This window comes from Osmia lignaria, chromosome 3 (genome assembly GCF_051020975.1).
Source record: "Osmia lignaria lignaria isolate PbOS001 chromosome 3, iyOsmLign1, whole genome shotgun sequence".
NCBI lineage: Eukaryota > Metazoa > Arthropoda > Insecta > Hymenoptera > Megachilidae > Osmia > Osmia lignaria.
The window spans coordinates 3452311-3911607 of NC_135034.1; the positions used below are offsets into that span (position 1 = coordinate 3452311).

Consider the following 459297-nt stretch of genomic DNA (forward strand, 5'->3'; position numbering starts at 1 on the left):
CCTCACCCAGCTCCGAGTGTTTTCATATAAGGACAAATAACCGATTCCCGTAAACCCATTAATAGGCCCATATTTGCCGGTAATGTCACATCGCTGCATTACCTGTGTCTACCCCCTTAAGGCGATGCGAGCGTCGAGGCCGAACACCGAATTCCGCGTTGGTAAAACAGTCAACGTTTCATCGAAAATTAGGCCGAACAGAAACTGATTTCAGCGCCACCTCAGTTATCGCATCCAACTAACGGCATGCTATGCTACGTCACTTTTCGCATACACCTAAATGACGCGGATGCTACGATAACTATATTACAGTAAAACCTGGATAAATTCAACGAAGGAATGCTTGGATAAATGAAACATCGCTATCCCCTCCACTTGGGGGGATCCCCCTAGGCGAACCGAGCCGCTCGAGGAGGAAACCGTGTAATATGATCCGACCGTAATATCCATGTGACTAATACTAATTCAACGATAAAGCTTTTTTATTTTTAACTTTTTCTCAATGAAACTGTTACTAATGCATTTGTGAGATTTTTCTGATTAAAATGATACCGAACTCGATATAGGTTGAATTATATTTATAAACAATAGTAATAGAATAAACAACATAGAATTGAGACCACGACTGAATATAAATGATGTCGGCTGAATACAAAAGATGTGTACGGACACAGAATCGGCATGTCGGCTGCAAAGAAAACATGTGTACGGTCTCAGAATCGACACCTCGCTTGGATAAATGAAACATTAAATGCCCAGAATCGACTCCTTGCTTGTATAAATGAAACATTAAATGCCCGGAATCGACTCCTCGCTTGAATAAATGAAACATTAAATGCCCAGAATCGACTCCTCGCTAGGATAAATGAAACCTTTGAAACCAAAGCCGACACCGCGACTGGTTTTGATTTCGATCTCTCTTGCTTTTCGCCAACTTATAACATCAATTTTAGCAAGTAATTATAATTGAAACTATATCGTGTTTGGTACCACTTTACTCACAAAAATCTCACCAATGCGCTAGTAAAAGTTTCACTCAAAAAAAGGCGAAAATAAAAAAGTTTTTTGATTCAATTAGTGTTAGTCACACCGATACGTTTCGGCTCTTTCCTTTGATTTCGGACCTCTCTCTTTCCACCACTGTCTGTCCCTTTCTACGTTCACGCTTGGCTGGTCGTCGCGTGTCATCCGAGCTTCGATACCGTGCTTAGGTAAACGCAACCACTGGGTCCCAATCTTGGTTGAATTTATCCAGGTTTTACTGTATGTACGTAACAGATAAAATATAAAATACGATACTGTACACATGACCTATGAAATACTCCTTCAGGCAAATGTTATATATACATTTCTTGTAATATAACATAACCAAGGGAAGAATATTCCTACAAATCGAATATCTAAAGTTATTTTTTTTATATGTCCCGATATTGTACCCCGAATTCCTACAAAATAATATGTCCCGAGAAAGATTGCGAGAGGAGAGTGATTGATGTGAGATAATCAGAGGTAGAACGAGAACTAGAGCGATTGCGGGTAGACGTGAAAAGGCGAATAATAAAGATTATAGTATTTTGGGCACAAATCCCGTTTATTTCCTACAGGAAAAGGAATATGGGAATAAATGATAATAACGTAATTTGTGATATTATATATTTTTATGTATAAATATAAGAAAATGAATAGGGGGGTCACGTGACGCTAGCTATAGAGGCAGTACGTGTCAGAGAGAAGTGAAACAAAATCAATCAATTCCGAAGGAAAATTTGAACGGATAGAGGTGCAATAAATACCGCTGGAAAGAGGAAAAACCAAAGAACTCAGGTGAATAAAGGCATCAAAAAGGTACACAGAAACAAGTTGCTTAAAAGAAATGAAACTGGCGAAAGAGGTAAGAAGCTAGATTGACTAATGAGCTAATAAATAAAGAAATAAGAGAACTAAAAGAAGAATGGAAAAGAAAGCCAGAAGCGTGGGAGCGAGAAAAAGAAGAAATACAGAATAGAATTAAAAATCTGGAAATTAAAAGAGATAAGGCGGACGAATTAATTGAAAGAATAAACCGTATAGAACGAAAAGAGGAGGCAAGAGAAAAAAGGGAGAAACGAAACAATATCACACTGAAAGGAGAAGAACTACCAAGAGGCGAAACACCGAAAGATACAGCAGAAAAGGTAATATCAGAAAATTTGCAGGTGAAGGTGGAAATAGAGGATGCTTTCTGGACGAGAAAGGGACAGAGAGGGAGTATTTTGATAGCAAAGTTAAGAAACTGGCAACAGAAAAAAGAGATAATGATGAAGAAGGGCAAACTGAAAGGTAAGAAAATATACATTGATAATGATTTAACAAAAAACGAAAGAGATACCCAGAAGGCAATCTTAGGTATTGCGAAAGCGGAGAGAGAGCAGGGAGCACACGTGAAAATAGGATACAGAAAGGTAAGGATAAACGACAGGATTTTCAAATGGAAAGAGGGAGTAGGACTCGAAGAGGCAAAATTTTGTAGCCGACAAAGTTCGGTGCCTCTCTAATTTCAGAGAGAGACACCGAGCGAAAAGGGACCGCGACAGAAGATAAGGTTCTAAGTACCACTCCTCCCGCGTCTGAAAAGACGAACAGGGGAGGAGAGGGAAATAACAACAATGAAAAGAACGAGAAAAGAAAAGAGAAGGTACATGCCAAGCAGCAGGTAAAGAATAAGACATTAGCGATAGGTTTCTGGAACGTCGCAGGTCTGTACAATAAAGATAAGCAGTTTTGGGAATACGTGGAGACATATGATTTCGTAGGACTAACTGAAACTTGGGTAGACGAGAAACAATGGAATGGGTTACAGAACAGGTTACCGAACAGTTTCAACTGGAAATGTCAACTGGCCAAAAAAGAGAAGAACAAAGGTAGAGCGAGAGGAGGCATCATAACGGGAGTGAAGAAAAGGATAACAGAAAGAGATACACAGGAGGAAAATGCGGACATACAAGAAAGGAAGATGGAGATACAAGGTAACATATGGAGAATAATCACGGTATACAGCAGAGAAATGAAAAAGACGAGAGAGAATATAGAAGAGGCAATCGGAGGTATGAAAGAAGAAAAACTTATAATCGGTGGGGATTTCAATGCAAGAATAGGTTTGGAAGGATCATTTAGCAAGGAGGATAGGAAGGACAAAGAAACGAGAAAATCGAGAGACAAAATAAAAAACATAGAAGGAAACAGGCTAATAGAAATGGTAGAAGACAACGGATGGGAGATCATGAACGGTAATTTTGAAGGAGACGAAGAAGGTGAATATACTTTCATTGGGGGCAAAGGAAACACAGTAATCGATTATGTATTAATAGACCCAGCAATTAAAGATGATATCAGAAGTTTTAGGATAGAAGAGAGGATAGAGTCAGATCATTTACCACTGAAATTAGAAATTTATGGAGAAACCAGCGTAGAGAAGCAAGAAGAAGAGATATGGAAGGAAAGACGGCTTTGGACGGAGGAAGGAAAGAGACACTACCAGGAGGAAGTGGAACAAATTGAATTCGAGAAGGAGGATGCAAACGAAATGATGGAAGAAATGGTACATAAGATCAACGGGACGGTACTCAAGAAAGCGGTAAAGGTAATGAAATCGAAACCAGGGTACAAGAAATGGTGGGATAAAGAATGCACAGAGAGAAAAAGAGAAACGAGAAAAGAGCTGAGAAAATGGAGAGAAGAGGGAAAGGGGAAAAGGTGACATACATTCAGAAAAGGAGAGAATTCAAGAAACTCTGCGAGAAGAAGAAGGACCAACAACAGAAGAAAGAAGAAGAAGAAATAGAACAAATTAAAAACACAAATGAAATATGGAAATATATAAGTCGGGAAAGGAAAAAAAGAATAGGAACAACAAACAAAGTAAGCATACAGGGCTGAAGAAGATATTTCATGGAATTATTAGAAGGAAAAGAACAAAAGGAAAAAGAAGAAGAAACGAGCTTAGAGCATACAGAGGAACAACAGGCAACAATTGAAATTATAACGGAGCAAGAAGTGATGAGGCAAATTAAGAAATTGAAAAAAAGGAAAGCAGCAGGGGAAGACGGCCTAGAAAACGAGGTCTGGATACATGGAGGAAAAAAGGTACTCACTAGAATCACAACACTGATAAACAAAGTATGGAAGGGAGAAGGAATGCCAAGGAGATGGAAAGTCGGTATAATTAGCCCTATATTTAAGAAGGGAGATAGGGATGATGTAAAGAATTATAGAGGGATAACGCTACTAAATACGGCATACAAGATATACGCGATGGTTCTAGAGAACAGATTAAGTGCAGAGCTAGAGGAAAAGAAAATCATACCAGAGACGCAAGCAGGCTTCAGAAAAGGAAGAAGCACGATGGACAACATTTTTATTCTAAACTACGTGGTAAACAGAGAAATCAAAGAAAAAGGAGGAAAGCTATATGCTTTCTTCGCAGATCTAACAGCGGCTTTCGATAAAGTAAACAGAGAAAAACTGAGCAAGGTTATGGAGGAAAAAGGAATAAGTAACATTCTAAGAACGAGAATCAACGAAATTTACAAAGAAACAGAGAATAGGGTAAGAGTTAATGGGGAAGTATCTGAAAAGTTTTGGACAACGAAAGGATTAAGGCAAGGATGTCCACTAAACCCTACCTTATTCTCGTTATACACGGCGGACCTTGAAGAGAAACTGAGAGAAGGACAAGCAGGAGGAATGGTGATAGGAAAAGAGAAGTTTTGGTCACTGTCGTACGCAGATGACATCGTACTATTAGCAACACATCCGCAGGACTTAAAGGAAATGATAAACAGAATGAAAAGATACTTTGAAAGAAGAGAGTTAATGCTAAACGCTGGAAAGTCGAAGATAATAATTTTCAAGAAAGGAAGAAGTCAGAAGAAAAAGGAGATCTGGAAATGGGGAGAAGAAGAATTAGAAGAAGTAAAAGACTTCAAATACGTAGGGTATCACTTCCAGAAAAATGGAGGAACGGAGATGCACTGGAGAGAAACAGCGAAAAAGGCGATGATAGTGATGAAGCAAACATGGGGAATTCAAAAACAAGGGAAAAGAGATTCAAAAACAACTTTGAAAGAAGGATGAAGATCTACAGAAGTCTGGTGAAAAGCGTTATGATGTATGCAGCAGAGATATGAGGATGGAGCGAATCGGAGAGACTTGAGAAACTGCATACAAAGTACATAAAATGGGTCTTAGGATTGGACTTCAATACACCAACATATATAGTAATGGATGAAACAAAGGAGGACAAAATAAGAATAGAAGCAGGCAGAAGAGCGGTGAGATACGAAGAAAAAACAAGGACGAAAGGAATTAACAAAATAGTACTAGAATGCTGGAAAGAGGTAGATACAAACTGCGAGAGGAAAAGATCGAAATGGGAAGAACAGAGAAGACAATACTACGAAGAGAAAGGGACAGAAATAAAGGATGTCAAAGCTAAATGCACGGGAGACCTGACGCTAGCAGAAAATCTATCACAATTAGACAGAGCAGACCAGTGCCAAACATTTTATGACAGAATAGTAATAGGAAGGTACAACGGAAAATACAGAGGGATAAGGGAGGAAAATCGAGCTTACTATCTGAAAGAAGAATACAAGGGAAGGGACCAATCAATGATTGCAAGGTTCAGATGTGGGAATGAAGAAAGAGGCAACAGATACTGGAAAAAGAAAGAGGATAACGTCTGTAGAATGTGTGGACTAGGAGAGGAGACAATAGAACACTTGTTAAAAGAATGTAGGGAAGTAGAATGGGATAATGATCTAACAAGGCGGAATATTTTGCAGGGTCAAGTGAAGGGGAGAAAATGGATGAGGGAAATAATTCAAAGAAGGGAGGAGATAGGCCAGGGACGGAAGACCTAAAGATCACGGGCGTTATTGTATTAAACTTAATGTACATATCTTATAAAATATTGTAGGCGCACTCACGTGCCAAACCCCCTTTCAAAGCCGAAAGGCAAGAAATAAAGCTATCTATCTATAAGAAAATGAATAAATACAATAAAACAAATATATATATAATAAAATTTAATAGAATAAAATAAAGAAATATAATAAAATGAAATGGTAGGAAGGAGAAATAAAAAAGAGGACTGAAGAGAGAAAAAGCCAGGCAAGGACGGAAAGGAAGGCCCTAACAGAGAAAAGAAAAGGCTAGGGAAAAAGGAGAAGAAAAAAGAACGCAACAGGATGTGGCGATGCAAGAGACGAAATTATTTAGGTTGGTACCACTGCCAAAACACATGGTGAATGAATTGCAGGAAAGGGCCCTAGAAAGGGAAGAACAAGGATAGAAGGATAGATGACGCAATAGTAGGGGAGCAACGTACGTGATAATATAAGCAGGAGACAGGTTAAGAGAGCACGTGCACAGACAGGAAAGGAAAGATAGTAAAGAAGTGAATAAATAAAGTAAAGAAATGGACAACATAAGAGAGTTGGGGGAGGAAATAAAAGAGTTGAGAAAAGAGATAGTAAAACTGAGAGAGAAGCTGAGAGGATGGAGGATAGGGTTGGGGGAAAAAAGAATAAGTGAAGAGGAAAGGACAAGCAGAAAGAAGGAAGAGGACAACGGAAAAGGCGTAGAGGCGAAAAAGAAGGAGAAGAGTAGGGAAAAGGACGAAGAAGGAAGTCTGGACAACAGAAACAATGAAGAAACAAAGGGAGGATACAGAAAGGAAGAAAATCAAGATGAGGAAGAGAGAAAGAGAGAGGGAAACTGGGAGAGCAGGGAGGGCTCAAAGGGAGGAAATGAGACCATAAAAGAGACAGCAGGAAAAAAGGAAGCAGACAAGAGGGTGAGAGAAGAAGAGGAAAGAAGAAAGCGATGGTTGGCAGAAGACGAAAAAAGGAGAAGTATAAGATGGAAGAAAAGCTTCGTCTGGAAAGGGGTGGAAGGAGAAAACCTAGAGGAAAAATTAAGGCATATAACAACAATCCTAGAGAAAGAGCTAGGAGTGAAAGTAATAATAAAGGGAGCAACGGAAAGGGAAGGAGAGGGGGGAAGGGTGATGGTGATAACAGAATTGGAGGAGGAAGATAACAAAAAGGAAATGGTGTGGATCAGGAACGGGATCTGGGACAGGTGGAGGGTGGAAGTGGATGAGGATTTAAACAAGGAGGAAAGAAGACTAAAATGGATGATCAAGGAGAAGGCGAGAAAGGAAAAAGAAGAAGGAAGAAGTGTATTATTCAACTGCAGAAGGATCTGGGTGGACGGAAAAGAAATGAAGTGGTGCGAGGAGAAGAAGAGGTGGGAAAGAATGATACTAAAGGAAAGGTTAGAAAGGGTTGCAACCTAGAGAAGAACAGAGAGATAGGAAGAGCGTGCGAGTGCATCCAGGGACAATATACGTATTAAGTTTATTTAGTTTTTATTTTACTTATTTGGAGAATAATTATTTTTTTTTTCTTTTGTCGTATGGCAGCATTTAGATTTGTTTATTTTAATATGTTTTGTTTATTTTGAGTATACAGTATATTATGTTATGTTTTACGATTAATTACAGTCTACGAATAGAGGTTTATTTATTGTTTATTGATACAAAGAGTAGGTTCTGTTTTTAGTTACAATTCTTAGATTAGCGCAAGGCTACAATACCAGAGGCTCTAGTTTTAGTTTTTAGTTTTAAGGTTAGAAGAGGTAGCTAGCGGAAAAGGCAGAGGCTTAGTAGTACAGGGATAGTAATAGGTATATGGGTGTAAACATAGGAAAGACAAGGAAGGCAAAAAACGAAGATTTTATACTTTATATTATATATTTTTATACATTTCTTTTTTCGGTTTATATGTATATTTTAAGTAAAAAGAGGCTGTAAGAAAGATTGTAGAGAGAAGGGGTGAAAAGTGTAACAGGTTCGGGTATGCTCCTGAGAAAAGCGCCACATAATCCCGCAAGGGAAATGGTTAAATAAATACATACATACATAATAAAATGAAATAAATATAACAAAATGAACGAAATATAATAAAATCAAAGAAATATTTAATAATAATTTAAAAAAGAAATACAATAAAAGAAATACATATTAGAATAAAATAAAGAAATATAATAAAATTAAATAAATATAACAAAATGAACGAAATATAATAAAATGAAAGTTAATAATAATTATTAATTATTGTTCCTCCTCTTCTTCCACCGCGACCGCGACTGCGTGATGGCATTGTCTGTCGCCGCAGCCGGTTGAATTTTCTGCGTAATTGTCGAAAGCGCAGCCGCTCAATGGAACTGATTGACTGGAAAAATAAATATTACGTTATTATTTATAAATAATGAGTAGCAGAAATAATGTACGAACAGAAAAGTAAAAACACGACTTACGGTATGCTGCGGCTGTGGCTGCGGCTGTGGCTGCGGCTGGTAGGGCTGGAAAAATAAATATTATATTATGATATGTATATACACATATATTGGTCGCTCGCCATGTTGCTGCCTGCTAAAACAGTAGAAAAACAGCGATCGCACACTAACGCGTAAGATGTAACAGGGACGCACACGAACAGGCATTGTAAATTTAGACATTTTTTCGAAAATATCTGTAAAACTTAGGTCACGCGGCGGTTATATGTACAGGAAAAACAGGAAAGTAAAAAAATGACTTACGGTATGCTGCAGCTGTTTCCCGTATTGCATTTCTAAATCTTTAATTCTTTGTTGCAGCTGCAACAACAATGGTTGTTGTTGCAACTGCAACTGCTGCAATTGGTGTGTTGCTTCTTCCACCTTGTTTTGCTGCTTCTCCGGGTGCATCGGCTTCTCTTTATTTCCTTTCTCTATTTTAACTTTAAAAAAAAAATTTTAAACATGAATAATACTGCTCACGGAATGTAATTGTCAATGATAATCAGGAGGTAAATATGAGAAGAAACACTTACTTTGCTTTCCGAAATCCATTGTTAAAAAAGAGACGTGACATGTTGTCCGTTTAAATGCACTCAGTGAACTATCCCTGGAAGTGAAATTGGAAAACGCCACAGCGTTGGCGTTTCGTTTTTGTTTCATACGTACGTAGCTTGTTGCCATGGCCCGCGGTGTCAATGACACCGTGTCATCTAGTTCTTTGAAACTAGACGTCTCCGCGGTAACGTAGAAGACAAATCATTCAGAACATTTACAACCATTTGTGAAAAAAATAAACACAAATGGGAAATAAAAAAGGTAGCAGTCGTCACGGATTGCTGTTAAGGAGAAGACTCTCCCTCAAAAAAGCTTATAGAAAACTGTAAGTACTAACAATTTATTGTACATTTCAGTAACTTCTGTGAATTGTCCTACATTTGTTTTTCTTTGCAGGCGACGGAAAGAATTGGAATCGTCGACAACGACGATTCTAGCTGCTGCAGTTTTGGAAGATGAATATTTCGAAAATAAAGATGCGGGGCGCATCCCACAATCGAAAAACGTCCTTTTCGCAAATAAAGATGTACAGGTACAAAACGTCCTGGACGATAGCGACGACAATCTCATCGTAGACGTCGGACACGAAGATATGGGACGTATTTCGGAAAATGTGCCAGATGGCCGCCGCATTGTTGACGTTCAGTTATTTTGGAATGAAATACATAGAACGTTCGACAATCATGCGCGAGGTATTGAATGTCATTTTCGCGATTGGAAAATGATCGGTAGTCGCCAGCATGGTTGCCTCACACAGTTTTTCTTCCAGTGCCAAATGTGCAATTACGAAGATACTGTTTGGTCTGAACCAATGAATTCAGATATAATGAATGTAAATGAGGCCATGACAACCGCGACTGTTACAGTTGGAATCGGCTATGCACAATTAGAAGAAGTATACGCCGCCCTGAACATGCCCTGCATGGCTTTAACTACGTACCGGAGGTACCGTGAAAAACTTGTAGATCAGTTTATGAAAAGCGCAATGCATACCATGCAGGCAGCAGGTGAAGAAGAAAGACGATTAGCTTTTGAAAACAATGAAGTCGTCGAAGGTATTCCATACATAACTGTCATAGCAGATGGTAGCTGGATGAAAAGATCGTATGGAACGAATTATAATTCACTTTCCGGTGTCGGTGCCGTTGTAGGTTTCCGCACAGGAAAAGTTCTGTTTATCGGCATACGCAATAAATACTGCACAATATGTGATATAGCGGAACGACAAGCTACATCCCCAAAACATCATAAATGTTATAAAAACTATGATCGTTATGCCAGTTCTAGTAGCATGGAAAGTGATGCTATCGCTGAAGGTTTCAAATGCAGCATTGAAATGCATGGCTTGATATATAGAACGGTTGTTGCCGACGGTGATAGTAACGTATATCATACTATTGTAAATAACAAACCTTACCGAGAGCAAAAAGTAACCGTTAAAGAAATTGAGTGTACCAATCACTTACTTCGTAATTTATGTAAAAAGTTGAGACACGTTGCTGAAAAAACGCAAACGAAGGGTCACAGAGATCGTGGCTTTGTTGCGTACCGAAATATAATTAAAAACAATATTTTAAACATTCGTAGAGCTGTCGTTTTAGCAGTCGATGCGCGAAAATAAGAAACAGGGCCTCAGCACATCAAAACTACAGAACTTCAGAAGGACATTTTAAGAATTCCTAGCCATATATTTGGTGAGCACAAGGAGTGCAATAGCCGCAGCCATAAGTGTATGCGTGACGAAAACAGAGCTGAGAAAAATTACGTTCCATCTTTGAAATTATACGGTCTGTATACCGAAGTCGAGAAAGCCATACGATTCCTCAGCTGCTATTCGGATAGTTTGTTAATGAATGTGACAAACAATCCCGCAGCAACATTTAATTAAATTATCTGCAAACAGATTGGTGGAAAACGTATTAATTTTGGTGCAAGAGGTTCCTACAATGCTAGAGTTGCAGGAGCTGTTACGTAATACAATACGCAACAGGTACTTACAGAAATGCATAAGAACATGTGTAAAACCGTTCCACCACTAGTAAAGAGATTGGAGGAACGGCGGCAGAGAAAAGTTGCGAAAACGAAAGAATTGCGAATGACCCATGGCAAGAGAAGGAAATTTAAGCCGGTGCAAGGAACGGATAAATATTATGGTCCAAACTCGCAAAGACCAGATCTCTCGAGTGATATGCTGCTTCAACTTCGCAAGGAACATTTTGAAAAGCTTGCTGACAATGCAAAAAATCGTACAATAATAGAAACGAACACAAGAGAGCAAAATGATTCAGATTTATGGAGAGCTTTAAAAGAGGAAATGCTAACTGCTTCGAATTTTGGAGCAGTATGTCGCATGAGACAAACAACGTCCTGCGCAGCAATGGTGAAAAACATTTTATATCCTCCACCTGTCGATACCGCTGCTATGAAATACGGCCGCGATAAAAAACACATTGCAAGAAAAGACGTAGCGAACGCAATGAAAATAAGAATTCGAACTTGTGGATTGTTCATTGATCGCGACATTCCATACTTGGGTGCCCCTCCTGATGGACTTATCGACGATGACGGTTTACTGGAACTGAAATGCCCACAATCTGCTGAGAATTTGACAGCGATAGACGCAATAGAAACAATACGTCACTTACGAAACATCTTCGATAAGAGAGATATACAAGAAATGAATAGGAAGCACCAGTATTTCTACCAAGTACAAGGTCAGTTGCATATAACGCAGCGGAAGTACTGTATTTTCGCTATCTGGACACCTAAAAGCATACATATGATCCACGTAAATAGAGACGACGCGTTTTGGACAAATCATATGGAACCTTTCCCAACGCGTTTCTACGAAGAATGCATGCTTCCGGAAATATTGGACAGCCGCCACAATAGACACATGCCTATTAGAAATCCAGAATACATACTACGGGCAAAAGAAGACGCATCAATTCAAAAATCTAGTAGAAAAATCGCAAAAAAGCGTACATATGAAAACATGATACAGAACAGTGTTGAAGCATCAAATATGACCGTTGAAGCAGTAACTAGCGAGTGTATCATTGTCAGGCATTCAGACCAAGAAGAAAACTTCATAGATGATGATGTAGGATACTATATATTGGAGACTGCTGTTTCTTCCGTAACTGACGTACAGAAAAATGTACTACCTGTGCAAAGCAATTTTTGCGTGTCGTCAGAGAAAGTACTCCTTTTGAAACGCAAAGTGTCCTATACTTACAGTTTACAATATTTATCAAGCCCTGCTGAAGTGACAAAAGCGTGCAAATAATTGGAGGCAACTGTTCTGATCACTGGCGAAGTATCTATTTCGACGGCCGCAAATTCCATGTATACGACAGTTTACCTGGCAGTGCATACAAGCTCGTAGAGGAAGAAAAAAATATATTGCATTACGATTTCCTCATATTCGCAAAAAGGATATACTTTTTGAAAGAGTTCAGGCGCAACCAGATTGTTACAGTTGTAGTGTATACGCGGCGGCATACATCACTACCATAGTTTTGGGTGGAAACCCTTGCTCAGAAAACTATTCCCATGACGTACAGCGCCTGAGACGTCACTTTGTGAATATTATTGAAAATAATATACCCTTGCCCTTCCCGACAAAATAAGAGAATAGTAATATATGCACTGTTGGAGCATAGACATACGTACACTAAAATCTCGGTTAGTGCATTCGGAACTGAATGCGAACTCGAACCGTGTACATACAGAACACGTTTCGTGAATGAAGAGTACCGGAAAAAAAGCAAGTTTTACCCGTATACGTGTGAGACAATACTAACGCAATCAAAATAAAACCTTTTTATTTTTGAATTTTTTTTAATGAAAATGTTACTAACGTATTTGTGAGATCTTTCACATTAGAAAAAGATCAAACATGACATAATTTGAATTATAATTATTTATTTACTTATTTATGTCTAAATAAGTAAAAATAATGCAAATTATATGGTGTTTGGTCTTATTTTAATCAGTAGAACATTGCAATTACATTGCTGAAAGTTTCATTTAGGAAAAATGAAAAATAAAAAAATTATTGTTGAATTAATATTTTCTCGCTCAAATGTTTTATCTCGGGACCTTGAATTCTCGGACCTCTTTCTCTTTCGCTATTTGTCCGTGTCGTTCTTCCAGCGTCACATTTTCGTTACCTATTCATCGAATATTTTGGCGTAACGCAAAATCAGGGGAGTCCAGCATAATATCACATTCTATGCTGAAAAAATATATTAACTTATCTGTCTAAAAGAATTTTAATAACTCTGGCAACAGATTTATTTTCGGGATGCTTTTTGTAATCAGTATTTCACCATTCTCCTGTACAGATCGTGTGTAGCAGTAGTGACTGAAAATTAAATCCCGGATATTTTGTGCCGCTGAAATGAAACAATGAAGAGTACATATAATAAAGGTGATCGCTGTATGTATTTCCTTTCTACGATGTACATATAGTAATATTCAGTATGCGAGTGAGGGAGAGAGAGAGGATGTCTGCGAGAGAGAGGAATAACGAAGTGTGAATGTCGGTGACGAGCGGGTCAAAGCAATATTTCAAAACCATCGAAAACTATCGATATAACACATTGAATTCTGCCTATAGATGTGCATCTGCGACAACACATCCATAAGTGTTGGTTGCCATTTGGCTTCTGTTTAGAAAGAAGGTCGGAGACTGTAAAGTCTACGTTCATAACTGCATATACGAGACTTCAAGAAATGTGTATGTACTGAAATTCAATTAGAAGTGAATATTATTGATGTGATGGGTTAGAATTCGACTGCCGTAAAGCGGCCGGCAACGTTTTTCTAAAATAATAATAAAGAAGTATAAAAAGAAGTTGTAAGAAATGAACAAAAGCCAAATAAGTATTATATATCTTATTTATTATTGCGGCGGCCGGATTACATATATACCCTAACCATTCACTTGTAATTGAGTTTGAATAGACATTTCTTGGAGTCTGGTATATGCAGTTGTGAACGAAACCTTTACTCTCGCTCGACCCAAGTTTATAAACAGAAAAAAATGACAAACAATCTGACGCATATGTAGGTATGCTGTCACAGATCAACAACTATAAGCAGAATTCAATGCATCTATATCGGCAGCTTTTTGCGAATATCCCTGAAACTAAGCGAGAACGCTCCTTATATGTATAATAATTTTTATAACATATCCAAAAATCATAGAAATCGGGAAGGACGTATTTGTTCTGTAGTTTCACCAAAAAAAAGAATAATAATAGCAACAAAAAATAATGATAGTACATCTCTTCCAGGCTCGAAATTCCCATTCTCCACGATACATTGTATCGTCGTCGACGGTTCGGTCGACGCACACATATTCACATATACGAGATCCGAATAAGCGCGCGCGGTCGAACAAAGAAAACGAACGAACTGCGCCCTACAGAAAAAACGAGGAACTAAATTTGTGGTCAGTTTTACCTTTTTGACGTCGTAGAACACAAATTTCGTCTACCTCGAGGCTTGTACATCATCCCTTGGGTGCTCGTTTTGTTCTATCCGCCCCAAAGAATGGCGCTCTGGTCTCTATTTGGTCATACGATTCGCAAAAATGTTTATATTACGAATAAATTGATGCAGGTGAGTTCGATCCGCCATTTTCTTCACCGTTGACAGACATAAATTTCAATATTTTATAACTTTTTGACGATTTGGATAATATAAGGACCAGCGCGCCATTCTTTAGGGCCTCCTAAACACGTCCCTCAAATTTTGTTGCATTCTGTTCAGTAATGACGACGTCATTTGTGTTCTACGTTCTAGGGATTTTTCTAGGGACTGTCGGTAAAGTTTTCGACGCTCGCATCACCATTTCCAGATATATCTTGTAAGAAAGTAACTGCATTCAATTTCCACATATTTTTCAATATAACCTATACCTGTCAAACGTTACACATAACTATTTGACCTTAGTTATTTTATGAAACAAGCGTAATGTTCTTCGGTTTCCTTCAATTAAGATGATGAGAGCCGCTCAAATCAATTATAGGCTGTGGAAATGGTAGATGTGAATAGAATTCACAGTGATAGTACTATACCTCTAATGCACTAAACTACTCACCAAATAATGTTAAGTATATCCAACTTTTGATTTTGGTTGCAACTTAATTATTTATTGATAAAACTCTATTATATGCTCTTCTTACTGCGGTAAATAGATAGATATTACTTTGCAATGAGAATGCTACGCACCATGCCATGCCGCATTGTCAAACACTTATGCACTACTAATGAAACAAAACAAAATAGTACATTTGCATAATTAGGCAATATTATTGTATCTTTTGTCGTATTACATGCAATACGTGGATGAATAATCCTCTGGTATCTTAATAACCACCTTGTAAATATTCCTCTACTCTAACCTATACCTGTCAAACGATATACATAATTTACTAATCTTAGTTGATTTTTGAAACAAGCTTTGCTACACACCGTGCTAAGTCGGATTGTCAAAAACTGGATATCTCGTTTCTTACAATATTTTGTTAAAGAATATAAGAATCTTGCGCACAAAACTCAATAAAAACTCCACATATACATTAAATTCACTTCCAATTTAATATCTTTGATCATGTATGTAATCACATACTTCAGCATGCATACGCATTGAAATAGCATAGGAATTTGAATCGACGAACCATAGCACCATCTGCCGACTCTTAAAAGCAACGATTTTAAAACATACGGCGTCCAAATGGCACGAATCCAAATGGCACGACGTTCAAACGGCACCGCGTCCAAACGGCACGGCGACCAAAAGTAACGCGTACAATCGGCACGGCGTCCAAAAGACATACGTCCAATCGGGACCGTCCAATCGGGACGCGTCCAATCGAACGACGTCCAAGTGGGACACCCCGGACCTGCACGATTTTGGGCTGTTTCGCGCTATTCCGAGCTAGAAATGCAGTTTTCATTTCAGTTCTGCATGATTCTGGGCTGCCAACTGACCCGGCACTCGTGGCAACAATCGTGGAGCATCTGTTCCTTCAACAACCTGAGCTTGATTACCACGTCGACCAGGGGGAAAAGGAAGAGATACCACCTATCACAACAGACGAGTTACTTGAAGCATGTGCTAGAGTAGGTAACACTAAGGCCCCAGGGCTGGACGGTGTTCCCAATCTAGCACCCAAGACGGCCATCGCAGCAGCTCCGGAGATGTTCCTGGACGTGTGCAATACATGTCTAAAGGAGGGCATCTTTCCGGAGAAATGGAAGTGGCAGAGACTCGTTCTCCTCCCGAAAGGGAAGAAACCACCGGACAAACCATCACCCCATCATCCCCTCTGCATGCTGGACACCGCAGAAAAAATCCTCGAGCGTATCATTCACAACAGGATCGAAGAAGCCGTGGAGGAGTCTCTTGCAGACTACCAATACGACTTCAGGAAAGGACGATCAACCCTCGATGCGATCAACTTGGTGGTGGATACCGCCAAACAGGCAATCGCCGGGAAAAGATACGATCGGGGATCCAAAGTATATTGCCTGATAGTCACTCTTGACGTAAAAAATGCCTTCAATTCCGTGAGATAGGATCGCATCATGGAGGCAATGGTCGAGATGAAAGTGCCGCGGTACCTTCGGAGGATAGTCGCAAGCTATTTCAATGAACGGTATCTCATGTACGACACAGAAGATGGACCGCGCAAGTGACCGGTGGAGTTCCCCAGGGCTCAGTTCTCGGGCCCCTCCTCTGGATCAGTTTGTACGATTCATTGTTGAAGCTCAAGCTGCCAAAGAAGTGAAACTCGTTGGTTTTGCAGGCGACATAGCACTGGTGATCACTGGTAAAGTACTGGAGGTCATCAGAATGCTATTTGAGCAAGCATTCACGACGATCCAGGAATGGCTTCGGTCAATCGGCCTCCAGCTCGCTGAGTACAAAACGGAGGCGGTACTCGTGACAAGCCGGAAAGTGATGGAGACCATCACCATGTCAGTAGGCGACTGTGATATCACATCGCAGCCGCATTTGCGATACTTGGGAGTCATCATTGATGCGAGGCTCAGTTTCAAAGAGCAAGTCTGTCAAAGGAGCAGCAAAACTTCTGGAGTGGTGACAGTACTGGCAAGGCTCATGCCTAACGTCGGGGGTCCTAGACAGAAGAGGAGACTGCTGCTTTCATCTGTCGTAACTTCAGTGCTCACCTATGGCATTGCCATATGGGCTGATGTGCTGAAGATTCAGGAGTATAGGAGGAAAGCTGCTGCAGTATGCCGTGTCAGCGCTTTGAGGGTGGCATATGCTTTCCGTACAGTGTCCGAGGACGCAATCAACATCATCGCGGGAATGCTGCCCATCGAGGTGCTTGCTGAAGAACGGAGGATCCTCTACCAACAAAGAGGATCAGCAGCCTACAACCTCGACCCGGAGGAAGCGAAGCAGACGGCGAGGAGGGAGAGTCTGCAGAAGTGGCAGAGCGCCTGGGATGTCCCCCCCAAAGGACGATGGACTCACCGGCTAATACCTCGAGTAGAAACTTGGGTGTACCGCCCACACGGGGAACTCAACTACTACCTCACACAGGTGTTGTCGGGTCACGGGTGCTTTCGGGAGTATCTTTATAAGTTCAATTATGAGGAATCACCGGAGTGCCCGGTCTGCGAAGAAGAAAACGAGAACCCCGAGCTTGCGTTTTTCCACTGCCAACGATTTATCGTGGCAAGGAGCGAGCTAGAAGAGGTGTTAGACAAACGCATCACTCCGAGAAACCTGGTAGAGCTCATGATTTCGTCGACATCAGCCTGAGACGCCATTAGCGGCTACGCAGTCAAAGTTATGAAGGAGCTGCGCCTTGCAGAGCGCGCCAGGAAGAAGATTCAAAATTCTTGAAGTAATCGGAGGAAGAGCTGCGGCTAGGACCTCTCCGGCGAAGTAGTACCTAACGGTGATCCCGCCGGAGAAAACAAAAGGCCGAAGATGGAGGTGGGGTTTGTTAGTGAGTAGACCCAATTTTAAGGGGAGTCTCACACTGTCACCAAAGTCACCGTCGTCGTGCATAAAGCATTTTCCCTCCCTCAACGAGGAAAAAAAACACACATACATACATAATAGTTGTGGAGCATTGACATAAATGAAATAGAAATGATTTTATACTCTTTAGCGCATTTTGTTAATGCAGCAAGTTTTATTAATAATTGTTACGTAGTTGTATAAACGAAATATAAATTATTTTACACTCTTTAGCGCATTTTGAAGTCGGTTTTATTTTTTGTTAAAAATTATTTTATTTCACACTTTAGTAGAATAAGCACTATTTGTAGGATATCGTAAAATGGTTATTCCGTTCTTATTAGTTAGGTAATAACCATGAACAAAAAACAAAAAAAATATACTAATTGAATTTAGTCGGTTAAATAAAAGAGAACAATCTGAATATAATTTTTGTAATTATTTTTATTTCTTCTGTTATTTGAAATTAACTTGGAAACTCATGTGGCGGCCGCCCCTACCGCCTCGCTCTCCGCCTTGCCGCCATCTCCCGCGATAGGGGCGCCGCCGTGTCCCAGCAGCTATTTCTCTTGCTGTAATGTAAAATTTAATTATATGTTTAATTATATGTTAATTATATGTTTGATAGAATCTATGATATTAACCGCGCTGCAACTTCATATCGGTCACAGCAACCTCCTCCTGTTGCTATTGTTTCTGTTGTTGCTGTAGCTGCTGCTGCTGCTGTCATTGCAGCAGCATGTTCATAATTGTGTGTTCTGAAAGAAAAAAGAGAAATATACATATACTAGCTGCGTTACCCGGGAATTGTATTATTTTCTATATAACATAAAAATGTGATATTATATGTTAATACTTGTACACTGAGTTGCATTGAACTTGTCGCAGTGAAGTTGGCTACAAATTCACTAACATATTCACGCTGCGTCGGTGAGACAATGGGCGAGATCGACTTACCGACGCGGCATGAATGTGTTAGTGAATTTGTAGCCAACTTCACTGCGACAAGTTCAATGCAACTCAGGGTACATATACTGGAGATGTTAGCGAGAACATTAAGCTACCTTATATTTTAGTTTTTGGATGCTTGGAATTTAGATATCCATAATAGAATTTGATTATAGAAGGGGAGAGGGTCATATTTCGGTAGGCTAACAGCAGCGACATTTGGAGAGTGTTCGACGGCGTTTTTGTAACGTCGTCAACAATTAAACAGCGTTCGTGTAAATTCGCCAACCAACGCTTCGAGAATATTCGACAGCGTTCTCGTAAATTCGCCAGCAGTTCATTTTAAATTGAGTGTTAAAAATGACAAAAAATCAGCTAAAACACACTTTAATACAAACAGAAATACTATTAAATGCAAGGCGCATTTTTTTTAAAATGACAAATGTGTCTTTGTCATCTAATACGACACGAATAAGAAAACGAATGTCAAAAAAAAAAAAAAAACAACTGATAAATGTATATTATGAGTGTAGTATACTGATGGGGTTTAGGTTGCAATGTCGAGTATTATCAAACCAATTCTTTAATGCTTCTTTGTTAGTCAAAAACATAACGAATCGCAGTATGACCTAGCTTATGTCCATCTTGAAAGAATAAGGTGTCCAATAGTGCAAATTTCATTAAAATCCGTTTAGCCGTTTAAACGTGAAAGAGGAACAAACAATCAGACATTTTCACTTTTATACATTTTTAAAAAAATTTTTTTTTTGGAAAACAAAAGGTAGCTTATGTCCTTCCTAAGGATGCAATCTATCTCCTTGCCAAGTTTTATCGAAATCTGTTCAGCGGTTTAGGCGTGAAAAGTAAACGAACAGACAGTAAGAGACAGACAGAGTTACTTTCGCATTTATAATATTAGTATGAATTAGTAAGGATGTTACATGTATGTTTTTGAATCATGCAGTATATTTTTTCATTGAAGTTGGAATTATACTTACGATCGTTTCTTGAATTCTCCATCTATCTGTAGAAAAACAAAGTTTCATTAATTAAAAAAAATAATCCGTTCGCATTTGTGGATAAAGTTCCGAAAAGCATTTACCCCCAATTTTTTTGAAACTCAGTATTCTTATGTTTTTTATACGCTGATTACGAATATTGTCATTATGTTTCGTCTCGGACTAAATTTGTCGAACCGATCCGATTGAGAAGAAGGATGAACTGGCCCACGGGACTGGGAATAGTTCGGGAAAAGATTTTTTTCAACAATGAATGTTTCGTCGACGACCGACTCTCACACTCGTCGCGTGATTGCGAAGTGAGCGTATGAATTTGTCATTTCTTAGGTCGAAGTATGAAAAACAGTCCTGCAGGACGCGCTGCTAACGATTACATCGAAGCTTTGAATATAGTGGGTCACAAAATTATTCACTCACCGTTTAACACAGAATACCTCATTTAAAATTGGATCAAATGACTTGAGGTTTCTCGAGAAGCTATACAAATTAATTTACTGAGATATGTGCTTTTATCCTTTTAATAAAATAATTCTTAACAAAAAACAAATCCGACTTCGAAATGCACCAAAAAGTATAAAATAATTCCTATTTCATTTATACCAATATTCCATAGCTATTAATAATTTCTACTTAATCGTTAAATAGGATACCAAATACATTTCAAAGTTTTCGGAGGCGGCGCAAAATTAAAAACTTTTCTTCTACTAGGGAGATCCTAACTCGGGGGTCGGCAACCTATGATAAATGACCCATTTGATAATTTCAAGTAAACAATATTCAACGGGAATCAACATACCTATTGCGAATTAACTATACTGCAGTTCACGAGTGACCGCACTTAACTCACGCAGCTCACTAGATCTAGGGAGATTTTTAATAGCGTGTGTGATTCTCCTTTACAGCTTGTTTCTTTGCGTTCACATTATTTTTTTTTCGAAAAATAATAGGAATTTCATTGTATCGTGAAACTTTACAATATCATCATCGGTTATCAGTTATAGTACGTCATATATTTCTGCCTACCATTTATATGATCGCAAAGTATAATAAGAAGCAAGCTGTAGAGGGGAATAACACACGTTATTAAAAATCTCTCTAGACTTAGTGAGCTGCGCGAGTTAAGTATGGTCTCTCGTGAATTGCAGTATACATGTACATCGAAGGTGCTATCATCTTCTGATACAATCGTTACAATTACAAATGTTTTCAGCCGGACCTATAACGTTCAGCTTTTTCTCTTACGACTCATTCATTACTAAGTTTGCCATACCGCAATCAAATCGTTACTGGCAGCATCGTTTGTTCGGGTATTTTTAATTTTGCGCCGCCCCCGAAAACCTTGAAATGTATTTGCTATCCTATTTAACGATTAAGTAGATATTATTAATAGCTATGGAATATTGGTATAAATGAAATAGAAATTATTTGACACTTTTTAGTGCATTTCGAAGTCGGATTTGTTTTTTGTTAAAAATTATTTTATTTCACACTTTTTAGTGGAACCTGTAGTATTTTTAGGATAGTGTAAGGTGATTTTGGGTTTCTGTTACTTAGCTAATAACCATAAACCTAAAAAATATTGATCAAATTTAAATGGTTAATAAACAACAAATTTCATAAATTTTTGCAAGTGGGGTCATCGCGGATATACAGAGTGTCACGCGACTACCTCTACAGCCGAAGAGGGATGATTGCTAAGGTGATTCTAAACAACCTTTTCCTTTACCAAAATGTTGGTTCGATTTCGAGTTATTAACAAAAAACACAGACCAATCCGAGCGCATATAGCGCGCGGGCTCAGGGACGGCAGCGTCGGCCACGAAAGCGGGGCTTGACGTAGGTCGCGAACGAACGGCTCGGCGCCCCATTGGCATAGCACAATAAAAAAATTGAACTGTTTGAACATTTTTAGTTGTTTAAAATAAATACTGAATCTAATCTCTTGTCGCCTGTCATTATGTAAAAAAGGAAATTCTAAACATTCTAAACAACAAATAAAAATGTTTGAAATGGAATAATTAATAAAAATTTTAAAATAATTTAATTGAAACTTACAGGTGCAAAGAGGTGCTCCGCCCATAATGGTTAAACTACTTGGCGTTACCTTTTCTGTACATGTAATGTACTTTTTGTGGGTTAATATTTATTTTTTAAATTACTTTATATGTGTGGAATGTAGTTAGAATTAATCTCTGGAGCATTGAGTGTCATGTATTTTTGTAGCCATGGGATGGTTTTCTACATTACTTCTTTCAAAGAACATCATGTATACAGCTTTTGCACCTCTTGGCCAGTGTTTCTTATATTGAATTGTGTCATCATCAATGTATACGAACGTCTGTTTTGAATGCTTTATATAGCATGTGTAATGTTTCTTGTCTTTACTATTACTATCAATATATAATACAGCGCTTGTTGCCCTATATGTATGCTTTCTGTATGCGCGGCTACGATGTTAGGTCTTTTAATGTCCACAATTTTACCTGTTTTATTGTGAAATAGCGGTAATTGTATTATGAAAACATTTTGAGCTGTCGTAATATCACTTTTTGAAAGTATACCCTTCTGTCCACAATGAGTACATACAGCATCATCCACTGTGTTCCATTCCGAATAGGCGTTAATGATATCCTGGAATGTTATTCTTTTTCCTTCCACCTGAGATAAGGGTAGTGTTAAAATTATATTGTCCTCTGTGTTAACAGACGTTTGATGACAACATTTACAACGTATTGTGTGAGTTAATTCATGTTTCACAATCGCTCGGATATCAGTATAACTATTTATAATATGCAAGAAAAATTCAGATGCGTCCTGTGGAATTTCTTGTACGAAAATACCACCCGCATGTTGTCTAACAGCAAAAGAGTTAAGTATCTGTACATCAGTGCCTACGTAAGCTTGGGCTACAGCTCTCATAGCATCTGTACTTTTACGTGTCAATAACTTTCGGCGCATACTATCACACCAAACTATACATTGCAATATAACATTAGCATATCCAGAGACATGGTCAGCATTAATGAATCCTTTAACCGAGTCAACTGCATGGATTATTGTCGCATTATCTATATCCACTGGTACAAAGAACGGACGAATTTTGGAAATTGGAGTCCATTGTACATCATGAATTTTCTGTCTCCGTACCGGCTTACATTTCAGTGCAGCTAAATCTGGCCTATAAATACTTCTCAATCTGTTATATTCTTGTATAACCAATGTATTTGCCTTCACCATACACGGATCGAAATTAATTATATGCAAGCCGTTTAAAGTCGTTGCTCGAGATAAAGCCACGTAAGCCTGACCGCAACTGAAAATACTATTACCTATATCGACTACAGCTGTCTTTACGCTTAATCCTTGGCATTTGTGAATGGTGATTCCATAACTGAGAGATATTGGAAATTGATATCGAAGGCTTTATCCATTATTTCAAACTTGGAAATAATTCTTTGTAACGAATGCACAGTACCCGTTAATAATCGAAACTGTACTGTGTTGATGTCTTCGCTATCCGGCGCTCGTAAGAATCCAACAATTTCTCCAATAGTACCGTTTACGGGGTCCAATGTAACATCTATATTACGCCTTAACATCACCTTGGTACCAAGTTTGACAGTGATAATTCTATGTAAACCAGCTGTTTGCGTATTATCCTCCTCGTATTTATCTAAGAGTTTGTGCACACGTTTCTTTAAATATTCAACACAGTCAAGAGTGTCGCGTGATACTAGTTTCACTTCTTCACTGTTAATTGTTGTAAGCATGGCTGTATTAAATACATCACACATGTAACGCGTAGGAAATATACAAATTGCGTCAAACGGCAAATTTTGGACATAATTGCATAATTCATTTATTCTGTCCTCACTACGTTCAGAGTGAAAAGGAATTGTCCTCGATTGTAGTGTGGCAATATCTTGTTCCGTAAAAACACCAAAACGAACTCTCGATAGAAGCTCGCGGTAAACATTGTCTTCTCTTTGCCGCATATTTATGCATAGTTTGTCATAGTGAAATAAATCTACCCACAAATTCGATACTGCCAATGATCTCAAGTATTTCTCATTTTTAACACTTGTAATCTTAACAAACGCTGGTTCTTCGCGAACTGGTGGCAGCTGTAACAAATCGCCAAATAATAGAATATGTTTACCACCAAACCATCCGTCCTTGTCTTCCAAGGTATAAATACCTCCATGAGTCTCATATTTATATACATTAATGTGATGTTGGAAATCATGGACACTTCGTCTATTATAAATAGCACAGTATTTTTCAACTCATCCCGTAATGTTTTCAGAGCCATGTCAGACAAAGGTCTGTATGGTACTGTATGACCATGTTCCACAGGAAGCTGAAATAATCTATGCACCGTTAAACCGTCGATATTAAACGCTGCTATTCCAATAGGGGCTATTCCTGCTGTATCTTTCTGTAACCGTACCTTTGTCCAACAACGAATTGTCTTAATCAAAAAGCTTTTTCCAGTTCCTCCTTCTCCACTGACATAAAAACGCAGTACTTGTTGACTCGAACCATCCGACTTGTTAATAATCATTTTTGTTACGTTATCAAAAATTCTTTTTTGGTCTATATTCAATTCCTATATGTACTGCGTAAGATAACAATCGGTAACTTTATTGCCTACCTCTCGGAAATCTTGCATCGCTCCTTCGGCCTCAAGCGGTTCATACTGTATACGATGATCCATCTGATTAGAAGAAATGGAATCTTTAATCTCATTATCCTGTTGTTCCTTAATATATTTACTAATTAATTCTGTGGTATGATTGAAAGCTTCTTAAAGTTCTACCAAACGTTCATGATATTGTACACCATTAATAATATCTGTCTTACTTGATGCAAATGCTTCTGCATAAGTATCGTAACGCCCTTTCAACTCCTCCAACTGTCTCCACGGCTTAAATAGTAATATCAGGGAATAATAATACTTTTCTGGATTAATACTTCTTTTGTACGTATAATGATTAATTAAATAAGGACGTTCACGTTTCTTTAAATACAAACAGGTATTTGAATCATAAAATTGAAGCGTATATTGAGTCGTTTTAACTTTGGAAACATCATACCACCTAACAAAATCATACAAATTCCACGTTTCTAACTCTGTAGGCCTATTAGGGTAAGAATTGTCAATTATTGAAGGGCAAAAAATATCTGTAGAATCAGAATCGAGTCGTTCAATTTCTCTTTGAGTTTTTATTAGTTTTCAATTTCTTATTTGGTTTACATCTAACCATCGAAATGTCGTGTGAGGATCAGTAATGTGCAATGGAATTCCTGAAAGAACATATGCGGCTTCGATGGCGCCGCATTCTCTATTGTTCAAAATACGTAACGCGATATTCCATAAACAAGCACGAATTGATTTCGTACTATTAATTACATCAAAAGTATTAACACCATCACTGCATTCAGTTTTGGTAGTGTACTTTGTGCAATACCAATTTAACAGAGTAGATTTTTCACCGATAAACTGAATATCCATATTTCCTTCCCACGCTGCGCTGTTAGGATAACCGAATTATAATCATTGATACTTCGTTCGCGATCATTACGTGGGAGATCGTATAATCGAATTTTGCTTCTCAGTTGCTTCCTATTTGCTATACTAACAATAATATCTCTTAATACTATTGTCTTTGTAACAGTACGTGGAAAACCAAATCTGCATCGCGAAATGCATACCCTTTTTATGCGCTTTTTTCGTAGACAGTACGAATTGTGATAATGCCGTTGATGCCTATTGACTCGTCGATGTAATTGAGGTGATACTTCTTTGTCGGGTATCTCACAAGTCACGTATTTCAAAGTAAATTTAATTACATCCTCATTCGGAGATTGTCCCAATATTGGTGCACCTTCTACCCTCAACAGTATGTGCCAATGCGGTTTTCCTCTATTTTAATATTCACGCCTTACGAAGTAATGTTTTATCTTACCGATTGGATTATCGCCAGACCAAATAAACTGTAATATTGCCTGGAACTTGTTTTCCATACATCTCGCTGCCGAAATGGGATCTAATGCGATTAATTCACTTGTCGATTTTATTGAACGAAGAGTAGGACTAACTTCTCTAATGTAATCAACTAAATCGGACCATAGCCATTCAGCCGGACTTAGTGTTGCAAACCATGTTGCTGGTCCATATTCACGAGTCATAACATTAACATCGTTCCGTACTTTTTGCCAATACTGTCTGATGTTTGGCAATTTTCCGAAAATTGTGTCTAGATTTCCTTCTAATTTATTAGCAGACAATAATTGTAAAAATTCGGAAGCAGTATATCTTATCTTCGGATTGACAGTGTTCAGCTTATGATAAATACCACTCTGAATGCAGCGCATATTCTTATCGTTTAATAAAAAGAACACATATTGAATGTTCAATCTAAACTGCGAATGTTTCGACATTAATCTGGATTTAACGAAATCAAAGTTCCGTATAGGAATTAATCTATTCTGATTTACTCCATTTCTTCCATAAAGATGTAAACCCGGGAAGCACAAAACATCCAAGTTCTTGAAACGATTATCAAGACCATGAGTTTTGACTTTCAGCATCTGATACAAATCAGTAGACGTACTGTTTACTCTTTTCCCATACATAAGGTATACAGTATAATATTCGTAATATGAGTCTGAATCAGTAATCTGCGTTAGCATAGCGTTATGCTTACCTGTTTCATCATTCTCTGTATCAATATTATTTACAGTAAATTCTGTTTGTTTTAATTCATCGGAAACTAATTTATCTGGAAAATGTGGCAAAATAATTTTGAAGTAAAGAGGATTGTTATTTTTCATCCATGTTAAAATGCGTAGAAGTTTTCTAACATCTACAAAATTCTCTCACACAATTTTCGATTTGGTTGGAATGCCACGAATTGGAATATACATCTCGTGATCCCAGTTTATTGCTGCAGTTGGTAAATATACTTTTTTGACAGTTTATTGCTGCAGTTGGTAAATATACTTTTTTGACAGTTTCTTCCAATGGTAAAGGCAAATGAAATACTGTTCTCTTTATTTTCTGAACCATTTGCTGTTGAGGTACCTTTTTATTTGCTATCGTACCCATTCGTTGAACACATTGAAATGCTTTAGCTCGCTGAATTTTTTCGTAACTGTTTAATGTCGTTAGCATATCAGGTACTTCATCAACGTAAAGATTATTCAATACACATATCGGAGGCATAGCATCTGTACGAAAATATCGTACACAATAAGAACACACGTAGTCTACTGCAATTGCGCGTGTTTTTAAATACTTGAGTAACTGCTCCCAATATTTTCCACACAAAGGTTTTTTCATCTTACCAACATCAACGACATCCTTTCGACAATGCAGCTTCTCACAAGATATACAGACAATCCGAGGAGTATCTATTGATCTTTTCGTTAATAGATGAAATGCTTTGGCGGACTGAGACATTTTATCTTCATTTAAATCTATTTGTGTACTGTTTAACATGTGACATTCACTTGCTTTTGCTTCGGCAGTTTCAGTGATTTCTTGAAGTAGTGGCACATTTCCTGTTTCGAGAGCTCTATCTAACTTTCTTAGTTTTTTATAACTGTGACATAAGGCATTAATCAACCTCTTGACACTTCGAACTTTAGGAAAGTGCGGAAACAAAATATTAACCGCCAGCAATAAAGATCCATATGTTTTAGGATTCAAGTAACAAGTATGCGAATGTCCACCTTGAATATTTGCGTAATACTTTGTTCTGCATGATCCAAACTGTTCAATTAAGTGTAGTATAGTTTTACAATATGACTTGCAGCAATTGCTGATACCGATCGAGTATCGCATAGTCGTTGATTTTGCAGAATTCTGCACATTCCCAACATATTTTACGCTTCTTTTTGAATGTAGACTTAGTTAACGATAAAACGTTAGTAACTTGTCCATATTCGTTAATTACTAAACTTGTCTGTTTTAAAATGTTAAACAGAACATGGAAATCATATGCTGTGTCAACAAATATGCTTCCGTTGTAGAAGTATGTCTAGAAGCGCCACATAACACGCTTCGTTTATCATATATACTCTCACAAGGCAGTGTAGATAACTGTGACAAATGCAATTCTGCCTTTTTTCGTACAGAATTCAAAACTGTACGCGTGTGACTTATATAATTCTGTCTAATGGCCAAACACCATTTAAATATGCGTTCAGCTGTTATCCTTGCAGTTACAGGTGTTGCACTTACAAAATGCTTGCTTATATTAAGGGGGTAGACACGGGGTAATGCAACGAGGTGACATTATCGGCAAAAATGGGCCTAAAAAGGGGTTTACGGGAATACACTTTTCGTCCTTATATGAGAAGATTTGGGGCTGGGTGAGGGCTCATTCGAAAGAGGAAGGTCCAATGCAGGGCGATCTGGTCATGGTTTAACGAGATTGTGTCGATATTTAATAATATGAGTGTCCAAAGTAGAGGAAGAATCGGCAAAATACATCCGCAGATTCCAAGTATTTTTTAGGTCACTAAAACAGTTCTGTGACTCAAACGGTGACCAGACCGCCCTGCATTGAACCTTCCTCTTTCGAATGAACCCCTATTTAGATCAAAATCTTCTCATATAAGGACGAAAAATGTATTCCCGTAAAAGCATTCCCACAGACGAGTTCCGCCATTATCTGGATAATACAGAGCGAGTCACGTCACAAACTTAGTTCAGCTAGTAGTTATAAGGTGGCGACAAACTAAAAAGACTGCCGATCTGGAATCGTAGCCAGAATGAAGCGTCAGCTTGATTATGTTACTCGAACTGTGCTGCGGAGGCAAGCGAAAAAGGCAACAACGCCCGAACGCTGAGTGAGACGCACTACAGTCATGCTGTCCTTCTCTCATTCTGAATGTTGAGATTGTCCCTTTTCGCTAAGTTTTGACTACGGCCCGCCTGGATTTTTCAAAGCGCCCCATAACCTCGCCCCATTCAAACTATATCGTGTGTGGTATCATTTAAATCAAAAAAATTTCACCAATACGTTAATAAAAGTTTCAGTAAAAAAAAGTAAAAAAAAAAGTTTTATAATTGAATTAGTATTAGTCACACCGATACGTTTCGGCTCTTTCCGTTGATCATTGGACCTCTCTCTCTCCTCCACTGTCTGTCCCTTTCTACGTTCACGCGTGGCTGGTCGTCGCATCCAATTCGAGATTCGACACCTCGGCTGAATATATGCAACGTCTGGTTCCCAAGCTCTGTTGCATATATTCAGCTTTTACTGTATAGAGGCGAGGTCCCTCCATTCATTAGTTCTTTTTTTTTTCTAATTAAGCATTTGAAACCTCATACGAGGTTTAGTTCTGCTGTACATAATTTTACATTTGCAAACCAAATTTTACATTTTGCGATAACTAATTTTAACTCGTTGAAGTTGGAGGAAACGTGGAGATTTACAAATGCAGATTAACTTAAATCGAATGAGAAAACAATTGAACCATAGGATCGAAACTTAAGTAACTAAATGTACAGGTTACAATTTTTAAAAAACGAGAAGATGCAGAGGCAGGCTCTAATATCCGGCTTCGCAATAAGCATTTCTATGCTAAGTGGTAGACTTTAGGAGAGTTGTTTCAAAGATACAATTAATTTATTCCTTTGAGGATCATATAGCTGGCACTGCCATTTGCATGTGAGATCGTTTATGAAATTGATACGAGCTAGAGACTCGGCCAGATTGTAATGATTTGACCTACATCTATTAATGGTAACAATAAACTCTCGAGACAGACATTTTCCTGAGTACCAAGGTATCTTTTTTTCAGAGTGATAGAGCTGGAAGTAGGTCTTGCCCTTGAAGAGGCCCTGCTCACGAAGAGAGTTAACAGTTAGAGCAAAGGCTTTGGAATTAAACATTTCAGATAAGTCTGTGAAGGGAACTGAATGAACGTCAAGGGTAGCGGAAGAAGTCATAGATTTTGCAAGCTCGTCAACAAACTCATTTCCTCGAACTCCCATGTGCGATGGAATCCAATATAGCTCGATAGAAGTATTATAAGGATTTTCACTTATAAAGTCGTTATATTTTCTTTTGATTTCAAAGATATAGGGGCTGGTTTTAATATTGCATTTGGTAGACTGTAGAGACTGAAGGGCGCTAAGAGAATCGCAAAAAATATGCAAGTTTCTATTTCGATTTTGCAGGGCGAAATCGAAAGCATCATTCAGCGCAATGCACTCGACAGTGAACACAGAAGCGAAATTGTTAATGGCTTTTTTGGAATATAAGTTTAGTTTAGGGCAAGACCAAGCAGCCCCGACGGCAATAGAACCTGCAATTTTACTGCCATCCATGTAGAGATCGAGAGCCTCGCCGCTCCCTACCAGCTCGCTCAGCATCTGATTTACATCTCCGACATCTCTTACAGTTTGACCAAATGAGGTATTGATAGGAATTGAGGTAGTTAGGACATTATAATGGAAGCAGTATAGGCTGTGATTAATACGAGTATCTATTATTGGACTGATGCCTGTGTCCATTATTTCAAAGATACATTGGTGAAGAATTCTTTTCTTGTTTGATGAATATTTTTTGGCAATATTGAAAAAGCTTTTTATCGTTTTGCAAGTGAGAGTTTTTAATGGATAGGGTCTTTGCTATGAAACAATTACATAAATATTTGGCGCGGTCGCTCAGAAAAATTAATTTTGATTCAGCCAGCAAAATGTTAGTGGGAGTGCTTTTTCGGAGGCCCAGAGCTGCCCTAATTGCCGAAAATTGGATCCTTTCAAGTTTTCCAACCAAACTTTTGCGTGAGGGAAAATATATGTAGCAACCATAATCAATGATGGATCGAACTAAGCTCTTGTAAAGAGTTAATAAAGTATCAGGGTGAGAACCCCACCAGGTATCGCAAAGGAATTTAATTATATTAAGAGCTTTGTAGCATCTCTTCTGTACAAGGCTAGTGTGATTCGAGAACGACAAGTTATAGTTGAATACAATTGCCAAAAAAGGAACAGAGGCACTGGATTTTATTTTGAAATCATCCAATTTTATTTCAGTGCAGCCTGGCAATATTTTTTTATTATTAAAATTAATAAATGTAGTCTTACTTGGTGTGAGTTCTAAACCTAGTGCCAAGAGGTTCTTTTTTATTTTCAGTATAGCGTTTTCTAGCATTCTTATACCCCTTTTAGTTGTTGCGCATTTCACAAAGACCGCAATGTCATCCGCGAACTGAGAAATAAAGACGGTCTTGGAAACATCGTCAGTTATGTTTGCTACATACAATAAATAAAGAAGAGGACTTAATACGCCTCCTTGAGGGATCCCCTTGTGAACTAGTCTTGGAGTGTTTTCCATGGAATCAGTGAAAATCATCCTTTCATGTGTAAGAAACTTAATAAACTGGATCAAAGCTTTGGAGCACCCAAGCGAGGCTAATTTAGAAAGCAAGATGTCAATATTAACATTGTTAAAAGCTCCCTGAACGTCCAGAAAAGCGGCTAATACATTCTTTTTTTCTGAGAAGGCTTCGTCAACTTTTAAGGTGAGGTTGATCAGGTTATCGGCGCACGATTTGCCTTTCCTGAATCCGTTTTGACTTATAGGGATGAAATTGTTATATTCGGCCCACCATTGCAGCCTACTTTTAAGCATGGTTTCAAATAATTTGCATAGGCAGGATGTTAATGAAATAGGGCGGAGGCTTTTACCATCAGCTTTGTTTATAAAATGGACAAACGAGTGCTTCCAATTCTCTGGATAGTTGTTCCTTAGGTACATTTCATTAAAAATATCAACTAAGAGCAGTTTATACTTAATCGGAAAATTTTGAATGATTTCAAAATCGATACCATCCGTACCCGGGGATGATTTTACATTTTTGGAATTTAGGGCTACGTTGAATTCCAAGAAGTCAAAAGGAGTATCGAAAAAAGAGTTGTGGTGGGTGGCAGGCAGTCAATCATGATCTATTTGTACCCAGGGCGGGCTTATTTTATTGAGCGCGGTTTCAACTTTGTGGTGAAGTTGTAAATTTTCGGCCGAGTGTTGAGGAGACGTATTTACCCAACTGTTTTTAAAAATTTTGCACTTGCTCCAAACGTATTTCGCGTCAGTATGAAAATTTATGTTTTCGGCAAATTTTTTGAAACACTCCTTTTTTTTAAGTTTGAAGGTACGTTTAGCTAACGCAAAATATTTCTTATAATTTATTAGGTCAGTTGAGTTTTTAGTAAATTTCCATTTTTTGTAAGAGGCTCTGCGCAGCCTTTTGATTTTGTAGCATTCGACGTCCCACCACGGGACAGGATTTTTGATTTTGCCGTTTGGTATGACATTCTTTTTAGGAGAGCTAAATTTGACAGCAGAGGAAATAATTTCAACTAAAGTATTGTATTTATCAGAGGGAAGTGATTGATCAAATTCCGCTGTTAATAATTTTGGGAAATTATCCTCGAGAAAGCCGCTAAACCTGATCCAGTCAGTTCGTACGGATTTTATTTTAAACGTTTTTTTAGAATAAGGGTGTTTACCGGCATTAACGCATATAAAGATAGGAAAATGGTCAGAACCCCAAGTTTCATCTTCAACTACGACGCTAATTTTATCCGACAGACTAATGGAAGAAAGAACTAAGTCGATATTAGAGCTAAGATTACGATGAACGTCTGTGTAGGTAGTAGAGCTATCATTTTGTAAGAATAAATCGAGCAAGTCAATCGCGTTTTCAAACCTTTCACCGTTTTTGTCAGTGTAACGACAATTCCAATACGTATGATGCGCGTTGAAATCACCAACAAGGATACAGTTCTTTTTGTTCTTGACATTTTCTGCTAAAGTGTTCCATTGTTCCTGGGAAAGAGTAAGACCTGGGGCTCTGTGACAAACTAATAAGTCGATACACGGATTTATGTTATTGATGCGGATACCGCATAATTCAACAGACTCGTCTGGATTCACGATGTCACTTATTTCTAAAAAAGCTAGGTTTTTGTGAATTAGCAATAGAATGCCTCCACCTCTCGAGTGGACTCTGTCCTTTCTAAAAGTCAGGAAGCCTGGATAGCGGATAGTGTTGTTCGGTACAAGCCACGATTCTACGCAGATGAAAATATCAATCTCCTTTAAGACACTTTCAACTTCGAGTCTTCGTTGCATAAAACTTCTTGCGTTCCAGAAAACAATCCTTAAGCAGGAAGGATTAGATTTTGCGTTGATATCCATAGTTGGAAGTGAGTACTCGGTTTTAGAGCTAGGCTGCGGTATCATCTGTAGAGCTAGTGTCGTCACTTAAACTAAAGTTCGGACTAGTATTGTTGAGACGTTTTATTATTCTGTTGATGCGGCTTTTAAAATTACGATCAGTGGTAAAGTCATGAACATCTGAGAGCATAGATATCAGCGTTGGGATATCATCGGTGAAAATCAGAGCAGTTTTCAAGATATTGGCGTTCCCGTAGGACGCGAACAGAAATTCCGTGATCATTTCAATGGACAAAGGATATTTATGTGCGTCAGCTGTAATGAGATCAGTGATCGGTTGTAATTAAGCTGCTACATCACTTATGGAGATTTCTCTGTTCATAAATTTCTTGATTTTTTTTGGAGCTTTTCTTTGTTTTTTGTGATGGAAGACGGTAATTGCTCACTGGGCGTGTTGGTAAGACTGCTTGATGACAAGGAGCTGGATAGAGGCCTTTTCGTTCCTGAGAGAGGAAGCTTAAAGAGTAGAGAGTTGGAAGTGCGGGGAGAAATTTCCAGTTGAGACGGCTGTGACGAGAGAGCAACAACGGTGTTTATTCCAGTAGTATGATATTCCCGTAAGTCATTTAAAGAGACGGGAGCGTTTACCGAATGAGTCGTGTTGTCAAGTCTCTCGTATATTGCTTGTCGCTTGTTGGTGGGCCGGAATTTTCCAAGGTGCCGGATTCTGAGGGAACAACAGTGGTTGCCTTTACATTTGAATCCATATAACTGGGGCAATGCTTTGCAATATGGCCTTCTATTTTACATAGAAAGCATTTCAACACGCGGGACTAGGATAAACATAGTACGTAGTCTCATCAAAGACAATTTTGATAAACTTAGGTAATTTTTGGACATCACTAGGGTTAATGTAGGTTTGCCTTCTCGAACTAAGAACATGTTTGTTCGAAAATGCATTAATTTTAACCGTCGCCACGTGGACCGCGGCAGCACTCTGCAGCGCGACGGGCAGCCACCTTGGATGCCGGTCAAACCGACCAATCAACGAGCTCTACGTCACCGAGAAGACGCCAATGGCTCTCGCTACGACGAAGCAGGTTGATCGGCCATTACCGTTCTGGTTCACACAGCGTACACACGTGTAATCGCAGTTTCGGATAATACTCTCTAATTCTGTTCAATATCGCTAAAAACTCTTTCGCAACGCGTGCATAAGTGCCAACGGCCTACGCGAATGTGTGAGCTCGTTAGCTCGCATTAAAACCACGTGATTAATAAAATCACGCGGTGCTACGTGTTGAGCCAACACGTGGTTCACACACAGCTCGATCTCGACATTCATCGCGACGCGATTGAATTGATTAATACGATCAACGATCAGTGCAAGTTCTGTACATACTGTAAATATTGTATATATTTGGTTGTAAATACACTGTGTTTGTTCAATCTCAAGAGTGCAATTTTCTAACCGTCTCACTGCCAATTCCGTTAACCGAACCGGTCGTCTCGAGTAAAATCGTGGACAGTTTTCGATCTCGATTTCGAACAATGTTCGTAGCCGTCTTTAGCTATAGTAGCTTTCAAAGTTGTGATAGGAGCACTACGTTTGATATTGAGACTGTCAATTTTGTCTTCAATGATGTGATGAGGAATTGGAGGGGCCATGTTGGAGATAATGACTCTCTGCTGTTTCGAAATTAGAGGTCTAATGGCGACCTTTTCTTTTCCTATTTTAAGGAATTCGTGTTTGTCAGTAATATCATTTACCAAGTCCTTACTGGACAAGTACAAACAAACTCGGTTGTGGGAGATTCTGGATGAGTACAGAATGTTTTTGGGATGAACAATGTCGCCTACTGCTACGGTGTAATCCGTTAGATTTAAGCCTTCGACACAATCCAATATCAGCCCTTGGTCTCTTTTCGGGAAGTGGTTCTTCTGAGCAACTGCGGCATAACTCATACTATTAGCACTTTTAACAACGGGGTTGGGAACTTCACTTAAGGTTGAACTGAAACTAGAACTATTAAGCTGATGGCTTTTTGCTAAAAAAATCACTCATGTGATTTTCCACTCGCGTTTAGGCGGTGTTTATAAGGGCAAGAGCCCCGCGCAAGGTAACACGCGGTGTGCGAGCAATCAGAATATATCGGAGAGCTAGTAAACACGTCTACTCTCGATGAAGGTTTAGGGCGAACTCCATTCATTAGTTCTAATAGTACCATAGTACTTTTTTATGCAGAATGTTTCAAGGAGTTGACACAAGTAAAAAAAAAAAAAAATGCAATTCCATTTAAATAAAAAGCGAATTTGCATTTTTTGAGTGCATCGTTGCATTCACGAAGAAGATGAATTCACTGAAAAATAGGCATTATCATATCATTGAACTTTTACATAAACAGCTTTTTCCTATCTCTTACCAAATTCAAGATATAACCCGTCCCAATTGCATGACGTATCCTGTATACTTTTATTAATTAAAAAACATTTTTTTAAAGAAGTTAATAACTTTTTCTAAAAATAATTCTCAGATTGCGCGTTCCTTCGGTTCTTCAGAATAGGCATATATTTTTCAGTAGCGAGGCGTGCTACGGCGCGCTATATAAAATCCACGCGTTCAGTCAGTCAGAATTTACCGGAGCGGGACAATTTTATCATTTAGGTTCAAAGAAGGATAGCATGATCACCATACATTTCACTCTAACCACGCGCCAATGTTTCGCTTCCGTTCTTTAGGCGGACCGTCGCGATGCCTCTGGCGAGATGAGCGTTTGAATGTGTTTGTAAAAATACTTGAGGCACTGTTGCCTTCCTAGATCGTGTTGCTCGCACAATAGCTGAGAAGTCATTTTCAGAAAACTATCTCTAAAGTCAAAAAGTACTATGAAAATAGTTAATTGAATATTTGGCCCACGATGTAGTATACTCATTAAAAAATAGAAAGTGTAAGCTTTAAAATGGTATTTGTTTCATCAAATTTGGATAAAATTTAGCAAAGTTATGACAGTTTGAAGATTGAGCACATTTTAAAGTAGTTTTTACCGCGGTTGAGAGGCAAATACCCCACTGAGAGGTCACGGAGAGGTCACGTGCCGTGTCTGCCCCTTAAGAATATAACCTTCTGCTATTTTTAACTGATTTCGAAAAGGAGGAGGTTGCTTAATTCGATCAGTATATATATATATATACATTTTTCTTTTTCACCGATTACTCCGAGATGGATGGACCAATCGGAACGAAACCTTTTGCATCTTGTAGGACGTCTTCCGGTTGGTCCCATTAAAAATAAAATTTTCATTTTCTCATTGATATTGCAAAATACAAGAAGTTTTTAATCTCAACATAGAACGATTTCAATGACCCTTTAATATGTTGTTCTGATCAACTTTTTCATTATGCATAATTAACGAAAAGCTTTAGTTTCCGAGATATTCGTGAAAAACTATTGTTACTACTACATTCAATTGTACGTATGCCTACGTGTCTCTACCGGTGTATGAGTTAGCATGCAGTCGCCGATTCTCTACTGTTTCTATACACATATCGCGTCGACCGAAATTCAGTATGCATATACGTATAATAATGACTATTGTTATTGCAAAATCCGATTCTATACTGCTACTCTATAAGGAATACACCGATCGCGATGAAACTTTTCACATCTCGCACATCTTTCCACCATGATCCCTTTTGCAAAAATGTATGTAACTTCTTATTGTTAATAACTATCGCTATTGCAAGAAAACCTATTCTTTAGGGTTATTCTCCAAGGAATGTAGCGAGCGCGATTTTTCAAACTTGTCCCTGCAAATAAATTTCGTCAGTTTCTTTACTGACGGTCGCTAATAATAAAACAAATAAAAAAAGGCTTGGCTTGCTTCTTCACATATCACGCGCTGGGAGCTGATTTGGACTATTTCTTTGCAAAAGCAACTGTCGCAATCTTTGCATTTCTGCAAGTGCTCTCTCGTCATGAGGTTTAACGAGGACTTTGTTTGGTGCTAAATCAGATAAAACTAGACCATCTAAACTTTTCACACGACTAAGTGCAACGTAAATTTGGCCTTTTGCAAAATTCTTTTTGCCAAGATCAATTACAGCTTTGTTCAATGTAGTCCCTTGTAATTTGTGCACCGTTACTGCCCAACTTAGAATAAGTGGTAACATTCTGCGCTCGACGTCTCCAAATCCTTTTGTCGCTTGAAACGTTGTTGAAACTGGAGATATTGGAATGTTACCATCAATATCTTTGAATCTATTTCCAATGGATTCGTCGTCAAATTTTATAAGTTGTAACGTGGTGACACCCGTGCCCCCCCGTTACAATCGCTGCGCTTTCCCCCACGTTACACTTCCACCCCGAAACCACCCGTAACCCTTCCCTCACCTAACCCTTTCCCCCTGTTCACCGGTGTCGGGCCGATGGAGGCGACAGAAGACCGGAAAGGAACACCCGCAGAAGGAGCTACGAGGCCGGCGACAGACCCCTAAACCGTCCTCTATGGAAACGGAGCAACGTGGGACTCCGAAGCAATAGACGAAGCTGCCCAGATCATGCGAAACGTCCACCCGGAGCCATCTGTCGCCGAGCCCGAAGACCTCAACCCACCCGTCATCGCGGGATATCCGCCAGCCCCATCGACCCCGAGCACCGGTGTATCGAAGATCGATAATCGATCTAGCCCGTTGCCGGAAGAGGCCCCCTTCCTAGTCCCATCCCCTCCCCAAACCATCCCGCGACGGTTTCGTCGTCGCAGCAGCGACGGCGAACCGTTATTGAGCCCGAGGCTAGGCGAGAGGAGAGATAGAGTGAAAAGCGATTTTGAAAAGCGATACAAAGCGATAGGGAGTGTAGAGAGAGAGTGCGAGGAAATTTGGGTGAGTCCCTTAACGTATTACGATTGTATTGCGAGTTTGGCAACGGCTATCTTCTCCGCCCGCGCATTGTTCGAAATTAGGGCGAATCCCCCCTTTTCCGCTCGTCCCCCCCTTTGATTTTCCGACCACGGTTATTTCCTCATTCGCGTAACGTAGGCGAACTTTCCTGCGATCCCCTTTTCCGATCCTAGAGACTTCCCTTCCCACGATAATCCTCCTTGCGTACTCCCCTGCGAAGTATTGTACGGACCTAAGTGCCCCGAGACCCATCCCCTGTAAAACACCCACAATCACCCCCCTTTCCCTTTTGATTTTGATCGCCACGAGACGTGGCTGGCGCCCAACGGTGATAAACGATTAGAGCGAGTAAGAGCTGGAATTGTATAGAGTGAACCCCCGAAAAGGGTCACAAAGTACTGAATCCGGCAATTCTCCCTGTTCTAGTTGATCTCTTCGATGTGCCGGCCATGAAAATTTCTTTACTATTCCCATTGCGCCGTTTATCAAACCATCAGAAATTGATAGGTTTCGTCGCAGCATAATTCGCGATCCCTCAGTTAATGTTATTGTATGTGTAACATACAATGTGATACATACAATGTCCCGGAATTATTATCGCGAGCACGCTACTGCATCTACGCGTAGGTAGAGCCGTTCCCTTGCAAGAAGGCGACTCGTATATTTATATAATGAAGGGATCATAGGTTCGGGTGGTGCGCGGTAAAGGAGTGAAATCCAACGTTAATTCCTTTCTCAAAAATATGTAGTGAGTATGTTTATTCAAAAAAAATCTGTTGTGTTTGTTTATAATATATATAAAAAAAAGGTAAGTAATTATTTAAATTATATAAAATGTAAGTAATATAAAATGTAATGAAAATAATATAAAGAATTATCGTAATGGATGTATGTACAAATGTTGCGCCCTGTTCTTGAAATACAAAAAGAAAATAATTATATTAATTAAGTGAGTACGCCCTGGATTAAAAAATACAAAGAAAAAATAACAATCGCGTTTGTGCTAAAATAAAATACAATAAAAGAAAATTCAGATTATTAATTACTGTTCGAAAATGCATTAATGTAACCCGTCGCCACGCGGACCGCGGCAGCACTCTGCAGCGCGACCGGCAGCCACCTTGGATGCCGGTCAGGCCGTCCAATCACCGAGCTTGACGTCACCGGGAAGAAGTCAACGGCTCTTGCAACGACGAAGCCGGTGGTTCGGCCATTACGGTTTTGTATCGCGACGATCAAGGACGTGCTTTACAGAAGTAAAATTTCCAACGCAATTACAGACTCTCGAATAAAAAAAAAAACTCATTCTCCCAACGCGGATCTCGTGCCGACGGCCAACACGAACTCGTGAGGTTCGGTAAGCTCAGAAATCCTCGTGATTAATATAATTACGTGGTGCCACGCGTTAATCTAACACGTAGCTTCAACCATCTCGAGCTCAATCTCAAATTTCGCCGCGACGCGGGTGAAATTGTGCAACGCACTAACATTTGCATTCTTTGCATTGTTCAACGAACAACAATTGTACATAGTGTATATATTGTGTAAATACATTGTGCTTGTTAACAACAAACTGTGCAAATCGTTACTTCCCGTCTCACCGCCATTCCTACAACCGAACCGGTAACTCGAACCTTGAACGAGGACATTTTCAAACTCAATTTTAAACAATTACAAAATAGTTTGACCTAAAATAAAATACAAAGGAAAATAAATTAATTAGTGAACGCGACTCTAGATACGATTATCAAAACTATAAATCTATAATTTGAATTTTGTAAAATAATATTATTTAAATAAATTGTTCGATTGTCGAGGAGTTGGCGTGGATCCGTTCCGATACTGTAGGAGCTAACCCGTTCGGCCGCAGTACGATTTCTGGGCAACTTAGCCGTCACTGATAGGCCGCATCCAAGGAGCTTCTGCTTTCGCTCGCTCGTTAAGCTTGGTTGCGAACACTGCAGGATGGTATCGTCGCTCTAGAGCCAGTGTACTAATAGGCCGCATCCAAGGAGCTTCGGCTTTCGCTCGCTCGTTAAGCTTGGTAGCGAACCTGACACATATGAGAACCGCCGCGAACCGGTGGTAGGGCGCTCCGGGTCTGACACAGAACCTTTGCCGCCTTGCCGACAAAAGAATCTAAGCTACTGGAAACCTGTGTAGTAATCGTATCATAGATCCGTGTCAGACTACGATCAGAATCGAAGTGAAAATGCTCCTCGCGGCACGCTCGTATTTATACCCGAGATTTGCTTACGTAGCAGTTTTTTCTATACGCGTTTTCGATACCGGAAGTGTTTGGACTTTGACCGGAGTGTACGTGACTCCGCGCGTATCGCTGTCTCTGTCTATGCGTAGTGCTATCTTTCTTTATTCTGCGCTCTATTCCTATCTCTTTCTACGCGTTACTCCTATCTCTATCTATATATCCTGCGTCGATCTTTTATCGACGCGGTAGAATTATCGACGCGGTAATTATCGATGTATATTTTTGAGTATAAATTTTGTTAAGTATAAATATAATTAAATACAACATTCTTTTCCTATTTGTTAAATATGAATATAATTGTCGATCTGAATCGTGTTAATACAATAATAATAAAAAAACGAAGTGTTATAACTTTGATTGTATAAAAACTAAAAAAAAAATAAATATATATTTTAATAATTAATAATGGTGGTTTTTTTTATTTATTCTTCTTCCTGCGGGATGTTACACAAGCAACAACATCATCGCCTCGTCTCTGTCTACCGAACATCGAGCTTCGTTCCGCTACAGTCTAAGCGCCGAACCGACGCTTCGGCACAGACTCTTAATCCTATTTGTTAATCGGATTTGTAATCAAGACGAGTACAATATACATTGTGCGATTCGCTAAATTCTACTTTTTTCTCACTCACGCCCTACCCGATCCGGCATTCGCTTGTCTTATCACGGCGTACGTCAAGTTGGCGGAGACCGCTCAACCAAATTGCGTGAACAGCACGTTTTATGCATGGATTTGTTAATTCTGTGGACAGCGAAGGTGAGTGTCGGGCACAGATTCGGAGATCGGAAATTTCTATAGAATGATCTATGTCTCGATCGCTGATTCTAGAGTAGCTGCGAGAATCTCTTTCAACTAAAATATATTGTTCTTGGGTGTGTAGTAGATAAATGTAATCTTCAGTTATATGTAGGAGTGGCATCGTGGAGTACAAGGCGTAAATGTCTTCTTCTACGATGGGGATTTTTAACTCAAAGCAGAGCTTGTATGAATTTAACACAAAAACGTTAACTTTAGTGATTCGTAAAAATTTATAAGCAAATTCATTTGTGTTCGAAAATATCATACGGCTAGAGCCATATTTTTGTTTGATGGTTCGTAAAATTTCGCTTAGTTGATCAGGTTCTACTAACAAAGGGTCTATTTTTCCTAGTTCTCAATTAACTACAATTGATCGCAGGTTTTCAATTACAGTATTGCTTCGAAATAAGCAAGTGGTCTCTGCTTCGAAATAAGCAACTCGTTATCCTCTCTTCTTTGTTTGAAGTCGTCCACAAAGTGAGAGGTACGAGAAATGAGTGAGAGGTCCATGAAAGCGCGAAGCCGATGTTTAGGGTAATAAATTTCACGCTCGACTGAGCAGTGACATCGGTTAGTAGAAGAAGGATGAAATATATATAATGCTTTCTCAGTCTAGTATATTTTCTTCGAAATAAAACATAGTACGAGAATGAGAGGGCATGCTATATTCTATCCTTGTTCAAAAAATAACATCGCTGCTCGGCCGATCACTTTATGATTTGCCGCTACCTTGGATCTCTCACACGTTTCTCGCGTTCTCTATCGTCCCGTTTCGAGAACAAAGTCAAGCCGAATAGCATACCTGCTTCGAAATAAGCAACTGTTCGGTCCCGAGCCACTTGCTTATTTCGAAGCAATACTGTAATTCGTTATGTTCGGTGATTATCTCGTTTAATTCTAGTAATAGTTCGAGTGTATTCGTGCGTTCATATATTCGCTCTATGTTCGCGTTGGTATAATTGTTGATTTTGTTCACGTATGTTGTAATTTTGTCTTCAAATATATCGTTGTTTTTCAGAATACTTCGAACAATTGTGGTTTCGTTTTGAATAAGAACGCTCAAACGCTTATTGCCTGTGTACAGCTTATCTATCTCGGAGTTATAATACTGGGCGTCCTTTTGGCTAATGGTGCCGAATAAAATATTAGCTAGGCCGCCGATTGGGTTTAACCAACCGCGTTTCACGCGCTTACGTTCTACCTTTTTATATCCTAGACTGGTTAGTAAAGTGTTTTTATGATTAAAACTACGTTGAAAGCGATTCGACATGTGTCCGTAGAGTGATGGCGAGAATCCATTACCTTCTGTGTGGATTGGGTGATTCAATGGTTCACGGATTGTCGTTTCGACCGCTTTGATGTCTCGGAAATCCACGAAGACCAGTGTTTTCCATTCGTGGTGGTAGAGTCTCGTGGTTCCCATCGGATCGAAGTAGATGTTTGGAAGGTTCGTGAGCTTCTCGATCTCGGCCATCCCTTCGGCGAACGCTCCTTTCTATAGGAGAAAACTTAATCTAAAATAGATGAAAGATTAGCATATTTAAGTCTGTTGAGGTGGACTAATGTATCTTTGTCATTTATATTAAGTGAAGCGTTCAAGTCTCCATGGAGTTGTTTGACTTGATATGGCCCAAGATAAAGTTTCGTTAGTGCCGCAAGGCGGTTTCTGTTTTGGTTCTTTACCCATACCCAGTCTCCTGGTTCAAGTAATAACGGTTTAATCGTTTTGTCAAACCGTTTCTTGGTTCGTTCCTTGCTTGCAATAATTGCTTCAGCAGCTTGCTTATGCATTCGTTGTAGTTGTACTCGCATTTGTTCTACCAAATCCAAGTAGGTGGCTTCCGGTTCTTCTTCCAATTGATTCATGAGGGGTGGGTCTTTGCCAAACGCAAGTGAGTAAGGTGTAACTCCCGTTGATAAATGGGTAGTTGAATTATATGTGAATACAGCTCCTTGCAGGTACCTGCTCCAATGTTCGTTGCAGCGTTCTTCTCGAGAGAGTTGGGTCTTCAAGAAGTCTTTAATAACTGCGTGAGCGCGTTCAAGCGAGCAATTAGACTCTGGTCTAAAAGCTGTAGTGTGTTGGAGGTCGAATCCAAGCATGTCGGCTAGATTTTCCATGAGATTACTGGTAAAATTGGTTCCTAGATCCGTCAGTACTGCTTTAAGAGTGCCATAGCGTAGAATCCAAGTATTCAGTAAAGCTTCCGCTACCGTTTCGGTTTTCTGGTCCGCTAAGGGCTTGGCTTCGAGGTATTTTGCTAACTGGTCTTGCATGGTTAATATGTATTTCATACCTCTGGAGTCCGGTTCCAACGGTCCAACGATGTCAATCGCGATCTTATCGTTGAAGGCCATTGGCGTATCAGTGGTTCGTAAAGGTATCTTGGTTGGGTTTCGAACGATTTTGTTCTCCTGGCAGATTAAGCATTCAGATATGTACTTACTTACATCTCGGTGTAAGCCTATCCATGTGTAACTTCTCTGTATAGCTATGGTTTTACGGATGCCAGCGTGTCCTCCAAGCATAATGTCGTGCGCTTGTCTGATTATTTCAAGCTTTTCCGCTTCCGTCTCCGGCGTCCTCAGATCCTTCGTTAGCAAAGTCACGCGGAGTGACGGATCTTGAAAAAAATTAATAATTAGATCTTGTATTTGTCTTGCCTTACCTGGCAACAGGCACAACAGTCCGGCGTAATCGACAGTGATGCGTTCTATTTCCTGTGGAATTATCGTGTCTCTAATTGCCTCGAAACTAGCTTGTAGGTTTTCCATAGTAAACTCTGGCCAAGTTACTACGAAGGAATGTTGTTCGTTAAACTGCACGTTTGGTTGACCCAGGTAAAATTCGACCATTACGCTGTCGTCATCCACTTCTTCTGAGAATACAATGTTTTCGGAGTGGTCTTCTCGCAGACTTTACTGCGAGGACGACTTCGTTGTGATGATCTATGGGGTTCGTATTCAGACACCCTTTCTTGTATTTAATTTCATAATCATACTCCATCAGAAATACCCGCCAGCGTTCTTGCATAGCCCCTGGCTGTTTGCTTTTGTCCATGTAGGGAATTGGCTGGTGGTCTGTCAAAATAGTAAACTTCCTCCCATAAAGATAGGGTCTAAAGTGTCTCACACTCCAGACTATGGCTAACGTTTCCTTATCTTTGGTGGAGTATTTTACTTCGGCTTTATTGAAGGTGCGACTGGCAAAACTTACTGGTCTTTCTTTCCCGTTTTCATCCTGTTGCGCCAGTACAGCTCCAATACCGTCTCCAGATGCATCGACTACTAGAATAAATTCCTTTTTAAAGTCTGGGTACATTAGCACCTTATCACTCACCAACAACGCCTTTAATTTCTCGTATGCCTTTTGATGGACCTCGGTCCACTCAAATTTCGCATCTTTTTTCAGCAGTGAATTCAGCGGTTTCGCAATTTGAGAGAACCTGTCGATAAAGCGTTTATAATAATTAGCTAAACCGAGGAACTCTCTTACCTTTTTAGTCAAATTTGGCACTGAGAATTCTTCGACAGATTTCAGAGTTTCTGGATTGGGTTTCACCCCGTCTGGGGTGATCATATGCCCCAAGAATTTTAGCCTCTCACTGAGGAACTCGCATTTGTCCGGTTGCAATTTCAAACCAACTTCGCAAAGTCGATTTAGTAAGCTTTTCAGTCGTTCTCGATGTTCTTCAGCACTTTTTCCCCAAATCACTATATCATCCACAAAGACCAGGCAAATCTTGCCTTTCAGACCTCGCAAGGCCTGGTTCATCATCCTTTGGAATGTGGCCGGGGCATTCTTCAAGCCGAAGGGCATCCGATTGAACTCGTAATGTCCATCATATGTTGAGAACGCTGTTTTCGGTCGATCCTTGGTCTTCATCGCGATCTGGTGAAATCCAGAGGCCAGATCGAAGGACGAAAAGTATTTTGCGTTCCCCAGCTGGTCGTGTATCTCTACAATGTTTGGCATCGAGTAAGCGTCTTGAACTGTCTTTGCGTTTAAGCCTCGGAAGTCTATTAGTATCCTCCACTTCTTCTTGCCACTGGCATCGGCCCTTTTTGGGACTACGCAGATCGGCGAGTTGTACGGAGATGTGGATTCTCGCAAGATCCCTTTCTCCTTCATGTCTGCGACTTACTGGTCAATTTCGTCTTGGTGGTGAGGTGGGTACCTGTACTGTTTAGAATTGATCGGAACTTCATCTAATGTAGGTATCGAATGCTCAGCAAGTTTCGTTACCGACAGTGAGTCCCCTGGGAGTGAGAACATATCCTCGAATTGCCTCAAAATCTTTCAGATCTCTTCTCGTTCTGTATTATCTATTATATGATCTAAACGGACGTTTTCTTTCAATTTGGTTAATCGCTCGTAATTGGTCTTCCGTCTGCGTCGGTTCTGACTCGGATGTTGACTCGCAGCTAACTTCGTGTTGGTCCGATTCTATATATTTGATGTCTGGGGGTTTTTGATCGCGGTCCCTTTGAAAATTTCTACAATTACTTGAGTAGTGACCCTGCTTGTTGCACTTGAAGCAGGTAGGGACAGCTGTCCCGGAGGATTTCTTATCGCTCTTTCCTTGACCGTCGTATCTAGGTTGCGGTGCGTCACCGTTACGTTTCTCTATACCGTGAGGTCGACTCTTATCTCCCAGATGCACATACCTGGACAACTCCTGACACAGTTCTTCTTCTCTCTCTTCCTCGTAGGCTATGCTTTGTGCGAGCTTTAACGTCCCTGGCCTGGCTTGGCGGACCGATGTTCTCCATGATTGTGACAAATTGCGTATAAAAATAGCCAGTCCGGCCTCTTCTTCTGCTCTGACTAATATTCTTTTCTCTTCTGGCGTGAATTCCCTGTTGTTATTGATGACCCTGGTAATATCTTGATGGATTTTATTAAAATGTTTGACGTAGTCTTTCACCTTCCTGTTACCTTGCCGCAAGTGGTTCCGTTCATTTATAAGCAGTTCCTTTGAACGTCTTTCACCGAATTCTTCCATAACTGCGTCGCACAGTTCGTCTACATCTCTAAACTCGCGATTTCCTAAGAACTTTTCAGCGTCTCCCTTCATTTTGTGAATAATGAGGTGGTGGAGAAACATTTCCTCATTCCTTGCGACGCTCAACCCTGCTTTTATACCCTGAATCCATCTTCCTACGGTTATATTTGTCCACTAAACTCGCTAACGTGTCGTAGAGCCCTATCGGTGTTTCGCTCGTCCCTTTCGGCGCTTCTCCTTCCTACCGAACTATCCGTGACGCTATTGTCGCTCTCAACCTCAGTGAATGCGATGTCTTCGTCGCGAAGTTCGGGTTCGGCACGAGGGCCTGACTGAATGCGTAGATTTTATATAGCGCACCATAGCACGCCTCGCTACTGAAAAATATATGCCTACTCTGAAGAACCGAAGAAACGTGCAATCTGAGAATTTTTTTAGAAAAAGTTATTGGTTTCTTTAAATAAATATACTTTTTAATTCATGAAAGCATACAGGGTGCGTCACGCAATTGGGACGGGTTATATCTTGAATTTGGTAAGAGATAGGAAAAAGCTGTTCATGTAAAAGTTCAATGGTATGATAATGTTTATTTTTCTATGACTTCATTTTCTTGGTAAATGCAACGATGCACTAAAAAAATGCAGATACACTTTTTATTTTTAAATAGAATTGCATTTTTTTCTTTACTCGTATCAACTCCTTGGAACATTCTGCATAAAAAAGTACTACGGTACTATTAGAACTAATAAATGGAGGGGTCTCGACTCCCGAGATCAGAATTCAACTCTTATTTCTTCCAAAAAACATAAAAATATAGAATCGTAACTCGCTCGCGATCATAACATAATTGATATAACTAAAATCGCTTCGTTCCGCCATGCTCGCGTGTATATTTCCTTCTCTCCCCTCTCTACTATTCCCTCTTTTCTATTTCGCTAACGCGCCTATGTCTAACAGTACAATGTTTAAAATACTAATATTTTGTGAGATATCTCATATTTTTCATAAGTCATGCCATTCAACTTTTACATCAATAGCTTTTTCCTAACTCTTACCAAATTTAAGATATAACTCGTTCCAATTGCGTGACGCTTGTATTTCCAGAAACCTATAGTAAATTTGTTTTTCGAAACTAATAAAAAATACAAATGAGTGTTAATCAATATTCTGAGTGAATGCAAATAATTTAAATAAATAAATATCTCACGTACAACTTATGTAAACATTTACAGAATTATTGCAAAGAGGAGGTATATTCTTCTCTTGTTATACCTTCTCTTTGAGCGAGGTTTGTTATGGAGCGCTGTGAAAAATCCGGGCGGGCATCAATCAGTCAAAACTTAGCGAAAAGGGACAATCTCAACATTCAGAATGAGAGAAGGACAGCACGACTATAATTCGTCTCACTCAACGTTTGAGCGCTGTTGCCTTATTCACTTGTTCTCGCAGAGACAGTTCGAGTGACGTAACCAAGCTAACGCGTGACTGTGGCTACGATTCCAAATCGGTAGCCTTTCTACTTAGACGCCACCTTATAACTACTAGCTGAACTAAATTTGTCACGTGACTTGCTCTGTATTATTCAGATAGTCGCGGAACTCGTTTGTGGGAATGCAATCACGGGAATCAATTATTCGTCCTTATATGAGAAGATTGTGAGCTGAATAAGGGCTCATTCGAAAGAGGAAAGTTCAAAAAGTCACAAAACTCCTTTAGTGACCTAAAAATACTTGGATTCTGCGGGTGTATTTTCTCGACTTTTCCTCTACTTTGGACACTCATATTATTAGATATCGACACAATCTCGTTGAACATTGACAAGACTGCCCTGCATTGAACCGTTCTCTTTCGAATGAGCCCCCACCCAGCCCCAAATCCTCTCATATAAGGTCAAATAACCGATTCCTGTGATCTCCTTAATAGGCCTATTTTTGCAGGTAATGTCACCTCGCTACATTACTCGTGTCTACCCCCTTAAGTGTATGCGAAAAGTGACGTAACCATTGACGAGAGACTGTTAAAGACTGCCAATCCCTGTGTTAAAGAGCGGCACGCCAAGTGGGTCCAGTGGGCCTGGGGTACGATCGGTAAATAGGTATGATGGATAATGTAGAATAGTGATATTACCCATCGCACCGCCGATAAGATAATTTAAAAACTGTTGTACCACTAACGAGATGATTTTGTCACAGTACAATAATTATCTCGTCGCACAGTGGTCCCGTTTGAATATTTTAGTGACAAATGCATATAACTTTTGAACCGTAAAAGATATTGGCATGAAACTTGAACTGGATAATATATGTCGAGTTACAGATAGGATAAAGAAAGGATTATATCAATATTATTATTATTGTTGTTGTTGTTGTTGTTGTTACAATAATAATTATTATTATTTCATATTATATAATGATTATTTCTGCGGCTTCTATATCTAATTCTTTAATTTTTTTGGTGTACGATTTTATTCTAATGGTAGATATACATGGGTCTGATGTTATGAGGAGACGATATAACATGTCTCTGTTTATTTCTATCCTGTAGTATTTTTTGCTATTTCGAATTCTAATGTTTTTAAAATCTTTGTGTCGTGTTATCGTGCTTTTTGCGATTAGCTTATAGCCATAGTTTGATTAAATATGCTGCAAGTAAACAAATTTTGTTGAAATGCAAAAATAGCTCAAACGTAACAAATATACAAGCGTCTTTTTACTTATCAGGTATAAGTAAAATAAAATGTAGAATAAATGTAAAAGAAATATAATCACAACAATTGTTTAATAATACTTCACTACACACACAAAATATATACTAATAATACTAGTGAAACTTAACACTAAACGCATGAAATATATACTATTAATACTAGTAAAATATAGCACTACACACACATACTGTAATATAGCACACACATACTAGTAAAATATAGCACTACAAATATAAATATACTAATGAAATACAAAGTATTAAAAATAAGATGTACGTAACTGAAACACTAAAATACAATATTTTAATGTATCAAAATGTTCAAAAATTTTAACTGTTCGCTCTGCTGTGGTTCTGTACTAACTGAATGCAGTCTAACAGAGGAAAACTCTTTCAATTCTTATCTGCAATATAGCGTAAACATTTCAAGTGTTTAAAATCTCAATATCCTCTGAGAAGAGATTCCTAGAACGTCACGCAATCCTAACGCGAACGTACAAATATACCGTAACACCGTGAGTTTTAACAGTGATAATTTGTAAAGTAGGATGAAGTAGGAACTAATTTTTGCACCATTACAAAGCGGAAGGCATACAGAAAGCATTCTGCTTTGTAAAAACTCGGGACTCTTTGGGACTAAAAAGATTCGTGCTGTCAAACGTTTAAAATTTGACAATTTTTTTTGTTTCATTAGATATGATATTTTTAGTACACTATGAATACCAATTTTTGATTAATTGACATAATCTGTAATATAAGACAGTACTTTCCACCTCCAAAAAACAGTGGAAGGAAATATTGTATACAATCGCCAATACATCTCGTAGAAGTAGGGCAATTTTTTCGTGAAAAACGCTGCATTTAAAACAGTATTTATTTCGGCTACGACTTTTGTTAAATCTTATTAACTCTAACATATTTGAAGTCGACGGACAAAAAACAGTATACATAGAATAGATATTGATATAAGAAACTTCATTTTTTGCTTAAATGTCACTAAAATTTTCAAACGGGACCACGGTGCTTCGGTGCTGCCTGGAAAACAATTATATTTTATTTTATAATTGTATTACATCCTTATTGTAATATAATAATACAATTATTGTAATAATCGATGCTGTAGGAATGTTCAGAGGGAAAATGATACGCTCTAAGTTCGTTAACAGTCAAAAAGATATTTATTTTGACTTCGCGTATTTCTTCGGCACTCAGGCTTAGACAATTCTGGCTCACTGCTCCTGATTTGGATATACAGAGGGTGTTCCAGAACTCGCGTTGGTCCCGTGAAGGGGTGGTAGCTGGGGTGATTCTGAACAATATTTTCTTTTGCAAAAAAATTATTTGAAGCTTCGTTTTTGAATTATTAAGGAAAAACACTTACCAATCCGAGCGCATATAGCGCGCAGGCTCAGGGACGGCAACGTCGGCTACAAAAGCGGGGCTTGACGTAGATCGCGAACGAACGGCTCGGCACCCCGTTGGCATAGCACAATAAAAGAACTGAACTGATAAAACATTTTTAGTCGTTGTTTAGAATGAATACGGAACCTAATCTCTTGTCACCTGTCATGATGTAAAAAAGGAAATTCTGAGGATTCTAAGTAACAAATAAAAACGTTTGAATTGAAATAATTAATAAACGTTTGAATTGGAGGCTACGTTGATGATGAGAACTTTGAAAACAATTTAAATGAAACTTACCCATTCGTTTCTAAATTAACCTGCTACGCTGAAAGCAGATAATTTTCACCCGGTCACTGTGTCGATTCTGAACATTCAACAAGGAAATACCTCGCCTATTATTCATACCTAAGTGCAATAAATGAGGGGAGTTCACTGGCCCGACCATGAAAACAGCTGTTCTACCGAACGTGTTCCCTCGTCGAATGATTGGGACCGACACACTGACCCAGTGACAATTATGTGCTTTCAGCGTAGCAGGTTAATTTAGAAACGAATGGGTAAGTTTCATTTAAATTGTTTTCAAATTTTTCATCATTAACGTAACCTCCATTTCAATCATTTTTATTTGTTTCTTAGAATGCATAGAATTTCTTATTTTACATTATGACAGTCGACAAGAGATTAAGTTCCGTATTCATTTTAAACAACGACTAAAAATGTTCTACCAACTCAGTCTTTTTATTGTGCTATATCAACGAGATGCCGAGCCGTTCGTTCGCGGCCTACGTTAGGCCCGGTTTTCGTAGCCGACACTGCCGTCCTTGAACCCGCGCACTGTACGCGCTCGGATTGGTCGATGTTTTTTATTAATAACACGAAAACGAACTAACATTTTGGCGAAGGAAAAAGTTGTTTAGAATCACCTTACCAATCATCCCTCTTCCCGTGTCGAGGTAGTCGCGTGACTCCCTGTATATCCGCGATGATCCCACTTGCAAAAATTTATGGAATTTGTTGTTTATTAACCATTTAAATTCGGTCAATTTTTTTCAGTTTATGGTTATTAGCTAAGCAACAAAAACGCAAAATCACCTTACACTATCCTACAAATACTATAGGTTCCACTAAAAAGTGTGAAATGAAATAATTTTTAACAAAAAAGAAATCCGACTTCGAAATGCACTAAAAAGTGTAAAATAATTTCTATTTCATTTATACCAATATTCCATAGCTATTAATAATATCTACTTAATCGTTAAATAGGATACCAAATACATTTCAAAGTTTTCGGAGGCGGCGCAAAATTAAAAACTTTTCTTCTACTAGGAAGATCCTAGTTTAGGCGTCTGGCGACAAATGATCCATTTGATAATTTCAAGTAAACAATATTCAAGGGAAATCAACATACCTGTTACGTTGCGCGTGCGACGGCACACCGTAAAAAGGAAAGAAGAGATATAGTGGTTAATGGAATGAATTTCAGTTAGTTAGTTGGAATTCAATCCCCTATTCTTTCTTCCCTATTCTGGCGCGATGGTTGGTATTCGCTGCCACCAGTCTTGAGCGGGTTAGCGCTCTCGACAATTAAAAGACGAAAGACAAAAATATTTTTCAACAAAAAAAACCGACTTCGAAATGCACTAAAAAGTGTGAAATAATTTCTATATCATTTATACCAGTATTCCACAGCTATTCATAAATTCTACTTCATCTTTAAATAGGATACTAAATACATTTCAACCTTTTCGGAGGTGGCGCAAAATGCAAAACTTTTCCTCTACTAGGAAGATCCTAGTTCAGGCGACGGTAACCTGTAACAAATGACCCATTTCATAATTTAAAGTAAACAATATTGAACGGGAATCAACATACCCATTGCGGATTAACTATACTGCAGTTCACGAGAAACCATACTTAACTCACGCCACAGCCGACTCTAGTACTAGCCGTGCTGAAGTAAAAATGGCAACACCGCGGGAGTCTGGTCTGAATATATCAACACCTAGCCTACTCTATCTGCCTCCCGGACTCCCGGACTCTCAGCCAATCAACGTCGTCAGACTCCCGACTACTCTCTGGACTTCACATAACCTCTTTGGTTTCGTTCCAATAATTTCGCTTGTTTCAAGGTTTTTATTAACTTATATACACGTTCATCAATTCTTAAATGTTTCAATTTGACCCAAAGATGGTTTCATTTTGCTTCATACCTAAATTTTCTTGAAACCACTGTAAATATTTCAAATATCATGCTTCACAACACCAAACTACTTTGAGAGTATACAAAATATATATCACATTTATAACAATTTTATACTACCACATCACTTCTATTTGCCATAGTTGCAACGTTTATGTATTGTTTATACATAATTAACACCAAATAGTGTATATTACTACAGCTTTTAATTAAAAAAGACGTTAATTACAATTCCGAGCACAGGACTCTGTTTTTGAAAATAGGACTCCCGATTGTCACGTGAGCGGTGTTGCCACGTTGTTCAGCATGGCTAGTACTAGAGTCGGCTGTGCTCACGCAGGTTACTAGGTCTAGGGATATTTTTAATAACTCGTGTGATTCCCCTGTACAGCTTGCTTTTTACTGTACGATGATATAATTGTTTCTTTGAAAAAATAATAGGAATTTCATTGTATCGTGTATCTGTACCATATCATCATCGGTTATCAGTTATCGTACGTCATATATTTCTGTCCACTATTTATTTGATTGGAAAGTAAGAAGCAAGGTGTAGAAGGTAATCACACACGTTATTAAAATACTCCCTAGACCTATTGAGCGAGTGAAGTGTGGTCTGTCGTGAATAGCAGTACATACATCAGAAGTGGTACCAACTTCTGATACAATCGTTGTAATTACAAATGTTTTGTGCCGTGTCTATAACGTTTGGAATTGTATTTCTTACGACTGATGAATTACCAACTTTGCCATACCGCAATGGAATCGTTATTAGCAGGATCGTATATTCTGGTATTTATAATTTTGCGCCGCCTCCGAAAAGGTTGAAATGTATTTAGTATCCTATTTAATGATGAAGTAGAATTTATGAATAGCTGTGGAATACTGGTATAAATGATATAGAAATTATTTTACACTTTTTAGTGCAATTCGAAGTCGGTTTTTTTTTTGTTGAAAAATATTTTATTTCACTGTTTTTAGTGGTACGTTTAGTATTTGTAGGATGTCGTAAGGAAATAAAAGAAAACAATCTAAAATATATGTTTATTTGTTTTTATTTGTTTTGTGCAATATTTGATAAAAAGATAAGTAAAAAAAAAAATTAGAATATAAAATGCAGATGAGAATGATGATAAAAAAAATTGAAATGGTGATAAAATAAAATTAAAAAATTAAAAAGAATGAGAAATAAGAAATGAAATAAAAATAAAAAAAGAAAGTATAATAAATAACGAATGAAATGTGAAATAAACTATACAGAGTGAAATTTAAAATAAACTAAAATAATATTTGTTAACGGCGCCGCCCCTTCCGCCACCCATTCCGGCACCCCTGCCGCCGCCCCTCCCTCCCCGCGGCCATCTCCCGCGATTTTGGCGGCGCCTAACGCCAGCAGCCGTTCCTCTCTCTGTAACGTAAAATTGTACATGTTAATATAGCTCACCCATTTTAGAATAATTTTTTATATTACTTGAGACGGAAATGTGTTAATAATTTTTTCGCTTATATCTGCGAAACTCACTTCGCCGCGGCTTCACATCCGCCTCAGTTTCTTCCAGGTGCTGCGGCGGTTGTTGGTGCTGCGGCGGTTGCTGGTGCTGCGGCGGTGGTTGTTGTTGCGGCGGTTGTTGCTGCTGCGGTGGTGGTTGGTGCTGCAGCATTTGCTGTTGCTGCAGCTGTTGCTGTAGCAACGTAACCTCCCTGTCTCTCTCCTGCTGCCGCGTCCGCATGTGCTGCAGCTGTTGCTGCAGCTGCAGCAATGCGTTCATAATTTCGTTTTCTGAAAGAAAAAGGAGGTATGTAACATGCATGTTTTTGAATCATGCAGTATATTACTTTTTTACTGAAGTTGGAATTATACTTACGTTCATTTGTTTCAACGTTCATGTCTTTCATATTTCTGTGAGAGAAAAAGAATTTTTTTTTGAATAAAAAGAAAATAATCCGTTGGCATTTGTGGATGAAGTTCGTAAAAGTAATCACCCCCTATTTCTTTAAAATTCAGTAATCTTACGTCTTTTATACGCTGATTACGAATATCGTAGACAATGCTATCGAACTGTGTTTACGAGCTGTGAACGGTTACATGTAATTTTTGAATATATGATATTGAATGAATATGATAGTGAAATTTGGCGACAACTTGATTTTCATTGTAAATAAAAAAAAATTAAATTTGTTTACGTTAATCTCACTGAATACAACTGCTTCTCAGAAACGGAAGCAGTACTGCCGCAAAACAGCAAATCCTATCCTGAAGTAATTGACTAAACGGATGTACGTTTATCTTGTCGCGTCGCCGCCACAATAATTTGTAACTAATAATGTTGTTGAAAGAATTTCTTATTTTTCGCGTAAGCGGTGCCGGCCGCGTTACGATGGCCCAATAGTCGCCAATTTTTCTCTATGATATTCGTAATCAATGTATCAACGAACGTAAGAATCTTTTTATTGTTTAAATCCAAAAAATGGGGGCTGAGTGGTTTTCCGAACTACACCCAACCAAACCACGAACCATTAACGATGAAATTAATATATGTTATATGTATAATATATATTATATAAAGAAATGAAATATTGCTTGTTATTTAGTACTTACGTCTGAACAGCAGCTCGTTCGGATTGAAAATGAACAAAATCTGTGTCTTCTAAAGGAAGACAGTTGATGGGGCACATTCCATGATCGCATACACAAACAATTTTCGCTGTTGCGTCGTATAGATGCACAAATATCATCTAGTTCCTACATTATTAGAAGTTTGCCGACTGCTTCGAACGTAAAAAAGGACAGCCATTGAATCAGAGGACGGAGCGAAAACAATCGACTGTATGTCTGTAGAACAATACTAATGCAACGATGCAAGTTTTTTATTTATAATTTTTTGGGTTTAAAAGTGTTATGAACAGCTTTGTGATAATTTTCTGATGAAAATAAGACCAAACTGGAAGTAAATCGGACTAGTTTTTGTATTAATCAGTTTCAATTGATGAGATGAATCATTACTAGCCAATGAAAGTAAAATTAAACCGATTTATGTCGTGTTGGTACTCATTTTAATCGGAATAACCTAAAGAATTCATTGATACTATTTTTTGGAAGATAAGACAAAAATTATTGTAAATGTAATGTTCTTTACTGGTTGGTGATTTGTTTTACTCGCGGTATCCCTTTGGAATGCATCTATCTCGTTTACTCGCGTAATACGTATTCTCTTTCCTTTTTTATGACGGATCCGAAGCTCTGCTGGGTTCCAGGAAATTGGCAGTAGGGCAATGTCACGCAATTTTATCGGCCAGCGTAGGGGAAATGAGGGATCCGTTGTACACACCGCCGCTTTCTTAATTTTTTACACGAGCCAAGTCAGTACATGTAGGTGTTTCGACCAATAATATATTACGGCTGCAAGTCGTGTGAGCAAAGACGGGGCACGACCAATCCTACCCAAATTTTTTGCGACGGCCAAGTTACGAACGGCGAACAGCAGTCAGTTTCAATTAATACCTTGCAACGGTGCTTTGCATTGAATTTTTTTTCAATATATTCTGTTGTAAGGTAAATTGTAACAACTATTTTTTTTTTTTGTTTTTTTTTTACATTTATTTTGTAATAATTTATAAATAAAGAAGAGGGTCCAATTTTACTTTCAGTAAGTAATTGTATTTGAAAACAAACGGACCAAGTCTGCTTGAAGCGACTTATTTATATAAAAGAAGTGTGCTTGAAGCGACTAATTGTTAAAAGAAGTCTGCTATAAGCGAGCATAAAAGAAGTCTGCTTTAAGCGACTAATTGTTAAAACAAGTCTGCTAGAAGCGACTGATTGATAAAAGAAGTCAGCTTGAAGCAACTTATTTATAAAAGAAGTCTGCTGTAAGCGACTGATTGTTAAAACAAGTCTGCTTTAAGCGACTGATTGATAAAACAAGTCTGCTTTAAGCGATTGATCGATAAAACAAGTCCGATGTACGCGACTGATTGATAAAACAGGTCTGCTTTAAGCGACTGATCGATAAAACAAGTCCGCTGTACGCGTCTGATTGATAAAACAGGTCTGCTTTAAGCGAGTAATTGTGAAAATAAAAAAAGCGCGGCAAATCCTTTCTTTCAATCCTTCATCTTCACTGAAACCAGGTAGGTGTGCTATATGAAAGTATGGGTAGACGTACAAAAAGTGCATCCCGTATGAGACAGAGTCGTGCTAATGAATCAGATGATGCTAAACAATTACGTCTTTCAAAAAAACGTCAAAGAACCGCAGAGGCACGGCGTCAAGAAAGTATTGATGAACGCCGTGCGAGATTGTCTGCACAGCGGAAATATGCTGTTTCGAAATTATCGCGCGAAACGGTCGATGAAAAACAACGTCGGCTAAGCATAATTTCTCATCGTTTAAAGAACGAATCTGCCGAGCGACGGTCATGTCGGATCGAATTAATCCGCAGGCGTTTAGCGGACGAATCTGCCGAGGCACAATCACGCCGATTCCGATTAATCCGCAGACGTTTAGCGAACGAATCTGCGGAGGAACGATCTCGCCGTTTCCGATTAATCCGCAGACGTTTAGCGAACGAATCTGCCGAGGCACGATCACGCCGATTCCGATTAATCCGCAGACGTTCAGCGAACGAATCTGCGGAGGAACGATCACGGCGTTTCCGATTAATCCGCAGCCGTTTAGCGAACGAATCTGCCGAGGCACGATCACGCCGATTCCGATTAATCCGTAGGCGTTTAGCTAACGAATCTACCGAGGAACGATCACGCCGTTTCCGATTAATCCGCAGACGTTTAGCGAACGAAGCAATCTACTGAGGAACGTTCGCAACGTCTAATGGTTATGAGAAATCGTACGCGAGAAGTACTACTAAGTGAACGTACCGAATCACGAAATATGCGTTTAAGGAATATGCGTGAACTAGCGAAAAATCGAAGAAAAGAACTTCTCCTTCAGGTAGACAACTTTAAATCGACTATTAATATTTTTGCTGATGTACCATGTGCAGTGTGTTACAAGACTTTATATCCGCAGCAACGTTACGCTTTGCACACGCAGCCTTTGTCTGGTCTAATTCCTGAAAATTTAATACAATCGGAGAAGATAACAACATGTTCTCGTTGCCTACATCATCTTAAAAAATACAAAGTTCCATCTCAGGCATTCTGGAATAAAATGGAACTAATGTCTGTACCTCAGAAGATAGCAGATTTATCGGAAATCGAGAAACAAATGTTGTGCCGAATAGTACCGTTTCTTAAAATCATGAAAATTCAAAATCGATTCAGTCAGGATTGGTGCAAAGGTCAGGTAGTCCTATTTGCCCGCGATGTGTTCGAAGTAGCCGAGCAACTTCCACTTATTGTTAGATTAAACGAAACCGGTATAATGATTGTAGTGAAAAGCCTCGAAAATTTTGAGCGACAAAGACAATTTGAAATAGACGTTGGCAAACTTCGAGTAGCTTTACTATGGCTATTACAAAATAATGCTTTGTACAAAGATGTGCGACCATGTTTTTCTAATATTAGCAATAACATTTTGGAAATAGCTGATGTCGTTGAAGAGCCTTGTATTGTAAGAAACGAAACGGAAGTTGCAGAAAGAAATTCTGAATCAAACAGTAGATTTGTGAATGTTGGACAGAATGTAGGTATTTTACGAGGCTCGTGCCATCAAGCTAGCGATCGCTTCAGTATTGAATCTCACGGTAAGCAATGTACTGGCATAGCTGCAGTTGCTTGTGTTGCATTTCATTTGCTTGACCCTAGTACGTGGTGTACTAGTGATGTCGATTATGTAGTTTTAGTTGGAGATAAATATTACCGTGATTGCATTGAAGCGCGAAGTAATCCTGACCCCAGAGAAGTCAATGTAGACTATTTAGCTGTTACCGAATTATTGCCACACATATCATTTAATAACAACAGAGTCAATATTAACATTGGCTATGAAATGGCTGTAAATGGTCATATTGATATTGATAACGGCGATGAAGGATTTCCAAATTTAAAGAATGCTTTGATTACATTTTTCCAACAGTATACTGTTACGTCGCAACTCAGGAAGGCAATTAAAACTACACGGTATCACTTCCACACACGTTAGGTTTATTGAATTAATAACTGAGTTTCGGATAATGGTTCGAATCTCGCACGAGAACTAACTACTAAGCGATCGTGACCCTTGCTATGAAGTCGCCTGGCGCAGAATGCCCGCCCGGGTGTGGTTTTTTATTATATGTATGAATATGTTGCGCAGTTTCGTTCGCGAAGAAGCAGCCCAGTCGTCGGATTCTTATGTTTCTATGTGTCATCAGTTTCTGGGCTGCCGTACCGTGGGAATAGGGAATGCAGGGTGTTATCTCTGCTAGTCAAGCTAACAGAGGTTCTCGCCTAACACCCCCTTCCTTATTTTTGATTTTACTTGTGAAATCAAATAGGAGGCACGGTGAAGGAAACGCGATGTTTCTTTCGCCGCGAAGGTTGTGATAATTTATTTTCTTCAGGTGGTAGAGGAGTGGGTTGGAGGTTGCAAGTTTCTGGTGCGTTCGCTGTGTATACTACAGATTGGGGCGCTGACCCGTAGTGGTTGGTCCCGTTTGAATTGGTATTAAGACAGTTATTGCGTGTACAGGGTTTAAATAGACAAAATATTAAACGCCATAATTTAAATTTTGAAAATATGTACAATCCTATCATTATGCCTAAGGCTGCTATTAGTGTTTGTAAGATCATCCAGGTGCTTTCGTTTCTGGAGATGCTACGTGTGTGTGTGGAAATCGAATGTGCCTCAGAGATGATTTGGTCGAGTGATTTAGATGCCAATTTCAAGTCGTTGTTAGTTATTAATTCTTTTCGCAGTTCTGGTACGCGTGCATAAGCTTTAACGGTGTCGTCTAATTTCGGTATTGTAATATTGGCGAGGCCTAATTGTAATTGCAATTCGTTGTGATTATTTATAGTTTCGCTAGAGTATAACGTTACGGATGCAGTATGTCCGATACAACCTGCTTTGATTTTAATTTTGTTTACTCCGTTAAGATGGTGTGAGATGACGCGGTTAGAATCCTTGCATGAAACGTGGAAAGAAATTAGATAGTAAGATGCGGAGATCCATTCTTGATTCGAGTATAGTTGTATCCAAATAGGGTTTGTATGTGTAATCATTTTGGCTGGACAATCTTTATGGTCTGCTGGTAAGTTATGTAAGGCACGTTTTATGCATGGATTTGTTAATTCTGTGGAGAGCGAAGGTGAGTGTCGGGCACAGATTCGGAGGTCGGAAATTTCTATGCAATGATCTATGTCTCGATCGCTGATTATAGAGTAGCTACGAGAATCTCTTTCGACTAAAATATATTGTTCTTGGGTGTGTAGTAGATAAATGTAATCTTCAGTTATATGTGGGAGTGGTATCATGGAGTACAAGGCGTAAATTTCTTCTTCTACGATGGGGATTTTTAACTCAAAGCAGAGCTTGTATGAGTTTAATACAAAAACGTTAACTTTAGCGATTCGTAAAAATTTATAAGCAAATTCATTTGTGTTAGAAAATATCATACGGCTAGAGCCATATTTTTGCTCGATGGTTCGTAAAATTTCGCTTAGTTGATCAGGTTCTAGTAACAAAGGGTCTATTTTTCCTTGTTCTCCATTAACTACAATTGATCGCAGGTTTGCAATTAATTCGTTATGTTCGGTGATTATTTCGCTTAATTCTAGTAATAGTTCGAGTGTATTCGTGCGTTCATATATTCGCTCTATGTTCGCGTTGGTATAATTGTTGATTTTGTTCACGTATGTTGTAATTTTATCTTCAAATATATCTTTGTTTTTCAAAATACTTCGAACAATTGTGGTTTCGTTTTGAATAAGGACGCTCAAACGCTTATTGTCTGTGTACAGCTTATCTATCTCGGAGTTATAATACTGGGCGTCCTTTTGACTAAGGGTGCCGAATAAAATATTAGCTAGGTCGCCGATTGGATTTAACCAACCGCGTTTCACGCGCTTACGTTCTACCTTTTTATATCCTAGACTAGTTAGTAAAATATTTTTATGATTAAAACTACGTTGGAAGCGATTCGACATGTGTCCGTAGAGTGATGGCGAGAATCCATTACCTTCTGTGTGGATTGGGTGATTCAATGCTTCACGGATTATCGTTTCGACCGCTTTGATGTCTCGGAGATCCATGAAGACTAGTGTTTTCCATTCGTGATGGTAGAGTCTCGTGGTTCCCATCGGGTCGAAGTAGATGTTTGGAAGGTTCGTGAGTTTCTCGATCTCGGCCATCCCTTCGGCGAACCCTCCTTTCCATAGGAGAAAACTTAATCTAAAATAGACGAAAGATTAGCATATTTAAGTCTGTTAAGATGGACTAATGTATCTTTGCCATTTATATTAAGTAAAGCGTTCAAGTCTCCATGGAGTTGTTTGACCTGATATGGCCCAAGATAAGGTTTCGTTAGTGCGGCAAGGCGGTTTCTGTTTTGGTTCTTTAACCATACCCAGTCTCCTGGTTCAAGTGATAACGGTTTAATCGTTTTGTCAAACCGTTTCTTGGTTCGTTCCTTGCTTGCAATAATTGCTTCGGCAGCTTGCTTATGCATTCGTCGTAGTTGTACTCGCATTTGTTCTACCAAATCCAAATAGGTGGCTTCCGGTTCTTCTTCCAATTGATTCATGAGGGGTGGGTCTTTGCCAAACGCAAGTGAGTAAGGTGTAACTCCCGTTGATGAATGGGTAGTTGAATTGTATGTGAATACGGCTCCTTGCAGGTACCTGCTCCAATGTTCGTTGCAGCGTTCTTCTCGAGAGAGTTGGGTCTTCAAGAAGTCTTTAATAACTGCGTGAGCGCGTTCAAGCGAGCCATTAGACTCTGGTCTAAAAGCTGTAGTGTGTTGGAGGTCGAATCCAAGCATATCGGCTAGATTTTCCATGAGATTACTGGTAAAATTGGTTCCTAGATCCGTCAGTACTGCTTTAGGAGTGCCATAGCGTAGAATCCAAGTGTTCAGTAAAGCTTCCGCTACCGTTTCGGTTTTCTGGTCCGCTAAGGGCTTGGCTTCGAGGTATTTTGCTAACTGGTCTTGCATGGTTAATATGTATTTCATACCTTTGGAGTCCGGCTCCAACGGTCCAACGATGTCAATCGCGATCTTATCGTTGAAGGCCATTGGCGTATCAGTGATTCGTAAAGGCATCTTGGTTGGGTTTCGAACGATTTTGTTCTCCTGGCAGATTAAGCATTCAGATATGTACTTACTTACATCTCGGTGTAAGCCTATCCATGTGTAACTTCTCTGTATAGCCGCTATGGTTTTACGGATACCAGCGTGTCCTCCAAGCATAGTGTCGTGCGCTTGTCTGATTATTTCAAGCTTTTCCGCTTCCGTCTCCGGCGTCCTCAGATCCTTCGTTAGCAAAGTCACGTGGAGTGACGGGTCTTGAAAAAAATTAATAATTAGATCTTGTATTTGTCTTGCCTTACCTGGTAACAGGCACAACAGTCCGGCATAATCGACAGTGATGCGTTCTATTTCCTGTGCAATTATCGTGTCTCTAATTGCCTCGAAACTAGCTTGTAGGTTTTCCATAGTAAACTCTGGCCAAGTTACTACGAAGGAATGTTGTTCGTTAAACTGCACGTTTGGTTGACCCAGGTAGAATTCGACCATTACGCTGTCGTCGTCTACTTCTTCTGAGAACACAATGTGTTTTCGGAGTGGTCTTCTCGCAGACTTTACTACGAGGACGACGTCGTTGTGATGATCTATGGGGTTACGGCTGAGCGCGTCAGCATTCGTATTCAGACACCCTTTCTTGTATTTAATTTCATAATCATACTCCATCAGAAATACCCGCCAGCGTTCTTGCATAGCCCCTGGCTGTTTGCTTTTGTCCATGTAGGGAATTGGCTGGTGGTCTGTCAAAATAGTAAACTTCCTTCCATAAAGATAGGGTCTAAAGTGTCTCACACTCCAGACTATGGCTAACGTTTCCTTATCTTTGGTGGAGTATTTTACTTCGGCTTTATTGAAGGTGCGACTGGCAAAACTTACTGGTCTTTCTTTCCCGTTTTCATCCTTTTGCGCCAGTACAGCTCCAATACCGTCTCCGGATGCATCGACTGCTAGAATAAATTCCTTTTTAAAGTCTGGGTACATTAGCACCTTATCACTCACCAACAACCCCTTTAATTTCTCGTATGTCTTTTGATGGACCTCGGTCCACTCAAATTTCGCATCTTTTTTCAGCAGTGAATTCAGCGGTTTCGCAATCTGAGAGAACCTGTCGATAAAGCGTTTATAATAATTAGCTAAACCGAGGAACTCTCTTACCTTTTTAGTCGAATTTGGCACTGGGAATTCTTCGACAGATTTCAGAGTTTCTGGATTGGGTTTCACCCCGTCTGGGGTGATTATATGCCCCAAGAATTTTAGCCTCTCACTGAGGAACTCGCATTTGTCCGGCTGCAATTTCAAACCAACTTCGCGAAGTCGATTTAATAAGGTTTTCAGTCGTTCTCGATGTTCTTCGGCACTTTTTCCCCAAATCACTATATCATCCACAAAGACCAGGCAAATCTTGCCTTTCAGACCTCGCAAAGCCTGGTTCATCATCCTTTGGAATGTGGCCGGGGCATTCTTCAAGCCGAAGGGCATCCGATTGAACTCGTAATGCCCATCATATGTTGAGAATGCTGTTTTCGGTCGATCCTCGGTCTTCATCGCGATCTGGTGAAATCCAGAGGCCAGATCGAAGGACGAAAAGTATTTTGCGTTCCCCAACTGGTCGAGTATCTCGACAATGTTTGGCATCGGGTAAGCGTCTTGAACTGTCTTTGCGTTTAAGCCTCGGAAGTCTATTACTATCCTCCACTTCTTCTTGCCACTGGCGTCGGCCCTTTTTGGAACTACCCAGATCGGCGAGTTGTACGGAGATGTGGATTCTCGCAAGATCCCTTTCTCCTTCATGTCTGCGACTTGTCGGTCAATTTCGTTTTGGTGGTGAGGTGGGTACCTGTACTGTTTAGAATTGATCGGAACTTCGTCTAATGTAGGTATCGAATGCTCAACAAGTTTCGTTACCGGCAGTGAGTCCCCTGGGAGTGAGAACACATCCTCGAATTGCCTCAAAATCTCCCAGATCTCTTCTCGTTCTGTGTTATCTATTATATGATCTAAACGGACGTTTTCTTTCAATTTGGTTAATCGCTCTTGACTTACCGTTAGGTTGAATACGCGGTGAATGGTGTGAGTTAGTTCAATAGTTTTACGTTTGACGTTGATCTTTGCCTCCTCCTTTTCAAGGAACGGCATACCTAGCAGTCCGTCAACTTCCAGCGGGAATTCGTTCTTGACGATTGCCAGTTCGTGTTGCTTTCCTCCTAATTCCAAGAGAGCTGCGTATTTTGTGTTCACTTTACCATCGGTTACTCCCGCAAACTCGTTAGGTTTCACTTTCCATGGCATATGAGCGCGTTGAACTAAACCACCTTTAATCAAATTGAGCGATGCACCGGTGTCGATTAGAAATCGTCCGGTAATTGGTCTTCCGTCTGCGTCGGTTCCGACTCGGATGTTGACTCGCAGCTGACTTCGTGTTGGTCCGATTCTATATATTTGATGTCTGGGGGTTTTTGATCGCGGTCCCTTTGAAAATTTCTACAATTACTTGAGTAGTGACCCTGCTTGTTGCACTTGAAGCAGGTAGGGACAGCTGTCCCGGAGGATTTCTTATCGCTCTGTCGTTGACCGTCGTATCTAGGTCGCGATGCGTCACCGCTACGTTTCTCTATACCGCGAGGTCGACTCTTATCTCCCAGATGCACATACCTGGACAACTCCTGACACAGTTCTTCCTCTCTCTCTTCCTCGTAGGCTATGCTTTGTGCGAGCTTTAACGTCCCCGGCCTGGCTTGGCGGACCGATGTTCTCCATGGTTGTGACAAATTGCGTATAAAAATAGCTAGTCCAGCCTCTTCTTCTGCTCTGACTAATGTTCTTTTCTCTTCTGGCGTGAACTCCTTGTTGTTATTGATGACCCTGGTAATATCTTGATGGATTTTATTAAAATGTTTGACGTAGTCTTTCACCTTCCGGTTACCTTGCCGCAAGTGGTTCCGTTCATTTATAAGCAGTTCCTTTGAACGTCTTTCACCGAATTCTTCCATAACTGCGTCGCACAGTTCGTCTACATCTCTGAACTCGCGATTTCCTAAGAACTTTTCAGCGTCTCCCTTCATTTTGTGAATAATGAGGTGGTGGAGGAACATTTCCTTATTCCTTGCGACGCTCAACCCTGCTTTTATACCCTGAATCCATCTTTCTACAGTTATATTGTGTCCATTAAACTCGCTAACGTGTCGCAGGGCCCTATCGGTGTTCCGCTCGTCCTTTTCGGCGCTTCTCCTTCCTATCGAACTATCTGTGACGCTATTATCGCTCTCATCCTCGGTGAGTGCGATGTCTTCGTCGTGAAGATCGGGTTTGGCACGAGGGCGTAACGCGCGAATTTCTTCCTTGATTTTACGCTGCTCCGCTATGAGTTCTTTTTGTTTTTGTATAAGGGATTCGAGTTTCCCTAACTCAATTGAGTTTTGATCGGCACTACCGCCAGGCTCGTCGGTGATGTCGTTAAGCTTGACAAACTTCTTCATGTTGATTTACAAAGACGTACTTACATGCAATACTCCAGCATTGGTGGTTTCCTTTTCTGTTGTTGGGTCTCGTCGCGGTGAGGTGCCTCAGCGCTTCCTCTTATCGAGTTAGGATGTGGAGATCCTGGCAGGATCGCCAATAAATTGTTCCTGTTACGTCGCAACTCAGGAAGGCAATTAAAACTACACGGTATCACTTCCACACACGTTAGGTTTATTGAATTAATAACTGAGTTTCGGATAATGGTTCGAATCTCGCACGAGAACTAACTACTAAGCGATCGTGACCCTTGCTATGAAGTCGCCTGGCGCAGAATGCCCGCCCGGGTGTGGTTTTTTATTATATGTATGAATATGTTGCGCAGTTTCGTTCGCGAAGAAGCAGCCCAGTCGTCGGATTCTTATGTTTCTATGTGTCATCAGTTTCTGGGCTGCCGTACCGTGGGAATAGGGAATGCAGGGTGTTATCTCTGCTAGTCAAGCTAGCAGAGGTTCTCGCCTAACAATACGTACGGAATTCTTACTGCCAATTTTACATCAGTAGCTGTATCTTGCGGTAACCAGTCGGAGAGTACCTACTATTAGTTGTTTGATTCCCATGCAAGAGGTCCAAAAGGATATAAAGCATCGTCACGGGGCGTCTCATGCTGTATGAAATGTACCAATATTGATGATTTACACATCATCTTGCGTCGTAATTTATATGCTAAAGGAGGCAATAGCAATGTGGTAAATATCTATTCACTAACACCTCTAACAATAGCACCCGAAAGGAATAGATCTGCTGAAATAGAAAGGATACAACAACCATCTGTTGCGACCGCTCGTAGAGAATCCGGCGCAACAGAAATTATTTTCGCCACAAGCATGTTACGTTCGACTGACGAAGATGTTCCCAACATCGACAGTATCGTCTCTGTCAGTAATAATAATAATAACGCAGAAAATGACCCGATAAACCTTGCGAATATACATAGAAAAACAGTGCCTCCTTTGAACCTAGAAAGGGAGAAAAGGATGGAGGAACTGTGTTGGTTCTTCCTGTTTCCGGATGGTAAAAATGGATTCGGAGAGTATCGAGACATCTCAATTACACCACTGGATTACTTCCAAGCGCGTATTCTGAGCAATGACAAACGATTCCAACGAACAGATTATTTGTTCTTCGCATTATCTGTTGTTGAATACTACCGCGCAAAAGCTAGCGTTTCAGTATAATGTAGAATGCGCCAAGGGGAACATACTCCACAGGGATTAGTAGATAATATGCACCTCACGATGAGAAACATAAGAGGATCGGCATCATACTGGAAACGGTGCTGTTCTGAATTAATCGCCATGGTCCGAAGTCTTGGACCGCCCACATGGTTTGCTACGTTCTCTTGCAATGATCTGAACTGGCCAGATATGTTGAAAGCATTACTACTATCTGATGGTCGCCCCATTACCGAATTTGAAAACCTAACTTTTGCAGATCGACTAAAGTTGGTTCAGAGATATCCTGTAGTTATTGCAAGACAATTTACGTTACGTGTAAACGCGTTAATGCAGTATTTAAGAAACTCCGATTGCTTAGGTGGCGTTGTTATCGATTTTTGGCATAGAATAGAATTTCAGAACAGGGGAAGTCCACATTTGCACATGCTTCTTTGGTGTGCAAACGTACCTGATTTCCTTACCAACGAAGGCCGCAACGTTATTGAGAAAGTTGTATCTTGTTCATTGGAAGCAGAAAATCAAGATATGAGGGACATAGTTCAAAAAGTCCAAATTCATAAACATTTTGCTACATGTTACAAAGATCGTAATAATCGTTGTTGTCGTTTTGGATTCCCCAGACCGATAAGTGAAAGAACGATGTGCTTAGGTCCAGATGACACACTTGCGAATAATGGACGTTTCTGCGTACTGAAGAGAAGAGAAAATGAAATTATGGTGAATAATCACAACCCAACTCTTTTAAAGCTTTGGGAAGCAAACATGGATATTCAACCATGCGGAAATGTTACAGCTGTCGCATATTATATTGCTGAATACGCAAGTAAATGCGAGCCGCAGGACACAGGAAATACTATTAAAGAAGCCATTTTACGAGCGAAACGCCGGAGCGGAACCGTCCGGGATCAACTATTTTCGGTATCTATGGCAATTCTGTCTCAACGTGTGGTTAGTGCTCCAGAATGTGCTTATCGGTTATGTCATTTGCCTCTGAAAATGAGCTCGCGAAAAGCTGTATTTATAAATAGCTGTCGGCCTGAGCAGAGATATAGAATTTTGCGATTCGAAGAATATGAAACATCATTTTTCAATAACATATTCGATCGTTACGTAAAGAGACCAGACAATCTAGAGGATTTGAGCTTAGCTGAATTTGCTGCCCGATATGAAACAGTTTCCAGTGGTATGTGGACAGAAGAGGATGGAGACGCAGAACTTAGAAATGACGATGCAGAAATATCAAGGTCGAAATTTATAAAATTAAAGGACAATACCCGAATGCGAATAAGAAATAAACCAGCTGTACTTCGCCACCGATATTATACCCTGAACAGTGACAGAGAAGGATATTTCTATAACTTAATAGTCTGTCACATTCCATTTCGTGATGAAAGTACACTTATGTCCGAAAACGAATCTTCGGAACAATGTTTTCTTCGACGGCAACACGAGTTGAAACCTATGATGCGTAACGCAACCGTCGAACAATTTACTCACGCAGAGCAAATTATTGAAGCGGCGCTCGCCCAGGCTGCTGCTTTAAATGTTATACACGAAGAAGAAACCAATGAACATTTAAGAGATCCAGTCAGAATTCATGCTGACGAAACAATACATTACGATCAAGTTGATTTATATGAAGATCAACAGCAAGAAAGAATTGCAATGCCAGAAGACGTGTTCCTTAATAGTATTCGATGTCTTAACATTCAACAGAAAGACTTATTGAAATCAGTTTCCGCTGTAATTGAGAAAGATATTAAAGAAAATGATGATGAAAATAGGAAACAAATGTTGCTTTTTATTACCGGAGGAGCTGGTAGCGGTAAGTCGTTTATTTTAAAATTACTTGTTGAACATGTTAAACGGTGCTATAATCCTACAGTTGATACGATGATAAAACCATCTTTCATTGAAGTAGCTTCTTTGACTGGCGTCGCCGCCCGTCAAATATTCGGGAAAACTCTGCATTCCATGTTCTGCTTGCCTATTGAAAAAGGTACTGCAATGACGTATCGGCGACTGACAGGACAAAGACTCGAACAGGAGAGACGAAAGTGGCGTCATACAAGGTGGTTGATTATTGACGAGATATCAATGGTATCTTATGAGAATTTGCGAATAATTCATTTAAGATTGCAAGAATTCAAAAGCAATGATGAACTATTTGGCGGCGTAGATGTACTTCTATTCGGCGATATCATGCAGTTGCCCCCAGTAAAAGGACACTGGTGTTTTGAACAGCCACATTGGTGTACTGCAGAAATTAATTTATGGCACCAATTTTCATTCTGCGAACTCACCATTAATATGCGACAAAGAGATGACGTTGAGTTTATCGACTTACTGAATAACCTTCGGTTTGGAGAAGTGACAACTTCTCAACTACAAATACTATGCGAACGAAGAAGAGTTCCCCTAACCGGAGAGTTCGAGGATGGTGCAGCAGTAAGAATATTCCCAACGATAAAATTAGTGGATGAATATAACACAAAAATGACAGATGAATTAGCAAAATCACGTCGAATGTACGTCATTGATTCAATAGACGAGTCCCGTGAGGCAGCTACATATGGAAAAAGGCCACCAGAAAATGTCATACCTGTAAATGTAAATAATTGTGGCGGACTATTACATACAATAACATTAACTGAGGGATCGCGAATTATGCTGCGACGAAACCTATCAATTTCTGATGGTTTGATAAACGGCGCAATGGGAATAGTAAAGAAATTTACATGGCCGGCACTTCGAAGAGATCAACTAGAACAGGGAGAATTGCCGGATTCAGTACTTATAAAATTTGACGACGAATCCATTGGAAATAGATTCAAAGATATTGGTGGTAACATTCCAATATCTCCAGTTTCAACAACGTTTCAAGCGACAAAAGGATTTGGAGACGTCGAGCGTAGAATGTTACCACTTATTCTAAGTTGGGCAGTAACGGTGCACAAATTACAAGGGACTACATTGAACAAAGCTGTAATTGATCTTGGCAAAAAGAATTTTGCAAAAGGCCAAATTTACGTTGCACTTAGTCGTGTGAAAAGTTTAGATGGTCTAGTTTTATCTGATTTAGCACCAAACAAAGTCCTCGTTAAACCTCATGACGAGAGAGCACTTGCAGAAATGCAAAGATTGCGACAGTTGCTTTTGCAAAGAAATAGTCCAAATCAGCTCCCAGCGCGTGATATGTGAAGAAGCAAGCCAAGCCTTTTGTTATTTGTTTTATTATTAGCGACCGTCAGTAAAGAAACTGACGAAATTTATTTGCAGGGACAAGTTTGAAAAATCGCGCTCGCTACATTCCTTGGAGAATAACCCTAAAGAATAGGTTTTCTTGCAATAGCGATAGTTATTAACAATAAGAAGTTACATACATTTTTGCAAAAGGGATCATGGTGGAAAGATGTGCGAGATGTGAACAGTTTCATCGCGATCGGTGTATTCCTTATAGAGTAGCAGTATAGAATCGGATTTTGCAATAACAATAGTCATTATTATACGTATATGCATACTGGATTTCGGTCGACGCGATATGTGTATAGAAACAGTAGAGAATCGGCGACTGCATGTTAACTCATACACCGGTAGAGAAACGTAGGCATACGTACAATTCAATGTAGTAGTAACAATAGTTTTGCACCAATATCTCGTAAACTAAAGCTTTTCGATAATTATGCATAATGAGAAAGTTGTTCAGAATCATGCCCCCGACAACGTATTAAAGGGTCATTGAAATCGTACTATGTTGAGATTAAAAACTTCTCGTATTTTGCAATAGCAATGAAAAAATGAAAAATTTTTTTTTAATGGGACCAACCGGAAGACATACCCTACAAGATGTAAAAGGTTTCGTTCCGATTGGTACATCCATCTCGGAGTAATCGGTGAACACACACAAAAAAAAACAAAAAAAAGAAACATACTGATCGAATTGAGTAACCTCCTCCTTTTCGATGTCGGTTAAAAATTAATAAGATGTTAGATTAGAAGTTTGAACTTATTAGCCTTTCGTTGGGTTCGTTCAACGCTTAGGTCCCGTACGGGTCCCTCCTTGAATCTGTATGTGATGGTAGGCGTGTTTTAACTGAAAGATGTGAGGTGTGTTTGAAATTTTTGAAACTGTTTAAGTAAATGAAACTGGTTTAATTTTGAATGAAAATTCAAGTAAATGATAACAAAGAAATGCCAAAATTGAGATTTGAATAAATTTGGAAAATTCGTTAATATTGAAAATACCAGTTCACGCAAAATAATAACAAGGGTAAAGATGCTTAGAATTAATTAACAAAAATATAATAATATGAAAACGCGCTGATATCACAGTTGAAACTATTGAGTAATATACCGGTCGCGTGAGATGATTATCACTATTTCGCTTTCCTTCAAATTTGATTAGACGTGAAATCGGCGGTTTTCGCCCGTGAGGGTACACCCCAGCCTGAGGTACTCTCGTAACCCTCGAAAGGACTGGACTAAGGTGCCCCTTTGATAACAGGAAATTGGAATGGCGAAATTGTAATAATCGAAAAATTATAGAATCCGTCGATACCTTGTGTGATGGAACGATCTGACCTGAGATACTCTCGTAACCCTGAAGGGCTGGACCAGATCGCCCGTTTTGCCAGTTGGAATAAACGTCGTATTTGAAAAATGGTAATAAGATCGACTTACCGTTACGCTGTATAATAAAATACAAGATTTCTAAAGTCGCTTGTAAATCGCTCTGTATTCGCTTGATGATCTGGAACACCAAAGAACGATAAGATTTTCGATCACTGCACTTGTCGTGGCGGAAAACGAATTATTCGGACGAGTACGTCGACGAGAGACAAACACTAAAGAATTACGAGAACGAATTAATATATATAATTACGCGAATTGAAGTTAATACGGAAAAATACGCGAGCAAACGATTTAAAAACAGAAAGAAAAGATAGAAATTTAGGGAGAAGGAAGGTCTTACGTGCGCGTCTGTGAGTCCTTGTTAAGAATCGGATGTTTCATCTACCACGGCACTCTGCCTCGCTACGCGGAGGTCTTTACCGCAGAGGAAAACTATCGCGAAATTCCGAACAACTGTCTCTCGGACACACGGGCTCCCGATCCCGTACTTACGATTGATCGATCAAGAGTGAGGAATTTTGCGCGCGATCGATGGTCGAAGGGCCCGTCGCGCGAACATTGTCCTTGGAGGGGACGGTTTGACGAATCGTAGTTCGTTTTCGGTAGTGTCGCGTGCCCGGTGATTGGTTAAGACGCGCGAGCTAGACGAAGATCTTTCATCCCCTTTCTTTGGTGTTCCTTTTCTTTTCTACTTCGTCGCCATGATAGTTTCAACGGTTTTCAGAAACTACGCAGTATTTCTCTTTATATGTATAATTATTAAATGCATTGATTTGGCTGAAATGCAACTATTGATTTGATTGAAATGTAAAATGAGATTTGAGATTAAAATGTACAGGTTTTGATAGATGAAGCCGTCATCCGTATATTCTCCCTTAACAGGATCAAAATTATTCGCTTTCCTGATTTGCAATAAAGATAGTCAAATTTAATAGTTTTAAAAGCGGACGATGGTTGTAATGCCGTGGCGAATTATGGATTTATCAAACAATCTATCGCATATTAGTTTCGATGAATTCGACATTTCGCTTTCTATGAATTTAAACAATTTCAATCTGGCGAACATTCCTTCGAGAACGTTCCTTTGTTCAAAATTTGCCGTTATCGCTAGGCAGTTCTTAGAATTTCCGATACAATAGTGTTTATTGCTTCGAACGACCCTTGATTTTCGAACGGCGGTCGAACGTTCGCGACGTTCGCTTTTATAAGGGTTCTCAGTTCTTACTTTCATCGTTTAAATTCATATTCATCCATCCACTCTTTCACACTATCGTTCCGATCAGGTAATAATGATCCTTGTTGGACCGGCTGACGCTTTGTGTAATAGAGAGAGAAAGAGTTTTCTAACAAAGGAATTATTACGATTTTCCCGTTTCTACGCAGTTAGCAAGGGAATTGCCGGAATGCGAAGCACTGGCTAACTGCGTAGCGCTGATGTTGTGCTACGGCTCTCTCTCTCTCTCGAGCTAACCCGAGTTTTTGTGCGTTATATTACTGTATTATATTACTATAGCTGGCGACGATAGTTTCAAGGAGGGTCACGTAAACTATTGAAAATAGAGACGACCTTTCCTCGTGTACCTCGCATGAGAAATTCTCGTAACCCCGAGGGGCTTGACAAGATACACGATTCCAGGGTAGAGCAGGTAAAGAAGAGAAAGCGATAGAAGAAGTCAAAAATAGAAAAGAATTAAACTCAAACTCTTCCTCGTACACCCCTGCATGAGGAATCCTCGTAACCTCGAAAGGCTTGACAAGAATGTACAAGGTTGAGGAGGAATGGAAAGATTGGCGGAAAACCGAAACACCCGCCTGTACGCCCCGTACATGAGATACTCTCGTAACCCAAAAGGGCTTGATAAGGGACGCCAGGTGGATAAGTTTCAAATTTTCCGCCGGGGCGTAACATACCCATTGCGGATTAACTATACTGCAGTTCACGAGAGACCATACTTAACTCGCACAGCTCAGTAGGTCTAGGGACATTTTTAATAACGTCCGTGATTCCCCTCTACAGCTTGCTTCTTTCTTTGCGATCATATAATTGTTTCTTTGAAAAATAATAGGAATTTCATTGTATCGTGTATCCTTACCATATCATCATCGCTTATCAGTTATCGTACGTCATATATTTCTGTCCACCATTTATATGATCGCAAAGTAAGAAGCAAGCTGTAGAGGGGAATCACACACGTTATTAAAGATGTCCCTAGACCTAGTGAGCTGCGCGAGTTAAGTACTGTCTCTCGTGAATTGGAGTATACATGTGTAACATGAAACGTTATCACGTGAATATGTCTAGAGTGGTATGGCGACATTGACATGGGAATATTTATCAATGGTCTATTGTATCGATATGTCTGGAATGTTCGTCGAGGACGTTTTGTGTCGATGGTTATAAATCAAGAGCGGAGAGTAAACCATCTGCGTGTACACTCATATATAAAATAGACAAAGCTTAAATTGTAAACCCCTTGACGTGGGTGATCGAGCTGAGAGAAGGCCGGAAATCCAGAGAATGGAATAGTTTCACTTAGAAGATTCCTAAAAGACTAATTTATGATAGACCATAGCCAATTCGTTGTTTTCGACCAAGTCACGAACGGTCCTTAAAAGCTACGAAGTCTTTCTCGATATCCTGTCTTTTCATGCACTCTAAGAGGGTCGTTAATTTCCTCAAGAGTTGCCTTTTGGCAAGTACAAGGTCTTGTCGTTTCCTATTTTCTCCAGGTCCCACGCTTTCTCGTAGCACATGTGCGCTGCAACGTTCTACCGTCTTGGCGGAGCGCCTCCACTTCCACGCGCCTGAGGGTGGACCACGGGCAGGAGAAGGGGCCCACGCAAGACGCGGTGGACTCCTCCACCATTGGACGAGGGATGATCCTGAGGAAGGATCCAGGATCCACGAAGAAAGGGGCATCGACCGACAACGCGCGAAGATCTCCTCCGCCAAGCGCAGAACCTTCAGAACGATTTTGTCAACCAAAATAGACGGATCTTTCTCACTCTGCAATCTAAGCGCATTTGATAAATTCAAAGTTTTGCTCAAATATTGAAGAATAAATCACAAAGTTAAAACAGTGAATTAACAGTTGGTTTTAATTCATTTTCTGCGCCTTCCAATCCCGAAAGTCCGTATTTTCCGCGAACGGACACGCAACACATGTACATCAGAACTGCTACCAACTTCCGATACAATCGTTACAATTACAAATGTTTTCTGGAGAGTTCCACGGCGGCAACCGTAGAAATCAGACGTGTTAAGAGAGCTGGTGGATTTAAGTAAAATAAGGAGTAGAATCGGGTGGGATAATAGAAATAATAGTTGGGTAGGGTTGTTGAGTAGAAGTAAATGTGAAGGGGGGTTTGGGAGTCCCACGGTGGCAACCATAGGAACCAGACATGTGTGGTACAGCTGGAGATATTAAGGAGTGTTTTTGGTTGAGACTGAATTTTAGAGTACTTGGACGGGATTCGAGAAGGTGGAAAAGTGAAGGGGGGTTTGTTGTTTTAATAAGGGGTATTTTTGAAATAAAATTTTAGTGGAAAAGTAAAAGAATTGAAAATCCGGAGGGCGGTGATCGCCCTAGCGGCGTTTCCCTGCCGCTGGGCGGAGGTGTAAAGAAAAAGCTCAAGAAAAAGAGCAGGAATGTAAAGAACAAAAGTAAAAGTGAAAGTGAGGCACAATGGAAAACAAAAGGAAAAGGTTTGGAAAGTGCTGGAAGCGAGGGTGAATTTGAAACGGAGTTTCTAGAAGAAGACGTTGAAGCTAGGAAGTTTTTCGAAAAAATACGTAGTAACAGAAGAGACCTACAGGTGGCTAATAGAGGACTAGAGGATTTAGTGGCCCCGGAGACGGAAGAAATTATAAACCCAATGTATGATCGAAACCGTTCAACCGAAGCGTTTTCGTATGTTAGATACAAGATGGCTGGAACGAGAATGCCTGTCCTCTCGATCTCAGCTCTCCTCGAATTCGTTCCCCCTTTAGTTTCGGCTCTCGAGTTTTCTAAACATTCGAGAGCGATAAGACCGGATGGAAATTCGGGGAACTGTCGTAATTATTTTACGTTTTGGTAGGATGTTCAGGATGAATCGAAGCTGGTTTATTAAATTACGAGTCAAGATTGATCCGGTATAAAAAGTGATAATTTATTTTCGTATTAAACAAGGGAAAAAGCCCGAAGGCATAAAAAACCCTTGATATTGTTATTTGAAAAAGGGAAAAAGCCCGAAGGCGTAAAAAACCCTTGAATTTGAAGTGTGAGTTTTGTGTGTGAGTGTGTCGCGCGTGTTTTGAATGATTTCGTGTACACGAGGTCGGGCGCCCATCAGCGATTGACTAATCGCGTGATAACAGATTTTTCGGGAAACAGTTCCCGTTGGAGTCTCTCGTGCGAAAGGACGTCCAATTATGATGGTACGGAAACCAGGTTCCGTTGGAGTCTCTTGCGCAGAGAGACGTCCAGCCGTCGTGAAAGACGTTAAATAATGTTTTATCGTCGTGAGAGATGTTAATTGATATTTGGTGGTTGACGACGTGATTTTAGATGATCAGATATTGTATTATTAAGAATTTACGTAATTACAATGAAAGAAAATTGTTTAGCCCCGAATACGCGATATGAAAGTATAACTGTTTTGACCGGTCGCGCCCGAGATCTGATGACGACTAACTTTCCTTTTGAACGCGATACATTTTCGGCTCCTCACACTTCTCGACGTTATCTTATTCTCCGAAGAGAACACCTCGGTGGTCCCTATCGGGCACGTTTTATAAATTGTTAAATTTTTTAACGAACGCTCGAACACCCAACATCAATGGAGTCCCTAGATTTCCCTAGAGAAAGTCCTTTGTTACCGGAAGAGATTAATAATACTGAATTAGAGGAAGTAGACATGTTGGAAAGCAGCTCGGCATCACACTTGGATGGGAAGGAAGTAGAGATAAGGTCGCATGTGGAAGTAAGTAAAAGAATAAAGAAAAGAACTGCTGAGGAAGTAGCAGACAAAACAAAAGAAGGTAAAAGACGAGATAATAAGGAAAATGGAGCTATTTTGGACAATAATAATGAAAATACAGATTTATTGCATAATGGGATTGAGGAACAAACCCCGGGAGACAAAGGAGTAGATAAAAACTTGGAAGAAAATATTAGAATAATAAACGAAAAGGACAGTAAGGAAGAAACAGAAGGAGCTAACAAGGCATATAGAGGGAAATCTAGAGGTGAACGGAAAAATTATTATTCGGAAGAGTTGAGAAGCAGAGAGTATACGTGTGCGTGTCTTAGCCTGGCCCATCTAGCTCCGACCAATCAGACCCAATTCCTTAGGAGTCTCAACTTAGTAGATGCGTACAGTAGTTACTGTGGCATTAAAGAAAGAAGCTACAAGCAAAACGAAACGCAATAACGCCGTAAAAATATATAAATTAATAAAAATGAAGGGTCGGTATCTAAAGGATTTAAAGATGGTAGGTTTTAACAAAGCTGAACTTACTTTCAGCGAAATGGCGGCGGCAAACGCAATTCTAAAGATGGCGGAGGAGGACGAGGCAAGTTTTGAGGCGTACCCTGCCGAAAAGAAAAAGAACAAGAAAGGGAATGATTACAGAATGGCAGGACTCTATAGAAGAATTAAAAGAAAATATTATCCCTGACCAAGGGGAAGTATCATTCGAACGAATGAAGAAGAAAATAGTGAAGGACGGGAAGAGTGAGTGGGTCAATGGTGTGGCAATTTTGGCCACATTTAAGGGGGATCGCCTCCCCACTGAATTGCTAATAGGTTACGGACATGTTGGACTGAGAATATACCCATATATAGAATCTGTTAAACAATGCTACAGATGTTTCGCTTATGGGTACGTGAAAATGCAATGCAGAAGCACTACTAGGAAGTGCTTGGTCTGCCTGGACAGAGAACATGGAAGATGCGAAAAAGCCCCAATTTGCATGAATTGAGGGGGAGAACATACGAATTTGTCAAAACAATGCTGGATGTATCAAAGGGAACGGGCAGTCAAATACTTTATATAAAAGTGTGGCTTATGCTACGGCGAAGGAGATAGTGGCAAGCCAACTAGGAGAGGATTGGAGTGAGGAAGCAGTGGGAAGAAGCAGGGGAAGTAGGGACTTCCCTGATTTGCCAACGAAACGCGTAGATTTCTGGGAAAGGAGAGAAGTTCCATTGGATATGGAATTGGAAGGGATTAGGGGAGCAAAAAAAACGATGGAACCCGAAAAAACAGAAGATAGGAGATGGGAGAAGGTGATCAATATCATACGGAGGAACAACACACAAATCGGTGGGAAAGAAAGAGGTAGACTGGGGGAGAAAGAAAGAGAGGAAAACAGAACTCTGAGCCTCAGAAGCCAGCTAGCCAAAGACCTGGAAACTCAATCGAACCAATTCGAGGTATTGCAGGAAGAAGAAATCGATGAACAACAGGAAGAAGGGGAATGCAGTTTTGGTAATGGGTTACCCGTGGAAAAGGCGATCAAAAAGATCAGCGCGGTAGAGCAGAGAACCAACAGGGCTCTAATAGAGAAACTCAAGAAAAAAAGAGAGGAGGAATTCCTATCAAACTTATTAAATCTGATTGTAGATAAAGGATATGAACAAGAGATAGAGAATATGTTAGCCAATAATAAAAAAAATGATCAATCAGAGGAAGAGGAGTTCATGGACTGGAACATAACCAGACACAACCCGGACTGGAACAGTCCCGGAAAAGATAAGAAATAAATTAAGAAGGAAAAAAGAACTGGCTGATAACAGAAAAACTGCACGCGAAACGCAAAGACGCAAAAGAAGCAATCGCAGTAAGAGCGCAACAGGAATACGGAAGAACGACAGGAGGAAGAATACAGGAGAAACCGCTTGGAAGAACTCATGAGAAGAATAGAAGACAGATTACGTATTAATAGGAATAATGGAAACGAAAATTAATGTATGGGACAATAAGGTGTGGTTTATGTGGAAGAATAACTGTAAGGCTTGTAATAATTTCAATTTAACACTTTACCGACTGGCAGTCGATTAATCGACTTTTTGTTCCCAGCGGTTACCGACCGGTAGGCGATTAATCGACTTTTATTCCACAGAGCTTACCGACCGGTAGCCGATTAATCGACTTTTTTATTTTCCGTTAGATTCGATTAGGTTAGACTGGCAAGTAGCAAGCAGCAAGCATTTCTTATTTTGTATTCTGATACTCGTTGCTTTGCTCTGGAAGCATCCATATTTTTATACAGTTTTTAAAAATTTAGCCTTCACGATGAATGAAAAGGATAGTGTTGGTGAGTTTTATCTCGATGATCTGTCAGATTGTCTTCACTGCTCTTCAGCAAGTGGTACTGATGACGAAAGTGATAGCAGTAATGTAATGATTCGAAAGCGACGTTCTGTATTACCACTAATATACAGTGATTCAGAAGACGATGATATAAATAATAACGTTGAAGACAGCAGTGGTACATGGTCCACGAACGACAAGACTATAATTTTGGAACCTTTCGAAGGCAGCCCCGGCGTAAAAATTATGCCAAGTTCCCCTAAAAGTGTAATGGATATTGTAAATTTATTCATTGGAAATGACCTGATTGAGCACTTGGTAAGGAAATCTAATAGATATCATTATCAAGTCATAGAAAAATATAGAATTATATCAAAAACGAAAAAATGGACAGACATCACAGTATCTGAAATGAAGAAATTTTTGGGTCTAATAGTTCTAATGGGACAAGTAAAGAAGGACGTTCTCTACGACTATTGGTCCACGGATCCAACTATAGAAACGCCATTCTTCTCGAAAGTAATGAGCAGAAACAGATTTTTACAAATAATGCAAAGCTGGCATTTTTGTAACAATGACAACATTTCTCCCAATTCGCATAGGCTTGCGAAAGTCCAGCCTGTCGTCGATTATTTAAAGCAAAAATTTAACGATGTATATAAACCAGATCAACAATTGTCTCTGGATGAATGTATAATTCCGTGGAGAGGTAGACTTTCAATCAAGACATATAATCCCACAAAAATCATAAAATACGGAATACTGGTCAGAGTACTGTCTGAAGCTCGTACATGATACGTATCTAACTTTTGTGTGTATGCTGCTGATGGAAAAAAATTAGAAGAGACTGTGTTATCGGTCATTGAACCGTATAAGAACATGTAGCACCATATATATGAAGACAATTATTACAATAGTGTCAACATGGCTAAAATTCTTTTAAAAAATAATGTGCGAGTGTGCGGAACAATTCGAAGGAACAGAGGTCTTCCTCAACCACTTCAAACGGCCAAACTTTCAAGAGACCAGCATGAATTTCGTAGAGATAACCATATTCTATTATAAGTATGGAATAATGGCAAAAGGAACGTAAATATGATCTCGACAATACATTCTGCACAAATAGCAGAATCTGGAAGCAGAAGTAGGACATCAGATTGCCCCATACAGAAGCCTATTTCAATAATAGATTACAATAAATATATGAAGGGCATAGATCGCGCAGATCAATATCTGTCCTATTACTCCATTTTTAGGAAGACAAAAAAATGGACGAAACGTGTCGTAATGTTCTTTATCAACTGTGCACTTTTTAATTCCTTTAAAGTATATACAGCTCTAAACGGAAAGAAGATTACATATAAAAATTTTTTGCACAAAGCGGCACTTTCATGGATAAAAGATTGCGAAGCTAAAGAACAAGATAAAGATCTACCTAATTCCGAATCCACAAGAATCACATCTCGATTTGATCATCCCGGAAGACTGGCAAATTTCGGAAAACATAAACTGGTAAATATAGTGACCAGCGGTCGATGTGAAAAACCCCTAAGACAATGCAGAGTTTGTTCAATTAAAAAAAAAAGAAGCAGAACAGGTTTCATCCGTAAATTTTGCAACGTTCCACTACACAAAGGTGACTGTTTAGAGCGGTATCATACTTTAAAAAAATATTAAACAACTTCTTTTTCGAAAAATATTGTTATATGGATTATGGTATATTTTATGTAAATATTAAACTGAAAACGATTGTAATAGATAAAATAAATATTGTTTAGCACTAATATCATTAAAATAAAAGATTTTATTAAATTTGGTTATCCTATAATAACACAAAGCGTACAATTTTACCAGAGCATAAGAAAAGCGCATATATTCCCGCGCGACAGTCTAAGCCGAAACCGAACCGGTGTCTCGGACGATATGCGGCTGAATGGCCGGTGAGAAGGGCATAGGATTCTCGAACCGCTACCGGTCGGTAAAGTGTTAAGGTTAGGATATGGAAGGATGGGAATGTGGAAATACTCTTCAGTAACACAATTGGATTACCCCTGCAAGAACAATTTTAATTTTTTGATATGTAAAAAAAGAATAGAATTACGTATATATTAGCATCAGCACGCATGCAAGGGTCGACACGTGGCAGAGTCAATGCATTTGAGGCTTTGACCTGCTTTTCAAGGACTCTAACCGACTTCTCAAGGTTCTTTGTAATGTCGATACCCCGAGCCATATGTCTGTCATCGGACTTGGGCCGGCGGTAGTTGATACTTGGGGTGCGACGAATTCTAAGAGTCGCGGATGTTTTGTATATGGAACGGCGATAGAGAGTTCGATCGCCGAGCTTCAAAGAAACGCGGATGTGGCCGATGACCCAAAGTCATGGTGCTGCGTGGCGCGTGCAGAAAGATAAGAATTCGAAATAAAGGATCTCGCCACGGAGTGGGAAGGGTCCGGGGACCCTCTGGCAAGAGGACTGTGTCAAAAGACACGGCACTTACCCGAGAACCTCTGATCGATCGTGATCTCTGACATATAGGAGGAAAGAAGTTTAGAATATGGTTAATGGCTAGAGCGAAAGTTAAAAAATCTTTCTTTTGGTTTCTCTCCTTTTTAGGGGAATTACCTTTTGCGCTATTTCTTCGTTGTGATTATTATTTTTTGTTAGGATACGATATTTGTATGGTATTTTGGTTTATAAGGAAGGACGTGTATGAAGAGAATATGTTGATAAAGAACAGGATGGACAAAGTATTAATTGGATATAGAATAGACCATTACTCAAGTGAAGTTAAGTATAAGTATTTTTGTATTTGGAAATTAAAGCTAGAGGTTGTTACGTTGCGCGTGCGGCGGCGCAACGTGAAAAGGAAAAAATAGAATAGTAGAGTAATAAGAGGAATGAATTACAATTAGATCGTTGCAGAGCAACCTCCTATTCCTTTCTTCCCCAATTCTGGCGCGATGGTTGGTATTCGCTGCCACCAGTCTCGAGCGCGTTAACGCTCTCGACAATTAAAAGACGAAAGACAAGATATAATTAACGAGATGTTAGATTGGAAAGTTTAGATTATTAGCCTTTTGTTGGGTTCGTCAGCGCTCTGGGTCCCATACGGATCCCTGCCTGAATCTGTATACGTTGGTAAGCGTGGTTTTAAAGTGAAAGTGTAGGGTGTGTTTGAAATGAATTTAAAACTGTTTTGGAAAATGAAACTGGTTTAATTTTGAAAAAGAAATGAATAACAAAATACATAAAATAATTTTGAAAAAGAAATGAATAACAAAATACATAAAATAATTTTTAACAAAAAACATATCCGACTTCGAAATGCACTAAAAAGTGTCAAATAATTTCTATTTCATTTATACCAATACTCCATAGCTATTAATAATATCTACTTAATCGTTAAATAGGATACCAAATACATTTCAAAGATTTCGGAGGCGGCGCAAAATTAAAAATACCCGAATATACGATGCTGCCAATAACGATTTGACTGCGGTATGGCAAACCTGGTAATTAATAAGTCGTAAAAAAAAATTCGAATCGTTATAAATACGTCAGAAAACATTCGTATTTTTAACGATTGTATCAGAAGTTGGTAGCACTTCTGATGTACATATATACTGCAATTCACGAGAGACCACACTTAACTCGCGCAGCTCACTAGGTCTGGGAACATTTTTAATAACGCGTGTCATTCCTCTCTTCAGCTTGCTTTTTACTTTGCGATCATTTAAATGGTGGACAGAAATATATGACGTACGATAACTGATAACCGATGATGATATGGTAAAGATACACGATACAATGAAATTCCTATTATTTTACAAAGAAAAAATTAAATCACACAGGTTATTAAAAATGTCCCCAGACCTACTGAGCTGCGCGAGTTAAGTATGGTCTCTCGTGAACTGCAGTATAGTTAATCCGCAATGGGTATGCTGATTCCCGTTGAATGTTGTTTACTTGAAATTATCAAATGGGTCATTTGTCATATGTTGCCGACGCCTGAACTAGGATCTTCCTAGTAGAAGAAAAGTTTATAATTTTGCGCCGCCTCCGAAAACTTTGAAATGTATTTGGTATCCTATTTAACGATTAAGTAGATATTATTAATAGCTATGGAATATTGGTATAAATGAAATAGAAATTATTTGACACTTTTTAGTGCATTTCGAAGTCGGATTTGTTTTTTGTTAAAAATTATTTTATTTCACACTTTTTAGTGGAACCTGTAGTATTCGTAGGATAGTGTAAGGTGATTTTGGATTTCTGTTGCTTAGCTAATAACCATAAACTGAAAAAATATTGACCAAAAAATGGGTAATAAACAACAAACTTCATAAATTTTTGCAAGTGGGATCATCGCGGATATACAGAGTGTCACGCGACTACCTCTACAGCCGAAGAGGGATAATTGCTAAGGTGATTCTAAACAACTTTTCCTTTTCCACAATGTTGGTTAAGGCTTGGTTTTCTAGTTGTTAACAAAAAACACCAAGCGGCTCAGGGACTGCAATGTCGGCTATGAAAACCGGGCCTGACGTAGGTCGCGAACGAACGGCTCGGCACCCCGTTGGCATAGCACAATAAAAAAACAGAACTGGTAGAACACTTTTAGTCGTTGTTTAAAATGAATACGGAACCTAATCTCTTGTCGCCTATCATAATGTTTTTGCTTTCAGCGTAGCAAGTTAATTTAGAAACGAATGGATAAGCCTCATTTAAATTGTTTTCAAATTTTGCATCATTAGTGTAGCCTCCAATTCAAAAGTTTATTAATTATTCCACTTCAAACATTTTTATTTGTTGTTTAGAATCCTTAGAATTTCCACTTTTACATTATGACAGGCGACAAGAGATTAGGTTCCGTATTCATTTTAAACGACTAAAGGTGTTCTACCAGTTAAGTTTTTTTATTATGCTATATCAACGGGGTGCCAAGCCGTTGGTTCACGACCCATGTCAGGTCCGGTTTTCGTACCAGTCAATGCAGTCCCTGGGACTGCGCGCTATACGCGCTCGGATTGGTCGGTGTTTTTTGTTATTAACTCGAAAACCAAGCCTTAACCAACATTTTGGCAAAGGAAAAAGTTGTTTAGAATCACCTTAGCAATCATCTCTCTTCGGGTGTCGAGGTAGTCGCGTGTCACCCTGTATATCCTACTAAATATGAACGATACATTCATATTTTACACGATACATTCCTTGCAGAGTAACATCAAGGAATACATTTTTCGCTATGACAGTAGTTATTAACAAATTCCATAAATTTTTGCAAGTGGAATCATCGCGGATATACCTCCTGCTAAATGTAAAATGTTTCATCGCAATCGGTACATTTCCCGCACCATAAACGCCGGAAGATATAAATGAAGTATTACGTTTCTTGCGATAAAAGTCGTTACGAATGAAAATACACAAAAATTGTATTGCGGGATCAATCGGGAGATATACTCTACAAGATACAAAATTTTCAATCCGATTGGTCCATCCGTCTCGCGATAATCGATGAAAAATGTAAATCAAGCATTACGTTCTTTGTAAAAACATCATTAGCAATGAAAAAATGCAAAATACCTTTCTGTCGGGACCAAGTGGGAGAGATACTCTACAAGATGCAAAAAGTTTCGTTCCGATTGGTCCATCCATCTCGGGGAAATCGGCGAACATACATTGAGAAAAGAAAGTTGTTAGGAATGAAAAAATGCAAAATATTTTTTTAACGGGACCAATCGGGAAACATACTCTACCAGATTCAAAAGGTTTCGTTCCGATTGGTCCATCCGTCTCGGCGTAATCGGTGAACATACATAAAAATAAAAAAAAAAATAAAAAAAAAACATACATACACATCGAATTGAGTATCCTCCTCCTTTCCGAAGTCGGATAAAAATACCAAAATTTGAGTTTAGATCTGAACTAATTTAGAAAATTCGGTAATGTAAAAAAAAACCAGTTCATGCAAAAATCGTAACAAGGGTAAAGATGCTTAGTATTAGTTAACAATATATAATCATTTCGGAACACTTTGAGATCACAATTGAAACGAGTACGAGTAATTTACCGGTCGCGTGAACGTGATTACTATTTCGCTTTTTCCTTTTAATTCAAAATTGCATTTAACGAGAAATTGGCGGTTTTTAGCCGCGAGGGTACACCCCAGCCTGAGGTACTCTCGTAACCCCCGGAAGGGCTGGACTAAGGTGCCCCCTTTTTGAAACAAGACAAAATAATGATGAACGAAATAGTACCACCAAGATTATGATAGTCAGTTGATACCTCGTTTGATGGAACGATCTGACCTCAGATACTCTCGTAACCCCCGGAAGGGCTGAACCAGATCGCCCGTTTTGCCAGTTGAAAATCGTCGTGTTCGAAAATGTAATAGGATCGACTTACCGATTCGCTGTTTTATTGTACAATACAAGAAATAATATTTTTCGCTTGCTAATACGCTGTTTGTTCGCTTGTTGATCTGGAACACCAAAGAACGGTAAGATTCTGAACACGCACTTGTCGCGGCGAACGAATTACAGGAATCAAATAATTAATTATTACGCGAAATGAATTTAACACGGAAATTACGATTTAAAACGGAAAGAAAAGATAGAATTTTAGGTAGGAGGAAAATTTAACGTCCGCGTCTATGAGTCCTTATTCAGAATCGGATTATTTCAACTCGCACGGCACTCTGCCTCGCTACGCGGAGGACTTTACCGCAAAGGAAAACTATCGCGAACTTCCGAACAACTCGGACACACGGGCTGCCGATCACGTACTTACGATTGTTCGATCAAGAGTGAAGAATTTTGCGTGAGATCGACGGTCGAAGGGCCCGTCGCGCGATCATCGTCCTTGGAGGGGACGGTTTGACGAATCGTAATACGTTTTCGGCAGCGTCGCGTGCCTGGTGATTGGCTAACAAGGAAATATCGGGGACTGATACACTCCGATTTTGATGAAACTTTGCATAAATATTTATTAGACCTGTTTATGAAAATAACTGTAATTCGTTGGTGCCCGTTTTTCACTTTGAGGGAGATATCAACCCTTTTATCCGAACCGCCGTTTCTGTTTATAAATCATAAACAGCAAAAGACATAAAAAAATTGTTGAAATAAAAGTTATACCGTTTCTTGAGGTCTATAAAGCTGCGTGTACGTTTTTTTTTTAAATCATCCTGTTTGCAAATTTGATTTCCCCTCCCCCTCCGTTTTGAAAAACCTTACTTTTTTTTCAATCAATAAAAGCGCCTATTTATTATGAATTCAACGATGTATTATAGTGTATAGTTGATTTAATTATTCCGATGGAATTTTTGATTTAATTGATAACTCAACTTATACTTGCAACGTTGATAAGATCTTTGATAAGAACCATTTTACCATCCGCTTTACATGTCATTTTCATAATTGCAAGATTAATTTCATCATCATATGATGAAGTACATTTATTTTGTAGACTTTCTACAATATATGTACAGAATACTTCCGATGTAGTAGTACAATTGAAAAGACGATTAATCTACATATAAAAATAAGCTGAAAATGTAGAATAAGAGTTTTTGATACAGTAACACTCTCATTCATCCATACTGTGTTCGTTAAATTCTATACATATTTCGCTTATTCTGACTTTAATTTTTATTATAATACATAAAATATTATTGTACATGTATATAACAACCAATATTATTCGACATAGCTTTTACAGTAATGAAATTCTTCAAAAAAGTGTTTGAAACATAAATATTTTTTACACCAAGCACAACGAAGTATAGCTAATTCTCCGCGTATATCGCACTGATGAATTTTGTCAACCTGTTTTGAAAACAATAATCGACTGGATTTTCATAGCGTGCCGAACGTTCTTCTATATATCCACTTTTGTACCACGAATGCTTAAACAAATTTTGGAATCTAGGTGAAGACAACTGATTATGTATGATATTATATGTATGATATTAGGAGTTTTATGATATTATTTTGTTGATGTAAAATCACGTCATCATTCAATAAAATGACCTGATCGGAAAAAGTTTTTATGAAATTTTTCCATATTCGAAAACCAAGAACATCAAGATGCTATAGTCTTCCTGTCGTCTTTTTCCGTATCGTCAGGAAAAGTACTTTTTTTCCTTCAGGAACAAGGTCTTGCAAAACATTTGGACGGTGTCCACTCCATGAATCTAGTAGGAGAACGCTTCGGGATCCCACGTTTGTTAAAAATATTTCAGTAAACCAAGTTTTAAAGTGTTCTGAAGTTAATTTGCCAGATTTTGAAGCAGAAACATGAACATTTGGAGCATTGAATAAACTTTCTTTTACTCTTGGTCCGAACTGTCCGCTTGATTCCTTTAAAATTATATAAAGCTGTGAAAGCAATTTTCCATTTGCAGATACAGTAGGTTGTATGGTATAACTATTAGTGGTTGATGATATGGACTGTACGACAGCTTCAATGGTTTTTGATCCCTTTGCAGCTAGCGTTCGACCAGAATGAAGTTCTAATTAAAACTACTTTCGTCCGAACTAAATACATTTTCTACACTATAACTATTAATATTCGGTTTCACAACTTGAATAAAATTATCGATAACTGTATCTATTTCTTGAGAATTTTCACATTTCCAGTAAGTTACAAATTTTGTTATTTTACGCGAAACTATTCGAAGCAGTTTTCTAAAGGGTATAGCAGGATAAGATGGTCAAAAGTGCCCTTGAGCTGAATTTGCTTTGCAATGCACCATTCAATAGCATATCCCAAAAAACCATGGTACACCAAGTTTCAACCCTGTACCTCAACCGGGAGGGTAGTTACAGGGTAAGAAAGAAAAAGTAGTTTTTGCCATATTTTCCCTATTTAATGGCATTCAAAAAATCTGAAAAAATTCTAGAATATTCTAGCCATGTTTCTTTATGATTGTGAATTTTCTCAGTTTTTTCGGTTGCAAATCCTAGGCGTCAAAAATCAAAAACGCAAAAAAAAGTCGAAAAATAGAGATTTCGGGTAGAAGCTTTCGAGACACTAGATTTTTACTTTTACAGTAGTTAGATATTAGCATGACTGGTGTCCTCAATTTTTTTCAGATTTTTCATTCTGGTGCGTCAAACCGAAAAAAATCAAAAACCGATATTTTCAACATATTTCGTGCGATAACATGAGAAATACTTTCAATTTCTACATTTCCTTTACACACTTAGTGCATTATGTGATTTCGAACATTTTTGCACTGGATGCAGTAAAATCTGAATGGAGAGAGTGAAGTTATTATAAATAATTGAAAATTACGCACCTTATCCTCTAAAATATTAGAAAGTTTTTTAACGTTGACGATGGATAAGTCGGTAAGGTGTCCGACTATGGAACCGGTGGAAACTTTTTTGTCACGAGTTCGCGCCCCATGAATGTACAATTCTATTTTTTGTCATAAAACAATTTTTTTTTAAATTATTAATCACATACGAATACACAATAATCATTTAATAACGTATGAAAATAATTTTGAAATATTTTATTATTAAGTATACATAAAAATAAGCGTATTCCTGACCGTTTTTCTTGAAGGGTCAGGAGGCGAAGCGGGTACGGTGACACTGCCCGAAAGGGATGTGTGGATGATTTGCGCAGCGCGCGTCTCCTGGTGGCTCCCGGCGTCAACGCGCCGCTCCCAAGGGGATACCAGGGTGCCGATGAAGGGTGATGGTGCACGGTAGAGGGCGGATGTGACATTCCCGTCTCTATGCCACAAGCGGTCGCAGTCATGGGGGTAGCTGCGGTCGTGATCACCCCCCCACACCCAGAGGCAACCGCGTTCGGAGACGGCCTGGTATTCTGGAGTATCAACGACGACTTAATGGAGAATACAAACAACACAACCCGTGTAGAAGGGAGACAATTACGTTCTCGACCAAAGAAAGATCTCGATGAGATCTTGACCGTTGAGGAGCAAGCGAGGGTTTTCGACGGCGAGACCCTTGCCACCGAGGCGTCTGCATTCACGCCACGTCGGAGCCTAGCGCGGAGTCCTCTGCGAACCGACAGCAGATCCTCGCCGGTTGCCGCTGAGAGCACTCCTGTTCAGATACAGGAGAGGGCGACGGACATGGTGCAGGCCCAACAGCCTGCTCCGAAGCCTACTTCCCTTTCGGCAGAGGCACAGCCACTAGGGGCACTGCTGCAACAACTCCGCAGCCTAGTCGCGGAGATGACCGCAGCCACAGCCAAGCATCGCAACATTGCTGTGGCGATCAAAAACGGTCTACCGCGGCTAGTGGAGATTGTGGACGCCATCGAAGCGGCCCAGTCCGCACAGGCGACCCTGGAAGCGGGCGGCCGTAAACGGGCGCGGGAGGAGGCGACTAGCCCCGCGTCCCAGCCATCCCCAGCCGAAAAGAGGGTGAAGGATGGCGCGGAGGGGTGGAACGTCGTGGCTCGGAGGAAGCCGATGGCGCCGAAACCCGCCGCTCTTCCAACGACGGCCGCCTCAGCCGCGGCAAAACAGCCGCCTTCTGCCTCCTCTGAGGCAGGAAAACGGAAGAAGAAGAGGAGGCCGAGGCGGCGTCGGCGCGCAGCTGCACTGGCGGTAAAGCCGGCCGAGGGCACCAGCTACGCCGATGTAGTGGCGAAGTTGCGCGCCACGGTAAAACCGGAGGCAGCCGGGGTGGAAATTAAGGCCATCCGGCAGACTAGGAGCGGCGAAGTACTCCTCGAGCTCGCAGGCGCGGCAAACCCCGAGCAGAAGGCCTCGTTTAGCGAGGCCTTGAAGGATGCCCTGGGCAAGGCGGGATCCGTCCGACGGATGGAGCCCAAAGAGACAATCGAGCTGAGGGACCTCGACTGCCTCACCACAGCTGGTGAGGTGGAAGAGGCCCTCAGGGCAGAATTGGGCGACTCCGCCGAAGTCATTCGGGTCCATGTAACAAAGGAGAACGCCCGGGGCCAAAAGCTCGCGGTAGTCGAGCTCGAGGAGCGGGCGGCGGCCAGACTCCTGGACTGCGGTCGACTAAGAGTCGGGATGGTTATATCCCGACTCTTAGTCGACCGCAGTCCTGAGGTGCTTCAGGTGCCTGGGCTACGGGCACCTGGCACGTGGCTGTAGAGGCCCCGATCGGCAGAATAATTGCTACCGATGCGGGGACAAGGGGCATGCGGCCAATGGCTGTCAGAAGACCCCGTGGTGTGCTGTCTGCGCCGACCACGGTCTCAAACGCGCAGACCTGCAGCACGTTTTAGGGTCCGGCGCCTGCAAGACGTACCGCGACGCCTTAGCCGAAGCCAGGAAGCGTAATGGCTAAGGTGCTCCAGGGCAACCTTAACCGGAGCCGAGTCGCGGACGCCCTTCTCGAGCAGCTGCGGCGAGAGCAGCAGATCGATATTCTCCTGCTCAGTGAACCGTACCGTGCTCGAGAAGGAACAATGTGGTTCGCCGACACGTTGGGAACCGCTGCGATCTGGATCCCGGATCCCTCCAAATTCCGGGTACAGACGCACGGGGCAGGCGCCGGATTTGTCTGGTTAAGGGGAGAGGGGGTGACGCTGGTAGGCGTGTACCTCTCCCCTAACGACCGCATCGCGGATTTCCGCGAGAAGATTGAAGCCCTAGAAGACACCATCCTGGAAATGGAGGGCGGATGTGTTGTCGGGGGGGACTTCAACGCGAAAGCGGTCGAGTGGGGAATGCCCAGACCGGACACCAGGGGAAGGCTGGTCGTCGAACTGGCGGCCCGCCGGAATCTGGAGATCCTCAACCGAGGGTCGTCCACGACCTTCCGGAGGTTTGGTTATCAGGAGACCATCATCGACATCACGATGGCTTCTGAGGATGTCGCCCCCCGTGTCGATGACTGGAGAGTCATTGAGGACTACACGGGGAGTGACCACCAGTATGTGGTTTTCCGGATAGCCGGGAAAAGAAGTCGGAGCAAGGTTCCATCCCCTGTTCGAGGGTGGAACCTCCAAACGCTCCAGAAGGAGGTCTTCGAAGAGGCCCTCCAAGTCGGGATGCAGAACATTTTGCAGCCCGACGGAGGGCCGTGGACCCGGCTATCGCTGGAGCGGTTCGTCGACGCAAACATGGACGCCATCCATAAAGCATGCGACGCGTCGATGAGCCGCGGAAAGCCACGCAGTGCCAGACGGCCTGCCTACTGGTGGTCGAGCGATATCGCCGACCTCCGGAGGGACTGCCATCGTCTGCGGAGAGCAGCCCAGCGTGCGAGGCGCACCACCGACGGAGAGGCCCTGTGGGAATCCTACAGGGCCAAGCGCCGCGAGTTCCGCCACGCTATTCGTGTGAACCAGCGGCGCTGCTGGGAGGACCTTCGAGAGGAGGTCAACCGAGATCCGTGGGGTCTAGGGTACCGTATTGTGCGTCGCAAGATCGGTGCCCAAAACGGTCCCGCGGTGTTACCCGCAGACGAGGCATCGGCGATCGTGGACGCCCTCTTTCCGGACCACCCGCCAAGAGTGCGACAGCCAACTGGGCTGCAGGTGGAGGAGTTCCCCCCCTTCACCATGCAGGAGATGCAAGATGCAGCTCGGACCTTCCGCAACAGGAAAGCCCCGGGCCCAGACGGCATCCCGGCAGAGGTCGTGAAGCTGGCAGTTCAGCTTCAACCACGACCGATGCTGGAAATGCTAAACGCATGTCTGGGGTCCGGCATTTGGCCGACCCGATGGAAAGTGCAGCGCCTTGCGCTAATCAACAAGGGGAAGGGGCAGCTAACCGGTCCGTCCGCATACCGCCCTATATGTATGCTGGACACGGCCGGTAAGCTGCTGGAAAAAATGATCAGGCCCCGCCTCCTAGAAGCTTTCCGGGAAGCGGGCGATCTATCGGATCGGCAATACGGCTTTAGACGCGGAAGGTCCACAGTTGACGCCGTACGGGTGGTCCTGGATGCCGCCGATAAGGCGGAGTCCGGCAACCGGCACAGCTGGCATGTCGTCCTCGTAGCCACGCTCGACGTCAAGAACGCCTTCAACTCGGCGAGTTGGGCGGGGATACTCGCGGCCCTGAAGAACAGCTTCCAGGTGCCGGAATATCTCCTCCGTATGATAGAGAATTACTTCTCCGACCGTGTCTTGGTCTACGACACGGTCGAGGGGAGACGGAGGAGAAAAGTCTCTGCAGGAGTGGCCCAGGGGTCCATCTTAGGACCGGACTTCTGGAACGCGTTCTACGACGCCATCCTGCGGATCGAGTTTCCCAGTGAGGCGTTCCTGGTGGGCTACGCGGACGACATAGCGGTAGTTATTGTCGCCCGCGACACGGAGTGCGCACAGTTCGGCCTTAATCAGGTCATGAGGCGGATCGAGAGGTGGATGAATGACGCGGGTCTTCGGTTAGCTACGGAGAAGACCGAGCTGGTCGTCCTGTCAAGGCGAAGGATCCCCACAGAGATACCTTTCAAGGTGGGGACCCACACCATCATCGCCAAGGCCGCCGTTAGGTACCTGGGGGTCCTGCTTGACAGCAAGCGGACCTTCTGGGCACAGATACGGCAGGCGGCCGACAGGGCGGCAGCAACCGCGTCGTCCCTCGCCCGCCTCATGGCGAACATCGGAGGCCCAAGGCCGGCGAAGCGGAGGCTGCTCATGACCTCCGTAGAGTCCGTCCTGCTGTACGGCGCGGAGATCTGGGCTGGAGCCCTCCGCTTCGAAAAGTACCGTCGGAGATTAACGGCGGTTCAAAGGAGGTGCGCGCTTCGGGTAGCCTGTTCCTACAGAACTGTCGCGGAGCCAGCTGTGTTGGTGATAGCTGGAATGTTGTCCATAGACCTGCTCGCCCACGAGCGCAAGCAGGTTTATGAGGCGAAGAGGAGCGGCCAGGACACGGCCGACGCGAAGAGGGTGGCTCGAGAAGCCACCCTGCATCGCTGGCAGCAGCGTTGGACTGAAGAGGCACGGGGGCGCTGGACGGCTAGGCTAATTCCAAGCATCGCCCCCTGGTTGAATAGGACGCACGGCGAGGTGGACTACTACCTTACCCAATTCCTGAGCGGGCACGGATATTTCCGTGCATATCTGTTTAGGATGGGTAAGGCCACCTCGCCAGTGTGCGGTTATGGCTGCCAGGATGCAGGGGATAGTGCCCAGCACACCCTCTTCCAATGCGGACGCTGGGCGGCCGAGAGGAATGCCCTCCAACAGGAGGTTGGCCCCGTCACCCCCGACAACATCGTGGGGGTGATGCTGCAGACATTGCAGACCTGGAGCGCCGTTGCCAATTATGTGCGACGGTTGCTCCAGCAGAAGAAGCAGGAGGAGAGTCGGTGGAATCCCCTAAACCCAGTGTAGGCGATGCCACCGACAAGTTGAAGTAGCTCCTCACGGGCCACCTTCTGTTGTGAGGACATTCGAAGAGCAGCGGGTGTGAACACGCGCAGCAGGCGACTCCCCCCCGAAGTAATGTGATGAACAGTTCCGGGGGGGACTAAAGTCGCATAAAGGGTTTGCGGTTTTTTAGTGGGTAGGAATCCCACATACCCCGGGGCACGTGGTCCGCACCGGGGATCTTGAAGACCGGAAGATTTTTCCGCAGTTTTCCTTCACCAAAACAAAAAAAAAAAAAAAAACTAAATGTAAAAGGTTTCATCGCAATCGGTACATTCCCTGCAGCATAAACGCCAGAAGACGTAAATGAAGTATTACGTTTTTTGCGATATAAGTCGTTAGGAATGAAAAAATACAAACATTTTTTTGCGAGATCAATCGGGAAATATACTCTACAAGATACAAAATTTTTGATACGATTGGTCCATCCGTCTCGCGGTAATCGGTGAAAAATATAAGTCAAGCATTACGTTTTTTCCAAAAAAATCGTTAACAATGAAAAAATGCAAAATGTTTTTTTAACGGGACCAATCGGGCGACATACTCTACCAGATGCAAAAGGTTTCGTTCCGATTGGTCCATCCGTCTCGGCGTAATCGGTAAACATATATAGAAAAAAAAAAAAAAAAATACATACACATCGAATTAAGTATCCTCCTCCTTTTCGAAGTCGGATAAAAAATTCGAGACCAACGCAAAGCAAGGGCGCAGTCCTACGGGTCACGTAGAGTCAGTCCCCACCACTCTTTTACTCTAATTTTTGAGTATAAAAAGGGTGGCGATAAGGGCACCTCGGGTCTAGTTGAAGTCTAGAATCAGTTCGTTACACGTCAGTACGTTCTTTTACGGATAATCTCTGCAACGAAGAAACTCTGCGAGATCGGGTATTCAAGTCCCTTTCAAACACTCACAGTAACTATACAGTACGTTTTCTGTTGTTAAGCATTATTTTAATCGTTGTAGTCCGCCCCCGTTTGCTCGCGTTCGTGAAAACCGAGAAGGATTAGATTCTTGCTTCGCGGAATCGAAACTAATTTGTATTTATTCAAATCATTTAAAACTTGTAACCTAGAGTTTAATTCATTGAACACTGCGACAATTACACACAACAATTGTAAGGTCCCGGAATAGAGAATAAACTCATATTATTTTAACTTACATACTGTTGTTCAATTATATTTACTATCCAGAAATCCACTAAGGTGTACCTTTACCGCTCGAGGTACATCAATCAAGTTACGAGACCTAATACTAACGTTTCCTGCGGCTCCCTACGTTAGCCATACATAGGTTCATCCGCATATCACACTCCTGAGGCTCCCTACGTTAGCCATACATAGGTTCATCCGCATATCACACTCCTAAGGCTCCCTACGTTAGCCATACGTAGGTTCGTCCACTATAGCTAACCTCCTTGAGCTCCCTACGTTAGCCATACGTAGGTTCGTCTCCACGTCTACTTCCTTAGGCTCCCAGTGTTAATAACAACACTGGTCAAGCCATTAACAAATACCATATACCGAAATTAAGCCCCAGCTACGCAGCCGCCCCCTCCGGCTCGTAACAATAGAAAGGGCGTTTCGGATAAAAGGGTTGATATCTCCCTCAAAATGAAAAACGGGCACCAACGAATTACAGTTATCTTCATAAACAGGTCTAATAAATATTTATGCAAAGTTTCATCAAAATCGGAGTGTATCAGTCCCCGATGTTCCCTTGTGAGAAAACATTATTACTAAAATTAATTCTGATCGAAAAAATTACGGAAAATGCAAAAAGAAGTATTCGATACACGTCAATTGAAACGTATGAAGAACTTTACGAAGTACTCCGTCAAAACGTTTCAATACCTAATACTGTTAGTAGTTGCCGTAATAAGTTACAGCAAATACGGCAAGGAGCAACGGAAACAGTACAGTCTTATAACCTACGATTTAGACAACAACTCAACGAATTAATCTACGCCGTTCAAATTAAACACCAAAATCCAATTTCAAGAAGAATAGCTATAGAAGAAGAAGAAACAGAAGCTACTCGAACATATGTGCTCAATTTCCGCAGGGACATAGGCATGCTCGTAATACCAAGTAAACCGAAATTATTAATAGAGGCACAAACAATGACAGCCGACATGGAACTGTGCCATGGAGCGTCGACAAGTACCATCCAGAATTCCTCCACCTAAACAACAGGGACAACGCCCAAATACGCCAGGTGACCGACCAAACCACTCGATACCTTTGAAATGTACAAAGCGCGGAAGATTAGGACACACCAGTGACAAGTGCTACGCTCGAAATTTTCAAGTGGCCAACCAGGGAAAAATTCCACCACCAAGAGTGAACAACTTCAATTCTCAAGAGAACAAAGTGATAGAAACAACATCCGAATCAACTGCACCACCGGAAAAGTACTACTTTGCTGCAGAGTTCCAGGAATGTCGAGAATCGGAAGACTACTCGTGGACACAGGAGCAGAAATCAACATCCTCAAGCGATCAGTAGCCGAAAGAATAGAGCCGACAGAAATCCAAACATTCTTTATGGGTAACGACAAACATACTACTCACGAGACGACTATAGTTCAGATGCAACAAATACCTCATACCTTTCACATCGTCCCTGATTCATTTCCTTTAATAGAAGACGGCATAATGGGCCTACCATTCCTAGAGAAATATAAATACGAAATCAATAACGAATCATTAAAAATTAACGACAAAATTATACCATTTCAGAAAACTACTCCTCACACACTGTCTCCGGGAAAAACAACAAAACGAACACAATATCTAGACGGAAAACCTGTTCAAATATGCTACATCAACACTGGTAAGCAAGACCATCAGATTACAAACGAAATAGAACCAGATGATAAAATCGATCAAATTAACAAATTTGCAAAAATTATTAGAACTAAACATATTGATCCACGTTTACGAGACCCTTTAAAGAAAATCCTTATCAACTATCTTGACGTTTTTAATTTAGAAACTGACTTACTTCCTTGTACATCCCTTACGGAACACATTATTACGTTAAAATCTAAAAAACCTATTAATATTAGAAGTTATAGACCACCTGAATGCCATAAGCAAGAAATCGAACGACAAATTAATGACATGCTAGTTAAAATAATCATTGAATCATCAGACTCTCCCTATAACGCGCCAGTTTGGGTAGTTCCGAAGAAATTAGATGCTTCAGGTAAACGTAAATGGAGAATAGTAATCGACTTCCGTAAACTCAATGAATTGACAGACCAAGACGCGTACCCATTACCTAATATAGATGAAATTCTAGACCACCTAGGCAAAGCGAAATTTTTTAGCGCGTTAGATCTTTCTTCAGGATTCCATCAGATCCCTATGAACAACAACTCTAAAAAGTATACAGCCTTTTCTACACCACAAGGACATTTCCATTACAATAGAATGCCATTCGGTCTCAAAAATGCTCCAGCAACGTTCCAGAGAATGATGGACATGGTGCTTCGCGGTTTAATAGGAAAACATTGTTTTGTTTATTTAGACGATATTATCATCTTCAGGTCGACGATATAAGAACATAATCAAAATTTAGCAATCGTATTCCAAAGGCTTAGAGATCTTAAACTTAAAATTCAACCCGACAAATGTGAATTCCTCAAACCTGAACTAGAATATTTAGGTCATGTAGTAACTGCAGAAGGAGTTAAACCAAATCCAAAAAAACTAGAAGCAATAAAAGACTCCAAACAACCTAGAGATTCTACAAATATAAAATCTTTTCTTGGACTAGCCGGATACTATAGAAAATTTATCCGTAACTTTTCAAAAATTGCAAAACCACTAACAGACTTAGTAAAAAAGGATGTCCCATTCCATTGGACAGACAAACAGCAACTCGCTTTTGACACACTAAAACAAAAACTTTGCGAAGCCCCAATACTACAATACCCCGATTTTAATAAAACATTCACCCTAACGACAGACGCGTCAAATAAAGGATTAGGAGCAATTCTCTCCCAAAATGGTCATCCTTGTTGTTACATCTCCAGAACACTAAATTCTCCTGAAAAGAATTACAGTACAAGCGAGAAAGAGCTACTTGCAATAGTTTGGGCCACCAAAAGACTTAGACAATACCTATTAGGAAGAAAATTCATAATTCAGACTGATCACCAAGCGCTAAAATGGTTAAAGGATGTAAAAGATCCCTCTTCTAGACTCATGAGATGGCGATTGAGACTCGAAGAGTATGATTATGACATAGAGTACAAAAAAGGTAAAGAAAATACCGCCGCAGACGCTCTTTCGCGGCTGTGCCCTATCACGTCACAAGAATTCAACCTTCCTATATCATCTCCAGAAGAAACGGAAGAAGTCCCAACTGAATTTTTCCCAAATCCTGACTATTTTAACGAATATGAAAATTGGGAAATAGACATAACACCTGCACCACTAACACAAAAAATTAATCGATCACACTTCTACCAACTAACAAATTGTAACATCCCGCAAGAAGAAGAGTAAATAAAAAAGAACTTCATCATTAATATTTGTCAAAGTGTTTATTTAATTTTTTCATTTTTTTTTTGTATATAATCAAATATTGTAACATTTAGTTTATTTATTTTTGTATCTCTCTCTTATAATTACATTTATATCTAACAACTAAAAAAGAATCTGGTATTTATTAATATTTATATTTTATATTTTAACAAAATTCATACTCCAAAAATGTACATCGATAAATTGTCGCGTCGATAATTGATCGACACAGAACACATAGATAGAGGTAGGAATAACGCATAGAAAGAGATAGTAATAGAGCGCAGAATAAAGAGAGATAGCACTAAGCATAGACAGAGATAGCGATACGCGCGGAGTCACGTACACTCCGGTCAAAGTCCAAACACTTCCGGTACCGAAAGTACGTGTAGAAAAAAACTGCTACGTCAGCAGATCTCGGGTATAAATACGAGCGTGCCGCGCGGAGCTGTTTCACTTCGATTCTGGTCGTAGTCTGACACGGGTCTATGATACGATTATTACTTAGATTATCAGTAGCATAGATTCTTTTGTCGGCAAGGCGGCAAAGATTCCGCGTCGGACCCGGAGCGCTCGACCACCGGTTCGCAGCGGTTCTCATACGTGTCAGGTTCGCTACCAAGCTTAACGAGCGAGCGAAAGCAGAAGCTCCTTGGATGCGGCCTATCAGTGACGGCTAAGTTGCCCAGAAATCGTACTGCGGCCGAACGGGTTAGCTACTACAGTGTCGGAACGGATCCACGCCAATTTTCCGACAATCGATCCATTTATTTAAATAATATTATTTTATAAATTCAAGTGATAAATTTAAAGTTTTGATAATCGTATCTAGAGTGGCGTCACTAATTAATTTATTTTCCTTTGTATTTTATTTTAGGACGAATTATTTTGTAACTAATAATCTGAATTTTCTTTTATTGTATTTTATTTTAGCACAAACGCGATTGTTATTTTTCTTTGTATTTTTTTTATACAGGGCGCACTCACTGTACTTAATTAATATAATTATTTTCTTTTGTATTTCAAGAGCAGGGCGCAACATTTGTACATTGATTACATTAATTCTTTATATTATTTTCATTACATTTTATATTACTTACCTTTTTATATAACTCAAATAATTACTTACCTTTTCTTTATATACATATATTATATACAAACACATTTTTCTTGAATAAACACATTATTATTTTTTAAGAAAGGAATTAACGTTGGATTTTACTCCTTTACCGCGTGCCACCCGAACCTTTGATCCCTTCATTATATAAATACGAGTCGCCTTCTCATAGGGAACCGCTCTCCCTACGCGTCGGTGCAGTAGCGTACTCGCGATAATAATTCCGGGACGTTACAAAAGGAATTACTAGGTGACTACGATGAACAAACATGGATATATAAATTAGCTGAACTAATTAACGACAATAGACATAAAACTACTTTCCCAATAGGAATAGGAGACGAGGAAATAACACCACTAGAAAATGTTTACATTCAAATGATGATACGATTTCTTAGTACAAAATTTAGAAACGTAAAAATTATATTCGGTTCAGAACTTCCGTGGGATTACACCGTGGAAGAAAAAGAAACAATCCTGAAGGAAAATCACAATGAAATAGTAGGACACTTAGGTATTAATCGTACTATAAAACGAATTCAAGAACAATTTCACTGGCCCAACTTAGAAGCAGACGTTACAGAATTTATAAAAAATTACGAAACCTGTCAACATGAAAAACTAGTTACAATTAGGCAAAAGGAAGAAGCTATCATAACCGATACACCTATAAAACCTAATACTAAAATCGCCATGGATATTTTCGGCCCATTAACAAAAACAAAAAGAGGAAATCAATTTATCCTATCAATCCAAGATCAATTAACAAAATACCTTGTCCTCGTTCCCCTCAAAAATCAGCAAGCCACTACAATTATCCCAGAGTTATTGGATCATTATGTATACATATTTTCTGCAACTACACAAATTTTAACTGATCAAGGAACGAATTTTGTTTGTAAGCTTATGGAAACGTTTGAACAGGCATTTAAAATCCAACATGTTAAAACGACATCCTTCCATCCACAATCTAACGGTTCCCTTGAAAGAACACATGCAACGATAAAAGGCTTAATTCGTACGTGTACAGCAGAAAGACAAAACGATTGGGACGAAAATCTTAAACTTATTTGTATGGGTTATAATACCTCAGTTCACGAATCGACAGGTTATACACTCTTTGAACTAACATTCGGACACAAAGCTAATCTACCCTCAACAATTTCCGCAATTCCTTCGATGACAAAAGAACAGTTATTTAAACTTTGGAAGAGACGACACGACACGTACATTTCTGAGGCAATAAAAACACTCAACAGAAACAAAGCTCGCTATAAACGAGATCAAGACAGAAAAATTATAAAATTACAGACTATATTCAAAATAGGTGATCGAGTTCTTCTACATAACGATCATAAACGAAATAAACTCGATCATGAATGGTTAGGACCTGCAGAAATAATACAGGCCTCTCCACCAACGTATACTATTCATTTTCCATCGGAGAATCGACAATTAAAGGTACATGGTAATCGATTAAAACTTTTTATTTCAGGCCGACGACCCTTACCCTCTTGTTCTACTTCATTGGAACAATCTACAGTAAATTACATGCCGAACCTTTAAATAATTCGACAGTATTTTCAGAACACATCGACAATTGTTACTTATATACTAATCAAGTATCTATATCTATTATTATCAATCCACACTACCTACTAAAACAACCCGAAGTTATTGCAGAATCATTAAAAGGTCTATCGAAACATTGTAATAAATGCGCGTACAAAACAGAAATTCAAAATTTAGTAAACGACCTCGTAACAATACAAAAAAATGATTGCTCAATTGAAATTAATGTTAAGAATTATTCATAGACGTGGTTTATTAAATATAGTTGGTTCAGTATCCAAATCTTTTTTGGGTACTCTAGATGAAAACGATTTAACGATAATTAACGAAAACATGGACAAACTATTTGACTCGAATAACAAATTAAAAATCATCGTCTCTAATCAATCAGCCCTTATTAAACAAGTATTAGACGATTCTAATGTTCAATCTATCTATCAAATTCAAACAAAACTTGACGAACTCCAAGACATGTACAAAACGAAGAAATAATCAGCTCTTTAATTATACACACAGAATTTGTCCTTTCCGAACTACATGTAAATCTCGATGAACTAATCAACACGATTATACTAGGTAAACAAGGAATAATCAATCTACAGGTTGTAGATTGCCACAACAATTTTTGGAAACATTTGATAAAATCATTAAAACCCACTTTCTTTATAATCATATTCAACCAACTCTCGAAAATTTTCAAACCCTACTTGATATTAGTAATTTAAAACTTTGAATCAACAATGGAAAAATTGTATATACAATAATAACTCCTATTTTGGATGATACAGAGTGGAAAGTCACTAAAATTTATCCAATTCCCTCAAAGAGAGACAAAATTTTTGTGGCTCCAGTAATCAAACATGAAATTATATTTACTACGCAAGAGCAATATATTCCTACTGACTATGGATATATTCAAAAATTTGTAAACTTAATCAACTCACGCATAGTAAATTAGGAACACAAGATTGTCAAATTGAGCTAGTTAACAACAAAAACAAAATTAACACATGCCCATTCTCCGTATTCAAAATTATAGACGCTACATTTATACCTCTTGAACAACCAAATGTTTGTATATTAATACCAGATAAACCATTAACACTAGACATTCTCTGTGATAGACATGAAACACGAACTATACAAACCCCTAGTTTAATTAAAAGCGATGAACCTCGTATAATAACCTATGATAAGAATGTAATGAAAATTGGAGGCACCACCCAAGAAGTCCCCTTCCAACGCTGCTCCTTCAAGTAAGATGGGACGGTTCCGACTACCATCACTCCGAGGAGACAATACCGCCGCTAGGAAAGACGGAGAGATGGTAGTCGGAATGGTCCCATCTTACTTGAAGGAGCAGCGTTGGAAGGGGACCCAAAACATATGTTCCAGGAGTGGATTCCCCTACTTGGACGGGACGGCGCACAGTGGGACAAAACGGCTTTCGGCGATCAAAATTCTGTAACTTCGGTTCTATTGGAAATATTTTAATGAAATTTTGGGAAGTTTTTTCCTATATTATGGTACTTAAGTTGTACCAATATAAATCATATTGAACTACAGGGTGTCAAAATTTTCACGTATAAAGTATAACGCGTTCAATATCCTTCACTTGTAAGACATGTTTTATGTCATTTAACAAAAATTTGACTCAAAACTGTTAATAACTATAATAGGAACGGATTTAATAATTAAAAAATGACAAGACATGCGTTATTATAATATATTTATTTATATTTATTATGATCTATACCAAATCATTCGTGAAAATAGTTTCGACAATTATAAAAATTTATTATGGCATATTGCAAGGCCGAAATAAAGTTTTGGGTGACGAATATACACGTCCAATGCAGTTAACTAGTTAATAATCGTATCTGGTACTGCTTTTCCATCATCGTGCGCAGCGGCCAAGATGGATGTAATTTCATTCAATCGCCATTGTTTTGAACAGGGGCAAGTTGGGGCGACCAATTTTTTCTGATTCTGATAGAGGAAGGTTTACTCTTTCCTGCAGTAATAATTAAACATGTGGCAAGTTGTGGCATTCTTTTAAAATCAAACGCAAAGTTGAGATTTTAGTTAAATGTACTTCGTTTCAATCAGATCCTATTATTTAAAAAGTTTGTTCCGAATATCAGATTTCAATATTAAGGGAAGAGGAAACAAGGTATGATCGTGGTCACCGAGGATAAATGAAACACCAGCAATATTAGATTTTAACGAATAAGAAAGAAAAACAAATGATTTTATTATATAGAAAAAATGACTTTAAAGGATACCGGCTGTAAAAAACCCCAGACTCAAGTGGGGAAAAAGCCTGGTTCTATAAGCAAAATAAACTACAACAAATAAAAGAATAATACAATAACAAAACGATAATATATATATAAGAAAGTAAAACTATAACCTAGAGATTAAAATACTATTTGAATGATCATTCAAGCTTATGACTATCGCACGCAAGAGCTCTTTACCATCCGTACTCCTAGGGCACCTCGCCGACGTCGCAGCCAATCGTCGCGGTCCTCGCACAAATAAATCCTGATCACAGGAGGCGTTCCCCAATTGAGAACAAAACAGTCGTGATCACACGAGCTTAAAATTGCACCCAGTGCATTTCCTGGTCACAGGAAGCGTCCCGCCAAGTGGGGACAAAAAATGACCGTGATCACACGGCCCCAAATGCACTCAGTGCTTCACACGCAGAGGACGCACGCCCGATTAAACTCGCGCACGTCAGCCGATCGCCCCCAATACAAAAGAAAACACAAAAAAGAACACGAAAGTATCTCAAACGCACAAAGACCAAAAATACGAGTGCACAGGTCACCGATTCTCGTCCGAATGTCGGGCCCAGTCCCGAACGGTCCTTTCCACCCCCACACTGCTCGCGCCTGCGTATTGCAGCGTGGCGCTGACACTCATGCCCCCCTTCTCGTGGCGTCAAATTTGAATCCTACAGCTCGGACCAATTATAGAAAAGAAATGCGAAACCCGAACATTCCGCCCGCCTTCGTCCACTGGACGAACCTCTGATTTAAGCCTAGACAGTCGTACCATCCGCGCCAGGATTAGGTGGATTCTGCTCTAACAGTAGCGTACATAAACGGGCAACATGCCGTCTTAACGTAGACGTGGCCGTTCGCACGGTGACCACTCTTACTAATCCATCCGGACCGACATGGACTTCAGTTACGCGTCCAAGAGGCCATTTCGAAGGCGGATAGCGATCATCACGCACAAGTACTAACTGACCGACCGCAAAATTCTCAGCTGGCCCTCGCCATTTCGCACGCTCCTGCAAATGTTGGAGGTATTCCTGGGACCATCGCTTCCAAAAGTTATTCCTAATCAATTGAAGTATCTGAAACCGTTCCAAACGATTCTCACACACATCCGGGGGAGCGTCCTCTGGGATTAACCCAGTGGCAACGCCGAGAAAATGTGCAGGCGTTAAAACTCGCAAATCCTCCACATCATTACTTAGCGGACAAAGCGGTCGCGAGTTTAGACACGCTTCAATTTCTACCAAAACGGTCGCAAACTCCTCGAAGGTCAGAGGACGATTACCGATCACTCGCTTTAAATGATGCTTTACCGACTTGACCCCCGCTTCCCATAAACCGCCATAGTGGGGTGAATTCGGAGGAATAAATTTCCATGAAGTTCCATCATTGGCAAGAGTGGCTGCAGCACACTTATAAAACGTAGAAGCAGCTGAAAACATAGCGCGCAACTCCTTATCCGCGGCCTGAAACGTGGTAGCGTTATCACTAAAAAGGTTTTGACAAACACCACGACGCCCTACAAAACGCCGATACGCGGCAAGGAATATCCGCGTCGTGAGATCGCTTACGACCTCAAGATGGATCGCCCGAGTTGTAAAACAAACAGAGAGCGCAATATACCCTTTATAACACTTATACCCACGACCTTTCGCCGTACGAACCTGGAACGGACCGGCGTAATCTAACCCTGCAGATAAAAACGGCCGAGCCGGAGTTACCCGCGTGGCCGGAAGACTACCCATCATTTGCCATGCAAATCGGGGTTTCACCTGCTGACAGACAACGCAATAACGAATTTCAGTTTTCACTAGTCTATTCCTGCCTAGAATCCACGCATGCTGCATCAACGTACTCAAAGTGAGCGTAGGTCCACCGTGAAGACAAGCACGATGTGCATATCGCACAAATAACCGGCTAAGTGGTGAATGACGTGGCAAGATAGGCGGATGCTTACGATCATGTGACAGCACCGAATTCACCAGACGACCCCCTACACGCAAAACACCATCCGTCTTGTCCAAAAACGGATCCAAACTAAGCAGTGGGTTACGCTTTGGCAAACTCTTTCCCATCTGAGCTAATTTAACCAAAGAAATCCGAGCGCCAGACAACTCTGACGCAGTCAAAAATTCCGGCAAAACAGGAAGGTTGCTCTTGCGCCTTCGCAACCCAACTAATGGGCGCAAACAATAAGCCACCACACGAATTAGCCGAGTCAACGAGGAAAATTTAGCCAAAATCTCCGGATCACTCGGAGTCGCCTTCACAAGCAAGACGTGCGGAGCCAATGCCGCCTTGGGCCAATGCTCCTCGTGCATCGCAAGCCAATCAGGCCCATGCCACCACAAGCGTGCCTCAATCAAATCTGCAGGCCTACATCCACGCGTAGCCAAATCCGCAGGATTCTCTCCAGTAGGCACATGTGCCCATTTAGCACTCGGCATCTCCGTCTGGATAAAAGACACCCGGTTCGCCACGAAAGTTTTCCAGTGGCATGGGTGTTTCCGAAGCCACGTCAGAACAATCTGACTATCTGACCATGTAAACACTGGTAAATTCTGCAAAAAATCAAGCTTCCGAACGTGACGAAGAAGCTTGACAAGTAACACCGCTCCACATAATTCAAGATTAGGAATGCTCACGGTCTTTACCGGAGCAACCTTACTTTTGGCAGATAAAAGTACAACACGGAAACGATCATCTGCTTCGTTAATTCTAATATAAACCGCCGCCGCATAAGCACGGGATGAAGCGTCGGAGAACCCGTGAATTTGCGAACCCGAATCGCATGAGGCTCCTAACCATCGACTAATCGACAATGCAGGCAAAGCCGAAAGTGAATTACAATATTCACGCCACCTATCTTGCACTTCCACCGGTAAAACGGAGTCCCAGCCGACCTTCAGAATCCAAAGATCCTGCATCAAAATTTTAGCACCTATCGTGATCGGAGCCAACCACCCCAGCGGATCAAACAAGCGCGCAATATTTGATAGAACGGCCCGCTTGGTCACCTCTCTGGACAAACCTTCAAAATCCGACGTGGTGAAGCGAAACTCATCTTGATGTGGATTCCACTGAACCCCCAAAGTTTTAACCGACTCATCAAGATTTATCGATTTTGATTCCCCCGCCCAGGATCGCTGCGCGTCAGAAGGCAACAAATCAGAATGATTTGCAGCCCACTTATCGAGCTCGACGCCCGCCGACTTCAGAAGTTCAATGAGCTCCTGTCTAGTACGCAACGCGATTGAAAGTTCGTCCGCGCCCGCGAACGTGTCGTCCACGTACGTATTGAATTCCAAACACTGAGCTCCGAGAGGAAAACGCGATCTCTCATCCTTTGCTAACTGCAGGAGCGTACGTATCGCGAGATAGGGAGCACACGCCGTCCCATACGTGACAGTGGTCAAGCGATATTCCACTGGCATCTCCGAAGAGCTAGGAGCCCATACTATTCGCTGCAAATCCTGATCATCACGCGCAACGCAAATTTGCCTGAACATTTTGACCACGTCCGCGGTAAACACAAACCGATATCGGCGCCAGTTTAGTAAAATCAACGAAAGATCGCGCTGAAGAGCAGGTCCTGCCAAGAGGAAGTCGTTCAAACACTGCCCGTCGCGGGTCTTTCGCGACGCATCGAAAACCACTCGAATTTTCCATTTCAACGGTGTCGATTGCACAACCGCGTGATGAGGTAAATACCATGCACGCGGATTGTCACGTTCCGACACGGGAACTCGCTCCATGTGTCCCAAATTTTCGTAGACCGTCATAAACTCGCGATAGGCCACAGCTAGTTTCGGATCGCGAGCAAACCGACGATACATATGAGCAAGTGAGCCCATGGCCATACGTTTTGTTTCCGGACCGGCAGCAGGTGGCTCAGACTTTAAAGGAAGATGCACAACGAATCGACCGTCAGAATTGCGAACATGCGATTCTCTAAATAGGTTTTCACATGCCTCATCTAATGGCTTTAACGCCGAAGTGACCGTGGGTAACTCCTCCAAGGCCCAAAACCGTTGTAACGATTGGTCTAAGTCCTGCTCTGCAGTACTGTGTAGTATTTGCCGCGGCATTGATTTATGACCGACCGCCCGCCGTGAACCGTCCGAATGCACAGGGCCGGAGACAATCCAGCCAAGGACTGTCTTTTGTGCAACTAGAGACGAAGAAGGAAAATTTCGCAACCCCGATCGCAACAGCTGCCCGTAAATGTCCGCGCCAAAAATAATATCGACCGACCCCGGCACATAAAATTGCGGATCGGCCAATGATAACCCCGCGAACATTCCGATATTCAAAGCCATAGTGCGTCTAGCAGGAAGCTGCGACGTGAGCTTCGAAAGAATTAGAGCTTCCGCTTCAATTTGAAACGACGGGTCAACCAAAGAACGCACTTCGAAATTCGTAATCATACGAGCAGTGCCTGCAGACCTCGCACCGAGACCCATTAATAGAACGTCAATACGGCGCTTCTCTAAACCTACCAGGTTAGCGACCGCCTCAGACACAAAAGAGCTCTGGGCTCCTTGATCTAACAAGGCCCGCACACGAGTCCGCGCCCCGTGTGGTCCCACCAACGTTAATTGTGCCGTTGCTAGCAATACCGTACATTTACGCGAAAGAATGCGAGCAGTGTGCACATTAACCCCCGAAGATGTTGAGGGCTTCTCTTCACATGCGTTACGTGGCGCAACCGAACCTTTCTCCTTCGAATGCGAACCACTGGCCTGAACGAAATGAATCATGGAGTGATGTTTTTCCTTGCACTGCGTGCAACGAAACGGCGAAGCGCAATCAGATACCCTATGCCGACCGAAACAGTTAAAGCAAAGTTGTAACCGACGTACCTCTCTTCGGCGTTCAAAGGGGTTCTTGGCCTGAAATTTATAACACTTGGGCAATAAATGCGCACCGGAGCATATGGGACATTTCGGTCTCCCATCACCAGAATGTTGGGAAAAACCAGCGTGAAACACCCTTCGCGAACCCGGTACTGGTCTAGGTAGAACAGAAGGCTTCTTCTCTGTTTTAGGAGCATTTGAAGCAATCATGCTGAGCGCCTGAACGCGCTTTTCCAAAAATTCGGAGAGGTCCATGAATTTCGGAAATCTTTCAAGAGGATTTAAATTTTCCAATTCCGCGACGTTGTCTAGTACTATGCGCCGATCCCTCTGACTCAATTCCGTTTCCCACGCCTTTTGTGATTCGGGGTCCAAACGAGCCGCCAATAAATACACGAACCATACATCCCAATGAATTACTGGCATTTGTAAATTCGTTAATGCCCGAACTATGCGCTGAGCTTCGTCAGCAAACGAACGTAACTCTATCGCGGACTCCTTCTTTAAATATGGCATATCCATAAGTCTCTTTAAATGGCTATTCACAACCAGACGCGGATTATGAAAACGCGCCTTCAAGGCCTGCCACGTCGCCGAATAATTCGCATTCGTAGTCGTGACATCCTTAACTAACTCCGCCGCAGCACCCTTTAAACAATTTTTCAAATACTGCAGCTTAGACGCGTCAGCGAGACCGGATGCATCGTGAACTAGCGTGGTAAATAAGTCGCAAAAGTTTTCCCAATCTTCGTATTCACCGGAAAACGTAGGTAACTCTCACTTCGGAAGCTTAGCTGTACGAGGCTCGGGTGTTATTGAAGAACTGGCGATCGGTAGCCCCGTCGGTAAAGTAGGCTGCTCCGCAGCCTGTAGTTCCGCTTGTATTGTTAAGAGAAAATCAAGCGTATCCTCGTACGCCGTTTGTAACCGCTCGATCACATTATCCGTCATATATGCGTCAACCCCAGCATCGTCACGAATTGAAATTTCGGCATGCGCAGAGCGCACATCCCTCCAGGTTTCTTGGAGAGACTCAATCCGCGAAGCTATAATATTCCGATTAAACGAGCTGCGCTCCTTCTCTCTTAATCGAGTACCCGTCAATTCGATTTCCGCCAATCGCGAGTATTGCACAACAGTGAGTTTCCTCAACATCGGAGGAGCCATGTTAGCTTAAGCCAATAAAATCAAACCCTCAAAGAAAAATACTTAATTACTATAACCCAAACACGTAAAGTTATAACTAGTAAAAACAAACTTATGTAAAGGTAAATTCTATGAACAAACTATAAATTGAAAAGAAGTAAAGAATTATTGTATGATAGTCCTGAGACTGCTAGCTTAGGTTCAAATGAAACAATAAAACTGTGTAACCTTATAACTAAAATCCAAATAAAATAACCCGCGTTTATACGCCTGAAATTGAGGACTTCAACGTTCAAGATAACTCGGCACCATTAGCCCACTCGAGAGCGTGGCGACACAACCAGAGTCTGTGTTTATGTTACAACTCTTACCCCTCTAAACGAAAACGCTCGGGCAAAGAATTCTCATGCAACGTTTCACGATCGACTCTGAACGCTTAGCCTAAAAATCTATCTCCAGTTTTACTTTCTATAATGGAATCAAAAAAATTGACAATTCAAATAACCTCGGTTCCACCCAATCACCCCTTCCTCACCCGGAGCAGAACCCAACGAAAGGCTAATAATTATAATCTTTTAATATCTTATCAATTTTGTCTTTCGTCTTTTAATTTGTCGAGAGCGTTAATACGCTCGAGACTGGTGGCAGCGATACCAACCATCGCGCTAAAATAGGGAAGCAGGAATTAGGGGTTGAATTCCAACCAATTAATTGAAATTTAACTACCTAAAAATCCACTCATTAATTATTCTTTCCTTTTTACGTTGCGCGCCGTTGCTCGCGCGCAACGTAACAGGGGACATCATTTGGCAAATCGGGGTACGTGACGGAGGGGAAATTCCGCGCGTATTGGGCTAGTTGGCCGCTCTTCCTAGTTCTCTCATCCCTTCTTGGCTTTTCCTTCTACCTTCGTCTAAGGTTGTCCAGTTCTTTCTACCCCTCTAATGCTATGACGGATTTCATGCGTCGCAATTCTAAAGTTCTGGAATATTCGAAATCTATTACGACTTAATTCATTCGAGTTTGCTTAATCAAACAGGCTTTTACAATTATATTCCGGTATCGAAAGAGGTCTTCGTTTTATTAGAAATATTTGGTTTACTGGTTTGAATAACCATTAGTTAAATAACGTTAATTATTATTCCTACGTTAATTACTCTGTTAATCTCGTTGTTTAGCGGTTTACGCGTGATGCAACCGGTGTTTTACAATCGTCGACAAATTGCGGATACATGCGTATCGCATTTAGTTAACACTCATTTCGCTCTTATTAGTTATTAACATTCCCATTCGTATCTCGACGATTTACGTATATTCGAACGTTCTACGTTTAACGTTTAACGACGATGTTTATAGACTCGGTCGACCTTTGTCTCGAACATTCGTGAACGATTTCGAACTACAGTGGTTGTCACGCAAACCCTCGCATTCTAATATCATTCAAACAATTTCATTCCGTTAAATTCCAATCGCTCTGTTATAAATCACATGCACTCCTCCTGGAAGGGTAGGCTGACGCATGCTTTGCAGGTATGAGAGGTACCTCGCTAATAAAATAGAAGAAAATTCTTCTTTATGTTGCACGGTTAAGTTGGGAAATTTCCAAGTGCGTCGCACTGCTTAACCGCGCGGCGAAGGATGTTTATGGTACCTCTCCCTAAACGGTTTCGACTTTCGAAGTTTTTGTCGCTGCGTAGTTTCGACAAGGCAATCATCCCAAGGAAAGGTTGACTTGTATTATTTGAAAGAACTAAATATAGCCTCCTTTGTGTGCCTCGCCTGGGATTATCTCCAAGTGCTTCGCACTGGCGAGGTGCACAAACTTGGTATATTAACGGTTAAACTATTGAAACTAACAAGAGGAAAGAAAAAGGAGAATTATAATTTTAATCTCAAACTCCTTTCTTGTGTTCTCCGTGAGGAATCACTTCCAAGTGCTCACGCACCCGACGGTAGAGCACAAGATCGGAGGAGCGCGGACAGGTAACGAGGAGAAGAAATAGATTAGCAAGGCCCTTCCTTGCGCCCCTCACGTGGAAAAGTTTCCAAGTGTAGCGCACGCGATGAGGAACGCAAGGTCGGGTTTATGGAAATGAGCCCGGACGTAACAGTATCAACTGTTAAGCTTGTTAAAAACTTATCTTATTTTGCGTAATTATTCTGTATTTTCGCTTCCTTGCTTTGAAATGACGAATAACTAATTTTTTTTTTCAATGAAACTTTTACTAGTGTATTTGTGAGATTTTTCGATTAAAACAAGATCAAACATGGCATAATTTGAATTATAATTTTTATTTACTTATTTATATCTAAATAAGTAAAAATAATGCAAATTATATGGTGTTTGGTCTTATTTTAGTCAGAAGAACCTTACAATTACATTGGTAAAAGTGTCATTTAGCAAAAATGAAAAACAAAAAAGTTATTGTTGAATTAATATTGTCTCACTCAAATGTTTTTGCTCGGGCCCTTTAATTCTTGGACCTCTTTCTCTTTCGTTATTTGTCATTTTCTACGTTCGCCAGCATTCAAGAACTCGCTCGAGTTGTATCGTTCTGCCAGCGTCATACACTTTTAGGAGAATCGGGAAAATCCAGCAACATAACACATTCTATGCTGAAAGAATATACTAACTTATCTGTCTAAAAAAATTTTAATAAATCTGGCAACAGATTTATTTTCTGACTGCTTTTCTTAAGTAATCAGAATTTCATCATTCTCCTGTACAGATCGTGTGTAGCAGTTTGTAGCAAACTCAACATATTTTCGATATTATGTAGAATACACAACCGAACGAAAAATATTAAAAATCCAGGATATTTTGTGCCGCTTTTTATATGCTAAAGGCGATTGAAATGAAATAAATGACCAACGATGAATAGTATAATATAGGTGATCGCTGTTCATCTATTTCCTTTCTACGATGTATTTCTTCCATAAGAGGCGGTTTCTTAACAATTTATAGTACAGTAAAACATGGATATATGCAAGACGTCCGGTCAAACTTCGACACCTCGCTTGGATATATATATGCAATGTTTTGATTCGATCTCTCTGGCATTTCGTCTACATTTAACATCAATTTTAGCAAGTAATTACAATTCAAACTATATCGTGTTTAGTATCATTTTAATCAGAAAAATCTGGCTAATGCGCTAGTAAAAATTACATTTTACAAAAGTCAAAAATAAAAATGTTTTATAACTGAATTAGTATTAGTCACACCGATATGTTTCGGCTCTTTCCTTTGATCATTGAACCACTCTCTCTCCTCCACTGCCTGTCCCCTTCTACGTTCACGCTTGGCTGGCGTCGCGTGTAATCCGAGATTCGACACTTCGGCTGGATATATGCAACGTCTGGGTCCCAATGTTTGTTGCATATATCCAGCTTTTACTGTAGTTATAACGAATAAAAAATAAAACTAACAAACCGTAAAAGATTGAAATTTCTTTATATCCATATATTTTATCCTAACCAATTTTCCTCGTATGTCTTCGCATTTACGTATTGTAATAGTTAGAATAACGGTAATATCTAATTGTAGAAATAACTTCGGTAATTATTGAGATTAGGTTACACCTCACCGATTTTGATGAAATTTAAATATATTGTAAAACTCAACATTTTTAACAACTTTTTCCTATACATATAACCGCCGCTTGGCCTTAGTTTTCGAAATATTTTCGAAAAACTGTCGAAACTAACACATTGAATTCTGGCCATCCGTGTGCGTCCGTGACAACGTACGCATTAGTATGGGATCGCCGCTTTTCTACTATTTCTGCAGGCAACAGCACGGCGACCGATGACCAATATATACCTTGCGTACTTCTGCATTCATGATTTCAATGTATCGTAGCTACATTGAACCTAACCTAATGTACTCTACCTAATCAGTGAATTAAGTTAGGTTAGGTTAGGTTAGGGTAAAGTGATCGCCTGACGGCGACCAGACGCACATACTGAGATTCAATATTGGAATATGGGGTAAATGATTATAGTCTGTTTGCTAATACTTTAGATTTATTTTAAACTGGCTTAGAAAAATGTTCGCTCTGTGAAATTCAAACTGGAAGTGAAGCAACGCACAGACCCCCGAAAGGAAATCTGCCGTCCACTTGAAGAAAGAAACTTCGTCTATACCGTGTTTATTACCCTGGCCTCTAACAGTAAACAGTCTCAGGCCCTTAGACCTGATGGTGCCAGTCAGGCTATCGTAGCTACACAAAAGACAGTGCTTCTCAACGATTTATTTCTGCATAAGGATTATTGTTGAATAATCCAATATTCAAAATCATGAAAATTAGTTAAATTTAATTTTTAAGCCCACCTGTAATATATGTGTGTATATATTGATGTCGGTCTCCGCGCTGCTGCCTGCAAAAACAGTAGAAAAGCGGCGATGCCATACTAATGCGTACGTTGTCACGAACACACACGGATGGCCAGAATTCAATGTGTTAGTTTCAACAGTTTTTCGAAAATATCTCGAAAACTAAGGCCGAGCGGCGGTCATATGTATAAGAAAAAGGGGTAAACTTTACCTCAGGGGTCCAAAAATTATGGCCTTTTTTTCTATCTTCTTGAAGTATTTAACGAGTAGAATCTAAAAATCCTAGTTTTAAGGCGCGGAATCCATTGGTTCAGAAGTTATACGTGTGTAAAGGTGAGCGTTTTTAGCGTATTTGACAGGTTATTCTCCGCATCCAATCCTTTGCCGACCACCAGTTGGACTTTATTCGTTGGGTGTGAGTACCATCAGTTCCTATCAAATCCGAGGGGATATTGTTTATAAAAAAAAAAGTAACCTTAGGTATACCGGGTTTAGGCCGCCACTTAAGTACATAATTCTGTTTTACCGACAGCGACTCCACTCATTGGACGACACCAGGTTACAAGTCAATATGGCGTCGAAGTAACATGTAAAATATGCTAAAAATGTTCAGTTTTACACACGTATAACTTCTGAACCGATGGATTCCGCGCCATAAAACTAGGATTTTTAGATTCTACTCGTTAAATACTTCAAGAAGATAGAAAAAAATGGCCATAATTTTTGGGCCCCTGAGTTAAAGTTCAGCCAGAAAAAGTTGTTCAAAATGTCTACTTTTACAGCACATTTAAATTTTATCAAAATCGGTGAGGTGTAACCTAATCTCAATAATTACCATAACTTCTATATCACGTACTTTTATCATATGTACGTACATACATATGTATACAAAACTTAAATATTAAAAAAAATATCAATAAAGGAAGTAGTTCAACTCCTTTTTTTAACTGCTTCCCAAGTTAATGTATTTCATAGTATTAATGTATTAAAAATGTATTTTTATGTATTAAAAAAATGATAATGCATTAAGAATCAGACCTGAAACCGTAGAATCGGGATTCGAACTGAATCTCCTGGTTACTCACTTCTACCGTAGTGCCATGGACGAAATTATATTATTTTATCGATTCGTCGATACTGCTGCCACGTGCTTAAGCGGCTTGGGCATCGAGCCGATAACGTAGAAATGACGCGAGCAGCCGAACGGAGAGCTCACACGGACACGTGGGACAACACGCTTGAGTTAGATCACCGACGAGATACTGTTAAAGACTGCCAACCCCTGTGTTAAAGTGCGGCACGCCAAGTGGGCCCAGTGGGCCTGGGGTACGATCGGTAAATAGGAATGATGGATAATGTAGAATAGTGATATTACCCATTGTACCGCCGAAAAAAACTGTTATACCACCAACGAGATGATTTAGCTTTGTCACAGTACAATAATTATCTCGTCGGTGCTGCTTGGAAAACAATTATATTTTACCTTATAATTGGATTACATTCTTATTATAATACAATAATACAATTATTGTAATAATCGATACTACATAAATATATCAAGAATAAGAATATTTGATATGTAACGTTCTGAAAAAATACAAGGATTAAATAAAAAATAATTCGAAAATTACTGTTATATTTATAAAATAATGATTCTTAAACCAAAAATATTATTTAACTGTTAACAGGTGGGCATTTTTACTTTTTGCACAGGTAGCGGAAGTAAGCATTTTTAACAGAGAATGACATACTAAGCGCTTAGTGTATTCCCTTATTCTGCCATGTGGTGAACAGAGTCGAACGTCCCAAACGTTTGAAAGCTCGTGTCCTTGCATACCCCGCGCTGACGCTGGCGCACTCAAGGGGGGGGGGGGGGCAAGGGGCTCTAGCATCCCCCAAAGAAAAAGGAAAGAAAACAGTAGAAATATTTTCTAAAATCTATTCCTAATTAAATTAGTGTTACTGTTTATGTAACATGTTAATAACACTGTTTTTTGTATTAAAAATATTTTTAGTCGTTCAACTTAGCTCCCTCCAAGAATAAATTCTGAGTGCGTCACTGCCCGCGCATACCCCATTATGACCCCATCAATGACTGTCCTTTCTTTTTCAAGGTTTTGTGGCAAGACTTTATAACAGAAAACAGACCCCGAGTATTCCGAAGGGTCGCAGACTGCGTCCAGCAGTGGACTTTATTGTGGTAATTTTAGAAATTCATTTTTTAGTAGAATAAAAATCTAACATTGAAAATACCGCGACTTAGCTTTTTTTACAATTTTTACTATCAATCGCACCGTGTGTTGGTCGACTCGCAATCAAACATGGAATAATGGCTCTCGCCAGTGATGCCACAACCGTGGGACGTGGGACAAATTTTTACCCTCTCCACGACGTCCCACGACGTCCCAGTGACTCTACCCTACCGCAGTTGTTTCATCTAACACAATCGCGTTATCCCACGTGTCCGTGTGAGCTCTGCGGGTTTGGCAGAGTTCGACTGCTCTCGTCATTTCTACGTTATCGGCTTGATGCTCAAGCCGCTGAAGCACGTGGCAGCAGCATCGACGAATCGATAAAATAATATAATTTCGTCCATGGCACTATGGTAGAAGTGAGAAACCAGGAGATTCAGTTCGAATCCCGATTCTACGGTTTCAGTTCTGATTCTTAATGCATTAACGTTTTTTTAATACATAAAAATAAATTTTTAATACATTAATACTATGAAATACATTAACTTCGGAAGCAGTTAAAAAAAGGAGTTGAACTGCTTCCTTTATTGATATTTTTTTTAATATTTAAGTTTTATATATATACATATGTATGTACGTGATATAAAAGTGATTTCTTCAATTAGATATTACTGTTATTCTATTTATTAGAATACGTAAATGCGAACGAAGGAAAGTTGGATAGGATAGAATGTAAGGATATAAAGAAATTTCAATGTTTTACGGTTCGTTAGTTTTATTTTTTATTCGTTACAACTATTGTCATTTTATTCTGTGAATAGTCATTAAAATGAAAGACAGAAAAGTACGGTTTGATTTTTTAGTTAATTTGTACTACATATTTCATCAGGTTTCCGGCAACTGTTGCAGCTGGTCCACGCTTATACGATGCTGAATATTTTATCTTTCTATAACATATGTAGGAAACAAATAAAAATATAGTTTGGTACAGTAAAACCTGCATAAATTCAACCAAGATTGGGACCCAGTGGTTGCATTTATCTAAGCATTCTTTCGTTGCATTTATCCAGGTTTTACTGTAATTGTTATAATACAGAATCAATTGTTAAACTTATTAAAAACTTATCTTATTTTGCATAATTATTCTGCATTTTCGCTTCCTTGCTTTGTAATGATGAATGACTGATTTTTTTTTCAATGAAACTCTTACTAGTGTATTTGTGAGATTTTTCGATTAAAACAAGATCGGACATGGTATAATTTGAATTATAATTTTAAATAAGTATAAATAATGCAAATTATATGGTGTTTGGTCTTATTTTAATCAGAAGAACCTTACAATTACATTGGTAAAAGTTTCATTTAGCAAAAATGAAAAATAAAAAGGTTATGGTTAAATTAATATTGTCTCACTCAAATGTTTTTTTTCGGGCCCTTTAATTCTCGGACCTCTTTCTCTTTTGCTATTTGTCTTTTTCTACGTTCGCCAGCATTCAAGAACTCGCTTGAGCTGTGTCTTTCTGCCAGCGTCGCACACTTTCAAGAGAATCGGGAAAATCCAGCATAATAACACATTCTATGCTGAAAGAATATACTAACTTATCTGTCTAAAAAAATTTTAATAAATCTGACAGATTTATTTTCGGGCTGCTTTTCTTAAGTAATCAGCATTTTACCAGTCTCCTGTACGGATCGGGTGTAGCAGTTTGTAGCAAACTCAACATGTTTTCGATATTATGTCTAATATACAACCGATCGAAAAATATTAAAAATCCAGGATATTTTGTGCCGTTTTTTATATGTCAAGGGCCATCGAATTGAAATAAATGACCAACAATGAATATTATAATAAAGGTGATCGCTGTTCATCTATTTCCTTTCTACGATGTATTTCTTCCACAAGAGACGGTTTCCTAACAATTTACAGTACAGTAAAATCTGGGTACATATAATGCAAGACGTCCGATCAAACTTCGACACCTCGCTCGGATATGCATATGCAATGTTTTGATTCGATCTCTCTGACTTTTCGTCCACTTTTAACATCAATTTTAGCAAGTAATTACAATTCAAACTATATCGTGTTTGGTATCATCTTAATCAGCAAAATCTGGCCAATACGCCAGTAAAAATTTCATTTAAAAAAAGTCAAAAATAAAAATGTTTTATAACTGAATTAGTATTAGTCACACCGATATGTTTCGGCTCTTTCGTTTGATCATTTGACCTCTCTCTCTCCTCCACTGCCTGTCGCTTTCTACGTTCACGCTTGGCTGGCGTCGCGCGTAACCCGAGATTCGACACCTCGCTTGGATCCCATCTCTCTTGCATATGTATATCCAGATTTTACTGTACTGTAAATTGTTAGGAAACCGTCTCTTGCGGAAGAAATACAGGATTGCCTCGAAATAAGCAAGTGGTCTCTGCTTCGAAATAAGCAACTGTTAGGTCTCGAGCCACTTGCTTATTTCGAGGCAATCCTGTACATCGTAGAAAGGAAATAGATGAACAGCGATCACCTTTATTATACTATTCATTGTTGGTCATTTATTTCATTTCGATGGCCCTTGACATATAAAAAGCGGCACAAAATATCCTGGATTTTTAATATTTGTCGATCGGTTGTGTATTCTACATAATATCGAAAATATGTTGAGTTTGCTACAAACTGCTACACACGATCTGTACAGGAGAATGGTGAAATTCTGATTACTTAAGAAAAGCAGTCAGAAAATAAATCTATTGCCAGATTTATTAAAATTTTATTAAACAGATAAGTTAGTATATTCTTTCAGCATAGAACGTGTTATTATGCTGGATTTTCCCGATTCTCCTAAAAGTGTGTAAGGCTGGCAGAACGACACAGCTCGAGCGAGTTCTTGAATGCTGGCGAACGTAGAAAAAGACAAATAGCGAAAGAGAAGGAGGTCCGAGAATTAAAGGGCCCGAGAAAAAACATTTGAGTGAGACAATATTAATTTAACCATAACTTTTTTATTTTTCATTTTTGCTAAATGAAACTTTTACCAATGTAATTGGAAGGATCTTCTGATCAAAATAAGACCAAACACGACATAATTTGCATTATATTTACTTATTTATTTAAATCCTAATGCAAATATATAAAGTAACTATAATTCAAATTACGTCGTGTTTGATCTTGTTTTAATCGAAAAATTTCATCAATACGCTAGTGGAAGTTTCATTCAAAAGAAAAATCAGTCATTATAAAGCAACGAAGCGTAACTGCAGATTAAGTACACAAAAAAAAGAAGGTTTATACCAAGCTTAACATTTTCTATTGTATTATGGTAATCACTATATTATAATTTTGTTTCCTTGTTGTATTATTGGAAAGTAAAATATGCAATATCGTGTAAGCGTGGACCAGGTGCAACAGTTGCAAGAAACCTGATATGTATATAACAAATTAAATGAGGAATCAAATTGTATCTAATCCATCTTTCATTGTAATGACCATTCAGAGAATAAAATTATAATAGTTGTAAGGAATAAGAAATAAAACTGACAAACCGTTAAAGATTGAAATTTCCTTATATCCTTACAATTTAACCTAACCAATTTTCCTCGTATATCTTCGAATTTACGTATTGTAATAGTTAGAATAACAGTAATATCTAATTGAAGAAATTACTTCTGTATCACGTACTTTTATCATATGTACGTACATACATATGTATATATATAAAACTTAAATATAAAAAAAAATATCAAAGAAAGATGCAGTTCAACTCCTTTTTTTAACTGCTTTCCAAGTTAATGTATTTCATAGTATTAATGTATCAAAAATGTATTTTTATGTATTAGAAAAACGTTAATGTATTAAGAATCAGAACTGAAACCGTAAAATCGGGATTCGAACTGATTCTCCTGGTTTCTTAATTCAGCCATATTGCCATGCACGAAATTATATTATTTTGTCGATTCGTCGATGCTGCTGCCTCGTGCTTTAGCGGCTTGAGCATCGAGCCGATAACGTAGAAATGACGAGAGCAGCCGAACTCTGCCAAACCCGCAGAGAGCTCACACGGACACGTGGGACAACGCGCTTGTGTTAGACGAAACAACTGCGGTAGGGGAGTCACTGGGACGTCGTGGGACGTCGTGGAGAGGGTAAAGATTTGTCCCACGTCCCACGGTTCTGGCATCACTGCCTTGAATGCTTCGTACGCTGCGCGCTGAACGTCGCGGCAAGGAGAATAGCGGTTGGCGGAGCAAGCCCGAAATAGGCTGAAAAGTGGAAATCTTGCACAGCTCTGATTTATAACAATCTGAGTTTGTAAGAAACGATAATTGATAACAGACATTGTAACCGTAACAAAGATAAAAAAAACGCCGGCATCGCGGGACGGCCGATAAGAGCGAAGTTCAAGTCATAATGCGTAAATTTACAGTTTAGAATTGATTTAATAATTTCATGGTATAATATTGAAAATGAAAATAAAATGGTCAATATTAGAGAAATGATATTTATTACTATAAATAAATACGGCGAGATCGTCTTTTGTTGCGAGCGTTCTTGTACACACGATCGACGCGAAATTTCGCTGGATATCCGCTTTCAAAACATGTGAATGGGAGACAAATAGCGGAGAGGGGCCCAAGAATTGGAGTCGATGGTACGCGCAATCATGGTAGGCGCCGAACGCGCAAAGGAGAGCTCCAATATAAAAAATGAAAGAAGGGAGAGAATGAGAGAAGGGAATATGTAATATTGTATTACAGATTATAAAATACCATGATATTACTGCATCGAAAACTAATGACTTCATGCAAATCTATAATATAAAACATAACTTACCTTTCTTGCCGTTTTTTATTTTTAGATATACGCTTTGCAAATATGGTATAACTCCGATTTTTCTTATTCCCTTTCAAATGCATTCTGCTTCTTGCATTTTCACTTTCTTCTTTTCGTTCCATATTCACACAATTAGCACAATAATATATAAAAATGAAATAGTTCAAAAGTTATAAATTATACACAACAAATGAAAACTGTATTGAAAACTGTATTGCTTTCTTGCGCGTATTCACCGTTGTGCGGAAAAAAAAAGAAAATCGGGGAGAGCATCAGAAATCCAAGATGGTAAGTACCTTCCAGACGCACATATATTCGTGTCTTCCTTATTTTATGAAATAAGAAGTTTTTATTATTTACTGTGCATATTTTTAGGAAAAAATGGATTGTACCATGGCGGAGAGCCAAGGAAATGGTGAATTGGCAAAAAATACAGAGCAGAATCACGTAAGTACCTTTATGCTCACTATCTCTATCACTTTTATTCTTCTATGTGTTGTGTGAACTGTTCTTAGATGAAAAGTCGAGATTTTCGGAAATTTTAATTCTTTATAACTTTTAAATGCGTTCACCGATATACATGAAATTTTTAGCATACACACAACTTATCTGAATCTACGAAAGTCATTTCAGTTGAAAAATTACCATTCTCTATTTTTTTTAATGATTTCAACAAATTGTAATTTTTTAAAACGATAAAAATAGTTCTGTTTAGGAACAGATAAATCAGGGGAGGAAAGAAAGTAGCGAGAAACCTAATGAGGAAATGAACAAGGACTTGAACAAGGAATTAATTCAATTACTCGCAATATATAAGAAACAAGTAAGTGTATATATATAATTGCGATTTCTCAGCGTGGAATCAACATCCATATGATTATACTACAATAATTATGTTTATGTTCTATCTTACAGAATGCAGAGCTCAAAAAGGAACTGAAGCGACTGAAATATAGTCGAGGAGCAAGAGGAGGAGGTAGAGGAAGAGGCGGAGGAGAGGGTAGACGAAGAGGAGGCAGAGGAAGAGGAGGTAGAGGAAGAGGCGGAGGAAAATGGGGCACTTATAGCAAAAATAATCCGACTATCATTTTTCAATAAATAAAAAAAAACAAAAATACTATGCTTTCTTTGTTGTATATTCTATCCATACCCTAATTATAATATAAGTAAATATAATATTATTAGTACATAATTTTTTAATATATAGGTGTATTTAATAAAAAACATAAAGTAAAATATGTAAAATAAATACATATTCAAATTTTTTTTTTCAATTGGCAAGAAGTATTATGTCGCGTTTTTATATTTAATTATATTTAAGAACAATATTTATATTCAATTATATTTGTGCATATTAACTAAGTTTGTTCATCTATTTGCTATTGACTTTTTACTGTAAAGATATTGTTTTTTGCCATGATTACACGTTAGCAGACGTTCTCCTTATACGCCACCTTCTAACCACTAGCTGAACTGAATTTGTTACATGACTTGATCTGTATTATCCACAAAATGGCGGAACTGGTCTGCGAGAATGCTTTTACGGCCATCCGTTATTCACTGAACCTTCCTCTTTCGAATAAGCCTTCACCCAGCCCTAAATGTTGCCATACAAGGACGAATAACGGAAGCGCGTAAACCCATGTTTATGCCCATTTTTGCCGGTAATGCCAACGCGCTACTATTACCCGTGTCTACCCCCTTAAGGGGGTAGACACGGGTAATGCAGCGAGGTGACATTACCGGCAAAAACGGGCCTATTAATGGGTTTACGGGAATCGGTTATTTGTCCTTATATGAGAACACATAGGGCTGGGTAAGGGCTCATTCGAAAGAGGAAGGTCCAATGCAGGGCGGTCAACTCATGGTTTAACGAGATTATGTGTATATTTAATAATATCAGTGTCGAAAGTAGAAGAAAAAATCGACAAAATGCAGTTGCAAATTGGAAGCATTTTTAGGCCACTAAAAGAGTTTTGTGACTCAAACGGTGAGTTGACCGCCCTGCATTGAACCTTCCTCTTTCGAATGAGCCCTTATTCAGTTCAAGATCTTCTCGTATAAGGACGAATAACCGATTCCCGTAAAAGCATTCCCAAAGACGAGTTCCGCCATTATCTGGATACTACAGAGCAAGTCACGTGACAAATTTAGTTCAGCTAGTAGTTATAAGGTGGCGTCTAAGTAGAAAGGCTGCCGATTTGGAATCGTAGTCAGAATCAAGCGTTAGCTTGATTACGTCACTCGAACTGTGCTACGAAGGCAAGCGAAAAAGGCAACATCGCCCGAACGCTGAGTGAGACGCACTACAGTCATGCTGTCCTTCTCTCATTCTGAATGTTGAGATTGTCCCCTTTCGCTAAGATTTGACTGCCGCCCGCCTGGATTTTCCACAGCGCCCCATAACAAACCTCACCCCATTCAAACTATATCGTGTTTGGTATCATTTTAATCAGAAAAATTTCACCAATGCGCTAGTAAAAGTTTCAGTAAAAAAAAGTCAAAAATAAAAAAGTTTTATAATTGAATTAGTATTAGTTACACCGATACGTTTCGGCTCTTTCCTTTGATCATTAGACCGCTCTCTCTCTCCTCCACTGTCTGTCCCTTTCTACGTTCACGCTTGGCTGGTCGTCGCATCTAATTCGAGATTTGACATCTCGGCTGAATATATGCGAGGTCCCTCCATTTATTAGTTCTAATAGTACCATACTTAGTACTTTTTTATGCAGAATGTTTCAAGGAGTTGACACAAGTAAAAATTGATGCAATTCCATTTAAATAAAAAGTGGATTTGCATTTTTGAGTGCATCGTTGCATTCACGGAGAAGATGAAATCACAGAAAAATAGACATTATCATACCATTGAACTTTTACATAAACAGCTTTTTCCTATCTCTTATCAAATTCAAGATATAACCCGTCAGAAATTGCATGACGTATCCTGTATATTTTTATTAATTAAGAAACATTTATTTAAAGAAGTTAATAACTTTTTCTAAAAAGTTTCTCAGATTGCACGTTCCTTCGGTTCTTCAGAGTAGGCATATATTTTTCAGCAGCGAGGGGTGCTACGGTGCGCTATATAAAATCCACGCGTTCAGTCAGTCAGAATTTATCGGAGCGGGACAATTCTATCATTTAGGTTGAAAGAAGGATAGCATGATCACCCTACATCTCACTCTAACCACGCGCCAATGTTTCGCTTTCGTTCTTCAGGCGGATCGTCGCGATGCCTCTGGCGAGATGAGCGTTTGAATGTGTTTGTAAAAATGCTTGAGGCGCTGTTGCCTTCCTAGATCGTGTTGCGCGCACGCTAGCTGAGAATTAAACCTTTCAAGTTCGTACCAGACCACGCAAGTGGCTCCACTAGGCCCAACGAAAAAACTGCTGTAATACCGACGTCCCGAATCGGAGAGGTCACGTGCCGTGTCTACCCCCTTAAGGGCACATATTCCTTCGAGGCCTCCTCCGAATCGATGTAAGCGCCATTGGAAAGAATCGGGCAATCGTGAAAACACATAATTGAGAAATTCGACATTTGATGGTGTGACATCTAACGTCATTATGCAGAATAAGAAACGAAAGTGAGGTGGCATAGTTGCCAAATCACATCATTTGAGAGTTCTATCGCGGTGTTGCCGCATCTGCGACCATCTAGCAAAATAAAGGGTATAGCAGGATAAGATGGTCAAAAGTGCCCTCGAGCCGAATTTGCTTCGCAATGCACCATTCGATAGCATGTCCCAAAAAACCATGGTACACAAAGTTTCAACCCTGTACCTCACCCGGGAGGGTAGTTACAGGGTAAGAAAGAAAAAGTAGTTTTTGCCATATTTTCCGTATTTAATGGCATTCAAAAAATCTAAGAAAATTCTAGAATATTCTAGCCATGTTTCTTTATGATTGTGAATTTTTTCAGATTTTTAGGTTGCAAATCCTAGGCGTGAAAAATCAAAAACGCAAAAAAAAGACGAAAAATTGAGATTTCGGGTAGAAGCTTTCGAGACACTAGATTTTTACTTTTACAGTAGTTAGATATTAGCATGACTGGTGTACCCAATTTTTTTCAGATTTTTCATTCTGGTGCGTCAAACCGAAAAAAATCAAAAACCGATATTTTCGACATATTTCGTGCGATAACATGAGAAATACTTTCAATCTTTACATTTCCTTTACACACTTAGTGCATTATGTGTTTTCTAACATTTTTGCACTGGATGCAGTAAAATCTGAATGGAGAGAGTGAAGTTATTGTAAATAATTGAAAATTACGCACCGTATCCTCTAAAATATTAGAAGGTTTTTCAATGTCGCTGATGGGTAAGTCGGTATGGTGTCCGACTGTGGAACCGCTGGAAACTTTTTTGTGTCGAGTTCGCGCCCCATGAATGATCAGTTTTATTTTTTTTCATAAAACAATTTTTTTTTTAAATTATTAATTGCATTACAATACACAATAATCATTTAATAACGTATGAAAATAATTTTGAAATATTTTATTATTAAGTATACATAAAAATAAGTGGTGCACTACCGATTTTCTGATTACTTATTGTTCTAATTACGGATAGCTCCCAATATTTTGTTAATTGAAAAACCGCGTGGTTGTTGGTTTATGATGGATATTGAACCACTTATTTTTATGCATACTTAATAATAAAATATTTCAAAATTATTTTCATACATTATTAAATGATTATTGTGTATTGTAATGCAATTAATAATTTTAAAAAAAATTGTTTTATGAAAAAAAATAAAACTGATCGTTCATGGGGCGCGAACTCGAGACAAAAAAGTTTCCAGCGGTTCCATAGTCGGACACCATACCGACTTACCCATCAGCGACGTTGAAAAACCTTCTAATATTTTAGAGGATACGGTGCGTAATTTTCAATTATTTACAATAACTTCACTCTCTCCATTCAGATTTTACTGCATCCAGTGCAAAAATGTTAGAAAACACATAATGCACTAAGTGTGTAAAGGAAATGTAAAGATTGAAAGTATTTCTCATGTTATCGCACGAAATATGTCGAAAATATCGGTTTTTGATTTTTTTCGGTTTGACGCACCAGAATGAAAAATCTGAAAAAAATTGGGTACACCAGTCATGCTAATATCTAACTACTGTAAAAGTAAAAATCTAGTGTCTCGAAAGCTTCTACCCGAAATCTCAATTTTTCGTCTTTTTTTTGCGTTTTTGATTTTTCACGCCTAGGATTTGCAACCTAAAAATCTGAAAAAATTCACAATCATAAAGAAACATGGCTAGAATATTCTAGAATTTTCTTAGATTTTTTGAATGCCATTAAATACGGAAAATATGGCAAAAACTACTTTTTCTTTCTTACCCTGTAACTACCCTCCCGGTTGAGGTACAGGGTTGAAACTTTGTGTACCATGGTTTTTTGGGACATGCTATCGAATGGTGCATTGCGAAGCAAATTCGGCTCGAGGGCACTTTTGACCATCTTATCCTGCTATACCCTTTGCTCGAGCCGAGCGAGATTTTGATTCCTGGCGGACATAGAAAAGGACAGCGCGAGAGAGAGAAGGAGTATTATGAATGTAACAACGCCGATCGGCGTAAATATAGCCGCACGCTACGACAGATTCGATGAGACTCTGTAATACACATAAGGTACGCGACTATAAGACTTATAGGAATAAAAACTATATGGCATTAATAATTTCAGGAAAGGAATGAAAAATAAAGACATGTAAATTGATCTATAATATACAATATTTATCTATTGAAATATAATCAATAAATATAAAAAATGCCTCTTCTTTCTCCGCGCCATCTACATCGTCGATTCCCATGATAGCCACTCCAGCCACGTGTTATTGAAATCTTTTTCATTTGAAATATAATAATGAATTTTAATATAATTGTACCTGCATATACAGGGTGTCCCAGTCCAAGTGTGACAGAATTATATTAAAATTCATTATTCATTTCTTTATTTCTTATTCTCTTCTTGAAATTATTATGTCAGGTAGTTTTCATTCCTATAAGTCTTATGGTCGCGTACTTACGTTATGTGTATTATTTCATTCATTCTACCCCTACTAGCACCACGAATCCGTCGTTCTTTGATGTTTCCGAACATAGAAAAGGATAGCACAAGAAGGATAAACAAAGAGAGAAAGACTCACAAGCACAACATTTAACCCAATATTATGCTATTAAATGTTGACCGATTTATATTGTGTTTAGCTTCATTTTAATCAGAAAAATCTTTTCCACATGATAGCGAAATTTTTATTAACAAAAAGTACAAAATAAAAAACTTTATTCTATGCATTAGTATGGTCACATTGACACGGGACATTTAAATGAAGGCAATAAATCCCGGTTTCAGTCCCTCTTTCGTCTTTAGCTACTGACTCTTTCTAATCAGTGTTTACTGACTAGGCAATCAAATTTGAAAAATGATTCTCCTATTCCATAACAGTTGCGGAGTGGACCGGCAATAGTTATGTACATTTATCGAGTTTTCACTGTATATGGTGCAAGTTTTATAATTCATTTTTCTGGCATACCATTTCAAGTATTCTATCTGTAATTTAATTGATGAAAAAAACATGATTATAAATATGAATAAAAAGTTTGATGGTTGCACACATTAGTACATGTATTGTTTCATTCTCGAACCTCTTTCTCTCTTGAGCGCCCTATTCTTTTCTATGTCTGGCAGGAATCAAAATCGGCTCGAGCCTGTTGCAATTGTAACAGATGTGGCAACAGCGTGACAGAAGTCTTAATACGTTACGGCAACTATGCCATACTTCTGACTATATTCGCATAGCTGTTTGTGGTGTCAAATTAGAATTTACATTTATCGACTGATTTCTGTTTTTATCGACCCCGATGATAACGTGGTCAAATATACCATCAATGCCTCTGACGGAAAATCAATGAACTATTCTTCCGTCTATTTGACGTCTGATGCGTGCAAATCGTAAATTTCGTTTTACATCTTCCAGAAGTGATAAATTGTGAAAAATCGAATTTCAGTGACATTGTGCTAGTTCAAGGAAGGGTGGTCTGGTGTGCTATGGGTGAAAAAACCATTAAATCGTCCAATATTTGCTAAAATGCAGCCGAACGCAGCATTCGGCAGCCATGTTGTTTGCTTACAACAGCGTCTGTCTCAATCTTACAGTGTCGAAAATATCATTTTTCTCAACGTATGGTGTTTATTAGCGTTCAAACGGACCAGACCACCCTGTGCTGAAGTCTACCCGTGAGTGCTGTACCCGCGAAAATTTCATTTGTGCAATTATCGAGACGAAAAACGAAATCTACGAAATCGAGTGTCTCTCTCACGCATGGCGTATACGTGCATGCTTTCCGTTGATTGTGTGAGTGCACGCATACAGGTCATGGCACAAGGAGTCTGTGCCCTTAAACCTATTTCTTGAATGCACTTTTCGTGCTTTGTCATCAACAGTCCTTTGGTTAAGACGTCAGCGGGCATCTTTTCAGTCAGAAGATACCCGATTCGAATTTCACCTCTCTCAACCGACTCACGCACAAAATGATGTCTAATGTCGATGTGCTTTGTACGCTCATGATAAACTGGATTTTTCGCCATTAACCCAGCACTTTGATTGTCACACAAAATCAGTGTTGTTTTCAGTTTTCCAACGACTTCAGTCAAAAATCTTTGCAGGTAGATGCTCTCTTTTGCCGCTTCCGATAGCGCCATATATTCCGCTTCAGCACTTGACATGGCGACCGTCCTCTGCTTTCTTGATGACCAACTGATTGCACCGCCGAAAAGTCGAAAGACGTAGCCGGTGTATGACCTTCTGTCGTCAATGCTTGCTAGATTTCCTTCATTGATTTACAGAAGTAACTTTCAACTGATCGTTATCCTCTTCTTCCGTGTCGATCGAAATTGGATCTCTCTTCCAATGCTGTGAGATTTCTTCATTCATGAAGTCCTTAAACTCCTGTTGCCCTTCAAAAGTTTTGACGAACCTGACGTCACGACTTCGACAAATTTTTCTTGATTCCGTATCCCACAACCTATAAGCCTTGGAATTTGTTGAATACCCAACAAAAATACATTTGGTTGCTCGTTCACCAAATTTTCCTTTAGCTATTTTTCTTTCGGGTGGCTTATTCAACATATAGGCTCTGGTTCCAAAAGATTGCAGTTGGTATTTTACCCGTCCAGACTTCAGGAGGTGTTTTGCCATCCAGACTTCTTGTTGGACATCTGTTACGAATATAAGCCGCAGTCAAAATGGCCTCTGCCCAAAAGCTTGGAGGGAGGCCGGACTGAAGCAACATGCATCTCGCCATTTCCACGAGTGTCCTATTTTTACGCTCTGCAATGCCGTTTTGTTGGGAAGTATATTCCGTAGTGAGTTGATGACATATTCCCTCCTTCTTCAGGTAATTCTGCAGCTCGTTGCTCCGATATTCTCCCCCGTTATCTGATCTCAAAGTCTTAATATTCTTCCCAGTTTGTTTTTCAACCTTGGTTTTGAATTCAAAAAATTTTGCAAAGAGTTCACTTTTCTTTTTCAGAAAATAAATTTCACACCATCTCGACTTATCGTCAATAAAGGTTGCGAAATATTTTGACCCTGCAAGAGATTCAACTTTCATGGAACCACAAACATCCGTGTGGACCAATTTCAAAAGCTCTGTGGATCGCGAAAGCGATTTTGGGAAAGAAATTCGCGTCTGTTTTCCTTTTATACAGATTTCGCAAATTTGTAATTTTTCATTACCGTTTATCGTAACTCCGTTTACCTTACCGCTGTGGATCAGACTCTTCAAATCTTTCTCGTTGAGATAGCCGAATTTTGCATGCCATATTTGGAGATTCGATGTGTTCGCTTGTGAGATGTTGGCCTTTTCGGCTTTTTCTTTCACGAAGTATAAATCTTCTTCTCGTTTGGCTGTGAAAATTTCTTGCCCAATCTTCCGATTGATGACCACGGTACCCTCTTTCCGAAATAATACATCAAATACGTTATCAGTGATTTTGGCTACTGACAACAAATTAGAACGAAGGTCTGGGACGAACAACATTTTTTACAGAGTCGCCGAAAAATGTTTGCCTATCTTCATTTGCACTGGTCCGATTCCTTCTATCGAAGTTGATTCTGAACTTGCCAAATTTAATGTATGTATATTTGCCTTCCCAATACCTTCAAATTTTTCTTCATGGGAACACATGTGTGACAATGCACCAGAATCCAAGCACCATTTGTTTTCCAAATCAGACTTTGTACCTATTTCAATTTTCATAGCTACTTCGGCTACTTTCGACATTTCCTTTCCGTCAGGCTTTTTATTACTTTCAGGTCGTAGCGAACTACAGTCCTTTGACATGTGTCCGACTTTGTTACATTTATGGCATTTAAATTTAAATCGTTGTTCACTCCCTTTTCCAGAAGATCTGTTATCGTAGTTTTTATTCCCGAAATTTCGCGATGATTTCGCTGCTAACATGGCTTCGGATTTTTCATGCTTGTTTCGTCTTCTAACCTGATATTCGTCAAGTAATTTTACCTTTAATTCTTCGGGAGTAGGTAATTCCCCAGATAGCACAGAAACATCGTTAAAATATCTTAAAGATATCTGTTCCAGATATTGAGGATATCTTACGAATATCTGAAGTCCTGCGAATACCTGAAATACGTCCTGTTAACATCCTATGTTAGAAAACGGGATGTCTTAAAGATGTCGTACCGATATCCGACAGATGCTTTACAGACGTTTTAAAGATGTCTTATGAATGCCCTAAAGATATCTTACAAACGCCCTAAAGATATCTTACGTATTTACAGACTTGGAGGACCTTTCCTTAAGAAGGGGAAACGTGCTGACAGAACGCATATGACCTGCCTCAAAACATTGTCCAAAAGGGTCTAGCCAGATAAGCATAGCGAATCCTGCTTTTCTCTATCTTAAGAAGTCAAGGCAATTGGTTAAATATTGTATATTTCTTCAGCTACACTTCCAAATGATTGAAAATTGTATTAGGAATCGTAATGGTACTAAGAAAAAAACGCGTTTACACATTTCAATATTACCCTTCTTATGAAACTATGTTACATTCATATAAAAATTCTTCAGGGCTACCTAAACAACACGTATTGACCAGTCACACTTATAAATACATTTAGCATTCGTTCCATTTAACAATGCGTTCAAATAATTAATACGAATAGTTCGAATAGTTTGTTTCGTACGTTATAAAGATGCCTTAAAGACATGAATTTCAGATGTCTTTACAACGTTCGTTTCGTACCCTGTAAAGATGCCTTAAAGACATGAATTTCAGATGTCTTTACAACGTTCGTTTCGTACCCTGTAAAGATGCCTTAAGGTGATGCGAGCGTCGAGGCCGAACTTCGAATTCCGCGTCGGTAAAACAGCCAACGTTTCATCGAAAATTAGGCCGAACAGAAACTGATTTAAGCGCCACCTCAGTTATTGCATCCAACTAACGGCATGCTATTCTACATCACTTTTCGCATACATCTAACAATGACACACGGATGCTACGATAGCTATATTATGTATGCTACCGCCAAAGTATAAAATACGATACTGCATACATGACCTAGGAAATGTATGCTCCTTCACCCAAATATTATATATACATTTCTTGTAATATAATATAACCAAGGGAAGAATATTCCTACAATTCGAATGCCTAAGGTTAGTTTTTTTTTTTAAATAATATGTCCCGATATGGTACTCCGATATATGTATATAAGTGGTATCAAATGTTTTTCCGAAGTACGAATGTGTAGGAATAAGAACTATATAAATGTGATAGGAACGTACTATATTTGTTTTTGAATAACATGAATTGTAATACTATGAACGAAATAAAAAGAAAATGATAAATTATAAAATAAAATTCTTGATAATTACTAAATTGCAAAATTGATAATGCATTTACTTTATTCAATAAAAAAAATAAAAGATACCATAAACATTTGTCATGTATACAGTATATGTACATTTATATACAATCTTCGTCATGATCTGATTGTAAAAAATGAATGTATATATAAATAATTCACACTTTTCCTTTTTGGGGGGATATAGGAAAGGGACGGGTACTAAAATAACTGTAAACAAGATATATATTAAAAAATAAAATATTTTATTTGACTGACGGCAATACACAGGATAAGGAATAGGGGAATAAATTACTACAACATAAGTAGCGGAAAATATTATATAATGGGAAAAAATATGTTGAAAAAAATATAATTAAAAAATATCAAATAAACTAATAATAATAATAATAATAATAACGTACGAGGTTTTTCCGGTTCCGGGCGAGAAAGTAAATAGAAGCAAAGAAAGCGTAGTGAAAGTTTTTGAGAGTGAAAAAGGGTGTGTGAAAGGAAAAGAGCGATAGAGAGCGAGTGAGAGGTGAGGGAGAGGGTTAGGAAAATTCGGGGTAGAGTCAAGGAGAGAGAAGAGAATAGGTAGACGAGAATAAAAAAGGGAGAAAAAGAAAAAGTAAATTTAGAGGTTAGGACAAGGCACGGGTAACGGGAGGAATTGTTGGGGTGAGAGTGGCGACACTGGTAGTGAGGGGAAAAAGGCAGAATTTCTAGCAAGGTGGATATCCCACGTCGGTAAGGAAGAAGAAGTGAATAGGATAGGAGAGAAAAAGGACCCAGTAAGAGAGAGATGGAAGAAAAGGAGATAGGAAAGAGGGGAAGACCCACGCTGGCGGAAAGTTTCAAAAGGCAGGGGAGGGAGAGAACTGCAAGCATGGGGAGTGTAGAGGAATTGTGGAAAAGAAAGAGGGAGAGTATAGGTGGTGAGGGTGAAGGGGGGAAGGAGGAGGAGGGATTGATATTTAGGAAAAGCCAAAAAACAGAAAGATCTCCGAAGGAGCAGGAGCAGGGAAGCAGGGTAGAGCTTCGGGGCCTGCTGACGGAGATAAAGGATGAAATGAGAAAAGGACTAAAACAGGTAGGGAAGGAGATACGGGAGAAGATGGAAAAAGGGAGGAACAATGGAAGGAAGAGAGGAAAGGGATGTGGGAAAAAATGGAGGATTTAAGTAAGGGACTGGAAGAAGTAGAAGGAAAGGGAAAAGAGATTAAGGAACTAGAAGTGAGGGTAACGCAGATAGAGATGGGGGAGAACCGTGGAGAGGGGCAGAGGGGAGAAGAGAAGGAGATAAGGGATAGGGTGAGAGGGATAGAGAAAAAATTGGAGGCAAAAGAAAGAGAGGAAAGAAAGAGAAATCTGGTAATAAAAGGAGTAAAGGTAGGAAAAGAGGGAATCAGGAAGGAAGCCGAAAGAATATTAAGAGACATAGGAGCGGAGAGAGAAATAGAGGGGGTAAGAAAGATAGGGGCGTAGGGAAAAGAGGGGGAGGTGAAAATGATATGGGTAAAAATGAAAACAACAGAGCAAAAATGGGAGGTGATGGATAAGAAAAAGAAGCTAAGGGACAGGGAGGTGAGGATAGAAGAGGATTTAACTTGGGATGAAAGGAGGACGCAATAGAAATTAAGGAGAATAGCAGGAGAAAAAAGCAGTAAGGGGAAGAACGTATGGGTAGGCAGAGGAAGGATAAGAATAGAAGGGAAGTGGTGGAGCTCGGATGATGAGAAAGAAAGATTAATAGGCGAGGGGAGGGAGGGGAAAGAGAAAGACAGAAGGAAAGAGGGGCAGAGGGAGAAAAAAGGGGAGGGTGATGGAAAAGGAGCAGAAAGAGAGAGTAGGTGGGAAGAGGGAGGGGATGGGCGAGGGAGAGGGGAAGAGGAGGGGAGGCAGAGAGAAAAGAGACGAGAGAAAATGGGACATGACCAGGAGGGAAGAGGGGGGAGGAATATGGAAGATAGCCTTCTGGAATGTAGCGGGTCTGAAGAACAAGGACAGAGACTTTTGGCAGAGAGTAAGGGAATGGGATATAATGATATTGATGGAGACGTTGTTGGATGAAAAAGGGTGGAAAAACATGAAGGGAAAGATGCCGAGGGGATACAAATGGAGGGCGCAGGTAGCGAGTAAGAAAAACAAGAAGGGGAGGGCGAAGGGGGCGATGGTGCTAGGGATAAGAGAGGGACTAGAATTGGAGTCAGGAGGAGAGATAGAAGAAAAGGGACAGGGAATAATGAAAGGCGAAGGGAAAATAGGGGGGGAGAGGTGGGAAATAATGGAAGTGTATGTAAAAGGGGACATAGAAGATAAGATGGGGAAGCTGAGGGGGTGGATGGAGGAAAGGAGGGAGGGCGTAGTGAAGTTAGTTGGAGGGGACTTCAACGCAAGAACGGGGAAGGAGGGCGGGAGAATATGGGGGGTAGGGGAAGAGGAGGGAGGAAGAAAGTCGAAAGACAAAAAAGTGAATGCAGAAGGAAGGAAATTATTGGAAAGGATAAATGGGACAGGATGGGATAAATTGGGAACGGGGGGATAAGGGGTGATGAGGATGGTGAATTTACTTACACAGGAGGGAGGGGGGACACTATAATCGATTACGTGATAGGAGAGGAGGAAGCGTGGGAAAGGGTAGAAAAACTAGTAGTAGGAGAGGCGGTGACGTCAGACCACCACCCGCTAATAGTGGAAATCCGAGGCAGAAGGGAGGGAGGAAGAATAATAGGGGGAAAAAGAAAATGGAGTGGACGGAGGAAGCAAAGGAGAGATTTAAGAAACGACAAAGAAAATCGGGAGGGCAATAGAAAAAGGGATGGAAGGGGAAGAAGAAGAGGGTGGAAAGGAAAGAGAGGGTGGTGGGACGAAGACTGCAAGGAAAGAAAAGAAGAGGTTAGGAAGGCCCTGAGGAAGTGGAGAAAAGGTGAAAAGGATAGGATGGACTACAGAAGAAAGAGAAGAGAGTATAGGCAGCTGTGTGATGAAAAAAAGAAAGAGGAGACGAGAAGACTAGAGAAAGAGGTAGAGGAGGCAAGGACGGAGGGGGAAGTATGGAAAATTATAAAGTCAGAGAGAAGGAAGAGAACAGGAGTAAATGAAGGAATCGGACAAGATGAATGGAGGGAACACTTTATGGGTATGCTAGGAGGGGTGGATAGTAAAGTAGTGAGAGGAGGAAAAAGAAGAGGGGAAGAGGATGGGGAAGAGGGGATAACGAAAGAGGAGTTTGACAGGGTGATACGAAAGTTGAAGAGAAACAAGGCAGCAGGGGAGGATGGAGTCCCAAACGAAATCTGGATGTTAGGTGGGGAGGAAGCAAGAGACTGGGCATGGAAAATATGCAATAGAGTATGGAGAGGAGAAGGCTGGCCAGAAAAATGGAAAGGGGGGATTATAGATCCGATAAAAAAGAAGGGGTCGGGAGAAAAAGCGGAGGACTACAGAGGAGTAACGCTAATGCCGACTTTGTACAAAATTTACGCATCGGTGTTAGCAGAAAGATTGAAGGAGGATACGGAAGAGAAAGAGGTGCTACCACAATGTCAGACAGGATTCAGGAAGGGAATGGGAACAACGGAAAATATTTACGTGCTCAACTACCTAATAATAAATAGGCAGATAGGGAAGAAAGGAGGAGGGATGGTGGCGACGTTTGTAGACCTAAAGGCTGCATTTGACTTGATAGATAGGGAAACTCTGTTTAGGGCGATGAGGGAGAGGGGGATAAGAGAGGGAATAAGAAGAAGCGTGGAAGAAATTTATAGGGAGACATGGAGTAAGGTTAGGATAGGAGAAGATACAGGAGGAGCTTTTCGGACGGCAAAAGAGGTGAGGCAGGGGTGCCCGCTAAGTCCGTACCTATTCAATGTGCTGTTGGCGGACATAGAGGACAGATTTAAAGAGGAAGGGTGGGGAGGAATAAGAGTGGGAGGACAGAAAGTGTTCGTCCTAACATACGCAGATGATATGGTAATTCTGGCAGAAGAGGAAATAGGAATGGGTATGATGCTGAAAACGCTGGAAAAGTACCTAGAAGAGAAGAGATTGGTTTTGAACACCGGAAAAACAAAGATGATGAGGTTTAAAAAAGGAGGTGGCAGGAAAAAAGAATGGAGATGGATATGGAGTGGACAGCCAATAGAGGAGGTGAAGGAGTACAAGTACCTGGGATATGTAGTGGGGAGGAACGGGACACAAGGAAAACAAATAAGAGACAGAATTAAAAGGACAGCAGCAGTGATGAGACAGGTCTGGGGGATAGGGAAGAGGAGATTTAAAGCGGACTGGGAAAGGAAGATGTGGCTGTATGATAGGTTGGTCTGGGCGGTGATGAGCTATAGGGCGGAGGTATGGGGTTGGAGGGAGAGAGAAGAGATTGAGGCTGTACAAGATAGGTACCTGAGGTGGACGCTGGGGGTGGATTGGAGGACACCGGGTTACCTAGTTCGGGTAGCGACGGGGAGAGGAAAGATGAGGAGCTGGGCAGGAAAAAGAGCATGGCACTTTGAAAGAAAAATAGAGGAGGGGGGTGGTAATGGGTGGGCAAGGAAGTGTCTGCAGGAAATAAGGGAGAGGGCGAAAAGACGAGAGAGACTGTCAACTTGGGAGGAGGAGAGGATAGATTTTTTAAGAAAAAGAGGGGTGGAAGCAGAAGAAATGGAAAGGAGGGGAGGTTTAGGAGGTTGGGAATGGGAAGAGATAGAAAGAAGAGATAGGGAGGAACAGGAGAAGGAAAATAGTGAGAGATTAATAAACTCGAACTATAATAAGTGGTATAAGCAGGTAAAAAGCAGGGGTACGGCGGAGTACCTGAGGAAAGGATGGGGGAGACCAGGTGGCAGAGGATGGCAAGGTACAGGCTAGGAAACGAGGTGAGAGAAGGGAGATACTGGGAACCGGAGGAGAAGAGAAGATGTAGGTTATGCGAAGGGGAGGAGGAGACATGGGAGCATGTATGGGAAAGATGTGGAAGCGGAGGAGGGGGGGCGGGTAGTTGGCAAGAAAGAGTGAAGCAATTGCTGGGAGAGGAGGGGGAAGGAGAAGGATGGATGAGGGAGCTGGAGAAGGCAAGGGAAACAGGGAAAGAAAAAACAGCATAGGGAGGCGATAGGAGAGAAAGAGAAAATAAAGGAGCGAAAAAAGGGCGAATGAATGAAGGGAAGGTGTGCGAGAAGAGTGAATGGGAGGAACTGGAAACCTAGGGAGGAGATCAGGGGGTGAAATTACTACCGGTATGCTAAACCGCGGTTAGATATAAGGATAGAAATAAGGATAGGTGTAAGGATAAAACTAAGAATAGAAATAAGGTAGTATTAAGATAGAATTAAGATAGAATTAAGTTATAGTTAGAAAAGCGGAGAGAGAGAGGTCGAGCAGAGAAGCGAGCGATGGCGGCGAATAAGATTTTTAGCATATAAGTAGTAATACGTAAGAATAAGTTTGTGAAAATAAGTGTGAAGGAATGGTAACCCCAAGGGGAATCCAATAAAACCATACATACATACATAATAACGTACGAATAGGAAAGTAAAAACACGACTTACAGTATATCCAGCTTGATGCTGGTCCAGGTGGTACGGCTGTGGCTGCGACTGCGGCTGGTAAGGCTGGAAAAATAAATATTATATTATTATGTATAACAGAAATGAATAGCAGAAATAACGTACGAATAGGAAAGTAAAAATACGACTTACAGTATATCCAGCTTGATGCTGGTCCGGCTGCGGCTGGTAAGGCTGGAAAAATAAATATTATATTATTTATTTTAACAAAAATGAATAGCACAAATAATGTACGAACAGAAAAGTAAAAATACGACTTACAGTATATCCAGCTTGACGCTGGTCCGGCTGCGGCTGGTAAGGTTGCGGCTGGTGAGGTTGCGGCTGGTGAGGTTACGGCTGCGGCTGGAAAAATAAATATTATATTATTATGTATAACAAAAGTGAATAGCACAAATAATGTACGAACAGGAAAGTAAAAAAACGACTTACGATATACTGTGGCTGGTGCGGCTGCCGTCGCAGCGGCCGGTGCGGCTGCGATCGTTGCGGCTGAAAAAATAAATATTATGTTATTATGTATAAAAATAATGAATAGCACAAATCACATACGAACAGGGAAGTAAAAATACGACTTACGATATAGTGCACTTGATGCCCCCGCGTTTGCTGCAGCTCCAGTTGCACTACACGCTGCTGCAGTTGCAACAGCAGCGGATTCTCCTGCTGCAAATGGAGCTGCTGCAGTTGTTGTTGCAATTGCAACACCTGCGGTTCTGCCCGTTGTGGCTCCAGCCGCTGAGGCTCCGGCCGTCGGGGCTCCGGCCGTTGAGGCTCCAACCGCTGGGGTTCCGGTTGTTGCGGATCCTCCGGTTCTTTCGGAGTCTCCGGTTCTTTCGGACCTCTTTTGACCTCTAAAAAAAGATTGTAAAACATAAATAATACTGCAGAGAAATTTCAAATGTATTACAAATTATGAATGTTTATTGACAATTACATGTATTGAACTGAGTTGAATTACAAAATACGAATAAATTAGTTGACAGAAAAGTGGACCGTGTCAATGTATCATGAAAAAATAATCCGGAAGACAAAAATTTTCTCTGCACAAGTTATCGCACGAATATATACAGTTATCCAAACTATGACATTATCAAAGACAATATTATAATGTCTTCCTCGGCTTTGGTCACGAGCCGGATGCGTTTCACTCAATTTTTCATTATATTTTCACACAAGTGGATTTCAATTTCATCAATAGCTACTGATGAAGAAGGACCGTTCAATGATATTGTCTTTCATAATTTGTCATAAAATAGACTTTGTATTAAAATGAAGTAACCACACAAAAATCAAATACTTTGCGTTTTATTTCAATTTGAAGATGTGACAATTTCGATGACCCGATATATGAAACAAAGCAAATGTCGAAAAAAATATTTTTGTTACAAATGCTCACAGAATGTAGTTGTCAATGACAATCACGAAGTAAAGACGAAAAGAAAACACTTACTGGGAATTCGGTACTCCATTGGAATTTTTTTCATCTTCACTAGTTCGATGCACTCAGTGAACTGTCGCTGCCAGTGAAATTGGAAAACGCCACAGCGTTGGCGTTTCATTTTTGTTTCGTGCGCAGCGTGCTGGGGGAATGGCCCATGGTCCCAGTGCATGACCCGCGTTGCCATCCACTTCTTTCTAATACGTTTTCGCGATATTGGCGAAGACACATCGAAAGCATACTCATAAACCTAAATTTATATAAATATTTCTAACCATTTGTGCAAAAAATAAGCACAAATGGGAAATAAAAATGGTACAAATAAGAGGTTTCCGGGTGCGAGAAAGTTCTCCCTCAAAAAAGTTTATAGAAAACTGTAAGTGCTTACAATTTATACATTTCAGTAATTTGTGTGAATTGTCCTACAGATGTTTATAATCTTATTCATTGTACTTTGCAGGCGACAGGAACAATGGCAATCGTCGACATCGACGATTTCACCAACTGCAGTTTTCAAAGAGAAATTCTCTCTCGGAAGACTTATAAACAACGTAAAGGAGGTCGGTCAGACATATATGTCTGGCCACCAACTAATTTGTAAATTTAATAATAAAAACGTCCTTACCGAAAATAAAGATGCGGGGCCCATCTCACAATCAAAAAAGGTCCTTACCGAAAATGAAGATGCGGGACCCATCTCACAATCAAAAAACGTCCTTCGCGAAAACGACGAAACTGTCGTTGTACAATGCGATTTCACAAGTGTGAAACCCACTGTACAAAACGTCCTGAACGATCGACGACAATCTTGTCGTAGAGGCCGGACACGTAGATATGGGACGTATTTCGGAAAATGTGCCAGAAGGCCGCCGCATTGTTGACGTTCAGTTCTTTTCGAATGAAATACATAGAACGTTCGACAACCATGCGCGAGGTATTGAATGTCATTTTCGCGATTGAAAAATGATCGGTAGTCGCCAGTATGGGTGTCTGACACAGTTTTTCTTCAAGAACACATTGCAAGAAAAGACGTAGCGAACGCAATGAAAACAAGAATTCGAACTTGTGGACTTATCGAAGATGACGGTTTACTGGAACTGAAATGCCCACAATCTGCTGAGAATTTGACAGCGATAGACGCAATAGAAACAATACGTCACTCACGAAACATCTTCGATAAGAGAGATATACAAGAAATGAATAGCAAGCACCAGTATTTCTACCAAGGACAAGGTCAGTTGCATGTAACGCAACGGAAGTACTGCATTTTCGCTATTTGGACACCGAAAAGCACACATATGATCCGCGTAAATAGGGACGACGCGTTTTGGACAAATCATATGGAACCTTTCCTAACGCGTTTCTACGAAGAATGGATGCTTCCGGAAATACTGGACAGCCGCCACAATAGACACATGCCTATTAGAAATCCAGAATACATCCTACGGGCAAAAGAAGACGCATCTATTCAAAAATCTAACAGAAAAATCGCAAAAAAGCATAAATATGAAAACATGACACAGAACAGTGTTGAAGCATCAAATATGACCGTTGAAGCAGTAAATAGCGACTGTGTTATTGTCAGTCATTCAGTACAGGAAGAAAACTGCACAGATGATGCTGTACGATACTATATATTAGATACTGCTGTTTGTTCCGTAACTGATGTAAAGAAAAATGTAGTACCTGTGCAAAGTAAATTAAACGATGAATTGTTAGATCGATTTTAACGTGTGGTCAGAGAAACTACTCCTTTTGAAACGCAAAGTGTCCTATACTTACAGTTTACAAAATGTATCAATCCCTGCCGCAGTGACAAACGCGTACAAATAATTGGAGGTAACTGTTCTGATCACTGGCGAAGTATCTATTTCAACGGCCGCAAACTCCATGTATACGATAGTTTACCTGGCAGTGCATATGAGAAGCTCGTAGAGGAAGAAAAAAAATATATTGCGTTACGATTTCCTCATATTCGCAAAAAGGATATACTTTATGAAAGAGTTCAGGCGCAACCGGATTGTTACAGTTGTGGTGTATACGCGGCGGCATACATCACTACTATAGTTTTGGGTGGAAACCCTTGCTTAGAAAACTATTCCCATGACATACAGCGGCTGAGATGTCACTTCGTGAATATTATTGAAAATAATAGACTGTTGCCCTTCCCGATAGAATAAGGTAGTAATAAGATAGTGCAGGGGAAGAGGTTTTAGTGGGTAGTATATCACCCCTTCTGGGTGGTATGAGTCCCAAACTGCCCGAGCTTTCCCTTAGCCGAGTGCGAAAGGGAATGTCTTGGGCGTACGTAAACGTATTTCCTCTTCCATAAAAAAAAAAAAAAAAAAAAAAAAAAAAAATCAGGCTTATTAGCGAGGTCGTCAAGTCAATGTGAATTATTTGAATGTACGAAAGACATATTTTAAATTTTCATTATAGACTCACATAAAAAAGTTGGAAAATTACCCTTCGTTATTTTTTCCCACGATTTCGACAAACTATAATTTTTTAAAACAGCACAAGTACATATCTTAGTAAATTAATTTTTATAGCTTTTCAAAAAGCCTCAAGTCATTTGATCCAATGAGGTACAGTAAAAGCTGGATATATGCAACAGAAGTTTGGCTGGATATATGCAACATCGCTGTCCCTTCCACTTGGGGGGAACCCCCTAAGCCGAACCGAGCCGCTCGGCGCGGAAACCGTGTAATATGATCCGACCGTAATATCGGTATAACTAATACTAATTGAACGATAAAACTTTTTTATTTTTAACTTTTTCTTAATGAAACTTTTACTAACGCATTTGTGAGATTTTTCTGATTAAAATGGTACCAAACACGATATGATTTGAATTATATTTATTTATTAAAATAATAATAAAACTGTAATAATAGCAAAGTACTAAACTGGTCGATGGCTTCATAAACTTATTGTTGCCACGGTTCAGTTCAGAATATTTCTAAGTAGCGGAACTATTGACTGCAAATTAGGTGCTTTATGACGTTAGGAACAGCCCGTGATTTCCATGAAACCGGACAGTTTCTTCCTATTGAAAATTAAAGTAATTTACAAGCTAACAGTAATAACAGAATGATAATAGAATAAATAAACAATAATAATAAAATAAACAATATAGAATTGACATCTCGGCTACATATGTATAAGGCAGGCCGTACACCAAAGATACATCAAACACGCATGTTGTGTACGAACGTAGAATAGGTAACGCGGCACGGTACAAACGATTTGTACGGACACAGAATCGATACCAAGACTGGATATATGCCACGTTTAAATGCCCAGAATCGACACCTCGGCTGGATATATGCAACGTTTGAAACCCGAGCCGACACCGCAACCGGTTTTCATTTCCAATCGTCCTTTGCTTTTCGTCAACTTTTAACATCAATTTTAGCAAGTAATTATAATTCAAACTATATCGTGTTTGGTACCACTTTAATCACAAAAATCTCACCAATGCGCTAGTACAAGTTTCATTAAAAAAAAGTCAAAAATAAAAAAGTTTTTTGATTCAATTAGGATTAGTCACACCGATACGTTTCGGCTCTTTCCTTTGATCATCGGACCTCTCTCTTTCCTCCACTGTCTGTCCTTTTCTACGTTCACGCTTGGCTGTTCGTCCCGTGTAACCCGAGATTCGACACCTCGACTGGATATATGCAACGTCTGGGTCCCAATGTTTGTTGCATATATCCAGCTTTTACTGTATTCGGTTGGTGAGCGAATAATTTTGTGACCCACTGTATTTCCCTCAGGCCTTGACTTTTCCCAACATTTGGCAGCGATTAGCCCTGACGTCGTAATCCTCTTGACCGTCTAGCAAACGGTCGATGTTTCGCCTACGTTTTTAAAAGTTGACTGCAATAAAAGCATTGTACACATTGCAGGCATTTCTTCCGTTGGCGCTCACCGATCGGGTGATCACAGTTCCTACCTTGTTAGAAGTTTGCTGACAGTTTCAAACGTAGAAAGGGACAACAAGTGAAAGGGGGACTGCCGATTATCACGATCGTAGCTACTGCCTTTTTCATTCGTTACCCTTCTCTTAGTTCGAAACTTTTTATCGTCAATTTAACAAGTAAATACAGTCCAACTTGTATCATGTTTGGTATCATTTTAATTAGAAAAATCTCTCCAATGCGCTAGTAAAAGTTTCAATGAGAAAAAGTGAAAAATAAAAAAGTTTTATAATTGAATTCGTATTAGTAACACTGATACGTTTCGGCTCCTTGCTTTGAATCCTTGGACCTCTCTCTCCTTCACTATCTGTCCCTTTCTACGTTCACGCTTGGCTCGCTCCGCATGTAAACACAGAATCGATACCTCGGCTGAATAAATGCAACCGAGATTGGGACACAGTGGTTGCATTCCAGCCTAGGTGTCGATTCTGTGTTTACATGCGGCGCAAGCCAAGCGTGAACGTAGAAAGAGACAGATAGTGGAGGAGCGAGAGGTCCAAAGATTCAAAGCGAGGAGCGGAAACGTATCGGTGTTACTAATACGAATTCAATTATAAAACTTTTTTATTTTTGACTTTTTGTCATTGAAACTTTTACTAGCGCATTAGAGAGATTTTTCTGATTAAAATTATAGCAAACACGATATAGTTTGAATTGTAATTACTTGCTAAAATTGATGTTACAAGTTGGCGAAAAGCCAGAGAGATCGAAATCAAAACCAGCCGAGGTGTCGGCTCTGTGTTTTCAAAGGTTACATTTATCGAGCCGAGGTGTCGATTCTGCGTCCGTACACACCATTTACATGCAGCCGAGGAGTCGATTCTATGTTATTTATTCTATTATTATTGTTAGTTTGTAAATTACTTTAATTTTCAATAGGAAGAAACTGTCCGGTTTCATGTAAATCACGGGCTTTTCCTAACATCATAAAGCACCTAATTTCCAGTCAATAGTTTCGCAGCATATTCTGAATAAATAAATAAATAAATATAATTCAAACTATATGAAGTACATTATTGTACTTTACAAACAATAATAAAGTACATTATTGTAAGACTAACCGAGCGGGTGACTAAATAATAGTGGGCGTATAAAATGTTCAACTTTTATTCGCACAATCGTACACGACGACCGTACACAATGATATCCTGCTGTCCCAAAAATCCTCGGTCGTGAGGACGTCTTCGACAGTATGTATACTTTTTTGTTTACGACACTCCGCTCGATTGGGTACTTTCCCTTGAAGGGGAAACGCGCTGACAAAATACATATGGCCTCCCACAACCGTTTGCCTACTTCAATTTTTCTAACTCCGAAAGCACAGCGCCCAGACCTATCGTAATTTCACCCTGCGGCCTTGAGCAGTTTTTGCAGGCGATTCTGAAAGAACTTTCCTGCGGGCCGCTTGCCTGTTGTAAACAGTTTCCATTCAAACAAGCAATCCTTCGATTCCTAATAGCTGAGAGACCCAACGTGGTCATCAGCCATCCTCGATTACCAGGCCTGTTTAGTCTCACTCACCCTCTTTCAAGACCTCACGCAGTCCAAGTCTCCATCATAAAGCGTACGAAAACAAACTAGAGTCGGGTTAATTGCCCTCGACGACCCTTAAAAATAAGCCGTCGCTAACACATTGGTAAAAGTACAACAGTTTTATTGTTGCATTGGCCTCGAAAAGCTGGTCAAAAATATTTTAGCATTATTTTAAAATGTAAAGCCATAGTGTAATAGGTTGTTGGAACGTCAATTACAACAGAACTGAACATATTCAATTAGTTATAGCTCAAAAAATACCAGAGATATAAAAGTGTACTTTGCTGTAATTATGCATATGAGGTAAATTTAATTCTATCACTTATCATTGAAGAACCAAAGCAATATTTGGAAACCATGTATTTCGAAGATACAATCCCTCTTGCATATACCACCTTTTACTGTATATGAAATACATGCTTTCAGATAAAAAATTATATAACGGTTTGAATGCAAAATATTTTTAGATAAATTTTATAGCAACCAATATTTTGAACCATTTTTTCCGGAACATATAAGCGACGGTCTCGCTTACTTTCCGAGATATTTACGAAAAACTTTCGATATAACATATTGAATTCTGCCTATAGATGTGGGCCTACGACAGCACATGCATAAGTGTTGGTTGTCATCCGCTGGCCATTTGTTTTCTGTTTAGAAACGAGGGTCGGCGAACGTAAAGGCTCCGTTCACAACTGCATATACCAGACTTCAAGAAATGTGTATTCCAATTTAATTAGAAATGAATATCATTGATGTGATGGGTTAGGAAAGGCTATATATTTAAATTCTGAAATAATAATAAATTAATTAGCAAAAGAAGTATAAAAAGAAATTCTAAGAAATGAACAAAAGGTATTAAAAATGCGTATTATATATTATTTAAATAAAAGCGTTGCCGACCGCCTTACGGCGGCCGGATATGGATATATGCCCTAACCTAACTTATTACATCAATAACATTCACTTGTAATTGAATTTAAATAGACATTTCTTGGAGTCTGGTATATGTAGTTGTGAACGGAACCTTTACTCCTGCTCGACCCTCGTTTCTAAAGGGAAGGTAAGTGGCAACCAATCTGACGCGTATGTATGCTGTCTCAAATGAACAACTATAGGTAGAATTCAATGCATCTGTATCGGCAGTTTTCTACGAATATCTCGGAAAATAAATGAGACCGCTCTTTATATGTATACGAAAAAGTTGTTGAAAACATCGATTTTCAGTCATTACATGCTAAATCGATCACTTTTTGACGTCACCATCAGTGACGAGAAATGAAAATTGGCGTCACAATGAGCTGGAAAAGGACGCGGTATACCCCTGTTTCAGGTAGGCGAGTCGTCCGCTAATATGGCCGCTTATCTATCCCGCTGGTCTCAAAGCAATACCAGCAGACCTCGTAATGACCCCATTTATACCTGGAGAACTACATTAGTAACCACTTGTAACGTTTATTTCTTTTGCTACTTTTTACGAAGGAGAATGAACGCGAGTAGTACGAGCGTACGATTTCCCCTACAATTCTCAAGGCGTGGTTCGCGTTCGCTGCGCATTCGCGAAGGCAGAAGGAACGGTGAAGTCAGTAATGAGACGTAATTTTGCGGTGTAACAAAATACTGATTTATTAAAAAAAAAATAGTGACTGGAGTATGGCAAAAGAGCCTATCACAGAATGGTGGAAGCACCGCAAGTATTATGGCAGTTTACGCGTTTAACAATCAACGGAACGCAATTCTCATCTACTAGATGTTCAATAGACGCGCTTGTTATAAAATATACTATACCACGGACCTGACTAGATTGATCGTCAATAATTCGTGCCAGGCACGCAGATCGGATTTACACGCGAATCGGAACTGTATTACAAAATAATAACGCAAAAGAAAATATTTCAACCAGTCTAGCGACTTTGACGCGACTCAAAAAACTAAGTCTTCTTAATACGGAAAAATGACTGGTTGAATAACGCACTTTAATCTCGCGGAATGATTATTATTGAATATAATGTGATATAAGAAAATGTAAGGAAATGTAACAAAAAGAATAACGAAAAATATCAGAACGCAAAATCGTGACTCTACTCGGAATGCGAAAAGTAACATATACACGACGGTTACAGAATTTCGTCGGTCGTCTACGATTTAAACGTCTTTCGCCAAGGACGAGTTATTATAAAACATACACTGAAATCACGACGCACGACGGTCGCGTGAACGTGGAGCGCGTAGGCAAAAAAGGAACGTTTGAATTTGTTAACCGTGCTGCAAAATATTAACTTTACGCGCCTCTTAAATCGCAGAGTGGCGAGCCAGTGGAATCCGGGGATACTTCCGGTCCAGCAAGGTTTTTACCTGCGAACCTCAGATCGACAGGGGCACTGACTTCACGATTTCACTCACAATCAAAGGATGAGAAAGTCGCGCACTAAGTCCCGACCCTCGACTCCTTTGCAGATTGAAATACATGAATTTAAGAGTATCCGATAACCGTGGATTTGCCGGAATCCGTCAACGTTCTTCCTGTCGTACGAGGCGTACTCAAGGAAGAAATTAAGACTGCCAAGAGCGAGATCACGGCCCTCCAAATTGCAATGTAAAATTGCCAGAGCACAAGCAAAACGATGATGACTCGACTAGGTTTCCCTAGGAATCAACGACGTCTCGGATATGCCTGTGTAGAGCGATCTTTCGAGGGTGCTGAGTCCCAAGATAGAAGGCCACTACTAAATGAAAGGGAGATGTCCAAGCTCGGGCTCTAGTCACGACTTGCTGGATCGTAATCTGAAGACGGTTGTCTCTAGGAAGAGAGCCGTAGGCGAAAACGTCCGTTCTGCTTGTCGTTTGGGACCAGAGTGTCAATCGATGGATCGACACTGAGCTCCTTCGATCCGGCGTTCGAAAGAGGGGATTCGCGCACGCGCTCCACTATGACGAATAAGTAGGGATAGCACGTACCATCGCTATAGTTCCGATCTCCCAAGAAAAATCTATACTACTTTGTACTATACTATGTAACTGTACGAATGTACGGTTACACACTCTTGGCCGTTCATATTTTTCAAAAAAAGAATAGAATATCATATCCGGAAATTGGGAAGGACGTATTTATTCTGCAGTTTTACCAAAACAAAAAAATAATAGCAACAAAAAATAATGATAGAAATAATGATCTCATGACATATGGGTTGAAAATCGCTATCGTAGTCGATAGAACGACGCGTGAAAAAGAAATTCACGCGTCAAAGTCTATCGCCTCTTCCAGGCTCGAACGTCCCATTCTCCATGATACATTATATCGTCGTCGACGGTTCGGTCGACGCACACAGCTTCAGATATACGAGCTGCGAATGAGCGCGCGGTCGAGCGTAGAAAACGAACGAACTGCGCGGGGGATCCGGGGTGGAGAAATGGAGGTGAAAGGACAACGAGGATACCGAGAGAATTGTATATCTAAATAAATAGTAATAATTGAAGTGTATAATCTTTATTTCAGTACAAAGTAGACGAGAAATAGACTAAGTGGTCAATCAAATCAAGAAATATAGAAAAACATCAAGTGTAAGAAAGAGTGGAGGAAGATAGGAAGGGAGATAGAGGTTATGCGGAGGCGCCGCCCCCGCTAACCCGATATGATGAAGAGGATGACAAAATGAGCAATGGAAATGAAAGAAAAAGGAAATTCAGAGAAGACTCTTCAGAGGAAGAAGCGGGAAACCAGAGAGAAACGGAACAGACGGGCATGATGGCCAGCCCAATGAGAAAAGAGGAGCTAGGTAAGGCAGACCAATGTGAGGGCAGCACAGGGAACAGGGAGGTAAGTAGACCTAGGATTGGTAATGGTGTGACTAGCGGAAGGGATTCAATGGAAAGGAACAGGTGGCTGTCGAGAATAGGGGAAGGGAAGGTATAGTAGCGAACAAGGCTAAAGTCATTGTTCGGACGCGGTTGAGAACCTTTGTCGATCGAGGGAGGTTTATGATCTTAAGAGGCCCAGCGCGTTCGTCGCCGGGAATAGCCCTTTGATTCGAAGGACGAGTCAAGGCAGGGCCTTTGTCTATCGGTTTTCGCTCGGTTCGGTCCCACGTGCAAGTAATAAACGACCTAACGGTTTCGCTGTCCCTCGTGCGTCATCGATAGAAGGTAGAAAGAAAGGACATTTTCAAATGCCACCCCTCTTATGCTAGAATTTTCAGGCGATTTCCGGGTATTTTTTGCTTGCCTTTTTTAGTCAGCTTGAAGACTTCGGGCAGTTCGGATCGCGGTCGTAACATGGTTAGTTCGCGAGTGCAAGAGCCGAATCTCTTTCGATCAATCGGATGTCGTTCGGATGTGACTATTGCAGTCACACCGACGACTCGTAGGGTTGGTTACATCACGTAACCACCCTGGTTACTCGGATGTCGTTCGGATGTGACTATTGCAGTCACACCGACGACCCGTAGGGTTGGTTACATCACGTAACCACCCTGAATACACATATTACAATTACATACAAGACATCCGTGGTCGTAACGACGACCCGGTAGAGTGGTTACTTCCTGTAATCACTCTGATTCGATATTATTGTTCAATACAAAACGACACGATAGGGTTGGTTTTTCCACGTAACCACCCTCATTACACAGTACAAAATACACGCAATCGCACTTATGAGCCGGAGAGCAACGGCTTCATATGTGATTATTTTAATTTAAATACAATATAAGATAATATTACATGCGATCGCTCGCACCTCGCTTCAATTCGTTTTTTCTCTTTAATATATTTTAAGAATCAGGGGTTTTTATGCCGTATGGCTTTTCCCCTTCATTTTTTGAGAGCCAATAAAATCAAACGTTTTGGCTCAATTATTATTAAATTTATTTATGAACCTACCTCACTCCTTAACATAATCTGAAATACGGGACTTCTCCATGTTGGAGAGGTTTCGACGCTACAGTCATTTCAAACGTGGGAATTAAAAAAAAATACAAGATTATAGACGACGAGGAAACGAACATAGGACTAAAGACTAAGGATAACGATAGGTCAAAGGTAAGAGAACATGATTATAACAAAGAACAGGACGCGAGAGAAACTACGTACGTGAAAGAACTCGAGAGCGGAGAATACACTATATGTATTAAGTTAAAAAAAGAAAAACTATCTAATAAGAGGAAATATAACCTTGTTAAGATCTATAATGCAATTAACAATTTAGGGATAAAGATCAAAGAAATCAGAATGGTGGCCTTTTCGAAGGCCGAAATAACGATGGGCACGAGGAAAGAGGCAAATAGAGTTATCGAGTATGGCAGAAAGAGGGAAGCGGGATACGAGGCATATGTGCCCAAAAGGAAGAGATCGAGACGCGGGGTTACAAAAGACTGGAAGGGATCGATTGAAGAACTAAAGGACTGTCTTATGGCAGGCCAAGGAGAATACGAGATACAAAGATTGAAGAGGAGACGGCTAAAAGATGAGAGGGCTATATGGGAAGAAAGCGATGCCATTTTGTTTATATTCAAGGGAGACTCCTTACCGACCAAAATGTACATCGGCCAGGGGCACGTGTGGCTTAAAATGGAGCCCTTTATAGAAAGCGTGAAGCAGTGCTTCCGCTGCCTCAGATTTGGGCATTTGCAGGCGGTCTGCAGATCGAAAAGTAAAAAATGCATGATTTGCGGGGATGAATTTCACGGCGAATGCAGGAGAGAACCCGTGTGTATAAATTGTGGGGAAAGTTACCGATCAAATGCGAGAGAGTGCGAAGCTTTCCAGCAGGAAAGCGAACTCAGAAAAGTTATGGCATATAAAAACGTGTCGTACTCGCAAGCAAAGGACATGCTCAGGGATAAATATGCAGGCAGGAGGTTCGACCTGAACCTCGAAAACGAGAAAGACTTCCCCAAGCTAAGGGGACCGCGCAACAACAACAGAGGGGAAAAATGGGAAAGGTTGGAAATACCCGAGAGAAGAGAAACGATAAATGAATGGAAACAAAGAAGCGGTAACCATCATGGCAGGGAAAAAGGGATAAGCGATGACAGCGATAACGACTATAGAAACCGAAATATTCAGATACCGGGATATCAGAGAAGAAAGAGAAATGAGGACGGCCCGAATGGAAGGAAGAATTAAAACCCTACACAAAATTCCAATGGCACGGGGCAGGCCCAAAGTGAAAAATGCCCCCAATATTGACGTGTACGAAGGGAACAATTATGAACAGGATGAGAGGAGGAGGAGAATGACTGGCAAAATCAAAGGAGAGAACTACAAGCTCCTGGAGGACATTAAGAACAAGACCTATGATGAGATATTAGATCAGATAATCATGCTGATAACGGAAAGAAACTTGCTGAATAGTTTCGAACAGAAGTTAAGAAAGGAGAGGAAATGGAGAGAAAACACTCAAGCAGCGGACACGAATGAAGATTGGTGGGGTAACGGGCCCCACCTCGAACTAGTGATCCCCGAGAAACAGGCAAAAATATTCGCGAAACAAAAAGAAAGAAGGGAAGAGATAAAACGATTAAAAGAAAGCACAGCATCAGATACCCAGATAACACAGGTAGAATACGATGAAGAAAGGGATGAAGAGGGAAAAAGAACTGCTACCCCTTCTCCGGTACCCGAAAGAGCACTGTCACCCATAGAAATAGAAATAGAGACCACTTCGATGGAAATTAGCAGAAGGGAGGAAGACGAAACTAGCAAAGAAGCGCACAATTAAAACATTGAACGTCAAACAAAAACTGATAAACAACAATATCTGTACAGGTAGTGATAAGAGACCTAGTAAGTAAATTAATATATATAGTCATATTTTAGACAACTAAGAGTTTAAAAAAAAAAAAAAAAACCTTAAAAAAGAAAAACCAAAAAGAAAATTACGTTATATACTCAAGTATAGTAGCTGTAAATATACATACTAACTCTAGATTAAGGACAAACAGTAGTCTAACACAATATTATCACCCAATACCCTAAACGGACTCTGTAAGATGAAAATAGGTTTGTGGAATGCAAGAAGTATCAGAGGAAAAATGGCGGAGATTGGAGCAATAATCGATGAGTATGACATACTGGCGGTCATGGAGACGTGGCTGTATCCGGAGTTTGCACTCTCATTCAAGGGATATAAGATAGTAAAACGAGATGCGCTCGACAGCACGAATAGAGGAACTAGAAGAGGTACAGCCGAGGGAGGCCTGTGCCTCATAATAAAGGAGCAAATAAAATTCCAGGAAAAAACGATAAACGATGATACGAATATGGAAACGTTGGCGGTATCCATTGAGTCAGAGGAGGGTAACACCGACCTGATCTTGATATATAGAAGCCCATCCAAAAACACCACACAAACGCAGTGGAACAATCTTCTTGATAACCTAGAAAAAAATGAGAGAATGATCATAATGGGAGATATGAACGCCAAGAATATGATGTGGAACTGCGCAGAAGACGACACGCAGGGATTAAGATTGGCAAACATCCTGGAGGAAAGGGACCTGTTCGTGGTAAACGGGCACACCCTGTCTCGCCCGGCCTCGGGCTCGTACAGGGCGTCCAATATAGACTTGCTTATAACGAAATTTGAAATGTTGCAGAGGATAGACGCCAGTAACTCGGGACTCACGCTGGGGTCGGATCACCAAATAATTGATATACAGACGGATATGACAGTGCCTCCGGGCGGCATGAGTAAACGCTTCTCGACAAGAAAGTACGGATACAAAAAAATCAACTGGAACATGTACAAAATGAGAATGGACGTGGCGAGTGGGAACCTTGCGAGGAGCGGGCCCGAGGTGATGAGCGAGACGGAGGAGGAAGCGGAAATAAGAAAGGCAATATATAAGGGATTGAAGGAGGCAGGAGCCACCAAACCCAAGCAGATTCGAAACAATCACGGGAGACCCAAGGAGAATGGGAAAAGAAAGAACAAAAGAAGATGGTGGGATGAGGACTGTGATAGGGTAAGAGAGGAGAAGAAGAGAGCCCTAAACACGTTCAATAGAAGACGAAACGAAGAAACCTGAAAAGAATACAAGGTCTGCGATAAGAAAATGAAGGCCATGATAAAGAAGAAGAAAAGAGAGGCGTGGGAGAAATTCGCGGACAGCGTGAACCATAGTGCTGACTGCAGAACTCTGTGGGAAAAAATTAAAGGACTACAAAAAGGCGCTAACCCTTCCCAGAGCATTATGACACCGGATGAAAGAAGCGAGCTGGAACAATCCGAGATAAATAAGATCTTTGATAACGATACTCTACCGGTCGAGACGACGAACGGTGTCGCGACGGATGAACAGAGACAAATATATGCTGATCAAACAACAAATCAACAGGAGAACCCGTTGAATATGAGGGAAATGATATCGGCCATCGACAAAATTAATAAAAAGTCCGCACCAGGAGCAGACGGAATAGATAATAAAACGATAAGTATGCTACCTATTTCCTTCTTAAATGTAATGGTAAAGTTGTTCAGTAGGGTGTGGGACTCCGGCAAAATGCCACCAAGCTGGAAAACGGCAGTTGTCATACTATTAGAAAAACCGGGGAAGAAAACGCTTAGACCGATCGCTCTGACCAACTGCATTGGAAAACTAATGGAAAGAATCGTGAATACTAGATTGGTAAGATGGGCCGAGGAAAACAACGTGATACACGAGTGGCAGAATGGATTTAGAAGAGGAAGATCGACGATCAATAATCTGGTGAGGCTTAGAACAGATGTACAAAATGGTTACAACAGCGGCAGAGCCACACTAGCCGCGTACCTGGATGTAAAATCGGCCTACGACAGGGTTGACCATGGAATGTTGCTAGCCATTTTGAGGAAGAAAAGATGTCCGATCAAAATATTTAACTACATTAAAGACTGGCTCAAAGGAAGGACGGCAACGGTCGTGAGAAGATTTGAAGATGACGAAGAGGGTAGGGTTGTAAGAGGGCTGCCACAGGTGTCAGTACTGAGCCCAATCCCGTACAACATATATACGAGCGAAATAATGGAAGGCCTCGACGATGAAGAACTGGTAAAATTACAATTTGCAGATGACATCGGTATATACGTGTCCACTATTTATCACAACATTGGCAATGTCAGAAAGTTGGAAACGGCACTAGACAGAATAATAGTGAACCTGGAAAAAATAGGCTTAAAATTATCAGTGGAAAAAACGGTTATCGTCAATTTCAACAGATGGAGAGGGACGAGAAGCTCGGATAGTAGAGCGGGTGGGGCGGTCACGGTGAGGGTAGGATACGCGCGAATAGTTGAGGCAAACGAGGCAAAATTCTTGGGGATAATTTACGATAAAAAGTGCTATTTTCGCGAACATACGAAATACGTGGAAAGGATAGCGAGAGACAGGCTTAACATGCTAAGATACATCGCACATATTTCTAAAGGTGTGGATCAAAATATAATGCTAATACTATACAAAGTGTTGGTCAGATCGGTGTTAGAGTACGGGGCGATGATCTATATAGATGGGAGCGTGAACAACATAGAAAGAGTAAACAGAATCCAGAATGCTGGGATTAGGATAGCAATAGGATATAGAATAACGACACCCACAAACGTGATGCATGTCGAAGCGGGAATTATGAGTCTAGAGACAAGAATAGGTTTATTGACAGGAAAATACCTCCTCAAAAAGATAGGAAATAGGAATGGGACATTTTTGGACTGGTTTTATAGAGCATGGGAAAGTGTTAGAGATAGACCAGTGAAAAACTTAACTTACGTAATGAAAACTTTTAGGAAACACGAGGAATTGATGACGCTTGCGAGACGGAATGCAGAACGCCCGAGCACTGAGTTGCTGGAATGCCCTGAGCCCCGGACAGAGTGGCGTGCCGGGGAAATGATGGTACTGCCGAACGCGATCCTGGCGAGCATCCCAGCGGAAACGAGGTAACACTATGGCTCAATCAACGAGAGCTTCGTCGAGATGTACACCGATGGGTCCAAGAGGCAGGGGGCCCAGTCGGTTGGAGCGGCTGTCGTCACCAAAAACCACGACAACTGGAACGAGAGGGTCGTTAGCGTGAACCCGAGGGCCACCATCTTCACTGCAGAAGCAATCGCGATGGTGGAAGCGTTAAAGACTTACAAAGAATCGGAGGACGATAGAAGACTGTTGCTGTACAGTGACTCGGCGAGTGTTCTCAAAGTTCTAGACGGCATAAAAAGTAAAAGTATGAGTGACATACCGAATGGTAAAAGAAACGAAATAATTGCTAAAATACTAAAGGAACTGCATGAAATCTGTGTGCGTAAAAACTTACCGTGCGAGGTGGCAGCGGACCGTAAAAAAGCGCCGGTCGTATTCGTGTGGGTGCCAGCGCACAAAGGCATCGTAGGAAACGAAAAAGCGGACGAGGCGGCGAAGAGGGCCACGGATCGCCCACCGGACTCGGACTATGTAATACCGTATGAGGATATTTTAGTGACCTTGGTGGAAAGTGCGTGGAAGGACTTCTCGACATATATGAGAAGAGAGGCAACCTATAAGGGCGCGCGTTACTTTAATGAAATAGACACGAACGAGGGCTGTAAAAAACCGTGGTTTAAAAAATTTGCGATACAAACCAAAAGGACGATCTCGGTTCTGAGTAAGGTTCGATCCAATCATTATAACCTGGGAGAATTACTCGCGAGAAAATACCTCGTGGAGGACCCGGGGTGCGACTGCGGACAGGCGGTCGAAGACTTGTGTCACGTGATGTGGGAATGCGAAAAATACGATCATATTCGAGGAAAATTTATAGACAAACTACGCGAGAGGGAGCTACGGGGTAGACCCCAATACCAAGACTTGATTAAAAGGGACAAACCGGCGGTATGCGTCGCGTTGGCGAGGTTCTTAATAGAAACGAGCAAAATAATTTAGAGCGCGGGCGCGGAAAACGGGGACGCTCTGGGAGGCGAAACCGGTCCTGAATGTAGAGGACGGAAGGCATGTGTGAGTGAGAGAAGAGGAGTGACGGAAATGAGTGGTGTGAGGGGAAGAATGGATAGGGAGGAATAGCCGGCCTGGGGTGCCCGGGGTGCGGGATGCGAGGGAAAAGTCGATAGGCAACTGTTGGACGATATTTAAAAATCAAAAATAACATTTATTGGACTCGATACAAAACAATAAATTACAAAAGAAAACGCGCCTCCCGACTCCGCACTCCTGTGCGCGGGGTCTCCGGGACCGATGCTCCGGCCCTGGTATGCGGAGTGACCTGAAAAGAAAGAAAATAATGAGTGTACAATTAGTCAGAATCGCTACCGAGTATGTAAACGGAACCACCTCTTCGAGAGGAAGGAAACAGAGAGTAAGTATGGGAATAAGTGGGAATTGGACCCAATGAAAAGAAAATAAAGTCGAGAAAACCCTCGAGGGATGGTTTCCGGAGGCTTGGAAAAAGCGAATAAAGTGCACGAACGAGAGAGAGTGAGAGACAGTGAATGGTGGTATGACAGAAATGAGTTTGGGAGAATGAGAATGGGAATGAGAGATATAAAATTAGAATAAGGCTTGTACAGAAAATCATTATATAACGTATATATTATCATAATTGAGTGGGGTAGCATGGGAAAAGTAGTGAGAGGTGCGTTCGAGCGGAGTGCCGGGACCTGTGACAGAAGTGTCAAACTAAGAGAAATAGCAGTACTGCGAGAACTTAGAGGAAATAATGAGTACGCTAAGCAATAAAACCAATAAAAGTATGGAAAGAAACAAAGACATAAAGGTATGGAAGAACTGGCAAGCGTAAAAGTATGGTAAAACGTAGAAAAGGAAAAAGAAATGTACACAAATGTAAGAAAGAGGAGAATCAAAATGTGCGGGGTTTGTGTTGGCAGCGCAGCCAACCCATCCCCTAGGCGCGTGGCCGAAAGTTTTCATTCGGCAACATAGGGACAGATAAGTCCCTAGAAAGACCGGCCCGTACGATAGTGGGGGGCTGAAGCACCCTCCTATCGGAAAACAGGGTAAAATTAATGGAATGGAATGGAATGGAACGAACTGCGCCCTACAGAATAAACGAGGAACTAAATTTCTGGTTTGTTTTACCTTGTTGACGTCTTTCGCGAATGAACAGTCAACGAAATCGTAGTTTTCAAATTACTTCTTCCTGGAGACTTGTACATCATCCCTTGGGTGCTCGTTTTGTTCTATCCGACCCAAAGAATGGTAGTCTGGTACCCATTTGGAGAAACTATTGGCAGAAATGTTTATATTACGAATAAACTGATGCAGGTGAGTCTGATCCGCCATTTTCTTGACGGTTGACATACATAAATTTCAATATTTTATAATTTTTTGACCATTTGGATAATATAAGGACCAGACTATTAGGGCCTCCTGGACCCATTCTTTAGGGCCTCCTGGACATGTCCCTCAAATTTTTTTACATTCTGTTTAGAAATGAGGACGTAATTTGAAAACTCGCGTCTAGGGATTTTTCTAGGGTCTGTCGGTTGTTGCGAACCTCGCCTATATGTATGTGTGCAATATCGAGTGAATTTAGCTGCAAGCTTGTAATCACAAGCATTGAAAGAAATGTAATATGGCGACGATGCCATAAGAGTATGGTTGCAGCATGTCTGCATTATGTTATATCAATGCTCATAAATTAGGAGCCAAAATTCAAAGGAATAAACAAATAAAAGATAGGACACTATCGCACTATCTCGACATAAGCGAAACGACAAGGATGGCATTCGACGAGCCTGGAGTCGGAGTGAAATGGGGCTAAACAAGGACAGAAGTTACAGTGCGAGAGAGAGGCTCTTATGCAGCTTCCGGTTCGGTATGGAATCACGGTGTGCTTTCGCAGTTTCGTGCCCCATCCTATAGGGCGGAGGGAGCCACCTTCGCCGTCCGATGCTCGACGCAATTAATTATTTCGACAAGCGAGTTTTTAATTGTGCTGGTTATATATTTTACTCGTTGAGGAATGAACCGCCTCACTTCTTCGATTAAGCATTTATTTGAAAAAATTTCTTTTCTCCTAAAATACAAAGGTATTTCTCATGCGAACGAGGCATAATGGCTGCGCGCTGGCGCGTGACCCGGTGGTAAGGGCACCTTCCCCTTTAGTGCTTTTTCACTAGACGAAAGGACACTATGATTGATATTGTACACACATACATATGTTGTGTGTCCGTCGCGGAAAATAGGGATATTTGGGGATTTTATGTGCAGGTGTGACACTCCGTGGAGCGCGGAAACGCTTCACTCTCAAGGCGCGGATATGCAAAATAATAAACTATTATTATTGTTTTGAGTACTTTAATATTTTGAATTCAATTTAAAACAGAACTTTGACTTTGTGTTAACAAGGCTTAGAACTTTCTGTGCGAAAACGACTTGTCCGTAACGAGTGACAAAATCATTCTAACGATTCTGCGCTTGGCGGAGGAGATCTTCGCGCGTTGTCGGTCGATGCCCCTTCCTTGGTGGATCCTGGATCCTCCCTCAGGATCATCCCTCGTCCAATGGTGGAGGGGTCCACCCCGTCTCGTGTGGGCCCCTTCTCCTGGCTGTGGTCCACCCTCAGGCGCGTGGAAGTGGAGGCGCTCCGCCAAGACGCTAGAATGTTGCGGCGCACATGTGCTACGAGAAAGCGTGGGACCTAGAGAAATTAGGAAACGACAAGACCTTGTACTTGCCAAAGCAACTCTCGAGGAAATTTACGATCCTCTCAGAGTGCATGAATAGACAGGATATCGGAAAAGACTTCGTAGCTTTTAAGGACCGTTCGTGACTTGGTCAAAAACAACGAATTGGCTATGGTCTATCATAAATTAGTCTTTTAAGAACTTTCGAAGTGAAACTATTCCATTCTCTGGATTTCCGGCCTTCTCTCAGCTCGATCACCCACGTCGAGGGGTTTACAATTTACTCTTTGTCTATTTATATAAACGTACGCACAGACTATGTTCGAATTTCGCTCTTAATTTATGACCATCGATACAAAGGTCCTCGAAGAACATTCAAGACATATCGATACAATAGACTATCGATAAATATTCCCATGGCAGTGTCGCCACACCACTCTAAACATATTCACGTGATAACATTTCACGTTACACAGTATATATGTACATCAGAAGTGCTACCAACTTCTGATACAATCGTTAAAAATACGAATGTTATCTGACGTATCTATAACGATTCGAATTTTTTATTTACGTGTTACGTCGCGAGCGAGAGATACGGCGCGCGACGTACAAAATTAAAAAACCTGATTTTAATTATTATGTTGGCTGATACGCGGTTGAGAACGGTATTAGCGCTACCACCAGTCCTAATCGCTCGAGACGATGTTAGATCCTTCGCGATTAGAACAATAAAAGAGTTGTTAGATTAATTAATAGTTAATCAAGATGTTAATCGGGTTCGTCAATGCTCTAGTCCCATACGGGCCCCTCGTGTGAATTTGTACGAAGATGGTAGGCGTGAAAATAAGGAAGAAGGAAGTATTTGAAAAGTAAATGAATTAAACTAATTAGGTGTAACAGAAATATAATCTCAAAAAGTAAGTGTAACAATAAAAATGGTTGGTTAACAGAAAATGCGAGCTGTTTGAAATATAACAGAAAATAAATGCATTATTAAGAAAAGTTTAGATTTTATGAAGAACGAAACTATTGATTATAGAATAGTTAGAGGTTGATTAAATGGTTCGATGATTCGAGCGACGATGTCGTACAAAGAATTAAACGCGAACAAAAGGAAGAACGGTCCCAGAGGGTAAACTACCAGAGCCTCGGTTTCGTGGGGCCGCCTTCTTTTGTGTGAAATCGGAATTTTCCAAATATTTTAAATATTCGATACCTTATGTCTCTATTGTAAACGGAACGATCTAGAGGGAAACTTTCCAGAATACGCGGTTTCGTAGATCGCCCGTTTTGCCTCGCCACGTCCAGATTCGTCGCATTAGATAAAATGAAATGGACAACTTACCAGGAATCAAGGTGAAATAATAATATCTGATAATAGATAGTTAGTAGCTTTTCTCTGGTGTCGTTGGAAAATCTGGAAATCAAAGAAGAGATGAGGAAACTGCCACTGCACTACGCGTTCGCGATCGGCCTTTATTACGGTATTACGGAACGATTAATTACGAAACGAGCACAAAAGTATTGTAAAGACGACGCGACGCGAAAGAAAAAAAAAAACCAAAAAGAAAAGTAATTAATTCAGCGGACGGTTTAAAACGAAAGAGAAAAGGATAGTGATTGAAAAGTGTGAAATTTAACGTATTCGCAAGAGTCTTTAACGCGGAAAACGCGAACCGCAATCTCCCGGCACTCTGCCTTTTTCAAGGACTTTACCGGTCAGCTAATTTCTACGATTTTCACACGAAACTATTGCTCGACGCGAACACGGGCTCCCCGCCACGTACCTCACGATTTTTCGACGAAGAGTCATTTGCCTCAGTCAAGCGACTCAAGTGTCTCAGGGTTCGACCCGCGATCAAGGGCCCAAAGTGGGGACATCATTTGGCAAATCGGGGTACGTGACGGAGGGGAAATCCCGCGCGTATTGGGCTAGTTGGCCGCTCTTCCTAGTTCCCTCATCCCTTCTTGACTTCTACCTCTACCTTCGTCTAAGGTTGTCCATTTCTTTCTACCCCTCTAACGCTTCGGTTGATTTCATGCGTCGCAATTCTAAAGTTCTGGAATATTCGAAATCTGTTACGACTTAATTTATTTGAATTTGCTAATTAAAGAGGCCTTTATCATGATATTTCCGGCATCGAAAGAGGTCTTCGTTTTATTAGAAATATTTGGTTTACTAGTTTGGATGACCATTAGTTGAATATCGTTAATTATTATTCATACGTTAATTGTTCTGTTAATCTCGTTGTTTAGCGGTTTGCGCGAGATGCAGCCGGTGTTTTATAATCGTCGACAAATTGCGGATACATGCGTGTCGCATTTAATTAATATTCATTCCGCGCTTATAAGTTATTAACATTCTTATTCGTATCTCGACGATTTACGTATATTCGAACGTTCTACGTTTAACGTTTAACGGCGATGTTTATAGACTCGATCGACCTTTGTCTCGAACATTCGTGAACGATTTCGAACTACAGTGGTTGTCACGCAAACCCTCGCATTCCAATATCATTCAAACAGTTTCATTCCATTAAGTTCCAATCGCTTTGTTCTTAATCACACGCACTCCTCGTGGAAGGGTCGGCTGACGCATGCTTTGCAAGTATGAGAGGTACCTCGCTAATAAAATAGAAGAAAATTCTTTTTATGTTGCACGGTTAAGTTGGGAAATTTCCAAGTGCGTCGCACTGCTTAACCGCGCGGCGAAGGATGTTTATGGTACCTCTCCCTAAACGGTTTCGACTTTCGAAGTTTTTGTCGCTGCGTAGTTTCGACAAGGCAATCATCCCAAGGAAAGGTTGTCTTGTATTATTTGAAAGAACTAAATATTGTAAGCGCCAGATCGAAACCCCCATCTAACGCCAATCTAGCGAAATTCCGCGGCCAGAGATCGCGAAATAGTGGCGAAGGGAGGGGAAGGACATTCGACAAAAGGACCGTCGAGCGATGTACGTGCGAGCGAACAGATTACTAAGTGCGAACGAAGGACCGCTTCGCCTAGCCAAGATAAAATTTTGTACAAGGAAAATCGCATTTGTATAAAAGGGAACTTATACAAAAATAAAGGTGTTATTCCGTTACATCCCCTTTTGTTATACAAGAGAATAAACACTTGTCGAAGGAACGTACAAGGAGTGAAGGTTAATTACGCTGATTGCCTACCACGTGCTGGCCGAAATCCTTACAGAGTTAAATTTCAGAAGTGGGATTGGCCTGCCTCTCAATTGCAAATTGGTGTGGACTATTTGATTTTGGTGAGTTTATAAGACAATTTAAACTATTAGTGACCGAAAAGGAACTCGGTAGTGTCTGATAAATCGCGAAGGTAACTGACTGTTCGGGAACATTCCGCGAAAAAGGGAAGCCATATTGGAAGACGGTTACAGTCCTTTGTTCGTAGAGATTGTTCTAGAAAAGGGAAGCCATTTTAAATCACGGGCACGTGTTTAACGAACTATTGCGCATTTACAATTTGAGTGTGTGTTCAACTTGAGAAAAGTAACGGTGCAAGATGCGTCGCGAGGACTTAGAGAAACTCAGTATAAACGATTTACGGGGATTAGCGACTTCTTTGCAATTAGTTGCAAAAGGGTCTCGATCGAGTGTGTTAGACCGAGTGATAAACCATTACGAACGAACCGGTGAATTAATAGACATGGCGACTGATGGTGCAGTTGGTGGTGTTGTCGGCGATGCTGAAGCCGAGACACGACCAGTTTCAAATGTGACCTTGGACAATAGCGCTGGAACGTCATTTCAACCTCGTTGCGGCGCAAATGAGCTGGATAATACCACGTTGCTGTGCGACTACAATATCAACGAAATCGTACGTTCTGTAGTCCAGGTACTGAGTGAGAAGCGGCTTTCGACGCCGCCTGAACCTGCCATTGTCAACCCACCTCTGAACCCGACGCAGGTGAGGGAGACGGAACGGAACCCGTCCAACACTTGGCATCTGGTAAAATGCGCGGGAAAACTGATTCCCTCCTTTGGAGGTAAGGAGGAAGAATGTATTATTAGATGGCTTGAAAGAACCGCTTGTGTTGCGCGCATGTACGGTTTTAATGATAACACAATCTTATTGGCAGCAATTAGTCAATTACAGGGTCGGGCTTTAGATTGGTATAATCGCCAACCCTTGGAATCAGTTACAACTTGGGAGGAATTTAAATTCCAAATTAGACGTTATTTTGAGCGCAAAGAGACTTATACTGCTACAATGGCGCGAATAAACACGCGTATTTGGAAGTCTCACACGGAAAAGTTCGTGGAATATGCGGAGGCCAAGTTGAATTTAATGCAGTCACTTACGTTAAACGAGAAAGAGAAAATAGAACTTTTGGCGGATGGGGCAAAGGATTTCGCCATCCGGAGATTGGTACTAAACACGTGGATTACTAATGTTCCAGATTTTATAGAACACGTAAGGAAAGTTACCGAGGATAGTGTGTCTATGCGAAGAGTGGAACCGACAAGCAAATATCCAGTGCGGAAAATCCCGGTGCCGGTACGTAAACCAAACGGCCCAGAGGAAAAGGTCTGTTTCACGTGCAAAAGACCAGGACATCTGGCGCAGAACTGTGCCGTCGCCAGACCAACCTGCTTTAAATGTGGCCAGGCTGGCCACCTAAGTACAACCTGCCCGAGGAGAGAGATCAACCGTGGATCGTCCCTCCACTACATGGGAACTCAGCACGAAGAAGAGGATGATGCAGTAGACTCGACACCGGAAGAAGACGCTTCACAAATTGGGCAAATACAGGCGGAAAACGGGGTAAAGCCCTACGTGCATATACAACGACTGAACAGTGGGGCAAAAATATTGGCCTTAGTGGATACAGGTAGCCCGATAAGCTTAGTTAAGAAATCGGTATATGAGAACTATTTTAAAAATCTAGAATTACTTAGAGTTAAGAAAGGCACTTGTTACAAAGGTATAAATGGATCGCCGGTAGTAGTGTACGGTAAAATCTACGACCAAATAGTTTTGGATAAGATACAAGATACGTGGTTTGATATTATTTTGCTCGTGGTAGATGACAAAACTATGCAATACGACGCCATAATAGGCCGTGATTTTCTGAACAGTTCTAACCTTAAACTTACATTCTACAACAATCAATGCGTTTTTGAATGGGTGGAGGAACAGGAGAAGTCGGGGCGGGACATTCTTACTATTAATGCGATAGAGAGTAGGGAAAGGTACGATGTTGTGATGGAAAATCTAGACAAAGACCTTAGCATTCAAGACCGTCACACGTTATTAGGTATCCTTAAAGAAACGGATGAAATGCAAACTCAACCAATTGACGATAATTATTTTGTATCTGTTTACTTAAAGGACCAGTCACTTTTCAGGTATGCGCCTAGACGAATGTCAATCAAAGAAAAAGAAGAGTTGCAAGAAATTATAGATGACTTGCTAAAAAGAGGCATTATTAAAACGAGTATCTCACCGTACTGCTCTAGAGTAATACTTGTGTCCAAAAGGAATGGAAAGAAGAGGCTTTGTGTTGATTTGAGACCTCTGAACCAAAGAATATACCCGCAAAAATTTCCGTTTCCGATTATAGAACACCAACTGGATAAACTATCGGGTAAGAGAGTTTTTACTAAGCTTGACCTTAAAGACAGTTTCCATCAAATATCTATCAATCCTGATCACACTAAATACTTTTCGTTTGCCACACCTTCCGGGCAGTATGAATTTGTGAAAATGCCTTTCGGGTACTCAGAAGCGCCTGCGGAATTTCAAAAAAGGGTATTACAAGTCTTAGACTCATTTATTAGAGCCGGTAAAGTTTTGATTTACATAGACGACATTTTAATACCTACGATTACAATTACAGAGAATTTAACTATCTTAAAAGAGGTACTGGTATGTTTAAGGAAACACAATTTGGAATTGAATTTAGCAAAATGTACATTTTTGAGCAAACAAATTGAATATTTGGGATACCTGATCACGAGTGAGGGCATTACTATGTGTACACGTCACGTTCAAGCAATATTAGAGTATCCTCAACCAAAAGATATTAAAGAATTAAGAAGTTTTTTAGGTTTAGCGAATTATTTTCGAAGGTTCATCAAGGACTATTCTATCAAAACACAACCGTTGTAAGCACTTATGAAAAAAGATGTGGAATTTAGGTTTAATGAGGAATGCGAAGAAGCGTTTAAGAAAATAAAGAAGGAATTAACGACTCCGCCAGTCTTATGTATATATAACCCAGGAGCGGAAACCGAACTTCATACAGATGCGTATACCAAATTTACATGGTTGTTTCCTGTAAAATCCACTACCGCTGAGAAACTCATACAAACTCTAAGTCTTCTTTTTAATTTGTTTGGATTTCCAGTACGTATCATTAGCGACCGCGGATCCGCTTTCACTTCAAAAGATTTTGAAACTTTCCTAAGCGGCAAAAATATAAAACACGTTTTAACGGCAGTGGCATCACCGTGGGCCAATGGTCAGATCGAGCGAGTGCACCGATTCCTAAAGTCTACGCTAGCGAAAGCAACCCAAGAGCCGTCCAAATGGAAAGAGCAATTAGGAAAAACACAATATGTAATCAACAACACTTTACATAAAGCGATAAATTGTACACCTAGTAAAATGCTGTTAGGATATGACCAGCGACAAAATGACGATAGGGATTTGCAAACTCTAATTACACAACTAACTCAAATTGACATTAATATTGATCAAGAGCGCAAACGTTTACGTGATGCAGCACAAGTTGCAAACCGAGCCTTGCAAGAGTACAACAAAACACAATATGATAAAAGACACAAAAAGCCGACTCTATATCAAAAAGGGGACCTAATCCTAATAAAAATCTTGCAACCGCAACCGGGCAAAAATCAAAAGCTGCTCCCCAAATACAGAGGCCCTTACCAGATTAAGGAGGTATTAAAGAAAAATCGATTCGTTGTCACCGATGTACCGGGTTTTAACGTAACACAGAAACCGCTGAATACGATTTTATCCTCCGACAAAATCAAACCGTGGATAAAAATAGGCGATAAATAAGGCTACCAGAGTGAAGAAAAACCCTTTTGTTATTTCGTTATTCATATATATATTTATCATTTAATTTTCGCTATTTAGTAATATTCAACTATTTGTAAGTATCCTAGTTTTAAGTGTCAAACCAAGACTGAGTTTTTTTGTTTGTCTCATGTTACCGCGAATATTTGTATTTTAAGTTACCAAATCAATTTCCGTCGTTCAAGGACGAACGTACTGCCAGGATGGCCGAACTGTAAGCGCCAGATCGAAACCCCCATCTAACGCCAATCTAGCGAAATTCCGCGGCCAGAGATCGCGAAATAGTGGTGAAGGGAGGGGAAGGACATTCGACAAAAGGACCGTCGAGCGGTGTACGTGCGAGCGAACAGATTACTAAGTGCGAACGAAGGACCGCTTCGCCTAGCCAAGATAAAATTTTGTACAAGGAAAATCGCATTTGTATAAAAGGGAACTTATACAAAAAAAAAGGTGTTATTCCGTTACATCCCCTTTTGTTATACAAGAGAATAAACACTTGTCGAAGGAACGTACAAGGAGTGAAGGTTAATTACGCTGATTGCCTACCACGTGCTGGCCGAAATCTTTACAATATAGCCTCCTTTGTGTGCCTCGCCTGGGATTATCTCCAAGTGCTTCGCACTGGCGAGGTGCACAAGCTCGGTATATTGACGGTTAAACTATTGAAACTAACAAGAGAAAAGAAAAAGGAGAATTATAATTTTAATCTCAAACTCCTTTCTTGTGTTCTCCGTGAGGAATCACTTCCAAGTGCTCACGCACCCGACGGTAGAGCACAAGATCGGAGGACCGCGGACAGGTAACGAGGAAAAGAAATAAATTAGCAAGGCCCTTCCTTGCGCCCCTCACGTGGAAAGTTCCAGATGCAGCGCACCCGATGAGGAACGCAAGGTCGGGTTTATTGAAAATGTACCCGGACGTAACATACGACTTATTAATTACCAGGTTTGCCATACCGCAGTCAAATCGTTATTGGCAGTATATTCGGGTATTTTTAATTTTGCGCCGCCTCCGAAAACTTTAAAATGTATTTGGTATCCTATTTAACGATTAAGTAGATATTATTAATAGCTATGGAATATTGGTATAAATGAAATGGAAATTATTTGACACTTTTTAGTGCATTTCGAAGTCGGATTTGTTTTTTGTTTGTAACGTGATACGTTATCACGTGAATATGTTTAGAGTGCTATGGCGACACTGCCATGGGAATATTTATCGATAGTCTGTAGTATCGATATATCTCGAATATCAGTCGAGGACCTTTTGTATCGACGGTCATAAATTAAGAGCGAAATTCAAACATCATCTCTGCGTACACTTATATAAATAGACAAAGATTACATTGTAAACCCTCGACGTGGGTGATCGAGCTGAGAGAAGGCCGGAAATCCAGAGAATGGAATAGTTTCACTTCGAAAGTTCTTAAAAGACTAATTTATGATAGACCATAGCCAATTCGTTGTTTTCGACCAAGTCACGAACGGTCCTTAAAAGCTACGAAGTCTTTTCCGATATCCTGTCTATTCATGCACTCTGAGAGGGTCGTAAATTTTCTCGAGAGTTGCTTTGGCAAGTACAAGGTCTTGTCGTTTCCTAATTTCTCTGGGTCCCACGCTTTCTCGTAGCACATGTGCGCCGCAACATTCTAGCGTCTTGGCGGAGCGCCTCCACTTCCACCCGCCTGAGGGTGGACCACAGCCAGGAGAAGGGGCCCACACGAGACGGGGTGGACCCCTCCACCATTGGACGAGGGATGATCCTGAGGGAGGATCCAGGATCCACCAAGGAAGGGGCATCGACCGACAACGCGCGAAGATCTCCTCCGCCAAGCGTAGAACGTTCAGAATGATTTTGTCAGTCAATATAGACAAATCCTTCTCACGCGCTAAATTTAAAGCATTATAAACACAAAGTTAAAAGTCAGCCTAAATAGAACTTTAAAATATTAAAGTACAGTAAGCAATAATAAAAGTTTATTATTTTCACATCCGCGCCTTGCGAGCGGAGCGCCTCCGCGCTCCACGGATTGTCACGCCTGCGCCTTAATTCCCCAAATATCCCTATTTTCGCGAACGGACACGAAACATTGTTAAAAATTATTTTATTCTTTATAATTTTTTAATGAAACATTTAAGAGCCTATATTTATACGACATTTTTGTCTTATTTTTGCTTGTAGAATATGTTGGTAAAGTTTGGCCGGAAGAAAACTAGGACACCCTGTATTTATAATGTATACCGTTAGATGAATCAGAAATAGTCGTTCTATTGTGGAACAACACGTCACCAGCAGTCACCAGTAGGTGATATATTTAAAACGATAACGCAGATATAAGTGATTGATAAACTGAGAAAAATGAATTTACCAAATTATTATATCATTATGGAGGCCTATAATATTTATCGTTTTGTATAAATATTGGAATTGTTCTAACCTATTTTAATAAAAGCTTTTAATAAATATTACGTATGTATAATATTGTATGTACGTCTGACATTATTTTATGTTGTAATAGTAAAGTAACTCGGTGTTTATCTTCTAAAACTATTAAACAGTACTTTGTACTTTTATAAATGATATAAAAATGAAAATTCATAGAAGAAGGTGTTTCATATACCTACCAGTTTGTTATTTATAATTTGCATATCTCTAAATAGACAATTATTGTACAAAATATTGTATTTACACAAAAGAGGATATGGAGTCAAATGAAAGGAACCAGTTTTCAAATGGGAATGCTGGAAGCAATAGAGATATAGATTGGTCTAGATATGGTTTACATAATAATGTAGATATTCACAGGAATAATGAAAGGCAAAGAAATAATAGAGAGTATGAAGAACTCGCACCTGAGATGTATCAAACTGGAGCAAATGAATTGTTTGCTCAGGAATATGTAAGTAATTGAAATAATAATGTTGATGATTTTTTATTTCATGAAATTTATACTTTTCAGAGTGCTGATCCATGGTGGAAATCAAATTTCTTTATTTCTCAACCTGTATTGTTTGGAACATGGGATGGAGTTTTTACGTCTTGTCTTATTAATATTTTTGGAGTTATTGTGTTCTTACGATCAGGATGGATAGTAGGTCAAGCTGGTGTTCTTAATGCAATACTAATAATTTTTTGTACAGGTAAAACTGATTGTACTCTGTTGATAATAAGTTTGAGAACTTGGCAAATTGTAACATTTACAATTGTTTTAGTGTGCATCGCGTTAGTGACTGTATTATCTGCTGTCGGAATATGTGAACGATGTAGAGTAGAAAGTGGAGGAGTTTATTTTTTACTATCACATGTATTAGGATCAAGATTCGGAGGTTCTATTGGATTACTGTATTGTTTTGGACAGGTAGAAAAACTTCTGTAATAGCAATATCTGCAGTATTACCTTAAAATTATTTTTAGGCGGTGGGCTGTGCTCTAAATGTTCTAGGTTTTGGAGAATCTATGGCTGGTCTTGTGGGTTTAGAATCTGCATGGGCAGAACGTGGTTTCGCTTGTGCTGCCGTTATCTTGTTATCTATCATAAATGTTGCTGGTGTCAAATGGGTTATAAAGCTACAATTCATTCTTTTGCTAATTTTATTATTAGCTGGTGTGGACTTCATGGTTGGAAGTTTTATTCATGTGGATGTTGGTAAGCTGACTAATTTGTAGCTTCTAATTTAGTTATTAATAATAAGGGAAATAAATAATTATGTGTATATTTTTAGAGGCTGGCTTTGAGGGATGGCTGTCGGGAAATTTAAGAAACAATACTTTCCCTGCATATCAGGATGGATATAGCTGGTTTACAGTGTTTGGTGTATTCTTTCCAACGGTAACTGGTGTTTTAGCAGGTATTAATATGAGTGGAGACTTAAGACATCCATCCACAGATATTCCTAATGGTACATTGGCAGCAGTAGGGACAGGGTAAAAATGATAATATAAACATTCTTATAATTCATGTATTACATATCAAGAAGTAAAAGCTTAACTTCTTAATTTAATTTCAGAACTTTGTTGTATCTATGTTTTTTGCTATTTCTCGCAGCAACATGTACTCGAAATGCGCTTCTCACGAATTTTATGATAGCATCTACTGTATCAGCGATTTCAGTACTATTGTTAGCAGGTCTTTATGTATCATCATTTAGTAGCTGTTTGGGCGCGATGTATGGTACTCCCCGAGTTCTTCAATCTATTGCTAGCCAAAACGTTATTCCGGGAATGAGCTGCTTACAAAGAGGGGTATTTAGTAATTTAATAACTAAATTTTTCAACTGTTTAGTACGTTAATAAGAACATGAAATATATTTTTCAGAAAGGACCAAACAAAGTTCCAATATATGCTATGTTAGTTGTTGCTGTCGTTACATTGACTTTTATCATTACTGGTCAAATTAATACACTTGCGCCAATTGTTACAATGCCTTTTCTTTTAACATATGCATGCTTGGATTATGCATATTTTGCTCTTGCGCAAACATTTGACATACAATTGAATCGAGAACAACGATTTCGCACGCAATCCCCAACGTTTGATCGCAATTATAGTTCTGCAAGTAGGAATAATTCGATAACAGACACAGATAATGATTTGGACAATTTATTTCCTGAAAGAATAAGACACAAAAATCTGGTTGTAAGTATACATGAATATCCGATTGATTATTGTATTAGGATAAAAGTTAAAAGTAATGGTTTCCATTGTTTGCAGAGAAATCCCAGTCTTTCTGAAAACAATGTCTATATCGATTCTTCTCCAAGTATCGATGAAAATGGCAGTAATGTGGAAAATTCGGAACGAAAGATTCATATTCATAATAAACTAGGCAATTGGTACAGTCCTTTATGTAACAGATGGCTCTCCTTATTAGGTGTAGGTATCATGATACACTCGTGAAATCAGTTATAAAAATGTGATACTGATATCAATCTAATTTCCAGTGTCTTCTAAAATTGCTTATTATGTTTCTTGTCCATTGGGGTTACGCTATTGCCAATATCGTAGTCGTTTTTCTGGTTTGGAGTTACGTAGGTCATGCTAACCCTGCTGTAAAACCAGGAGTTTCGTCAGACTTTAAATTCTTCAAATGGTTAAGAATATCATTATTAAGGCTTATGGGGTAATTGCTAATATTCTTCTAACGATAAGAACTATTTTTTCTTTTAAATATGTGACAAAATTATTATATTTTGTTTTTTAACTATAGGAGAAAAATGTACGATTACGAACAAATTATTGTTACACCTGTACATCCAGGCGTTGAAACTTCTCCAACTCAGTTAAACGAAGAAAATGAAGATTTCGCCGGTAGACGAAGATACCATCAAACGGCTACAGTCACAGGGCAATACGTCAATGTTGATTAAATGCAGGATGCTGTAGAATAATTAGAATATTGAATGGAACAGAGTAACAGAATATTTTATCAAACAAATTGTCTGAAAATAAAATAAGAAGAAAGCGTTTTACTTTGTAACGCTAATGTCCGCACAAAACTAGTCTAATCAAAAATACTTCATATTTCAAGCACAAGAAATTCTTTTTATAAAACGAAACCCGGTAGCTTTAAGAAGGTAGAAAATAAACGATGCTATGCATATAAATTATAGAGAATAGTTTTATCACAACTTTTTGTAATAATTTACTCGACATGCATTGAATGCTGTAGAAATAATATACTGCCAAAAGCATTTCTAAAATCGAGGGTCCATATATAATCAATGAATTATTTTAACTACCGTGTCTTGTAATATAAGATTATTTATTCTTTATAATCTCCGTAATTTATATTAGGATTAAATCGTGATTGTAAGTATGGAGGTATTGAAAACGAATGCAGGATGTCATGTTAATTACGATATCATATCGATTATAGCAAATACTCTGTAAATTCGTAGTGATACTATATTTATGTTATTTAACATTTTTGTAAATCTCACTGCAGAGACAAGTATGTTATTAATAAAATATACATATAGATTAATAAATAACATTTGTGTGTCAATTTTATTTTAATATTATCTAATTAAATCAAAAATAAATGAAGAAATCAAGGTAAGTTTATAATTACATATTTGAAATTATTTAAAACTACGGCTACGATCAACTGAATGTCAAGATACTTGCTGATAATAATTATGGAGTATAATACATATTTATTAATTTTTTAATATTAAATAACCATATATAAATTATTATTAATATTTTTAATTATTAAATTATTCAAGCAAAGTAAAATTGATTTTGAAACAAAACTCTTAATTTCAAATTTATAAAATAGCGCGCCAAATTTTAACTATGGTTGATTTCCGGCATGATCGTCGACGCATGTAGTAGGTACGCCGCGACAGTTCTATTCGAAAAATTCGAACGGAGTGTACGTGTAGGAAGTCGTATTGAAAATATAAATATCGCAAGGCCATTTACTTCTTACGAAGGTAAAATTTATTAATTAACGAAAGGAAATTATTATGTAAGCTTCGAAATGAATGTTATTTCTTATCAATTTCGTTTTCCTACAGTCTCAGAATTTTCGCTTGGTTGAGCACATCGAAACTTTGCAAAATGGCTAACTGTTTATTTTTCAAACATTATTAAGAACAGCATCGGTTTTATTATAAAATAACGTGCTCTACTTTGAATATTTTCAAGAGTGAATAAATCGCAACTAAGATCTCCTCTATTGTCTTGGGGGGCTTCGCCCTCCACCCCCCCCGCCCCCAAACCCCTTTGGGACGGACTTTTTTAAGTACTTCGAAAACACATGTGGGAAATAATGAATGGATAGTATATGTAGATATAAGCTTAATACAGTCAAATGCTAAATGGAGCACATATTAGTCATTTATTCATTTAGACTTTCATTCAAGGGATACATAATTGCCATTATTTTGAAAAACGCATCTAATCTTTCAGAAAAATCTGCACTACCGATTTTCTGATTATGTATTATTCTAATTACGGATAGGTCCCAATATTTTGTTAATTGAACAGTCACGTGGTTATTGGTTTATGATGGATATTGAAAGCAATATATATTTTACCTTAATTGTACATATAGCCAGAGAGCCGGTAGTACACCACTTATTTTTATGTATACTTCATGATAATATATTTTAAAAATATTTTAAATATTAAATGATTAGTGTGTATTCTTGTGTAATTAATAATTAAAAAAAAAAAATGATTTTATGAAAAAAAAAATTGGACATTCATGGGGCGCGAATCTGCGACATAAAAATTTCCAGCGGTTCCGCGGTCGGACACCTTAACCAATCAGCCACCGACAATGTTGAAAAATTGTCGAATATTTTAGGAAACACGGTGCGTAATTTTCAATTATTTACAATAATTTCACTCTCTCCATTCAGATCTTGCTCCGTCCAGTGCAGAAATGTTAGAAATCACATAATGCACTAAGTGTGTAAAGGAAATGTAAAAATTGAAAGTATTTCTCATATTATCGCACGAAATATGTCGAAAATATCGGTTTTTGATTTTTTTAAACACGGCGCACCCGACTGAAAAATCTGAAAAAAATTGAGGACAGCAGTCATGCTAATATCTAACTACTGTGAAAGTAAAAATCTAGTGTCTCGAAAGTTTCTACGCTAAATCTCAATGTTTCAACTTTTTTTCGCGTTTTTGATTTTTCACGTCTAGGATTTGCAACCGAAAAATCTGAAAAAATTCCCAATCATAAAGAAACATAGCTAGAATATTCTAAAATTTTTTCAGATTTTTTGAATGCCATTATACAGAGAAAATATGACAAAAACCACTTTTTCTTTCTCACCCTGTAACTATCCTCCCGGTTGAGATACAGGGTTGAAACTTGGTGTACAATGGCTTTTTATTATAAGCTATAAAATGGTGCATTGCTGAATAAAATCGGCTCAAGGGCACTTTTGACCATCTTATCCTGCTATACCCTTTGTAAAGTCGTTGTTGCTTCAACTTAATATTTATTGTAAAATTTTGCTAAACGTTTTATATCAATTTTACATTGTTATGAAGTATATCAACATATTACAAATTTCTAAATAAACTCCACTATTTATTTTACTTTACTAATATAAAATTATACAGAGTGTTCCAGGTCGAGTAGTACAACTGGACAGGAGGTGACTCTAAAAGCAAACATACGTAAGGTGAAAAAAATTACGTGTTTTTCGTTTGAGCTTTCGTTTTCCAGAAAATTGAGTTTGAAAATTCGTCGAGTACATGTACAATATACATTCATAAGAAAAGTACCTCATTGATGTACCTCACTGATTTTCTTCATTTTGTGATATGTTGCAGTACGTAAAAAAATGTTAGACTTGTATTTTTTATACGTACTAATGTGTTCAATTAAGGGCTGAAAACCACTATCAAGGGTTATCACAAAGAACTGCTTTTTCTACATATCTCGAAAAAGAATTGGAATTGTTTGATAAAGTTAACGGCAAATTATTATTTATCATAAAAGGGCGATATTACGGATATTATTTTTATCCTAAAGGGTTGCACCCCCCCCCCCCCCCCCCCCAAACTTATATAAAGAAAAATAACATTTTCCTAACCCTTTTTTCAAAAACGGAAGCTTAAATAGAAAAAAATGTCTTCTTTTTTTCCGGCTTATTTCTGCTTATAGAACCATCCTCTGCCCGGTTGTATTATCCGACCTGAGACATCTTGTATATTGTATGTGATCTGTTACTCTTATATTTATATAAAATTAAGTAATTTAGTAATTTACACACCATAACTGCTACGGTGAGGATATGTTATATAATTGATACATAGATGAAGAGGTATTTTAACCTACATTGTACCAGTTACGGTTTAAGTAATACCGAGTAGTCGATCTTATATGTAGGTACGTTTCACGATACCTTAAACAAATCTGATGTATAGCTCGATTATGTTTCGTCTGCGTACTTGCATACCAGCTATTAATTGCTCTAGATTCAGTGAGTATAGTACGAGGTTAAACCCTGAGAGCTTCGGAAGCCTGGAGGTTCGCGGCGATCTCGTGGTTGGCCACGATGTTTAACCCTCCCTCGTGCACTAGCCTCTTACGCGGTTGCGTTAAAATCCTCGATGGCGTTAGAATGCTAGATAATTAGATATGGTGTATTAACACCTATTTCTGATAATTCAGACTAGATTATATTCTTTTCGTTATAAACTTACCACAGAGTGTAGTAGTTGCATTTCTTTGAACATCGGATTAAACATTAAGCTACTTCTTAAATTTAACTCTTTGCGGTCAAGGACTTTTTCAAGCGTAGTTGAATATATTTTTTCGTATAAAGCAATATCATGTACTGAAGCGTGGAATCTTATTTTTCCTTATTTTGCGACATATTCATTCCTTAAATATTTCCTTCGCCATAAATCGTTAACTATTAAGAATATCAAAAAATGGTTCGAGTAAATGTTATCCAGTTTGATAAAAGCTATTTAAATGAAAAGAAATTAGTATAGCATCCCATTTAAGAAAGGTGACGTCAATTTAGTCTGATCTCATCGTAGTCATTCTAGAAAAATTTTGTATACACCACACGATCAGGCATTTCGTATCATTAAATTAAAAAAAGAAAGTTAGGTCGATAATTGCTTCAGTTTTTGAGATAATAGTTTGTAACACTTTATCTGACTTACTCTGTATTGAAGAAAAAATTTTTTAACCAGTTTTTCTTAGTTCCTGTAAAATTAGTAAAAGTTGAGCTGCCTGGTTTATTATAAAGTAATGACCAACTTACTGTATTAATTAATTTATTAGATAAAATTAAAAAAATTCTTAGGAATATTCCTGCAGGGATATTAATAACTGATACCTTATTTTGGAATTGAATTAAAGGATAATATTGTACAAATTTCGCCTTCGGCAACTGTTTGCTCATCCTTTTTACATCTTGTTCGATTGTTAAAGATTGCACGTGACCTGATCGAACGAAAAATCCCTATATTGGATTGGGATAAGTAGAGGATCGATGTAATCGAATAAAAACACGATATAACTTACATAATGGTATGGAAGTTTCGGTAGGGTGAGTTTTCGTCTTAGGACGAAGGTAATTCTTATGAACCCTGTGCGATCATTCCGAGCTAAATTCATTCGAACAACATTTATAAAATAATTTAACAACCCTCGAACAAATGGTCACGAGACTGTAGCGAACGATCGGCCAGCATTCTCCCTTCGTTTCTCCTCGAGATGAGAAGACGCTACTTCATCCTGTCCCGCTGGCTCTCCCTAGTAGGTGGCTAGGTGTCAGGTTGAAAGAGGAAGGGTGTAGGCAGAGCGAAGTGCACGTTGGGTGACGTTGGGTGACGGTTCCGAGTGGCGACCAGGCGGGAGGGTTAAAAAGGGGGGTTGTTCCTCGCTGTTGGGCAGTAATGGCGGCTGGTGGGGCGGGAGGTGAAGGTAGGGGGGTCGCGTTCATCGGTGTGGGATCCTAGTTGGATGCCGGATCCACGGTGGAAACTTCAGTACGCGATCAACCACCGACGCGTGTTTACGGTCGGAGCTCCAGCGGAAGCTGCGAGGCTTGGCTGCTGCGGGGGTGAGATTCTTTTTATCAACAGTTTTATTTGAAATTGTTCGTTATCATCGCGATGGTTCGTCACCACCACGATGGACATTCCTGGTGAATTCTCCTTTGGATTTGATCGAAAATCGAAGGAGGTTTGACTCATCTTTAAATCGTTCGACGAAACCACCACCATCGTTTTTCGTGAATTTTCGTTTGGATTTCATGGACAATTGTCGGAGGATTGTATGAGTGTATGGTGAAGGGGAAAGAGAGGGAATTGCTGGTGGAACGCGGAGGATCGCCACGTGTTCAGGAGACCGGCTCGCGTAGCACAAGTATCTGAGTTTCATGTTAAAATTTGAAAATTTTTTTGATAAGATGTTGATATGGTGTCATGGGTTAGGTTTGTGAACTGAATGCAGAGTGAGCTAGATTTTGTTGAGATTTAGTGAAATAAGTATTTAAAATCTATTAACTTGATTTGTTTTTGGCAAATTGTTAAATTCATTTTTGAGTTTATATTCGGAGATTTTAAGGTACAAAAATATTGCATGTTCAATGTTAGGACTTAAAAGAACTCATGAGACAAGGAAATGTCTTGATTTCTTATCAATCTTTGATTTAGCTTTTAATACCTTAAAAACCATTCAATTTTTGTTGAAAAATATTTCGTCTATTTCCAGTAGTTACCGAGTTAGCTTTTAGGGGGTCGAATTTTTTACAGTGATTTCACCCTTTAAATCTGAATTACTGCAGTTAAAAAAAATATGTATATATTATTTTTTACTGTTCTTGAAATTTGTAAAGTTTCATAAAAATTGGAGCCGGGCGTTTGAAATTTTGTCTTGTGAGTGACGCTTGAATATTATAAGAGATTCTTTACTTATTTAATTAGAAGCAGTCGCATTAATTATCTAAAGTGTTGATAGTACCAAAAACTTTAACAACGATTTTGCTCTCTATTAAAATCCTTTCAAACCTCATCCTGCACTTGATCTACATTTATCTTTTTCAAGATACTAAACAATCTTCTTATTGCGTTTAACCCTTGAATAGCAGAGTTTGGGTCAATCGTGATCCAAATTCACAAAACATTCAACTAAAATTAAATATATAATTTTTAAACGAAAGAGTTTTATACATTAGAGGAATCAATTTTAAAGGAACAGTGTAAAATAATATGAAATACAAAATTAAATTAAAATTGGTCTCTACCCCATGGTCCGCCGTCCAAAAGTTAAACATATTCCGGTATGTTTTTAGCGTCGCGAGGAAGCTTGAGAAAGTTGTCAGGAGTTATGAAGTTTAGTGCCTCCTCAGGGTCAAGGATTCGATATCCTAAATCTTTGATGTTCCTAGAGCATCGCGTTAACTATGAAAAATGTGAAATATGTTCAATGTGAAATTTTCGTAAAGGTTTTCTCAAAAGTTTCAATATTAGTATAATGCAATCTAGAAGACTTGTGAATTTCTAATTTATTGAAAGATACTAAATCGTCCACTGCATATTTATTAGCTTTAATTATTATTATTAATTTTAACTAATTGTTAGTTCTCGATATTTAATCACACCTCAAACAGAAGAAAATAAGAAAAATAAAATCAATAGAGTCTTTGAGACTCCGCCTTGTCATTAGTGGGTCAAATAAATAATATTTCATAAAAACGTACGTTTACATAGACACTCGCAGTTTAACTATTATATCACATTTAGTAAACTGTGTTTTTGAACGTTGAATCGAATTGATTGGGGGGGAGGAGATCCTCAAACGTACCGCAGCATCAATCTTCATCCGGTAACGTCAGCGAGGAGTATTTTCGTCGAGAATATCCCTTGGAAAGGTTTGATTCCAATCTGTCATTCGGAACGAAGGAAATAGGTCAACTGAACTGTTTTCAAGGGGCTGTCTCTCGCGTAAAAATTCGCAGTACGTGGTAATCGTTCGAAGCTGTCGTTAAAAAAGGGTAGTCGAGAGAAAGGGAGAGAGAAAGAGAGAAAAAAAAATGAAATCACACCCTATTCGAGGATCAGCTTCTTTTCAATTCGAGCTCCCTTTCAATTCGTCCGACCGATTCTTCTCGAGAGGATATTTAACACACCGCCGCGCCGCGAGGATTGTCGCGCGACACGTGACGAAAGAACTTTACAATAATTCCTAACACGAATTACAAATATGGGTCGTCGTTCGATGACTATTTCATTGATTTAACTTGCATTCTCGTGAATTGTTGAAAGTTTTCTTTTTGTTATTGAAATTAACCTTCAAAAAATGGACATTCGGTCATTTTTATCTTTAATTATGACCCTACTTTATGCGAATTTGAATTATGTGGCAGAATTATGTGGAAAATTTTAAGTACATATGTGAATATTATATTTTTTGCATAAATTGACAAATAAAATTTCTATATTTTGCAAAATTTATTTTTGTACTCGAATCAAAGTGACCTTATAATTTATTACAATAGTTTCAGAAAAATAACATTAATATAAAGGAATGTAAGAATAATCAGATGTCAGCATAAATTTCTTTCAGAGTTTAAATAGCTTTTTAATCAGAGACTTGTAACGACCCTTTGCCAATTAAAAATGAAAAGTCGAACGCGTTTCCTTATAACAGAACATTTGATTGGATCACTTTCGATGGATACGAGGGATCAATAATCCCGGAGATATTCGAGTTCATGGGGAAGAATGGTTTTTGGAATTCCTCGTAAAAAAACACATATACATAGGGGCTGTTTTTATTTCGAGTCGTAAGAACTTTATTCGTGGCGTAGCATCTATAAAATGATCGTAAACCGTCACGTGCGCGCGTAAAAGGTATTTCGAATTTTTCCCCGTCTTCAGGATATCGTACACGACTGATTGCAACGTTTAATGTTCACGGTTTTGTCCTTAGAAAAATTTTTTTCCTTAATGTTGCAAGCAAACGCTGAAATTACATCGATGTGATATTTTTTTTTCATAGCGTTTCGAAGTTTGTTACAGTCCCCATTATCGTGAAACTATCTTCCATGTCGTAAAATCGAATTTTTATGCGAGGAGTTAAAAGGAGTAAACTGCTTTTTGGTCACTACATTTGGAAATACCAGTTCAATGTTTTTAAACTTTCTAGAATAGAATGTCTGAAAAGGTATATAAATTTTATTTTCTAAGTGCTTGATATATAGTTTATTTTTATTTATTAGATCTACAAATTTTAGCATTACGTTTTTTTAATTACTATTTTGAATTTGAATATTTTCCCGCGCTTCTGTGGTTTTGAAAAGTGAAGCGAGAATATGATAATTATATAATGTGATATGATAATGATAACTCTTTAATTAAAATAAAGAAAAAGCATCTAATTATATGTATATTAATTTCAATTTGAAACTTGGTAATTTTGTATTGTACACCCGCGATAAAATCAGGCTTCCCTAGAGAAAATAGTGATATAGGACAAGTAGGAGTTCTCAAAATACGATATTAATATTAAAATAATATTGTATAATTTTTAATTGTTTTATATTATAAAATTTAGTATACATATACCTGAAAAGTACGGATAATGAATAAATTTAAATTCAAACTTTCCCGCGTAAACGTTTACACTTTTACATCCACATGATAGGGCCAGGCTCCTTTATACATATACATGGGTTTCTTTCGTTCCATCGTCATTCTTCCTGGAAAAGCCTACAGAGAAGGGTAAGAACCAGGGATATTACCGTTTTCCCCAAGAGAGCCTAATTTAATCGCGAATGTACATTACAAAAAGCTTTCAAACGTAATCCTCTCACTAATGTATACTTTTTTAATATAAACAGAAATCCAAAATTACAATATCCGTGGGTTCCATAAAATATGCCACTACCAAAGTGTTACAAATAAAAGAATCGATAGAATCTAAAATAATTAAAATCATCCCTTATCTGACAATTAATCTCTTCGAACATCTGATTTGTCAGCAGCTAGTTTCAGTGTCAAGGTAGTCAATGAACACACATCGTAAGGGGGTTGTGGGGTCTGGGTCCGCAACAGGAGTATTCGAAACTTCTTCGGTAAGAACGCAAGGAACGTGGTATTAGGAGGGGTGCAGTATCATGGTGGTTGGTGGTGGTGGTTTGCGGTGAAACACACACCGGTACGCCCTCTCTCGTGCTGTTGGAGTGGCGTAAAAGTGGTAGTGACATAGCCGTATCATAGTGGTAGGTGTAGTAGTAATAGTAGTACGATAGTACAACTCTATGTCTGGCGAGTCCATGAATGAACGAGCACTTCGCTTTCGCGCGAACGCTAATGGGCATCCTTTCTCGTGCAACGAACCGCCCCTAGTATTTTTGTTACATCGCCGTTTCCCGGCATCTGTTAGCACCCTCGCAAACTATCCCTCTCTATTGCCTACCGATGACCATCGATGACTACGTGGTCACTTTTATCCGGTCCGATGATTATGATTATGATGATTATGATTCGTTGTTTTATAATACTTTTAATTCTTTGAGCGGCGAATCTAAAAACATTAGCGGTGAATTTTTATAGGGGTGAGAATTGGGCGTGATAATCTGTATGAACCGTTCACTCGTTCTTTCTTTTTTTTTAGGTCTCAGTATTTATATAGAATTTGTAAAATTTTATGTAGTTTAAATATTTAAATTATTAGAGGAAAAGAAGGCATTATGGGGGTGTGGGTATAGGAAGCTTAGGAGAACATCATGAAATCAAATTCAGTTAAATTTTTTTTTTATTTTCACCTTTAATCACCTATTCAGATTTTAGAAAGGAATATAAAACTGGAGAGTCATATTATCACCCTTTCCCTTAAGTATTATAATCCAGTTAATGATTACACAATTAGGTGTTCACATCCTTGGCACTTCATATTGCAGTATGTCTGACCAAGCACGATCTTTACTACTGCGCCAGTCAACGCGCTACTCACTCAATATTATGTACTGAGGACAATCATTTTACTGTCATAAAGGATCTTTTTCTTTTCTATTAAGATCATGAATAATGTTATAATTTATAATAGAACTATCAAGCATCTTACAAAGAATTTTAAGTAAATATTTTAATCATTTGCTTTTACCATTTAATATGCCAAAACTATAAAAAATCGAAATAGCATTGCAAACATTTTCAAAGATTTCAGTTAATTAAAAATATCACTTTGCTACTACCTACCCTTTGAATTTTTCATTGATTCAAAGTATTCTTAATATTTCTACAATATTTAAATTTATGAAGTATTCTTAATATTTCTACGGTTTTTTAATTTTTCAAGTATTTTTAACATTTTTACAATTTTCAAATTTTCTAAAATGTGAACTTCATTTATCCTGAAATACTTTACTACTTTTATCGTCTAACAGGTCTAACTGCACCATGTCTTCATTACCCATTAATTTCACTTTGCAAGTGCAAACAAAGCATCGATTATAACCAGCTCTTTTTTCAATTTGTTTCTTATACACGTATTCCACATTTTTTTCATCGACCCGCAGTCCTGTTGGTTCGGCGATTGATCTCGTTTTATCTCGATAATGAGAAATCAACCCATTTATCCGGCTATTTACGCGTTTCGTGTAAACATTGTCTTATTTTTGTATAATTACCGGTGAATAATGAAACGCGAAGCTGGATGATTATATTCGCTTCTGAAAACGCGTCGGGTCGTAGGAGACTTTTTTTTCTATAAAAAACCGGTGATGGGATTTTGTATGCGATTTTGATTAGGTGTAGATCGAGCTCGTAAAATTGCCCGATTTTCGATTCGTTCGACATTTAGTATTGTTCTGATTTTTCATTCGATCGCTTCTTTATGGCATACTTTATGCCTCGCACTTTTACGACGCGTTTCGTTCAATTTCTCCGTACGATTAAACTTGAAATCTGTTTTTGAAACTATGCAAAATATTGTTGAAGCTATACAGAGATTGGTACAGCTTAAAATAACTTAAAAATTATTTGGAGTTAAAGAAAAAAATATTATGAAATATTACAAAACCATGAATTTCTTAAACTAAATGTTATATTTTTTATGGAAACAAAAGATTGTAACATTTCAAATCTTTTCCATATTTTGCTTCATTATTATCAGTTTACGTTTATACCAATAGACAGGACCGAAACAAGGGTATTTCACGCCCCTAGGTAAACAAAATTTCAGTGCCCTACTCTATATATAATATTAGTATAATTTTCTCAAACCAAAGAAAATACTTTCTCTATTAAAATATTTTATTTAAAAAAAAAAAAATTTCAAGTAGTTTAAGTAATTTTAAAATAATTATTCCGTTTTAAAGGATACCTAAATATTTTTGAGATTAACTATAAGTATTGCATTGATTATAAAACACCCTCGAATTTAAATTGCATCTACCTCATTTTTCATAATACTATTTCAGAAAAAATAATAACTATATACTATTAGCCAACCCGTATCTAACGTAAGATTGAAAATCTTGAGAAGGGGCTATAGCATTTAGACATCCTGTCACTTTTGTACAGGCCAAATGGTAAGAGTTATCGAAAAAATTCTTGCGTCATTGTGTTTAGTGAGTCAAAATCTCAACGAATGGCCGACACTTTTTTATCTTGCCATTTTCAGTCTCACCGGAAAAAGGGTTGGCTCTAGAACGAATCTCGCTCTAGTTCACTTTAGCTTGTTTAAGACACACTTTATTTACTTTACTTTTTACATTGTCACTCATTATTATTGTTAAGGATAAAAACATTAATGAAAATCAGTTTCTCATAAATTTGAAACGTAAGGCATGAAACAACGAGTATCGATTCACTTATTACTGATTAGTTTCTTGGTTTTTCGAAGAAAGCTGAAGTGGAAAAGCAAAGATGACTCACAAGGGGACCGCCAAGGTGAGGAAATCGCTTTTGGATCGGCAGTAGGTACAAGTTGTAGTATACATACAGTGTTATAAAACCCTCATTGGTTTTGACAGAATGGGCCTTTGTTTTCGAGATATTGCAGTTTAAACAGTTCTGTGCATGGGATATTCCAGTTGTGAGAAAAGGCTTATAACAGTGACGCCGTAGGTAAGTGAGTAAGTTAACGGATTGGAAGCCTGGACGTTGTTGCACGTTCGAAACTTCTTTTTGCAGGTTGAAATTTTTGTTTTCTTTAAAAAAGATTTTTTCCATGCAATTTGTTTTTAATTTTATTCCATATTAATTTTATACAAAGAACTATTGGTAAAAATATTAGTGTATTAAAAAATATAATATGTATATGTACATATGTATATAACGGAAAAATGTTTTTCTGTTCGGAATTGTTATACCGAAGGTATCGTCGCCTGGAATTGTGCACAATGTTGAGGGTGATACACATAAAAACAATCGGTACGTACTGACCGTGATAGACAAAAATCGCCTAGAAAATTTTCTCACTCCCAACGAGCAGGTATTTGACCAGGTAAAAGACCATCGTTACCGTTAGGCATTACCGTTACTCTAATTACTCTCTGAAATCTGTTCGATAATTCCAGGCGTCGATACCTTCGGTATAACAATTCCTAACAGAAAAACATTTCTCCGGTATATATATATATGCAAAGTTACTTCTAGACGCGAGCAATACACTGTACCAAAAATTCAATATTTTTTAATTTTACCAATATTTTTTTTAATTTTTACCAATATTTCTTTATTTTAAAATTAATATGGAATAAAATTAAAAACAAATTGCATGGAAAAAGTCTTTTTAAAGAAAACAAAAATTTCAACTTGCAAAAAGAGATTTTAAACGTACAACCTCCAGACTTCCAGTCCGTTACCTTAATCACTCACCTACGGTCACACTGTTATAAGCCATCTCTCACAACTGAAATACCACACGCACAGAACTGTTTAAACTGCAATATCTCGAAAACAAAGGCCCATTCTATCAAAACTAATGAGGGTTTTATAACACTGTATGTATACTACAGGGTGATTCTCTCGCAGCGCAACACAATAGCCGTGCCACACAATGGAACCCCTGCTGTTCCGTTTCTTGTCTTCGTCTCAGCCAAAAACACACACAGAGCAGTCTTGGGTCCGGCGATATGGCCCCTGGGTCTCTTTACCCGCAAAAACAGCAGGGTTCCATTGTGCTGGACGACTACTGTGTTGCGCTGCGAGAGAATCACCCCGTTCAACTTGTACCTACTCCCGATCCAAAATCGATTTCCTCACCTTGACGGTCCCCTTGTCAGATATTGATTTCCCCAAGGTCAAAATGACTTTTTTCTCTAAAGCCTCGTACTGACCTATGCATTAGTGCGCCGAAAACGTTCTTTCGGGCAAAAATGCTGAAGTGAGTACGGCCCGTTAATGTGTTCGCGAAGGCCCAGAGCACGAAGGAATGCTTTTTGACCGCTGTAGCCTCGTACTCACTAGAGCATTCGTGCGCCGAAAACGACCCGTTATGAGTTCGCAAAGGCCCTGGGCACGAACGAACGCTTTCCGACGGCTGTCGGTCCATCAAAGGATATTCGTGCGACCAATTTTACTATGCCGGTTACAAATTTCCAAGTACCTTTAGTCGACCGCTGTCGAATTTACCCTTCGGAAAAACTCAGTTTATGATATGGCCTGATGAACCGTCATAAACTGATTTTCGAAATCCCGAACAATTTTTGATATTAATTGTTTGGATACTTTAAACAGATACTGAAGGCTCGTATATGAATCTCCCGTTGCTAAAAAACGTAGCGTTATAGCTAAGCGTTCTTTCACCGTCATTTCAGCTTTTCTGAATCTGGTGTCGTTTTTTTGAATTTTGGGACCGATAGCGTTTATTAAAAATTCAAAATCTTCCGATGACATCCGCACAAAATTTTTGAAATGTCCACTAGCTTCTATCTGTAAATCTCTAACTAGTTTTTCACCACTAGAGGTTGCTCTATTTTTATACATCTGACTAATTCACCATCGTTTATCTTGATTTTTTTCTTCTTTTTCTTTTAATTATTGTGTTCATAATAATATACGCTGCACTGGCGATTGTGACATCTGTTCCTGTCGACATTCTGACTTCGACTGGTTTACGGTAGAAAGAACCTTTCTACATAGAACCCAGATACAAAGGTTTACGGTACCCCAGGTAGAAAGATTTGCGCGAACAGCCGAAGAAATTTCACGTTCGTTTGCCGAGAGCATTCGTTTGGGCAAAATGCCCAAGTCGGTACGAGGCTTTAAACAAAATAGTAAAAAAGCGATGTCTTATTTTTTAAATGATGGTGTTAAGATTGGTACTCCCCATATATTAGCGCCCCTACATAATGCGCATACAAGTACTATCTATATTTTGGCGTCCCCCATATACTTTCGTAGCGGCTTTCATATACTATCCCCCTAAGTTACTTGCCTAGGTTCCCTTTATGGTAAAAACAGCCCTGTTGTTAGATAAAAATCAAAGAGTGATAACATAATTGTTTTCCTATTATTGATTAGAACAAAGCTACAATGAATAATGAAAACAACTAAAATGTGCAAAAATTTTACTTACTCACGTTGTAATTACATATACGAGGGCGTTTACCACGAAAATTGCGCATTCTTATTAATCACTGGGAATTATCGATTCAACGGAACAGTGTCGATGTCTATTGCTTCGGATAAGCAAAATTATGGACTGCAAATATTTGTTCAGGTGATTTTCAATGCGTATAATAACGATTCGAATTAATTTGGTCCAATTAATAGCTGCCTTGTTATTATTATTATTAAAGTTGTTACGCATCTGTAGCATTGTATCGATTCGCGTCACGATATTGCAATTTCAATTGAATTGCAATTATACCGCAGCAAGGTTTTCCGGAAATGTTCTGTAAATTACCTTTTCGTTCGATCCAGTTGTAGGAAACTCAATTTTCTTTCGTTTCGAACGTGGCTTAAAGTTCTTTTCAACTCGATCATCCTCAATGAATTGAAATTTTTTAAAATCAAATTCTTCTTTCAAATAGATGTTGATTTAACAAATATGGAACTTTTTTGTTGATAATTTTTCATTTAAAAAAGTCAAATAAAACTTTTTCAACATCATAGCTTTTTCCACCTTTAGTTCTAAAAAGACCAAGGCTCATACATAACAATTTATTTCCAACGCTTTCTTTTTTAATAATATCTTTGCTAAACCAAAATACCTTCTGCAGGATTGAACTTGAAGACATAAGCAGAGCTGAGTCAAGGGAGGCTAAGGGGGTCTATACTAACAATAAGTCCTCCACTTTGTCAAAAAATGCCAAACTCTGGAATCCACTATAATTTTGCTAATTTTAATTTACACAATTAAATCTTTTGAATCATAAAATTATTAAAATATGTGCCTTTTTGATATTTGTCCTTTAGTATTATTTATTTGTAGATAATTACTTTTCTTTACAATTAAATGTTATTTAGGTAATTCTATTTAGAATAAATTTTGGTTTTAGAAACAAGTGTGCCCTGGAAGGTTTGATAATCCCGGGCTCCAGAAGTCTTAATTCGATCCTGGGGATAAGTGAAAATAAATAATGTTTTATACATTTGTTACATTAGAAAAATTAATATTTTCAATATTTTTTAATTAATGGGCTCAATGAGCCTCTTTCTTGGTGCTTTTAGGGTTAATAGGAATAGTAGTAATGTTGCAATTTTGAAAACAGAGGCAACAGTGTCTCCACGTTTGCATAATGATTTTCAGAGGACCAGAGCAGGTCGCATCGGTCAATATTCAGCTCGGTTTTCGCGCAAAATGAAATTTATCGCACAGCATGTAGTATTATCGGTTATTACGTCACGAAAGGCACATCCGGCGGGAACGTACACGCTTGAAAGTTGCATCAATGCGTACGTTAAACCGAGTCGATATATTAAATACGATACCGAACCAAATGCAAATAATAGTATCATTTTCGTAGAAGGGTAATATATAATTATATTTTTGTCGAATAAAATACAAGGTTCAGCATTTTTCTTTTTGTAATTTGCGATTAAATTTCAAATAGATAAATTATTATCGTTCACGATTCCAACTTATTTATACATAAAGAGTAAGAAGCTGTTTATTTAAGAAAATAGAATTTTTATTTTGTATCTTGTCACAGGACATCGTGTTAATGTATCCACTTTTATAAATAAATAATATGGTACTTTTTTTTCATTTCTATGTTAGGTGCAGGACCGGTTCTGAAACTTTTGCTGCCCTGTACATTATTTTGTCGCCTTACCCCGAAAAGAATACTCTTACAATGACATCAAACAAATGTTCACAAGGTGATGAGAAATAATCATAAGCTACATATTTTGCAGAAAAAGAGAAAGAAACAGTCGAAAGACAGAAAGAAAGAATCAAGATTGTGATTCTGATGAAGAATATTTTAAAAAACATACTGATATTTATGGTATTATTAGCAGAAATAATTTATTCAAGAAACACACCTCATTTAGATTTATTTTACTCCTTGTTTTTACAATTACTACATTTGAATTTCGTATACAGTTTAGATCAATTTTATCGCTCCTATAAAACTTGTCGCACCATGCAAAAGGAACGTGTTGCACCAACAGTTGGACCGGCCTTGATTAGGAGTTGCTACTCCAAATTAAAATTAGGGTCCGTCATATTACTAACCTCTCGTTAAAAATTTAAGTATCTCTTCGCCCCTGAGAGCCACCCTAATAAAGGGTCATCCCTGCTCCCCCACACTATATCCTATGTTATATCACAATGTAACAAACATATAACGAATGATGCGTGTCGCACGCGAGGCTATTCGAAAACCCGAATCCTAGTTAATAACGCGACGAGAAGAGTATTATGGTAATAAAGACGAATGGGTCAATTAACCCCGTGGAGCCGGTTAATCCTCTCGACATTTTATCGTGTCCCGTCGTTCTTCGCTTTTAACGATCGCGTAACGTTAATGCATCGATGAGCCATGTCGCCAAGGAGACGACACAATTTCGCTGGACATTTATAACTTGGCCGGAATAATTAATTCGTCGGTCTGGCGATGAATTAAACGCGACGGCACTCTGTTATAAATCACCGCGCCGATAGGGGGTGGGGAGTTGGAACGGGCTAACTAACTAACAAGGGAACATCGGAGACTGATACACTCCGATTTTGATGAAACTTTGCATAAATATTTATTAGACCTGTTTATGAAGATAACTGTAATTCGTTGGTGCCCGTTTTTCACTTTGTGGGAGATATCAACCCTTTTATCCGAACCGCCCTTTCTATATACGTGCTTATCAATCGTAAACAACAAAAGATATAAAAAAATAGTTGAAATAAAAGTTATACCGTTTCTTGAGGTCTATAAAGCTGCGTAAAGTTAAAACTTACACGCAGCTTTATAGACCTCAAGAAACGGTATAACTTTTATTTCAACTATTTTTTTATATCTTTTGTTGTTTACGATTTATAAGCACGTATATAGAAAGGGCGGTTCGGATAAAAGGGTTGATATCTCCCACAAAGTGAAAAACGGGCACCAACGAATTACAGTTATCTTCATAAACAGGTCTAATAAATATTTATGCAAAGTTTCATCAAAATCGGAGTGTATCAGTCTCCGATGTTCCCTTGTAAGACCTGGACGCGTTAATCGGTAATTCATACTTTCGTATTAATTCAATTGCTACGCTACTGTGATCGGAATATAATTTTCAGATTTATGTATTTAACCGACGAAATTCGTGCAGCGAATATCAGTATCTATCTAGACAGTCGCCTCTTTGTTCCGTTGTTTTTTTAGATAAAAGAGTAATTCATTTGTGCAATGAATAGTATTTGAAATTCAATTGAATTCATTTACAGCAATTTTTGTATACGATAGTGCAAGAGAAAATTGTTTTGTGGATAGGTTCTCTATAAAGTTTGTAATATCGTACTTACATTGATCAAAAGATTTTTGCTGACAGTCAACAATGTTGATAACTTTAATGATACGAAGCTTTTATGAAATCCTTCTTTGGAAACACAATATTAGAGTCAGCACTTTGAAAATAAGATTAAAGGGTTTCGTTATTGCGATCGGAAATGTTGCATCTCTTAGATTATACGATGATCATGTGTTTTTTAGGTCGTTACATATGCTATAAAATAAGACCTAAATTTTATACGATCGCATCTTTTTCAAAGCATCGAAGATGCAATATCCTGTTTATTCTGTGTGTTTTTATTATTGCACTTTTCCTGGCGGGAAACGCATATTTATATTTGAGAGTTGAAAGTTCACTAATTAAACTTCCAGAGTATTAATTTTCAGCTATAAATTGCATTTCTATTTAGAAATTCCGATCGAAACGACCATCCAAATTATGAATATTCACTGAAAGCCTTCCGACATACTCGAGGAATTTATCGTTTTAATCGGTTCACTGAGATTTCTTTGAAGCACACCCCTCTTGCTTTATCGGAAACCCGCGTATACAATAATTTCTGTTAATTAACAGATTTCTCGGCTGGAAATTCTCCTTTCGTGTTAAATAACCACTTAAGATTGAAATGATTAAACTGAGTCATTGAGCACGATTAGAAACCCTCGTTCTTAGTATTTATTACTTAAAAACCAATTTTTTCTGTTTACAATAATTTTAGACTTATGGGTGTTATAAATGTAGAACAACAGTGTTAACTTAAACGGTGTGGACAAGGACTGGAAATTTACGGATCCTCTAATCAAAGCGATTCAGGTTTCACCAAACGTTCACGCGAAATCATAAAAAGGCCCATATCATTTGTGTCAGGGGATAAAAGTCGAAGATTAAAAGTTGATTTGAAAGAAATCCTGGTGTCAGTAGTTTGGACCACCCGCCAGGGAACTTTTATTAGCGTTGAAACGAGCCAGAGATTAATAAGAATCACAATCACCGTCCGATTGTTCTTTACACGTGGGGGAGGTAGAGGAGGAACGGATGTCGATTGACACTGCTCGAACCAGGATACCGACGACAGAAGGAGACAGAACAAAAGTTTTTCATGCTTTCGTCGAGACAAAAGCCTCCCACTTGCCTTTTCGAATATACTTTCAGCCATTCACCGTCCCCCTACCACTGTCGCTAGCTCCACGTCTTCTTTTCATTCGGAGTATCCCGGCAAGGGAAAGTAGAAATTCTCGGAAGTCCCTCCTTCTTTCTTACCCCTCGATCTCTTTCTCTTCTACCATCTTCCCCAAAGGGGAATTCAACTCTCCCAGTGGAATGTACCTTGAGTGGCACTCGTCCGACTGGCAGGACGAGATTGATACGAAAGATCGCGATGATATCGATGACGAATACAACGATAGAAACGGGAAGATCGATGCCGGAAGTGTCTTTATACAGCGGGAACGGTTTTATCGAGAGCATTGAATCGTTCCCGTGATGAAATGTTCGATGGGGTTGGCGGGTTTGCAAATTTACGACCGGAATCAAGATACCACCGTCTGCGCGTGGGATTTCGAAACGATTATTGTCTTTCATTTGCAATTGAAGACCTAAAGGGGTGCAACTCCGTTTTACTAAAATTCTAAGATACTGAAAAATAGTTCTGATAAAGTTATATTTTCAATTTTGTAAAAATTTTCAAATTTAGAGTTGTCTCCTTCAGAAATCAGACTGCATCCTTATTGCTACAAAGTCTTCAATTAATGAATTTTGGAAGTGGGCACTCCTAAGAAACGGTAAATTATTTATCTGGCGTCCATTTATCGAAAGTATATGTATTTATTGGCTAACTAGACGTGTGTGAGCATCGGGTGTTCCAAACGGAAAATTATCGAGCGCCTACTAATCGAACAATATTATATGGATTATGCAAAACAGATAGGGTGAAAAATAGATCTTGTTCCTCAAGGGTTCTTCCGATAGAACAGTCTAATAGTGGCGAAGACCATTAAACGCTATTAAATTTAGCATAAAACTAATGGGCGAGGAATTAAACGCGGTCCCCGTGTAAACGGGAACGAAAAATAATGATCTTTCCGCGTGCTGAGCCGAGCGGATTCTATAGTCGGCTCATTCTCTCGCGAGCTTATTAGAATTTTTCGTTTGAGATATCCACTTAATTGACTCCACGTGAACGAATGAGAAAAGGGGAACGGAAGGATGAGAATGGTAACAGTGAGTGTGGGAGTGTGAGATAGAGGGGATTGTGGTAAAGGGGTATAAGAGTAAGCGGAAAAGAGGTTGGTTGGGGATCTCCATTATCGTAATTAATACCATTACAATTAACGTGACAGAGATGTCGGTACGTTGGTCGTCAGATAGCTTGGATTCCTTTTACTGCACTTTTATCGCGACCAAAGCTTTTCCGGCTACGTAACGAGCGGAAATTTTACCTTGAGAATATTCTTGGATTTCCATGCACACGTCTTTCCGCTGTCCTCTCTCGATATTTCGTTCTTCCATGCATCGGTACGAAAATATAGTGACATAATTGAAGACCTTGGTATAAAAACCGGACAAGTCCACCTTTTAGTAAGATATTATTTGTTGAAGTTTTATGTACTTTTATATATTACCAATTCATTAGTACAGGAATTAGACAAGTTCAGTACATTTATAATAACTTTTGGAATTACTCAATTCGGTAGAAAATATCAGTAAAGATATGGAGATCTATTCTTGAGTTAATTTCGTTTAGTATGTACATACCTGTTGGTGGATTAGTCGTACACTCGCTATCAAATCAGGCCTTCCCAGGAAAGGTGTTGTTTCTTATTTCATAATATATGTATATATTTATATATAATTTTAAAGAATATACATATTAATAGTTGTTGCTTGAAAGCGCGAACATTACATAAAGAAACAATAACGGTTTTAATATTAATACGGACTAACGATTGGGCCACAGTCTATAGTAGGGGTGGACACCTGGCGTGTACGCAACGTACTACTCGACAAGGCGCATTTGCATCGCCAACAAAAGACGTTCTTGCCTTTCCGCAGTTCTCGTATTTCCTAGCGATGGTACTGTCTCCTCGGAGAAACGGTAGTCGGAATCTTACTTGAAGGAGCAGCGTTGAAAGGGGAATCGGAACATGTGTTCCAGGAGTGGATTTCCCCTACATGGACAGGCCTGCCACAGGGGAATGATCGGGACCTCCTCCTTTTTCGAAGTCGGTTAGAAATCCCAAAATTCCAAAATTCCACTATTCTAGATCTAAAAAATTGCAAAATTTAAGAATTCTAAAATTTCAAAATATTAACATTTCAGAGTTCTACAATAGTAAAATTTCATTTTTTCAAAATTTCAAAATTCCAAAATTGTGACACTAAAATTTGAAAATTGTAAAATCGCAAAAGTCTAAAATTCCAGACTTCCAAAATTCTAATATTTGAAAATTTCTAAAGGTCCTGACCCACCCCAGAAAAAGGTCTAAATTACTGTAATGTCTATGTTATTAAGAATTCTCTACTTACTTAAGTGGATATAGGTACATCTATTTAATATTTGTAACTTTAGAAAGAAGAAATAATGAAATATAATGACAAAAACAATATATAAAATCTTTTTAAAAGTATAAGTATTCCCTCATAAAATTTTCAACAACTTCAGTATGCCAATAAACATGATAACAGTATTTCGATCGCTTTTAACCCAAAAAAGTGGTTAATCGTCTAGTGAAAGTACAGTTGCTAGTTTCCAGGGTGTTTCCATTACCGTAATCAAAATAGTCGTAGCGTGTAGCGGGGTAGCCTGAATTCAATTGAAGACGTGTTTATCATTCGAAACGGGTTTGCTCGGACGCGTGAAACCCTCGTTTCGAAGTGTCTTGGAAGCTTGTTTGAATACGCGTGTTTCATTCCATCTCGTTTTTCGCCAGTCATCCTTCCGTTTTTATCGCCAAGGTATACACTGTTGTTCCCTGTACACGGGCATCTCTTTCTCGCGTGTTTTACAACGATTAACACCATTCACTTTGCTTGTAAACTCGACACGTAACTCACGTTCATTAATTCGTTTGATAAATTAATGCTCGTAGCTGCGACGTTTGATTAATCGTTTGTTAAGTTTCGGATCGAAATAGTGGATCGTGGTCGATGCGTGGCTGTCATCGTTGTTCATCGTTAGAGAAATGGATCCTCTTCACGGTCTATGTTTCGCGATAATCCACTTTCACGTTGAAGGATAAATTAACGGAGATTCCCGTGAATCTCCATTTGGAAGATTTGCGAAGCCGGTTCTAACGTTTCCTCTTAATTTGTCATTCTATTTGAGCACGGTACCAGTGCTCGGCACACGATTATATCAGTTTGTCCTAGCGGGAATTTGACGTTATACTAAATTCCTCCCTCTTAAACCGCACCGAAAAGCTGCATCTTCATTTATCACAGATTATACCGAGGGAAAACGTTGACCCGCTTTTCAGTTATAATCCGGTAATTTTGATCTGGCACATCAATGACGCTCGTATATCGCGTTACAGTAAACTCGTCAGCTCGTTTACGATCGAACCAAGTCGTGTAAAGCGGTTTAATAGCGGTGGTTTGACGCGGAAACGTGCAGACGACGTGTGATTTCTATTCCATATCGTTCAATGCGTATCGAACATACAGTAATATTTTGCGATTAAACTCGAAAAGGACATTTAACCTCTGGATAGCGGACCAATGTTAGAGAGCCGCCACAATTTTAATTTCATTTTGTATTTCATATCATTTTCATTTTCTAAATTTTGCACTGTTGATTTTAATAATTATTCTTCCAATACATAAAACTCTTTCGTTTGAATATTGAATTATACATTTAACTTTAAGTTAATATTCTTGTACTTACATGTTTTGTAAGTTTAAGCCTGTATTGACCCATATCCCGCTGTTCAAGGGTTAATAGTCATTTGTCCTAGGTAGAGTTCTACTTTAAGGCACATAAAATTATTGACTTTTTTATGTATTCTGATAGTATTCGTAGTTAATTCATATTTAATGTACTTTAGAGATTGGTTTCACACTATTTATAATTGACTTCTATTTATAATCTGGTTGGTCCACAGAGACGAGCATCAAAATGGCGTTAAAAAACTAACCTGATCTAATCTACCTCGCTCATTGGATTAATTATGGGTAGAAACCAATATGGCGTTAAACTAACCTCAAAAATACGTTAAAAACACTCTATTTTAAATACACATAACTGTTGAACGGATAGATTTTTAAAGTGGAAACTCTTATTTTTGAATTTTTCTCGTCAATGATGAGAATATATTACAAAAAGGCAATAACTTTGTGTACTTTCAAGTGAAGATCTGAGTTACCGTAATTAATTTAAATTTGTAAGTTAATTGAATGTTTTTACACTGGAAACATTTGTTTTCGCTCCATAAAGACATCATTTAGAACGAGATCATCTCAATTGATGGTTGTTTTCGCATTCGCCATGTATGTATAATCGTTAAACCGTGTCGAGTAAAATAAATTTAAGTCCCAGGCATCGTGGGCGTTTTTCGTTTATATTCGTTTCACGTTATTATCCGGTCCAGCTGGTAGAACGTTTTTCCGGTTTCGCTGACAAAGCTTTTACGCTCTATGCTGCTGAGTTTCTGTTATTGTTCTTCCGTAAAAATTTTGATTTATTTGTCGAGCTAGCTATTTTTAATAGTTTCAACCCCTCACGGTTTTTGATGCGTTGCGTCGCTGATACAGTTAATTTCTCGACCGATTTCACACGTTATTTACCAGTTTTTTTTTTTCCAGCGCCGCGCCGGTTTGCTAGACGAATCGGATGAAAAGTACATCATTTTACCTACGTTATAAATAAACATAGCGGGTAAGCTCGTTGGTTATAATTGATTCGCTGATTGAATTCGTGAAATCGGTCGACACCCTTTTGTCCTGATTCTCAGAGGGATTTAAATTTTTTATTTTTTTCATTCTCTTTTCTCACTTTGTTTTTTTCTCCACACGTTGATTGTTTTCAATGGAACGAGTATCCGGTTCTGGAATCAATTTAAATATTAGTATCATCCAGTAACTCGGTATTGAGGCGAATATTAAAAATTCATGACGATCGTAAAGGCACATTTATTTCATAGAATATTTGCAAGAACATTTTTTTTTCCACTCCCGATCGTGCAGCCGCACGGAAATACCAAAAAATCGCCTGCACCTGCGAGTTTATTACGAATTTTTCTCGTAAATTTGCAACGTCGATTTAACGGAATTGGTGCCAGGGAACGAAACCGATTTGCAACATTTTTTACTTCCCGAAAATCTTAGACTTTTCCCTAAAACGTTTCACCCACTTTGTATTATTGCACGTCCCTCATGTTTCCTTTTTTAAAATTTACCACTTTTAAGATGACCTTTAATTAAAATTATAAGAATATGTATTTATAAAGATTTTTCTCTGTTACAAGCATGCTTTAAATTAATTTTATTAATTTGGGGGTCTGTTGCACCCTTCATATTAACTTATTAATGCTGAGTTTTTTTATAAAATAATTTATGCTACTATTTTTTTTTTTTTTTTTTTTTTTTTTTTTTTTTTTTTATTATTGGAAACGATGTTTGACTAGATATATCAAGGGAAACAAAGATTGTCTTGGGTAGTTTTATTTTCCAAATTCCAAGATTGAAACCGACTCTGTAGAGATGGAAAGGTTATTTAACGTGAATACAGTTCCATCGAGTTTAGAAGCTTGAAAACGATCCGTTTCGACTCTGCATATTTCTCCAAGAATGCACTCATTTGAATTAACAATTCAACAGCTTGCAGAAAGGATAGACATTTGAAGCTCTTCAGAATTCTAATACGAGTAGTTTCTCGTGAGCAAACGGTCACTGCTTTTCTCTTTCCAAGCTTTTTCACTTAAAATATTGATTGAGGGTAGGTTTATACCTACCCTCATGAATTTTTTCATCTCCATATCGTTTACGAATGCTAATTGGTCATTTATTCCCACTAACTTAATATCCTTTTATTACTCACTAATTTAATATATTAATAACTTAATACAATAGCAATTCTGAACCTACTACTAAAAGCAAAATTCAAGAATTATCAATACCATCAAGGAAAGTATGTCCTGTACATAAGAATTTAAGAAAGTATATATTCTTTTCTTGTTTCTAATAGAATAATTATACCAAAAAAGTAAATTAATATGTACAGTATCGAGCAATGTAGGTTTCTCTAGGAAAAATTGCGATATAGGAAAAGCAAGAATTCTCAAAACATTTACGATAGTAATTTTGAAAGTATTAATATTAAAAGTAATTTAGAAACAAAGTAATATTATAGAATTTGTAATTATTATATATTATATTATAAAATATAATATATAACTAAAAGAAAAGTTAACAAAGTAGATATGGATTCAAATACGGGGCCTTCCTCACTACAGCGTCAGTCTTCTTGGGACCAGCGACGGGGACGGATGGGAGCCCGGAAGAAGGGGACCCTACGATAAGGGCCAGGAACTTCGGAACTTGAGAACCTGGCGAACCCTGCAGGTAGGGGGGTAGTGGCACCGTCATTTTCCCATGAGAAACTTATCATGCTCGATACTATACGAATATTAAACAATATTAAAATTGTTATATATATATTGCACAAATTATCCGGGTACAAATAGTGTATGTTCGTTTATATAAAGTTAAAAGAGAGGAAGTGACTCGTTAGTAGAGGAAGATTCGAACGTATTTCTTGAAATTTTCGTCCTTTGCCAAAAATAGCAATAACGATGCATCGATACCGTAGTCTCTCGTAGTTGGATTATTATTTCGTTCTCTTTGATCTTTCGAGCAGGGAGGAATGATTTCTGTACCGAGCAATAATCCATGTGTATTTCGATGGAAAGAGATATTGCCTGCTTCAAAGATTTGGAAAAAGAAGAGAGGAATAGTAGAGGTGGTTGAGGATGAAGTGAGCGGATATCGTCTGGAAAAGTCGGTCCCATTTCTTAGCCGAAGAATTTAAGTCTTGTCATCCATTTCCCACTTCATTCTCGAATCTCTACGCGAATACGACGACCGTTGACAGTGTGCAAATATTTCAGCTGGAAATTTATTTTACGGACACGAGGCGGCTTGAATATACCAGCGATTCGATTAATACGTCGCTTCTCTGTTTGAGACTCTACTCTGTCTTTTCTATTTTTTATTTCGATTAGCACTGTCAGTTCCCTGGGAAAATAAGGAAAAAAATTGTAACTTTTTTCATAACGCGTTGTTATTTCAATTTATTCCAGATCGTTGATGTTAAAATAAACAAGTACATTTAAAAGATTATATTTACGTATGTATGTTAGTATTTCGTAACGCCGCTTTTGCTGCAATTACTGCATCAATTCTTTTCAGCATACTTTCGATGCATTATAAGCAATTCATTTTGATTGCCTTATTTCTGACCCATACTTCTATCAAACGTTCAACCAATTTACATTTATTACTAATAATAAATGTTCCCACAAATTTTCGATGGGGTTGAAGTCCGGAGAATTTCCAGGTCAGTCAAGAACTTTCACTTTTTTCAACTGTGTATCATAATTTTACTAGCATCAATATATCGTAAAAAAGTAACAAAAACTCTGTTTAACTTGGTTTTCATTTAAGAATTAATCATTTTTATGTAAAATCATCAATTTATTCAAGTGGCTCTAATAATTTGATCACCCACTGTAGTAACTTTGTTTCATATTTTTGATGATTTCAAAAGCTTTACTTTCTGGAAAATTTCCTCATGCATAACAATTCATTTCTAACATTTCCTTTTTTTAATAATATCTTTATTAAAACAAAATCATTTCTTCAGTATCAATCTTGAAGGCATAAGTGAAAATAAACTTTTTAGATGAATAAGTATATTACCAATATTTTTTAATTGGTGGACTCGAAGGGCCCCTTTGGTCTTTCTAGCAAGGGAGCCTTAAGATTTCTGGAGCCCAAGGCTATGAAACTTTTGAAGGCCCCTTTAGTTGATAAACTTGGTTCAAAAATTGAAATTTATAAGAAAAATAATGATCTATAAATAAATAATATTGAAGGAGAAATACCGAAAACAAACATATTTTAATAATTAAAAAAATTTAAAAGAAGAGGATTTATTTTTGCAATAGCAGATAGATAAAAAATTTACATAATTATAGTGAATTCCAGTGTTTGGATATAGTAAATTTTTTGATATAGTAAATTGACAGCTCAGAACAGAGCTCGCTGTACAGTGAGACACAGGGCTGTAGCCCCCCTTAAATCCCCCTTGATCCAGTATTGTTATGAACGGTAAAAAACGATTGCTATGAAAGTTTCACAATCTTCAGGAAGAATCAGGATTACGGTACACCAATAATCCACTTGGTAGTAGCTACAGTCGACTTAAAATACTTCCAAGCCATTTAACCGCGTAATCGTCGATACGTCTTTCGAGGATGGTTCAATAGATTCGCACAAAGGTCGTCTGGGATCTTTAAATTATCTCTGAAATTCACCTCATCAACGTTAAATTTAATTTCACGGATTCACATACCAAACGCAACACGAATATCCAATTTCTTTTTGTTCCAACTTCGAATTATTCATAGAATAGAAATAGTAGGATACAAGTTAATATTTTGAGGAAAAGAAAGGCGAAGATTATAGTACTTTTTCTCGTGAAACTTTTCCGCGATATGTTATGATCGATGCGCTTATGCTAATTCGTGGAACGTTGTTCATATTTAAATTTTGCCCTTTTTGACTCTCTATAAGAAGATATTCTTACTTGGCAGCACGATGTGCCTTTCGAGCTCTTGAAAAAGTTACCTTCTCGGGAAGGAAAATGTAAAATTGTTCCTGAAGGTCCTTTGAAATGAAAGTTTCTTCGACTGATTATAATAAGTTGAAATTGTCGCTATGATATTTCTTCATTTAGAGAGTGAAAGGTTGAGGTATCAGATCAAGTTAGGACTTTTAACTTTTAACCCTTAGTCAGCGAAGTCTGGGTTAATCGAGATCCAAACTTATTAATTATATACAAGTATATTAACGTAAGGTTAAATGCATAAATTTTGAACGAAAGAATTTCATATGTTGAAAGTATAATTTTTAGAGGAACAGTAAGATTAAATTAAAATTGGGTTTCTCTCCATGATCCGCCATTCGAGGGTTGAAGACTATCATAAGTGAAATTTCAACCTAAGCTAATCTCATTACAACGTATTTAAAAACTTAATAGTACCGAAACTAATTATTTAGACATTTATCCAAATTGTCAAAAACAAGATTTGCCATCAGAAATTCGGGAAAATTCTCGTTGGGCTGGTAGAACTCTCTTGATAATTCTCATGAATTTTTACCATGAGATTAGCGACATGACGAGTCCTTTTGTAGGACACAGATTCTAATTTTAATTAATTAAGTCTTAAGAGTTAATTAAATCTTATATAAGTCTTAAGTCATAAGACTTAATTAATTAAAATTAGAATCTGTGTTCTACGAAAGGTCTCGTCATGTCGCTAATCTAGTGGTAAAAATTCAAGACATAATTAATTAAAATTAGAATCTGTTTGTTCTACTAAAGGTCTCGTCATGTCGCTAATCTCGTGGTACAAATTCAAGAAAGTTATCACAATACTGATAATTCTCCTATGTACTTCACATACATGCAACAATTATATTTGTCTAGGGGTTATAATTGATAATAACCTTTAAGAGTTAATATAATATAATATTATGATATATAACTTTTACATCACTATCTTAGTCCATACAGATTATGTATTCTCTGCAAACGGATTTTCGTTACTGTTGTCGTTATTCGAGAGGATTTTAATTTTTCAAAAGAGGCCATCTTGTTTGGCCACGCGTATTAAAACGTGTTTTGGCGGCACTCGTGATCCGCGACAACGTTGAACCGTTCATTTCGCAGGTATATACGTCATGAAAATGTCATTTGCAGGATTCGTGTATGTATGTACATGTCAGTGGCGGGTGTATTATGTAATTCACTGTTCGCAACCGGGTCACATGAGTTACAGTTCCATGAGTATCTGGTCGGTGTGGCCAAACAGGCCGCGCTAATTACAACGCAAACCGACGCATAACCAAACAGCCAACGTGAACGTCGACTGACTGGTCTACGTATTAATAAACACTTAAGATCGCTTCCGGTTGTAATGAGACTGGCCATACGGGTCATCCGTTCGTTTCCGGAATCGGTCTCCCTCCAACCTTCTTATAATCTTGAATCTCAACTGTGTTTCATTAATGTTATGGGATTTATACGGGATTAATTTAGGTGTACATAGCGTTGGCGTAACTATGATTTTTTCGGGGGTGAGTTAGGATAGATTTTTTAAAAATGTAGAAATTTTGAAATTCTGGCCTTCTGAAAATTTGAAATTCTGAAGTTTTAGAATAGTGAGGGGATGAGTCCACATATCTGAGGGGCAGGGTGAGCTTGGGGAGTTCTAGAAATCTGAAATTTTGAAACTTTAGAGTCTTAGGATATATGGGGAGTAGTCCATGTTTGGGAGGAAAGAGGCACCTTAGTCTACTCTACTTCACCCTAACACATCCTGACTATCCCAGAAATGTGGCCTAACTTCTCTCTTCCCAAATGGACTGATCTCTTCAATATTTTAAAACTTCAGAATTTCAAAATTTCAGGGGCCCCAAAATTCCTCGAGCTCACCCTGTCCTCCGTAAAAAATGTGAACTGTCCCCTAACTAGTTACGCTAATAGTATACAAAAGTTTCAACGCTAATTCAATGTAATAAAATCTTTAAATTTTTTTAATTAAGCTTGATGAGGACTCTTATTAATTTTCCCAGACTGAAGAGTGAGAGTTAGAAATAGACAACTTGAATCTGTTAAGTGTATGTAGGGGTTGAAAACCTAAAAATTATAAATTTTATGGCTTATGAAAAGCCGTAAGATCAGACGTATAAATTTAAGAGACCTCTTGAATAAATATGATCATTTCAGAAGGAATGAGTTCCCAGGTGGATTTTCTTAATTACTTCAACTCATTCCCTAGAAACTATTTTCATTTAATATACTCAGCAGTTCTACAGTATTAAAAAAAATATAAGAGATTGCAAACGATAAGGAATAGAATCAATTAAAATTTCTATGTTCTTTTTTGCAATCTTTTACTTGGGGATAAGCGTGATACATTTTTTAAGAGAACAGATTTAAGAAAGTTTAACCGCGGCTCTAAACTCGCTGCGTTAAAATAGGATGTAGATCGGTGAAAAAGAGATCAGTTTACGAGGAAAGTTATCGTGTTCTTTTCCTCGCGAGGGAGCTGCGGGTTTTATGATCATCCGAGTACGTATTAATTAAACGATAATCGAGTTATTAAGCGGTAGAGAAAACGATCCTCCATGGGAATACGCGTACACAGTTCGCGATAAAAGTAACGAAGGTACACAATTTCGTATTGAAATAAAAATTTCAAACTAATAAAAAGAAAAATAGAAACAATCATTCTATAAGAAAACAAGGGAAAATTGTCAATCAATTAAAATATCCAATTTATCTTTAAAGTAATAATTTTTACACTGGTTTCAAATACAAATTGACTATCCAGACACATTTAGTAAAAATAAATAATTTTTTGTTTAATTAATGGGTTTCGTGTGTCTCCTGTTTTAGCTATTTATAAATTAAAAACCGTGCTGGATTAGTTCATTGAAATTCGCTTGGTGATGGTATAGTGTCAGTGTCCACCATTGAATGGTCGGTTGGCATGAATGCAAATCCATGGAGTGATGCGACAGGTATCGAAGTAGTAAACGTCACGCACTCTTCGGACCTTAGTGAAACACGCAGGATTTTAATCAGCCGTGCTGCGTGTAATGAGAACACTACGCTCAGTGGATACGGACGATTTTGATCAGACTCGTTCTAATGAACGAATGTCCTGATCAGACTAATTGGAAAGCTTGATTCTTCGTGCGATTACATCGGGATAATTAGCAATTGCATGGATGTAAAAATATTGTACAGTAATAGATAGACAGGAAAATAAAAAGGAAATTTACACCCTTATGTTTGAAATCACTTTTGGTAGACTGAAATTCTAAGAAAAATTTTCGGTTTTTTCTTTCGCTTTCAGAGAAAGAGAGAGAGAGAGATATATTCGAAACGATACTTGCAAAATCCTTCGTCCTTAAGTAGTTTCCATCATCGAATTTGCGGCACGAGCGTTTCTCAGACATTCCACATGGTTTTTTCTTCTTTCTGAAAGCGTACATCTAAATAAATGGGAATTCGCTGAATCTGATTGTTCGTTTACTTCAAGATACACTGATCAAAAAGAAATAGCTCAATTCAAAAATTTATCGAAATATTGGATCAATGAGCTGAAAAGCAATTTTTCAAATCTACAATACTGCATCAATAATTTCTTCGACTTCAAGAATTTCACTACCAGGGGTAGACTGAGACTTAAATTATTATTGGGAGACTAGTGATATGACGGGCTCTCTTGCAGAATGGGGGTCCCCTGGTGAAATAGAAACCTTCTGGCAAAATAAGAGCACCTTGGTAAAATAGGGGCTCTCTGGTAAAATACAGGGCTCTCGAGTAAAACAGGGGCCGTATTTTAATTAATTAGACCTCAAATCTCAACACCCCCCCCCCCCCCCCCCCTTCCGCCGGAAATTTTCTCGAACTCCCCATAATCAATCCGCCCTTGCCACCTATCTGTTCATTCTGTCTAAGTTCTATTAAAATTTTAATTAAGAAATCTACAAAATTCCTTACATTTTTTTCAACTTTAATAACTCCACCCCTTCAATCAACCCTTCATTACCCACAACTAGAATTAACAATCACCAGTACAATTTCTGGGGAAACAGGAGCACCCTTGGTTCACCAGCGCGTCATCCTCATCCCTGAAGGCTATTTCTCGTTCACCCCAGTTACCACGAGAGGGTGAGTAGGAAAACGCAGAGGAAGACGAACGAGCAAAGATCGCGGTACGATTAGCCGGAAGGAATAAAGGTGGTCAGAGCGGGCAATTGATCCCCGTTGGTTGGAAAGAAGAAACGAGCGGACCGTTCTGAGCCTCTACCATGGATCTCCGTAACGTATCGTGGCGGCATCGAGCGATTTAAAGAGAGAAACGAGCGTACCGGTTAAAAATGTTTCCACGGTGGAGCAGTTCGTTTCCGGGGCTCGTTTCACGTCCCGTACGAGCGTGTACTTCGTTCCAAGCGACAGCACAGCACACCCTCGAATCCTTCGAAATTTTTACGGTCATACTGAGATCCTTCGACGTTGCTTTATTCCATTTCCGTTCGAATAATTGTTTCAGACGTTCGTGTATCTTACGAGGGTTTTTTAGAAGAATAGGAACGTTGTTGTAGAAAAATAATTAGGGGTTGGTTCTTTTAATCTTCTGGTGTAGAGCAGCGTAACGGGGTTGAAAGAAAGACTGTTTTCAACAACGAACTGTTACATCGGTGTAATAATTTAGTAATAGAGATTTTATCTTGAAAGAAGATAATTAGGGGGTGCTATTAAAAAATTGAATGTGGGGGAAGGTGGAAAAAGATGTGTTGCTTTGTAGGATGTTTTCATAGGAACATGTGAAATGAATTGTTACAGTAGTAAAGCAAGATTTGAGTAATGAAAATTTTATTTTATATAGACATGTAACTAGGGAATGTTTTTTTGATCTTTTGGAAAATGAAATGGGGGTGGAAAAAGATAAGTTGTTTTGAAGGATGGTTAGTGCAGGAACATTTTATCTTATATAGAAAATTAATTAAGGAATGGTTTTTTGATAATTTGGAGAAATGAAATGAAGGATGAAAGAAAGATGAGTCATTTAATTATAGTATTTTTAATTAAGTAATGCATTAGTAGAGCAACTAGATAATGAATATTCTTTCTTAAAGACAAATAATTAAGGAAGTGTAAAAAAGTTTAGAATCATTACAAAATACAAAATGCTTCATTTTCTTGTGTTCCAGGACTTGCACTTTTTTAAATATTGCTATTATTATTATTTTCGAAGAATTTGTATTAATTGCCTATGACCACGTAAAGAATATTCTTCGTCAGAATAAATTCGACATCAAATCATATTATAGAAAAAAAAGGAAATTTTTCCTAAATAATTACTGTTTATGAAGCAAATTGTTCTTCAAAATCAATTTGACACCCGAAATTGGATAACTTAAAAGAATCGACAGGGTATCTCGTAACTCCTGCAATTCCCAGAAATGGGAGGTTGCTGGGGTGATTCTGAACAATCATTCGTTTCCTTTACCAAAATGTTGTTTGAAACTTCGTTTTTGAGTTATTAACGAAAAACACTGGCCAATCAGAGCGCGCGTAGGAGCGTTGGCTTTCAGCCGCGCTCGGTCGTGGTCGTGAACAAACGCACTGGCGCAGTGTGGGTATCAAGGGAAGCGTGTGATAAATGTTACATCGTCTTAAATTAAGAACAATGCGGAATGATTGGTTACTCATGAACAATGAATAAAATAACGAATCGTTCATATAGAATGAATAAATCGAATTTATCTAACACTTTTATTCAATGTTCGACATGGATAAAAAAAAAATACAATTAGTAGTCACTTTTGAAAAAAATGAGAAAAACGAATACACGTTTTGGAAATAAAAATAAATTTGCAAATAATAAAAAAAAGGATTGAATGTAACTGAAACTTAGCTATTCGTAAATGACCATGTCTGTAAATGATCAAGCTGCAATGAAAATGGTTTGCAGTTACTGGGTCATTGTGTCGATCCTGAACATTCGAAGAGGGAACACATTACGAAGAACAGCTGATCTCCAGACGAGATCATTGAACTTACTCAACCACACGGTCACTATCACCTTCCAGGGAATTTCACAACGTGGTCCGAAAGGGTTCGATTCTTTCAAGTAAATAAACATTTTTATTCATTGTCACGTTGCTATTGCACTGGACACAAATGAAAAACATGTAATATTCCACACTACACTTCGTAACGTTTTCACGACGTTATTGGTCTTCCTTTCCAACTTCAAATGGAACTTGTACTAGCTTGAGCGTCTGCGAGATATGTTTCGCTTTTTGTCTTTTTCTACGTTCGGCAATATTCAAAGGGTCGACACGAGTCTCTCTCGGTTATTCTTGGTTACCGAGAATAACAGATTTATGACCACGAACCATGACCTATTTCTGAATGTAGAAAAAGACAAAAAGCGAAACAGTTTTCGAAGACGCTCAAGCTACATAGCAGTTCCATTTGAAGTTAGAAAGGAAGACCAATAACGTCGTGAAAACGTTACGAAGTAGTGCGGAATATTACATGTTTTTCATTTGTGTCCAGTGCAACAGCCACGTGACAGTGAATAAAAATGTTTATTTACGTGAAAAAATCGAACCCTTTCGAATCGAACCACGTTGAAAAATTCTGTAAAGGGTGATAGTGACCATGTGGTTGAGTGAATTCAATGATCTGGTCTGGAGATCAGCTGTTCTTGATAATGTGTTCCCTCCTCGAATGTTCAGGATCGATACAATGACCCGATGACTGCAAATTATTTTCATTGCAGCTTGGTCATTTACAGACGAATGGGTAAGTTTCATTTACCTTCAATTCTTTTTTTTTATTTACAAACTTATTTTGATTTCCAAAACGTGTATTCGTTTTTCTCATTTTTTCAAAAGTTACTACATAGTATTTTTTTTATCTGTGTCGAACATCGAATAAAAGTGTTGGATCAATTCGATTTATTCATTCTACATGAACGATTCATTATTTTATTCGTTGTTCATGAGTAACCAATAATTCCACATTGTTCTTAATTTAAGAACATTTATGATGTAACATTTATCGCACGCTTCCCTTGATACCCACACTGTGCCAATGCGTTTGTTCACGACCACGACCGAGCGCTACTGAAAGCCAACACTCCCGTGGTTCAGCGCGCGCTCTACACGCCCTTTGATTGGCCAGTGTTTTTCGTTAATAACTCAAAAACGAAGTTCCAAACGACATTTTGGTAAAGGAAAATGTTATTTGGAATCACCGCAGCAACCCCCCATGTCCGGGAGTTACAGGAGTTACGGGACACCCTGTATATCTTACTGATATTTCTTAGTTTATATTAAATTTTATAATATACAATAACTAAAAATTATATTATTTTTTTCTAAATTTCTTTTAATAGTAATATCGTATTTTAAGATTTCCTCCTTTCCCTATGAAAGCCTGATTTGCTCGCCAGTGTACCGTCAATCGCACGACACCCAGTATACACAACTGCAGAGGGATTTGGCGTGTCTATTCGAAGCGTAAAATCGTCCAACGATGCATTTTTACTCCGCCCCTGTTATTTCTCGTCTTTCTAGCAACACTTTCTTTCCACTTTCTTATTGTTGGACCCTTCACAGCGATGTTTCGCTAACGTTGCCTCGATTTACCGGCAACCCTCGTTCAGTTCGTTGCTTTATGATATGCATAAAACGTTTCCGAGTTAAAAGAGGTACCGATTTTGTGCGGTATTATTCGTACCTTTCTTAATCTTATGCAACAAATCCAATTTCAATTTTCTGTTTTAATAAAAAATAGCAAGGGATGCACTCAGCCGTTAAATTTTAAAATGTATCGTAACTTGTCGAAGTACATTTCATTTTTAATTTTATTTTTAATTTTTTTTTTTTACAAAAATGTGCACTACTCACTGTTTAAGAAATAAAAAAATAGGAAGGTGCGGATGAATTTTACATATTTTTCATCATCTTCGCGAAAGGTTCTGTCGATTTTCCTTGGAACGCAGTAACTTCCGCAACTTTTCGCTCAGCTGGTTTTTCTCGTGCCAGAACCTCTTCCCCTTCGAAATTCAAGCGTAAAATACGTCTAAGAGGTCAGCCCTTAGGACAGTCGGTGACACAATTTACCCTACGACCATTAAAAAATGATTTTTATGTCGTCGTGTTTTCATAAAGCTGTCGTTGAGATACAGAAAATAATACATGAGATAACTACATATATATACAAGATACTTGCGCAGTGTATTAATTGAACGAAACGTTAGCATCCTTACCGTTGTGTACAGAGAAGATATTCAGTCCCGTCTACCGTGAAGACCCTTGTATCATGTTTGCACGTAATTATACGTTGTAAAGCGTGTTACGATCATTGCTCGTCGTCGCTCGTTAATTCGTTATGTCGTTATCGTAAAACTCGCTATAATTAATAAGCCATTTATACGACCCTTAAGGCGAGCGTGGTGAACGCGTGTCTCGCTGAAACAGCGACGAGTAAGAGAACATTACGTATTCCTTATTAAACGATCAAGAACGATGGAACGTTTCGTCTAGACGGAGTTGTAATAGCCTGAGTGTCCTCGGGATGATGGAAGATGGATGAGATACAGATTTGCTTACACGTTTGTCATGAATTATTCACGTCCAATAACAGTTTCGTTCCTTTCCTTGACTTTCATGGAACTTATTGCGTAGTCAGTTCAAAGAACTTAGTTTATTTTTGCCGAGTAAATCCAGGATTTTATCTGAGCAAATCAAATAATCTAACTTAATTTTTTTTTTATTATGATAGAGAAAGTGCAAGCCTATCTTAACCTAACCCAATGGTCTATATTTTATAATATAATCGTAAATATAATATGTAAAATTGCTCCCTTTTACCTTTTACCTTTTTTCAAACTTTACTAGGATTTAACTTTAACACTAGTAATATTAATTCTCGAACGGCGGACCATAGAGAAAGCCCCAATTTTAATTTAATTTTGCATTTCATGTTATTTACATTTTCTAAATGATACACTTAACTTTAGATTAATATCCTTGTATACGTTTTATAAGTTTGGGTCACAATTGACCCATGCTTCGCTGTTCATAGGTTTATATGCTTCGTACTAAGATCAGCACCGACATTTTAATCGCTCAAACACATTTTCAACCCCATTTGAAAAATTTTCCCGATCGAACGGAGCAGTGTGTAGTATTTCCCATTATCTCGATCTATTTTTGTTCGATCGGCGGCGACGTTTTCGTTTCACCGTGTAATTTCTGTCGCGAACGACGCGACGCGACGCGACGCGACGCGACGGTGCCATGTTCGTTCGCGATCTCTCGCGTCCCGGTGACGGGGTAAGAATTACTCAAGAGGAAAAGAGAGTGGGAAAGGAGGAAGATAGAGGTACGGCAGCACTCTTTCGACGCGCGGAATTTCGCGCAATTCGAAAATGAATGACACTTCAATCCTCGGCCAGGACGAAGGGTCGGAGAGGGTAGAATCCATGCCGAGTTCCATTGTAGAACGATACAAAGAAGAAGGACAATGGGAAAGAACGAAACACAGAGCGAAGTTGGAAATATGCTGTGTATGTGTGTGTTACGAAAAAGAAAGGTGGAAAATGAAGATAGAAAGAGAAAGCAAACACGAGTGTCGCGTGTCTGTTCAAACACGTCAGTCTCTCTTTTTCTTCTCTCTATTTTTCCTTCTATCCTTTGGCCTGTCTTTTCGATCTGTTCGCGTGGCGTGCACGCGCGAGCACGAGAGCTACGAGTCGAGGAGCACTCCAGCTTCATTGCATAATACATACACGGGATTCCAAGTTACCGGGAACGTATGCGACCCGTGTACGTTTTCCTCGCTTTGATACGTCTCGAGAAGGGTCGTAGTGTCGTTTTGGAACGAGTCGACCTCCTACCTTGATGTTTGGCAGCGACAAACTCGACCCGACCGACTGATCACTAGCTCAGAAATTTAACCGCCTCGCGGTGAACTCCTTCTGTAATTTTCACTGTAAAATTGAAGTATTTCATGGGATGTGAAACTGGAAATTATGGCGATAAATAGGCTTGAATATTTCAATTGAAGATCCTATGACAATTTGAACCCAATTTAGGTTGTCCGGAATGTTCGTACCGATTTTCGGTAGGTAACTTTGAACGTATTGGCCATGGGTAAAACATTGTCACAGTGCATTCGCTTGGGGCTCAGCCGAATCGGCAAATTCTCTGCTTTAAAATGAACTTAAGACCATGATACTACGACTATCCTTTGCCGAGATACAGCGAGTTGAAGATAAAATGGAAATTGTGCGGTTTTGAAGTATGTCGCTAAAAAGACCTGGTACATCAAAATGTTCATCAAATCGAAAAAGAGAGAGACGCATCTTAAAGAGAAAAGTCTGTTCTTTTTACTGCTTCTTTATTGAATGATCTACGATGATTTCATCGCTTTCTAGGAGCGGTTAAAGTCAAAAGGACGATTTCTACTTCAAAATGTTTTTTGCCGAAAAACTTGACAGCTTCTGGAAGGACGTACTTTTCAAGTAGCCTGAAAGATGGGAAAAGATTGTGAAACAGAATAGCACCTATATGTATAATTGAATAAATTTAAATGTGCTGCTTCAAAATCGGCACGAACTTTCTGGACAACTCATACATTCATTTGACCCTTGAACAGGGGAGTCTGGGTCAATTAAGACCTAGACTTACAAAATATATACAGGGTGTCATACAGGAGATTATTCTATGTGAAAAATTAGATCGAAAATATAAAACATTTTTTATATTAATATTTGTTCTGTATTTGCACATTTAATTGTATTTTGATTTAATGAATTTTGCTGTGAACTAATGTTTACTTATAATTACGTTTATTATATAAGGTACTGGAAACATAGTGATAAATTTTATTACCTTAAGAATGGTTACTAATTTAAGGTAATAATAATTACCTTAATAATTTCTACTCTGGCAAATACACATAGGTATCTATTCTTCGTATTCTATGGATACTTAATGTGTTTCTGTGCTTTATTTGATCAAACGTTGTAATTTTATCAGAATACAGTAATTGATTTAATATGACTTAATTAAGTATACATGTACCAAGTCGGTTTTCGTTAAAATAAAACTTCATATCAACAAATTTTATTCCATATTTTCAATTTATTTTTTCATGTAGACTCACTCACTTTCCGGTTGTACCATCAATTACGGCACACCCTGTACAATGACATTAACCTACAGTTAAATGTATACCTAATTTTTAAAGGAAAGAGTTTCATATGTTGGAAGAACAATTTCTAGGGAAACTGTAAAATTGAATTAATATTGAAGCTCTCTCCATGGTCCGCCGCGCTATCCGATGGTTAAATTTCCTAACTTTAAACGTTCCTGAAATAAGATTTACACCAAATTAGAGCACAAATTTCTATGCTTTCCAGTATTACGAGTCGACGGTTTGACCGATTCGTTCGGTGGCAAATTCGATTTTTCGAAACGCGATTTCAGTCCGTGGTAATTGCATTACGTTTCATTCGCCGGAAGCGCCGATCTTCCTGTACGGCTTCCCTTCTTCGCCCCTCATTTCTAAAGCAATTTTCTTTTTTCTTGGTCGTCCTTTCGCGCCTATCGATCAGTCCTTCCTCGCTTATCGCGAAGAAATTCTTCTCTCGAGGATCATCCCTATTTTTGCATTTTAATCGACTGTTTCGATAAACAATTTTAATTCTCTTTGTATTCTTTTTCTCTAACGGCTAAACGAGTTGTTTCTATGATATAAATAGCGCGAACCTGTACCACGTGGCAATAAAAATGTTTGCCTCGGCTGGACAATGGCGAAGAGAGGAGGAACAAAAAAAGAAATTTGCGATAGGTATTGTTTCCCTAATGACTCGGTTTTTGCGGTTTCCTCTCGCGTCCGCATGGTCTCATCTTGCTGTTTGAACGCTTGAAATTTTAACCGAGCCATTCTTTCTGCGCCCGGAATAATTAACGAGCGTCTCTTCCGGTTAAAACAATTGCTCGGATATCATGAACGCGATTTTGATACGAATCAAGAAATATGAATATCGTTTATTTGTTTATCTTTTTGAAGACTGCGCTGATGGAAAATTAATTACAAAATTTTCGAAGCTTCAAATTTCATAATATTAAAATTTAATGAGATTACACTTTCAAAGGTACAAAATTGTAATTACTCTCGCATCTTGTTAACCATCAAATTACCATATTGCAAATTATCCAAGAGCATGCTGCAACGAGGTAATCGAGCACCGATTCAATTGCAGTTCCCTTGTAAGGACTGGAGTGTCTTTTAAGGTTTAATCTAATTTGATGGTCTGCGAGATTAATGGGGACTACGTTTGTGTAATTCGCGTTTCCTTGTCCCTGTTCCTTGAAGGAGGTCCGTTGAAAGTACAGAGGTTGAAATTAAACCGACCGGATGTTCACCGGCGTTCAAGACGATGTAATTCGTTGATTAGAAACAAATAAGGCTTTATTCGATTCTTTGTTTCTTGAACAACCAATTTTTCAGCTTGTTGCTTTATTCTTAGCCTTCGATTTTTATCTTGTCGAAGAAGAACGAAATTGGTGGGATAACTTTAATTGACCTTCGTCCGGCAGGGGGATTAAAAGTCTTTCTTTCATAGCTTATAATTCTTGTGATAATATTAAGTCTATGTTTTGTTTCATTTTTTACTTCCAACAATGTCTTCTGAATTTTTCGTAAATATTAGAAGAAACAGGTTTTTAGTTTTTGAATAGGATAGTTAATTAACCTTTCTACCTTCCCCCAGTAGCGTCGAGTAGAGTATGATAGCTTTTGTGAAACTGGACGTTACTGACTTAGTGGTATGGAATACCAGACCTTACAGCCGAAAATAAAAAATTACAGCAAATTAATTAAAGACTTTTACGATATATAGGTATGGTCAGCACTCGCATATGAAAATTTACGCAGGAGAATTTGAATTGATATTTATGTTATTATGTATATACTAAATTTTATAATATTTAATAATTAATAAAAATTATATTATTTTATTTCCGAATTACTTTTAACATTAATATTGTTAAAATAAAAATGTTAGTAACTTCTGCTTTCCCTACGCCGCCATTTTTCCTAGGGGAGGCTACTTTTCTCGATACTGTACAAACGTTTACGTCAATGATGTTACGTAGCCGATCGCTAGGCAGCGCGTGAGGCTAGCGGAGGCTTTCGGATGAGAGGCCGCGTAACTTACATTATATTATCCTATGAGCGGTTAGATTGTATTGTTGTGGGAACTGTCACTAGTTTTCACTGGGTCGAAAAAGAATGCTAATGTGGGTTTGACACAGTAATGTATATATTTTACACATCAGGCTATTACAGTTGTTCTTGTCGCGTTATGGGTGTGTACATATATATATATGTATAATAGTATATTACCTATTTCCGCTGGGTGCTCGGTTTTGACACACTGACAATGCGGGGTGTCGTGTGTGGTTGTTAAGAATACCAAATAGAAACACAGACTGTACTCGCAGATTCTATAAGGTTAACTTTGCTCAAAAGGGACTTCAACCCGATCTCACTAAACAACAACCAGCTCACAATCGTACACGATGTAGATGAACTTCGGTACTGCCCCAGAGCATTGGTATGAACGGGTTTATATACTAATTAGAAAGGGGTGATCTGGTTATCATTTAGATGATCGGGCTGGGCCCATCTGTTTCGGCGACGGTTTGAAGTGGTTGCAGCTGTTGCGTGATTACGGTGGATCCACTGCTTTCCTAAAACATTTGGTTTTGTTATCGCTGGGCCTTCTGTTTATTTCAAGAGCAAGCGGCCTGTTTGCCTGAGAGTTTTCCTTTCCAGATGTTAAAGGTTTATTCCTTAAAAGAGGCATGTTTAATAAAACGGTCTGCCTACGTGACAATGAAGAAATAGGATTAAAATGTTTTTATTGTTTTCTAATTACTATATATGTATATATAAATTAAATTTTTCATTTATTAAAAAAAAGAAGAGAATGACAAAACTCTATATGTACTTAGGAAAAGTACGGCTACTGAAAGAAATAGTTGTAAATTTTTATCAGATTTAAGAATTAGGGCAGTAGTATAATGATTACATCGCAAGAAAGTATTTCGTAATTAGAATTATAACAATCTGACCACATAACTAGTTCAGTGATAACGCTGTTTAATTCTCCGCTCGTGGACAAAGTTGTTCCTCGGAACAGACGCATTAAAGAGTTCAAACCAAAGTGCCATTAAAGTTCCTTCGAACACGACGCGCCTTAAGTTTTCTTCTTACTTTTTTATTGCTCACAAGGGTGGCATAAGATAACAGTCATTGCGATTCGTGTTTGCTCGTACATCGTAGCATGCCTTGAATGTCTGTATTCACTAGATTAAGGGAAAAAGACCCGAGGGGTGACCATAAAACAGACCGCAGATTTAATCTTCTAGAATCATGCACAGTCGAATCATCGTTGATTACATATAAATTAAAATTAAATTACAGATTTGAAATTTTTGTAATTTTTGTATAAAAATTAACTTTCTCTCTAAGTAACTCTCTAATTAACTTTGCAAAAATACAAAAAGGGGAAATGAGATAAAAAATTTTTGATGCGTAATAAAAAATAATAGTGTAGTTGATGTTCCTATTGAGATAAAAGGGAATAAATGTCGAGGGAAAGTGGATGAAATAAATGAAAATATAGTTGCTGTTTCTTTTTTTTCTATCCTTGCTTTTTAATCCTTTGCAATCTGCGGTAATTTCGTCCTCCGAGTTTTCGAACGTTCCTCGACATGGATTTGCATTAGCATAGTTTGTATCTCGTAGTCGACGAAATCGGATATTAAGTCTTGGGAGAGTAGGGGGGAGATAAAGTGAGTAATCTTTTCGAGGGTCTCCGTGGACCCGAGATTATGAGCCATTCTACTTTCTTGCAAAAGACACGATTCTATAAGACGATTTTTAGGTGAATATACATCAACAAAAGTTTCAAACTGCATCGTAGATAGTTGCTTTTTCAGAAACCGTATTATAGTAAACGCTCGATAATTACCCGTTAGATTAGGAACGTTTCGTACTCATACACGTACACTCGACCCTCTCATCTAGATAGTCATTGACGCTCGATAATTCCCCATTTCTTAAATGTGCCTGTCTCTAGAGCTAGAACTGCGGGGAATTGTCGAGCGTTTACTATAAAATTATAGATAAATCTAGCTGTACGTAGGAATGTTAAACAAAATTATTCTCAATGAACGTTTACACGCGAGCGATAGGCTGTCCTTCCCCTAAGTCGCAATTTCCCCTAGGGAAGCCCACCATGCTCGGTGCTGTACTAAATCACACCATCAGTCTTTGGAACGGTCTTTTAGCTGGCGCGTTGGTCTAAACGGAAAATCCTCTTGGAAAGTAGCACACGGCCAGAGGGTAGAGCGTAAACCCAGCGGCGACCATCGCCGGCATCTAATCAGAAGCTTTCTGCAAAGCTCTCGATGTGGACGCTCAATCGGCCATGGGATTGAAGTCTCTTCTGGAAAAGTAGTCCACGTCAGTGTGGCCGGTGTTTGTTCCTTTAGGAAGATTAGCAAACCTGGACCGGAAGGGGAATGATAACAGAGGGAGAAAGTAGAAAAGAAACGCGGAAACGGAATTAAATCTAGCGTAGCCGTTCGCGAGGAATCGCTCGATCCCTCGAGGCGTTGTTTAATTGGATCGAATCGGGCCAAGGATGCAGGCCAAGGAATCGTCGACTTGTTCGTTTCGCGTCTTAAATTTCAATTACTTCGAGGCATTGGGCGGGACGAGGGGTCGAAACCGCTGATAGAACGGTGACGTCGTTTCCGCTGACTGACCGCAATTAATTAAAGTCAAACCGCCCTTCAAGAGGGTTGGGTGCTTCAAGCTGTACACTCAGGATCGTTTGGTGTCCTTGTGTTACCGTTGTTGTGTTTACAGAGTGTCTTGTGCTGGTTCGATAATCGTGAAATTTCTCTAGTATGTCGCCTTTGTTTTCGAAGCGATGATGATTCTTAATATTATTATTATTTTTAATAATACATTGATTACCATTAAATGTATCGAATCATTTACGTTAGGGGGATCCAAGTACTACAAAAGAGACGTGGTCGGGTTGGTAATTTTTTTCGGGTTCGGGCGAAAATTCGAAATTACGGGTACCCGAACAAAGTTACGTGTTGAACAAACTTTCGGGATTTTGCCCGATTCAACTCGAGCCGAATTGATCATTATCCAAGTGGACCCGGTCCTATTGTCATCCGAACTAATCATTACCCAATCCGACCCGACTAGACTGTTATTCAACTCGGCCCGATCATTAGCCGACCCGACCCGACTCGAAGTTCGAGTGCCCAAATTATCGGGTACCCGCACACCGCTAATTTACATATATTTAATTATTGTTGGATCATAAAATCGAACCTCAGAAATAATCTCTAACATTATTAAAGAAAAGCCTGAAGCTACAACTACCAACTGGAATAATTCATTTCCGGAGGAAATCCCTTTAAAACTCCGCGAACGTCGTAGCCCTTCAAGAAGTCCCGGCTTACCTGCATTAACGCGAAAGCTTATCACAGTCGCGGCCCCCACGTAGCCGATATTTTTCTCCATTTTTTCACCTCCCTCCGTTCATTGGGTGCCTTTAGCCAGAGGCAAGGGGTTGGAAGACAACGAGCTTAAACCGTTGGCTCGGAACGGCACGGTTCTGACGTGCGTTCCATTGGAAAAGGGGGTTCCTCGTCGATGCGTCTAGTCAGTCGTTACTTTTTCGCCTCTTTGCATAGGTAATTGCCTCCGCCATAGGATCAAGGTGGTAAGAGGCGGATGAAAGGGTGGCCTGCATTACCAGGGCCAGACAGAATCGTGGCTGGAAGCAAAGGATGGGACAGGGGAAAAATTGGATTGTGCCAGCTAACGGAAGCACGATATAAACGGGCCTCGTTAAATCCTTTCGCACAGTCACGCAGGATTTTCTTCTGCCTGCCCTATCAGCTTTCGATAGAAGATGCTCTCAGACCATTACGTGTTTTATAGCGATTTCCACATCAGAAATCAATTTCCTCTACCTATATTCGCAGTCGGTAGGGGAGGAGAAATAAATTAATGGGGATTACTATTACCATTTTTGTATTACCGAATTGATTAGTATCATCAAGGCTAATGTTATGCACAACACAAACTTTCGGAGTCTCGCTCGACCTGATCGTTATCCGACTCGATAATATATAAATCGGTTATTACTATAATAATTAGTCGATCACAAAACATTTCATAGAAAATTAGATAAAAACAATTCGAATTTTATAATTTTTTAATTTTTCCACTTTGCTACAATTGTAATAAATTGAGTTTAATAACGATAATTTTTTGATCGCCTGTTTAATATTTTCGCAGGTTATTATTATAAGAAATTGCAAGTTCCAAAGTGACCATAATAAACGAATTCCACTATAATTAAAAAATTTCCCCTTTTCCTACTTACTTAGATTCTCTATTCGGCTCATAATATGCGAAGCATATGGTGCGCAGTCGGTTTTAAAAAGGATTAAAATGATTTTATTTGCCATGAAAAGTTGAACGAAGTTAAACAAAAGTGTCCCGTGATACAGGGGAATAATTGCAGGCGAAGGGAATTAAAGTTGGCGAACGTGGTAGTACAGCATTCTCGACGGAAATCGATTTAAGTTGCATACATGAAGATGCTCGTTTATGAGCGAGCAGTAGCAGCTTGAGCTACTTCCGCTTTAATGAAACTTCGTTGACTCCACGGGGAATCAGGGTACTTCATTACTCGCCTTAGTGGTCGGGCTTCACGGGGCGAAATACTTTTCAAGTTTTCATGCCGATACCATGTTTACACGTGGCCTCGGTGGAATCTCGATTTAATTGATATCGAAGCGACTTGTTCGATGCTCCCCGAGATGTTCGAATAAAAGTGGAATTGTAAGTGGAAATTAATATTCAAGTTGCAGTTAATTATCGCACAGTACGTGGACTTATGAATTAATTAAAAACATTAAAAATTTTTATTGCAACTTCCATGGAATTTAGATCAATCTTTTTCTAATGTATTAAATATTCTGAGTCGGGTCAGAAATGAAAAGTAATAATAAAACAATTAAAAATTAATAATTTGAAGCAGGGGGTTTTGAAGGCCTTCTTGGTTGATAAACTTGGTTCAAAACTTGAAATTTATTCTAAATAAAATGAAGTACCACTTAACAGTAAAAAATAATGACCTACAAATAATTAACATTAAAAGATAAGATACATATTTTAATAATTTAACAATTTAAAAAATTTAAAAGGATAGGATTTATGTTTGCAATAAAAATTATGTCCAAAATTTTCAAAATTATAGTGGATTTCAAAATTTGTAATTATTTGATATAGTAAATGGAAGGGTTAGAACGAAGCCCCTGGAAATTCGGGTACGGGGCTGTAGCCGTCCTTAGGAGCTCCCTTGAATCTGGCGTGATACATTGAACTTCGACTGATTTTCCGATAGCTAATTTTGCCACATATTTTTCGAAGTTCCCGCAGGGGCACCACTAATTCCATGAAGTGGTAACCAGTGTGTGTAACAAGTAACGAGATATCCTCAGATTCGGCTGCAGCAGGGTCAGATTTACATTTCTGTCGTTACCGTTTCATTTGCACTCCTATTACCGATTTCGTAATGACCGAAAAACGAATACCTGTATACTGTGTTCTTTTTTCCTTCTCCTCTATATCTTCCTCCCTGTTCTCTCTCTTTCTCCTCTTCATCTGGCTAGACCGTAATCACAATTATCCTGCTACCGTCGCCCGTACAAGCGGAAAAATCGAAGGGTTGTGTCTCTCGTCTTTGCTCGTTAGTTCTGGCACGAATAAGTGGAAAGTCGTGGATTGCGAGCTACCAGTTTCTTCTAGAAACGCTGTTTCGCAGTTTTCCAACGAGCTTCTACCATCGTTCGATAGCACACGTTGAACATTCCATGTTACGCAGACATTTTCGTACCTGACACAAATTTTCATTTGTAAGATTGTCTCAAAGCTTATTGTGAGGAATTTAATAATTTTAAATATATTTGGGAAAACTGCAATTCACATTGCGGGAAAATTACATGTTCATCAACCAGTAGCGTAAGTACTGTTCGTTGCTAATAAGTTGCCAAGCACCTACAAACTGAACCGACAGAGGGGCAAGGGGACTGTGCGTTCGCTCCACCTAGTCCCCTTCAGGAACCCGTAACTTGAGAAGTCAGCGGTCACATTGCATAGACGTAAAATTTCCATATTCGCGGAAGATAAATTTAACTATATAAACATGCGATTTTTTCGGGATATTAATGGATTTTTTATAATACTCGTTCTTGACAACAGTTGTTATTATGCAAAATTTATGGAAATTATATTATGGAAAGTCTCCTGTTTTTCTAATAATGTAAACCCCGAATCTACCTCTGCGCCAATGCATTCAACTCGCCGCTCGCTATCGCTTCAGCTCATTCTGTTTCAATGTCTGTCCTTGGCGACGTTCGTCACGCGATAGATTTGTAGAAGTAAGGGCCTCAGTCAATAAACATAATACGTGTGACTGGAGGCAGGTCAACGAATTTGATTGGATGGAAACTTAGCTGCAACGAACAGTACTTCAAGCGGAGGGTGAGGGTGGTCAGAAAGAGGAATTGTCCCCCTGTTATGGAATTAAAAACCTTGGAATATTTTTGAAGATTTTAAATAATTTTAAATAAATAAAATAATTTTTAACAAAATAAAACCGACTCCGAGATGCACTAAAAAGTGTAAAATAATTTCTATTTCATTTATACCAGTATTCCACAGCTATTAATAAAATCTATTTAATCGTTGAATAGAATACTAAATACATTTGAACCTTTTCGGAGGAGGCGCAAAATTAAAAACTTTTCTTCTACTCGGAAGATCCTGGTTCAGACGTTGGCAATCTATGACACGCCGGTTACCGAATGACTCATTTGATAATTTCAAGTTAACAATATCCAACGGGGATCAACATACCCAGTGCGGATTATGTAACTACATTTACATCAAAAGTGCTGCCAACTTCTAATGCAATTGTGAAAATTACAAACGTTTTCGGCCGTACCTATAACGTTCCGCATTTTTTCTTACGATTTATTAATTACCAAGTTTGCCTTACCGCAACTAAATTGTTATGGGCAGCATCGTATATTCGGTTATTTTTAATTTTGTGCCTCCTCCGAAAAGGTTGAAATGTATTTAGTATCCTATTTAACGATTAAGTAGATTTTATTAATAGCTGTGGAATACTGGTATAAATGAAATAGAAATTATTTTACACTTTTTAGTGCATTTCGAAGTCGGTTTTTTTTTGTTAAAAATAATTTTATTTCACACTTTTTAGTGGAACGAGCAGTATTTGTGAGATCATCGCAGAAATATCTCCTATTAGATGTGAAAAGTGTTACGGGCAATGTGTTGAACGTGGGCATTTTGTATAATGACCGGCCATTGTGTAGATTGCTCATTTTTTTGGGCAATGTATACATATAATGGGCAGGTATTTCACAAACGCCCGGACATTTTATATAATACCCACGGTTCGTTGGCACTTAACTTATTATTATTATTATTATTATTATTATTATTATTATTAAAACCATACATAGATGTGTTAGGTTAGGACAGGCCACACACTTAAATCGCTTTCGTTATTATTTAAACTTAAACAACACTATTGTCTTAGGAAAGCGTTGCCGGCCGCCTTACGGCGGTACATGTGTAGCGGCAAACCTGTAGCCTAATATGTAGTCTAACCTAACCTATCACATCTATGTAACAAGAGCGTTTCAATACATTGACCACCACCCTCTAGGTATTCTATATAATGACCGGATATTTTATAGATTGACCGAAACTTATTACGGACATTTTGCACAATGTCTTTTTGAACGGGCATTCTACACAATGTCCGGTCATTTTACAAAATTCCCACGTTAAACACATTGCCCGTGACAAGAGTAACACCAAGAAATAGGCTTTTTGCTATAACAATAGTTATTAACAATAATGAATTCCATACATTTTTGGAAGCGATCTCATCGCGGAAATATCTCCTATTGGATTGAAAAGCTTTCATCGCGGTCGGTACATTCCTTGCAGAGTAGAGTTAAAGAATAGAGTTTGCAATAACAATAGTTATTATTATATGTACAGGTAGGCCTCGATTAGTGCGAGTAATAAATCCCAGAAATTGTTCGCATTATTTGAATTCGTACTATTCGAATACTTGAAATATTGGAATTGATTCTTAGTTATAGAAAATATACGATTAAAATTTTGAAATATGCCTTTCATACGTATATTATTCAATTATAATAGCATAAACATGTTTATTATTTTTTAAAGTATTTTAACAGTGTTGATTGCACTTTCTTCATGCTTTTTCATAACTTCGTATGTGTGATGATAAACCCGCAGTATTTTATCCAAGTCTCTGTTAACTTCTATGCTTCGATCCATGTCTGGATCGAAAAAAGCCTCGCAAGGCTCGCATTAACTGAATTTTTGTTCGCATTAAATGCAACCTGGTATTATTTTAAAATTCTCACTAAATCGAATATCGCACTATGTGAACTAGCATTACTCGAGACTTACCTGTATACTGGTTTTCGGTCGACGCGATATGTGTATAGCAACAGTAGAGAATAGTCGATTGCATGCTGACCCATACACCGACAGAGGAGGCGGTAGAATACACGTAAGCATACGTAGAATTCAATGTAGTAGTAACAATAGTTTTTCACGAATATCTCGGAAACTGAAGCTTTCAGTTAATTATGCATAATGAAAAAGTTCTTCAACATCATGCCCTCGACAACATATTAAAGGGTCATTGAAATCATCCTATGTTCAGATTAGAAACTTCCTGTTTTTTGCAATAATAATCCTTGCTAATCATAAAATGCAAATGTTTTTTTTAACGGGATCAATCGGGAGGCATACTCTACAAGATGCAAAAGGTTTCGTCTCGGGGTAATCGGCGAACATACATTTGGAAAAAAAAGTCGTCAGAAATGAAAAAATGCAAAATGTTTTTTTAACGGGACCAATCGGGAGACATACTCTACGAGATTCAAAAGGTTTCGTACCGATTGGACCATCTGTCTCGGCGTAATCGGTGAACATACATATATAAAAAAAAAAAAATATATATACACATCGAATTGAGTAGCCTCCTCCTTTTCGAAGTCGGATAAAAATCGGACTTAATAATTATCATAGTAGCAATATCATCGATTGTTCGCATTGAAAATTCATCAAACGACGCGATAAAAAATTCCAGTCTAACCGTCTCGTCGTCGATTTGACCATATACACATACTTTCGGTCGAATGAGCTAGGGGAACGAAAAATATCCGTAAGCCATGGGATCAGCAGAAAGGTAGAAGGGGAAGTGAGTTTGTTGGAAATCGATGAAAAGTTTTCGGTTAAATAAATTCTATCTGGGGTCCCGTATACATCTCTGGCTGACCTTTGGCGCAGAAAAAGCAGCGAGCCTCGACGTCGTGGAAAATTAAATTTTTAACGAGCTCGTCGCCTAACCCCCTCGACCTTCGCCGAGCGGAGTAAATATCTGCGCATCGGTAATTAAATTCGATTCGGTGGTTTCCCATTGGGAGGGTTGCCAGTCGCGAGAAGAACGAACCCTATGTAATCGTACATATGTACAGATGGCGGTTTCTAACTATGATGAAGACGCCTTTCGTGGACGAAAGCCGTCTCCTCGTGAACCTTTCCGCTCGTTATGTGCTGTAAAACCACTGTGAAGATCCTGCAGGGTGTTTCAAATTTTATTCTCACCTTTTTCTTTATTTAATTATTTGATTACACTGTATTTAAGGCATCATCGTCATAATGCAACCTCATATGCATTGGGACTTTGACTAAAATTAGTAGGGGCGTGGCGGTACCCAAAAATTCGGCTCGGGTTCGGGTAGGAAATTATTTGGATTCGGGAAGCATCCCGAAATTACGGATACGAAAAGAAAATAAGTGCAAGATAAACTTTCCGGGTCTAATTTAATCAGACTCCATCACTACCCGACTCGATCGGACTCGACTCAACCCGCCCTGATTAGATCATTACACGATCACTGCCCAACTAGCCGCTATTATTATTCGACTCGACGCAATTATTACCTGACCCGACGTGATCATTAGCCGACCTGATCCAACTCGACGCGAAGCTCGAGTATCAGAGATCGGGGAACCAGCACATCCCTAAAAATTTTTCCTTCAAATTTGATAAAATTCGAAAAATTCGGAAACAAAAATGAAAACACCATTCAATCCGTACAAACACGTAATACATCTCCAACACACATTCTCACATATTGGACGTCCGAAGGCATTTCCTGTTCCATCGACGAGCTTCCGTGCGCGAGACAATGGTCCAGTAGACAAAACGAAAACCAAAACCCTCCTTCCAAAAAAAAAGATACACTTGCAGTCTCTCTGCAATCGGATGCAAATCAAACAAGAATACAAGAACGAAACAGAAGCGAGTAAAAGGGTGATGGGATAGCGTTGTCGCCGACGAACGAGTATCTCCTTTCGAGGCCGGAACATCGCGGAAAACTGGCCTTATTATTAAAAAAGTTGGGCTTGTTATCTCGCTGGTATTCATCCATTAATTGCACCGCGCGTCTCTCGCGGCGCTTGTCCGCTTGCAACTGCGACGAGGCTCAGCGAGGGGGACGGTGGAAGGGACGCTGGGTCAGGGGAAGCTAAACATGCGACGACCCGGATACCCTCGCTCGCAAACGGATTAATAATTCCGCGATATTGCGGTATCATCACGTTGTTCTTGGTCTCTGGAGCTACCAGCTTTCCAAGGAATCAGCTTGACGAACGTCCCTGTTCCGTGATGTACTAGCTACCCCTAGGATACAGGGTTGCGATGCTCATGGGGCAATCGATGTTTGTGCTTGACCCCGTTTGCCTTTGTCAGATGATTGTTAGAGATTGAAGGATGCTTCAGCTATGGATTGCGGGGTGCATCGCTAAAGGGCTCGGCTCCAAGTAGGGTTGAATTCTAAAGTGCGAACGTTGTTTCATAGATGACTTTGGAACGTCGAAAGTGGAATACGACTACTTTCCTGGATATTATTGAAAGGGTTTGCTGGAAGTGTAAAGTCGAAGATGCAAGAATTCTGTCCTGGATAGTGGATGTTGCTCTACCTCTACTTGTGGCAGAAAACTTCTTTCTAACATTGAACTGCCATCTTCATACTTTATTTACAAAAGCTCAGAAGATTGAAAATGAAGAACTCTAGTAACAAAGAGAATTCTACTTTAGGTTCAGTCTCCTTGTACGAATGGTATTTTAAAATTCACTTTGACAATTTCAAATGATAGTGTCTTCTCGTTTCATATGATATCTAATACAATTTTAAAATTTACTTTGGGTGCTAAATCAAAGAGCAATTAGGGAAAGGAGCTTCGGACTCTAATCTTTTGAATGTCCTTTTCTATATTAAAAAGAGGCGGTCCTTTAGTTATCTGTAAAAGATGTTTAGTTCATCGATTACGTTACCATTTTTGCTTTCGAGCAGACGAGGCATATAGATTATCGCCCGTCCGTTTGAGGACGTTCTATCAATGGATTTCGGCTACGAGTGACTGATCTGCCATATTCAGGTCCCCATTGCCTTTGAGTGTGGACAACCGAATGCCTGTAGCACACTTAGCCCACATTGTGGCTTTGCTGTTCTATGAAGATGATCCTGCTCGTCGAGGATTGCAATGCCCGCTCTATATTCCGAATGCACTTTGCATACAAGGTGTTCCATCAAGTGTTCTCCACTAGCCATTTTCAAATTTACGCTGAAAACCATATCAATTTTCGTATTATTTTTCGGATTCTTTTCAAATTTTACCCGACCTTTTAACATTTCGAATTTCCAAAGCGTGCTTTTTCGACCAATAAGGTTCGGGTTCAATTCGAAGTTACAAGTGCGGTTTGGAATCTCCGTCCAGCGGTGAATGGCGAAATGAAATTGTCGAAGAAAAAAAAAGAGAACGAAGAAGAAAATACGGTTCCGCGAATCGCATTCAAAAGAACCGGTGCGATGCAACGGTACAACAGGTATAATCTCTGGAATCAAAACGTACGGTGGAAGAGCAACCATTCAAGGAAAAAAAGAATCCTGGCCTGTAATAAAAGCTGACCCATATAACAGTCATTAGAGGGAACGACGTTGCGTGAAAACATTTGAATCGAGAAACACGAGGTATTGCTTGAAAGGGGTGGGTTTACGTCGCGAAAGACACCCTATACGCAGAACGTGTACCAATGCTTTTTAATTACTTTTCTTTCTTTCTTTCTTTTTCTTCCTTTCCCACCCGTTCACTAGTCGCATTACTTTTAAAGCCTTTTTTCCACGAATGTCGCACGAATTTCCCATTTTCCCCGAGAAATATAAACGAGTTAGGTGAACGCGTTTACCTGCTGTCCGGAGCTTAAAAGAATTAAGGGTACAAGCTTCTTATTAGAGCAAAGCGATAAGTGCTCTCTCGACTCTACTTTTATGGTTATTTACACGAACCGCTCGAATCTTTTATTTTTTTTTTTTTCATTTTCACCTTTTAAAATGTTAACAGGTGCAAACTATCGTGCGACCTTTATTACGAGTTTATTCAGATATTTCACGGACTTTTAATTAAAGGTACAAGAACCTTGCCTCTACCGTGGCCAAAGATCTTTATCACCTTTGCTGCCATTTAATTGAGAATATTTCGACGCTATTAATTAAGATCGCTTAAGGAAGAGACGGTGCAGTCTGACTTGGACCAACTTGAGACCTTCTTGGGGGTTGAAAGATCATTGAACTTGGGTGAAAATTATTAAGAATCTTTCAGGCAGTCAGTTGCAATTTAATCACAATGTAAAATAGTTAATCTTAAGGGGGTATATTTGTCATACAGTGTGGAAAAATCGACCTCTTCGTGGAATTTTTTTTATAAATATTGGTTGAGTGAAAAACTCCCATCTTGTTGGGATATTATATATAACTTTCGACATTATTTTTTAATTTTTTGAACTACAAATTCTATGAAATAGCAGAGTTATTCATTAACCCGAAACCCACCTGCGTTAGAATATCGATTGCTGACCGCCATCGCCGATAAGAACTGGAATGCCTAAAATGAAAGTTTTTGTTTAATTTACAGATAAAAATGCATTACCCACTTTGTGGGTAACATAATTATAGAAATGGCGACACTTTGAAGACGAATCTTTTTTCCTAAAAATGAATTTTAAACGTTTCTAAAAACTTAAATAATAGAAATATCGAAAAAATCTTATACAGCATTGTAAAATACTTTATAGAGAATATTTCTTAGAATTTTGAAGAAAATCGAATGTATCGTTCCAGAGATTCTGTATCGGCTATTCCAAAAAACATAGTTTCGTGAAAAACATAAACGAAGTTTGAAGTACTATAAAATGCTTTAACTTTGCCAATCATTCAGATTTTGAGGTATCACTTTGATACGGCATTCTATGCACTTCAAACACTGACAAAATAAAAATAAACTCGATTCTTTTTAACCGTCTGACAGGTGTACGCCCTTAAAAAAATGTATATAAGAGGATCCTGGTTTTCCTTTGTATGCCTAGGGCCCGAAAAGCTCTAGATGTATCACTGCTTACGCATATAATTATGTTTGTACTATTAAAACAGCGTTAATTTAAAAACAATAGAAATATTATAGATCCCATTATCTCAATGGAGATTGCGCTCTGTTGTTGCTTAAATTTCACTAGTATCACAGCAAGTCACAAGGGGATCGGATATGGCCAGGACCGTTAAGTAGGCCGATCGGTAATTTAACGCGATTGGGAGGGTAGCTCGGTTGCTTTACCGGTATGTAGGTCGAATGGCGAACCGACCACCACGGCGACCATTGAAATAATTACGCTCACTGTCCGTTAATTTCGAGGCTCGCCACGATATACATACATACATACATACATATACGTGCACGTCAGTTGCGCGGATCTCACGCGTATATCCGACGAACGAATAATCTACGCGTGCATAATGCGTTGCTGTTCCCGGAATTGCTGTGTGAATGTGTCGGAAATCGATATCAGTTTCTATCGAACGTTGTTTTTTCAGATATTTTTAGAAGAGCAGGTGAGAGGATTTTTTGAAATTTCTAATCGGTAAATATTAGCTATAGGGTATTGATATTTATGGGGAAACATAGCATGAGTTGACTTTGGGAAAAATTTCTAAATCCCTATTTTGCCAAATTAAGACGTCGAAATTTTAGATATTTTAAGTTGTAGTGTTCGGAGCCTAAGTACATACCTAACATGCGTCGCCGAATTTCCGGTGGGATCCTTGGTAACTAGACGGAAAGATAGTACGAGGCGTAAGTTAACGTAGAAAAAAGTTTCTCAGCTCCTATTACGCTAACTTGAGATTAGAGAAATTTAAGATATCTGAGTTTTAAAGCTCAGAGCTTAAGTACCGTGCTTCGCCGACTCTGCGGAAGAATTTCTCGTATCTATAAGGAAGCACAGTGTGAGGAGTAAATTTACAAAGTGAAAAATTTTTCATGTCCCTCAATTGCAAAGTACGAAATTCCTATATCCCAGAGTTTAACTAACTACACGAATTATAGGGCAGTTAATATTCAGATCACCCTGTATATACAATCAATCGAAGAGCTGGTTGCAGTATCGAGACGCTTGTACCGTTGTACGTGTCTCGATCGACTTGGTTAATTCGCTCGTATCAGTCTCTGAATAGTCAACAGTGATGTCTGAGAGGTTGTGATGCACGAGGAATTCAATTAACTTGTTCGTGTTCTGATGATAACCCCCCGATAGAATGGGGTCATTGCAGAAACTATCCCTTTGTAAATTTCAGTTTCCACCATGAACGGTAAGATAATACACAAATATTGTTCAATTTCTAATTTTATTAAATTAGAATTTCATAACGGTATCGAATCAACAGAGAAATGAACAATAGAGTTGCTTTTAGAATAAAAGACAACTGAGGAATACGAATTATGTTACGAACAAATGTTTGTCTTCGTTCGGGCAGCTTTGAAAGCTCGTAGAGAAGCTGTATAACAGGCAGACAGTTCCAGTAGAGAATATCTTGCAGACATAATTGACGCATGTTATGGTGACGTCCCTATAGCTGCACCGAAAGCATGCTCCTACGAGCGCGAAATAGAATCGTTTCCAGCGGATGGCTTTGCAGTTTATTGCTAGATCCTGCGCATCGACGTTGCATTCTGGAAATGTCTGTTCTTCGTATAATACCCCCGTAATCCGTCAGCCTACTTTCACGACTCTTCTGCTCGCTACGGCTGCTGTTCATTTTTTTTTCTTTCACCCCTCAGAAGCTTGGGGTGCGGATTTTATTGACCGAACGCAAACGCGATCTACACCTTCGAGGTGAACGCTTTCGTTGATAATTTAAAATTTAAGAAGCAGAATACTTGCATACATTTTTCAATAAAATTTATACCTTGTTAGAGATATTATACAAAATAATTATTTTAAAAGGGTAAGCAACGAATTTCTTGACCAAAGAATTTCTTATAAAAAGTTCTGTATTTATCTTCAGTTATTTTATCACAATAATTCATAAATATTTTTCAATTTTTTAGTGAAGAATTTAGTAACTTTAATCTCAACAAAATTGACTTCTCCGATAAAGAAACTATACTAATTTCTCAATTGAAATAACCCAGCTTAATAACTCGATCAATACTCTCGATAAAAATAAAGAATGTGTAATTGAATAGAAGGTAAAAAAATATTCGTTAGCCAGAATGATGGGGGGACGATTAATTTCAGCAAAAAAAGGATGTTGCATTTAATGTGATTAAAGTGATGTTGATTTTCCATGATTTCCACAGTGGGACAGAAAAAAAATGAGAGAACACATTGCTGCGATGCGCACAAAAATGTTTTTCATCACTCAAATGCTTCGAAATATGTAAAACAGGAGGGAGAGGGACATGTGTTTCGTGATTACGAGCAGGCTACACGGAACCTCTTCTAAATAGAGTTTTGCCATAGAAAGGATGAAAAACAGAGCAAGGTTTTTAGTATATTGAGGCAAGTCGAATTCTTTTTGTGTCGAAAACAAAAAAAAAAAGGAATGAAATGTTTAAAATCTCGGGCACAGATAGATTTTTTTTTAAGCATCCTTTGGGTTTGTGTCAGTTTCGAAAGGGGATCCTGGTATCGGTTTTAATAGAATAAACGGTCATTATACAGAGGATCGAGGCTTTTGTTTATAGGAAAAATAATTTGCCGATATCGAGTCACGAGCAACACGGGTCTGTCGTGTGCTGACAAACTCATTATCGAGCTGTCATTCGCACGAGCCATAACATTTTCGAATCAATCAATTGCAGAATCTGGAACAAGTTTATACGACTGTGCGCAAGGATTATGAATGGTTCGCTAGTTTGATCGTCATGCTAGCAGATTCAAATTTCATTTTTGCAACGAGAATCTACCAATTATTTCTATTTGTTTCTGTAATTGATAAAAAAAATTCAATTTTTCGTGTAATGCAACTCTATATTAATACGTTGAATACCGCAATCGCCGTAACATAAAATGTTAGTATACAGGGTCTACCATTTTTCCCGGAATCCGTGCGCGCGAGAACTCATGAATGTGGCAACAGCGCAACGTTTGGCATGATCGGCGATACTCTGGTCCGAGATTCGATTCGGGATACAAGTATGTTTGTCTCTCTACCGATCGCACCCGAGTTTTGCCGAGCCGAGCCGAGCCGAGCCGAGCCGAGCCGAGCCGAGCCGAGCCGAGCCGAGCCGAGCCGAGCCGAGCCGAGCCGAGCCGAGCCGAGCCGAGCCGAGCCGAGCCGAGCCGAGTCGATTCGAAGTCCCACTGCTCGTCGTGCATACTCGTATCCCGAATCGAATCTCGGACCAGAGTTCGATCGATTACCAACTTAACTCTAGGGATTTTTACATCGCTCCCCACAGCTCCCTGCATGACATTATTGTACTTTCAGCAATGGTTTGCAGAAGGCGCATCTATCGAATGTTAGCGCTGTTGCCACATTCATGAGTTCGCGCGCGCGGCTTCCGAGATAAATGGTAGACCCTGTATATAAGAGATTTTATAAAAGGTGTAATGTAATTAATAAATTAATTTTAAAGACTTGCATGATAGATTTCCAAGAAATTAGATTCAAGTAAATTAAAAAAAAAGACGGAATTGGGATTTGAACTGAAGACCTTTGCAGTTATATGTTAAACCGTAGAGAGAATGACTCTCTCCGTGGACCGTCGTCCAAGGGTTAATAAGTAAACATAACATCTGACAAAGTAAAACAATAAAACAATAAAAAAATACTGTTATTATACTAATTAATGTAAGGTAGTAAATAAAGTAGAAAGTTTGACATATGAAATTTGATAATTAACTATTCCTATTTATCGTCCAAGATTTTCTAATGGTTTCTCTAGATTTAAAGTTCCTGTAAAAGTGTAGAAATAGTTCGCAGTCCTTAAAAATTACAAAAGTTTCATTTCCGCTTCTTCACGTTCTCGATCGATTATAAATCGTTAACAAGGAAGTGCAAAGTTACGTCGTTAAAAGTTGGCGCGAAAAGTACGAGGCTAAACAGGAGGGAGAAAAGTGAAACAAGAAACTGCATCGTATTTATACGTTCATTACCCTCGATCGAATTTCATGGCGCTCTTTTTTCTGTAATTATCGGTGGAAAAAAAGGAAAGATCAAAAAGTCACGAGGAAAGTTTCTGAAACGAGAGGATCTATCTTGGTGTTTCCTTTGAAAACGAATCCGCGAGAAGTTTGGAGAACGGTGGGAAAAAATGAGATTGAGATGAAAGGAAAACATTGATCAAGAAAAAGATAACTGAAGAACGTAGCTCTTTATCATTTTGAAAGATAATCCAATCGATTCCACTTCCTCTAAATTAGTTCGTTTTTTCTGAAGATTCTTTATAAAATTGCTGTATTTTTTTTCCATTTTATTAATTCCCAATTCGTGCTTTTCAGGAGATTAATTAATCTGCGCTAGTTTTTTGACGTAGATATTTGACGTGTTTTTATATACTTATTTTAAATTAAAATCATTTTTATTGGATATATAACCTGTTGCTTATACCTTATACAAATACACTCACAATCAAATCAGGCTTATCTAGGGAATATATTAATATTAAAAGTAATTTAATTTTTTATTATTGCATAGTATAAAATTTAATATAGACCCGCAAAGTATAATTAACAAAGTAAATATATATATATGTATAATGTGTTATTAGTTAATTAGGCGAATCGACACCAATCAATTTTTAATTGTAATAAAAGTTTTATTTCGTTATTTACATTTTCTATGTTATCTACCTTTTTTACATTATTTACAACGTTCCTACCTGTAATAAAGGAAACTACATTTAGTGTTATTGATTACTACGTTAATCACGTGCTAGGCGTTTATCTTTTGTCTTCCTGCTGTGTGTCCCCCAAACCCCTCTATCAGCGTTCGGAGAAGGGGCGCGGCAATATCCAAATTAAAGGAATACACTTTCTTTACATATGTTATAATATTTTAATATATTTAATAAATTATTTAATATATATTATTTTAAGTTTAGTCTTGTTTATTTTTCAATCAATTGTGGGTTTAGTTATGATTCTCAAAATTTTCAGAGTAACCTGCCCTGACCGTGACTGGTAAACCTTTAAATATCCTGTTTCCGCACGAACGTCCGTTTCCATGCCACTGGAAATTTTCCATAAATTTCCACATCGATGGTTCGAATCGAAATACGTTCTTCATTGTTCCTCGTTGCGAATTCACGAGCAGCTTTCTCCGCGTTGGTCGCATTTCATCGCGCGTAAATTCGCATCAGCGGATCTTTTTCTCACCTTTTTCGACCTCCTTTTCTTGTCGTTTGTTATCCGACTTATCCGAACACACGTTTGATTCTCGTTGCCGTCGACAGGCTGACGAATATATTTCTGCGTCGACGAGCTAACTTACCGAGAGAAAGATTTCAGACGTTCGTAAATTTGTTCCTCGGCGAACAGAGAACGTTCGGCTATTGGTTCTTGTCGCCTGCGAAGACAGTCTAGTCTCCCTTTTCCTCCCCGGAGACTACATTTTTCCCCATTTTACTGCGCGGATCGAGTTTTTCCCATCTGTCTGTCGATGAAATTGTCGCGGTAACGTCGAATCTCTCTGTCGCAACGCTGATCATCCTTCCTTTCTCTGTTTATGCATAAAATTCGTCTACCATCAAACAAAAATGGCAATCTTCTGTCTGAGTAAGTTTTCTTTTAAGAACCCAGGTGACCCAAAATTAATTTCAGTGATTACAAGCATTGAATTTCTTGGGAAAAGAAGCAAGTTTGACACGATTATTGCACGAAAGACGGTAAGGAAGAGGTAGCCGTGTTGCGAAAGAATACAAAGAATTCTCGTCGCGGAACTTCGTCTATGATACAAGCGGGACAACGTTATTCTTGGCTGAAACTTTGGCGTATTTGAATTTCAAAACTTCCGACTTCCCTCGCAAGCTAGAAAAGAGACAAGAGAGTGAGGGGAGGGGCGGGGAGGCGGGCGAAGAAAAAGTTTCGGTAGGAAGTTGCGTTGGATAGTTGGAATTGAAACACGGGCCCGGATGCGCAGAAATATTTTGTTGGGATTCCAAGCGACTTCTGGCGGATCCTTTCGTTCTGAATACCTACCTCGTAACTTCCAATAAAATTTGTCTCATATTTCGTCGATGTGCTTGTTGTGTACAACGGAAAACTCCTATCGAGCCGAGAAGAGAAACTTGGCCTGAAACGTGGAGCATTTTCTTTTCCCTAGCCACCAGGCTCGATACTCAAGGTGTTGAGTTTGCCTTTCAAAAGAGGCGCTACGGAATTCCGCGAGGATAAACCATTTACCGTGAAGGTTAATTGATGAATGGATAGGAAGCTTGCTAGAAATGGAGTTTCTGCTATCTTTAATTGGCAAACTTGCCCTCTGCAACTTCCATTAACCCTTTAATGGATTGTAGTCTCTGCAACGAGGTACTTTTGTTGTTTTAGTGCTTTGTGAACAGCCTTCTCCTTCGAATTTAATACTTTAAGCCAGGCATGGCTAACTTCTTCCCTGCCAGAAATGCACTGTCCCCAGTATTGGTCAGTTTGTTCCCTCATCATCAGTGAATCCATACTACAACAATTCTGCTGGCTAATCATCATTATACGTATTCCTTGTGATAACTCGGAGATGCCTAACAATACTAAAATAATTTGCAAAAAAAAGTAAATTAATGTATAGAGAAAAATAGGAATTCTTAAGGTAGATGGCGATATAGAGGAAGCAAGAATTTTTAGAATCCTAACTTTGACAATATTAATATTAAAAGTGATTCAGAAACAGAAAAATATAATTTTTAATTGTTAACTAGTTGACCCGTGCGAAAAATTTGCATTCGCAAAAGGGGAACTTGATTTTTAAAACGGTACCTTATTTTGGTTGTGCGCGCCTAACTCTGCTTCAAGTCATCCAATGTAACTGGTCCATAGCTCAAATGAAAGAGTTAATTCACTGAGTGTTCTTAGACAAAAACGAACACCGTACCTCAATTAGAACCGGAGATAAGAAGCTTTGAGTGGAGAGAAATTCCAGAAAAATCACGTTTGAGTATATAACTTAAGAGGGGCGAAAGGTAGATGTATTCCAATGCTTGTTGCGTTATCTATGCAAGAATACCTTTCATTTAAAAAAAAAATAATGCTAATCGGGCGGATAGAACTGCCGGACGAACTCGGAATAGAATTCATAAATTTTTTTAATATATAGATATCAAGAGTTCATAATATCAATTCAAATTCTCCCGCGTAAACGTATATACGCAAGTGGTGGGAGACCTATATACAGGGTCTACCATTTATCTCGAAACCTGTGCGCGCGCGAACTCATGAATGTGGCAACAGCGCTAAAATTCGATAGATGTGCCCTCTGCAAACCATTGCTGAAAGTGTAATGTTATGTACATAGAAAGCTGTGAGGAGCGATGTAAAAATCCCTAGAGTTAAGTTGGTAATCGACCGAACTCTGGTCCGAGATTCGATTCGGGATACGAATATGCACGATGAGCAGTGGAACTTCGAGTCGGCAAGGCTCGGCTCGGCAAAACTCGGGCGCGATCGGCAGAGAGACAAACATACTCGTATCCCGGAAAAGGTATCATGTACTGTATCAATACTGTACGATTATCAAACTTAATTCTTTTATAACACATTGACTACTACAGTAGAAAATCTCACATGTACTCAGACATACTAAAATTGTAATTATTAAAGATTTGTTTGATTAACCTTCAAATGTAAGTGTTTGAAATAGTACCTTACATTATTACTATTATATTATTAACGTTATTCAAAGTTTGACTTTCTTTTTTTGTAATTAATTGTTTGATTATACAGAATTTGAAACTTTGATCTACTAATGGTAACCACTATAGCAATCAACGTGTTATTTTAGTAATTAAAAATTTCAATTTACCTTTTCTTATATTATTAATATAACGCTAATGATATTCAAGGTTTATTTATTCTTCTTTTTGAAATTTGATATTCAATGTTCTTAAAATACATCAACAATACTCTTTACTTAGGAGACAGGAAAAAATTTAATTTAAAAAATACCCCTCTATACGTAACGTTTTTTCTTCATCATTCTACAGTTTGTAATTCCGTACAGAGGACACACGACGTCCACTAATACACACGTCGAGAGAAACCACACGATAGTAAAGCACATTTTTCAGATTCCTCGTTTATTGCTCTACCTTTACGACACTATCCATACACGTGCAATCGTTCCACGTTTTTCCTCATACTTCCTCTAATTCTTTCTTCGTGATACGCGTTCCTTTCACCTGCCAGTGGAAATTCTTTTGTTCTTCGTCCATTTATAAATTATATACGCTCCTCGAGCGACAGAATTCGAAATTCGAGTAGTCGCGCCTTTGTATATTGAAATCGAAGTGGCCTCTCGATTCACAAACGTTGCGAATATTTTCCGAGATCTAATATTCACTACAAGGAGGAAAGAAATAGGCAGGGCTCAGTTTTCCAGAGACTTTATTCGATGCGATCGAACCTAATCCCCTGAGATATTGCCTTATTTTAGTCGTTTATCCGTATAACGAGAAATGTTTGAGAAGATCTGTTGCTGCAGGATACTGATATAATTATTTATTTATTTTATAACATCTAAAACATAAATTGCATGAGAAACTAAAAAATTGGTATTAGAATCACTTTAATTCAACACCAGATCAAAGGAAGGTCTAAGGGGGGCTGGAAGGGGATCTTGTTCTAAGTCTTACATTTACCATATCAAAAAATACTGAATAAAATAAAATTTTACTTAGAATCAATTTCAATTTTTTTGAACCAAGTTTATCAATTAGGATCCTCAAAGTTTCAATAGTCCCAACAAATCTCAAACTGGTCCTACTTTAACAGGATTACGCGATAAGTTATTTGAATTAGAATATCCAAAGCTTTGAATCGTGTGAAAAAATCAAGAATTCTTATCGTTTCATGCCATTCGTTCCATTAGGATCACTTTTATTTCGATCTAGTACTACCGCGTTAAATATTCCTCTTTGGATCGATCCTTTTGTCTGAACCCTCAGCGAGAGCTTTATCGCGTTTCAAGCCCCGTGCTTTATGCTACGTTGTTTTTCCCTTTGACGTTTTCTTCTTCCTCTCTCTCATTCCCGTTGATTGATATTTCGTTCGATGCATTTAATTTGTACCAGAGAAATTCAACCAACCACGTTTACCGTCCACAGGAAATAATAATCTGTTTGTTGGTGTTTGTCGACGCGAGTTATACAATATACCTATTTGTCCGTTTCCGGTATAACGTCACGTTAGTTCTGCTCGACAAACCGTGAGTCGTGCGATTAGTTTCTCTGGCAATACGAATTATTCAAAGTGGCTATTCCATCGATATACAAACGCGACTGAACGAGAAACAAAGGAACAAAGAATTTTACTATACATCTGTACGTGCAAAATTTGTATGAAACCATTGGAAAGATTTTTTTTCATTGTTCTCATTCATTTTTCGCGATTATATATATCCCATTGTAACAAATATCGGAGAAATTTCATTCCATGAAATAGGTAAATAGCATGTTGAGTTTATTGAAAAATTTATTACGAGAATTGTTTAAAATTGTATCGATAGGGTGACGTGTGTTATCAAAAAATTCAGTGGGGCGACTGAAATCAAATCTGGCTTTCAGACGGGCACAAAAGGATTGGGCACACGAAACGCACAAGTACTAAACAAAATCTGCCGAGATTTGCGTAGCATCAAAAAGTCAGGGCTCACTTTAAAAGATGCATTTTCTGTACACATCTGCCGTGAGCTCCCTACGCGATATATCAAAAGTTTTTTCTACGCTGCGTCTCTGCGTCCATGTATAGTTAATCCTCGCGATATCAACACTATTTTTTGCTACGGGGGTACTTTATATCCTTTGAAATAGAATTCTTTGATAAGGATCGCGAGGAAAGGGGTGAACCGTGGGTCACGTTGAAAATTGCCGATATTATAAACAGTTAACGACAATTATTCGGATATTTGGTACTTCACGGTATCGTGCTCGGTATCGTGGTCATGTGCAAAATCTGTTATACGTGAACCGATAACAGCACGACACGCAGGCCAGTTTGAGCCAAATTTATCGTCAATAATTGTCAACGTGCACTCATCTGTTTGCCGTGTGCATTCTGTTCCGATTTCCGGCATGATTTACTTAATAATTTGTAATTAGCGAATTACGATTGCGAGCCAAACTGGGTTTCGAACTTATAGATAGAATTGTACTTTTTAAATTTTTCCTAATGACCACCAACCATCTTACATTAAAAATATTTACATAACATTTATTTATTAAGTTTCAAGATGATGTATAAAAAAAAGGTCAATAATACTGCGAGCCCCAAAGTAAAGTTTTATCACCATAGGTGCAGTTTTGTAATAAAGTTAGGAAAGATCGTGACGTTAAAGAATAACGAAACAAGCGAGTTGAAGGAGATAAGAGAAATAACATGAGAGGTGAATGAGAGTAGAAAGACTCGAGCTGGAACAACGAGATCTGTTATCGAGTTTCGAGCGTCGAGTGTCGAGACATTTTTCCTCGTTCGCTGTTCGTTCAGCTCTTCACGCAAATTGCCGCGTTTCAAACGCGTCTCTTAATTAGATATTTCTTTCTCCGTGCCCGTTTACCCAGATCTCGTTCGATGCAACCTGTGTGCACGTGTCTACGTTCGTTCTCCCTTTACCTCGCTCTCTTTTTGACGGTTCTTCTAGACCAGCTAACGATTTTACCTTTTTTATTTGGCGACAATGGGAATTTTTAAAGAAAGCCCGATCCCCCCCCCCGATTGTACTTAACAATTTGCGGTTATTACGTTGCCCTGAGTGTCTGATAGCTTTTTCTTCCAAGCTGCTGTTGCCCTTACCACCAGAATTCGTTTGTTTTATAACAATTAACTGCCTTTTCTTCTCGTCAGAGATTTCGAGAAACATCAGAGTAGTAATAGACGATTTTAAACTTAAAATTGCTTGTGTACTCTTTTTCGTGTATTTTCTATCAACCCTTAAAAAGCTATAGGTGAGATTTCACTTTTTGTTAATTTTATTTTATATTATTAAAAAATGATAATTCAGTTTATTATAAATAATATTATATTGTCATAAAACTAATAATTAATTTATATACTGTAATGTTCCTGTTTTGGGAAACCGACAAAAGGATGTATCTCCTGTGAGCACTCACAATAGGAGAACCTTCATAATTGATTAAACAATATTAAATGAATGAATACTTGCTTTAATTATCAAAATGCACCGAATCGGCGCTTGACACACCCGAAGATATAATCTGGTAATAGAAACAGAATCAACAGTCAACAAACCTGACCGGCTAGTCAATACAAAATAATAGACAGCAAATTTTCTGATGAGTGAATCGTTATACATAGACATGTATTTGTATCCTTATCCGAAAAAAAAAAAATTACAGGAATATTTAGCTTTAATTGCGTGGTTTATAATGTGATTCGAATCAGGCCGCAGTCTCCTTTGTGAGAGTTTGAGGGTAAATATATAACTTTTTTCGTTATAGAAATGTTGTCACTGATATTATCGATTCTACACATGTGCCACCTGGGACTACTAGGAGAGAAGTGTCTCTAGTCCTTTCTCTCCCGACTCTCTGGCTCCTCTTCTATCGTTTCCCTCTCTCGTACTTCGTTCGAATGCTTGGGAATTACGCGGGGGCATTACAATACTTTATATCCAGGGTCTTCACCGTAATTGTGTGCATGATTTTTGAAGCAGTTCTGATCTTATAAGAGAAAAATCTTTCAAATTAAATTTAATCTATTTCGGATCAGTTGCAAACTGCATTATTCAAAATTTTCAACAATACTTTTTCCATAAAAAGTCAAGGTTACCTTGATCTTCTCAAGTCAGAAACTTCCTTTCCGTTCTTAAATAAACAAATGCAACAATTAAATTTGTTTGGGGATGCTATTTGATAATAGCCAATTTCATTCAACTGTTTATTTATATCGCTCAATTTTTCTATTTCGCATCGTCGAGGAAACACAACCGAGGGAATATTTTTTTGTAAAACCATTTACGAAAGTTTGCATATCATCAAGTCAATGCTAAAATCATGCAGATTGTTCGAAGTGTTTGTCTCTCCGTCTGGTGCTCGAGACAATGCTTGTAAAAAGAAAAAGTACGATATCCTAGACTTTCCCGAGTTTCAAACAAACTGAAAGAGCGAAGCGAAACGAAACAGAGAAAGGCTCAAAAAGCGGACGGAGTTGGAAGAAGACAATCAAATATACCAGAATGGAAACACAGAGAAATCATGAAATAGAATATGCGCGTAAAGGAAACGAATAGTATTGAGTGTACACAAAGTGGGGATACACAGAGAGTGGAGAGAAAATAATTTAGCCGATAGAAGAAGTCGGCTCCGATTGTTGAAAGTATCGAGAGCACAATATGATCGAATCGTTGCCATGCAATATCGCGAGAATTACAAGGGAAACAAGCAAAGGGACAGGCTACTTGACGAGAAATCGTTCACGCTCGAGTTTCGTGACCGTTTGAGAATCTAGACAGGACTGAGAGAAGTACTTTATGGAATACGAAACTCGATAGGGATGCTCCACCTTCCCCTCCTCTCTTTACTCACTCCATCGTTTCCAGGGTGCAAATAACTCCCTGAAATCGGAGGCTCTCGAATGTCATGGAACGTTTCCTCCGCTTCGGCTTTATTATGTGAAAAACCTGTCCTGCTGGACGTTTGACGAAGAAACAGGATGTTCATTCTCTTATGGAGAGAAGACGAACTAGATGGAAAAGGGATGTTCCCTGATTTTTGTAGGAAAAAGGGAATTCATAAAAGCTTTTGTGATTTCTTTTTTATATTTACAATTTTTCTATTGTATCTATTCACCAGTGAGATTTAATGAAAATAATAAAAGTAACGTTCCACAAGGGGTGTATAAGAAGCAGTAGCTTCTTATTCAATTTCTTTTTTCTTCAGGGTCTTGTAGTGGCAGTCTTGAATCGCAACAGGTTCTTTTGGGAGATAAACACCAGGACAGTCTGCTACTTACTGCTACTCCTGTGATTTATTGCATCCGAACCACCCCCATAGACATAAGGGTCGGTTTTTACGATATCTCAGCTGATATATACTTTATAATACTCAAGAATACTCGGGTTTCTTCAAATAACCTTAAAAAAAATCATTTCGATACTACGTTACTCTGGAATAGTTATTTTTGATAATTAGTTTAACCCTCGAATAGCGGGGCCTGGGTTAATTGTGGCCCAAACTTAAGAAATGTATAAAAAATATTAAAAGTTAATTGTATCATTTTTAAAGGAGCAGTGTCAAATTTAGAGAAAAATGATATGGTGGAGGATAAAATTGAATAAAAATTACGGTTCTCTCGATGGTCCTCATAACTGGTCTTTATAACTATGCATTGCGTAATGTGGAGTTTCACTTGTTTGATAAAATTCTCAGTACCCTGTCTCTAATCTTTGAAGATTATCTATTTAACCTTATTTTTTGTCAGGACTAAGATTTTGCTCTCGTATCTCGTCACACACAGGTCGTTGGTTTTTGTTTATATCCCGGTTGTACGACGGGAGGTGAAAGACGGGGAAGAACAGGGCGAAACAGGCCAAAGGATTTCGTATGAGCCGGCTAGAATTTTCGTCGGGTACGTTAAGTCTCTAAGCGGCTTACGATTTCGTTCTACGCTTTGGGAATGGTGAGCATAGAGTGAAGAGAGGGTTTCACGAGGGAACAGGAAGTTCCTGCTGGTCAGGGGTGGAAACCAGAATGCTGGATGAAAGGAAAAGAATCGGGATGAAATGAGCAGCTTTAAAATATTGGTACCACTAATTACTTGCTTTTGTTATTTGAAATTAATAATATCAATATGCTTGTTAAAAAAAGGAAAATAATTTCATAAATTAATAAAATTTTGTTATTTTGTAGAGGAATAATCATTGCAAATATTCGATTCAGTCGCAGTTTGAGTCGATTTGAAATTTAAATTTGACCAGGGAATCGTGTTGCGTTTAATGGAGCAACAATGGTACGCTAATACGCGCGTATCGAGCGTCGTGTATTAATTAGAATAATAAGTCTAACCATGTCGCGTTCAATGAAACACAACGGGAAACGGAATTAATGACGTGCGACACGAATCGAAACCTCTATGTGTAAACCGATTACACACATCTAGAAACGTTTTTTCTAGCCAATCACGACGACCACGATAATCCTGTACTTGTTAATTTATTTTGTTTTGTACAATTATTATATTAGAAAACAAAACAGAAATATATAACAGCTATGCAATATTTTTTAACTCCAATTCTTGAATTTTGGTTTAGGTGGCACTCATTTATGAAAAGGTTGAAATTTTTTTAAAAAGTGATATTTTTAAAATATAAATAATATTAGTAGTATATAAGTTGAAAAGGGTTATTGAAATTGTGTCACACAGAACACTTCCTGGTGCAGAGGTGAAGGAACCTTTTCGGATATTATTGATTTCCAATAGCATGAAACACATGGAACAGCTATTTGAAATGCTTGGATTTATTATTAATGGAATCTTCTACCACATTTAGAGATAGTTTCCAGAGAAACGGGTATATTATACATCTCAAAAGTACTTGTGATACTTTGAACATAGTAAAACATTTGTTACTTCATCAAACTTAATCAAAGTATTACTTAAAACAAAAACACAAAATTGATTTTACAAAGAAACTGTCAATAAATATTAGATTGGCAACTACAATAAACTCGCAGCATTCACATTTTCCTTATAGAATTATTTAATAAAATTCCACAGATAAAAATTTTTAATAAAACTAACTTTTAGCGGCCAGGGCTGCGTCTAGAGCTTGTCGGGCCCTGGGCATACAAATGAAAACTGGAACCCTTCTTATATATATTTTTTAATTAAATACCCCCTTTTTCAGCGGACTCTGGTCACGTGCCTATTTTGCCTAGGGCTAAACGCGATTCTGTTCTCAATAACTAACAAATTCCTAATTTTTTTTCTAGAGTGGGTGTGCAGTTCGGAGGTCAACGTGGAGGCGAGATCCGAACGATCACAGTTCTTTGACGTAAGTTTTTGAAAAATATAAATTCTCAAATTTTGAATGGAATTGTTATCCGAACAGACAGGTGACCGTAAACGCGATCAGAAATGTATTGCAATTTGTGGAAAATTGATTGTTCAACAATTATCGTTGGAAACCAGGGCAGCTGTAAATTGCGGTTCGATTTCGAAATTTGTTTCGTAACCGAATCACTGGTATCGAGTGATACACTTAACTGCTCGTCTGAAATTAGTCGCGTGTTTAAGGTTAATTCATTACCGACATCCAGCAACGCTCATGACGTGATTCGACGCTTTTAACTTATTAACACTCGGTGATTTATCAATTAAATCTGTGCGCCATTAACCCATCATCGTTTTCAACAATCTAATCACTCACAATATTAGTCATAATCAATGAACTGCATTTTTTATTTTCCTGATTAGATGTTAATTTAATCAGAGAAATAACAATTTATCCTTTTTTTTATTTTCTAATCTTTTACATTAGGTGTTGGCCACGATGTTATCAATAATGTTGCTAGCACTTAGTGTAGAAAATTGGTAAATGAAAGAAATGAAAAGGAGAGAATTAAATATAATCATTTGCCATCATATAATAAAACAACAAAATCATTTTAGCCAATAGCCGCTACTGACTAAATTGTTGATGCGACGATAAATAAAATAATATAAAGAAATCATTTTGTTAAACGGTCATTAGAACTTTATTTAAAAAATGAGTATTAAGAATAATTAAAAATACGAATGGCCATTACTTTCATATTTTTCTTTCATTAATTAGTTCAATGAAAAGGTATTTTATATTTCGTTTTCATTTTGCAATTTGATGTTCTGTAATTGCATTCGACTGAATGAAATTTGTGACGAGAAGTACCGATGATATTCATCACGGTCGATGCGTTAATTAGTATCAAATAAAAAAGTTGAAATAAAATAAAAAATTGATTAAAATATTTGAATAATTCGTATCTTCAGAAACTAAATGAACAATTTATATCTCTTAGTACGTATGAGATACGTTTAATGGTTTCTGCAATGTTTAATAGCGCGAGTTACGATTTCAGTAGTAAAGCATGGCATTGGTCAGACACGTAGCTGCCGTGGCTGACATTTACTACTTACAACGCTATCCGTTCCGCGCGAACCATGATTATTTGTTCGCTTTTAAAACAACCTCGAGATTATTACCGTTCTAACAATATTTTGACGTTGAAACAGATATAAAGAATGTATTAATTAAAACTGTAACTAGTTTTACATAGTTATTTCAAAACGCGACCTACTACTCTATTTTATTTATCATTATTGTTCTTGCGATTGAACTAAATTGAATTTCAGTATATTTTATTAAACTTTTATGTCTCTACTGCGGTACCGAAGGTGTTAATTCGCCAAATAATCGTCAAGTTATTACGAGGACAGGGTGCGAAGGTATATTATCGACTGGCGAATAGAGCAAATTTTAATCGCGTCCACCTCCAAATAACAAGCAGCAACTTCGGGAAGTGGAACTTCGTTATCAAAAACACGTATCGTTCTGTCGTTGACCGGACAGCGTTAAAATCGATCATGATACCACGCCCTTCGATAACGAACCGAATGCCGTTCACGATCTCGTGCGCGGAGAGTCGCGACAGAGTAATGACACGACAGCTTCTGCTGCCTTCGTGCTCGGCCTAGCGTGTATTTGCCCATTGGACATCCATACACTAGACGATACACAGGGCCCTTTCACGTGGCTACACACACGTGTTAGCATGGTTACGTGTAAACGAGCTTCTATATAACCTGTTTCTAACGAACGAAATAATTTTTCATTAAAATGATAATAAATTCTATTTCTTAACATAATAATAGAGGAAAAGATACTAATATGAGGTACCAAGGTGTTAATACTTTTAACAATGATTGTAGGGGAAAACGGAGACAGAAGTAACAGCGGGACAAAGGTAATTATGGATAACTAAAAATCTGTCATTGCAATTTTGGATATACAAAGCGAAATTACAATTAAAGTACACATAAATATGTTCTAACAATATACAATTACAAATGTTTTCAGCTGTTTCTATAACGTTTCGTATTTTTTCTTGCGACTTATTACTAATTACCAAGTTCGCCATACCGCAGTCAAATCGTTATTGGCAGCATCGTTTATTCGGATATTTTTAATTTTGTGCCGCCTCCGAAAAGGTTGAAATGTATTTAGTATATACTATTTAATAGCGAGAATTGTTGGTACATCGGAATGTAACAGTAAGTCGAAGGCATTAATAAAATCTATTATGATTACTTTTATTTATGTTTCCTATTGGGAATAGTTGAACGTGATAATGCAGAGATCGAATTGTGTAAATATCTGTACTGTTATGATGATTTATAGGCTAATTAAGCTTAGGCTATAACTTTTTTATAAAGCGTTTTCAGACCTATGTTTATATAACATTTTTTTCCTATTTTTACTCATAGAACATACTGGTTCAGTTTGATCGGTTAAAACCGGGACACCCTATATATATATATGTATATATATATATAAAGTAATTCAATAGTTAACTTTGGTTTAAATGGAAAACCAATTTATAACTGTTTTAGCCACCTTACCCGATATTTCAGCTTCTTCAACAAGGCTTTTTAATATATTGAAACATGAAAGGAAATTAAAGATGGCAACCAAATAGTAAATAATTACCTTAAATAATTTTTAATTTTTAAACAATTAGTTTTGGCAATTTTTCGTTGAAAGTAGCCATAAGTAGTAAAACATACCATTTATACACTTTGCTACTGACACCTTACTTGAGTAATATAATATTAATGTTACTTGTAATTTCCTTCACCTTATTATTCGATTAACAATGCGTTAAAATGGGATTTAATTGACCTGGTAAACTTTTCTTGATGCGATCGCGAGACGAGCGTTTTCCCGCTAATTACGCGTTCGGAGATACGCGTGGCCGCAACCGGATGGCTCTCGTAGATCAAAGCTTGTCCCGACAATGACGAGCGAGGCCGACCTCTGTCTCTCGTTGCACTTTAACCGGCCTTTCGACCTCGCTGGCACACCCAAGCCGGATACGAACCGTCGTTATCGGTCCTGTCCTACCTCGTCCACCATCTGCCCCACCTATTACTATGCAAAAAACTCGACGCTTACGGAGAAATTAATATTTCATCGTTATGGATCGAACGGTCGTATAGCAGGGCGTGGTGAGTTCCACGGGGCTGGAAGATTTGATTATCTACGCTTTGTTGTTGAAGGCGTGGAAAAATGTTCAAAAGTGGTGTTTTGAGTGAAATGGAAAATTAAAATTCCTTTTTTTTTTAGGGAATTGTAATTTTAATATTCAAGGTGTTATTAATTTATTAAGGGTTAATTTTGTTTTCTAAAATTCATAGAAATTATAATTTCAGAGTTAAAGATGCTGCAAAATGCATTAAGAGTTAATTTTATTTTCTGAAAGTTATGAAAATTTTAATTTTAGTATTCAAAGTATTTTAGTATTGCAAAAGGCATAACGGGTTTATTTCATATTTTCTGGGTCATTGAATTTTCCAAATACACAAAACTTTTCTAATATTGATTTAATCCCAAAAATGACATTCTACCCTTATTCACTAAACACTAAAAACAAGAACCAGTACGATAAATGATATGTTTTACATATCTGCTTTCGTTTTAGAATCAAAGAGCAGGCCCTTCCGATCTTCCGTTTTGCTCAACCCGTAACGAATGAGGCCCGCGATCATGGTGCTTTCCCGATTGTGTCGCATCGCGACGCAAAGTGCCGATTTGAAAACGGCTGCTCGAATTTGTTCGCTCACAGGTTCCATCTGTCCCATCATAGACGCGGATCGATCGCGCTTGGAAAGCCGGCGGCGCTTTTGTCTCGGCCTGAAAGGGCCTTTCATCGGGGCAAATACCTCTCCACGCTTGTCCTGCGCCCGATTCCACTGCAAACAATCGATTGAAGAATTCGGGAGAGGATCCGCGTCGATCCTCGGTTCCTGCCTTTTGCTCGTTTTCTTTCCGCTCAGGCTGATTCTTCGTTCCGTTTCGCGCCTCTTGCAATTCTATCTATCTTTATTATTTAATTTGGAATATTTTCACCTTTTTCATTCATTTCTGCTAGAAAACTTCTTGAATTCTATATTTTTCTGCCGTGTGCCGTATCTCACCAGAGATTTCAGATTTACTCGGCGTCCCGTCATTTAATACCTAGAATTATTGTCTATCCGTTGAAGGATTTACATAAAAATGTCCTTTGTGTTGAACTTCGTTCGCGGTAATCCTCCGATACGACGGATGCGCACACCCTCGTATTATCATTTCATAAACATTTTCAAAAAGTATCATCGAATATCCAAATCATAAATTGCAAATTTTATATACATTGTAGATACATTATAACGATACGTTATCAAATGTAAAGTAAATAAACAATATTTTGCTAAATGTCGAATAAACAAACAGGTAAGGAAGAACGACCTTTGACTGATAACAAAGAGGCCAATTATTTTCTTTTGATTTAATTCTAACGTAAGATAGGCATAGAAAAACCTCTTTTAGGAAAATGGAGATTTTAAGAAAATAAGATTTTATTGACTTATTATTTAGTAAATGTGTAGAGGGATGACCATATCAAAAATAATTATTTATGAATAAAGACTTCTTAACCAAGTCTCCATACTCTCATGGTCGGTAGTATTAACCTTCGAACAGTGGAGTTTTGGTTAATCGAGACCCAAATTAGCAAAACATATACAAAACTATTAACCTAAAGTTAAATGTATAATTTTCAAAGGAACAGTGTAAAATTTAAAAAACGAAAATAGTATGCAATACAAACTTTAAAAATTAAAATTGGGCCTCTCTCCATGGTCTGTCCAAGGGTTAACCCCTTCCTTATGATTTTTTCGATAGTTGAGTCAATTAGAGTTGAAACGTACTCAACGATCTTTGATCGTGCAAATTATAATTACAATTACATTTGAAATTCAACCATACTGAAAGTCACCAGTCTTTGAACTGTAAGTTGCGTCACGTGTGTGAAACGATATTACAAGGCAGAGGATTAATTATTTCGCGCGCACCCCATCACAATTATACATTATTCTTCCAGAACGTGTTTCGTTCATTACGTATTCCGAAGGCTGGCACGAGGCAGAAAGCTAGCCTATAGAAATCTTTCTCGTTTCACGAGCCATTGAAATTCCGCTCGCGAGCTGGATACTTCTTAAGCAGAGTCCGATGCGCTAAATATTCCATTAAACGGAACGCTTTAAATACGTCACTGCCGAGCAGCTGACGCGTATTTCACCTTGGCCACCATAAAACTTTTCCCCATAAGCCGTTCCCCGTCTCTCTTTTACCCAGCTAAATTTCACCGTATGCCCGACGGCAAGGGCGTAAGAATCACGATCGCGATCCACACGTGCGTAAGGGTGGTTTCACGAAAAAACGAGGACCCTGCTTCAAACACGACCTCTTATACTTTCTGCTTCTCTTTTTTATCGTTTTTTTCCTCTCCTTGCTATCTGAACAACCGTAACGTTGGTGAAAGTGTCGAGGAAATGTGCTTTCCTTTTTGAAGAGGAAAAACGCTCGTTGAATTTCGTTGCATTAGGGTCGAGAGAAGATTTTGGTAGTAATGTTTAATTGCAAAATTTTATATTTTTCAAATTTCTAAAAATTGAAACAGGAAATAATAGTTCAGATTATAATTATTATGGTACTGAATTTAAATTGCAAACTTTTTAATGAAAAGAATTTAACATTTCAGAGTAGCTCTCATATTTTCATAATTAAATATGTATTATTCAAGAAATATTTAAAGACTAAATTTTCTTAAATGAAAATTAAAATAGTACAGTAGATTCTCGTTATATTGCCACGTGAGTAATTTGGTTTTCAACCCTCAGCATATAAAGACGATACACTTCTCTCTCTCTTTCCTCCTTCCAAATGAGACTACGGTGACTTGAAAAATTGTCCGTTTATATAGCTCATCTACGGCAATATAACGAGAGTCTTTTGTTTAACAGTTCTTTCTTTAATTGTATAATTACTTTCATCTCTTCAACGTTAATGATGTCTTCATAATTTGGAATTTAAAATCTCTCTGTCTAACTCACTGTTTTCTTGAAAAGCATTGAAAGAGAAAGAAAAAGTAATTAACGTATACACTTTTCGAGCAAAAGAACTCTGGAGAATATAAACAGCTCGAGTCTTTCAAAACGAGACGAAGGCCACTTTCAAGAAACTATGCCGAAAAAAAGGAGAGGGAAAACAAGAAAAAAGGTAATGCGATGTTTGTCTGAAACGTGGCTCACCCCACTACACCCTCTTCACTTTTACTATATACATAGCTAGGTGCTTTTCGTAAATGAGAGCAGCACCCATTGTCTTCTCGTCCGTGCTCTAAAGTGTGTCGCAGCGTCACGCCGGTGCAATCGCAGATTCCCCTTAATTGTCGCGCAAATTGCTCGCGAATGCAAATTACACGGGTGTACGCGATTAAAAACAGCTCGCTACTCGGAAAGATATGGGTCTACACTTGCTAGTAATAGGCGACACGTTTCTTTTCTGCTGACGATTCCTCAGATCCATACCATTTGTGATTTTCGTCATTTTTGACCCCTTATTCGGTCAAGAAATACGCGGAAATTTGATTTTTATTTATTTTAGATATTCTAACCGTTTCGATGTTTATATTGAGTTTAATTGTTAAGAAACAATAGCAAATTTTTGTTTAACCCTCGGAGGGCGAGTCATGGAGATAGCCACAATTTTAGTTTAAATCTGGATTTCATATTATTTTCATTTTATAAATCTTACACTGTTTCTTTAAAAATTATTCTTCTATTACAGTACATAAAACTCTATTGTTTAAAAGTCATACATTTAACTTGAGATTAATATCCTTGTATATGTTTTGTAAGTTTGGGTCTAGACTGATCGAGACTCCGCTATTCGGATAATGACGAGTATATTCATTACGAAGAAAACAATTCGCTTTGCTAGCAAAATTTAGATAGAACAAGAAGTATATTCGTAATTTTAACACATTTTACAATAATAATGAATTCACAGTTTCAAAAATACAACACTTAAAGGATTCAAAAGAAATACAGTTGGTAAAAAGCACTTTGTCACCATATTGTATAATTAACCTTTAGATAAAGGGTTTAAATGAAATTTTCATTCTTACTTTTCAAATTTCATATTATTTCTTCAAGTATTGTTTTTTTAAAATATGAAAATTTTTCATTTGAAAATGTGATGGCTTTATTTTAGTAAAATTGTTCATTGTTAAAATTACATTTATCTTTTTAGTACTTTAAATTTTTTGCTCTACTAAAAAGCAAAAATATTCTCCACCTTTAACAAAAATTTCTGTAAAACTTATTGTTAACCTACAAACCAGCGTTTATGCTTTGACAAAATCCAATTAAAAGATGAAAAAGAGAAGCAATAGAATCAGAGTTCCACGATAAGGGTAATAAAGTTTCGAATACAATTTCAACCGAACGTTGAGAATAAAAAGGGGGTGAAAAAAAAGCATTAGTTGGAAAAATTACTGAAATTAATTCGTCAGACTTCCGAAACTCGGATTCTCGTACCCCGAGCGAGACCTGTTTTGTCTACGTAATTAGGTCCGCGAGAAACAAACGCGCGAGGGAAGTCGTTGGGAGTTTGTAATTGTGTAAAAAGCCCGCTATGGAAGTTTCTCTTGGCCGGCAAACCGACACATTTTGTTTCGACCCTAGGACAAAACGGTGAAATTTTAACTCGTCATTTCCTGTCTCCTGGAACAACGAACCACCACCAATGCGAATTGAATTACGTAAAAATTTTGGCTACGTTAACACTTGGATTTTCACAATGCTCGATGTGAATTTTTAAATAGCATACACGCTATTTGAATATTGCAATTTTTCACTAATTAACACGTTCACTGTCACGCTGAAAAGTTTTATTTTTAACTAATCATGTCTACTATTTTTGCAATATTTTTAATATTATTTGTGTTGGATTTGTATAGAAATTTAATACTAGAGCTACCAACGCCTTAGAATTTTTTATTTTATACTATAGAAATTCGTATCAAAAATTATAGAAATTTGTATCAGTTTTTAAAAAAATGATAAAAGTTTGTATCAAAGTGTTTATAAAATTATAGCAATCATTATAATGAACATCTTTGTATACTTTTCATTTGGCTAGAAATTAAATTTGAATTCAATCATGAAACACACTCTTAACTGAATGAAAAAGAAATTAGACACAATTTAAAAAGCAGTTGGTGCGGTGTCTGGCAAAAAGCCACCCTGTTCCCTATTACAGTTGTATTTCATTCAATGGAATAGGAACGATCGCATTAAATCGTCCAAATGCTTGCTTGCCTCTCGTTACAACCATCGGTCGCGTTTCACCCTTTCTCGACACCAACCCCTATAAATAGGCGAGGCTTTATCGTTGGCTAGGGCTACGAAATCCCCCAAGGGCAATCATAAGGTGTTTATATCTCGTTACGCTACACAAGGGATTGTTGTAGGTAGCTAATTGTTACCGCATTGGGAGTATCGGGATCCGAGGGTACGTAGGACATGGGGTATTTAGATGCTTATCCCTACGCCCTGTGAAACGGCTATTTATCGTCGCTGGATTGCGGTTTGTATGGATTAGGCCCTTCGCGGTTGTGTATCAGAATATCTGAACGACAAGGCGCTTCGATTCGTGTAATCGCGTTGTAAATCGACCACGGGGTGCGTCCATCCTCTATCAAAGTAATTTCTGATTACTATCGAGTGGTATTTTTATTTTAATATTCGATAAGGTGTTTAAAAGAAAATATTTAAGACTTTTTGGGTTAATTACATGGTACTAACCCTTTGGTGTTAATTAGGTACGTGGGGGTACTCGAAAATTTGGGCACCCAAGTTTAAGTTCGGATTGGGTAATGATCGAGTCGGGGTGAGTAATGATTGGATCGGGTCGGGTCGGGTCGTATCGGATAATGATTGGGTTGGGTTGGTTGGGAACTCGAAAAATTGTCCAGCAATTTGTTGGGGTATCCGCAATTTTGGAATCCAAATATCAACTCCGAACTCGAACTCGCTTCAGGACCCGAACCTGCCTCAAGATCCGAAACTCAATTTGAGAATCTACATTGCATTCCGAGCATAATTTTTCACCCTTACCCTTAGATTTTTAAGTATTTTCATATGTTACCGTGCATAAGAGGATGTATTATAATTGACTTTTGGGTCTCGAGTTGACTTCGAGTCCCGATATTACGGGTACCTGAACAAATTTATGTACTGAATAAACACTACCCAATTTTCTGAGTACCCGTATTCCTCTAGTATTAACCCTTTCTTTACTAAAGGTAACTTATAACCGCCCAACGCAAAGTATTTATATTTCAAACCAACAAACATGCAATTTTAAGATTATCTTATTCCAAATAAAATTTGTATATTTGGAACAATAGAAATTATATTTATTATACCTACATCAAATTGATGAACTTGTTTCTAATAATTAAATCGGTCGTTAATATTATCTGAGGGGCGTTTTCAAGGCGGACCGAACGGGTCAATCGGAATTTTAAATCGTCGGATGTTTGCCCGAAAGCTTTCAGCCCTTAAATTATTCATCGTATGACCGTGGCCGTTTGCTCTGCAACGCATTAAAAAAGAAACTCACGTTGCTCTTAATGTCTGATATGGTATTTGATCAAAAAACCGCTATCCCCTCCAAAGAAAAGAACAAATAAGAAAAATAACGAAAATTCTCTTACCTCTCTTAAAATCGTGACTAGAAAATATCTATGAAAGCAGCAAAACATTCCAGAAGACACAAGAATTCTCTCGTAAAATTATACCCCTCTTTCTTCGATTGATGCAGAGTCGAGTATTTGACCGTGGCCAATTCCCGTAGATTTACGAAGGGGAAAGTTCGCAAATCTTAATAAACTCACCAATGCCGACCACTTCTTTTCCCGGATCGAACGAGGGTGAGTCGGTAATGCGGTTCCTCGAAAACCCGTGGTGGGAGTGGAATACCTATCGATTTCTCGCTATCGGGTGATCCGATATCCCGATAACACACGCTTCAACTGACGTTGTACGTCGGGGCTGTTCTTCAGCAACCTGGTCGAAAAGAAGACCAGATACAACTCGTGAAAGCTCGACGATTCGTTCAAACGATATCTGTTGAAAATCTATCGGGAACTTTTATTCAGTGGTGCACCTTTATTGATCAGTTCAAAGGAGCAGTCAACGTATTGGCTTTTTCAGTTAACAATACAACCGATACCCATTTCTATATTTTAAAGAAATTAAATATCAAAGCTTCAATCTATGTACAATACACTATTAAGAAATGATATTAATATTAAAAGTGATTTAGAAGTAAAATAATATAATTTTTAATTGTTAAATTTCATAAAATTTAGTAAATAATTAACTCTTGATAGCAAACCATGAAGAGAGCTTAATTTTAATTTAATTCTATATTTCATATTATTTTCATTTTCTAAATTTTACATTGTTCCTTTAAAAATTATTTTTCCAATATACGAACTTCTTTTGCTTAAAAATTATACATTCAATTTTAGGTTAATACTTTTACATATCTACACTTGGTAAATTTGGATCACGATTGACCCAGAATCCGCTGTTCAAGGGTTAAAACATATGAATAGAAACATAAATATCAATTCAAACTTTCTCTCTATAAACGTTTATACGTAACTGGTGGGGAGTGACAGGCCAATACATATGAGGCCCTTGCCTCTACATCGTCAGTTCCACCGGGACCACGGAGGGGGAAAGGTGGGAGCCGAAAATGCAAGAAAACTACCATGCTCGGTACTGTACCCATTTTAATATTTAAACAAAAACTAAATATTACATTAAAACTTCAATGGACACTCAGGTATAATACATGTAGTACCCACCTCTGTATTTAAAATTATTAAATATAGAAGCTTCGATGATTAGATATATGTATATTCAAATTGTCTATATAAGGATCAAACAGGGCAGGTATCCTAATTCAGCTAGCAGTTTCCATTCATTATTACAAATCGAACGAGATCGTCGCTATAGACGCGAATGGCCGGGCGATATCGAAGCCGTTCACCGCGTTACCTATCCCGGGTGTACACCGGATACCCGGTTAAATACTGGCGCGTACGGTGTATTCATTTACCGCGTCGTCGAACGAAAGTACCATGATGCTGGAACACGTAGTATCGAGCACAGTAGTGGGTCACACGCGGCTGGCCCATGTGGGGTACATCCACAAAGGGGCAAGCTTGCAGCCCGTCGGTTTGCGTGCACGACCGAACCAACGAGAAATCGTCGGAGTGGAATACACTCGAGCGAGATGCACACGCTTCCATCGTAATTCAGCGAGAATGGCCGAGCCATCAAACGCGACGATACTCTGCGGCTGGCAGGGCTGGACCCGGGACAACGGTAACACGAAACAACCGGTTGCTTTGTAGCTTCGTGACGAGAGACAATGAGGATGGGAAATTTACAAACGATGTTATCGGTCCAAGTTTTGATCGTTAGAATTATTACGGTATTTGATAAGTTGATGGATGCTTGTATTGGGATTGGGTTGTTTGAAGATTGTAAAGCTATTTGCGATAATATTTCACTATTTGCTAGGTATCTTTGATTCTTTAAAACTTCGATATATTTAAAAAGGTAAAATATTATGAAAAATAATGAGGTATTATGAAAACTACCAAGCATAAGCAATGAACTAGATATTGGGAGCCGCCACCTAGATTACAGTGTCCAACAAACGTTAACTTTTTTTTACGTTCCAATTCCCACTAGGTGATTCTTATAGTGTTTTGTACGCTGATTAGGAATCCCTAAACAGTTTTGCTCCTATACGTACAGTTTTTGAGAAATTTGATTTTGAAGAAAAAACATATTTTTCAGATGTAAACATATTTTCTGACCTGTAATTATAAAAGGTATTGAAATTCTATTTACACTAAAAGATTCTGTAAACTTTCCTGAATACAACGATACCTATCATTATAAATGTTTAAGTATGTTTAAACAATCATTGAACGCGGAGGGACCCCGATTTGGCACCAATTTTTCAGGATATTTTTCAATTTATCTGAAAAAGTAGAGGCCCAGCGTAAAATCGAATTATACTACACGATGAAGCAGATTTTTATTTTGAAAGAACACCCGATGCCAATTGGTGCCAAATTGGGGTCCCTCTGCGTTCAATGATCGTTTAAACATACTTAAAAATTTATAATGTATTAAAGATAAGTATCGTTGTATTCAGGAAAGTCTACAGAATCTTTTAGTGTAAATAGAATTTCAATATCTCTTATAATTACGTCAGAAAATATGTTTAAATCTGAAAAATATGTTTTTTTCTTCAAAATCAAATTTCTCAAAAACTTTATGTATAGGAGCAAAACGGTTTGCAGATTCGTAATCAGCGTACAAAACACCATACAAATCACGTAGTGGGAATCGGAATGCCAATTCACTGTTGGACAGTGTCATTAACAGCCAGTTTTATTATTTTTTTTATTTATTGTTAGTTTGTTATGTTTTGTTATTTCAATCTATTTACTTTCTGACGCTTCATTTATATTTATGTGGTTAGCTATCTATAGGTTAGTTTTAGGATATGTTTAGGTTTAGTTTTAATATAGGATTATAAGTACCTAGAATTGTTTGCAGCACTTTTTCGAATAATATTTTACCTTTTTAAATAATTCTTTTCAATATATTGAAATTTGAAAACAAATCGAATAGTGAAGTATTAACTTCTTTGTAAAATGACAAAATTGCAAAATTTATTTGTGTCAAGTGGAAAACACGCAATGGTAATAAATATTTTAAGAATTGTTAGAGATTATTGAAAAATTGTACGTTGCGTTGTAGTAGACATCCAGTAGAGGCGATAGATTGAAGGAGTAGGTTTTGGATAATGGATGGTGATTCTTTTTACAGGAAGGTGGAATGGGCAAGTAAAGTATTTCTTGTTAATGATGGGATTAAATGAAAAGATAATATCCTTTGGAATATTCTATGTAATATCATTAATGGACACTTTGTCTATTGAACTAATTAACGTTGTGAATGGAGTTTTATAAGAAAGTATAGTTAATTGAAACTTCAATTTATTGAATGTAAAATAAACGGTGGAGCTATTTGGGTCATCGAAAGATTTGTTCCCCAGGGTTAATACTAAAACGGCTGCTATCTGCAGTACTTATGCTGGTACTCCTTGCTTGTGTACTCAAACCCTGACCCATTTCGTTAAGCAGAGGCTCGTCCCTACTATTTTTCTTCGTTTCTCTGCTAAATCCCTGTTAAAATGTAAAATAAAGTCCTCTTAAACGTAGGTATAATTAACGTGTATATACATTAGGACATTTGTAAATTTAAGTGTGTTATGTGTATGCTGAAAATTTCATCGAGATCGATCAATGCACTTAAAAGTTACAAGTAATTAAAATTTCCGTAAATCGTGACTTCTCATCTAAGAACGTGATTAGTTCCGTTCTTAAATGAAAAGTCACGATTTTCGGAAATTTTAATTACTTGTACCTTCTAAGTGCATTAGCTAATCTCGATGGAATTTTCAGCATACACATAACTTATTTCAATCTACGAAAGATATTTTAAATTTTCATTATAGAAATATTCACACAAAAAAGTTGAAAACTTACCATTCACTATTTTTTTTCACGATTTCAACAAATTGTAATTTTTTAAAATGACAAAAGCACAGATGTTACAAATTAACCTTTTCGCTACGGCTGGACTTTCCGCAACACTGTATGTACAGGGTGTCCCTGAACTGGGGTAGGACCCGTGGAGGGATGATTACCGAGGTCATTTTAAACGACTTTTTCCTTTGCCTAAATGTTGGTTAAGGCTTCGTTTTCGAGTTATTAACGAAAAACACTGGCCAATCAGAGCGCGCCTTTAGCGCAGGCTAAACACGAGAGTGTTGGGCATGCTCTGCGTTTAAGCCGTGGCACAGTGGGCCAGCGGACCAGAAAAACTCGCCAAAATATTAAAAATGCTCCAATTGTCGTGAAAATTGGTATTCAAGAGTTTTCGACGTCGCTGATTTCGAATCCAAACACAAAATTAAGAAATTCAAAATAATGGGTCCAAAATGGTGGCCAAGAAATAAAAAGTTCATTAATTTTTGGATTATAACAACTGCAATTATCCTACAATAATTGTAATTTCCAGGATCTACCACGTGGAAGTTGTAGTACAATATGAGACCCCTTATTTTGAGGTATTTTTTTTAGCACGAGTTCCGTCGCTTTTCACGAACTAAAGTTTTTCTTTTACGTAAATCCCCTAACCTGGAGTCAGTAAAGAGTCACTCATACTGTCCATTTATGAACCCATTCGCATTTTTCACACTTTTATCTAACAAAATATATGTATGTAACGAATGATCCAATCTAAATAAAAGCGGTATGTAATTATTTTCATGGTTGCTTAAAAATCGATTTACGAATTCCAATTTTACAATATTCAAAGTTCTTCTTCTGACAGTTCTAAGTTATTTAAGGATGTGAAAGTTTTTTCAAGACCGGGTATATTTTTATCGCAGATTTCGGCTTTAGTAACAGGATAGGATTCAGGAATCGAAGGAATTTGAAGTAAATTTACTACTTCCTATGGATATGGAAGTCTTTTTCTTTTTTGAATCCTTTTTTCGAGACTCATAGTCGATATAATTGGATCTGAAGAATCCATTGTTCGATAAAAGATATCTTCCAAGTTTGCTATGCGATTATGTTTTCGACTATGATATTGCCTATAATTTTTGTAATCTTTATTCCTGCATTCTGATGCCTCCTCGCCAATCATTCCTACAAGAAAATAATAATAGGAAAACAATAATTTTCAGTGTTCTATTTTTTCATAAAATTGATAGTTTTTAAGGTAGAAAATTTTCTGAATTTCATATCTCTTCCATTGTTTAAATATAAATAATTATTAATATAATTTTTTAAACATATTCTTATTAAACACATTAGTTCAATATTAAACAAAAAATACCACTAGGTATGTAAATTTTGAGCCGACATGAATAAGTACCTCAACCTACCGAACGTAAAGAATGATGAATGGAAACCAACTTCTCGCGCACGTTCTGTATATCCTACGAATTATCCAAAAAGCGCAAAACGGCGCAGACTCAGCTTCAAGTGCACATCGATAGGAATGTAATGATACCTTATTTTCATAATTTAAAAGCGGTATGTAAGGGTATGACGTTTTGGTAGCGTGACCGGGATTGAAAATCAGAGGATAACGTATATAAAATTGCTTATAGGTGTATATTTTTATGTATTTTTTCATTTTCTGCGTTATTTTTATGATAAATATATACAACGAGGTGAAGCAATTTTAGATGTATAATTTAATTTTGTAAAATGTACATAAATTTTCGAACATTTGCAAGACAATTCTTTTTAATTCTGAAACACAATTTTCCAACTTTAAATAATTGCCATTGGAACACTAATCAACAAATCGACTTGAAATTTTCACAAAAAATACTTTAATTTATATACTTGATACTAGTACACTTCTTTCAGAGAAATTCCAAAATCGAATTTTGGCGAGTTTTTCTGGTCCGCTGACCCACTGTGCGTGGTCGTGATCAAGTGCATCGGCACCACGTCGGTATAAAGCTGGGTACAGACGAGCGCGCCGCGGCTGCAACGCGACATGGAACGAACTTATTTAGGCGAATATTCGTTCGTTTGGACGGTAGCGCGAATATGTCACGCGTCAATACTGTAATGCCGCGCAACGAACTAATTTCTGTCGGTCTTTTGCGCGAACATAAAGGGGTTCCTTGCCACAGTGTGGACGATTTCCTTTGGATTTACTGCGTTCGAGCGAAAACATTGAACTGATGGCGAATGCGCGTTGAAATTCATGGTTCAACACAGTTTGTAATGCCGCGTTGCTGCCGCGTTGCAGCCGCGGCGCGCTCGTCTGTACCCAGCTTAATAGGATTCGTTGGGCAAAAGTTGTATCGAATAATGAATGAAAAAAAAGAAAGGAATAATAGTATCGAATTATTGGTTGCTCATGAACAACGAATCCTATTACACCGATGCGGTGTCGATGCACCTAATCATGACTACAGTTTGAACGCAGAGCATACCCGGCACTCTTGCGCTTCGGCCCGCGCTAAAGGCGCGCTCTGATTGGCCAGTGTTTTTCGTTAATAACTCAAAAACGAAGCCTTAACCAACATTTTGGCAAAGGAAAAAGTTGTTTAAAATGACCTCGGTAATCATCCCTCCACGGGTCCTACCCCAGTTCTGGCACACCCTGTATATCTGTACGGCAAGCTTCGACGCGGACTGCGCGTAAACTGTGCATGACCCTTTCCACTATGATATTACATTGGAATAGAATTATAAATGAATAAATTATAATTTATTTATACATTTTCAAGTAAAGAGTTCGAAAAATACATAATAAGCTAATATGAAAACGTATACTTTATTGATTAATAATGTTCAAAACATGATATCCATGAAAGCCACTATAGTGGCGTACCGTTCGAAAAGATGACTTACGCGAAAGCCATATAGTGGTGTTTAGTAGCTAAAAGGTAATTTGTATAGCTTCTCGAGAAACTTCAAGTCATTCGGTCCAATTTTAAATGAGGTATTCTGTTTTAAACGGTGACCGAATAATTTTGTGACCCACTATATATATATTAACAGTAGAACTACGGTACTCGTCAAAATAATGAGTCATGGGTTTCTTATTCGAAATTACAAAAATTAACCTTTTCAACTCGATTTGTTTTCAACGTTGTTGCGCGTCAACTTGTATTTATTTTAATTCAAATTAAGTAAATTAATGTACAACTGTAAAATTGAATGTGTTTTAATAGAAAATGTTTTCCAAAAAAGGTGATAGTGTTATCTCGAGCATGACATACGAGTTCAAAGGGTTAACGCGTTTCGTTAAGAATAATCATTTTTAGTTTGAAAATAATTGCAGACCGAATGCTCGTAAATCTACTCTTCTCATTTCTCGTCCTTCTCATGAAAACTCTAAAAATCCATGGAGCTGTAAAATGTGCTGCTGGCTCTAGAGAGCTACGGACTTCCATAAAAGGATATTAACCGACGACTCGGAGGATGTAGTATCGCGGTGGTGCGCGACATGCCGCGTCCGGCTGTCATTAATGTATCGCCACGTAACGGGTAGCGTACCTAGGTAGTGTCGCGGCGCTTCGAACAAACAGCAGTTCGGAACAGGGTAAACACAGCGGTAACGGCAGATGCAGTCGCGGGGATCGATGGGACGCCATGCCGCGACCGACTATCCGTGCATGTGCGGCCTGACGCAGCGTCGCGTCGGTGTGTCGCTACGTAATGAATAGGACATAAATCCAACGGCCTCCAGTCGCGTTAACCGAGCCGAGCTTCCAAACCGGTGTATGTATCTCTTTCTCGCCACTTCTTCATTTGCCTTCGTATCCGTATTATATTCGCAACAGTGGGTGTGAGCTACATATATCCGGCCAGCGAAACGGAAGCCGGGTTCCTCGTCGTGTTCAAGCTGTGATGTCTTAAATGAAACCACGTCATTTCGTTTCTTTGAATTTGTATCCATTCAAGGAAATTAATCTGCAGTTCAATGTGGAAACTCGTTGAACTGATTTTTTTCCCTCGCTGGATTGTACGTCTAGATTGTAATTTTACTTGGGTCCCCGTAATGTACCATATAGGAAGAATGGTTCTCGCGGCAAGAATATATTTTAAAAGCGTCCCATTTTTACTTCGAAAGACTCTCGTTTGCCGGACGCGATGGGAGAGTCGCCCCGCTGCGTTAACGACACCGAACGGAAAACGTGCACCCTCCTCTTTCCTCGTAAAGAGAAATAAAACATGGCGCGATTCTTCCTTTCCGGCTCCTGATAAAACGGCTCGCTACGGTGGACATAAATTTTAGTGCGAGCACCCGATGAAATATGCGAACCGAACCGTGCTACCGTCCCATCTTCCTCGTTTCCTCGTTTCCCTCTGTTCACTTATCTCTTTTCCTCGCTCGATATACCTCATCGAAACTAGTAATGGAAACATGAATTTTAGATGGACCGAGAAGATTCTGTTAATGGTTATCGGATCATCCGCCATTCCGCGTTTTTCTTTCGAACCACTCGGCAATCGAGAACAGTATTCCTTTTTGTGATAATTATGACTGCAAAAGAGAATGGTCTTTAACGGCGACGATTCATTTTTAACGTGCGAATTAAATGAAATTATTAAAAGTGCGATTAATTCAGGTATTCTATCGTCACTTAACGGGGGAAGTGGACTGGGATGATGTTAAAATCTTTTCATATCAATGTTGAAAATTATGAATTTAAAGAGAAGGAGGATTTATCAGATTTATTTAAACAAGATAAACTTGAAAATGTCGCGCTTTCTTATTAGACATTCCAGCGATAATGGAGAAACCTATGCACTTTCGGTCGCCTCGCAGGAAGCAAAACGATTTTTGCCCGGCCGTTAATCATCACCCGGGAATCCACAAAATTTTCACTCTTTCCATGGAAACAAAACAATTCTTTCTTTCACGATTCACGATATCTATCTGTTGTGTGCTCGAATTCTCACTCTGCTAAATTCTGCGCGATGCTTCGGCACTTCCGTTTATCTGTTTCGTAATGAAAGGATCAGATTCATTTAAAATTTTGTCGCGCCAATGAATGGAATGTAAATTTTCGCGTGGTTTTGTTATAGAAAGCTCGTACACCAGGCGACATTTTTACGAGAAAACAGGGGTTGTTCGGTCCTGCACTGCGCTGGGGATGAAAAGAATTCGCGCGTTTCCGTTTCCGCGAAGGAGCAACGCGCTTTTTTTTACACTTCAATAAATCGTGCGACCAAGAGAAATATTTTACAAGGAAACGATTATTTTGGTAACAAGCGAAGCTGCTCTCGAGAGACCAAGCGATAAAATTCAAAGTTTTTATCGTCGTAACCTGTGTGTCTAAATGCCGACTGATTTATAGTCTAATAAATGCAATAGTATAATGTTTATATGACATTTTGTTTTCGAGAAAATCGACTCGAAACAATTGCGTAATGTCTGTATATTTTGACTTAATGTCAAAATCGCTGTTATTGGAATATTTTAACAAAAAAAAATTATCCCTATATTCTCAATTTCACTGTCATCATAAATCAGCCACATTTCTACACACTTTCTGAAGTAGCAACAGTACATTTATACACAGAATACCTCAATAAAAACAAAGATAAATTTACCCTCAGAAACCACCCTCTGCATCCTTTCTGTCACCGTCATCGAAGTACTTTCACCCTCGATATCAACAGAGATTATCCAACTATTGTGCGAGGCTACGAGTTTCGCGTTGGCTGAGAATGCAAAAAAAAAAATGGAAAAGGAAAAACCATAGACGATAAACAGAGGGGATGAAAGACGCGAACAGCGTATCGGTGATTGGAAATGCCCTTTGTGTTTTGGTATCCAGAGTTCCAATGATGGAATCGCAAGGCAGGGGAACGGATGATGATGGAGGAAACAATACGGTCCATTGTTGATCATATACCCATTGTGTTGTGTTTAGATATGATTCGCTCGCAAACGATTTTCTGCCGTTCTGGAACCGTGAAAATCAATGATTAGGGATAGCCTTTGTTCGATTCGAGATTATGCGATTGCTGAACCCGGAGACGGACGGATGGTCTGTCTAAATGAGAAAACTCTGATCTGTGCGTTTTTGGAGAGGTTTCCGAAGGTTTGGCTCACCCTAATTTCGAAAATGTTCCTGTCTGATCACTGATTACAGCGTTTTTTAATTCTACTTGTGCTCTACCATTAGTGAAAGGAATGGAAATTATTGTTTACCTTTTCAAATGAGAAAAGAGGAATTAGAAATTCTATATATATATATATATATATATATCCCCTTCAAATTAGATCGCTATTTTGGGCAGAAACTATCAATTGCCGTTAACGGAGGAACTTCGAAGCATTTAAAACTTTCCTCTCCAGATGCTTGTAAACTATGCTGAAACTGTTGCATCTAAATGTGGGAACGGAACATGTTCCTTCTCATTCCACTTTCGGTTACAATTCTGGACCATTTGCCTATTTCTAATCAGTTTGATAAATGAATCACAGTTCTAATGAAATGTATGCATTTTCAAAAATTTTATTTTAAAAGTTAAGAATCTTTATCGTAACCGAAGTGTTAAAATGAGCATTCATTGTTAGACGTATTAAGGTTCTAATTATTAAAAATAGGAATAGTTATCGTCAAGTTTTTTATTTGCTACTTTGCATTATTAATATAATAGCAGTACTATTCAGAATAATATTTTTCTATTATTTTTTCTAATTATTTGAGCACATTTAACAAGGGGAGCACCCGAAGTGTTACATTTACTTATTCACCCTTAGACAGCCTATCATGGAGAGATCCATTATTTCTGCTATTAAATACATGAAGGTTCCGAATTCAAATCCCGATTTCTCTTTTTTTTTATTTAAACATAATTTCATTAACTTTATTGAAATTATTACATTGCACTTATTATAAAATTTAAATTATTTATATTATTTATCAACATTTTATGTTATAGTATCCTTGACAAAATTTTTAATATTAATGTACAGATTGGAAGAAAAACATGAACTGGGGTTTGAATTGTCGACCTTTAAATTTTGGAAAGTTTCCTTTATGAGATGCGGTGCCGCTCACCGATGACCCCCACATTATTGAACGTCTAAATTGTCCAGAGAATAATGTTCATAGGGTCAAAACTACAATTTAAGACAATGACCAAGAAGAAACTCTCGTCTTCCACCTCCTTTGTCCATACAAGTGGCTCCAATGACAAACACTCGTAAGTTTCTCCTTTCTCATGGTCGTTGCACTAAAATTGATTCCTTTGTCGATTATCGTCCAAGCAGTTGCTGAAGAGTGTACACATACGTCTCAAAGATCTTTCAATTCGTAAACGTTAGCTATTTCTCTTTTGGCCTTCAAAACGAGCACCAAGCTCAGACAGGCTTTTGTTTTCCATTTTCACGGGAATGAAGTTCAAAAGCCAGTGGTTTCATTGTTCCAGTCGGTCTGGAAAGAAAGGCGAGACGCAAAGATTTCGCAATTAAAACGACGGTCCGTTATGAGCCTCTGAATTAAATAGAAATTATTGTATTGTTTGAAGTTGATGCGATGAATGGTCCGCGATTACGCGCCTTTCGTTTTGACGTAACAGTAGTTGAAGTGCGAGGCTGTTTTTAGAGAGTGTTACATTATACAGGGGTGGTTTTAGTCGGGTAATTATGAGGCATTAATTCTTTAACCATTTTATTCACTTTTGAAAAGAAATTGAAAAACGGACAAATAAGCATTTTGGACTTTGTTTAAATAAATAATAAGTGCTCGATAATTCCTTGCATTTCAGATTCTGGAGAGGGGACACTTTTAAGAAATGAGGAATTATCAAGCGCCAATAACATGCGTGCCTTTTTCACAATTCTTTTGTTCTTGTGGCACAATTATACATTCGGGAAATGACATGACAGGGAATTAGCTAAATTTAGTAAAAAATTATTTAAATGGTTTCTAAATTTATCGTTAGACTATTCAGCATGATCTCTATTGATCTCCGTTGTGTGATCTCTATTGACCTCACCCTGTGTTTAGGCCTATCATAAAGTTAGTTCTTCGGATAGTTTTAATAGATAGTAATAAGGACCTCGACTCGTAGTGTGTTTATGATACCCACTTCGGGGCCCTTGAACCGTGCCGTGGCAAACTGTAAACTCATGAAGCCATAAAGAACTCCGCAATTTCACCCTTAACTTTTATACACTGTCCATTCCTCATTGTCAAGTCTTAGCATTTCTAATTTTCTATCCCGTTATTTCCAGCATGTTTTGTTAGAGTCAGAGCGCTTCTTAATTGTATTGAATGCCATGGTCGATGTTCGAAACGCGCAGATTTTCCCGTCCACGTCATCCAAAAACCATTTAGGCGGTCACTTTTGGCCCACCTTTCAAAATCTTCGCCAATAGAATTGACCCATCCATTTTCCCACTGCAAATCATACTGCTAAAGCTAACAAATATTCCTTCACCCCCATTCGGACTCACTTGCCGAGATGATCTGATACTCAACTTTCGAAAAACTATTCAGAACATATACAGAAGAAGTAGATATACTGTAGAACGTAGAATAGAACATATCGAACCCAAGATAGAACACATCGAACATAGAACAGAATAAAGAATAGAGTTAGTAAAGAAAACTGCGGCAAGTCTTAGATTTACACATCGTTAGTCTCCACTTTGGAGTGGTCCTTCGAGTGTAGTTCATAGTTCGCACGTACACAGTAACCGTTAAATAGTCGGCACACCACATGCAATATTCACCAAGGCTCGAACGATTTACAGTAAAAGCTGGATACAGTAAAAGCTGGATATATGCAACAAAAGTTTGGCTGGATATATGCAACATCGCTATCCCCTCCACTTGGGGGGATCCCCCTAAGCCGAACCGAGCCGCTCGGCGAGGAAACCGTGTAATATGATCCGACCGTAATATCGGTGTGACTAATACTAATTGAACGATAAAACTTTTTTATTTTTAACTTTTTCTTAATGAAACTTTTACTAACGCATTTGTGAGATTTTGCTGATTAAAATGACACCAAACACGATATAGTTTGAATTATATTCATTTATTTATTTATTTATTCTGAATATGCTGCTGAACTATTGACTGCAAATTAGGTGCTTTATGATGTTAGGAACAGCCCGTGATTTCCATGAAACTGGACAGTTTCTTCCTATTGAAAATTAAAGTAATTTACAAACTAACAGTAATAACCGAATGATAATAGTATAAATAAACAATAATAATAAAATAAACAATATAGAATTGACACCTCGGCTACATATATATAAGGCAGGCCGTACACCAAAGATACATCAAACACGCAACATGCAACATGCAACACGTCGCATGTTGTGTACGAACGCAGAATAGGTATCGCGGCACGGTGCAAACGATTTGTACGGACGCAGAATCGACACCAAGACTGGATATATGCAACGTTTGAAACCCGAGCCGACACCGCAACCGGTTTTCATTTCCAATCCTCCTTTGGCAAAGGATCTTTGCTTTTCGCCAACTTTTAACATCAATTTTAGCAAGTAATTATAATTCAAACTATATCGTGTTTGGTATCATTTTAATTCGAAAAATTTCACCAATGCGTTAGTAAAAGTTTCAGTAAAAAAAAGTCAAAAATAAAAAAGTTTTATAGTTGAATTAGTATTAGTCACGCCGATACGTTTCGGCTCTTTCCTTTGATCATCGGACCTCTCTCTTTCCACCACTGTCTGTCCTTTTCTACGTTCACGCTTGGCTGCTCGTCGCGTGTAACCCGAGTTTAGACACCTCGACTGGATATATGCAACGTCTGGGTCCCAATGTTTGTTGCATATATCCAGCTTTTACTGTATTCAACTACTAGCATTAACACCCTGATTCATGTCAGATACAAAAGGTTATAGGTCAGAGTATGATCTTGTTTAACCCTTTCGCTGGGGTGCAATTCAGTTTAAAAGAATAAAATAAGAAGTCTCTCAAGTCTCGGCAGAGGGTTAAGGAAACATTTTCCCAGTTTCTCTCCAGTTTCCACCATATTTCAGGATCGTCGACCACCACGAAGAAACCTTACCATTAACCAAGAGATTCAATTACCCCAATAGGAAATCCCTCGATAATCGAGCTCTCACCGTCGGTCGAGCGTTTTATTAGCGAGCTTCTCGCTCGTTGCGATCGAGGATTGTCCCGTCTCGAAGCTGCTCGATAAGATAAGGACGAAACCGGGCGGATGTAATTCTCGCGACACCATCCACGCGTCCTAATGCATATTTGAATGCCTACAATTACGAGAAAGTTTAGCCCGTAAAGTTAAACTGAAAGTTCTACCCACGATGAGATTCGACCGGATATCCGACCTTTGCCGCGTTATAGTTACACCCTGGATTTCTACCCGAGTTTGCGGCTCGTTTACCATTTATACCTGTACGATTCGTTCTCCTGGTTGGAGAATTAGTCTGTGGGGTTGACTGTCCACATAAATTCTGGGAACGTTGTTAATGAACGCACTAAAAATGCGTGAGAATATGAACATTTCGGGTATCTGATACTCGGGTTGAGTTCAGTCAAGTCGGGTCCGAGGAAGGGGTACCCAGGATTTTCGGGTTTTCGTATATCTATACTTTCGACAACCCGATTCGACCAAGAACCGACTTCACCCAACCTAAGCCGAATCGAATCAAACCAAATCAAGACGACGAATCAAACCGAATCAAATACGATACGATTTGAGCCAAACCGAAGAATGCAGACTCCACCTAAGTATTGGGTACCCGAAATTTTTGGGTTCCAGCACACCTCTAGAACACATCCCTATAAATACTATAGAAAAATATTATTTATTGAATCTTAATAAATAATTTAATAAAAATAAAAATTCTGAAGTTTGTGAATCTAGTTGTCAATCTAATCCTTGATTAAATATTGCATATTTTTGGAAGTTGATTTATAACTTGTAACGTCTAGTGGTAACTTTATTGTTACAATTAAACGCTTCTCGATTTTTACCAGTATCTATACCCTCTCTTTCTATGGTTCAGAGTTCTGATTTACGATTACTATTTCCGCCACGCTGGTTATTTCCACGCGTTTGTAAAATTCGCGCGAACCACTTTTGCTTGCGTCGACATTGTTTATTGTTCGGTGCGAGCTCTCGCATAGACGACGCGATTAATTTTTGTTACACCACCAACCATACATTTTTTCCCTGGTTCCTTGCCTTTTTTTTCACCTGGAATCGAGGGATTTTATTTCGCGCAGAAATTTATTCTTTCTGGAAAAGAGGCATGCTTAATTAATTACACAACGAATTACAGTAAATTGAATTATTGTTACTATCTAAACAGTTTAAAGTAGATTATCGTCCTTGAAAAAGAAATAGAAGATTTAAATCTCTGATAAATAAGGAAATCAATCTTATTGTGGATTATCAAGTTCTCCGAGTAGCGATTTGCGTGCGCGTCATCAGATATAACAGAATCGTCGTCTTGATAAGGAATTCCGTCATTCAGAATTCCCCGCTCCTAGCTGCGTCTGCTCGAACCCCAGGAAGTGGAAGCAGGAAACAATTTCATCGACGCCGTTCCCGTTAATCAGCACTTTGGCTGAGCAAACGCTGATGAAAAATCCTCATAGCGGCGGTTGCAGTAGCAGCCTTCTTCCCTTCCTTGTAGCCTTGTCCCCAGCTTGCTCCTGTCGGTCGAACAATATCCTTTCTTTGCGACGACGTAGAAAATCGAAAAGTCGGCTCCGAGACGAGCGAAAGAAAAGACCGAACGAGAGGTAAAAAGGAGACGTTCCTATTCAGCCGTAGCTTAACAATCTATCCTTTCAGAACGACAGCACATCCTCCTTTCACCCTCTTCTTCTTCTATTTCAGTCGTCTTCGAGTCCTTCGAAACCCGCTGTCGTTTCTTACCACCCCACCACCTATCTCCGCAAACTCACCACCCCCAACTCTCTTTTCTTCTCTCTATTTCCAGCTCTCTATCTGCTTCTTCTTCTTCTCCTTTTATATCCTTTTTACCGACTTCTGGGACCAGTACCGATCAATCGGGGAAGGGTTAAGCGTGCAGGGAATAAGGATCTTTGCGAACAGGCTACCCACGTTTCTCCCTAACAGACTAATTTCCTCAGAATCAGGCTGCCAGAAAATGGATAATGGGCTGCAAGGTTTTCTTTAGATAAAATTGAGAAATTCATAATCGATTAAAAATCCTTCCAGTTTCTTTCATTCTTCTGTTTACCTTTTCAATTAGTCAATACCCTTATCCTATCGAAGCACTGAAATTATCAATTCAAAAAAATGATTCAAGCGATCGGATCGAAATGATTTAATTGAGAATGGAAAAAGGGAAGAGGCATGATTCAATAAACTGTTACTGTTGTATCGATACGTTTCGAAAGTAGATTACACACAGCGGAGACAAACAGTGCGAAGATTGGTTATTGAATTAAAACGAAGTGAAAATTAACGAACCCGTCTCTGTATTCCGTTGTGGAAACACGGCGTGTCGCGTTGCCGGTACAAAAGCATTCCTCAGATCGCGTTGTTTATGCGTTTTGCATCGATAACGAAATAAAAAGGCCCCACTCGAGGACAAAGAGCACCGAAGGGTTTCTTTGAACCATCCATGCCACTCCTGCTTTCAGTTTGTAATAAATCTTTTTATATCGTTCCGTTCGTTAATAGCACCGAGCAAGGAACAGTCGGGTTTGCTTTTTTTTCTTCTTTTTCGTTCGCGTTATTGTTATCGATGAGAATAGTTTTCAATGGAGCCATGGATGCAGTGGAAAGAACGGAAGCTTGCCAGGGAAAGAGTGGCTGTAGAAAGTTTTTGAGAGTTTTGCTGACTTGTCCTGGGTAAATACCGTGGAATCGGTGCCATCTTTCGTGAAAAAGGAAGCAGGAAACTAAAGATTTCAACAGTTTCGTGCTCAATATCTGGAAATTTAATTATTTCAACTTCCATTACATTAATTCTCTCTTATCTGATTACACTGACCAACAAATTTAAACTTTTTCTTTGTTTTCCAATAGCCAGTGGGTGATCGTTGTAGACCTTCTCGTCCTGAATACGAATCCGAAAACCGAATTGCTCTATCACCCTCAGTTTTCGAAAAACACGAGTTTTTGTATAAACATGTGTTTTGGGGGGAACATTCGCATTGGTCTTAAAAGATAGAGGAGAATCACGTAATATAATAACTATACATATCAATATATTCGGGAAACTCTCCTCTATCTTTTAAGACCATTGTGAATGCTCTAGCGTTTTTAGTTTCCGTGTAATAGTTTATTTTCCCCCCAAAACACATGTTTTTACAAAAACTCATGTTTTCCGAAAACTGAGGGTGATGGAGCAATTCGGTTTTCGGATTCGTGTTCAGGACGAGAAACTCTACAACGATCACCCAGTGGCTATTGGAAAACAAAATTTATGTTGGACAGTGTTATTAAACCTTAGTAGGAATGCTTAATTTTACCTATGGAGGGTTAATATAATTCTAAATTCTAAATTCTAATTCTAAAAGTGTGTAAGAATCCCAAAATTGCAGATAGTCAATACCTGATACTCGATACTCGGACTCAAACCGAACCAAACCGAACCGAACAATGCCAAATCCGACCCGAGTATCGAGTAATCGAAATTTTTAGGTTCTCACATACCTCTACTAAATTTGAACTCTATTATGTTTTAATATTTTAAATAACCATTGCTATAATTTTTCAACAATCCTTTACTCAAAAAGAACGTGAACGGAATCGATAAATTCTGACGAAAAGTAAAGAAGTAGAGGAATAGCGGTCGATGCAAGAAAACGACGACGACCATTCCTCAGCTGGAAATCCGCCGCGATAATTCAGCCGCTCGGGGAATTAGCCTTAAGAAGTTTCTCGCATTTTGTGACACGCTCAGATAAGTTGGTGTTTTTGGAACAGACCGAAGAAAAATGCGCTAGAGAAATCCATTTCGTCTTGAAACTATCAATAACAAAGACCAAACGCCTTGACAGGTTGAGAAAACACATCTTCCATTAATTTTACTTTTAAAAATATTATTTGATGGTGTAGAACTTCTTAATTATCCTAGAAATTTCATTGCAACTAGTAACCATTTAATACATATCACTGCTTGATGATGATAGCGGCATAATTCAAAAAATTTCAAATTTATTTTTATTACATGCAACGTTTATTGACATATTTATAATTCCATCAATTCTTTTTATAGCAATAAAATAATGAATAAAGCCTGTATCGAGTAGTTTCAAGATTATAAAAATCATTTATCCTAGTGGTTACATTTTTTTAAATTGAGCCACTATTATTGCCAAGCACCAATATGTAATGTTTGGAGAAGAAGATCAAATTTCTGTTTCTATCTCGCTATTCTCCACTTTCAACCACTGAAACCCAAACCCATCAAAACCTTGCCAACCACTAAACAATTACCCAAACACACAGGCATCCCGGATCATCAGTTACAAATTATTCAGAAATACAGTTAATCAACCACAAAACCCTATTTCTAATTCCACGAAACGTGACAGGAGAAAGAGAGGATTAAATAACAGCAAGTTACAACGAAACAGATAAAGAGGGTAAGTAAAGGTAGAAAGGAGGAAACTGGAGGAGCTCGTTAAACTGATCGAAGCGACACTCCGTTCCACTCTTCAACCCTTGTCGTCTGTCACGATACACGGAGTCGTCGATCGCTAAATTGGAAAGAGGTGCATACCGAAAAACTCTCGTCTGCTCGAGGCACTCATGGCACTCATGGCAGCTGATAAAGATAGGCTATTCAATTAGCGTCACAGAAAATTACCCTGATCAATAAAATTGCTACAAACACAGAGCTAACATGGAATTCTAACTAAATTACTATGTATCTCATCCCAATGGCGCAACCATAATTGTTCAATAGGGGGATCTATTGGAAATGGGTACTTGAAACAATAAAGCAGTTTATTTCTGAACTTTAACTTTATTCTGACGACTCGGAAAAACACGCCTGTACTCTTCGAATAGCTAGAATTAGACTAACTTGAACACCCAAAAGAAATTTGGGGTCCGCTTTTCTTTTCAAAACCGTTTATTGCCCTGCCTGGCGATGCAGTCTCTTGACTTCGAGTGACAAAACCCAGACACATCTGGCTGTCCTTCTATCACCTTTGTTTAGACAATGTCTCTACAAACGTTGGGCATTTTTGCTTTTATTTAATATACCTATATTACTATCTTAACCTATCTTAAACCAATTATTTTCATACCTCGTTAGTAACGTGATAATACAGTAAACTCTTGCTATATTGCCGGCTGTAGAAAAATTCTTGGAGTTGGCAATATAGAAAGAATATGACGTTCAAAATCCTAATATGAGTATGAAAATCCGTGTAAAGGGGAACTTGGTCAATTGGTAATATAAAGAGTGCCAATATAGCGACAGTATATTAAATTTTCAAAAATATTTCGGTATTGTAGGAACAGAAAAAGGCGTCTTTCGTCTTGGGACCGTCTTGCTAGACTCGTCAGTGGAGTTGACGACAGACGGATTCCTGCCCCAGACGCCTATAACCTCCCTTTTTGAATCTCCTATATACTCGAATCGCATGTCGGGGGACCGCCAGCGAGAACAGACCAAATCCCGCCGCCACCTGGCGGTCGTCGTCCCGAGCTAAGGACGTCCGGGGAGACTCACCGCTTTCCCTTTCCACTAAACGCCTACAGTATTTAAAAAAAAAGCATTTAAGATGTTAATAAGAGAGTCAACTGAAGAAGAAGTAGAATTCTTTTGGAAAAATTAGGGAACTCGCTTAGGTGGCAATATAAAGAGTAGTAATACAAAAATGTTCCAGTATTTATTTGAAAAAAAAAAAAAATTCTAATTTCTGAATAGGAGGACCAACTGAAGAAGAAGTAGAATTTTTTATTGAAAAGTTAGGAAACTCGTTCAATTGGCAATATAGCTAAAGTATACTTAATCTTTAAAAACATCCCGGTATTCATTTAAAAAAACTTTTTAATTCTTTTAATAAGAGGGTTAACTGCAGAAACAGTAGAATTTTTTTTAGAAAAATTAGGACACCTTTGGTCATAGAATCATTTAAATCACAGAATGATTAACATTATTAGAAATCATGAGAAATGAAGTGACTGGATTTTCGCAAACGGTGATAAATCACAGGTCACGGATATAAGTTTGCCAGCAGCACTGATGCGCACCAGGCATAAGGTCGCCAATCTCCGTTTCCTTTCGTTTTCAATTTCCAGCGTTCTACTCGCATAATGAGGTCTCTTTGTGTCACGGCTCGATCCATGCAACGAGGAAAAGAGGAATTTATTTTCTTCAGAGCCTCATCTTCGATTCGAGCGATTACCATAGCGGTCGAAAGGACACCGGGGAAACGAACGAGACCCGCCTTAACGAGAAGTCGACCTCCATATAAATGTTCCTTTAAGGGGGACGAGAAGCTTCCTGACCGCGGAAAAATCACACCTAATTGAGGATGGATCTCTGTTCGAATTGCTGCTCCTTTTCGTGGTGAAACGCTTCCGGTGAATGGTACATACTAATTGAAGACCGTGAAACTACCCAGCTTGAACAGGCTTGGCTTTGATAATGGGACTAAAAGCGAATGGGGGAGGCTATCGGTGCTTTGTCGGGTGTGACATTCATGATTTTATAATATGATACAGTTGAAAGTATAATTTCTCTGTTTCAATTGTTTATAAATATAACACATAGTGCAGCGTAAAAGAGGAAAGATACTAGAAAAGCGACAACTGCCTACAAGAGAAACGAATTAGACTTCCAACAGTTTTAGCTTTTCAGCAAAATAACTTCGCTACCTTGTCAGACATAGTAAACTCTTTTAAAGTTGAATAGTCAGACTGTCTTGTAACAAATAGAAGCAAGGATTCTGCATTTCAGCTTTATAGTTTATCCCAAAGTACTTAAACTTCCTATTTATATAATAATTTTGTGAATCTAACATTTGTTCCCTCTTTTTTCCCATGCAGTTAAAATTAAAAGTAATACAACGATTCTCTTAGATTTACTTATCAAAATGATTATTTATTAAATTTTTTAAAATTATTATTTGATTTATTATAATGTATATTTGAAAACAAGTTAATTTTTCTCCGTAACTTTGTTTATATCCAATACTAAAAACAATAGAAAAGAAAAAAAAAAGAAAATTCGAAGAAAGTTGAAAGAGCCACGGGCGTATAATGCAGCACGATTACACCATACGAATCGATCGAGGACTTCCGATTGGTGAGAAATCTCGGTCGAGCGTCGACAGCAACCCCTGCAAGTTGAATAGCCGAGCCGGAGGGGTAAGACAAGGACGGCCAAGAGTTATGCATTATGATTCGACGTTCGCGAGCCGCCTTTTCACCCTCCACCGTCAACCTAATAACATCACTTGTTGCACGAGCCGAGCCCCCGTGACCCCACCTGAACCCTCTGACGCCACGTTTTACCCCCGACCTCGCGAGAAACTATTGCGCCCCCAGACAGGGAAAGTCCCGTCTCAAGGATACCAGCCGTCTTATGAATTTCATTTATCTCGTCTGGAGATTCTGGCGAGCGAACCACGATCGTTTTGCCCCGCTCAAGGATGATATACTCGTTTAAGGGATGAACCGTGTAATCGTTTCTATGATTTAATCCCTTTAACCAGAGAGTGTTTATTTGAGAGACTGCATACATTTGGAACTACAAGAACTAATGTGGATGTTAATATGTTTTTTAAATGAAATTTAAACTATCATTATTATTAATAGCAATATTATTTAGTCGTAATTATCATCATTATTGTTATTCAATTTTTTTAAAATTCTTATTATATTTTATTTAACGTCTAGCAAAATGTCGATTACCGATGGCTAGAGGTGTGCGAGAACCTGATCCGATCCGAACAACTTCGACTCGACCCGAAAAATTCTGGCCCTGCCTAACCAGAACAATTTCGATCCGATCCGATCCGATCCGATCCGATCCGATCCAAACAATTTTGACCCTACTCAACCGATATATTCAGGTTTTTGCACACCTTTTCTGATGTCCGTCATGGCAATTAAGGCGTTAATTAAGAAATCTATATAAGAAATCTATATAAGAAATCAAGAAAACTTTTTACCTAAAGGGATTAATGATCAATTATACTGATTACACTGCGGAAGTTAACAGATATTTCAAAGTGGAAAACATGTTTGCCACCGAATGACGCCTCGTCATCAGTCGCACACAAAGAGCAGAAAAAGGCCAGCAGCATTCATCCCCTGGATGGACGCGCGTTGATTCATTGCTGGTCGGGTTTCTGACTGGTCCTTCAGGCTCGTTAACGATTCCTCGTTGGAATTTCAGCAACGTACCCTTCCGCTGCTCCTCGTATATCACTAGAGTCCGCTTGCTTGCCGAAATATCAGCAAGCTAACACGCTCGGTCGTTAACGGAAGAACGCTCTCAGACACGTCGCTCCGATCGCTTTGATGAAAGATTTATGAGATTTACAACAAGCCCGGTCGGGACTCGCAATCAAACTCGAAAAGCCTTCGCAAAAATAGCTGATACCCGCGTTATCCGTCCTATGCAACCCTGTTCCGACCATGAATCAACAAATCAAAAGATTCAAAAACCTATGGTCCTCGAACTAGTATTTGCAAACTCTTTATTCTTTTTTTTTTTATTTCAAAAATGGTTAGTGATGGTCTAGCAGGGAATTTTATATTGTAATGGAACTTCAAAAAAAATTCAAATTGCGATTCATTTGAAAGGATTCCGTACACAATTCCGATTCCGTTATGGAAATTGAATTTCGGTCGAATTGTCTGAATCTTTCAGAAAAGTTAGTTCTTACCATCCAGACCAAAAGTCATAATGGACACGGAGTCCAAAAATGGCCAGTTTTTGAAATACTTATGGTTAAAAGTCGAAAAATGGCTTTTTGAGACTAGATTTCTGTATAAGTTACGCAACACCAATAAAGTGTGCATACGCATAGCTCTGTCAAGTGCTGTTTTATAAACTGAGGAAGCACAGAAAATAATGAAATGTTATGAAAATAATATTAAATACCCGTCAATTACATTGTTATTAAAAGCGTATTCAATATTCAAAACATGGATCTTGACGAACTTATTGTTGACCCAGAAGCTTAATAACCTACCACGCTTACACACGCACACACACACACACACACACACACACGTGTTGCGTAACCTATACAGCAATCTAGTATCAAAAAGCCATTTTTTCTGCTTTTAACCATACGTATCTCAAAAACTGGCCATTTTTGGACTTCGTGTCCATTATGACTTTTGATCAGCATGCTAAGAACTAACTTTTTTGAAAGATTCAGACAATTCGACCGAAATTCAATTTCCATAAGGGTGTGTGCGGGGTCCTTTATCAAAGTTTCAATGCCGCCAAAATAAAAATGATCTGTATCTTTGGAACTAAAGCTGGTAATAGTAATAAAATCTTTGAAGTGTACTCTATTCTACGTAATAGCCCATTCAGATTAATCGCGAATTCGTTCAAATAATTTCGTCAAGCATCAAACGATGAGACTTGAACGAAACACAGCAGGGAAAAAGCATTTTTCCCGCGGATCGATCGAAAATCAATGTCCGTCACGATAAATCGTCGACGTTTTTCAGCAAACATCCAGCCGTAAATTGAAAATTCGTAGGCTCTTTAACGAACGAGCGTTGTTGTCGATTACGAGATACCAGGAAACGAATGTCTGACCGAGTGGGAATAATCGAGTGCTCTACCGTTCTCGTCTCTTGTCGCCGAATCGGCCGAATCGCGGCCAGTAATGGCTGCATTGGCACGCAAAATTAAAAGTGCCGTGCCAATTGAACTATGCAACGTACACGTGCTGGATATTTCAACCGCCGGTGAAAACCGGTTCTCGTTTGTCGAGCTATCGACTAGCTCGATGTATCGACGAGTCGCATCTGGGATAGGAGAGGGTTTCGAATCGACCTTTTGTCGAGGGTGCAATCCGAATGTAACTTCGTACGTTACGCGAAAGTGCTTGAGGAATATCGAATCGAATTTTGTGCACTCGATGACACTCGATACAGGTCCGGTTTCGATTTCTGTCTACGCGATCAAGACGAACCATCAATGTAAACTGTAAAAAGACTTTTCTTTTTTATAAAATGTGTTATAATATTTTAAATTACTAACTTATCAGATTGTTAGACTATTAGATTACTAAACTGTTAGACTACTAGACTGCTAGACTATTCGATCATCAATTATCAAATTGCCAAATTCTCAAATTATTAAATTCCTAAATTATTAAAACATTCATCGAAGATGTACAAAATTTTATATTTCCAAAAATGTAATGCTTACAAATTTAATTATAATTCATTCATTGCTTAAAGAATTCTAAATTATCATATTTATATTTGTATTATAAGTCATAATACATCTGTTTTCCATGCATCGATGTCATCAGAAGAAAGTAAATGTCGTCGTATCGCGTTGTCAAGAACCGTTATTATTCTTCCGTCGACTTTCGAAGTAAAACCATGATTTCATGGGTAGGTGTAACGAAGCGGTAGAGCGCGAGCGGTTGGTTTACTTGCTGCTTCATAACGACGTCTTAAGTTGCGTTATTGGATTTCATAATAGCCCCGGTAGCAGCGTTACAGGTTGTTTACGGGATGTTACGCGACGTGGACTACTGCCGGGAGCTTACTGTGTTTGCATTTAAACAAGTTTCCTTGCTGAGCTTCGTGGTCGTTTCTACTTGCTCCTTTCTTTCGAATTAATCACGTTAAGATCCGGGAAGAACTGTATCGTTAAACTTTCATCAATCCATCCTTATATTTTATTTCTATTTGAAACATTTAGGCTTAGGCTTTCACTCTAAGACTTAAGTTACTGAAAATTTCTAAGTTTGAAATTAGCTAAACAGGAACTTAAAAATTATTTTTGGTGTCAACTTACTATTCGCACTATGTCTGTTTCTTTATAGATACCAAGCATCTTTGCACTATCCTTCTTTATTGATACCAAGGATCCGTCCGGAGAGTTGGCGACGCACAGCACCTACTTAGAACTACCGACTCTGGTTTCCTCAAACTCTCAAAACAGGACCTAAAATATTGTTTTCTTAACAAATTTACTCCTTGCACTATGGTTTACACATAGATACCAAGGATCGAAAAGATGAAGGCATCAAGTTCCGAGGAACAGTCGAAATGACCGATTCCATCTATCGTTCACGAACGCTCAAGAAGGTTCCTCGTTATTTCAGATTATTCTGGCACGGGTCTATCGGCGTTGAAACTTCTTTGGTATTCAACAGGTGAGCCAAGATGTACGGATAAGCGATTTAGACGTATCCTTCGGCGGACAAAAGGCGGAGTCGAGTTTCTGTGAGCTGAACGATCGATCGTCGCAAAGCTGGTCTACGGACTTGTTCGAGTGCCAACGAATTCAATATCATAATTTTCTGGCAAAGTAGATTTTCCACCGATTAAACCGATCACCCCCCCCCCCCCCCCTCTCCCCCATCCCCATTTGATATTCTCTGCAATAATGGTTTCCATTACCAGACACGAGATCCTTAAAGGATCTGTGCTGATCCGAGACATGTAATTTCATGCTTCCTTCTTTTCAAAAGAACCAGAAGAATTCTTTATTTATAAATTCTACCCTTAATCAAAGTATCATATCAACGACCTTTCAAAATACAATCCATCAATGTCGTAGTCGTAATTGCAATATAGGGGAATCAAACAAATATTTTTTTATGTTTGTTCTAAGATTTTCGAAAATATTCTCATATTTATTAATAAAAAAAAAGGTTTTTAATCTTTCAACACACAATCTACACCCTTCATACTACCTCTAATTATACCAAAGGAGTGCACTTTGAACCTTTACTACAAAAGTCTCTATCAAAAACTTCATCAAAGGCCGTAACATAATATTCTTTGTATCTCGTAAACATCGTAACCATTAAAACACACATACACACTTCGTCAGCAAATCTTGTTCGCAGACGTTTCGGAAAATGTTCCATAAAAAAGGGGAACACGGTGGTTACGTGAAAACGATGGGGTGAAGGGTGGAGAAGAGATAGAGAATAGAATTATTAAAGGTCTCGACGTCGACGACGAGCATTACGCAAAACGGTCGTCGTCGGGATCAAGCGTTTCGTATCGCATGAATGCATTATTCGTTGAAGAAACGGGGATGCACGGTGAGTAACCATAGACACGTTGCAACGAACGTTGATATATATATATTTTTTTTCGTTCGATCATGCGACGGGAGAAAAAGGTTTTTTCAAGCTTCTCCCAGTCTGTCACTTTGCCCCCGACCGTTTGATGCTTTTGCCTCGTATTTCATGCTCGACTCGACTGCTCTCAAAGCTTTTTGCTCGGATACGCGGCGAAAGAAGTCACCGGCTGCTTGTGGTCTGGTAACGCCGCAGAAATCATGATTTTTACGCTGCTCAACGGTGCACGTTCATCTTTATTCATCCCTCCCTCTCGCAGAACTCGTAAATCGCGAATCGCCCTGCGTGTTCGTTACGCTATCCCTTTGACGAACGGATGAAAAAACGTGCGGAGAAGACGCGAATTCCCTAAATTCGATTCATCGCAAGAAATGGGACCCTTTCAGTCTGTGAGTGTCTTTGTTTCTCTAGAGGTTGCTCGAGGTATTAGACGGGCAATAAGCGGGTAACTTCGTTTCTGACGACTCTAGTGATTCTTTTCCAAAGTCCTAATTTTTATTTTTAGAATTTTCGCCAATAAACTGGCACATGAAGAATAAGAACAGATTTGCACAGCGAGGTCTGGTCTAACGGTGGCTGATCGCAGTGCTTCATTTATTTATATACTACTAATTAAGTATTTTTTCCATAAATAAAACCACCCTTATCAATGATTAATTCAGGAAATTCTTCTGAAGGGTTTCCTATGGAAAGGGTTCGATTATAGTGCGGGATTGAAACGTATATTAGCTTGAACCTGGGTACCCGTATAAACCGGTCGATAAGCGATAAGATTGATGGTCCTGCGGCTAAGATATTCATTTATTTCTGAACGAGTGACGCGCAATTTTTCAGGACGCTCCTCAACCAACGTAATACAATTTATCTTAATATTTCATGCTGTCCAGGGGAAGGTGGGAATGTGTACGTATAGAATGCGACGAATGTGACGGTGGAAATGGAAAAGAAAAAGAAATTCATTCTCGAACGTATACGAGGGCGTATCTGTACGTTTCTGGAATTTCAATTAAAATATTCTATTTTTTTTTTTAAGTGTATGTATCTCAAATCGTGGTAAATTTTTTGGAAATAGCTGCAATGTTAATAGAATATTATTCTGGTGAAAAAAAAAATTGTTAATCCAATTAAAATATTTCTTTTCAATATTAACAATTTACCTATCAGCCAATTAATAATCTTTTGATTACCATAAATTGGCCTATACCTCAATTGAAATAATAAAACTTAAGTGTACTTCAATTATAAGGAAATTGTAAGTAAAAGTTAAACCTTTTAATCTTTAGTTAAGTTATAAGCTGATGGTATTTATCTATTTTATTTGTAGGTATTACGGTTAAGAACTACCCTTGTAGATTCTAAATACCAACGAAACATAAGAAAATACAATTTTACCTCCGAATACTTCTTATTAGCCTTTATCGTTCCATCAGAAAATAGCGAGTAAAACCGCACCCCTTCGTTTCAGAATTTTTCCATTTCCAGACAGATAGGATATACGATTGAAGCTCAGGGTAACACAAATTCCGATATAAATTCTAGAAGATCACGCACAGTACACTGGCCTGCTCCCGAAGGAACGACGACCGAGTTATAGTCGCGTAGGGGTTAACAGAGGTGCGGTGAATAGGGGATGAAACGTGAGGGTAGCCAGCACTGAAAGCACATTACGTTGGACAGTCAGGAAAGTAGTCAGTGGTGATATTTCGTAGGGATGCCGGAGGCCGGAAGCGCGACGGTGGTCATTTTTCACGTCGCGGATATCCGTTTCCGGTTCACAATCACCACGAAATACAAATAAATAACCCTTTTTTCCCTATAGAATACATGTGTTTTAATCCTTTTACAAAATTATCTTTTGCAGGTGGTAGAAATATTTTTTAGAAAATCAGATCGTGATAATTGTAATCTAAACACCATATAGATGTTTCATCCCTATCGTTTTGCTAATTCTGTCCTGTTATTGAAATTTAGTTTCGTGGTGGTCCGCGGTTTTTGCTATAATCATTTTCACGCGTGAGTTCGATTATCGGGAATTTTCCACGAGGGATATATCCTATTGCTTTCTAACAGTCGTTGCGCGGTAGCGAGTGGGTACCCACACGAAATCACGCTAATTGATTAATGGTCAACAGATGTAGGGGTAGTATGCTAATTCGGTGTGATTCTCTGTGCCTGTTAACGCCCCCTGTAAAGTCAGTTAACGCTAATAAGCGTTACCTACGTTCGCTTGAATTTATTAAATAAAAGGGGTTACTGGGAACCGTGTATTATCATTAATGCAGGAACAAGTGTCATAATAAATTCTAACAAGTAGTAAATGAACATAGAAATTCAGTTTAATTAGAATTTATTAAGATGCCACACGATTAATAAACATACAAAATTTTCTTCCAGTTTTTAAAATAGATTAAATTCTATTCGAATATTATTATAAATTTGTTAATCTGATAAATCAAAATAAATCTTTATAAATTAAAACCTCATAAATTAAAAAAAATTTATTTAACATACCAATTTTTAATAAACACTGAATATTTTATAAATTATATCACGGTGGTATTTTCATGTTAATTGATCAGAAGATGGGTTGAGAACGTGTTACTAATTGAACATCCATTTGCTTATATCGGTGCTAATGGAATTTGTCACTGGGAAATACCGAGGTTCTCGAGCATTGCCACCTTTGACCCATGTTTCTTGCTTCACCCTCTGACCAGCTCGTTTCTTGTTCCAGGAATGTTCCGAGAATGCGTTGAATTGATTACGGTCCGACGAATTTCGGCTTTGGGAATGGATCCGACCGTGCTACTGTTCCTTCTAACTGGTGAGTATCTCTCATCGAGTTTATTGGTAATTTACCATTCGATCCTATATCGAAACGTTTGAGAAGCTACTTTTATTTAACTGTATACCATTTATTTTATTGTTATCCTTTTAGGGTTGAACGCTGATTTTCATGATTTTCACTCTGATAAGTTAAATTTTCCAATATTCAATATTCTTTTTCTCAGGAATTATAAGCGATATCATTAAAAATTTTTGTTTGATTCCTTTTGTATCCTTGATTACTTTAATGAGAGGGCTTTCAAAAATTTTAGAAACTATATTCTTGACGAATTTTCAAAGTTTGCTCCTAAGAAAATAAAACAAAATTGTACTTACGAAATTCGTAATTTTTCACCAAAATCAAAATCTAACACCCCTTAATACGTATAAAAAATAGAATCGCAAATGGTTAAACATCATGCGAAACATTCCTCGAATTCGATTTTCCGTGTCTAAAATCAATTCCATCGACTACCCTTGAAAATCATGTGGTCATAAGACGGACCATCCCCTATTGCCAGCAATCAAAGGCATCCTTTCTTCGAAGCACCATCCTTCTCGAACAAATTCGATGTTCTAACTGCAGAAGAACGGGAATCCCTTGAAACATCCAGGTAAAAAGGAAAAATGGCTGATTGCCAAGGATAATAGGGAATTGGCAGTGGTCGAGGTGCGACTCGTGTCCGGCGCAGCCCTTATTCCTGGACCTTGCACGCCCTCTGCTCTCTCTAGCCTTAATAATAGCCGGCACCGGTGAGCGATGGAAAGGGGTTTGTGTATACCCGAGGGACGTGTCAGGGGCTCGAACTGTGTATAGATTAATGAACAGATAAGGCTCTTACTGTACGCCAACCCCTAAGACAATGAACCGGCCAATCTGCAATCTTTTTCCAACGGCAGAGAGCAATTTGGATTCCGTTTCATAAGCTACGGCCTACGACAGCGATAGCATCGATGAGTTCATAATGATTTCTTGCTCGTCAATGTTGCCCAATTGGTTTATTGAAACATTGATGGAGGAGAAAACTGTTTTCAAAAGGGGTTTCATTTTTTCTCTCAGAGGGTTGTTTTGGGAATTGATACGATCGGTTAATGAACGTAGGGTAAACTAGAGGAACAATGATTCGAAGTAGTATATCAAAAGAGTATCACATCCGTTAAGGTTCATTGTATAATTACTTTGTTCTTCATCAGCATACAGCATACATTTACCATGTAATTTTTTTGGGGGGAGGGGGTTTAGGATCGCATTAACTTCTTGGTTATTAGCGATCACGGTTACTAGTTTTATATTTCGTTTGTGAGGTTTTATTTTTGCACGAATTTGATTGCTTTCTTCAGGTTCTCTTCGTTCTTGAATATTTCACTGACTTGGTTGGGAATTTCGAGTCGATTTCTTGTATCTTCTGTATCCTTACAGTCTGATAAGATATGGTTTGTTGGCACGATTCATAAATCGGTGGAGGAGTTTTGTTTAGGATGAAGTTGTCGGTTATTTTCGTGTATCCAATATGTAGTCTGTTGATTATTATTCGTTCTTTTCTACTGAATTTGGTTGTGTCGTGGTTTGTGTAGAAATTTTCCGTAAGGTTGCGTAATTTGGATGGAATGTCCCTTTTCCATTTTTCGTTTCATTTCCGTTTAAAGTGGCTGTTTAGACGCGCTAAGAAATCGATGTGTTCGGCCGATATTATTTCAGTGGGTTCAAGAGACAATGCTTCTTTGGCTGCCCTGTCAGCCCTTTCATTACCTGGAATTTCTTAATGGGAAGGTATCCATACTGATGTTCCTTAATTTAGCAATTCGTTATACAGCTCGTGTATGTTTCTTATTATTCCATTAGTGGTTGACATGTTTTGTATAGCTTTATGGCACTTAGGGAGTCGCCAAAGATGATGCATTTACTATATTGCATGTCTTTAATATTCCGAACAGCTCTTAATATTGCGTGGCATTCAGCTGAAATATACTAAATATGTATGGGGTGTTGATTTGTATAGTGATAGATGGTGTAACAATTGCTATGCCTGTTTTTTTTCTCAGATTTGGATGCCTCAGTGTATATTAGTACACATTCCGTATATTTCTCACATATTTTGTGGAATAGGTATCTATATTCGGCTTATCTCTGGAATGATACCACACTCCTATTGTGTTTAAACTTCATATGTATATATGTGTTAGGTTAGGGATGACGTAAATATAAAGTGTCAACGTGCGGAAAGTTCAACGTGCCAGATATAGAAAATCGCGAAAACCGATCTTTTTCACCTTTTTTGGGATAAGTTTTGCAAGAAGATGGCGCTGGGCATCGCGAAAAATGATAAAGGTTGGACAAAAATGGGCAGACGTTAGTGGGTGGAGCTTCGAGTTAAGGGAGCAAAGGGAGCTATCCAACACTAGGAAATCTACCTTTCGTTTCCTCACCTTCACGTGGTGCCGGCTGATTTCACCAAGAAGGCGTAAAAAGAAAAATAAGGTTCGGTTAGTTTTTTGTCTGCTACGTAGAAATAATATAATTTTTTTTTTAATTTAAACCATAAATTAGCTTAGGAAAGCTAGAAAACTCGATATACCACAACTTCACACATTGCCATTTCCGCACGTTAGGACTTCATATTTTAGTTGGTTATACCCTAAACACTCTTTACCTACAGTTTGAATAAAATACAAGTGTGGTATCATTCCAAAGCCTTACCCTGTATTCTGCTGAGCTACTTTGTGTTTTGTTATACATATGCAGAGTTGTGGGTTGGTGGTTGGTGGTTTGATGGTCCATGCTGATGCCGACTTGTGGGATCTTCGATCTAGGAGTGGTGGAAGGTGGATATCTAGTTCGATGCAGTGTTTGTGGATTCTTTGATAGAACGAGACGGTATATTTAGGGTGTCTGCTGTACAGCATAGTAAACCTTTTGTCAAAGGTATTATTGTATACGGCGTTAGTGGATATGGTTGCTACTGAAGTTGCATATCTTAAGCTGAGTAAGGTTCTTCTGTGGTATAATGGCATTTTTTTAGTTAGATATGCTATACTATTTATGGGGGTAGTGCGATGAGCGCCACAAATAATTCTAAGAGCTATGTTGTGCACTGTATCGAGTTTTTTAAGTGTTTAGGCTTTGGCTGAGTTATAAGCAATACTTAAGGGGGTAGACACTGGCCTATCTAAAGGCTGGTTCAGACACGGCTAGTAATTTAGTCGAGTAGCGAGTAGCTACTTACTATTAAACCGTTTAACGCATAGAAAAGTGTCTGGACTAGTACAATTGAGCTTTGGAAATTGAGAGTACAAGATATATCGCTTGATTAAAGAAATGCATCCTGACAGGTCGGTTCGGAAGCCTAGTTAGTGGTGGGGGAAGCTTACTCGACCAGAAAAATCCAATGAAACGGATCTACTCGACTAAATCGTTTTACTAAACTATTCGACTAAACTATAGTGTCCATACATAGCAAGTTACTAAATTACTCGCCACTCGACTAAATTACTAGCCGTGTATGAACCAGCCTTAAAGACCTGTTCGGACGCATTTCTTCAGTCAAACGATATACAGTAAAACCTGGATAAATACAACGAAAGAATGCTTGGATAAGTGCAACATCGCTATCCCCTCCACTTGGGGGGATCCCCCTAGGCGAACCGAGCCGCTCGACGAGGAAACCGGGTAATATGATCCGACCGTAATATCGGCGTGACTAATACTAATTGAACGATAAAACTTTTTTATTTCTAACTTTTTCTTCATGAAACTTTTACTAACGCATTTGTGAGATTTTTCTGATTAAAATGACACCAAACACGATATAGTTTGAATTATATTTATAAACAATAATAATAGAATAAACAACGTAGGATTGACACCACGACTGAATATAAATGATGTGTACGGACGTAGAATCGACATGTCGGCTGAATACAAAAGATGTGTACAGACTCAGAATTGACATGTCGGCTGAATACAAAACATATGTGTACGGACTCAGAATCGACACTTCGCCTGGATAAATGAAACCTTTGAAACCAGAGCCGACACCGCGACCGGTTTTGATTTCGATCTCTCTTGCTTTTCGCCAACTTTTAACATCAATTTTAGCAAGTAATTATAATTCAAACTATATCGTGTTTGGTATCATTTTAATAAGAAAAATGTCACCAATCCGCTGGTAAAAGTTTCATTAAAAAAAAGTCAAAAATAAAAAAGTTTTATAGTTGAATTAGTATTAGTCACACCGATACGTTTCGCTTTTTCCTTTGATCATTGGGCCTCTCTCCCTTTCCCCACTGTCTGTCCCTTTCTACGTTCACGCTTGGCTGGTCGTCGCGTGTAACCCGAGATTCAACACCTCGCTTGGATAAATGCAACCACTGGGTCCCAATCTTGGTTGCATTTACAGTAAAAGCTGGATATATGCAACAAAAGTTTGGCTGGATATATGCAACATCGCTATCCCCTCCACTTGGGGGGATCCCCCTAAGCCGAACCGAGCCGCTCGGCGAGGAAACCGTGTAATATGATCCGACCGTAATATCGGTGTGACTAATACTAATTGAACGATAAAACTTTTTTATTTTTAACTTTTTCTTAATGAAACTTTTACTAACGCATTTGTGAGATTTTTCTGATTAAGATGGTACCAAACACGATATGATTTGAATTATATTTATTTATTAAAATAATAATAAAACTGTACATATGTATAAGGCAGGCCGTACACCACAGATACATCAAACACGCAACATGCAACGTTTACGAACGTAGAATAGGTATCGCGGCACGGTACAAACGATTTGTACGAACGTAGAATAGGTAACGCGGCACGGTACAAACGATTTGTACGGACACAGAATCGGTACCAAGACTGGATATATGCAACGTTTAAATGCCCAGAATCGACACCTCGGCTGGATATATGAAACATTAAATGCCCAGAATCGACACCTCGGCTGGATATATGCAACGTTTAAATGCCCAGAATCGACACCTCGGCTGGATATATGCAACGTTTGAAACCCGAGCCGACACCGCAACCGGTTTTCATTTCCAATCGTCCTTTGCTTTTCGCCACTTTTAACATCAATTTTAGCAAGTAATTATAATTCAAACTATATCGTGTTTGATACCACTTTAATCACAAAAATCTCACCAATGCGCTAGTACAAGTTTCATTAAAAAAAAGTCAAAAATAAAAAAGTTTTTTGATTCAATTAGTATTAGTCACACCGATACGTTTCGGCTCTTTCCTTTGATCATCGGACCTCTCTTTTTCCGCCACTGTCTATCCTTTTCCACGTTCACGCTTGGCTGCTCGTCGCGTGTAACCCGAGATTCGACACCTCGACTGGATATATGCAACGTCTGGGTCCCAATGTTTGTTGCATATATCCAGCTTTTACTGTATCCAGGTTTTACTGTACAGGCTAATCCTCTCGCTACGCTACCCGAAAGGAAGTGCCGCCACAATAGAATGTAGAAGTCGACATTTCATTTCTGTCATCGCTTACTTGACCCCTGCAGCGAAGACGGCTGTGTGCGTGAAAATGTGTTAAGAAAATATTCTGTTTTCCGCAGCGCTTAAATGGGAGTCTTTTGCTCATTACACACATTTTTACGCACACAGCCGTCTTCGCTGCAGGGGTCAAGTAAGCGATGACAGAAATGAAATGTCGACTTCTACATTCTATTGTGGCGGCACTTTCTTTTGGATAGCATAGCGAGAGGATCACCCTGTTCTTTGTACTCTCAATTTCCAAAGTTCAACTGTACTAGTCCGAACACTTTTCTATGCGGTAAACGGTTTAGTAGTAAGTAGCTACTTGCCACTCGATTAAATTACTAGCCGTGTCTGAACCAGCCTCAACTGATACATATAGTAGAAGGGAAAGAGCCACTGCTCCCACTCTTACCGCTTAAGACTTCCCCCACCATTCAGTAGTGTCAATAGTTGGACAGCTGTTTGTATTTGTAGCAGCTAGGACTAGGAATACGCGTCAAATATTGGAAGAGTCGGGAATCCAATTGGAGGAGTGGGGGGAGCCGAGCCATGATTGGCCCGCAGGTCGCAGGTTAGACTCAAAAGAAACCGCGACGATACCCACAGAAGTAATGACAGATATTAGTGGCTTTCGAACGACGCCAAATTCATTGACGAAATAAGAAGAAGAAGCCGCCTCAGACGTTCCCCGCATCCGCGAATACGGCGATAAGCGACTTCCACCCTCTCGTTCAAACCCCTTATAGTAAGATTGTCCTTAGCGTCCCCTGACCATTCTGTACGGCTGCCAGCCTAACCAATTCCGCCCCCCACCCATTTAAAGATGCGCAGGTTTTTTCTCGTTTTTCCCAGCGCTTAATTATATAAACTAGCGACAAAACTCATTACGGCTTGTGCCTACCGTCGCTCATCCCAATCGCATTTATAACTCCGAAGCTCCAATATTGATTAAAAGCGAGGTCGCTCTCTTGAGCCCTACTTTTAGGTAGTTATTATTTCTAAGGCTTTTGTTAGTAGTTTTATTTGCGCCTCCTGTAAATAGTGTAAATATGTAGCAAATAAAAACTTAAAAAGAAAAAAAGGGCCGCAGGCTAGACAGGCCTGACTTAAATCATAGTCAATGATTGGTCTTATTATACCTTTATAGGTTTTTAAAGGAGTGGTTTGGTCAGCTCCCCATTTTTGGTGTACTAGGGTTTTAAAGGTTGTCTTTCCATATATTTATTTTTGATATTTTCTATGTGTGTTATCCAGGTGAGTTTTCGGTCGAAATGTACTCCTAATAATTTAATTTCTTTGACATACTTGAGTTCGCGGTTATCGATGTGTAACTTTGGCGGTGGTTGAGGTTTGCGTTTTCTTGTAAGTAGGATACACTCTGTTTTCTCGGCAAATATTTTGAGTCCTGATCTGTTCAAGCATTGCTGAATATTGTTCAGGGAATTCTGTACTAGCTCTTGGATAGTGCTTAAATTTTTGCCTTTACATATGAATGTGAGGTGGTCTGCAAAGATAAACCATTTTAGCGGACGCTCTAAGATTTATTATGATATCATTAATCTTTACCAAAAATAACGTAACACTTATAATTGATTCCTGTAGGATGCCATTAGCGATGGTGGTTGAATTTGAGAGCTCGTTATTGACTCTGACTTGTATTTTTCTTTCTATTAGGAAGTTTTGAATAAAATGGAACATGTTGCCATTGATTCCTAAGGCATTGAGGGTGTTAAGTACTCTGTCTATGCATACAGCTGTTAGACTCTCGTTGTTGATAAACGCGTCACAGATATTGGATTCTAAGTTTATGAGGTGATCTACGGTATTATGATGATTTCTGAACCTACTTTGATATGGTTTATACCTACTTTATTCGATTCGAGGAACCAGTGTAGCCTGCAGTTAATTATTTTTTCGAGGAGTTTGCACATGATGCATGTTAATGAAATTGGCCTCTAGTTTTCAGGTTTATTTTTATCTTTGTTCGGTTTAAGAATAAGAATAACTGTGGCTTTTCTCCAGTTGTCCGGGAATACTGCGTCGATCCAGATTGTGTTGTATATTTTAAGAAGTAGTTTTTGTTGGATTATCTGGCAATAATCTAGTTACAGAAATAGGCCGAGTGTCGAAGGATACTGACAATGTGCTTGTTTGCTTTAACGGTCCTCAGGTTGGGGACCGATGGACCTGCAAAGTTTTTACCTGTAATAAACTCCGGGCACTTCTATTTTTAATTTTTCTTAAGTTTTTCTTAAGGGCTTTTCGCCCATGGCTTTCACTTCCTTTTCACTTTAGCGTTAGCTTTCGAACCATTCGGACATCTTCCAAGTTTCTCTCAAAATAAAGTTCATTGATTAGTATTAAAATTCTAGTGTATTATTATTTAAATTAATACCTATTTCCAATAGTTTTTTTCCTAGGGTTAGTGTTATAGGGTTAATGTTTAATCTTTTAAAGTGTTCATCAATAATAAAATGTAGAATAAGAGGACAAACATTGGATAATATAATTCGTTTGTGTTTATTTATTAGAAACCGGATTTCTACTTCTGTACCATGTATTGTTAGTGGCTTATGCTTTTCTGTTAGATTATTCGCAATTTCTTTGCTCGGTAGAAATATGCAAATACGGTTGTTTGAGATCTGGGAGACGAATCCACTGATGTCGTTGGGTTTTACTATCATTCCCAAGGCAGTTATGTACTTCTTGATGGTAATATCATTTTTCGATTCAATAACTATCGCTTGATCTTTTCTGGGATAGGTGTCGTTTGATGCTGCATGTGCGTAGGTTCTAGCATTCCTGAAAACAAATAAGATTGACATTTAAGCACCACTAACAACCTCAGAGGTACCTCGCACAATCAGAAGACTGAACCACATGAGGAATACACATAGCATTTAAGTTTTAGTTTTAGTTTATAATCATACTAATTATAGTTATAATCTTATTAAGTTAACGTTACAGAAGGAATTAATCCTAGATAGACAGATTACATATCTTATACATATTATAGGCAGCAATACTAAATGTAAAATTATTATACACTACTTAAAAGAAATATGGCATAGAAAAATTTTAGGCAAAAATTGGCCAACTTTGACTGACGGTAACTCCGCGAAAAATCATAGTAAAATTATGTTCTTTTCTTTTAATTAAAGCTTGAAATCTCTACTTTAAGATACTATAGTTCGATTTTAGATGTGATGCATCCCTTCCACTGTAACACCTTAAGTGTGAGGGCATGTTTGTTATGTTGAAAATTACAAAGTTTGACGGAAAGCATGGACGTGCCACATATTTTTTCAGGGATACTGTTTGCAGAAACATAAAGTACAAACTTTCCTCTTCAATTTCTAAAAAAGAGAAAAATCGCTGCCATTTTTTTGTTGCAAAGATACAGCATTTTAAAATAACCCTTGCATTTTTAGCATATACCCCCGGCATTGGCATTCCCCGATGTGCATCACGCGGAGGTTGCCTACGACCCATTATGTCCTATACGTGTTCTATGGGATTCAAATCTGGACTTACTGCAAGATGTGGAAGCAGTCTAATTTTGCGACCTCATGTGCTGCCAACGAGTCGTCGCATAGGAAGAAATTTCATCCTTATGCAGGATAACGCACGGCCGCATACCGCAGGCATTACTCGCGAATTTATGACATCTTGCAGTAAGTCCAGATTTGAACCCTATAAAACACGTATTGGACATAATGGGTCGTAGGTTGAAAAATTTAGCAAGACAACCTGTCAATCTCCAAGACTTGTCGCAAGTTATAATACAAATTTGGAATGACATTCGACAGGAAGAAATTAGGACTTGCATTAATATGAGGAATCGGCTGCAAATAGTAATTCAACAACGTGGAGGAAACACGCGTTATTAAAATTTAGACACACACACACTTACACATCAAAAAACGGCTCTTTTCAGGGCCATATAATGTGCAAAATCCGACCGGCAACCGCCGTGTGGTGCACATCGGGTAATGCCAATGCCGGCGGTATATGCCATCAACGCAAGGGTTACTTTAAAATGCTGTATTTTTGCAAAAAAAAAGGCAGCGACTTTTCTCTTTTTTAGAAATTAAAGAAGAAGGTTTGTACTTTATGTTTCTGTAAACAGTATCCCTGAAAAAAAATGTGGCACGTCCATGCATTCCGTCAAACTTTGTAATTTTCAACATAACAAACATGCCCTCACACTTAAGGTGTTACAGTGGAAGGGATGCATCACATCTAAAATCGAACTATAGTATCTTAAATTAGAGATTTCAAGCTTTAATTAAAAAAAAGAACATAATTTTACTATGATTTTTCGCGGAGTTACCGTCAGTCAAAGTTGGCCAATTTTTGTCTAAAATTTTTCTATGCTATATTTCTTTTGAGCAGTGTATTTTCTTACAATTTGTAAAATTACTGTATGTTTAAAACTGATGCGCATGGACCCGAGTGGGGTCCCAAGCATGTATTAATAAATTAAAGAAAGACGGTTCTACATAGTGTTTATGGGCAAATCATTTTGCAGTAACTGATTTGAGAAATTGATCATTGGGTTATTGGAATTTGTTGGAAGACTCCTGTAGTCAATAGTCTTTTTCAATACATTGTCTTGGGAGTAGAGGTTCGTATCTGGCGAAACCTCCATGTTATGTTGTCGTTATGGTATAATGTTTGTGCTGCATCCGCAGTCATTAGAAGTGTTGCCTCTCACTCACTCACACACATTAACACACTCTTAGATGGCACTGAACGAAGAATCTCGTTAGAAACAAAGAAATAAACAGTCCGCACTCATCAACAGACGGAATGAAATTGACCGTGTAATTGTAATTTTCATTACTGCTCGCGTGTTATTTTATACTTTGATTGAGGTCATTGAATATTCAACAAAACTTCATTATATCTCTCGTTGCAAATGTTTAAATTGGACTGCTGTAGTTTTTGGTAAAAAGTGAGTTGCATTAAATTACATGTACTCTAAATGAATTATTTGTTTAATTAAAAATTTTTGTACCATTTGTTAAACTAAAAATTACATATATTAGCAGAATTATAAATTTTAACCTGGTAAATTTCTAATCTAATTGTAAGATCCTAACGATTTATCCTTGCCAATGTGAGAAACCCACCTCCTACACTGTCTTTTGTACACACACCCTATCGTTCCTGATTGCAACACGCTCTTAAATTTCTCATTTCCCAAACGAAGCTCACCTTCACACACCTTCGAACGACCAACTCTCTGAACTGACCACTCAATGGAATCGATAACGTAGACGTTGGAACAGCGAAGAACCTCGAAGAGGAGGAAGCAGAGGGGTTTAAGTTTGATTTGGCAGAGATCGATTCCTCCCCACGACGAAGTATCCCCGTTTTTCGACGCTCTTCGACGCTCGAAACAGTCCGGTACACTCTATCTTGCACCTTTAACACCATGTACACAGCTACAGCCTCGTTCAAAACGAGATATTACTGGTGGAAAAATAATTTTGCCACTTGGAGATCGGAAATTGAGTAGGGGGTTTATTTTGAAGCTTGCTGTGGGTAGTTGACTTAAATTTTATAGTGAACTCATAGTGGATTCATAATAGAATGATAGAATGTTGCAAAATTTTTATTATTGTAGCTCCATAAACACTTGGCTTAACATGACTACCATGTAACTCCTAAGCCTACTTAGGATATAAATAAATGTTGCATTAATCAGTGTACAGAAAGTACTACCCCACCCTTCTTATGGTACTCTTTTTGAACGGCCATGTACACATGTATACCTGAGGAAAAAGGAAGAGACTCCGGTTTCGTACACGTCCACCGTGCAACGGCTATCTACGTGTTAGAGCCTACGGTCGATGCTAGGCGAAGAACGGATCAAAGGGGGGTCCGGGGATGGTGGAAATGGAACAGAGGAAGAGAGCAGGAGACAACGAGCTGGGAGGGGGTCGGAAGGGTGAAAAAAGGAGGAAGAAGTACGTTTGGTTTGGCAGCGGGCGGTGGGCGTCGAACTCGGGACATCGCGCGCGGATGACGAGTAATCGATCACGAGCACTGTGCCAACACTCCGCACCGAACAGACCAGTGACTCTCATTTTATGCTTTATCGATGCTGTTGCCGATGCTGACGATCTGGATGATTTATGTAACCGTTGGGAGAGATTGGGATTGGCGAGTGTTGACAACAGGATGGGCAACTGGGTGGCTGTTGAGATTGTTGGGCGGTGATTGGGCAATGGTTTTGATTTTTATACATAGTATCTTGTACTTTCTCAATTTATTAATTTATAAATCGTTTTCTTCATAATGTACTTAGGTATCAAGAGCTTACAAAGATGGTAATTAGTAAGGGAAATAGCATAAGCAATTAATCCCAGATAATGATATTTCAAAAGCAAAATAAATCATCCTCTATGCAAGCTTAACTCAGTTCCACTTGAAGCTCAGATTCACTTGTCCTATCTGTCTCTGTCCAGTTCACTGTTCTACCATTTGTAATTTGAGGATTGTGATAATTTTTACTTTATTTCCATTTAATTATTTCAAAATGAACTTAATGGATTTTGTTTTCGTCCCGGACTACACTTAACCTTCGGACGGCGGACCATGGAGAGAGCCCTAATTTTAGTTTAATTTTGTATTTGTTCAAGGGTTAACTACATATAATTAGCTGACAAATAATACCAACAAGAAGAAGAAATGTAATTGTAAAAAAAAGAGATTCAGCTAAATCCTGATAGCTTGTACACCGGTATAATTAGGGAACACCCTGAACGTCAGCGTTTTACGGTAGGACGATTTGCTGACTTCCGGTCAGCTCGAAATTAACCGATAAAGGCAACCGGTCGGTCTCGCGAGGTTTGTTTAAATATTTGAAGAACCGCTTGGCGAAATTCTTGCTGCCATCGAGTACCACCTCTCGAATCGAAAATCGAGCATCTCCGTCATTTCCCTCGTCCCATTTTCTCTCATTTACTCGTCAATATTTCAACGCAGCCCTATCTCTACCCGTCCCTGTAATGGATAATTTTCACCGTTGCCTCGAAACTTTGTACGGAACGGTTAAAAAGCCGTCCGATATGGTCGTTGGCATCGATCGATTGCCTCAATCAGAAATCAATAGGCCTGTCTAGAACGACTGATACGCGGACTACCTTCATGTCAACGTGCTCTTTTCATCGCTGCTCCGTCTTCGTTATTTATAGGGATGCACGTTTTTACGGATGAGGAGGTTCATTCGGCCTCGCTAATCTCTTCGATTGATTCAATTAATTGAAAAATAAAATAGAGAATTTTTTATTTAGAATCTTTAACCCTTGATCAGCCAAGTCTAGGTCAATCGTGACCCAAAGCATAAAAAGTTAAATTAAAATTGGGGATCTCTTCATGGTCCGCTGTCCGAAAATTAAGGTACTGTCACTGTGGTCACTGTGGTCTTTTATGTAGCTGAATTATTAATTTAAGATATCAAATTGAAATTTTAAATTAGATAAATAATCGATCGTGTGCTTAATAATTAATAGTGGTAGTTAATTATCCCTTATCTGAAATCTACTGACTCGTATTCAAGGAACTCATCAAATATAATTATTTTATGTGAGAATGTATAGGGGTTGAAAGAGATGGAAATTTTGCATCTAATAGTAATCTTCCGGTTAACAAGGTGTTAACAGCTGAGAGTTACGTGCAACATCCATGTCCACGATGCTTTGGCGAAAAATACGGACAGAGGTGAAACCCCTATCCCTGTACCCCTGGCCATCCCCGTATCGATTTCTGGCCGATGGAGTATCACGATACTGGCTCTGTCCCCGAACCAGCCTCGCATTCGATCGCCATTCTTTGTGCGACTAGCCGTCACCCAACCACCCACACCTTTCGTGTCTTTTTCCCTTCCAACCCCTTCGTGGCACACGTGTACCCCTACATCACCGTGAACGGGCATTAATCGAAGCTACGTGTCCACTTCGAAAATGGACGACCTTCCATGGCTCGGTCTTTTCGCTTCACCAGTTCCTCGACTTTTCTGACTGGCTGAGGATGATGAAGGGATTTTCGAGCTCGAGTATTTCTTTGGAAGGCTGTTTGAATGAGGAAACCAGGGGTGGTTTGAGGGTTGTGAGGTTTAGAATGGTGGATAGAATGGAGATGTTAAATCTTTGTGGAAGTTTGTTAAATGGAAGTTTAAAAGGTGACCTGAAAGAGGTTTTGCATATTTGTTATCGTATTTTAAAGGTGTGGTGAAGTCGTTTTTATGAATTGGGTCAAAAGAGGCTCTTATAAGTAATTATTTCAATAATGACGATTGTTGGAAAAATTTTGTTGAAATTCTTTTAATATTTCAAGTTTCTTTGTATAATATATCAAATGGTATTGTTAATATAATAATTATCAAAACTTTGTCGAATAAATTGTCAGATTTTTCTCCGGTCTATTGTTACGGTTTTCCAATATTTTTGCTTTAAATGTAGATCATTTTCACGTCGTATTACACGTTCGTTTTTCCATAGATTTTTCTCTTCTCGTTTACGTTTCACGAAAGAATACCTTTTTTAATGAAGCACGACAGCCAGACAACGAGGAGGAACTGTCTTTTTCAACCCTCACCCCCTTCTTTTAATTGTCGTTTTATTATTGAGTTTTATTCGAATCAATGAAAACCATCGATTCACCGATGTCAGTATTTTAAAAAGAGCAAACCGAGCTGAACTTCGATACAAAATTATTTAGGTCACCGCTGTTTTCCCTATCATAGCGTTTTTAATATCATCCCTTGCAGAGTGATGATTATTTCGAACGCGGCTCGAATAACAAGCGTTCATTTGGCGTAATATGATAAAATAATTCTCTCGGTTTCAAACTTGACAATACGAGTAAAGGGAAGACATAAAATACGAATATCGGTTTTGAATAATAATTTATATTACGAATTCATACCAGATATTAAATTAAATGTACAATCGTTTGTATACGAGGTAGTATTAGTTGCGGAATATTTTATATAATTGGTGATTTTTTTGGTGAGAATAATTAGGGAGAATAATTAGATTAATGAGAATAATTAGGGAAGTAATTAAGATATCCATATGTCATATGGTTCTTGTGTAAATTTTCAAATCTTGAGATTTGAAATTTGACAATTCTATTATTTAGCTCTTCTACTCTCCTATTTATAATGCTATAATTTTTCAATTCTTAAGATTTGCAATTCTATAATTTAACTTAATATAAAATTCTATAATTCTATCATTCAGCTCTTCCACACTTCCAACCTTCGGCAAGGACATAGTTTTCTAGCTTTTAAAATTCGAACTTCTACAGTTCTACTTTCCAAAATTTTATAATTTTATTATTCAGACACTGATCTTTAATGCTATAATTTTTCAATTCTCAAAATTTGAAATTCTACAATTCTATTATTCAGCTTTTCTTCACTTCCACCACTCTGCGAAGCTATAAATTCTTAAGTCTCAAAATTTGAAATTCTACGGTTACACCTTTTAATATTCTGAATTTTATTATTTAACTCTTCTATCTTCTTACCCCGCTGCACTGTTATAATTATCTAAAATTCTATAATTCTATTATTCGACCCTACCACCGTCTCCTCTACAATACAATAACTTTACAATTCTCAAAATTTAAAAATCTACAATTGAAAAGCATTCCTTACAATGAATAATTCTGCAGGCCATAATTGTGGTTATCCACCCCCACAAATCCTCTGTTTCGCTTCATTCGTTTACAGCCGAATCTCCTGACTCGAATGTTCTTCGAAAGTGGCGATAAGGGTGGCAAATCGTAGACGAAGGATGCGAAACGCAACCGTCGCACAACTTCATTCGGTGACAATGCTTACGTAGCCATAACTCGACTCGGCCTCGCCCATTTTGAACCACCGGAACGTGACCGTGTTCCTAGACCGGAGCGTTCAGTTTACGAGATATGTAGCGTGGTATCTAGTAACACGGGCCAATCCGTGTCGTGACCGGTGTGAGCGTAATCCCATTATCATTCTCGAGGATTCGTCGATTACTTGATTACAGATTATCAGCAAGATTTCGGTTGCTTGGTGAAACATGCTCAGAAATTTAAACTATGTCGTCAAACGTTTGCAAAAATTAAGGTGTATTGTAGTTCTAACCAGGGCCGAACATGAGACTTACATTTTTAAGGGGGGATTTAATTAATTTCCATTGATTTTAATTAATTTTAAATAATTAAACCTCAAATTTTCTTGAACTTCCGATGGCTAATATATCCCTGGTTTTAACTCTTCAAGAGAGTGATTTGGTTCTGATAAAGGGTTAAATGTTTTTTTATTAATTTCTTTGAAATTATTTGGCAGATTAGCTTTAAATTGAAAAATTATTAGATCTTAAGACTGATTAAATTTATTCGCCCTCAGGAGGTCATTCTATCTATCTTCAATACGTTACGGTTTTGTTGAAATCGATTTTATCCGCGATATTACGAGCCCGATGGACATTTCATGGCACTGCGTAACCGCAAAACACGAGTCGCCAGAGGCACTAAAACGCGTGTTTAATATTTACTCGAAAACGGAACTCATCACTACCAGGTATCGCAAATTTCATTAGCGATATCGTTCATCAAACACCACTTTCGATAAAACGGTTCTCGTTTTCGTTCGATCATGTTCAATCGATATTACCGACTTGTAGTAATATTCTAATTGTTTCTTCAAATTTTTTAAAAATTTTCCATTCTAAAAATAAGAAAATTCCAAATTATTGTAGTTTAAAATGAATCTTCTTAAAAATAAATTCTATTTCTTCCCTTAAAAATAAACCCTATTTTTTTGTTTTTTCTATAAAAATAAATTCTTTGGCACAAGTATCATGTGATACTTGAATTTTTAAAGCACCCCATTATCTATATTATAATGAATTCTCTAAATAATGATATTCGTAATTAAGAACTTAGAATAATAAATAAAAATAGCGAAATATTGTGAAGGTAATATATGTATAGAGTTTGTTAAAATTTGAGCAATTGCAAGGTGGTAGTTAAATGAAAGCTCAAAAAATTGTTTTTCCAAGCGAAAACCTCAAATCAGTCGTATTATCAAGTTCGATCTTGGCGAAAGAATCGAAAAGAAACAAACGAAGGCTCTTATCGATGCGCGTGCACGTATTCACGTGAAACTAGGTAATCCAGGGAAATTAATTCGTCGCTGTGGCTCGAAATGGATATCTACCAAACTCGATATGTCGTTTTTTCGAGCGCTTTGAAGTGCACGCCACAAACACGATTTAATCCTGAAAACGGGTGAAAATAGGTGGATGGATCGAAAAAGAACTGGGGAGCACATAATAACGCGGGATTAAAATCGGATTCCCATGGTCTCGTGCGTGAAATTAGTTTTCGCGATATATATATTCCATCGGTAATCGAATAAATATTAATCAGTTTGTTGGGAAAACAGAGTGAGTAAATGGAAAATACTTATTCGTTAATTAATCTCTTCGTTTCGAAAAATTCGTTGAACGAAGGGTGCCATTTCAAATAATGGATTTATCGTCCAATGAAGAAAAATTTTATTTGTATATTAAACTTTCTTGATTAGATTTTTCTCTATTTCAATTTTATTTCGTTTTCTTATTGCCTAAATCAGGTGCAGCTAACTTCCTAGCTATACTAGGACTTTTATAATTTTAAAATGTAGGAAATCTAAAATTTTTGAATTTTTGAATTCTAAACTTATGAAATTCTGGAATATTTGGATCTTAAAATCTTAGAATAGTGAAGGCTCACATTTTTTAGGAGGGTCGGGCTCATCCTGGCTCCTACCTAGTTACGCAAATGTCTTTAATAATGATTTCATTAAAAAGACCACTATTCAAATTACCAAAGCTTTGATTATGAATTCTGTACCATCTCCCTTGATTCAAAAGTAACCTATACTGAATGGAAATTTTTGGATATTTTATATGTAAATATTCCACGTGTTCTAATAGTAATTTTATCAACATTTTTTCAACATCCAAAATATCAAAGGTCTTTTGCACAGGCTCCATAACTGTTATATTCTTTACAAAGAACTTCTAAACCAGAAATACTACTTCCTACCATTAACAAATTCAAAGCACTCTAGTCTCTCCTAACTTTTCCCCATGGAATTCGTGCACCATCTCTGGCAGTTCGAAGTCAACGAGCTAAAGCAAACAGAAAATGAAAAAGAGAAAAAAAGGCAACGAAGGAAAAGTGGAAAATAAAACGAGGATACATGAAGAGTCGCGGTCCCCGTACAGGAAACAGTCGAGTGGCTCTCGAAAGCTCCTTTCGTGTCCCCGCAGTCATGAACGTTAATAATAGCAGAACGTTATTGCATTATTCTGTCCGAGCATGGAAAGATATTACTGTGTGCACGTTTCACATTTGCACTTGGTATTACTTCATAATTACTCGGAGCTTCATTTTTTTCCTCTCTCTTTAACGGGAAATCGACGCGGCAGAAACGTGAAACCGGATGTGTTCGCGGCTACTCGACGACATCCTCCTGGCCTCTTCTCGATTCTGTCGGGACAATTCTCCCTGGCAATTATGCGAAACGATGATAATTTGTGAGTCGAGTGGCGTAATTATTCGATACATCGCATCCTTACGTCCAGACGATCATCAATGAATGCTGATTTGATTCCTGTATCATGCATTTCATTTGCAATTTTAGGCGAAGTTGTAGAAAAGCTACTCCCCCTTTGATTTCGATGATTTTTAAATATGTTGTAAAATTCGATATTTTAAACAACTTCTTTTCTCTAAGCTACGTATATGTCAGACTCGATTAGTTTGCGAGATATTCGCGATAGAATATTGTTACTACTACAACAAATTTTGCGTCAGCTCGCTTGTCTACCGTTTCTGTAAGCAGCACTATGTAGTCCAGCTCCTATTCATACAACGGGTGAACTGAAAAATTAAATTATAACATTTGAGTCGCGCGATCGGCCTCCTAAATACGGCCGGGATATCAATACAATCTAACCTGACCTAACCTAGACGTATAAATAACAGAAAAAATAAAATACCGCCAACATTAGTACGGACGGCAGACAATCTTATGGTGCACAATTAGTAATACCAATGTTGACGGAATATAATTTTGGCTGTAGTTCCGAATACGACCGGTCGCCGATCAAGATGAAGGGGGGAGAGGACCCCAAATATAAAGTGGTATCTTCGGCTTCGTATTAGTTTCCGAGATGTTAATTAAAAACTTTCGTACAATACATAGAATTTTTCCTATACAGACGCAACTAACACTACCGTCTTCGCTGTAACAACCATCATCGTCAAGTGTCGAACGGCCCGGCCGTTCACGCCACAGCGATATCGGCTTCCGTTTTTATAGGGTATTCCATGTAAAATCTATTTTTTTAGTTACATTACGTTATGTTTTATGTTTTATTACTAATTCTCAAGGAATTAAACACATTTGATTTATACGTAGGTTAGGTTAGGCTAGATAAACGTTACAACAGTCATCGTATCTCCAAAGTTTTGAATAGGACACCCTATAGATAGTCAGGTTGGAACCCCCGCTGTGTCAACGGCTATTCGACACTTGACGATGTCAGCTTACTACCAACGAAGACGGTTGTGTTAGTTACGTCTGTATAGGAAAAATTCTATATATTGTACGAAAGTTTTTAATTAATATCTCGGAAACTAATAGGAAGCCGAAGATACCACTTTATATTTGGGGTCCCCTTCCCCTCCCTCCTGCCCCTCAAAATTTCATCTTGATCGGCGACCGCTCGTATTCGGAACTTCATCCGTAATTTTTTTCGTTACTTATATGTCTAGATTAGATTAAGTTAGGTTATATTAATATTCCACGTAAGTCCAGTGTCAAAATTATTAGAATTAGTAGTTAACTTTGATTTTAACCTGACCCGTTATATCAACGGTAGCACGGTGTGGTGCTGTTGACAGAAACAGTAGATAAGCAAGGGTCGCTTGCTGACGCACACATAGTCGCAGACGTATACGTACAGGCGAAATTCAGTGTACTAGTACTCATAGTTTTTCACGAATATCTCGCAAACTATCTCGCAAACAACAGGGTGATCCCCTCGCAGCCGGACACAAAGGTATTGGCGACAATGAATCCCTTGACCGCACCATGAAGACACACAGAGTCGTCTCGGTCCGGATAGGTCCCCGCTGACACGTGACAATGCGGACCACTTTATGGTGGGGTCAAGGGGTTCATTGTCGCCAGTATTCCTTTGTGTCCGGCTGCGAGAGGATCACCCTGTATAGCTTAGAGCAGGCCTGTCCAAGTATTGTAAGCGTCTACTAAGTTGAGACTCGAGGTGTGAAACGCTCCGCCTAATCCTCACCTCGAACCCTCGTCTAGTAGTAGTAGTAGTAGTTTCTACTAGTAGTTGTAACCTAGAGAGCGAATAGCGAGAATGCGTGTGGGTCAACTGTATAAGTGTGCGTGTCTAAGTCTGGCCCATCTAGCTCCGACCAATCAGACGCGTACAGTAGGTGAATCCACTCCTGGAACACATGTTTTGGGTCCCCTTCCAACGCTGCTCCTTCAAGTAAGATGGGACGGTTCCGACTACCGTCTCTTCGTCTTTCCTAGCGGCGGTACTGTCTCCTCGGAGAGATGGTAGTCAGAACCGCCCCATCTTACTTGAAGGAGCAGCGTTGGAAGGGGACCTAAAACATGTGTTCCAGGAGTGAATTCCTCTACTGTACGCGTCTGCTAAGTTGAGACTCCTAAGGAATTGGGTCTGATTGGTCGGAGCTAGATGGGCCAGGCTAAGACACGCACACTTATACAGTTGACCCACACGCATTCTCGCTATTCGCTTCCTAGGTTACAACTACTAGTAGAAATGAAGTGTGTCGCGTGACAGAGAAAAAGAAAGGTATACGCGTCGACAGAGAAAAAGAACGGTAGGCGCCGCCTCCTGTCTCAAGTTAGTGGACGCATACAGTACTTGGACAGGCCTGGCTTAGAGAAAAGAAGTTGTTTAAAATATCGAATTTTACAACATATTTAAAAATCATCGAAATCGTAGGAGGAGTAGTTTTTCTACAAGTTCACCCAGTTTTCAAGCAAACATCGTGTTTCTAGGGTTGAATCATTTTTTTAAATTATTTGCATTTATTTGAATTGAAGGTGCTAATTAGATTTTATGATAGACTTCATTAAAATGAAAATGGTTAAATTGGAAAATCTGTGGATGTCCTATAATTTTATTTAGTTTTTTATATTTAAATTGACATGAATTGATAAGAAAAGGGAATATCTGCGTGTGGTACGACGATTCATGTGGATCGGACAAGAGAGTGTGAAAGAGTGGAAGGTGAATTGGGTGCGAACGAAGGGTGTCCCAGACGGCCCTTTTTAGACCACTTATCGAGTACTCGACTACGATGACTATATTTAATTCACCGCTTAGGTGGTGAACCAGAGTCTACTTGACTCCTTTCTCTTCTTCTTGGTTCGATGGACTCGGGGCTAATAATAGAGCGTCTAGTACTGTACTAGGCTGAACTTTACTTTGAGGGATGCAAAATTGTTGACTATTTTTTATATATTCTGATAGTATTTGACTAATGAATCAGTTTAAATGAATAAAATTAGAATTGGTAATTTTCTAAATTCAGTTTAACAGTAGTAATAGAATATCGCATCGGTCGCGTGCCTTCTTCAGGAAAAAGAGACCTGAATCTCGATCCTTCGACGAAATGATCTACCGATATGGACGCTGGTCGTCGTTTCTCCACGCGATATTTCCGCTCGTGTATCATCCCTCGCGACACTTTTATACATAGAAACGCTCGCGACTGCGCGACACATCATCTCTATCTGCTCGTTCGTATCGGATCGCAGCGATAGGAGCGTATAAATCTATGGATTCACCCTAGACTACCCTGGTATTAGTACCCCGTAAACAGAAATGTATAGTGCACTATAAATGTGCAATTACTTTATTCAAATGGTAGGGTAAGTCCGACAAAAATGTCTATAAATCGAATATTTTCAAAGTAATAAATGTTATATTCAATGATTTGTATAGTGGATAATCTTTTATACATGTAATTATTATGTAAATATGTAAATAGCTGTAAAATAAAGAAAATAAATATTTGAGCTATGGTTTATCTCTTCCTCACTACTGCGAGTCAGATAGACCATCTTTATAAAAGTTTCAACGACAAAATTATTTTATTAAACAAAAAATGTTATATTATATTGTTATAACTACTAAACATTTATTTATTTATTTATTCCACAATGATTACAGATGTTTTTAAATTTTGTGCAAACGTGACTATAAATAAAAATTTTAATGGAAATTAAATAATATTGATTACACTGAGATATTGTACTTTGGGTGAGTGGTCCATCTGTCCCAAATCGTACGAGATAGATGGATCATTTATTTGTGCCATTGTGGCTGTTTGAAACATCACTGTTATAAATTAAAATTGTACCTATATGTTATTAAAACTTAATTCATGAAAATGATGCATTCGTCTGACCAAACAACAAAGTGATTTTATTTTTTGGAGTTAGGTAAAAGAATGTTTGTCCTTACCAGAAGTTGAAATGTCGGTTTTTAATTCATAGACACGTCCAGTAGCTTTTATTAAAACAAAACAATACCAACAAATGGCGTTTTTGATGGATACTTTAAAAAATATGTATCTGGTCCATCTCTTTTGGACTTGTTCTAATACACTGGAATCGCGATATTATAATTAGGGATAATATTATCAATCGATTATTGTTATCATAATCAATTGGCTGCAACACATTCTACAGAAAATTAATTAGCCCTTTGAAGCAGAATTCTTAATGCTCATGTTATTTCCAATTTTTATAAATTTTCACAATCAGTATAAGTGTGTTAAGGGTTTATTTAGGTTTTTCTAAAATCATAAAATTAGAATATTAGAAATTAGAAAATTGGAAAATGGGAAAATTAAAATATTAAAAATGCTAAAATATTAAAATTCCTTAATAATATAAAAATAAGTTAGATTTTGTACCATTAGACTTGAAGAAAAGAGATATCAGTTTTCTCTTCTAAGGAATTTTAAGCAATTAATCATTCTATATTACAAAAAATTTTTAAATAATTGCTGGAAATATATATTTTTCTTAAATCAACGATAATATTACTTTTAGTATTCAATAAACCCGTGAATAATTCGAAGCTGATGCTAGCTTGAAACTGGTCGTATAGTGTACATTTCGAATCCGTCATACGTCGTTTTCGCGTCTAATCCATCACGGAGTGGCATCGCGACGCCGCGCCGCGTCGACGCGTAACGCTCGTTATAGCATGTTAAAGTTCGTTCGCGCTGTCAGCTTGACACAACAAATCGGGTTTACCGGTACACGTCGTAATCGAAAGGATATTAGGAAGTTGAAATTGGCGAGCTTTTAGCTCGCAGTATCTTTAGTTTTTAATCTTGTTTTGTTTATTAAAATCGAGTTCGTTTCCATGCAAGAAACTTTTTGTTATTAAATTAACAAGATAATTATTTATAAACTCAAATATGCCTCTTTAAAATTCCTGATCAAAATATTCCAGGACACGTTTTTGTTCCGTTGACGTTGCCAACGGAATTTCTAATATTAAAGAACAGACTTGCTTTATGCAAGACATAATCAGAATCTTTTTCTCCACCGTGTGTGCTACAAACACTGCGCTGGCTCGGTACGACCATTTACAATCTTTTAATAATCCTTTTCGCATTCCACCATATCAAAGTGTCACGATGTCAAATCCTGTATGTGTTTCTAACTGTATCCCAGAGCAGAAAATTAGACAAATTTATTAAACGCTTTTAGTCAAATATTAACGTAAGCATCTTGGTTTTTCCGATCCTGGTGGGACACGTGCCCTAGTGAAGATTTTTGATCCTCTGTAGAAAGATATATATATGTCATGGATGTGTTATTTTATATTTCCTTGTTTAGTTTATTTGAACATATACTACTATCTTTTGTAGACCATTTATGACATTACATTGGGTTCTTAAGGCTGGTTCAGATACGGCTAGTAATTTAGTCGAGTGGCGAATAATTTAGTAAATTGCTATGTATGGACACTATAGTTTAGTCGAGTAGTTTAGTAAAACGATTTAGTCGAGTAGATCCGTTTCATTGGATTTTTCTGCTCAAGTAGGCTTCCCCCACCACTAACTAGGCTTCCTCCACCACTAACTAGGCTTCCAAACAGACCTGTCCGGACGCAATTCTTTAGTCAAGCGCTATATCTTGTACTCTCGATTTCCAAAGCTCAACTGTACTAGTCCGGACACTTTTCTATGCGCTAAACGGTTTAGTAATAAGTACATAGCTACTCGCCACTCGACTAAATTACCATCCGTGTCAGAACCAGCCTTTAGAATCGAGACGGTTTAAACCGGGTATCCACTCGTAACAAACGCCCTTATCGTATCCTTTTGAAAAGGCACGCATTGCATCGCTGTGTATCACAGCGTCCTACAACTCGGTCAATTTTGAAAGAAACGGTACGGCAATAGGGCTGGGCCGCTACTGGCGAGGAGTTTCAGTTTGCTGCGTGCTGTTTCTTTATTGTAGAAGTCCGTCGCTTAGTACTGTAGAACTTTTATTACATCTGCAAGTTAAAGGAGGAATTTTGAGAATCGGTTTATAACTTATTGTTGGAGAAATAAAGTACGAAAAAATATGTTTTATACCAGGGGTTCGAGTTTACTTAATCCGTTTATTATTCGAAGAGGTCATCATTTATTACCCTTGTTGCTTTCATCGGACTGGTACTACCTGTGTACCATGCAAATTCGATTCCCCCACGCGGACTAGGAGGTACTCTAGCGTTTGCCAACGACATCAGAAAAATTCCAAATTGACCGCCTACGACGAATTTTAACCAATACAGAAACCGTATCGTGTTTGGTATCACTTTAATCAGAAAAACGTCACAAATATCTTGGTAAAAGTTTTATAAATAAAGAATGAAAAATAATAAAGTTCAGGCATTGCATTAGTATTATCTCACTGATATATCCGATTGTAGATCATATTATCTCGTGCCTCAAGTGTCATGTTTCCACTTGACATAGCATTTCGTGTCTTCGCCTGGGTATGTTGTTTTTACACTTCAAGTGGCTCCCGAGCCTTTCCTTTGAACGGCAAGAAACCGACAATTTTCGATACTCGGCAACGGAAAAATCTCTGGAAAATTAACATTGTCCTTTTTTATTAATCACAGAGGTGATTATTAACATTGCTCTTTTATGTACAACGTAGCACCGAAGATAATTGATCTGTTTAAATATATTTAGACGATAAAATTTGTCTAAATTAAATTAGATTAAATTTATAAATAATTTCATCGATTTTGAAATGAGACCAATAATACCGCAAGATTTAAAATAAATTGAAATGTTAATTTATTGAACTTGAAACCCAAGTGAAGAACCAACAAATTTTTCGGATGGGCCTATTGCGTATCTCCTTATCAAAGGAACAGCACGCAGCAAACCGAAACTCCTCGCCTGTAGTCACCCAGTCCTATTACCGAACCGTTTCTTTCAAGAAACGAAGAAATATTGACCGAGCCGTAGCACGCTGTGACATGCAACGATGCAGCGCCTGCCTCTTCAAAGGGATACGCAACGGTGTGGTGATACGATACGGGCGTTTGAAACAAGTGGATACCCGGCTTTACAAATTTCAAAATTACAAAATTCTAAAATTTCAGAATTTCAGAGTTTTAATGTTCCAAAATTCTAAATCTCACAAGTTTCAAATTTCCAAAATTCTAAAATTTAAAAAAGTTTCAGAATTGCAGAGTTCCAAAAATTCCAAATCCTACTCAAAATTTATAAGAGTTCTGGCCCATCCGAGAAGAAGATCCAAGTTACGCCAATGACTAATGCACGTGGAATTTCTAAATATAAGAAACAGAAAAATTTCTATTTATTGTATCTTACGATTAGTCTCCAACCAAGATAAATGGTACATAGTTCCATTGGAAAAACTAGCTAAAGATAGAGTACTTAAAACCTTTAATAATGAAACCTTAACCAGAATAATACTACATATCTACTCTCAAAAATTTATTTGATGACCTAGAATTTTGACGAAGTTATTATTAGACTATCTGAAAAATATAAAAAGAAATGGGGCAATATATCTGGAAGAGAAGTATTAGAAGTGTACATTGAAAAGTAATCAAAGCCGTTCCATAACCGAAACATTCGGGTCAGCAATATTTTATTTACGTTGACATCGTTCCCCGATTGACTTCGACTTCTCTTTCTCCCTCTTTCGAAAGGACAGAAATTTCATTTTCAAAACTGGTACTCGAAACGATTGACAAACAGCCGGAAGAAATCGATTCGATTCCGATGCGAATGCGAAACAACAAGAACCTTGGAAAATGATCGGACGAAGTATAGGGCTGTTTGAATAAATAAATTGTTTACCAGCCGCGTGGGACGCTCGCCTATCGATTGTCGGGCACACAATCAGCGCGTACAAATGAAAAACAAATTTTGAAAAAATTCTGCAAACAACGCAGTCCCGCGTCCATAACGTGGCTCGCGTGATCGCAAACAAGATACACGCTTTCGGAAAGAGAATAAAAAAGAAACGGACTTTTGATCATCGTGTGCTTCGTGTAAAAATACAAAACGTAGAGATATTCCTGTGATATTGCGAATCATTTACATCCAAAGTTTAGATCTATCCGATCTAGTTTCCTTTTAGTCCATTCAATTTAATTTTCTTATGAATAAAACTTAATCCTTTGAATCTCTGCTACCAACGACTGTAGTGTGTATAAAATAAAACATCCCTTAATTTGAAAAAAAATTCTCGAAATTGTGGCAATACAAAAGTAAAATTAAATGTTAGGTATTAAATACTAGAAATTATGTAGATATTAAGTATTAGAAATTGGACATTAGGTCTTAGGTATTAGACATTTGATATTAGGCACTAGGCATTGGATATTAACTATTAGAAATTAGATATTAGGAATTAGGCATTATATACTAAAAGTTAGACATTACACATTAGGCATTAGGTAGTGGAAATTAGAAACGTTGAATTATTAATACTACTTCACTTAAAATATAACGTGTACAGCAAATTCTAATACGTGAAATGTTACAAAATATATTGTGGTAACGTAGTTTAAGTCTTAGCGTAGTTTATATGTACGTATTTCTAAAGGCAGGAAGGGAGTCGTAAAAGAGAAAGGCGATGACGAAAACCAGGCCCAAGGGTCAACGAAGTATAGAGTTTTTCCGGGCGAGACCTAGGGCCCTAGCGAGGGGTGCGGGTGTATGAAAAGCGAGGTATGCGAGTGCTTTTGCAGGATGAGACAGACTTGAGCTGACTTTCGAGGAGAGAAGTACGTAGTGTTTGCGAGCTATCTTGTCAATTTTGTATTTTATTCAATACCATTTTTATTTTCAAATCTAATAAACAAAAATCATTCATTATACCACAATATTTTTGAATAATATTTTTAAATATAAACCCTTACCTAATTCTTAAATAAAAATTACCAATGACACGATCCCATAATTGTTTTGTACTAATTAATGTTATTTTTCCTTCTTTACTCTTTAATTAGTTTAATTTACTTTTGTTTTAATAGCAAATTAGAAGGAACATTGTAATTGTAAAGCTCCTTAACTGTTTCGTTGCATAAACACTCGATAAGCTTGGAGTAGCTAATCGGTGATGGTTTGGTAATTAATGGAAACCCTTCTTACATCGAGTTTCCGTTTAAAACGTAGTCAGCCGGTGGCTGAGTCTGGCATCGTCTGGATCTCGCATCCTCGGGCGTTGACAATCTAATGTAATTTACTTCCCGTTTAACGTAATTAAAGTGTACTTTGAGGTGTGGCGGGACGAGAAATTAGCAATGAACTTCGGTTTACCGGCAAACTTGCCCCGGTGAAATCGACACCGCAGCGATCCCGCTTATCTTCCGTAAATTTCGCGCAAAATTTCACCGTCAGAGCTGATTTGCGAAACGCTTATCCGCTCTGAGAAAATGTTCCCCTTACTTCCTGTCGCGATTACCTGCATTCTACTTGCTTCACATAACATTTCTTTTTTTTTTCTAACCGTGACTTTCAAATACCATTCACTAAAATGTAGGATGCCAAATGACTGTAATTCCTTCTTTTTATGTACAAGTGAAAATTTGTAGCATATCGCAGAAAAATATAAAAAGCAAAGCACGATGTATAATGACTATTTTGCAGAGTGGTAGAAAACGTGTTATAGGTATTTACGAGAGAATATATGTTACGAATATCCTTCTGGTGGTGAATACAGGAAATATTGCCGCAATCATCCTCACACCCTAAAATAAATGACCGCAAGCTGACCACGCATTAAAACCTTTCTCGCAACGTCGAATTTTTTCCCTCTGATCCCCCGCTTTCATCCCCCTTTCTCTCGGTTCCAGTAACAGCCGCTCTCCATTTCGAGGTGCACGTGTTACGACTGCGAACGGGTAACGCAATAACGTTCGATTATTGGTAGTCACGGTCGCGAGGATGCGAACGCGTTTCCGTGCTCGTATATCAAAGCTGCATCCCCCTCCCTTCGTGTGTTCCAGCTTTTCCGAAGCTTTGCAGTTCGGTGTCAAAAGCTCGGCTCGACCCTTCTCACCCCTTCGCGTTTGCATGCCCGTCCTACCTATCTCTCTGGATAATGCACAAATATGAGCCGCGAAACGGAGACCTCTGGATAAACCGAGGCCTGAATTCAATCGTCCAAACCCCTTTTGCCGATTGTCACAGAGATCTTCTTTTTTTTCTCTCTGCAGCTTTTAAACGTACCGTTCTTTGCTTCCCTTTGTTTTATGGGTATTTGTGTTTTGTAACGGTGAAAAAGGTAGAGCGACTGATTGTGAGAGATTTCAGATTGTTTAACCGGGCTGAGGGGTGGTTTGATTAATTTTAGATTTTCATTTAAAGATATTATTATACACAATAATTTAAAAAAAAAATACAACCGATTTCGAGGTGCGCAAAAAAGTGTAAAATAATTTCTATTTTATTTATACAACTACGTGGCAATTATTAAGAAAACCTCTTGCTGCATTAACAAAATGTGCTTAAAAGTATGAAATAATTTCTATTTTGTTTATACTAATACTTAACAGCTATTAATAAAACTTATTTAATCGTTAAATGGTATACTAAATACATAAATTTTTACAAGTGAGATCATCGCGATCGGTACATTCCTTGTTTAGTAAACGCCAAACATATAAATGAAACAGTACGTTTTTTGCAGTAAAAATCGTTAGCAGTGAAAAAATGCCTTTTTTACGGGACCAATCGGAAAACATACTCTACAAGATGCAAAAGGTTTCGTTCCGATTAGTCCATCCGTATCGGAGTAATCTTTTTCAAAATCGATTAAAAATATGTTTTATCTATATGCTTCAAGTGTTGGAAGTAGCTACACATCACTTTTTTAGTGAAGTAATATCAATAATTCAAAATTTCTAATTTTCACTTTTTCATGACTAACAATAAGTCTAATGCCTAGCATCTAATTTTACTTTTCTATTGCTAAAATTTTTTTAGTAAACGAATACTAATATTTCAAAATTTCTAATTTCTAATTTCTAATTTCTAATTTCTAATTTCTAATCTCTAATCTCTAATGCTTAATATCTAATGCCTAATGTTCAATGTCTAATTTTTAATTTCTAATTTCTAGAATTAAAATTATTTATTACTCCTTTAGTACATTTCTATTAGTACACTAAGTTTCCAGTACCATATTTTATACCCAAATACATTCTTCCTCGTTCAATGTTCTGAATTTCGTCTTTCTTGGTCCAGCAGATTCTTCTCCGGTGCACCGTGGACAAATTGCAACGATTTCCGTGAAATCCGCTTCGAAACGTTATCGGAACGATTCGTCCGAATCCGTTGTTTCCGGAATGCGTGGAGCATTACGTGGCTTGCGTCCCCGTTCCAATATCCGGCTACCGATTTGAAATTTCTTCCTCCGCTTCCGTACACACGCGTTTAACAGTGAACGACGTAATCCTCCGCGTAACAAGCCAGCTTTATCCCGTGCTTGATGCTTAAATCCAACCTTACGTTCGTAGAAATAAACGAAATGTGCTTATTATGATTACAATGAGAAGGAATTCTCTGGTAGAATTAAAACACGCTTTATTCTCTCTTTTACCTTTTCAATTTCTTGCTCCAAGATGAAAAGCGTAATTATAAACTCGTTTAATTTTTGCAATATTTATTTTAGCAGAAAATTATAATAGCCATAATACTAAAAAATGAAATGTATGTATATAATTTGTAATAGAAGAGCAGTGGAGTAACAAGGATTTTTTTCTGTGGGCCAAGGCCCTTAACTTTATTAACCCTCAACCAGTGGAACATGGGGAGAACCCTAATTTTAATTTAATTTTGTATTTCACATCATTTTCATTTTCTAAATTTTACACTGTTCCTTTAAAAAATATTCTTCTAATACATGAAATTACTATATGTTTTAGAGGTTTGGGTCACAATTGACCGACGCTTCGCTGTTCAAGGATTAACACACACAGAATTTCAAAACATTAGACTCTTGGAATCTTAGAATCTTAGAATCTTAGAATCTCAGAATTAGAATATTAGAATATTAGGACCTCCAAACTTTAGAATTGTGAGGGATTTGAAATTATGTGTTACCTAGTTTCGCCAATGTACAAGAGAAAAAAAGTAAGATATTCGACGAATCTAATACAAATCAACATTTTTAATCCCTCCAGTTGTTCCCTTATTTGTTTCTAAAATAACGATCGCCAGTGTTCCTGTCCCTCGCTAACGAAGTTCCGCGAGAAATTTCGAAGTCCTAATCCTCTCGATCTCTTTCGCTAAGCGGATTGAGGCCAGCACACGAGCGGAGGCAAGCGAATAAAAGTTGGCGATAATAGTCTATAATTGGACGGGCTCGTACGCGAAACGACCACTTACAAATATTTCTCGGATCCTCCTGTTTCCTCTGTCTCTCTAGAGTACCTAGGTCAATTAGCTTTTAATACCTCTAGCTGCGATCATCTAATTCCAAGATGGAAGTTATTGGAATTTTTCTGACATCAAGGGACTCGAAACTGTTCGACTAGCCCCTGCAACACGACTTCGTGACGTAGATGCTTTCGACTATTGAAGGAACGGAAGTTAGACGCTGTTTTAAGAAGCTTCCAAAGTTTTTAGATGAACAAGATTTTAATGAAGAAAGAATTGCCCCAGACTGATTCCTTAACTTTAAAGTCTGATTTGTGGGAGTTATATTAAAATTATTGGTAAATGTCTGATCATCAATTCATTTTGGAACACTTTATATTTTCTTGGTCCTTTTTATTTTAATGGAATTTTTTAACAGTATAAGTATTTAATAGATTGTGTACAAAGATGCGTTCAAAGGAACGTAGACAAATATTTGGATTTGAAGTAGTCTAGGTTGTTGACAGAAGATTTATAAAGCGATAAAACAATAAGGATGTAAAGGATATTCTCCTGGCCGAATGCTTTGATCTGAAGCACAGTTTTCTCACGCAACGAGATGATAGGAATATGATGGAAACTGGGTCAAGAGCAGTTCAGTTACCTTGTAGGATCAGTCTGTGTAGTATGCTTGGCAAGTGTTTTCAAAACACAAAGCTTCTACCATCGAGATTCATTTATTTATCACAATTTATGTAATATCACATTGTCATGTAGGCAGATCGTTTTATCAAACATGCCTCTTTTAAGAAATAAACCTTTAACATCTGGAAAGGTAACTCCCAGGCAAATAGGCCGCTTATTCTTGAAATAAACGGAAGGCCCAGCGATAACAAAACCAAATGTTGTGGATCCACCATAATCACACAACAACTGCAACCACTCCAAACCGTCACCGAAACAGATGGGCCCAGCCCGATCATCTAAATAGTAACCAGATCACCCTTTTCTAATTAGTATATAAACCAGTTCGTACCAACGCTCTCGGGCAGTACCGAAGTTCATCTAATGTTGAGCACATCGTGTACGATCGTGAGCTGGTTGCTGTTTAGTGATATCAGGTTGAAGTCCCCTTCGAACAAAGTTAATCTTATAGCATCCGCAAGTACAGTCCGTGTTTCTATTTGGCATTCTTAACAACCACACACGACATCCCGCATTGCCAATGCGTGAAAACCAAGCACCCAGCGGAAATAGGTCATATACAATATACACATCTATAACGCGACAAGGACAACTGTAATAGCCTGATATGTAAAATATATACATTACTGTGTCAAACCCACATTAGGATTCTTCTTCGACCCAGTGAAAACTAGTGACATTTCCCACAACAATACAATTTAACCACTCGGATTGTATCGACTATAATAGAATATAAGTTACGCGGCCTCTCATCAGAAAGCCTCCGCTATCTTCACGCGCTGCCTAGCGATCGGCTACGTAACAACATTAACAATTTCTAAATCTTATTAAAAAAATAATATTGAAAATTCAATAATCTACAATTATTAAATTTTTCCAAAGAGTACTATTGCCATTTTCTATTAGAATAGAAAAATAACATTAAGAATATAATTTTCACATTCTGAATTTTTGCGTCGAACTCATCGTCATCAAAGTAAAATGAATCGGAAGCCTGGTGAAAAACAGTAGATTGAAATGAAATGTGCCAGCAACACGAAGCATAGAGTGGAGGATGAAAATCGTATCGCGTCGTTGCAATATTTTCTGGACTGAATATAAATACAACGACAGCCTAGAAACGTGTTGGATTTCTTTGCGCGAAGCGTTCAAGGCGAAAGTACACCGTTGGTCGTTTGCAAAAGGGTAGAAGACACGGATGCACCGGAAACCAGGTCAAAAACGGTCCGGTTTGCTGGCCGAACGTGGTATCAGGATGCTTGAAAGCGCTTTGAAAACACGAAGCCACCCCTGCGAAATGGAAGCTTGCATTCCTCTCGAATTTATCGATGACCCGATGCTCCTAACACCCATCCCACCCCCTGTAAATCCCACCCCAGTACTCGATTGCCAGCTTCTCGATCGTCCGGTTCACCCTACACGATATCTATATAGTATCAATTGTTGGATAAAGGATTTTGGGGGTGATTAACCCTTTCGTTGTCGCTTCCGTTATGTGGTAATCATTATTTGATTGGTCAAATTATATATGTGCCAATTTGGGCTTTAATTTATTTCTTAAATTAATTTGAAAAAGGCCTAAATTTCCCTATGCTATATCAAAATGTGAAAGAATTACGTCAAGATGCATTCGAACGTGTAGAAACCATCAAAACACAATTTTGTTCGGTGATACGTGTTCCTCGAGGAATCCCTTTGAGCCTCGAATCGAATCGTTGATCGACACGAACACCGTCAGACCGGATAACAAGGTCGCGATTGTGAAAAGTTTTTCTCCAGGAAGAAATTCAAGCAGCAAGTTATATTTCTATGAAGAAATACTGCTACGAAGAACGATGCGATACGAACGGGTCAAACAAGCCGGATAATAATGAGAATTCGTTATAACTCTTGTAGAAATAACAAGGGAGATCGAACGAATTGTTACAGCGAAGGAATTCGATAAATGAGAATGAAAATAGTACGACACGGGAAGATACAAGGACCTAATAATATATGGAAACGAGCAAACAATGGATTGTAATAATATTCTTTGAAACTCAGACATATTTCAAAATTAAATTTTCTATTCATGAAACTGCATAAATCTTATCCTTATTTTATTTCAAATATTGAAACAACGAAATTTTTAAACGAATGACAATACTACTACAATAGAGTATTTTTATCTTATAAAATTTATTTATTGTTTTGCACATTTGCATCTTACAATAATTAGTTGGGTAAATGGAATAATTGGTGTATGTCAGACCCCACCTCACCAGTTAAAGTTTAACTCTTCAACAGTGGAATTTGGGCCAAAATATCTACCAGGATATCAATCTGAAGTTATCATAAATTTTATCCTTATTTTAATTCAAATATTTTCAACTTCATTTCTTCAACAATTTCTTTTAAACCCTTTCAAACCTCAAGCTGCACATATTCAAACTCTGTCAAACTTCCAGCTGCACATATTCAAACACCAAACAGCATATATTTCCACCATTTCAAATACCATCCCTCCACCTCCTAATCGAAAAAATCAAATCATTTTTACATTATCCTCATCAATTGAATAGTCATTCATTTTGTGCTTTCTCAGTGTCTATTATCCGTATTGCATATCAATCTGAAGCAGCAAATTCGCGGGAAATATGAACGGATCACTCCATTCTTTCCAGAGACAGGAAGGGGTGAAGAGTTGGAATTATATTGAAGCTTTTGAGATCAAGTTTGCCCGTCCGTTCACAGGTTGCGTTCGTGTAAGCCGATTATGTCTCTGTACTCTACATCCTCGTTCATTCGGCATCCTTTGCAGATTCCTCATTCTTTGCACCCAACCCTGACGAACTACATCGAAATAACAGAAGCGTGTTCGATGATGGGCATTCGACAAATTTTCTCTAAGATGTGGAATTTTCCAAATTTTACTTTTCCCGATTTTGAAAAAAAAAAGAAGATGGAAAGTAGTATCAGTAGCCAGAATTTCTAATTACAGGAGAGAAATACAATGCAAAAATTATTTTATTCTATATCTTTAATTTTTTTAAATCTTTTTCCACATTCCGTCTTTCAAGATTCCTCCTTTCTTGATTTCTCAGATATTTCAGCTGCTTTATATTTAGGTTTCTTCGAATTATTCAAATTCCTTTTCCTCTAGACTCGCATTTATTTAAACCATTTCCTTCTTCCTCCTCTTTTACCTTCCCCAATATTACCATATTCCTTTTTCTTCTTGGAAATTTTTCTTTTCAATTATATTTCTCGCTCGGCAACTTCCTTCGTCGATAATTCGAACTTCTTCGTACAGACATCAGTTATCGACCTGTTCGATTATGTAAAACTTTTCAAACGCACTCTAATTTAAGATAATCGTGAGATGCGTGTAGATCTTGAAGAGAAGCGAGGAAATACGCGAAGAATGAAGATGGATTTATTATAGAAGCAGGTTTGGCACGGTACGCGATACGTTATTTACATTAATAAATTAACTATTTGCCGTGCGACCCGCAATAAACGCCAGTAACGTGAGAAAGTGCCGGTGGCGAGCCACAATCTCCGCTAATCTACACCGGTTGCCAACGTCTCCAAATTCTCCTATCGTCGAAATAAAGCCCGTGGCGAGACGCGAAATTCGTTATAAAATTTTATACGATATCAGATGTTATTTACGCGACAGACGAAATGATACGAGTGTCTTCCCTTTATTAAAAAATATTTCCAATTTTTGAAATTCATTAATTTTGAAATTATTTTCAAATCATTTTCTATATTTTATTGAGTTCATTTCGCAATTTTTTCTAAAAATATCCATAGAAATTTATAGGAGTATTGATAGTTAAAAAATATGAAGGTAATTAATTTTTCATTCAACCTGATTCAAACTGATGAGGCGGTTTTTGAAAAACAACAAAATTTTTAAATAAATGACAGTGAAATGTTCTTCATTTTTTTTTTATAGCATATGTTTCATTTATAAAATTTATTTATGGTTTATGCATTTGTATCTTACGATTAGAATAATTAGTTGAATAAATGGAATAATTAGTGTATGTCAGGCCCCACTTCACCAGTTAAGGTGACCTCACTCTTGAACAGCGGAGTCTGGATCAAAATGTATACATAGATGTAATTCTAAATTAAATGTATAATTTTTAAATAAAGAGATAAGCATGGTAAAAGTGCTCCCAAACCAATTTGAACGGGATTCATACCATTCGATAGGTGGTTCGAAGAAACCCCTTTCCACAGAGTTTTGATCCGTTACCTCCACTACAGGGGTGATTACGGGGTGGAAATCATTTTTCGGTTTATCGTTAATATCTCCCGTTCTGCTCGATAGAAAGTTATGAAACAAATCATGGATATTCTACCAATTGATATGCACATCCGAAAATTTTTTCACAATTTTAGGATGCAAATTCAATTTGTAAAAAATTCGAAAAGATTTTAATCGTCGATTTTTTATCGAAGTTGTCAAGTGACCACGTTTATATTTATACAGTAAAAAGCACTGATTAGAATTAGTCATCTCTAATTTTTTCAGATTTTTCGAAGTGGTGGAACGTAGTCAAAAAAATCAAAAATGATTAAAAAATTGAGAGAAAGCTTCATATTGCCTTAATTACTTACGTGACCAAGTTCATATTTTTACAGGTATAGCACAACATTACGACTGTTACTGTGTAATTTTTTCAGATTTTTTGGAAAATCTAAGCCGTGGGAATTCTAATCGACAGGAGTCCGGTACTACAGTAAAACCTGGATAAATGCAACCAAGATTGGAACCCAGTGGTTGCATTTATCCAAGCGAGGTGTCGAATCTCGGGTTACACGCGACGACCAGCCAAGCATGAACGTAGAAAGGGACAGACAGTGGCGGAAAGAGAGAGGTCCGATGATGAAAGGAAAGAGCCGAAACGTATCGGTGTGACTAATACTAATTCAACTATAAAACTTTTTTATTTTTTACTTTTTTTTAATGAAATTTTTACCAGCGGATTGGTGACTTTTTTCTTATTAAAATGATACCAAACACGATATAGTTTGAATTATAATTACTTGCTGAAATTGATGTTAAAAGTTGGCGAAAAGCAAAGGAGGATTGGAAATGAAAACCGGATGCAGTGTCGGCTCGGGTTTCAAACGTTGCATATATCCAGCCGAGGTGTCGATTATGCGTCCGTACATATCGTTTGTATTCAGCCGCGATACCTATTCTACGTTCGTACACAACATGCGACGTGTTCCATGTTGCATGTTGCATGTTGCGTGTTTGATAGATCTTTGGAGTACATATGGCCTGCCTTATACATATGTAGCCGAAGTGTCAATTCTATGTTGTTTATTCTATTATTATTGTTTATTTATTCTATTATCATTCTGTTATTACTGTTAGCTTATAAATTACTTTAATTTTCAATAGGAAGAAACTGTCCGATTTCATGGAAATCACGGGCTGTTCCTTACATCATAAAGCACCTAATTTGCAGTCAATAGTTCAGCAACATATTCAGAATAAATAAATAAATAAATGAATATAATTCAAACTATATCGTGTTTGGTATCATTTTAATCCGAAAAATCTCACAAATGCGTTAGTAAAAGTTTCATTAAGAAAAAGTTAAAAATAAAAAAGTTTTATCGTTGAACTAGTACACATTAGTGCGAACCGGACGGCGCGCGATGGTCCGCCGGCAGGTCATACGCAGCAATAAAACTTTATATCTCCGGCAATTCTGCGTGTTCCATCATGAAATTTTCAGGGTATTTAGAAAACTCTTTAGAGATTCTACAGAAAAAATTTCAGACCGATTCGTGCTCCCACTTGGGGTTATTTTCAAGTTTGAAAATTATAAACATTATTTACAACAATTTAAAGATTGCGTTGACACATATAGTAATTTTTTTATTAAACTTTGAAGTTTTACCTAAAAAATGCTGGATCATGCATGTCGATATCTATAATACTTTCCGAGTTATGATTTTTTGAAAAAAAAGTGACCCTAAACTTTCAGTCCTTATAACTCGGAAAGTTTAAATAATATCGAGGAACGGAGCATCGATTTTTTGTTCGTACATTGGGTTCTACAAGCCTACAAAATTTAACAAAAATCCAAGACCATGCGGGAAAAAGTGTGATCACTTTGCGTGGAATGGCCCATATCCAGCTTTTACTGTATAGTGACCATATAGTTAAAGAAGTATGTAAATAAATATATTTAAATTATATCGATTTTAAAAGTATGTGCGACTTTTTTCCGAATAAAAAATTAGGAAATATGAATCTATAATTTTTTAACGATAACGCACTTTTCCAAAAAATCCGATAAACTGACACATTTAATAGTCGTAATGTTGTGCTATACCTGTAAAAATATGAACTTGGTCACGTAAGTAATTAAGGCAATATGAAGCTTTTTCTCAATTTTTTAATCATTTTTTATTTTTTTGACTATGTTCCACCACTGCGAAAAATCTGAAAAAATTAGAGATGACTAATTCTAATCAGAGCGTGGTCACTTGACAACTTCGATAAAAAATCGACGATTAAAATCTTTTCGAATTTTTTACAAATTGAATTTGCATCCTAAAATTCTGAAAAAATTTTCGGATGTGCATAAACCGAAAAATGATTTCCACCTCGTAATCACCACTGTAGTGGAGGTAACGGATCAAAATTCTGTGGAAAGGGGTTTCTTCGAACCACCTATCGAATGGTATGAATCCCGTTCAAATTGATTTGGGGGCACTTTTACCATGCTTATTCGGCTAGACCCTTTAGAAAAAGAAAAATGTAAAATACGAAATTAATATAAAATTGGGGCTCTGTCCATGGTCCGAGCGTTATCCGAGCGTCTATACGATTTTAATCTCATTTAAGTCTTCATAATTATTTGTAATTAATACCGCTAAATTACTTATAATATCAATATTATTAAAATTAAGATTGAGAGAATTCCCGTTTCCCTTATATTGCCATTTTCCCTAGGGAAGCCTGATTTGATCGCCATACATCTCCCCGGATTAAACAACGAGAGTTAATCGATCAGCAGAAATGAAAGGTGTTCTTTCTACGAGAAAGAAATGTGTCAGGATATATTTGCGGCATTCGAACACGTGCAAATGACACGCGTCGTTGTCCGCGAGCTTTTGCACGTTGAGAACAATGGCGGCCCGTAGGCGAGCGTGTAATCATGGCCAATCCGCGTATATACGTTCGTTGTCGCCGCGAGGAGTGCGCGCGCCAGCGTCGAACATCAGATAGCCCGCGAGATCCTCGACATGGTATCGCGCGGTCGATCAAAGCGAAAAGCGTCTTCTGTTTCGCGAGCGGAAAGCTCGACAAGCCTGCACCTCTCGCACCCTATCGTCCCTGTATTTTTCCTTTGTTCGCGCACCGTGATTCACGCTCTTGATTCCTCGCGATCGTCGACGCTCCCGTAAGTGTCTGCTCGCTTGAAAAATTGCGTGCATCCTCTAGTGGCGGTCGCTCGAAGAATAGCTCGTTCGAGACGCGAAGACCAAAGAAAGGGCTTTTCAAGAGGAGGTGAAAGGGTTCGAATATAGAGGGTGTTGCTGCGAGGTAGTTTCATGAAATTATAAACTTTAGTTAGCCATCTAAAAAAATAAAACTTGGAAAGAGAGTCATGAAAAGGCCTATTACAAAAATTTCAATAATAGGGAAAGCTGTAAGCAGCCTAAAAATCAATTCTTTCACACCCCAGTACGAACTACCCTCCTCCAAACTTGATTCACTCATCTCGCTCGCTTAACGCGTCCCATCTTAACGCTGTCATTCGATCAGCAAAATCAAAACGATGGTCGTGGATCAAAGCGCGACGAATGATGCGGAGGAGCAACATTATCCTGGCCCTTTAACGTTGGGTGAAAAAATCATTCGTCGTCGCGTGACTTGTGAACAAGCCACGAGTGATATTAATCCCAGACCGAAAGACAGCAAAGGAAGTGAGGAAGCGAGTTGCGGTCTTTGAAGCGGAACCCTTGGTGGACCAGGTAGGGGATCTTTGTAGCTCGTACATCTCGCTAATTAAATAAAAAAAAGTCCCCTCCTGGTGTTTCCTCCTCTCTGGCTGCTATTCTTCTTGGTGTCGGCCTGCAGGCACCCGTCACCCGCTGTCTCTGACTTCGTAGAGGGTGCGCGGCGATGGTGGATATCGAGAAATGGAAAAAAGAAAAAGATAAAGCGAGCCGCATCGCTCCAAGAGCATTGTCTTCAGTATTGTTTCCGCGTGTTTGAGTTATTCGCGTTGAAAGGCTGCCTCGAGGAGCGTGCTTATGTCCTTATCGAGTGTATTATATCGTATTGCGGAGTTGGGATGATTTTAGCCCGAGGAATTTTATTTTTCATCTCATGATCGATAATATTTTTGCATTATTTGTGGATAAAGTTTGCGATATGGTGTCAAGTACCTAATTTTTAGAAAATTATACAGGGTGAAACTTATAGGACTTGTAGTACTCATTAACATTGAGTGAAGTCAAAAATGTCTAATCAAAAGAAGACCAAAAATGAACCCTTTCAACTTTTGTTTAATAATATCTTTTATTTCAATGTATTGCGAAAAGAACTAGTTATGATATGTGACAGTAATGATAATAGTATGTACATTATAAACTTGTGTTTACAATTTTAGACTAAACCTTACTTAATAAATAATAAAAGTTTTAATTTATGAGCATGTTGGTTGATTTGCGGTACACCAATGACCTCTAAATTGAATATAATGAAATAATTAAAAGAAAATAAAAGATTTTCAGTGTTGCAAAGTTCAAAGTGAAGGTGAATTTAAAATTTCAGTAAAATATACCAGTTATCCTTGTGTACTTCAACAATATATATCAGGAAGTGTGAAAATGAAACTCTGATAAGTACCCCATTATAACATTATAATGTATTAAATTGTTATTTAATTAAACTAACGTCCAATCAAAAATCTGAAAAACGCTTTATTAAAATTAAAGTTATTATAATATTGAGGCAATAAATTGAATAGAATCTCTATGCCATTCACAACACTGACAATTACCAAATTATACAATCAGAGCAACCAAAGAAATTCAAACAGTTCAATGAAACACCAACGCTTATTCGTCGTTGGAATCTCGTTTAAGATGAAGACGATCGATGTACTAACGGTGTTTGCCTTATCGTTGGGAGTATATCCAGGAAATGCTTCTCCAGGCAATCAACGTCAATTCGCATTCCCGAGGCTGGAGTACGGCACTCCTTACGGAGAACGAGCCGCCTGTAGAACAATTCAGGAACGCGAACTACCACCCCGGCAAGTTCATTGTCAGCCGACGGATGGTGGGGATGAGCACGCGATCAGAAGCGCGAGGCCAACTCTCGGAACAAAGAAGAAGTCCAATAAAAAACTTATTAGATGGGTCTCGGCCGAGAGACCCAGTAAATATTTGACCAGTCTTTTAGACACTCCGCCACGTTATGAGGAAACTAACCTTTCCGTTTCACCCCTTATTCTCTGCTCAATTTTGATGCTTTAGTACCTTTTCCGCTTTCCTTCTTACTAAGTTTTGATTCTTCTCATTTTACCCCTTTTCGCTTTATTGAGAAGTCTGTTGGTATTACCAAAGTAATTTGGTGGCTTTAAAAGGTTTGTTGATTAGATTTTTATTTTGGGTTGATGGGTGTTGTTTTAAAGTGAATTTGTTGCTAATATGGCGTTAGATACTTTTTAAGTAGAATTATATTTGTGACTGGTTGCAAAAAGCAATGTTTGTATTTAAGCACTTACAGACATTTTAAAAAATTCATGTTTAAATAATTTCTGACATATAAGTTTCTATTGTTTCAAATTTCTTTTCTAATACAAAAAGTGAGAATTAAAACTATTATGGGCTGTTTGTTCTTTTTTTTAATTATTTTATTAAATTAGTTTATTTTATAAAAAATATTGACAACTGCATGTACACTCACCATTAAATCTGGCTTCCCTAGGAAAATTGGCTATATGTATAGGAAAAGCAGGAATTCTTGAAACCTTAATTTTGACGATATTAATATAAAAAATAATTTAGAAACAAGAAAATATCATTTTTAATTGCTAAGTATTATAAAATTAAGTATATAACTGAAAAGTATGAATAATAAGTAAATATCATTTAAATTTAAGTTAACTTAAATTAAAATTTTTTACTTAAATTTAAATTTAAGTAAATGTCATTTCTAAATAGAATTTGAAATCGTCATTTCTTATATAAAATATAAGATTCTTTACAAATTCAGTAGGTACTGGGTTTAACTAAATTTTGCAAAAATATAACATTGGCACTTTTTGCACCAAGCCACAGACATACTATAGTTTTGAAAGTAAATTTGTTCTTCGTTGATAGTAATAATTTAATAACATTTATTGCTGGCTTCGTTAGTATTTATAGCATAGGCTCTTGTTTTGCAGTATGTTCGTTTCGAATGGTTTCCATTGCGACGTTTACCGATTTCATACTGGAAGACGATCGCCTTTCGAACGACCAAACAATCGCTATTTCATCATTGATTCGCATCCGAATTGGTCGAAAGATATCGCTCTTGTTTAGAGACGTATTGTTTCGACAGGCTCCCTATCGTTGCACTCTCGTTGCTTTCGAGTGGCATTGTGGAATAAACGCGTGCCATTGTCCCGCGGTTTATCGGCGCACAGGTTCAGCCTCCCTCTTCGTTCGATTTGTCCTGAATCGTTCACGAATACTGTGAAGCCCTGTCGTGATCCTCTTGATCGGTCTTATGGTGTGTCATATGTGTCTATACTTCTTATCCCAAGAAAACAAACTAAATGTTCTTTATTCGTTTCGTTTTTTTTTTAAATTGCAAAAATTTAGAACATTATGGTCAAATAATAATAAATCGTCCATTAGTACTCAAGCAACGGAATCTGGGAATCTAGAAAAATACTACGAAATATAAAATCAAATTAAAATTCGGACTCTCTCCATGGTCCGCCTTCCTAGGATTCAGTAAAAATGTCGATGGAAGGCTTATATGTATAGATACTTTTATGTGATTAAATAATTTTAGACCTTTTATTTCCTAATTATCTATTTAATATGCAATAACTCAGGGCCACGTTTTGCACGTGTCTGGGGCCCGTCTAGAGGTGTTTGCAAGTATACATTTTTACAATATATATATGTATTTTCTTCTAAAAATACGTAGGAACGTATTATTTTATAATTTTTAACCTTTAAAATATCTCATTTTACTTTTCTATATATAGTTGATGTTTCAAATATATTTTTAAGTGTTAGTCCTTATTATGTGAATTGAATAAATCCGCTGGTTTTGACTTCTAAATTTAATGTAAAAATATAGGAGCCTAGGGCCTAGGACCTGAAAAACTCTAAACTTGGTCCTGCAGTAAATTAAGAAAATTTAATAAATATACAATAGTCATCAGTAAAATAATGAGTTATTTCGCTTTATCCTTTTATATTTCAAACCAGTATCCAAACATTCGTCCGAAAAAAGTGGTACCACAGGTATCGACTGCCATGACAGTTTAAGCTTCGGGTTCACTGCGTGCAAGGCTCGATACAATTCTGTAGCCAGGGTTCTATGTTCCAATAAAAAAAGTAACGATCCAAATCACCCAGCCTTCTAACCAGAGTTCTACGTTAGAACGAAACATATAACAATTCACCTAAATCAAACCTAACGTAACCTAATTCTATCGTCAAGGTTCAAAACCTTCCATATTTAATTTACAATTAACTGTGTCACCAGAATTTTAAGTTCCAATTAAGAAAGCAACCATCCATTTAATGCAGACCTAACCTAAACCTAGTTCCAGGATTTTACATTTAAATGGAAAAAGTAATGATCCACTGGTTCAGGGTGCTTCGGTTTTCTAGCTACGCGACTGGTGGAGCTAGGAAGCGCGGTACAGAGAGAGGATGAGAGAGGGCTGTCGAAGGGTGATGAGGACCCGGAGGGCGAGGACCCAGTCAGGCGGGGTCTCGAGTGTCTTGTCAATATGTATAGTGTCATCGATGTCTCTCCACTGGACGACTATCCTTCCTATGCATCGCGTAACCGAGATGCGCTCACGCGAGATCACACGTACACACTCGCGCGCGTGTAACAGACAAGGGTTGGGAAACACTGGATGGAAATTATCTGCCCATCTGGTGGCAAGGATACCTATTGTGGCTGCAGGGAACTTGGTACGAGGCCAATGACACAGAGTGGTACGTTTTTGTCTGGTTGTGTTGTTACGCGTGGCGGGGCAGGCTACTTTTCCTTTCGGGGTGAAAATAGGATTTTGGGTTTTGATTTTTAGAAACATTGTGAGTTATTTAAACATTTTTATGAAATTAACCCTTCGTGGGGAAGCTGAGTTGTTTATGTCCAAAGTAAATTGCAACTTTTTCCGAATATTTATTTTTTCCAATTGATTTTTTAAATATTTAATTCCAGGAACGATTATATATTAAAGTAGAACTCTCAATAAGTATCCCAGAATTTTTTCAGATTCTTTAAGGTCAAGAATATTAAAAAAATTGTTCCTGGACATAAAGGACCCAGGTTGCACATGGAGGGTCAGATATATAATTTTTGAAATACGAAATTCGTTTAATTTTTTAAATCATGCGAACAGAAAATCGTGTAACACTGACTTATGGTGAGATATTAATTTAATGAATTATCGAGGTCACAGTGCGAATTGTACTGGCCCGCGCAACGATGCTGAATTTATGGAAGCAATTTTCAAGCGACGAGAAATTAATAGGAAAAACCACTGTGGACGATCGTAAACAACCGCCACAAATTTCGGCGCGGTTGTTTAAACGGGCCCGATTAAAATGTTGCTGTTATCGGTAATTATAACCGGTCAGCACATGCAACTAATTAACGCACCATTAACTGTAGCCACGGTGTTTTACGAGACTCGCATATCTGTCCACAGCATCGGCCTTATTATTAGAAACACACAGAAACTCACGTGTTTATTCGTTAATATTCATTTGTATTAAATAGTGATATTTTGTTACTGTTCGATTCAATTACATGAATGATAATTGAATTTTGATAACTTATGAATAGATTGCGGATATTTAGTTATGGTAATGAATACTTTTATGGAAAATAAATAAATTTTGACAGAAATTTGGTAAAATTTTAAGATTATTTAAATAAATAACTGATAATGAGCTCCTGTAGCTAGAAAATGATTCACCTTTCAATACCTAATTTGTTTTTTAATTTTGATAAAATATATAATTTGAAATTGTAAAAGATATATTTTTATTTTAGAAATTCATTTAAGAAGAAATTGTGTAATACCGAAAATTTTCAACATTAAGTAAAACAAAATTTATAATTACAAATGTTCAAAAAATATAAGAATTTTATAAATATTGTTTTATATAGCGAATTTGCAACATAATAAGGTTCCTGGCGCCTTGGGCTGCAGCCCCCTTCAGATCTCCTCTTAATCCGGCACTGATTGTGAGGAAAGGGTTAAATAAATTTTGACGACAATTAGAATTTTTTTCCTCTTCTGAAGATAAACAATTAATAACGCCAACTAAGCAAATACAGTATAATTAATTTTTTTTTTTATTGTCCACCAATTCTAGAGCACCCTGTACATCCTATCTTTTACGAATAGTGGATAGCTTATGCATATTTAGTGCAGCCATTATAATCCAATATAATCGTGAATATTTTACGATATCGCTAAGTGGCAGAGGGTTGGAGCGAAGAGAGGGCTGAGAAAAGAAGAAAAAAAGAACAGACAGCTCGCGAGCAAAAGTTAGAATAGCCAGAATAGTGTGCGTCCCTTCGAATATTGTTTGAATTTCCCCATCTCGTTTCGATTAATTAAGTACCTAAGCCCTTTTGGGGGCTACAAACGGCCCAGGGGCACACTTTATTCGATCTACCTTCTGAAAAGTGTTTTGCTTGTGGCAGCTGGAAGCCATGTAGCGTAAATTGAGAATATAGCGATACCTCGCATAGTCTGGTGTCGATTAGTCCGGTTTCACTATAGTACAGTTTGAAAATTTTCCCAAAAAAATTTTGTTACTTAAAAAAAAAAGCAAAAAAAATTAATATATACATAAAATTATTTTCCAAAATAAACTCGTATTACATTGTATATATTGTTGGGGTCTGGTGAATTGAAAGTCGAAACCACAAAGCGACAACTGTGTTAGTAGTTGGGACTTTTTAACAAATGTCGAAAATGCGTGAGACCTTCCGACTGTCAACTTGCCAGACCCCAACAATGTATCTTTGTAATTCTACTTCTAATTTTGTGGTCTGTTTTCTTTGTCTATTAGTTTTCGATTCACAACTGTAAAGTCGATTTTTTAATAATTAAATTTTAATTACCCATTTCAAAAAAAAATGAGCGAAAAAAGAAAATGTCAAAGTGATTCTGTCACCAAGAAGCGCAAATGGCTCAGTTTGGAACAAAAACTGGATGTAATTAAGCTTCATGAAGAAGGTGCGTCCTTTGCTAAATAGGGAGAGAAAAAGGAATGAACTTCAAAAGAATGAACGTCAGTTCAAAAACTTGTAAAAAATAAAGTTCAGTACAAATCGCAAGGTACATATATCTACGGCGTCTTATTTATCAAAAGTAGTGTTACGAGCCAGAGAGGGCGGCTGCGTAGCCGGGGCTTAATCTCGGTTATGGTATTTGTTAATGGCTTGACCAGTGTTGTTATTAACATTGGGAGCCTAAGGAAGTAGACGTGGAGACGAACCTACGTATGGCTAACGTAGGGAGCTCCAGGAGGTTGGTTATAGTGGAAGAACCTACGTATGGCTAACGTGGGAAGCCACAGGAAAGGTGAAGACGTAAGGACGAACTTACGTATGGCTAACGTAAGGAGCCTCAGGAGTGTGATATGCGGACGAACCTATGTATGGCTAACGTAGGGAGCCGCAAGAAATGTTAGTATTAGGTCTCATAACTTGATTGATGTACCTCGAGCGGTAAAGGTTCACCTTATTGGGTTTTTGGACTAGTCAATACAATTGGACAATAGTAGATAAGTTAAAATAATATGAGTTTATTCTCTATGCCGGGACCTTACAATTGTTGTGTGTAATTGTCGCGGTGTTCAATGAATTAAACTCTAAGTTACAATTTTAAATGAGTTGAATAATAAAAAGTTTAGTTTCGATTCCGCGAAGCAAGAATCTAATCCTTCTCAGTTTTCACGAACGCGAGCAAACGGGGGCAGACTACAACGATCAGAATAATGCTTAACAGCAGACAACGTACTGTATAGTTACTGAGTGCTTCAAAGGGACTTGAATACCCGATCTCGCAGAGTTTCCTCGTTGCAGAGATTATCCGTAAGAGAAACGTACTGACGTGTATCGAACTGATTCTAGACTTCAACTAGACCCGAGGTGCCTTTGCCGCCACACTTTTTATACCCAAAAATTGGAGTAAAAAGAGTGGTGGGTACGGACTTTACGTGACTCGTAGGACCGCGCCCTTGCTTTGCGTTGGTCTCGAATTTTCCAGAAGACGGTTGGTGCCAGGTGCGCACATCCGATTCCATATAAGGAAATTTTCGAGACGGATACGTAACAGTAGTGACCAAAATTCGAAGCTCTCAAATGATAAACATGGAGCGGCTATTACCCATATGAATCGATATCATTCATACTATATCTTCATTAGGTACCATGTAATATACTGATCCATTCCCACAGATCAATGAACATTTAATAATAATATCATTAGTACTATTAGTCAAATGGAAAGTCAAGCCAAAGCACTAACAATAAGTCTTTACAACGACTTAAAGACTGCTGATGAAGTAGAAAGCAAAGGTGAGGGAACTGGTAACATTTTTACGGCAAGTCGTGGATGGTTTTTTCATTATAAGCAACGAACTGGTATTCACAATGTGCGTATTGTTAGTGAATCTGCCAGTGCAGATAAAGAGGCCACTTTAAGATATCCGAAAGAATTATCTGAAATAATATAAAAAGGCGACTACAAGGATGAACAAACGTTCAACGTTGACGAAAAGGGATTATTTTGGAGAAGGTTGCCGGCACGCACTTTTATAGCAATCAATGAGAAGTCATGCCCTGGATATAAAATCTCAAAAGATCGTCTCATATTATTATGCAGCAGGGGATTTCAAACTAATACCGTGCAGAAAATCCTCCAGCTCTTAAGGGTTTATCAAGAAATAATCTCCTAGTTGTTGTGGCGTTCAAATAAGAAAACATGGGTCACAAAAACTTTATTTGAAGATTGGTTCACGAATTATTTTTGCCCTACAACAGAACGGTATTGCCAACAAGAAAATAGGTTGGATTATAAGATTTTATTGATCTTAGATAATGCCCCGGGTTATCAGACTGGTCTTAGCGATTTAAATGAAAATATTCAAATAACATTTCTTCCACCAAATACGACATCGCTAATTCAACCAATGGATCAAGGTGTCATCGCAACATTTAAGAGCTATTATTTGCGCCGCACTTTTTCACAACCCATTAAAGCAACAACAGGAGAAAATGCGCCTACTTTAATAGCATTTTGGAAGAGTCATAACATCAGAAATGTTATCAAAAACATAGATGAAGCATGGCATGAAATGACACCAAACAATATGAGAGCCGTATGGAAACATATCATACCACATTGTGCGAATGATTTCATTGGTTTTGAAACGAATTTGGATAAAGTTCCGAAAGCCACAACCTCCCGATTTTTCTAAAATTTTTGCCAAAACTTATCCTTGATTAGAGAAGAACGTCCCTAAAAGGATTTTTGGTGACAAAACCTCGTTTGCCCCCCAGCCCCCTTCAAAGTTTTGATAGTTCTTACTAAATATCTCCGAAAATATTGATTTTAGAGAAAAAAGTTTCAAACAAAAAATGAAGCTCATAAAATGCTCTACCAAAACGGTTATAAACATTTTTTACGTAAATCTATTATTTTGGCTGTTATGTAATCAAATAGTAATTTCTACATTATTGTAATCATTCCCTACCTTACCGACACAGCGCAGTACTGTCCACCGATGACAAGATGTGCCGCGGAACGGCATAGGGGCCAGGAGGGACCCTCGTTCGCTCCGCCAGTTCCCCATCGTTTGACGCTTTCGTAACGCCAACGTTTGGGTTTTTAATGACACACGTTACATAGGCATAGGATTTCTGTAATTTACGAGAGTCGAGTTTTCTGATCTACCGTTAATCATTTCGTACTTTATTTAACATATTTAATATATCATTTCGTACTTAAAAAAAACTCAAGTAGTTTAGTTCGATTTCGAAAAAATTATTCTATTTTAAAGCATATGCCACTACTTTTCGGATCCACTGTATGTCTACGCCAATGCTCGCCTCGCACTATCTCACTCAGTCTCGATACGTCTCATCAACTTTCTTCGTCACACGGTCTGAATTAGTGTACGTGATCGTTTTAGCCAATAGCTCGCTAGAACCAAAAATGCGTGTGAAATGAGGTGTCTCCCTTCCATTCTGACCAATTAGATTTGCAGCCTTCTCATGGGACATCTTGTCATCGGTGTACAGTACATGTACTTTTGAGGAAAAAAATACTATTATTATTCATAACAGCCAAAATAATAGGTTTACTTAAAAAATGTGTATAACCTTTTTTATAGAGCTTTTTATGAGCTTCATTTTTTATTTGAAACTTTTTTCTCAAAAATCAATATTTTCGGAGATATTTAGTAAGAACTGTCAAAACTTTGAAGGAGGCTGGGGGGCAAACGTGGCTTTGTCGCCAAAAATTCTTTTAGGGATTTTCTTCTCTAATCATAGATAAGCTTTGGCAAAAATTTCAGAAAAATCGAAGGGTTGTCGCTTTCGGAAGTACATCCACGAATTTAACTGAAGTCACCAATAACATTGTGCAGCTTGGACAGCAAGATCTGGTTTCGAAGATCTGGATTTTGACAGCGTTATTGAATGCATTCAATGTAACACGAACGAGCCCGATAATGAAACACTTTTAACATAGACGAGTAACGAGCTTATGAAGAACGGAAGGACAACTTATTGTTATACAACGATGACTGTGTTGAAGGGCCTGCACAAGACAACGGTTGAATAACTTTCAAAAATTATTGGAATGACTGAAAAAGTGTCAGATCATATTATGGAAGTTGATAACAATATCGAACGTAGCCTTACAATTCGCCAAACAATAAACAATGCAATTCGTTGCTACAAAGAAATGTATGAACAGAAAGGTGCAAACATCGTTACTGCAATTTTTTGGCAATAAAAAATGTATTTTTAAATAAAATGAATTATGTATGTATAAACCCCTGATTTTATTATTGTTTATGTAGTTATTTTTAATAAATATGTACATACATACATATATTAACATTACCCTCGTTTTATTTATTGAAAAACAGGGAGAAAGAATTGTTTGGGTCCAATTATCGTGTTTTGTATGTAGTTAGTTCCTCGATTAATCCGGTTTCAAATAGTACGGCTAATTGGTGGAACCGATTAGCCGTACTATGCGAGGTATTGCTGTACTTTTAAGCCTCTTCTCCTGTCTTTTTCCTCTGTCCGTATTCCTTTTTTATTGAACGCACGATCGACGATTCGTGCCCGTTTTTATTTTTTATTTGGTATCAAAGTGGGACATATTCGAGTCGTTCATTTGCCAAATCGGTTAATTTGAAAAAAAGAGGCAAAAAGTTAAGAAATTGGTAAAATAAGTAATAGCGCAAAAACCCAATACCCTACTAACAATAAGATGGAGGAAATTCTAACCTAACTGAGAGGTCTATATTAGTAATGGAGAAGTTCAATTTTAACCCGTTGAATGCCACAGTGAAATGGGCATTTGTTGTGAGACGCATTGAAGTTCGAATTATTAAGAATAGGAATAATTAATTTTCAAATTTCAAATTTCAAGCTTTCTATTTGCTATTTTATATTATTTATAGCAAAGCAATATTATTTAAAATAACGTTTTTCTTTTAATTATTATTTAGGTATGTGTAATTTGCTGTGCTAGTCACCGGTGATCCCCACGGCATTTAACGTACTAGCCAGGGGTCGGAAACTTCCCCCTACAAGAAGTCTAACATTGACTGTAGCGCCATCTACTAACCATCCGTCACGAGTGTACTAAAAGTAGACATATATATATATAAGTATACTATATATGTCTCTGATATATATAGTACTTCTCAGACTGATATATATATGTATATATATAGAATACTAAATTCTGGATAGTCATAAGGTGACTGCTAAAAATCAGAGATTTATGATTTAGCCAATTTCTTATCTTTAAATCATAAATCTGTGATTTAAAGCAGCCACCTGCAGGGATACGAAAATAAATTAATAATTATTAATTATTTGGACTCCACCAAAACGGACGCTATGACGCTATGACGCCAAACCACGCCAAATAACGCAAATCAACGCCAATGTAGACGGCGCTGATTGTCGTCGTAGTAGCGCTATCTACGTACTGTCCGTCATCAGGGAACTAAAACTGAAAAGCCAACAAAATCACTGAGAGTTTCCGACCCCTGGTACTAGCGTGTGTAAACGTATTTTCTCTATCACAATAAAAAATTGGTTAGGTTAAGTTAGATTAGGTTTGTTTAGTTCATACATGTGCCGCTCAGTTATGTCATAGCACACCATACACAGCCAAATAAGTAATTTATAAGTAAGGCTCATTTATCAGTAATGAATAATTATTTATTAGGACGAAAATGTTTACAATTTGAACATTTTTGAACGAAACTGGGTATACAATTAATCATCAGACACTTTATCTTAAGCATAGTCAATTTGATTATTTTAAGAGAGCACTTTATATTATACATTCCTCGGTTCTGCTTGTTTCTTACATTAACCTATTGCATGATTCATTACTTTCCGCTCATAACCAATATGGCGTCGCTACGTGGAGTTAACAAAATCATAGTTCATCAATCTCAATCATCGTATCGATTGCAATGAAGAAGAATGCAATGTATATGTCCTCGCAACCCACCATTAATTTTTCATCCTCACACGCATTAATCTAACGACAAAATCATATACTTTAGAAGTAACTATATTTTAAATTAACCTTCATAATATCAGGGACAAATTCTGACATTAAATGAGGTACAACTGGGGTACAGAGTAGGGTACAATTGTACCCCAACGTTCTTTTTACCTAACTGTACTAAACGTACATTAGCCATCAACTCATGCTTCTTTAAAAAAATGGAGACATAGGGAAAGGAAAAATTCTGAAAATTCTAATTTTGACGATATTAATATTAAAAGTAATTTACACACAAAATGATACAATTTTTAATTATTACATATTATATATTATAAATATTATTAGGAGATGAGCATCTTTTGAGGTGGTGATAGCTGGAATGATTTTGAACAACTTTTTCATTTACGAAAATGTTCATTAAGGCTTAGCTTTTGTGTTATTAATGAAAACACTAACCAATTAATGTACGCATAATGTCCATGAGCGGCCGCGAGAGTGTCGGTACAACCCGACGCACAGTGGGCCTTTAGGATGTAACGCGGGTGCGTAATGATCGTGAGACTTGATAACAAATAATAACATTTATTATTAAAATTATAATTGTACGGAGCGTGCGTAGTGCTCGTGGCAACTGTACGGTACCTTCTGTCGTTTTTCGTCAAAGTAAACAGGTTGTCCCAAGGAAAATACGGAAGAGGGGAAAATAACCCTCCAACTTCAAGGACTAGCTTCAACAAAAACGTTCCTTCATTACCTTTGGCAGTTAGCTGTCCTTCCAACCGAACCGAGGTTCTGGCAATCGTTACTTTTATTGCCTACCCTCGAGTTCGATCGCACACGCTATACAATTTTTAAAAATAATATAAAGCCCCAGAAAACGTTTTCCCAAGACGGCACGACAGTCCGCCACAGGCTAGACGGCGAATGTAGGTGGAAAAAGATCAAAATTTGAAGTATTTCCTATTGTTCAAATTTTAATTTATGTGTAGGTATTCCTAAACCCCTGTAGATCTTTAAGTGATATATAATTTACCTATAAAATTTTGTTTAATACGTTATTATGTACAGTAGTACCTCGGTATAGGTCTGCTTTGGAATACGTCCAATTCGGGATACGTTCTGTTTGGATGTGACAAATTTTGTTCGGTATACGACATAAATTTTTTGTGTGAATTTTGCGTCATTTTTAAATAATTATCTCAGAGGAAAAATTAAATTAATAATCAATTATATTCGGAGTTGATGTATTAACTGACTAATCATACAAGTAAGGATATCATATAACAAATTATAATCGCAAAACAGGAGGCAATAAAATTGTTCGGCCCACGACGTTTTATTTTTTGTCAAGACCAAAGGTATTTTATGACTTCAAGTGGCTCGGTGCGTAGACCACCGTGAACAGCTTATGCCTCGAAGTACGAGCCGAGGCAGGGTCTTTGTTTAGTTTTCACCAGGATCGGTCCTAACGTAAGCACGGCCATGTCGTAAATTATTTAACGGTTTGTCATCGCCCTTCACGATCGTCAGAGAGCAAGCGAGAACGAAAATTAGCTCTTCGTTCACCGCCTTTTTTCGTGCGACGGTTCTAGGGCGATCGACGCGTATTATTTAGTCAAAAAGAAAACCTGTTACAGTTCGGATCGCGATCGACGACACGGTTCGTCCGTGAGTGCGATTTCGAAATTATTAGCAATTCTGCATAATAATAATCGTGACGACGACCCGTAGAGTGGGTTACAAGCATGTACCTCTCTAATTCTACATTCTCACCTGATATCATGTAAGCTGTCGAGCGTCGACCTGCCGGGTTGGGTACTACATGTAACCACCCGGACCCGCATTCGCTTACATGGTCAGGTATTATAATCGAACTTGATAACGTTTACTGCATGCACTTTCACCGGTCGTTAATATAAGCGAAACGTAAGAGTAAGAAAACAAGGGGTTTTTTATGCCGACGGGCTTTTTCCCCATAAGCATGTATCGAGCCAATAAACGATTATTAATATTTCGGCTCAAAATCGTCTAAATTCATTTATTAAAATACCCTCCTCCTCACACATAATATTTCCTATACTTTGTAACCTTACTATTTGGGGGTCCGAGCTTTCTCTACTGAACAGGCACGAGAAGGAAAGGAAGGTCAGTGAATATCGGAAGAAACGGATGGCAAGAAATGGTCGAGTTTTGATGTCGTGTCGAAACGTGCAGCTTACGCGGGATGTTTTGACAATAACTAGGCCAATATTTCTTTCACGTTTATACCGCGACAACAACAAAGCCGTTAGCAAGGTCGGCCGCATATAAGAAGTCCCGAAATTCCTTCCTAGGTCGAATCCACGCGATTAACGGATCAATACATAAACATTTCATCAGTCGTTTCTATTGAATTTGAATAGTACAATGTGCGAACGGTTAACGTTCGCAAAATCCCCCCAAATATTTATGGTTGTGTTTCTTCTAGCTATTCGGCTAAACGTAAGGGTCGTTGCGTTTTTCGATCGTTAAAAGACGCTCAATCTGCGCGTATCTCACAGGAGTGCACGAAATCGGGTCAGTAGGTTTTTTGGAGCTACAGTACCGTATTCGACACTGGCTGTGGGACGGTGGTCTCGATGCACCAGAAGAGAAGGAAGGCACACCTTGAAACGTGTGGGATCCGGCTCTTTGGACTTCTCAACACACCCAAGTAACAATCGTGTTCCACCATGCACTGCTTGGTTCTTCGCGTTGGATCGGGCTTCCAAATTGCAGTAAATACTGCCCGAACTCAGGAGTGAGTGAATAATGGGTTCGAGGGTATGTGGGCCTGAGAACCCGTTATCACCACTGGCTTTGTTCGATCGAAACTCGTTGATACACGAGAAAGAAAAGAGGCACCCGACAGTGTGGAGTGAGTCTTTCTCCTCAGATCTTCGAATTTACGAGAATCTGTAAGTTATATTCGTTTCGTGGGTAATCCTGGCTAGTTCTCCAGATTGCAGCCAATGCTGCCCGAACTCAGGGATGAGTGAATAATGAGTTCAAGGTATCGTGGACCTGAGAACCCGTTATCACCACTGGCTTTGCTCGGACGACACTTGTTAGTACACGAGGTGGGAGAGGTACTCCTTTGAAGATGAGCAGGTCTCGTTCCTCGGACCTTCAAATGCACGTAACCTGGAGAGTGTTCCTACTGGCCTCTGATCCCCCGGACATCGGGTTTCCGAATTCCGAATTTATAATTCCAACGTTTAGCAGTGCCGTGGTACAGTTTGGACCACCGACTCCTCAGTTTGAGGCGCGAACAATAACCGCGAATACTAGCCGTTTTACTAAGTACCCGAAAGTCAGTTTGACTCGAATTATGTTCCGTGTTTCGCTAAATGAATTACGTGCTTCTAAATGCGTGTCGCCTAGTCGACCGTAGAGATCAGAGTGATCGATCATCGATCGACACGCCGGTCCCCGAAATTACCTGTGTTCTAGTGGGGATAGCACGCGCGCGCCTAACGCGGGTGTCGCTAATTCCCACTCTTATAGGGCTAAGAGTAGGGATTTCTGGCAACGTGTGACTCAGATCTTATGTATGTAACCGAAAGGGATCTGTACGGTTACAACTTGAAACACGGGATCTCTCCATGTTGGAGAGATTTCGACGATACAAAAATTTATTCCAATTGGTTTGTTAATTTATAATCTATCATTAGGTTACATTTATATTTTACAAATTAATTATGTTAAACTAGTGAATATTTTTTATAGAATTTTAGGAAATCGTTTAAATGCTGTTCATGATATAAACAGTTTTTAAATTTTTTTACAACCCCATTAATGTAGGTATAATATCAATAGGAGTTTTGTTTTACATGAGAACGGATTAATCATTTTTACATTAGTTCTTATGGGAATGGTTGGTTTGGTATACGTCCTATTCGGTATAAGTCCAAACATCAGGAACGGATTAAGGTCGTATACCGAGGTACCACTGTACACAGAAGTCTGCAGTCACGACAGCCTTTTATGTACAACATCATTTAACGGTGAATATTCCTACCTGTGGTAAGTGGAGATATTAACTGCAGACTGTTTTGTCTTTCATGAATTTTATAGAGAAACGTGCATACTTTCGTTTTATAAAAAAGAAATTTAATGAACTTGATTGCATTGCAAAATAGACGTACTCAAAGACAGTTAATTTTTTACTTCATGTATTTCACTTTTTACAGCAAAAGTAAATGGATCCATGGAGATCCTCCAAAATTTTTGTCTTATTTTTTAGACTCCACTTTTTAATTGCTATAAAAATCAGGTGCATATCTTTGCCAGGTGTTATATTATTTGACATATGTATTTGTGATGAATGGCGGTGCACCTAAAAAATGCAGTATGAACAGGCACACTTAACTACTGCCATTTAATTATCGACATCTGCTTCAATAACCTGAAAAAAGGAAAGTATATTATACAAAGATGTTCTTCAATTATTATTAGATCCAGAATTTCCACCGATATACACAATCAACCGCAATCGATTCGATAACTGACGAAAACTCTGATCAGGATTCTAATCATTATTAAAATTCTGATAGTGAATGATCTTCACTATCATATAAAGTATCTCTTCTACCTTTTCCTTAAAAAATTAAAAATTTTTTTATTTTTATTTTTTTTATTTTTACAGCTTAACGATTTGTTTTTGCAATCTAAATTAGCAGGAATGTGGAGATTAAAGTTTTCCATCTACAAATGACTTCGTTACACGTTGGTATGAGCAGCTAATTCTTACAAATAATTTGTTCCACCTAGATTTGCCATCTGGCCCACTGTGCGACGTGCCCAGTAGTTTGTTTGCGGCCACGGTCGAACAAGCGCGCTATGCGCGCTCTGATTGGTCAGTGTTTTTCAATAATAACTCAAAAACTAAGCCTTATCGAGCATTGTGATAAAGAAAAAAGTTGTTCTTAATCATCCCATCCTTCACTCTTTCAAAAAATGCTGACTTCTATCCCAACACTCGGTACATGGAGCTCCTTTAATTTAATGGTGAGTGTACCAATTTGAAAAATTTGAAAATATAGATTCATTCTCATATTGTAAAACAGCTAGAAAAATTCATGACAAAGTAATCTTTTAATACACAAGATTAAAATTATTACGAGTTTACGAGGATGGTATTTAATTAATTTTTTATAGAGAATAGTTGACTACAAGAAAAGTTTCTACTTGTTCGTTAAAGCTCCTTTTTAGCTGCAATATAAAATCCTGTATTCGCTCGTTGACGCAAAGGGTTGCGTGTCTATCAGTCCGAGTTGCTCGTTATCGACTTACTCGAATCGTGAGATTAAGCTAGGGAAACTCGAAAACCGATAATTAGGGACACGACGGTAATTAAGAATTATTGCCTATCGATCAGACCAGAACTTCCGCGACGGTTATCGTATACCGTTTCCTCGAACCGCTTTCTTTTGTTCCTTTTATCCTCTGTTTAGTCGGCTTGTTCATTAAATCTCAATGTATCTCTGACTTTTTTTCTATTGAACATCTATTGAATCACGCATTTTTTATTTATCATTCGATTTATTGATACATTATTTATGAATAATTAAGTTTATCACTTTTTGTCGATGACCAATTTCAAAATGTCTAGAGTCTAACCCTGTTTCATAACATAAAAGTTTTACAAAATAGCACTTATATATCAATTTAAAGCTTAAAATTTGCTGAAAATAACTATGTAAACGTTTCATTAATATTATTAATACAAAATAAATTATTTTTCATTAGAACTTTATATGTTCATTAGAACTTTCACTGTTTTATATAATTAACAGTCAGCCATTTTCTGGTACAAATATCAACGAAGCGTTTACACAGTACTTTTTTCAGGTTTTAATCTTTAAAATGACATATCATAAGTGCTAATCTAAGATACTATTATGTCATGAATTTGTGTCCGACTTTGAATGCTCCCATATCTGATAGAACTTATTGTTTGCGCGTTCTCGATGAAAATTGTACGTTCCCTTTTGCACAACTTTCATCAAGAATTAATAGAGAAGAATTTACTTGAATTTCCAGGCTGGTAATCAGTAGCAATTTAAATATTTTCTCTCTCCGGTGGTTAAAAGCAAACGTACTAACTGGTAGAAAATGATACAGAGTCGTAAGGAGTTCGCTTTCAGAAACGTGCACGGCTCAAACTGCAACTCCCCGAGGTGAAGGGAGTATGGAAAGGTCGGATAAAGCAGACACATCCGATATTTTCCTTGAAATCCTCCTGGGGGGAACGTTCCGAGAATCATTGGTTGCCGTTTTATGGACAGAATTGAGCCGTGCATTGCGTGGGCTTTTGACATGGGTACTTTTCACGCGTTAAAATAGCCATTCCGACTTTCTGCGTCGCGTTATCAGTCGTATCGATGGATACGGCAGGATTTAAAGCATCTTCCCAGTGGAAAAAGTTTGCGCGACGAGTAAACAGAAATAACGTTGTCTTGCCAAGAATGCATAGCTTCCTTCAGGGGTAGAAACGATGCAACGACAAGTTGATAGAAATTGATGGAACTAGTTCGCCTGGTTTAACTTAAACTGTGATAAATTTATTTTGAAAAATTCTCTGTGATGTATTACGGTGTTCAGAATAGCTTTTTTAACATGGTGAATGTTGTATGGATCATTGGTGAACCATAGTGTTTGGTCTAGAGCCGTAATTTTAATTAAATTTTGTATTGCATACTATTTTTATCATTTTGACTGGAAGATTAGTGACACGACGGGTTCTTTTGTAAAATAGGGACTATTTACTAATTAATTCTCGGATGGCGGGCCATGAAGAGACCTCAATTTTAATTTAATCTTGTATTTCATATTATTATCTTTTCTAAATTTTACACTGTTCTCTTATAAATTACTTTTTCAGTATATGAAACCCATTTATTATAAAATTATTTAATATTAAAAAAATTACATTATTGACCCAGATTCCACTGTTTAAAGGTTAATTGCATAGGTGTTTTCTTAGAACCATTATTTAATTCGGGTCTATGTTCCTAAACTGGTATAATTTGGTTATATCTTTTACTTGTCGATCGGTATCTCCGATTTTTTTTTAACCTTCAATATATTGAGAAGCCTTATTTAAGAAAGTGAAATATCATTGCAAGAAATGTCGCAGAAAATTCTAAATACTCTTAATTATACACGGTGTCCGCGCTAAAATGTGACAGCTGTGTTATTTCGTAACTATTGATGACACGAAAATTGTTTATATGGAAATCGCACGGCACAATGGGGCCCATGTTTTGGCGTGATCGAAAATTTATTTACATTATTAGTTTAAAAGATATGAGGGTCAAGTTGCGTTTTTTAAATGGAACTAAAAGTAGCAATTATTTCCTTGTTCTCGCTCTCTATCGCTGGTATGTATTGCCTATTCTTTCTATAAGCGTAACGGCTTTTCTACGCAGTTAAGATTCAGTGCAATGGCCCAGTTTTGAAATTATAGAATTCCTGGGCTAATTAGCGACATGTTAGATGACTTTAGTTAACATTATTGACGATTCCAGGGAAAGTAGATTACTTGTTCTCCCGCCAACGAAGGAGTTACATATACCATATGTATGATTAGCAACTAGAATTTCGATAGTACATCGTATTCCATGGTATAAGATAAAGCTGTAGTTCCGAATGTCCCCGGTCGCGGATCGACATGAAAGGAGGGTTGGTTGGGAGCAGGTAGATGATTTCAAATATAAAGTGGTATCTTCGGCTTCCTATTAGTTTCCTAATTAGTTTCCTATTACTTTCCTAATAGGAAGCCGAAGATACCGATTGGGTTATGGAAAACGGAGTAACCTCCGATCAAGCTGATTTTTATACCATAGACAGCCCTTGAGGTGGTGGTTCCAACAGTGATCATCCCATCCCGTAACTCCCCCCCGTCACCCCGCAGAGGTCAAAAACTGAAATGGTCCAAAAAGTGGTTTTTGCACCGATCTCTCAGTGAGTATATAAAAAAAAAATGTTCTTTTTAAGTTAGGTTAGGCTAGAGTTAGGTTAGGTTTTTTTTAATATGTACTCACTGAGATCGGCGCGTAAACCACTTTTTGGACCATTTCAGTTTTTGATCTCTGCGGGGGCGGCGGGGGGGGGGGGGGGGGGGAGTTAAGGGATGAGATAACCACCGTCTGGATCCCCACCTCAAGGGCTATCTATGGTAGAAAAATCAGCTCGGTCGGAGGTTACCCCGTTTTCCATTACTTAACCAAGATACCACTTTATATTTGGGGTTCCCTTCCCCCTCTTCGCTTCCCCCCAAAATTTTATCTTGATCTGCGACCGGGGATATGCGGAACTTTATCCTAAGATAACAATCTTGGAAAATAACGATGGTGATTACAACCCTTGCCCTAAGTTGTTAATGGTATTCTAATATTCTAACTAATATGTAGTGTTGTATGACCAACTCATAGTTCCAGCTCATCTAGCCTCATATACCCGGCTACTCATCCTGTCCCTTGTACCTTGCCCATCCGCTGACCATCGATTACTCACTCTTACCCCTATATACAGGATTTCCTCGAAATAAGCAAATAGTCTCTGCTTCGAAATAAGCAACTTGCTATCCCGTCTTCTTTGTTTGAAGTCGCCCGCAAAGTGAGAGGTCTGAGAAATGAGTGAGAGGTCCGTGAAAGCGAGGAGCCGATGTTTTGGGTAATAAATTGTCACACTGGACTGAGCAGTGACATCGGTTAGTAGAAGAAGGATGGAATATATACATATAGTGGTTTCTCAGTCTGGTATATTAGTCTCAAAATAAGCGAAATAGTGCGAGAATGAGAGAGCATGCTATATACTATTTTGTTCAAAAAATAACATTGCTGCTCGGCCGATCACTTTATGGTTTACTGCTACCTCGGAACACATCTCTCGTTTCTCGTGTTCCCTAGCGTCCTGTTTCGACAACAAAGTCAAGCCGAATAGCATACCTGCTCCGTAATAAGCAACTTGCCAGATCCGAGCGTGTTGCTTATTTCGAGGTAAAACTGTATATTGGTATCCAAAACACTTTAGGCAGATCTCTGTAGTTGGTAATAGCGTGATAATTGCGTTGGTACTTACTGTTCTTGCTGTTCGTCGAATAAACCTCTGAGTTTAAAAGTGTTGGTTTTAATTCTCCAACCCGGAATTCAACAACAGAAATATTACTTCTAATTCTAAATAGTCGGCAAGATTTCGGTTGCCAAGCACGTACAATAGGTGTTTATTGTCCTTTACGACCCTTGTTTGAACGGTTCTCGAACGTTCGCTGTCAATTTGATCGTTACACGCAGCAGTTCTCACGCACGTTCTTCATATCATTCCGTCGCTTGGTTAATCATACACTTATTACATGCACATTGTGCTTTCACCCAGGGCCGGTTTTAGCAATATTGGCGCCCCGGGCAAGATTATCGTAGCGCCCATTCAGGGGCTAAAAAATGCGCCAGGGAAGATGTAAACATAAATGTCGCAGCATATACAGTGGGGCAATAACTATTAGCACCTCAGATATCTTCGAAACTATAAGTTCCACAGAAATATTTGCTGAAATAAAATTGCACAGTACGAAGGGAGCCATCCGGTGGCGATAATAGTTTTTTTGCAGGTGAAGGTACTTCGGGCATTTGAAGGTCACCTCCATTTTTTTAAATGGATCGGTATGTTTTTGCTTCCGTATCATGATAGAGGATCTTACAACGAGTTCAACGACCTATTTCATAAGGTCATTGAAGGTCATAGAAAGTAGAGAAAGGCGATAATACTTACGGTTTTGGTAGTAAATGAAAGCATGATGACTTTGCAGCATCGGTGTAGCCTTCCAATCAAAGTGCCGAATATTAAGAAATGTTTTTATAGTTGACACTTTAATTAGGAGGTTACGCCAAGGCGACTGTACATACCGTTGGCTCCACCTAATCCCCTCTAGGAACCCTCAACTTGAGAAGTCAGCAGTCACATTGCATAGGCGTAAAATTTCCATATTCGCGAGGAGTACATTTAACTATATAAACATTTGATTTTTTCTGGGCATTAATGGATTTTTTATAATACTTGTTCTTGACAACAGTTGTTATTATGCAAAATTTATGGAAATTACATTATGGAAAGTGTAAAATCTGTTTTCTTAATAATGTAAACCCCGAATCTATGTCTACGTCAATTGCGTCCGAATCGTCGCTCGCTATCGTTTCATACCATTCTGTTTCAATGTTTGTCCTTAGCGACGTTCGTCGCTATAGATTTGTGGATGTGAGGGCTTCGGCCAATAAAAATAATACGTATCGCGATCATGTCCGACTGGCGTATAAAATACCAGAGAATGATGGTATCCAGGTATAAACATGTAAAACCATGATTATTTTGTCTTCTGCGTGGTTAGTATGAAAAACAAATTCCGAGTGCGAAACACTGACTAACCACGCTTCGACGGTGTTTATGGCACATAACTTTCCCCTAGCTGAACAGAATTTTTCTGTCGCCTATGTACTGCGCAGTTCGGTTGAGAGCGACGATGATTTCAAGGAAGGATATAAATTCTGTTTAAAATAAGAGGATAAATACCGAAATTCTGTTAACTATTGTAAAATTTACAACGCAAAACCCTCCCTTGTGCCCCTCACATGGGAACGAGTTCCGAGTGCAAAACATTGATGAGGAATACAGGGTCGGTGAAATATTATGAAGAATGAATACATTTTGAAATATACGCTGAGACTAGAGATGTGCAACTCGACTAATGTGCCAGGTTCCTGACTAGTTGGGTCGGTTCGGAAAACATCGGGCGGGCACGAGCGGGCGTCCGATACATGCGTGCAGTCGGGTAGCCCGACTATTTCGGGTTCAGTCGGGTACAGTCGGGCTGATTCGGACGAGCTCCCGCGGGCCGCGGCCTGTGACTCAACTCTCATATACTTTTTTTCCATGATATCCTACCTGTTTAAATATATTTTTTTTACATATACATATACAAATTAAAAAAATCGTAGATAGCAAACAAATAGTAAACAATTACCAAATGTCTATAATTTTAAATGTTGGTATACTTACAATTAGGTATTATATAAAACAGTTATGAACATTCTGGTCATTAGCGAAAGAGTTAATTTATACAAGTTGACGAAGTTTTTCATTAACGAAGCTCATTTACTGAAAATGTTTGAGTCTCTTCGTCTTGAGAACCACTGAAGGTCGGACGTTTCACGACGCATTCACGACAGAAATAAATACGAAGTGAAAAGGGCTTGGGTTCTTTTCACTGAAGAATATAATTGCCAGAAAAATAAACGATTGCAAAGTCTGTTTGCTCGTGCCTCTTCCTCCCGGACCACGCTTCACCCCGCCACCCAACGCGGCATCTCTTCCCGTTGCTTTTTCTCTCTGTAACTGCCTTCCTCTTTTTATTTTTCCACCTTCACCCGTCGTCCTCTGGTGTCCTACCCTCTCTCCACCCCGTCGTTGGTTACCTTCCAACCCCCCTGCCCCTTCCTCCCTCCCATCCTCCTTTTTCAACGAACGTCCCTCTATTGCGACTTGGTGGAAAAGCTCACTCGACCCGCGGGTCAACGAATTCGCAATTACGATCTTTCACGTCGACGTGACTACCTACTCTCTCGTCGACTTTGGAATCCCGGACGATATTCCTTCTTCTTTCTGTCCGTCCCCATCTCTTCTCTTTCTTTTCTCTCCTATCGCCTTGCTTTTTTCCTCGATTTTCTCGCGTTCGCCTCCGTCGCTCTTTTTCTCTTTACCTTCTCCCGCTTTCACTTCGGTTGTTGACTTTTCCTGAAAGCTTTCTTCCTTGCTTCTTCTCCATCCCGCATTCGCGATGCCCGGCTCCTCAGTCGCTTTTCTTCATCGAATTTTCCCGGTTCCCGATCGATATTTTATCTATTTTCTAGTTCGTTCGGAAATTTAATTCTATTTACCCATTTAGCAGTGAACGCATTAAACTTTCCACTTGGTAGCTTAGGAAATAAATGCTACTCAGAATTTTCTTTCAATTCTTATAAGACACCAACGTTTTTCCGACGTTCATCCACCGCTTCTACGGCTCTGACATTTCCTTCAGTCGTTCCTCGGCTTCTTTCATCTCTCACGACGTTCCTCTTTGTTTCGCTGAGTTCTCGGCCCGGAGACGACCTCACCAGCTCTTCTACGCGAACAGTGTCGTCGAGACAGTAATGAGATTTTCGAGATCCAGTGGCAGTGCCATAATCGCCTTAGGCTCACTCGCGGCACTTGACGCGGTCGCTGCCACCAAGACCTTCCTCCGAGGCTCCAAAAGAACTTCTTCCAAATATCAGACGGCATTGATAAATTGCCAATTGTATAACACGTATATTTTCTATAGTTTTTTAAATTGGACGTGGGAAATCTAAATACTTAGGTACTCAAAAATTGAAGGATTTAAAGTTTCAAAACTTTCAAAGTCTCTATAACATTCATCCATCATTATAATTGACAGTACAGCCTGTTTAATTGCTTTTGAATTATCCACCGTGCTCATACGGCGCCCGCTAAACACACCAGATTGAGTATGAAATATTTAGACAATCGCCACCGAACCACAAACAAGATCATTGATTTATAGTTCAATCTTGCTTGATTTGATTATCGTTCTCCCAAACCCTATTAATACTACTGCAGGTTAAAAATAAGGCTCCTTAATTGAACCGTGAATTTTCCGAATAATCAGTTTGTCGAGAAATGTTAATTTATTCAACCACAGAACAGTATCGCGACGCTTGTATGACCACACATTTGCTCGTACTACTTGTATAATGCTGGGCTCGACTACCCGTCGGATTACATACGATCTAATATTACTTGCCTGATTACATACGGTCACGTACTACTTGTCTAACAGCATACGATCACGTACTACTCGGTTGGTCATATATGATCGCATATTACTAGTCTGAGCCCATACCGTGCCGTACTACTTGCATGACCATATGCTACTTCGCACCAGGTTTAGGCAATAAATTTTCAAAAATCTGTCGCAATTTGATAATATAAAAATATCGCTAAATAACACTTATTGCATACCAATTTAAATCTTAACTCTTAAACAGGGTCAATTGGGATCCAAACTTGCAAAACATGTGATTAAAATTGGGACTCTCTCCATGGTCCACCGTCCGTGACTTAAAGTATCATGAGAATGACTAATAGTTATTTTAGTTTTTGCTTGGCTGTTTTTTACGCTGCGTGCTCTTGAGTACCTAATGCTTACTTTCTTGTCTCGTTTCATTTAGTTATTAGTTATCAGTTATCATTTATTATAAGTTATATTGACTGTTTAACTACAGTCTGTCGCCGCCGTCAAGGCGCTTCAAGTGCAACTCGAAAAGTGTTGATCTATATCCTCGGAGGTTTGTTTCTTCCCGATTCGGATATAAATTGTCCGCTGATAATATTCTTCGATGGGGCGAACGATATTCAAGACCAGGTTGAAATCGTGGATAATCCCGATCCTTCGGTAAATTCGGATTTCCATTTAAATGTAATACGCAAGTTTATAAAGGTAAGTAACAAACTAATTGACAGTACTTCTTCATCAACCCAGGCCATGTCTATACCTCCACTCAAACCTCTGGCCAGCTTCACCGGCTCATTCTAACAGTTCTAACGATTCAGATTCCTTCCATATTGCCACGAGTGGGGCCAAAGGGTCTAAACCCACGCGTAAGTTTCTTCCATTTAGTCATTGCGAAATAATTGCATCACCACCTCTTCCTGTTAGCTCTAACGCTCTTGTGGTTAATACGTCGGATTCCTTGAACCACCAGTATAACAACATGGAAACAGAGGTGGTCCCCATCATCCCCACTGCTAATCCTTTTTCGTTACTAGCCGCATTCCAACATACAGAGCCCAACATTATAAACAATGCGAATCCGGTCGCTCGTGCCGGCAGTACGGCCGATTCCTTCGGTGTGTAAAGTGGCCAAGATTGTCGCAATTTACAAACTGGGCAAGCCTCGAAATTTAGTTTCTAGTTTTAGATCAATCAGTCTTCTCTCCCTTCTGAGTAAAGTCTTTGAGAGGTGTATCTTTGACATACTTTTAAAACGCCTGAACGACAAGGGCACGATCATTGATCAGCAGTTTGGCTTTAGGAGAAATCACTCCACAATCCAACAGGTCGTTCGAATAGCACAATCTATTACTTGCAAGTTCAATCTTCAGCGTTGCGGCGGAATGATCTTACTGGATTTGGCCAAGGCGTTTGATACGGTTTGGCACGATGCACTGCTTTACAAGTTGGATTGGATGGGCCTTGATCATGCCACTATACGACTTATACGACTTATAAGCGTACCTGAGTCACAGACTGATGTCGGCCTGCTACCGTGGTTCAAGCTTACGCTCATACCATATGCCCGGTGGGGTCTCCCAGAGCTCGATCCTGACATCAATGACATACCGTCCGCCTTTAACCCTCCGACTACTGCGATTTCTAGGCCTGTGCCAGAGTCACTTTTGACTCACACCGATATTTCACTAATACATGTTAGTGGTCGCTCGAGAATGCTCAAGAACCTCACCGACCTATACCAAACAAACGATCGCCCGAGATCGAGAATTTCATCAATATAATATTACATTAGGATTTTCGTTGTGGATCACGGAAAAATGAAAATCTTCTGAATTGTGAGAAAAATTATAGTCATTCTATTTGGTTATGGAACTGAAAAGTTTGCGTCGTTTGCTTCTGCATGCTATGTTTTAGTTTTGTGGTGGGATATTCGTCGCCGATCGTCATTTGCCTACGCACGCCAACAGTTCCGTTATTGTGTGCGTGATCGCTCTCAACCGACGAGTCACCAGTGACTCTAGCATAGCATGCGAAGGGTTAATTGTCTTCCTGCTTTGTTCGCAGATGACACTGCAATTCTTTCCTCCTCCTCACAAATATCTAAATTATCTAAATTCCATTCTGGACTTCTTTAAGGCTTGGAAGCTGGTCATAAATCCTGATAAAACGGAGGCCATTCTGATCACCCGGCGTTCCAAGCTGAGCTCAGGTAAACGAAAAACTGCGCCTACCATTGAAAACCATATCATACCATGGTCATCTGAAGTCCGCTACTTATCGTTAGAGGTTGTCTTGGACCAAAGATCAGGGTGGCTGACTTCTTAATCCCTCACATTTGTCACAAATCTCCCCTCCAAATGTCAATCAGATTAATTATTTTCAAAATATGCATTAGGCCAGTTTTAACATATGGCCGCACACATATGGTGGAACCTCATTTCTATGAAAACTCAGAGAAAATGTCAGACCGTTCAAAACAAAATTTTAAAGATGATTTTAAATAAACCACGGCACTTCCCCACCGCAGCCCTGCACGAAATGTCATCTATGCCAACACTTGGTGAATACATTTCTAAAATGATCACCAATTATAATGTTAATGATCATACAAACCCCTTGGATAGATCCTCGCTAGCCTTCCATAGGGATGCCATACCCTTAAAAGTTAAGGTTCCGTTTCCAATGATGAGGATGTTGTAGCTTGTATGATTAACATTCATGACTGTTTTAGATTCGTTTAAAACATCATACTGACACTTGCGCTTGGCTATTATATCATGTGCGCAGCTCGGCAGTACTTGGTGCACTCGTCCATGCATTTATGTATTTAGTATACTATTTAACGATTAAATAGGTTCTATTAATAGCTGTGGAGTATTGATATAAATGAGATAGAAATTGTTTTATACCTTTTAGCGCATTTTCTTAATGCAGCAAGAGGTTTCATTAATAATTGTTACGCAGTTGTATAAACGAAATATAAATTATTTTACATTTTTTAGCGCATTTTGAAGCCGATTGTATTTTTTGTTAAAAATTATTTTATTTCAGACCTTTTAGTGGAACGAGCAGTATTTGTAGGATGCCATAAGGTGGTTTACCGTCCTTATTGGTTAATTGCAATAACGATAGTTATTAACGTTAACAAGTTCCATACATTTTTGCAACTGGGATCATCGCAGAAATATCTCCTGTTAGATGTGATAGGTTTCATCGCGATCGGTACATTCCTTGCCGAAAAATATAAATGAAGCATTACGTTTTTTACGATAAACGTTGTTAGGAATGCAAAAATGCAAAATATATTTTTTACGGGACCAATTAGGAGACATACTCTACAAGATGCAAAAGATTTCGTTTCGATAGGTCCATTCATCTCGAAGTAATTAGTGAACATTCGCTGAACGTACATGAATCAGTACGTTTTTTGCAATAAAAATCGTCAGGAATGAAAAAATGCAAAATGTTTTTTTACGGGACTAATCGGGAGATTAGTAATACTCTGCACGATGCAAAAGGCTTCGTTCCGATTAGTCCATCCGTCTCGGAGTAATCGGTGGGAAATATAAATGGAACATTACGTTTTTTGCAAAAAAATCGTTAGCAATGAAAAAATGCAAAATGTTTTTTCACGGCGCCAATCGGGAGACATACTCTACAAGATGCAACAGGTTTCGTTCGGATTGGTCCATCTGTTATGGAGTAATCGGCGAACATACATAAAAAAAAATATACTGATCGAACTGAGTAATCTCCTCCTTTTTGGAAGTCGGTAAAAAAAAAAACTAATAGTTATTTTAGTTTTCAAAATCTTATATGTACTGGATTTTTATATCTTAAAATTTTTAATTGCAAAATGTATACTGATTTTCTTTACAGCCTTTACTTATTTATTTATTTATTTATTGTGCCAAGTTAAAGAAACTTATGCGTCTAGTTCATTGTTTTCATATTAATTAGTGAATATTATTTTCAACAAAATTAAAGTTGTTGATAATTATAAATAAGTATTAAATTATTAATAGTTATTTTTGTTTATAGAATTTTACATGTTGAATTTTTACATTAAAAAATTGCCAAATGTATGCCAATTTTCTTTACAGCCTTTATTTATTAATTGTTCTAATTTCTAAAATTAATAATGAATATTATTTTCGACAGAATTAAAGCTTTTGAAAGTTTTCAGAATAAATCAGTTCATCTTACCCATTGAAAGCACAGAAATAACTGTCACACGTGTGAATTAAATTATTTATCTAACCGACGAACGACGTTCGAACAGTGCATCCAACGAATTATTAGCTATAAATCGATCGTGCAAGCACTATAACGAACACAGACGGGTGTTCGCGTTTCGTTTCAGCCGATTTTTCCGTGGTCTGTTTTCTGGTGATTCATAAAAAATGCAATGCCGCGATTGTGCATGCATTCCTCATCAAAAAGGGATAGTAGAAAGTAAAATATTTTGCATTGATGTTGTCTCCTTTCAAACTAACCCCCTCTAGTACTTTCGTGGATATTTCAGTCACGTTGCGAAAACGTACACGTGCGCGATCCTACGTGTCCAATAATACGACCGCGAAATATATGAGACGCGACCACTAGCGTTTATATCGATCTTCCGCTTCCGTTCTCCTTCGATTTGCGAAGTTTTCGAGAGCTCTGTCCTGCGACAATCCTTCTCTTTTGAATCTACTCCGCAAGTTTTGCTTATTTTCACGGTGGATTTATTAATAAACGCGTTCGTAAATATTAGGTGCAGGAATGAAAAACTTAAAGATTTTTATTTTCCATATTTAGAATTGATGGTAATTTTCTTTCTAAGTTTGGTAACGTTTGTTTAAAAAAGGAGGAAAATAGAGGATGTTGTTTTGCAAAATTAAGAAAAATAAATATGTTTAAGAAGGACTTGAATTGAGTATTCAGATAAACGTAGAAATAGAAATTTCATTATTAATTAATTTTTGACGAATATAGTATTTTATATACTTAATTTTTATAATTGTTATTCAGGTAAAAAATAAATGATTAAAGAAGTATGATTCATTTTGTGATATATTAGAAATTAGAACCATAATTTTTTATAAAGCTTGAGGGCATTTTTTTATGTTTGGAATTGATGGTAATTTTCCTTTTTGAAGTTTGGTAACTTTTTGTTTGATAAAAAAGAGAAATGTAAGGTGTGATATTTCTAAGAGTAGCAAAAATAATAAATGTGTTTAAGACATTAAAGTAGAGCTAGAAATTTCATTATTAATTAATTATCGTCAAACGTGGTATTTTATATACTTAACCCTCGAACGACGGATCATAAAGAGAGAGGACCAAATTTTTATTTAATTTTAAATTTCACATTATTTTCATTTTCTAAATTTCATTTTCTTTTAAAATTATTCTTCCAATAAATGAAATCCTTTCGTTTAAAAATTGTACATTTAACTTTAGGGTAATATTCTTGTATATGTTTTGTAAGTTTGGGGCACAACTGACCTAGACTAAACCATTTATGGTTCAATATTGATGTTTGATATTTAGATAAAAAGTAGGGTATTATAAATCGTTTTGCCCTATTAGAATCATAGCTTCTGATTACAGATTAAAGACGATGTTACAAGTAATTATTTCATGTCTGAGCATACACGTACTTATACTACTTTTTCTCTCCTATTATCTTTCACATTAATCAATAAATTAGTATAGATAGCCTATTAGATGGTACAAGTAGTACATAATATTTGTTTGAACATCATCCTGGTATAATCTATTGTATGCTCAAGCTGTCTGACAGTATATAGACTTGTACTACTTGTCTAACCACAGTCAGGCACAAAATACACACGCTATAACAACGTACACTGCAACAGATCGTTTAATGTAAAACTTTTAAACTAAATGAACTCTCCTTAGTTAACATATTCTACCTGAAGCATTAAATTAATTACTACATTAATAATACATTTGCTTCCAATACACATATTTTTGAAATTTAATAAAGAAAAATATCAAACGTAGAAAGTAAATGATGAAACTTTATTTTCTCTTGGATGTTTCAGAGCGTTAGTTAGAACAATTGAGTTATGCATTTATATTAGTAAGACTTTTATGAAGAGATATTACTGCAAATTTAACATTCATCTCTTCGATGCATTTTTCTGTGATTTCTTTTCTCACGGACGTGTCTGCACACATTCTCATTCACTTTTTCTTATGCATTGGCTCCCCTGTTTTTTTTTACATTCTTTTTCCATCGATATTTCGATGAGAATTTTTATTTGTGACGGGATATGACGTATCTAATCACTTTCCTGATAACATGTGCGCTTGTACTACTTATTCGATCGTCTTCTAAAATATATGAAAATGTATATAATACAATGCAAATCAAAAATAAAATTGAAACAAATATTTTCAGAAGCCAGTACATAAAAGGGTTGATATTTTATTAACAATTAACAATTAACCGCAGGCAATTAAGGGAGGCACGAAAAATGTGCTGCAAATAAAAGATGGAGATGGTGGGGCGCGTAACGAATCGCTAATTGAAACGAACGAGCCCGTGTGATATTTTTCTTTTGCCATTCAAATTCGCCGCGTAATCGTTTCGAATTGGCTACTAAAAAAGAAAAAATTGAACCGGAACCCTTGACGCGGTCATTTTCCACACGTGTCGGCCAATTACCCTCGGTGTTTTCGATCGGTTGCGGTGCGAACGATTATTGCTCGCCTGGTAATTGCAGGTTCCAATAACAAATGTTCTTGAAGTGCACCGCCGTTGGTGTGCATTGTAGTTTTAATGACTACATAACAGCCCCTATTACGAGTTATTGCATATATTGTATACTTATTGCACTCTTCGCTTTCGAGTATTATTCTTCGAGCAAGAAATTGTTTAAAAATTATTTAAAGATCGTGCGAACAAACGCTTCGATAAATTACAGAAACAGAAATGAAAAGGGAAAATACAGAAGGGCGTGAAAAATTGGTGGAACAGCAGGTTGGAAAAAGCGAATGGAAATGGGATGAAGGGTTGAAAAAAGGGAGGCATTGTAGATTGGATAGTGACAAGATGTGGTAAAATTGCAACTGTTGGATCTCACGTTCCACGGGCTCACGTGCTACGTACAGGCACACAAGGTATTTCGTCAGATTTTGCGAGCTTGCGAATGAGCGCATCACGTATATCCATCGATCGATGGACTCTGCGACTGCGGTACCTCCTGCTTGTACTTTGACGCGCAACCTCGAGGATTGATGGATGATGGCGTTTAATGTAATGTCGTTTTATTCGAGCTTTATTGGTTTTCCAGGCTGCGCCACGAGAGAAACAAACGCACCCTCCAAGGTTGATGCACGAAAGTGAAAGAAAATGTGACGACGCCTGTCTCGTAAAATGGTTTCAGGGAGTAAATGCTTTCTTCGTGGAAATATGGAAGAGAACATCATACCTTTCATCGGATTTCCTTTTGTGTTTAACGGGGAATATAGAAACTAGTCTTTCACTGCTATATATCCATCGATTTTTGCAAAGAGCATTATTCATAGACGTGAAATACAAAATTAAATTAAACTGGAGGCTCTCTTTACGGTCCGCCGTCAGACGGCCAATAAAATTCAAATCTCATTTAAGTCCTTATAATTTTACTCATCTTTATCGCAAAATACTAAACTAAGTATGTACACACGCGATCAAATCAAACTTCCCCAGAAAAAATGGCGATGTCCCTTCCCCACAGGCGTTCCCGAGGAGAAAGACAATGTATGTGAGAATGATATTTATTTATTATTTGTATATCTTAGTTATATACTAAATTTTATAATATCGTCAAAATTAACATTTTGAGAATTATTGCTCTCCTATATCGCCATTTTCCCTAGAGAAATCTGATTTAATTGCCAACGTACCACCGGTGTTTATAACATCCTACAGGAAAACAATAAATTCTTAAGTGGCAAAGTTCATAAATTTCATAACGAATTCACTAAATTATGTGGCTATGAACACGCATCATTTATAAATTATGTGAAATTTCGCGAAAAAATTCACAGCACCTATTAATGATTCACGGTGATAGGCGTCAATCAACTGGCGAATAATTAATGCCGCGCGTAAAACGAGAACGTATAAATCCATGAGATAATCCAACAAAATTCGGACAGGGAAACTTTTGAAATTGGTCTGCGCGATGGCCAGCGTTGATTCAGTGGGTAGGGGGGGCAGATTATTGATCAGATTATTTGGAAGACGTAGCCAGCTGTTCGATTCACAGACCGAATCGGATACACAAATTATTCACGTACTGCATCGACGAACCGATCTGTCGTGTCGCTTCGATAACGAATTTGCAAAATTTTCGACGCCCAACGCTCAACTTTCAGCTTATTTCCACCAGTTTCAAAGCTGTTCAAACTTCCAAACAGCCAGTAAAATTACGCTCATATATTTTTTTATTTATTTCTTGATTTGACGCTTGTTCTCTAATTGACTTTCGTTAATTATTTCTGCTCCATGCGATGTTTAATTAAGTATTGTACCGTATTAATATTCTATAAAAATAAGAATACGTATTTCCATTTCCTTTTTTTTTTCAATTTTAAAATAATTTTTTAAAATTCTCCAAATATAATTTTTCTAATTTATTTTTTGTGCCTATATTTTACCGAATAATGTCCAGTTGATAGGCTATCAATACTACTAAGAATTCGCATTTTTAATTTTCGCCGGAAGTGAAATCCCTTGCTGCCTTTTAGACGATGTCCAATTTGAAATAATGCCGCACCAATAAATCAACGATAATATGCATTCGTTGTAACGAATAAATTGATCGTGTTATTGTGTAGAGAGGATATAAATTAACGCGAACATCGTTGTGTCGGGCTTTGTTCGACCACACAGAATTTGAAGCACGAAATCCATACAACGAGACCAACACAACCGTACGACCAGCACAACCGTGTATGCTCGTCTTTGACGCGACAAGTTCTACGAGGATGCATAAAAACCGACGGGAACAAATCAACCTACCTCCCTCCCCATGGTAGACTTTTTTTTATTTTTGGCGCTGTCTGCGAGAGACAATGGGAATATTTGCATATTTCCATGCATTGATGTAGTCGGACGAAGAATTGTCGAAGATATTTTGCTTCTATTTCGTCATTCTGATGAATGGATTGTAGTTAAAAATACTTAGAAGATAATATTGCGTAAATCTTTTTGCTTTTCTTAATTTTGTCTGAGAAATTGTTCAGTTTGTTCGCTTTGTATTGCAAATATCACTTTTCAAGTAGTACGAGTTAATAGAATGTCAGGCCTACAGTTAGAATAAAAAAATTTTCAAATCAGAGTATCTTCAGCTGTTAAAATACAATAAAAATGTTACTCGATTATAAACCAATCAATTTTGATAGTTGTTGCAATAATTTCAACGTAAAGCAACCATAGCAATTTTCCTTTTATTTTATAATCCTGATGAATTTATTGTAGTTACAAATAATATTGTGAAAATTTTCTTGGTTTACTGTGTTAAATAAATTTTAGAGTTTGTTCCCTGGATTACTTTTTAAGTAGTACGAGTCAATACATTCTCAGACGTACACAAAATTAATAAATCTTCAAAATAAATTATCTCCAGCTATTAAAATACAATAAAATTAATATTAAAAATGCCAACAAATACGAATTTGATTATGAATCAATGAATTTCAATTTCCATTGCAATAATTTTAACATCAAACCGATGGTATAATTGATCTCAAAGATGTATCTCAAAGTCGACGATTTAAACGGAAGTTGACGAAACAATTTCCGGGTGTTTGCTTTTACCACGGGCTAATCCGCGTGTGTGATTTATCGCGTGCCGTGGAAATACGTGCGGTTACGCAAACACGAAGATTGATCATTATTATAATTTGGTTGGGAGCCGGCGTGCGAAACATCTGCTACTGGGAACTCCTCTCATCTATCTCCATCACGCAGCCGCAGTTTCGCACGTGCATAATCTCGTGCTGTTGTCCGACAGGGAAGATCCATTTCTGATCTTATTTAACCGGAGATCGCATGTATACAGGTTCAATCTCCCCGTTACATTGTCACTGTTTACACCTTCGCATTTCCAACTCACGAATACTGTTATGGAGTTTAGAATAGACTGTCGAATCGTCGCGACCCGTTGCGTCGCATCGTGTGGATATACTCGCATTGAAATTAGAAGCAAATTCTAATTAATGGTGAATCAATGACGATTAGAAGTTAAATTAAATTATTGCATTCTTAAATAGTAGTATTCAAACCGTCGGAATTGAAATCAATATCAAATTCTAATTAATAGTATATTAATTGCGATTAGAAAGTAAATTACATTATTGAATCGTGGAATGGTAGTATTAGAACTCTAGGAATTGAAATTAGTATTAAATTTTAATTAATATTACATTAATGGCAATTAGAAATTAAATTGAATTATTGAATCTTTGAATAGTAGTGTTCAGACGCTAAGAATCAGATTAATGGTAATTAGAAATTAAATTAAAATATTGAATCTTTGGATGGTAGTATTAGAACTCTAGGAATCGAAACCAGTATTAAATTCTAATTAGTATTAAATCGATAGCGATCAGAACTAATTGAATTATTAAACCTTTGATTACCACGAGGAATTGAAATTATTATCAAGACCAATTATATTAGTATAAATCATACAAAGCTGCAAGGTCTTCTCACCATAGCAACAGAAAAGATCTCCTAATGAAAGATCGTAAGTTCATTAAATTGGATCATAGGCCAATTAATAATTAATAATATAATTAATAACACGAAGCGGTATTGGTTCGACTTTGATTGGATCCAAAGGACAGATATATCTCTATATCCATTTTATTAATTCGATTGAATCTTCGTCGATATTCATCGAACTGTGCTTCCTTTTGGAGAATAGAGGTATTCGGGTAAATAAAAAGCGTTCCGTGCTTTCATTAAACTTCTGATGAAAACTGAAGTACCTCTCCACCCTTCCCTTGAAAAGTTATCTTACCTTTCTTCTACGCGCTCTCATTATCACCGAACAAATCAATTGTTATTGAAAACGAAAGAAACCATTCTTTCTTACGCGTGGAAATATAATATTTAAAAGGAGGAACAAGGATTTCAATAGGGAATTGTAAGCGTGCAGTCGTTGCCATCTGATTAGTGTCGTGGAGTGGTGTGACGTAGGCCAAGTTAAGGACCGATACCGCTTGTATATTTTCCAAAGATCGGTCCATGGAAAAACCTATGGACGCTCCCCACTTTTGGGGGTGCAAGGCGATCGCTGTCTTTGCAAGTTCAGTTCGATCCTGCACTCTGAAGAGTAAACACTAGAAAACACACGTCATTCTCGAAACAGTCTTTGAGTTAATTTCTAAGATTCCTCAAAGAACTCTGTCTCTACAGAATCTTGAAATTTATTGAAAATTTCTCATGGCCACACGATGTTACATACAGGGTGACATAATTAATGTGGAATTGTTTTTAATTGGAACAGAGATTAATTACATAGCGACACTAAACTAAGGGTTTTTTTGTACTGGTAGTATATTGATCTGGTATTGATTCCCACTAGTAAGTGTTATTAAAATTTATTGGAAACTTCTTATAGGCGCCTGATTTTAAATATTATATAGTCTGATTAAGTGGCGATACTATAGTTATGGATTTTTCTTTTTGTATTGGTAGTATATTGTTTTGGTAAATTGATAAATTTTTTATGAAAAAAAAGCGAACACATATAACATAATGGAAATTAATCCTATTAATAAATATTAAGTCTATTAGTGTTTAGAATATGAATTCTTCAATTTCCATTTTGGTCATCATCCTAATCTACGGTTCAAATGAATTACTATTAGTATTCAACTAATAGACATTTTTTTATGAATTTATTTTTATAATTGTTAAAGTTCGTATTTGAACGATGGATCAGCTAGTCGATCGTAACTCTTTCAAGAAGCTGTCCTATTCAGCACATAACTCGAGGTTGGTACTGGAAATGGAATTTCAATTTCCTGGCCGACGAATGTGTCGCAGGTTTGCACCGTCTAACGAGAGATGCAAATTTCATCCAGCATCGCGACCTGAAACGTAGACTTGTCCCCCTCCCCGCATTTCACGGGAAAGCGTATTTTAAGCCGCATCAAGCGGACCGGGCGAAGCTAAATAATTCATCTGGATGAATTATTTCTGCTCGTGCGACGACGCCCCTTAACGAGCATCGATCTGATCGATCGTCTGCCACATTTACCACCCTTAATTTCATTCGAGAACTATAAGAAACCAACAATCAAACAATAAATGAAAATAAGCAACATTTTTTTATTAGGCTAAGAATAATCAATCTAAATGTAATATCTCCTAAACATGAAATACTGTTCAAATTTTCGAAAATCCAAATTTTGTTTTAACCCTTTGTTAGATTTTTGTGGGATACCATGAATCTTCCCGTTTTTCAATATCTTTATTAGTACCCCACGTCTATATCTATACGTATGTACACGAGGCCTATACCTTCTCGACTACCTTCGTAATTCTCTCCCCACTCACATACATGCGCGCGGCACTCGCGCTTTTTCGCTCCCTTAGGCCTCGTTCGCAACGCTCACCTAACACCCTTGAATAGCGAATTGATTATGACCCAAACTTATACAACGTATCAACAATATTAACTAAAATATAAATTTTTAAAAGAAACGTGTAAAATTAAAAAAATGAAAATAATATGAAATATAAGATATTAAACTAAAATAGGGTTTCTCTCCATGGTCTGCCGGCCCAGGGTCACCTTTTGCTTTACCGTTTTTTAGCTCTAAAATTTCACTCGCTGGTTATTTTTGTACGGAAACTTTTCTTATGTGATACCGAGATGTGAATCTAACAATCTGTTGATCCCGGAAACTTCTTTTTGTTCATTAAATTTTGTTAATGTATGGTTTTTTTCAGAAAAAAATCGATTCTGATAAAATTCGAATGGGAACATATCGATATTTTGACGCTGATTTATGTTTTTGGGGTCACTAATTACGGAACTGAAATCAGATTTTCAAAATTCAAAATGGCGGATTAAAAAATATAAAATGCTGTGAAATTTTTAATATAAGGATTTTTGGGATCGCTGATTACAAATCTGGAATTAGCTTTCCGAAATTCAATATGGCAGATCCAATATGGCTGACCAGGATTTGAAAATATTGCTATCGCTGTGAAATTTTGTATGTGCAGGTTTCTCGGTTTGCTGATCACGACTTCAAAATCTAAATTGAATTTTGAATCTGATTCGAAACTCGTAATCAGCGACCCCATAAACATTTATATTCAAAATTTCACAGAATTAGCGATATTTTCTATCCGTGAAATTTGATAATCTGATTTCAGATTCGTAATTAGCGATCCCAAAAACCCCTTATACAAGTATAATTAGAAAAATTGTTTACACAGAAAAATTTGTGCGTGAAAGAGTTAAATGGAATATTTTCAAAAAGTGAAACAATACTAAAATTTTCCAAAAACAAGATTTTTTATTAGAGCATCAATAATCATCCTAAATGAAATATCTCCCAAAAGTGGAACACTACATAAGTTTTCCAAAAACAAAAACTAAGTAAAATTAGAAAATAATTTGTTGATTCCTTTCTCCATTGAGATATCCTATTTCTGTTTCATTTATAAGTATGGGATTAAAAAATTAAAAAACAAATTAATTATGTTGTTTTAATATCCAGTTAGTATCTAATGGTCGTATAAGAAGTAAAAACCCTTGAATCGTTCTAATGTTCTCCTTGATATTCGACGACAAGCACGATACCCATTCGTTGGATTGTGAGCTTTCATAAAGGATGAGGTCTCTTCCGAATGTTACGTTCACGCACGCGAGCCCTCATCCTTATCTTCGTCCATTACCTCAACGACAACGTAACCCCGCCCCCGTAGGGAGAAACGTTTTCACGGCTGTCTGCCTGTCGGCAAAAAATGCTGCTCTTTGCATTTTCCCTCTTTCTCCTCGCGAAACACGCTCGCTGGATTCCTCGCTTGGATTTCTGTGAAGTGTGTAACACCACTCGCGACTCACCGCAACCTGAAAGCTAGACGAACCTTTATCTATAATTTCGGTCCATCATAGATGTAATATAGACTTGTATAAGGTTCATCCAAAGCAGGATTCTTCCATTTGGAAATAAAAATGCTGCTTCTGCCGGTTTACGAGGATCGTGTGATGGAAATGATTTCCGTCTAAATCGCTGGCCACTTCCGTCGGGACTCTTTTTAATCCTCGGATTTCGAATTAAATATTTCAGCGGAACAGTGACGCGGTCGCTCGTTTCCCAGGCCGTTTAATCTCAGGCTGACCGTAGTGTCAAATCGATGTGGAATGTAGGTCGAATTCGGCTTACCCGAATTGATTTCTCCGGTTTCTGAATTATTGTTGCTAGTGCGCCTGCACTCAGCCATCCTCCTTCTCTGTTTATCCCTTTTTCTGGATTTAAATTCATTCTCTCGTTAATTGATTGCTATTAATATAAAATGCAGGGAAAACTAAGTAATATATCCACTTTTTATTCTTATCCAAATTAATTTCATGTACCTATGTAGAATAAGGGGGAAACCAGGAATATCACAAAAAAGAAAATGAAGTTTTAATGTTTTGTTCCAAAAATAAAACAATGCCTAACAATAGTGACTCTAACTTACAAAAAGTATACAAAGATACTCAATTAGGGCTCTCCCAGGGGCCTAAACTAGGGTTTATTTAACTGTACCATTAGGCCTCACAATATGTATGTATGATTAATAAAATAATAATTGTTTTATAATAATTTAATTTCCGTTTCAAATCTGAACACGGTATAATACAGAAACAAGATGAAACATTTTTACTTTATTTTCATATTGTTATTAAAACGAGGGAAAGTCATGTTTTTTAATAATAGTCGGATACTTTGTTTCTTACTTACTTATTACATATGAGGCAATGTTTCATCAAATTGGCGAATCTTAGAATTGCAACATTTTGTTGGACCTTGATGTGTTCATATTTTGTTTAAAATATCACGAACAAAATATTGCTAGCATTACGCTAGATTAAGTTTGGAAATATTCCTTGATTTGTGTAAATCTTTAACCCTATTTAATGGAGACAGTTTGAGTTTTATAATTTGTAATTTCACAATTCTGTAATCTCATTTGTCACAAACAAAATTTATTATAAACTGAAAAATTTAAAAAAATTGATATTCCTCATTTTTTCCTTTATCCTTCATATGATTGAAGTATCATCCCTTCATTATGTAGGATATTAAATGCAATGTTCTCCACAAATTTTTAAACACTTACAAAATACTGTTTTTTTCAATAAAAAATTGAGTTTTCTTAGAGTACAAATCTCATTAACCTTCCTGTTTATTGTTTTGTTTTGCAGCGTGCATTCTGGAACTGGCGGTGGGTCAGCAAGGTCCTGTGTTTGTTTTAGAGCCACCAAGTACCCTGATCTTTTCCAATACCACAGGCTCACAGTTAAGCTGCTCAGCTCATGGGAGTCCAACGCCACACGTCACCTGGATAACCAGTCCAGATCAGAGATCGGTCACCGCTGTACCTGGACTTAGGTAAGACACAATCGAAGTAACGATAAATAAAAAACCTTGAATATTATCAATTATGTCACATTAAAAAAATGTATATAGGTACACGGAACAAATTCAATACACTATTGGGTTTCCTTGATACGATAAAGCTTCTCATAATTCCATTTCAGTTATCGTGCACCGCTCGTAAGATCCGCTTTTTCGGCTGGAAATACGCGACTCGATTCGTAAGAGTGCTCCGCACGATAGAAACGAGTAAAGCGGATTAACGTGTCCGGATTTGAAACTTTCGAGCCGCTGTAAATTGCAGAGTTTCTAACCCGTTGTTTTGTGAAGTAATGGAACTACCAGATCCTAGTTGAAAATAATTATTGATCGCTTTAAGTTGAAAATCACTTTTTCGTAGTGTAATTTGAAAGATATTTTAATCCATGAACGAAGAATTTGTAAGAAGGATTTCTTTTTCTATCTGTATGCCTGACTATATTCGTTGCTATACTGCTTACTTAATACAAAATAAGTTTATTATATAAATCATCTCTATTTTCCTGTTCATAATTCCTCTTTAATTGCTAAAAATGTCTTTTTTTTTTAAAGTTACATTGATTTTTATTTTCCTTTGTCTACGTCTGACTATATTCGTCCTTATACTACTTGTTGGATACAACATAAATTCTTATTATATCTATAAATGATCTCTATCATTCTCTTGATAATTTTTAAATTGTTTAAAAAAATTTCCTTTTTTATAAAGTTATATTGATTTCTATTTTGGTCTCTCTATGCTTGGCTATATTCACTTCTATACTACTTTCTGAATACAAAATACCTGAATTTTAACTACATAAATCATACCTATTGTCATCATTTCTTCACAGATCGTCTCTAATAATCTTGAATTGCCTAAAAATTTTGTTTGTTGCAAAATTATATTAATTTTAATTTTCTGTTCTGTATGTCTGATTATATTTGTTCCTATACTATTTACTGAAAACAAAATAGTCTTATTATAATCCTAGAAATGTTATTACTGAATGAATGTCTTCTATTATTCTCTTAGTAACCTCAAATACCTTTGTTACAATTACACAATTACTTACATAATTAATTGAATCCATTATTTTCCCTAACCCTTTCTCATGTTCACACACGTTCCCATACTACTTCATCTATTGGATTTAAAGCAATTTTCTGTTCCTGTTTTATTGAATACCCATATTGAACAATTAACTAAACAAGGCAATATCTTTTACCGCATAGACTAGTAACAAAACTTTTTTATATTGCTTTTATATTTTATATTTATATTTATTTTATATTTTATATTTATTTATTTTTTATATTTTATAATAGTAACGCTCTCAGAACGAGATATTTCTTAAATTGAAAGCGAGATAATCTCCTCGAAAGTTTGTCATAAACGTAGCAATGGTTTGATCGGAAGTTCCGGGAGTAGAACAACCGCAACCTCGAGATCGCGTAAGATTCGTATTATATTGGAAGTTTGATGTTGTACCCTGGGCAATACCGTAACTGTGGCACCTGAGGAAACTATTTCCTCCCGGTAATTGAAATGTTCCTTATCCAATGGTCGTCCAGTAAGTTTGTTCGCGACCTAACGTTTCACTGTTAAGCGTAAATTCATGTTCCTGATGAATTATCCAGCTCAATAAAATACAATAATAAAAGTGCTTATTTTTAAACTAATAAATACTCCTAATAACTAATAGCTAATAGTAATTACAGATATCTCTCGATTTAATCGTCTTCGAAGGGTTTCAATAAACGATACATTTACCCCTTTCTCTCTTCAACCCTTTTCTATACTCAGACATCAAACAAGCGTACTCTTGAAGTACGGACTCGAGACGAATGACGGAGGTTTCGAAAATACAAAGGAGTTAAAAAAAAATTCGAAGCGAAAGCAACCTTTTTGACTGATTCATCCCCAAACAGGTATCCTTTTCACATTCGATCTTCGCTTTCCATTCAACTATCGTGCCACGTCTTCATTTGCATCCCACGAAATTCGTATCCTGATACACAGCTTCTGATACATCGATCGATTAGGGGTGCAAGAGTACCCTTCAGGGTTTTAGTGTACAAGAGCAAAAGATGGAAAGGGGTGGGTTGGATAAAGTTGGATAAAGTGAAACGAAATCAATAGCAGGATGAACGAAAAATAAATGCAAATGAACGAGGTAAATACAAACTGAGATTAATGGAATTGATGTTCCAAAAGGTTTTGTGAAAATAAGACTTACTATTACAAACATACATTTTATTTCAAATTAGTATTTTGATTTAAATTTGAAATTTAAAGTCAAGGGGGAGGTGTTATTAATTACAGTGTAATTACTCGCTTAACAATTCATTTCACTCACCATTCGAAAATCTTGGATGGTTATAAAAAAATTGTCAAAAAAGTGTCAAATTCGAAAGAATCGACGAGCTTCAATTTACCAATGAAGCTTTAATCGAACACAGCACTCGCTTGTATGTACACATACATATGTACATCCTGTTTCTGATGTGTATTCGTACGCGTGTCTAGCCAGAATGAACGGCTATCGCGCGGCAGGAAATTAAACGTAAAACCCTGAAAAATTGAAAACTCGTGGACTGGAAGCAGACGTCCCTACCATGGCGATTAACCGTGCGAGAGGAATTAGATAGAAGACCGAAACACATTACCTGCACGTCACCTTTATGTTCACTATTTTCTACAATTATTTTATTATTAATGCTTTATATTAACCATTTTATTTTTAATGTCTTTAATAATAATCGAATAATATATTGTACCTGACTAAATACGACTATTTCTACTAAGGAAGTCATTACATCAAATCCATGGAAGAATTTTTAATAAAAATACAAAAAAAAGATTTTTATTAGTGTAGCATTAAACAAAAAATGATTGTGATTAAGAAAAACGTGTTAGTATTTTAGTAATAATACCCTTATGAATAGTGGTGCTACTTTTTCGATTATAAAAATTGTGTTAATTACTTAAAATGTATTTTGAAGTTAGTAAGTTTCTCGAAAGTGACATCAGTATAAATAATAAATAATTACAAAATGAGTAAGCTCACGAAATACACGAATAGATTCGATCGACACGATAGTTACACGATTTAAAAAATTTCGTTAACATAATTCTTCGACTTTGATATCGATCGCGGGGTGATATCGTGCAAATTTCCCCGCGCGTATAATAAATACCAGATAGAATTAAACGATGCGCCGATGTTTACCGGTGAAAATGATTTACATCAACATTTAATGCGTTCGACGCTGTATATCCCTGCCTTGTTTTAAATTCGCTAATTGATAGTAAAATCGGCTTTGCATGAATAAACTTCCGCCAGGGAGAAGTTTCGAACGGTGCGCGATTGAAATGTTGGAAACAGTGCACGAACGAACGAGCTTTCGCATTTACGTTTTGCAGTGTTTCTGCTTTCCGTCGATGTTCGTAATGAATGAAATGACGTATCAATTGTAGTCAAATTTAAAAAGCACCAGAACGTGAATTTCTGGCTATTTATGAATTTTAAATACGCTGGTTGAAATTAATTTGAAATTCTTGTTAGCACGAAAGTCTAAGCATTTTACTGCAAATTTAATATAATCGGTTAATCGAAACAAAGGTATTAAAGAAAATTCGAAGAAGCGTTAATATTATATTCATTTCCTTCGTAGGAAGTGGAAAATGTAAATTGGAAAATGAAAGATAATATTCTAAATAATTACAATTAAAGCACATGATATTGCATATTTCTGTTTTCACAGTTTAATTGAACACTACTTGTCTAATTAATATTGAAAAATTAAAATATGGAAGTATCCTTTCATTTAATTGAAATAATTACTTTTGAAATAATAAAATGCTTTTTAATATCATTTTCCATTAAATAGTATTATTAATTTAGGTATTTTTAATTGATAATGGTCCTGTAACATTGTATTGTTGTATAAAGTGTAATAAGAAGGTTGCTAGTTTAAACCTTGGACAGCGGTCCATGAAGAGAGCCACAATTTTAATTTTAATTTAAAATTTATATTATTTTCATTTCCTACATTTCATGTGAAAATTATACATTTCACTACATATCCTTGTTTTAATATGTTTTATAAGTTCGGGTCACGATTGACCCAGGCTTTACTGTTCGAAGGTTAATTATACACTATGTCTTGAATTTTGCAATTACCTGTTTAATTATATGGCTTGACGAATCACGTAATTTGCGCCAATCCCTTGGACAATTAAATGTCACTTGTCCTATCAGACATGACGTTGTCTGCTTATCTGAATAGATCCATGCATGTTCTACTTGGCTGATCTAATACGGCCATATTCTACTACCTAATTACAGTACTGAGGTATTCTGTTTGGATACGTTCTTAATTCGATCCGTTTATTGTCACTTGGCTGAAACACTATTTATTCCATTTATTTTTTCTATCATTTATTCCACTTGATGCAACTATGGTTGATCTATACCACTTGACTACGTATGGAGATGCTTACTATGCCCCTGACCATGCGTAGTCTTATTCTATTTGTATTTTCATTCTCATTATGAAACAAACGCAGATTTTCATATGATATACAAATCTGTAATTAAAATTCATTCAATTGAAAACCTCTGTGATATTTTTTTCATATTACCAGGTTGTAACAACGGTAAAAAAGAAACTTCGCGAAAACGACGCGGTCTGGAAACGTCCAGACAATTTCGAGAAAAGTCGATGATAGGCTATCGCGGGAGGCAGAGACGCGAGGCGCGAGCGGAGACGTGGAACGCGAGCGCGGAAAACGCCAAAATCATTCTTGACGACGAGATCGTTGATTTCGGGATATAAATTAAGGGCTCGTGACTGCCTCGGCCTATTTTGCCTGCTGTTATTCGAGAGAGAGGACGAGGTAAGACTATCGGCCGCTCTTGGTCGGCAGGCTAGGGAGTACGGCGATAATACCTGGACGCCTGCCGGAGAAGAGAGAGAGAGATCCCGGTAGGAGAGTTCGGCGACAATACCTGGACGCCTACCGGAAGTAGGGAGAGTACGGGAGAACTGTTCCTGGACGCTCGACCGACACGGAGAGTACGGCAATAATACCTGGATGCCTGTCGGTTGAGAGAGTACAGTGCATCTCCTGGACGCCCTAGTAGAGTTAGTTTTCTAAACGCCCGTTCGATATGGAGAGTTCGGCGATAATACCTGGACGCCTATTGAACGGGAGAAGTATAAACATGGCGCTCACCGTAGAATGTCTTGTACAAATAAACAAAAGAGAAAACTGTATCCTACACCTTGTAACCTCACCTAATCCAATAAATCCTATCTATTCAACAGATTTCCTTGTGTTTTCGCTTAACCATGACTACAATTTTGGTGAATTTTGGAACAAACGCACATTATCATATGACACAAATTTATAATTAAAATTGACATTGATATACATGATATCTCTTTTCAAAGTAAAACATATTCATAATACAAATTTTTCATTGCCATGCTTCAATCTACCAATTTAATTATCAACTTCCCTAATCACTCGCAAAGGGAATAATTACCGTGGGAGTGAAATAACTGGTTCATCCACATACTGCATAGAACAAAAAGCAAAAATGAAAGCCAATGATCCGCTTAACAAACTCTAAGCATAAAGAGCAAACACCATTCGTTATTAATATCCAATTCGATATAATCCTATCAACAAAATGTTTCGTAAAACTGTTGAATCGGTATCATTCACGCTAATCCCATCAAACTTCTTCAATCCCCCAATGTACGACTACATATAATGATACACACACTTGAGCAATATACTTAGCTAGGTAAATACGCTTTAGTCGACATTATTTCGCGCAGAAATTACAGTGCGTTGGGAGAAAGACAAAGTCCGAGTCGAGCAAATCATCACTGTTCCACGGAAGACGGAAACAAGAAAAGGTGTACGCAATGGCAAGAAACAGAGACAATTGAACGGTACGTGAACAGGCCTATAAATTACTCAATTTCAGGAGTAACAGCCGGAATACCCGTACGAATTCCTCAACTTTCGATACGATGATAATTGTATGTGAGGAGACTAGCCAACAAAATAACGAATGATTTAACCCCATCCTGGAATCATTACTTTCAGTAGATACTTTTGGAACGTTTTGGAACGTTGTTATGAATGAGCTATTGATTTTTAACCGACTTCGAAAAAGGAGGAGGTTACTCAATTCGATCAGTATTTTTTCATAATTTTTTTTTTTATCTATATATTCGCCGATTACTCCGAGACGGATCGATCAATCGGAACAAAACGTTTTGCATCTTGTAGAGTATGTTTCGTGATTGGTCGCGTTAAAAACACATTTTGCATTTTTTCATTGCTAACGATTTTTTTGCACAAAACGCAATGTTTCAATTATATTTTTCGGCGTTTACTCTGCAAGGAATATACTGATCGCGATGAAACCTTTCACATTTAATAGGAGATATATCTGCGATGATCCCACTTGCGAACATTTATGAAATTTGTTATCAATAACTATTGTTATAGCAAAAAACCTATTTCTTAGTGGTACTCTGCAAGGAATGTACTGATCGCGATGAAACCTTTCACATTTAGTAGGAGATATATCCGTGATGATTCCACTTGCAAAAATGTATGGAATTTGTTGTTAATAACTATTGTTATAGCAGAAAACCTATTCGCTGTTGTTACTCTGCAAGGAATATACCGATCACGATGAAACCTTTAACATGTTGTAGGAGATATTTCCCCGATGACGTCACTTGCAAAAATTTATAGAATTTGTTATTGTTAATAACTATTGTCATAGCAGAAACTTATTCCTTGGTGTTACTCTGCAAGATGAAACCTTTCACATCTAATATGGGATATATCACGATGATTCCACTTGCAAAAATTCATGGAATTTGTTGTTGTTAATAACTAATATTATTTCAAAATACGCCTTGTTTGATGTCTGCAGCGTGTAACCATTACTCTACTACATTATCCATGAAAGTAGATTTCGTCATTTTCTTTATTAATTGATCGCTAAAAGAATGATTGACTTGCTTCTTCACGTATCGCTTCTTCTTGTCGGTCACTAGAAACTGATTTGGACTGTTTCTTTGCAAAAATAACCGTTGTAATCTTTACATTTCTGTGAGTGCTGTTTTGACATGCGGTTTAACGAGGACTTTGGTGCTAAATCAGATAAAGCTAGCAGCTAGACCATTTAAATTTTTGACACGACTAAGAGCAACGTAAATTTGGACTTTTGCAAAATCCTTTTTGCCAAAATCAATTGCAGCTTTTTTATTAACCATCTAAATTCAATCAATATATTTTTTTTTATTTATAGTTGTTAGTTAATCAATAAAAATGCATAACCGCATTACGGTATCCTAAAAACACAGCTCGTTCCACTAAAAAGTGTGTAATAAAATAATTTTTAACAAAAAATACAACCGACTTCGAGATGCGCTAAAAAGTATGAAATAATTTCTATTTCATTAATACCAATACTCCACAGCTATTAATAAAACCTATTTAATCGTTAAATAGTATACTAAATACATTTCAACCTTTTTGAAGGCGGCACAAAATTAAAAATACCTGAATAAACGTGCTGCCAATAACGCATTTGATTGCGGTATGGCGAACTAGGTAATTAATAAGTCGACAGAAAAAATACGGAACGTTATAGATACGGCTGAAAACATTTGTAATTGTAACGATTGTATCAGAAGTTGGCAACACTTCTGATATACATGTAGTTAATCCACAATGGGTATGTTGATTCCCGTTGGATACTGTTTACTTGAAATTATCAAATCATCATTTGTCATAGGTTACGGACGCCTGAATCAATTATAACCCCAACTTATTATATATTATTATTATTATTACTGCGGATTTGAGGCTAACCGGGCCCTCAGTCCTTGTGGACCATTGTACCCGGACCGCAAAGCAGCCTCTTTACTGGCTGTGCCTTGGCACCTGGGCTTCCGTTGCAAAATTCAACAGCGCCGGCACCAGGCCAGCCGAAATGCTTAACGATGAGGGTTCCGAGGTCCCCAGGATTGATCCTCTTAGGGTCCTTAGTTCCCTGCATCTTAAGAGTGCGTGGAGAGGTGTCTCATCCTCCTCCTCACATCTTGGGCATATCGACTCCTCTGTGAGCCCCATGCGTGCAAGGTGTTTCCTCATGCACCAGTGTCCTGTCACTAGGCCCACGAGCATGCGCAACTGCGCCCTGACCAGGTGTATTAAGGTATCACCCAGCTTCTGTGACGGTCCCTCAAGAAGGGCCCTCGTGCGTCCCATGCCGTTTGCATTTCGCCAGAACCTGGTGAATTCCTGGTTTAACCATTCCTTGGCCTGGCCCTTTAACGCGCTGGTTGAGACTCCAATAAGGTACGAGGGGCATGGCTGAGAGCTTGACGCCCCCAGTCATGCCAGTTCATTGGTCCTCTCATTTCCTGCAATACCAGCGTGACCTGGTACCCATAGCAGCTTGACTCTGTTATTCAGAAATAGCCGTCCCAAGGTCAGTGCACAGTCCTGACTAGCTTAGACCCAATTTCCACTTTGTGGAGGGCGCTAAGCGCAGCGAGGCTGTCACTGCAAATGTAGATGTGTTTGCCCGAGTGTGTCCTGTCCAAGATATAGTTGGCACAGGCCCAGATGGCAAACATTTCTGCTTGGAAGCTCGTTACGTGGTGGCCCAGCTTGTGAGTTATATCCAAATGTGGTCTTGGAGCCGTTTGTGAATCAAACGAGCCCCCCTGGGTCAGAATACTGTTTGGGTCCTCCAGCCATCTTTCTGTCAGGGAGGATTATCTCACAGTCGTGACTGAAGAGATACACCGTCTTGCAGCGGTCACTACCTTGGGTCAGAGTTGGTTCCGACTCCAGCTCCGTGATGTGCCCGTTGTTCGACGGCGACCATTCTTCAGCCGGATGTAGGCGAATGGCTACTCTCCAAGCCGCCGCGATCACCACTAGGTGAGGTGGCTTGATGTCAAGCAGTACGCCCATCGCCATGGTGGGCGTGGTGGGGAGTGCACCTGTTATCCCCAGCAGCGCCATTCGGTATATTCTCTCGATAGTCTTTCTGTGTGTCCCCTTCTTCATGGAGGTCCACCACACAATCGAGGCATACGTTATAATGCGTTCAAGGATGGCCTGATAGATCCACCTTACCATCCTTGGTTTGAGTTCCCATGTAGGACCAAACATTCTACGACAGGCCCAGTAGGCGCTGACTGTTTTCCGAATCTGCTTGTCCACATGACTTTTCCAGCTGAGTCTCTTATCCAGTATTACTCCTAGGTATTTCACCTCATCTGTAAATTGTAGTTGTGTCCCAAAAAGATAAGGAGCCTTGAAATAAAAGCATCGCTTCCTTGTAAATAGGACCAACTCCGTATTACTCGGATTGACCGTGAGCGAGTGTGACTGACACCATGATTCTACGAGTGTGATTGCTTGTTGCAGTCTCTTCACTAATTCCAAAGGGTGTCTGCCCCTGACCGTGATAGAAAGGTCATCGGCGTAACCCTGAACTTCAAAGCCTTCTGCGGTGAGTATCCGTATGAGTTCGTCAACCACGAGGGTCCACAATAGGAGGGACAGGACTTCTCCCTGCGAGCAGTCCTTCACGACATCGGCCCTCACTGTTTCCTCCCCCAGGCTTGCTGTGGCTGCTCTGTTGGTCAGCATGTTGTGGATCCATCTTATGACGGAGTCCTCGATATTGTATCTCCTCGCAGCCTCCTGTATGGCATCGTGAGGGGTATTATCGCATGCCCCCTCAATGTCAAGGAAGATGCAGAGGGCGGATTCACCGTTCGACAGTGCTCCTTGAATTAAATTTACCAGGTTGTGAAGTGCCGTCTCGGCGAATTTGCCGTTTTGATAAGCATGTTGGGAGAGGTGCAGTGGTCTACTGACCAGAACCTCGTCTCTAATGTGCCTATTAACCAGTCTTTCCAGTGTTTTGAGTATGAAAGAGGTGAGGCTGATAGGCCTATATGACTTTGCCAAGTCATAATTGTCCTTCCCTGGTTTCGGGACGAACACTACCTTGGAGTGTCTCCAGGCTTTGGGTACATAGCCCTTTGCTAGACAGGATTTAAAGATTTGGCCCAGGCGCCTGTACAGGTCCTCACCGCCCTCCTGAAGGAGTGCCGGGAAGTTCCCGTCTGTGCCTGGACTTTTAAATCTCTTGAAGGAGCCAATGGCCCACTTCACCTTGTCCGTGCTGATCACTCTTTCAGCTATTCCCCAGTCTGCTGAAGCGTGGTCGATGTGCGTGACATCTCCACGACGCAACTCCAGACCATCTGCTACTGAGCCCGCGAAATTCTTTCTTTACGGTTGCGAGTCATACTCCCGTTCGGGAGTCTGATACGATCCAACCCCGGTAAGGGGCCTATGGAGAAGATCTTCCTTAACCTGGCAACTACTGGAAGAGCCTCGGTCTCTTTGCAGAAGGTCTTCCAGGCCGTCCATTTGCTGATTCTTATTAACCTTTTGTAAGCCTGCTGGGACTTTGTATAGTTGTCCCTGGCTGGCTCCGTATTGGCCTACATGGCTTTATTCAGCAGTCTGCGGGTATCCTTCCTGGCTTGGTCCAATTTTTTCTTCCACCAGGGGACCTTTTTCCTGCTGTTCCTTGTTCTGGCAGGGCAGGCAGCCTCGTAGGCCTGAGTGATGGCGGAGCTCAAGTGTTCCACCGTCCGCTCGATTCCAGCTCCTCTTTGTAGAGTGCCCAGTTCGTGGGCTTAGGATTCCTGTAGGCTTCGCCAGTGCCGCTTTCCCTGTCGCCCATTAGATTGAAAGTAATGAGGCTGTGGTCCGAGAGTGTGGTCTCGTCCCAAACCTGCCATTGTTTAACGACCTATGCCACTTTAGCGGAGTCCAAGGTCAAATCGATTACCTCTTGTCTGCGGGAGATAACAAAGGTGGGGGCGGAGCCTATGTTGAGGATCTCCAGACCCGTGGAGGCGAGGTACTCCAGCAATGCTGTGCCTCTGCAATTCATGTTGGTGCTGCCCCATACGGTGTGGTGCGAGTTGGCGTCGCAGCCGATCACCAAGTGCAGACCGTTGACAGCACAGTGGTCAATCAGTGCTCTGAATTCCCTCGAGGGATGAGGACCTTCTGAGTCGTACGGAAGGTAGGCCGAGCAAACGATCAGCTCTGACGTATTCCCTCCGAGGTTGAGTTTTACTTTAACCGCTGAGAGGTCACTTGTGCAGAATTCATTGAGTTTCTGGGCCTCTATCTCCTTTTTGATGAAGATGGGACTTTTGGATGAGGCGTCATAGTAAAGTGAGCTGCACCTCGTGTTGAGCCCCCCTACCCGTTTCTTGCAGATCCAAGGTTCCTGTATGAGGGCTACATATGTCTGCCCCATCGTTAGGCAGCACAGGGGAATGTCCGTTGCCGCCTTGCAATGCTGCAGGTTGATCTGCGAGATCCTGGTACCGTCTGGCATTTTGTTGGTGTCGGATGTGGTCCGGTGTCAAGGTAGGCTACTTTGGTCAAGGTAGGCGGGATTGGTTCCCCGCAGGGGCCCATTGCACCTACCTTTGAGGAGGACCCTTGCCAGGGCCCTTCCCTCTCTTTTTCCTGGTACCGGCCGTCAGGGTGTGTATTAGGGTACGCCCTCTGCACCCCCAGATGCCCGGTCCTTTTCGTCGCTTCCGCCGTGGTCGGCGAAGGCCTTGAGGGGAAGCCCTTGACATTCCTGCCTTGGGGATGCTCCCGCTGGTCGGAAGTTGCGTTTCGGCGGCCTTCGATCCTTGAAAGAATCCGGCAGCCGCCTCCTGTTGGTTGTTGCCTCGGGGTGGGGCAAGTGGGATAGTGTCGGTGTGGGGGTGAGGGTTCCCGAGTGCGTCACTCACGACACCCTGGGTTCCACTTCACCCTTGTCCATCCCGCTCCCTTTCTCCTTGTCTTCCTCCATCCCCGGGGCTATTGAACCTGGTTTTGTTTCGGTGACTGTTTCTGCGTGTTTGGACTCCCTCTCTAAATAGGGCCCTGCGCAGTCCCACGTGGACCTCAAAGCCTTGCCTCTCGATGAGGCCGTGTGAGGTAGGGCCAACCCCCAGGATCCCGGGTTCTGCCCCTCCACCAACCTGAGGATGGCTCCGTCGCCACCGGAGGGCCGGGGATGACCGTCACCATCCTTGTGAGCCTCGGGAGGTGCTGGCCATCCATCATCCGGAGGTCCGCTCCCTCCCAAGGCTTAATGCCGGCGGCGGTGGCCCCTAGCCACTCTACCGCTCCGGTGTCCGAGCAGGTCACTAGAAGCAGGCCTCATCAAAACCGGCACTGGTGCCGCTTCGCGCAGCATGGCGCCCTCCTTGTGGAGCTCACACAGCGCTTCAACGATCGCCTGTTCGATGGCGGAAGCCTGCGCCGCAATGAGGGTTGACTCCGGGTAGTTGGCCGGTGCAATTGCCAGCCTCCTCTCCGCTGACAGCGCCTCCTTAAAGCTGATTGACGAAGGGAATATCCTTTGCCGTCTTTTGGTGCATGGTTTGGTATTTGGGGAAACGGATGGTCGGAGCCCTTTTGAGCCCTTTGTCATCCGCCTCCTTGTCGCCCGCCTGCGACGTCCCTGCGAGGGGTTGCCCGGTTGACGGGCCTCCCTTTGCAGACGCCGTCGCTGGGGCCACCACAGCCTAGCGTTTTGTGTCAATGGGGGCAGTCCCGCCGGAGTTTCCTTCCAGCGCTAAACGTGCCCTCCGGGCCCTCTTCTTGGCTGCCCCACTGCGTTTGACCTTCCTCCACGCTGCCAGTTCCAGATCCGGGATTTCTCCCTGCTCGGCCCCAGTCGTACCTGAGGAAAGCTCCTCATTGAGGGTGAGCATGTCTAGGGCTGACAAGGTTGTAGTCTCGCCTGCCGTAGACGCGCCCTCCCCTAAAACACTCGTCAGCGGTGTTTCGGAAACGGTTCCCAAAATTGGGTCCCTTGATTCCTCAACTGATCCGCTTCCGGGTACATTCGTGTTTATGTCTATTTGTGTGTTTGTATTTTTGTTAATGTCCATATGTGTCCCACGAGTAGTTGGGAAGTATGGGTCCGCCCCTGCAGACCCCGCTTACAGGGGTAAGGCTGAATACAATGGGGGGGGGGGGGGGGGGGCGCCTGGTAGCCCAAGGGCGTCGTTCGCGACACTATTACCCCGGTACCATCCAGCTCTCGGCACGATTGCTTACACCTTAGCTTGTAGAGCTGGTTCCCCGCGCCCCTTGCGGGGGTTAGGACACTCCGAGATAACCCCAACTTACAAAATATGAATAATAGTATTAACCTAAAGTTGAATGTATAATTAAAAAAAATAGTGTAAAACTTAAAAAATGGAAATATTATGAAATACAAAGTGAAATTAAAATTGGAGCTTTCTCTATAGTCCGCTGTCCAAGGATTAAGTTGTAAAGTCTATGTAGAACAAATAGCAATATTAGTAGTGAAAGCGTATGAACACATTAAAATTCAAATCCGTTTTTTTCTGTATGTTTCAGACAGCTGCTCGGAAATGGCACCCTCTACTTTCCACCCTTTTTGGCGCAAGATTTTCGCGCGGAAGTTCACAACGCAAGATACAGGTGTCGTGCAACCAGCTCAGTGGGAACGGTCCTTTCTCGTGAAGTTACTCTTCGTGCTGGTGAGTTTGTAATCATTTATAAAAAATAATTTTTAACAAAAAATACAACCGACTTCAAAATGCGCTAGAAAGTGTAAAATAATTTCTATTTCATTTGTACTGTTACGAGCCGGAGGGGGCGGCTGCGTAGCCGGGGCTTAATCTCGGTTATGGTATTTGTTAATGGCTTGACCAATGTTGTTATTAACACTGGGAGCCTAAGGAAGTAGACGTGGAGACGAACCTACGTATGGCTAACGTAGGGAGCTCCAGGAGGTCGGTTATAGTGGACGAACCTACGTATGGCTAACATAGGGAGCCTCAGGAAAGGTGAAGACGTGAGGACGAACCTACGTATGGCTAATGTAGGGAGCCGCAGGAATGTTAGTATTAAAGGTACACCTTAGTGGGTTTCTGGACTAGTCAATATAATTAGACAATAGTAGAAGTTAAAATAATGAGTTTATTCTATATTCCGGGACCTTACAATTGTTGTGTGTAATTGTCGCGGTGTTCAATGAATTAAACTCTAAGTTGCAAATTTAAATGAGTTGAATAAATAAAGTTTAGTTTCGATTCCGCGAAACAAGAATCTAATCCTTCTCGGTTTTCACGAACGCGAACAAACGGGGGCGGACTACAACTAGGGATGGGCAATATGTTTCGATTAATTAAATATCGATAGTTTTTTTCCTAATAATCGATTATTTTTGTCGATGTTTCTACAAATCAATTAATCGATTATCGATACTTTTTTACATAACATCGGTATTTTTTATCTCTGTGAGAAAACTGAACAGCATGATATGATAACTCGACGCGCACTATTCAATGAGCGTATAATTTTCGAGAAATGTTGTATGCTCATTGGGTATAAGTCGTGTTCCGAAATTCATTGCCAGCACTGAAAATGTGTAATACGTAATTAGATTCCTGCAGTGGCAGTGAATTTCGGAACGCGACTAAATAAGAACGCCTTACGCATTTGTGGTATTACATTCTTGTGACTCTTATTCTATGATCTTAGATTTAAAAAATTATCTTATCCAAATGCTCCATCTATAATTTTCTTTATCATCTCAATCCTTTTGCATCTGTTCTACTATTGCAGGTACAGTGACTTTTTATAAAGTACTGTTAGGCGAGAACCTCTGCTAGCTTGACTAGCAGAGATAACACCCTGCATCCCCTATTCCCACGGTACGGCAGCCCAGAAACTGATGACACATAGAAACATAAGAATCCGACGACTGGGCTGCTTCTTCGCGAACGAAACTGCGCAACATATTCATATATACATATAATAAAAAACCACACCCGGGCGGCCATTCTGTGCCAGGCGACTTCATAGCAAGGGTCACGATCGCTTAATAATAATTAGTTCTTGTGCGAAATTTGAACCATTGTCCGAAATTCAATTATTAATTCAATAAAACGAACGCGTGTGGAAGTGATACCGTGTAGTTTTAATTGCTTCCCTGAGTTGCGACGTAACAGTACGCATAATATTTTGATGTTTATGCTGCTTATGCATATCTATCCTTAGAATACCCCATTTCCTAGATTTAATAAAAACATTTTTTCTAATCACGAAGTCAACTCTGTTGCACTTACAGCTCAAGAACTCGCAAAATACTATTACTACTTGGGGGATATTCATTAATATTCTTCGAAGTTAACATTGAATGTACGATTCTGATTTAACTATATTTTTTAGGAAAACTTAAATAAGAAAGATAGTGTAATATTTTTTGTTTACCTGTATATGCATTTTCTAGGCTACACTCTAGGAAATGTGCTTAGGGTGATGTTTCCAAAATCAACTCTAATAAAAAAGAATTCGATATTTCGATATTTTTTAAAGAGCATCGATGTTCAATTATCGATTTTTCAACTAATCGATTATTTTAACATCGATATTTTTGTCGAACATCGCCCATCCCTAACTACAACGATCAGAATAATGCTTAACAGCAGACAACGTACTGTATAGTTACTGAGTGCTTCAAAGGGACTTGAATACCCGATCTCGCAGAGTTTTCTCGTTGCAGAGATTATCCGTAAAAGAAACGTACTGATGTGCATCGAACTGATTCTAGACTTCAACTAGACCCGAGGTACCTTTGCCGCCACCCTTTTTATACTCAAAAATTAGAGTAATAAGGGTGGTGGGGACTGACTCTACGTGACCTGTAGGACCGCGCCCTTGCTTTGCGTTGGTCTCGACTTTTCTAGAAGACGATTGGTGTCGGGTGCGCACATCCGATTCCATATAAGGAAATTTTTAAATTTTTGAGAAGGGTTTGTAACACCATATAAGGAAATTTCCGAGACAGATACGTAACAGTGCCAATACTCCACAACTATTAATGAAACCTATTTAATCGTTAAATAGTATATTAAATACATTTCAACCTTTTCGGGGCGGCGTAAAATTAAAAATATTTCTTCTACTAATAAGATCCTATTTCAGACGTCGCGTCGGCAACTTATGACAAATGACCCATTTGATAATTTCAAGTAAACAATATTCGACGGGAATCAACATACCCATTGCGGATTAACTAAATGTACATCAGAAGTGCTGCCAACTTCTCATACAATCGTTACAAATACAAATGTTTTTCGCCGTATCTATAATGTTCCAAATTTTTTCTTACGACTTATTAATTACCAAATTCGCCTACCGCAATCAAATCGTATTGGCAGCATCATTTAATTTTGCGCCGTCTCCGAAAAGGTTGAAATGTATTTAGTATCCTATTTAATGATTAAATAGACTTTATTAATAGCTGTAGAATATTGGTACAAATGAAATAGAAATTATTTTACACTTTTCAGCGTATTTTGAAGACGGTTGTATTTTTTGTTAAAAATTATTTCATTTCACATTTTTTAGTGGAACGAGCAGTATTTGTAAGATGCTGTAAAGTGGTTTGTCACTCTTATTAGTTAATTGCAATAACGATAGTTATTAACGATAACAAGTTCCATACATTTTTGCAAGTAGGATCATCGCGAATATATATATTTCCTACTAACGATAAATGTGAAAGGTTTCATCACGATCGGTACATTCCGTGCAAAGCAACACCAAGGAACAAGTACTTGGCTATAACAATAGTTATTAACAATAAGAAATTCCATAAATTGTTGCAATGTTTTGTTAACGGGACCACTCAGGACACATACTCTACAAGATGCAAAAGATTTCGTTTCAATTGGTACATCTATCCATCCTGGCGAACATAAAGAGAAAAAAAAATATATACATATAGGGTGTCCCGGAACTGGTGGTACAAGGAAGTAGGGGGTAATTCTACGTAAAAAATTGAATCGAAAATGTAGAATAAAATTTTTTTATATGACGCTTTATTTTCGAAAAAAATAAGTTTGAAAATTTGTCGAGTACGCGTGCATTTGGACCAGCTTCAGCCTCAGTAAACATTGCAAGAAGCACAGAAGTAAATACTCTCCTACTCGGAACAGTAAGATAGTAAAACAAGCTAAATCAAGTACACGCGTATTCGATGTTAGGTTTTGGTCACCAAAAGATGGTTATTTTTCTTTTTTGAGTTATTAAATAGTTGGCACTGCCTACTTCCCCCTCTTTTTTTGTTTAAAAACGGTTGAAGAAGGATGTTCGTTATTCGCTGCGTAGATTTCGTTCGTTAATACAATGGTAAAGATGAAGAGTTTATTTTGCATTTATTAACTATGTATTCGTTTAATATTAAAATAAATCATTTAATAAATCTAAGAAGTTATGGGCCCAAGCTTGTATTAAAATAAAAATAGGAGAGATAATTGAGTTGATCGAAGATTAAGAAGTAGATGAAAAGAAGGTTATAGAAAACCACGTGGGTAAGATAGAGCTTGTAGTGAATAAAATTTCAAGATGAATACAGCCCAAGTATATCCTCGATTATCATCTGATAATTTCAATAATTGGAAATTTGGAGTTGTGTTTGCTAAATAAAAAGCAAATAGAAGACACATTAAGCAAACATGTCGAAGATTACGCGAGTGAAGTTGAGAAAAGTCAATTTAAGACTCGAGATGCGAGAGCCAGGACAATGATAGTCCACTGTATAAGTGACAAGCATTTGGATCTAATAAAGGATGCAAATACAGCAAAAGAAAGCGACAAGATAAGTCATTTATTATTATCAATGAATGAGAAATATGAAGCAGTGATAACAGCGATAGAAACAGTAAGTAACAAAGAGGTTAAATAGAGTTTGTCAAGTCAAGACTGTTAGACGAAGAGTTAAAGATGACAAGTAAATCTATGGAGAATAAAAATAGTAATCATGGTGATAGTGAGGTGGCATTCAAAGCGATTCCTTTCTCATGTTATCGCTGTGGTAAAATGGACCATAAAATCGCCGACTGTAGAGTCAGAGAGGTAAGAAGTAACAATAATTATAATAATCATAATAATAATAGAGGAAGATTCAGAAGAGGTCATCAGACTTTTAATAGGGTAAATAGACCATGGAAGAAAGAATCAGGAAACTGTGCAAAAGAAGAGGAAATTTCATTTATTGCATTGAGTACTATGAGAAAAATAATTGAGGAAGAGAAGTCTATAAATTTTATTTTAGACTCCGGTGCAATCAGAGCACTTGATCAAAGCTGAAATGGAAAAGTATATGTGTAATGTTCAACCATTGGAAAGAGAAACAAATATACAAATTGCAAATGATGATATATTGAAGGCAACAAAGAGGGGTGAATTGATAGGATACTGCCAAGAAAGGAAGATAAAGATAAATGGATTAATTGTACAGGGGTTGAAACATAATTTATTGGCTGTACGAAAAATAGTGCGTGATGATACCAAAGTTATATTTAATAAGCTAAATGTGGTAATAGAAGGTACTAATTTTGAGATAAGTTGTAGAAGAGAGGACCATTTATACATTTTAAAATTAGAATTAAAGAACCCAAATTATATAAATGGGCTGAAGGTTAATATAAAAGATGAATCTGAGGTTTGGCATCGAAGACTAGGACACTTGAATAGAAAAGGTATGAGAATCTTTGATCTTCCAACAAGTGACAGTGTCCAATGTGCATAGAAGGAAAAGCAACGAGACCACCATTTCAAGAGTGTAAAAAACAGTCTAAACAAATTGGAAATTTAATATACACGGATATAGCAGGTCCAATTTCACCACCTACAATGGAAGGATTCAAATATTTCCAAGTAGTCATAGATGATTGTACACACTTTACTAAAGTATATTTATTGAGGTGTAAAAACGAAGCCGAAGAAAACTTAAAAAACTATATAAAAGAAGTAAAAACTCAACACAATGCAAAAATTAAGAGTATTAGACTGGACAATGGTAAAGAGTTTACAACAAGAACATTTAAAGATTACTGCAGAGTGAAAGGAATTATGTTAATGTATACAAACACATATACCCCACAACAAAATGGGATATCTGAACGTATGAATAGAACATTGATGGATAGAGTGAGAACTAAATTATCAGAAACAAAGTTACCAAAATTTTTATGGGGAGAAGCACTTAGATGCTCTACGTATGAGTTGAATAGATCACCAACAAAAGCTACTAACAATGAACCTCCAGCCAAGTTATGGTACAAGAAAAATGATTTAACAAAGCTGAAGATATTCGGAAGTCAAGTGTGGAAAGTAAATTTACCTAGAAAAGATAAATTGAGTTCTAGAGCTAAACCAATAATTATGGTAGGATACAGCGGTGGTGGATATAGATTATGGGATTCTGTGGAAAATAAGATAGTAAATTCCAGAGATGTATATTTTGATGAAACTGAGTTCAATTATGAAAAACAAGAAAGAAATAAAGCTGGTGAAGAGAACAGAATGAAAACAAGAGACCGTGAACGGGATGTACTGGAATATGAAGAGATCAGGGAAAATCAAAAGACTAATGAAAACAATGCTACAGGAGAAGGATCAATGAACAGAGAGAAAATGGAAGTAGTAAGTGAAGAAAGTGATAACGATATGAGTACTCAGAATGAACCAGGCACACAAGTTACAAGAGTAAAAAGAGAAACGAAAAAACCGAAATGGCAGGAAGATTACGAGACATATACGGCTTATTGTTTAATAACTCAACAGCAAAATCCAGAAACGTTTGAGGAAGCAGTTTTGGAAGAAGAGTGGAAACAGGCGATTGATAAAGAAATAGAAGCTCTAGAAGAACAAAAAACGTGGACAAAAGCAAGTTTGCCTAAAAATAAAGTTACTGTTGGGTACGGGCCCTTGAGACATCGCGTACGCGGTTGGGCCTCCGCCATGCGCGGAGGCGCGCAGGCGCGAGGCAGTCTCTCGCCGAATCGGCACCCCGGTACGAGGCGATGGACGAAGCACCAGGCCCTCTCGTATTACCTTTTGTACCGTCAAGTATAAATATATCTATGTGTGTTTTGAGTGAGAAAGTTGTGTTCACGATTATTTAACCACCCCATCCCGGGCATAACAACTGGCACTGTGGTGAACGAATTCTTTTTTCTCTTACGAACTCGGTCAAATTGAATTCGATCGGTTAGTTGATCATGTCGCACCCGCAGATCCGACCACGATGAAGCAAGAGGACGTCATTAAAAACTTAAAAGAATTGTTCGAGGACAAAGTGCCGATTACGCGTCGCAGAATCGAATCCTTAAATTACCGCTACGAAAAATCTACGTCAATATCCGAACATACTGATCGTATCAATCGCCACGCGGCGGATTTCGAGCGTGCTAACCTCACGAACGATAACCTGCGAGTGTTATTGTTGCTGCAATCATTGTGCTACTCTAATGAAAACGTTGACCTCAAACGAATAGCATTACGAGTCATTGAGAAAAATCGAGATGCAACCCTGAAGGACATCGCTGCAGAACTCGAAGTCCACATGAATGTAGCAACAAGTTTAAAGGTACTAGAAGATCCAACGAAAACGACTACGGTCGCAACTGTGAACGCTGTTCTCCCCAAAGAGAAGAAACAGGCGGGTAGCCAACCAGGAATTAAACAACCACAGGCGTCAGGCAAACAACAGCCTCAGGTCCAGCTGGATCTAAAATGCCGAGGCTGTGGTGGTACACATTATCGTTCGAAGTGTCCGTTCCGCGAGGCAGTGTGTTACACGTGTTCGAAAAAGGGACATATCGCGAAAGTGTGTCGCGCATTACCGACGCAGCAGAAAGGGTCCTATAAAAATAATAGCCTAACGACCCGATCGCTCACCTCTGTCGGTATACGTCGTCGGAAATTTGTCACGATCTCGATGCTCGGTAAATCAGTGCGCTTACAGATCGATTCAGGTTCCGATGTCACGATAATAGGCAAACGCGAATGGGTCCGTCTTGGATCCCCGAAACTCTCGTCGGGTAAAACAGTCGAGCACGCCGGTGGTGACACTTCGGACATTATCGGTAAATTTCGGTGCATCGCGCGCGTGCTCGATCGCGAATGTAAACTCGACGTCAACGTTGCGGGGCGAAAAGAAATAAACCTATTTGGACTAGACGCGATCGACTGTTTCGATTTGTGGTCTCTTCCTCTAATCGCGTTTTCAGACGACGCGCGAGGCGCCGCGGACGTCGATCGCGCAGACGCTGCCAACGCCGTGTACAAAGCCCCGCGTTCCGCAGGCGTTACGACTTCCGGCGAAGATCGGAAAATTACGTCGATGAGTCATGACAAATTTATCAAAGACTTTCATAATCTTTTCTCACCAGGTTTAAGAACTTGTCGTGATTTTAGGGTTAAATTCACACTGGTTGAGAACGCCCGACCGGTCCAAAACGCATGTCGACCAATACCGTATGCCATGGAGGCTCCGCTGGACAAGGAACTACAACGTCTGGAGTCATTGGACATAATAGAACGCGTCGAACGCTCAAATTGGACAACCCCAATTGTGATTGTAAAAAAACATAACGGCGGGCTGCGCTTGTGTGCAGATTACTCGACAGGCGTTAATCAGGCTTTGTTTGACAATCGCCATCCGATGCCAAACATCGAAAACATAATGGCCAAGCTTAGTGGTTGTTGTTTTTTCAGCGTGATGGATTTGAGCGACGCCTTCTTTCAACTAACAATCGACGAAGATCACCGAGAGATTACAACCATCGTAACTCCAAGGGGAGTCTTCAGATTAAAAAGGCTACCTTTCGGCATCAAGACAGCCCCCGCAACGTTCCAGCAGGCCATAGAATCTACTCTAATGGGTCTAGAAGGCGTATACCCGTACATAGACGATGTTATTGTAACGGGTAGAACTCGGCAGGAACACGACTTACGGCTGCAAAACACGCTTCGTCGCCTTGAGGAAAAGAGATGGAAGCTCAGCATTGAAAAATGCAAATTTGGTCTACAGGAAATCAAATTCCTGGGTCTTATAATAAACTCCAGAGGCATTTCTGCGGATCCATCGGCCACCAGCGCAATAGCAAACTTGCCGGACCCCACCAACGTCACGGAGGTGCAAAGCCTGCTGGGCTTAGTAAACCACTACGGAAAGTTTATTCCTCATCTTCATACAGTGAAACACCCACTCGAAGAACTGACAAGAAAGAACCGCAAATGGGAATGGACACGCCAACACAGCCTCGCCGTCGAAAAAATTAAAAAGATTATGCTGAGCGCTCTCCTGTTGGAACACTATGACCCAACGAAAACTTTGGTTATTGCCGCCGACGCTTGCTCGACTGGAATCGGAGGAGTTCTACTACAACGCGATGAGCACGGCCAGGAGAGAGCAGTCTACCATATGTCACAAAGCCTTACGGAGGCTCAGAGGAATTATTCCCAGCTCGAGAAGGAGGCTTTGGCACTCGTAACAGCTGTCGAACGGTTCCACAAATTCGTTTGGGGCCGAAGATTTATACTACAAACGGATCACAAGCCTCTGATCGCGTTGCTGCAGACCGAAAACACCAAGGGTCTAAAGCCCACAACAGCCGCCCGCTTGAAACGTTGGGCCCTGAGACTACTGGGCTACGGCTTCAGGATCGAGCACATCCGAACTCAGGATTTTGGACAAGCGGACGCGTTGTCTCGGCTGGTGGAAAAATTCCGGCATAACAACAGCGAGGAACTGCAGGTTTCTTGCGTACGGGCTGTGGAAGAGGAAGTGGAGCAAATAAGGAATAATGCTATTGACTCGTTTGAGAAAAACTTGAGGGAGAAGCTCAAGTCTACAACCAATTCGGACGAAGACTTGCTTAGGGTCTTGAACGCTCTGAAGAACGGCTGGAGTGAGCCCACAGACTCATCGGAGTACCTGCAACACTTCAAGAACCGTCGCGACAACCTAAGCATCGTCGATGGAACTCTGATGCTCGGAGACAGAGTGGTCATTCCTCGGAAAATGGTGCCTGAAACTCTGCAAGCTTTACATAGAGGCCACCCTGGGATTAGAAGAATGAAACAGCTGGCAAGAGAGTATGTCTACTGGCCGCGAATCACGCAGGATTTGGAGCACTTCGTCAAACGGTGTGACTCATGCGCACTCTCCCAGAGGATGCCGGTGAAAGCACCTATCAGTCCCTGGCCTGCTGCGAGAAAACCACTGGAGAGGACGCACATCGACTACGCTGGTCCTATCGACGGCCAGTACATCCTAGTATTTGTCGATGCCTATTCAAAATTCCCGGACGTGAGAATCACGCAAACCATCTCAGCAAACAAGACAGTTGAGATGTGCAGAGAAGTTTTTTGTAGATACGGTCCACCTGAGATCCTCGTAAGCGACCACGGAACGCAGTTTACTTCTGCCCAATTCGCAACCCTATGTGCAGAAATGCACATAACACATTTGTTCTCACCGGTCAACCACCCGCAATCAAACGGTCAAGCGGAGCGGATGGTCGACACCATCAAGAGAGCGATTGCCAGGGAGCCCAATAATTGGAGGAAACATTTATTTGAATTCTTGCACAGTTACAGGTACACACCTTGCGCGGTCGCTCCAAACGGAAGGTCGCCGACGGAGTTGTTCTTCGGCAGACAGTTGAACTCGCCATTCACAAAGCTGTTACCAAAATCACAGGGGGAGGAGACGGCTCCGCTCGGGGCACCAAAGGACCCGACTGACGCTCCAACGGCTCTAGCTGACATGTCCACAACCCACCGTAATCCTCGGCCTCGTCACCTCGCGATCGGAGACCGAGTGGTGGTGTTAATTGGCAAAAACGCGCGAGAAAAGGGAAGCGTCATCAAGAAACTTTCCAACGTTCGCTACGCCATACTCCTAGACAACGGTAAGGAGGTGGCCAGACACGTCAACCACGTCTGGAGAGATGGTTCCACACCGCAGAGTAACGCGGGGGTGGGCCCAGAAATCGCTGAAGACCTGATTCTGGAGCCTTCCTCTGCCTCGAATCCGGAGCCACGCACGCCGACTACGGAGGCGACACTTGTGCAGGACCAATTGGCACAACCAGCTCGGCGGCCACCCCAAGGGGCCCGCGGTCGCACCAGACGTCCCTTACAGGACCATCATACAGAGGGCCACGATGAGCACTCGGAAGGAGATCAACCGACCCCGAGATGGTCTGAACGGCCGCGAATACAACCACGCAGAATGGTCCTGGCCCCGGATGCGAAATCGTACTCCGGATGGTGATTTCTCGAAGAAGGGAGATGTTGGGTACGGGCCCTTGAGACATCGCGTACGCGGTTAGGCCTCCGCCATGCGCGGAAGCGCGCAGGCGCGAGGCACTCTCTCGCCGAACCGGCACTCCGGTACGAGGCAATGAACGAAGCACCAGGCCCTCTCGTATCACCTTTTGTACCGTCAAGTATAAATATATCTATGTGTGTTTTGAGTGAGAAAGTTGTATTCACGATTATTTAACCACCCCATCCCGGGCATAACAGTTACAATAGATACAAAATGGGTGTTTACAACAAAGGCAGATGGTAGGAAGAAGGCACGACTGGTGGCACGAGGATTTCAACAGAAGGATGATGTAGGCCAAGAAGGATATGCGCCAGTGGCTCGTATGTCGACGATAAGAATGTTGTTATCAAAAGCCATTAATGAAAACACAACAGTGAAACAATTAGATATTCCCTCGGCGTTTTTAAATGGAAAGATTGAGTCGGAAGTATACATTAAGGTTCCTAAAGGGGTTGAGTATAAGGGAGTTGAATGCTTAAAACTAAATAGAGCATTGTATGGACTAAAGGAGTCACCTAAATGTTCGAATGAATATTTCGACCAGTTTGCAAAGAGACACGGGTTTGTACGTTCACTATATGATTTTTATTTATATTACAGAAACGATTGTTGGATGATAATCTATGTAGATGACATTATGCTGAATGGAAAGTATGAGAATATATTGGAAGCGTTAAAGCGTGAATTAAAAGCGAGAGATTTAGGTAAGATAAATAAGTTTTTAGGGATGGAAATAAATATGATGGAAAATAATCTAATAATAAACCAAACAAAACTGATTGATAAGATTTTAACAAAATTCAAAATGAAAGATTGTAATAAAGCAGCTACGCCCATGGAAATAAACTTCCAAATAGAAGATCAGGAGAAGTTAAGTGTTCCATACAGAGAGCTAATAGGGTCTTTAATGTATTTAGCCACAACATCGAGACCTGATATAATGTATTCCGTATCCTATTTAAGTAGAGTATTAGAAAACCCGACCATACAATCGTGGAAGGCTGCGAAACGAATCCTGAGGTATATAAAAGGAACTCAACATAAAGGAAAAGCGGTGATAATTCGTTAAAAGGATATTCAGATGCAGATTGGGCGAATGATAAAAGCGATAGGAAAAGTGTGAGTGGAACATTAATATTTTTCTTAGGAAACCCCGCGTCATGGTCATCAAGGAAACAAACAGGTGTTGCATTGTAGAGGCTGAGTATGTAGCAGCAGCCACAGCTACTCAAGATTTAATAAGTTTGAAAGGTGCTATGATAAACTTTAATTTGAAGGGACAAGTTACACTATACATGGACAATCAGGGTTCAATTAGTTTAGCTAAGTCGTATGAAAACTCCAAAAGGAGTAAACACATAAATATTAAGCAACATTTTATAAAGGATATTGTTAGGAAGAAGATTATAAACTTAGAGTATGTAAGTTCAAAAGAAAATATCGCAGATGTAATGACTAAAGCGTTAACTGGAGACAGATTTATGAGATTGAGAAATGCGATGTGTGTAATGTAATATGAGCGATTCAAACCCAAGATGTTTGAATCGAGTGGGGGTGTTAGGTTTTGGTCACCAAAAGATGGTTACTTTTCTTTTTTGAATTACTAAATGGTTGGCACTGCCTACTCCCCCCCCCCCTTTTTTTTGTTTAAAAACGGTTGAAGAAGGATGTTCGTTATTCGCTGCGTAGATTTCGTTCGTTAATACAATGGTAAAGATGAAGAGTTTATTTTGCATTTATTAACTATGTATTCGTTTAATATTATAATAAATCATTTAATAAATCTAAGATTCGATAAATTTTAAAACTTATTTTTTTCGAAAATAAAACGTCATATGAAAAAATTTTATTCTACATTTTCGATTCAATTTCTCACGTAGAATCACCCCCTACTCGCTTGTACCACCAGTTACGGGACACACTGTATATGTATACTGATCGAATTGAGTATCCTTTTTCGAAGTCGGTTAAAAATAATGGCAAATTATTGAAAATCAGATCAAAATTATCTTTCAGAAATTTATTATGAATTTTTTATGGGATTGCCAAAAATTAACTCCAGGTACATAATTGAAATATTCAATTCCATATTTCATATTACGTATTTTAAAAATGGTAAAATACATTTAGTTAATTTTGTAACAACGGTAAAAAAGAACCTTCGCGAAAGCGACGCGGTCTGGAAACGTCCAGACAATTTCGAGAAAAGTCGATGATAGAGTATCGCGGGAAGCAGAGACGCGAGGCGCGAGCGGAGACGCGGAACGCGAGCGCAGAAAACGTCACATTCATTCCTGACGACGAGATCGTTGATTTCAGCGGCCGCGGATAGCAACGTGCGGATATAAATTAAGGGCTCGCGACTGCCTCGGCCTATTTTGCCTGCTGTTATCCAAGAGAGAGGACGAGGTAAGACCATCGGCCGCTCTTGGTTAAGGACTAGGCAGGCTAAGGACTCCGGCAGGAGAGTACGGCGATAATACCTGGACGCCTGCCGGAGAAGAGAGAGTACGGGAAAACTGTTCCTGGACGCTCGACCGACACGGAGAGTACGGCGATAATACCTGGACGCCTGTCGGTCGAGAAAGTACAGAGCATCTCCTGGACGCCCTAGTAGAGTTAGTTTTCTAGACGCCCGTTCGATATGGAGAGTTTGGCGATAATACCTGGACGCCTATCGAACAGGAAAAGTATAAATATGGCCCTCATCGTAGAATGTCTTGTACAAATAAATAAAAGAGAAAACTGTATCCTACACCTTGTAACCTCACCTAATCCAATAAATCCTATCTATTCAACAGATTTCCTTGTATTTTCGATTAACGATGGCTACAATTTTAATTTGCATTAAATTTTTTATCACAAATATTTGAAACGAATAATACATTTACGCAATGCAATCCCTTCATGAATAATAATTATCTAATTAAAAGGATATTATAGTTTTAATTATAAATGCGAATGAAACATAATTTAATATGAATAAATTTCAGTTACGCACAATTCATTAGAATCAATTATAATGATTTATTCTCATGACCATTACTATTACCATTTCCTTTGCCATTATTATTTCAATTTCAATAATTAGTACGTCTGTTTTAAGACAGAGCCAAATGATTTTTAACCGCCTTCGAAAAAGAACGTTCGAAGGAACGTTCGGGGAATGTACGTTTCCCGATTACTCCGAGACGGATGGACCAACCGGAACGAAACCTTTTGTATCATATAGAGTATGTCTCCCGATTGGTCCCATTAAAAAATCATTTTGCATTTTCTCATTTCTAATGACGTTTATCGCAAAAGACGTAATGCTTCATTTATATTTTTCGGCATTTGCTTTGCAAGGAATATACCGATCACGATGTAACCTTGCAAATTTAGTAGGAGATATATCCGCAATGATCCCATTTGCAAAAATGTATGCAATTCATTATTGTTAATAACTATTAGTGTACCAAAAACTATTCCTTGGTGTTACTTTGCACGGAATGTACCGATCGCGATGAAACCTTTCATATCTAATAGGAGATATTTCCACGATGATCTCACTTGCAGTAATATATGGAGCTTGTTATCGTTAATAACTATCGTTATTGTAATTAACCAATAAAAACGGTAAACCACCTTACGGCATCCTACAAATACTGCTCGTTCCACTAAAAAGTGTGAAATAAAATAATTTTTAACAAACGATACAACCAATTTCAAAATGCGCTAAAAGGTATAAAAGAGTTTCTATTTCATTTGTACCAATACTCCACAGCTATTAATAAAACCTATTTGAGGTAAATATTCGGAAGTGTCACTCCTAAAAACAGGCTGTACATTTTTTTATTCCCTACGAGTTGAACAGTAACATATTTAATTCGTTTTGCTGACTGGGGGGCTGAGCCCCCCCCCCCAAACCCTCCTAATACTACACTAACTAATACCGATATCCCATTTCGTCGAGTTTTCACCGCGCACAGTAAACGCATACATGCCATCTTCGATGCTATTCAGCAATTTTATAATGAAGAATTGTCAAAATAGTTTTATTAGAAATACGAGCTACGAAAAGAAACTTTATAATTACTGTTTAACACTTCTGAACTTTAATTATGTGACAAAAGAAAATAAAATACATCCTTTGGTATATAGCGCATTATAAATATAACACAAAGTCGATAGAACCTTTGGTATGAACATAAAAGAAAAACTTTAGGATTTATAATGGCGCCGATCGATATCCGAAGTGACCGTTTTATTTCGCACCGATCAACCATACATGCTAGATCGTCAGGTGACAATGCTACCAACCTCACTCCACACGCACACCGCCCGCAACGCCATCTACGGGATACATATTTCTGACACTTCCCCTTAAATTTAAAGTGAGAACTTTGAAATTTACTCACAGATTGCCTTATGCTTTATACAAAAGAAAAAAAAACTTAATTAACTAAACCTAACGCTTTGGTAAATTTCTCATGTTTTGGGCCATTTAAAGCCTTAGTTAATACATCGGCAACCATATCTTCTGTACGCAGATACTTAAAGTTAAGCTTTTTCTCACGCAGAATTTCCCTTAAGAAGTGATGCCTAATCGCGATATGTTTTGTTCTCGCATAGTACACGGGGTTTTCAACCAATTTCAGAGCGCTTGCGTTGTCATTGTAAACCGTCACACTGAGTCCAGTCTGAACCCCGAGCTCCTGAAACGCGTTAGACAGGTAAATAACTTCCTTAGCGGCATCCGTAATAGCCGTGTACTCAGCCTCAGTCGAGGACAACGCAACCGTCCGTTGCTTCCGTGACTCCCAGGTTATAGGACCTCCGCAAAAATAGAGTACATAGCCGGTAAAAGAACGTCGGTCAATCACACAGCCTCCCCAATCGGCATCCGCGTAACCTGTCAATGATCCGTCACCCGACTGGTAAACTAAACAATAGTCATTAGTTCCCTTAAGGTACCTCAGCACCCTTTTAGCGGCCTCCCAATGTGCCCTTCCGTAACAATTATTGAACTGACTGAGGTAGCTCACCGCGTAGCTTATGTCAGGCCTAGACACCACGGAAAGATGCATCCAACTACCTACCAATTCACGGTAGGGATACTGCTTACTTTGGGTTTCTGAATTTTCCTTAACCAACGCCATTCCAGGTTCTAAAGGCATCTTAACTGGATTGGCATCCACCATGTTGAATCTTTCAAGTAATTTCTGGACATATCCCTTTTGGCTCAATTTAACTTTTCCCTTACCAAGTGCAAACTCGATTCCTAAACAATATTTTAGATTCCTTAAATCTTTAACAGAAAGAAAAACTTTAGTCAGTCCATTCTTAATGTGTTCAATTTTCTTCAAATCTCTGCATAGTATTAGGATGTCATCTACATAGACAACGGCCAATAATAATTCTTCCCCTCTATTACAATAGTACACACAAGGGTCGAAGTTTGATGGACTCAACCCCAAGAGTTTTAATTCCTTGTCCAACTTCGCGTGCCACTGTCGACCTGCTTTAGGCCGTGTATGGCCTTCTTTAGTTTGCAGACCTTATTACCGGATTTTACCTGCCCCAACATCTTCCTAGCAGCGACCCTGATCCGATTGCTACTGTCTTCCGAATCCGCAATCTTTCTCAATAGGGTCTGTATGTTCCTGGGCATTTCCATGTACACCTCCTCTTCTAGTAAACCATTTAAATATGCGGTGGTTATATCGATTTGGTGGATACTCATTCCGTAGTGGGCTGCCAGAGCAGCAGCAAAACGAATCGAACTGAGACGCGCTACAGGCGCGAAAGTTTCGTTATAATCCATCCCAGGCCTTTGGCTAAATCCGCGGGCAACCAATCTGGCTTTCCTCCGATTGATGGTTCCATCTTGTCCATATTTATTGGTCAACACCATGCGACAACCCACGACATTTCTTCCTTCGGGCTGCTCGACCAATTCCCAAACGTCCTTTTCTAACATGGATTTTATTTCGTCAACCATTGCCGCAATCCATTCATCGGCATCTGTACCAGATGTAGCAACGTCCAGCGGGATCTCACTTGCGTACCCCAGAAAATTTTCTTGACTATTAACTCCTTCCGAGTACGCTTTTCGCGGTCTGCCTCGGCCCCCAGTCCTTATGATCCGAGGGCGTCCGCGGCCTCTCCTGGATGTAATACTATCTTCATCTCTGCGATCATCAGCCTCAGTGTTCTCTTCTTCTCTATGATCGCCATCTTCAATGTTCTCTTCTTCTCTATGATCGTCATCCTCAGTGTTCTCTTCGTTTTCTTTATTTTCGAATTCTATTATCGAACCATTGTCCTCATCTTCCTTTGGTGGATCCACTTTCTTATTTATACCTTGAATTGACTCTGTGAACTTCACATCACGGCTAACCACGATCTTATCCGTGCTTGTGTCTAGAAGCCGGTACCCTTTAGAATTTTCATCGAATCCTGCGAACCTGTATTCTTTTGCCTTGTTGTCCAGCTTCTTCCTTAATTCCTTGGGAACATGCGCATATGCTTTTGACCCAAAGACATGCATATCCTTGAGATTGGGCTTTATCCCGCACCATCTCTGCATTGGGGTGGTACCAGTAGCTTTGGTGGTTAGTCGATTCTGCAGATAATTGGAAAAATGGACAGCTTCACCCCAGTACTTCCGCTCAAGTTCTGCATCAATTAATAGACACCTTGCCATCTCCATGAGAGATCGATTCTTTCTTTCTGCCACGCCGTTCTGTTCGGGGATGTAGCTGACTGTATATTGACACTTTATCCCTTGGTTTGCGAAAAAATCCTTTAATTCTTTATTGACGTACTCTAAACCTCGGTCTGATCTGAAAACTTTGGGAATTTTACCAAATTTTATCTTTACTTCTTGTACAAAGTCCTTGATCCTGTCAGTTGTCTCAGATTTATGACCCAATAGATATATCGTCGTATATCTGCTGAAATCGTCAATTAAAGTCAATACATAACGTTTCTGACCCGGAGTCCTAGTCTGCATTGGTCCACACACATTCGTGTATCAGATCCAATATCGATTCAGATTTACTGTCAGATTTCTGAGGGAAAGGTTTTCTGGTCATCTTCCCCTTTAGGCAGGTGTCACATACTTGTCTCAAACCGTAGTCCTTAATTTTTATTCCCTCTATTGTTCCTTTTGACACCATTTCCTGTATTGCTGCAAAGTTCCTATGACCCAGCTTTCTGTGCCATGTGTGCTGGCAGTTTAAGGAATGCTGACTTGTAACAGTGAGGGCCTTATTGACATTCTTTAATTTAAATAAATCACCATGCGATTTAGCCTTGATTATAATCTTGTCCTTGCCTCTTATTGTACACATCCCCTTGGTAAAGTTAACCTCATAACCTTTTTCTGTCAACCTTGTGACAGATATTAAATTCTCCTTCAAATCTGGAACATAGAGCACATCCTTTATATGAACAGCAAGAGGATTTCCTTGAGGGTCTTTACACCAAATTTGTCCATCTCCTCTGCCTTCAACTTTCGCACAGGAGCCATTCGCCAGCCTCACACTATCATCATTGCACTTCTCTAAATTAAGGAAGAAATCTCTGTTATTTGACATATGACTGGTTGCACCAGAGTCGATGCACCAATCATCTTTATTCCAAGATGTGTTGCTGATGTCAACATGAAAACAAACATCGCTTTCAGAGCGAGTGCCTGTAGATTCCACGCATACCTTCTCACCAACAACCCTACTAGCCTTTTGATTTGACTTGCTTGGATTCTTTTCCTTCCACCTCTGATACTTTATGCAATTTTTCTTCAGATGGCCCGGCTTCTTGCAGAAATAACAGGTGCACAAAATCGGTTTTTCTGTAGTTTTCCCTGCAGCTTTTCCTGGTCCGGATGTATTCTTATGAGTTACCTTTAAAACTTTCTCTTCTTCTTGAGTCCCATTTCTCAAATTCCGACGCCTTGCTGCCTCATCCGCCAATTTCCCCTTGACGAGTTCCAAAGGCAACTCATTTTCATTACGAGTTTCTAATGCCGTAATGAGTGTTCCGAAAGAGTCCGGAAGGTTACTCAACATTATGGATATAACGATTTTCTCCTTCAAGATCTCCCCCATGACGGCGAGCCGATCCACGAGGCTCAACATCTCATGGACGTACTTTTCCATATCCCCGTTCTCGTCTAACTTTAGGTTAATGATTCTTTTAAGCAAGTGTACCTGGATTGTTAAGGATGCTTTCTGGTGGTATTTCCTTAGCGCTTCCCACGCTCCCTTGGCATCGACAGCTCCCTTAAAATGTATGAACTGGTCATCTTCCAATAGAAGTCCGATAATCGCCCTGGCTTGACCGTCAGCTCTAAGCCAACTTTCATTTGCATCCTCAGGCTTTTCCTCACTTATAATATGCCACAGGTCCTCCTTAATCAACAGCAATTCGACCTTACTTTTCCATATTTCGTAATTCGTATTGTTCAGCTTTGTAATTGAAAAACGTATATCCGCCATTATACAACGCCACGTGCCTCTGGGCCCATAACCTATTAGAAATACGAGCTACGAAAAGGAACTTTATAATTACTGTTTAACATTTCTGAACTTTAATTATGTGACAAAAGAAAATAAAATACATCCTTTGGTATATAGCGCATTATAAATATAACACAAAGTCGATAGAACCTTTGGTATGAACATAAAAGAAAAACTTTAGGATTTGTAATGGCGCCGATCGATATCCGAAGTGACCGTTTTATTTCGCCCCGATCAACCATACATGCTAGATCACAGCCGACGCTAGTGAGTTAGTACTAGCCATGCTGAACAACGTGGCAACACCGCTCACGTGACAATCGGGAGTCCTATTTTCAAAAACAGAGTCCTGTGCTCGGAATTGTAATTAACGTCCTTTTTAATTAAAAGCTGTAGTAATATACACTATTTTGTGTTAATTATGTATAAACAATATATAAACGTTGCAACTATGGCAAATAGAAGTGATGTGGTAGTATAAAATTGTTATAAATGTGATATATATTTTGTGTACTCTCACAGTAGTTTGGTGTTGTGAAGCATGATATTTGAAATATTTACAGTGGTTTCAAGAAAATTTAGGTATGAAGCAAAATGAAACCATCTTTGGATCAAATTGAAACATTTAAGAATTGATAAACGTGTATATAAGTTAATAAAAACCTTGAAACAAGCGAAATGATTGGATCGAAACCAAAGAGGTTATGTGAAGTCCGGAGAGTGTCGGGAGTCTGACGACGTTGATTGGCTGAGAGTCTGGGAGTCCGGGAGGCAGATAGAGTAGGGTAGGTGTTGATATATTCAGACCGGACTCTCGCGGTGTTGCCATTTTTACTTCAGCACGGCTAGTACTAGAGTCGGCTGTGGCTAGATCGTCAGGCGACAATGCTACCAATCTCACTCCACACGCACACCGCCCGCAACGCCATCTACGGGATACATATTTCTGACAAGTTTGTATGTCTACTGTATTTTGAAAGAACAGAATATTTCTTTTAGGAATCTTGAAAAAAAGTTCGAAAGATCGACGAATAAAAATATTTATTGACATTGTTTTTGTTGATGCGCTGCCATAATAATATTAAATATGATGTTTTTTAACTGTAAGAAACCACACAAAAAGAAAATCAGCTCGATTCTGACAGGAGTGGAACTTCCGAACATTATATTAAATACATTTCAACCTGTTTGGAGGAGGCGCAAAATTAATGATACCCGGATAAATGATGAAAGAAAGTGATACGTCACAATGCTCTATGTATGTGTGAGACCGATCGCTGCCGAATTCGACCGAAGGTCGACGAACGTAACGATGAACACGTGCGTAGTTTTTTGTTCTAATCCATCATGGCAATTTTATGCAGTGCGCGTGGTTTTGGCAAAGTAAAGCAAAGTTTTGTAATATGTTCAAATTAAATATCTTAAGAAACGTTATTTTGGCGTGCCACGTAATTTCTATCAAATGATGCTGCCAATAACGATTTGTTTGCGGTATGGCGAACTTGGTTATTAATAAGTCGTAAGGAAAAATTCGAAACGTTATAGATACGACGGAAAGCATTTGGAATTGTAACGATTGTATCAGAAGTTGGCAGCGCTTCTGATGTACATTTAGTTAATCCGCAATGGGTATGTTGATTCCCGTTGAATATTGTTTACTTGAAATTATTAAATGAATCATTTGTCATAGATTGCCGACGCCTGAATTAGGCTCTTCCTATGTTACGTTCCGAACAGAAATTTTTACACATTCACCTTGCCCCCCCCCCCATCATTGAATTGTGCTCCATATTAACTGAGGCATTTGTTAACCCTGCCACCGTTGAATTATCCTCCGTATTAACTGAGGCATTTGTTGGAGCTGGCTGCTGTCAGCTGTCCCTTCCACCCTCTCACGGGTTGTCTCCATCATTTTGGGATTGCGTTGTTAATGCAGTCATCGTCGACTGCCAAGGTGAAAGCCATGTTGTTGTGTCCCCCCCCCCCCCCCCCCCCCCCCCCTTGTCCTCTTTTTGATGGGTCTACCCCCATCATCTTGATCCGTTGTACCTTTGACCTTGGTTGGAGGTATAAACGGAAACCATGGACATCGATAGATTGTTTTACATTCTGGACCTCCCCTGATTGAACGCAGAAACGATCTTTCATATTTCGAGATAGTCTATCTTTTCCAGACATAATTCCGATTGTTAGCATAACAAATTCCTTCCTCGAAATCAGCGTAGTCCCACGGCTCAAAATCACGTGTCGTCTTTGGTTCTGAGTATCGTCGGATGTAAACCCGAAACATCATTCGTGTGGTCCGATAATCCTGACCACTCTAGAACGTTCCTTATCGGCTCCCCAAAGATGATCGAAATTCCTTATACATACATTATAATAAACCGAATTTTCTATTAACTCATTAAATACTGTAATATTGTGTTTCCTCCACGCCGGTCAGTCCAAGATGCGAATTCAAACTTTTATTTAGTATTCGTTCAAATTCAGTAATCTGTATTAATTTTGAAAGGCATGTTTTCTTCCTATAACGTTAAGATCAAAACAATTTTGTAAAATGTATTATATTTTAATGAGAATATCAAAATCCTTAGTATGGCAGGAAGAGTGAAGGAATATACTCGAATTAGAAAGAGAAAGATTAAAACAGAGAGAGAAGCGCATATATCCCTGCTGCACCACCGATAAGCGAGACCCGCCTCCTTATGCATCGACACCGCCTTACGCATTCGTTAGGCGCGCAATAACGCAATGTAAACAATTTCGGACGAAGCCCGCTCTGGTCTTCTCCGAGAGGTACAGATTGCGACACTCTTCGACGTTCAATCGCGAGCAGCGTGTCGGCGGGTCCGCGAAGTGGTTCAGAGACGGGTTTTGTTCTTAGTTGTTCAAAGTAGCAAATAGGGCAAAAGACTCTATCTTCGTGTATCCATTTTATTTTATTTCTTAATAAATATATATAATTAGATAGTTGGTTTAACAGACTTCGCAATAGTTCGGGTGTTCAAAAATCGTTTTCCGGTGCAACAGTTCAAGGTGTGTGCGTTCTACTCTCCTTCCTCCAGAAACCAGTCAAAGGAAATAGCAGCAATAGAAATCGGGTCTCATACACGCAGTTTTCCCACATAATCCGGTGAGTCGTTTCCATTACTCTTCCGGCTATTTTATGAATATTTTACCGAGAAATTTCCAGTAGTCAATTTTGACGTAGTCAATTTTGATTGTAAGAGTCTTCTTCAATTGGAAATTCCTAACTCTAAATTGTATTTTATCACATTTCTAAATTGTATTTTATCACATGTATTTGTTTATTTCCGGCCAGTAATTGTGTGTCTCAAACCTACGTTGTTCATGAGCTAAATCTGCATTCTCATATACTTAATCGCATTATTATATTTCATTATATTTTAATATTTTATACCTACTATCAATATTTTATATGCTTTATGTATTTCAATATTTTATATACTCTTCACATTCCAATATTTTATATATATTTTATACTTCTCAATATTATTTGTATTTCATTATATCTTAATATTTTTATTTTATAATATACCATTTTTTATTCATTTTAATCAAATCTAATTTTCTTTAACATAACCTTTTGTTAGCCTCCTTCATAAACCCTATTACATTAGCGATCTGATGAAAGGGCCCGTATGGGACTAGCGTATCTCCGAACTCACAAACATTTAGTATAATTTCCCGGCTTTACGGCGTCACACGCGCGTTACATTATTGATAGTTGTATTGCTCGACTAATACACTACCACATTTCATACTCTCACACTCATACATCAGCTGACACTTCCACACAGTAGCGCCACAATTACACGCGCGCGCGGGCCGCACGTAACACCTAGTAGAAGAAACGTTTTTTATTTTGCGCCTCCGAAAAGGTTGAAATGTATTTAGTATACTATTTAACGATCAAAGAGATTTTATTAATAGCTGTGGAGTATTGGTGTAAATGAAGTAGAAATTATTTTATACCTTTTAGCGCATTTTGTTAATGTAGCAAGAGGTTTCATTAATAATTGTTACGCAGTTGTATAATCGAAATATAAATTATTTTACACTTCTTAGCGCATTTTGAAGTCGGTTGTATTTTTTGTTAAAAATTATTGTATTATTTTTCTCAATGATCAAGTGCATCCTTTCGATTCGGTATCGAACTTTTTAATTGCATACTATTATAGTATCATGTATTCATGTAACTCGTGGTAGTCGTCTGGCACGTATACTTCCCTGCCAAAGTGGAGAGATCGGGAAAAAAGCATAGTAATTAATGAGCACCGCACTGGGACACGATAATGAGACTTCTGTCTGTGCGTGGCAGCCGGGCAAAGCTTTTTCTCTCTTGTTATTTTGCACTATTTTTATGTTATTAACGCGCTGGAGAACTGGATGAAAAACGCGGCACGTTTTCCACGGAAAAGTATTTTTCATCATTTTTTTAATAATTATTTGCTCGCATTCAGTTTCCTGTTTGTTACTCATTCGAAATCCTCTTCTATCTTATTATATTAATTGCTACAAAATAATTACTACAAAAAATCATCGGTTGATCGATCATGGTAATTTCTATATACTTTTTTAACTCTGAAATATTAATTGTTTAATAATGGAAAAAGAAAGTTGAAAAGTGCTCTTTGTAGTTTCATATTATACTCATCGTCAGTTGTGCAGAAAATTTGTGAAGAACATCCTTTGACAATTTTCTAACACCTAACCACTTTCTATTAGAATAATTGGTAAAAGGCTTATATAATCTCTTTTTACACATTTTGAGCTTTAAATTGATATAAAATAAGAGTTGTTTTAGAAATCTTTTATGTCATGAAATCTTGTCAGACTGTTGATATTACAAAAATTACAGTAACCTAATAGAACAGTGCAATTTATTTAAAGAAATTTCTTTTTCTCGAACGTTGATATAAGTAACTTGAAAACTCATTTATCCATCGATACGAGACGGAAACTTCGCCCCGAAACGGCGTTGCGTGAGCACAATAAACGTCAATTACAGACGGAACGTCGCTGGAGAAACGTGACTGGCCGCGATAAAGGTGGAGAATGTTCCCGAGGATCCCATTATACCGGAAGCGGTTCGCTGCACGGACCGCGTTTTCACCGGGTCATCCCCCGAGTAAATATCTAAGGGAAAATGCCACTGAACGCCGTTAAATTGTATCGGTGGAAGTTCGATCCGAAGCTGAAACGAAAAAAGATAGAAAGAGAAAGAATTTTCTCGCCTGAACGCGGCACGGAAGTTTGCCCGATACTGGCTTTACGTGAGCCACCATTTAAATGGCTGATTTTGAGCCAACCGACACTATTTTCTATCTTGTACAAAACTGCACTGGTTGTTTATAAAAATGTTATACCATAGAAACTAAATTTTTAATATATTTATTTTAAAAAAAGAAAAAAAAGAAATTGGAAAATCTAAGAGAAGTTACAACCCTGGACCCCACTTTACAGGAGGCCTCGTTATAAACCTTTCATTTTCTATTTAAAAAAATATTGAATTAAATTTTTTTTTATTGTTAGCATCTTTATGTACAATTCTATGATGCACAATGCGATGTACAAAACTAAAGGGGCCTTTGGAGATGCGATAACTCCGGGCCACAGAAATTTTAATTCGATCCTGGTTGTTCGCATCTCGCGCTTTTTGCATGTTTCAAAATGCGGGGATAAATGCAGGGACAACGTCACGCTGCGATGTGCAGGCACGAGCGGCGAGTCGGTGGAAGGGACGCACAGTGGTTCGAATGGCTGATTTAGGTGGACAAAAATCATTTTCAAATTAATAAAAACTAATTGTTTTTATGTAATCTAGAATAACCATAGATTAAAATTCTAATATTGTTAGACCTTCCAGCCTTTTCGTAAATGTGTACAGACTAGGCAATGTATTATGTAAGAGCGGACCACTCATTGCTAGTCAATCGAGCGCATTTCCATGGTCGACTGGAATATGTTATAAGTTTGTTAAAATGCACTTAAGTTTCATGTTGATGATGAATGTAGCAGCTGAAAGGGTATATTTCAGTTTTAATCACCCAAAATCATCAATACCTTTCTTGTATTTTTGTAAATCGATCTTCGAATTAGGTTATTATTTCGTATGAAAAATTTTCATAATGTAACGATTCGTCAGTGTAGAAGTATATGCTCCACGTCGTTCCACGCGATGAAAGTTGTACCAATGAAAAGTAGAGATTGTCTGCTTTATTCTAATACCATACTCGACTTGCAAAAATTTGCAAAAGTATGCTAAATGTTAAAATGAAGTTAACGCTGTCGCCCGTGACATATATTGGTGCAACCGATACGCTCGTCAGTTAGTGGTCTTTTTTTTATAATTCACAGTTTCGTTGTTTTTAATTGTGGTTATTATTATCCTGTTTTTTCTCTTGTGCTTATTTACCGTTATTGTTATTGTTGTTATCGCATTATTATCCCTGCGAGGATCCTTATAAATGCCATCTGCATCGTCTTCGCCACAGCGCGGTACCTGTCATAAAGCAATTCAGAATTTCTACGTTTGTAAATGAATTCACTATCCTAAAAAATTCTAAGCTGGCCTGTAAATTAGTTTATGAAACCATAGACTGCGGCACATTGCCTTTCTTCTGCAAATGCTTTGTGACGAGTACCCATGTCTTTTATTCTTGGGTTAGCGTCAATGTTGGATACAGATGTAAGTGACATGCAAAGAGTTGTTAGTACTGCTGCTGATGAAGATGAACAATCAGAATCAACTGAATGTTCTTCGGGTGCTAATGACTCAAGTAGCGAGTAAGTTTAGTTTATATACTTTAAATAGTCATTATTATGTATTATTAAGCATTAAATATTTATTGATTATTATGTATTTTCATATCTACATTTTTTTTATCTCATAGCTACAGTGCAATACCGTAATTTTATTTTTTTTCCTTTAATTAGTCATATTTTTATGTAACACATAAAAATAATAACTTACAACACAAAACAGGATTATTTTCTAAGGATAAGAATCCCAAATAAGCCTAAAAGCATGAAAAAATATTTTTGTCCAGCTAGCACCCTAGTGTTCGAACCACTGTGGGACGGTCCGGGACTGGGCCCACGCATTGAACCGTGATCGGTGCTTTGTGCGGGTTACTATTTCTGATTTTTACGGTGCTTTTGGTTTTGCCGTTGTGTGTTTGTTCAATTGAATTCTGGACTGGTGGTGTTCGTTTGACGGGCGCTATAGCGATCGGGCGTGGGTCCTATTTTGTGATAAGCACCTAGGTGCTGTTTGGGTTATCTGCACGGCCCGGCGATCTCTTGGGAGGTTTTCAGACGGTTAACTGTGTGCAGTTACATATTGGACGGCACAGTTCAGCGATCCGCTGAGCCTGCCCACCTGGCTAGCCATGCAGTTAGTGGCGCGTGTATACGGTCACTTTGTCCTCGTTGGTCGGGACGCCTCCTGTGATCAGGAATATTGTTTGATAAGACCACGACGATCTGCTGCGACGTCACTGAGGCGCCATCCGGTCATGGTTTGGTAAGAGAGCTCTCTTGCGCGCGTTATTATTAATTGTTGGATGATCATTCAATTGCGTTTCATTTTAATCTCTAGTTTTATCTTAAGGTTTATACTTTTATATGTTTTGTTTTGTATTATTTTTATTATATATATATTCATTTAGTATAATTTGTTTGTTGGGACCAGGCCTTTTCCCCACTTTCAACTAGGGTTTTTTACAGCCGGTTCCCGTAGAGTAGAGTCCTTAATATTTTCCATAATAAATTTGTTTTACTATTTAACCTTAATTATCTGGTTTCATTCATTTATTACCGATGACGCCAATTCCACCTCATGTCCATCCTCATTCTATTGATACTCCGAATAGTCGGAACACTGGTTGTAATTGAAAATTGAGTGCTTGACTCCCAGGATGCTCTATTTAGTATTTTATTCTATAAATTAGAATTCTCTTTATAAATTAAATGAATTGAAATATCTAACTTTTAACATATAGTGAACTCTCGTTCTATTGCCACGTGATCGATCTGATCTTTGCACAGATTGTTAACCCTTAGCATATGAAGATGCTACACTTCTGTCTTCCTTTCCTCCTTTCAAATGACACTTTGAAAGCTTGAAAGATTGTCCGCTTCTATAGCCCCTCTCTCGGCAATATAACGAGAGTTTACTCCAGCACATAATACTTTGACTATGCTACAAAATTAGTATCCATTTTGCATACGTTACAGCTAAAAACTTCAATAGAATTTCGAGATCCACTCATTCAATTACGCGATTCATTTCAATCACACGATTCATTGATTCTTTAATACCTAATTACTCGATAATGTTTATAGAACAGTTTGAATACGGTTTAAAGTGCATCATGCAACTCTTTGCTACCCATTGGAGTCACTGACCCATTGGGTCAGTAAATATATTTCGTAAACGAGACTCTAGTAATATTCATTATTGCAACTGGGAGCAAATTGTTCGATAATGATAATTACCGAGAGCACTGTTCATGCAATGCTAAGCATCATTCGTCATTTGTGATACATTGTGTACCAGATACGATCGAATCATAATAATTGTCACTCTTGTTGACGAATAATAATTAATCAGTATCTATATGTTTTGTACATATCAATTTGAATGTTCGTTTGTTGATTTATCATGAATATCGTATAATGTTTGCTTGAAAAGAGTTGGCGGGAATGGTCAAGTTTCATGGGAGAGAACGTATGGTCGGGATTGGTCGGAAAATTCGATTTCTAGATTCAGTATTTCGACTAAAATTGGCTTGAACCGGCTCCTCGTCGGGAAAGTTTCCGGATGACTCGACGAAAAGCAGCAGAAGAATTTCTGTTACCGCTGACGGTCACGACTTACGAACTTCCGGAGAAACTCGTGACGGGGGGGGTCAATCGATACCCGGCCCATCCGTGGGCTCGAGAACTTCTCGAATTTACCGTCCGTACATTCTTTTCCACGACGGAAGTTCCTTCACGTTGATTCCGGTTCGGAATCGAAATTCTGAATGACGCGGTGGAGAAACTTGCTTTAGTATTTTCTACTCTTTCATTTATTTATCTCCTTTACTTTTATTCTGAAATATTTTTTAAAAAGTAATAAATCCGATCATTACCTGACCTGACCCGACCCGAGGTTTGGGTGCCTGAATTTTTGGGTACCCAGACACGTTTAGTATAATTAATAATTAAATCGTGAATATAGAGTAATAGGTAACTTGTAAAATAAAAAAAGGTAAGTAGATTAATTAATGACCAAGTAGGCCATAATTCTTCTTATCGAATAAAATAAAATTGAGCCAATAAATAGGAAACAGTACAATTAAAAACTATCCTTTAATCTCATCAGACATGCAAACAATAACGATCAACTTATCACGGATTCCAAATGAATTTACAAGTAAATACCGGTCCAGTTAGGAGCTCGCGATAACAAGTTTCCCGACTAAAAAACGGGGCGCGACTTTCCTCCCTTCTTAAATGCAATTAGCAGCAGCACTTGAAGGAGAGAAAAAAAAACTTGCACCACGACAGAGTGGAACGTAAACGATCATAGAAGTCGAATCTATGAAATGCGGCTTTAATTAAATCTCGTTACATCGAACTTACCGCGAACTTCTCGCTAACAAGCCGTCCTCCAATCGAAATTCCAATAATCTCGATTCTTTTCTGACGCTCGAAGATGTTCGACTTACTAAAAGCGTTTTACAACAGACTAAACTCATTTTCGACCAAAACGACGGGATGAGGATTAATCAAAATTTCTACCGTTTTATGATTACTAATTAATTATCCCCTGATCAGTGCCGCGACCGTAATTGTCTTATAAGAGGTCAAAATAATCCTCTTCATTTTTTATTATTCTCAAACACGTTTACTACAATTTTCTAAAATATCTCAGTAATTATTAGAAAAAAAAGGGTTGAAACATTTTGAATTTGAATTATAGCCTTTGAACTCTGAAATACCAAGGATGTCAGGTCTGATAAAATAAAAATAGAAACAAGGGTGTTGCAGGTTCACTCTGTAAGAAGCACCTTCTAAGTTGCGCGAAAAGCCAGTCCTCCCGTCGAAAAGTCTGGTGACTCTTTTTCACGACTGTGCTCGCAGTTTCTTGCAGGCTTCAGCACGCTCCGTCAAGGGATGGGATGTTGGTAAAGGGGTGAGAGAGGGTGGCATGGAAAAGGCCCCGTTCATTAAAATGTGTTCCAGCCGGCGGTAATTACGCGTTTAATTATTTAAACGAGTGACCCGGCATTCAGCGAGATTTCATCCCTCCTCTTGCTACCCTTTCACGGTTTTTCCCTTGCAGTCAGATTCTAACGTTTCCGTTTCCATCCCCCCCCCCTATCTCTCTCTCTTTCTCTCGTTCTCACGCATTTCGTACTATCTTCGACTCGCCATCTTCATCCAATTTTCCTCTTCGCGACTTCTGTTGCTGAATGTTCTTTCCATCCGCTCCCTTGTCCCGTAAAACTTGCAACTTCTTTTTTTTCTGCCGCTGCTGCGTCTCTTTTGAAAGCGAGGCTCTTTCAACCACCCTCCTTCCACCGGATGTCCAGTGTTTCTTCGCGTTTCCGTTCTCCATCCTTGTCGCATTCGTCTGGTCGCACGTCTGTCAGCCAGATCTCGAGGAGATACGCTGAATGAAACGGTTAATTGGTCGCGAGAGGACAGAAGGGAACGGTGTACACTTTCGTCGCGCAGTTTGCTTTTCCAGTCGCAGCTTGCTTATCCGCGAGCTAATTGTCTCTGTTTGAAGGCACACTTCCGGATAATGGTGATAAGGTTCGAGGAAGCTCAGCGTTTTTGCGACTCACCACTGATTTCGTTCTTTATTCTTAGGGGTCGGTTTCTGGTATTATTGTTGGGTCTCTTTGAGGGTGAAAATCTTTTGGCTTTGATCGAGTTAAGTGGATTAGGATAGAATTTCTTATACTATTTTTATCAGTCAAGGGGATTCCCCAATTTATATTTAATTCTGCGACTTTAAAAATTATTCTTCCAATATAATGTGAAACTTTATCGCTTAAAAATGGTGAAAAGCTTTCAACTTTAATTAAGTTGATTAGGAGCAAATAACTTCTCATTTTAAATTTCAAAAATTATTAAATTACTCTTATCAGTTAAGTGGATGATTATTTTCTGGAATATTAATTTTTCCTTGGTAAGTTTTATGGTATTCATGATTTAATCATTTTGTTTTATAATATAAAGTATAGAGTGTGATTAGAATAGAATGTCTTCTTTTTTTTTAATTAAAAAAATTATTAGGTTACTTTTGTTAATTAAATGGATGAATCTTTAATAGAATATTAATCCGTACTTGAAACGTTTGATGATATTCCTGTTTTGATTTTCTTTCTTCTAGAAATTCTTTTAAAAATATTTTCCAAAAAAATAAATTGAAACATAAAATCCAAAGCATCAAAGAAACATTGACCAAAGTGCAAAGTATTTGTCTGGAAAAGGAATATTCGATTAGGGAAAGGCAATAGTAGCCTGATTTCCGCTTGCTCTTCTCGATGCAAGGTATCACGAGTGAAAAGCACGAGATACCAAGGCTGGACAAGCTGAAAAGCGACGAAGAATTTATCTGAAATGACATCGGCTCGACCCTCATCTTCGCCAAAGGACTTATTCTCGAGAGGAGCAGCATTGTCTAAAAAAAAAGGGAGAAACTGCTCCCCCTTTTTTCCCGCCACCTTTTCGGAACAGGTTCCATAAGGGATTCTAGGAATACTTCAATGAAGCTACGACACTTTCGATGATGATGTCCTCGTAACAAAAGAGAACCCAGGGAAAAGTGTTTCCTTTCTACAAATTTAGTTTGAAAGGATAATAATAATGAAGTATTTTGTAAAACTTTCTTATAGTGGGGTTGATTTTATCAAAATAGTGGTAGCACTATTCTACATTCTTTTTATATGATTTCTATTATTAAGGTGTTATATTTAAGATTTGAAAATAAATTCTACAATTTTAATCGTTGACAACAGATTTAATTTAATTTTGAATTCTTTTTAATCTTTTTTTTTAAATTTTAAACTGTTCCTTAAATGTAACCTAACACTCTTAAAAGCTATCATAGGTAAAATTTCACTGGAAGCTAATTTCGTCTTATGTTATTTAACCCTTGAATAACAGAGTCTGGATCAATCGAGACCCAAACTGGCAAAACATATACAAGGATATTGATCTAAAGTTCATTTACTGGATGAATAATTTTTAAAGGAACAGTGTAAAATATAGAAAATGAAAATAATATGAAATATCATATCAAATTAAAATTGGGACTTTCTCCATGGTCTGCCGTCCAAGGATTGAAAAACGAAACAATTGCTAATTTCAGATCACATGCGTAGGTAAATTAATTAAACACTCGCGTTGTAGGAATAAATAGTTTATATAATAACTTGTAAAATACAATTAGCTAATGTAATTGTAACTGTTCTAACTTGACTAAGATTGCACCGAACTACGTTGCGGGACGTAAGTAAGAGAACAAACTGTCTCCGCCGGATTAGCTAGACGTTATATAGCCTAGGCAAACCCGGAATATTTCTAGAAAAGAAACAGGAAAATTTTCCCTTAAACGCCTCTAAACACTTTAGTTTTCCCGCGTAGCAACGCGTCGAAGGCTAAAACCTACCGATGTCGCCGAATCCGAATGCACAACGACTTTATTGTCCTTTGTGTTAAAAGGCCATCTGTTTATGCTCGAACCTCGCTTTCTCTTTATGCAGGAGAAAACTTCTTTCTGTTTGCGTCCCTACACTAATATTAATTATTTATATATTTATTCAGATTATCAGAGGTGATATTATTTTATCATAATACTGATAATCCTCTCACATATTTTAACAACTAAATTTATCTAAGGATGATAGTTGATAATAGCCTTTAAGGGTTATTAAAAATAGATATAATTTTCTATTTCAAAATAAAAGATAGTATCAATTCAATAGAAGAAAGTGCCCCGAGGAGCAATTGGACGAATTCTGGCTTCGTCGAGGAGTGAAAATAAGGGTCACAGGATCAGGATATAAAAAGAGAAAGGTAGAAAAGGAGCCACAACAGCTCCTTGGAGACGTCAGAATTAGCAAACCCACCTCGGCGGGGATAGTACGTCCCTATTCTGGTTACGAAACCGGAAAATACCTGGATCACGATCAGATTGCGAAGCAAGAGGATGGCGGATGAAACGAAACGTGCAAACGAGGCCAATACGCGAGGATCTTCAGCGAAGCGAGCAACGATATTTCGAGCGGATTCCCAGCCATCGGGGGGATTAAGTTTCTTTTTCGGTTTCCGACATCAGAAAGACGCGATACGCCGAATCCTTCGGGCTAGATCGCAATACGTTCAACGGGATACCCGCTTCCACTCACAGACATGTATTTTTCTCGGATTTCGAGTGAGATAAAGCTTAGAAAACAAAATGTGGATTTGATTTATTTAAAATTCTACACAAGTTCAATTTCTTTTAAAATTCAATAAATAATGTTCGATGCTGATAGTAGAACTACTTTTTCAACATTTTGATAAGATTTGGATAGGGAATGTCATCTTCATTTTAATTTTCATTTCAAATCTTGAAAATTTTTGCTATCAATCATGAACGGAGTAAGATTTCTGGGGCCCGAGGCTACTAAATCTTCTATGGCTCCTTTGGTTACTATACTTGAAACTTATTCTAAATAAAATTAAATAGAATTGAAACGCAAAGAAAATGAATAACAATAAAAATGAATTTCATATAATATAGTAAGCTCTCAGAAAAGAGTCCCGAGAAAGTGAGGCCCAGATCTCCTTAGACCTCTTCATCCTGGCACTGCTATCAACTTTTATTAAAATATAAAATGAAACGCTTTAAATTAATAATAAAATTCAAAACTTCTACCTTTAATTCACAGGATGAAATCAATCCGAAAATAATGGAAAAAATTTTGTTAATATTATTTAGTGAATATAACAGTGAAATAATTCTGAAATTCATCAACTCCATCATATAAAATTACGAAATGTCAGTCTTTCATTTCAACTATATTCGTAATACAGTAATGCAGTTGAAACAGGACCTGCAAATTTACATGAAATATTAACGTTGAAAATGAAATAAAAAAGATAGCTTCTTGTACGTTCTCAAATATTTAAATTCGTACATTTCGTCCGTCCAAGGGAGGAATTAAATATCTCTTTTGTAAATCATGGATTGGAAGGGGTACGAAGCTACAAACGATGTATTTTTCTATTCAAATGAATCAATTTAAAGCGGAAGAAGCAAAATCTTTCCCGAGTCCATCGATTCGCTCTTATTTTCTGTTCAATTTAGCGACGTTATCGCCCTCGATAACGCTTTCCTTCCACTACCTCATTTCGTTTCACCCCCCTTTACGTTCGACTGCATAGACACTCTTTTTACCTGGCCACCGTAATAGAATAATAACTCAAGATGAAACATCAGCACTTGGAATTTTCTTCTACAAGCCACTCAGTGAAAAGCTCTTTAAATATTTATGCAGATTATACTAAAGGGAGATTGATGTCAGTGTTGGTTTAACAATTTGTAGATTCATTTTTGAAATTAATTTTATATTTACAGTTTGCAATAACTTTTTTTATACTTGCCATTCTCAATTTAAAAAAAATTTTTTTATTTTAGGATTTTAAATAAGAAATTATTACACATTAAAATTAATGATACTAATTGCTAAAATTAATAAATTTTAATTATTAAATATTAGGTATTAACATTTTTAATATTTAATACTAATTGTAATTATTAGAATATGATGAATATTACTGAAATATATAAATATGCAGTTTCAGTTTATTTAAATATTTTTTTCAAACTTGGAATTTTAAATGATAAAAAATAAATTAATAAATTAATAAATCGAATTAAGTGGATTAAGTAGATTAAGTAGGTTAATAGTTTAAGGGATGATTCTTTGATCAAATAGTTCATCTTTACATGATAAATTCAACGTTTTTCATGGTTTAATTATTTTTATTTTCACCGTAAATTTAAAATGTAGTTAGGCTACTTTTGTTAACCCTCGGACCGCGGACCATGGAGAGACCTTATTTAATTTAATGAAGGATTAAAATTAATAAATTTTAATTATAAGATATTAAATATTGAAATTTTTAATATCTGAAAATAATTATAATTAATAAAATTTCAAAAATATTAATGAAATATCTCAAATGCAATACTTCTCTTTTTTTCAACTTTAGGATTTTAAATAATAAATTACTAGACATCCAAATTTTTGATATTAGGAATTAAAATGGATGAACGTTAATTATCAGATCTTAAGATTTTTAATATCTAATAATAAAATTTTTTTACTAAAACACGATAAATATTATGAATAAATATGTTATGTAATAAATGCAAGATGTATTTTAAATTAGCTTGCAGAATACATCCCCAAACATTTCTAGAAGCAATTCTCTTTAAACGAATGCTTGAAAATTCGTTACAATTTACTTTGAGAAAATTGTTTCCATCAGAATGAAATTCCTGAAAATTCACTTTTCTACGGTTCGCTATTGTAAAACATGGGGGAACAATATAAATTCATCCAAGGCAAGATGTTGTCTAATAACCAACGACGTTTACCTGTTACCTCCGGCAGGAATAGAAAAGCGCGTTATTGCGAATTTTCAGGATGTCAGCAGCAGGAAAAGGGGCCGACTTAAACGCGTTACATTTAATACTTAAATTGTGCCTCCGAAATGAGACGCCTAACAGCATGACGCCTGACTTGACAGTGCTATTAAGAGCAATATCGTAGCTACCTGTCAGATCTCGAAATAAATGGAGCAGCGACGGAACTGCTGGAGCTGAAAATGAATTTCCGGATGCCCTGCTAATCTTATCTTTCTGCCGAGGAATTTACCCCAACAAATCTATTTTCTATCTTTTCTTCGAGAAATACATATTCGAATAAAACTCGTTGAAAGGCATAGAAAAAAATTCAGGTAGAATCATTTATGCTTCAAATTCTTATAAAACTCGTAATATTTTTATATGCTGGGTGAGAATAATGTTAACAGTAGCACAACTATAATTCTCCGATAGAGGAATCAAGATATTTTTTTTCATACCTTATTAGTATCGTGATGATATAATAAACTTTTGCTATATTGCCGTGTACAGGGCTAAGGAACATTCTTGGGATTAATAATATAGAAAGAACTCCTTTCGTGTGATATTTTACTTCAAAACCAGAACATGTGTAAAGGGAAATTTGTACAACTGACAATATAAAGAGTGGCGATATAACGAGAGTTTATTCTATTCATTCTATATTATTCTATATTTATTCTATATTAAGTCTAATGTTAGCACAAAATATATGAAAAAATTTAAAATTAGTAATAGTAGTCACCAATATAATTTTTCTTAATTAATTAGATTTATGTGAAATTTAATACTAAAATAATCGGCTTTGGATGCGTATCCATGTCTCCAAGCCATATTTAAAATTCACTTTAGGGGAGAAGGAAGCTGGAAAAAGAATAGTAATGCATCACGGCTGTTGTTTCAAAGTTTACATCTAACCGAGATTTTTCTTTTTGATTTTAGTGCTAACGGTGCCTGGTTACGACGTAAGGGTGAATAGATCTCCGGTGCTGGAGGGGTGTAACGCCGTTCTATCTTGCACAGCACGGGAAGACGTCAAAGAACACTTGACAGTCACCTCCTGGTTCCGGGACGATGCTATTCTTTTACCTGGAACCACGGACACAGGTAAGTCCGTAATAATCTATTTCCACGAAATAGATATTATTGAAATTCTTTGGTAATCATTTTATGAAGTTGTATGCTTTATGAAACAGCAGAAGAAAATGATCGGAATGCCTGTCGTGCTCTTCTCTGTATAAAATATTTCATAAAGCACGCGACAGAATGCCGTTGTCGAGATATTTTCAAGAAACCAACCCCTTTGAAGTGCACTCTTTTCATGTCTGACGAATAGTTGATTTTCTCTACTGAAAGGTGGAATACTTGTTAACTATCAAAACAATTAACCAAGTATATCATAAGTTTCTCTTTAATTTAAAAAAATAACAGAAAACCCCTTAGTTAATGACCTTCTAGTCGACATAATATTAAACTTTTATTAAAAAGAAAAAAATTAACATTGCAAGGAAATTCCAAATTACGAACAAAACATACAGAAAATGGAAAAACAGACGAGTAAATCGTTATAAGATTAAGCAAAGAATCTTATACCTCGATCTGCCGAATTTATCAGGAGTGAAGGGATGATAAATCGCTGCTTTGTGCTATGAAATTCTAAATGGCTGATCGAGACGATCTAAGAAAGCATAAAAACATTCTCTTCGATACGGTGCAACCGGTCCCACGGGTCTAAGAGGGTTGTTCGATGACATTCGATTGTCGTCCCTTGGCTTAGGGATGGGATAGGGAGGTAAAAGAAAGAACGACAAGAAATGGTAACGTTAGAGAAAAAAGAAGGAAAGAAACAAAGAAAACAGAAGAACGTGTTCCCGGGGAAGAAAGAAAAAAGGGGAGTCTGCGATAAAGTTGAAAATATTGAAAGTCAGGGGTGAGGATGAAATAACTGCGTTTAACCGTGGGGTTATTATAAAGTTGTTCGGTCGGTGGACGTGTTTTCAGTGAAGGGGCGAGGGTGAATTCAAAGAAGATTTATTATTTTTGAACGTTCTTTGCTTGCCAATTGGAACTGAACGATTGAACAATTTAATCATTTTAATAATATTTTTTAATAATCCTTTATTCCACTGTGTTGCAAATGTGCTACATAAAATAATAAATAAAGTGAACAAATTTCTGTATAAATGAAGTGATAAAAAATAAAAAATTTATAGCTTGCAGTATAACAAAATTTGCTTTAAATAAGTTTGTAAAGTAAATAAAAATTAAATTATTGTTATTCTTTTGTTATTACTATAACTGAGAGCTCAAAAATGTATTTTTTCAAAATCAAAATTAAGAAAATTACGCAACAAGGGGTTAATAGCGGCCATAATAATGTGATATTAAGAAGGGCAAAAATTAATAACAATTAACAAATACAGAGCACTTTATGTTTTGTGCAGTAAAGAGCTCTTTATTATGTCAGTAATATAAGTATGGCAATGGTCAGACATAGTTACATTAATGATAGACCTGTACTACTGCAGTAATCCCTTATAAATTAAAGAATTACATAGGTAATTTAGGATGAGGTTAAAGATTCAAGAATCCAAGGTTAAGCGGTAAATAATCTGTAATAAATCAATCATAATGCATAACTTCTAGTAGTATAAATGTGGTAATGGTCAGTATTGGCTTTACTAATGATAAACCTATACTACTGTAGTGATTCTGATTTAAAGAATTAAATTGTTCACTTAGAATAGGGTTCAAGATCGAAACTCCAAACTGAACAATAAAGGATGTCTGAACAACAATAATGAACAAATTATAATGCACATCTAGTAGTATAAGCATGACAATGGTCAGACATTTTCATTAATGATAGACTTACACTACTATAAAATAAAAAGAACGTAAGATATGAATATGAATTCAAAAATCTAAATTTAAATAATAAAAGTTCTATAATAAACAATTAAAATATACAAAAATTCAAAATAAAATTCAGAACAAAAATTTAGAAATAAATTTTTTTTAAGTAATTTTACAATAACGTCGCTATTATTATTCTGAATTAAAATTGTTGGTTTTATCAGGGATTTTATCAGGGGTCTCGTTTGATTAATGAGACTTGAGAAGAGTTCTTTAAACGCACTTTATTACTCATGTTGTAAAACGTATTTTGTTAGAACATAACGTATAAAAACAATAGAACAGAGGAAAACTGAGAAAGACGGCGCTGGCAACGCCATACGAAATAAAAGAAAACAATGGCGCCATAAATGAAAAATCAGAAAAGAAAACGAGTGTTGACAATGATATCCAACAAAAATCTTCTAAACATTAAATTAATTACTGATCTCATAAAATATTAAATACTCCAAATTAATAACATACCAAAAAAATCTAAAAATTTTCACATTGGAAACAATCTACTGACACTAAAAAAGCAATAATTCATCGAAACCTGATTAAAGAGTAGGATTCGATGAAGAGGGTAGATAAAAGAAGAAGGAAAATAATAATCATTAGCTCGCGAACCGGAAGGTGTGCTCCTCTTCCATTTAATTTCTGTTCTCGTTCGGTGTAGCACGCGCGGAAGTGGCTTTATACTTTTAATAATGGCCGAGTCTCCCCCGCCGCCGGAAATAGGTGCTCGACCCTTTTCCGGTTTTTCAGGGAGCCGAAGCACACGCGTGCATGCAGCGATTCAGTCAGTGCCTCAGTGACGGTGTCTCGTTTTCGAGCCGCTGAAGCGTTTCTCTTCGGCTTTATGCCTTTGTACAATGCTCTCGTTGTTTTTTCAGCTCGTCCTCCTCCTCGTCGTCGATGTATAGCTCGTCAGCTCATCAGCCCAACGGTTGTTAAGTTCGAATCGACTGTAATTGACAAAGCCACGAACCTCCACACGATCTACCGGATTGTTTCATTTTATGGGACTGTTTGCGGTATTTTTCGTTGTGAAACTTGTCCACTTTTATTTGTTTTTATAAACTCACCGGAGATCAAAGTTCGTTGTTGAAAAAGTATCATAGTTTCTGGTTGAAAGAAAGTAAGAGAGATTTTACCTTGAAGAGAATATCTTTTGTTTTGTACAGGATATAACGTAACTGGTCGTACAACAAGAAAAAAGGAGATTCTACATGAAAAAAGTAAGAAAAAAATGTGAAATATAATTTTTTCCTATGTGACTTTGTTTTTAAGAAAAGCAACTTTGAGGATTAAACTTAAAGGAGCGTTTTATTTAACCCTCGGACGGCGGACCATGGAAAGAGACCCAATTTTAATTTAATTCTGTACTTTTCCAATATTGTTTAAAAGTTATACATTTAACTATAGTTTGTAAATTTAAGTTACGATTGACTCAGGCTCCGCTGTTTAAGGGTTAAAAATAAGTAAACCTTGAGAATTGTATTTCATAGGTTAATTATTAAATTAAAAATTTTAATTTTTTCAAGAGATATACAGATATGACTTTTAACTTTACATTTCTATTTTTAGTGATAGTCTAAAATAAAATATTTTTAAAAATTCGTTATGTACAATACAGTAAATAATTTTTTGAAAATTCGAATAAACATAGAAACGATAGTAATCTTAAAATTTGATAGCAAAATCAAGCCTGGACGAATACAATCCTACAGCAAATCGAATTGTAAACATCGTCGAGTAAAACTTAATCCCCTTGTGAACTGAATTAAAATCGTCATTATCACTGAGCTTAATCCTCATTGATGAATTCAATAATTCGCAGACAATCAAAAATTTTCAATCTCTATGTTCCGCGAAAGACTTTTTAATTTTGATTTATAAAACCAGTCTCACAGAAGTTTGAACGTTTATTTTCAACACGTGAAATTTTCATTGACGGGTTTCGCATAAATAATCCTCACAGAAAGAGGAAGAAAAAGAAGAAGAATAAAAGCGGTCTTCAAACTTCATTTTCCGTGGTGCGAGACTTCAGCAGTACCTTTTCATAAACAGTCCTCGAAATATCCTCAGGGAAAAATTCCTCCGTCCCCTTGCCAGAGGGTTTTTATTCGTAAATTCGAGGCACGCACCACCGATACAAATTAAACAACAAACGAATTGTATTTTTAAGAAACAAAAGTTGAAAAAATACAGAACGATTTAGAATCTCCATAATCACAAATTGCAAATACAAAAATCATAAAACGGAGAGGTATAAATTCACAAAAATTTATGAATTTATATAGACGATAGGAAAATCAGTATACCGACGTAGAATTTTCCACTGGCGAGTAAATATCGTAACATCTGTGTCGAATATAACGTCCAAATCCCATAAGAAATCACAACAAGCTTCAAGAGGGTACACGACAATAACGTCGAAGTCGAAGACCTGACCAACGATCCACTCGAGCGTTTTAATATCGAGAATGGCGAAAACAAACACGGCTATATAGGAAGAAATATGGAAATCCCGTGGAAAACACGCAGGCACACGCTCGGAGACTATCAGTTTGCACAGGAGCGAGCGGGTAGCAATATGCGGTGGTACGCGAATAGCAGCCCCGAAACTGCAAACAGCGCGGCAGCGGACGGTTGCACGACAACAGGGCGAAAGAGGAAAAAATAAAGGGATGTATATGTATATATGAAAGTGGAGACGTGATTTGGAAAACGAATGATTTATTAGGAAATTATACGTGGCTGGTGTTTGAAAAATTTGACGAAAGTATATTGCATTTTTAGATGAAAAGGAAACAAAATTTTCAAAATAAAAAAATGATTAAGTAAAACTGTAGAAAAAAAAAGAAAAAAAAATATACACATCGAATTGAGTATCCTCCTCCTTTTCGAAGTCGGATAAAAAAGGAAGCCAACATCGATTTCTCTGATTTTCTATCATAGTCCTAAAGTTGAGTACACTCCGCGACAAAAAGATAGCTCACTATATGAATATTATGTTTTTTAACCTTTGAAGTAATATATTGTATTAATTTTAACGTTTATGGTGTTCAATAACAATAACAAATTATTTCAATATACTTAAACATATTTATTACACGAGGAAAAGATTTTATTAAACAATATGTATCGAAAAACGAAATGTCGATGCGTCAAAAAGATAACACAAATTCCTTGAAATAACTAAAAAATATGTATTTGTATGAAATAATATTATTTCAATATTTTGTAGCTTCACCTTTTACAGATATAACAGCTAGTAAACGTTTAGGTATAGGTATATTTAAATAATTTTTTAACAAACTTTCTGCTTAATGATGCCCAGTTTCGTTCGATGCAATCTTTTAATTCCTGAAAAGTGCGAAATTTTCTTCCTTCAGCATAGGTATACTGATCTGGCTAAATGTGCCAAGCAATTTTCAATAATATTTAAGTCTGGTGACCTGGCTAACCATTCTAAAACTGGGATATTTTGCTGCCTAAAGTTGCATCATCTTGTTGGAAAATAAAGTTTGTGCCCGTAATTTCTATAGCATGTCTTTTCAACTGTTCGTTGATTAAAGTAATGTAATTTGAATTATCTTATAAACTTAATTGCAGTGTTTCCGTGATACCCAATTCCAGTCCACCCCATTACTCCATCACCTAATTGTCGATGACATAAAATCTGTGTTTCCTTACGCAAATCATGGGAATAATAGCGATAACCATCAAGTCCATCTAATATAAATCTCTTCTCGTCGCTAAAAATAACTCTTCGTCATTTATTCTTCCAATGAACATATTTCTCAGCAAATTGTATTCGAGCATCTTTATGTTGCGTCGTTAGTGATGGTCTACGCATCAATTTTTGGCGTTTTATGTATTTACATTCTTTTATAATACGTTGTACATTACGTATTTTTATATTTACTCTAGCTGCTGCTGCAATTTCTCTTGCGGTAGCAGCAGAATTTGATGCTATTCTTAAAATTGCATTCATATTCTTACCACGACCCATTTTCAAAAATCTCGCAATATTTCGATACTAGAACACGCACAGTATTAAATATTTGCTTATTCGTACAGTATGAATACTTGGTACTAATTGGAGAAGGAAAAATTTGCAAGTGTGCTATCATTTTAACGCAGCGGTCAGCACTAATGTTTACTAAACTTTACTTTGAATCAATATACAAAAGCGAAGTGTTTACCCTGAACACTTGCAATCTATTGTTCACTGAAAACTGGTATATAACACGGGAACTATCGTTATCCAACTATATTTGTGTAAATCAATAAAATTGCACAGTGTACTGTCTTTTTGTCGCGGAATGTACATTACATTTAATTTAATACAAGTTGTTTATTATTGTATAGTATACCTTTATACCTTTTGATATTTTTTATTTACGTATTAATAAAATTATTGCCACTGTGCTCAAATATTTTTCCTTTATTCATTGACGAATCTAAAGTTTAAAGTCTTGAAACATGTTATATTTGATGTACATAAATTTTATCCTTTCGTACAACGATGTGTATTTCGTGTTTATGTGTGACATAAATTTAACGTAGAAGACGCTTACAATTTTAATATGGCGGAGAATAGAATTCGCTGTTTTATAGGCTGATGTTCGTCTTCGCCTCCTGCGTGAGGGCTTCCTCTGGCCGATTCCTCGTCGACTCCTCCACGTCGTTCTCTTACTCGGTTTCTTCTTTCTTGAATTTACGAAAACGATGATACAATAATTTTATAATGTGACTGACAAAATACTTAATACGCGTCATTCCACGTCTCAAGCAAATCTTCCACACGTTTCTTACTCTCGCGGCACAGGATAGGAAAGAACAGTAGGCTCACTCCGTTTCGGCACCTTTGATCTCATGACAAATAGATCGCCATATTGCTAGTTGTGCGCGGGCTCTAATTTGAAAAACACTCGGTACAATCAAAAAGAGATTTCGTAATAGAATACCATAAAAAGACTATTAAATATCTACATTTAATTAAAATACACATTTTATTGAAATCTCTGTACAATACTATTATTATATACAACAATTATTCAATTAATAAAGTCCTAATAAATTATATACAAATGTATAATGTATAGAGCATATCTTAGAAATTAATAAACAACCCATAAAGTGGTAATATTTTGATAAAACAATGATGACAATAATAATAATGTCTATATCTAAAATGTACAAGAAACGTTGGATAAATATCATTTGACAGATATAAAATATAGGGTGTCCCAGAACGCCTGTTACTGCTGTCACTGCTTGCACTTTGGCACCCTTTGAAGGAACAACGGTATCCACCTCTTTCACTCATATTTTATATCTCTGTATAAAATTTACTGAATTTTATCGCAACAAGAATGTTTTAGAAGTAACAGAGGTTAAAATGCAAGAAACTATTATCATATATATTCACAGCCGCCATATTGTTAGTTGTGCGATTCGGTCATGCGCGAGCGACAATTATTGGTACGCTTTTTAGCAGAGTAATCCTACTGTTCTTTCCTATACTATGCTCGCGGCTTGTTAGGCGAGGCCCATCGCGGGGTCCCCCGCTCCAAGATACGAAAGCGACCTCTTGTAACACTCGTTACAGTTTAAAATAACCTAATCGATATTGAAGCCCTTTTTCTATTGTTGGGATTTTCACGAGCGGACGAGAGTACTGTTGCACTTGTTTATTTAACAACGATAATACAGAATAATACATGCAGGGGTCCGCGAGTACAAATGGTACGCGTCACATCGGTTGCTCGCGAAGCGCGCGTGTTCTCGGCCGGCGCCATGTTAGCTCTGCCCGTCGCGCCAGCTCGGCAGCGCGCATCTGGGCGAGTCCCCAACATCTATAATTTTACCAATGATTAAATGTGCAAAAAGAAATATAATGTTTAAAATTCTCTTTCTCCACAATACATAAATATTTCATAAACTGCATAAAACATCGACAAAACGACTAGATTAACCAGCAGATCTCATCTTATCTTGGACATTTATCACGAAAGGTAGCGAATCAAGCAGCAAACAAATCCCGGTAAAAAGATCGTCGAGTGTCTTCTTATTTTTATCTGAAATTTCCAGGAACCAGGTAAACGAGAAGAAGTCAGCAAGTTACATTTAAAAGAAATTACCTTCCTGTCCTTTCCAATATTCGCGCAAAAACCAAAAGGGAATCGAGCCGTCGGAGAAAGTTGCAAATGGCAAGTTGGTCGTATCCGGTGGAGCGGGACAAGAAGTTGTGCAAAAGAAAACAGCAAATGTACTCGGCAAAGACGATTGCCACGGCAAAAGCGTTCTCCGCTCGTAAATAAATGCCGGATGAACGAATTGAAAGAAGCTGAAGGTACAACTTTGAACGGCCAACGAGAGGAAATAAAACTGTAATCATAACGCGAGTTGTAAAAAGGGGACGAAGAGAAAAGATGAGGACCGTGTTGCGTGAGGAGTGTGTACTGACACACTCGCGTTTAAGCGTCGATGAAGCTCGTCTGCTGTGAGATTCCCGGCGAAGTTGCTGCGTCCAGGATACTGGTAGCCTAGCTTTAACCAGAGAATGAGATGTCAACATTAGCCTGTCTGCTGAAGAGGTTCCAATTACCGAGCCGACTGAAGATAAAGCTTGAAACATTCAACCTGTTTCGGTCAATGAACGATACTGATAATTTTTATTATAGTAGGCAGAGATTGTCTAATTACAAGGTATTAACAGTGCGATTAAAATCCAACAAAACAAATAAATTTTAAATTGGTTATTAGAAAATGTAATTGTTGAGGTTGTGTAAAAATTCGAGTAGGTACCCAAGACCCGGGTCAGGTCGAGTCCTGAATTACCCGAACAAATTTATGTGCTGGACAAACGTTAAGGGTTCCAATCAAACCCAGAAAGAATTCTCGAAACTAATTTCCGGGTACCCGCATACCTCTATTAACCTAGCAACTGTATCTCCTATGGGTGTTGAAGTAGAGATAACTAGTTTGCTATAAATGTCACAATTAACACAGTGATTAAGATAAATTAGAGATGAGAAAGGGAAACAAGCCGAAACTCACGAGAACTCGATACAACACGAAACTCGTGAAACTCGGGAACTTGGTAACTTCAAACTTTGACCCTGAACTTGAGACAACATGACCTTATTATAATATATTACCCCCGTGCTTCAAATGATAGCATTTGTATTCAAAATTGTTACAGTGAAATGCTTTCAAATTTTGGTTTCTTTCTCAGGTCGGGATGGGAATACTTTTCGAGATCGGGTGAGATCTCAAAAGTTTGTCCAGCACATAAATTTGTTCGGGTACCCAAACATTAACTTAAGACTCTCAAGTTAACTCGATTCGATACATGATAACATATGAAAAACACTTTCGAACTCAAAAATATAAGACAAATCTGAAAAATCATGTCCCGAATGCAGTCGGCTTCTAAATTGGATTTCAGGTCTCCAGTCGAAATTACGAATACCCGAGCAAATTTAAGTGCTAAACGAACTTTCGAAATCTCACTCGAACCTAAAAACACTTTCAACTCGAACTTGTGGTTACCCACACACCCCTACTTACTAACCCTCGGACAGCGGACTATGGAGAGAGCCCAAAGGCTGATGCCACTCATGGACCCATTTTTTTTTCACCAAAATTTCAGTACAAAGGCTGACGCCATTTATGCTATGGGCCATGGACCCATTTTTTCTTCACCAAGAAAAAGGCTTATCGTTCCAAAGAAAATAGGCATTAATTCATTGTAAATTCCGATAGTTTTCATTAATTCCGTCTCGATCGTAGCATCATCTACCGGAATATGGTGTGAATTAACGGAAACTATCGGAATTTGGAATGAATTAATGGACCTTTTTCTCTGGAACGATAAGCCGGTCCCACTAATGATATACATCATTGTAATCGGGACGACGCGACGTGACGAGACCTTTCATCCTATACCAAGTTTGTACTGAAATTTTGGTGAAGAAAAAATGAGTTCATGGCTCATAGCATAAATGGCGTCATCATTTTAATTTAATTTTGCATTTCATATTATTTTCCTTCCTACCTTTAAAAATGACTGTTGTAATATATGAAACTCTTCCGTTTGTAAATTATAAATTTAACTTTTTATTAATACTCTTACGTATCTTTTACAAGTCACGATTGACCCAGGCCCCAATGTTCAAGAATTAAAATCTGATTTTGAATTATTATTCTACTAAAACACGGACAAAATTTCTCAAACATTTCACCGACTACTCTATATATAACCATACACAGATACATAGTATATGCGATACGATAGGTGTCCTAGGATATCATGGAGAGCATCGCGTCGTGTCGTGTCGTGATACGTTTGTTTTGTAACTAGGCGGGTAACATTGTGCTGTACACATCGCGTCGGATGGAAACACCTGCGCGTCGTGCATCGTCCTAGTGCTGGCTCTTCGTCATCGCGCAGCCGGTTATCAGCGGCGCAATCCTGACCCAAGAACAGAGAGCCCTTCAACGAAGCGTATCGCGGCGATGTGCCAACCTTGTGTCATTAACACGTTCGACGCTCTCTCGAGGCGTCGAGCGCACGCTTGCGAGACGTCGTTTACGATAGAATCGATTCGACGATACATCTTTACTCTGGAGTATGCTGATATCGTACTTGAGGGATGACGAATAAGATGGCTCGAGAATGAAGTTTCAGGTAGTTGCGATTGAGACGTGAATTGCATGTGGAGAGTGGAAAGGGGATGTTAATGCGATAACGTCTTCGTTGAAGATGCACTAGAGCCAAAATGTTTGGATATCATAGCTTCCTTTAGGAAATTATTTTATAGGTGGAAGTAGGGTCAACCATTCTGCATACATAAAAATTGTAAACATTTATGAAATGCATGAAAATTCTCAAAATTCTAATCTTGAAAATATTAATGTTATATTAAATAAAGTTTCCTTTTCCTACAGTGCCATTTTGTTGAAGCCATCAATAAACAAAATAGAAAAGGAGATTCCAGCACTGGGCATATATAAAAATTTTATTATATGAAAATTCTTAAAATTTTAGTTTATAAAATATTGCTATTTTAATTCAGTGCACGAATTAAATTCCTACAGTGGCAGTTTTTTAAATTCTCAAAATTCTAATTTTGAAGGTACTTATGGTACTTGAAGATATAATGCTTATCTGGATAAAAAGAAATAAAATCTACCTATATTGTATATCACATTATTATGTTTAGAATGACCTACTAAGCATATGGGCAAAGTTTATTGAATATCCCAGAGGATATCATATACATGTGTGTACTTGTTTCGTATAATCATATATGTATATATACATATTGCGTGTATACACACGGGGTCGTACCTGTTACGTACAGCCGACCAACATAAATATGTATGGGGCATGAATGGCTGAGCGTGTACAGGACGAACCGAAGCGCGCTGTTAGAACGTACCTTGCGCCCTAGATGGATGCTGGTTCGCACCTCTTCTTTTATGGGGCCGAAATGCATCGCGTAACCTTGTTGTTGGCTGAATAAATTGCGACCTCTTCGACGCGTTTTTACGTCTACGTGGAGAAAATTTCTCGTTATTTTTCCCTGCGAAAAAGGAGTGGTTGAGGATTTTTTGTGATGGGATGAATTTAAGTGGTACGTCGTGATAGTATAGGGTGGAAGAAGAATGGTTTACATTTAGAAATCTGGATTAATGTCAACCTTACCGTGGTGAGAAAAATAATAGAGATAGGCAATTTGCATTTAAGGGTTATTGACCTGAATATTTCACCTCTATACAATGATTTACTCTTTCCCTACTAAAATAAGAAATATAAACATAATCCATTTCTAAATCCTCGGGCAGCGGATCATGGAGAGAGCTCCATAATTAACTTAATTTTGTATTTCATATCATTTTCATTTTCTAAATCTTACACTGCCTCTTTAAAAATTATTCTTCCAATACATGAAATATTTTTTTGTTTAAATTATGCATTTAACTTTAGGTTAATGTCCTTGTAATATTAACCCAGGTTCCACAGTTCAAGAATTAAACAATAAAATATAATTATCTTACGTAGCTCGAATACTTTTTGTTTCGAGTAACATTATAGTTTATTATCTAAGAAACGCATTATACTACATTTTCTACTTTTTTAGGAAAAGGGTTAATCAATCACTGTATACGTCATCCTATACTGAAAAGCCTTATTTAAGAAAATTAAATATCATTGAAAAAAGTATCGGAAACAATTCTAAGTACTTTTAATTCCATATTGAAACTAAACCCAAACCTAACTTAAAGCTAACTATATGAACGCAAATGAATGAGGTTTAATTTAATGTATATTAATAATAATTTCAAATAACAAAAAATAATACAGAATAAGTAAAAAAAATTGGACTTAGATATTATCTAGGTTACTTCATTATTTGTGCTTGGTAGATTTTTAGTTAATTAGTTTTAGACTATGTTTAGATTTAATTTTAATATATAATAAAAAGTCCTTACAATTATTTGCAGCACTTTTTTCAATGATATCCTACATTTTTAAATATCTTTTTTCAATATATTCTAGTTTAAAGAAAAAAAAATTAGAGATGACAACCAGATAATAGACAATTATTTTCCTCTTCATGTAATAATATTTGCAGCTTTGTCACAAATTTTTTCTTCAAAAATTTCATTTGCCCTATTAATTACAGTCGAAGTGATCGAATCTTTTTCTACGCTATCGATAATTGTGCAACGGAAGCGAACTCCTTTGGCACACGTGTCTTCGAGCGTGCGTTACCGTTCAGTCGAAAGCAGTATCCGGGTAAAGGAGCAAGGAGCTTCAAATAACCAGGGATGTCGCGTTTACGTAAAAGCTTTCCAGCTACTTTGTAAAATCTCGGGATGTTCAACGAACGCACGTTCGCCATCCACGTATTTTAATCGGGCGTTCATTCGTGCAAGTATCCATTCGAATCGTTCTTGGAATGGTAGAAGCTCGAAACCATCGACGATGGGTATTTATGGAACAAAAGAGCCAACAATTCTACGTACGATCGTTCGACAAGAGCCACCTCTTTTTGCTTAATTAAAGATCAGCAGGAACGTGATTGATTTTCATTCTTTGAACGAGAAAGCTTTTGTACAGAAAGAATTTACTATGGGAATAATTCCCCATTTGTTTGAAGTTATTCTGTCACTTTGTTCTTGAGCCACTATCAATTTTATAGCAAAAATGAGGGAACAGTAAAATATTGACAAACATTTAAACATTCCATCGTAAGAGTGTTTGACGAAAACAAATGCCTCTATAAAATATCGTTCAAAATCCTTTCTTTAACTGACACGAATGCACTTCACTCGTGTCAGTTTCCTTCAGTCCCGTGTCACATAATCCATTCTCAATCGACATTTTCTACAACCTATATTTCTCCTGATCTCTATCAAATCAGTATATCATATTCATGCTCATGGAACAAATATGAAGAATTATCAAAAGGGGATGAATGTTAATAGGGATGTTCTGTCATTTTTAGAATAATTAGTGAACTTGCCAAAACGAATTTTTATATACAAAATTGTATATTATTACACTACATAAACTTTCATTATAAAAAAAATAGTAATCAAATTTTTGCTTATTTTATTACAGGAAATTTTTTAATATTGCAAATCTGCAATCTTATGTTTTCTATAAATTTAATTAATAATGAAATGTGCAGTTAAGCCTTTGAACTCGTATATCACGCTGAGGATGACATTGTAAAACTTATAATGCTTTTTATAAAAAATATTAAATTTCACCGTTATACATTAATTTATCAAATTTGACTTAAAATAAATACAAGTTAATGTGTAACAACATTCAACTTCAAAGAGTTAATTTATTATTTCATATAGCAACGAAGGGTTAATTTCTGTATTTTGCACACCCATCCTTTTTACCAGAATTCTTAAAACCATTAAAAATTCTTTGAAAGAAATTCTCTGGATTTGGATTCATCCAAATGAAATACCACCCTCGGTTTCACGCCTGGACATGTTAAAAACTGAAACACCGTCTAATAATTGAAAATTGTCTCAGAATCCCGACGTTAATTCCTTTTCTAGGGAATCGCCTCGCCGCGAAAGAACGGTTTCAGAGCACAAAAGTGCTGAGTGGATCGCGTGTTTCGCTAGTGTCGGGGGACAATGACGTGACAGAAGGGACGGTAGAAGGGGGTTGGTGCTCCTTGGAGAAAATGAAAATGTGTCTTCCGCGGAATAGACAGGCAGCCGGCAAGAAAGACGGCAAAGCTGGCGAAAGCCGTTTGACGCGAACAGCCGACGAGGAAGAAAAACTTCAAAAAAGGGATCGATAGACCCCGGCCAGACCCGTTCCTCTTCGTCCTGCTCCGAGGATCGCGAGAGGGTGCGAGATTCAACGACGTGTCGCACCGACGACACCCCCTGTTTTACTCTAAAAACCCTTTCAGACTTTCAGCAAACTTTTTTCTACTCACTCTGCTTCTTTTGATGAAAATTTTCAGGTTAATTCGTGTGATTCATGTTTAGAGGTGGTTTTCAAGCAACGTGGTGTTTTTAGATACATTATGTTGAATGATATTTTTTTACAATAAATCTTGCATGATGGTTTAATCAATTCACTCGAAATTTAATTCCATTAAATCGACCCAGTAGCGCAACCATAATTTTCCGACAGGGGAGGGGAGTCAATTCACCCTTCTGCCCCCTTCTAGATGCGCTACTGAGTTCTCAATGTTTTTCAAAAATTGTATATTATAAAACATCAATTTTTTTACAATTTCCAATCTATCAATTCTAAAAAAGAAGAATCCTGACGTTTTCTCAATAGCATAATATAATAACCTAAAGCAGTCATCCAAAGGCCAAAGTTGTCTCATAAATTCCAGCCTGACAATATTTATTACACTCGTCGAACTTTGTTGCCAGTCCCTATTTTCCAAACTCTGTATTACTGATCTCCCTATCCTTTATCAAAGGATATATCCACAAGAAGCCGCGAAATCCAACGACACATTGAGCACAGTAGACACAAAGAAAGAAATAGGAAATAAGGTTGCTAGTCAGGCACCAAGGTGAGAGAGGATTGAGTTACCCTGGATGCGAGGGGTTGAACACCACGAAAGGAGCAATTTAATATCGTCTTCCCCAGACGGAATAAAAATACGAAGATAAATAGCCCGTAACTTTGCTCGGCTACCTCGTCTGATGGTACATCCACATCACGATCACCGATGGGTGTGTGAAAATTGTGAAGAAATGGAGGGCTACTCACCTACTGAAACTTATTGGGTATTTTATCTCCTACTAACAATAAGTGGTTAAGTTTTATTTTTCATTGTGTGAAGTCAAGATTAAGTATAATTAATAGGTTAGGTCACTAACGGTTTATAAAAAATCTAACCTCACGGAGCACTAAAAATATTTAGATAACCTCAACCTCGAAAATTCAATGAACGAAGTTAAATTTGTGGATTATTTTATTCAGTATCTTGTGACCGAGTTTTATTTTCGATTATGTGAAGTCAAAATCAAATATAGTTACTAGATTAGGTCACTAACAGTTTATAGAAAACCTAACCTCACATAGCACGAGAAATAGCCAGCAACCCTGACCTAGAAATTCAATTAACAAAATTCCACTACAATAAAATCTAACCAAAAAGTTCTACAAATATAAAAGCTCAGTACTAACAAAAGAAACTTCAGCCTCTTAATTTCAACGATAAATTTTGAACCCCAGGAATACAATTCCAAAAGGAATCTCCCTTAAGATCAATTCGAAGAAACAATTATTACAAGGTCGTAAAACTGAAATTTCCCAGAGAAAAACTAAAGAACAAAGAATAAAAGTGCAGAAGACAGTAACAATCATTGTTTAGCGGGGTAATTTCATTTTAACGGAATTTCAGCTAGTAAAATGGCCGACAGTTTACGATGGCGACTAAACATCTTTAGACAATTACATGTAGGTGGCTTTAAGTGAAACGTCCCGGTAGACATCAGTCACGTAGGATAAATTCTAGAGTTTTGGCGTAGCTGTCACGACGAAAAGAACTTTCAGCTGTCCAACTAGGGTCCACCAAATTGACCTGATCCAGATGTTTGGCCATTGGCTCGAGTAAATTGAAAATTTCACGCTTGACGGTTTTGCCGGTCGGTGATTCAACGGGATTTCATCGACAGATGCTGAGAATTTTGCATAACCTTTCAAATCTGTTGCCTGAATCCCTCGAAAATATAGCGTTATTTCCGCCAACCATCGTGAGATCTGGAAATAACCCCTTTTTGTCTTCGATAAGGACAATACTCTATGATTTACCATGAAGGGCTAAAGTCGATTTCCATGAGAATCAAACATGTTCGAAGAAATGTTGAAAAACAAAATTCTTTTATATGGAATATTTCAGAAATTCCTTTGCAATTTTGTTACAGGAGGAAGATTTGTGGTCACCTCCCAAGGTGATCTTCATATAAGGGCTGCCAGACCTGAGGATGGTAGGGCAACATATTCCTGTTTAACCCTTCACGCCTTGACTGGAGAGAGAAGAAGAAGCGAGCCTGCCACGTTAACAGTAACAGGCATGTCAAAATTAAAAAATAATATTAAGCAATATAAATAACAGAATAATTTAAAATAGCCACATTTTGAAATTTATCCTGTATAAACCCAATTTCCATGGTACAAAGTGTTTAAAAATGGAAGTCGTTTTTATTTTAATCGAAGAATAACCATTTTTTCCTTCAACTTGCTTTTTTTTAAAATAATATAATGGTGGCCTATGCCTCTTTTTAACCGACTTCGAAAAAGGAGGAGGTTACTCCATTTCTTTTTTCTGTTCCACTGGATCTCTCAACTGTAGTAATATTAATTTCTTGCTTCCACACAATTACCCCAATTTTAAATTCAATTATTAATATTTATCGAGATGTTCGATTTCTAGAACCAAGTGGGTCCATGCCACCCAGACTGATGCAGAGATCCCAGATCGCCATTTCCGCGGAAAGCGGATCGGATGTTCATCTCACCTGCTCGGCTCAAGGAAGTCCACCCCCTCAGTTCACCTGGTATCGCGATGTTAACGGTTGGTTTAATTAAGGGATCGTTTACTGTTCAGTTCAATAAGCGTTGATTTCAGAATTGTTAACATATCGTTCTCAAGCATGGGCATCATTATCAATATTATAGTAACTGTTTTCTGTGTTCTGTTATCATCCTAATTATAATTCCATTAGAATCTAAAAATCCACTGACATTCTAAATTTGTATGAATAAGACTATTATTGTTAAATTATTTTCAAAAATATTAATGAAACTTTTATGTAGCCATTTTTCGCAGACTTCAACACTTGAATAGCGGAGTCTAGATCAATCACGACCCAAATAAAATAAAATGCATAAAGGATAATAACTTGGAATTAAACCTATAATTTTTAAACGAAAGAAAAATTAATTTAAAAAAAAAGTGTAGAAGTTAGAAAGTGTAGTACAGTATTAAATCAAAGGGTCTCTCTCCATGGTACGCCGTCCGAGAATTAAACTGTAGTATATTACAATACTTTTATATGATCAAATTTCACTTTTGAACCGACTTCGAAAAAGGAGGAGGTTACTCAATTCGATCAGTATATTTTTTCTTCTGGCTTTGTTCAGAAAACGACGGATGGACCAATCGAAACAAAACCTTTTGCATCTTGTAGAGTATTTCTCCCACTTATCGTTAGTCCCGTCAAACAATATGTTGCATCTTTTCATTCCTAACGACTTTTATTGCAAAAAACGTAATGCTTCATTTATATCTTTCGGCGTTTAGACTGCAAGGAATGTACCGATCACGATGAAAGCTTTCATATCTAATAGGAGATATTTCCGCGATATCAAATGGGTCATTCGGTAACCGGCGTGTCATAGGTTGCCAACCCTTGAACTAGGATCTTCCGAGTAAAAGAAAAGTTTTTAGTTTTGTGCCGCCTCCGAAAAGGTTCAAATGTATTTAGTATACTATTTAACGATTAAATAGATTTTATTAATAGCTGTAGAATATTAGTATAAATGAAATAGAAATTATTTCATACTTTTTAGCGCATTTTGAAGTCGGTTATATTTTTTGTTAAAAATTATTTTATCGTGTCATATCCCCTTATAACCAACCCAGAGAACTGCCTCCACTGACCACGAGATACGACACTGTTGTCTGTTCCGATACTGAAAAAACTGAGGCTCTGGCTAACAATTTTATTGATTTTTTATCCACTCTGGCCTGTGACTCGGGGGAATCCCCAGAAAAGTACATTTTACACCTGCTTCCATCGCAAAAATAGTCGCCCAGTTGGATAATCGTAAGACCCTGGCCTGACAGAATCACGTCACTTATGCTAAAGCACGCTTCTAAAATGGTTTTTTGCCAGCTCTATTATATCTTCCTTAGCTCGGCATCTCTTGACTATTTTCCACGTGCGTGAAAGGTAATTCCTATACATAAACCCGGTAAACCGCGCAATTATATTACAAGTTTTAGACCAATTAGTTTACTCTCTATCCTCGGCAAGGTCTTCAAGAAATGTATATCAGAAATGCTCAATACTTATCTTAGCGTTAATAAAACCATTATTAATCAACAGTTTGGCTTTAGGCGGGGTCACTCTACAATCCAGCAGATTATTAGAATTGCTCAAATGGTTACTCAGCAATTCAACACCAAGCGTTGTGCTGCTATGGTCCTCCTGGACTTGTACAAGCTTAACCAGATCGGTCTGGACTCCGGCTTCAACCGGCTGACACGTTCTTATCTGGAGTCTAGGAAAATGTTCGTGCACCTTCGCGGCTCCTGCTCCAAGGAATATGATGTACAGGCTGGAGTTCCGCAGGGCTCAATCCTGGATCCCGTCCTCTTTAACTTGTATATAAATGGCATTCTTTCCTTTTCTAAAAACCCGTTATTTTTATTTTCTCGTCTTCAAACCTATTTAGACTCTGTTCTTGATTACTTTAGAGTGTGAAAACTAGTTGTTAATCAGGACAAAACAGAGGCTATTTTTTCACTCGCAGTAAAAATCATACTGCGTCTTAAAACAGGTTCCAATTTGTAGTAAACGGTCACTCAATCCCATGGTCAAATTCTGTTAAGTACCTTGAAGTTATGCTTCATCAGAGGTTAAATTGGTTTTCCGCGGTTGATGATAGCATTATTAAAACACATAAAGTTCTTGGGTTTCTCTCTGTCCGTATTGGTTATACATCTCCACTTAAAACTTCCATCCGAATCAATATTTATAAAATGTGTATTCGGCCAGTTCTCGTATACGGCTCTCAGATATAGTGGGATCTTATTTTTAAATCTATCCGGAAGAAAGTTCAAAGAGTCCAAAACAAAATATTAAAATTTATTTTAAACAAACCTAAGGATTTCCCCACCTCAACTCTACCCGAAATCACCTCGGTTCCTTTAATCTCTGACTTCATTAAAAAGCTAATTTCTAACTATCAAGTAGACAACCATGAATACCCTTTGGTCAGGCTTATTGGGACATATTAGGAGGATATCTCCTACAAAATCAAGGTTTGATTCTCGACACAGAGGACATAGTCCTGGACAATACATGACGATAATATATGTTACTTCTAGGCGATGATTCTCTTTGTCCTGCCGACTGCCCGCTCACAGCGCTGTACCAATTATATTAGTTACTCTTAGACCGCGGTTTTTTTGAAAATTTTTCCGCTACCATTATAACTAAAATATCTACTACTAAGATCGGTAATACCATATAGTAATTTTTTTGTCGGTAAATTAGACTTCGCTATAGGGACGACTCACGGGGAGACCGTCTGGTGCAATGTCGTCGACCTTTCCTCTACTTCTCGTTAAATTTATATTACAAAAGAAAAATACTTTTACAGTAAAATCTCTCTAGTTGTCCCTTTGTTGCCCTGCTGATAGTGTCCACCGGTTTCGTCCTATGCCTAAGTATTTCTCACCCAATGCCTATATTCTGTTCGTTTAAGTCAGTCACGCATTACGCGACGAGGTTTCTTTGATGAGAGTTAGAATTTGGTAGTTTATAATAAAGCACTATAACTTATTTAATATTAATTTTTTCTACCTACGGATTTTTTAAACATATTAGCCAGACTCTTCTGATTAAAATGAGACTAAACACGATATAATTTGAAGCATATTTACTTTATTTTTAACCGACTTCGAAAAAGGAGGAGGTTACGCAATTCGATCAGTATATTTCTTTTTTTCTGTGTTTGTTCACTGATTACTCCAAGATTGATGGACCAATCGGAACGAAACCTTTTGCATCTTGTAGAGTATGTCTCCCAATTGGTCTCGTTAAAAAAAAATTTTTTCATTTCTTCATTGCTAAGGATTATTATTGCAAAAAACAGGAAGTTTATAATTTCAACATAGGATGATTTCAATGACCATTTAATATGTTATCAGGGGGCATGATTCTGAACAACTTTTTCATTATGCATAATTAACGGAAAGTTTTAGTTTCCGAGATATTCGTGAAAAAATATTGTTATTACTACATTGAATTCTACGTATGCCTACGTGACTCTGGCGGTGTATGGGTCAGCATGCAGTCTACTGTTTCTATATTATATCGCATCGACCGAAAAGTAGTATATATATGTATGTACATATATAATAACTATTGTTATTGCAAAATCCTATTCTTTAGTGCTACTCTGCAAGGAATGCACCGATCGCGATGAAACCTCTCACATCTAATCGGAGATATTTTCGCGATGATCCCAATTGTAAAAATTTGTGGAATTTGTTATTGTTAATAACTATTGTTATAGCAAAAACCCTATGCGCTGGTGTTACTCTGAAAGGAATGTACCGATCACGATGAAACCTTTAACATCTAATAGGAGATATTTCTGCAATTATCCCACTTGCAAAAATTTGTGGATTTTATTGTTAATAACTATTGTTGTAGCAAGAAACATATTCGTTGTTGTTACTCTGCAAGGAATGTACCGATCGCGATGGAACCTTTGACATCTAATAAGAGATATTTCCGCGATGATCCTACTTGCAAAAATGTATGGAACTTGTTATCGTTAATAACTATCGTTATTGCAATTAACCAATAAGATCGGTAAACCTCCTTACGGCATCCTACAAGTACTGCTCGTTCCACTAAAGAGTGTGAAATAAAATAATTTTTAACCAAAAATACAACCGACTTCAAACTGGACTAAAAAATGTAAAATAATTTATATTTCATTTATACAAACACCTAACAGCTATTAATAAAACCTATTTACTCGTTAAATAGTATACTAAACTATTTGGAGGCGGCGCAAAATGAAAAATACCAGAATAAACGATGCTGCCAATAACCATTTGGTTGCGGTATGGCGCACTTCATAATTAATAATTCGTAAGAAAAAATACGAAACGTTATAAATACGGTAAATAACCTCTGTAATTATAACGATTTGCATCAGTAGTGCAACACTTCCGATGTACATGAAATGGAATCGACTTCTTTAGTATGTGAAAGCCATGGATCTAACAATAAGAACCTATGGACAGAGCCCTCGGAGCGGTGTTGCCAAATTTGCGGCAGAGGGGCTGTCTCTTTCATGAATATACCGCGATCGGGTCTTTCCGCCGCATACTCGATGATTCCAGAGAGACCACACATTCTATACGCACTAACACGGACACCGCGCCGTGTGATACAGACAGATACATGTGTGGTGATAGAGACAGGTACATATACACGCTTCGTTTATATTTGGCTACAAATATAAGTTCTTAATAAGTTATTAAAAGTTTTTAATTTTGCGCCGCCTCCGAAAAGGTTGAAATGTATTTAGTATACTATTTAACTATTAAATAGATGTTATTAATAGCTGTGGAATATTGGTATAAATGAAATATTTCATACTTAATTGGAAATTTTTTCATACTTTTTAGCGCATTTTGAAGTGGGTTTTTTTAGTACAACGAACAGTATTTGTAGGATGCCGTAAAGTGGTTTACCATTCTTAATAACAATAGTTATTAACAATAACGAATTCCATAAATTTTTACAAGTAGGATCATCGCAGAAATATCTCCGATTAGATGTGAAAAGTTTCATCACGATCGAGGCATTCCTTACAGAGTAGCGCTAAAGAATAGGATTTTTCAACAACAATAGTTATTATATATGCATACTGATTTTGGGTCGATGCGATGTGTATAAAAACAGTAGAGAATCGGCGACTACATGCTGACCCATACACCGCCAGAGACAGGTGGACATACGTGGAATTCAATCTAGTAGTAACAATAGTTTTTCAGGAATATCTCCGAAACTAAATGAAAAAGTTGTTCAGAATCATGTTCCCGATAACATATTAAAGGGTCATTGAAATCATCCTATGTTGAAATTAGAAACTTCTTGTATTTTGCAATAACAATGAAGAAATGAAACATTTTTTTTTAACGAGACCAATCGGGAGACATACTCTACAAGATGCAAAAGGTTTCGTTCCGATTGGTCCATCCAGCTCAGAGTAATCGGTGAACACACACAGGATAAAATATAAAATAAAATAAAATAAAATAAAATAAAATAAATAAATAAATAAATATATATATATATATATACTAATCGAATTGAGTAACCTCCTCCTTTTTCGAAGTCGGTTAAAAACAATTTGCATCCAGCAAAATCTAAAAATAAGGAAGTTAATCTGTTAATTTCTCGGCTGCTACGGCTCCCATGCTATCCTTCTCGTTTACGACTTTTCGTCGGCGCGGCGCGGTCAAAAGCAGCCGCGAGGCTTGAAGAATCGTGTCTACCCTACCCATATTGTCCACTTTCGCTTTTCAGCTTACGGACAACTAGGGAGATTTTACTGTACATCATCAAATCTTGTCAAAATATTTGATATCCACTCAACGTTTTCATCGGAAAGGGATGAAAATACTATGATTTTAACATCCTGTTTTGGCTGTATAATAGTATCGGGCATCAAGTAGCGGTTAACTCATTGTTGCAGGACACTCGATACCAGTAGAGTCGTTCGGTCGCATTCAACTATGGGGTGATTTGATGCAAATCCGTCGCGTGGACGCTCAGGATGCGGGAAGGTACATTTGCCGAGCCAGCAATCAGGTTGGTGAGCAACGAGCAGAAACACACCTGTCGGTCACATCAAAACTGAATGCCAGGATCCAACCCCGTGTTCAGGTACCACTTGGCTCGGTTACACAAATATTTCTCTATTTCGTATAAATATAGAATACCATGTTACATTTCTATTTTGTAAATATACAGTCTTGTGTAGCTTGAAACTATACAATTTAATTATTAACAGAATTAATATAACATCTTTTTAACATTTTATATGCTAACAGTAACCATGCTCTCTTTTGAATAATTCATCATTTTGTGGTGAAAATAAAAATAAAAGATCATTGTTATACATTCTCCCAAGCACGCATCGATTTAGTTGTTGAAAAAAGAGTAAATAACTAAATAAACTGCAACGCGTGTCATTAAACTCGACGACAGCAAGGGTAAAAGGGAGAGGGCCCTCAATGCAACCTCGTAAATCGCAGCACGGACATTAACTTTCGAGCACGAATCGTTAACCGTTTCCCGGTATTTACAGATCATCAATTCCGGAGAGTCCGCCACTATGAATTGCACGGTGGAGGGTTATCCGGTCGAGAGCGTCGAGTGGTTGCACGATGGTGTGCCGGTATTGACCGCGCAGGACACCAGGATCAGATTGCTGGCTCCTCTGGTCCTCGTGATAGGCTCGGTCGGACGAAAGGACAAGGGGATGTATCAGTGCCTCGTTAGAAGCGACAAGGAAAACGCTCAAGCCACTGCGGAATTGAAACTAGGGGGTATCTAATCGCATACCATATCTTGATGGTTCAGTAAGGATATCAAACCACCAATTTTTTATTATTTGTGCGGTCTCTTTGGTTATTAACAATAAAACAAATTGATAGACTTCTGGTTGGCAAAATTAATTTATCATCTAGTAATAAAATCTAGTAATCTTTCTTGCAAAAGAATATTTTGTAAGTTTGCGTGCTTTTGTAATCTAGGCCCTAAAATTACTAAAAATTACCCAAATTATCGAATTACCCAATACCAAATTACCATTTTATCAAATTACTAAAACATCAAAATACCAAGTTACTAAATTACCAAATCTCAAATGCTCCAAAATTCACATTCCACTCTCGTTTTATTAATCCAGACACTGTACCGGAGCTACAATACACCTTCATCGAGCAAGCCCTACGTCCAGGACCTCCAGTATCCCTAAGATGCTCCGCTACAGGATCTCCGCCTCCATCCTTCACCTGGCTGTTGGATGGAGAACCACTGAGTGAAATCGCAGCTGGACACAGGTGCGCATTTAGATCCCATCGATCAATATTCCGCTACTTAACTGTGAACAATGTCCGAGCAGGTACGCGATAGGACAGTACGTTGATCAGTCTGGGGACGTAATCAGTCATTTGAACATATCATCAGCCGGCGCTGAAGATGGTGGCCTTTATGCCTGCGTCGCTTCCAACACCCTGGCTACAGTGGAGCACAAAGCGAGACTGAACATTTATGGTAATCTTCATGATGATGAAAGATAGATTCATAATAAGGATAGAAAACTGATTATTGTCTATTTTAGACTTTTTTGAGTGATACTTTGGATTATATAATTTCAGGTCCGCCGTATATCCGATCAATAGGACCAGTCCGAGCAATTGCCGGTGTCGATACCACCATAGCATGTCCTTATTCCGGTTACCCTGTCACGTCGGTTGAGTGGTCCCGTGGTGGAGTTGAACTACCTCTCGACATAAGACACCGTGTCGATAGCGAAGGACATCTTACAATTGCGAATGTGGATCCAAACGATGCTGGAACCTACACTTGCATGGTTCGAGCTAGATCTGGAGAAACTGCCAGTAGAGATATTCGACTCACCGTTAGTAGTGAGTATTCCATAATGATCAAATTCTGTGTTGAAGAGGATGACATAGAAATCTTGATCCTTGACTTATTGTAAATTATTTGTACGTTAAATATTTTGTATAAATTATTTTATATTAACCTTCAACATTGGAATATATTATAATTTGCACAATGGACTTCCATAAATAAACTTAATTAAATTAAAAAAAAGATTTCTACGATATGGAAGTCATATTTTTCTTGCGGTAGAGAAACCGCAAGTACCTTTATGTAGATACATACATACACACGTGTATACTCGTTTTAACGAGAAACGCGTTTTTGTTTTTCTTTCTTCACGGTCGTCTAGCTTACATTCACAAGAAAGTCGCCAGCTAAAAGAAGGGAATTGCACGCCCGGAAAAATTCGTGTAGCGTTAACTTTCAACTTTTTCTCATTTGTCAGGGCCCGTCTAGAAGTAGAAAAGTAAGGTCGACTGATGAACACGTGGATGGACAGTAATGCATTCTGAGCGGAAATAATTAGCTTATTTTTTTATAGCTCTTAAAATATATACTAAAACACACGTTGCAGATAATTAAACAACGTATAATTAAAAACATAATTCTTTTCAGGTCCTCCAATTATGAGCCCCTTCAATTTCCCTCCAAACCTGCAGGAAGGCAGTCGAGCTCAGGTCACTTGCAGCGTCACTTCCGGTGATCTACCGATCTATTTCTCCTGGCTGAAAGATGGAGAACCATTGCCTTCTTCCTTACGCGTACGTCTTCCGAAAAGGACACTGAAATCTTTATTCACAGTTGTCGATGCTACGAGTATTTATCAAGCTTCTGGTTTCAGATTGAGGAGAGGGTGGCCGACTTCTTCAGTCTGCTCGTTTTTAAAGAACTATCTTCCCGGCACAGCGGCAAGTACAGTTGTGTGGCGACGAACAGCGCGGCTAAAGCCAACCACACGGCCGAACTTTTGGTCAAAGTACCACCGCAATGGATCTTTGAGCCGCAAGACATAGCCACCCTCCTTGGTAACCCCTTGAACGTACATTGCGAGGCGAAGGGATTCCCGCCACCACGTGTCACATGGCTGCGTGCCAAGGGTAGAAGTTCCAACGACTACCAACCGTTGGTCGATGGCACGGACGGCAGGCTAACCATATTGCCAAATGGTTCTTTGTGGACGGCTTCTGCTGGACCCCAAGACGAGGGTCACTACCTCTGTAGAGCGAACAATGGCATTGGGTCTGGTCTCAGCAAAGTCATCTACGTGTCTGTTCATGGTAAACATTTTTTCATTCAAACTAAAATTGACAATCACTTGTACTATCTTTTGTCACTGTCAAACAGAACCAGCAAGATTCGAATTTCAAAGCAAAAATGTTACCATTCGTCGAGGGGAATCAGTGACGTTGGACTGTACTGTGATTGGGGATAATCCTATAGAAGTGCAATGGATGCACAACAGCGATCGTCTGGATACAAATAGCCATAGACTGAGTATCAGTCAAATCAAAACGGACAATGGATTAAAGTCGCAGTTGTCTATAGGGAGCAGCGATCGTCAGGATTCAGGGGTCTACAGGTGTACAGCGGATAATGCTTATGGGAGGAGCGAACATCTCATTTATTTAGCTGTTCAAGGTACCTTCCTACGATAAAAAATATTGAAAAAATACAAATACAGTCTTTTACTTTCATGTGCGATCAAATGATCGTTTTTAAAATACGTATGTGGGAAATGTGAATTAATAACTGTGAAGTATTGGTATAAATGAAATAGAAATTATTTCATACTTTTTAACGCATTTTATTAGTGCAGCAAAAGCTTTTATTAATAACTGTCACGTCATTGTATAAATAAAATATAAATTATTTTACACTTTTTAGTGCATCTCGAAGTCGGTTGTATTTTTTGTTAAAAATTATTTTATTTCACACATTTTAATGGAACGAGCAGTATTTGTAGGATACCATAAGATGGTTTTGCGTTTTTATTAATCAGCTAATAACTAAAAACCAAAAAAAAAAAAAATACAGTAATCGAATTTAGATTCTTAATAAAAATTTTTGCAAGTGGGATCATCGTGGAAATATCTCTTATTACATGTGAAAGGTTTCATCGCAATCGGTACATTCTTTGCAGAGTAAACGTCGAAAAATATAAATAAAGCATTACGTTCATTGCAATAAAAATCGTTAGGAATGGAAAAATGCAAAATTTTTTTAACGGGACCAATCGGGAGACATACTCTACAAAATGCAAAAGGTTTCGTTCCGATTGGTCCATCCGTCTCGGAGTAATCGGCGAACATAGAAAAAAAAGCAAAAAAAATACTGATCGAATTGAGTAATCTTCTCCTTTTTCGAATTCGGTTAACAAAATCTATTGTAATATTTATACATAAAAGAAGTAAGTATTGAATTGACACGAGCAAATGCTACTGTTCCATTTAGAGACAAATATTCTACAATCATTGACGAATCAATTCAACCCAATACAGATAATGGTTTAATTGTGTTTGTTTTACAAATACAGAAAGGCCAGATCCACCAGCCTCATTGGAAGTCATAGAAATCGGCTCGCGATCGATACGATTGCTGTGGAAAAGGGCTTTCGATGGGAACAGTCCGATACGAAATTATGTCATTCAGTATCGGTCCCTGAATCACGGTTTGGCGGATGATTGGAACCCCGCGAAAACGCACAATGTCACTTACACACCCGGAAGTTCTAATAACGGAAACTCCATCCATCCCTCTCAGAATGGTACGTAAATCCATTTCACGTTTATTTAAAATTCTATTTCAAAGAATCCTTTCATTTAATTCCATTTAGTTTCATCATTAAATGTATCATATTTTTCAAATCATCATTTTTTAATGAATTTTTGATGAAGTTTTGCGATGTTCTTTAAAATTTTGTTAAATAATTTAGTCAATAAAATGTATATTTTCCATACAGGTATTAAATTGTTGGAGAAATTTTCTAAAATAAAATTCTCTCGTTCCCTTTATTCTAACCCAAAAGATTAATATTTATATTGAAACAATGTTGCATCGTTGAAAATAGAATGAAAGTTTTTAAAAAATTTTTATAATTTATAGATTTGACGTTTTTTATAATCTCTGTCAGACTTTTCTTCGTTTGACATGCTGTTAATTTGTAATCTCTATTGATGAATTATCAAATATTCACAGGATTGTCCCCTTTTGAAACAACCAGTGATGATCAGGAAATGGCTCTTGTGGGTGGACTCCATCCGGCTGTAACGTACACCTTTCGTATATTCGCTATAAATTCCATAGATGTGAGCATACCCACTGATCCGGTGGTGGCAAAAACTCAGGAAGAAGGTACAGAAATACATATCATTATTTAAACCATTTTATAAATCTTTCATTTTATGTTCTTAATCATTTTGTTGTAACTTGTGTAATAGCACCTACTGAACCACCACAGAATATTAAAGTTCAGTCTGCTGGGCCTGGAGAACTTATGGTTAGCTGGCAGGTAAAAGTTTATTACATTTAATAAACTGTATTTTAAGTGCAGATCCCTTAGATCATTATAAATAGTAATAATATTTCTACAAAAAATTGCCATCACTAATAATTAATAATAAAAATTACCATCACTAGTTATTAACTTTTCTAATATTAATAATAACCTAGTGAAACAGTAATAATATTGATATAGATAAAATGTTAGTTCTTATACTTTGAAATTGAAGAATGCAAGAGTTGAAAATTGATTCACAGCCGCCTCCAAAAGAGTCCTGTAATGGAGATTTATTAGGCTACATAGTGACATGGTCGGAGCATTCATCTTCGACGTCAGGTGTCAACCAGAGCAAAAGTTTGACCGTGAACGGATGGGCGACTACAAAAGTGCAACTCACTGGTCTCAGAAAGTTTACGAAGTACGATATATCGATCAGAGCTTTCAACAGTATAGCCAGCGGTCCGGCTAGCATTCCCATTGTTGGAACTACTCAGGAAGGAGGTGGGGCAAACAGAAATTTTCACCGACATTTCAATTTCAACAAACAATAAATCAATTGCAATTATTCTTACCATTTCAGTACCAGAGACTCCACCAACCCAGGTGTCCTGTGTTCCTTTATCTTCCCAGAGTGTAAAAGTATCCTGGAGTGCACCACCACCACATCAACATGGTGGAATCATTCAGGGTTACAAGGTGTACTATAGACCAGTACCTACTGACAATAGTAAGTGATTCTAAAATTAATTTAAAGAAAATTAATAATCTATAATGATATCCTGTGTTTGTTTTAGTGGATATTTCCACAGTGGGTGAAGTAAAGAAAACCTCCAGTGTGGAAACCTACCTGCACACTTTGTACAAATACACAAACTACTCTATTAGGGTACTGGCTTATACAGGAGCAGGGGATGGTGTCCTGAGTTCGCCAATTTTTTGTACAACAGAAGAGGATGGTAGGAATAATTAATATACAATTTTTAACAAAGTGTAACACTAGTTAATGATCACTAAATTAATATATTGACCTTTTTTAGTTCCAGGACCTCCAGCTGGCATCAAAGCTTTAGCATTAACGGCAGAAAGTATATTAGTTTCGTGGTTGCCCCCCTTGCAACCAAATGGGAACGTCTCCAAGTACACAGTTTACAGCAGGGAAGCTGGCTCCAGCAACCACAACACCCACACCATGCACGAACCTCCATTATCGCCCACAGATACACTAACTATGGAACTTCGAGGTTTAGTTGAGAGGTAATTAATCTAATTTTGCAAAATGACTCTCAAATCGCAAATAATTAAAAATATATATATTTCAGGCAATTGTACGAATTTTGGGTGTCAGCAACAACTGGACTGGGTGAAGGAGAATCAACCACCATAGTAACACAAATTACAAACACCAGAGGTAGTATTACCTTCCATTTGTATTTTATGAGTTGATTAATGTTAATTATTTTTAAAGCTCCAGCTAGAGTGGCTTCATTCTCACAACTTCTGAGAAGAGCAATTAAATCATCAATCACATTATCATGTTTGGTCGTGGGCAACCCTACACCTCGTCCAATTTGGACATATAGAAACAGTCAGGTATCTACTGGTCGTCATTATGAACTGACTGCTGATGGTCATCTTAACATTCGTGGTTAGTTTAAATGATTTAATTCATCCTTATCCCTAACCTCAATATCAACCATTTCTATGAATGTACAAAATGAATTTCAGGATTAGAGCAATCAGTGGCAGGGAACTATACTTGTTCAGCCAGCAACTTATTTGGTAATGATTCCGTTACTTATACTCTGGTTGTTGTGATGCCCCCCAGGACACCAACTTTAGAACTTCAATATACTACAACAAACAGTATAAGACTAAGGTGGAATCATCCCAATAATGGTGGTGCTACTATTCAAGGTGTGTATAACAGTTTGAATCATCGAATTATAAAAGATCATGATTATATCAATCTCTGTTACACTCATCAGGCTACGTGTTAAGCTACAAGAGGGACCAAGGTGGTTGGGAAGAAATAGCATTATCACCTGAACAAACTGAGTTCATTTTATCAGGATTGAAATGTGGTTCTTCATATTTGGCACATTTGACGGCTCACAATCGTGTGGGTACTGGAGATCCAAGTCCTCTGATCAGTGCAACAACAAAGGGAGCTGGTACTTTTATTTCTCTTCACGACAATAAATTGATTCCTTGGAGCTTGTACATTGTTATAATTCATTAATACTGTTTACAGCTCCATTGCTACCAAAGGAACGAGACATCATCTCCGCCAATGGAACATCCGTAAAATTGAACCTATTATCTTGGCCAAATGGTGGCTGCCCCATACAATACTACACTGTAGAGTACAAGGGACGTATCAGTACAGAACCATGGATTCTAGTAGCAAGTCGTGCCACAGAAAACCTAGTTATACGAGACTTGAAGACTGCCTCCTGGTACAGTTTACGCCTGACAGCTCACAACGATGCTGGGTCTACACAAACGAAGATGGAATTTGCGACAACCACTCTCAATGGAGTCAGCATCGGTCCTCCAAATGATCTCATCATGGAAGATGATGTGAAGAAAGCTATACCTAATCAGAAAGTGCTGTATGTAGTCGTGCCTCTCATATGCGCCATAGTACTCGTTGTTTCAGCTGCCATTTTGGGATATGTGATGCTGAAACGAAGTGGCAGGTATGTCAAAATTCCTCTTTAATTTTCCATTACTGAAGATGGGTATAACTATTATATTTTAATATATCTTTAGGGCTAATTACTTGGGAGAGATCCTTCCTGGACAGCAACAGAATCAGCAGTCTGGATTAGGACTTGTTCAGCTACAGCAGCAACATCAGCAACATCATCATCTTTCTAGTTGTATGTCAACGATGCAGCTGAAATCTACCGCTGAAAGAGATAATAGACGAAATCATCAAGTGTATACTAGTTCACCAGTGAAACAAGAAAATCACAAGGCTAATGATCATGGATCAGGTTCATTTCGTTTCATGTTACTCATATTCTATGATAATACCCTTTTTTAAACAAACATCTTCATGTTATTCTTGCTCAGAAATGTACGAGATTAGCCCGTACGCAACATTCAGCGTCCCAGGACGAGAGAATCGTTCAGTGACCACAGCCACTCTCGACTACACCATGCAATTTAAAACATTTGGCCATTTAGAGAACGAAGACATCAATACTATTGACTACGAGAGGTCCAGTGTGGACTTTGAAAGGTAACTGTTTTCTTTCAAGCTCCTGAAACGCATGTGTTTTTAGTAGACGTCCAATTCCTAGCTCGATGCTTGACGCTCCTCTCCCTGACCCTTTTCTCTTCCTCTTTCTGGTGTTCTTTCACGTGCAGGTCTAAAACGCCAAGATGGCACAAGCAACGATACTTCCCGAGCATCGCGGAAGCGGAGAGCAAGTTGCGCTCCAGTCGTCAGGGTTCCGGAAGTGACACGTCCGGGAGTCCTTGTGGAGAGTGCGCCGGACCTAGTTACAGAGTACCAGTGAAACCTTGCAGAGGTAATCTCCTTAATACAATCTCTAGGAAGAATTATAATGAATAGAAGCTGAAACCTGACATTTCTTACAGATGTATTTTCACGAGGGGTGGAATCGAGTACAGAGTCCAATAATGAAGGTTCACCTTCGCTTGCGAGACGACGAAGCCGACAACCGAGCCGGTCTACTCGCAGGTAGCCAAGGTTTGTTTGTTTCCACATAGCACTCAGTCTCCTGATTATATTCAATATTCGTATCACGGTTTTGTGTCGATCAGAAATGAATAACGGGAAAAAATGTAAAGTTTCTTGGGAAAGCCTGAATTCTTCGTGTGAACTGTACCACATTGAATACACAGCTTCGCTTTCATCTTAATACTTTGCTTTCCTAGGAAATTGAGGAAATTACATTTTTCTATTCATATCATATACAGAGTATTTACATAGTAGACTCATATCATCATCATTATCTATCATGTATATTACTTGCATGTTGTCAACCCTTTGAGGACGGAACATTTTTAAGCTTGCACAGAGTATTATTAATTTAAAATAAAAGAAGTAATAATTTCATCCTTCAAAGCAATATTATAAATCTTTACTGTCTGCGCTTATAGATGTGCTTTGTGTCAAGAATATAACGCAATACGTACGGAATTATGAATTACTACGACAATTATGTTTGGAGACATATATAGGGTGTCCGCGTTAAAGTGTGACACGAGTTTTATTTCGTAACTATTGATGACACGAAAAATTGTCTATATGGAAATTGCACGGTACAATGGGGTCTATGTTTTGGCGTAAATGAAAATTTATTTACATTATTAGTTTAAAAGATATGACGGTCAGGTTTCGTTTTTTAAATGGAACTATATATTTTCTTTTCAGATCATGTGTTAGTGCTTTCAAGACGAATTCATTAAGCTTTAATGTATACACCTGATTTTAATTAGTTTTCAAGATATAACGTTTACAAATTTCCCGATTTTCAGTGGATACGTCCCGGTTTGAGTAGCAAGTCGTAAAAGCGGCCCTATTGTTGCGGTTTCTTATTCTTTAGGTCTGCCATTCCTAGCGTAGACCCCCGCTGTGGCGCTTACCACTACAATAGGGCCACTTTTACGACTTGCTACTCAAACCAAGACATATCTACTAAAAATCAGGAAATTTGTAAACGTTATATCTTGAAAACTAATTAAAATCGGGTGTATACATTAAAGCTTAATGAATTCGTCTTGAAAAGCACTATCACGTGATCTGAAAAGAAATATATAGTTCCATTTAAAAAACGAAACTTGACCATCATATCTTTTAAACTAATAATGTAAATAAATATTCATTCACGCCAAAACATAGGCCCCATTGTACCGTGCAATTTCCATATAAACAATTTTTGTATCATCAATAGTTACAAAATAAAACGCCTGTCATACTTTAGCGCGGACACCCTGTATGCGTCGGTCGTCCACAAAAGGGTTTTAAATTAATTTGGATAATCATATGAATACAGTATTCTCTTGTTATATTGCCATATGAGCAATTTGACCTTCACACTAGTGCAGTACTTTTATCATTATAGCCTATGAAAATAATATACAGTAAAGATTCGATGAAAGCGAAATGCTCGGAACCGTACTTTCGCTTACATACTACAGTTTCTCCATCATTAGAAGTTTGCGACCGCTTCGAACATAGAAAAGGGCAGCTAGTGAAAGACGGGCTGTCGATTATTACGATCGCGGCTTCTCTTCCTTTTTCATTTGCTATCCTTCCCTGTGTCTGAAACTTATCGTCAATTTAACAAGTAAATATAGTCCAAATTATATCGTGTTTGGTGTTATTTTAATCAGGAAAATGTGACAAATACCCAGGAATACTCTTTATAAGAAAAAAATGATAACAACGTTCAGTCGTTACATTAGTATTACCTTACTAATATATATATTCGATCCCAGGTCATGTTACACTACTCGGCGAGCGAACTTTCGGGCATCTCAAGGGGTATACGTCTCAGTGGTAGGGATGAGTTCTTCGTTTTCATCGAATCTTGACTACATTTCTATCTCTCTCTCCCCTTTAAATGAGAGCTTGGAAGCTTCAAATATTTTCAGCTCATACAGCTGTTACGTCCCCCCTTGCGGGTGATTATTCTGCTTATAATATGCGGCACAGATTCTGCCGATTGAAGCGCTTAAGCGTACCTTGACCTACCTTGCGGATAATACGGGGTACAGGATAGGCATTCAATGATCTGCGTACACATATACAAGGTGTCCCATTTAAATTGATATGGAATTGTTGATATTGAAATTGCATGGAATAAGGGGGCCTATGTTTTGGCCGAAGTGAAGAATCTTTTGCATTATTAGTTTAAGAGATATGATGGTCAAATTTTGTTTTTTAAATAGAACCATATTTTTTTTCAGATCATGTAATAGTGCTTCTCAAGACGAATTCATTAAGCCTTAATGTATACACTTGACTTTAATTAGTTCTCAAGATATAACGTTTACAAATTTCCCGATTTTCAGTAGATACGTCTCGGTTTGAATGGCAAGTCGTAAAAGCGGCCCTATTGTTGCGGTAAGTGCTACAGCGGTTATTCTTTGGGTCTGCCGTTCCTAGCGTAGACCCCCGCTGAGGAATAGCTCTCCACGGCAATATAACGAGTCTACTGTAGGTACTTATTAACAAAAGGTTCAAAGGTTGTCGAATTTAATTATCCAAATTAATTGAAATGTAACTTCAATCGGATACAAAAATGAAGATGAATAAATCTTCGACTTTCTTAAGGGTTTTCACAAATGTGTTTTGTTCAGTTCGGTGGAGGACATGACGTTATTGCCGCCAAGCGGGTTCAGCGACAGTCGCGAATTGAGCGACGTGGAGTGCGACCGTGATCGTGATCGTGATCGTGATCGTGATCGAGACCGTGATCGTGATCGTGATCGTGATCGTGATCGTGATCGTGATCGAGACTGGCAGGGACTATCAGCGGGAATCCGTCACGGTGGCAGCTTGGGTAGACTGCCAATCGAGGCCGTCGAATCTATGCTCGCTAGGTATCGACACGAACCTCCGTAGACCGTAGTAAGCTGATACCAAGTTAAGATTCATTCTCTGTTCAAGTGAACTTCAAAGAAAGGCTCCTGAACTCTTCTCACATTTTATTTTTCTTAATTATTTAGACGCTAGGTCAGTAATCCTCGACACTTTAATTGGTGAACTTGTAAAAAGGCTACTCCCACTCCAATTTCGATGATTTTTAAATATGTTGTAAAATTCTTCATTGTAAACAACTTTTTCCCTTTAAACTATACAGGGTGTTTGACAACAGGTGGGAGATTTTTAAGGGGTAATTCTAGGGATCAAAGTAAGACGAAAATCAAGAATAACGAAATAGCGTTTGCGGCTTTGTTTTCCAGTAATTAACGTTTAAAAATTCAAGTAAAAAGCGCCTAAAATTTGTGCCTCGTCATCCTTCATTTTCGTCTTATTTTGATCCCTAGAATTAAAAAATCCCTTAAAAAATCTCCCACCTGTTGTCGAACACCCTGTATGTCGGACTCGATTAGTTTACGAGATATTCGCGAAGGAACATTTTTACTACTACAGCGAATTCTGCCTATACGTATGCAGCCGTCGCTCGCTTGCCTATCGTTTCGATAAGCAGCACCATGCAGTCCGGCTCTTATTCATACAACGGGTGAACTGAAAATTCAAATTATAACATTGGAGTCGCGCGCTCAGCCGCCTAAAAGAGGCCGGAATATTAATATAACCTGACCTGACCTAACCTAGACGAATACATAATAGGACAAATAAAATACCGCCAACATTAGTACGGACGGCAGACAATCTTGTAGTGCACTGCTATTTTGGTAATATTTTTACACTATTGAAAGTCTTTAAAGCTTAGGAGTTTTGTAAATGGGCAGAGATTTTAGATTCAGTAATTCACACACACAAGTACAGTAATGCTTCGAAATAAGCAAGTGGTCTCTGCTTCGAAATAAGCAAGTCGCTATCCCCTCTTTTTTGTTTGAAGTCGCCCGCAAAGTGAGAGGTACGAGAAACGAGTGAGAGGTCCATGAAAGCGCGAAGCCGATGTTTAGGGTAATAAATTTCACGCTTGACTGAGCAGTGACATCGGTTAGTAGAAGAAGGATGGAATATATATAATGCTTTCTCAGTCTGGTATATTTGCTTCGAAATAAAGCATAGTGCGAGAATGAGAGGGCATGTTATATTCTATCCTTGTCCAAAAAATAACATCGCTGCTCGGCCGATCACTTTATGATTTGCCGCTACCTCGGATCTCTCACTCATTTCTCGCGTTCTCTATCGTCCCGTTTCGAGAACAAAGTCAAGCCGAATAGCATACCTGCTTCGAAATAAGCAACTGTTCGGTCCCGAGCCACTTGCTTATTTCGAAGCATTACTGTATTCTTTTTGCTCTTTTCGCCATGAGTACAGTAGTGCAGGTTTATTTCCGTTTCCACAGCATACATTCAGTTTAACCAACTGTGAATATAAAAAAGGCTTTAATGTTGCCAACCTAACATACACAATGAGTAATACCAATGTTGATGGAATATAATTTTTTCTCGCACCCAGCCGCGGACGTATACGTACAGGCGAAAGTAGTAGTACTCATAGTTTTTCGCAAATATCTCGCAAACTAATCGAGTCGGACATATAGCTTAGAGGGAAAAGGGAGAGAGTAGCTTTTCTACAAGTTCATTCTTTATTTTAGTCAAAATCAATTTAAATGAAATTAAATTTAAATTCTAATTGATACCTTGAATTAGCAAAAACTAGGTTCAATTATACAGGGTGTCTCAAAACTCCTGTAACACCCGGAAATGAGAGGTTGCTGGGGTGATTCTGAACAACTTTTTCCTTTACCAAAATGTTAGTTGAAGCTTCGTTTTTGAATTATTAACGAAGAACGCTGGCCATTGAGAGCGCGCGCTCAACATTTTTCAGTTACACTTACCAGAATGAATGCATTGCTAAATATGTCTTAGGCTTAGAAAATATTAAATCTGTATTAACAAAGTACGATGAGAAAATTTCAGAGTGAATGATGACGACTAGAATCTTGCCAGGGCTACCAAGCTCGTATAAACACTTCCTAAGTGCTTGGGACTCAACGCCTGTCGAAAGTCAAAGATTGAATGAACTGGTAAGCCGTTCACTGATAGAGGAAGAAAGGCTGAAACTACATACAGAAACAATGGAAGTGGCTCTCGTGAATAAAAACATAAGTAGGAATAAGTTTTCAAAGGCAGTACCTAAAGGTCCTGCCAGCACACACACCCAAACAGGGAAGGCGAATGTGTGCAACATTTACAAGAAGGAAGGGCATATTGCAAATAACTGTAGACTGAAAAAGGATTATGATGCAGGGGGCTGCTTCATATGTCATAGAACGAAACACAGAGCCAAATTCTGTCGTTTAAAGAATAAAACTGTAAATCAGGGCGCAAGCCACATACACAACATTAGCCCTAATCAACAGTACAGATTGGATGGAACCCGTTTGGTCAGGAGCAAGCCAGCACATGTCATTCAACAGCCAGTGGATGGATAATTATGAGAGTTTGACTCAACCTATTGATGTTAAAGTTGGAAATGAATAAATAATAAAGGCAATAGGACTAGGCAATTTTAAAATGAAATCATTCAATGGGAAACACTGGAAGAAAGGCGAAAGTAGAAGTGTTCTGCACGTTCCAGAACTGAAATGTAACTTGTTCTCTATTAGCTCTGTTTTAAATAAAGGATATTGTTTTAAATTAACACGAGATGACTGCAAGCTGAAGAAAGACGGTGAGATTTTTGTAACCGGAGAAAGAAATGAGAAACTATACAAATTGAACTTGGAGATAGATACAGAAAGTGGAGAATCAAGCCTTTCTAGGTAGAGCAAGCAAAAACACACAAAACCTAAAAACCTGGCACGAAATGTTGGCACATGAAAATGTTACACAAGTAAAGAGTATTTTAAACGAGTTGGATATAAAATTTGTAGATGACGGACTTTTCTCCTGTGATGGATGTATACTGGGTAAGCAACACAGGATGCCATTGCGATTAAGCGTGAGTATTGCAGAGCGAGCTAGCGAAATGGTTCATGCTGATGTGTGTGGACCAATGGAAAAATTTTCGGTGGAAGGAGCACGTTACTTTCTCTTAATCAAGGACGACTTCAGCCACTATCGGATCGTTTACTTTCTAAAACAAAAATCAAAAGCTAAATAGAACATTATAAACTGTATTAAACTGATAGAAAACCAGATCGGAAATAAGGTTAGAATCTTAAGAACAGATAACGGACTAGAGGAGGTGAACAAAAAGATAAGAGCATTTGTAGAAGACAAAGATATAATACATCAGAAGAGTTGCCGTTACACACCACAGCAGAACGGTCGGATCGAAAGAGAGAATAGAACAGTAGTCGAAACTGCCAGGAGTATGCTGCAATCAAGAAACTGTGGAAAAGAATTGTGGGTCGAGGCAGTATCAACAGCAGTTTACGTACTAAATCGAAGCGGAAAGAGTTCCGTAAAGGGTAAAACTTCGTGTGAACTATGGAAGAAAAAGGAACCAGATATTGTGAACTTTCAGATGTTTGGCACAGAAGCGTTTGTATTAACTCCCAAACAGTTGAGAAAGAAATGGGTCCCCAGAAGCAAAAAGGGAATGTTTGTCGGATGTGAGGAAAACACCAAAGGTTATATTATAGAATATATTTTGAAAAGGAGAGGAGGATTGAAATCTCCAGTGACGTTATATTTAAACTAAAATGTGATACGAACAATACTTATTTAGAAAGTAAGCCAGTAGTAATTCTAAGAGAAGAGATTGACGAAAACGGTAGAATTAGAGAAAAGACTGAAGAAGGAAGTAGCATTAGAGAAGAGACCGAAGAAAACAATAATATAACAGAAGAGACTGACGAAAACAGTAGAATTAAAGAAGAGACTGGGGAAAATAGACAAATAAGGGAAGAAAGTGAAGATACCCGAAATTTAGAGCAAAATAACACATTATATGGAAGAGGACATCAAGGAACGACAGGACCATACAACCTGAGAAGAAGAGAGGAAATACGGCCGCGTATTCGACCAAGTATCGAAGCCGAATGCTGCAGTACCGAGAAACAGAATAGCACGAGGTTTTTGGTTATGACTGTACCTTCCCCTGCTGACCTGACGTTCAGTCGTCGGTGCTGGGCGGAGTGCAGGTTTCAGGCACTTTTTACTCGAATTTTTAAACGTTAATTACTGGAAAACAAAGCCGCAAACACTATTTCGTTATTCTTGATTTTCATCTTATTTTGATTCTTACAATCACCCCTTAAAATTTTGTCCACCTGTTGTCGAACATCCTGTATATTAGATATGTAGCAGTAGTTTGAAAACAATTATCTATGTTTATTTTAGTCAAACAGATATTTTTGTTTTTTTTCCTCTTTTCAGATTTGATGTTATTTTTTTTTTAATCGACTTCGGAAAAGGAGGAGGTTACTCAATTTGATCAGTATATACTTTTTTTTCTGTGTGTGTTCACCGATTACTCCGAGATGAATGGACCAATCGAAACGAAACCTTTTGCATTTTCTCATTCCGAACGATTTTTATTATTACAAGAAATGTACTATTTCATGTACATTCGGCGTATGTTCACCGATTACTCCGAGACTGATGGACCAATCGGAACGAAACTTTTTGCAGCTTGTAGAGTATAACTCTACCTTTTGCCTTTTGTAGAATATGTCTTCCGATTGGTCCCGTTGAGGTGACAATGTGTAGTAAAGACAATTATTATTTGTATTCGAAATAACACTTTATTGAATGAACGCGGAACGGATAGGTCTGCACGCTTCGAAGGCAGACATCCAAGTCCCGCTCGTTCACTCTTGGCGTTAGGGGGTGCGTCGTGTAAACAACAACGAAAAGAAAGTTTTCTCGAAGAGGGAAGAAATAGGTTTTTCAGACGAATGTTTTGTTCCCTGCCGGGTACGCCGCACAGTGGGACAGAACGGCTTTCGGCGATCAAAATTCTGTAACTTCGGTTCTATTGGAAATATTTTAATGAAATTTTGGGAAGTTTTTTCCTATATTATGGTACTTAAGTTGTACCAATATAAATCATATTGAACTACAGGGTGTCAAAATATTCACGTATAAAGTATAACGCGTTCAATATCCTTCACTTGTAAGACATATTTTATGTCATTTAACAAAAATTTGACTCAAAACTGTTAATAACTATAATAGGAACGGATTTAATAATTAAAAAATGACAAGACATGTGTTATTATAATATATTTATTTATATTTATTATGATCTATACCAAATCATTCATGAAAATAGTTTCGACAATTATGAAAATTTATTATGGCATATTGCAAGGCCGAAATAAAGTTTTGGGTAACGAATATACACGTCGAATGCAGTTAACTGGATAATAATCGTATCTGGTACTGCTTTTCCATCATCGTGCGCTGCGGCCAAGATGGGTGTAATTTATTTCAATCGTCATTTTTTTGAGCAGTGGCAGGTTGGGGCAGCCGTTTTTTTCTGATTCTGATAGAGGAAGGTTCACTTTTTACTACAGTAATAATTAAACCCCGCACAAGTGTACACATTTTTTTAAAATCAAACGCAAAGTTGAGATTTTAGTTAAATGTATTTCGTTTCAATCAGATCCTATTATTTAAAAAGTTGTTAACATTTTAACTTATTTTATGCACTGAATAGAATCTATACTAATCTAGTAAACTTTGTAATTCATTTGAATTTTATCTTTCCGAGTAAAATTTATTAGAATCGTACATTGAAGTTATGGGTAATATTATCAGCGTTTCATCTTGACGAATTTCTACTGACTTTGAGTGCGAACCACGGCAAAACGGAAAGAAATATGAAAAAACGGATTACATTACGTTAAACTACAGTTTATTCTCTATCGATGTATGTAATTAGTTTTTCAATTTTCGAATTCACGAAAATCGACTTTTGATCGCCGAAAGCCGTTTTGTCCGCACTGTGCGCCGGATCAACGGCCATGTGGCCCAAAACGCTGGCCCAAACCGCCTTGACTTTTATTGCGTACCGGCCGTGCACGCTACACCGTTAAAAAAAATTTTTTCATTTTTTCATTGTTATTGCAAAATACAGAAAATTTCTAATCTCAACATAGGATGATTTCAATGACCCTTTAATATGTTGTCATGGGCATGATTCTGAACAACTTTTTTATTATGCTGTTACGTGGCCGAAGGCTAGGCAGCGCGTGTGGCTAGCGGAGATTTTCGGATAAGAGGCCGCATAACTTATATTATTTATAGTCAATACAACCCGAACGGTTAGGTTGTATCATTGTGGGAACTGTCACTAGTTTCACTGGGTTTAAAGAAAGATGCTAATGTGGGTTGACACAGCAATGTATATATTTTGCATATGTGGTTATTACAATTGTTCTTGGCGCGAATGTAGGTGTGTATTGTATATTACCTATTTCCGCTGATGCTCGGTTTTGACGCACTGGCAATGCGGGGGTATTATGTGTGGTTGATAATAATGCCAAATAGAAACACTGATTCGACTCGCGGATTCTATAAGGTTAACTTTGCTTGAAGAGGACTTCAACCCGATCTTACTAAACAGCAACCAGCTCACGTTCGTACACGATGTGCTCAACACTAGATGAACTTTGGAACTGCCCCAGAGCGTTGGTACAAACGGGTTTATATACTAGTTAGAAGGGGTGATCTGGTTATCATTTAGATAATCGGGCTGGGCCCATCTGTTTGGTGATGTTTAAAGTGGTTGCATCTGCTATGCGATTACAGTGGACCCATTGCTTTCCCAAAACATTTGGTTCTGTTATCGCTGGGCCTTCTGTTTATTTCAAGATCAAGCGGCCTGTTTTCCTGAGAGTTTTCCTTCCCAGATGTTAAAGGTTTATTTCTTAAGAGAGGCATGTTTGATAAAACGATCTGCCTTTATTATTGTTAATATCTATTGTTATAGCAAAAAACCTATTTCTTGATGTTACTCTGCAAGGAATGAACCGATCGCGATGAAACCTTTTGTTACGGCAATGTGTTTAACGTAGGCATTTTGTAAAATGGCCAGGCATTGTGTAGAATGCCCGTTTGAAAACACATTGTGCAAAATGTCCGCAACAAGTTTCGGTCACTCTATAAAATGTCCTAGAGTAATAGTGTTGTTTAAATAATAACGAAAGCGTTGCTGGCCGCCTTAGGGCGGCCGGATTCAAGTATACACTATACACTATACAGCCATACCTAACCTTGTAACAGTACTTTTTCTATACTGTGTCTTACTTTTTACACGTTTGGTAACGGGGAATTTTTAGGTTGTCTGACAAGAAACAGCGATAGATATCTGGTAGAAATCTGCTTATATATTTTCGGAAGAGTCATACATCAAGGAACTTTTACGACCGGAATTAATATTCTTTAATTCAGAAAACGCGGAACGCCACTCCTGGCTCGTAGTACAACAATTTATACCGAATAACTTTAGAAAACGCGAACGCCACTCCTGGCTCGTAGGACAATGCTTTGTTGAACGACCTATTGAAATAATCTCGGTTCTTGTGAGAATGAATAGAATCCAAGCAATTGATATATATATATATATATGAGATTATCAGAACGACGAGAGGTCTTGCCCTTGCGGGATAGAGTCGCACGTCGCTAATGTGCACAAAGTCTTTGCGTTCCGTGATATCTAGGAAATGTCCAGAGGCACTTCCGTGGTCTCTTGGATTTTTCCAGATTCAGTGGTTCGTTCAGTACCGTGCTTCCTCACACACAATAGATGGAATTTTCGCCGGAACGACAATTGCACACTTGCCACCAGTAATGGGTAGGCATGCACTGTCGGCGGTTGCTATTAGATGTCTTTAAGATTCGACTGATAAGAACCGAAATTATCAATTTAACGCAATTAATGGTGTAACTTGTTACGTTGGGCGAGACTATGTTTGTTTGGCTATCTTGGCACTATTGCTTAGAACAACTAACAATAAGAGGTCTCGGCAGGGCACGATTACGTGACCTCGACGATTTCTCTGTTTCTAACAAACAGTGACCTTGACGTTGATACTATTTCGTTACATGAATATTGAAAAGAATTGTCTTGAATATATAAAACGCGAAGCACGAATCATATGTGCCACAAACCCAGGAGTCACAAACTGAGTCGCAGCACTGCTTCACGGAATTTGTATTTCACTGGTGTTGACGTGAACCGAATTAGTGTAACAGAATTTGGATGTAATAAATTCTTTAAACTGACTACTACGACGAAACCTTGGTTATTCGCGAACGGGTATCCCTTGTAGCAGTGCCGCGGCTCAGTTTGTGCACGCGACTCCTCGGTTTGAGGCGTATACACGAAGACAGTAGATCGGCAGTTTGACGATTGTACCAAGGCGGTTTGACTCGCCTTCGCGTACCGTTTCTCGCCCAACGGACCCTCGTATTTTGCGTCTTACCGCTAGCGCATTCGAACGTAGAGTGCCGGATCATCGATCCCGCATCGATCTCCTTCGATCGATCCTAGGTGGGGATCGATGCGCACGCATCTCGAGCGAGTGGGAATCGTTGTCGTTTAAGGGGCATGCTCCTAATGAGCCGAATATACAGGGAGATTCTCTCGGTGCGCAACACAATAGCCGCCCCGCACAATGGAACCCTGCTGTGTTTGCGGGCAAAAAGCCCAGGAGGTCAAATCGCCGGACCCAAGACTGCTCTGTGTGTTTTGGGTCCGGCAATTTGACCTCCTGGGCTTTTTGCCCGCAAACACAGCAGGGTTCCATTGTGCGGGGCGGCTATTGTGTTGCGCGCCGAGAGAATCTCCCTGTATATATATCAATATGTAACATATACGGTTACAACCTATCACATCTATGTATGGTTTTAATAATAATAATAATAATAATAATAATAAGTTTAATGTCAACGAACCGTGGGGTTTATATAAAATGTCCGGGCCATTTGTGAAATACTTGCCTATTATGTATACATTGCCCAAAAAAATGGGCATTCTACACAATGTCCGATCATTTTACAAAATGTCCACGTTAAACACATTGCCCGTAACATCTTTCACATCTAATAGCAGATATTTCTGCGATGATCCCATTTGCAAAAATTTATGGAATTCGTTATTGTTAATAACTATTGTTATTGTAATTATATAATAAAAGCGGTAAGCCACCTTACGGCATCCTACAAATACTGCTCGTTCCACTAAAAAGTGTGAAATAAAATAATTTTTAACAAAAAATACAACCGACTTCAAAATGCGCTAAAAGGTATGAAATAATTTCTATTTCATTTATACCAATATTCCACAACTATTAATAAAATCTATTTAATCGTTAAATAGTATACTAAATACATTTCAATCTTTTCAGAGGCGGCGCAAAATTATAAACTTTTCTTCTACTAGGAAGATCATAATTCAGGCGTCGGCAACCTATAACAAATGATAATTTCAAGTAAACAATATTTAACGGGAATCAACATACCCATTGCAAATTAACAAGATGTACATCAGAAGTGGTGCAAACTTTTGATGCAATCGTTACAATTACAAATGTTTACTGCCGTATCTATAATGTTTCGAATTTTTTCTTACGACTTATTAATTACTAAGTTCGCCATACCGCAATCAAATTGTTATTGGCAGCATAATTTATTCAGGTATTTTTAATTTAGTGCTGACTCCAAAAAGGTTGAAATGTATTTAGTATACTATTTAACGATCAAATAGGTTTTATTAATAGCTATGTAATATTGGTATAAATAAAATAGAAATTATTTTACACTTTTTAGCGCATTTTGAAGTCGGTTGTATTTTTTGTTAAAAATTATTTTATTGGTTCGATTATTTGTTTAATTTTATTGAAGGGGAGTTTGGGTTAGCAATAAAATAAAAAAATGAGTTAGTATTTAGTCAAACATTTTTTTAAGTATCGGTGTTATTATTTGTTTAATTTTATCAAAGGGGACTGTTACGTTGGCAATAAAATGAAAATGACTAGATCGGTTGATCGTAAGACTGCCTATGATCGATTCAGATCAGATAAAAAAACCATTAGTGAATGTCGCATGTGCCTAAATTAAGTCATATATTTTTAAAATCCTTTTATTATTCATCCATCTGCCCTCGTGTACTCTAACATAACATTTATCGCACGCTTCCCTCGGTACCCACGCTCTTATTGGCCAGTATTTTTCGTTAATAATTCAAAAACAAAGCTTCAACCAACATTTTGGTAAAGGAAAAAATTGTTCAGAATCACCCCAGCAACCCCCTATTTCCGGGTGTTACGAGGGTTATGAGACACCCTGTATAAAGATTAAACATTGATGGGTTTATTTAATTTCAGGTACCAACAAAGGAAAGAACAAGAAAGGCAAGAGTTCACTATACACGTTTGATGGAGATTCAACAAATCTAGCGGGAATCTTTGCGTTAACGATACAGAAGAAATCGTAAAAACTGTCTAAAGGTTTTGCGGATTGTCAATGGGAAGCTTTAGTTTTCGAGAAGTGACAAAAGAAATTGACGAACCATCGTACTGCATAGAAATAATAATGTACTAACATAAAAATAATTCGTAAATCAGACTAATCACAGGGATGTTCGCTGTAAAAAACTGTTTGCTCACTGTAAAATACTGAGAAGAATGTTTAATAGTAAGATTGCAATAATATCTGCTTCAATTACTATAGTGTTCAATGTACAAATACTTGAGCTACTTAAATGACAAATTTTGTAAATGAAACATAATTAAGAAAAGAAAATTGGAAATTGTAAAGGATGTAATTGAACCTTTTTCTCAGTGTGCTGTCATGTTTTTGTCATCAAATTGTACGATCGACTGCTCTGCGTCTCATTCGAATACTGCCGCTGCGTTATTCGCAATTTTTATTCGCGTGACCATTAACCCTGACCAATTGCGCATCGAACGCGTTATCAGCAACAGCTACACGTGAAAGTACCGACAACTACTTTAAATATTTTAAAATCTCATCTGCATGGATTCGAAATTGAGAAATCAACGTGTCTATTGTCATCGATTGAAAGGAAGGTTAGAAAACAAGTCAATTTAGAGACGGAATGATGAATCACGCACGAGTATAATCGACAACTATTGTATAGTTATAGATAGATCGTATACGTATCGCTAGTCATGCTGTGTTACCATGAATTGTATAGTTGAACGAATGAGATCATTTGAAAGCATTGAGACCTTTACTGCCATTATCGAGAAACATCGTTTTAACATTAGCGTAATTACGGACTGTGGTGGAGCTATCCCCCATCTTAGGCACACAAAATTGTGGATTACCCCCTCATGATTCTACAATTCTAAGATTTCAAGATTTTAAGATTTTAAGATTCTAGAATTCTGAATTTTTTAAATTCTAGAATTCCAGAATCCTAAAATTCTCAAGTCCTACAATTCCAGAATTCTAAAATTCCAAAATTCCAGCTTACCCTCATAAAAAGTCCTAGTTACGCCAATGCGTTTAAGTAACTAATGTATACTACCATAGTATTCTAATTTCCACAACAGCAAAAAATAAACATGAAATATCAATCTAATTTCTAACAAAAAATATCAGTACAGTAAGTTGTTGTTACCATACTCGTTCACAGAACGTTTTTATACTAATAACTTTTGCATCTACATTTTTACAGTGGTGGATTTTTCTTTTGATGACTCCATCTAAAAATTCAAAAGACAATCGAACATTCTTCACTCAAAATCTTACATTAACTTTAAAAATTTGCATGTCTCTCCGATATAGAGGAAAATTCACCATCATACTTATTTTTACGAATAAGCATTTTCCTTACAAAATCACTATCCCTATCCCTACTAATATATAAAAATGAAAATGTCTGATCGTGTGTTCCTCTTTCACGTTTAAACGGCTAAACGGATTTTAATGAAATTTGCATTATTGGACAGCTTATTCTTTCAAGATGGACATAGGCTATGTCATATTGCGATTGGTTATGTTTTTGACTATTTGGTAGTACTCGGCATTGCCACCAAGACCCCTCGGTATGCTACACTCATAATACATATATGTATATGTATGTAGATTTATCAGTTTTTTGGGCTGTAGTTCCGAATGTCCCCGGTCGCGGATCGACATGAAATTTGGAGGGTTCGTTGAGAGCAGGTAGACGACTCCAAACATAAAGTGGTGTCTACGGCTTCCTATTAGTTTCCAAGATATTAATTAAAAATTTTCGGTACAATACATAGACTTCTGTTTATACAGACGTAACTAACACAGCCATCTTCGCTGTAGCAACCGTCATCGTCAAATGTCGAACAACCGTTCACACCATACGCTTCTATAGGGTGACCCATGTAAAATCCATTTTTTTTTTTTAAACTTTTTGTAACTTTTTCCTTTCCTTATCGTAAATTACCGTAAATTACCATTTATACGTAGGTTAGGTTAAGATAGATCAGGTTACATAAATTTCCGGCTGCCGGAAGACGACCGGCAACGCTGCAACAGTCGTCGTATCTTCAAAGTTTTAAATAGGACACCCTATAGATAGTTAGGTTGGAACCCCCGCTGCGTCAACGGCTGTTCGACACTTAACGATGACATCTACTACAGCAAAGACGGTTGTGTTGTTGCGTCTGTATAGGAAAAATTCTATGTATTGTACAAAAGTTTTTAATTAATATCTCAGAAACTAATAGGAAGCCGAAGATACATATTATTAGAGATACTTATATTTGGGCAACCTCCCCCCTCCCCCTCAAAATTTCATCTTGATCGGCGACCGGGGACATTCGGAACTTTATCCGTTTTTTTTTTGCTTTTTGGCATTCGTTTCCTTATTCATGTCGTATCAGACAAAGAAATATTTGTCATTAAAAAAAAAAATTGCACCTTGCATTTAATAGTATTTCTGTTTGTATTAAAGTGTGTTTTAGCTGATTTCTTTCAATTTTTAACATTCAATTTAAAATGAACTATTGGCGAATTTATGAGAACGCTGTCGAATATTCTCGAAGAGTTGGTGGCGATTTTACGAGAACGCTGTTTAATTGTTAGCGACGTTACGAGAACGCCATCGAACACTCTCCAAACGTCGCTATTATTAGTCTACCGAAATATAACCCTCTCCCCACCTATGATCAGGCGACAAATAGGCAGTTAATTTTCTATCGATTGGCTACATCAATCGCGGCGGGGATCCCGGACCGCGATCTGTATTAAAATTCCCGGGCAGAGCCGGGTAACGCAGCTAGTTATACAGGGTGTCCCACGCAACTGGAACAGACTGTACCTCCTAAACGGTTGGGAATAGAAGAAGATGTTATAAGTAATAGTTAAATGGTATACTTATGGTATACTTATGCCCTAAACTTATTCGTTAGGAAGTTATCGAAGCTAAAATCGATATAAAATCGGGTCGGCAAACGATCGCACACGGGTAGTGAATAGTTACTCATGGAATTCTTAATCTTACAGTGACTAGTATTAGCAGCCGCTTCATGTTTACAAACATTGTAATGGAACATAACGTAAATAAGAGAGCCCGAAATAATTCAGAGAAGCTTTAGCTTCGAAAACTTCCTAACGAATAAGTTTAGGGCATAAGTATGTTAGTACTTTTATGTAGAGCACAAGAAACTGCATCGACTGGTGCAGTCAAAAACATAGGTTTCCATTTTTTTTAAAAGTGCAGTTGCATTTTTCTGATGCACCGATGCACAAAAGTGCATAAAATTAGTTGCATATTATGCACCGTCCGATACCATTTAACTATTACTTATAACATCTTCTTCTATTCCCAACCGTTTAGGAGGTACAGCCTGTTCCAGTTGCGTGGGACACCCTGTATATAAAATGAACGATGTTTGACGAGATGCGATTCTTAGTAATTTCTACAAAATACAAAGGGCCAGTTGTAACAACATTCCTAATTGCACTGTCCAACATATTTTAACTTTTTTTTTCACGGTCCGATTGCTACTAGGTGATTCTTGTAGTGTTTTGCACGTTGATTACGAATCTGCAAACCGTTTTGCTCCTATATATACAGTTTCTGAGAAATTTGAGTTTGAAAAAAAACCGTATTTTTCAGGTTTAAACAAATTTTTTGACGTAATTATAAAAGATATTGAAATTCTATTTACCTGTATTACCGCTTAAAGCAACTGCATTAGGCGAGACGCCGAGCAACCGTCCTGACGCGGAGCACCACTGTCGGTACTTCGTCTCCCTCGAAGCTACAGGGTGATCCTCTCGCTACGCTACCCGATAGGAAGTGCCGCCACAATAGAATGTAGAAGTAGACATCCCATTTCTGCCATCGCTTACTTGACCCCTGCAGCGAAGATGGCTGTGTGCGTGAAAATGTGTGTAATGACCAGAAGAGTCCCATTTAAACGCTACGGAAAACAGAATATTTTCTTAACACATTTTCACGCACACAGCCGTCTTCGCTGCAGGGGTGAAATAAGCGATGACAGAAATGGGATGTCGACTTCTACATTCTATTGTGGCGGCACTTCTTTTTGGTTAGCGTAGCGAGAGGATCACCCTGTACATATTTCGCTTTCTGGCTTGATAAAAAAATCGACGTTGCAACTTGCTCCGGGTGTTTTTTCAAGATGAAAATCTGCTCTATCGCGTGGTATAATTTGATTTTACGCTAGACCTCTACTTTTTCAGATAAATTGAAAAATATCCTAAAAAATTGGTGCCAAATCGGCGACCCTCCGCGTTCAATGACCGTTTAAACATTTATAATGTATTAAAGATAGGTATCGTTGTATTCAGGAAAGTCTACAGAATCTTTTAGTGTAAATAGAATTTCAATATCTTTTATACTTACGTCAGAAAATTTGTTTAAATCTGAAAAATATGTTTTTTTTTCAAAATCAAATTTCTTAAGAACTATACGTTAGGACCTATACTATAGGAGCAAAACAATTTGCAGATTCGTAATCACCTAGTGGGAATCGGAATGCCAATTCCCTGTTAGACAGTGTTATCGGCATTAACGAAATAAAATTGTGCGTTTCGACATTTTCTTGATTTCTTATACGGCGTTCTGTTGAGAATGAAATCGCGTCGAAACGTGCAATTTCAACAGAAGATCAGCAAGTGTGATTGAAAGAAAGAGTATACAACGGTATGTCTTTAAGGTGTACATACATGTAAGCATTACATTTAGTAGTTAAATAATCTTATCAACATGCAATATGCTCGATTATTAATTAACACCAAAGATAACTTTAAGTATTGCGTTGTTTTCATTCGCAAAATACTCTATGTGAATATTTTCATGTCTAACCTTTCACGTTCCTTGCGTTTCAAGATGAACGGAATCTGATATGAACATTACGGTTGAAATGCAGAGTGAAACGATAGGCGATACTCATGTTGATCGGATCGAACGAATTTAATTGTAATAATAATAAGACGGCAAGTCTTTCGAACGCCAGTATCGTGTTGATGTCCGATCTTCATGCGTCATGTTCTTGAAGTGAGACTGAGACTAATTAACTACGCTTATGTTAATTTCTGCCAAAGAGAGTTTATAGTTCATAAATACTATTTAAGTTAAGGCTATTGCCTTAATTGTAAGAATTAAACAAGATATCCATAACACGACGTCTATAACTGTACATTTGTCGAAAGGGAGGGCATACTTCATGTATTATTGTCACTAAAAAGGAAAGATATGCTTCCACTACAAACAGGATCTTCCATATAATAATTTCGATGTATAAACATTTGAAGGAATAGCGATATCAAACTAACCTATAGAACGGTATTACTATTTGTATCAATATCCTATAGTAAAACTACATTTACCCGAATTGGTCCAGAAATATGACGATTCGGATGACGACATTAGTTCAGATAAATGGAGTTTTACTGTAATTTAACGTTAAACAATAAATGCCATATCAGCTTTTAAACATAATGTTTTCTGGTGAACTTGTAGAAGAGCTACTCCCCCTCCGATTTTGATGATTTTTAAATATGTTGTATAATTCGATATTTTAAGCAACTTTTTTCCTCTAAACTATATGTCGGACTCGATTAGTTTGCAAGATATTCGCGAAAAACTATGAGTACTATTGCATTGAATTTCGCCTGCACGTATACATCCGCGGCTGTGTGTGCGTCGGCAAGTGACCCTCGCTTCTCTAGTGTTTCTGTCAACAGCACCACATGGCCCGACTACGATTCATATAACGGGTGAGCTTAAAATTAAATTTAACTAATTTCAATAATTTTGACATTGGACTTGCGTGGCCAATATTATTAGTATTAGTATAGCCTAACCGAACCTAATCTAGACATGTAAGTAACAGTAGTTTATTTTTCTCTTACTTATACCTATAGGTTAGGTTAAGTTAGATTATATTAATATTCCGTCCGCCTTTAGGCGGCCGACTACGCGAGTCAAATGTTATAATTTGATTTTTCAACTCACCCGTTGTATGATTAGGAGCCGGACCACACGCTACTGCTTACAGAAACGGTAAGCAAGAGAGCCGGCGCACACATGGCCACGAGCGCATACTTATAGGCAGAATTCGCTGCAGTAGTAACAATAGTCTTTTGCGAATATCTCGCAAACTAATCGAGTCCGACATATAGCTTAGAGGAAAAAAGTTGCTTAAAATGACGAATTTTACAACATATTTAAAAATCATCAAAATCGAAGGGGGAGTAGCGCTTCTACAAGTTCACCTGTTTTCTTATTTACTTTGTTTATGATACTTTGCGAAATCTTTTGCTAAGTAGCACATTATATATGTAGAGTATGCCCTCTCATCAAATAATGACACAATTTATTGTATACGGAGTGTCCCGGAACTCGCGTAACATCCGGAAATCGGGGATTACTGAGGTGATTCTGAACAACTTTTTTCTTTATCAAAATGTTGATGGAAGCTTCGTTTTTGAGTTATTAACGAAAATCACTGGCCAATCAGAGCACGCGCTGAACCAAGAGAGCGTTGGATTTCAAGCGCGCTCGTGGTCGTGAACAAACGCATTGGCACAGCGTGGGTATCAAGGGAAGCGTGCGATAAATGTTACATCGTCTTAAATTAAGAATAATGTGGAATTATTGGTTGCTCATGAACAACGAATAAAATAATGAATCGTTAATATAGAATGAATAAATCGAATTTATCCAACACTTTTATTCGATGTTCGATATGGATAAAAAAGATACTTTGTAGTCACTTTTGAAAAAAATGAAAAAAACGAATGCACGTTTTGGAAATCAGAATAAGTTTGCAAATAATAAAAAAAGGATTGAATGTATTTCAAAGTATTTTTTCATCCATATCGAACATCGAATAGAAGTGTTGAAACAATTCGATTTACTCATTCTACTTGAACGATTCATTATTTTATTCGTTGTTCATGAACTAATAATTCTACATTGTTCTTAATTTTAGACGATGTAACATTTATCACGCGCTTCCCTTGATACCCATGCTGCGCCAATGCGTTTGTTCACGACCACGAGCGCGGTTGAAAGCCAATGCCCTCGCGGTTCAGCACGCGCTCTAATTGATCAGTGCTTTTCGTTAATAACTCAAAAACGAAGCTTCAACCAACATTTTGGTAAAAGAAAAAGTTGTTCAGAATCACCCTAGCAACCCCCCATTTCCGAGAGTTACGCGAGCTCCGCGAGTTCCGCGACACCCTGTATAAATCCTTACATCCTCAATCCTCGAATGCCGCCGGACCGTGGAGAGGGGA

At 38.3% G+C, this 459297-nt stretch overlaps 5 protein-coding genes, 4 long non-coding RNA genes and 1 pseudogene across 12 annotated transcripts; 4 read left to right on the plus strand and 6 right to left on the minus strand.

The window, feature by feature from the left end:
- Positions 1-8138: 8138 nt before the first annotated feature.
- On the minus strand, positions 8139-8965 carry LOC143308125 (uncharacterized). The gene is made up of 4 exons (XM_076693151.1): positions 8916-8965; positions 8644-8822; positions 8362-8406; positions 8139-8276 (listed from the first exon to the last, which is right to left on the minus strand). Exons 1-4 carry the CDS (start codon positions 8932-8934, stop codon positions 8139-8141), a joined length of 381 nt encoding a protein of 126 aa, XP_076549266.1. The 5' UTR covers positions 8935-8965.
- Positions 8966-53667: 44702 nt separating this feature from the next.
- Positions 53668-54085, minus strand: LOC143308165 (uncharacterized). Its single transcript, XR_013065164.1, has 2 exons — positions 53922-54085; positions 53668-53807 (listed from the first exon to the last, which is right to left on the minus strand). It is a non-coding gene; the product is annotated as an uncharacterized LOC143308165 (long non-coding RNA).
- A 31912-nt stretch (positions 54086-85997) lies between these two features.
- LOC143308206 (uncharacterized) lies at positions 85998-86758 on the minus strand (annotated as a pseudogene).
- A 16065-nt stretch (positions 86759-102823) lies between these two features.
- On the minus strand, positions 102824-107872 carry LOC143308232 (uncharacterized). Its single transcript, XM_076693161.1, has 4 exons — positions 107722-107872; positions 106928-107631; positions 103787-105961; positions 102824-103531 (listed from the first exon to the last, which is right to left on the minus strand). Exons 1-4 carry the CDS (start codon positions 107870-107872, stop codon positions 102824-102826), a joined length of 3738 nt encoding a protein of 1245 aa, XP_076549276.1.
- An 11713-nt stretch (positions 107873-119585) lies between these two features.
- On the plus strand, positions 119586-120382 carry LOC117605283 (uncharacterized). The gene is made up of 3 exons (XR_004581653.2): positions 119586-119864; positions 120123-120240; positions 120333-120382. It is a non-coding gene; the product is annotated as an uncharacterized LOC117605283 (long non-coding RNA).
- A 29335-nt stretch (positions 120383-149717) lies between these two features.
- LOC143308261 (uncharacterized) lies at positions 149718-153550 on the minus strand. The gene is made up of 5 exons (XR_013065256.1): positions 153417-153550; positions 153113-153332; positions 152938-153000; positions 152569-152849; positions 149718-150201 (listed from the first exon to the last, which is right to left on the minus strand). It is a non-coding gene; the product is annotated as an uncharacterized LOC143308261 (long non-coding RNA).
- LOC117605351 (uncharacterized) lies at positions 152776-155294 on the plus strand. Its single transcript, XM_034326589.2, has 2 exons — positions 152776-155073; positions 155240-155294. The coding sequence occupies exon 1, from the start codon at positions 152776-152778 to the stop codon at positions 153715-153717; it is 942 nt and encodes a 313-aa protein (XP_034182480.1). The 3' UTR covers positions 153718-155073; positions 155240-155294.
- A 10281-nt stretch (positions 155295-165575) lies between these two features.
- LOC117605196 (solute carrier family 12 member 8) lies at positions 165576-169464 on the plus strand. Of its 3 annotated transcripts, XM_034326214.2 has the most exons (11): positions 165579-165969; positions 166161-166399; positions 166460-166640; positions 166713-166858; positions 166915-167146; positions 167223-167424; positions 167508-167742; positions 167816-168136; positions 168212-168373; positions 168442-168620; positions 168708-169463. In XM_034326214.2, the coding sequence occupies exons 2-11, from the start codon at positions 166202-166204 to the stop codon at positions 168865-168867; spliced, it is 2016 nt and encodes a 671-aa protein (XP_034182105.1). In that variant the 5' UTR covers positions 165579-165969; positions 166161-166201; the 3' UTR covers positions 168868-169463. The 3 variants fall into 3 exon arrangements, with proteins under 3 accessions (XP_034182103.1, XP_034182104.1, XP_034182105.1); XM_034326212.2 differs by having other exon boundaries at positions 165576-165969; positions 167816-168373; positions 168708-169464; XM_034326213.2 differs by having other exon boundaries at positions 165576-165801; positions 167816-168373; positions 168708-169464.
- Positions 169465-173958: 4494 nt separating this feature from the next.
- On the plus strand, positions 173959-454828 carry Dscam3 (Down syndrome cell adhesion molecule 3). Of its 2 annotated transcripts, XM_034326183.2 has the most exons (34): positions 173959-174054; positions 238455-238516; positions 277257-277346; positions 356835-357021; positions 370553-370695; positions 406503-406667; positions 422913-423059; positions 423422-423562; positions 429499-429689; positions 430114-430354; positions 430717-430870; positions 430933-431084; positions 431189-431458; positions 432054-432199; positions 432280-432715; positions 432783-433076; positions 433972-434202; positions 434634-434789; positions 434876-434946; positions 435195-435438; positions 435518-435664; positions 435732-435893; positions 435975-436191; positions 436257-436345; positions 436403-436582; positions 436663-436851; positions 436923-437108; positions 437189-437636; positions 437710-437936; positions 438016-438184; positions 438313-438476; positions 438547-438649; positions 441277-441519; positions 451902-454828. In XM_034326183.2, exons 3-34 carry the CDS (start codon positions 277259-277261, stop codon positions 451951-451953), a joined length of 6033 nt encoding a protein of 2010 aa, XP_034182074.2. In that variant the 5' UTR covers positions 173959-174054; positions 238455-238516; positions 277257-277258; the 3' UTR covers positions 451954-454828. The 2 variants fall into 2 exon arrangements, with proteins under 2 accessions (XP_034182074.2, XP_034182076.1); XM_034326185.2 differs by lacking the exon at positions 441277-441519 and having other exon boundaries at positions 438547-438658.
- On the minus strand, positions 203626-206003 carry LOC117605180 (uncharacterized). The gene is made up of 4 exons (XR_004581618.2): positions 205581-206003; positions 204970-205437; positions 204608-204824; positions 203626-204475 (listed from the first exon to the last, which is right to left on the minus strand). It is a non-coding gene; the product is annotated as an uncharacterized LOC117605180 (long non-coding RNA).
- Positions 454829-459297: the final 4469 nt, after the last annotated feature.

Excerpts from the sequence above, each read along its gene's own strand:
- LOC143308125 (XM_076693151.1), bottom strand. Across the intron at positions 8,407-8,643 it reads GGAAACAGCTGCAGCATACC|CCCTACCAGCCGCAGCCACA; the intron begins GTAAGTCATTTT and ends TTATTTTTCCAG. Across the intron at positions 8,277-8,361 it reads AGCCACAGCCGCAGCATACC|TCAATCAGTTCCATTGAGCG; the intron begins GTAAGTCGTGTT and ends TTATTTTTCCAG.
- LOC143308232 (XM_076693161.1), bottom strand. The coding sequence starts at position 107,872 with ATGACGGATAATGTGATCGAGCGGTTACAAACGGCGTACGAGGATACG. Across the intron at positions 105,962-106,927 it reads CCTTTGAACGCCGAAGAGAG|TCTGAGCCACCTGCTGCCGG; the intron begins GTACGTCGGTTA and ends CTTCCTTTAAAG. Across the intron at positions 103,532-103,786 it reads GTAGTCTTCCGGCCACGCGG|GCCGCGGATAAGGAGTTGCG; the intron begins GTAACTCCGGCT and ends ACCACGTTTCAG.
- LOC117605351 (XM_034326589.2), top strand. The coding sequence starts at position 152,776 with ATGTACACCGATGGGTCCAAGAGGCAGGGGGCCCAGTCGGTTGGAGCG.
- LOC117605196 (XM_034326212.2), top strand. The coding sequence starts at position 166,202 with ATGGAGTCAAATGAAAGGAACCAGTTTTCAAATGGGAATGCTGGAAGC. Across the intron at positions 166,400-166,459 it reads AATTGTTTGCTCAGGAATAT|AGTGCTGATCCATGGTGGAA; the intron begins GTAAGTAATTGA and ends TATACTTTTCAG. Across the intron at positions 166,641-166,712 it reads ACTAATAATTTTTTGTACAG|TGTGCATCGCGTTAGTGACT; the intron begins GTAAAACTGATT and ends CAATTGTTTTAG.
- Dscam3 (XM_034326183.2), top strand. The coding sequence starts at position 277,259 with ATGTTCCGAGAATGCGTTGAATTGATTACGGTCCGACGAATTTCGGCT. Across the intron at positions 357,022-370,552 it reads ACCGCTGTACCTGGACTTAG|ACAGCTGCTCGGAAATGGCA; the intron begins GTAAGACACAAT and ends TGTATGTTTCAG. Across the intron at positions 432,716-432,782 it reads CATCTACGTGTCTGTTCATG|AACCAGCAAGATTCGAATTT; the intron begins GTAAACATTTTT and ends ACTGTCAAACAG.